Source organism: Lethenteron reissneri, chromosome 17 (assembly GCF_015708825.2).
Source record: "Lethenteron reissneri isolate LAM-NWPU_2019-01 chromosome 17, ASM1570882v1, whole genome shotgun sequence".
Classification (NCBI taxonomy): Eukaryota; Metazoa; Chordata; class Hyperoartia; order Petromyzontiformes; family Petromyzontidae; genus Lethenteron; species Lethenteron reissneri.
The window spans coordinates 2,545,756-3,122,471 of NC_083795.1; the positions used below are offsets into that span (position 1 = coordinate 2,545,756).

The 576,716-nt window shown below is 42.9% G+C and overlaps 4 protein-coding genes and 1 long non-coding RNA gene across 11 annotated transcripts; 4 read left to right on the forward strand and 1 right to left on the reverse strand.

Moving 5' to 3' along the window:
* The first annotated feature begins 4,852 nt into the window (after window positions 1-4,852).
* Window positions 4,853-371,759, forward strand: KCNIP2 (potassium voltage-gated channel interacting protein 2). 6 transcript variants are annotated; one of them, XM_061552837.1, is made up of 9 exons: window positions 4,853-5,233; window positions 349,359-349,464; window positions 352,887-353,007; window positions 358,601-358,670; window positions 359,218-359,288; window positions 363,004-363,111; window positions 363,653-363,757; window positions 365,585-365,647; window positions 366,166-371,759. In XM_061552837.1, exons 1-9 carry the CDS (start codon window positions 5,152-5,154, stop codon window positions 366,211-366,213), a joined length of 774 nt encoding a protein of 257 aa, XP_061408821.1. In that variant the 5' UTR covers window positions 4,853-5,151; the 3' UTR covers window positions 366,214-371,759. The 6 variants fall into 6 exon arrangements, with proteins under 6 accessions (XP_061408821.1, XP_061408827.1, XP_061408826.1 ...); XM_061552839.1 differs by lacking the exon at window positions 4,853-5,233 and adding an exon at window positions 120,945-120,974; XM_061552843.1 differs by lacking the exon at window positions 349,359-349,464 and having other exon boundaries at window positions 352,883-353,007.
* LOC133343325 (uncharacterized) lies at window positions 83,846-92,754 on the forward strand. The gene is made up of 3 exons (XR_009755243.1): window positions 83,846-84,069; window positions 90,850-90,984; window positions 92,336-92,754. It is a non-coding gene; the product is annotated as an uncharacterized LOC133343325 (long non-coding RNA).
* On the reverse strand, window positions 179,596-182,663 carry LOC133343196 (uncharacterized). Its single transcript, XM_061552634.1, has 4 exons — window positions 182,653-182,663; window positions 182,358-182,591; window positions 182,141-182,243; window positions 179,596-181,269 (listed from the first exon to the last, which is right to left on the reverse strand). Exons 1-4 carry the CDS (start codon window positions 182,661-182,663, stop codon window positions 180,961-180,963), a joined length of 657 nt encoding a protein of 218 aa, XP_061408618.1. The 3' UTR covers window positions 179,596-180,960.
* A 13,908-nt stretch (window positions 371,760-385,667) lies between the features above and the next one.
* Window positions 385,668-399,581, forward strand: LOC133343326 (docking protein 3-like). Its single transcript, XM_061552844.1, has 5 exons — window positions 385,668-385,840; window positions 389,565-389,873; window positions 390,719-390,806; window positions 396,314-396,486; window positions 397,054-399,581. Exons 1-5 carry the CDS (start codon window positions 385,784-385,786, stop codon window positions 398,443-398,445), a joined length of 2,019 nt encoding a protein of 672 aa, XP_061408828.1. The 5' UTR covers window positions 385,668-385,783; the 3' UTR covers window positions 398,446-399,581.
* A 59,920-nt stretch (window positions 399,582-459,501) lies between these two features.
* On the forward strand, window positions 459,502-507,447 carry LOC133343202 (uncharacterized). 2 transcript variants are annotated; one of them, XM_061552637.1, is made up of 3 exons: window positions 459,502-459,699; window positions 459,879-460,397; window positions 506,678-507,447. In XM_061552637.1, the coding sequence occupies exons 1-3, from the start codon at window positions 459,597-459,599 to the stop codon at window positions 507,307-507,309; spliced, it is 1,254 nt and encodes a 417-aa protein (XP_061408621.1). In that variant the 5' UTR covers window positions 459,502-459,596; the 3' UTR covers window positions 507,310-507,447. The 2 variants fall into 2 exon arrangements, with proteins under 2 accessions (XP_061408621.1, XP_061408622.1); XM_061552638.1 differs by lacking the exon at window positions 506,678-507,447 and having other exon boundaries at window positions 459,879-462,139.
* The last annotated feature ends 69,269 nt before the right edge of the window (window positions 507,448-576,716 follow it).

The following is a 576,716-nucleotide window of genomic DNA, read 5'->3' on the forward strand; positions in this document are numbered from 1 at the left end:
TTGCTTATTATACGTAATATGCAAGTGCGAAAGAATATTCAGTAGGCAATTGGCAATACAGATCTATGTCAATGTCCTTTTGCCTGTAGGATGCAGCCATCGTGTAATGGTTAGCACACTGGACTTGCAATCCAGAGCTGTCCGGGTTTGATCTTCTCGGCATAAGAATTGACACAAAGGCACGTTTCTTAAATCCACCCGCCTCCGTCCACCCAGCCGTATCAATGGGCACACCGCAGTCGATCGGTAGGTTGCGTGTGGTGGGGGTAAAGTGAAAGAGTAGGCCAAATACCCTTTAGAGGGGGCTCTCAAGCACCCCAAGTGGAGGTCCTTCTGCCAGCAGTGGCATGAGCGAACAATTGCAGGGCTGCGCCTTTTACATTTCACATTGACTCCAATCCACTGTTAATGATTTTACTGGCATGTAATGTTCACGCCTTCATTTGTTCCCACTTTGCATCGGTTTTATAGGTGGGGGGGGGGGGGGCTAATCGATCACGTGTAATGTTAGATTGCTCATCGAGTCACCTGTAATTGATACAATGTATTGATTGCTGGCGGGTTTCAGGTGAGGGGCCAGAGTCTGCGTGCGTGTGCTGGAAGAATGATGCGCCTGTTGCCCCACTGGCTTTAAGAAGGGGGCCCGCAATGATTGCAGCAACTGCCACGGCATCTCCCCTCCTCGTTGTGACAGGAAAGGTCCTTGCAAGGATTTGTCAACGTCGCCTTGCCAGGGCATGCCGAGGAGAGGCTCGCGGAGCTCCAATGTAGTTGCAAAACGGCTTGGTCCTGCACAGACTCCATATTCTCTGCCCGTCTGGACGAAATTTCAGCAGGGCCTACATCTGTACTTTGCTTACTCTGGCAAAGGCCTATGATACCACCAATAGGTCAGGGCTCTGGGTTATTATGCATGCTCTTTGGTTCTTTCGGTAAAGTTACGTAGATATAAAAATAATAATTATACATGCTTTCAAGGTCCCTGACCCTCTGCTCAGAATCATTAAAAAGCTTCATAATGATGTGCAGGCCCGGGTGAAGCTGGATGGTTAAAGAGTCAGAGCCATTCCCTGGTTAACTGGGGGTGTGACAGGGATGTCCTCTGGCTCCTACATTATTTAACATATTTTTGAGCAAATAATTCGAGAAGCCTTCCATGGCTGTACCAGATGAATTTCCATCTGGTGCATATAGAGTGGAAGATTGATCGATGCCGGGATGCAGTTAAGGGAATGTTCCCTATTAGTCAGCCTTGTTATGTATGCTGATGATCTAATAATTGCTGCTCACTCTTAAAATGAGTTGAAGATTCTGCTGATAAACCTAAAACATGCCACGAAGAGATGTGTGTAGCCTTGCCATCAGCCCCCAAAAAACGGAGCACCTGCCTGGATATTTTGTGTCATCAAACACTCAACCTCCTCGACTCCCCATAAGTGATGGGACAATTGTGGAGAGAGTGGAGGAGTTCTCATACCTGGGCAGTATGCTTATGCCCCCCCCCCCCACACACGCGTGCGTCTATAGGTACACATACACGCGCTTGTTGCAGACACACACAACTTTCAGGGTCCGTAGGGCAGTAAACGACTGAAATAATAAAGCAGCAATGCTGCGCGATGAACGCCTTAGACCTGCAACACATTTGTGTTTCACTTTACCCGCGGAGGGTTTGGGGGGGGGGGGTGACATGAGCACGCACACTCCGTTACGCTTCCACATGCGCGGGTCACATGACAAATGTGACGTCACAGCTCACTTGCCATGCAAAATATATGCATTATTGCGCCCCCCCCCCTAAAAAAGTCAATTTTCATAATGTTTGCATGGTGTACAGTCTGGACAGTGCCCACATGGCAAATTTCAAGTTTTTAGCATGTCGGGAAGTACGCTAAATATTTTGAACAGACACACATATTCACAAATTTCCCTTTTATATCGAAGATAACCCTGTGAGCCATGCGGCGCTGGACTCGGGTGCAACCGCAACAAACAAAACATGAACAAGAAACATCTTAAAGTGACTACGCGCAACAGAAAAATCCAGGAAAAAACAGCAAAAAAAACAGCACAGTTCGTGAACAGCACTTGCCCGAATAGTCTGTTAAAGGCTATACGGGGGATCTTTGTCTTGTCTTTTGTGTGAGATTAAAACCAGCCCATACCCCTGAGAACAATCCAATACTTAACTTCCACGTTCCCTGTGCAATGTTTGGCTGATGAAGGCGAGTGAATGCCAAAAAATTGCATTCATCGAATAAGTACACTGAGCACAAAGAACCTATTAAACAGTCTCCGCGAAATCGAAAAGCACGGGCATGGTGAAATATATACTTTGTGAATTATAGTTACTATATTCAGATATGTAAACAAATGATGTCACGTGGTTTCATTTATTTGTTTCATCTTGAAAATGCGATCTAATTTTACATTTGACAAATGGAGTGGCTGAGAAGTTTCCACCATCGCCACTCTCCTGCCAAAAACGATACAATGTAATCGGCGACTTTAATCAAAATACGGCAAATGGCATTTTGGCATTGGAAGTAGTGCCACGAGAACATAGCCATGCACCCGTGGGTCCACCACAGCCAGTGGGAGGCAAAGTGTGCCCTCTGTACCATTGGGGGTGAGCAGTTTGCGGGGAGGAGGGTGGCATTCGTGGGAATGGATAGTAATAATAATAATAGTTCAATTTGTAACGCGCGCAAATTTGCAGACGTAGTGGCCGCAACTCAGAGGCGCGGAGCCAAGCTCAGAGTCGCTCAAAAGCATGATTGTAGAGGTGAGTTTTTAAGTGTCTCTTGAAGGAGGCGATTGAGGTGATGCTGCGAATGTGCAGAGGGATATCGTTCCAGACTGTTGGGGCTGCCACCGAGAAGCGGCGCATAGACACGGTGACCATCCTGGATCTTGGTATCAAGAGGAGGTCGTGAGTCGCGCAGCGCAGGCATCTGCCGTGTGCTGAGCTGCAAGTTGTCAATAATGAAGAAAGGTACGGCGGGCAGGCGGATATGAAGGCATTGTGGCAGAGGCAGGCGGTCTTGTATGTGACCCTACTGGCGATGGGTAGCCAGTTGAGAGCACGGAGACAAGCTAGTGAGTCGAGACGGGGATGAGTGTGGGCAATGACGACGCGTGCTAGGTTATTTTGTAGTCTTTGAAGTTTCTTTAGGAGGTCCGGACTAGGACGGAGTTGCAATAGTCAAGGGGAGACCCAACTATGCAACATGCCAAAGTGTTGGAAATTTCAGTAGAGATGAAAGGACGTATGTGTCTAAGAGCCTTCAGGTGAAAGTTACATGAGCTGATGATATGGTTGGTTTGACGATCGAAGGATAGAGTTGAATCTAGGATGACACCGAGGTAGCTGAAGTGGTCGGTAAACTTGATGCTGTGACCGAAGATGTGTATGTGTGTGGGGAGTGCTGCTGAATTGATAGTTGGTAGTAGGGAGATTTGAAGTGGTTTTGGAGATCTCTGGCAAAATATTTTTTGACGGATTCTCACCACAATCCAGAGCCCGTGTGATTGATGGCATGCATGTGATGGGTTAGGCCTTTCAAACTTACTCTTAGTGTTCTTTGTTCCATATTGGTTCACCTGACGAATTGTTTACAATCATCTCGCGAAATGTTAATTTTATGTAGGGAACATTGCTGTACGATGCGTACTTTATCAACTAATGTTTGAGGTTACCAAAGCAGCCGTCATTCACATATATATGTGCATGTTCTCACTTGTGTTCACACATGCACACGTGAGGGTTTTCCAAGTACTCTGGTTTCTGTCCACACGGAACAATCAATCAACAATCGTCCAAAGATGCGAAACATGACCCTCCTGATGATGCCTGAAGACCGAACAAGGCTCACCCCCCATGTAAAACAGGTGGCTATTATAATGATACAACGCACATGCGTATTCGCTGCTCCCCATGAGCGGTTTATTGCTAAACCTAAAGATGCTTCACACCAACCCTGGGGGCAGGGGGTGAGGTGGGGGGGTAATTGATGAGATGCCGCGCGTCAAACCTGAAAGGTGAATTAATAATGGCAAGAAACGGAGGCGGGCGATCAAATGAGTCCTTTATTTGGAATTCGGTGTGTGAACCAGTTGAGGCGAATATCTCTTTCGGGAGGAAAACCACGGGGGGTAACAAGGTGACTGGCAATCGTGATACCGACACTAGTAATGGCAATCAGGACCAGAGAATGTTGTTGCTAGTGGGCTGGGGCTGGCGGTTGGAGTGTATTGGGGAGCAGGGCTGTATTGGTGGGCTGTTGTGGGGGTGTATTGGTGAGCTGGTGTGGGCTGTATTAGTGGGCTGGTGTAGGGCTGTATTGGTGGGCTGTTGTGGGGGTGTATTGGTGAGCTGGTGTGGGCTGTATTAGTGGGCTGGTGTAGGGCTGTATTGGTGGGCTGGTGTAGGGCTGTATTGGTGGGCTGGTGTAGGGCTGTATTGGTGGGCTGTTGTGGGCTGCTGTGGGGGTGTATTGGTGAGCTGGTGTGGGCTGTGTTGGTGGGCTGTTGTGGGGGTGGGCTGTTTTGGGGGTGGGCTGCTGTAGGGGTGGGCTGTTGTGGGAGTGTTTTGGTGGGCTGCTGTATTGGTGGGCTGCTGTAGGGCTTTATTGGTGGGCTGTTATGGGGGTTAGTTGCTGTATTGGTGGGCTGCTGTAGGGGTGGGCTGCTGTAGGGGTGGGCTGTTGTGGGGGTGGGCTGTTGTGGGGGTGGGCTGGGTTACGACAGCGCCACAGCGCTCCGAGTTCCATGCGCGACCACGCGCCGCTCACTCGCGGCTCGCTCCACGCAGCGGCGGCAGCAGCAGCAGCCTCCTCCTCCGTGCCGAGTCCGAGAAGCAGTCGCTCCTCTCCGCACAAGCTCGGCATTGGCAGCAGCGCAGCACGGCGCATTGTTTTATATTATTGTTGTTGTCAACAGCGGTGAAATATCGTCAAGACTCTACTCTTTTGCATATTGCCATTGCCTCTGGTAACAGCCAATATCAACATCATTAATCCCAGCTTTCATTTATCTATCTATCTGGCCAGCCGTAAACAAGAGGCGAGCGTTCAAATAGAAGCACACACACGCACACACCGTACATATCTCACAAACAAAGAAGAGGGGAGAGAGAGAGAGAGACTGACCATGAAGGCTAAGGATAAACAGCACAAGTGTGACACCAACTCGTTGGGAGAGAGGAGCGATGCGTCCCTGCGTGGCGATGCAGGTAGGGAAGACAACAACAACAACAATGCATGCCCGTGCACCTTGCGCTGCCTGCGATGTCTTCGTGTGCATTCACACCTGTGCCTGTGTTCCACGTGCCTGCCGCATGCATTGGGACATGCCCCCCTCCCCCCCCGGTGATGTTCGTGCCGCGATTGTGTTTTTTTTCGTTGTTCCAAAAATAGTTACGGAATGTTGTTTTGTAGGGACGTTTTGCCTTCCCAGTTGGGGATTTTTTTTTTTTGGAGGTGGGGTAGAGATTTTAAACGACGAACAAACGTGTCTTCATGAGATCGTTTTTCATGGCCCTGTGTGTCGTTTTTTTTTATACGAATTATCTTATCGTCATTGTACCGTCACGTCTCTGCCCACGTGCTTCGATTGAAAGGTGGACACACGAATGCATATTTCCAGATGTTTGATTTGTGGGTTCCCCCCCCGCAGAGTCTTTTTAGTAACTACACAATCACTCCGCTGCGAGACTTGTGCCAATTGCGCGCACAGAGGGTTGTTTTCTTCTACTTATTTAAGCGGCAGCTGCGAGCTCGTCATTTGCCTGTCGTATAAATATGCCGCCGTTCGCGGGTAACTGCGGTTGTTGCGATGAAATGCACAAACGTGAGGGTTTTATTTAATCGGCTCGGAGACTGAATGGGAGCCGCCTGCTTCGCCCCGTTCCCTTCTGTCGCGTCCCGTTTCACAGGGTTTGCGTTGCCTGTGTGCGCCTGTGTGTGTGCCTGTGTGTGTCTGTGTGTGCCTGTGTGTGTGTGCGTGCCTGTGTGTGTGCGTGCCTGTGTGTGTGCGTGCCTGTGTGTGTGTGCGCCTGTGTGTGCCTGTGTGTGCCTGTGTGTGTGCGTGCGCCTGTGTGTGCCTGTGTGTGTGTCTGTGTGTGTGTGTGTGCGTGCCTGTGTGTGTGCCTGTGTGTGTGTGCCTGTGTATGTTCCTGTGTGTGTGTGCCTGTGTATGTGCCTGTGTGCGCGCGTGCCTGTGTGTGTGTGTGCGCGTACAGAGAGGTGTGTGGTGGGCGATCGGGAACCGTTTGAATGCTCCGCTGTTTTTATGCGCGGAGTGCATTTTCTCTCCCCCCACCTGATGCCATTCTCCCGGCAATTCCTTGAGGCAGCTCTTTTGTTTTACAGAATTTAGAGAAATTGATGCTTTCTACAGTAAAATCTGCTCGGTATTCAAGAAACTTCCCCCTACCCATCCAATGTATTAAGAATGCAGTCTTTTTCTGTGACTTCGTGTGTGATATGCACATGGTTTCAATAAAAGACAAGATTATATGTGCACTGCTATTATACATATATAAATGAACACATTATACCCGTGTCAAAGGTTTCAGTTTGGTGTTTTAGCATCTTAACACCTGTTTTGTTGCCAGACAAAAGGGAAACACATATTCGCATTATATGTAGTGTGTGTGTATGAGTGACCATTATAGAAAGGTGTATGAATGAAATACTTGGAGTTAGGAATAGTTGCTCATATATTTTTCATTGCGGTGATGCACAATATCGGTGCACCTCGTATATCGCGGTCTTGTGATGGAGTTAAATTAATAAATAATAAATAAATATTAAACAGTGCGATAGATATGTACAGTACTGTATTGGACACAGGGATATGCCAGTGAAAGCTATGCACTCTATGCAACGACTTGTAAATTGTCGAACATTTTTCATCGTGGATATTTTAAAAAAAAATTATTCAGTGTCCCTTTAACTGGGATAGCACCCAGAAGCTTAAATACTGCAGTGACCAAAGGTTCAGGAGGCAACTTGATTCGTCCCCCTGGCGATCCGATGCATTGTGCCGTGATTCAGGGTTGCAATTTAATTCAAGAAATGATTCCTTTTCTAAACGTCCGGGTGAATGCAGTGGCCACGTGTCATGTGACTGCGTTACATGCAACATGCGGTGTAGGAAACGATAATAATTGATTGTTAGAGTGTAGATACGGTGCGTGTATCGTAAGCTTAAAAGTCTACATTATTCAATGCATCCAATGATGCATCGTTACACCTCCACCTTGCAACCAGTTTGCGTGAAATCATTATCTGGGCAGTGTAGCAAAAGCTACACAATTTAATTTCCAGAACTGTGTAAAACCAAAAATATCCATAAGGCACTGGATGGAATTTGTCCATCACCCTTCCTTGCCATCCCTCCCCAGCACTCAAATCCCATCCCTTTTCCCCATACGCCAATAACAATGTGCCATTTTAAATTCTTATAAAGATAAGATGTGGGTTTCTATCAACAATACTAATGTACGGCCCTTTGTCAATGCGAAGACCGCATAACGAACCCCCATGCCGTGTTAGCTCTTGAGGTTTGACCATACTTCACCATTTTGGTCAGTGGCAGGTTTGTGGAGCCGAGGGTGGTGCGGGGGTGGTGGGGGCAGGACCGGTTCAGATGTCACTCACCTTGGACAGGAATCGAACTTGGGTTGTAGAGTGCATCGTGAATCGCGTCAACCACTGCACCCGCCACTCCCCCATCTGTCATCGAATGTTGGTTTCACAGTCATGAGGCTTTGTCCCTTTGGGTCACCACAGGAATGGGGAAACAAAGAGTTGCTCCCCACATCGCAGCCACAAGGCACGGGTAGACATCTAAGCAACTGATTTAGCTCTGTTGATGAGCCCCAATCGGTGAAACCGGTGTCAATTCACGAGGGAATCTCATGCTGATTGAGTAAAGCTGCTGCTCTGTTGAACGATACTTCTTAAATGTGCACACACTTCGCGTGGAGTACACCAAGCATCTTATACTCGATTCAACAAAAGCACACAGAGGAAGAAAACCACCAAGAGCTGCTTTCATATTGCTATCGCGTTGAACGTGCACATTCAGTCGCGATCCGCTTGGCAGTTGTATCATTAACTTGAAGGATGGTTTAACGTGACGGGTGACATTATCACAGGCGGCGGTTAATCTGGCCGTGACCTCCTGCATGCCACACAAAGGCCTCGTGCTTCTCAAGATCATCGCAAGAGATATTTTATGGCTCGCGGACGGATAATTGCTGCCAGCTTCGTGTTCCCATTCAAAGGCTCGTTCGCGCGCGCGTGCACGTGACTGCACGTGCACGCGCGCGCTTGTGGGGAGCGGTGGTGTAGTGGTTAGCCCACTCCGTTTACAAACCCGGCAACACGAGTTCGATTCCCACTTGACGACCAATATCAGGTGACGATTAATCTGAACCGTGTCCTGGAGCTCCTCCCTGGGTCTACTCGGCCTCAAATTTGTACCTGGTGCAGTGTGCAAACAATCAGCACTGGGGAGACAAAGGCGGCCGAGCGTAGTGCTGGCGAGAGCCACGCTTTTTGTCGCGTGCCGTGTTGGCTTTTATCGGTGCCGCCCGCTTACAGCGCTTGCCCCAACAGCCTGTTTGGGCTCTCCTCGTGGTACCTAGCGGGAGTTCGTGGGGGCGTTCGCTGGTAAAATGCCTGCAGTTTGTCTCTTGCACTTTGAGATTATGTTGGATCTCTGCGAGCGTTTCCATGCCCACGAGGAGCGAGGCCCCAGCACATGACGAAGTGTTGATACGAGCACGTGGGATGCCCAACGAGAGTTATTGTGCGTCACACGTGTTATAATAACGTAGCCCAATTATTGTGCAATTCTCACGATGTAAAATGTTTACAATTTGTGCAACCCATCAATATGCACGGATTCAGGTTGGTGAATACCAACGCAACATCTGTGAAAATGCAGCAGTATAATATTGAATGATTATTATGATACAAGGTCTCGTTTATAAATAGAAGAACAAAAACAGCAATGCAGTATTGCAGATGCTGGCAATGAGCCTCCTAATATTCCTGAGGATGGTGCATTGGGATGAGGTCTATTGCTGTAAAAATACATGATGCTTTAAATAAGATAAATACTCATGAAATGGTAACAGTATTTTAAAAGCTCACTTGATATTTAACGAATATTTGCTGATACAATTGTACTGACTGCGCTGTGATGTGTCTTCTCAAATCAAAAGCCGCTGTGCTCATTGAATTGGAATCGATGTCATTGCACTGGAGACAATGAAATCAAGCGAACCTTCCCCGCTGGAATAGAGCAAGACCATCAACAACCATGATCATGATCGAGTTTTTTTTGGGGGGGGGGTTAGATCGTGCAAATATAAATGTGTCGCTAAAGCCGCAGCCACCCGACGCAGCCGATGAGCAAGGTTCGTCGCGTGAACAAACCCCTGCCGTTTCGTTACTAGTCCAGCACACCGGTGTGTTGGGAGAGAAACCCCGCAGCATTTAGCAATTCGAGTACGACGTTTCGCCAGTGATTACAACCAGCACCGCCAGGCGGGGACAGCCATGATCTATCCACTGCTCGCTGATGAGCTCCCCAACCCCCACACATCGTCGCCAGCAGCCTTGGTCTTGCCGTGTGCCACACTCCACCTCGCTGTTGAACTTGAGATAATTGCATCACTCCGTCATTCCGCCGTGCTGGGAATGCCTCTCTCGGGCGCGTCCCCTATCGGCTGCCACCGCCGGCGCCGGCGGCGGCTGTCCAACTGCCATCATCCCTCCCTGGGATGCATCCTGACATGGTCCGTCTACCTTGGCGAGCGGTTCGCAGCAATGCCTCTCACGTGAAGTTGTGTCTGCGATCGATGTGCTGTTCCTCACCCCTCTCGCTCTCATTCCCAGCGTCCGTCTCCCCAATGTTTCGGTCACTGTCCACGGCACTCGTCCAATTTTGTTCTTGCAGGCGGAACGCACCGATTGCTTGAGCACTGTGCCGTGCTCTTTAGGCGCACTGCGTTCATTTTCGTTTTTATAAAAAATCAAAAATCTCTTCAGCCTGCTCTTCGTTGCCTCTTCTTGTAATAATTTCGTTTCTTGTTTTTCTTTTTAAGAATTGCCTGATTATACACAGAATTTATCAGAATATATACATTTGCAGTCAGTATATATACAATACGTATTTATACACTCTCTTGAGTTTTCCAAGTGTGTCCACTCCAGCCATTATTGTTTTCTTCAGCTAACATTTCAAAAGCCAAATTCAAAGCTGTCTTGTTCGTATCCAGTGGTGGGGGGTGGGGTTAGCAGACCTCCTGCTCCTCAAGCTACCCGGCCAATCCAAGAGCTACCAGGGATTGGGATCACGTGGTCTTGGCTTAACATTCACGAGTGGAGGGGGAGCTTGGGGCGGTGGTTACTTCACCACAACTCACCACTCTGCTCGGTGCAGTTTGCGAAGAGGGTCCCAGCACCGGTTTAGACATCACTCGCCACTGATATGCATCGTGTAGTAGTTTGACCCGAATCAAACTCGGGTCATAGTTCACGGAGATAACCACTGGACTATTGCTCCCACTAAAACAATTGGGCCTGATAATTGTTTTTTTACCCTTCTATCTGGCAACAAAACTGACACCTTTTGACAAGGAGTCATGTTTGCATAGACCACAATACCTGCAGTCATAATGCAAACAAAAAACATAACTCTGATAATGTGCACTGTCCTTGAAGTTGATTGGTCCACACCCGAGACAGCTTTCCTTAGAGCCTAGTCTCACATGGGTTGGACCAGATGACGCCAAAAGGCCTTCGAACTCTCTTCCCCAACAGGTGATTGGATATTGTGCAAGCTATGGCTCCATACCTTTGAAAGGGAGATTGTTAATTCATTAAACATGTGTATTGACATTGATTGGAGACGTTCTGTATAATTTGTCACTTTCTTAACGGGGGTATCCATGAATGGATCGCCCGGTATAATTGCATTATTATTTGAATATGGTATTACATTTTTATTACACTTTTTATTTACTATAAATCCCCAGATATCTCTTACAAAAGGGGCTTGTTATATCAGTGTGCTTTTGCTGCGTTTTAAGCAATCTTTTAGCACATACACCAATGTGTAAGCAAGCACACATTATGGAATTAAATAAGATTATTAATTTATAAATAATTGCATCGTTGATATTTTACTACCAGCCAGTGTTTCTAATCTTAAATTACAACGTTTAGTTCTATTTGTTTGTGTTCTCGTTTGTTGCTGATAACCGGTAACACAGAGACATTTAATTTATAAATTAAAATAGAGATGAAGTAAACTCGAACAATTTGTGTCACGTAAATTAATTCCCGAATGCAGCTTCGTCTGAGAATCCCGTTTGACTTGAGCCTTGGCCTTGTACACACATCACCCAGAAAGAGGGAACACACCACGCATCACACCAAGCGTGCTGCATCTATCACGTGCGCCACTTTTTATATATCTTCATGAACTGCAGCACATTCAAATTAAAGCTCGTTTTTTTCTCTCCTAGCCATTCATTGCCAGGAAGGCCAAACAGAGTAATGGCTTGACGACGACAGAAGAGATTGGCGCCGGAAAGATGTGTGCACTGCTGAGCATATTGGCACAAGACAGAGGAAGGTGAAAACAAATATTGTCTATCTGCCCCATGGATCGCGGTGATGATGACGACGATGATTTGAAATTCGCAATGCGCTTCAAAACACATTCCTGCGGAGGGAGCTGGTAGGAACGTTGGGTTGCTCGGTCAATGGCCAGGGTCAACGGCGGCGTGGTGTATTCCGCAAATATGGCCGACTGTGAGGGCGGTCACAAGCCAGCGTGAGTAGGTTAAACGTTGAGTTTTATAAGGGCAACACGGGGTGACCAGCCCCTCCCCACCCAGCCCCACCCCTCCCACCCTTTACCCAGCCCCTCCCCACCTTCCCCTCCCCACCCAGCCCCTCCCAGCCCCTCCCCACCCTCCCCTCTCCACCCAGCCCGACCCCTCCTATTTTTGGATGCACGACGGGTGGACGGACACAATAATCCCCTGTGGGCTGGTGGAACCACGTGGTTCCTACCAGTATTAATGTCGCGTCACTGTCATGGTGACATGAAGCCTACGGTGTGAGGCGTGGAGTCGCAACTCCACGTGGTACGCGATCTTTACATCATAACATGAAATACGCCGTGAGCTGATGATGTCACGATGGCCCAACGGCAACATTCAGTGGCACAGAGGGAGCTAGATTTTCAATCGTTCCTGAGTCATATTTTTCGCATCAGCTCTTGGCACATGTTACATCGATTGTGTGGGACTGATTAACACAGAAATGTAACCGAGGTATGTATCTGACTACGTTTACCTATGGATTGGTAAATAATGTCATTTGAGTCGACATTTGTATGCATGCCTCTGCGTAGATCACAATGGTGAACTGATGATTTCCTTTAGAGTCTCCAATTTCCTAAATCGGATATAAAAATATAAACTGACAGACACCCATGGGTACACACACACACGCGCGTTCACGCACTTACAGACCCAATCGTGAGCATGCATGTACACATTTGCATGCCGTGCTGTTAATTTGATTGGATTCATAAATGCGAGGGCCCCTTACACATTTCCGAAAATGTACAAATCCAAGTGTGGCTCAAGGATACGAAGGTGAATTTTGAGTGTGCAGTGATTGTGGACTTACTAAATATGATCAACGTATGCATTGAGACCACTTCTCGAATGGCTTAATGGGTGTATTTATTTTCATTTGGAGCTCCTATTAAGGTCAGCATGACACACAAAGGAGTCGTAGGTTCAGCACATTTCCCGACTGTCTTTCTCTCCCCAGAGTGCTAAGGCGGACAATGTATCAGATCTTCACATGAATCCCATTCAATCGAGCAGAAATCCCAGGTCAGTTTTTAGATCCCAATAGCCAATGTTGTCAAGTGTGGCCAGGAATACAACAGGAATCCCTGAGCGGACCCTGCCACCCAATATGCCATCGCATCCCGGACAAGACGAGCATACACAAGCACATGCAATGTGCGATGCGATGCTCTTTTATTTAGTCCTCGCAGCGGCTTTTGGCTGGTCATCAAATAAAAACAGTCACGGCCTTTTGTGTTAAGTTTGAAAGCGTGTCGCGCGCTTTCAGATGCGCTTCTTTAGAACTGCTTTTTGTGTTGAGTTTTGCTGTAACTCCGAATTCGTGCGGTTGGCTACGTACGGTGCGAAAGAAGTTCAACACACGCGCTTTTCAGGAGCAGTTGGTGGATTGCAGACGCAGGGAGATTCGTAGCTGCTGGTGGCTGGGTGCGCGTGGGCTGTGCGTGGGCTGTGTGTGGGCTGGGCGTGGGCATGGGCTGTGCGTGGGCTGTGCGTGGGTTGTGCATGGGGTGGCTGTGCGTGGGCTGTGTGTGGGTGTGGGCTGTGCGTAGGCTGTGTGAAGTCGCGCCACTCGCCCGGCCCTCATCTGTAAGTGGCGTTGTGCAGCGAGCTGCGTGGGCGGCCTCCTCTGAGCAAGGCGCCACGGGATCATTCGCGCTGTTGCTCGTTGGTGACGGCTTGAAACTGAGCACTGCCGCGGGTGCCTCTGCGTGCATTGCTGCGCGCGTGAGACGAGACTCCGATTGGCACGGTTGGCTACGTACGGTGCGAAAGAAGTTCGACATCATGCATGGACATGTGACCACAAGGCAGTGTTGTGCTTTCACTGTTAAGGGCCGTCCAAGAATGACGTCACGCGATTTTGGACGATTTTTGACCCCCCCCCTTCGTCACACTGCGTCACAAAAAGTCAGACCCCCCCTCAAATATGACGTCACAAAGCTTTGCCCCCCCCCCCCAAATAATAAAACATGCTTCAAATCGCTTTAAACTATTGTCATTGTAGTGCGTATTTAATGTGGCGCTGCACTCTGATGTTGTAGGAGAAAACATTTATTAAAAAGTCTATTTAATTAAGTAGAACGTGTTGTCTATATTTATTTAAAGTTGCGCATTTTGATGTGACGTCACATTTCTCCCCCCCCTCGTCGCACATCGTCATAAAACTCTGACCCCCCCCCCCTAGGTGCGTGACGTCATTTATGGACGGCCCCTTAGGTGCACAAATTACAAGCGGATGCAGTTAGTTGTGTCGCGTTACAAAATCTACGTTAAATTTCGATGTTAAAGCTTTCGTGACTGCAGGGATTCATCTTCTTGGTTCTTTCGGTAAAGTCACGTAGAAGGGAAGTAATAAAATAATTAAAATAAAACATAATACGTTGTGAGAATTATTTTATTATGTTTTATTTTTATTATTTTATTACTTCCCTTCTACGTGACTTTACCGAAAGAACCAAGAAGATGAATCTACGTTATCGTTTGGGTTTGTGATTACGCTCGATAGCAAGTGTGCCTTGCTGATCTGCGGATAAACACATTTGCCCTAAGCGCAGCGTCTGTCCTCGCCGTTCTCAACAGCACTTTTGCAAAAAAAAAATAACCCACATTTCTTTTGGTCTAAATTATTTTGTGTTGAAAACCACCAAAGTTGTTTCCCGTGACCTCCAAGCGTGGAGCTTGAGGCTTGGGTTCGGAAATAGCAGCGGTGGCCAAGGTTAGGGTCAGGCATAGGGGGAGGCAGGAGTGACTAATGCTTACTTTAATGAATGGCAGTGCCTTGACGGGCGAATCCCCTTAACGCCCTGCCATGTCACGTGTGCACCGTGTGTGTGAATGGATCGGAGAGTGAATGAACGCAGGATTGGCCTGCCAATCGCACTGGCAGCAGCGGCAATGATGAGTCCCTCGGTATGAGTGGGGCCAGGTAGTGGGATTGGTTCAATGTCTCTGTACAGCAGTGCACGCTTGCTGAGTGATCCCATCAGGAGAACGGAGATCCCAGTGGAAAGTTACCGACGGGGTTTTTTTCTCTTCCCGTGACCCTTAAATTCTACAGGAACGTGGCTTGAGCCAAAATTACAAAAAGGACGGGTCCAGTTATGAAACGGATTTCCAAAGTTAAGATGGAAATGTATTTATATGTGGAGATATTTGACCCATCCATTATGCCATAATTATGACAGACTTTGTATTGTATTCGAATACATTTTTTTGAAAAATCGAGTTTTGCAGTGTTTAATGGGATCATTTTAAATCCTTCTGTGTATTCTTTTGTTTTATCTTCAAGTGGATTTTTAAGTATTGTATTTTCTGCAAATGTGTTTCGTAGTTTGGACAATGAGGCCTCTATTTTGAATTGTGTGTGCGATACATCGATGACCATTGTTGATGATTGATGGATGATACTGCCGACGATAATGACGGTGCGCATCACAATGCCAGTGTGGAAAATTCCCACTGCTGAAGTGAAAAAAAACCTTAAATAATCATATGCACTCACGGGTAATTGACAGCCAGTCAATCCCATGATGGAAGGGGTTAAGTCTCCTCTCCATTGTGGCATCAAGAGACTCTGGTTGAGGATAGAGAATTCACAAATGAGCTTCCGTTCGTGCAGAATTACCCATTGACACAGAGTGCACGAGCCACTTGCAAAAGGTCCTGTCAGCCCATGCGCTAAGTCACGAATTCGAACTACAGGCGTGTCTCGCCTAACGAGCCTTCTTGTTACGCGAGAATTCGCCGTTAACGAGCAATTTTCGAGGAACGTATCCCTCTCGTTAAACGAGACGCGACTGTGTCTCGCTTAACACAGGGCAAGTTGCTCTTACAGCTCGCTTCCCTTTCGAGCGCAATCACAGGCAGGACTTGCAGTGATTGTACCGGTCAACAGTCGCAGCTTTAAAGTGTCAATTTGAATTAATTTTGAGAACGGTTGAAGCGAATTATAGGCATCGTGAGCCAATCAATGCCAGTGGAATTTGCACACCGCGTAAATATAAGCATGCATGCAAGAACAAAGATCCCCCAGATAGCCTTAACAGACTGTTGGGGCAAGTGCTCTTAGCGAGGAGCACCTATGAAGGCCGGCACGGGACACGAGGGGGTGGGTGGCCAGCACCATGCCCGCCTTTGTCTATCAACAACAAGGCAACTCCTATGACTAATTGGGAATGGGACGCAAGCGTAGGATTGATCACCCTGTCGCTGGCCGCCTTTGGGGAGGGTGTATAGTATGAAAGGCCGAAACACCCTAGGAACCAAAGGTTCACTACTGACGATGCGCTCCCCAAATTTCACCAGGCTCACTGTTCATGAACGCTTGGAAGTGCTTGCACAAAGGATAGTAACATCTCATCCTGTGTTCTTTGGAATCCCGAGTGGCGATGTTTATGCACCGCACCAGGCACTAATTTGAGGCTGAGTCGACCTAGGGGTGGCCCTGGACCGGTTTCAGATAATCGTCACTGGTGTTGGCCGTGATCGGGAATTGAACCCAGGTGGCCAGGTTCGTAGCGCAGCGCGCTAACCGCTACACGACCGCTCCCCACACGCAGGCACACACACACAGAACCACCGAGTACATTTCCAGCCGAAACATTCGACCACGACCTTTGAAACAAAGAGCAAATTGTTCTTCCCCCTAAAGGTAATTTCCATTTTACTTTAAATAGTTTCCGAAATAGCGTAATGACCGAATCTTTTTTTTTCATTAGATGGTGGTGGAATCAGTATTTCTATGTCATTTAGCCAACATTGTGCGCTATATGTATAGGACATCCTGTCTCACATTCAATTAAATAAACCAATCCAAACACATACAAAGTTCCGCGTTTATTTTTTATTCATATTAGTACAGGATATACAGTCGTTCATATGGTAGGGAAAGAAGGAGGGGCTGCCAGTTGTCACACACGAGTTCACGTCCCACCCACGTGGCCTGTGGAATGAGTTTCACCTGGTGTTGAGGAATGAGTTTCACCTGGTGTTGAGGAATGAGTTTCGCCTGGTGTTTAGGAATGAGTCTCACCTGCTGTTTAGGAATGAGTTTCACCTGCTGTTTAGGAATGAGTTTCACCTGGTGTTTAGGAATGAGTTTCACCTGCTGTTTAGGAATGAGTTTCACCTGCTGTTTAGGAATGAGTTTCACCTGCTGTTTAGGAATGAGTTTCACCTGGTGTTGAGGAATGAGTTTCACCTGGTGCTTAGGCTGGCACGTTCAAAGCAGTTGCCCCCATTTGAAGAGCGGTATTTGCCGCCACAATATGCAATCTCTACCATTGTTCTGTTTTAGGTCTGCTTTGTTTACACGTCGCGTCGTGATATCTAACGAATCATGTGGAGTGACTGTACGAATCGCGTTAACTTGTACTGCTATAAAGACACGGGAGACGACGCATGTGTGTGTGTGTTTATTGCTGTGTTTTGTAGTGAGCGAGATGTTTACGAGACACGGCACACAAAGCAGAGTCGAACGTCACGCACAACATCCGTGACGTTCACAGGTTTCGGACACAAGCCGTCACGTATTCTCGGAACCAATCCCATTAAAAAAAACCCTAAGTTAATCACATTCGAGGGGTTTTAAACGCGCGCTTTATTAATGACAACAGAGATTGGAAGCGCGCACCAACGAGCGTGTTGCTTGCCAGAATTCTGCAATCGCAGCGTTGCCGGGAAGAGCGGGCAAAGGAACTTGGTTCCAATCAGTTAATTCAACATGTCTTAACGGAAGGAGCTGCCTTGCCAAGATTGTCCCGGTGTGCTTTTCCGTAGCGTTCAAAACAAGCGCTGTGGTCCATTAAGCCAGCAACACATTGGCTTGGGCCAGACGCTACAAAATGCATTCTCCACGAAAGAACACCTATACATGGGCTTGTTTGCGACGGCTGTGTGAACGTGTGTGCATGATGCTGCGCGTGCGTGGGGAGCGGTGGTGGAGCGGTTAGCGCAACGCTGCGCTACGAACCCCGGCGAGCCGAGTTCGATTCCCGATCACGGCCGGCTCTGGGCCTCTCCTAGGTCGACTCAGCCTCAAATGTGTACCTGGTGCGGTGTGTAAACATCGTCACTGGGGAGACAAAGGCGGCCGGGCGTGGTGCTGGCCACCCATCCCCTCGTGTCCCGTGCTGCCCTTCATTTGTTGCTACTCGCTAACAGCACTTGCCCCAACAGTCTGTTCAGGCTATACGGGGGATCTTTGACTTTGTTTTTGGTCATGGTGTGCTGTATTTATTGTTTCTGTAACACGATGAGATCAAGTTCCAGCGACTTCGCTAGATGACGTCACACTCAATGGCATCATTGGGAGGTGAAGGGATTTTTCCAGCTTTATGTTTTCCAAGTTTGATTTCGTTGCACCAGGTGACCCGAGGTCACCGAAATGACAAAGTGAAAAAAAAACCAAGAAAACGAAGCACAGAAACGAAGCAAAGCAGAAATGAGAACAAAAAAAATGAAAATTCGACCTCGTCAAATAACGAGTGGACAAAGGATGCACAAACACGGAATAATGGAAAGTCGTATCGACTCCATGCGGCGCGAGTCGGCTCGGGAAGAGTATCCCTCGACTGACCAATGGAATTGCAATTACGAATTAAGTTACAGAAACGACAAAAGCCATTTTTGTCGAAGGGGGGGTGACCATTGGGCTCTCACAGACGAGGGTGCATGGCCAATGGTGGCACGCGCATGGTGTTGTGGCAGTCACGAATCGACGACGATGATGATGTCACTCGTGCTGAGGTCATCGGCAGGGCAGGCGCACGCGCCTTTGAATGCCAAGGCAAAAATACTTTTAGCGCCGATTTAGCCAAATGTTCGGCAACCTTTTCATTCAATAGCTTAAGTAACGTAAGTTCCGATTTAAAGCTTTCGTGACCGCAGGGATTCATCTTCTTGGTTCTGTCGGTAAAGTCACGTAGAAGGGAAATAATAAAAATAAAACATAATAAAATACAATTCTCACGACGTTTCGGCCACAACGCAAGCAGCCGTCCTCAGGTGAAAAACAGGGCTGTCGGAAAGACAGCGCTGTCTTTCCTGTTCTTCACCTGAGGACGGCTGCTTGCGTTGTGGCCGAAACGTCGTGAGAATTGTATTTTATTATGTTTTATTTTTATTATTTTATTATTTCCCTTCTACGTGATTTTACCGAAAGAACCAAGAAGATGACGTAAGTCCCTTAACAGCAACACAACTTCTCTGCACTAAAATTGTGCTCATTGCATCCTCCCTGCCGGTTACAGTATCACCAGCCCCCCCCCCCCCCCCCGCGTTACATCGAGACAGAGAGAGAGAGCTAATGCGTGAACATCTTATGCCTAAATTGGGAAGCGTTACGATTGTGTCATACACGAAAGTATATGTATTCCGTTCATAATGAGGCCCTTGCAATAATATACATCATTTTTTTTGCCGACGTATAAACATTCATATTTTCTCCATGGCGTCGTTTGCATGCATGTGGTAAAGCTGCAATAGTCAGTGTTATTTTTTTTCTAAATGAATTTCAGGTCGCATATTCTCTCGCGCTATTTTGCGAATACAGTTAAGCACACACGGACACACAAAATAATCAATGAAAGCAGGGGCACGGGTCAACATGAAATTGACGACATCTTCACCAGCAATTATTATAGCCCTGTTTATTTAATTCACAACTTGTTATTTTTTTCAGAATTGTCTATCGCTGAGCCACGAGTCAAGATGAAAATCACTTTCCCTTCATAGTCTACCCATGGCAGCGCTTGACAGCACTCTTGGATATCTACGATGTGTACACGCTGTCAGCCACACACACACGCGTGTTTTTCTTGCGTGTGACTACAAAGAACACTACATAGAAATCCTTGCGCGCATAACTGTAATCGGGATTTTGGCTCGCGTTTTCACATATAAATACACACACAGTACGTGTATTTGTGGCCAGGTGGTGTTGTGGATAGGGCGCACACACACCTCACAATTGTGGAAGGATGTGAGTTGAAATCCTCGGCAGGGTCTGACTCATACTCTTAGGTTTTTTCACTTGATACAGTAAATCTAGCTGTGACGGTCCCACCTGATGACGGAGACTTGTGTTGCCTCCGAAACGTCGTGATTTATTATTTTATTTTGTTTCTATTAATTTTATTTTTTACCTACGTGACTTTACCGAAAAAACCCAAGAGTATGAATACTTGCAGTCACGAAAGCTTCAAATCTAGGGTCTGACTCAGCCCATCAGACTTTAATGCTTAATTAAAAATAACACCACTGCAGGAAGGCAACGACAGTGGTTGGTCCGATCGGTGATGCTGGCAGTCACCACCGGGAAGTTGAATTTCCACGGCCGATGCAAGGCCACCACGGGTGTCGGAAGAACCGAGCTCACGCCACTCATTGCGACTTGTCATATTATCGTTATAATTTTACTCAAGAAAATACCAGCCGCATTTTGACAGCACAGGGTGATACAGATGTCTTGTGACTCACCAATTTAATTGACCACTAATGTGGTTTTCCTTTGTGCTTGTGTTGCGCCCGAAACGTCGTCATTTAATTTATTTATTTTTTATTTATATTTATTTTTTCACCTACGTGATTTTGCGGAAAGAACCAAAGAGTATGGATCCTTGCAGTCACGAAAACTTCAAATCTAGAAGTATTCATTTTAGTTTTCACACCTATTGGTATACAAAAAATACTATTATTTGGGTAGTTCGGTAAAGTCACGTAGATAGGTTTAAAGAAACTAACCTATCGACGTGACTTTACCGAAAGACCCAAAGAATATGAATTCCGGCAGTCACGAAAGCTTTAAGTAAAAAATATCTACTTTTAGAAATTAAATGGGAGTCACAAGACATCTGGACCACCGTGTACTGTACAATATAAAAGTAAAACTCACTCGAGGAATGAATGGCACATGATATCCTTAAGAACGATGGTGTGATATGTGAATCATTATACACAGTAACACATTTAAGTGGCATTTCATTAGTCTGTGCTGAACATGGCAATGCATGAATCTGTCATTATATGAGCTGAGCTATAATTCTTAACATTGTTCAAAAACTTTGCTGGGATGATAGTGTGTGCAAGTCTTAGTCTGATACAAAGAAAGAAACATTCATACGGTTTCTATGTAACGTAAATCAAACAGTTCTTCGTAGAATGCAATATCCCAGCTGGCACGTTTTCTAATGGCTCATTCACATCCATTATCGCTTTACGGCTTTCAGCTGAATCTAGCCGAACGCATTGCTGTTCGCAATTGTATTGTTGTACTTTTTGTGCAACAATTGATAATTGGGGTGGGGGATGAAATCACCGAACCCTTTTGGCGTGTACACTTTACAATTCTGTTTGCAAATGACATTCGTGTTTTTTGCGCTCAAGTCGCGGTTCACGGCGCTGTTGGCGTTGGTGTCCTGGCATTGGCATTAGTCCCTTGAGCCCGCAAGGACCGACCTGTCACAGAATATTAACAAGATAGTCGCTCTCAAGCAACGTGCTCCCGAGGGACAGAAACATGTAGCAAAAGCCTCCGACTACATTACGCCTGTTTTCACAATGTACGCTTCGAAAAGCTATTTTTATCAAGGAACATTACCGCGGACAGGGATGTCTGGGCTGCTGGCTAAGTCGAATGACTTAATGCCTAGATAGCACGAATCATTGTGATGCTGATAGACGATTCGCAATTTCAAGTCTTACAAACACATCAGTGTGTGTGTATTGTGTGCTCATGATCGGCTCCGGTTTGACAGCAGTGGTCTCACTCCGAATTAGTCGAGCGGCAATATCTTTTCAGCTGTGTGGAAGCAACCTGGTCTGTCGCTCCACACGAAGCTTCAGGTCTTCTCGGCCACGCGCATTCCCTCCATTCACTACGTTTGCGAAACGTGGACCCCCCAAATGGAGCATCTTCGCCGGTTAGAAACATTTAGGCTGGTCCTGCCTACGATCCATCCTGGGTTTAACCAGGCTGAATTGTGTGAGGAGCTCACAAATCCTTGAAAGATCTGGGCAAAGTCCCATCGGTGAGCTCCTCCGGCAGGCAAGGCTGCGTTGGCTGGGTCATGTAGCCCGCATGCCTAGCCACCGCATGCCTAAACAGCTTTTGTTTGGCCGGATCGAGGGGGCTAAACGGGCGCGGCACGGGCTAGAGAAGAGATGGAGTGATGTGGTACAGGAGGACGTGGAGCTGAGTGGACTTGCCGATGATTGGTGTCAAGATCGGCCTCAGTGGAGGAGGTTCGTCAAGGACGCTACTGGGCAGTTGGAGGCAGTCGCCCTCCAACAACGGAGGGCGGAGGAGCGACGCTCACAACAACGAGCGCAGCGCCGGGTGGCTAAAGCACAGCAAGTTGGCACAGTAGGGGGCACAGGTGGTGCATCAGCCAGTCATCTCGGTCATCTCGGTCAGTCGACCCATGGCACCTGGGTCTGCCCCGTGACCTCCTGCCAGCGGGCGTTCGACACTTCACGTGGCCTCAAGGTGCACTTGGCCTGGCACAAGCGTCGTGGTGACGACGGGAGCGGTCGTGTCGTAGCTCGCGTGCTGCGCTGCGAACCCGGCGAACCAAGTTCGATCTCTGCTCACGGCCAACATTGGTGGCGATTATATGAACCAGTCCTGGGCCACCTCTAGGTCGACTCGGCCTCAAATGCGTACTCGGTGCGGTGTGTAAACATCGCCACCTGTGAGCGAAAGGCAGAGTGTCACGTGGTGCTGGTCACCCACTCTCTTCGTGTACCGTGCCGGCCTTCATAGGTGCTACTCGCTAACAGCACTTGCCTCAACAGACTGTTCAGGCTATAACCCCGGGGGTGAGATCTTTGACTTCATTTTTTCAGGTGACTGGAGCCTGAATGCTCATCTCGGTTCATTGGAGGGGCGAGCATACAACTCTCCCATCATCGACTCCCATTGGCTGTGGGGGAGGGATTGGGGACTGCATTCTGAAAGGCAAAAGGGGCCAAAAACGTCTCCACGACTTAAGTGGAATTGATATTAGTTTGCAGAACGTCCCGTGTTAGGCCTCTCCTTAGATCAGGGGTCGGGAACCTTTTTTACTGGGAGAGCCATAAAAACCAAATATTTCCAAATATATTTCATTGAGAGCCATATAGTATTTTTAATTTATAATACATTAAATATGTATTACTTTTAATGTGACTTCTGGTCACGGGACCCGTGACCCGTGAAATTTATTTTCAAAACTAATTTCTGTTTACTTTAAAATGACACAGTATTATTAAGCAGAGGTGGGACAAAGTCATTGTTATGCAAGTCCAAGTCGAGTCTGAAGTCATCAAATTCATGACTCGAGTCTGACTCGAGTCCAAGTCACATGACTCGAGTCCACACCTCAGAGGTGGGACAAAGTCATTGTTATGCAAGTCCAAGTCGAGTCTGAAGTCATCAAATTCATGACTCGAGTCTGACTCGAGTCCAAGTCACATGACTCGAGTCCACACCTCTGTTATTAAGCAATATTACAGGTTTTTTTTTTAATCAGTTCCAAACTGATTTTATTTTAATTTTTTTTAATTATTTTTTTTCAACTCAAAATTGTCTGGGAGCCATACGCCGTCACCGGAAGAGCCATATATGGCTCGCGAGCCATAGGTTCCCGACCGCTGCCTTAGATCAACTAAGTTTTACATAGTTACCGGGTGGAGTGCGCACTTTTTTGCGTCAAAAGCAACAACTGCCAATGGTGCATTTTCAGTTATTGCGTAATTCCTTGTTGTGTCAAGATATTGATGTTTACTGCCCTTGCATTTCTAGGACACACATCGCTTCGAGGCAGAGATACCTCTGTCTCTCTCTATATACACACTTTGAAATAAAGATTCGTGACGAAGCAACATCTAAGGCTTCTAAAACACAGCACACATCAACACGTTGGTGAACATTGGTACTACTGGCCATACGAAGTTTAATACACTTTATTGAAGCTGATAATAGCACATTTATGCAATGATAATCTTTGTGTATTGGCAGGCAATGCCTGCCATTTTCTACCAGTGTTAAACCACTAGCAGGTTTTTTAAACTGGTATATTGCAAATATAATGTAGAATAGATCAATTGTAATGACTCCTGCAAATGCCTCCACTTCCTTAACACAACACAGTACATTACCGCTGTGAGGCGGGCTATTATTTCAATAGATGTAAATCGTGGCGTGAAACTGGCTTGTTATGAAAGAACAAAGCTACAAATATGGAAATATATTCTTGTGGATTCATGTTGATATGTAATAGTACGTTCTGCAGTACATTGGTGAAATGTTTTGATGAACATTCCACCCAGTTTATTCCGTATATAAAAAAAAATGCTTTCCAAAAGGTACACAGTTTTTACATGCGTAGTGACATTGCTATCCACACGTGTGCAGAGCAAAGTCATCTTTTGCCAAGTTGGCACAACGCACCTATTCATTGTCCGACATCGCCTCCATGCGTAGCGGAACACACAGATCTGGGGAGAGATCGTGGGTGTCGCCTCGCGTTGTGTCTGCGTTCGTGATGTGTCTGCATGGCCCCGAGTCGTTCTCTCTCGACGAGCACGACAGCAGTTTGCCGTGCAGAGCATTACCTGTTGAAACCATCGCTACCCATCGTCCTCCTGGTCGTCTCTTCACATGGCGGTGACGGCGAGCACGAATCGCGTTGATTTGCTCGTGTCAACGTGAAACGTGGTCACGTGAAACGTGGTCACGTGCCGTGAAGTGACAGACATCTGGTTGAAGACTCACAACTGCGTCTTGACAGAAAAAAAAAAACCTCTTTTGAGAGTCAACTAGCCCGGCTATATTTTTTTTATCTGAGAAAGACAAAAAAAACCAGGACAAAAGCGACTTCAGTGATTCGCAAGTCTTGCGCGGGCTGCTGTTACCTCGGGGGACGAACAGACGACAATTGACGTAACGTAAACGGTCAATTCCACAAAAAAAACGGAATCACGTCACAGAACACGGCACTGCGCAGGGGATGCAACGAAAAAAATCTGGCACCAACGTCAAGAAGTTTTAATCTTCAGGATAACCTAAAATGTGCTTCCACAGCAGGTTGGCATGATGCACGGGGCCCTTTCATCGTGGTGTCCTGATTTCAGCGGTGTGCTCGTAATCACCATATATGCAGCGTAAGAATCATCGCACGGCGAAACGCTAAGCGATTACACGAGGCGACCTGTGTTTGTGTTATGCTGCGGGGCAATTGAAATACCATACAGGTCGTAGGCATGTGCATTGTCTGAGTGCCTTTTTTGTTTCCATGACGCGTTGCTCTGCGATCTGCAAACCATGTATGTACATGCTCTGCCTTTTGATAATACTTTACAGGTTAATAATGGAAACAGTCAAGCGCACGCTGTAATGGAAAACAGAGATGACATTAAATAATAAATAAAGCAGCACTTTTGGACTGAGCTGGACAAACCGTGCCATCGTGGGGTAAAACAAATTCTTCCAAAAATGGACCTGAACACGCTGTATATTTAATGATGACCGCCCACTTTCTCATATTGGGAAGGATGCAATTGAAATGGTACCGCTTGCATTCTCTGTGTGACTGACACGAACAAACAAATGTGAAATCCGTAGCACAAGCACGAACGTGGTTCTAATTCATAGTCTTTGCGGAGTGGTTGTAGAAAAAAAATAGACTTACAACTGACTTGAAAAATTATCCAGTAAATGTTTACCTGATGTAAACAAAAAAGATTACATACACTCATTGGAGATCACTGTTGCATCCGTTGAATATCAATATAAATTATTGTCGACATAAACCAATTATATAGAAAATATTTGTTGTCATGAATGAAATATAGAGGCTGCTTGTGTGTTTCTGCATCGTGGACAGATGCTGCTGCTACTGCTGCTGAAGGTGATGCTGAGAAAGCATGAATACCACTTTTTTGCTATTATTACAAAGAAGCTGTAATTATGCAATTAATACGCACAGATTGGAGCCGACAGGAAATCACAAACGTTATTGAACGAGCCTTATCTTATTGTGTTCTTTTGGACTTCACAAGCGCGTGCTGCTTTATTTATAGCGCTGGCTACAGGACAGTATGAGAGTTTCTTTTTTCTACAATGCAATTAGTGTGACTAATGTGTAGGTTTTTTTTTAATAAATGGAAAATGTTCTTCCCATCAAGCTGTTCTTTCCTCATATCACAAAATGCATTTTGTTGTTTGAAATTATGCCTCTACAAATAGTCGCCAGGATGGGCAACACGTGTGCCTTGTAGCAATATGAGCCTGGGTTCGATTACCCACTAGGCCGCCTATCCGTGGGTTTCATCCAGGTTCTGAGATTTGCTCCCGGAGCTAAAAACACCCCAATATGACTTGTATCGGCCAAATATCCCAATGCTGACGGATTGCCTGCATATCGCTCAGTTGGAATCACGCATAGCGGCATCGGCCCCCGACTGTGCAGACCTGGTAGGAACCTCCTGAAAAAGAGTCTTGAGACTCAACGAGGCTTTGCTGGGTAGCTGAAGGGAATTATTATTAAAGGGCCAAAGCTTAACCGCAAGCGTGCTACCATGAGACAGTGTGGACCACCCTGCTGGCATTGGAAGCATCATGGTCTGGTTCTCAAGATCCAGACTTAAGTTACGTAAGCGCGTGCGATGGGCTGTGAAGGTGGCAGTGAGGTGCCGTAAGGTGCCAGTGAGGTGAGAGAGGATGCGTGCTGCTGTTGGGGAAGGGGTGGGGGGGACTACCCCATGAGGAGTCGGGACACTTTGCACCGCGAGTCCTGTTGGAGACGTTGGCGCACTTGCCGCTGCGTGCTGGGTACCAAATGAGATCGAGGGCCACAGCTCGGATCGTGCGATGTCTGTGGGTTTCCCGTTGGGAGAGGGGCACGTTGGGGGTAGTATATGCTGCAAATATGGGCGTGATGAGAACGTAAATATGTCATCTTTTTTTGTTTTTGTTGTCCAATGCCAAACATCAGAGTTCACATGAGAAAATCCATATATCTTCTTGGTTCTTTCGGTAAAGTCACGTGACTTTACCGAAAGAACCAAGAAGATGAATCCCTGCAGTCACGAAAGCTTTAAATCGAAAAATAAAATCCATATAGGCAGCGTGGTGTTGCACGCTGCTAAGTAACCTTAACATTTACCAAACTTAAAACGTGCGTCAATAAAACTGTGGCCTTAAAAGGGATATGATAGAATAGGTGACGTGTTGGAAAATGTCCATTAATAATAGCACATGGTTCAATGTGCGAAGGATGAAGGGCTTGGCTGACCGCTGGTGGCAATTCGAGCTTGCATCCTTCCAACTGAGTCAATCTCTCTGCCAACTAACCCCAAAAACTCTATTATGGATGTCCATATCAACCTCGAAGCTCCCGCACATGCGACACATTCAGTCACCGGTCGTGCTGCTAACTATTGCATTATTTCCGATTTTAATTTAAACCTGCTGTTTAAGTGCACGGACGATGACCACGGGTTTAACTAATGTTTGTTTTACCGATGGCTTTCTAACCTGTAGTGAACACACCCGTGGAAGCAACCAATACAAATGGTACTTCAATTGCATTTCTTTCTAAGACTAGTTAAGTGACAGGACATACCAGCTAATATCTATGACCATTGTATTTTATCGTGAGTTGTGAAAACATTCCATATATCTACGGCATTCAGGGCTATATACAAGCCTATGCTGGCTTGATGCCAACATTGGAAGTACAAAAATTATCTCCGAAACATTACAAAGAGAAGTCCTCTGCTACCCTATAGCTCGTATTGCCACAAGTGCATACATTGGGCATTCGTATATAGGCACTGTGTATACACAAAGAAAGCCCTCGCTCAAGGTACCGCTCCCATTCTCCACTGGTATGGAAGCCCATGAACTGAGCTTAGGTAGCAGATTGCAGTATATTTTACTGACATGTACTATTTCCCCCGATGATCTCCATATCTTTCCAGCTAGAGTCTCACTCCACCTCCACCATCCCCCCCCCATGCACACACAGTCTTGGTGGTGGATTTATTTGTCCATTTCTCTTGGCAATGGCTGTGAGCATGACTCCCGTGCCTTTTGTCTTCACGCTCCGTAGTCACCGGGCTGTAAATTAGTCCCAACACCAGTTACATTAAAGAATATTGCTTAATCAATTAAAAGTAATATCCTCGATTTAGGCGAGGTCCCTAACCATAACTTTTGGATCCTCATCGATTTTCCACTCATCCAAGCCGCGATATTTCAGTATAAGCCACAGCAACGGTATGGATACTGGAGCTAGCAGTAGGCAATCTCTATTATCCGTACACACTGAGCCCTATCAACACCAGATACCTGTCTGAATCTTCTTGGTTCTTTCGGTATTATTTCATCATTTCCCTTCTACGTGACTTTACCGAAAGAACCAAGAAGATGAATTCCTGCAGTGACGAAAGCTTTCAATCGAAACTTGGCTGAATATTATGGTCTCCGCTCTTTAATTCCTCTCATTAAGTTTAATTTTGTAAAATACTACACATCAAAGGAGCTGTTACGTTCACCCAGAGAAGCATTTAAAGGTAATACTAATAATCACAAACTCCCCCCTTTCAATCATATAATGTTTTATATATTTAAGAGTGATACCTAGGTTTGGACACGGATATAATGTTAGAGATTTAGTGCCACAAGAGAGCCCTTGTGTTTCCACTTTGAATATTTTAACCTTTTTTTGTATTATCCGTAAGCTCCAAGGTGTGCACCAGCATCGAAGAGGGAATCGTTTTTTTATGACGCTGTAATTGTTTTTTTTGCTTGAATGATGCAAGTGGGCGCTTTAATTTTAATTGGCATTGTTGAATTGAGGTTTGAGTCGGCCTGGGCTTTTCCACTCACACCAGCTGCAGCTTCATACAGCCGTGTATTTTTGTGATGACAATTGTTGGTGTTTTGCATGTACCTAACCTGCAGGCCTGTACACACAAACTGTATCCAGTAAAGTGGAAATGATTTTGCGAGAGGCCTGGGCGATTAGGCTGTGTGTAAAGAATGACCCAAGAGGCTCAAAGCATGAGAGCAAAAAACTAAAAAAATGTGCAGTTTTGGGAAGAAGAGATAAAGTAATCAAATATTTATTTTCCCCAAAAGCATATTTATATAAAAAAAAAAACTAACATTAAACATGTCAATTGAGATATATAGTGCTTTGCTTAATGTTTTTGCTGTTGTTAAATGTAAGGTAACAAAACAAGCTTTTTCAAAAGAAAATTGTTAAAAATGAATTTGACCCCTAAAGCATTACACATGATGGTCTAGTCTGGAAGATAAACCGTGCGAAGTAAATAAGCGATCATTATCAATCCATTTAGTGCAGCATCGTGAATACCACGTGTTTAGAAGAAACAACTCTCACACGCAGAGAAGGAAAGACAAATAAATAATAAAACACAATTCACATTATTCTACTAAACACAGCATGACGTAAAATGAATGCCCTTTACAATCATGCTACACTAAGAATACATAGTTTTTTTTAAATATGAAAATGACCTACCAACTTTGTGTGATGATTAGTCTCTATCCAGTTAGATATTATGGCTGTGGAGCATTATAACTCTTGCTCGCTACAGGCCAGGCATTGTACCAAGACTCTTTGATCTTATAAATCTTTGTTTTTTAAATAGCTGGAGACAGCTGTATCAAAATGAATATTATTGGAAACTTTTACTTTTTGTTGTTTTCAAAATACACCAACAGTATGTGTTAAATATCTTCTTTAAGTTAGCTACAAGGCAATACATCGAATTACATCCATTAGTCAAAAGCAAAATTAACGATGCTTAATCATTCTCACCACCACCACCACCTGTGGTCTATCCACTGCTGGATGAAGGCCTCCCCCAGCTATTGCCATGTTTCGTGATCTCGTGATCCAACGATATGTTTAAGATTTGAAGCTTTCGTGACTGCAAGTGTTCATATTCTTGGGTTTTTTCGGTAAAGTCACGTAGGTAAAAAATAAAAATTAATAAAAGTAAAATAAAAATAAAATAAAAATCACGACGTTTCGGAGGCAACACAAGCTTCAGTCTTCAGGTGGAACCGTCACAGCACGATAGCTGTAATTTACTTGATACAGCAAGCGTGCTGTGACGGTTCCACCTGAAGACGGAAGCTTGCGTTGCCTCCGAAACGTCGTGATTTTTATTTTATTTTTATTTTACTTTTAATAATTTTGATTTTTTTACCTACGTGACTTTACCGAAAAAAACCTAAGAATATGGATATGTTTAAGTCCTGGACACGGGCTGATTTAATCATACAGTTCTAGATTTGAAGCTTTTGTGACTGCAATGATTCATACTCTTAAGTTTTTCGGTAAAGTCACGTAGGTAAAAAATAAAAAATTATAGAAACAATAATAGAAATAAAATAATCATACAGGTTGTGGTGTGTTCCCCTTTGGCGGCCACACTCCGACACTAGCCTCGATCACTGTACACGTATGTGAGTGTGCGTAGGGTAGTGCAATTTGCGTGCACGCTTTCCTGGCAAAGGTGGCGTGTGCCATTCTCTTGGCACACTCTCGCACGGCCTGGGTCATTCATTGTGATGAATGTTCCACACTTGCACATCAAAAGCCACGCGGAGTGCCACCAATGGCTTAGTCTCTTGTGCTCTGAGCATCTACTGGAATCAGAGGCACATCCTGCTCATTTTTCACCTCGTGAAAATACCACGTGGAGAGATGCCCTCCGGTGGGTGGAGGAATAACAGTGGAGAATGACTGCGAATTGAGTAATGGTGCCCTGAGGAAGAAATTGGCTGATAGATTGGTTTCTTTCGCCTCACAATTCCCAGTCATCAAAGTGCTCACTTTGGCAATGCCATGTAATTGACGTTTTTCCCCTCCATAGATATATGAGCTTTAATTTTTGGAATAAACACGAGATATATGTTTTGTTTTACGTTTTCATGGATGCTATTGTGTGCAGCCCTATTTGTTTACATTTTTATTGTGTGCATGGATCTTTACGATCAATTTCATTTTGTCCGTAAACTAAATAAGGTACTGTGTGTTCGATTGTAGGCTTCAATTCTGTGCGAAATCAAATGCATTTCCAGAAAATAACCTCCAGCAAAACATAAATGTCATATTTGTTTACCGCATTTTACGTCAGAAAAATTTGTCTTTACTGGAAAAAAAATCCTGTTTTGGGGATTGCCTCGGCCTATCATCCTTCTGGGATCAATAATATGAGTAGCACTTCAAGAGGGAGTCCACATTGGTTATCCTATGGACACTCACCCCTTCCTCCAGAGTTTTAAACAAGAGATGAGCTCCACCACAATGCCCATTTGAGCAAGATTTTTTTTTACTGAAAAGTACATAGAATTGGCAGGGTTTTTGTTTCACAGGCAAAGGGCCATCGGTGGCACAAAGCCACCTGCTCTAGGTTCCTTGTTTTTCCAACTCTGCATAGGTGGGTGTACTTGTATGGGCTGAGGTGACCGACAACAAGCCAGGCATGGCACGGAGGCAGAGTTAAAATGTAGCATCAATTAGTCCAAGATCAGGTTATATGTAAGGTGATAAAAAAAATTGGAAATATTAAATGATTCAAAATATTTTCGAAAAGTAAGGACGAATTAAAATGTGGATTACATTTTAACGTATGTATAGTATTCGCCTTGCGTGGAAGATATTGCAGTTTAAAATGTTAAAAGTGACCTCTGAATCAGCTTCGTATTTGGAAGCTAGTTTTTAAGAGATATTTTTATATAATTTTGCGAGCGTTACTAATGCTTTATACTCGTGAAAAATTCAAGTTTTCAGAAATGGGGAATCATTTTAATTGCCTGTTAGTCTGTCCATATTCTTACTCACAGATGACGCCAGGGTAATTTCCCTTTAATAAATATCTGCCAAAAGAATGCCACCTCATCACGGTGGTGATTAATAGTATGCTCCGCATCCTATTATATTAATCGCAACCGAGATATTTCTGTTCAAGATAATTTCTTGCAATTACTGCCGATTTAAAATGCGTGGAAAAACAAAGGCAAAACACAATTGTGCAAATAACCGTGCGTGTCTGTTGATGGTCAGTACATTCCAGTGGTGCCTCGTGACAGTTCCACGAGGTGAGGCTGTTGTGAGTGACCTCTGAGAAGACGGTGCTCTAATTCACGAACACCTCGTCACGTTATTGGCCTCCCCGTGAAAGTGATATACAGTAACTGTCTTGTCTAACAACGGTAGTCATTTTTAAACATTACGACGACAACAAAACAACAAAGCACTCAAATGCTGTCCCCATGACCCTCAAGTCCACACTACACCACCCCTCTGACATTGCCGAAAGCCTAAAGAACAATTAAAGATTAGCTGACACGAGTTAACAAGGCCACCAAGGCACCGCATACCGTACAATAACAGCCACATACCGTAGCACACCCAGATACGTGTAGGCTGTGACCTGCTACAGTTTTAATTAAAAAAAATATAAACAGACTTGCGATGCAAAGTTGAATTCACGCATTGATGTCTCTCGGCAGTGTCGTAGTTATCATGTTCACTGTCACACCCGGTTCAATGTCGCTTACCATTTGAACTGCTCTCTCCACACGGCAAGATGAATGTCAGTCTCCTGCTTTATGTGTGTATGTTGGTGGAAAGCATTTAGTTCGGAGGCACATGTCATGGGTTTAATTCACACCACACGTGAAAAGTTTCATGGTGGATATCTAATTTAATTTGCGTGTCACTTCATGAGCAAATGAACGCTGAGAAAGATCATTAGCCATTTACCACTGTAAATAGAAAAGGTTACGATAACCTGCTTGAGTGGTCTGCAGGAACATTTGAATGCACGCTTTCATGCATGACATGTAACACCACAATATCGAACATATTTTCCATGCATCATTAACATATTGGTGTCTGAAAAGTGTTTCATTACTATCAATACAAATTTTTAAAATAATTTAAATATACCTGGATTCGTATGTAAGAAACAGCAATGGCTTGCTTGGTCAATACAGCACAATATGAGAGCCACACTGTAGGTTTTTTTAAATACCGCACAATAAAGCATCCTGTGCAAGCCTCACTAAAGGCACAAGAACCACGGAAATATTTTGCCTGGCAGGAAAGTCAAGGGTACCAATACAAGTGCGAACACCCCACAAATAATGGAGTGGAATTGAGTCAAACTCGATCGAATGGAGTCTGTTGTTATTGCACAAGCAGCACCCTGAACACAGTGCAAGAGCGGCACACGATCTCGAGTATGGACTCAATGGGAGAAAACAGCCCAAGGTTGGTAGGTGACGAGTATGACAAAACTTTGGAGTTCATAACTTTTGAACGAGAATGTTTTTTGTTCTTTTCTTAACTTTTACTAAAAGTCAAACAGTCTTTGGGAGAGAACCCGGCGCAGTGACAACTGGGAGTTCATGCGAAAACAAAAACAAACCCTCAAAACAATTACAATAAATCCATGGCTTGCTGTGTGAACAGCACAGCCATCTTTCATACAGAGCTCACGTTGGAAGTGTGTTTCATTTGTAAGTTTTATTCGATTAAAGAGTTTCACAGCCTAATTCTAGATTTGAAGCTTTCGTGACTGCAAGGATTCATACTCTTTGTTTTTTTTGTAAAGTCACGTAGGTAAAACAATAAACAAAATAAATAAATGAAAACAACTAAATTAAATCACGACGTTTCGGTGGCAACACAAGCCTCCCTCATCAGGTGTAAAAAATAATAATCTTTTTTTACACGTCGTGATTTAATTTAGTTGTTTTCATTTATTTTATTTTATTGATTGTTTTACCTACGTGACTTTACCGAAAAAAACAAAGAGCATAGTTTCACAGCCTGTCCAAATAAGGATCTTGCAAAGTGCTTTACAGTGCTGAGTGTTTAGATTTGCTTACGATCTTATTTTGTTAACTTATTTTTAAATAACCACGTTATGTAAATATCTCATCCACCTTTCACTTGCATGCCCTCTTTTTTTTACAGCTTGCTTCCACAATGTGCCCATGAAATAGAAAGTAGCACTGCCCGATTGCTGTCTGAAAGTTGCATTGCGACCATCCTATCCAATGACTACGTGTCTCTTTTGGCTGCACCGGCTTCGTGACTCCACAGACTCTGTAACAAAATAGATATCCTCAATTACCCATCTCCAACCTTAACTCCCGTTCCTAACTCTTCTCCACTTCGTCCGACTTCGGCTGCAGAGGGCCCTGGAGATGCCTTTCGCTGTCTCTCTGTCCAGCAGCTTCTTGGGTCATCAGTGGCAGATCCCAGGGAGTGGCGGAGGGGGCGATGGTGGCAATGCCCCGACCTCCGGCTCGAGATCCCAAACGTTGGTATTTAAATGTACGTATGTTGAACTTCTTTCGTACCGTACGTGGCTAACCGTGATAATTGGAGATGAGGGCGCGGGGACAACAAACTAAACACAAACATCAGTACCAAAGACATTCGTTTTCAATCTAGATTTAAAAGTGCATGGCTCCAGTTGCTTCCTAATAAGGTGATATTTACCAGGGTAAATACATTATTGTAGGGCCCTACATTAATAGCTTGACATTTGGGGAATACACACCCGTTCCCCAAGGACGTTTCGTGCCATTGAGTTCGCGGTGCATCAATGCTGATGCCGATCTTCAGCCACGCGTCCGGCATTTTGCCCTCTCCACTTGCTCATAACTCTTGTTTTTAGATAGTGCGATTATAATTAGCATCTCCACCCTTCTTCCACAACCATCTCTGAGTTATTGTAAGGGAAGGAGTGGGAGGGTGGGACGGTAGTTGTGATCATTGACATGGATGGATATGCTACACTTAATATCTGATGCTAACATTTACGATTTGTTTCATTCAGTGCCTCTGTTTTACATTTATACAGCACCATTTTGCAAGGTCAGTTTCGAAATCAGAAGGTTACTAGGGCCAAAGTCATTCTTAACCACACCACACCTCACCATCGCTTCCTTCCATCTTCCAGATCCCACTATTGTTGCACAGCCAACACGTAACCTCCAAATTGTGTGGCTTGGTCTCATCACCGTCATGTACCTTTAGGGGCACCACGGTGGCGAGACGTTAACTACCTCGCCTGGTCTGCAGGAGGTCGTGGGTTCGATTCTGACCCTTGATGCCTGCTGCTGCTGTATATTTGGAGTTTGCTTGTTCTCACCATGTTCGCGTGGAATTTTCTCCAGATCCTCCGGTTTTCCCCTCCACATTTAGCATCACGCGTTTATAGTATTTGGCTGCTATACATTTCCACATGATAAGCCACTTCGTTGAGCTATAATTTGTGGTAGCCCAAGTCGCTTCTGAACAAGAGCTACAAAGCTCAGTAAGCCTTACCTGGTCAAATAACAAATAGTAAAGAGTCAATAGTGCGACGTCACGTTGGTAGCACACCCAGTAGGCGACATGAACACGCGTCCCCTTCGATAGAGACTGCTCATCGCGAGTTGCCAATGGACAATAACAGGATGACTCTGCTCGTCACACTTGTAGGATGAAAGCAAAAGCGATGCTTGACGTGCATTTACTTTTGCAGCCACACAAAAAAAAGACAACTCCTTTGTTTGCACAATGAAAATTAAAACGGCAAATTATAAGCAAATGGTCCCATGAGCACAATTAACAAGATTTGCATCTCTTACGAATATGTTATTGCATATTACCATGAAATGTATTGTGCCGTTTTGCCGACATAAGTTATCTTAACGTCAACAAGAAGTTGAAAACAAATTGAGCTGTCTGTTTTTGGAATGACAACACCAAGAGAAGCAGCAGATGCTCGACCTCGTGATTGGTAATGGCATATTTCTCCCCAAGGGCAGGATGATTATGGAAACGCGTGTGTGCAGAAGCATACTCTACCATATATTGTATGGTGTATAGCTAAAATAATCCTGCGAACTTGAAATTGTACTATATTTACTCGTTAATTTCGGTGGATGAAATGCAACTGGGTATTTTGCAAAGTACCTTCAGAATGATACGGAAAAAAACACAAATGGTCTACATTTCATAATGTTTTGTATATCTTCTTACTATTTCACAAATGCACAGATAAGCTGGAAATCGGGAGGGGAGAGCCCATTGTAATTTAGAAGCTGTATAAAACTAGAATCAAATGTACCGTATAGTTCTGATGATGTGTTGTTTGCGGGTGGTTCCCCGTGCTGTTTGGCACGATGTCTGATGACGTTTCACTCCACGCGCTGGGATCTTGACAGGAACTGTTCAGAAACTGTTCAGGAACTGTTCAGGAACTGTTCAAGAACTGTTCAGGAACTGTTCAGGAACTGTTCAGGAACTGTTCAGGAACTACACTATGGGAACCTCAGGAACTGTTCATTCAACGTGGATTTCCCAAAAGCAAGAAGGTCCCAGCACGTGGAGAGAAATATCAGCATGAGTTACGACCTCGAAAAACACATCACAACTATACAGCACAACTGTGAAAACGTACACAGCAGTAAACATGCTGTATTGAAATCTGCTCAAATGTAACACGGAATATTTACTGCGGTGTTTACTGTGGCAATGCGCGTGATGCCATCATTGACACTTCCTCAGATGCGTTTAAACTCTTTTGATTCCTCGCATAACACTTCTTTATTCTTGAGCGGTGTGTCTGTTATCAAATAGCTACTATTAACTAACTATTCAAGTGCTTATTTAAAAACGGGTCATCAGAAGTTACTTGAATCTGCTTATCGTCGGGTCCTATGGTATATTAAGTGTAGTTTCCACCCCTTATTAACTCAATATCTCCCCTCTCTGTTAATATGATATGAAGAAGGGCCATTTCCTGAAGTATCAACCAATTTTATATATTGTATTTTCTTTCTTTTAAGGCAATGCTATTGACAAAATGTTTGTTTTTTCTAGATTCCGTATGCATAAGTGTCTTGACTATTGTCAGCCAATCAAATCCAATATCCTTTTGTCAATCAGCCATATTCAATAGAAGCTATTTTAGGCAGCAATCGTGTTTAAATAATATAATAATACTATCTGCCTTTGTCTTAGTTTAACAATTTCCCCAATTACAAGTGGGCCCCAAATGCAATCGCATTGCCAGTTGTAATGATGACCTGTGTGGTGTTTTTTTCTGCATTTAATAATGTGATTTCTTTTTTTATTCTTCCAAAAGAGTGAAGCTATTCCACACAATAAAAATGTCATACCCAGTGCAAAACACACACACACGTAGATCCTTGCGTAAAATTACGCGTTCAGTCACTTCCATAAGATGATGGCTCACCAGAAAATGCACATTTTAAATTAAACAGTTGCTCATTGTAAGTCTGTGCTCGAGTGTTGCAATCGATATGAGACCACCGCTTGTAATAAGAAGTTAATTGGCATTTTTGTTGTTGATAGTTGCTTTACAGACACCGACATTTCATTAATGTGATTACTAAAACATTGCAATTGATTTTTTCCTGCTGTTATTAGATTGAAAGTACTACATGAAGTTTCCAATGGCTGAACGACTGTACATGTGCTTTGCTTTCAAGGAAAACATCATTTTGTGAATTCATTGCAATACTGCAGTCAAAAGAAATTCAATTAAAATGATCAAATAATAATACTGAACTCTTCAGAGAATAGCATGGCCACGTGTTTCTGGAATTTACTGTATAACGCCTCAACGATTTAGAATATGATGGACTGGCTGTTACATTTTAAACCCGAATTGACTACCGCCATCTTGGGTCATGACTGGATTACTCCCTGAATTAAGGAATCGCTGTTATTCAAATGTAATGTCTGCTTGCCTTGCTCTCGGCTATCTGAATATAGTTTGTGTTACGTACCACTGGCATTCCCGATAAAATAACGGCACTTTTATTAATTTTAATTTTTTTACCTACGTGACTTTACCGAAAAAACCTAAGAATATGAATACAAGTGAGAGAGACTGCGGTTAGCACACTGTGATGCTACCCACAATCCCCGCAACCTGAGTGTGATTCCTCGCCATGCAAATCCTCAGGAGAACTTACAGCCTGAACCTGGCTTGTCCCTCCTTTGTGTCAACTTGGCCTAAACTGAGTATTTTCTTGTAGCGTGCAGACATCAACAGTGAGGAGACAGAGCCGTCTCTGGCCGTTCTCTTCATCCCGTCACGCCTCGCGCAACATGCCAACCATAATAGGTGCTCGCTCACAGCACATTCCACACATCGGAGACCTTTAGCTTTGTCTTTGTGGACGTGTTCGATTCGGAGCGGTGGCGCAGTGCTTAGCGCACTGCGCTATCAACCCGGCGACCCGAGTTCGATCCTTCCTCACAACCAATGTCGGTGATAAATACATGGACCGGTCTTGGACCTGCTCTCTAGGTCGACTCAGCCTCAAATGAGTACTTCGTGTGGTGGGTGAACATCAGCACTGGGGAGACAAAGGTGGCCGGGCATGGTGCTGGCAACCCACCCCCTCGTAATAGGTGCTCGCTAAGTCGCACGTGCCCCAACCGTCTGTTAGAGTCTCTCCTGTGGATCTTTGTATTGCGGTGGTTTGACACGCGCGCGTGTATTTGTGCGCGCGTGCAGACGCGGTGAAGTGCGTGTGATGATTGACGAACGTGACCCGCGGGGCTGGGGGACTGTGCCATCACGGGTGGCAGCAGTGCCGGATTATCCTAGTGGCACAAGTAGTAGCTACATGTGTAGTAGCTACATGTGTAGTAGCTACATGTGTAGTAGCTACATGTGTAGTAGCTACATGTGTAGTAGCTACATGTGTAGTAGCTACATGTGTAGTAGCTACATGTGTAGTAGCTACATGTGTAGTAGCTACATGTGTAGTAGCTACATGTGTAGTAGCTACATGTGTAGTAGCTACATGTGTAGTAGCTACATGTGTAGTAGCTACATGTGTAGTAGCTACATGTGTAGTAGCTACATGTGTAGTAGCTACATGTGTAGTAGCTACATATGTAGTAGCTACGGGCCCCGCACTTTCAAGGGCCCCGCGCTAAATGCTCTCAAGCTATCAATTCCGGTTCAGTGATTCTGCACTTGCTCTATTACTGTAGTACTATACCGCCTTCAACTTTTATGAACGACTGGGTGTTTAAGGTTAGCGATTTATCATACGATCAGCAAATGAAACATTTTAATTTCTTTACTATGCAAGTATTTTTTTCTTCTTCATATTTACGTGTTTATTTATTTATTTAGGGCTCCTTCATAGCATCATCCTACAGGCCCCGCAGCAGCTTCATCCGGCAGCGCGCTGAGCTCGGCGGGGAGTGAAACATTCTCGTGCGATCAAGTGGCGCCGACGCCTTTGGACTCGCCACGTAATGCGAAAGAACTTGACGCCTCTCGGCTGTAATGCGCTGAACACCGCTGCGGGTGATAACAAATGATGTGGGAAGGTTACTTTTAACTTTCGTCTCGCTCGCTAGCCCTTCGCACGTCCCACGCCTCCGCCCACTCCATCCCTACCGCAGTCGAGCCGTGACCCAGCAGTTTGGAAGAGTTGCTTGTTCGGTCCGCGCAAGAGACGGACCGAGGCATCGATGAGTGTGTGAGACTACCCGCTCGATTGTGTGCAGGAGGGAGCAGTATTGCAAGCACGTGTCCTCGTCTGTCTGTGTAAGAATGTGTACAATTGGGGCGGGTAGGGGGGGGTTTCTTAGATGTGTCATGCGTTCGCAAAATAAGTTCACCGAGTCCCCTAGACTCCCCGGATAAATGCATCGTGAAAAAAACCACCTCTGATACCGGATCTTCGAGTAAGCCGGAATTTCCGGGGTAAGCCAGAAAGTGTTAACCGACAAAACAATAAATCATCGTTTATAATAATTTTTCATAATTGTAACTTTAATCGTGTGGAAGAATTCACTCACTCACTCGACGAAAATAAATAATCGTAAATAATCGTTTCTTTCATAATTGTAACTTTTATTGTGTGCAGCATTTACTCACTCACTCGATAAAAATAAATAATCGTAAATAATCGTTTCTTTCATAATTGTCACTTTAATCGTGTGCGGTATTCACTCACTCGCTCTCGACGCGAGGAAACGACTCGGGCGCGAGGAGGAAAGCACGGACGAGCGGGGCAGCCACGCAGTGAGCCTTCGCCATCAATTCCCCAAGCGCTGTGTATTATATATGATTGTATATATCATATATTATTGCCCTATATATCATGTATTATATATTATTTTATATAATTATATATTATATTATTGCCCGTTATATATTTTAGATATTATATATTACTTCCCTACTATATATGATTGCCCAAGTTCTGCGGACCACTATATATTGAGGTGTTATCGGCCAATTAACGAGTGCTCACATGTGGGAGGAGACCGGAGGACCCGGAGAAAACGCACCCGTGCCAGGGAGGAACACTCTGTCCCAGACAGAGAATAATCACGTGTGGAGTTCCACATTTCAGCCCTCTCCTGGGCCAGCCAGGCAATTGATGCCTCCTCGACCCCCACAAAAAAGGGAGTTTCACAACATCTGTGTGATCCGCCGACTCTTGTTGTCTCCACGGTGCTGGAATTTGTGGACGTGCATGGCCACCACCACCACCACCATCCGGCAAATGAAACACTTTACGAAAAACTTTGGCCCCACCGCTTTCCACGCACTCAGCCACGGGGTGGGAATGCGACGGTCTGCAGTCAATCCACGCACGGTGCTGCAGCTCTTTGATATTCACGCGTACGCAATTCCCAATGCGCTTGTCGGCACTTCAAAGCGTAAGAGGCCATCCCTTGGCCCCTCGGTAATCGCGATGCTCCCGTGAGCGTCCTCTCGTTTTTGCATACTTATTAAATGCGATGTCTTTACAAACAAACAACATCAATTCGTCAAGCCTGTCAGAGCATCTCGGCAGCCTTCCACATCCAGTGCGCCCCTGCTTAGCCTTCTGGCTTTGATGGCAAAGTCAGTGGGATTAAACTGTACGGTTAGCGATATTTTAAGAATTATTTCAACGTACGTTTCAAAATGCAAACGTCTAGCTCATTCTTATTATTCAGGTTTGTAAGTGTTACTTCAATGTGTAGCATATCCCGTGATGTAATTATATGCAAGACAGATCTCTACTGTATGCCACACCGCCCCCGTTAGTTTTGAGACTGCCCTCAAATGAATCTGCCTTATTAAGAGGCGTTATTCTGTTTGCTTAATAGGAATAGTGATATGCTGCTTTAATGGTGATCAGGTTGGATTTCCCCGTGTGTTATTTTTCATTCAGACATTAATTGGATTGAACAATATATTGCGCTAATATCATGGGGCATGCAATATGTTTTGGCCTGGCCAAACGGTGACTTGCCATTATAATTCAAGCAGGTAATATCCCACCAATTGTTTTTACTAATAAGCTTGCAAACCGAGGTCACCAATGTTACCACCATTGATCAAAGGACCTCAGTTTGGCGAAGGTGTTTTCGTTCAGCTTTGATACGATTTAAATAATTGTTTCTACAGTAATGTAGCGCTGGGCACAACTAATTAATTTGACCGAACGGGATCCACTTAGTTTGTATACAGGGTGCCTCATCTCAACATTGTGTGACACGTTCAATTCGTCATCATGAGCAGTTATGATCACCTTCAACTTGGGTTGCCACCTTTCCCGGCTTTTCCCAGGATTGGCCTCTGTTTGAGGTAGCTGTCCCGGGAAATGTGTACGTCTTCTGGCCCCGGTTTTTTTTTGTCAAATGCGTAACAATACACTCTCAAGGGTGTGCAATTCACACAGTTGCTAACCCTAACTGCAACAGAGATTTTTCGATTTAAAGCTTTCGTGACTGCAGGGATTCATCTTCTTGGTTCTTTCGGTAAAGTCACGTAGAAGGGAAATAATAAAATAAATAAAATAAAACATAATAAAATAATATAAAATAATTCTCACAATTATTTTATTATGTTTTATTTTTATTATTTTATTATTTCCCTTCTACGTGACTTTACCGAAAGAACCAAGAAGATGCAACAGAGATGTCTCCGAACGATCAAGAGACACCGCCCCTTTCTACGTGTTGGGCCGCCAAGATGTTTTATCATCGAGCACCGTTCCGGCTGATCATGTCTTGATGAAAGAGAGGAGGCTCACTACGGCATTGCAAGTTTCACAACGTGGCCCGTCGGTGCTCGCATATGGTTACAGTTACTTTCTGGCAAATCGCCCGATGATGCCGGATGTAATTACCAGCGAAACGTTGTACTACTCAAATGGTAAATGTTACGGATTTACTCTCCAACACACCGGTGGGCTGAAGTAGTGACTAATTGGCGTTTTGTTTACGTGACAAATTCCGTACTAATTGGCTGTGTCGGGTGGTGGAGGCTTACGACACACTTATACTCTTTGTTTTTTTCGGTAAAGTCACGTAGGTGAAAAAAGGAAAACGAAAACAAATTAATTAAATCACGACGTTTCGGAGGCAACACAAGCCCCCGTCTTCAGGTGGAACAGTCACAGCAAAATGACTGCATCAGTTGATATAGATCCTTGCAGTCACGAAAGCTTCAAATCTGGAAGACACAAAAACCTTGATTGTGAATCATATTGGTCGCGAAAGCCTATACGTGTTAAACTAACTTGTACAAATATTCACGCAAACGCACCGCAAATAGTTTTTGCTCATTTACTTGTTATCATTTTGACTTAAAACTTTCGTGACTGCAGTAATGCATATGCTTTCGTTATTTCGGTAAAGTCACGTAGATAGAAAAATAATAATAATAAAGTGATAAAATAGACTGTAGCCTGGTTCTAAATTGGAGTGAGTATACTGGCAGTCTATGATGTAGACTGTAGCCTGGTTATTAAGTTTGGTGAGTGTACTGGCAGTCTATAATGTAGACTGTAGCAATGGTTGTTAAGCTGGGTGAGTGTACTGGCAGTCCATAATGTAGAATTTAGCCTGTTTTTTTGTCATCATTTCTAGATGTGTTGTCTTTAAGCCAAAAAAGACCAAATTAAATTGGATATTTTTTCCATTCCAAATATTTGTATTGACATTTTTTTTTAAACGTAGACGTTGCATTCAATAAAGGTACAATTTCTGCACAGTGCTTTCTAGTTGTTGTTGTTGTTTTATTGCTTTCGCCTTCTCTCATTTCATCGGAAAGAGGCACGGGAGTGGAAGTAATTGGCTCTCGCTCGTGCTATCCAAATTGATTTGGCCTTCATTAACAAGATATAGATCGTGTCATTTTTCTTCATCTAACCTTTTAAATACAAATTGGAATACAATATTGCCATCCGAATACAAGTCTAGAGCCTGGAAATGGTTGTACATCCACAATGGGATTCTCCTTTTGCAGATCTTTGTCACAGATTGCACACCCATGCCTTTGATTTGCTTATGAATCTCTCGAAAAATGCGGTGATTGATTTTGAAGACAGTCTATATGCTGATGCGTAGACCATTAAGATCAAGACTGCATGCTAAAATGAGTATATATATCAATAAACTCTTTTATTCACTCGGTTTGCTGCGATAATGGTGATACTGCAATACATGATATACCGTCTCTATTAGATCAACAATAATCGCATCCTCAGTTGTGTTACGTATTGTTATATCGTGTTTACCGTTGCGCAATTTAATCATTGTAAATACTTAATTTCCTGACGAAACATTTATGAAATGACAAACTCATCACTTAAAGTTGTAAATAAAGACAGCAGCTATATTCCCATTCAATGTGTGTTTTACGTATGTTTTCCAGACAATAATATAGGATGGCAGTTGTATGACATCATCACGTTTGTAGTTCAATTGACTAGTTATTATTTTTATCAAGACATGGCAACCTTAAACTGAGTGAACTGCAGTTGAACTTTTAAGTAATCTTTATTTGTGAAAATTACAACAACAATTTAAAAAGTGTCAAATACAATTACAAAATTATGATAAACTCTCAAGATTATCATCATATTGTGAAGTGTAATTGTGTATCATATCCTGAAAAATATATATTGCAGGAGCCCTAATGTACACACAAAGCATGATTGATATATAAATGTAAATATTTGCTGAGCGCAGACCAAAAACGCCACGGTGGCGAGATGTTAACTACCTCGCCTTGTCTACAGGAAGTCGTGGGTTCGATCCCAATCCCGACCTTGACGCCTGCTGTATATCTGGTGTTTGCGTGTTCTCCCAGTGGTCGCGTGGATTTTTCTCCGGGTCCCTTGGTTTCTCCCTTCACATTTAGAAACACGCGTTTAGAGTATTTGGCTATTATATACTTCCACGTGATAAGCCACTTCGTTGACCTATCATTTGTGACCAGGTCTCTTCTAAAAAATTGCCTATATAGCTCAGTGGGACTTATCTGGTAAAATATGTTTTATATTGTTTTATAACGTTGAGTGGCCAACAACAAATGGCACTCAAACGTGTAAGGAGAGTTTTCTGTAAAAGGAGAGTTATTCTCCTTACACAGTTTCGTCCCAAACGTAAACTACCCTGAGAGAAACTGACCTAACAAACCCAAAGGCTGAACAAGTATTTTCATTCATTGAGGCTTTGATGGAGAAAGGTCATGTGTATGTGTTGGTCCTTTCCCGAATATTTACGGAATAGTGAATTAGCGACGGAGATTGTCCCTACTACAATGCTGTACTAGGGATATGATTAATAAGTGCTGTACAACCAATATATTTGCTGGAATAAAACGAGGAATCTGCCAGCTCACAATCTTTGGCCCGAAACTAATTGCTTAATTAGCTCTTCCAGTTGAGCCCACGGGTTCGTCAAGATAATAGATTGTAGCTTCAGTACGGCGAGGACCAAACAAAGCACTGAGAAAATGGATGTTTACGTTGTTAATGTGGCCATCATCACTCTGAAATTGGCCAACAAAGGCTATGAATTGTTCTATTGCTATGGGCAGGCGATCAAGGCTGATATTATTCATTACCAAGCCGCAGCTCCGATAAGCATGGTTGGTTACGTACGGTGCGAAAGAAGTTCGACATTCAAGCAAATTAGCAGTTCTAAGCTAAGGTATCACCAATTGATAATTAGTAAAACCATATTTTTTTTTATAAGACACACAAATGCAGGCGTATCGTGTGGATTAATTTCACAGACACTTACTCAGTGGTTTATGCCGAAGCTTTTTTTCAATTACCTTTGGGAATGTTGACATATAACTCCATCAAACTACATTTAAAACAAACATCCTAGAGCTGGAACTTTTGAAGTCAGCTTCCCCGACATGATTCTGTTGTTGGATATACACTTCCTCTAAAGTCACGCCATCCCACGTGAGCGTGGCACACAGTGATGTTTGCGGCATGTCGAACAGGAGTGTGGCATTCTGGTAGTTTGGAAACTCTCCGTTGTCCAGGTCTAACCAATCAAATATACTTTGCTGTGTAAATATATAAATAAATGCTGCCATGTTGTCACAAAGTGTATTGCTGAATGCCTAATTGAAACATTACGAATGACCACTCCTGACGATGTAATTAATTAGGCTAACTTGAGTTTTCAAATTTATTTTTTTATATTGATATCCCTTTGATGACTTAAAACAAGAGCTGGCACAGCCACTACAAACAGTGTTGACATTAAAACAATTTGGATCATTTTATTATTATTATGCAACCGCTGCTCCCTGTGTGGCTGTGACAATGCAATTGCTCTCGGCAGGGGCGAATCCAGCATTTGAGTCTCGTGAGCTGGTTGGCGGTAGCATTTTGAAACCGGGGCTCCTTTTCTCGAACCGCTTCCTGCGGGTGGATACCAGCGACTAATTAGTGACTCCAAGACAACGATCCCGTGCATCCACGGGATGACGGGTCGGCGCTTGGGAGTTAACCTCGCAAGCAACTTTGCATCCTCAAGAGAATCCTGGCGCCGAAACGTGGCCCTCAAATCCACGATGGCGGCCCTCTCGACGACCGCTTGAGGCAATCAAAACAGTGACAGTGTTATTCCTGACTGCTCGTGATATGCCTTGCCTGCAAACGTTTTTTGACTTCCTTAGACTTATTATTGGTTCTTTCGGTAAAGTTACGTAGAAGGGAAATAATAAAATGATACAAATAAAACAATACAAATTCTCACGACGTTTCGACTGCAACACAAGCAATCATCATCAGGTGTGAAATCCACAGCTGTGGGATAATTTTTAATGTTTTATTTGTGAATCCCTGCAGTCACGAAAGCTTTAAATCAAAATATCCTTAGACTTGTGTTAAACAAATCCATAGTAACCATCTGCATGCGATGTGCAGATGTGAATTTGCATTGGGTGTGGTGCACGCATTATTTATTTCTCAGTGTTGGGCTGTATGTTCGCAAGTATTGGAGAGAATACTTTAAATCACCATTATCATTAACCTATCTTTCTCAGTCTACTTCTGGTTGAAGGCATTCCCCCAGTTCATGTCAATCAAAGGTAGTGTGGGGGAGATGCTTCGGACGAGTTCAAATATCTCTTGCTACTGATGTAAGGAGCATTGACCATCATAAACCATCACACAAACTCTTCGCAGCAGCGGCTTTTTGGCTAATCATCGAACAACGACGGTCGCTGCTAAGCGCGCTTTCACACGCTCTTCTGCGGCCGTCTGGAACGCTCTTCCTTCAGATATTAGGAAGCCAGTGGAGCTGTACGATTTTAAGTACTCCAGATTGAAACCCTATTTATTTAGAACTGCTTTTCGTGTTTAGTTTGTTGTCTTTTCCCCGAGCCTCGGATTAGTACGTTTGGCTACCTATGGTGCGAAAGAAGTTAACATATATACATACTGTTCGCAAGGTGTGGGCGACGACCAAACTCAGGTCACCAGGTTCATAGCGACGTTCATGAAGCAACCACCATCATCATCCAAATCATCTTCTCCTTAAGTATACCGCACGACAAGTCACGAACAATTGTGAGGTAAAAATATGAGTTGCCATGAAATAATTTGAAGAAGGAAAACAAAAAGCCACAGGCTGATTCTGTCACCGCGGATTTCGTTGACAAAGGAAGATCGAGGGTGTTGCGTGATCATGTTTACAATACAGCTAAACGCGTGAGTCCACTTCGTGGTTCCATTCGCCACTGCCTATCCTAGCTTGCCATCTGTTGGTCGTTTTTAAAACCTGCCCTCTGTTGGTAAACTCGTGCAAATATTTGATGTCCAAATTGTTAAAGGCGGTAAAGTATTTTGAAATACTCTCGGACAAATGTCTTGGCGACACCATCACAATCGCCGTGCGTGTTTTGTATTGAAGCGGTAGACAGTGAGCACACTTCCATTCCCATGGGGGCCGTGTGTGGGTTTGAACACCCGACACGCTCTGCCCATTACCGCGTGCCCACTGAACAGCACCGAGTGTCAGTACCTTGACGCAGCTTCCGTGACTGCGAATTTAGACAATCACACGTGGATCTCCAGCCCCTCACATTCCAGCATCTACAAATACCAAAATGTATTGTGAAATACTGCAATCAACGTTATTTGAAGGAATACTGGAGACTATTCGTGAGATGTATTATCTGCTGCATTTAGTGGCAGAGCCAATGAGAAAGTGTGCATTCAATCTACTGCAAATTCTAATCAAGTCGAGTTCAAGTTGATGCATTTTAATAAATGTAATTGATCTAATGTAGAGCAATTAAACCCGATGCACTTAAAATATAAACACCTGCCGACAACCAAAGAATCTATAAATCAATAGCCACATGGAAGCAACGATAATTGTTTGAGTTGACAAAGCAATATCATTGGAGAAACTCGAGATATCAGCATTGCTAATATTATGACGATACTTTACGTTGCATCGTGTTTAACGTGTTTAATTAGACAAACCGCCGGTTAGCTCTATTCATCTCTGCCGCCCCGTTGGCGCCGGGATGGTGTGGAGAGTCGTCGCAGATCCAATTCCTCCGTTGTTGCTTCGCGCGGCGTTTGAAAATTGCAGGTTGATTAAAAAAAATAATGTCGACGCTTCTGAGAATTTGCAACAATACCACCATAAATGTGCCTCCGGGCTCTGGAAACCACCTGGAGAAGATTCCAGGTACGCGTTGACAATGATGGCGAACAAGTGGAGTTCAAATCTAGATTGAAGTGGAGACCCTTTGACTGTTTAAAGCTACTAACATACATTTGTTATCATGTTACAGTGTTTTATCCGTTCTTTTTCCATCAAAAACGATGGTCCCATATAAGTGTTTGCATTTTTTGTGAAGCACCATCTAGAAGCAACGGGCTCCGATTGATCTTCAGACTCTGTCTCCCCGACAGACCTGGTCTTCACCTGAGGACGGCTGCTTGCGTTGTGGCCGAAACGTCGTGAGAATTATTTTATTATGTTTTGTTATTATTTTATTATTTCCCTTCTACGTGACTTTACCGAAAGAACCAAGAAGATGAATCCCTGCAGTCACGAACGCTTTAAATCGAAATTTGGGCTCCGATTGCATTGTGAGTGTTGTTGTGAAGCCACCCACGGCACCCAGGAGGGTGCTGAGTCTGAGCAGAAGGCGTCTGTTGCACTGGCGCTGTCATCGGCGATACCTCCGATGGTTGGCACCTCGCCGCATTCGCCGTTTGATACGAATGCGGTGAAGACCCCCCATTGACAAAGCAATTAGCCTGAACTTGCCTTGAGATCGTGTGCAGCCCAGAGAGCTGCAGGGGCTTCAGGTAGCACTCGAGTATGGGTTTGACCTCCGTCTCTCCTCGTGTATGGCTTTTCTATTGTTTTGTTGTTGTTGTTCTCCATGGGCACACTTGTATCACACATAACAACAAACCCAAAAAGTTATTGTCCAGACGATGGAACCCAGAGGGGCTTCCAATCGGAAGGCGGAAAACTCGGTGGGAATTTCTTGGCTAGACTAATAAGAAACGCACAATTAGAATGAGCAGGGTTCGTGCGGCATTTAAGGGTGCGAAATGATGCCAGCAAATTGGCACCTTATTGTTTTGGGTAACATGTTTGAATGATGGGCGTTCGTATGCACATTTGAGCAACTTGTTCGCAAAAGTGTAACTAATTGCATTCCACATCAGTGCTATATGGCCAAACAACAACAACCCACGCATGCCCGCCAAGGCGGACGGAGGCCTTCATACCTGAGCGGGTTGATAAAGGGTTGTACATTATTACTATTACTACATTCAGTTTCGCAAGTCTACTAATTTGCATATTTTACAACCGTGCGATTTCTGTCAGTTTCAAAGCTAATATCCGCTTCGTTTCATTATCAGAGCCCGCTGCCGATAGCAAAGTAGCATCCCAGCAGGCAACATCCATGGCATGATTAGCGTTGTAATCCTCAAACAAATACCAAGGGTAAAACCGTATGAATTGCCATAGATTAAGACGAATCTTGCATTAGAAAGCGTGCGTGGCACCATTATCCCTGCCCTGCCATGAATCGCTACGACATATTGACCAATTATCTAGTTGAAATATGGATCGGCAATCAGGCTCTAATGTATGTTGTTACGACTCGTGCGGCAAATTGCAGGCAGCAGCTGTGCTGCGTGTGTGCACGGCATTGCATTCGTTGCGACTTGTTCTGTGTTTTTCGGGGACATTGCTTGCGCCGTACCGGGGCACACTCGCACCTCCGATTTAGCACGGAAGTGCGGTTCATACACACACACACGTGCTTCAAAGTATGATGCGCATTGACAACACCTGCCTATGGATGGAGCCCTTTCCTCACGCACCTTTGGCAGTCGTATGTCCAGTAAAGGGCAGTAGTCCAATAGAGGGCAGGCACGTGTGAGCCGTGGCCCGCAGAGGGCAGTACTTCAATAGAGGGCAGTCGTGAGTCAAGTATGTCCAGCAGAGGGCAGTCGTGAGTCAAGTATGTCCAGTAGAGGGCAGTCGTCCAGTAGAGGGCAGTCGTGTGAGCCGTGGCCAGCAGAGGGCAGTAGTCCAATAGAGGGCAGTCGTGAGTAAAGTATGTCCAGTAGAGGGCAGTACTCCAAAAGAGGGCAGTCGTGTGTGAAGTATGTCCAGTAGAGGGCAGTCGTCCAGTAGAGGGCAGTCGTGTGAGCCGTGGCCAGCAGAGGGCAGTAGTCCAATAGAGGGCAGTCGTGTGTGAAGTATGTCCAGTAGAGGGCAGTACTTCAATAGAGGGCAGTCGTGAGTCAAGCATGTCCAGTAGAGGGCAGTCGTGTGTGAAGTATGTCCAGTAGAGGGCAGTCGTCCAGTAGAGGGCAGTCATGTGATCCATGGCCAGCAGAGGGCAGTAGTGCAGCAGAGAGGAGTCGTGTGTGAGCTGTAGCCAATAGAGTGCAGCTATTAAGCTGGTTTGGACTTGGCCTCTTTTAAGTCTTTCCTGCGGCTCTGCCAGGTCCCTTAGTTCTGTGTTCATGTACCCGGTGTTAACAAGAATAATAATAATGTGTTTGTAAACCGACAACGTCAAGGGGATCCTGCCGCAGTGCAATGGTTCACACGCTGGACTTGAAGTCGCCGATTCGATCTCCCGTTGCGGCACAATGGGGGCCGGTTTGTAATGAGCCCAGCGTCGATCTACGACTCGGCAGTGTGGCCGTGTGTGAGCCAATAGCCAACAGTGGGCACTAGTCTCAGAGAGAGAGAGGGGGGGTAGTCTTGTGTGAGCCACGGGCAGCAGAGGGCAACGCTTATCCTGGTCTGGAGTCGATCAGTGGATCACGCGTGGAGTAAGTGTGGGCACTCAACGCCCCTTCCAAGGACTTCCGATCGACGTGTGAACTCTACAGAGGTGCACTCTGAGGTTCCCTCTCACGAAGCCCCCTTTCGACAGACGTGGCAATGCTGAACACCAAATAAAGATAGACAACACGTTCTACTTAATTAAATATATTTTTTAATAAATATTTTCTCCTACATCAGAGTGCAGCGCCACATTAAATAGGCACTACAACGACAATAGTTTAAAGCGATTTGAAGCATGTTTTATTTGAGGGGGGGGGGGGGGGCTGAGCTTTGTGACGTCATATTTGAGGGGGGGGGTCTGACTTTCTGTAACGCCGTGTGACGAAAGGGGGGGGGGGGGTTAAAATTCGTCCAAAATCGCGTGACGTCATTTATGGACGGCCCCTCTGATACTCGCCTTGTCTTTGCACTGTTCGCCTGTTGACGTTCTCTGCTCTAACACTGGCGGTGTGACACGGCCATGAAGAAGGATGTCTATGTTGGAGGCCAATCAGTTTCAAAGACGACGTGTTCATCATGAGAGCATGTTTATCATGAGAGCGTGTTCATCATGAGAGCGTGTTCATCATGAGAGCGTGTTCATCATGAGAGCGTGTTCATCATGAGAGCGTGTTCATCATGAGAGCGTGTTCATCATGAGAGCGTGTTCATCATGAGAGCGTGTTCATCATGAGAGCGTGTTCATCATGAGAGCGTGTTCATCATGAGAGCGTGTTCATCATGAGAGCGTGTTCATCATGAGAGCGTGTTCATCATGAGAGCGTGTTCATCATGAGAGCGTGTTCATCATGAGAGCGTGTTCATCATGAGAGCGTGTTCATCATGAGAGCGTGTTCATCATGAGAGCGTGTTCATCATGAGAGCGTGTTCATCATGAGAGCGTGTTCATCATGAGAGCGTGTTCATCATGAGAGCGTGTTCATCATGAGAGCGTGTTCATCATGAGAGCGTGTTCATCATGAGAGCGTGTTCATCATGAGAGCGTGTTCATCATGAGAGCGTGTTCATCATGAGAGCGTGTTCATCATGAGAGCGTGTTCATCATGAGATCGTGTTCATCATGAGAGCGTGTTCATCATGAGAGCGTGTTCATCATGAGAGCGTGTTCATCATGAGAGCGTGTTTGTGTGCACGGTGTGCCACACGTACTTGTGGGTAATGCCGACACGATGCCCTGCAAAAGGTTTGGTGTTTGAACACATTGACACCTCCTGTTTTATTGCCAGAAAGGCTAAGACCTATTTTTTTTCATTTTGTTTCATCACGATTACCGTCGACCACCCACGCAGCAGAGCTCACGATGAACTGACGCGACCCCTGCCAGAGCACTGGTGGTGTGCGTGAGACGAGCACTCTGCCACAGCAGGACTCAACACACATTGTGAGCATTTATATGGCTATAGCGGCGGGGGGGGGGGGGTATTTTGGCCATGCATGAATCACACACTTTTCATCATTTAAAAGACACAGTGTCACAGAGAGGGCTGCTAAGGGCAGGTGCTCGTAATTTTAGTTGCCATCATTTTGCATATCGGGTCAAAGGAATGGACAGTTTACGGTGGCATGCATTAATTAGCTGTCGTTGAGGGTTTATTTATCAGTTGTTATGGATTTAATTGGATGCCCATAATGAAAAATATGCAAATGTTGATGCTGAGACCTCCAGCTGTGTCAAGGTGCGGTGAACGGATGACACTATAACCGCAGACTCTCATTCTATTCTATTTCGCATTTATAAAGCGCCCTTTCCATGGCGCTTTAAGATGCAATCCGGCGGCGTTTAGTGAGGAAGGTGATGGAATGGATGGAGGGACAGGGGTTGTGGGAATGGAGCTGATGTTGCAGGCGTCGGTAAGGCAGAATAAGGTGGAATGTGATGGTGGGTGAGGGTGTCTGGTGGGTGCAGCGTGGATGAGATGCGGTGGGGTGTGGGGGACACGCGTGAAGTTGTGAAATGGGCACGGAGGAGGCTGGGTGGAGGGTGTTCGGGGCAGGACGGTTGAGCTGATGATGGAGGAGAGGTGGTCACGTGCACATCGAGAGCGAGGTGTCGGAGCCGGGTCAGGAATTATGGGTCGTAGGAGGAAGAGGACCGATGGACTGTGAGTCGGTTAGAGGCGGGCGAAAGAACCGGTTGGGGTGGAGGCAGTAAAAGAGAAAAAGCGATCGAGAATAGAAAGGAGCATCATTGGAACCTCCTTTGCCAGTAGCAAAATATGATCATTGGTTTTTACCCTTTTATCTGGCAACAAAACTGACACCTTTTTTTTTTACAAGGAGTCATGTTTGCATTGACCACAATACATGCGGTCAGAATGCAAACAAAAAACACAACTCTGATCATGTATGCACTGTCCTTGAAATTGATTGGTCCACACCCGATACAGCTTACGCCTTTTGGCGTCATCTGGTCCAACACCATGTGAGACTAGGCTCTAAGAAAAGCTGAGGGGCCGAGCGAAAGGTGGAAAGCGAGGGTGAGAGTCTGATGTGGAGTGGGAGTTTTTTCCAGTGCAACACGGCAATGGATAATATGCATTCATGCACCAATTGTAACAACATATCGTACTGCATATGCAGAAACACGTCAGAATAGTCACCGATCAGCTTAATCTCAGGACTATATTTTTACTATTGCAATTGTTATGTAAATAATAACTGCGAAAGATAATCGTTTTGAAATGCTGAAAATGGACCCTGTTGTTTGGAAGGAAAATTTGTTACAGTCATCAGACATAGCTTTAAAAAATATAAACTCTTAATAGTCAGGCTTTCCATACATGCATTTAGGAGCTCATCTCCATGGCAAACACTCCTTTGTTTGGCTTTCCATGCTACATTTTGAATCCGTAAAATGTAGTTTTCCAGGACATCACCGGTTGAGAATGGAAGCTGCATTGTGACAATGAAACGTGCACACTCTCGATTTTGCTGAGCTGCTCATACCGACTTGATCGTATTCTGCACATTCAGAGAACTGAGCACGTTTGTTCTGTTTTATTAGATTTTCAGAAGCTGCCGCCCAACCATAGAGATGGTTCCTGCTGTGTTGGCAGATGGAAGTGCGTTTTGCCTTTCGCTGATCGTCCCGTCAAGCCGTGTCTGGTGAATGTTCTTGTTTGTTATTAACATTTTTGGGGGCTTCAGGCCAAAACAACAACGGAAGGTATTTATCACTGATTGGCAGTTCATTCAAATTATTTTTTGTTCATGCTAAATATTTGCTAAAAATATGTTCATTTATTCTACAAATAGTTCAACACGACGTATGGTGTATTTGTAATTATGCCAATATTTTCAAACACACTGGCATAGCAAGTGTTTTCTTTTTGCTCAGGATAGCAACCACAAACGCATGCTTCTTGTTCGTGAATGCAAACGCCATGTAATTATTAGACCATTTTGAATCATCCTTGCAGCACCATAAATAAAGCATGTCCTCCAGCTGTGTAGAGATGAGTGTGATAAAAGGTGACTGATTCAAACCTTAATTTATCCAAGAAGGTTAGAAATTCTCAACACTCCATGTGAACAAATTAAAAAGGAGGTGATGGGAGCTCAGATTCCTTCAGACTGGATGTGGGTAATTATCTTTATCATTGAGATGTAAATATCGGGTAGTTATGGGGTAAAAATGTACATAGTTTGTGTGCATGGCGGTGCGTATGTGTGTATACTGTTTGGGGAGCGGTAGTGTAGCGGTTAGCGCGCTGCGCTATGAACCTGGCGACCCGGGTTCGATTCCCGCTCACGGCCAACACCAGTGACGATTATCTGAACCGGTCCTGGGCCTCCCCTAGGTCGAATCAGCCTGAAATGAGTACCTGGTGCGGTGTGTAAACATCGCCACTGGGGAGACAAAGGCGGTCGGGCGTGGTGCTGGCCACCCACCCCCTCGTGTACCGTTCCGGCCTTCATAGGTGCTCGCTCACAGCACTTGCCCCTACAGTCTGTTAAGGCTATACGGGGGATCTTTGTACTGTTTCCATATTTGAGCATAGTCGTCACAGGGTCAGCCACGTGTCTATAATCCAGGAATGGTGGATACTGAAGGTCAATAAATTTGAAAAAAAAAGCTCAAGACCATGACATTCGTGGGAAGATCTTGTTTAGATAGATTCATCAAACACCGTTTTATCTGCAAGTGATCACGGACAACATTCACAAACATAAATAACTGTTGGACATACATCCAAACCTGTCAACCCATACGGTTAGCCCGTATTCATGTGCAGGGAAATTGAAATTGAGTTTTCAGGTCCATACGGCGTACAGCCGTTTCAATGTGGGCAACATTTTTTTGTCGATGTGTTTGTGTTTCTCACCTGTCATGGGACTTTGTAGGATGAACGTTGAGATTTATTTGGGGCACGGGGTGACCAATAAGGTCTGAATTGGTCTGTAATAAGGTCGGGCACTGATAAGGGGTTGACAGGAATGTATATTTGTACTTGGTTTTCACGTAAAGTTATCTTTGGTGGTGATGATATGTTGTGATACATATTGGCTACACCGTATTTACGTTATATTCAGTATTAAAAACACAGTGCTGTATTTATGATCAATAATTTCTCGTATAATGATGTTGTTTCATTGAATGACAGCATTGATTATATCACTGGTGGCCTTAACGGTCACAGTTTGGCATGCGTACGTTCCACAGTACTCCTTGTGAAGCCTTTCAAATGAGATACTACATTGACCCAAAGCATATTCAGTAATCTTAGCACACTATATACCTTTCACAGGTTTTTTTTAACAATACCAATGTTTTTTGTTACAGTTTGTTTGTTAACGAGATTTTTTTAAATCTATATGAAACACTTTGAGGGATATGATGAAATGCATATGACGACATCGTCACCTGTATCGTGACGGCTAACAGCAGTGTCGCTGGCGTCGTTGTCAGTGACCCGTGCGGTCTTACACGCGTGACGGGACGGTGTTGTACTCGTGTCCAAGGGCGAGCGTCGCTCCGCGTTTAAGAACACAGCCGTCGTTCCCGGAACGCCGGACACGAGGGGGGGGGGGGGGGGCTGCGGTGGCCACACTCCGCCGCTGGCGGGGCAATTCATCGGCATAAAAGCGGAGGCATTACGATGAGGACGGAGAGATGAACGACACCGTGTTTGGAAGATGAGCTCCCTTCGAGTGAGATTGATGAGGGCCGTCACCAAATTATAAACTCGGGATGAAGTTTCAAACGGGGAACTTTTTCTATGTTTTCTTTTTTCTCTCCCAATGACAAGTTTTCCTTTTACTTTATTTGAAATGAAGAGCTCGGCAATTTTGGCTGCTTGGTACTTTTAAAGTGAAGAGAAAATAATAATGATAATGTATTCTCTCTTCCAATTCCTTTTGACTCTTTTAAACGGGGGAGGGAGGGTATATGATTACCATAAGGTAATGAGTGAATTGCAACATATAAGGCTGACTTTCTAATGTCTATACAAATCGTCAGCAACCTAATTGATGTACTCCTATCCGACATACGAGTCCTCTACTAGCTCTGTACAGTTAGATGGGTCATGCATACAATGATCTCCATATGAACCACCAACCCCCACCTTGCTTGGCTACGGGGAGTGGACTATCACACCCGACACGGAATCTCCATAGCAAATTACCGTAGTCTGCTTATCAATACAATTATTATACCGAATTATATCAATGCGCACACACATTCGAAGTGCACGTCTAGCATTATGGCGATGGTATTTTAAAAGTGTGTCCGTGTTGGGGCGTGTGCCCATCAGCTTTCTTAAACATTAATTCGAAGATAAAGACCATTAGGCACCCAGTGAGTTACTGTGATACAAGGCGAATATAATTCATTGCAACATTTCTAACTTATTTTTCAAGAATTTACATCTGAATGGGGGAGCTTTAATGCCAGGCCTGAGTAATTCAAGTTTCTCATATTCCTACATTGTGGAGTGATCCCTTTTTTGTGTGTAAAATCTGTACAGTATAATGAAAGATGTAAAAAAAAATTCACATGCTGCATAATGTTCTCTTTATAGATTTCGAGGCTCATGAAGACTAATGGCTCTGTGCTGGGCAAAGATGCATCACCTTAGGCTTGAGGGGCCTCTATTCATTTGCTATAAATGCTTCAGTATCTATTGATTTTTTTGTATTTCCTATACGGAAATAATAATAATAAAAGCACATTTATTGGCATATTATAGAGAGGTGCTGGATGTTCCTGGAGCATCTCCCTTTTGTCCACCCTTCAGCGATCTCAGTCACATAGAAGAAGAAGAATAAGTAATGGAGTGACTGGTATCTTGATTGCCCTCTGCAGTGCCACCATCCTTGTTCGGAATAATTTCTCCTCCATTATTTTTCTATTTGTGTTCTTCACGTTATCTTTAATATTTTAAAAATATATCACATACTTTCCACTATTCAGATTTTAAAATCGGTCACGTGTATTTGTAACTGTATTTATTTTGTACAGTTATAAAAGAAAATAAACATTTAATGAGTGAAAATTACCAAATAGTAAACCACCATCGGCTGCCCACCTTCAACAGTAAAACTCGAGAACCTCGCAAAGCCCTCTCGTGCCGACCAGACCACGACGCTGGCATTTAGCTCCCGAACATTCCGCTGCCATACGCAAGAATGGAAAAAAATGAAGTCTGATGAAAAGTCTAGAAAATTCTAGATTTGAAGCTTTCGTGACTGCAAGGATTCATACTCTTAGGTTTTTTATTATTATTTATATTATTATTTTTTATTATTTTTATTATTTAGTCTAGAAAATGTTCCATTTGGAACATACAATCACAAGTTCAATGTTTAATTAATTTTTTTGCGAATACATTTCATTTCCCATATACAGCACATTTGGTGCCCTGTATAAATATATTTGTCAATACTTCAAATGATTCCTGGTTCTATATGAAATCACACTTCATTGTTTCCACCCACCCCCTACCCCTGGAAATGAACAGACACCTCGAGATGCAATAACGTTCACGGACGTTCGTGACCAGTTAGCGATACTGTATTGGGGGTAATGGAAATGTAATAGGACGATAAATCACGTCCCTGTACGGGTAATATGAAAGCATGGGGAAGTAAAAAAAGAATACCAGACGGTATGTCACTGGTTTCATTTGATTAGGGGCCGTCCATAAATGACGTCACGCGATTTTGGACGATTTTTGACCCCCCCCCCCTTCGTCGTCACACGGCGTCACAAAAAGTCAGACCCCCCCCCCCTCAAAAATGACGTCACAAAGCTCTGCCCCCCCCCCCCAAAAATATAAAAAACATGCTTCATCGCTTTAAACTATTGTCGTTGTAGTGCGTATTTAATGTGGCGCTGCACTCTGATGTTGTTGGAGAAAATATTTATTAAAAAGTCTATTTAATTAAGTAGAACGTGTTGTCTATATTTATTTAAAGTTGCGCATTTTGATGTCACGTCATATTTCTCACCCCCCCCCCTCGTCACACATCGTCACAAATGTCTGACCCCCACCCCCCCTAAGTGCGTGACGTCATTTATGGACGGCCCCTTACATGTACAAATTCCACTCTTCGGGAGATGAAATCCCAAGTTCTGTTTTCATGCTAAAGGAGCGTTTCAAGTGATTGCTTCTTCATGATATTCAGATTTGTGTTCTCTCCCATGCGGTATTTATTCAACAATAAACAAAACTATTTTTTTCCCGAGGCACTTTTCCTTTCCATATCAGCATATTCTCTCAATCGATTACCCGCGGCAACGCACAACACCCCCCCCCCCCCCCTCTGAGCTGTAAATCTGTTTATCGGTGGCCGCAGCTTCACAGCGGTGGCTGTTTAACATCAACGGCAGCAATGGATACGAAAGCAGAAAAGCAGCGGCAGTCGGGGGGGGGGGGGGGGGGGAGATGGCGGCGTGAAGGGTCACGTGCGAGAGACGTGCAACTCGAAATGCGTGCATGGTGTGCAACGAGTCCATAAGTGTGTCAGCGAGGAGACATTTACTGGTAGGAACCTCCTGGTTACACCAGCCCACAGGGGATTATTGTGTCCGTCCGTCCCTCGTGCACCCAAAAATGGGAGGGGTGGGGCTGGGTGGGGAGGGGCTGGTCACCCCGTGGTGCCCTTATAAAACTCAACGTTTAACCTACTCACGCCGGCTTGTGCCCGCCCTCACAGTCGGGCATATTTGCGAAATACACCACGCCGCCGTTGACCCTGGCCATTGACCGAGTAACCCAACGTTACTACCAGCTCCCTCCGCAGAAATGTGTTCAGAGAATGGAAGCTGGGTGACTGAGTGTTATGTTGATCCTATCCCCTGTCAATACACTTTTTTTTAATTTCTATGCCGAAAATAAATATATCGACACAGAAGGAGTGGTATAGTGCGGCGGTTAATGCGCGACGTCATGAACGCGGGCAATCGAAGTTTGATTTTTTTCCAGAGCTATCATCCAGTGGCGACTGGAGAGTGATACGTGAACTGGTCTCGGTTCCCCCTCACTGACCCCAACTGCCCGACAAGGTGAAGCATCAGCCAACACCCTCCCCCATCCCTTGCCATGACTGACGCAGGATGAAATCAGAACAGGATTTTGTTTTTAACTCGTGCTGCTGTCAGTGAGCAGCTGTATTCTACAATCGTTCGAGAAAAGAAAGGCTGGCATCTTTAACTCCTCATGAGACGCAACTTTCCCGTACGTATTCATTTTTTGTGGTTCCGTTCTCCCAAAGGCAATCGCTCTTTGTAATATAAATCACAATTGACTCACATACAGCAGCCTGTCAAAGTCAAGGCAATGCAAAGTGTCCCCATTCTTCAGCAAAAGAATCTCCACTGAGAGTGTTGAGACAGTGATGCCACGTGTCTGTGGAAGGGACCATTTTCTGTAAAGGACAACTGCTGTTCACTTTCTACCAAGTGGTACTGCCTCGGGCGGTTGGTTTATCTACCCCAGTGATGATGATAAATGAGAGTGATGATGGTGATCACGTGGCCAAATTAACTCTGGCTGAAACTTGAGTCTATGTTCTCACAAATGTGTATCTTTGTAAACCGAGCCATAGCCCTGAAATGGTGTCATGATAGTCACCACACAATAGATAAACCAGGGCCAGCTTGATATATCTTTGTCCCCATGATACCAGAACACAAAATACCCCCCCCCCCAACTCCTAAATGATGCAAACAGCATTTAATGCAAACAACAAACGACTTATTTTAGCTGAAGAAAATTTTTGGGGATGAAATTAAAACGATTTAATAAAACGGCAATGTGTCGTGTTGTGTTTGCAGTGTGTGTTTTATATTGAAATGAGAAGATGCATAACCAGCCGTACTTTACTTCACAGATGATGTGGTGCATTTTGTTCTCGTGGGTCTCTCTGGAGTTCTGAGCCCTGGACAAATGTCTCGTTTGTCCCCCCCCCCCATCTTCCCCCCCCCTAATTCCAGCCTGCAGATATCTACAGTCCTCCTCTTAACAATAGATCAGAGATAAAAGTGTTGTTTTCAGCAACAAGGTTTTTGCCATATTTTAATCTCAAACAGTTTTTTAAAGATACATATTTTATGATCACTGAATGTCTTTGAGTATCCTGATGAGGCTCATTCAAATCCGTGCAGGCTCCCGCATCAACATTGCGCTTCTGTCCCTTGGCATATGTGGCTATCGAGCTGTTCTTGATGAGGCTTCATACTTTATGAATCACTGCATCAATTTGGTGTGTCTTGTGTCTTGCGGATCATGAACATTAGCCTCATTTCTTGGGCCACAACCAATTCAGCTGCGGTTTTGCTCAGGGCACGATGAATGATGATACAGCCGGCTGTGCTCGCAGCAGCCTTGCTGTATCGTGCAATAGTCGTGCTATGCAATAATTGTCTCAAGTTAAAATTGGGACCGTATGGGGTAATAATTATTTCTTCCTTTTGTGAGCAAACACTTTAACACGTGCTGTTTGATGCGTGGCAGGGTTTTGACATTTTGTAAATCGGCGAACAACAAAAATTATCCCGCTCGTGAGCTGGCGAGCGTGGTTGGTTGTGCGTATTTAGGAATTAATTGAATAAATCAAGACACTTTCACAGATTTCATACATTTAGAAATATTGACCTGCAGCAGTATTGTGTGCATTGTTATTATTTATGGGTAATATAAACAAAATGCACTGGAATGGAAGCCAAGAGAAGTCTGAATCATATGAACGTCTGGGAAATGAAGTAATGTTATACCCATCACACCTTGGAAATGTTGTCAACTCGATCCGATCACGTGATGAGCCGTGGTTGTTTTAAGAAGTTGCTTCCCTTCTTTTTGAGCTGCCACGTAGATGAATGCGCTTCTTCTGCCACGGCATGCCCGTAGCAGATTGATTTGCAGGTTGTTTTCGAGTCTTCAGACCGTCACCAAGTGAATTCACACTCTGCAAGGGATTCTGTCTAAAAATAAGTGATTGCAATTGCTGATTTTAGTTTCTTCTCTATCTTGAAGTGTACCCTGCTGGTGTGAAGAGTAGTAAGTGGTTTATCGTCATTAGCTCGATAGAGTCAGTAGGATGAGGCCACCGCAATAATTAATCAGCTTCAACCTTGCGCTGTTACTTGGGGATTTCTCAGACGATCTGAGTGTTGGTAAAGCATTGTATAAAGGGCATGATATTGCTCAGAATGTCGCACTGAATCCATATGTACAAAGTAATAACAAATACTACACCTACCATTATTAGTATTATTCAGTTCTTCTAAATGGATAATTGCTGTTATCATTCACATAGTACTGCAGTATTCATACTCTGTTTTTTTCGGTAAAGTCACTGATTTAATTTAGTTGTTTTCATTTTTTTACCTACGTGGCTTTACCGAAAAAACCAAAGAGTATGAATCCTTGCAGTCACGAAAGCTTCTTTACCTGGCAGTGTTATGAAGCATATGCCATTGCATGTGATTGTGTATTTGTATGACACTTTATTACATGCGTTGTAAAAAGTGCTAATTGTGATTTAGAGTAACATATTACATCCTAAAAGATTGTTTACAAATTATAATTCAATAGAATGGGCACAGTGCTTTTGAACTTCTAAATATTTTATTATAAATAACAATATAATGTACTTATTTATGATTGATGTATAACATTCCATATATATTTTATAACGTAATGTTTCCCTGTAAAAATGGAGCACACTCTTCGTCTTATTTTTCTCCACTAAAAAAATGCAAGAAGAAGTAAAATCCATACGAAAGGAAAATCATGGGAAAAATAATGACGTTACCCCGCCGCAAAGAAGAAAGGTCTGCCTGGCAGTAGCATCATCGATATTTCTAATGAATACTATATTAGTTATATGGCCATTGGATCCCCCCCCCCCCCTCTGTTATTGAGGTTGGACACATTGAATTAGCTTCTTATATTCACACGTGAAGGCCATCATCCTCGCTCAGCAGCAGGACAAACTGTGCACCTGGATACTGGATATGAATGACCCCAAAGTGACCAATCACAATACAGTTGTTACTTTATTTTTTTTACCGAAAATTACAAAGAGCGCAATCATCTCGGCAATAACCGTGATTTGCCTTTGTTGCAATGCTCCGTGCCACCTGTACCAGAAGATCCGTGTCACACGGACGGTCATCTTCTGTTGATTTGAGGAAGAGGCTTCTCAGGAATGAGAGGGGGATGAGCAGAGCCAGAGAGCATCATGGCTCACTGCAACTGGATAGCTAATCTTTGGGCTAGAACCCGGGGTAATGTTCCCTATTTCAGAAGAATGATGATTAGTATGATAACCCCTGAGGAAACGCATTGAAAAGGACTATTGGGGAAACTCTGTCATATCTCCAGTAATGCTGTAGAAGACAATCATCATAGTACAATCGCTTTTGAATGCAGAACTTGATTTGAATTCATCTTAGTTTGGGACACAACACACAGTATATGTGCCAAAATTACATTTATTTTGTCAATCGAAAGAGAAGTGTGATATATTCTTTGGGTCTTTCGGTAAAGTCATGTATCACAGCTTCCTGAAGACTGCTTGTGTTGCGATCGAAACGTCGTAGTTTTTTGTTATTTTTTTTCAACCTATCTTACGTGACTTTACCGAAAGACCCAAAGAATATGAATTCCTGCAGTCACGAAAAAGCTTGAGTCAAGATTTAAGTGTGATATCAACAATAGGTCTTAATCTTTTCTAGAAATGCCTCAATGAGTCGCAGTACTCTTTCAGGAGACTTCTGCTTGGCGGCTGATGATAATTGCGTTTTAAATGTGTTTTCTGATTACTGGTTTTAAAATAGGAATATGAATAGTTAGCCTAATAGACCACCAGACAAATACTCAACATCTGCAATAAGGTAACTATTCATATGCCTATTCTAAAACTAGTAATCAGAACACATTTTTAAATACAATTCTCATTAGGCCCCATTGTGCTCAGGGTATTCTTCAACTCTTATGATCCACACTTTCTCTCTGATCTCTTATTTACGTCCAAGAAAGAAACGGCCAAGTGCCTACAACATCGCCTATTATATATATTTTTTGAAGGCAGTGTTATTGACAAATGCGTTGCGTTTGTTTGTTACCCGCTCTACTGCCATCTATTCGTACATAAATCGATCCTGCTGGTGGCTGTCCGTGTACGTAATGAACGGACCTGAGAGTGTGCTTCTTGGATGCTACTTTAGCACGGGAATCCAATCAAATGGGAAGGTGAAAGGGGATGCGAATGAAGGGAGAAGGAGTTGAGGGCCCGTGATGGATGGGCGAGTCACTTGAGCATGGGGTCCCGTGGCTCCTGTTGGGGAAAGTGTAAGAATGAGAAACAAATGAGCTGGGATATACAACATAATAATAATATACCGTACTGTATATGAAGAATCGTACACATGTTGTCCTCTTAGCAAACCTTCAGTAAGTTGTCCATCAAGGAAGGTGGGGTGCATTATCTGGAATGGTCTCAAATGTGGAAGTGTGCAAGGGAAATTGTGCATTCTCACAGTGGCCGCCGCAGCAAAATGAACTTCCATCAAACGAGGTCTCCGACTCTCGGCAGAGTGGGTTGTCAAGCAGAGCTGCAATTTCAAAAACGTTTTTTTGACAATTTTCGCTAAATGCAGGTTATGTCAGATTTGTCACAAGGCGTGCATAGTGCACGCGTTTAAAGCCGTGAGGTTTACTTGTTCTTTTAAACGTTTACTGTATGTCTTTGCGTGTGTGTTTGTGTGTGTGTGGGGAGCGGTAGTGTAGCGGTTAGCGTGCTGCACTGCGCTACAAACCTGGCGACCCGGGTTCGATTCCCGCTCACGGCCAACACCAGTGACGATTATCTGAACCGGTACTGGGCCTCCCCTAGGTCGACTCAGCCTCAAATGAGTACCTGGTGTGGTGTATAAACATCGCCACTGGGGAGACAAAGGCGGCCGGGCGTGGTGTTGTCCACCCACCCCCTCGTGTGCCGTGCCTTGATAGGTGCTCGCTAACAGCACTTGCCCTTAAAGTCTGTTAAGGCTATACGGGGGGTCTTTGTCATTCTGTGAGTGTTACTTACATTGGCTTATTGTAATTGAGTACCCGGTGTGTTTGCCAACATCAGAAATGAGGACACAAATGCTCTATCACCTACAGGACACGGTGCTGACCGATAACCAACAATTTCTCACTTGCAGTACTTGTCCTGGTCATCTATGAGGGTAAAAAATGGTCAATCATAGAACCGACCTTTGCAGCTGCAATACCGACAACCATCGTTTAGTCCAGGGTGCTCGTACAACATCGGATGTTGCTCTTTGCAATACAACATTAGAGGTGATTGGACTTAGGACGAGTTTGGCAGGAAATAATGGAAGAGCGATTGCATCTTTGTAAACATATCTTGGTCTAGACGACGCATGATCGCCGTAGATGGCTGTTTGAAATGCAAACTGCTCTATCGATCATTACCGGATTGCCATGCACGTGTAACTACACTTGCCGACAGCATACCTCGCCTGCAAGCAAACGCTCTTTTGAGCGCGTTGCCTTTACTATTTCACTCGCATTCAAAAAAAAAAAAGACACTCCCCAACAATTATGTGAACGCCCGTTGCAAAGCCCAGCGTGCAATGCAAGCACTCACACTCGCATTGTACACTGGGCACACAATGGGCCCTCGAAAGCCATTCATGACCCAACAAAATAAAATGCTCCGCCGTACCTCGCCAAGGTCAACGGAACACTGAAGGAGCTCGCACCATCAACTTGCACGCAACCTCCGCGTCGTTTTGCAAAATTGTCAAAGAAGCAACAGCAGCAGCAGCATCTTGTAGTTTGCAAACTACTATTGTCTCAACCCTGGCTTATTGTTCCTGCATGTACACAGTATCAGCATTGATTCGAAGTTACAAGCAGCAAATGTAGTACGCTTTAATGTTAACGCATTTATTTTATTTTTCATGAGATGTTTTTGTTTACTGAAACGTTGTTTTTTTGTTACAAGCACACCTAACCCTCATTCAAAACAATGGGACACGATGGCAAAAATAAACTCATACTATAAACTATATTTTTTATTTGACCAGGTCAAGCCCACTGAGTTTTAAAGCTCGTTTTCAAAAGTGACCTGGCCACAAATGATAACTAAACGGAGTAGATTACCACGACTTATAGCTTTTGTGACTGCAGGATTTCAAATTATTTTCTTTGAACCTATCTACGTGACTATACCGAAAGACCCAAGAATATAGATTATCACGTGTAAACTGTTCGCAACCAAATACTTTAAACGCACGTTGATTATAAATGTGAAGGAAAAAAACGGAGGACCCGGAGAAAAATCCACGCGAACACAGGGATGGCATGGAAGCTCCAAATATACAGCAGGCGTCAGGATCGGGATCGAACCCAAGACCTCCTGTGTACCAGGTGAGGTAGTTAACATCTGGCCACTGCGACGCCTACGTAAATTGGGTTCTATGCCCCCTGCACAAACACCTCACCTGGACGGTGCTCACCTCTGCCCGCTTTTGGTGGAAATGGATCTCTCCCACAACGAGGGCCAGTTTCTCCTTCGAAATAACGACTGTTGGCTTCCGACGAAGCGGTACTCATTTTATCAACCCAGTGGAGATGATGCTTCTTCGAGTCGACCCATGCCTGGCATTTTTTGACACTCATTACATTCCAAGCACGGGCCGTGTGCTCTGATTGATGCCAGCAAAGACATTTGTAGTTTTTTTTTAATTCAAAAAAAGTACAAGGGATTTCCATACCTGCGTGTGACACTTCCGTCACTTCTGCTGATAGTAGCAATAACACGCCGAAATCTAGCGAGTTGGTATGCACCGAGCAGCTTTTAACCGCCCGCAAGCATGCTCTTGGCAAGCATCCACCTCAATGACAAGGAAAGATTAAAACACAACTTTCCCTTACCTTCCCAGAGCGTACCATTGAGATGAGAAAAAGTCACCACCAGCATATATCGCTGAAACGTTTTTTTTTCTCATTTAAACTCCATTGAATCCGCAGGCATTTCATTTGCATGAAAGTTCTATTGTTCTTTCTGAAGGACAGAGTAGGTGAATGTGTGCGTGTGTATTTTGGTAAATTTGCCCATCACACTAGAACACTGTGACCTGCTGTGGGCTGTCTTTAGGTGTTTTTTCTTTCTCTTCATTCAGTGAAATAATTAACTGACATAATGGAACGGCTTCTACCAACATTGTCGAAAGCCGCACACCATCAACGAGGTACATGGTGTTTTACCCTTCACATTACACCTTGTTAACTTTAATTTAATTTCCTTTCGATCACCTTCACCCTTGCAACCGACATTCCATTTGAGTTATTTTTTTTTTTAGACCCAACACTATACGGCCCAAATTGAAGTATCTTTAATTTAGATGCGGTCTGGTGTAACATCAAACCACTCTTTCCACCTTGGACCCCCGTGGATATAAAATAGATTTCCTCCCCCAGTTCTATTGATGGATAATTGTGATTTGAGGTCTTGATTATTTGAGGTTGAACTCTGCGCTGTTTAGGTCTAATGGCCACTATACGAGACAACTAAATTATCGAGTATGCCCCCCTCACCGAACCCTTTAGTGATGATTCAATGAGAGCGGGGTGCTTCCCATGTGAACGGGACATTGCAGACTGCGAGGCCCAGCAACGTTGACTTTTCCTGGGCTCCGTTTGATATCCGAGTGTGCTTAATCCAATTTCATTGTTATGGTTGCGATTATTTTCATTGTTGCTGTCGTCATACTTCTTGGGATGGCTGTAAAAAACGTTTGCAAAGAAAATATCATGGTATTCACATGTGTAGGGACTGACTCAAAGACACTAAGAGTAGGAGGCACTCTGTTTATTAACAGCCTTAACAGTTCACACTTTAGCAACTACGCTTCCCAGTCAGGACAGCTGGCAGACTGCCTGACTGGCGACGCCGAGATGGTAAAGACGGTGACGGCGACGAAGACTCCAGCAGCACAACGGGGGGATCCCACTCCAAACGACAGCCCCGAGCTCTCCCTCAGGGCCCCCTTTTATCCTCCAAGTGTGGCCTCGCTCTGCCCTGGCCACGCCCCCTTTCTAGAACCTACTAGCGGGTTCCCGGGCTTCCCTCACGTGCCCCTTCTGTAACCTTTCACCTACATCCCTCTCTCTGGTCTATCACGTGACCTGCAGTCAGCCAGGGCTGCTGTAACTGCAGATCCCCTTCCCTGCCAGCAACAAGCGCTATGCCACTAAGTGACCGATTCTATGTCACTACACATGCATACCACAGGCTCTCCGTCAACGTTGTTCAAGAGGCCACAACTCTGCTGATGTTATTTTGTGAAGCTAAAACTGCTCTAAGGTGGACGTATATAAATGCCAACTGGATACATGGATCTGGAAATAATGTTGATAAGTCAGCATCATCATTTATTTATCTACTGCTAGATGAATCCCTCCCCACGGCTAAATGCTACGTTTTCTTTCTCACAGTACTACCGTCTCAGCATTTTCCAATTCTCTTTTTGGTAATTGTATCCCGAGTGTTTGAGTTGTTCACCACGTGTTGAAGGAGCCACGGTCGAGAAATCATTGCCATTGTGAACTCAGTTTTTGTCGTTGATGTGACCCACCACAGGATAACTCTTATTTTATGGATCCTTTTATCCACGACCCTTGTTTTCCACGTGAGCTGTAGGATGCAGGAGAAACTGCTTTACCCCATGTGGCCCTAATGTTCCAATTATCCGCCATTATCTGCAACAAAAAATGTCTCAGTAAGCGGAGAGGTTTTTTTGCAGATAACACCGTGAATATTCCGACAAACAGCCAAATGTAGCATTAACATGTAAGAGGTTGTTTGTGAATGTGCTATGCAATTTTATACCACTTAAAGTTGCAAAAACCATTACTTCGAAATGTATAATAAATGTACTCCCCCCATAAGATGTATGCAATAAAGTGTAGATATTATGAAATCATCAAGTTCTTTTGCTCTGAATATGAAATAGCCAGGAGATAATGCACAGCATGTATTAGTTATATTCTTATTGGATTTGTCTTTTTATGCCTGGACATTAAAAGTGGAAGATCGTGAGACCGCTGCAGACAGTGTGTGTGAGTGTACACATACCGCTGCAGTGTCTGTGTGTGTGTACACAGATTAGATTTCCGCGGGTAAGACATCAGGCGAGATGCATGGCTCATCTTACACGACATTATTGTGTCGAGTCTGTACACACAAGCTGTGTGCAGACAGAAGCAACAAAGAGAGTTTACACTCATTTCGAAAAGCGCGAGGCTGGTTGACACTTTAATTACTGTGGTGGTTTAGTGCACATTAGTCTGGTAATGACCCACAATTAGCTATTAAACGACTGAAGAAACACGTTAATTCAGTTGTACATTGCACACACACACATTACACAACATCGTAGCATCTATTTACTAACACCGACAATGAGAATTGGTCTGCGTGGAATTTGCCAAACCACGCGGGACACGAGGCTTGATTCGTGTCGCTGCTTGGCCTCGTCCGCATTGTATGCGACTTCTCGTGACATGACCACGATTGCAGCCAGGATGGGTGGGGGTGGCGGCGGCTCTGGCACGTTTATTGTTCTTTTCTGCATTTGTTGGTCAATTTAAGGGCGAGTTTTTGTAGCTATCGCCACCTTTATTTCGGGTGAGAAATGGAGTGTCACGGGCACATGAATATGCTATTGCTTCTGAAGATGATTTTGGTGCTAATTAATTATGGTTTTAATGCTGATGTAGATTATGATGATATTTGATTATTTATATTCTTGGTTCTTTCGGTAAAGTCACGTAGAAGGGAAGTAATACAATAATAAAAATAAAACATAATAAAACAATTCTCACGACGTTTCGGCCACAACGCAAGCAGCCGTCCTCAGGTGAAAACCAGGTCCGTCGAGGCGACAGAGTCTGAAGGACCTCGACGGACCTGGTTTTCACCTGAGGACGGCTGCTTGCGTTGTGGCCGAAACGTCGTGAGAATTGTTTTATTATGTTTTATTTTTATTATTTTATTACTTCCCTTCTACGTGACTTTACCGAAAGAACCAAGAAGATGAATCCCTGCAGTCACGAAAGCTTTAAATCGAAATATATTCTTGGTTCTTACGGTAAAGTCACGTAGATAGAAAATAAAAATTAAATAACATTTTAATAAAATTAATAAAAAAAATTATACAAGCAAAAAACCCATGACGTTTCGATCACAACACAAGCGGTCTTCATCAGGCGGAGATAAAAGAGGGGGCAAGCCTCCAAATGCAACTGCTTCTAAGGGTTTCCAAAGTGAGTAGGCGGGGGGACGAGAGCTGCGAGGAGGAGAGCTGTGTGGCGTGAACAGCATGGACGGGGCAGCCAGTCAGCCAGTGCCAATGTAGGAGTAGACAATGGGGGGAGGAGGGGGGTAGAGATAGGGGGAGAGAGGGGGTAGAGATGGGGGAGGGGCATTGCACCTCGCTACACACATCCACACTGCTGACGTTAGAGGTTGACAAGAAAACACAAATCAAGCCATGACCCAAAGTGGTTGATGACGTTTTTCCAATGATTGCTGAGTTTATAACCATCCTCTCGGTTGAAATTATGTCTGTGTCTGTATATATGGATGGCTTCGTGAACGAATCTTTGTTGATAACCAGTCGGCTTGCAAAGTACCATCGTCTTAGAGAAATCAATTTCACGTGAGCCATTTGATTTCTTAGGTTTTTGCGACCAATATTATTAACAATAAAGGTTTTTGGGTAAGATCGCTGGTCAGAATGCAAACAAAAAACACAACTCTGATAATGTATGCACTGTCCTTGAAATTGATTGATCCACACCCGAGACAGATTTTCTTAGAGCCTAGTCTCACATGGTGTTGGACCAGATGACGCCAAAAGGCGCACTGCATACATTATCAGAGTTGTGTTTTTTGTTTGCATTCCGACCGCAGGTATTGTGGGTAATGCAAACATGACTCCTTGTAAAAAAAAGGCGTCAGTTTTGTTGCCAGATAAAAGGGTAAAAAAATAATTATCATATTTTGCTACTGGAAAAGGAGGTTCCAATTAGGATAAAGTTGGGGAAACGACGACAAAAAGAGGTAAACATTTCATAGATGAAATGTGGCTACGTGGAATGTGATTAAGCTTCAAAGGAGCTTCAAAGGAGTACAATTCTGATAAAGTTATATTTGTCGCACCGCAAGGAACAAATGAAGTAACCGGTATAAGAAGGAACACGTATTGGAACGTATGTACGAGAATGTATTAGAATGGCAGCAGAAACGTCTAATTTTGTTGTGGTTGAAGTTTACGCATCGCCACCAGTGGAGATGCGCACACGGCACCACAACAGACGCGTTGCAGACGAGGGAGTGTTGTGCTTCTGGCAGAAAATCTGTTTCCCTAGTCATTTATAATGAAGCCGCTGTCGGCCTTTGTTATTCCTTAGCTCAAGGAGATAGCACACAACAAACTTCCGAAAGCTAGACATAAAGTTAGGCGGTAACAATGTCTTTCGAGAACGAGATAGTGAGGGGAAGCATTTCACACTTAATGATGGAGGGCGAGAATGAGGAGGAAGACATTTATAGAATACTGATACGGAGAGTAGCGATGGCGCTAATGATTGCTGCTATTTGTACGAATTAAACCGCCATATGGAAATATTTAACTTCAAAGAAGAGCAAACTATCACGTTAATGAAGCACACGCACAAGATGTGTAAGAATAATGAACATATGAATACATAAACAAGCTGTAATATACAAGTAACATATGCATCTACATGATGATTGACAGCCATTATCATCAGGTTAAGGAAATGTTATAAATGAGAAAGATTAGTGGGATATCCTTTACATGTAATTCTTGAAATTCACCTATTTCCATGACCAAATATCCACATACTGTGGAAGAGCTACAATATCAAAGTCAGATGAACATCTACATGACAGGTATCTACATGATTACTGATAGCCATTATTACATACATTTAGTTTTTTTACAAATGAAAAAGTTACACCATTCAAATTCACAACTGCACTGGCTATATATACTTGCACACACACACACGCATATCGCCAGTGTGAGACACAAATTGAAAGTTGCAATGCAAAATTATTCCAAACTTGTGCCAAGTTAATTTGTCTGTTTTAAATTTCGGTTTCCTCTACTCCTCTTACATCGTAATGCAGGTAAACAATGGGTTCATGCAACAGCATTCATCTTAATTTTTAAGATGAATGCTGTTACCTAATTTCATTTTTGTATTTAAAAAGAGAAGTTTACAAGTTACTGTTTCAATTTCATTAAAGGAACCTCTGAAGAGGAGTAATTACAACACGAATAATTGTTTAGAATATATAGAATAGTATCTTTATTCTATTGATTTAAATGTTGTTTTGGACCTCTGCAGATGCCTGCTGGTCTGGCTCAGGGTGATAGGAAGGTTATGTTCACTGCAGCCGTGTGCATGCAAACATATGCCAGGCGGGTCCAAGTGCTTACGTATGCACGCCTACGTGAAAAAAAAAGCGTAGACCACCAGCCAATTTGCATTGCCTTGCCAGATAATGCAATGCACTATTAATAATGTGGGGCATGAATGTTGTTCCAGCCAAGTCTCACAGCCACGCTCCAAAGCCACGCACATTGGGACCCAGCACATCAATTTCAATGTAATCCACTGCCTGGTTTGGCTGATAAAGGCGCACTGAACGTTGGCCGTGCTCAGAGACATTTGCATTAATTCTGTGCACTGCAGCTGGCACGGCTTTTAGTGTAAATGACGTGTTCGTTGAAACGAGCGTTGATCCGTGTCCCTGGACGAGGACGATTGTTCGACTACGGACACCTGCGTGCATGCTGCGTGTCACGAGAATGCCAGTGGACCATGCAGGTAATAACTGGCAATGGCCAATTCCACTTTTGGTGCAGATGCCATCTGCTCAATGTTCTATTCACACCATTGGACAAGGGCTGGCATGACATTAACACTTAGATAGGACAGCCTTTTGAGGAGCAAATTATCTTCTGCCAGCAAAAGTTTCTAAAATAGTTGGTACAGTTTTAATACGTAGATTTGGATGTACCGTGTATATTACTCGCAACACTTTTAGATTAGTAATGGCATTTTTACAAATTATAGTTTTTTTAAAATGGTCTGTGACGAAAGTATCATAAAAACACATTTTGCACGTTTATGTAATATCCTTGTGACTTGTCGTGTTTCATGGAACATCGAGCCACATTCTGCCTGTGTCACTTGGCAGATCAATATGGACTTTCCTGTAGCAACGCCACAAAGAGTAACCACTGTTTATGACCTGTTCACCCTGTACGCTGGCCGTATTGTGCAGCAGTCCTCGATTGTGCAGTTTAACACGTAATGAAAGGCCAGTGGAGTGATAAAAATGTGGTGAGAAAGAATAATTTCCATTTCAAGAAGCCTAACCACAGCAGTGCCACATTCAGCTAGCTGTGTCGAAATTAATTATTCCCCATCCTAACTTGTAGCTTAATCCTGTCAAACTGAGCCCTTTTCCTAATGCTTATCCTAATACACACGGTCGGAGAGAAGTCAGGTTGCATGGTAAGCAGCTTAGCCCTCATCCTAACGATAATGTGAACCTTAGCACATAGACGATTGCTCCGTTATGGTTCTCACATGTGCCCTGTTCTCCAAAACCACTTCCTTTGCAGAACATATGCTTTTATTGCTGCTCCCTTGTATGTAATAGGGCACATGGTTTCAAGTCCAGGTTGCATGCGTCACCATTGTGATGGTATGCCTCTGCTTAAGTCATTGGGTTTAATAGAAGATGAGAGGCATTGACATCCGTATGGAGGACAACATGCGAGTTTATCCTTCCGTATGGCAATATGTTCAGGAGGCAAATGTCAATGTTGCGGTCTGCTAGCCACGACGAGAGGATTGTCGGGATAAAGTTTGTGTAGTTTTGCTATTCCTCTGTCGAATGAGCGCAGGCTACGGTGCTTTGTTATCCGGCCCACTGTTTGTGTTGCATGGTCACATTCGCCACAATCCCTGCTTACAACCTTTTTCGTCTGGATGCCACCTTGTGCTTTGCTTGATTTGATCTGAGGGTTGAGATTGCCTTCCCTGAGCCTTCACTGCCGATTCGGTAACAAAGCTACTGCAATGCCTTGTAATTTACATATGTAGGGTAATTATGATACCAATCCATCATTCAATGGTAATGCACTCACCATGATCAAATTCAGGACACATAATCTTCTAATTACAGTGATTATTCAACACTGTTGTCTGTTCATGCCACCATAAATCCTTTATGATAATGTATCCCCCCTCAGGTCCAAAATGCTAATTTCAGCCCCCCCCCCCAAATCACATCCAAAAAGGTAATCGGTTACAACATTATTTACAGCACTTTGTCAAATCCACTGCTGGATGAAGTCTTCTCCATGCCATGCCAGTTAGTGAAAGTTGTCTGACGATACTTCACCAAGCTGGTCAGCCGAGGTTAGAGAAGGCTAAGCCCAGGACTGGATATCACTCGCCGCCGGTGTTGGCCGTGACTGGCAACAATTGAACTCAAGTTGCCGGATGCACAGCGCAGTGCGCTAAACACTTTGCCACCGCTCAATAAAAAAGGTTAACAAAATTCACGTGAAATGGTTCGTAAAACGTTGGCTGATACTGTAAGGAAAACAAAATAAAAAAAAAAACCGAGACAGGACGGCCTGTAAACATTGGGGGGGAAAATTGTGATATTTCACTTCTTGTTGCCTTTAGCATTACTGTTTAAAAAAACAACGTAATAGTGATTCGACAACGAAACGCCGTTGTTGCACGAGCAATTAAGATTCATTGTTCCAGAGACTCATCGCAAACACGTTTTTTGCGTGAGGCGCCAACATCGGCAATCACCGCATTCTCCATCATAACTCCGTGCCGTTATTTCTACACGCACGCACCGAGAATGCATTTCATTCAGAGTAACGCTGAAAAATGCGTGCTGTGCGAGAGCTGGTCTCGCGTGGTTTGGGTGAGGTCCTGAGTTTTGAAATCTGAGCAGCCGCACCTGATGACACCAGGTTGATGGCGTCCGCCTTGTCACTTATGGAGGCGCTTGATTAATTTTTTTACATCTTTGAGAGTAAAAATAAAATACAATTTCGGTTCGATTGCTGCGTGAGGCACATTTCTTTAGCGGGGTGCATGGGAAAGTGCAGCGCTCCCGGGCATGGATAAGAGGTTGCTTCTAAATGCATTGACTTATTGGTGATTACATTGTAGTTTACTCACACTAATGTGCATTCAATGATATGTGGGGTGCATTTGTTTCTAGCTGTACTTCATGAGGAAATTATACTGGTAGGAACCTCCTGGTTACACCAGCCCACAGGGGATTATTGTGTCCGTCGTGCAGGGAAGGGCTGGGTGGGGAGGGAGGGACTGGGTGGGGAGGGGAGGGTGGGGAGGGGCTGGGTGGGGAGGGTGGGGAGGGAAGGGCTGGGTGGGGAGGGGTGGGACTGGTGGGGAGGGGCTGGTCACCCCGTGGTGTCCTTATAAAACTCAACGTTTAACCTACTCACGCCGGCTTGTGCCCGCCCTCACAGTCGAGCATATTTGCGGAATACACTACGCCGCCGTTGACCCTGACCATTGACCGAGCAACCCAACGTTCCTACCAGCTCCCTCCGCAGGAATGTGTTAATGTGGGAAACAGAACTATACCAAAAATATACAAATTTGTCCAAAGGGAATCAATACTTGAGTAGAATTGCCAACCCAAAATTTCAAAAATTATTTGTCTTAATTACTGGGAGGGGGTAAATGATGATATGTCTATGTGAAGGGATCTCAGATCTCAAAAGTAGTTCTGTGATATCAACTTCCATGGGGCTGTTCTCAATCATGGGATTATCCACTGTGAATGAACATTTTCTTTCAATACACAATTCCAGCAGCACAATTGCAATATAATTAGGGAAAAGGAGACACAGGCAACAAAAACAGTGGCAGCTAATTATATTTTGTAAAGCTTGTATATTAGTCGCAAGTGCTTCACTGAACTGTGCATTTGCATTGCATTAGGAATTGGGCATTAGGAGCACATTTGCAGAGGATAATTGGCTATGACGGCGGAACACGATGGTGTGTTCTCTTGTGAAAATTATCCTGGGATTTAGTGCAGCTGCAGAGAAGCAGATAGCAGACTGCTTAACACTCCTCAGATAATAGCCCAGCTCTTGGTAATGTTCTCGCAACATAGTACCAAGGGAGCCGAGGTTGGAAATCAAACCAGTGTTGTTGGTTCTTGGGTGCAAGGCTGACTGCCAAATTAAATGTTAGTGGTAATCCAACCTGCTTGCAGATTAAACCCATATTTCATCACTCTTGTGTTTGGTTGGAATCTGAATGGATGGTCTTAATCAGTGCGTACACGGTACTTCGAATGCTAGCACTCCAGATCGACTATGAGGAATGGCCTCTGAGACATGAATGACCTCATCTCGCCTGGTTCCCATTGTGTGTGTTTGTGCTAAAAATGAACAGGGACAATCTAAAATCTAATTTAAATCAACATTTTTTTCTTCCAAATTGAATAATCGACTTGTTTAGGAAGAATACCACGATTCATTGTGTTTAGTAATAAAGGGGGGGGGGGGATTAAATCATATCATTAAAAGAAAAATGATAACCGATCTTGAACACGATTAAACAAATATATATAGCAGGATCGTGCAGCGAGCCCGAGACCTCTCCCCCGACATCTCTCTACTCGGGTGGCCGGCGATAGGGTCTAAGGTGTTTCTCCACCCCCTCCCACCCCTCTACATCGCCGTTTGTGCTCTGAACCATGCTCCTATTGAAATAAAATACAAAAAAATTACAAATATAACACAATCGCCTCTAAGCATAAGAGCTATGCAATATATTATTTTTCAAATATAAGTTTTACATCATGAGTCGAGCTCAAAGATTCTCCTGCCAGTGCAGTCTCAGTTTTATTGTTTTTTTTCTTTTTAAGGATTAGCTCCATTGCCACGTTTTACACGTGGAATTGACAAGGCGAGAGAGTGAGGCCGCTTGTGATCAATGGATGGTTGTGATGGTTCGCCTGTGTCTCAAGCAATCGGTTCCTCTTCACCAGAGACTCGTGTTGCAGTGGTATAGAGACCTTTGTATGCAAACTTGTTTCCACGTGGGGTTCATAGATACATCCGGACAAATGTGTGGGTTGTATTTAAAATATATATAATGTAGGTATGTTGACATTCGTTGAATTTATTTTGAGCAAAAACTCGCCCCCACTAAAGAGGGCATCGCAATACTTTACAGTATGAATTAAAGAAAGGTAAGTAAGCCTGTCTATAAAATCAAGATACGTATACAAATATAAAAACGAGGGGACATACTCAAGCAAAAGCTAAAAGTACAAAAAAATTGAGTCTTGCAGAGTTTCCTGAACTGTTCGGTGCTCGGAGCCAATCTGAGGGCCGGTGGCAGATCCACATCTTGGGCGCCACACTCGAGAAGGCCCTGATACCTGCTACCGCCCAGCGTAGAATGACACATTCTAGGTTGGGTTGAGCGCAAGGTCTGTGCCTACCAGAGGTCGCAAACGGGTTTTGATTCCTTACCCATACCCGTACCCGGCCGCACCAGGGTCGCAAACGGGTAGGGTATGGGTATCGGGTACCTGATTGCGACCTCTGGGATGAAACCATGTTGCAGGCGCGGGTGGGTTGATTCTAGGAACTTGAATTGTGAGAAGAGACAAGACGTTGGGAAATGAGTGACAAACGGTTACTCACCAGTGACTCACGGCCTACCCGCACCCGTACCCGGCCGCACCAGGGTCGCAAACGGGTACCCGTACCCGTACCGGGTATCGGGTAAGGTACGGGTATCGGGTACCCGGTTGCGACCTCTGGTGTCTACCAGGCGTTTGGGGGGCCAGACGGGACTGCAGGTACTGAGGACCAAGGCCGCTTTGAGCTTTGCAAGTCAACTTCTCTCGCATCGTACGGAGCCAGCCGTGATAATTGGAGGTGCGGGGGGGACGACGACAACTACACAAGAAATAAAACGTTCATTAAGAGGTGTTAACACCCACAAATAGTGCCCATAAACGATTATGAGCATGTCATTATGCCTCTGAGAGGTTGCGCAATGTTGAATGCGACTCAAAATTGACGACCTCTTTGCTAATCTGTCCCGCGATTAAAGATTAGCAAAGCAGCAAATTGTGTACACATTTAAAAAAACAAGGTATAAACACTTCTGAGCACCGCAACCCATTTAATGACACGTGGTCCTTCTTGCCTTCCCCGTGATTATACAGCTCATGTGCGAGTCTTAGAGGGGGATTTTATTTGTAATTTTTAGTTTTACTGTTTATCAGTTATACAAGTCCCATACATAAATGACTGCATTCCTGATTTATAGCAAGGTAATGCATTCCTGATTTAAGTTTAACGTTTTAATAAAAGAACATTAGACTATGAACTATTTTTTATTTTACCAGGTAAGGCCCACTGAGCTAAATGTTTTTTTCAGAAGCGACCTGGCAGTCAATGACAGCTCAACGAAGTGGCTTATCACGTGGACATTTATAGCAGACAAATATTCTAAACATACATTCTCACTGGTGATTTTTCACAATGGCATAGCATGTGTTGTTAAATGTAAGCATTTTACACTTAATAATTGCATGAAAAGTGCAGTACACTGTTTACAAATGGGAGTTTATTCTTATAGTAGCCTCTTTGCATCAATGTTTACAATTACCGGTTTATGTATTTTAAATCTTTCATCAGACCATTCAAATTCAAGCTGAAGATTCGTATCAGATTCAGTGTGGAATTGCAAGTTGCCTTAATAATGAAGCTTCACTGGGTTTCCAACATGCAGTGGGAGAAATCATTAATCTTATTTAAAGAAGCATGTGCTTGTATACGTCCGCTAACTTAACGTTTTCCAATATGCATTTATTCTCCTTCTGGTACTGTGTGCTGTGAAATATGCGTTCATTTCTAGTTCCTGGCGATAACTGTCAGTGATTTCACAGAATCTGATTTGTCGTGTGCGGCCCATGTTGAATATAAATACATTAACTTTGTCTAAAATGCATTTACGTATTGCACTGTTTTCAGCTTTGTTTTTGGAAGGACGTGTGCGTTTCAGACATCCTATTGAGTTTCAAAAACGATTATTTGAATGAATGGCATGTATTTGAATTCAATAAAAAAAGTAAATTATAAACCTGATGGATGAGGTATTTGAATTTGGTCATTGTCAGTTTTGTAAAAGTGACAGTAAAACAATATTTATTAAAAGATGTATTTATTTGGTTCATGCCATTCTCAACATACCAAATATGGGCACTTACATTAAGATGCTTATCGTTCATTATCCGTTTTTTTTTGTAGATAATCTTCACTTCGTGTGGGTGGCTAATCGTGTGATGAAACGAGAGCACACTTTTGTTTTCACCCTTGCGAGGCACAATGGGATTTTCAACCTCTACACAGAAGCAGATGGTGCATATTTCATTTTCTCTACGAAAACGCGAACACAGTCCCCCAGTTAGTAGGAGTGTGCGCATGTTTGGTGGAGTGGCAGGGTAGCAGTTAGCGCGCTGCGCTACGAACCCGGCGACCCGAGATCGATTCCTACTCACGGCCAATGCCAGCGACGAGATTATCTGAACCGGTCCTGGGCCTCCCCTCGGCCGACTCGTTCTCGAATGAGTACCTGATGCATTGTGTAAACATAGCCACTCGGGAGACAAAGGTGGCTGGCGTGGTGCTGGCCACCCACCACCTCGTATGCCGTGTCGGCCTTCATAGGTGCACGCTAACAGCACTTGCCCCAAAAGTCTGTTCATGCTATACCGGGAGGGGGATATTTGTCTTTGTCTTGGGCAACTTCACCGACATGCATGCCAATTCGTAGGCTGTATACAAATGTTATTATCAAACCCTTGATTTTTGCTACTTTTAACACAGACGCAGTGTCTGAATACAACTCACTGCAAACATTAAACTCGCATTCTTTGTGCCCATTGAATTTATGTGGTGCTCAAATTTTCAACCCTTGACTGCAAATGTTGGGACATGGCTGTGTGTCCAGTCTGATATTTATACAGGGCTTCAAGGCAAGTTTATAACCCTATTTGCAATGAATGCAGACCACGATGTCTGAAGGACACCCACATTGTACTGGAGATACATAAAGAGCCCCTCTTCAATTACATTCATATTGGACATTCAAGACCTCTTCAAGACCTCTTGAATGTCATTCAACAACAACAACAAAAACACTCTTTATCTTGACAAGCCTGCCGAAAACATTTCTGTTCTGCGCATTCTCAGGACTGGCTCACACTGACATTTGTGTATATCGATGTCGCAGCATAAACTTGACATTGGCGTGATGTGTTGTGCATATCGCTTGTGTGTAGGTTTATTCATTCTTGTCGGATTTAATTTCTTGGGTTATTGCAGCTTCATAATAACGCTTTTCTCTATATGATGATGTGTTTCTTATCATTTTTGGCTGAAGAAGATATATTTTGAAACTGGCAGCAAACCGAGCTTCAAAACTTATCCCCCCCCCTCAAAATAGATTATTTTCCTTCGTTAACAGCAAACGTCAAAAAAAATCACAATTCTGCAATATTCCTGTGAAATAAAATCTCACAAACCTTGAAGTTTTCTCCAAAAGGTTTCCAGAGGTATATGAAACAAACAACCGCTGTATCTCAATGCATAGCTGTCACGTTTGTTATCAATACAGAGTAATCATACCGAATTAAGTGGTCCTATTTTCAGCAGTAATAATCCTTCCGACAATGTCCATGCCACTCTTCTCTTTAAAAATGGGCTCCAACAAGAAGGACAGAACATTTCGATTTAAAGCTTTCGTGACTGCAGGGATTTATCTTCTTGGTTCTTTCGGTAAAGTCAGACTCTGCCTTCTCGACAGACCTGGTCTTCACCTGAAGACGGCTGCTTGTGTTGTGGCCGAAACGTCGTGAGAATTATTTTATTATGTTTTATTTTTATTATTTTATTATTTTCCTTCTACGTGACTTGACCGAAAGAACCAAGAAGGACAGAACAGTTGCTTTTGTGTTTTCAGGATGCAACTTTGGTGAACATCAGCCTTGTGATTGTCTGTATGCGATTACTTGGGACGTATGAGGCAATCATTCAAGGCAACAGAAAGGAAAATATGAACGCGGAAGGACTTTTTGTGTGTGCAGGAAGGCATCTAAATGTTTGATTTAAACAAATTAATGAATCTTGAAAACCTACTTATTTATTTTATGTATCATTTTACACCGTATATTTTTACACACATGGCTATCATTTGCTTATGGGCAAATGCTGTGTGTAGTTTATCATGTTTTTACAGAGCTTCTTGGCTTACAGGGTAATTCAAAATATACTCAACCGAACAATATTATCTTGGAAAGTTTAGTTTGAGACCATTTCAAAATCCATCTTAAATACGGTTTATACGAGTTAGAAACTTTAGAGAAATATATAGCTGCAATATCATGCATATGTAAAGAATATTATATTAAATTTAGTTCCATACAATATGAATTTAATACAAATGTTCTGTTGTAATATAAATTCCCCTCAGACGTGCAATATTGTATGACAATATATTTAATGACCCTATTAGTTTTTCAGGGACCTCACTAAAAATGTAATCTGATGCATCATTTATTGCCAATGTAAAAATGGCACCTGAAAACACGTGCAAATATCACCGTTCGTACGTATTTATCACGAGTGATGATGACGAGTCAGCACATACTCCAGTTGCTTTAAAAAAAATAACAACCTGTTTTTAATATGAACTCTTAAAGCCAATAACAGAATCTGAATATGTATTTATTAATCCTGGAGGTATCCGATGACATCTAAAGCTCTCTCTCTCACAGATGTAGAAACTACTACACAGGCCTTGTAGCGCATCTCTAAGTGTGGCCTTTTTAAATCCTTTATATTAAGTTCGCTTGCTTGCTTGCGTGCTTGCTTGCTTGCGTGCTTGCTTGCTTGCTTACGACCGTGCAAACCTTTCGGTCGTTTTTTAACCCACTTCCCATGATCCAATCGAGCTGACATTTTGCACACAGACTCGTTGTGCGAGACAATTAATGTTCGTGAAATTCTTTTTTCAAAAATTTTACCCTGTTTAGGGAAAACAAATTAAATATTTAATTACCAATTGTTTAATACTGCAGACAATCATCTGACCCATAGGTGGCAGCCATCTCAAGCCAGAGGACGAGAGGACTCTAGCCGCCACGCATATAAAGGATTTAGAGTGAAAAACTTTGTTTTTACGGGTTATACTTATTTAATAATCCAGATTGAAACCCTATTTATTGACAACTGCTGCTTGTGGCAGTGTTTAGTTTGTTGTTTTTCTCCTCACACCTCCGATGAGCACGGTTGGCTATGTACGGTGTGAAAGAAGTTCAATGTACGCACGCACATATACTGTACGCCCGCACGCACATGTACTGTACGTAGACACCCACTGTGGCCTGCGCTCCATCACAGAGGAGGAAAATCAAAACGACACGAACTCTCTCCTGAAGCCCTCTCGTGGCCAGCAGACCTCGACATTGGCATTCACCTCCTGAAAATATTGCTGCCATACTCACAAATAGAAATAACTATTGCATATGATGCAGCCTTTTATTGGCAGTTAGAACATCAATTTGATCCACCACAATGTTCTAGACTGGTTTTATTTTGTATGGTTTCAAATTGCACGAGTTGTTTGTAACTGTTAATAAACATACAGCTCTTATGACATTAATTCTGGCAGCTTTGGGTTGTCATTATTTCTAGATTTAAAAATGACCACCAGATATCTTCCCAAATGTTTATCACGTAATTCCACCTATACACCCGACATGCGCACTCTTTTACGCGCGCTTTTACACCACTGAATTATGAACTCAACCTACCCACCCATAATTTTCAAATCCACCCGCCCCCTCCAAAAAAAAAACCCGAAACCAGATGTACAAATTACGAGCGTATTTAGCGAGGAAAATGGTTAAAACCGTACGCCGGCAGTCCGCTGTGCCACAATCTCCGCCACTTTATGGAACTCCACGTCGCGTTCCGTGCCACCCCGTACTGCGATTCGCCTGGATTCAGGTGTCTCCGAAATTTATTTACAAAATGCCACCAATGAACAATGACTGAAAGTGGCCACTTGTTTTGAGTGAAATACTTTGACGGGCAATTGCCAAAATATATATATATGAAACGAAATGAACATGTTATTACATATTTATTATTAATTTAAGGGGATTTTAAGGTGAGAGACTGCCCCAGTGCTCAATAACAGATCAACCAATACCGATGAAAACATCAGTTTATATTCGTGATGCATTTATTTTGCTTAATCATGACAAACATTTCATATTTAAATAAGATAGCACAACAGGCAGCTGATTGGTCAATCCTTTCTGCACAGGATTTTCATACACTTAACCCCAATACATGAGCGTTATTTTTCCCTCATATTATCAGAAAACCACATTTCATCTGTAAATCCCATTCCGCCATAAATAATTTACGGAGCTTAGCCCTGGGCAGCTCTCAGCCGAATTCTGCTATAGCCCCTAATTAAGATATGCCCTTCATGATGAAATGGCCCATTATTAACACATACGTTCTTCCCGTACAGCAGAACGACCACGAATCAGTGCTTGAATACCACCCTCAATTTCTGGCAAAGCCACTTCTGCCGCAGGTCTCTCCAAAGGGATTAGAGTTTGCATCTTTCTGGACACTGGTAGTGTGATGAACCTCCTCATGGGCCAACTATCTGGCTACTCCATAGCTACTCTTAGGTAACTATTCATATGCCAATTAAACAAATAACTGGCTATCACGAAAGAGTTTCAAAATTTAATTCTCACCAGGCTCCAGGATTGTAAATTGCAGTGTCCAACCCTTATCCACTCTGTGAAGAAGGCCTTTGCCTGAAACGTTGGCTCATAGATATTTTTCCTCTTAAGGCCACAGTGTTATTGGCAAATGTGCTTGAGGTGAGTGCGTAGCGTCACGAGGTTTCCGTATGAAACATTGGTGAAGTGTACGATGCACACAATTGCTCTGTGTATGAGCAACACGGTGTACGATTTAAACTCGAGCATTGCCACTGTGTACTTGTGCACACCGAGCAATTCGTTGTAACGGATCACAGGTGCTGGCAATGGGCTGTGTAATATGCTGTCTTGAAAGGTTTGTGTATTATTTAAGCCTTCCCGTTGACTCAACGGCAAACATGACGCAATTTAATGAGACCACTCAATTGTGGAGGCACAGCGCATGGACGAGCATTGCCCCATGAACTGCTCATACAATTTAAAGTAGACTTCAATGAAGTTAAAAGGCCCAATTCATATATCATTTCTCAGAGAAGATCGGGCCCCATTCCACATGTATTGATTCCCTGTGGGATCAATGTCGCACCCACAAGAGCTCATGCTGCTGCAATCACACGGGACGGTCCAAAGCGGGGCAGGATTACAGAGCGGGGTTAAGGCAGTGCATAGCAACGGCGGAAAGTTCCCACTATATACACGGACAATTTCCGCTGTCTTGTGAAATCGCGTCAATCGCGCTTTGGGGGTGTGGTTGGTACAGAGGTTCAAACATCATAAAAAAACCCACACGAAAGCCAACGCATCCTCTCCCGCTGGAGGAGCACAGTGATGGGACTTCACATCTTTCAATGATCTGTGAACTGCTTAAACCCAGGTAGAATAGCCTGAATGTTTCAAGTCGGTGCAGGTGCTCATTATAACGTGGCTCGCATTTAGCAGCCAAAGGGGGTAGAGAAGGGAATGGCAGTAGCTGAGAAGACCCAGAGCTTCACGTGTCAATCAGCTGGCCAGTGTTGCATGGCCAGTGAAAAACATGATTCAAACCATCCGACGGTGAGTCGAGTGCTCTGGATGGATGCGTACATTTTAAGAGTAATTTTTACGTTTGTTTATAGAGTGATTGGCTGTTCGTTGGTTAACTGTTCATAGCTCAAGTCGTGTTTTTCACTTAGCTGAAGAACGCGGTGCGGACACTGGGATAGTGAGGCTCTACCGCTCTCTCTCTTTCTGTTATTCCGCATTTGCGGGCCTCGGTCGATCACATTTTTTGAAGGCTTTTGCTGTCTCTTGTCTGACCGACGCTTGTCCCCAGGGACCCCGCGACCCTTGGTTGACGTTCAAGTTCTTCAGCTGCTTTGACGGCTCCGACTAAACGCCTGGAAACGAAATTGCACGGCAATCAGTCATATTTTGCCATTATTGTGACAGTGCAACACGGTGCAGCATTAATGCCTGCGACCGCCTTGGGCTGCGTTTTCTACACTGCAAATGTAAAACTTGCTGTTGCATGGGCACATTCAAACTGCAGGAGTCGGTGGAAGTGAATGACGTGACCTGCAAACGTGTTGGTTTTTATTTCCTATCGGTGCAAAACAAAACGTTTCCATGTGCTGCCACATGGCTTTTTTCTCTCGCATCTTGAGCCGACACTACATAGTGCAAATTTTAAAGAATGATGGAATAAAATAACCCATCCTAATTTTTAATTTAGTTGTTTTTACTTTGATGATTGTTTTTTTACCCTTTTATCTGGCAACAAAACTGACACTTTTTTTTAACAAGGAGTCATGTTTGCATTGACCACAATACCTGCGGTCGGAATGCAAACAAAAAGCATAACTCAGATAATGTATGCACTATCAAAAAACATAACTCTGATAATGTATGCACTATCAGAGTTTTTTCTTTGCATTCCGACTGCAGGTATTGTGGTCAATGCAAAAATGACTCCTTGTAAAAAATGTGTCAGTTTTGTTTCCAGAAAAAAGGGTAAAAAAACAATTATCATATTTTGCTACTGGCAAATGAGGTTCCAATGGTGTTTTTACTTTGTTAAAGTAGGGGAGTGCAGACTCAGCAAAGGCAGGGGGTGTAGTCGGAGATGCATGAACGCAAGCTGCCAGGTGTATACAAGGCTCTCGGGAAACAAGTGAAGTTGGGGAGACGTTAAATAAGCAAGTGATGGAGTGAGCAGAAGTCAGAGAGAGAGAGAGAGAACAAAATGAGCAGAGAGAGCAAGAAGCCAGCATCTGTTTTCAGTACTCCTAAGAGAGATATACAAATGTCAAAAAACACAAGATGATATATATATCTCACGGCTTCATTCTCTACGCATGGAGTGTTAATCATGCTCTGCTCCATGTAGTTTTACATCGCAGAAATGAATTTGACAACGGACTGTGTAACAGAAGTGTTGAGTTGCGCACTGTTGATTTAAAGATCTCTGCAATAATAAAATGCACCGCCCATTGTGCCACCCCTATTGATGGTCCCGTGCCAGCGGTGGTAATGTTGCATTGCCATGGTGAGGCAGCGGTGGTAATGTTGCATTGCCATGGTGAGGGCCTCTCCATGGTGAGGCAGTGGTGGAAATTCCTTCCCTCATTCCCTTGGTGAAGAGCCAGTCTCTTCTTATCGAACATCAACAACAATAACTGTTGACTTCACATGAAGTGGTAATGTGATATGAATTGACAATTATCGGTTAAATACAGATTGCAATAATAAGTACAATAACCGCTGTACTAAAAGGTAAACGTCTGCAGCAATAGCATCTTGAGTATGAGCTCAGTCTGTTGTTAAGCACGCATATTTGGTATTTGAGGGTGTCTGCGAGATACGAGAGATGGTATTAAAGCAAAGCTTTGGTACGGAACTTCTGGGTTGTGATGACTTGACGCTTGTGAAGGCTGATCGTGATACGAGCTGTAGTAATTATAGTTCGTTCCTATCACAGTTTACAAATGAGCATCAATCGAATCATGGTCCTTTGTCCAATTTAGAAACATCGAAAGTGGACGTAACTAATGCGTTTACTATTAATGTAAAAGTTAATTAAGAGGCAAAAGCGTTCCACGCTGAAAGTGCAACTTTATTCTGTTTCTGTTATTGCAATTGCATATTGGTTCCCAAATTAACTTTTAATCGAATTAAAAATACATTATGCTTTCTAAGATGCTAAAACAATTAATAACAATCCTTCATTATAATCTTATTTTGATTATATTTTCTATTTCCTTACAATTATTTACCAATGAAGTTTTTTTTAGGAAATGTGTCTGCTCATGTGACTAATAACCCATGAACCAAACTGACACTTTCATTATAAGTGCCGAGCAAACTGGAGGTGCCAGTTGCACTACAAATGACTCGTTTTTGTTTGTTTTCTTTAGAAAGTAATACGTGTTCAAGAGATTACAATAGCACCGGCTTATTGACTGCACCTCCGTGGGTGAATAAACGCTTACGGCTGAATGTTTGTTACTCGCATCGACGAATAACAAAAGGATATACTGAATAAGAGTTTCCTGACATAAGTCAGATGTCATGTTATGATACATGATGGTATATTTACAAAAATAATAATCAGTTTTACATATCATGAGCATGTCAACTTACAGTACAGCGCAAGTGTATACACATAAGCAGCACATTCAGACGCGTTATTATAATACGAATAAGATCATACAATAAAACACATGGGCCATGCCAGTATGCCATGTGATCCATCAGCCTAAAGTGCCGGATCGCAGCTATGCACCACAGCGCGACAATGCAGTCAAAGAATCAATTATTTAATCCAAATGTCACTCCAATAACATCCACCGATTCCGATGCTAAAGAGTAGAAGTCTTATTCTTCACCATTGGGTTTATTTTCTTGTAAAAAATGAATCCAGTCACCTGATCCAGATCTGGCCCGGTGTTGATCACGCATAAAATTGGGTGCAATATAATCCAAAAGTGAATTCAATGTAAGTCCCTATATAGTATGCAGATGTGGGTAACATATTCCGTGATGTAGATAGTGTGAGGAAATAAATAAAACGGATTCAGAGATAACGTCAAAGTTGCAGACATTCATAGGAAGTGTAATATCAGATGTCGACCTGATATTTTATAAACATTTATCAGCAGAACACTTGAAATGATCCAGTTTGGGACAAGAGTCAAGGGAGGATTACATAATTGATAATGGAGGATCAGTGGCATCGTTGGCAACGTATAGTTGGGTGTCATTCTCATAGAAATGATAGTTTGATATTGAATCCGGATATTAATTGCGAAGGGATCAATATAGATGAGTGGACCAAGGATAAAACCTTGAGGAACATTACAGCCTCGAGGTTTATGAAAAGGAGCAACGCCCTTTCAAGGAGACATCGAGAGCAGGTGGAAAAATGTGCGGAACTAGGACTGAATTGTGCCAAATACGTCATCACAGTAATGCAGGTATTTGCGAGTTATTGGATGACTCGTCACGTGACAGGAACGAGTGACGTCTCGGAGAGGCTCAGAGGGAAGAAGGTCACGAACTGAACACGAGGAGGACCGTTTCAGTTCATTGTCCCAGACAGGAGCCAGATTGAAGTGGGTCATCAAGGTTATTGAGAGATAGGTGATTGAAAAGCAAATTACCTTTCCAAGGACTTTTCCATGGAAAGGGAGGTTATAAATGATGTGGAAGCTTGCAAGGAGTGTTAGGAATGCGAGCGACAGCAACGGTGTTGAGAGCTCGGTGAACAGTAGCCAATGGGATGGAGGCATTGACAAAGGTGTGTGCGATTTAAAGGGGGCTAGAGTGAGTAAGCGGTGAGGAATGTACATTGCAGGATGCGGGGCTAACAAATGAAAGTTGACCTTTTCGTGTGGGAGATGATGTCGGTTGTCTGCTCTTTGGTGTCTCGTGGGAGCACCAAGTGTAGATGGTGGGGTCCAAGAAGGGAGAGAGACGTTAGGAGAGAACCCCCACCCCCCATACTTCTTCAAATATAACATTGTAAAGCAGGTGTATATGTTGTAGTTGTGAATGATGTGGTTGTTGTCAACACGTAAAAAAGGTGCGCCATTCTGAAATAATGTTAATTTAATTTGGTGGTCATAAGCCAGTGTTGGGACTTTTACATCCTTTGGCAGGTACTCGTCTCTCCATAGGCCAATCACTGCTGACTTCCCACAACATTTATCGTCATTTTGTCTCTGAGCTGACCCAGGATGGCACGATTGGGCACGATTGGCTTACATGACCTTTGACTCCTAATTTGAACTCGCAACATTATCATTGAGATTCAGGTTTTCTGCCAGACGAGATTAGTAATATTATGATTTATTCCTGTTACGACTGTACACACTTTTTAATTTGGCATCGTCAATTAGGTGCTTGTTGCAGTTGTTGCAGTAATTATCAGTCTGTAGCTTCCCGCTGCCGGTAAAAGGCCTCCCCCCCATTTTCTTCTAATTGTTTTTGGTGTCAAGTCGTGACCTGAGAAATTTTTTTGGTTTCATCTCTCCATTTGTTCCGATTTCCAAGGTTTACATCTTTGCGGCCTCCCGGTTTTCACCGCCCAGTTAATGTCAACCTGTTGTCAGGTGCCCGCCCCCACCGTGTGGCTTGCTGATTTCCACTTGATTTATTTAGCGAATATTACTGGGTCTTTCATTAATCGTGCCTCGATGATGAGCAATAACCTTTACACGTTGTAGGATGGGCCGTGAGGGCTCAAACAGTGATTTAACAATGACTTGCATAGAGTCTTTCTGGCATGAATCAGAATCTAAATATGTATTTATACTGGAGGAATCCGATGAGCTATGAAGCAATTTTTTACAGATGTCCAGTCGGCATGTGTTATGCACTCATCCGAATTAGCTTTGTTTGTGACAGACACAGCCATGGACATTCACAAGACTAATTGTCAAGACGTGTAGGTGCTCTATTGATTGTGAATATTTGGTGAAGATTGTTGAAGAGGGGATTGCAGATGGCACATCGGGTGCATTGCAAAATATGGCATAAAAAGGAGGTGATGGTGTATACCAGCGGTCGGGAACCTATGGCTCGCGAGCCATATATGGCTCTTCCGGTGACGGCATATGGCTCCCAGACAATTTTGAGTTGGAAAAAATAATAATAATAACAAAAAATCAGTTTGGAACTGATTTTAAAATACTTGTGATATTGTTTAATAATACTGTGTCATTTTAAAGTAAACAGAAATTAGTTTTGAAGATAAATTTCACGGGTCACGCCTGCACGAAGCTCAACCTCACCAAGTCGTACGAACCAGACTACAAGGCCATCAGCAAAACCATGCAGCACCAGAAGTCGCATTAAAAGTAAGACATATTTAATTTATTATACGTTAAAAATACTATATGGCTCTCAATGAAATATATTTAGAAATATTTGGCTTTTATGGCTCTCCCAGTCAAAAAGGTTCCCGACCCCTGGTGTATACTGTCCGTGTAGACGAGGAACCTTGAATGTTATGCTAATTCAAATAATTATCATGAGAATGCAGCTTCAACACTGCCCTTGTGTTGTGCGTGACACAAGGGCAGACGCAACACGTTTATATTTTAGATAGCTTCATATAAATGGGACATTTGTGAATATGTGCGGCTTTTCGAAATGTTTAGCATACTTCCCGACATGCAACAAACTTGAAATTTGGCATGTGGGTAGCTACCAGACTGTACACAAGGCAAAACGTATAAAAATAGACTTTTGTATTTGGGGGGGGGGGGGGGGGGGCGCAATAATGGATATATTTTGCACGGCAAGTGAGCGGTGACGTCACATCTGTGATGTCACCCGCATGCGGCAGTGTCACGCAGTGTGCCTGCTGACGGCACGTACCCCCACCCTCCGTGTAGGCCGTGTATTAATCCAAGACAAGAATCCAAGTACTCATACTCTTTGGATTTTTCGGTAAAGTCACAGCAAAATTACTGTATCCAGTGACGGTGCCACCTGAAGACGGAAGCTTGTGTTGCCTCCGAAATGTCGTGATTTTATTTATTTTTATTTTATTTTTTACCTACGTGACTTTACCTAAAAAAACCCAAAGAGTATGGCCCCTTGCAGTCACGAAAACTTCAAATCTACAAGGAATAATCCAAGTCTCGGGCGAAGCCGGGTAGTAAAGCTAGTAGCTTTATATAATACTCGACAGGTTTGTTTAATATAATAAATGTCCACAGTAGTAAGAGGCAATCAATTGAACGTATTCTGCATTTGCTTCCAGGCGAATTCAATAGAGTTCCTGATGAAATAAGACCACAAGTAATACCACGAATCCATTGGCATAACCTGTTTGACATAATGGAGCGTGTAATATTTGGCACCGTGCCACTTTTCTATTGAATACCGTTGCAATTTGAATGCAATTTTGATCGTGGTATATCTCCGTGAGGAAAACAGGAGATAATTGAATTGAACGAATGGGGAGTACAAACAAGACGCCGACATTGCCTCCGTCCCCAGTTTGATTCGTTTTCGAACCACGGCTACAAAAACAATAATACAACTCACTCATATTTTGCAGCAATTCGTGAGCTTGCAAAAGCCTCAACTGCATGGAAAAAAAGCATCCACAAGAAATGCAGATATTAATCTACGCGCTACCTGGTCGTGGCGATGGCACAAACACACCAAGCACACAGAGACGGAGCAAACACCATGTTTTTACAATACACAGGCTTGCTGTTATTTCAAATGCAGTGACCTCATTTTCATAACTCTATCAGTTGCTGAGCGACCTCCCCAGGACATTGGGGTTCCTTGTGTTTCCATGCATTGTGTTTCATGAGGGCTAATATTTCCCCCCTCTAGCTAAGCCACGTGAAAGGTCAGCGAGTCAGTCCTTGGCAGCCACTTCACGCAAACAAGACGATGCGGACGACGACGACGACGGCGGTTTCGCCAATGGTCGCTTCCATTTAGAAACTGCGACTCGCCAACGAAAATGTAAGTGTGAAGAAGAAAATAAGAGAAACCTGTGTCGGCTGTGTTGTCGCCTGAAGCTGGCGCCCATTGGTTTGTGGCGACTGCAGAGCAATAGCCTTGGCCGTCGGTGCATGGCGATCCGCAATTGCTGACATGACCCGAGATGCCGAGAGGAGGTCAGTGCTCCGTTGAACGCAGCGTGTTTGATGGAAAACACTCCCCAGGGCATTATGGACAGAGCTCTCATTGGTACCGTTGCGTATCACTAATCACCATTAAAATGTGAGTTTAACACGTAGGCTTTCATGGCCATTATTATCCATAATAGACAACATGGGTTTCGAGCGGGTAAATATGAATGTGTCGTTAAACTAAAGAAAACGGCAGAATGTACACAAATAATATACAATAATATACATGCATAGTGTACATACATTATGTTCATTAACTGTGAATAACCCAACTAATAATACATATACATTGTGATTTATATGAATACATGAACCCCCTCTTGTCCTGGCACCTGATTGACTCAGAAGTCATAAACATCCCTCTGCTTGAGAACGAAACACGAGGAGGATTTCTCCACAACTCTGCCTGATGAGGCTGGTTGTAATTACCGGCGAAACGTCACGTGACTCGAATTGTAAATGTTGTGGGTTTATTCTCAAACACGCCGTTGCACGCTCTGTTTACGTGACAAATCTTACTCATTGGCTGTGTCGGGTGGTGGCGGGTTTAACGACACATTTATATGTACTCGATCTAACCCACAAAAACCTCAATGATGGACCACTTGAATGTGGTCGCACAAACGCAGCCCTGCACTTGCTTGCTCGTGTCACTGCTGGCAGGAGGGCCTCCGCTCCAGTTGAAGCTCAATAGCTTCCCACAGAGAGCAATTGGCCTACTCCGCTATGCTGGCCAGACGTCTTAAGAAGAGCTAGGAGTACCCACACTTTACCCCATCACGTGTGACTTATCAGTCGGCTCATTGCGTTGTCGCTCTTACACTGCCGGCTTGGATAGAGTTGGGGGAGATTAAGGAATGTGCCCGTCATTTTAACTGCCATGCTGGGAGGTAAAACCTGCGGGCCTCTGGATTGCGAGCCCAGCGGGCTCACCGTTTAACCGCGGCAGCATCCCCTTGTCACGATTATCATATTATAGATTTTTGATGCGAAGTTTAATACGATAGTGTTCATCATATAATCGTTTGGCTCTCGTTTATTTTACGGTGAGGTTTTTCCAGAACAGTTGACCCAATACAAGGGGCCCGTGCCTCTTTATTTGCGTCGGGAATTCATATCGGCCTTTTAGATACCACATCGTGAGTTTGAAACTCTGCCACATTTCTGTTTGCTCTTTTAAGAGGCTGTTCTTTGCTGGAGCTGCCTCCGACCCTGCCGGGTGAAAATGCTGCAAGAAAAAGAAAACCATTGCCTTTAAATAATGCCACATCATTCACATACCCTTTGAAATAACATCACACATTCTTTAAATATTGATACGGGGAAAATCAATACACTATACACGTCATATATAGATACACAATGTTGGGCATTATATTTATTTTTTGGCGTGATAATATCGAGACATTGAGGCATGTCCGCACAGGGCAAGTGTAAGGTGGTGTGCCCTTGTAGAGGGAAGCTATAAATAACGCGCGCGTTCTGCCCTTGATGCTCCGGCGTATTGCGCCATCGGCGTGGCCAGCGGTAGACGGGGTGGGTGGCGTCAACAAAGTGCTGAGCGGTGAATAACGGCCGCGTGTGCGACACCCAACAGCTTATGGGGTTCACCCGCGTCCCCACTGGTGCGCGTGGCTTGTGGCGCGGTGGGTGATTTGTACAAAGCCTGGCTTCTGAGACTGAAATCTCTCTCACACCTTTCTCCGTTAGGGGTCAACAGGCAATCATATGATCAATACGAGAAATAAAGTGCTGCCGTTGTTTTCCTCTGGCCTCACGAGGCACTGTGAGTCAAGCCTACTGGCTCGCCTCCCTTGTTTTATTGTATGTTGTTTGAGTTATATATATGTCTGTGTGACAAAATAAATACATTGATTTTTTTTAAATTGATGTGGTGGCAGGCCAATCACAAAACGGAAATGTTTTTTTCTTTCTTAAAATGGGCAGTTAATGTAGCGTAAAGTTAATACATAATTATATATAATCGAAGTTAATACCTAGTTTTGCATCTGATACATTATAACCATGTACCCTCTAGTACCTGCCAAGAAAAGGTTGCATTTACATTAGTGTCTCAAGGCTGCCAATAGAGAGGAGCACTGCTTCAAAGAGACACTTTAGTATCGTACAATATGCTTAATGTATAATACTAATATTTTTTTTTATTTAAAGCTTTCGTGACTGCAGGATTCATATTCTTGGTTCTTTCGGTAAAGTCACGTAGAAGGGAAATAATAAAATAATAAAAATATAAAATAATAATATATTTATATAATTTTATTTTATTTTTTATTATTTCCCTTCTACGTGACTTTACCAAAAGAACCAAGAATACTAATATTGTTTATTGAAGTGATTACATTGGAAGCTAGTCATTATTTTTTATATAATGCGTCAGTTCAAAGTAACCTTCCATTTGTATTGCCATTGCAAGGGATGCGTGGCTTGAACGTCATTACAACAGTGATTTACGGAGATAATAATTTAACGAGCATTACGTAAAATAACATAATACAAGAAGCAATGCACGCGAGCAGCAATAACATATGATAGATGCAGTATGGCATAATCACCGTCAGCAGCATACCTGAATTGGAGTATTGATCAATTTCTCTTTGATCAAATGAGGTTTGCTCCTCTGGTGAGTGCGAGGCCAGTGACCTTCGAGACCTATGCAATAAAACAGATAAGCAAATCTACCCCAAGGGTGGCACATGTCAGGAAATGAGCTGCCACTACGATATGATACTCCAAGACCTCCTTTATTTCAATATCTGCCATTACAACGGAGAGCATCTACTGAGCACAGCCGGTCATTGTGGATATTTAGTTATTTTATTCCTTTTAGCATCTCACTCCACCAGAATAATCCAAGCATGAAATATTAATATCTCCCGTGGGCCTGTTGGCTAACTGGTCCATCTAGGTCTTCAACATTAGAAGGCAGCTACTGAGCTGTTCTTCTTAAGCGCATGGCTGTGTTCCAGGAGGTGCTCAGCCGAGTGGGGTATTTACATGCGGTTGGCATGAAAAAACAACCCACTGAATGGAATATTTAAAAAACATGTTGGTAATTAGGAAAGTGCCGAAACATGTAGAGAGATGGCTCGGTGAGTTTTTTCTTGCGAAATGTAGTCGTGTTGAAACACTAAGTATATTTCTATTTTAAGTGCTCGTCTGCTGATAAGGCAAAGCATATGTGAGCACCATGAGGGTATATTTTAATTAAAGGGAAGATTTCTGCACCGCGTCTCAAGGCAATATCACTGCATTTTCAATTTGGGAAATAAATTGAGCACTCGTTTAATATTGCTGTCCACAGTAGTGTGGTGTGAAATACAAAGGCGCACACACTATACTTGGAGGCAACAAGTTTAATAACAACCTACTCTCAACATAGGTTAAAAGAAAACAAATAAATTAAATCACGACGTTTCGGAGGCAACACAAGCTTCCGTTTCGGAGGCAACACAAGCCTCCGAAACGTTGTGATTTAATGTATTTGTTTTCTTTTAACCTACGTGACTTTACCGAAAAAACCAAAGAGTATGAATCCTTGCAGTCACGAAAGCTTCAAATCTAGAACTACTCTCAACACTCTGGATTCTATAGCCAGGTGTGGCTATACTGTCCGCTATGTGCGTGTAAGTTAACTGTAGCGGACGGGCCAGCCAGCAACACACCGCTGCCTGACCCACGATACGCAGCGAAGACTTACCGACGAACGAGGAGCGAAGTACGAAGAACGACGGCTTCTCAAGATGATCCCCACAACGAACCACGATCACTCTCGGGGCTCCCCCCTTTGTTTCCATGGCGACGGCCTCGCCCCGCCCTCGGCGACGCCCCCCACTGTATCAAGTCAGGAGCTCCCGGCTCCCGGTCAAGTGTCCCTCAAGCCTCCTAGGGAGGTTACCGGAGCTCTCCAGAAATAGTGGCTGGCGCTAACAGTATAGTGACAGTATATGTCACTACAGTAGTACTGGTGTGTTTTCAGGATTGTAATTCCTGCACTTTGGGGTGACAGGTTTTCTGGGTGGGGATGATGGTGTTGAAATACACAGGCTTTGACCTCTGTGCTTTGGACGTCAAAACTTCAACATGTAAACCCTTGTCCTTGCTCTTCATGCCACTCTACACCGATTGTCTTCACCGTAATTAACATTTTCTAAATTCAAACCCGACTTATTCAAGTCCTTCCCACGCTCTGCAACGATCATTTAGATCGCCCATCTTATCAGCCGCCAAAGGCAAACCAACCTGCACTTGTCCACTCCTTTATTCATTTAATTTGGTTCACTCTCAATAACTCATCCTCGATATACACTGTAAACCCCAATTCTGGAGATATTCATGGTTCCACTATTTGTTGTATTTGATGAGTTGGTGCTTTCTTTAAATACACACGTATTTATAGCCCTCGTGGAGTCAAAACAATGGGTTTTCTGACAGTCCTAAGAATCTCGAGTCAATAGGTCCCTCAGTGGAATTATTATTTTAGTACAAGGGGGGAAAAAGTTGTGTTATTTTCATGGGGTGGCAGATACCAACCCAGATATGATTATTGTTTTTTCCGCACATCTGAGTCATCAGTAAATAAGCCTTTCCACACGTTCAAAGGATCCCCATGACGCTTTGTAAACAAAGCCGTCAATTTCCAATGGCATTGCCAGCTTTTACATCTGTTTTATACATCCGCACATTGTGTTCTTCCACCACCCTCTCTTAGGTAGCGCCATTGTTGTCGCATGACATTTGATGCCATTAATAAAATACCACTTTTAAGATTAAAGTAACTTAACAAATGTATGAGTAAAAGATAAAGGTGCAGGGGGGGGGGATTGACAAGTCTGCGGCTGTCATTGAAAGCCAAGAATGGCCATCATATCCTGGGCCATGGATTTTTGTCATCACTCTACACCATAGGCCAGAGCCTCCATTTCAGACAACCGCATAACGCAATCGGCACCCATTGTCATCAACATCAGCAGCCATCATTCATCCACAGCTGGATGAAGGCCTCCCATGTTGTCACCAAAACCGCGCGGTTCTGCGATGCCACAATCCAACTTTGTTCTGGCACTCAATCGCCCATTTTAATCCATCGGCAATCATCCCTTAGAAAGATGCGTCCTTCCAAAACCCACGAGCTTATCTCTTTAACACTCAACAAGATATCTCTAACTTTTATTTGTTCTCTTATCCACGCGTTTGTCCCCCCTCTGTCTCTAAGTGTGAACAGGTTGAGAGCCAGTGGAGCTATTAGAGTATTGGAGCTATTAGAGTATTGGAGTATGGTGTTGATAGGATTATGTGGTTACATTTACGAGTGCAGGTGAGACGTCTGGCAGTGAATGTGTTTTGATGATTCGGAGTTTGGTGACGCGGGATGTGGGGAGGCCGTCGAGAAGAAAGATGCAGGAGAAGGCAAGGATTATGGTCTGAGCGGTAGCTTGTGTAAGGAAATGGCAGACACGGAAGATGTGCAGATTGGGGTATAAGGTCCTGCAGAGTTGAGTTAGTTTGGGAAGAAAATGAGAGCTCTGAGTCAATGACACCTCCAAGGTTTAGCACACTCTACACCAGCTTAATGTCAGAGTTTAAGAGGTGCACGCTGAAACTCGACTGTGCTGTATGTGACCTATTTGCCAATGACAATCACTTATGTGATGGGTTTATTTTTGTGCTCCCTGCACCATTCCCGTTCTGCTGCAATATGCACCGATGCCGACTTTATTGCGGACGATATTGGCATGTAAAATAAATATTGATTGTGTTGCCAACATTTATCTGGAGCAACGTACAACTCAATCCACGATGGGATCAGATCCAAGCCGGATATGAGGGTGGAGAGTGAGGATGGAATCATGGTATCAATGGCGGTGTAGAGCTGGGCGCCATCAGCATAGAAATTAAATCTGGGGGTGATTTTGCCAAGAGGGAGATTTCATTGGCAAGAGTAGGAGGCCAGGCATGGAGGCTTGAGGGACACGACAGCACAGGGGTTTCTTCTCAGGGGAAGACGGTCATTGTACGGATATGAGGAGGCAGCGGTGTGACAGGTAAGGGGCGCCACGGTGGCGAGATGTTAACTACCTCGCCTAATATGCAGGAGGTCGTGGGTTTAATCCAGACCCTGACGCCTGCTGTATATTTGGAGTTTGCATGTTCTCTCCGTGGTCGTGTGGATTTTTAAATCCTTTATATTAAGTTCACTTGCTTGCTTGCGTGCTTGCTTGCTTACGACCGTGCAAATCTTTCGGTCGTTTTTTTAACACACTTCCCGTGATCCAATCGAGCTGACATTTTCCACAGACTCGTTGTGCGTGACAATTAATTTTCGTGAAAATTTTTTTCCAAAATTTTACACTGTTTAGGGAAATTTTTTTTTTTTTATTACCAATTGCTTAATGCTGGCAGACAATCATCTGACCCATAGGTGGCAGCCATCTCAAGCCAGAGGACGAGAGGACTCTAGCCGCCACGCATATAAAGGATTTATAGTGAAAACTTTGTTTTTACGGGTTATTTTTTTCTCCGGGTCCATCGGTTTTCCCCACATTTAGAAACACGCGTTTAGAGTATTTGGCGGCTCTAAATTTCCACACGATGAGCCACTTCGTTCAGCTGTCATTTGTGGCCAGGTCGCTTCTGAAAAAAGAGCTACATAGCTCAGTGGGCTCGACAAATAGTAGTTTTAAGTAGTTAAAAAGCTCAGGCCAATATAGATGAGTAAACAGATTCCCTCTGGACGGGCTCTAACATTCTGACTCAATAGAGCAGCAGCAGCGGCGGCGCGGTGCTGGTGGCGGTGTGAGCTATCAGTTGCAGGGGCTGCAACTTGACCACGTTTGTGGATGGCGAATGGCAGGGGACACAACATGCGGTGGACAAAATGCGCGCTTGGAAAAGCCGCCGTTTCTTTGGCGACGACGCCGGAATACGGCATGTGCAGATAATTATTATTCAGCCTTTCTGTACGGGGGGCATGAATCACGAGTCAAACTTTGCCCTGCATTGGTGATGCAATTGCAGTTTTTCCCTCATAGTCGTTTAAATCGAATTATACATTTCGCGATGTCAACAACACTTCCTACCTTGAAATGTTTTTTTATATTTCATGACACAAAGCTCATTTTTTGAACCCTATATTCAGTAAAAAAAGTTTTAAAAGCATGTGCATCAGCATTAATACACCACTCTTACACAATGCACTTTAATGTATCCACTTGCAGACAATGGACCCCATTTACCTATTGGCCACTTTGTACTGCCAACTCTCAACTGTCCAAGACAATGTGTGGGCATCTTCTTGGTTCTTTCGGTAAAGTCACGTAGAAGGGAGATAATAAAATAATAAAAATTAAACATAATAAAATATTATTTTATTATGTTTTATTTTTATTTTATTAGTTTTATTTTTATTATTTTATTATCTCCCTTCTACGTGACTTTAACGAAAGAACCAAGAAGATGAATCTCTGCAGTCACGAAAGCTTTAAATCGAAATTGAATGTGTGGGCACTTTGTGAAGTGTGGGAACTTCTTCAGAGCAGCGCTGTCCACACGACGACACTTCTGTCTTATTGTTAATGGCACGTGGTAGTTGCAGGCGTTGATGATTGTTAGCATCTCTGATTTAGCACGGTTGGCTATGCACGGTGCGAAAGAAGTTCAACATACATACAATATCAACTCGTTGTTCAGATTGGACTGCAATGTTCTGCTGTGATGTATGAAACACATAATTTGTTTGATGATTAGGCAAGTGGCCAGCACACGTGTCACTAAAATGGTTTTAACAGTTGCTGGTTCAATTTCCACACCCACATAGCAATATATATTTTCTTACAATACATTTCCAGTGTGGTGTCTGTCGTATTGTTGAACTCTCCTTCAGGGTCGTTATTTGAAATTGAAATGCGTGCCATGTCATAACCAACATCTCTAATGTGAAAACCGTCGACATAATATGTTGCATTGATTATGAACAATTACAACGCAATTAATCAGGGCCTATGCTTATTTGTGGTTTCTCAAGTGTTCTCACATCTTTCTGGAAATCAAGTTAAAAGACGATACATCTCGGTTGCCTCTCAATCTGGTCAAATAGGGGACATCGTTCCATCAGCGAATCAGTAAATGAGTGGATGCATGAGAGGATCAACACGGCACAAAACCCACTCAGTCAACAAACTGCTGCCACCAATGTTTAGACACAAGGATGGCTTTACAGAACACAACACAATAAACAAAAAGCATCATCCCAGTTGAACAAACACTGCTTACATTTATCTGTGCATGCATTCGTGTGCATATGTATGTGTTTGCTTAGAAGTTGGGGAGCAGTAGTGTCGCGGTTAGTGTGTTGCGCTACAAGCCTGGCGACCCGAGATCGAATCTAGCTCACGGCCAGCGCCAATGGCGGTTATCCAAACCGGTCCTGGGCCTGCCCTAGGGCGACTCAGCCTCAAATGTGTACCTGGTGCGGTGTGTAAACATAGCCACTGGGGAGACAAAGGCGGTCGGGCGTGGTGCTGGCCACCCATCCCTTTGTGTGCCGTGCCGGCCTTCATAGGTGCTCACGAACAGCACTTGCCCCAAAAGTCTGGTAAGGCTATACGGGGGATGTTTGTTTAGAAGTTCCATATTTATATTGTATGTCAATGTCCAATAGTCTAGTGTCCTTCGGTTCGAGCAAAAACACAAAAGCATCTTCATATGAACAGCGCTTTGTATTCAAATTAATTCCTGCTCGACTCCACGCTATGGCAAGGTCGTCAGTGAAAATGGCATCGACCCACGTTTTCAGATAAATTCAAGATTTACGTGAGAGTGTGCATAGTGAAATACCGACCTAGACATTGCAGCGCCGCGTGTACAGATGCATTTCTCGGCCATGTGTTTTGTTGACACCATGATCTATGCAAACGGTCGCATGGCTGGAAATTAGTTGCCAACTTGTCCATCACCAGGAAAGGCATACACCTTTAAAAGAATCCGCCTTTCGTTACAAATTCAGCACTGCATTGCAATGCGCTTGAAAGTACTTGTGTACAACTGAGATGTGATCAATTGCGTTAGAGCTGTTCTTTTGTTTCTCATTACCAGGTGAATAATGAACTTCCTTTATGAACAACAGCAGGTAGCTCGGGTGCAAATGATTCATCTTTCCAGCCAATTCTGCAAAATGCTGCAAATCAATTTGTCGAGAAACTCTTCCTAATCGTGACAACCAACACCACCAAGGCTGCTCAAAGGAATACATGTACATTAATACGCACACGTGACCAAATGTGATATACGTGTAAAGCCTTTTTTTCAATCCACTGCTGGATGATGTCCTCAGCCATGCTGTGTGGGACCTGTGGGTTACTTGACCACAGAACCATGCGTTTAAAGTAATTCACGTGATAAGCCTCTCCGATGAGCGATCATTTGTGGCCAGGTCACTTCTGAATATTTTGTTATTTAAACATCTCAGTGGGCCTTACCTCATCAGTTTCACCGGGCTGGCGAGTGCAGCTCGATGGTGTGATCTTTCTTTTCCTGCCCTCTGCCTCCCATCAAGCAGCAAAGCCCCCGTCAGTCGCCTCTGATCGCCCACACAAGCACAACCCAGGCTCACTCTCTGGTCAGCATTCCAGTCGAATGCGATCGGGAGACTTTCCTCGTGATTTGGTCACCGGCACGTCACCGCATGAGTTGCATCGATACGGCAAATGTTGTGAACACGCACGATAAATAAAGAATGGGTGCATTATGTTTGTGACAATGGAATGAGAGCAGACGGTCACATTTGAGGTCCGCCTGATTGTCTTCAAGAAATGTTGTGCTTCATCGTAAGAGTACTATTATAAACATATATGAAGGGGTGTTGGGGGGGGGGTGATCGCGTTCCAAGTGATACACCTGTACGAATGGTAGACGGGAAGGGTGAGGCATCACGGTAGGGGTAGGAGGAGGAGGGGGGTCGGTCGAGCAATTCACTTTTTGGCTGACATGCTGTGCTGCGAGCGGCTCGTTTCCGAGGAGGCACTTTGTGCGGGCGAGAAAGGCGAACGGCAAATCCGCGCGTCGCGGTGTTTGCCGGTTGCCCATTTCGCACATTAAATGGAATGAGACCGGCGCCTTTATTGGAGCTGCTCAGGCCCTGACACAAAGTGACGGCGTGGGGCAATGCACACAGCAGGAAACTAATGTTTGAGTATTGTTTTCCCTGAAATCAATGCAGTGCAGTTTACCGCAACGGTCTAAGGCGATATCAATTCAATGAGATCTTATACGAGATCCAGTGTGGTGGCTTTTGTCCGGGTGTGTGTGTGGGGGGAGTGGTAGCGTATTAGTTAGCGCGCTGCGCTACGAACCCGGCGATCCCAGTTCAATTCCCGCTCATGGCCAACACCAGTGACGATTTTCTGAACCGGTCCTGGGCCTCCCCTAGATCAACTCGGCCTTAAATGAATATCTGGTGCGGTGTGTAAAGATCGCCACTGGGGAGACACGCTAACAGCACTTGCCCTAACAGTCTGTGAAAGCCTTCATGGGGAATCTTTATATTTGCTTTTTTTGTGTACAGTCAGTCAACTCCATAGTACCTGGGTCTGCCTTGTGATCTCTTGCCAGCAGATAGCCTTCCCCACACAGCGTTGGTGTACGGTGTTTTTTTGTGCAATATTTTTGCTGTCTTTTCTTGGATTTTCTGTTTGCACTTAGTCACATATTCACTTTCAGATGTTTTTTGTTCATGTTTTTGTTTTTTGTTTGTTGCGGTTGCACCCGATTCAAGAGCCGAATGGCTCACAGGGCTATACCTAATAAATGAACTTGAACTTGAACTTGATGTGGCCTCAACATGCACCTAGCCTGGCACAAGCGTTGTGGTGACGTCACTGCCACTTGGTTGTGGACGGCGGCTGTTGCTGTTGTTATGGTGGGAGATGGCTGTGCAATTAAGATGAGAGTGTGGGTGATGAACACGGTTTTTTACACACGTTTTTTTTCTATACTTTAAGACTGCTGAATCCTCATTTCTTTTCAGCCACACATAGAAGCACTTCTTGGCTTATGATTGTTCCATATAAGTGACCTTTCGTGTGCATGTACAGAAACCCAAAGGGATGAAAACAGACCCAGCTATACAGATATGGTCATAACTGTCCATGGATGACAAGGTCATTTGAGTTTATCTCGACCAACATGCTGTCATTCCTATTCCAGTCGACTGGTTTACGTTTGTGACCACCAGAAATATAAATGTGTGTGCAGGAATTCCTTTCGGAGATGGGATCAGAGATGTTATGTGATTATCGCAGGTGAAATTAAACGCCATTGGCAAGATGAATTGTTCCCTTTGAGCTGCTTGGTTTAATGCTCTCCTGGCGAAGTCTCTTTTCAAAGTGAGGTCTCAAGTCTTCACGGTCACCAGCTCCTGCATTTGTGTGCATCTTGACAGAAGTCGAAGTGCTAATGTATCATTGGGATTTGTGTAGTTTATCAGGTCTCAATTTGTCATATGTAACTTGGGAGGATTTGCTTGGTATACGACGTTGTTTTAAAGAACTGGAAGTTCATCAACACACACACATGTCAACACAGCAAAGATACGTAGTTATGGTCATGGGCCTCCAGGGGATTTTTATTTATATAAAACAAATTAAAAGTTTCACTTCAGTTTTGATACAGTGACAATCATTTGCCTGTGTTCAGATTAGTATAAATGTCTACAGGTATCTGATTAAGTATATTTTCGTTCAATTCCCGGTGCAATTCAATAACTAAGAAGCAGTGTGAGGTGTGAGTCTATGAGTCAAAACTTTTAGTGCCTTTTGACTGTCACACAACTGGTCTCGATCAGGCAGCAATTTACTTGGGATGTCTGTGTAAGGGTTATACAAACCCACAAGCCTTGTTGTTAATGTCTACAAACATGAATATATATACAGTAAAACCTTGGATTGCGAGCATAATTCGTTCCGGAAACGTGTTTGTAATCCAAAGCACTCGTACATCAGTTGTGATCACGTGACGCTCGGCAGACAAAGCGTACACACGTACTACTCGTATTGCAGGACCTCGCTCGTTTATCAAATTAATAAATATTTATTTATTTTCATCGTCTTGCAAAACACTCGCAGACCAAGTTACTCGCAATCCAATGTTTTACTGTATATAAATTGTAGTGAATGTGACCCACAAAAACTATATTAGCATTACAGTAATCCCTCGCCACTTCGCGGTTCAAGTTTCGCGGCCTCAGTGCATCGCGGATTTTTCGAACTGATTTAAAGGCCTCATTATACCCGTGCAGTAACACCATCATCATCATCATTCATCATCACATTCATCGAACTGCACAGGTCTGTCATCGTCGTCATTCTCATCGTCATTGTCATCGTCGTCATTACTGGAGTCAAGTCTCAAGATACTACTGTCATTGGTGAGTGTAGAACACCATAATACGTATCGTATGAGAGAGAGAGAGAGTGAATGTATAATATTAAGGTTTTATAATTAAATAAATTTAAGTAAAATATATATATAAAGTATAAATATACATATTTTAAACATTCTGGTACCCACACACACATGTACGGAAATTCCTAGGGGGCCAATCCTACTTCGCGGATTTTTACCTGTCGCGAGGGGTTCCGGTCCCCATTAACCGCGATAAACGAGGGATCACTGTATACTCTTTGGTTTTTTCAGTAAAGTCACGTAGATAGAAAATGAATAGATCACGACGTTTCGATCGCAACGTCCATCAGCAGTTCTCCTGCTGTGTCTGTTTCACCTGATGACGGTCGCTTGAGTTGCGATCGAAACGTCGTGATTTATTATCTTTCTACCTACGTGACTTTACCGAAAGAACCAAAGAGTATGGATTCATGCAGTCACGAAAGCTTTAAATCAAGATTTTATGAACATTACCATAAAACTGCAAGTGACAGTAACAATAATATTTTATTTCAGGAACCATTTCGACTCATTGCATATAAATCTGTACAACGTATGGATAAAAAAATACACGATGCACGCACCGCATTCCGCATGGCGTGCGCGTCAGATGTGCGCAGCAGCCCACGGACTTCACCACCGGCAATTGCACGGCTCACTACACCGATACGGGAATTTAGTTTTTTTTTGGGGCCAGGACAGATTTATCGGCCGCCCGCCCGCACTTTTTTGCGCGGCGCGGTGTTGTCGCGCGATACTGCTGGGCGAACGTCCTTCGTTGGCGGCGCGACGTCCCCCGTTAACGAGCGAGCGGTGCGCGGAATCGCACCGAGCAAGGGCAGCCGGGGGGCCGCTTGGCAGCGGCGGCGGTGGGCAGCCGGTCGGTCGTCCTCCGCGAAGCAGCTCGCTCTGCTGGGAGTTCATTTGGCGTGTTCCAGTTAATCACGAGAGGAGTGTCGGGAAGCAGCCTCCGGTGACTTAATTGGCGTTTTGGCCCGTGTCCGCTTAATTATAGATGCGTGGTGCAAGGCCCGTCCGAAGGTCCATTTCTTTGCCGAGTTATGGTCTGTGTTAAAGCTCATATTCATTCACACTCCAAATCAGAATCGCTTAAGTAACACTGTCCTTTACATTATTAATTTACAGCCTACCTTTATCACAGTGGTGCAGCATAAATTTACCTGCTATCTCAAGCCTACTATGAAGCCAAAAGCCACTTCCTCCCCGAACCTGATTCACTCACCTCTGTCCCTCTCTGCTTAGATCCCACTGCTTAATATGACCACTTCACTCTTGTCCTCAACACTGTGCTCAGACCTTCTTCGCAAGTAGACAAGTGACAGAGCTATCGAGCGGGCAGGAGGTGCAGTTGCACCGGCTTGGAGGGGTCCTGGCACCGTACTACTAAAAGGATGGTAAATTGGACAGAGGGCCCCGTTTAATGCCTTACACCAGGGCCCGTGCCAACGACCAGGGCACGTGCCAGCCACCAGGGCACGTGCCAGCCAGCAGGGCCCGTGCCAATCACCAGGACACGTGCCAGCCAGCAGGGCACGTGCCAATCACCAGGGCACGTGCCAATCACCAGGGCACGTGCCAATCACCAGGGCACGTGCCAGCCACCAGGGCACGTGCCAGCCAGCAGGGCACGTGCCAGCCAGCAGGGCACGTGCCAAAAAATCGTACGTTACCGAAAACAGGACCCTGCGGGGTGGGCTGGTAGGAATAATACTTAGTACCGGTACAGAGATATCGACCGGGTATAGAGGAGTTAAAGAAAAAATTACTGTATTCTAGTGTAACGTTAATTAAAAGTGTTTGTTTTGACAAGACACGCTGTGAGATTTAAAGACTCGTAGTCTTTCATTTCCAACACCACCCTCAACACCACTCCTCCCACGGACGGACGGACGGACACATTCATCTATTGGTGGTCTGGTCCACTTCGTTCCTACCAGTATAAACAGCGGCTCTCACTTCTGTTGGACTCACCGCACACAACTGCGTTCACATGGGAAGGTCCTGTGGATGTTAGGAATCCACACATCTCCTTCATTCGTCCCCATCATCCACGCCAGTGTAATGTGCGAGAATAAACAATGAGTTCTCGCCTGTGCCACCTTCTACGTGCAGAGCTAATGATTCCCACGTTCGAGTCCGTGCAAGAGTCCGATTGCATCGTTTGGGCCGATGTCCATCATTGCCGTGTATACCCACGGATGACGCGCTCGTTTTTAAGTCAATCGCTGCTCAGAAGCGACGGTAAATGAAGCAATCTTGCTCAGAAGAAACTAAGGACGACGGGGCGAGTCATTGAGCCAAGCGAGAGCTGCGTCAAAGTGCAGCGCTTTGCTGTTGCCTGGAAAAGGCTGCAACAAGGGGGGGGGGGGGGGTGGGTTATTGGGTTATTGCAGACACCCAGGGCAGCCCAGCCCCCACCATTCACCTACAGCGGCTGCACGGAGCCATTCACCGCCCTGCGATCAGACCCCCCCCCTCCTCCTCCTGGTTTACCGGGCTGCAGAGAAGCAATGGGTGACACCGTCGCCTCTCGCCCGGCTCTCCATGGAGCCCAGCACGTGTGACGTGGAGCACCACATTGTGCTGTGAGGAGCGGTGGGAGGAACAGAGATAGCAGCAGGAGGTGTGGTGGTAGTAGGGGGAGAGAGAGGAGAGAGAGAGAGAGCGAGAGAGAGAGGGGGGTCGGGTGAATGAAAGCGAGAGAGCAAGGGGCTGAGATAGCGGGCACAAGCAGTCAAAGAAATTGCACGTCAAGTGGAGGAGGAGGAGGGAACATATCCCCCAGCGTGGCAAGGAGGAGCGGCAATCCCGGGCGATCTCACTTGAAATCGTTCAAACTAAAATCCGCGAGCGTAAATTTACAACTGCGCGCGGATCCGGGCGACAAGCGTGAGCGCAAGACGGAGCGATCGATGGAGGGGTGGGTGGGGAAATAAAGAACATTTCACACCTTAAAGCAGCAGCAGCAGCAGCTGGAGGAGGAACAGCAGCGACATCAGCGTCTCCTCCACCCCCACCAAGTATCCGACGCTGCTTGTCCACAGAGGAGGGTGGGTAGGGGGGGGGCACAGCCGAGCCGAGTCGTGGTAGTGCCCGGAGCCATGAGCGCGTGTCGGAGGGGCGGCTGCTGCTCGCGTCTGGCCAGGAGCGTGATGCGCGCCTTTGTGGGACTCGTCACCGGCACGCTCAACCAAGGTGACGATAACCACCAAGCAAACCAGCCGCCGCGTTGCATCGCGTCCCCTTGCGTGGCACGCGCGCGTCCCTCTAACCCAGGGAGCTTGCGGGTTGTGTCTTGCCGCACGCCGGCTTTAACACGAGGTTTGAAAGTTGCGAGTTCAAATCCCAGCGTGGGTGTGACTTCACCTATCATCTCTCGCTCTCTCCCTTCCCCCCCCTCTCTCTCTCGGGTCAATAACACAAGTACTGTTTTTGAGGAAAGTTAATTTTGGTTGACCTATGGATTAATTTATAGCTCGCCATAGGAATGTGGAATTTTCTCTTCTGGTTGAGGGCTGACTTCTGAGTTTGGGATGGAGACGCTTAACTTTTGTGACCTCAATATAGTTTTTTGTTTCATGAAAAACATTCATTATTACCTTCCTTTATAGTATTTTAAGTGTTCTTCGTTTGTTTATCTGTTATGTACTGCAACATGTTCCTGTTTTATATCTCGAAATGTCCAGTTTACGGAGAGTATCGTATTTCAAAGTTGTCCTGTTTTGTGTGGGCTTGACTTTGATGTTCAGCTTTGCAACGGGACCATCAGCGTTTAACTCTACTTGCAATGCACCGTTTAGTACCTCCAGACATCCTGTATACATTTAGATCAACAAACCACGTGTTCGTCCCCACGAGACCACTTAAAATGACGACGCCGTGATTTTATCTTCCAGTTGCCATGAGGGTGTTGTAATATTATCCGTGTGCATGTTGTTAGCCATTACGTTCTAGGTGCAAAGTTTAAACTGTTTGTTCTTCACTAATTTTCAGAGGGGGGTGGTGGGGCACTTTCACTGATAAAACATTATCATTGTGAGGGCCGCCACACGGCCTGCAAGAGGCGTTGTCACGTGTTGTGTTGTGTCCGGGGCCGCACTAAAGGCCACTAGGGGCCGCACTAAAGGCCACTAGGGGCCGCACTAAAGGCCACTAGGGGCCGAACTAAAGGCCACTAGGGGCCGCACTAAAGGCCACTAGGGGCCGCACTAAAGGCCACTAGGGGCCGCACTAAAGGCCACTAGGGGCCGCACTAAAGGCCAGTAGGGGCCGCACTAAAGGCCACTAGGGGCCGCACTAAAGGCCACTAGGGGCCGCACTAAAGGCCAGTAGGGGCCGCACTAAAGGCCAGTAGGGGCCGCACTAAAGGTCAGTAGGGGCCGCACTAAAGGCCACTAGGGGCCGCACTAAAGGCCACTAGGGGCCGCACTAAAGGCCACTAGGGGCCGCACTAAAGGCCACTAGGGGCCGCCGGAGGTCCCGAGGGTCTTGCAATGAAGAGCACCGCTCGAGAGAGTTGAGACTGACTCTTTGCTGACGATACCTGTATCGTAGAGAATGGTCAACTGTTTTTTTTTTACAATTAATTGTTAAATGTTCTCAGGCTCACACTTTTTTAATTGCAAATCGCAAGTGTAGGAACATTGAAACTAATTAAACATTAGTTTGAAACTTCTTTTCAACCTGATTTTAAGCGGGTAAATTGCACATTGATTATTGTGTTCGCCTTAAACAATGATGTAAGGATGTCCAACAAATGAGCTTATTATCAAAAGCTGTCAAAGACCTCAGACATTTGTTTTTGTACGGTCAAATAACAACACCTCACACTGCAGAGGCATTGATTGCTTTTAAGATCCACCGTCAATGTCTTTCCTGGCATTGCACTTACGTTTGCTCATGTGCAAATAAACAGCATTTGGAAATTCACTTGAATGTGTTTTGCAGGTTGAACAAAATTTAGTTATTTATTATGCACCTATAATGTTTCATCTTTCATGTGACCAGCTTGCCTTGCCCAGCTTATTGGTTATCTGAAATCCCAAAGCGTACCGTGTATGAAATTGCTTTCTCTGTCTGAAGCCTCTGTTATTAATCAGACATTCAGTGTGGCTCAGGGCACGGTATGGTGTCATTAATTCGTTTAACATCATACTGTCGTGAATAACTAGGGGAGACACGCAAAAGCATCTGTTATATGTTGTTTTATTTATTACCGAACAATATCGAGTAAACTTCAAATACATACATACACAAGTATTGACCACTGCTCAACATTTTTTTTCCTGTTGTAACCCTTACATAATTTAGAAACCTTCCATAAATGCAAGCTACAATTTGATCATTAGTGCTAGTCATACCAATACGTTAGGGCAGACTAGAACTGAGTTCATCATCTTTAAAATGTAAATAGCTAATAATAAAACAATATGCACATGTACCGTAGATATACAAACTGTGCAATGGACATCTATCTGCCCATGGATCGTGATAATGATACCGTAAGTTACACTTTTTTCGCACCGTACATAACCAACCGTGCTAATCGGAGGTGCATGGTGAGCTGTTGTGGTGTAGTGGTGAGCATACCGGACTTGCAATCCAGAAGTCACCCGTTTGATTGCATCTTCCGACACGGCAGTTGAAACAATTTGGCGAGTTTATTCAATGTCGGCAGTGTCAATGACTACACCGCACCTGATGCACGACCTTGCCATTCGGAAATTGACCACCACCAGGTACAATTGTGTTTTGTTGTGTGTTTTTTTGTTGTTGTTTTATCGCTGCTCTCATCCGTGTTTCAAATGCACAAACCAACAGGTGCCCATCCAAAACTGTGCATTTGTTGCCCAATGGGTGTTTACCGGTGGAAATAAATCATAATTGTTGAGTTTTACACGTAAGCTTTTTGCGACCAATATTATTCATAATAAAGGTTTTATTTTATTTTGGGTTAGATCGCGTAAATATAACTGTGTCGTGAAGCCGCCACCATCCGACACAGCCAATTAGTAAGGTTTGTTACGCAAACAGACCAATTAGTAATTAATTGGCATGTTTTGTTTACGTGACCGACCTTACTAATTGGCTGTGTCGGATGGTGGCGGGTTAATGACACATTTATACTTATGCAAGGAGAGGGGGGGGGGAGCTCATCAGAATGTGGTAGCCAATGAATGGAACGTATCGGGAGGGAGGGGGGCGGGGCTCAAAGACGGCCCCGCCCTCCTCCCTCCCGATACGTTCCATTCATTGGCTACCACATTCTGATGAACTCCCCCCCCCCCTCTCCTCCCCCTCAACTTGCTTTTAAGGGATTACATCTTGAATCATTGCCTCACTTGATGCAGCTAATCCGGCTGTGACGGTCCCACCTGATGACGGAGACTTGTGTTGCCTCCGAAACGTCGTGATTTTTGTTTTATTTTATTTTTATTAATTTTGATGTTTTACCTACGTGACTTTACCGAAAAAACCTAAGAATATGAATCCTTGCAGTCACGAAAGCTTCAAATCTAGAATTATGCAATCTAACCCAAAATAAAAACCTTTATTACGAAAAAATGTTGAGTCGATCGGCAGATCGCGTGTGGTGGAGCAAACTGTGGGTATGTCCACCTCTGCTAACATGTCTGATAAATGTGAAAGATTAGACCAAAATACCCGATAGAGTTGGCTCTTTTGGAGGTCCTCTTTGCCAGCAGTGGCAATTGCAGGGCCGCACCTTTACCGTACAGACACAGCCACACCTCGATTTGCGTCGGGGATGCGTTCCAGAAAGGTGCGATGACGAATATCGAAACAACGTCAATTGAAGCGATTTGCAGGGTAGGTCGGTGGGTGGTGGTGGTGGAGATGAAGGCTGAGTGGCGACGGATAACGAGAAAGAACGGACGATGATGCTGTCAGCGAACTTATGTGCGGGTTGAAGGCGATGCAAGTCAGCTAGCAGTGTTCATAATAATAATAATGCGACGACGTATCTGCGAAACGACTTAAAAAGGGGGGGGGACGTAAATCTCAGCATGACTGTACCATGTTTTGCTTCACGTACATTGTTTGAAGATGAATAGCTGAGGAATATCCGTGCGCATCTTGGCTTGTCGTTCGAAAGAGAGCAGAGACAGCAGTATCTGCCTGCAGGATGTTGTCATGGGAAATTGAAACTCCCACTGCACCCCCCCCCCGTGTTGCTGTTGATCTTGACCTCCATTAGACAAGTGGGACGCTGTTGTTTGAACTCTGCATTCATTAGGCCTTTTCAGAAGGGCTGCTTTTGTCGCAAAGGAATTTCATTAATGCCACCTGAATGTGATGTTTCAAGGCGCACGCGAGTTGTTATATTTGGGGCTCATTATTCCTACCATGTGTTTATTTATTTAGTCACTCTATTCCAACATTTTGTGTCGTGTTCGTTTTATTTTACATGGACTCTGCAGAGAATTCAATTTTGCGAGTTAAGTTCACATTATTTTTAAGTGGTACAACATTTTTTTTTGTCGAACAACCTATTTTTCAGCATACCAAAATTAATTCTTAAAAAAATACTTGTGAGAACAATGTTTCAAACTTCTTTTCTCAATGCAGGGAGCTGTAATTATAAAGAAGTGATGATCCATTGCCAAAAAACAGTCACGTAGGGAATTGATGCGTATGATAAAACATTCCCATATGCCATGAATGATGAATTGAATAAAGAAGATAGCAGCAGAAACTCATGCCCGCAGATCCCAGATGTGTTGCATGAATAATTATACTGACAGCGCACTTTGTGACTTGAAAGCGTGGTGCTGCAGCTGAACAATTTAGAGCTTGAACAACTATTGCATCAAAATTACATTTGGAAACAACCCTGCATGTATGCACTGTTGCACTCACTTCATCTCAAACAATTTTTGCCAAACTCAAGATCATGTGCCGTGGCTTGTGAAAGTTATAAAACAATGAGCCAATCGTAGGGTAATTGGGCAGAGTGGTGTAGAGGAGCGGATTTTCTCATAGTTCCCAGCAGTGCTCACGGCTTCTTGGAATACTTGAGTTCTCGCTCTGGAGACCGGGAGATCGCTGATCGATGCCCGGTCGTCGGGTTGGTGACGGCATTAGTCGTCATTTCTCGCCTAGCAGAGTGGGCCACGTGAAGTTTGCCATGCGGATAAACTTAATTATACAACTGGGAAATAAAAAAATCGCCGGTCAGTGCGCGGAGACTTTGGTCACCCAGAACAGAACAGTGGAACAGATAACGCCGGTTTCTAAATTGTATAAGAGAACAACAACGTTGAGTTGAAGCTTTCGTGACTGCAGGAATCCGCACTCTCCCACCTGTAGACGATTTGCTTGTGTGGCGATCGAAACGTCGTGATCTATTATTGTTTTATATACCTACGTGACTTTACCGAAAGAACCAAAGAGTATAATAACAACGGATAGTACCAAAAACAGATTATAACAGATAACTAATAACGACTCAATGCCCCGTTCACAAATGCAAAGGGGGCATCGTCACAGCGATGAACGCCATTACACGTGACGCAATTATCTGCCTCAACCACCTCAGTGTAAGATTATAGTTGTTGCTGTACATCAACATCAGCCAAGCGAAGAAGAAGACGCTGGTATTTGACACTGTGGTTGATGGGCAGTATGCTAACGTGGCATTCGTGGGTCCTGTGGATTTAAATAACGAGGCCAATCCGGTGCATGTCATCATTTTCTTTGCAGAGGTACTCGACAAAAATAAACACACGCGACATCGTGACGAGATACGGCGTTTCTCGTGATAATAAAACAAGCAGCCACTACTAATAATTATCGGTGTATGATGTTGCAGTGATGGTTCGGTTGAACAATAGCTCATGTGCAAATGAATTTACAAGCCACATCTGCGATTCGAGGGAGTGCCCTATGGTTTTTATGTGTCGTGATAATGTTCTAACTTTGCTGCTCATTAAAGGATGCTGAGAGGGAAGCTTGCCAGCATTAATTGGACTGCTGTGCATGCGTGTGCGTGTGTCTGAGTGCGGAGAGCAGTGGCAACGCGTGATCAGTCGACTGCGCTACAAAGCCGAGCGGGATTCGATTATCGGCCATGGCTGACATGAGTGATATATCTAAATCACTCCTGCACCTCCTCTAGGCTGCCTCGGCCTCAAAAGCAATGTGTTAAAATGCGTAGGGATGTAAAATCGACACAAAAGTGGCGAGGAGTCGCGGTGGCAGGTCTTTGTGTGTTTGTGCCTTTGTATCTGTGTATTTGTGTATTTGTGTTTGTGTGTTTGTGCATTTGTGTATTTGTGTATTTGTGTTTATGTATTTGTGTTTATGTATTTGTGTTTGTGTATTTGTGTTTGTGTAGTTGTGTTTGTGTATTTGTGTTTGTGTGTTTGTGTATTTGTGTGTTTGTGTATTTGTGTGTTTGTGTATTTGTGTGTTTGTGTATTTGTGTATTTGTGTATTTGTGTGTTTGTGTATTTGTGTATTTGTGTATGTGTGTTTGTGTATTTGTGTATGTGTGTTTGTGTATTTGTGTATTTGTGTTTGTGTATTTGTGTTTGTGTATTTGTGTATTTGTGTTTGTGTATTTGTGTATTTGTGTTTGTGTATTGTGTATTTGTATTTGTGTATGTATTTGTGTGTGTATTTGTGTATTTGTGTATATGTGTATTTGTGTTTGTGTATTGTGTATTTGTGTATTTGTGTTTGTGTATTGTGTATTTGTGTATTTGTGTGTGTATGTGTGTTTGTGTATTTGTGTATTTGTGTTTGTATTTGTGTATTTGTCTGTTTGTGTATTTGTGTGTGTATTTGTGTGTTTGTGTATTTGTGTATTTGTGTGTGTGGGAGCGGTAGAGTGACTGTTTTCTTATTGCACTATGAACCCGGCTGACCGAGTTCGATTCCCGCTCATGGCCAGCAACAGTGATGGTTCAATGAACCGTTCCTGTGCCTCCCCTAGGTCGACTCAGTCTCAAATGAGTACCTGATGCGGTGCCTAAAAACATCGCCACTAAGGAGACAAAGGCGGCCGGGCGTGGTGCTGGCCACTCACCCCCTCGTGTGCCGTGCCGGCCTTCATAGGTGCTCGCGAACAGCGCTTGCCCCAACAGTTTGTTAAGGCAACATTTGTCTTTGTTTGTGTGTACAAGAGTGGGGAGCATTGTAATGATTGCACTGGACTGCGATCCTCATGACTGAGTTTCAGTTTCCAGTCCTGTGCCCTGTGCGGTGTGGGAATATCTACCAGTTCTGAGCCACTGTGCATTGTGGGAATATCTACCAGTTCTGAGCCACTGTGCATTGTGGGAATATCTACCAGTTCTGAGCCACTGTGCATTGTGGGAATATCTACCAGTTTTGAGCCACTGTGCATTGTGGGAATATCTACCAGTTCTGAGCCACTGTGCATTGTGGGAATATCTACCAGTTCTGAGCCACTGTGCATTGTGGGAATATCTACCAGTTCTGAGCCACTGTGCATTGTGGGAATATCTACCAGTTCTGAGCCACTGCTTGTGCCGAGTCCCTGCTGTGGCGTGCAGACATCACCGCTGTGTGAGATCAAGACAGTCAGGGAGAAGCATTTGCAGGTGCTCATTAACAACACTTTCCCCTTTGGTTGACAGTGATCAATCGGGGATCACTGGTTTTGGGTGTGTGTCTATATGTGTGTGTGTGTTTATGTGTGTGTGTAGGCTTTGGCACAGTAAGGAGCACAGCTGGTGCATCTGCCAGTCATATCAGTCAGTCAACCCACGGCACATGAGTCTGCCCCTTGAACCTTCTGTCAGCGAGCCTTCGACACTTCACGTGGCCTCAAAGTGCACCTGGCCTGGCACAAGAGCTGTGGTGACGTCGTCACCGCCACTTAGTAGTGAATAGCGGCTGTTGTTGTTGTGTGTGTGTGTAGGCATCTACTGAGTGTGAGTGAAATGTGCAAACGCGTGCGCACATGCGTGTGCAAGGAGGGCGAGAATTCTGGGGATGTGAGCGGTAGGGCAGGAGATGGAGACTGTCATTTATTTAGGGAACGGGCACAGCTGTGAGTGATAGAACTGATTTGTGAAGAGTATACTCGCTCAGCTCATGGGTAAATCTGTGGCCTTGTGTAGAATTCGTCACCGAGAAAAGAGGGCCCTGAAATTTTTCATGTACAGGAGCACAATATTCCACACGGCTGTTGTGCATCTTCACCGATTTAAATAGCAGTACGAGACAGAATGTGAGTCGTCTTTTATCTCTCAGGGTATGAACATCATAATTGTTTACCCGGCTAGCAGATACGGGCACACATTTTATATGAGCAGTTTATGATATCTGTTATTCACAATTAACCGGCAAAAAAAATGACTTTCAATTTAATGTGTTTTGGTTTCAGTGCAATAAACAAAACATCCGTGTCGACATAATGTGTCACTATCTACAGGATTACTGATGATCATTCTTGACAGACATCGATCCCTGCAGTGTCTTTCCATTGTGCATTATAAGGAAGAAATGGATTCCGAAATAGCCCTTACCTTCAGGCAGTTTCATATTTATTTCAAATTCACACAGTGAAATACATTCTCCAACCAAACCATATCACAGGAGTTTCGTTTTGCGATTTAAAACTATAGTCCAGTCCGCTCTTAGAAGGCTGCTCACCTCATCTGGGGAAACATTAGCGAGATTTGTAAGTGGACTGTTTTTTTATATAAAGCATTGGCCTCTGTTTCAGTAAGGAGTAGCCTCATAGCTAAATATATGAAGTTTGGGGAAATAATATTTTGTTGCCAACTATAATCAGGCAGTTGTCGGCTGAAACAATTGGGCAAGTTTCTTAAATTACGCTCACCTCTGTCCACCCAGCAGCAGTATAAGTGGGTACAGCACAGAGAGTGGATCGGCCTAGTCGAGGCTGGTGGGGTAAAGTTGTGGTTATTCCAACTTCTTGCGAGATGTCTGGCCAGTGTAGAAGAGTAGACCAAATTATCCTCCAAACAGGGCTCCCTCTTGGCGCTGAAGGCCTTTTCACCATCAGTGGCGTGAACTCAGCCGTTGCAGCAGGGCTGGACCTGCACCTTTAACGTGCCTGCTTTGAAGTCGACCTATAGTGCAACGTTTCCATGGCCACAGGCCAACCGCACTTGGCGACTCCAGTCGATTGAAGCTTTCCAGGAGCAGCATCAGCGGCGCTGGATCCATGCCCACGCACTTCACGAGTCACGGGGCGGACACAGCTCCTTCCCGTGCCGTCTGCACTGAACCCTCCAACATTCCGATCGTCCATGGCCGGGGGTGTAGATCGGGACACGATATTTTCAGGAAAAGTTTGTTTTAATCAACGTCGCCGTATGTATGTGTGTGTGTGTTTAAATTATTTCGCAACGTACGTATCCAACCGTGCTAATAGGCCTCTATGGTGTAGGCTTGGGTAAGGGGATATCTCAAAGGTACAAACTTGAATGATTGCAATGGTCTGCCATGACGTTTAAACATAGACACAGCCCTGAAGGTAAACTAAGCGAGGGGTGCCATTGACCGCGTGACCTTTTTCTGCATTGGCCTCCAAAACGTCAAAACTTGTCGCGAGCCCGGCCTGGATAAAAAAAAACCAAGGTTTGCTGTGAGAAGCGATCTTCTCGGCAGTTCTCTTCGCAAGCTTCAGCTTGTGCCGCCTGCTGCTACTGTTGTAGCGAAGCAGGCGAGCTGGCGAGGATGGGGGTTAAGGCGCCGTGAGCAGATGGCGCACTGACAAAACACCACTACACACCACACACACATCACACATCACCCCCCGTAGCATTACCGGACAGACGAGTGGCGTTGCTTTGCAATCTGGAACTTCCCTGTGGCAAGCACGCTGAAGCTTACGAGGCCCGCTCAGTCGGCTTCACTCGGGTGACAGAGGCACACGAGATGGCATTTCTCGAGAAAGCGCCCGTACTTGGGATTATTTTTGCTCGTAAAAACACGTTAAGTGATACAATCGGGCAACATTACGCAATTAATTATGCAAAGTGTTTGGCTATCAATTTTTGGACTGTTTAAATCTGTGCCTTTTGAAGACCCTATTTATTGTCCGCAATGCGATGATGCTTCTCGCAAAACGTTGTTTTTAATGAGATGCAAAATAATCAAGGCATGTATAAATAAGTAGGTGTATACATTAAAATGCAAGTTGGACGTAAAAAAAAAGGTAAATTTAAATAAACTAATTGAGCATTCTGCTATGGGAATTGAAACTCGTCACACCTGTGTGCATTTCAATTAGTCTTCCTTTACCCGTTTACGCGTTTATATTGTGGCATCAACTATACCAATTTCCCCGTGCGTGCGTGTAAGCACGTGTCCGTGCCGTGAGTGATTTACGATGACGACGATGCCGCCGATGCTTTTCTGCTAATGCGCAATTACTGCAGGGTTCTAGACACACGATACTTGCCGCTTAATTATTCAGCACCAAGTAAGTTGTCTCCCTTTGAGAAGAATTTGTCAGACGGGTCGCGTTGCTTTGGTTTTTTTTTAGCTCTTTATTCAAGTGAATTCGGACCGAGGTGAAGCGCGGATTAAATAAACTAAAACTACGAACACTTCTTTTTTTATTTGACAAGCTAAGGTCCACGGAGCTATGGAGTTCTTTTCCAGAAGCGACCTTGCCACAAATGATAGTTCAGCGAAGTGGCTTATCATGTGGAATTCATAGGAGCAGCCAAATACTCTCAGACATAACTTCAACCGAGAAGATGGATGCAAAATTTTGCAATCTTTGGAAGGACGTTGATCAACCAGGTAAAGTGTTAACTGTTGTGTTAGCCGACTCTCTGAGTTGCATTACATTTCAAAATCTTGTTAAGTTTGATATCTACTTGATACAGATATCGTGCTGTGACGGTTTCACCTGAAGACGGAAGCTTGTGTTGCCTCCGAAACGTCGTGATTTTTATTTTATTTTTATTTTACTTTTATTAATTTAAATTTTAAAATTTTACCTACGTGACTTTACCGAAACAAACCCCTAAGAATTTGATATCTAAGCTTCCTTTCCCTTTTTCCTCTCTCTCTCTCTCACCTAAGCCCTCTTTGAATTTCACCCCCCAACCCTCTCGCCCGTTACGGCCTCCCCTCCCCCCGTCTCGGATCGATATAATGCTTACGTCACAACGGCATGCTTCTCTCTCTCACCGGAAGACGATCGCTTGTTGTTGCGATCGAAACGTCGTGATCTATTATTTATTTTCCTACCTACGTGACTTTACCGAAATAACCACAGAGTATGGATTCCTGCATGTCACGAAAGCTTCAAATCAAGATTGAACCAGTCGCATTGTTTTAGGGTTTTTTCCCCCCTTAGCTGTGAGTGGAAAGTGGAGCAGCGGGAGGAAACCCACAAAGAACAGGAGGAGAACGTGCACACTCCACGCAGACATTTACCCGAGTAGGGAATGGAACCCAGGGGCTTCTCGCTGCGAGACGCGAGCGTCACCACTGTGCCAGCCAGTCGCCCAGGTGCGATCACGCATGGTTAACACATGGGGAGCTGCATAACACACCAGAGACTCCGTACGCACCAGCAGATCGCTAATTCAGCAGATCGATCCAGACCCTGACGCCTGTATATTTGGAGTTTACGTGTCTCTTTGTCTCCCCGCGGTCGTGTGGATTTCCCCCTCAAATTTTAGAAACATGCGTTTATCGAGTACGTTGCTGCTATTCATGTCCACGTGATAAGCCACTTCGTTGAGCTATAATTTGTGGCCAGGTCGCTTCTGAACAAGAGCTCCATTGCTCCGTGGGCATTGTTACCTGGTGAAAAGCCAAAAATATGTCTTAATAGTTTAATTCCAAGGTGGGGTACGCAGTAGCTGCCGGCAGGATAAATAATGATTTTGGCACTGCAGTCCCTGGCATCGTATCTTCAGCGTGTTGCTTAGAAGCCGCTTAGAATGTTGTCGGGGTTGCGAGTAGTCCCAGCGACCAGTCCCCGTGGGTAATGCCCCCGCCGCCCTCTTCCTTACGTCAGAAACCAAACTGAGAGCAATGATAGTCGCTCAATCAGCTCGCGGGCCCTTGGATGACTCCTGTTTGTGAATTGTATTGCAATGTCACCTTTCTGCACTCTGCGTTTTAGATAATATCGCGAGACAGTCAGTTTGTATTGCTAAATACGTGTTTTAAACATTCTTTTTTTTGTTCCATACATTTGAAACTTAAATTTCGATTTAAAGCTTTCGTGACTGCAGGGATTCATATTCTTGGTTCTTTCGGTAAAGGCACGTCGAAGGGAAATAATAAAATAATAAAAATAAAACATAATAAAATACTTCGTTTAACACGTAGGCTTTCGCGACCAATATTATTCATAATGAATTTTTTTTAGTTAGATCGCGTTATTTATAAATGTGTCGTAACCCTCCACCACCCGACACGGCCAATCAGCAAACAAGTGTCACGTTGACAAAAGACAAATGGTTCACTACTTTAACCCACCGGTGTGTTGAAGAGTGAATCCACAACATTTATCATTTTTGAGAACGACGTTTCGCTGGTAATGGCATCCAGCATCATCGGGCGAATTGCCCGATGATGCTGGTGGGCTAAAGCAGTGAACTATTTGTCTTTTGTCAACGTGACACTTTTTTGTTGATTGCCCATGTCGGGTGGTGGAGGGTTACGACACATTTATAAATAACGCGATCTAACCCAAACACTTTATTATGAATTTTAATCTTAGTTTGTAGAAGTTGAGCTCATAGATGCCACGTGGCTTTCTCTCTCTCTCTAAAGTTGAGATGAGTGCAGGATGGGAATGTTAAGAGTGTGTTTTGTGCCATCACGCGTACTGTCTGGCCACAGCTGACATCTGACTGAGGCGTTCATGATAACATTCGAGCAGAGCAGTTACACGTTCACAACCCTTACAATCAACGTTTCATGCAGTAGCTACATTCGGTATTAATTGAAGGCGGAAGCTCGCCCGTGTGTTTGGAAGACCAACACTGAAATCGGTTGCAATAGTCCAGACATCACGATAGATTCTGCAATAACGCTGGGGTGAATGAGTGCGACACTGCCTATGCGGCACAAATGGAAATCAGCTGACCTAAGAATATTTCTAATATGAGCACTCGAACACTGGGGCCAGGGTCAAACGACACCTTGGCTCTTGCACACATTGCTGACAGGATACATATCTTGCCAGCAGTGTCTCGGGCATCGCGATTAATACCTGGAAGCAGCATACTGCTCGCAAAAATATAAATATAAACATGTACTGTACCGTAATCGATATATGTGTGTCCACAGTTCAAACAACACGTTTCTCCGGCACTCATATTTTTGGTTCTTTCGGTAAAGTCACGTAGATAGAAAATAAAAATGAAATAAAATAAAAATATTAATTTAAATGAAGACCGATTGTGTTGCGATCGAAACGTCGTGGTTTTTTGCTTTTATTTTTATTGATTTGTTTTTAATTTTATTTAAATTTTCTATCTACGTCACTTTACCGAAAGAACCAAGAATATCAATTCCTGCAGTCACGAAAGTTTTAAGTCAAAATTTCTCCGGCACTGTTACAAAAGCCAGCACGGTGCAGTGCACGCAACGTGATGTTGACAGGCGGGGATACAGACGGATGCCATAACGCACGTCCATCAAAGGAGGGAGGCACAAGCAAGTAGGCTCAAGAGAGTCCAAGAGAAGTAAAACAATTCGTATTTTCTTTGCGACCCAAAGGGATCTTGCAAAAGTGCAAGTAGGGTATTTTCCGCTGTGTTGCCTCGAGTTGTCCCAAAGCTCCATCCCCTCGTCTCAGCCCGTCACCTCTGCTGCTCGCACAGCTGCGTGTGTTCACGTTGTAAATCTAGAATGAAAAACTCATTTCTGTAGGACTGCTTGCTGTGTTTAGTTGGTCGTCCTGCCGCCGCGCGCCTCCGATGAGCACGGTTGGCTACGTACGGTGTGAAAGAAGTTCAACATACGTACGTACAAAAGTGAAGGGCAAAAACGATTATGTGACACATTCACGTTGTTTTTAAAGGAATGTTGCTTTTAATACAATCATTCTGTATTTAAATTGAATGAATATACCTGGATTGTGTACTTTGTGTGTATACATGCACACCAAAGATCATCATGGCTTGGCTTCGCGAACGAAGATCTAGGAAGGACATCCACATATTTACAAAATGTGTAATAAAATTGCATTGTACGCTTGAGATAATTCATCGCGTTTTTTTTACATGAAGGGTAGACGTGCAGCCCTGCAACTGCTTGCTCACGGCACTGCTGGAAGAAGGACCTGCTCAATAACCCCTCTGGAAGATATTTTGGCCTACTCTTCCACTCTGGAGATATCAATGGGTATACCAAATGTTACTATTATAAACAACAACACTCACAAAAGCAAAGCACATTTTTGTTATCAAATGAACCGGAGAAATTTTCGTTATAGGGCACCTATTAAGGCGAATAAAAAAGTGGTGTTTGTTCAGAAGCACATCCATCAACCTTTGTGTATATAATATGGACCAAAATTTACTTATTTTGGCCAGGTCCACCAAAACGAGGTCTGGAAAATATTCAGGAACCAATTGCCAATGGTATACATATGTAGTGACATGGAATGGGTCACTACGTAGCATTGCGCAGGTTGCTGGCAGAGAAGCGGACCTGCAGCTGCAGCAGTAGCAGCCCTGTCTGTCAGCAGGTCACGTGATAAGCCACAGAGAGGGATGTAGGGGAAAGGTGACAGAGGGGGCAACGTGAGGTAAGCCCGGGAACCCGCGAGTAAGTTCTAGAAGGGGGGCGTGGCCGGGGCGGAGTGAGGCCCCGCCGGGAGGATAAAAGGGGACCCCGAGGGAGAGCTCGGGGCTGTCGCTGTGAGTGGGACCCCCTCGTCATGCTGCTGGAGACTTCATCGACGTCTTCAGCTTATCGGTGTCGTCAGTCAGGCAGTCTGCCAGCTGTCCTGACTGAGAGTTGTAGTTACCTCTTGTGAGCTGTGAAGGCTGATAATAAATAGAGTGCCTCCTACTCCTAGTGTCTCCGCGTGTGTAACTACACATAGACAGGAATTACCCCAATTGATCAAACACATGGCAAGGGATATAAAAATAAAAGATACGAATTATGAATGCTCCTGACAAATTAAAGCTGTGCTTTCACCTCCATGTTCTTTGCATGTGACATTTTATTTACGGTGGGTGGAATTCCGGCTTTTCGGCAGTTAAATTAGAAACGGCCTTTGTGTGAACACCAAGGCCAGTGCAATGTTGAACTTTAACCTGGAGATTATCACATTTTGTTGACAGCCTTCGTGCCCGTTGTGTGCAGACCAAACGCAGTTTACAACGGATTTTCAATTACAAGTACACGTGTGGAAACAAAGTGTGGGGGGCACGTGGGTGCAGCGGTGCAAGGGAGGTAGGGAAATTGTTCTGGGATGGCACGGTGACACGGAAGTGGAGGGAATTAGGTTCAACACCGATTTCATCATCAGCCACGATCAACCTACTGCTGGATGAAGGCCTCCCCTAAGCCGCCTCTTCATTCTCACGTCTCTGCGATGCAATCCATCCAGCACCTGCACGTTCTCGTCGCTCCATCTCTTGGGTGGAAGTGCTCGCCACCCATTCCTTGGCTGCCATCTGACACAGACAAACAAGTCACGTTGTCACGTGGACAAAAACTGCGCCAATTGATTTGTTTTTCAGTAAAAAGCGGTTGACGTTGAAACGCAATGAAAGAAAATAGTTGTATACGACGTTTTGCTGGCGCGTACAACCAGCGTCAAGAGCTCATACCTCGAGTGATTAACTTTAATGTCTCATCCTTAAGTCTTCTCATATAAGCAATTGTAATGATCCCTTGTATATCATGACCAAAGTGCGAGCCTGTACAACGATCAGAACTAAAATGCCTTAAGCCTTGTGACGAAGTCTGTCACCTACCTGGAAGGCCAGCAATTTGTGTTGCCTTCACAAACCGTTTCTTGCAAGAGGAAAAATACTTTCATGGAATCATTCATTATTCACGACTGAGCAGCTTAAATCTAATTGACCTACTTTTTTTAAATGCAGTCTGATGCATATTGACTTTAACTACGGAAGTGACACTATATATGCCACGGACCGTTTCACTTGCTCTCTCTCTCTCCAATTACTCTCCAGACCAACTCACAAATGATGCCAATTAATTTTATCTGAAGAATTTATGAAAGGGAATGTGCCGCGAGCTGAGTTGCTCTCCGTGAAATAGTTGTATTCTTTCCAATTAAAGCTTCACGAACCAAAAATAAAAGTCAACGTGTTACATTTTATGGGGGGGGGGGGGCAAAAAATGCAAGCCGTATTGCAGACATCAATCGTTTTGTTATGCGACGAGTACTGTAAGTTTACACTTGGAAATTTAGAAAAACGTGTGATCTATTCTCATTGAATGCTGGAGATCATGTGACCAGGGGAGCCTGGCGGCCAGTGGTCTCTCTTGGATGGCAGCAGTGCCGCTCACCTGGCACGCGTGTGACGATGTGCCCATTCGTGATATGGTCCCCGCTGTTTGGCAAATTTCAATTTAAAGCTTTCGTGACTGCAGGGATTCATCTTCTTGGTTCTTTCGGTAAAGTCACGTAAAAGGGAAGTAATAAAATAATACAAATAAAACATAATAAAACAATTCTCACGACGTTTTGGCCACAACGCAAGCAGCCGTCCTGAGGTGAAAACCAGGTCTGTCGAGGCGACAGCGTCTGTGGCCGAAACGTCGTGAGAATTGTTTTATTATGTTTTATTTTTATTATTTTATTACTTCCCTTCTACGTGACTTTACGGAAAGAACCAAGAAGATGTTTGGCAAATGTAACGTGCTCCGTTGGCGCACACGTGTTTCCCGGTTCAACAAACACAGCGCGGGCGCTCATCTTCAAAAGGTGCCCTGCACCAGTCCACCGATGATATCTCAGAAGGTGTCGCTCGTTTATTTGAACCAGTAGGGATGACAGTTTGTGTCCTCTCTCAACCCGAGACTTCAACTTTGCAGCATTCCAATAGCAAATTGAGTTGCACTAAATGCAGCTCTGTATGCAGTTTATAGTTTATATTGGATGCACAGTGCACGTTACGTACAACCTGTATCGAACTTACCTCCATAACGTGGACTGGACATCGAACCTTACTTTTGTATGATTCACAGTGATATATATCACGTGTCCTATAATTCAATTGTAAAGCATAAGGCAAGGCGGATGTCGTTTATCATTGCAATGTCAACAATAAATGAGGTCAAAATATAAATATCTCGCGAACAACCAAATGCTATTTCAGGACAAGGTTTTCCAATATAGGCAGAATTGTTCATGAAAGGTATGTCTCTGCGTAAGTTTGTTTGAGTGAATGAGACGTTAAACATATTCTCGGTGTATGTCATGGTTGACATGGGCACACGTTTTCTTTTACAATTGACAAGCGTTGCTCTTTGCGTAGTTCATTGTGTGATGCTGGGCCAGTGGCCAAAATCTTGCTTTGCTTGGCATGCCTATTGATTCTTGTCAGTTTTTGCCATTAATGTGAATACGTCGTGCGCTCACCCAATGGTCTCGGGGATTTCAGAGACAGGGATATTTTCATGGGCAAGCAACCGGGCAAGCTCGCCCCATGCAACCCGATGACCTTGAACATATGGGAGATGCCTGCTGTTGAGCAGAGAGATCCCCTTAATGATTCAAGTTCCAATTGTGGTAGCGAATGTTGTTCTACTACAACTGACAAGTTCAGTGAAAGAAAGCAGAGTGGAACAAGCAATGATGTGAGCGTTTATGAAAGCTTTGCTGTGGCCAGTGAAAACTGTGTCAATGTGTGAACGCATCCTGTTATTAAAATCAGTGTTTAAGGCCAACAAGATGAAATCGTGATGTGGAGCAGCAGGAATTTTTTGCGCTTGTGCCGTATATCTCTCCTATGTGTTTTGCGCTGTCATACGTTGTTTGTCACTTTGTCCAACATTTTGATTCCACACGCTGGAAGCTTATTCAGGAACATGCAGCGAAACGTCAGACATCATCCCAAACAACACGTGGTATAACAGCAAAATGCACCAGAGAGCTAGAATGACGTGGATCGCATTTGATTAGAGCGTGACCGCACTTTAGATTGACCGCCGAACACCCTGAGGGCATTTCAAATGAATGACTGAGCTCCATATATGAGTGAGTAAAACTTAGATTTAATTTGTATGAGCGCCGCAGGAATGTTTAGCTTTGTATAAAATGGTTGTGTAACGATAGATACAGGAACTTGCATAGATTGCTTTAGAGGCTACTTGCTATTGAAAGTCCCAGGATTATTTTTTGACAAGTAGGTCATGATCATCTGCCGCTTTTTAAGGGCCAATTAACCACCTGCTTGTTAAATTGGTGCTTTCCCTGAAAATTGTTTCCTTTTAAAATAATGTAGTGTGGTTATAGATGACATTAAAGTAGATCCTAGAGTCTGATTAAACATTTGTTCAATAGTCACCCTATCCCTATTCTTAGGTTTTTTCGGTAAAGTCACGTAGGTAAAAAACATCAAAATTAATAAAATAAAATAAAGATCACGACGTTTAATGTTTATCTTAACTGAATTGTAATTGTACTCTGATCAGTCTGAAATAATCTTCCCGCGCCGACTTTCGTTCCAAGGAATTTCTCATTTCTCATTGATTTATCTTGGTGTGATTATTTTTTTTATTTCTCACGTGACGCCTTTGCTTTTACTCTGATCTCTGTTTGCTTAATTTGCGGTACGTCGTCTTATTTGTTTTACTTTTGTCAATTTGGCAGTCCAGTGTCACTCGTGCACATGAAACGATCCCGGTCTCTTGAGTTTTCACCTGGTAAAATCAAATCTGAGTTTTTATGTATACTGGATGTCCAGTAGTTTTGATAGATGTCCAGACGTAGACTGGACTTAAAATATATTTGACTTAACCCTAACAGCGTGATGATTGAGATAGTCGACAGGGGTATGAGTGGAAATTGATGATAGCTGATTATTTTGAAAGCATGTCTATATAGTTAACGCTGCATATTTGTTGGACGGTAACAATGCATAATGCTAATACAATGTGTGGGCCACTGTTTTATTTTTCTATAATGAAAAACAGGTCAGACCTTGAAGGGAAATGTTTATTACTCCATTCAGGCTCGAGATTGCACCATAGAAGATGGATTGCTTTTATTTTTTAAGTAGTCTCCATCTGAGGACATGATTCCATTGTCCTTAATAACATAAGTAATAATATCTCTCCCAATCATTTAATAACAGTTGACAAAACAAGATAAGGTCACTGCATGAAGACTGGTCACTTGCATGAACAAACTCCATACATTTTTTTCAATACACTGAATGAATTGCATGAGTTATGTAAAAAAAATATCTACAGAATACATTAGGATGAAAATATTCTCCTTCAAATGCAATTTCTGTACTGGCGTGTGTGTGCAAAGTAATCTTAAGCTAAGTCTGTCCAGCACGTCAGAAACACTCTTGCAGTTGGTCAAGATGTGTCTGTGTGTGTGCACGTCCGTGTGTATATACATTTATTTTGGATTGCCTCCACCAGATTTTCACAGTAAGAGTTGCAGGGCTGTGTTCATGCTTCGTGTTCTCGGATTGCCGAATATATTCTGCCGCGTCGGCTCGTTGAAAGTTTTATTGCAACATCACACACATTGTTTCCTGAGAGTTTCCAATATTTTATTTGAAAAGGCTGTCCAGACGCTATGCCATTTAATTGACAGAATGTGCAATGGAGAACCGTTGCATAACATTTTGGTGTTTACAAGCATATTATCCAAGTATTGCCCCCAAACCATAAGTGTGTGTGCTCTAAATGTATATGGTCTTGATAATCAACGTTTTTGGGTTAGATCGCGTTATTTATAAATGTGTCGTAACCCTCCACCACCCGACACGGCCAATCACCAAAAAAGTGTCACGTTGACAAAAGACAAATAGTTCACTACTTTAGCCCACCGGTGTGTTGAAGCATGAAACCACAACATTAACATTTTTTAGTACGACGTTTCGCTGGTAATTGCATCCAGCATCATCGGGCAAATGGTCTTGGAAAGTTATTTCATATAACGAAGTTCCATGCGCTATGTTAATGTTGTATTTAAGGATCCGATAAAATACCAGCGATGGTGGCCAGTGATCGGAGGCGAATGAAACATGCTCTTGGCCCACCCATGTGTAGTACCTGCAAGAGAGATGCTGTCTACCCTGAAATGTAGTCTGCTGTCCCTGGAAATAGAAGTCATTAAATGTTATGTGAGACCATTGTCTCTGCAGACAGAGGCAGCATTCCAGACTGAGGCTGCCTCAATGCCTCTCACCTTGCGTTAATTTAATCTGCTTGTTTGACTGTACCACACAATGAGATGAAAAACACAACGGTCTAAAGACACTTTAAGTTTATCGCTTGACAATGCCGCTGAACGGCTGTTAAAACGAGTAAGGTTTTTGCCTTCGTTGTTGTTTTGAAGAGTCCATATTTCGGCACCTGATTTGTAAACGTATTTTACCTTACTAAAGTTAGGGTGGCATGTTCGTAAATGGGAAAAATACTAATTTCAGCAAGGAAACCGGGCATATTTATTAACATGGGAAAGTACATTGTGCAAAATTGAGCATGCTTTGTGAGATGAATCTAATACTGAATGTGTCAGAGTTTTAAATAGGACACAATGGTAGACACTTGCTGACCACTGCTTGCCACAGTGAGATCACTTTCATTAAAATATTATACAGTCTAGGTTTGTTAGAAATGGCGACAAAGACAATTAAGCTAGCAAATGTCGGGTGTTCATTTATTTTGCAGTGATGAAGATGACTATTGTAATATTATCTGTGCCGTATGGAAGGAGAACTTCAAACTAATGTGGCCAATGATAAACTGCACTGCAATATTGCTCTTAATAGCGTTTCAAGGATGCTTTCATAACAGAATGTAAATTAGTAAAGATTTTGTTGGGATTAATTACAAAACTCTCAGATGCTGTATCGTGTAGACAGGTTTGTTTCAGTATTCAGGTATTTATTTTATACCTACGTGACTTTACCGAAAGAACCAAGGAGTATGGATTCATGCAGTCACGAAAGCTTCAAATCAAGATAGTTTTAAGGTAGTTGTGCATGCTGAAAACAGGAAGTCATACACGCCGATATGCCGGTCGTTAGAGAAGTGGGTACGTAGATAATGTGTGGTAGCTGAGATCCCAATGAGAAAAGGCTATCTTTTCAAAGAATAAACAAAAGCAAGAACATGTATGCAAAACAAACGCGCAACACTAACAAAGCAAGGAAATAAAATCTATAAATCAGTTATAACCGATATTTGTTTTTTTTGCTTGTCAGTGGGAACATTTCCCACGATGTTTAATTGAGAGTACTGTATTTAAACCCACGGAAATTTTTGCTTTATGTAGTTTGTGTGCAGCTTGGGGGAGAAATGCATTTGCAAAGCGAACGGATCTATAACGCTGGGGCCTGTGGTGTGTGACTGGGACCATTCGTTTGAGTCGCGAGCAGTTCCTCGGCAGGCTGGGCTTGCTGTGTTGTCTCCAGGTGCAGCCACGACAGCACGTCAACAAGCCGCGATGCCTCCGGTCTTTAACAGGCCAGCTCGCTGCCTTTGCAGCCCATGGCTGGGTCATGAAAGAAAGCGTAACGCGAGCCGCGGCACTCGCTTGCCTCGGAAGATTCGGTTCATTGCGGGAATAGGCCGATCGAGTTACACAGTATTCAGACTTTCCACGTCACTGGGAATTAATGAGTTCATTGAGCTTTGACAAAGTCCACGAATTGTCAGAGGGAGCTGCGGCACAGCGGGTTTAGCACACTGCCCTATGAACCTGGCTCACCGAGGTTTGATGTCCGGCCACGGCTGACATCGGTGTGCGAGTGGCATCTGAACTGGACCTGGACTGAGCCTGTTAAGTTCGTGCTTGTATGGGCGACCGCTGTGCATGTCAAGGTTGTAATAGGCGGCTGTGTCGCAAGGTGGTCAGCCTCTGCTGCGTGGCAAAATCCATTGTTGCACAGTGCTGCTATGTTGCCCAGCTTTTCCAACATGCACTGATCAACCCCCTCATCCTCCCCTACCAGCTTGGCACGATGTGGGGAAGCCTTCATTCCAGCCGTAGATTGACAAACGGGCTGTACATTAGAAAAATACGTTTACTTAGAATTCGAATTGCTGTACAGTAATTTCTTGTTGACTTTGCTGCCCCACACGTGATAGAACGTGTTATAATCTACAGTGACGTATACCTTAACTACCTGGATCACACGATGCCTCTGGTAACGTGAACCAAAAGGCCATTATAAGAAGTACAACTCGTTTTTTTGGAGTGGATTCATGTGGCTGTTGTTATTTTACAATGTGAATACTGCCATGAGCACGAGACATGCGTGACTTGCCACATTTTAATGAGCAAAACAGCATGCTGCTTGTCACATTTATATTCACATATTTCACCTTCCTCCAAAAATACATGCACCCCTGCAACTTGAATAAAAATGCAACATCCACTATAAATTTGGAATCGATTTGTGCTCTGAGCCTCGTAAGAGTTTCAACACAAGTATGACTATCATAACTTTTTCCCATGTATATCCGCCATTTCTGCAATTAATTGCTAAATATCATGTTGATCATGTTTGGCTTTTGGTCTTTAATCAATGTTTATGTTTTGTTTTCATTTAATCGATTTATATAGTAGAGAAAAGTTGTATCATTTTCCCCAATCCTCACATTGGGAAAGTTGCCTCTTTGATGAAGCTATTTAATATCCCTCATCAAGACATCATTCTCATCCCACAATTAAACGTCTGTAGTAATGCAGGGCTTGAAACATATTGGTGTTTTGGGTGTTTCAACATTAACATTCGTTTAAAAGTTATGTTAATGTTGTGGGTATTATAATTTAGTTATATTTGGTTAGTTATGTGCAACGGATGTCACGTGATTTGAGTGTGTATTTATTTCTATCACCTTCCGAGAACCACTTCAGAAAAGAGATGTGAATATCAAGCATTTATCCCGATTAAATAACGACAGAAAGGAGAGCTCCTCTTGTACGCAGCCCTGTTTTACCTTCGACTCATTTCACGTGGGACCTCTATGGTCCATGAAAACTCCTGTTGTCTGTGACCTAATTACTCCTATTATCTGCAATTATCCGGAGAGTTTCCCATCCTGTCTTTTTTAAGGGTGGCTTCCTATTATCCGCATTGCTTCTGCAGATAAGAGTCTCCGCGTGGAATATTCATCCTATTGTGCGCATTTGTTTACTGTGGATAATTTGGGGTAATATTGCAGATAATTACCCGTTGGATAACATAATCCATGACATCGTTCCTCCACATCACCACGAATAAGATGTGTTTAATTTAAACAAAAGCGCGCATCCATGCGGGGGCATGTCTATGTGATTTAGCCATACCCATTGACGCAATTTTGTTGGTGTCCTGTCTAATGTTCTCCCATATCGGATGGAGTATTAGACGTGCAAGTGGGGGATCTGCCTTATTCACTCGCGAATAAATAGCGTTCTGCTTCGGAACCCATTCCCATGCGGGGTTCCGCTTTTTGCGCGAATTCCCGCGCGGGATGCACAGCTCCAGTGAATTGTGACCCAAGCACCCAACGCAAATGCGCACACACACACATTAAATATGCAGTGGCAGCTGTGTAGTCCCGCCATCAAGATCATGCACCTTAAAGGCGTTATTTTATGAGTATATTAACACGTCATCATCACAGCGTGACATATAGAGAGCGCACGCCTTGATACGCATGTGAGTGAATTCAAAACGTAGATAATTTAGGTTGGTATTAGACTTTGAATTGGATGTGTTGTCTCAGCAACGTTTAAATCAACACGTCGTACATAACTCCGATGATGTACGAACAGCCAATCATGTTTCTTTTACTGTCTTACAGAAGAAGTTGGATAGCGTCCAGCTGATATAAAACACATAAAAATTGCTTAAAGTTGGAATATCTTGGATTTATACAAGGCCGTAGCCATGGAGTCAACATTGGGGGGGGACCAAATCTTGCAGGGTGTCTGGGGGTCCCAACCCAGAAAAAATATCTAAATTTGAAAACTAATTTCCTGCCTAAAATGTAAAAAAAAATCACTAACACATGGGATGGACTTTTTATTTATTTTTTACAATAATGTCTAATAGTGTATTGTATTACATTGCTCTGTTTTTACCTTTTTTTTACCATTTCTTGTTTCATTGTATGTAATGGCAGAGATTAGGGATTAATAAAGTATAACCATAACCACAATCATATAAACAGAAATCTATGTATTGATTTATATGAAGACAAGTCCAGATATTGTGGCCAAGGTTTAGCAAATTGTTGTTTTTATTTACATAGCATAGCAATTATTTTTTATAGCAATATTTGGGGGAGGGGGGGCCATTTTGAGCATATTTGAAAGATATATATCATAATTACGGCCTTGGATTTAAATATATAAAAAAAATCTCACCTCATAGCAGGCTCGTATACAATACAGTACCTTCTCTTTTTGAGACATATGAAAAATGTATTTTAAAGAAAATACCTGCCTTTTGGAGAAAATAACAATACCCAAGGTTGCATTGAATTGCCTGCCAAAAAAGGGAAGCTTTAAAAGATATAAAATACAAAAAAACATAGGGATTGACTCACGCTCGCAAATCATAGAACACTGCAACGAGCCGAGAAGAATGTCAGCAAAAGTGCACGTTGTTGATTACCCCGAGTAGCAATCCTGTGCTACTTGCTGCTTGAATTCGATCAGAGTCAGTGCGGTTCACATCGGACGAGGGGCGGCTCTTAAATTCGAGCGCGCAGCTTGCAATGAGAAACGCGTGACAACAAATCGGGCTCGGGGAATGGACTCAGACCCTTCTTCTTTCGAGGGTGGATAAATTAGGTACCACTTTGTGGGACGTTAACATTGGTTGCATCGTGGGTAGACTGGCCCCCTGTAAATATGTAATTTCCACTTCTGGTGCATGACTGGTAAACAGTCGGCGAGCAACTCCAACCTCTTCGTTTGAGCGCCAGGCCACTTGATTTCGGCTTCAGCGGTAACATTCCCAGCCCCAAAAAATGTGATATCTGCGTGCGCACGTGTTTTGTTCTGGCTATGAAAACGTGCAAGTTAATGTAAAACACTGCAGAATCATAAAATAATATCCTGCTCAACTTTCTGTACATCCCACCCAGGGAAATGCAGATTTACGGAGGTTATTCGTGCAAAGGCCCTCTTGGTTGAAATTACCGTTTTGCTTGGCTTCTCTGAAATTACAATGTTACTGAGAAATGGCTTGGCCAGTGGATATGGCTCCTGTTTTAAAGTTCCGTGGTGTGTCTCGGCTTGCATCCCTTCACTTACGAGAAAACAGCCTCGCTTCGCTCCCGGTGTAACCTGGCCTCGGGAATAAGCACACCCAGAGTAGTGACATCATATTTTTAATGGGTCCGGTCGTGATGAGGCGGCCTGTGTCATTCACGGGTCTCAACCTCTCGCTCTCGTACTCTCTCTCTCTGTCTCAGTGTGGCTCACCGATACGTTGGTATTCTACATCAAGTCGGTGGAAAGCCAAGTGACATGAGCTGGAATTGGATAGCATATGGCTTTACATTGATTTTAACGTGTGCTGAAAATAAGAATAAATGTGGGGTTCTTTCCGTGGGACGGACGCTTGTGTTGCGCCAGAAACGTCGTGATTTATTTTATTTTTCTACCTACGTGACTTTACCGAAAGAACCAAAGAGTATGGATTCCTGCAGTCACGAAAGCTTCAAATCAAGGAAGAATACATGTTGTATTCCTTGCCATGCAGCGGAAAATACCACATAAGTGGGGATTTGAAAAAAGTACAAACTGTATATAATGCATGTCACTATGTATAAAAAACAATCTTGACTCGGGGTTGAATGGAGACTGTCAATATTGTTAAATATAATCGACACAGCTGGAGTGAGCCTTCTTGAATACATAGCCGTTGCCTGTTTGTGTCACACAATTTGCATTTCATATGTGATGGATCAATGATCTAAAGACCTGTGAACAGAGCAAGTGCACACCCAGCACCCGGCCTCCCTAAGTGTGTAATGTGAGGTTATATCCGGGTCGTTGACGTATCACAACTCGTCACGATGATTGGCTCTGCCGGTCCTGGTCCATAGCCAATGGGGGGAAGCCTAGGGGCGTGGCCCTGACGTAATGGAAAGGTGACAGCTGTAAGTAGAGGATTGCTGGCTTTGGCCACAGCCAATGGGGAGATGAGTCAGGGGCGTGGTCCCGGGAGCTTACGAGGGAGCCTGGACCATTCCATAGAGGTTAACCAGGATTGGTGGAAACGTACCACGTGACCCGGGTATTAAATAGGGGTGGAGATGAACGACACGTGGTCAGAACGGGATCAAACAGAGGAAGAGGGCCACGCGGGAGCGGGGCTCCGGGTTGCCACGTGGCAGTGTGTGTCTCTCTCTCTATCTGTCCCTCTCACGCTGCCTGTCAGCAGCGTGAAGGAAAGCTGTAATGCAAGTTGAATAAAAGACGGATTCCAGAAGTCGCCTCAACGAGCTTTATTACAAGTGCATGCGGAAGCAGCGGTGGGACGGCGTCGCCTTTTGCAGTCACGACGTCCGCCGGCATCACGCAAACTCCGGTCATCCTCACACCAGCGGCTTTTGGCTAAAGTCATCGAACAGAGACGGTCACTGCATTGCGTGGCGCTTTCGGATGCCCTTCTGCAGCTGTCTGGAAAGCTCTTCCCTTCCGATATTAAGAAGCCAACGGAGCTATGCACTTTTGAATCAAGATTGAAAACTATATATATTTTTTATAACTAAATTTGTGTTGAGTTTGTTACCCTTCCACCTCGTCTGGAAAGCTCTTCCCTTCCGATATTAAGAAGCCAACGGAGCTATGCACTTTTAAATCAAGATTGAATACTATATTTTTTAAAACTGTATTTGTGTTTAGTTTGTTACCCTCCCCCCCCCCGGACCTCCGATTAGCACGGTCGGCTACGTGCGGTGAAAAAATAAGTTCAGCGTACAGACTGTACATACATTGCAGCAGTTTGGAGAGGATTTTCGCCAGACAGTATCGTAGGTGATAGACAGGTCACAAGCGGCTGTGTTTAACTCCCACTGGTAGCTTGCCTTCACTGCGTGACGCGAGTGAAAACAACGTGGTCACAGCAGCTTCTCTCCGGCAAGGACCCGGCTTGCTCGGGTGGTAAGACTCCCGCCCAGAGAGGAGTCCTGCTGATCCAGGAGTGGCCCTGTGCAAGAGCTTCGTATTGCTAACATTGCAGCCTTCTAGGGAAACGTGTGAAAAGTTGAAACTTATGATTTTGATCGTTACTTTCATTATCTTTCTTTTGGAGAACATGTAAATTCACCAGCCTGCAACGCATACAACTACAGGGTATATAAATACAAAACAATGAAATGCATTTTATTAAATTTGTGTACGTTTGCGCTCAAACGCGATGTCATACTCCGATTAATCGGACACCCATTTGGAGTGAGGGTATTATTTTATTTGCAGCATTGAGCCAAGAACTGAGAAAAGCAAATCGTGACAATACACAGCTATCAATCTAGATTTCAAGTTTTCGTGACTACCGGAATCCATACTTTGTGGTTCTTTCGGTAAAGTCACGTAGGTAGAAAATAAAATAAATCACGACGTTTCGGGCGCAACACAAGCGTCCGTCATCAGGTGGAAAAGCATGGCCTGCTGCTGATGCAGACAGCTATCAAGTTACTAATCCAGAAAACTCAAGACTGCACGGGCAATTTGTCTGTCCGCCTTAACACAGCAGCAATAAACCTAGGACGCAGCGTCCTGCATAACACAAGCCCCTCGGGCTTTCCTTGTTACGTCTGGCATTATTAGCACTCCTCTGTCTATTGGGTTTGCATTTTATTTTTGCCAGAGGTGTGAAAATCACAGAATGGTGCTAATAGGATTTGTGTGTTGACGACATGACATGTTTTATGTCTGTGCACATGCAGTGCACATGTCACTGAACAATGCGTTATGTAAAGTAACCACACATTTATATACAGTGCTAATATGAAGTACACGCATGTAGGAAAAAATGCTTCGCTAAAAATACAAATTTCCTCAAGTATTTTTCCTTTTTGTGTATTCATTGATAGTGTTTTCTATAATGCCATCATCACAACATGTTTTTATACTTTTCCAATGGACAGACAATTCTGATGAAATAAAATAATTATACTCTATGGGTTAGATCGCGTAAATATATAAACGTGTCGTTAAACCCGCCACCACCCGACACAGCCAACTAGTAAGGTTTGTCATGTACACAGAACATGCCAATTCGTCACTAGTACAGCACACCGCTTGTGTGTTGGAGAGCTGTGTCGGGTGGCGGCGGGTTTCACTACACATGTAAATATTTACGCGATCTAACCCAAAACACCCTGTATTGTGGATATTGGTCGTCAAAGTCTACTCCGAGCTAAACCGATTATACCCTTTCTCTGGCAACTAATAAAATTCAGCTCACGCGTATGCTCCAGCATCCTCAAGTAATGCAGTTACCAACGATGATCATGAAACCAGAGCCCCCTGTCTGTGATAGGAAGAGGACCCACTGGCCTCTGCCAATTGTCCATCGAGGCATCGCGAGTAGTACAGCCTGGCGCTTCGGCACGATGGCCGACTTCTTGATGGAGCAGAGCGATAGGGTAACAGTCACTGGGCAGAGGAGGCAGGGCATTGTTCGGTTTCTTAACTCACTTATTTGTACACCAAGCAAAGTGCAGGTTCCTAACCGTTCAGTTGTCGGTGATTTGTGGACGCCATACAGGTAATTGTGGACTGAATTAACAGAGGACTCAGTCCTCCAGTCATGTTCAGAATTTGGTTGATCAGACTGACTATTTTGTCATCCATCCTGTGTTCAAGCACCACACTGCAGGTTAAAACACAGCCCCAATACCACTCACTCGCCACACTGTGGGTCAAAACTGCACTATTTTATCTTGTTCTATCGCACTGCTTCGACTTTAGCATCCTATCGCATAGATCTCTTTCCCCGTAGCTGATTTCACCTTGGTGAATCACACTGGTCAACACACTTCTTCTGGCATAAGGTATTCCAACGGGTTTAAGGTAATTTTGGGGTGCTGATTTCAAATCTGGCATCAGTTTTTGTCTATCGCATCAGGTTTTTGAGATATCAAATATTGCATTTTCGATGAAAACTGCAGTAAGAAACATAATAAATAAATGTGGATATCTACATAAAATGATATTATAAACACACTATCCTAAAAATACAGCACCATATTTTAACACTAAAGCAGTCACTGACTCGCAACAACTTGCAATCGTAAGTGACAGAGTTAATTTCGGGTAAAATCAATGAAATTGGGGTATGCCGATAGCATAAAAAAGTAGATGTGATAGAGCAAATCTGAGATCAGATTTGGAATCAGCACCCTGAAATTAATCTAAAACAGCTGCAAAAGTCCAGGCCAGAATTTTTTGTTGTTGACCAGTGTAATCAGTTGCAACTTTGACAGTGTCGTTTGTTGCTGGCTGCTCGACGTTTTGGATGGGTTTTTTTGGCCTGTGCTGAGCAATTGTGAAAAACAAGTTTGGATTCACGTGTCAAGTATCTGCGGATTGAAACCTTCAATAGTGAGCGTCTTTCAAGAAAGGTATTGCAGTGTCATGCACTTTGCATATACAATGAGCACGTATGACAGAAATAAATGCAATACTTTTTGTGCACTCCACCTAATCGTATTATTAGGATCTCCCAGAATGCTGATAGAGATGAGTGTGCATAAATACCACGCGATTGCAGAAATCACTTACAGCAGTTCCCATACATGTCAACCCCTTATCAGTGCCTACTTTATTACAGACCAATTCAGACCTTATTGGTCACCCCGTGCCTCTTATAAACCTCAACGTTCATTCTACAAAGCCCCTATTCAAACGGCTGTACGCCGTATGGACCTGAAAACTCAATTTCCCAGTACAATAATACGGGCTAAGCCGTATGGGTTGACAGCTATGAGTTCCTTTCATGGGCATGATCGCGAAGTTCACTGTCATTTCCTTCCGTGGAAGAGCAGCGACAAAACACCATTGGCGCAGCGTGATTTACAAATGGTACATTTCTAGGTGGCTGAAGCAGAGCAATGCTGCGACGCTGTGCTTGCTTGAGCGCGACGTTTGCTTGCTGCCCAGTTTGTGGCTCTGCAAGCTTTGCACATCGTGGAAAAGATTTCTCTGCGACCCTGAAGGGAGAACAAAAAAAAGCACAGACTCAGCATTTATCACGTTTTTTTTTCCTTTTTCGTAAAGCCCGGAGTTAAGATGTTAATATTCTGCAAGTGTTCATTGCCTCTCTCACAGTCTTTTTTTATATCCCACAAAAAAACATATAAAGAGCAAAATGACAATGTATGCGAAATGGCAGTGCTAAAAAAAACATTCTTTCAGGCCAGGTAAATCTTTATTCGTAGCCTTCTCTTGAATCTATAAAAGCAACTTATTTATTCTCGGCATTGCATCAATATCTATATATATAAAATCGTTCATGTCTGTCTGTCTGTGTGTGTGTGGACTTTGGCCCATACGCACTTTCATTGGACGGCGGTTGCCCCTGGCAACGGCTAGCCACGCCTTCGCCGCTTTCATTGGACCTGGCAACGGCTAGCCACGCCTTCGCCAAGGGCTGCAGTTTCATTGGACGGCGGTTGCCCCTGCCAACGGCTAGCCACGCCTTCGCCACTTTCATAAGCTCCGTATTTAATTAAATAATAGACATTACACAGTATTGTTGGAGCGCTAGGGGGGGGGGAAGGAACGCCACCCGTACCCTGCCTCTTCCAAGCCGACAATTTTAGGCGAGGCCGCAGGCTTTGCACGCTACTAGGCCTCGACACCCACCACGCCACTCTGAGGTAAATTCATCAAAGTTTTTCCTACTCTTCACTACACCCCCACCACAATGTGTGCTATTAATATTACTTTTAAACCCAACGTGCCAACAATCGATTACTTTAATGTTCACTGTACAAATACTCATTAAGCTGGGTGAGCGTACTGCCACTCTATCATGTACACTCTAGCCTGCTTATGAAGCTGAGTGCGTGTACTGGCAGTCTATAATGTGGACTCTTGCCTGGTTATTATAATCGATTCTTTATATGTTCTTTGTACAAACAGTCATTAAGCTGCTTGAGCGACCCCAGTTCGATTCCAACTCACGCCCACCACCGCTGACGATTATTTGAAACGGACCTGGCCCTCCCCTAGGTCCACTCAGCCTCAAAAGCGTAACTGCTGTCGTGTGTGAACATCGTCACTGGGGAGACAAAGGCGGCGGGGCATCGTGGATCCATGTCCCGGGCGAAGCCGGGTCATGTGTATGTGTGTTTGTGTTTATGTGTATGTCTGTGTGTCTCTATGTATGTGTGTATGTATGTGTGTATGTATGTGGGTTTTTTTTTATGTCTTTATGTGTATGTCTGCGTGTCTCTATGTATGTGTGTATGTACGTGTGTGCATGTGTTTGTGTGTATGTATGTGTGTGTCTATGTATGTGTGTGTCTATGTATGTGTGTGTATGTGTGTGTATGTATGTGTGTTATGTGTCTGTCTGTGTCTGCATGTATGTGTGTGTGTATTGTGTATGTGTTTGTGTGCATGTATGTGTGTGTTTGTGTGTATGTGTATGTGTTTGTGTGTATGTGTTTGTGTGTATGTATGTGTGTGTATGTGTTTGTATGTGTTTGTGTGTTTACGCTCGCATTACACAAATGTGTTGCTGGTCTAAGGCGTTCCTCGCACAGCATTGCCGCTTTATTATTTCAGTCGTTTACTGCCTTACGCACCCTGAAAGTCGTGTGTGTCTGCAGCAAGCGCGTGTATGTGTACCTATGGACGCGCGCGCGTGTGTTGTGTAGGGGGAACGGTAGTGTAGTGCTTAGCGTGCTGTCTGTGTCTGTGTGTGTGTGTGTGTCTGTCTGTGTCTGTCTGTGTGTGTCTGCGTGTGTCTGTGTGTGTGTCTGTGTGTGTGCGTGTGTGGTGTGTGGGGAGCGGTAGTGTAGTGCTTGGCGTGCTGTCTGTGTGTGTGTGTGTCTGTCTGTGTCTGTCTGTGTGTGTCTGCGTGTGTCTGTGTGTGTGTCTGTGCGTGTGTGGTGTGTGAGGAGCGGTGGGTGTAGTGCTTAACGCTACGCTGCGCTACCAACCCGGCGAACCCAGTTCCATTCCCGCTCACGGCCACCACCGGTGACGATTATTTGAACCTCCCCTAGGTCCACTCAGCCTCAAACGAGTAACTGGTGTGGCGTATTAACATCGGCACTTGGGAGACGAAGGCGGCTGGGCGTGGTAGATCCAAGTCCCGGGCGAAGCCGGGTCATGTGTATGTGTTTATGTGTATGTCTGTGTGTCTGTATGCATGTGTGTTTGTATGTGTGTGTATGTGTTTGTGTGTATGTCTGTGTGTGTATGTATGTCGGTTTTGCCGCCGGGGTGGATCCAAGTCCCGGGCGAAGCCGGGTCATGTGTATGTGTTTATGTGTATGTCTGTGTGTCTGTATGCATGTGTGTATGTATGTGTGTGTATGTGTTTGTGTGTATGTCTGTGTGTGTATGTATGTCGGTTTTGCCGCCGTGGTGGATCCAAGTCCCGGGCGAAGCCGGGTCATGTGTATGTGTGTATGTGTTTATGTGTATGTCTGTGTGTCTGTATGCATGTGTGTATGTATGTGTGTGCATGTGTTTGTGTGTATGTATGTGTGTGTGTATGTATGTGGGTTTTTTTGTATGTGTTTATGTGTATGTCTGCGTGCCTGTATGTATGTGTGTATGTACGTCTGTGGATGTGTTCGTGTGTATGTATGTGTGTGTCTATGTATGTGTGTGTATGTGTTTCTGTGTTTGTATGTGTGTGTATGTATGTGTGTTATGTGTCTGTCTGTGTGTCTGCATGTATGTGTGTGTGTATTGTGTATGTGTTTGTGTGTGTTTTTGTGTGTTTACGCTCGCATTACACAAATGTATAATGCGGGTCTAAGGCGTTCCTTACACAGCATTGCCGCTTTATTATTTCAGTCGTTTACTGCCGTATGCACCCTGAAAGTCGTGTGTGTCTGCAGCAAGCGCGTGTATGTGTACCTATGGACGCGCGCGCGTGTGTTGTGTAGGGGGAACGGTAGTGTAGTGCTTAGCGTGCTGCCTGTGTGTGTGTGTCTGTGTGTGTGTGTCTGTGTGTGTGTCTGTGTGTGTGCGTGTGTGGTGTGTGGGGAGCGGTAGTGTAGTGGTTAGCGTGCTGTCTGTGTGTGTGTTTCTGTCTGTGTGTGTCTGCGTGTGTCTGTGTGTGTGTCTGTGTGTGTGTCTGTGCGTGTGTGGTGTGTGAGGAGCGGTGGGTGTAGTGCTTAACGCTACGCTGCGCTACCAACCCGGCAAACCCAGTTCGATTCCCGCTCACGGCCACCACCGGTGACGATTATTTGAACCTCCCCTAGGTCGACTCTGCCTCAAACGAGTAACTTAACTACTGTAGCGTATTAACATCGCCACTGGGGAGACAAAGGCGGCCGGCCGTGGTAGATACAAGTCCCGGGCGAAGCCGGGTAGTACAGCTAGTAACCGTATACAATCACTAACGGAACCTGTCTCAACATTTCTGTTAAGGATATAAGGTCTTTGTCTATGGTGCACCAAGCCTGGCACAAGCGCCTTGCTAACGTCACTGCCACTGAGTGACGAATGGCGACTGTTGTAGTTTTTCGTTGTTGTTGTTGTTGGAGTGGTGGTGGTGTCGGGGTTAGTACACCGAGCTACAACCCCGGTGACCTGGGTCATAGCCACAGCCAACATCAGTGCTTTGTGATATTCTAATAAGTCGTGGCTTCCCCTAGGTAGACTCAGCTTTAAACTGAGTACAGTGCCCCTGCTATTGGTATTTTGACATCAGCACTGGGAAGGAAAAGCTTATGTCGGCTCTTTGACATGGCTAAGATTTGGCATTTCAGCAGCACAGAATTAATTTAGCTGAAGGCACACGTAAAAGAATCATGTATACGCTGCATATATACAGTATAATACAGTATTATTAAAGCCTGTCGAGTACGATGCATTTATAGTTTAATCTGTAATCGCATAAATGAGATCAACTGTAAATCACCTTTAGTGTGCCAAACTCAGAGCCGCAGTGGTGACTGCAACGGCAAATGACGTTGCAGGTGTCTCATAAATGCAGTTTACAATGAAACCCCCCCATTGTTGTGATTGGGTCTGTAGAAATTTGATGGGTCATCGTCTCAAACTGGGATTACATTCGATTAGTTGTCTTTGTTGGAACGCGGTAAATTATCCGTTGCTTTGTCATTAAGTGTGCAATGCTTTTTCGGCATGCTTAGAACAATGCACCTGTAATTTATTGGGAATACACTTTGGAGCCTGACATATGGACAGATAAAAAAAACAATCCAACCATGTTTTACCACGAATGCTCTTTCCACTGTACTTGTTTGAGAATTGTTTTTAAACATTTATAAAGTCATCAATTAGCCAAAGACACACACACACAATCAGTTGAAGGGGCCATCTTCACTTGCCGGGAACTGTCCTTCTTGTAGGGCATAACTTTGGCCGCGTGCCAAGCCGTACGATTGTCGCAACTCGCCTCTGCGGGTCACGAGAGGCGGTTACATATTGTCCTGTATCGCGTTTCTCTCTCCCCCCCTCCAGTGTGTTTCAGATAAAGGTGTCCCGTTGCTCAATCTATCAGGCTACTTGATAACCCCGTAAACGACCGGCTCTTTAAATGGTTTTTTACCTGCTGTGCAATTTGGTTTGAAGAAGAAGGAAAAAAAAATTGCCGCGAGAATCTGTCGGCACCACGGCGTTTTTTTGCCGGCATCAAAGCCGCAACATTTTCTGACTATGCAAAAACCGAATCTGTCAGTCTCAATATGTCGACTTGGAACGCACGGACAACTTTGATTACATTTTGGGATGTGGTATTTTAAATGTACACCCGTCCACATTGAAATTATGTTCTCTAAAAAAAGTATACAGGAGACATATAAGAGCCAAGCATGCTATAACAATTGCAAGCGTGCATTTTATGGCCATTTATACATCGGCCGAACTGATGCCGTTCATTCCAGCGTGACATCGAACTGTTCTGGAGACAATGCAGCCCTTGCTGTCTTTGGCCTCAGAATGCCTTTACATTGCCTCTACGTTGCCTCTACATTGCCCCTACATTGCCTCTGCATTGCCTCTACATTGCCCCTACATTGCCTCTACATTGCCTCTACATTGCCCCTACATTGCCTCTGCATTGCCTCTACATTGCCTCTGCATTGCCTCTACATTGCCTCTACATTGCCTCTACATTGCCTCTGCATTGCCCCTACATTGCCTCTGCATTGCCTCTACATTGCCTCTACATTGCCTCTACATTGCCTCTACATTGCCTCTACATTGCCTCTACATTGCCTCTACATTGCCTCTGCATTGCCTCTACATTGCCTCTACATTGCCTCTACATTGCCTCTGCATTGCCTCTACATTGCCTCTACATTGCCTCTGCATTGCCTCTACATTGCCTCTACATTGCCTCTACATTGCCTCTGCATTGCCTCTACATTGCCTCTACATTGCCTCTACATTGCCTCTACATTGCCTCTACATTGCCTCTACATTGCCTCTGCATTGCCTCTACATTGCCTCTACATTGCCTCTACGTTGCCTCTACATTGCCTCTACATTGCCTCTACATTGCCTCTACATTGCCTCTGCATTGCCTCTACATTGCCTCTACATTGCCTCTACGTTGCCTCTACATTGCCTCTACATTGCCTCTGCATTGCCTCTACATTGCCTCTGCATTGCCTCTACATTGCCTCTACATTGCCTCTACGTTGCCTCTACATTTCCCCTACATTGCCTCCAGGGCTTGAGAAGCTATCAAACACGACCGTTGGAAAGAGCTTCCTGGCAGGAGGTGCATCTGAACGTCAAATCTAGATCGTTACGGGAGAGATAAACAATTATCTCGGTCACTGGGGTATTTTGAGGGCACTGCAGGCTGACTCTTTTTTTTAAACGTGGCTCATTCTTCGGTGGTTCCCATCCTACTCGGCCACGGAGTTATCGTTTGATTTGGGCAGCTCTGCCATGCTGTGCCACGACGGGTTCGCGTTGTGCATTATTTACGGCACAGGTGGAATACATTTTTATTTTTGCTCAATTTAGACAAAAGTAGCCCACGGCCAAGTGTGGGTGTTTGTGCGCTGTTTAGTGATACCTACTTTTCAGTGAGTAGGAAGTGGCCCTCACTTGTTGTCATTTTTGATAGAATGTTTGCAACAGGGTATTGTTTCATACCTTTCCGTCAGTCGCTCAGTTTCCATAAATATAATATCGTTTCCTTTCATTGCATTTCACAAACAGCACCGATAAAGAATCGGGCGATATGGAATTGGACGGAAACAGACGTTTGGGAAATGTTTTGAGTTCATGTTTAATTCACATCTCTCTTTGTGGTAAATCATTGTGGTGATTCCAAAGCAGCGTTGTGCCTATACCTGGGATAAGCATCTTCATTGTATTGTGAGGCCACAATGGCAGGACGAGTTGGTGAGGTCGACTGGTTGGTTTTTGTTTTTCCTTATCTCTCGGCCCTCACGTGATAGCACATCCATTGTTTAGTAAATATCTTCGTACTGTATCTGATGAGTATAACAAATGAACTATTATCTAACTTGTGAACTTTATTTGTTTTCCATTTGCACGACAGAATAATGTGAAACATTCAATCGCATTCTCATCCTTTATTTGCACATCACATTCAACCCAGTTATTGAAATGATTATCGAAGCACGTTAAATTATATATTATTTGGTGTTCATCATGCAATTAAGTATAACTATTGCAACAGGTGCATGGCTTTCTTTATAATAAACACTACGACAAATAGTGAACGTACTTTGGTTGTACTCAACTTGTCCCACCAGAGCAATGTGTAATTACCACCATTGGCACACTCTTTGTTCCACTGCTCATTTAAACGTTGACTCGCTGAAGACGTTCCACTCGCTCGTCTTGAGAACTGGGTTTAATAACAAGTGGCTGCCTGGATTCGAACCCAGCCCAGGGGCCCTGACCTCTGAGCCAGCCGATCACCTCAAGATTAAATCAGCGACTCTACTTATGAATTGAAACAAAGCAAGACGGATATTCTATTGTAGCGAATAGCGGGCATGCGAAATGCAGATGTGTGGATTCCGAAGTTTTGTTACAGTTCTTTAGTGCAAACACAAAACGATGTTAATAACATTCTACAAGAATCCTTGCTGCTCTGGGTTGTGACAAAAAAAAATGAGCACCGATGGTTAAAACACATCGTTGCTAACGCCATCAAAGGTTACCAAATGCTATAGGCAGATGGCTTTAACCTGTATACCCATGGTGCAATGCAGCTCAGCTGATAAACTGTGATATTAAACACTTTATATAGTTTACAGTCTGATTAACTTGACACCCACGGCACACAAAAAAAGAAACAAACTTTGTGACCTGCACAATCATGAAAAAAAACATCTTGTACGGTCTTGGGTGTACAAATTGCTCGTAAGAGTTTGATGTGCTTATTTCGACATTGCTATTCAGATGCGAAAGGTTGTAGGGTTAAGCAGATGGGGTTCTTATAATGTTGTTGCCAACAGCAGGCTGTACACCCAGCATCAAGTGATGAGATCCCCCATGCTGTCATTCACAGCTGGTAGCCGATGACACTTTTAATGAACCAGTCGATGAGAGCCCATCCATCAAAAAGTGTTCACAAAACTCAAATTTATGTTTCTAAAATGCATAGCCTGAAGTGGCAGACAGCACCATCTCTTGAAACGAGGAGCCGCACCTTCTCGCCAAATACACCATAAAGAGGAAACATCAAAGTAGTGGTGGATTTGTTAACATTTTCTATTTAAATTCAACTGAAAGTAATACATGTACGAGGTTAGAAATATACCAGGCCTAGGGGTGGAGCAGTTGTACAGGGGTGAGCACACTGCCCTATAAACCCGGGTTTGAATGCTAGATCAGGGCTAACAGTTGTATCTAAGCCGCTTCTATCCCCACACACGTTGGTGGATTGTGAATGACTGGAATGTATACCAGGTCCGTAGCAACATACAAACTTGTGCCTGGGAAAACTACATCATCTAGGCTTAATCAATGTACCATCTCTTCTGCGAGTTCTACGTCGTAACTTGTGGTCCGTGTTTGGTTCGTCCCCCATGACGGCTGTGAATTCATTTATTTTCCTCGCTTCCCCTTCAACATCCACCACTGATGGTGATTAACCTTTACGCTAATGGAGGCTATTAACAGGACATCATCAAATGTGTTCATCCATTAAATCTGTCCTTAAAGCGCTCTCGCCGAAGGTTCAACTTTTGCTCCTGAAAGCCACGCAGTTCACACTGCGTGAGACCGAATAGCATCTCGCTCCACAGTCAAAACAAAATACAATCTGAACGGATTTTAAACAACTTGCCATCGACTGACTTGTCTGTCACCACTTGACCTTTGCGGCACTGTAACGCAATGAAGTTGACTTGCATAAGAGACCAAGCAGTATTCTTTGTAACAATCTTATAGTAATTTGGAGCTTTCGTGACTGTAGGAATTTACTCTTTGGTTTTTTCGGTAAAGTCACGTAGAAAAAATAAATTAATTAAATACCAGCATACGACGTTTCGATTGCAACACAAGCAATCCGTCATAAGATACAAATGAAAGAGAAAACAAACCTAGTAAACTTAGAAATATAATGCCGACTCTCTGTGTTGTATTGCATTATATTTATAAGTTTACTATGTTTGTATTCTTTTTCATTTGTACCTGATGATGATTGATTGTGTTGCAATCAAAACGTCGTATGCGATTATTTAATTTATTTTTCTTTCTACGTGACTTTACCGAAAGAACCAAAGAGTAACCTTATAGTGGTTCAATGTAATTTGTTTATTTTGCTCCCTTGTAAAAAATACATGCTTATCTCACCCGGCTTCTCGCGGTTCAGTAAATAAAACAAATATTACTCAATGTATCTGCTCATCTATTGTATTCAAGAGCTAATCGTACATATTTCATGAATACTGTGAAAATATGTGCAACTTAAAAAAAAACATACTTTTTTGTTTGGCGCCACGTGGATGTTTGTTTTATTTGTGCAATGGGATGTCATCGAGGATTGGCATGGACAGCTGGCCCACTTCTAAGTCTTGCCCTCCCATCCCACCCCTTCATTGGGTCGCCCAGCAGCAACAGCAGCAGCAGCAACAGCAGTAGCAGCAACAGTAGTAGCAGCAGCAGTAGCAGCAGCAGCAACAACAGCAGCAGCAGCAACAGCAGCAGCAACAGCAGCAACAGCAGCAGTAGCAACAGCATTAGCAGCAGCAGCAGCAACAGCAGCAGCAACAGCAGCAGCAGTAGCAAGAGCAGCAGTAGCAGCAGTAGCAGCAGCAGTAGCAGCAGTAGCAACAGCAGCAGTAGCAGCAGTAGCAACAGCAGCAGCAGCAACAACAGCAGCAGCACGTGCTGTTCCAGAGAGAGAAGTGACACTCCCTCTGCAAAACACAGACTCATATTTCCTCGGCTGTCCTGCATGGAATTCTCTTGGCATTTTGCTTGCCTCTTTGTACGAGGGGAGGCTTGAATAATTAACGACTGCAGCTCCGGTATGAATGCTGAATGAAGAGAGTATCGGCCCTGGCCCGGTGCCTTTAATGTTGCTGGTCTGTGTTTAAACGGTCATAGTATAACTCTGCAGAGGTTTCATGACGGGGGAAATTGTCTTCTTAAGATGACCATCACCGTTCTCGCTTTTGTTTGGCTCTCATTGGCGGACATGTGATTGTGGGTGTTTTGTGTATCACAGTAGTGACCCATTTTCAGAATACAGCAAGCCTAATTGCTTGTGGTCACGGCAACTACCACAAAGATAACATGCTTTTCCGACAAAATATACTAAAAATGCTGTAACGCCCTTGCACAATTTCCATGTGTATTTTCAATGAGAAAACAAATGAACTCAAATGAAACATCCAATCTCCGTGACTACGAGAAATGGTAATTGGTATATTAGCGACACTATTCAATTATCATTCGTGAGCCCTTGGCATTTAGATCCATGCGAAGGCAGAAGCTAAACACTATTGTTGTTTTTAATAACTAGCAGCCTGCGTGTCGTTTGGACATGACTGTCTGTTTCTGTCCCTCCCTACCTCCACATAGCCAGCATAACTGTTTGAGAATGTAGCACAGGTATCCCTCGATTAACGAGAGGGATGCGTTCTTCAAAAGATGAAATTTCGTCAATCGGAACGCCTTTTCTCATTAATTTAATTATAACAATCGGGGATGTGTTTCGGACAGTCAATCCAACTGATAACCTAAAAATATGCACCTTTAGCACTTTTCGCGATGCATAAAAATTATAAAGAACGTGAATATTAAAACGATTGAATAATATCTTCTTGGTTCTTTCGGTAAAGTCACGTAGAAGGGAAATAATAAAATAATAAAAATACAACATAATAAAATAGATTGAATAATAATCGATGTAAAAAATTTAATTATTATTTAATTTTATGGAACTCGACAAAAAATCTGCTGCATGTTGGAATGCCTCCACTGGAAGACGAAAACCTCTGGGTAGCTTCTTGTTTGAGCTCATGGTACATGCCGTGTGAAATTTCGTTAATGCGGAAATTCGATTTCGTCAAATCGAAAAGTCAATTGCGTTCTTTACGAAATTTCGTAAACCGAATTTTCGTCAACCGAATTTTCTTAAATCGAATGTTTGTAAATGTTGTACATAAGCGCAGCTTGGCAAATGTGATATTGATTTTCACTGCATAACAGGAACAATATGAAATGGTATGGATCACATTACTTTATCCATGAATTAACTGGGTAGTTTGCTGAAAGCCTATTCATGTTCAGCAATTTCACTAAATTCACTGTATCTATCACTATACGTCATGTAAATACATTTCGCCATGTAAAAAGAGCCCTTGACACTTTTTTTTTTACAAGCACCTCGGGCAGTGATTAACATCACTTTACAATAAAGAAAATGTACAGTATTCATAGACTCTGACAATCTACAGAAATGAGTGCTTTTAGGGGCCGTCAATAAATGACGTCACACAAAATGTCAGACCCCCCCTCAAATATGACGTCACAAAGCTCTGCCCCCCCTCCCCCCCAAAAAGACATGCTTCAAATCGCTTTAAACTATTGTCATTGTAGTGCGTATTTAATGTGGCGCTGCACTCTGATGTTGTAGGAGAAAACATTTATAAAAAAGTCTATTTTATTAAGTAGAACGTGTTGTCTATATTTATTTAAAGCTGCGCATTTTGATGTGACGTCACATTTCTCACCCCCCCCCCCCCCCCCCGGTCACACATCGTCACAAATGTCTAGCCCCTCCCCCCTAGGTGCGTGACGTCATTTATGGACGACCCCTTAATCTCATGTCCGCTGTGATGTCACGAGAGTACCTATATAAGAACATAAACACGCTAAACTTATCTTAATTAACGCACTCAGGATGAATAAAGAATAAATCAACATCATAGTCGGCTCAATACATATCAATTCATAATCATGGCAGGTCAATATCTAGGTGTGTGTAAAGGTTGAGTGACACGTCAACAGATATTGCGTTCAGTTCAAAAATCTGTTGCTCACAATTCGGGGCACGTCCGATGGAAATCCTTGACCAACTCGCACTGGCGAGCGTGGTGAAGTATGGTCAAATATCTTCTTGGTTCTTTCGGTAAAGTCACGTAGAAGGGAAATAATAAAATAATAAAAATAAAACATAATAAAATAATTCTCACGACGTTTCGGCCACAACGCAAGTAGCCGTCCTCAGGTGAAGACCAGTCTTTCCGACAGACCTGTTCTTCACCTGAGGACGGCTGCTTGCGTTGTGGCCGAAACGTCGTGAGAATTATTCTATTATGTTTTATTTTTATTATTTTATTATTTCCCTTCTACGTAACTTTACCGAAAGAACCAAGAAGAACAACACCAATATTATAATAATAGGGGTTTCCCCTTTTTTCTGGCAACTAAACTGAAACCTTTTTACGAGGATTCATGTCTGCATTAACCACAATACTTGCAGTCAAAATGCAAACAAAAACACAGTATGATAATATATGCAATCAGTTTCAAGGACAATGCATATATTATCATAGTGTGCTTTTAATGGCATTTTGACTGCAAGTATTGTGGTTAATGCAGACATGAATCGCTTTTAATTTCCTGTACATTATTAATGTGCTTCAAGTTCCGCATTCGTCAGTGATTAGAGAAGAAAAATAGTCAGTAAAGTGCTCGTGTCTGAACTCGTAAGAGGAACAAAATACAGGCCCGATGCGCTCAAATAATATTAAAATAATATTTTTTTACCACTTGGATTTAAACCTGATCCGGCAACCTTGCCCCAGCGTGTCTAAACCGTCCGTTGTGCTCTCTGGCACGACGGCGGCTCATTTGCACACACCAAAGCTTTACTGCAAAACAAGACGATGTATTTTCCATTTCTGCACATGGGTTGGATTGTGTCACTGTGACGGAGATCTTTGTACATTGGCCAGGGAGCCCGTGTGTTTTGCTGCTTAATTGCTGTTCTTCACTGTGTACAATGCTCGTGGAGCTGATCAATGGTATCCTTGGTCGCAGAAGAGAGCAGTGTCATACATCACGCGGCATTGGAACATTTCATTGCTCAGATCAATTTGTTAAGACGGCTGCATTCGACAATCGACTTGATGAGTGACAAATGGTACCAACAAGCACATTTGGGCCACGTTAAAAGCTGTACTTTTGTTTAAATTACACCCTACGCGGGGCCTTAATTGATGCGAATTGTGAACATACTGAAACAGTGACACATTGGCCATTCGAAACGATATTGGAAGTTTAATATGGCAGTAAAAAGATGTGATACGCCTTTTTAATGCGAATTCACCTATGTCACATACACATGTAGAATATTAACAAGTCTGAGTGCCTACGAGATGTAGATATTCCAGAATGTACTGCCAGTTCTGATATTTGAGTTGCAACATACTTACACAGTCAAATGCCGAGCTTACTGATGTGTTCTTGGATTGCACTGCTTGTTGTCCGGCATGATTTGCATTTTTTTCCCATGTGCTGAGATATACTTCATAATACTGTCGTAGAATTGTACACATCATATAGCAGTCACGTTTTCAGTGACATCAAATTGTGGAGCAGTTGCACTGTGGTCTAACAACTGACGAGCCAGTCGATTTACAAGTTACAATCAACACCACATTTTAACTTGTTTTTTGGCCAGCTAGAATTTTAGACTGACTCACTGAACGATGCTTACATGCAATTACTTAAGCCAGCTCGTGCATTGGGTCGTGCAAAGCTCACTGCGAGGGTGGCACGATGGTACAATGGTTAGCACAACGCACTACGAACCTGGTAACCTGAGTTTAATTCCTCGCCACCACTAACGTGCACAATACGGCCAAGTGTGGCCACACTGAAGCCAAAACTGAAAGGTCGTGGCTGTGCATCACGCAGCATTAGTTTGACAAAGGGCAATACATTCGTGTATTTGTTGATAAAGTGTGCACGGTTACCGTCATCAGAAATATTGATTTCAATGTTAATCTGGATTCGCAGGCAGATAAACATTGCCCATTTAGTGATATAAACAGTCTTGGTAATTTCTATTGGCAATGGCCTATTTAGACAACATGCACTTTCCATAAGGGAGTTTTGGGTTAGAGCATATTTAAGTGATCTAACCCAAAAACCTTTTTTACGAATAATATGTCGCCAAAGCCTCCGTGTTAAGCTATCAATACATTTAGTGGCAAATATAACATATTTGAGAATTATCTTTAAAAAGTTGCATCAACCCAACTTTATAATTCCATTGAGTGGCTTCACGTTTAAAGTGCTAAATGTTGTACATTGCGAAGATTTGCACATAAAAATGGCAAATCGTTGTGCCCCGCTTGTCATGATGTCGCCGGTGCCAGCAAAGGGGCAGCCTGCCGGGCGTGGTGCTGGCCACCCACCCCCTCGTGTGCCGTGCCGGCCTTCGTATGCGCCGCTCGCTAACGCCACTTGCCCAACCGTCTGTTAAGGCTACACGGGGGATTCTTTGTCTTTGGTGCAAGCAGTGCAACCTCTTTTTCGCTGACGGTGCGCTGCGCACGTCAACGGCTTCATCGCATCAACGCTGTGCTGAGTTCATGTTGGGGTGGGAGGTGTTCATCACGACAGCGAGGGGAGGGGGGCACGCTCGGTCAATACGACATCGAGCAGGGCGCTTCGGTGTGCGCTGCGCTGTAACGCCGTGCCCATAACTGCGCATCGGGAATGTGCCCAACACTGTCTTTTGGGCAAGGAGAGAAATTACTTAAAGTTTGAGTCACAGGAAAGCATGGCGTACAGAAGCGGTTCCTGCAAAGCCACATCGCCACCGTCGATGCATATATTTTACTGCAAGGTTACTCTTCGCGATTTGTCGACTGAAATAAAACAAAATATTAGTAATTTTAACATTGAAATAAAAAAAGGCCCACGCGTAGTTAACTGTTCGAAGATGCAGAGGATACTCCGATATATTTTAAGGCCTCCCTCCACTCAGCACCTACTCTTAAGTTGTGCGTGGCAGATGATGAACCCAATTGTTTGTAGGATAGCACGTGCCCGGGTCAGTGCCCTAAATTGTATGAAAACAGCAAGCGGAACCGATTCGTCTCTCTCACATGCCAAATAACACGCAGTCACGTGTTGGAAGCCTCACGCTTCTTTCAAGCTCTACCTCAGAGGGTTGGGAAATCTTATACATCCTTTGCGAATGTTTTAGACTACAAGTACAATTTACCAAACAGGGTAGTGTCACTTTAGGTATACCTCGATGTAAAAGTTGATCAAGATCATGCTTTTATAAAATAGATTTCTCATTAAGAGAGATTAGTTTAACATATCGAAAATAGATCGATACTTATCACACCTTGGCTGAGTGAAATAGCGATATAATGGAATACATCTGAGACATGTAATTACATTTTCTGTAAATTATTTTAAAGTGCTACGGGCATCCTTCCTGGACCCAGTAAATTATGCCAGTGGAGGATAATGAGACGGGTTGAAGCACTTTGTTTGCTTCTGGAAAGCAGCAAATTTCAATACGTGGCTTTACCGAAAGACCCAAAGAATATGTTAACACAACCTAATGTATAATATAATCACGAAGCAGGTATGTATGGTCAACTTCTTTCGCACCGTATGTAACAATTCGTCCTCCCCCCAAGTGATGCAATGAAGTATCAAGAGTTTCATTTTGATTCGGACACAACCTTCTGATTGGCTAACTGTAGTGTTACCATTTATAATACTTAGTGGATAGAGGCAGGGCAATTCAGACGCGGGATATTTAACATCACTGAGAAGCATATTTCTACGGTTAATACGATCTGTATTAATCAGGGAGGCCGCTGGATTTGAACCAATAACCTCTAGCATCAAGCGGCGAATACGCTACCGCTAGGCCACATCACGGCCCATTACACCAGGCAGCATCCCTGTACTTGCATGTAATTTCCTTCAATTGTGATTCCTCTGTTTGCCTAGATAGGCCACTGGGGCAAAATTATGTTCGTTAACATCTATTAAGGATGGCATTGAACGTGAAGGTTGCTCTTACTCCCATTGGTGGTGGTGTTTTCACAATGTACCAGGGACAGAACTTACTATAGGCTATTGACCTCGGATAGAACACACAGTGCTGAGCCTGGGTATTTGTTCAGCCTATTAGCACGGTTGGCTACGTACGGTGTGAAAGAAGTTCAGCACACAAACATACAGCCTTGTTGACTTGTGCTCTTTCGTGAGACTACAAGGCGGCATGGAATGAGAACGCTTCTGGCTGGTGGCCAATATATTGTGCGCTAAGAATTTCTCAGGGGCTGGTTAATATGTTAATACAATTGACTTCGCTCGAAGTCTCGTGAGGTTCAAACTGGTAGTCCTTCATGGATGCAAGGGACACTGGGAGCAGTGATTGTGATGTCGAAATAAAAATAGGACGGATACTGAAATCTCTCCCTGTAACACCTTGCCCATTGGCATACATATCCTGATGTAGAAGATTAGTGCTGGACGCAGCCACATGTGCTCACGAGATTTGTAACTTTGATCTTTGCTTGTGCATCGATATTTCAATTTTAATGTGCCATTCTATTGAGGGGCTACTGTGTGTTTTCTTGGTGTGGTAGTTTTTGTTTGTTGTTGTTGTTTTTACTACATTGTCCAAGCTTGCATGTAGTGTTGAAAATTCGGACTTATGTAAGTAATACATCTATGTACGTGTTATTTATTTATATTTAGTGACCTGCTTACACTTTTTTCCTATTTTGTACTCCCATCGGTTTTCGTATTGTTTGTTGTCGTACTTTGCAAGCACACTAGCCATCAACAAAGATTTGTTCATGAAGCCATCCATATATAGAGACACAGAGACAATTTCAACCAAGAGGATGGGTACAAACTCAGCAATCATTGGAAGGACGTCATCAACCAGTTTAAGTCATAACTGGCTGTGATGTTTCCATCTTGTCACCTTCCGATGTTAGTTTTATTTCACTAAAGATGGGACAAGCAATTCCAGTTCCTGCGGTGTCGCCCCTGCATTTGGCGTACCACAAGTTAACTTCTCCACGGCTCGTACGTCTACCCTATTAACATAACCATTGCCGCTGGTTTACCAGGACGCTTGGGCTACGCCCATTCTGAACCTTTAAAAACACCTTGCCTCGGATGGCTTCCCCCCCCCCCCCTTTTTTCACCTGATTACGATCGCTTGCGTTGCGATCTACACGTAGTAGTTTCTTGTTTATTCTATTATTTTGTGAACCTATCCACGTGACTTTACCGAAGGAACCAAGAATGTGCTGTCATTTGCATATACTGTGGTATATAGTCTCGTTGATTGCACAATGTAATTGATGTTGACATTTGTAGTTGTTTGGCAGCATGGCTGCACCTCTGGGAGTAGATGTCATTGGTAAGAGCTGACTAGATAGGGAGGTCAACAGCCAGTCAATTCACTGACTTGAAGATGGCATTCTTTAAGCAGTGAACATAATTCATATGTTAACGAATTACATTAATCAGCTGTCCAAACAGCCGGTCAGGACAGCAAATGAATCACGTAAGTTTTTTTTACAATTGGATGCAACTGAGTAATATCGTGGATAGAGATAAATGGAAGGCGATGATCGCCAACATCTTTTATCTTTGAGAAAGAACAATGGGCTGTCGCTTATGAAGTCGAGATAATTTGATGACTCTTTCTCTGAGGATGGCTGTTTTTTGTTACAGCTGCCAATTTTAGGCCCACTGCCAGCCAACGGTGACACTGCATTGTGCTGATAATGTGTGGAGACCCATCATGCCCTGTTGAAATAAAACTCCGGTGGACCTGAAATGAGAATGTGTGACCTCAAACTGATGGCCACACTGCGAGTAAGCGAGTGGCTGTGATTGCGTTCGCCTGCATTGTTCTCAGAAGTCGCGACCATTCATATAATTGGCTAGGAATTCAATTTCATTTTTGTCACAACTAATTTAATGCAGTTGCTGTTTAAAGACGCTACAGTTCTGGGGAATGTCAGGCAAAGGGGCTGCACGGTTAAGTACATCAAATGTTTAAAAGGTGCCCTTTTAACAGTAAGGCCATGTTTAGATTTTTGTTACATTTTATATTTGCAAAGGATATGAACTTTGTATAAATAAATCATGGATAGTGGTGCAGCAGTTTTAACGGCTGATTTTTTCACATTTAACAAGTTCCTTTACTGGATTATATTTTTTCCGTCTGAGGACCACCCCTTGTGTTGCGATGGAAACGTCGTGATTTATTTTATTTGATACCTACGTGACTTTACCGACAGAACCAAAGAGTAAGGCAATAAACTCGGGTCAAACTCATTAACGCTGTATGCGTGTGAATTCCATCTTCATACTCTTGTGTGCTCTAGTTTGTTTTATCCTGCACGCTTATCAATTATTTCTTGCATGTGTGCCAATACCGTATCTAAAGCCACGCAAACTATAATTATACATCGCACGCGGAATCTTATATATATAAACTTGTTTGTTACATTTTCAGTGTAATGGCTGCGATTAACATCGGTAGCAATAAATCATGAGACACAGCATGTGCCAGGGAATGTAATGATCATGCATTTAAATTGAGTTCGTACCAGGGGCAGCTATGCATGTGTTGCAGTTTGTGCAATGTGCTATTGGAATAAAGTAGATTTCCCTTGGGGTCGACATCAATGCAGATCTCTCCGTGATGTCTAATTCTCACCAAAAGCTCAGCTCCGTGTGCATAATGTTTATTAAACACGGTGGAACAGCTGCGTGGGTCTTGCTTGGAGGTGTGAACATGCACGTCGGTGGAGGGTGAGTTTGTTGCTATCGAAAAATTGCCAAGTTTGCGATAACACGCAGCAAGGTTAGTCCCCCGCGCTGTCCGCTGTGCTTACCGACATGCAGCGATACGCCGGTGGGGCCCCCCGTGAAAGTCATTTGCAGCGGTGATGCTGTCGATCAGCAGATAACACCGTTCAGTCACTCGCAGGGATTGCGCCTGGGCACGCGGGAACTCCAGATTGCCCGCAATTTGAGAGCCATGTGGCACGACTGCCTCCGAAAGTAATAACCTTGCAGAAGATTGAAGATTTTCGAACACGTTTCAACGTGTGGCAGATACACCGATTTGATATGTTCATAGTAATGCGTGTGTGGCAGTGGAGTGGGTCTCGCACTGCGCTTCCACACTTACTTTTCCTGAGGTTGATTCCCTAACATCAATGGCGAGTGTGACAGGAACTATTTCTGGGCCTCCTCTAGGTCAACTCAGCCTTACATTAGTATTTGTTGCAGTGTGGAAACAGCAGCACTTGGAATACAAATGCAGCGACATCATCCCATATTGTGCTGTACAGGCCTTAATAGGTGCTCGCTAACATCATTTTCCCCAACCGTATGTAAAAGATGGCGTAAATATATCAATGTGTCGTTAAACCCGCCACCACCCGACACAGCCAACTGGTAAGGGTTGTCACGTAAACAGAACGTGCCAATTCGTCACTAGTACAGCACACAGGTGTGTTGGAGAGCCAAGCCACAACATTTTACGCGATCTAACCCAAATAACTTGTATTATGGATGATATTGGTCGCGAAAGACTACGTGTTAAACGTATGTAAAAGGCTATATGGAGGATCTTTTCCATTTTTTTATATGAAGCTATAAATACTGTATTGTCCTTGAACCATGCTTTTCTAAGAGAAACGGCCTCGAACGCTGCGTAACCTTTGACATCTTGTCAAAGGAATTAGGATGTGGAATGACATGACCTTCCTGGTTCATGTCCCCATATTCGAAGTTACCGTAGATTTCTAATCAACATTATTCAAAGACGTGTATTCCATTACTATTATGAATGTACCGTATGAGGGTGTGAGTATCTAAACGTGTGTATTTGTTAAGTTCCTTTATTTAGCTAGGTCGGTTTCACAATTGAGATTATTTTATCAGAAGAATTACGTGTGGTACGTTATGCTGTGTATGTGCAACTTTGTGTGCATTGTTGTCTATGCCATCATCATCATTATCTACCATGTTCTATCCACTTTTAGATGAAGGCCTCCCCATACCTCACAGTTGCATGAATAATTATTATTCAGGCAGCATTCCACGATTTAGTTTTATCTTTTCGGTTTTAAAACGTAGTAAACCAGTAGTTATGCTGAACTGTATTCCATGTTACGCCTATGTGAGCACGCATCATGCATTTGCATTTTGGTAGTTTAGTTAATAATGTTCGTAAGCCAGCTGGTCACGATTGGGCAAAACTTAGTCGACTTTTCACCCAGACAAATGGAGAGCTCAGACATAAGTGTTTGTAATCTAACATTAAAACTAACAGTAATATATTTCAGACGTAGATGCTATAAAAAAAAAAGACGAATTATAATAAATCAATTGAAAACTTTCAATCTCACGTTACAATCGGCATGCGATTCCAACGAGAGATGAGTCACGTGCGTGATGTGCACAAAGGGCCGAGATCTTGAGAGCGTCTCTGCCCCGAGGACATATTCCAGGAAGAGAAGTTGAGGATGCTGAAAGTAGTGGCACAGCCAATGATTAATAATGAAAGAGACCGCAGTGGAGATGGATGGGTTGGCTGACCCTCACAAAATTGAACCGTTTCCAACTTCTAGTCCACAGATATATACGTGATGGCAACGAAACTGCATACGTGACCAGGCGCCAGTTCTGCTAACGACGACGACGACGCTGATGAGCCTGCAAATACCGCATTATCACCTTTGTTTTCAAATCTGATCCAAAGCAACGACAAGTAAGCGGTGAGAATTCAGCAACTGCCAGCCGCGGCTAGAATAAATGGGGAAGGGAGAAATGAAAAAAAACGCGTTGAAATGTTTTTCCATCAAATATTTTGGTTTTCAGCAAGACATCGTGACTGAGCGCGCTTGTAAGGAAAACATCGCCTTTGCGCATGCAGCGCGCAGAGCGTTATCGGGCGGACGCAGTGGGAGACGCCAGCGTGGGTCGTGTCAATGTGGTGTAAAACACCACGGGGGGTGGAGGGAAGGTCCTCCAACACGTGGGCTTCTGATATAAACCCAGCTGGAGCTCTACTTTTCGATATCATCTTCACTCACGGTCCCCAGCGAATATGCCACTGCTAATATGCGAAGGCTTATCTCACACCGAGTGTATGAAATGTTTTTAATCGAGGTCTTTAGCCTTTCCACGATGAACTTTATCACTGCGATGAGATTGTGCACAACTTCGCACTGACCCCTGGTCTCTGCAGTCACACCCAAAGCGCACTGAATATCATACACATGTAGCCACCGCTCGCTGAAGGCCCCCCCCCTCACCCCCAATGTTGTGCAGGTCATGGAGGTTATCTGATTCCAAAGAACACAGGATGAGATGTTACTATCCTTTGTGCAAGCACTTCCAAGAGTTCATGAACAGTGAGCCTGGTGAAATTTGGGGAGCGCATCGTCAGTAGTGACCCTTTGGTTCCTAGGGTGTTTCGGCCTTTCATACTATACACCCTCCCCAAAGGCGGCCAGCGACAAGGTGATCAATCCTACGCTTGCGTCCCATTCCCAATTAGTCATAGGAGTTGCCTTGTTGTTGGTAGCCAACATCCCATGGGACTATGCATGGCAGGGGCGTCCTCCTCCCTGAGTCAAGCATTGTTGACTGCATACCTCCTGGCCCTCTCACTTTGGGGCCCAGCTGGGGTCTTTCCTCTTCATCCAGAGCCACTGACTGCTGCCTTCTGCCGCCTCCGATACAGCTTTGATTGCCGAACGCTGGCTCTGGCCCTTAATTCCCAGGTCTCTAAGCAGTCTGGTTGTAGATGTTGCCACAAAACCTCTGCAGCCCACCTCCACTGGTCGGACTTCTGTGTTCCAGCCATGATGCCGTGCTTCGGCAGCTAGATCGGCATAGCGCAGATGTTTTCGCTCATAAGCCTCATCTACTGAGTCCTCCCAGGGTACTGTGAGCTCAATGATGAAGACCTTCTTGAGCAAACGGGACCAGAGCACCACGTCAGGTCTTAGGGTGGTGGTTGCGATCTCCGGAGGAAACACAAGTTGCCGGCCAATGTCAGCTAGCATTTTCCAGTCGCGGGCCAAGCGCAGCTGGTCTCGCTCTATTGGTGTAGAGCCGCTCTTCGGTGGTTTAGCCCCTTCGCGGACAAAGGTCGTCCGTAAGGGGTGTGATGCTGCTGGGGGTGGTAGGGAGTTGGTGGCAGCTCGCTTGTCCTCCAGGGCGGACGCAAGGTTTTTAAGGACTTGGTTGTAACGCCAAGTGTAGCGTCCTTGGGTGAGGCTTGTTTTACACCCTGTGAGAATGTGCCTGAGGTTGGCTGGCATGGAACAGAGGGCACAGTCCGGATCTTCACCATACCATTGGTGAAGATTAACTGGTGTTGGAAGGATGTCATATGTTGCTCTGATGGAGAAGCTCAACCGCCTCGCTTCCGTGGCCCACAGATCCTTCCAGCTGATCTTCCTCTTCTCCACACTGTCCCATCGAGTCCACTGTCCTTGTTTGGCAAGAGAGACTGCCTTGGCCCACCTTGCAGCCTCCTCCTGATGGCGTACTTCCTGCACTACCATCTTCCGCCGCTCTGGTGCAGTGGCCTTACTCCAAGCAGCACGGCTAGTTAGCCCAAGGCCTCCTCTCCCTTTCTGAACATGACCCACAATGTCAGCATGTCTGAGGGCTGCTGTTGCCTCCTGGACTGCTTTTCCTGGCCTCCATTTGCGCCCAGTTGCCAAGGTCGGCGCGTTGTTGCTCACCACTGGGTCTCGAGATTCATTCAGTGTCATCTGGAGCCTGGTTTTTGCACACTTGAATTCCTCGGTTAGACTGGTGAGGGGCAGCTTGAGGACACCATCTCCATAGAGGCCTATGGTGGTAAGGCATCGTGGAACTCCGAGCCACTTCTTTAAGTAGCTCGTGGCTCCTCTTTCCATCTTCTCCACTGTTGAGATTGGAACCTCATACACTGCTAGGGGCCACAACACCCGGGGTAGGAGACCAAACTGCAGACACCAGGCCTTTAACTTTCCAGGTAGCTGGGTGTTGTCGATGGACTGTAGGCTACTACTGATGTCTTTGCGCAGCTGTTGCACCTGGTCTTTGTCCTTCAGGCTTGCATCATACCACCTTCCAAGGCTTTTTACCGGCTGCTCAGACACTGTTGGGATTTGGTCATCTCCGATGAAGAATTTCAGGTCACAGAGTACTCCCTTCACAATCGAGATGCTGCGTGACCTGGATGGTTTAATCTTCATACGGGCCCAGCTGATGTTCTCCTCGAGTTTTCTGAGCAGTCTCCTGGTGCATGGGACAGTGGTGGTCAATGTTGTAATGTCGTCCATGTAGGCTCTGAGTGGAGGGAGGCGCCACGCGTGGCGGCGGTGAAGGTGGGGAGCGTGGGAGCGAAGCAAAGTACAACGATGTAGTGTGCAGCGATGCCCTCTGCGGGCCCATGGCTACCAGCTTGGCGGTCTCCCACCCAGCCACGAGCCAGGCCCAAGCACGTTTGGGCTCAGACATCTGACAATCGGGCACATTCCAGGCGATTTGCTCAAAGGCAGATCGTGTATCATCCCACCTCATCGACGGCATACAAACACAAAATAAATGAAATGTAAGCCCCGTGAATAAATACATTCATGCTTACATCCTAAATATGTATTTTCATTAATTAAATTTAACGCCGTTAACTAACATTTGTTTCGTATATATGTCACAACGTGCATGTTTGTCTGTTATTTCACACACGTGTTGGTTAATAGAACAAAGTAAAAAAAATCGCCCTGAGCCAGTGTGTTGGAAATTCGACATTCTCATAAGAGAGGTCCACATCTCCAGAGGACGCCTAATATTGGCTTCCCACAGACCTGAACTAACGTCGACACATGCGTGATGGTGGCCACGTAACATTGACGGGGGGGGGGGGGGGGCATTGGGAGCTTAAAGCTCAGCCCACCTTCTAAACTATTCTAGTAAAGTTACAAAAAATGTCGGTAAAAAATGTATATAATTAAGCACGGCCAATCCTCATATGCACAGCGGGTGAGAGCCAGAGCAGACAACAAAAAAAATCATGTTGTTTCTCATACTGCATAGCATTCAATGTTTAAGTTTGTTTAACGTTGACTCTGTCGTGTGTCCACCCCGAGGGTTTGAAAGCCCTCCCACGCCGTTTAAACAAGGTCACTCTACACGAGTGCTCTTCGCTGATGTTCAGAGCGCGGTCACTTTCGTCCACAAGGCACCACCATTTGAAACCATTTGGGGTTTGACAGCAGCACGATGTGGGTGGTTTCCACGCGTTGTGTCTTGCCGGAGGCCCCCACGTCGTCAGGGGCACCACTGAAGGCCATCAGGGGCCGCCCGTGGCCCTCGGGCCTTGCAATGAAGAAGAACGCCGCTCGATCTACACGGGCACCTGGTGCGCTGACTTCACCACGCAGCAATTGACACGGGCAACTTTGCCACTGTGACTCGAGCACTCGAACCACAGTGCCACCTGGCTGGATAAACGAAACTCTGCACCTTTAATTGCCTCGATGAAGGATAAACACAGGAGGTTATTATTTTTGTAAATTGTATTTCAGCAGTTTTCTTGCTGTGGTTGTCTCACCTGATGAAGATTGCTTGTGTTGCGATCGAAACGTCGTGATTTGTTTTGATTTATTTCTATCTACGTGACTTTACCGAAAGAACCAAAGAGTATGGATACCTGCAGTCACGAAAGCTTAAAATCAAGATTGTATTATTCAAGTAAGAGTCAGTACGTCTGAAAATGTGTTATTGCTCACTCTTACAAGTCAAATCCATCACAAATGCGTGCTGATCACACATAGAAGTAGGCGATTTGGAATACTGTTAACACTGTTATAAGTCTATTGTAAAACTGGCTTGGGCTCAACGATGCATCACACACACATTTGCGAAACTATTCTGCTATTTGCAACGAGCAGCATGTTCAATTATAAATCCTCCTCACTCCGGTAAATGATCACGCACCTGCAGGGCCCTAAATTACTGTGTAATTGTGTTTCAGATAATAGTTTCAGGGTATTTAATGTTGTGCACTCATTGAGGAAATAATATTTTGCTTAGAGTGTGAATGGCCAGTTTGTTGTTCGAATATTAAGAGCTGACTCGTTTTTCCTGTGATAGTGTTTGGAAGGGAGGTGGACATGCAGAATCAGAATATTAATTTTACTGGAGGAATCTGATTAGCTATAAAGCTTTTTTCACAGATGTCCGAGCAGGGGCACGAGATAAGAACGTTATAACAACAAACATTACAAAAACATGATAGTACTGCAAGTACAAGAATGGTAAACAAGTCATGCAAAGTACAAGGAAGGTAAACAATTCACCAAAACACAAACAAATTAAACGAAACAATCCCCATCCTACCAGGCAAAGCCCACTGAGGCATTAAATTATTTTTCAGAAGCGACCTGGCCACAAATAATAGCTCAACAAAGTGGCCCATGCAATCCAAGTCGGTAGACATATTCAGGTCTACTTTGAAAACCCAGCCTTTTAAAGTGGTCCTCCCTCTTCAGTTTGGTCAGTTGCTCTGGTTCTGTTTTTGTTTCCCGCTTTTCATGCATTGTGCATTAGGAGCCTAGGATGGAATGCACATTATAAATTATAATTATTATAAGATTCTGTTGTGAAATTGAACGCTTTCGATCTTCACGAGCAAGATATAAACAAATAAACCACTGAGCGGTAAACGCAGGGGCATGAGACTCTGTGCAGGCGGTCTCTTTTGTAAGTAGCCCCATTCATCGAGTAACACCGAGCGAGCTGACATCCCAACTGATGCCGACACCTATGAATGATGTATGCATCGTATTTGTGACACGGAGCAATGTGTGTCTCGGTAAACAGTTTTTTAGGGGGGGGGGGGGGTGCGTTTAGCCAGCCAATCTCGACCAACTCATTGTGTCCCACGCGCATCTTAGCCGCTTCAGTGACAGCTTGGCCAATTAGTTCGGCTCAATGTCATCGCCAGGATGCTCGGGGGATAAGAGCTATGTTTGGATGCCATGGCAGTGAATCTAGAACTCAGTTCAAGCCCCGGCTGGGAAGAACAAGAAGACTGATTGACGTGACCACGTCTGGGTAATTTCTCACGGGAGTTGTCTGTTGAGTATTATGATTGATGCCACTTTCGTGCAAAAACCCGACGGTGCCCTACTTACCTGACACAATGGTGAATTTTCCTTACGCTTCATATTTAAATGAGCGCCCCCTACAGAGGGTCAGTGTCAAGGTCTTTCCCACCTATTATCCAAAAGGATATCATTGCTATAATTAATATGATATCAAAATTCACGATGTGACGATTGTCGCGATATGAGTTTCCCCGTGACGTTTGAATAGTTTTCACATTATATTGTGTATTTTTGTTGCGCTTTGGTGTACAAATGAATATTCCTTAGACGTTTGTCGTCTGCAGTTCACTTCTTCACTCGATAAAGCGTCCCTCGCACATGCTATCAGTTACCCAAATAATACAATCATGGAATTAATTACAGAAATCATGACGTTATATACTTTCCACACCGTCAATTACGCTTGAAATCATTTTATAATTAATTGATGGTAATATATTTTATATATAAAGTTTAACTATGGAGCGTGTTATTTCATAAACGAGTGGTAGTCAGAGGGAACGGCTTGCTGATGGAGGTGATCGTGGGAAGATCCAGGAGGAAGGAACGGAATGGCAATCATGGGCGATGTTGAACGAGGAAGGATGCACGGACACATTGGCAGAGAGGCAGAAGGCAGCGCAGCATTGAGGAGACATTTTAACCTCTGACCTGCCTATGGACAGACAACCTAATGATGATGGCCCAAAGAACAGCCATAATAATTTGGCCACTCTCTTAAAACTAAGAAACCGATGGTAAACCCCGTGGGACGTGCCTAGCCAATGCTGTTCGAATGCAGTGGTTCAATTCCAGCCAACGATCAATGATGCACGCACGGTCCTAGCATCGGTCCAGGTAATGGGAAATGGGGTATTTTAGCCATTACTAAAATTGCCCGTGGTAAGTGTTGCACAGATTTGCCCTGCACATTTTTACAGCAAATGATTTATAATTGTAAATAAATGTGCACGTTGGAGCAAATTGGGTTGCTTGTTTTGGTTTAGGATAGACCTGGCAGACAGTTTTGTTTACTTAAATATGCATTGCGCGTGCATGCACATAATCTATTTTGTTGTATTTGAATAATCTATAACCACTAGTATATAAATTATACATGCAGTGCTTTCACAATGATCTGCAAAGGATGAAAAACCATCTCAATTTGGCATTCAACATTCACAATGAGCTACAGTGCCGATGTCTAGGCCTGAAGTAATGATTTGCCTCCTTTGAAGTCCAGGATGAAGATAGATGCGTAATTCGGCTTTCATCAGAAATGCTTAAATTTGTAATCAATGAGTGGCTAAGTAGACATGCACCTTCAAATCAAAGCATGTCAAAATGATCTGGACATATACATCTTAAACAGGCATGAGGACATTGCTGATTGAAGGTTAGGGTAACACAGGGTGTATATTTTAGGGGCCATGCTAATATGTGGGACATTGTGGACACCGTGATAAGCATATGCTGAGTATCACAAATGCATTTTCAACGAAAAAAAACACTGAACACATCTAGTTTTGCAATAAATAACTCAAAATTAATGCAATATCACGTGCTGTGACAGCATACAACTAAGTTATAAAAAGTGGGCCCTCAACTGCTGCTTTGTGCCAAGACCCAATATTACTTTAATTGAGCGTTCATACAAACGTAAAATGAAATCGATTCAGAGCAGGCATAAACTCGACATAAGGAAGTGAACGTTATCATCATCATCATTAACAATATCATCATCATTAACAACACGATGGTGTATTTACTGCTGGTTCAAGACTTCCCCTTGCGTCTTGTGATTAAAAATCCACCTCCCACACATAGGCTAATCATGTTACTCACTTTCTGCAGTGGTCACCCCCTCAGGCCGTGATCTCTTTGTTGGCCATCGTCCCACCACCACTTCCGTCCATTGGCAATCATCCCATACAGCAATGTGTCCGGCTCGATTCCTGAGAGTCGACACGGTGTCTCTGGGTTTGCCTCTATTCCCTGGTCCACGCGATGTTCTCTCTTCCTCTCAGTTTAGTTCCCAGGATGCACGTCTCTACGTTTCCTGGGTTTTTAAGGTTTCATTGCATTCTCCTTGTCAGCGTCCAGGTATAACCGGTCCATATGTCATAGCAGGTCATGTACGATGATTAAAACGATCATCTTGATGCACATTGGTCTGTTGATTTTTATCATCTAATTAAATTTCCTAAAAGCACTCCAGCTTGCTCTCACGCACATATTTATTTAATAAATTTCTATCAAATTCTGCCTTAAATAATCTACCTAGATCCTTCAACAATTATTCTGTTTAGTAAAGTTAACTTTTTGGACGTGACTTTTTATTTGCTCGCATTTATTTGTAGCCGATATTTGGAGCTTTCTTTGTTAAGTCTTTTACGTGAGCAAAACCTGGATTTTAAAAAGGCTTCATTTCCATTGAACACCGAGATCCACGCTTGGAATTACACTTCGAGACAGAAATAGTTGCCACATAGAGTAGGGATCAAACAGAAATCAAAAGGACGCCACAGAGAAGTACACTTTGGCAGGACACACAGCTCGTTGGGGACGATGGCTGACGGACAAGACTGGTGATGGAGATGGACCGCCGCAGAGAGAGATGGAGCGATGAGATTGGCTCATTGGCAAGAGTGAGATGGATGTTGGCATCACATGGCCACGGAAAGTGGCGACTAAGTGGAGAGGCCTTCATCCAAGCATTGGATATGTCACGAATGATAGTGATGATGACAAATGCATTGTGTTCGTGGATAGTTCTTCTCAAGTAGCATTCGCATCATATTCTTTGGGTCTTTCGGTAAAGTCACGTAGATAGGTTTAAAGAAAATAACAAAAAACTGCGGTCGTCATCACCTCTCTATCTGATGATGACCGCTTGTGTTGCGATCGAAACGTAGTTTTTTGTAATTTTTTGTTATTTTCTTTGAATCTCTCTACGTGACTTTACCGAAATACCCAAAGAATATGAATTGCTGCAGTCACGAAAGCTTTAAGTCAAAGCATGCGAATCCTTCAGAATAAAAAAAATAAGAGATGCATTGTTTTTTGTTTGTGTCTCTCTACGCACAGAGGTACCGAGGCTTGTTTATACGTTCATAGAATGAAAACGTCTAAAAGCTGCACTGAGCCCAGGCAGAAACTAATTTGACGTTCATTCTGCCGTAGTTCAGCGCAGAACGATTGGGTGGCATTGCCGTGAAGTCCTCAACTCTACACGGGCTCCCTCTGTTGACGCTTTGGGATGATGCGACGCGTTCACCAAATGCCATCGTGGGCATTGAGTGAGAGGACAGGATAATGAATGGCTTTGGTTGCATGTCAAAATGTTGATCCTATTCATTTTCCAGAGTGAATTTAATTGCTTCATGTTCAAATTAATAGTGCGAATGCTGCTCGAAAGGAGAGAGAGAAACCAACATTCGTTTTTGCACCTGTGTAAGAATAGTTTCCCATGGGCTCATGCAATTGCAGGTAAATGTACAACAGTGAAATCGAAACAAACGTGTGCACGTGTCAATTTCAGCTTCAGCACAATTTGGGCGAATGTTTGACGGCGAGGCCTTTTACACGACAAGTTTATAGAATGCTGAGTTAGAGGCTTCCAAAGCGACCCGTTGTCACTTGAAGGCCCCGGGTAGCCACACTTGATCTGCAGGGCGCGATGGCTAAACGCCGAAATGTTTAGAGTTGACCAAACGTAGAGGTGAATGTACAGACTTGTATGTTCATGCTCACAACAACGCTGGCAGCAGAAGGGACTCAACAAGCGAGACCTCTCGAGCACCCCGCCAGAGGGAAATGTTGGCCTACTCTTCCATTCTGGCCAGACTTCTTAGACGAAGTGGGAGCACGCACACTTTGGCCCACCACATGCGCTCTGCCGATTGACTTAACTAAAGTCACACACAGTCGATTGAGTCAATTCATTGATATGAAACTACATTATGAACGTGGAGACAAAATATTCTACACTGTTATAGATTACCAAGTGTGTGGCTTTTTGTAAGACGTGTATTCAAATATATTCATTATACAGTGGAGCATACATTTCCGGAATGTGTACTATTGTAGGAAATGCATTTACTCTTTGGTTCTTTTGGTAAAGTCACGTATAAAGATAAAATAATAAATGCTAGTATGCAAGTATTTAATTTATTATTTTATCTTTATACGTGACTTTACCGAAAGAACCAAAGAGTAATTCCTGCAGTTACGAAAGCTCCAAATTAAGATTGAAATGCATTTAATTTTCTTAAAAGAAAAACATTGTTTAAGTGAAATAAAGTCGTGTTGTTTTAACAAGAAAGCTAGTATTGCAAACAGCGGCGGTTTCTTCATTAGGGCGATTGGGCGACGCACCACCAATGTCATTCAACCACAGAGTCACGCTACCCGTCACTGTGCCTCTGGATATAGTCCAATCAGCGTCATGTCACGTTCTGTGGAGTACCGCCTCTTTTTGGGCAATTTCACTCCGGCTGAGAATCGCCCAGAGTGTTCCCATAGACTTACATTCAAAGATGTTTTTTTTCGAACGGGGGGCGCTGCAATGCATTCTCTATGGCTTCCGGGAGGGCTCGCACTAACGTGCTTACGTCATCATACGTAAGCACGTTTCAGTCAACAATTTTATTTGTCGCCACCTAGTGGAATCTTTAATAAAATAAACTTGAGTGGATTGTATTAATAGTGAGTATAGAAACAAACAAGATGTATTGTAAGAGTCACTTTATTTTTCATTAATATTAAAGAAGTGAAGTTGCCTTTATATGCTTAAGCTGTTAATTTATCCATTGCATGGGTGGACCTTATCCTTATCAATCATCCAGACATTTGCCCCCCCTGAGAGATTTTGCAGGAGCCGCCACCGGTTCTGCATCCGTTTTCAAGAAATGTAATCGACTAAAGCCTCCGAGTAACATATTTGATGTTAAAACAACTCACGGGAAGTGTACGAATGAAGTAGTTATTTGCAACAAGGCCCTCCTTAGTCCGTGATTATGCATCTTGAGGCAGTTGTACTGCTCTCCTGCGTTTGCCCAATACATTTTGAGGGATTGCTTGTAATGAAACTCGCCATGCAAGATCGTTGCTTGTGAAATGTGTCGTGACACCAGGTGGCAGTGTGAGCTTTCAGAGATGTAACATTTTAAGAGGAACATTTCATTTTTGGAAGCATTAATATTCTCCCCAAGTGACAGCGTTATCACTGCGGAAAGCTGCAGCCCACAGGGAGCGGTAGTGCATCTTCTCATCCAGGTGGATAAGTGATATTGGATGACCCGAGTCCAAATCCGCATCTCATATTATTTCCTCAATGGTAATCGCATCACCAAATGGCACAAGCAAGTCGGCATTGCAATGTTGTGGAAAAGACGGCCCACATGGGACCAGGGATCTATACGATATAGGTATGTGTGTTCTGATTAGAAAACTACTCAATTATCCGTTGACTGATGGATTTGATTTTGGTGTTGAATATTCTGCATCCTATAAACGTAGGGAATTGACAAAAATTGATACCTAGATTATTATATTGTTCGAAGAATGATTTTGGTAAGGGGCCGTCCATAAATGACGTCATGCACCTAGGGGGGGGGGGTCAGACATTTGTGACGATGTGTGACGAGGGGAGGGGGGGGTGAGAAATGTGACGTCACATCAAAATGCGCAACTTTAAATAAATATAGACAACACGTTCTACTTAATTAAATAGACTTTTAATAAATGTTTTCTCCTACAACATCAGAGTGCAGCGCCACATTAAATACGCACTACAATGACAATAGTTTAAAGCGACTTGAAGCATGTTTTATTTTTTTTGGGGGGGGGGGGGCAGAGCTTTGTGACGTCATATTTGAGGGGGTCTGACTTTTTGTGGCGCCGTGTGACGAGGAGGGGGCGGAAAAAAATCGTCCCAAATTGCGTGACGTCATTTATGGACGGCCCCTAAGTTGTGAAGGCGGCCCCACCCCTACCCACCCACCTGCCCCTACCCACCTATCCCCCACCCATCTGAAGCCCCCACCCACCACTACCTACGGCTACACACACAACTCCCTCCCCCGACCTTTCACAACCCCCCATCACTGTTCTAGATTTGAAGCTTTCGTGACTGCAAGGATTCATATTGTTAGGTTTTTTTCGGTAAAGTCACGTAGGTAAAAAAATATAAAATAAAAATAAAATAATAATACTGTTCAAACGGGCCCCAACCGCGTGTCCTGAGGAAGGGGCGGGGTCTAAAGATAAAAGGGCGGGGCTTATATAATAAGGGGCGTGTCCTAAAAGAAACCCCACCCTCTTCCTCGGGAGTAAGAAGAGGGTGGGGCATAAAAGGGAAGGGACTGGATCTACAGTGAGTTGAAGTTCCCTGTTGATTTTAAGTAAAAGCATAGAATCAAACATGTGCAGGAGGCAGCATGCCTCTAGTGTTGCAGATACGGCCACAGGCCATATATAAAGTCTAAATGTTGGTTTTGTTCAATTGAGCATTGAGGTGGTGTACATCTTCTATTTACAGCCCTGAACCAGTGGGGCAAATTCTACATTCCCATGATGGGGGTGAGTCTCTCCACAGGGCGAACCACTGTCGACTTCTCAACAATGCGCTACATATTTTACCGACCTGGAAGGATGATGGGCTCAGTCAACCTCCAACCAGGATTTGAACTCGCAACCTTCCATTAGCAAGCAGCTCACTTTACTGCTGAGCCACCTGGATTTTAACTTAGTTTATAAATGTCTCCCTTTTCATAGTATTGTGAGATATTATTCTTCCAATGATATGTCCGGGTTTTTTTTTTATCCTGTAAAGGTGGCAATAAAATATGTGACTCCAGTATGTATGCAAAGGTGTCACACAGCACAGGAGACAACGTTTGATATTGAGCCATGGTTCATGATAGATGATCGAGGTTGATGGAGGAAGAGGTCAAGGTTTGTAGAAGGCTGGTTGCTTGATAGGAGAATGTAGGGTGCGTACTTAATTAGCGAACCAATAACTGGACGTATGTGCTGTACATACGTTTGCATGCTAAACGTATTCAACGTTTGACAATATGAATAAACTTGCATTGTTTCTGTGAAAGCACGTTCATTTGAAAGACAGCTGGTAGGGGTGAAGGGAGGTATAGTACAGCGGCGACTCTACTTACGAACGACTTAGGTTCCCAAGGTCTGTTCGTAAGTCGATTTGTTCGTAAGTACATCTTTACTCCTGTCGAATCAAAACATTTTGTATGGCATGCACGATAAACGTGGAGAATGGCTTTAAAAGTCGTATAATCTCCTGTAGATGTAGTTGCCACTGGTATTTCATGTTCTGCAGGTGTAGATGCCACCACCGCCATCAATTGTGCGGTGGTTGAACTTACGACTCTCAGTTCGAACAGGCAACTCGACATACGGACAGGTTTGTTCGTATCTCTGAAAGTTCGTAAGTCAAATGTTTGTAAGTATAGGAGTCACTGTAATAAAAATTTGGTTTTGTATCTGAACGAGAGACCTCTGGGGCAGATCTTTAAAGGCCTGGCAACCTCTATGCCAGGGATCTTGGGCCTGGTTATGCATACAGATGTCTGTTTTAAGTATGAGCTGTAGATTGGTGTGAGAGCGCTAACAATGTGTGGGGTTTGACACATCGGGGCAGAGACTGTGATGCAAGTCTTGGCAGGGGCTTGTTAACGGCAAAAGTTGTACAGCATTGCCAAGATCAATAACAATGCGGTGAAAGTTTCTCCATATCTGGAGACTTGTGGGGCTTTCTCGAGACGGAATCGCTGTGTAAATATGTCTGTATACACACGGTTATTATTGTGGCCCTTTGTCAATCCACTGCTGGATTAAAGTCTCATCATACTGTGTCACGTCGCTTCACCACGCCGGTTGGTGAAAAGAGGGAGCCAAAGGTGGGAATCAAACCGAGGACTTCACAGTTCGATAATGAATCCGTCGCCAAATTATTGTGACACGAGGGCTTGTTAATACTTTCACTTACAAAATATAGGATGTTTAACACGTAGGCTTCCGCGACCAATATTATACACGATAAAGGTGTTTGGGTTGGAGCGCGTAAATATAAATGTGTCGTTAGACCCGCCACCACCTGACACAACCATTTAGTACGGTTTGTCACGTAAACTAAACACGCCATTTAGCGACTAGTTCAGCACACCGTCTCTTCTCTCGTGAAATATCTGCAAAGATTGGCGCATTAATCCGTGCAGAAATTTTATTATTTTACTGTTCGTTTTATTATGTGTTCTACCCATTTTGGCATTTGGCAAAAACATCGTGCATTTGAAAGACGGCCCAAAATATTTTTTGGAGGCCCGGGCAAAATAGCAGATGAGGGCCTCTCGAATGCCCCCCTGTGGCCCTTTCTCAGGCCCCCTCTGGAGGAGCCTTGGATCTGAAGCCCATGGCCAGCTGCCTCATCCCCCCCTCCCTGCGGTCCTGTACATTTGAGGATGAACAATCATCATGATTATTCAATTAAGAGTAAGTTAATACAGATGCTTCTTTTTAACACTTTCCAGCTGAAGTTGAAAGTTTTAACACGTAATTTCTGTCCGTCTGTCTTTCATTTGTGAGGGGCACAATAAATCTCGCAGATATGACCCAGTATGAACAAAACTTTAGCTTAAAGTTATATCGCTAATAGGATTTACACAATAGAAAAATTATGAAATTGATAAACGGTTTGTCCTTGAATGTGGGTTTGGAGGTTCTGGTTGGATTGTAACAAGCTACTTAAGAGAGGTAGTTCCATAACACTTTACTTGCTAATGTTAGTGATGTAGGTAGCATCTGACTTAATATGCTCTTTTTGTCCTTGGCATAAGTACAGGCATTTGCCGTACATGTTGCGTGTAATGTTTTGCACAGGGATTGAAAAAACTTTTCAGAAGAAACACATCTTGAGCAAGGATTTTTGGCAGATCTTGGCTGTATATGGAGCATGAGAATGTGCCAGTACATCCAATAAAGTGTTTGATTTCGGGGACAAAAATAATAAGCATTCAACAATTTGCCATGCGGGAGGATTTTGCGGTGGGTGATAAGAGGCCCATAGAATAGCAGGATCTAGTCTCCCTTTCACACTGATACACCTTCACCACCGTCATCACACGAAACTCAAAAGAAACCCCAAATGCGACTGCGGAGACCCTGACCAAACTACAGAGCACACGATGATCCGCTTGCCAATTCCACAAGTTCAACGTAGGTGCAGCAGCAATTCATTGAGCCATACATGAAGCCATCGCCATAGGCTTTCAAACTTGGATATACATCTCGAAGTTGGTGATTCGTTATGCCACAAGTCTCTATGATCACAGTATCCGTGTGCCACGCTCTCTCCAACTGCTTTCATTGCTGGCCCATTGCCTCTACTCAGGGGCCCGTGCTGGTCAGCATCTTTAGCCACCGGTCATGAAGTCCAAACATGTTATGCAATGAAATGCAATGACATGTAGCTGCAATGAAACGCTCCAGGAGATCTGTAGCAGTTGTATGTATTTGTTCTCGTTTATTCATTTGTGTCTACTCCACACGAGGAGGCAGTAGATCTTAATACAGGTAGGAACAACAGCTCCACACTTCCCACCAGGGATTATTTGTCTGTCTGCCGTGCATAGCCACGCCCTCGATTTGTATTTCATAGAGCGCTTCGGGCGGGCTCAGCACCACGTGACGCGCCGCCCCACGCAGCTTGCACCGTGTGACACAGATCGCACGAATGCGCCGTCCAACCAAGTTCCTACCTGCCCACTCCGAAGGAACGTGTTAAGGCAGCCACGTGGTCAGCCGGCACCAACAATTGCCCAATCTCTGTGGTCATCTACATATTAAGATGTTCTGGGCCAATTAATGAGTTCTTTTTTTACATGTGGGAAGGAACTTTGAACACCAGGAGAATCCACACACGTGGGGGGGGGGGGGGGGGGCAAGTCTCCAATACAGACAGACAGGCGAGGTCCACATTTGCTCTTACTGCCTTCTGCTGGAAAGTGTTATGGTACCTCGACGCCCACTGGAAAGGAGGTTCACAGCATTTGTGTGGTCCACCAACTTTCACTGCCTCCGCAGTGCTGGATTAGAGGCGTGCGCCACCACCACTTGGCTTGATTTCTCTTCAAGCAGATATATTTATTTTATTCTGAGTGACAACTGGTTATGAATACGCCTTTCCGTCACCACTTGTGGTCAGTGCTCAGCTCCGGTTGTTCGCACCTGTGGACCTTTCTTGTGTTTGTAGTTGGTCGCGAGTTTGATGTGAGATATATATTTTTCGCACAAATGATCGAAGTAGTGGAAGTAATCAACCCATGAGGAAATGATTGCAATATGAAACTAAAATGTCTGTTTTATTCCTAAAGACTGACCTCCATCAATTATCCATCACAGAAGTTCGACTTTCGGCAATTCAACTTTGTGTTAGGTGTTTTTCTGTGGTCGTGGAAATGTCTGGTAAGCTCGTGACGCTGCGTGTGCTGTCTGTCAAGGCTGCACAGAAGTCACCCGGTTCTGCCATCTAGTTTGTGGCGAAACCATACTGTTCTCAGGAGCTGTTCTTTTGTGTCTTTCCAAATTTAGCCACAGACCCCCATCTGCGCGTCAGCTGTCTCAAATATTCACCCACAAGTAAGAAACCTGTCAGAGCAGAAATCTTGGTTCTGTGAAGCTGCGTGTTTTCCGGTGACACAATCTGCCCGACGGATGATACAGGTTGAAGGTTACCGTTCGCGTATTTGGAATACTAAAACGGAAGCTAATCTCAATGCAGTATTTTAATTTTTTGTTACCATTGAAAACAGATCCCGAGGGAAATGTACATGTGGCACCATGATGATACGCAAGCTGTGTGCATTAGTGACAACAGCAGTGACCTATGTGCTGTAGGCAGTTCGTACATTTAGCGCAGCTGGCTCTGTGCTTTAGTAATTACTGAGAGAATTTCTGCCAAAAGGGGGAAATCACGTGATAGCTCCGCAACACTTTTGTTTCAGCTCTTTGTATTCGCCACACCGGTGTGTGAAACGTTGTTACCCGTGTCGCGTGACGAGTGCTTTAACTACCACCATCCCCTACGCATACAATCAACAAATACTCGCTGAGGTTTCAGCAGCTACAACCGCGAAGGTAAACATCGGCGTGGTGCTGCCCAAAACCACGGCTGCATCGTCTTCCCACGAGGATGATGGAAAGACGGGAAATGCGAAAATGAGAGTGTTGGTGCGCGCACGTGCATTGTATTGAGCACATGCTGGCAAGCCGAGATCTACGCCGTTATTACATTTAGCCAATTCTGTATCCCTCCTGGTGACATTTACTGGGAGCTCCGTGACCATGACCTTTGACATGGAAATCAATCCATGCGTGGAGCGTCACTGAAAATATTGTCAATAACTGTCGAACAGGGCAGGGCAAATTATATAAATAGCCAAACTGATTCTTTCTCGTCCCCTTTCAGGCGTGGTAATTTACGAATAGGTTTGGTCAATCGCAAAATTCATAATCATCAGCCATGTTCTATCTCCTGCTGACTGAAGCCCAAGGCCCAAGTCCCACGTGACAATCCATCACCCTCCTGCAGAGGAGCCACTCCAATGTGCTCCTACCCCTGTCGTGGTCGTGGTGGCGGCGGCGGCGGTGGTGGTCCTCGTGGATGTATTCCCTGATTTGGCCGCCACTCTTGTCCATCAGCCATCGTCCCGTTCAGCGCCGTGTCCTGCCCAAACCCACTTACTTTCCTTCACTCGATATGACGCCTCATTTCATTTTGTGTTTGTTGCCCATCACACGATGTGTTCGCACTGTCTCTCGGTGTAATTCCAACCGTGCATTTATTCGTGCTGCTTTGCATATATATATTAGCTTTTGTTTTACTTTCTTTTGTCAGCGTTTGTGATCCATAGGTTATAGTGGGTTATATGCACCAATTGAAAACGTTCAGCTTCAGGCGCAATGATGTGATGCTTTCGAATCACAAATTATGTGTTGATAGCCCTTAGAAGCTATGTAGTGAAAGACCAGACACATTGTGCTCCTTTTACCAAATGCTAAATTATTTATTGCAAATTAATTTACAAATGCCATACGGGGCTGGCAATAGCTTAAGATATGCAAATTGTACACATTTTATCGATCCTATTTTTGTCTTCGGGAGTGTCATTTTACCATTGTATTGATGTAAAAATACTGAATTAATTTAAAACAGCAGAAATGTTGTTTGAAAATCATTAAATTACTAATCGTTCTTGTCAGGTGTTTGAGTTATTTTGTTGATGACTCTGGGACATATTCTTTGGTTCTTTCGGTAAAGTCACGTAGATAGAAATAATTAAAATAAAAACCACGACGTTTCGATTGCAACACAAGCGGTCGTCATCAGGAAAAGGGGGGGGGGGTAGCTTCTAAAGGCCTTAAAGAATTCCTGCAGTCACGAAAGTTTTAAGTCAAAACTCTGGGACATTTATACTCGGCTTCATGCACTAACATGCACATATTATGTCGACAACATATACGCATGATATTCTATGTTTTACAATTTTCCAATAAAAATAAAATGTGGATCTATAAAGTGTATCCATGTGTCCACATCTTTGTCGTACAAATAGAGTGAAGACATGCACACGCAAAGAGATTCAAGAGGGTATTTTTTGGATTTTTCAAGGAACAATGGGTAGAATGTTATGCCAGAGGCAACCTTATAATAGAAGATAAAATGAAGACTGTGTAGGGAGAGATGGTCGTAAACAGAATGGAAGGGGAAAGTCTCCGGTCTGGAACTGAACATTCGGCGTTTATGTCAATAGCAGAGTCAATGATGTGCTCACACATTAATTGTACAAGCTATCCACGCAAAGCGTATGTAAGCAAATGCACGTTTATTTTTTTGGCTCCGATGCAAAAGATAAAGTAGTACGGCCGTGCAATGGATTGTCACGTGTTTGCTTATTGGTTATCTGAAAAAAATAACTTACTCGGCCCGATGTATTGCAGCTTCTCACACCGGCAGCTGCCAATGGCTCAGGTCTCTCTGTATAAGGGTCTGCGCCAAGTGTTTTGCCATAACCTTCAGTCGTTCTGAGAGAACAAAGCGGGGAACTGATACGAACTAGATCATGGGACCTTTTTGCCAGTTTCAAAGCATGGAAAATAAAAATAAGTTTTACCCTTTCTGGCAATAAAACAGGTGTTGAGATGTCCAAACACCAAATAGAAACCCTTTGCAAGGAATCGAGCCTGCATGAACAACACGTGCTTGTGGTGAACATGCTCACATGGTATAGCTGCTCACCCTGAGCTATGCATGCTCTGGAACGTGCATTGTCTTTGTGCTGTCCGTCTTTTGGCGTTCTCTGGTCTGACACCGGTGAGACGAGGCCCTAAAGAAGGTTGCTGTCTCTGGTGTAGGCCAATCAGTTATTATAACATGCAGACAAACATCCTCTGATAATTATCAGATAATTAATTATCTGATAATTATCAGAGTCAATGATGTGCTCACACATAATTAATTATCTGATAATTATCAGGGCATGTTTGTTTGCATGTTCACCACAGGTACGTGTGGCTAATGCAGACTTCAATCCTCTCTCTTGTGTTTGAACATCTTAACACCTATTTTATTGCCAGAAAGGGTAACAACCTATTGTTAATAACAGCTATTTAAGATGAGTATTGTTATTGTTGTTTCATTTCCATGGCAGTCTTTGCTAAACGGTGGATTTTAACCTCTTGCTTATTTGCAAACTGATTGTCTCTACAAGTGGACTCGCCCGTGCCTGCTTGGCAGATTTAATAATACGATATAATGAATCTGTACCTCGGTTTCTTGGGTTTTCACCAGAGATATTCAGTAAGGGCCTCACTGATTTGAACTCTTTGCTCCAAGTTGTGTAATTTAAATGGCAAAAACATTTGGCAATAAGGCCTTCCCGTAAATAGTAGACATCCAACCTGCTAAGAGCTAACCTGCATTTGAAATATGTAATAATTAAACCACATTGTGGAGAATTGTAATAATGGTGAACACCTCATTGTGACACATTGGTAGAGATACAAACATGGGGAGCCGTTATTTTGAGAGAGAAAAAAAATAATCGACGTAAAGATATTTGACTGAAAAGTCAAATGCAGTGTGTGGAAATACAGTATATATACACACATTATTTTTATTCAAAAGTACATCAATTTTTTTTATTATCAGTTCCTGAAATGCGTATCAGTTGTCATCCTAGCATTATACACGTTACCGAAATGGGTAATTCACTCTACCAGGCGAGAATGTATGACCTCTACCACATATAATTTTGCCTTTAAAGGAATCGGTGTCTATAAGTAGCCCAACATGTGAGATGATCCTGCAAAATCCGTCACACAGGCACAACAACCCCATACATTCTGGGGTTGAAGATTGTTTTTTATATTGTTCTGTTCACGTGACCTTTAGAATCTGACGGTGTGACTTCTAACATTTTATAGATCACGTAAGCGGCACAGCAAATGGGAAATTCCCAGCAGTTCGCTCAAACCCACTTGCACCTTGTGTTGTCAGCCGCACATCGATTAGGAAAGAATATCGTGATACCCTAAAGAGTCGCTTACATAAATGTCAAGCATTTCCTCATTCTTGTAGTTGTATTTAAACGTGCATTTTAACTTGTTTCAACGTATGAACAACGTGATTCCATGCCAAAGTCACACGTTTAACGTCTCGTCAGTGGCATTTTTAAGAATATTCAGTACAGAATATGTAACGGCAAAGGTGCAGCCCTGCAAGGTATTGCTAATGCCACTGCTGGCAGAACAGCCTCCACTCGAGGCCCTAGATAAGCCCCTCAAGAGGGTGCCTGGCCTTCTCTTCCAGCCTGGCCAGCCAACTTGGGAGAGGTGAGAGATACCCACACTCGACCCCACCACACACGTGACCTACTCACTAATTTACCGTGGTGTACACATTTATCATGCTGGGTGTACGGAGGTGGAGGGGAGGGGGCTTTTCGCAACTTGCACCAAAGTTTTCAACTAAGAGATAAACTCAGCGACCTCTGGACTGTAGGTCCACTGTGATAACCATTGCACGATAGGAGAGACCAGCAATTACATTTCAATACGGTATCATGTCCATGTGTAGGCTTGTAATCACCTGGCAAGTTGGTATTTAGCAGTGAGAATGTATTTTTTTTTCTTTATCTGAAATGTCGTTTGACCTTGAAGTGTCTGTATCACTTGTAAACTCCGGCACCCTGGTCGCGCCGCGTTGTTAATTAGAGGGAATTGTTTTTAATGCGGACGAAGCCTCTGGAGCCCTTTAATTGTTCGGCATGTTTTCAGTTGTTGATTTTATTTGCCCCCCTCTCCCCGCACGCCGCACTGCATGTACTAATCCCGAATGCATTTGTCAACAGTAATGGCAAGGCTCTGATCCAAATGCAGAAGCCAATTATTTCGCTTTAATTATTTAGAGCCATTTAGTGAAAACTTTATGATTATTAATTTTCACCCACAGAACTTGGTACTGTATCGGCTTTCTATGCACGTCTACGCATTACTTCAAGACTGCAGACCCATGGAATGATTGGATGTAGGTATATTGAACTTCTTTTCGCACCGGACGTCGCCAACCGTGCTAATCCGAGGTTTGCCAACAACTGCCGGTAAGAATATTCTTTGTTCTTTCGGTAAAGTCACATAGAAGGGAAATAATAGAATAATAAAAATAAAACATATAAAATAAAATTATCACGTTTCGGCCACAACACAAGTAGCCGTCCTTGCGTTGTGGCCGAGAGGTCGTGAGAATTTTATTTTATTATGTTTCATTTTTATAATTTTATTATTTCCCTTCTATGTGACTTTACCGAAAGAACCAAGAATATGAATCCCTGCAGTCACGAAAGCTTGAAATCGAAATTTAACTGCCGGTACGAAGCTGAGGGTGCCGTCACTAAGGGTAGTATCAGATTGTTATTGTTGTTGTTGTTGTTTTTTTTTATTGTAAGTTTAAGCTTCTGAGTAGGAGGCAACGCCACGAGGTCACGGCGGCCATGGCTGCTGAAGCCACCACACCAGGCCGTTCCTATCACCAGATCCACATCTGCTGTGCATTTGGCGTCTCCGAGGTCTGCTCTCACACAGTATCTCGCCATCTGGCTTTGGGATCTTAACATGATTCAATAGCAAACAGAAAGTATTTCGTGAATTATGTGAAAATAAATCAAACAAAAATTCGCTTACTCGATATACGACTTGTTAAGGTTGCATCATACCGTCCTGATCAGCTGATGTCAAATCGGATTCTTTTGCTGAGCGGTCGGATGTGAATAAATTAACGTGGATCGGATCCTATTGGCTAAGAGTTGTATCGAAGTCATGATCAATCGCGATGGGTTCAGATCCAATCAGGCTCATACCAGGCACCCTGCTATTTTTTGATTGAATACCTCTTGTCACCTTAATTGTTTTGTTTTGAAAATTTCATAACAATGTAATTTGAAGTTTGAAATATTTTTTGTTCGAAATCTCATAAAGTTCCAATACCAGTCAGAATATAGTGAAACCTTACAGGATAAAAACAACGTAAGAAAAACTCACTTGTAATTGCGAGTGTACATTTTAGTGTGCCGGTGTAGAAAGGCAACTATGATTATTGGCTTCATTCCCTTTTAAAAGCGTGGTATATTTTGAATTATTTTGTTATCCTTTTACGCTCATTGGATCCTAATTGTGCTAACGTTTTGAGACGAAAAAAATCCACTGAGAATTATTGTGGTGTAGACCGAATGGCTCAAAGGGCTATACCAAATAAATGAAACTGAAAACTGAAACCACGTGTTAGAATGCTCCGTAGAAAAAGATGTCACAGAACTGCTTCTGAAAGCTCTTCGAGTGACATCGTATTCACACTGGGGGATGTGACACTTTGCCAATCCTGCTGCCAAAGAAAGAATTGTTACTTGCATGGTAGTCAAATATATATTTTTTATTATTAAAATTCGAATATAAACACATTCAGTTACACATAATTTTGTAAATGTTTCTTTGTGCAGCCATAGATGACCAAGCAGAGACCACTAAACTCCTGCACCTGATACTCTGGTTTGATCATGGGTGAGTGCACAGCTTCAAACCCAGGATCTTAATGGTGTCAGCTCTATGCTTTGAATTTCTGAGCCACCTGGCCAGAGTTTAATCAAAAAGGATTTGTACGTTCTACTCGTCAGCTTGTTTTGTACATTAAACCCTATCTCGAGGTTCAATGATGTAGGCGATGTGTAGCTAGTAATACCCTTGTAATATCTCAACCCAGGGCACTGAAACCATTCAGTGTCTGTCAATGCAAAACCAAAAGGAGAAACAGTACAAACATCTGAACTGACACCTATTGTGTTGCTTGGAAATCATTACAATAGAGGCGCTGGCACGTACATTTATTTTCTGTTTCTTCACTCGCGTACAAACACTTCGCAATGTTGTTTGATTTGCACGTTACACGCTTCACCATGACGTGTCCCAACCCAGCTTTGACAGTGGCACACAGCATAGCCTAAATTAGATTGTCTAAAAAGTATCGCAGCATATTGATTGCCTGACATGGGCATGAGCGTCACCGTCTCCCCTTAACAAGCCATCTGCCGAGAGCGCACTCATAAACTGTACCAACCACAGAGCGTGGATATCTGTGGCGCTATTACCCGTGACCCTTTGTAATCCACAGTGTCTGGCAATTATCTACGACTCGCTTCCTCGTATCCACAATGCCTGCCGGTAGGAGGAATGAATCGACAGGACTGAGTCGTGGGTACTACAATTATATTATTCATGTCGCCCGCATATCATGTTAAACGATGTGATTGTAAGTTCTGCTATCACCGTTGCTGTAGTGACTGCCACCACTGTCGTTGCTGATGATAACAATGCTGGTTGATAATTATTTGGTTCTTTCGGTTAAGTCACGTCTAAAGATAAAATAATAAATTAAATTAAATAATAGCATACGACGTTTCGATTGCAACACAAGCAATCATCATCAGGTATAATGAAATAGCGACATAAAATCTAACCAGAAAACTATAGACAGACATATTAGCAGACAGATATCACCAAGATACATAGAGGGAGCAATTAAGATTGCTGGTTGATAGTTACCTACACGATCGCCTACCACTGTTGTAGGGATGTCTTCCTGGGATTGTATCATGGTGGAACCCAGAGGGGATGCTTCTGTAGTTGTAATGTTTAGCGCATTTGACCACCGATCCCTAGGGCACCAGTTTGATCCCATCTCCCAGAACGATGGATTTAAATGGGTGCACCACAGTCGATATGGAGGTCACACGCTTTTGGGCAGAGTGTGGTCGTACTCGCACTTTTCCCCAAATGTCTGGCCAGCATAGATGATGCACGTATGTTGAACTTCTTTCACACCGCACGCGGCCAACCGTGCTAATAGGAGGTGCGGGAGGAGCTGGTATAAACACCGGCTCGAGAGAGGCTTTCTTGAGGAGGCCTTTCCACCTGCAAATGCTAATGAGCGAATGATTGCAGGGCTGCACCTTAGCCTTTTGGAAGGCGGAGAATTCAGCGGCCACACAGGGAAAAAGCACGCGGTGATCTCAGATGGTGCTGAACGTGCAACGAGCTGTGGGGACAATGATGACGTTGACGTTTTATGACAATGAAAATGTCAATACCTTTCCCGTCGACCGTCCTCATTAACAACCACGAAACGCAGAATATGAGAGTGCAATACCCTGCACTGCCGTGAGCTACAAATAGTCCCCGTTATACATGAATATTGTGGATACGCTGTAGTGTGGCACTGCATGCTAAATGAAGTATATCGAAAATTATCATGGATAATAGGAAAATAGGAATGAACAAGATGATGTTTTTTCCTTCTCCACAAAGCAAGCAAAAGTTGGACAGCTTTTCAACATTCCGGTTGACTGAAAAACCAAATAAATTTGCATATTGGCAAAAGGCGCACAACTCAACACCATGTGAGACTAGGCTCTAAAGAAAGCTGTCTCGGGTGTGGACCAATCAATTTTAAGGACAGTGCATACATTATCAGAGTTATGTTTTTTGTTTGCATTACGACTGCAGGTGTTGTGGTCAATGCAAACATGACTCCTTGTAAAAAAGGTGTCAGTTTTGTTGCCAGATAAAAGGTAAAAAAAACAATTATCATATTTTGTTACTGGCAAATGAGGTACCAATGGTGCAGCTCCATATAGTTTTCGACCTTGTGATTGCTCAGGAAGCCACCAACCACTGCGACAAAGCTGTCCCAAGCCGCTTTCTCCTTGCTAGTGAGCTTCTTGGCTGAATTCATTGCACTCCAGGATCTTCTTTATCTGTGGTCCGACGAAGACACCGGCTTTGACCTTTGCCTCAGACAGCTTAGGGAAGAAGTATTGAAGGTACTTGAAGGTTGCCGACTCCTTATCTACAGCTCTGACAAATTGTTTCATAAGGCCCAATTTGATGTGCAGTGGTGGCATCAGCACCTTCCGAGGGTCCACCAGTGGCTCCCACTTGACGTTGTTCCTCCCCGCAGAGAACTCGGTCCACTGTGGCCAGTCCCGCCTGTGGTAGTGCGCCTTGGTGTCCCTGCTGTCCCAAAGGCAAAGATAGCAGGAGAACTTGGTAAAACCGCCTTGGAGACCCATCAGGAATGCCACAATTTTAAAGTCTCCGATGATCTCCCAGCCATACTCATCATACTTCAAGGCGTCCAGCAAGGTCTTGATGCTGTTGTAATCCTCTTTGAGGTGCACTGAGTGAGCCAGGGGAAGAGACAGGTACTTGTTACCAGTATGGAGCAGCACGGCTTTGAGGCTCCTGGATGAGCTGTCAGTGAAGAGGCGCCACTCATTCCGGTTATAGGCGATTCCGATTGCCTCGAATAGACTGGTCACATTGTGGCAGAAGCAGAGCCCATCTTGACGGGTGAAAAAGCTGCAAAAATGTCAATTTAAAGCTTTCGTGACTGCAGGGATTCATGTTCGAGATTATTTGCGGTAAAGTCATGTAGAAGGGAAATAATTAGGACGCTGTCTTTCCGACAGCTCTGTTCTTCACCTGAGGACGGCTGCTTGCGTTGTGGCCGAAACGTCGTGAGAATTTTATTGTTTTATTTTATTATTTTCCTTCTACGTGACTTTACCGAAAGAACCAAGAATAAGCTGCAAAAAGGTTGGTGACGCTTCCTCTGATCTGTGACTTGCACACTTTAAGCCAAAAAGTTCCACTGCTTGAGCCTAGACGTCAAAAGCTCGGCATTGGACTTGGTGAGACCAAGATCTCTGATCAAGTCGTTGAGGTCTTTTTGGTTGCAGTAGTATGTGTTTCTCTCCTCAGCTCCACCTCTGAAATTGTCATTTGTATCTACAACGTCTTCCTTGCTCTCTGACTTCCCGCTCTCTTCTAAAGACGGCTGCTCTCTCTCCGGAGGAGTGGGTACGGGGAGCACATGGCAGTGTGGCACCGGGGCGATGGATGAAGGAAGGTCCTGATACGTGATAGCAGGTGGATTCTTTCCAGTCCGACGTTTGGAAGGGTCCACCATGCAGAAGTAGCAGTTGCTTGAGTGGTCAGTGGGTTCCTGCCAAATTCTTGGGATAGTGAACTTCATGGCTCTGTTTTCCCCTCTGTACCATCCTACAAAAATACATTTATTTCACCCATGACTAATGTGTAAGAGATTATCGCAACATTTTTCATATATGATATATTTTGTCAATAACATTGAAAATTGTAAAACATTACAATTTTTTAAACTTTTACAATTTTTTAAATTTTATAACATAAAATTCCGAGCAACAATTGTCCATCTTACCTTCCAGAGTTTGTGTTGCATTGTTCGCAGGTGAAATGATGTGCCCAGGGTTTGTCTTGCTCCCCGACAAGCATGCTGAAATATGTCCTTGTAGGCCTCACACATCTTAGCAGATGCTTCCACAGAGTACTTTTTCGCTCTTGTCTTGATAAATTGGCCGCAGACATAGCAAAATGCGTCTGCCGGATGCTTGCAGCCTCTTGATGGCATCTCAGAAAAATGCAGATATGTATCCACTTAGGCAGCTGGAACTAAATTGAACTGGTGGGCTTTAGGCCCCTGTATTTATACTAATATTTATATTACTGGAAAGTTCTAGAATGTTCTAGAAGTAATTCCAAGTTTACTCACCACTGAATCTATCTGGGATGTTCTGGAAAATAGTTACATTTCAAAATATCAATGTCCTGGTCACAAAAGCAAAGTTCTGGGGAATAATAGCCATTTTCTGTACTTTTGGGGCATAAGCAATTAGGAAATAACACTTACTACCCAGGAACAACAAAAATAATTGTTACACAGTGTTATCAATGTGCTGTACCCATTTATACTGGTTAAAAAAAGAGTCACGGTATTTGTGGTTGGTTTTAAACAATTATATTTTCCAACTCAACCTGCTTTATTTTGTGCTCACGGAGTGACGCCGCAGCTCCATATATTGACCCCATGAGAGGGTTGTTTGTTCGTTGAGGCTATTTATAGTAAGACTCCGTGTCTGTTTGTTCCACTTTTGTAAACAATGGGTGCATTTGCACGGCTCGTAGCTGCAGCCACAGTAAGAGGTACCCTGGATGTTGATGTACTGGGTCGGGGAAATACTAAGTGGCAGATAGACCTCGCTTACATCAAGTCCTGAGAACATCGCCTCTGATAAGGGGCTGTCTCCGTTTTTTAATTCGTTAACTTATAACCAATGGCACTAAAATAGAAAATAGAGTATTCTATTGAGTCTCACGGAGCATAACTTTATATTCCCTGATGTCCACTTCATCCTAATTGTCACGCGTAAGGTGATAGGTAATGCTGGAAAGCTTCACTGAACACGCGATTAACTTTGCTAAAGCATTATCGTTATATCGTTGAAACGGACCGGTCTGTTTCTTCACATTTCTCGAGCGGAATAGCTAAAAAATGTGCAGCAGCTACGCCGTCTTGAGCATTGCAGGGATTCCTGTCAGATTACAGGCGTGCAAGGAAGCTCATTCGAGCAATTTCCTTAATAAGCACCTATTCTTATACGCTAGTCATAGTTTTTTTTTAGGTGTCTGATGATGCTTTAATGATATGGGGTCATTGCATGTGACACGTGGATAAAGACGATTTCTTGAACTTTTGGTCAGTTGCCGGTGCAATTGGCCATGCACCGAGATTGGAAAAAAAAACACCCACGTTTAAAAAGAAAACAATTATGGGCTGACAATCGGTGCTTCGAAGACACAAAACTCACCATACAAATTAAGTAGCAATTTCCCCCTTACTTCAAAGTGAGCCCTGACACACACCAAAAAAAATGGCTCTTGCTGCTGTTGACATTTCCAGTCGGAGCGAATGTGTTTTTTTTATGTAATGGCTTCTTAACTGTGGAGTTGACAACGATAATTGTGGTGTATTTTAAAAGGTGGTTATTACAATCTAAATGTGGTCAGCGAATAATTCGGCGCTATGAGATGGCTAACACACTGCTCTTTGCATAACTGGTCTAAATCCACACGTGTACGCTCACAAGCACATGTATTTACGCTATCAGTAGGCACACACACATTCCTACTATAATGAGCCAAGAATGTCTGTTTGTGTGTAACGCGCGTGACGTCACTCCACATGCCGTACCCCCCCCCCCCTGTCATGAATATTCATGAGCGGGTGGATTTTTGACACTCACGCAGAAGAAGGTCGAGCGGAAAGACATTTTTTTTGCAAATTCGCTTTAAGTTTGACTTTTTTTTATTGAACGTGAATCTAATAAATAATTATACGCAGCAAAAAAGTGGATTTGGTGTCTGTATTTATTTATTCAGCACTTGAGACTAAAGATAAGTTTAATTTATGTTTCTACATTATGGTAAATATTTTTTTCTTCCAGTTATTGTATCGAATTCAGATGTATGTCAACCCCAGCGACCGAAAGCAGAAGAGAATAAAGTATCAGAGCAGTGATTTTTTACAAATTGAAGTTATATACACTGCTAAAGTGAACTGCAGTGAAGTGTTTGATGACATACTTTTGTGCAAGATTCACTGCCATTAAATTTACACAAGATACAATTATACTCTGCTACATTTTTTCGTAAATATTACAGCTTCCGTCCTAGGACCGTGCAAACAAGCGAGATGTCTATAACAGTTGTTATCATGCACTCACTATTGCTTCCCTTTAACCAGTTGTGCCAAGTAAACACAGACAAAGATCCCCCGTATAGCGTTAACAAACTGTTGGGGCAAGTGTTGTTAGCGAGCACCTATGAAGGCCGGCACGGCACACGTGGGGATGGGTGGCCGGCACCACGCCCGGCCGCCTTTGTCTCCCCCAGTGGCGATGTTTACACATAGCACCAGGCATTCACTTGAGGCTAAGTCGACCTAGAGGAGAGGCCCACGACCGGTTCAGATAATCGCCACGTGGTGTTGGCCGCGAGCGGGAATCGAACTAGGGTCCGCCGGGTTCGTAGCGCATCGTTGCGCTGACCGCCACACTACCGTTCCCCACACACGCGCACACATTGCACACGCGCATAACCACACGCACGCGCAACCCATGTGGCAGCGTTATTGCGTCGGGCGATAACCACAGGCACTATTTGAAGAGATTCCTTTTTTGGGAAAACATGCAAACGCAAAATTCTCCGTTGTCGCATTCCAGCGTGCTCGCGTTCAACAGAACTCTTGGGCTATCATTACAAGTCAGCAGCAGAAGCGCCGAGACATCTACCATTGCCCCCACCTCCCCACCACTGTTGTGGGTGATATATATTCCCCTTGATGCAGAAGGCTTTTTGCGTTTTCACTGGTCTGGTCGCGGAGATAAAGACGCCCTATTAGACGCGCTGGCCCCCACACAGCGCCATCGGGCTCGCGGACGGATTTTGTCAAAGAAAAAAAAAACGTGTGTGGGGGTCTCACTCTCTCACTCTCTCTCACTCTTTCACTCTCTCACTCTCTTACGCACGCCGGCTCCCTTTCCCGTGCATTTTCGCGTCGTGCAAAGACAAAGATCCCCCGTGTAGCCCCGTAGCAGACTGTTGGGGCAAGTGCTATTAACGAGTAGCACCGATGAAGGCTGGCATGGCACACGAAGGGGGTGCGTGGCCAGCACCGCGACCGGCCGCCTTTGTCTCTCCAGTGGCGATGTTCACACACCGCACCACGTACTCATTTGAGGCTGAGTTGACCTAGGGGGAAGCCCAGGACCGGTACAGATAATCGTCACCGGTGTTGGCCGTGAGCGGGAATCGAACTCGGGTCCGCCGGGTTTGTAGCGCAGCGTAGCGTAAACCCGCGACACCGCCTTCATAGGTGCTCACTAACAGCACTTTCCCAGTCTGTTAAGGCTATACGGGGGGCCTTTGCCCCAGTTCCTCCGCCCTGCCGGCACACCCATGTATATGCTCAGCGGCGTGTGCACTAAGTGTCTACCTGCAGTTGCAGCTGCTGGACAGCGGCCGGCGCTGTGTCACTACACTAGTATTTTATCTTGACTTTCATTGCTGGTGTCACAGGAACGTGCACGCTAACAATCAACACAGTGGACAAAGCGTGATTGTGCTATGTTAGAATTATTAAACCTTTATTTTCGCAGACAAGATTTTTGACTAAAACTTGATTGTTATTCTGAAAATAATAATTTAACTATCCGCTATTCTTTGGTTCTTTTGGTAAAGTCACGTAGATAGAAAAAAATAATGCAAATGAAATAATATAATATCTAGGTGACTTTATCGAAAAAACCAAAGACTATAAGTTCCTGCAGTCACGAAAGTTTTAAGTCGATTTAACTCTCCGCTCTCCATTGACTTCCACGAGCACAAGAACACTGCCAGTAAATGATGAGGGCTTTAGAAAGTACAAATGCGCTGCACTTTAGATGCGTCACTTGCTTCTATTCTCGACAGAAAGACAGCCACAGCGAAGGGAAGGAAAGGCAGCAGAGTACCAGTCAGTTCTTGCCCTTGACATCCTCGCCGTTATTTTCACAGCGTGCTCTCTCCCTAAAAAGTTCACGGGTTTGGCAACTTCTTCTTTTTCTTCATCATCATCATCGTCCATTATTGACGTTGAGGCCGGCCAATCTAGGACCAATGCCCACAGTGTGTTTTTGACTGCAGACAAATATCTTCAGCGTCGCTCACAGAGCCAGGCGGATCATTCGCGAGCCTGTGGAGGGAATGATTAAAAGTCGAGCCACTCAGGACCACACATTAACTCGGGTGGTGGACCTAATAAGCTTGATGGGGGTGAGGTCTTGCGAGTGAGACCCATGGCCATGATTTCGTATTGTACAACACGCGCAGCGATGTCCAGGTCTGAGAATCAAGGTCACCTGCGCTAAATCCGAATGAAGCTACGATTTCAATGCCTGGCTCTAAACAATTCGTAGAATACATGATCGACTTTGAACACATGTTTACTGCTTTAATATAAATGAGGCTTGCGTATTGTTTGATTTTTACTTATTTAATGTCTATGCTGCTTTAAAGCTTTTTTAAATTTTGCATTTAATTTTACGGGAATAAAACTACAGTGATATTTATCAGAGCATTCTTATTAAGATGTAACAGAAGATGAACCAAATCAAACCAATTTGTGAAAGTGAAAAGTAACGATTATGCATAACAATGTTGAAATGCTGCTTACTTTAACATATTACTTTATAAAAATAATACTTTAACCCTTGGCCGAGGAAGAGGTTTTCATTCAACAACCTAACAAACACCATTGTTGATCAAATTAAGTTGAACAATAGGCCATAACCCTTTCACTCATGATATTGTCGATGGAAATGCTCCATTTATTTGCTTTGCTTTAAATCCACGCCTGCCTTGAGCTACTTGAAATAAACATCAACCAAAGAGTAATTCCTGCAGTCACGAAAGCTTCAAATCAAGAATAAACAGCTGTTCAACTGCACGTGCACACGCTGAAACAAGGCGACCAAAATGAATGCATTTACATTCGTGACGACGAAAACCCGTTCAGGCTGTTAGTTTGGTCTTTTACGTCCTTGTACCTGTGTGGATGTGAACGTGAACAAAATCCGTACCCGAAAGAAAAACACTTGTGCTTACATGAGCGTTTGAAAAAAAAGCAAGATGCGCTCGTGAAAGATGCAGCGAATTTCCACATCGCCGAACGGACGTTGCAAAGGGCACGTGTACGTCCGAGGCAAAGGGCTTCTTGACTCTCTGCGGGCAACGGGCGATCCGATTGTGTGCATCACTCCGAGAAGATGTCTCATGGAGAGACGCCACTTTGTGTCGGCACGGTCGTGAATTGCTATGTGTAGCCTTGCAACAGGAGTGCAAACGTCACCCTTCTAAATTGAGTTGGTCGATGCATTAGTTTATTTTCTAGATATGTTGCGCTAAATAGTGGACCGGTTTTAAAACGTGTAAATGTTACACCGCACTGTATTGTGATTCGGCGTGCTCCATGCCAATTGAGGATTGATCTCATCAGAAGCACGAGTGACGATTGGGGTAGCAACTCGATGAGTGAGGAGGCAGAAAGAAAGAAAAAGGGGAACGTGACAAGTTCAAGTTGGGACTTGAGATGAGACGAGTGATGTACATGTATTTTATCACTCATCAAAAAGCCACTTAGTTGCAAGATATGGCTAAAATAATGTCACCATATCTAACCGTACAATACGAAATGTACATGCTGTTTGGTATGAGAAAACTTAAGACAAAATGTCTGTTCCATTCAAGGTATTAACTAATACCAGAATAAAAACCATCAAAGTAATACACATGAATTGTTGCAGACCTGCTATAGTTGTAGCAAAAAAAATATTTTATATTGAAGTACAAATAGCAACTACTGCATAAAATAATCATAATTTTTCGTGAATAGGGTTTAACATTGACCTAAAACAGCAGTGTTGGCACAGTAATGCAAAATGTAATTCCTCCCACGAATGCTCAAGTTTATGTTTATCATTCGATTTTGTGCCAGTTATAGGGTCTCTAAGCAGCAGCCTTCCATTGAAGAGGATTTCCCGATTAGATCAAATGAACACAACCTACTCGGCAATAATTCCCAGGCCATAACAGTTATTGAAACACGTGGCATGATTGCCAAAACCAACATCCATTTTTAGCCCATTGATGTCATGCATATATTACATTTTACAGCACAGTATTATATTAACCCCTTTACAGTGCCTAATGACAATAACCAAGTAATACCACTCAAAATAATAATAATATTCAAGCATCAGCCATGATCAATCCACCGCTGGGTGAAGTCTTCTACCTAAGCCATCGTCATCCTTCATGGTCCTGCGAAGCGACGAACCATCGAGCGCCCGTACACGAGCTGATTTCAATCGTCCCATCTCAGCTGTGGAGTCATCATGGGCGTATTCCCACCTTTGGCTGCCACTCCGTCCTTAGTCTTGATCACTGCCCGTCATCATTCTAGCAAAGTGTCCTGGCGGCGAAGCATATTACTTTTCTAAACAGTCAATGCTATGTATTTTTCGATTTAAAGCTTTCGTGACTGCAGGAATTCATCTTCTTGGTTCTTTCGGTAAAGTCACGTAGAAGGGAAATAATAAAATAATAAAAAATAAAATAATTCTCACGACGTTTCGGCCACAACGCAAGCAGCCGTCCTGCAGACGTCCTGCTTGCGTTGTGGCCGAAACGTCGTGAGAATTATTAAAAAAAAACATATTTTATTATTTCCCTTCTACGTGACTTTACCGAAAGAACCAAGAAAATGCTATGTATGTATACTCTTTGGTTCTTTCTGACGCTTGTGTTGCGCCCGATGCGTCGTGATTTATTTTATTTTATACCCACGTGACTTTACCGAAAGAACCGAAGAGTATGGATTCCTGCAGTCACGAAAGCTTCCAATATAGATTGCTACGTACGTTTTGACTTCTTTCGGATGCTACGTTGCCAGCTGTGCTAATCGGAGGTGCGAGAGATGTTTTTTTAAAAAATCCTGATCCATGCTGTTTCTCTTTCTATCTCTCGATGTCATTCCACCGGTGATGAAGTTATCAGGAATCTTAAATGCATTACAGTATATGTATCCGTAATATATACATACAAAATCACGTATTTTTTGGCATGTAATCAAAATGTCAAATTGCTGACTTTAATTATTGTATTATTCAGTTCCCTTCAAGTTCGCTTCTCCAGTACATGATAGATTGTGAATATTATGCACGTGAGTATTATAAGTATATTCAGAACATGAAAATAAATATCTGTTGCCATTGAAAATAGCCACACGCTTTAAGTTCCTTTGTATACACTTAATGGATTTAATTGTAATAATACAATTTGCGTTTGTACGTGTATATACTACTACAATATATGTGATGTGAATTTGAGTTAAATACACAACAGATGCCAAAAAAGCGAATTTGCCAGTTGGCAACGTATTGACAGGATTCTCTGCCGAGTGATGCAAACAGTGTCAAAACAATCTCCATTTAGGTAAAACCGATAAACTGCCAGCTGCCGATGGGAGTTTTAGCCGGTGGATTTCACAATTTCGTTCTCCGTTGAGAAGCTTTGCAAATGTGTGCAGTGTTTTGTCGGGAAAGTAAGTAAGTAAGTGAGAGAAGAGTGGGTGGCTGAGTGGGTGGCTGAGGGGGTGTTGCGGTTTGTGTGTTGGGTAGCAGGGTGGGTGGGACAGACGGGGACATTTAGTCCTGGGTCCCTTGCAAACCAAATACAATGCGTGAGAGCCGACTCGTCTGCGTGTGCGCGTGAGAGAGAGGGGGAGAGAGAGAGAGAGACGGGGTGTGTGGGATTCCAAGCGACGTGGAGCTCTTTCTCGTCGCCACCCCTCCAGCCGCCTTTGCCGTCAGCATGGATTTCAACATCTTCAAGTCGGAGGGGCTTCTCGTGGCGGGGCTCAATGTCCTCATTATTGTGGGACTCTATCGCGTTCTGAGAAAATGCAGAATCTTCAGGAAGAAAAAGAGACCAACAGGTTTGCGGACATCGCATTACGTTGTTAGGATTCGGTCTCGATCGCTACTATCGTGTGCGCGCTGTGTCCGGCCCCCGCGCAATTATTCCGTGATATCCGTTTGTCTTTAACGTCTTCACCGCCGGGTGCGGGTTTCTGCACGAGTGGAGCTTTTCCTTTTATGCCAAAGCAGTGCTGTGATTATTGCTTTTTAATTGTTGCAACCTGAATCTCCGTACGTCTATTTTTACCTCCATCCGTGGTGTGTGCAAATTTAAAACGACCGAAAAAGAATGTCACGACAGCTGAATGTCATACTCTTAGCATGTGCATATATATGGCAATGTGTCTATAATGTGTGTACTTGCATTTAAAAATATGTGCATGTGCGATTTAAAATTTAGGGAACTCAACACTGATCAATTGCTCCATGGTGTGTAGAATCGACTGTACTAAAGTCATGGCGACTCTACCTGGCATTGTATTCCTGTGATTTGAGAGTTAAACTACTCTGCAGGTCACAACATCACTGTCAACAAGGCTTCAGCATATAAATAGTGGCACTGTGTTTAGTTCGTTGTCCTTTCCCCACACCTCCGGTTAACACGGTTGACTACGTATGCTGCGAAAGACGTTTAACATACGTACATTCAAGCTTAAATTGCGTTTTTGGAATGATTTCAAAATTCATAAACCAGGGTACACTGTAACATTAAAATGATTGGTTTGGAATTTGAGTGCACACAATGACTACTTAATCCGGATTCACTTAGTTGCAATTGCACAAAGGCACATTCATTTGTGTTTCCTCTTTGACACTCGTTTTCTGAGTTATTGTAATAAGTCACGAATCCACAGACATTTCTTGGGTTAGAACAACGCATACGAGGATGGGTGGTCAGCACGGTTTTTATTTATTAAAAATGCAACCCATTTGGTGATTTTAAAGTAGTTGAAAACAACACAAAGAACCAATTACAATATATTAATTGAAGTGGCCATAAAATTCAAACTACAGTATAATACTCACGTTCATTTGAAGTGAGCCCATAAAAAAACTAGACTTCACCATTAAACTCATTTATGTATGAAGTATAACTTTATAAAATTCCATATTGTTTACAAACAATGAACTGATGACTGGAGCATTATTATTATCACGATGCTTGTTTACCCAGCAAAGCCTCTCTGAGTCTCACGAATTTCTTCCAGGAAGATCCTGCGAGGTTTTCACAGGAGGGGGCGATTGATGCTGTGTGTCACTCTTATTGAGTACATATCAGGTAATCTTTCGCCATTTTAGACGTTTGATCAGTCCCAGTGATACGTTGTAAGTGTTTCAGCTTTGGGAGGAAACTGAAAAACCCACAAGAACAGGGGGAGAACGTACAGACTTCGCACAGAAAGCTGCCCGAGTCGGGAAGCGAACCCAGACCCTTCTATGAGGCATAAGTGTTACCACTGCACCAACTTGCCGCTCTGAGTTATCATTAAGTCAAAGAATGACAATTTCTATTCCTGGGAAGTCCTACCTCAATTCTTTTTCAGGAGTCTAAATACTCTTTTTGGTTCTTTCGGTAAGGTCACGTGACTTTACCGAAAGAACCAAGAAGATGAATCCCTGCAGTCACGAAAGCTTTAAATCGAAGTCTGAAGACTTTTTTCAAGAGGGCCTTGCATCGGGGAGTTTGGCCAATTCCATTCATGAGTGGTTGTCACCCGATGTCTGGTCCGCTTTCTAGTTAGCCGAAGGTTGTGGTCCATGGGGATGGCTATGTATCACCAGTCAAACGGTGTTGGAAGAAGTCCTCCACAAGCTGCCACGTCTCACGATGCTGCGATGTAACAATGCACCTTGCACCCGCAGCAAATCAGCTTGGTTTAGCGCTCCAACTCATCGCGTATGCATCCCATTAAAGTTCTGTCACTCCGTGATCATCTGTGCCCATTGGCCACCATATCTTATTGTATGTGTGTTTAACACGTAGGCTTTCGCGACCAATATTATTCATAATATAATTTTTTTTTTGGGTCAGATCGCGTTATTTATAAATGTGTCGTAACCCTCCACCACCTGACACGGCCAAACAGTAAAAAATGTGTCACGTTTTTCAAAGGACAAAATAATTCACTTCTTTAGCTGTGTTGAAGAGAGAATCAACATCATTTTAAATTTGAGTAGCACGACGTTTCGCTGGCAATTCCATCCAGCTTCATCGGGCAAGTTTGGTGAAGCTCTCCTGTTGCTCCCGGTATTAAATAGAGCAGCAGCAGCAGGGTGACGTCATCATTCAATTCAATCTGGTGCAGTGATTCGAGGCGAAGAGGGGGAGAGTATTGTAATTATATAGATTGGTAATCATTCAATTGTGTGTATGTTGAACTTCTTTCGCACCGTACGTAGCCAACCGTGCTAATCGGAGGCAATGTGTGTCTTGCCCAAGCTCACTAACTTGTTTAAAAAACAGTTTGAATGATGTATTTAACCCGCCTATACTGTCTAATCCACGTGCAAGCTCTTGGTGTCTGCCAGTGTAATGCCAAGCAAGCATCTGTCCATCTGCCCATGCTTCTCTGCGTGCTTCACGGGTTTCGTTCTAACAGTGGAGTGCATGAAAGGAGTGGGCTGAAAAAGGGGGCCGCAATTATTGTGCATTCACAACAACATTAACCGTAACGTTTCTTGCATTCTATCAGGGCAGTTCTGATATTGAGCTCATTTTATTTTAAACAGCCACTTGTGATTCATTGCTCGGGTGAAAATCCCAGCTATACGCTGCGATAAACACTGTACGGTGAATTCGCCCTCTGAACACCGTCCAATGTAGGCGACGCTTATTGTTGGCTAGGAAGACTTTTTAAAGTCTAGTAGGTTTTTTTTTTCAGCCAGCAAGATGATTGCAGAGGTTCTACGCGTCTCATAAAGTGTCACTGCCAACAAACTTATCTTGGTGGATTTAGAGAAATGTCAAAATGACGTGTAGTATATTCTCGACTTCAAAAAAACCTCCTCACGACAATAAGCTAACCGGTGTACATTTGGACGTTTGGCCAATACCATTAATGAGTGTTTGCCATGTGGGGGTAAATTGTGAGTGCCCATGGACAGCCCCACACGTGTGAGCTGATGATGACCCCTAGCACTGCCATCTCCTGGCCAGCTCACAGCCACAGATGTCGTGAATCGTGCGTAGGCATCATCATGCAAGCACTGTGCACTAGGCATGTGGGTGTACGTAAGTTTGGCAGTAGTTTCTAAACGATTGGTATGCTGTCGAAGTACTTGGAATTAATTTATAAAACATCTCATGTTTACCGTACGTTAATTGCACCCGATTCAAGAGCCGAATGGCTCACAGGGCTATACCTAATAAATGAACTTGAACTTGAATTGTCGCCAGTCTCGCGTGAGGGCATTTGTCACTGAACAATGTGGCACTGGAGATGCGCCGAATGTTCTCCACGTGTCCTCTTTGAGTAGTACACGCAGAGGTACGTCTTTGAGTAATGCGCTTTTGCAAATGCTTTTGGAAAGTTTGGGCCATGTGCTGTGATATCAGCGCTCAAACCCGGCCACAGGCTGGCATGCCTTGAACTGGCGATATAAAACATGTCAGACCTTACCTGTTCACACCTACGAAGCACCAACTTTGAGATTAGCAACTTGCTGCAACGCATTTTAATTTATCCGCATCAGACGAGCTTAGCAATTCACTTCCTCGTGTCACACTCGGCCTGCTGTTTAGGTTGTACATTTAAAAAGAAAAATGTCTTCCCCAATCTAATACTTGATTTATGTCGTCGCATTTTTTTGTTGGCACGGTGTTAAAATAGAATATGAAAACACATCATTGGGGAGGGGGTGTGCATGTTGTGAGCTTGAGAATGTATCTTGCATCAGGTGTGTGGGATGAAATGTCAATGTGACAGAATTCCATTAGCCCTCAGCAATGTTTTTTTGGCATGGTTGTATAAGTATAGTGGCTTTCTTCACTCTGATATGATTTTGTATACGTTTGCCTTCTATTTGATCAATATGAAACACATCCATCACCGCAAACCTTTTGTTTAAATAGGTTTACGATAATCTCATTTAGGTGTTTGAACGTGCGTGTGTGTCGGGAGCGGTGGTGCAGCAGTTAGCACGCTGTGCTACAAACCCCACGACCCGAGTTTGATTCCCTCTCACGACCAACATCAGTAACAATTACCTGAATTAGTCGTGGGCCTCTTTTAGGTCGGCTCAGCCTCAAATAAGTACCTGATGTGATGTGTAAACATTGCCACTAGGGATACAAAGGTGGCCAGCTGTCGTGCTGGTCACCCACCCTCTCGTGTGCCGTGCCAGCCTTCGTAGGTGCTCGCTAACAGCACTTTCCCCAACAGTCTGTTAAGGCTATTTGGGGGATCTTTGTGTTTGCATTGGACGTGTGCAGATAGGAAAGTATCTGAACCGTCAAGTGAGCAGTATGTAAAACAAATGATTGAAGTACCAGGGGTAACAATGGATCACAAAGGAAGTCACAGATATCAATGGCATTGTCAGGAATTCAATATCCTTGGATATAAATATAGAAAGACAAGATCAATACAAATGCGATATCGCAATATAATTCCATTCAATTTTAGGTGTAATATTTATTTTTGACTCGATCACTAATGACTGTTTTCCACTGCATTGGAATGTTGATGCTAAATTCCACAGCAGGAACTGCTGCTTTACGCCGCTACGTGTGCACACATATTCCAGGGCATAGCTACACGCACATTTTGACGTGAAAAGAATGCTTCATATAATGGTAAAACATTAACTCTTTAACAATGTTCATGAATATTAATTACCCTGTCAGTCATTGGACTTGTTTGACCATAAATTTCGATTTAAAGCTTTCGTGACTGCAGGGATTCATCTTCTTGGTTCTTTCGGTAAAGTCACGTAGAATGGAAATAATAAAATAATAAAAATAAAACATAATAAAATAATTCTCACGACGTTTCGGCCACAACGCAAGCAGCCGTCCTCTGGTGGAGAACATGTTTGTCGAGAAAGGTTGGCTACACGCGGTGCAAAAGCAGTTCAACGTACATACATGCACTCCACTCTATTATAAATGCCATTGCATATCTTGACTTATCAAATCATTTTATCCGTTTCATCGTCTTATTTTAATTTACAGAAGGTGTGGAGTGACGACTGCAATACATTTGAATGTTCACTGTTATGATTATGAATCAAACGAAATTGTGAAAATAAAAGCCCATCAGTCAAAAACGCCGTCATGCCGGTTTGTCTTTGAAATCATTATTTTTCCATAATCTTTGAAAATCTGCGAATGCAAATTAAACTCTGAAAAACACACTTTGACGAATTACAGAATGAGCAGATAATTTCATGCTAGTGGCTTCAATAATAGACCAAATGCGCTGATTACTACAGCCCATGCACTGCTACTTTATAGCCCTCTCTGACCATTTGTTTGGCTATTGCGAATAATTTATTGCTTCGGAGTGTGAACACAACCACTCGCTGCAGATGCAACAACATGAGTTAGCGACGCTGCTGTGGAAGTTTCGTGTGCACGCACAATGGATGTAGAGTTTATAATGAAATCTGATTGTTTGCGTCGTAGATGATTTTACTGAGACAGAAAGACAAGTACCGGTGTGGTCCCTGCTATATTTGTTCACATTCTTGTGCTGCAAAAATAATAATTTCATTTCATATTTAGCGTGATTCATGCAATTTCACACCAGAACGCTGCACATCAATTATCCAGTTCCGTACACAGATAGTACAAAAACAAAACCACCACTACTTAGCAAATAAATAATAATTTATACATAAATAATTTAGGACAAAATGTACGTATCAAAAAAAAATCTTCGCAGAGAAAATGTATTAAAATAAACAAATAAATCCGTTCGGTATCCATTCCCCAGATAACAATCCCAACATTTCGCCAACATCGACAACTTCTAGATTTGAAGCTTTCGTGACTGCAAGGATTCATACTCACGTAGGTAAAAAAAAGTTTTTACCTACGTGACTTTACCGAAAAAACCTAAGAGTATTATCGACAACCTTCACTGGAGGGGGTGGTGGAGTGACAAAAAAGTTACGAGCCAGTTGGCCAATAATGTAAATGCCTCTTTTCCAGCGTATGCCAGCAAGCAAGGTACCTATTTTGTGATGGAGAACATGCATCTCCAGAGGTTCACAGCATTCCTCTTGGGGGGGGGGGGGCGTGGTGTACGCCATGATCTGGGGCTCATGACAAAAGAGGTCAAACAGCACTGATTCAGGGACGGCCCTGGCATTTCACGAAGCATCCCTCGCGGGAGGCGCATAAAGCGACGAATGGCTGCCGATCTGTCAGGGCCTGCCTTTGTTATCTCTGTGACGATGTGCCCAGCGGTACAGAGGTGCCTCTCCGTGTCCTGTGAAGTCGCTGCCGTCCCTCCATGCCCCTTTGCGCTGTTGACTTTAGTGGGGGGAAAAAATCTTTAGGGTTCTTTTACTATCGGTACTTTCTGATCTCGCCAAGGGGCTTAAACAATCACGCGAACTCTGATCATCCTCGCAGCGGCATTGGCTGGCCATTGAACAAAGACGGGCAATGGATCGCGCGCTTTCAGATGCACTTCTGCGGCCGTCTGGAACACTCTTCCTTCCGATATTAGGAAGCCACTGGAACTAGGTACTTTTAAATCTCGATTGAAAACTCATTATTGAGAACTGCTTTTGGTGTTTAGCTCGTTGTCTTTCTCGCGCACTCTGCGATTATCACGGTTGGCTGCGTACGGTGCGAAAGAAGTTCAGCATACATACAACACAACACGTGGTAGGATATCATGGCAGGATATTAGGAAATGTATAGAACATACCCTACTCTACATCAATCTGCCCTTGTGGCACTGCGTTTAGATCGAGGTTGAGAGACAACTTGGGACATAATCCCTCTGGAGTCAATCAAATGATTACCATTTTATGGTAAGTAAACAGCGGAAAACGGCTTCTTCCATAGGGATGTGGAATTTACAAGACCACCAACATAAATGGGCGTTGCCCTATGTGTACGTTCTAAGCGGCAGTCACCGATAACGACTTTTCATGCAATTTTGGGCAGAAACAAGTGGCCAATCGCAAAAAGCTGAGCTTTTCAGATTCACATTTTGTTGGCAATAGCAACCAATGAAGTTAGCAGCACTGTGACTCTGGTGATCTGTGGCTGTGCTGCTGACAGTGGACACGTCCAACAGATACACATGCGCCTTGATGCATCTTCTGTTGCACGTGCAAAGTCCAGTTCGCATCTGGTGGGAAGCTGCATCAGGCAGTGAGTGACAGCAGTGTGGGCGTAGGAGGGAGACACGTGTGCCCTGCACACACACAGCCACAGATCTGGGCTATCCAATTAAGCAATCAATTACTCTACTGATTAATTATCATCAGCCGCCGTCAGGACGCCAGGTGCGACTTGTAGGTGATTCTCTGCCTTCTGGGGGCCGGATGTCAGGGCGTCAGCCATTTTTCAAAAGGAACCTGGGTTAATCGATGACAAAAAAACACAATTTTTTAAAAAAATCCAATTTAATCGAATTGAATACTCATCCCGCCTCCACACGGACAGTCTTCCGCTCGCCCTTCTGCCCCATCCCTCACGCTCCCCGAAAAATGTACGACCCTGCCACTGCTGCACGTTGGAGCCGTGGTGACGGCCCCTCTCGCGATGTCAGAAGGCAGCTGCACATGGCAGCCGAAGCGGACTGCAGGAGCGAAACCATCATGGCAGTGGTGTAGTGACTACATTATCAGTGGCATAGTGACTACATTATTAGTGGTGTAGTAACTACATTATCAGTGACGTAGTAACTACATTATCAGTGGCGTAGTAACTACATTATCAGTGGCATAGTGACTACATTATCAGTGGCGTAGTAACTACATTATCAGTGGTGTAGTGACTACATCATCAGTGGCGTAGTAACTACATTATCAGTGGTGTAGTGACTACATTATTAGTGGCGTAGTAACTACATTATTAGTGGCGTCGTGACTACATTATCAGTGGCGTAGTAACTACATTATCAGTGGTGTAGTGACTACATTATTAGTGGTGTAGTAACTACATTATCAGTGGCATAGTGACTACATCATCAGTGGCGTAGTAACTACATTATCAGTGGTGTAGTAACTACATTATCAGTGGTGTAGTAACTACAATATCAGTGGTGTAGTGACTACATTATTAGTGGCGTAGTAACTACATTATTAGTGGCGTCGTGACTACATTATTAGTGGTGTAGTAACTACATTATCAGTGGCGTAGTGACTACATTATCAGTGGCGTAGTAACTACATTATTAGTGGCGTCGTGACTACATTATCAGTAGTGTAGTGATTACATTATCAGTGGCATATTAACGACATTATCAGTGGCGTAGTGACTACATTATCAGTGGTGTAGTGACTACATTATCAGTGGCGTAGTAACTACATTATTAGTGGCATAGTGACTACATTATCAGTGGTGTAGTGACTACATTATCAGTGGCATAGTAACTACATTATCAGTGGCGTAGTAACTACATTATCAGTGGCATAGTAACTACATTATCAGTGGCGTAGTGACTACATTATCAGTGGCGTAGTGACTACATTATTAGTGGCCTAGTAACTACATTATCAGTGGCGTAGTGACTACATCATCAGTGGTGTAGTAACTACATTATCAGTGGCGTAGTAACTACATCATCAGTGGTGTAGTAACTACATTATCAGTGGCGTAGTGACTACATTATCAGTGGCGTAGCGACTACATTATCAGTGGTGTAGTAACTACATTATCAGTGGCGTAGTGACTACATTATCAGTGGCGTAGTGACTACATTATCAGTGGCGTCGTAACTACATCATCAGTGGTGTAGTAACTACATTATTAGTGGTGTAGTGACTACATCATCAGTGGCATAGTGACTACATTATTAGTGGTGTAGTGACTACATCATCAGTGGCGTAGTGACTACATTATCAGTGGTGTAGTAACTACATTATCAGTGGCGTACTGACTACATCATCAGTGGCATAGTGACTACATTATCAGTGGTGTAGTAACTACATTATCAGTGGTGTAGTGACTACATTATTAGTGGTGTAGTGACTACATCATCAGTGGCATAGTGACTACATTTTCAGTGGTGTATTAACTACATTATTAGTGGCATAGTGACTACATTATCAGTGGTGTAGTGACTACATTATCAGTGGCGTAGTCACTACGTTATTAGTGGTGTAGTGACTACATCATCAGTGGCATAGTAACTACATTATCAGTGGTGTAGTGACTACATTATCAGTGGCGTAGTAACTACATTATCAGTGGCGTAGTGACTACATCATCAGTGGTGTAGTAACTACATTATCAGTGGCGTAGTAACTACATCATCAGTGGTGTAGTAACTACATTATCAGTGGCGTAGTGACTACATTATCAGTGGCGTAGCGACTACATTATCAGTGGTGTAGTAACTACATTATCAGTGGCGTAGTAACTACATCATCAGTGGTGTAGTAACTACATTATTAGTGGTGTAGTGACTACATCATCAGTGGCATAGTGACTACATTATTAGTGGTGTAGTGACTACATCATCAGTGGCGTAGTGACTACATTATCAGTGGTGTAGTAACTACATTATCAGTGGCGTACTGACTACATTATCAGTGGTGTAGTAACTACATTATCAGTGGCGTACTGACTACATCATCAGTGGTGTAGTGACTACATTATCAGTGGTGTAGTAACTACATTATCAGTGGTGTAGTGACTACATTATTAGTGGTGTAGTGACTACATCATCAGTGGCATAGTGACTACATTTTCAGTGGTGTATTAACTACATTATTAGTGGCATAGTGACTACATTATCAGTGGTGTAGTGACTACATTATCAGTGGCGTAGTGACTACATTATTAGTGGTGTAGTGACTACATCATCAGTGGCATAGTAACTACATTATCAGTGGTGTAGTGACTACATTATCAGTGGCGTAGTAACTACATTATCAGTGGCGTAGTGACTACATCATCAGTGGTGTAGTAACTACATTATCAGTGGCGTTGTAACTACATCATCAGTGGTGTAGTAACTACATTATCAGTGGCGTAGTGACTACATTATCAGTGGCGTAGCGACTACATTATCAGTGGTGTAGTAACTACATTATCAGTGGCGTAGTAACTACATCATCAGTGGTGTAGTAACTACATTATCAGTGGTGTAGTGACTACATTATTAGTGGCGTAGTAACTACATTATCAGTGGTGTAGTAACTACATTATCAGTGGCGTAGTGACTACATTATCAGTGGCGTAGCGACTACATTATCAGTGGCGTAGTGACTGGGGTCATTGCATGAGTACCTCTTTGTGGGGAAGTCAATGGTGGTTGTCGTATAGAAGAACTGACCCCCGTCATGAGAATGTGGAATGTCTACCACTGGTTCAGCGGCTGTGGACAGGAGGTGAGCAATGCCTCAAGATGGCTTAAGCAGGTAATCACTTTTTATTTTATTTTGAACATCTAGAAACATGGCTGGGACATCTCGTATTTTTGGATGTCCTAGTGTAGGCTTTTAACTAAACTCCACACACACAATATATCATGTGAGAAAAAAGTCAGGCACAATTGATCCACTGCACAATAACAGGAACAAGGTCATCACGGTATGTTCTTGGGAGTGCGTGCGGTTATGGAAAGCAAAGAATGTTTTTTTGCTATGGGATGCATTGTGAGGAGAAGCAGCCACTGTGCGTTGATATTTAAGTCTTCAGTTAAATTGTGCGAGCTATCACTGAGCAGCAAGATGTTCTTAAAGTGTGGAATACACCTCTACAATGTGGCTGAGCTGATAAGGGCAGCATCGTGTTCATATGCTTGAATGACGACGGGTACCGTGCGTGTGGTGATGCCAGCTTCATCATGTCAACGGTGATCCCAGCGTGTTCATTACGTTTCAAAGAGGTATTTACACATTTCACGTTGCCAAGAGATAACACCATTTATCCTTCGCTTTTTTTTTTATTTTGGTCACGAAAAAGTTGACCTCCCTCAGTCAAGACAAAATGTATCCACGCGTAAAGCAGTGGCAGTGTCGAGGCAGATGTTCATCTTCGTAGGTGGCTCTGAGCCGTTGCCCTTAACAGTTTTCTCGAGGAGGGAACATTCGGTCCCATTGACTGAAAGTTTCATTTCATCTTGGCGTCTCGTCGAGTCCAAAAGTCCTCTTTGCCATCACCTTACGGCGGTGACGTGGCTGAGCTGTGACCTGTCTGCTGCGTGTCACAGCGGTTTGTGATTCGAGCCCACGGGTCGCCCTGGTTAATACAGTACCGTACATTTGCAAAAAAATACAACGTGCCGTCCACTTCACAGTGTACGTTAAAGATCCCGTGACGTTATTCAGGGAAAAAAAGTGAATAGGTCACATGTCCTGGCGTCATGGTCCAAATTTGATAACTCAAATTAATTAGTGAGTCATTAAAACAACCTCGCGTAGCACCATCGCCCTCTACTGGTGGCTAAATGCTCCTTTGTAGGCCGGTGTTGCGTCAACCTTGTGCCACACAGGGGCAGCTGCCACTGAGGGTCCCCTTGGCTCACTGCAGCGGGGCACCCAGACTGGATGAGCTGAGATGTGAGGCACTTTGAGTTGTTGACGTATTGAAGTGCGCTATAAATGCAAATCCTTCATTTACCAAGGCCAACCTTTCTCAAGATCAAAGTCATCTTCTCCTCTCCCTAACTTCCCCCTTCAACCCAAACGAGAGAACCTCCCTTCCCCATAATCTTGTCATTCAAATATCTTAATGTTTACACAGCTTTGATGCATTTGCTTTGAGACAGTTCATACATTGACATTGTATAGACTTTATATAAAGGGCTATTCATATTATTCACCACTTAGGGATGATGGGATTTTATGTTTGATTTGGGACGTGTTTACACTTACAGCATCTGTGGTGTAGTACACACCGGTGAAGGATGAATACCCAAATATAAATGAAGGTAACATTCATGAAATGTATTTACAAAGTACATGGAGACATTTCCTATACACGTGATGAGCCACAGTTTAGATGACAATTCCCATCATCATTGTACTAAAGTACTCCATGACCGTGCATGCCGGCTTTGCTGGAGTGAATGTATTTGCTAACCAGCTCACGAAGGCTGTTTCACATCACTACAAACATTGCAGACTCAAAGTCAGTTCTGCAGAAAATTAATATTGTACCTTCCTCGGTTTTTTTTACCAGCTTTCAATTATTCATAATGATGACAGTGGACTGATGACCACTTCTGGCCACCATGTACCACCTGCCTTGAACTGCAAATGCACCACTGGGACACTAATTTCTAGCTGAGCCAACCTAAGAAAAAACTCCATCGCCCACTATTGAAATCAAATGTAAATGTTAAACATCGCCTTTGGAGGCAATATTGGAGCCGAGAACACTGTGATGGCAGCTCGGTGTCTCTGGGTACATTGTGTGTACCAACATGAAATGGTGTTGTTCTGCTACATAATATCAATACACAAATTAATTCACCCGGAAGAAACACGGGATATGCCTGTATAATTAATAATTTCGAGAGAATGGGATGTTGCCGTGGTATGATAGTGAGCACACTGGACTTGCAATCCGATTCAATATCCGGGCATAGCAGAAGAAACAATGGGGCAAGTTTTTTTTTTAAACACCCCCCCCCCCCGTCTAAAAGCAGTAGAAATGGGTGCACTACAGTGAGTCGATGGGCAGGTCATGTGTGGTGGGGCAAAGCGTGGGTCCTCTCACCTCTTCCAAGATGTCTAGCCAGCATTTGAAGAGGAGGCCAAACACCCTCTCGAGGTATAATCTTAATTTGGAGCTTTCGTGACTGCAGGAATTACTCTTTGGTTCTTTCGGTAAAGTCACGTATAAAGATAAAATAATAAATTAAATACTAGCATACGACGTTTCGATTGCAACACAAGCAATCATCATCAGGTATAAATGAAATAGAAACACAAATCTAGTATACTCAGAAATGGAATGTAATACAACAGAGAGTCGGATAACATAACAGTCAACACCCTACCTGGTTGATTACATTCTTCCTGAGAATGCTAAATTTGAGAGAGAGAGAGAGATAAAGCACAGAACCAGAAACATATGGACAGACATATAAGCAGACATATATCACAGAGATACGTAGGCACACAGAGAAAGCCACGTCTCTGTGTCGAGGGGCTCTCTAACAGCGCCCTCCTAGTGGAGGCCGTTGTTCTACCAGCAGTGCTGTGAACAAGCACTTTCAGGGCTGCACCGTTACCTCTCGTGTCTGCCGTATAACATTTCCCAAGAAAACACCAAACTTTGGAAACTACATCTCAAAAGTGATTGTAGTACAATTTGCATGGTGATATTTACACCGCCAAAAAAAAATCACGAACTGTTACAGCCGTGTTTGTAAAATATCTTCCTCTTTCTCATTTGCGTTGTAATGGCCAATTTTGCTGTGGTCTGTGCACAGGGCAAGGTTAGCTTACTACATGTAACTACTACATGTAACACTGCTTTGATCCCACACCTTTCCTTGCTACCGTGAGGAAAGCATGTGTGACATCGATAAGATACCTACTTTTGGCTGCTCACGCAGTCATGTTTGCAGGCCAAGTCCAAATAAGCAACTTATCTGTCGCAGTGAGAAACCACCAGTTCTACATTTGAATATATTATGTTTCGCCTATGATAATTTAATTTCAAAAATATATAAGGTAGCTTCAAATTATTATTTGTTCTGCCTGTCATCATTGCAAGTAAAAAAAAGTCGATGCAATTTGTTCCGTGAATGAACACAACAAAATATGGTTTGTAAAAGTTTATTCAAATGCTCTCGTATTTGTTTTAATTCAATAAAATCGCATTTGTGTACGTGATTATTGACAATGACAAATAACAGTTATAAAATGTATATTGGAGTTGTTAGCGAATCCACTTATAGAATTTAAAATGGTCTGTACCTTTACTCAGCAACAAGTTATCTGCAGTAAAAACTCAAAATACTTTTACAAATCGAAACTTATTGTGATCAAATGTGCACATTAACATTAAACAGGCATGCAATTGCACTTTTTATTTTTTTATTTTAGAACTTAAATCTGTTATTTTTACTAAATTGATTAATTATTGGTATAAAATACAGTGCGTACAATAGGTTTTAGATACAGAAAATCTGCTCTAATATTTGGTCACGTAATTTCGTGGCTGAACCCGAAATTCAATTGTGAATAAAATGTGTTAAATATAATAATTTGTGCACTTTGAGTGCATTCAGAGGGTTTGTTTCATTACTCTTATTCAAGCCCACTGCAGTTCTGCTGAACCTTGATTTGGACACCAGCTGCTTGTTAATTGTCAAAAACTCTTGCAGATTTTAAACGACAATTGCACTCATTCTGAACAAATATTTTTTTTGCAAAAGTTTGACGAGGGTCGTGAAAAGGCTTCTAGTCAATGTTTGTGTTGTAGCACTTCTGAGTTTTGAGGTGTCAGGCAATAATTAATATTAATTAATATTTGTGGGACTATTGACTTCGATGGAAATGCTAATATTATGTCGAAAGATGGTGCGGCAATGTAAACATCTGTTTTGAAATGTGGTCGCCAAACACGCGTGTTGCGTGCAGGTATTGCGTTACTGCTCCTAAGGTCATTAAAACACTCAATAGAAATTTGGCTGGGTGGCTCAGAGGTCACAGCGATGAGCTGGCACCGTGGGGATCCTGGAATCTAATCTGGACAGCTGGCTGCAATTATACCAGGTTCTCAAGTGTAATGAGTTGATGATGATACTCAGCCTGGTCACCAATGACTGCAGATGTCGTGACATCGCTGGATGTCAACAGGCTGTGCGTGCAGTACCGGCCCTAGAGGGCAATGGCATGCGTTGAATGATAGCGCGAGATAGCGCGAGATGGCACCACGCTTTCAGTGAAGTGCCGACCCTACAGGACAGGGTGTGTGGGTGCCGACCAAAGGATGAGGTTGTGTGAGGCCATGGCACTCTGGTTGACCCGGGAGGACACGTGACCGGTTAAGTTGACAAAGGGGCCCCAAGAGGGGGCTAGGGGGGGGGGGTTCACGTGATTGGGACCCAGATCCTTCCCGAGGATTCTGAAAGGTGGGCGTGGCCAAGTGTGGAGCCGGCCACGCCACAGAGAATATAGCCGGGTCCCCAGAGGGACCAGGGTTGTTGTTCATCCTGGAAGGACCCCTTCGTATACGATCTCCATTCAACGAGTCTCCAACACGTGGACCCGGGCCGAAGTCGTTGGTCCCGGTCCATAGTAGCAGTTACGTAGTAACTAGTGTAGTTAGCCTGGTGGTCACCACCTTAGGTTGTTATTCTGTTAAGGGGAAGTTACCCCGTGTGTTGGAACTGAATAAATGTGTTGCCTCCAAGTGTACGTCTGCGACTCGGTTGAACCCATTACACATGCAAGAAAAAACATTACATTAAATTCTGCACTTAATTTGCTGACATTACGGCTGTGAGAATGAAAAGAATCAGTTTGGCTGCCACATGACAAATATTACTGTTGGTGACAGGATGGGACTGCCCTGAATGAATTCTTTATTTCATGACAGCAATAGCACAATCGGTATACAATTTGGCGAAAAAAGGCAAACGCAGTCATTGTAACCATATTGAGTATTTGAGTTTATTGTTGAAGCCTTTGAATGGCTTGCCATGTTACAGCGCTCTAGAAATTGTCATTATTAACACTATGAATACAGTAATTATTACTGGTAAAAATACATTAGGATGAAAGGGAGGTTCAACACACATACATCAGTTTTGTTAATAGGGCTTTAGTGAGATTCAGAAACATGCTCAGAATTTACACATTACATTTGCATTCCTGGCAAAGACGCCCTAATACTTTGGCCAAATAGACGCTGCCAGAAAGGCACTAAGTAGTCTGCAGCACGGACGATGGCACACACATTTCAGGAGGGTGTCGGAGCCGGCATGTCGGACTGACAAGTTAGAGCCCAAGGTGGAATTTGGGAGAGGTTGCCGCAGGTAAAGTAGCGGCAATATAATGAGGTCTGCGGACGAACAGAGCGAATATTCCTGCTAAATGTTGCTGGATGATAACACACTTTATTAATAAACACACCTGAAAGCCACATTAGCAATTGTGTGCACGGTCAAGAATTACACCTTCATTCGAAACATTGCACTGCAGCTTGCCGACTGTCATGCCCCACCATTCCTTATGCACACACATGCTTGTGCACAATTATATATATATTTCATTTACTAGTTTCAGCAGCAGGTAGCTCATTACGTGGCATTGTTATGTGTTTGGTGCAGTGCTTTGGACATGTGATGTGGTCGCTTTAACCTTTGTTTCGATTTCTCTGTTTGGTTCATTGCTGTATTTGTCATATCGGTGATCCAGGTCACTCTTGCGAACGAGACTTTCATGATATCTCGCACCCGGCTATTCAACAAAACTAAAACCAACATTGAAAATGCAATGGCAACTTACGATCCTTGCCTAGCTGTGAATGCAGGTTGAGGTTTTGTTTTGCCATATGGAGCATTGGTTCAAATGCAACACTAACACGCACAAGACTAATTGCACCGCGATGCACTTCAAAGAAAATGCAATGGATGATTAAAATAATTTCCTCCCCAAAAAATGCATTTTAGTTTCATTTTGATTAGAAGTTTTCGGGTGCTGTGGGCCGTCATCTCCTCGGTCCTGCGGCGGGCTTGGGAGCCTTCAGTAAAAATATAAACTACTCTCGGTAAGAAATAAAGAGGCAATACATTAACATTAAGAAATGGTTTATTTCTCTATTTAAAAATCAACGTATTTACCATTCTTCATGCTTAAACGTGTTAGAAAACAGGCCCCTGGTGCTTTAAATCGATAGGCCCAACAGTGTTACGTGTACGGTACTGAACATGCGCTAAAAAAATGACTTTTAAAGTTACAAAAACAATTCCGGACAGACAAACAGAGTAACGGACAAACTTCACACTTGCTCCATTATATTATTGTGATGATTATGGCAGTGGTGGCTAACTTCACGGCACGGTACTTGCCGCAAGTACACCACGTACTATATTGTAAATAATCCCAGGAAGCTGTCACGCTGTGTGAACGCAAGTCCAGTAGATGGCAATGTCCCCCTAGTCACCTTGTGTTTATTATTTGCGCTATTGTTATGATGTTTCTATCCGCTATTGTTGTTTTGCTAGCTCCGCCATTGTTGTTCTGCGAGCTTCGCTATTGTGTTTTGCAAGCTTCGCTATTGGCTCAGAAGAAAGTCGTCCCTTGGTGTGGACCAATCAGTTTCAAGGACAATGCATATATTATCATAGTGTGTTTTTGTTTGCATTTCGACTGCAAGTATTGTGGTTAAGGCAGACATGAATCCTTGTAAAAAGGTTTCAGTTTTGTTGCCAGAAAAGGGGAAAAATCTATTATTATTATTCGCTATTGTTGTTTCTGCGAGCTCCGCTATTGTTTCTCTGCGAGCCCCAGCAAGACTGGCAGATGTGAATGCGTTCTCAATTGCTGGCTGACAGGGTTTAACGCATGAAGGAAATTTGCTTATTTTAAAGGGAAATCATATCTCGTTCACCCCTAGTTTGCGTCTTGCAATGATATACTTTATGCGGACGCATACTACTATAAATACATGTCTGATGAAATGTATTACATACCTACACGTTACAAAAACTTAACGCGATCAGCAGGGAAAATTTGTATTTCACAAGAGTGTATCATTTTGTTCATGAACTGTTAAAGTCGCCTGGACAATATTTTTGTATATAGCTGCAAATACTTTGAGATACTTTATTGTTGTTTAATTAAGCATACTTATACTCTTATGAGTAATCACATGCTCCGTTACATGAGGTAAAAATGTCAATGACATTCCACTTTTCACAGTTCATTCTAAAATCAAGTACTGATCGGTGTTAATAATTAGATGCGGTAGTTAATTACTGCCGTGATATGTTTGTAATACAAAACAATATATAGACAACTTTATAGAGCCAAGGCATTATATGGCATAGCAATAGCTGTTTATAATAATGCATATTAATTTATTTTAGAGAAGTATCTCAGCAAACGTAATGCTAAGTTGCATAAGACTACCCTCCAGGATCATTAATTCATAAGGATATATACATTTGTTATTGTGTCTTGGCTGTTTGATTTCCCACGTGTAATACACTATTCACATTAGTCCCAGTGGCAGCACAGATTTGAATGTTGGTACAGGTCTGACACGCAGCACACATTCAAAATGCATAACAAAAGTGACAAAAATTGTTAATAAAATATACTTTGTTAAATTATTCATAACAGATGCCACACATTTCAAGCCAGTGGTTTTTTTACACGAGGGGACATGGGTTTGCATATTTCTACTGAGAAATCGAGAAGATAATGCCCCCAACACCCTCGTATACTCATGGCCTGATTGTAAAGGATTGATATTATTTTGGTTTGTTTACTATGCCCGAGGGAAAAGCTGAGATAACCACTATACATGTATGTATGCATGCAAGCATCTATATACGGTATATTTGAAATGTGAGTGTGAAAACGACATTGCCATTATCCCAGCAATCTCTGTTAGAGTCTCAGCAATGAACAATATTAGTGCACTCATGATCCGAGCCTGTCCTGGGCTTCTGCTGAGCCTTCTCAGCCTGAAAATGAGTAAGTGTTCAGTATGCAGACATCAGTGCAAGTGAGATTGAAGGCAAGAAAGCAAGCATTGGAGCTGGACACACCGAGCTTAATAGGTGTTCACTCACTGCGCGTGTCCCTAAGTCTTGTTGGGATCCACGGACAATAGCTGATATTTGTATCTGTATACAGGTGTGCTAGTATTTTTGGTTATAAACAAATCATGATTATTTCGGTTAGAAATATCACAACAAAAGTGATGAACTCTGTGAGATGACACCACATAGTATATGTGGTGTCATTGATAGATAACCAAACATCACAAAATACACAGCTTCTGATTATTTGCAGAAGGTTACGAGTTCAAATCCCAGTTATAAATTGCCTGAGCCTGCCCATCCCTCTGGAGTGGAGTATAAGTTCTTTGAGTACCAGTTTGTGGGATATACAACAGCTGTTATTTTATAGACAACCCTCTGAGATGTGGAATTTTCACCAACTGGCTTATAACCTCCTCCTGGGAGGAGTGTCCTCGTGCTGTTTTTCCAAGTATCTGAGAAATGATGTAGTGTTTACAGGCCGATATGTAACAAACTATTAGATTTGTATATCTCATACCACATAAGCCATGACTTACATATTCGTGTGTGTGTGTGTACGCATGTGACAAATGGTGTGGCCGAAAGCTACATAACAAGGACAGTAATGTGCGAAATGGGATATACATCTCAAAATCAGACACGTAGTGATGATGGATTGATTCTATTTAAAATGCTAATTCCTTAGTATTGGGTTGTATTGTAATCAGGATATAGTTTCTGGCAGACGGAGATTGCTTCTCAGAATTTAGACCCATTTTGCCTATCACATTTTATATATATAAAAAGTGTATTATTACATTTTATTTCATTCAGACTTTCCATTGCAGGAATGCAGAGAATATTCATGCTTCCAAAATAGATATAAAGTCTGTTCTAATGTGCAAATATATTGCTGGAGCAATGATGGAATAAATTATGACGTGAATTATAAAATATTATTAAAAGTGTGCAAAGATAAAATGTGTTTTTTTCTCCATGAACAGTACGGTAGTAATATAGTGTATATATTACAGTCTAAATGTGCATGTTGATTGATCAAAACATTTACTTTGAGACAAAACAAGACAAGTGTGGCCTGTTTTAGGGTCTAATTCTAAGTCAGTTTTATTAAACAAATGTTGTTGGCTTGTAAGATGTAATTGGAAAGGGCAATCCATCAAAACGATGAGTTGTGTCCCAACACAAAGAGCAATAGAATATTGTATACGAACTCTTTGCGCATTGTTGTGGGGCATTATGGGTAAAACCATGAAAGCGGAACTCCGTTCCTTATTATCGTCACATCTAACGAATATGTTTTAGTCCATTGGCAAGATGGCCCTCCAGATTAGTTTAGCATTTTCCAAGAAAATGTATGACAACACACTTGCTACACTGCCATTTTCTGGCCAGCTCACAACTTTAGACATTTGGGAATTTCACAAACTTATTGATCCACCGTCCATTTCTTCCACGTTGCTGGATTGTAGGGGCCATGCCACCAAGCCGGCCTCAGCATAGTGAATACTGCACCGCAAATATATAAACAGAGCTAAAACTACTGGAAGCTATCTATAGTGCATTTGGTGCAATTAAGCAAATGTCACGAATTCCAGACATTCATGTAATTGCTAAACTGTGGGAGATTTAACAACAGAATGTTTTTGATGACCTTTCCAAGTACTGCAACACGAAGTAATTGAAGTGTGTGAGCAATTGCGCCACAATCATTTAAGGCTTTAATAATCTGGAGAGCCTTAGCAGCTACCTGGAGTATAGCCTGTTGCCCCGTGAATGTGATTTGCACATTGTAAGTTTGTTTTTAATACTGGGGCAAACAACTGTTGTCAGTGGAGCAGTTTAGCTGCTGGAAGCACAAGTAACAAAGCGTTTGTAAACACAACCACGATAAAGAGTTATTTTAATGCTAGTGTACTCTTATTTCCATTGGGGATCCATGTAACATATTGTCCGTGCAGGGTATGGAGAGGAGGCACAGTGGCTAGCAACACCGTGTTATGAACTTGGCAGTCTTAATTCGATTTCCAGCCACGGATAATGTCGATGGGCAAGTGAGATCGGGACCAGCGATCGGCCTCCCATTCACCAACCCCCATTGCCCAGCGTGGTGAAGTATGGTAAAGCAAACCCCATAGCCTACACGACATGGGGAGGCCTTTATCCAGCAGTGGGTTGGCAAAAGGCACAAAGTTACGCTGCTTTATGCACTACCGAATAGTTTGCCCTCGTGATATTCTGCTGCATAGTCTCATAATTGCTTACGATAAATCAACTATTTTGTTCCCTACATTTTATATTACATTAGTAATAGAGGCATCTACATAGATTGCCTGAGCCTGGTATTTATATTGTGAAATCCAATACTCGAAGCCATTGAGACGTTCATCACTGCCATGATAGAACAAAGAGGAAATCATAACAAACATGCAAACAAGATGTTTATTGCAAATACACGTGCATATGCCAGGGAAAATCAATTGAAAGCATGTGCTAGTTAAATAATGCCCTCTGAAGGAAATGCACCCTCTGGAATGGTAGTTTTGTAGATTAACTGTGCAGTCCAGATATCATCGCACATATCTCAGGTGTTACCATGGTAATCTGTGTAAATACAGGGTGCTTAAAACATATTTTAAGACTTCTGAGAATTTGCAACAATAACCACGACAAATTTGCCTCTGAGCTCTGGAGACCACATGGAGAAGATTCCAGGCACGCGTTGACAATGACGGCGAACAAGTGGAGACTCTTTGACTTTTTAAAGCTACTAACATACATTTGCTATCGCGTTACAGTGTATTATCCGTTCTTTTCCCATTAAAAACGAGAGTCCCGTTTAAGTGTTAACATTGTTTTGAAGCACCCTGCATCTTTGAATGTAACTGTAAACAAACACCAACAATACAACACAGGCGACAAGCATATACAACTGGTAACACGAAGCAAACTTTGCATCCACTCTGGCTAAGCAAAGCAAACAAAAGCTCACCATTAATTCTAGATTTGAAGCTTTCGTGACTGCAAGGGTTCATATTCTTAGGTTTTTTTCGGTAAAGTCACGTAGGTAAAACATTAAAATTAATAAAAGTAAAATAAAATAAAAATCACGACGTTTCGGAGGCAACACAGTAAATGAGAGATTGCTCCTGCAATCTCTCATTTACTTGATACAGCTGTCGTGGCTGTGTCGGTTCCACCTGAAGACGGAAGCTTGTGTTGCCTCGGAAACGTCGTGATTTTTTTATTTTTTTTTACTTTTATTAATTTTAATGTTTTACCTACGTGACTTTACCGAAAAAACCTAAGAATATGAAAAGCTCACCACCCTGTTGGCTCAAGTGGCACCAGGTTCAGGAACATAAATTATTGGCGCTCAAACTGAGATTCTCACAAAATAAAAACGCTCATCATTCTTCGAACACGATAAAAAAATAACTTGACTTGTAATTAATCTAAGATAATTGGATATAATTAAGTCTCATAGCTTATCCATCCTATGACGTTTTTAATAAGATGAGGCCCCAAGAAAATAATGTCTGCTTATTGCCACCAATGAACTGAGGTACCACCACTATGTATGCACCCATACAGTGGGCATTAAAGTATTATCATAGATCACTTAGTTCATATAAAATGTAAGATATGGTATGGGGAAAAAAATCAGTGCATGTTCATTATTTAAACCTAAAACTCCCATGAACTCAAAGCATTGTGCTTGTGAGAAAGTGCTTCCAGCAGATGCACAATTTAAATGTAAGTGAATGTAAGCCAACTAAAACCCTTGTTTGACCAAGACACAGATGTGTTGACATTAGTTACAATTAAGGTAAATGTGTGTCATCAATACATCGGGCGTTTATGATAAATAATTGTAACCAATTCGGCATGAAATTGTTAATGAAAAAAAAAACGAAGGAATGTGCAGTGTGTGGATATGTATCTGTAAAAGTACATTATCTGTGTTTTTAATTATTATTTCACAGCCCTTTGCCAATCCACTTTGTGACTTTACCGAAAGAATCAGAGAGTATCGTTGTGAGGAATCGGTCATTTCAGGGTCGTTTGACCGCACTTCACCCACCAGGCCAACGAGTATTGAGGGCATAAAACCGCTCAAGATATCGCTCGTCGACAATGTTCGCCACAAGACCAAGAAATCGAACTCGCGTAATCACTGAGTTAACAGGGCTTATTTCTATTTGCTAGCGGTTTAAGCGGTTTATTTGTGCACGAATACCTCCGCTGTTGAAGTCCATTTCAGGTGTCCAATGAGGCAGTGTATAATCCAATGAGAGGCTGAAACAATGCAATTCAAGTGTGCCCACTCAAATGCAAACATTCGTGCTGTGCAGAGCGCATGCTGCACCATTCAGCCTGGCATAATGAAAATACAAAGCATGCACAGCTCCCTGTATATAACATCATGTTGTTACGCGTCTTCCATAAGCAGAAACTCAACGTTATGCCCCTAAAGCCCACCTTCTCGCTCCGCCAGCCCTGAAACCATTTCCATTTAGATAGAGAGGCTAATTTAGGCTGTTACGAGGATTGGCTATTGATTGGAAGCCTGGTTTGCTACGACTATTACTGGAAGGGAACTTTTGAAAATGACGACGTGCATTGAGCCGACGTGATCGGGCGTGAAAGCCACACATGGCTCTCGGAGATCCACCAAGGGTGAATGATGTTTTAATAGCCTCTTTGTCTACGATTACACACTCTGTCTGAACACAAAGTTGCAGAAGCAGTGGCGTATGAAGAAAATGTTTTCCTTCAAAAATCGCATGAAGCATCAACTGTTCTCGTGTATTTCCACAGCTGCGGCATCGCCTTTGTTATTTTGGAACCATTTATTATTTAACACCGTGCGATGCGTGACTCGAGAAGCACTATGGGGGGGGGGTGTGTTCTTAGGATATTTTACTCTAAAGACCAATTTCCAACTTGTTCTGCCTCTTTGGAAAGATACAGTACACTTGCAGGTATATTGTCATCAGACGATAGCAACCTAAACGCACTGCAAGTAAAAGCAAGACCTCGTGATCTGCAGGTCTCTTGATATGCTGGAATGTTTATAGTTTAACACGTAGGCTTTCGCGACCAATAGCATCCATAATACAGTTTTTTTTTTAGGTTAGATCGTGTAAATATATAAATGTGTCATCACATCTACCCCTCTATTTAAGGAACGAAACAGGTGGACTTCTCCACTAATCTGGCTGTCGCCTGATGAAGCTAGTTGTAATTACTGGCGAAACGTCGTACTCAGATTGTAAATGTTGTGGCTTGGCTCTCCAACACACCGGTGTGCTGTACTAGTGACGACTTGGCCACGTTCTGTTTACGTGTTGTTCATGTATTGTATTATTTTCTAAATTGACATTTAAAGAGTGCCTTCGGCTAAGACTGAGTCGGTGAAGGAGGCATGATGTATGTAGAACTTCTTTCGCATTTGCCCACGAAGTATGATGCAGGACTACGAAGAGATGCTTGTCTTTGTATCGTTAGCGATTTCGTAGTTGGCGAATTCACTGCATTGCAATGCCAGCGGCACACGCTCATTTGCAAGCCCTATCACTCATTTGTGATGGGTGCACCCCGCAAGTCAAAATTAGTTTGAATAAGGACCTGAGCAAGTATATTGCTCTACATTCTTTTTACAGTAATTGTAATTTACCGTCTTTGACAATGCATCGAGGGTCCTGCTGGTAAAAGCTGTCCAACGCCGTGTCGCTCATGGGCATTCGTTTGGTCTATTTAATCACTCTGGTGAGTGTGTGTGTTGGTGACGAGTTTGGATATTAATTGCCACTTATATCAGCTGTGGGTCGGAATCGAACTCGGGTAACCAGGTTCATAGGACAGTGCTCACAACCATTCCACCGTACTGGCAATGCAGTACTGTATTTCCATTGTAGCTAAGGCTACGTTAGCCCTACCACGTTTTTTCCGATGTCATTCTGGCTACAGCAGGTCTACACTAACAAGACCTGCCAGAGCAGTCCAGTCTAACCTTGCAAATCGATGTTTTCGTTGCGCACATACACGCGCCTACTTTATTAACGATTCGTCAACAGCGGCAATAATATTTCAACATGGTCCAATATAAAATTAATAGATTTATTTTAACAGTTCACATCCTTCTTTAATATGCATTGATTGAGTGATTGGATGTTTAAAGATGTGTGTTTGCGTGTGTTGTTCATTTCCATGGCTGCCTCCACAATATATATAACTGAGCTTCAGATGGTGCACACTGGTTGCGGTATAAAGTCATTCAAATGCGGACCAAACTTGCGTTAAAAGCCCTTCCACCAACCAAACAGCCAAGCAAATGTAGCTATGCATCGAAATATCAGGATATCGGTTGCAAAAACCCTACATTCATAATCAACGTTTTTGGGTTTAGATCGCGTTATTTATAAATGTGTCGTAACCCTCCACCACCCGACAATTACCAGCGAAACGTCGTACTCAAATTGTAAATGTTGTGGCTTCAACACACCGGTGGGCTAAAGCAGTGAACTATTTGTCTTTGTCAACGTGACACATTTTTACTGATTGGCCGTGTCGGGTGGTGGAGGGTTACGACACATTTATAAATAACGCGATCTAAACCCAAAAACTTTGATTATGAATAACATTGGTCGCGAAAGCCTACGTGTTAAAAACCCGACATGTCGGTAGGACGGTGTAGTGTGAACGCCCGCACCTCACAGCAAAACAAACATGGGTTCAATTCTTGACTCGGGCGCCTTTCTCTGTGAAGTTTGTAGTTCTCCTGCTGTACTGAATGGGTTTCTTCCCGAGTGTTTCAGTTTCCTCTCATGACAAAAAAAAGTCATACAATGCAACTGGTTATGACAGCAACATTGCCTCCTACTGCCCCCCGCACATGTGATTAGCGTGGTTGGCCACACACGGTGCAATAGAAGGTCAATATATATTACGTAGGTGGCTTGGTCCCACGTAATACCCACCTCATTACCCAGTAGATGTATCTGTAGACTGCCGTGGAAGGCCAGAGACTGCTATAGAAACTTCGCGGATGTGTGAGAGTCCGCAAAATTGCAAACCTATTAAACATAACACTCATTCGTAATACAAAGACAAAGATCCCCCGTATAGCCTTAACAGACTGTAGGGGCAAGTGCTGTTAGCGAGTACACATACAAAAAAAACTTGGCAGGACCCTCCTGAAAAATGGTGTTGAGACTCAGTAAGGATTTCCTGGGTGAACAAGCGAAGCGAACTTGTAATCGCGTTTCAGTATACAGCGGAACAAAATGCAGTGCCAGCCGTCGTAGACTCGCAGACGTTTGACACGTGCTTCTACATCATGGGAAAGATTTACTGTCTCTGACCCATTGTTCCTAGAGGCCCCCCCCCCCGCTACATCGAACCCAGAGCCCCGTAACAAATATTTCACGTCTGAGTCTCTGAAGCCAACCAAAAACACCTCATCATCCTCGGGTAGTGTTGTGTCCTTGGCTCTGACAGTTATGCCACCTTTTCACGCTGCGTTGATGGCACCCGCCGATAAGAGCAGCTGCTATCGCACAAAATCATGCGATTAGAATGATGCCTGTTTGCCACCGGCAACAGTTATATAAAAGAGGATACAAACGCGTCTTGTTATCTTCCACATTGCTTTGGGGGTCCGTAGCCGCTTCAAGTCGTGTGTCAATAATAAACATTTAAATTCCCTTTTAAATGAAATGTCACATTGCAATTTGTATAGAGCATATGAACATCATTGCAAAAATAACAACTGTGAATACTCTAACGTGCTCTGTGTTTTGACAAATTAGAGCCACTTTATTAAACACATTTTGTCAACAGCTGGTCCCAGTGGCCTAGTTATCAGCCACTTTACCTGGTAGTGGGACCTGTTAAGTTGAAAAATAATCATTCATTTAGTGCATGTATGGAATGAGGGTGATAAAATGCTTAATCCCTAGACATCCGAGAATACATCATTGTGCGAGTCATGTTATTCACAAAAGACATTTTTCTGGAAATTGACAATCCACCGTTGGCAATGGCATGTCTGGGAATGTCAGATTAAGTGCTGCTACCGATTTACAACCAACAATGCACCACTCACAGAGCCTGCATTCACACATTGTGAAGTGCAGGGGCTGGGATTGCCGTAAAATAGCATCACATCTTATTTGTGGTTGACGGAGGCTCAGCAAAACCGACTATTCTTCAACAAAACACTATCCAATTGATGTACTTGTATTGAATGACAAACTACATAATGCGCTGCATTCAACATATTTGCGTCATTATTTTTAATTTTGCAAAACAAGCCTCAATTAAATATATACAGCGTGCTGTGTGTATAGTGATTAATTATTGGGTATTTTGTATATGTATTTTTGAATTAATCTGCAGTAGATCACCTCTCCATGCCGAAATAAAGTTTTAGAAATGTTCCACTTAAGCGTTGATCCATTTCAAAATGAAGCACACGTCTGCTGGCGTTGTGGTACATTAGGAACAATCTTGTAGTACGATATGCATCTTGGCCATATATCAGTGCCTAAACTCTGCCTAACCAGCTAAAAGGCCTGGTAGGTTGAAAATGTCCACTTTACTTGTGATCAATACATCGGTGGAAGCAGCCCATGTAAATGTGTAATTATCTTTGATCTGTGAGCCTTGTAACCTGATCATCAAAAGGTTATGTCTCTACCACATCCTTTGTACTACAATCTGAAGATAAATAAATATAAGATAGCCTTTTAATAATTGCACATGGGAAGGGGGGGGGGCGTTAACGATGGAACTTATTGTAGGGTTAAAAGTGCAATATATTGAGCATCTACATGTTACGCATGTTAAATATGATTGAAGTGTAAAATCCACTCGTTTTACTAGACGCCGTTCAATGCCATCATTGCACGCATCTATTTTACACCTGCAATTACTGGAAGCGAAAAGCCTAAGTTATTTTACACCCCGAATGAGTCAATGACTTTAGCAGTAGGTCACCAAATTGCACGGCAGAACGTATCTCCTTCATCTTGAGTCAAGGTTATAAAAAAAAATTAGATTTTTAAAATTAGCAACCCTGGAACAATGACAGGTTCAGTGGCTTCCAGAATATTAATGATACATACTGGGGAAGAGACACACATCAATAGAATAACAAGAGCAATGCGTGACCCCAAGCAACCTGCTCTTAATTGCATTCAATTTGTTTTAATCAAGAGCTTAATGATACGTAAACAGAGCGTGCAATCAATCACGTCAACGTTTTCTGTAACGAGCTTCATTTATAACATGACGATGATTGTAACAGATATTATTTATCGGTACTACTTTATGTTTGTAATGTTTTCCTTATTCCTAACACGTTTCATAACAATAATAAGAATAAAAAAGACATATCCTAGTATTGTCACTTAGCAAAAAGGGGTGAGTGTGCACATCGTTGTCGTGTTGTGTCTGACAATACATCGTAGCCGTAGCCAATATCAGCAGTCTCGCATGTTCATCTCACTTTGGGCACCAGCTGCTGTTTCCGGGAGACTGCTCTCTGCTGGATACGGCGGGGAACTTTAATTCGCATTCCCACCAGGATTGTCATGATGAAGTTCACACAAGTCGGAGGGAGATTCACACGGAGCGCGAATTGCTTGGTATTGATGTCATATATGTATTTAAAATCAGATTTAAACACATACGGGTTCTTGGCTTTCACTTAGTTGGGAAGCTAATATTTATGCCAAAACGAATAAAAAAAAGCATAAATAATTAAATTGAGTGGGGCAGTCGGGCGCCGGTGAACGAACACAACACGCTTTGAAGCTGGTGACCAGAGTTTGGTTCCTGGGCATGGCTAACATCATTGGCGAGTAATGTCTGGATTGGTCTTGGGCCCTACCCTTCACCAACCTACACTGACCCCAGCGTGGCCAACCAATCAGTCAAACCCCCCCGTGACAAAATGCAATGGAGGAGGCCTCCTTTGTCTCACAGTACATTGACATTGTTATCATCACCATCTCTGAAAAAAGAATGAAGTGAAAGATTTTCCATCAGTGAAAGCCTTACACCTATATTTTTGGTAATCTCCTCGACATTGTAAAGTACGGTATTTACACACAGAGTGTAATTGCAATGCAGTTTAATCAAAGCCTCTTTGCGAAGGGTTAATGCATTTGAACGGTTCCCTCAAGAAACAATCGGCACACCGATGATTACAGATTACAATCAATGTGTTGCGTGAGTGCAGTGCACGACGTTAGAGGCCACAAAGTGACGAAATGTATATTTACAACAACAAAAAACAGCGGCGCAATGGGTTGCATGTTGCAAGGGGGAACTAAAAAAAACACACAAGTGCGCGTGATTGTAGGTTATTGTGAAAATTGTAGTAATTGCCGTCATCACAAAAATAAATAACGAACGTTGGTCGTCTTTTGTTTGCCCACGAAGCGAAATGAAAATCGGTGAGGAATATTTAATCGGCCACCTGCCGTTGTCACGGTGTGCAAGGAGGGGAGGCCCCCCCCCCCCTCGCGAGACGTGGGCTAAAAATAGCGGAGCGCACGCGGCTCAGCTTGCGTTGTCTGGCAGAGACGACGCTCCACCAAAGCAGTCATGCGGGGGGGGGGGGATTCAATGGTTGCGAATTCACGTCGCTCCAATGCAATGGCACAGTCAGCAGCTAGCAATTCAGCATCGTTATTTTTTTTTGTTACAAAAGCTGGTGATGTTATTATCTCTTGGGATTGTGCGGCTTTTCAGTGACCTGTACGGGAACGCGTCGATGCTTTTCACTCGTAGTTGTTCAGGGAGGTGACCCAGAAGTTTAGATGGACGTACTTATTACATCGATGTTGATTTCAGACATCTGAACCGATGACGCACGCAAAATAACTTGAACTGCAATGCCCTCCTGCTGCAAAATCCTTTAGAATGACAAAAGGAACTACATTTGCAAAACGTTAGCATAATTCACGTAAGGTTTGCTCTTTTTATTGCAGTCTATATCGATTTAAGTATTGATTTGGAGGCATTTCCCAACTTGATCAAGTGACTCGTGCACCTGTGGTGGCATGGTTAGGCCCACAGCAGACAGCCTCTGCTGCTTTAAGGCTGAGCCCTCCATCCGTGTTGCGTGGCATTATCAGCTTTAAAGCTGGTTAAAAGGAGCCATCTGTTATGCTGCGGATACAACATTATTCACACTTAAATGTGAAGGCAAATATGACAATTATACCATATCACGATTAGTTTGAGGCTGTGTAACTCAGGATTAAAAGGGAACAACCACTTACTGGACATGAAACATATGCACATGTCTTGCACAGGGGGTGACCTCACTCCCTGCCACTCCAGTCCCCATTTGAGACCCCAAAACTGGCATTTTGTTGATATTTGTCTATAAAAAATACACTGAATGTGTATTACTAATTAGTGTTCTGTTTGATAAGCTTGCAATTTTGGGACTGCCCCATGTCCAGGAAGTTCCTGTAGCCATCTCTGGCCTTGCACGGCAGTCTAAAGATGTATCTACTTGGTATGACGTCGGTATGAGGTGGGACCAGGCCACCTATGTATGTATGGTGTTGAGCTTCTTTCGCACCGTACGTTGTCAACTGTACGTTTCATCACATGTATGCGGGATTGATGGGAAGGTTGTCTCCACGTTTGTAAATTAAAATGGTGATGTCCATCACTGCTTTAGCACTTACAAAAACACATTTGTAAAAAAAGAAGAACGATCTGATGAAAGCAAAATTAATTATCCCTTCGGCCAACATGCCTTTCAGCTCAATATTTTCCATTGGCAGATTGTCCAACATAACAGATTTGGATTGGTTTTATGTGCTAGGCAGTTATCATTATAAATTGTACAACTATGGCTTCTTCATTCCTCTTCACAAATATTTAACCTCTTCAATGCAAGTCAATTTAGGCACTGATACATTCAAGTACAGAAGAACCCACATTAAAACAATCGTGCAAACGAGCGGGGGAAGTTTTACACAGCACTGCGACAAAACTTAAATATGCTCATCGAAGGTGAAAGTTGAATCTTATCAGAATTGCAAATTATTTAGAGGAAAATAAAAAGTGCGTACGTAAAGCTGCAGCCCTGCAATGCCTTGCTCATGCTACTGCTAGCAGAAGGGCCTCGACTGGAGGGCGCTGAAGTGAGAGAAGGTTTCAACTCTTCCACAATGGCCAGACGTCTTAGAAGAGCAGGGAGTACCCACACTTTACCCTGCCACACACGAGCTGCCGATCGACTAACTGCGTTGCAAAAAGGTGTCAGTTTTGTTGCCAGATAGAAGGGTAAAGAACCAATTATCATATTTTTACTGGCAAATGAGGTCCCCATAGTGCGTTGAACCCATTTGTGTACTGCTGGGTGGGGAGAGGCAACTGGGATTGTATCTTTAAAAAATAGATATATTAATATATCTTCAGTTCACAGGCAGGATATGATATATATATAATCAATGGGATAGATGTGGAAATGTAATGTTTGGGACTCAGGATGTAGAATTTTACTTCAATGTATTTTTTTCAAGCAATTGGCGAGGCTGAATCATAACCATTATTGCACTCTTAAGAATCAATATCCCGACAAGCGCACGTGGCAAGCCCATAAGGAATGTAATGGATTAAACATTTGCATATCCATCATATTTAACTGGCTTTGTTCCAGAGAATGAAAACGAATGTTTGCGGTGCATGACTGATTTCCCACGGTAAAAATAACTGCGTTGAAGGGATGTTAAAGATCCTTATTTACCAGTCATCATCAGCCATGATCAATCCACTGGTGCAAAAACACTTTCCCAAGATGTCACCATATCTCATGGTCCTGGGATATAATTATAAAGTGCCTGCACACGAGCTGATTCCATTGTACTTTTGGATGTGTTCCCTCCTTTGGCTGTCATCCCACCGTAGTTTCGACCATCGACCATCATTCCTTCACGTTTTTCCCAAGCCCATTTACTTTTCCTAACCTATTTCTCTTCGTATTGTGGTTTCTCTCTTCAACACACCGGTGGGCTAAAGTAGTGAACTATTTGTCTTTTGTCAACGTGACACTGTTTTACTGATTGGCCGTGTCGGGTGGTGGAAGGTTACGACACATTTATAAATAACGCGATCGAACCCAAAAATGTTTATTATGAACAGTATATTATTATTAATCATGTATTGATTGGGTTCACGTCAAACACAACCTACTTGTTGTACTGTTACCTGTTGGCACCTCATCACCCATGCAAGTGAATGTCTCGCACATACGATAGTGTCTCTGGAGTGGGAAAGAGTTACATTCTTAACGTCCCATTAATTATGATATGTGAGTTGCCACACACATGCTATGAGTAAGAACTGCTCCTGCGTGAGACTTAAGAGCTCTGCTTATAGCAGCAGAGCTGTGAGGGAGGCTTCCACGGTTTTAATGGTTTAGCGCATTGGACTTGCGATCCAGCAGTCGACGGCTCAAGCCAATCTCCCAGAGCGGCAGTAGAAACAGCCAGAGCGTTTCTTCAAATTCTCCCCAGCCTTTGTACACCCAGCAGAATAAAATGAGCACATAGCAGTTCATTTATTGGCAGGTCGTGAGTAGTGGGTTAAGGTTGTGGGTACTCCCACCCTCTTCCAAGACATCTGGCCAGCTTGTAAGCGGAAGCTAAATCGACTTTTAGGGTGACTCTCCGCTGGAGTCAACCTCGAGTGGAGGTCCCTTCCACCAGCAATACGTGCGCACGTTGATCTTGTTTTGCATCGTACGTAGCCAACCAACCGTGCTAATCGGAGGTGCGGTGATGTGAGAAGGTGATTGCAAGGCTGCACTTTTACCTTTCAGTAATGGTCACTCCTGATGTTTGTGCGATCCAACTAGTATGCCTCCCAAGTATTGGATTACAGGTGCAGAGGCACAAGAGCCTACTCAAATTGGTGTAATTTTCTCCATAAAAAAACTATTTACTAGCGAATATATTGTGGTTTACTTGTTCTATTGAGGGACAGCCATCGTAAAACAATCAAACATCACTGATTCTTACTCTGGCACATGCTCCTTTAATGATTTATCTTTGAATAATATCATAACTTGTACTCTATTACATTACATATATGTGCCATTTTTCAAATTTTAATGATTTAAAATTGATGCGAGCTTTACAGCTAATCCAATCAACACACACACACCACCGGGATGAAATTATATTATTGATCGTTATGCTATCCATATTGAATTACTCTTAGCAGTTTGGGCTCGGAATAGTTTGACCCACAAAGCACTTGCTTTCTATCACCACCCTCCCTATAAAACAAAAACACTTTTTTATCCATGATACAGTGATGCAGTAAACATTCTAACAGCGCGATGTATTCATAATGAGTCGCTTGCATAATAATAATCGCGTAAATTATGCCATTGATTATGTAATGCCCGTGAGCCAGCCGACAGTACACATGTAGAATACATCTCCATGCAGATTTGTAAAGTATCAAAACAAGTGATGTTATTAAGCACCTATTAACCGAGTAAGGCTGGCGTAGCATATGATATGGTAGGGCCAGGACCACACAAATCTGGTCACCTTTCTCTCCCTACACTAGTGCTAATGTTTCCTACACTATACCAGGTATTCATTCTAAGTTGGCCTAGGGAGGTGCAAAGTACAGTTTAGGCTATTAATTTTGACTTATGCTGTGGGTACCAGAAGTTTGATTGTTGAGCCATTTTTTTCTAACACTGCTACTGCTTCCAAATAATCGGGCATTCACACTCCACACACGTGCACAGCCACAACACCTCCAAGAAAGGCGGCAAGAGGGGTGGGTGTACCCGTTGCTCAGTGTAATAACACATTCTGTCAGTATAATAGTCCATTGTACGTGCAGGAGCAGTGGAGCACACATTTTCTCACAGACTATTCTTCTGGGACCAAACCTCCATCAAGCAGTGTTTCATACAAATTCATAGCCCGTGTGCATGTGTGTGTGTTATGCACACCATCTGCATGTCGATAGGATAATATGAAAAAAAACACACGCATCAGAGTTTGTTCCCAGAGTTCTTCATTCCCTTTGTCCAACTTGGACATTGGGGACGGCTCCACTTTGAATGACCCACGTGGGATCGGAGCGCCGGCCACTCGTGTTTGCAGGATTACGTGGCTGAGCGTACAAGTAAGCCTGCACCTGTACCAGTTGGCAATGTCATCATTGCATTGTTTATAGCGAGTGGCAGAAGAGACAGGCTTTGTTTATTAACTGTCGGTGGACCTGAGCATGAGGCACCTTGCGGTGTGCGTTTGCCTTCTCAACGGCATTGCATTGCTTTGATGGAATGGCACAGACACGTCAATAAATGTCACCCAAATGTTCAAGGTTAAGAGTTGTGGTTTACAGATGGAAACCGATACGTCTTGCATACAATCTGGAATATTTTGGAGATCATTGTAAAGCAATGGTGTGAAATCTGCACCATGATCCATGACAACTGCTTTCACTGACTATTACTGGGCAATGGCTGCAAAACTTTTCGTGTTTTGCATAAAGTCCTTAAACGCTCCTCTTTTAATTGGGATTGTTTTCAGGCTTTTTAAGGTGGTGCATCGTGCTTTGAGGTCATTCTGTTTGTAGTGCAATTTTCTACTACAGTTGTATATATACACACACAAACACACCATAATCTTTGAAGTGAAGCTATGTTTAAAAGATAATAACGAGCCAAGTCTGACGGCTACTGCTTGCTTTGTAACTACTGAGCATTGCAAAAGTAATGAGTATAAGCCTGCGAGCAAATAACAAAAAAAACTGTTATGGTTATAAACACAAAGTGCAAGCCAAGGAGTAGACTACAACAGCATCTGTCTGGGGTCCGGTCGATCTTTTAGAGATTCAGAATGATCTTCAAGGGACTCTGCAATCTGTTTCATGTATACCAGTGAGGTTTGGGCAGAAGCCAAAAAAGGACATTAAGGGGCCCAAAAAATCTCAAGAAGAAATACCGCTGTAAGTGAACATACAGGGTGATCCAAATAGAAGCATTGATTTCTGATGAGCCACTTAGTTTCTTTCTCACCGGGTGATTGAATATTGTGAAAGTGACGGCTCAGTACCGTAAAGAGGAGCGTGTTAAAGATGTAATAGGATTACAGTAAAGTGTTTATATTCTTGGTTCTTTCGGTAAAGTCACGTAGAAGGGAAATAATAAAATAAATAAATATAAATCTTTTAATATTTCTCTTCTACGTGACTTGACCGAGAGAACCGAGACTATGAATCCCTTCAGTCACGAACGCTTTAAATCGAAAAGTAAAGTGTTTGGCAAAAAATATGTCGAGGCTTTAAAAAAAAAAGTTTATCTACATTTTCTCATTATTATTTTAGTGTGATATCTATACATCCATCGCTCTGATTACTGGGGACCACATTTATGCATTTACAATGCGGAACCGAATTGCTAATATTTAAACTTTTCACATTGTGGAAGCGTGGAAATTGTACACTGCAATTGCACTCTTTGCCTTTTGGCGTTCTCTGGTCTGACACAAGTGAGACGAGGCCCTAAAGAAGGCTGTCTCTGGTGTATGCCAATCAGTTTCAAGGACAATGCATTTATTTTCATAGCATATTTGTTTGCATGTTCACCACAAGTACGTGTGGTTAATGCAGACATGATTCCTTGCAAGAGGTTTCTATTCGGTGTTTGAACATATCAAGACCTGTTTTGTTGCCTGAAAGGGTAACACCTATTCTTATATGTTCATACTTTGATACTGGCAAAAACGTCCCACGTTGCGATGATATTGTTTACTGGGCTCCGTGGACATGTGTGTTCACTGGACTGTGCACAATTCTCATTGTTCGTTCAATAAAGGCCACTCTTTTTCGATTTAAAGCTTTCGTGACTGCAGGGATTCATCTTCTTGGTTTTTTCGGTAAAGTCACGTAGAAGGGAAGTAATAAAATAATAAAAATAAAACATAATAAAATATTTTATAAAATATAAAATAATAAAAATAAAACATAATTAAATATTTTTAAAAATATTTTATTATGTTTTATTTTTTATTATTTTATTACTTCCCTTCTACGTGACTTTACCGAAAAAACCAAGAAGAAAAAAAAGGCCACTGATGACAGCATCTTTGGATCAAGGTCTTTTTGGGCCCTAAGCTGGGACAATATTTTAGGTTCCCTCTCCTGCCTTTAGACCTACTGTCAGCTGCACACTACTGAATCCTTTGAGCCCACAGGCAACAGGCTGTCGATGCTGAACTTGCCAGGGTCTCCGTCTTGTCCTACCTGGGTTCGTCGGAAGGATCCAGCATGTCATTGATAAGCAGATCTGTCACTTGCTACCACGAAGTGGGGGGGGGGGGGGGAGAGAAAAATAAACATTGAGCAAATTGACTCCAACGTTCCATCACAATACTTGAAGGACAGATTAATAACAGATGCCCTGGTGTCAATTAACCGTAGGTTTATTTAGTTCCTCTGTGTGTCTCTGTGTGTGTTCTTCTCTGCGTGTGTCTCTCTATGTGTCTCACCCCATGTGTGTCTCTCTCTCTGTGTGTCTCTGTGTGTGTCTCTCTGCGTGTGCGTCTCGCTATGTGTCTCCCCCATGTGTGTGTGTGTGTCTGTGTGTCTCTGTGTGTGTCTCTGTCTCTGCGTATGTGTCTCTCTCCGAGCTTGCATTCATTCACACCTGATGACGGTTGCTTGTGTTGCAATCGAAATTTTGTATTCTATTATTTATTTTATTTGATTTCTACGTGACTTTACCGAAAGAACCAAATAGTAATTCCTGCAATCACGAAAGTTTTAAATCAAGTTTAATTTAGTTCAAGCTACATTTCCAATCCCAGGTGCATTATTCCTCATTAAAACATCAAACAGGGAGCAGTTTGTTGACTGTGATCCGTGTTAACTGTATGTCAGTTGAATACATTATCCCTGCACATTCATCACACAATACTCTTACATTATTTACAGGATTGTAAGATCTATGTTTTCCTACATGAATACAAAAATAACATTGACAACAAAGTGGCGAGGGAGGGAAAGTTTCACAATTTTTGTGGATTTCAATGTCAACCGACTTTCTGAGAAGTTTTTTTTTAGACATATATTTCAGAATGTCACGGTCACTTACGTAAGTTTACATAAATTATTTAAAGTATACACGCCCACTATAGCCCCTCCACGGCGATGGCGATGCCCTTTTCTCTACTCATTTCGGAGGCCTTGATTGATCCTGCTGTGAAATTGCCTCGTGTTTCAATCGTCCAACACTTCTAATGAGATGAAGGAAGAAATGAAAAGGACACGGTTTCCTATCTTGAGCACAAAAGGCCTGTATTCCGTGTTTTATAATTAATGTATCCAGTGACGGACAGTTAACAAAGGCCTGTGTTTTGCAGTACGCCTCGCCAGGTGTGAGCGGTAGGCAACTATCATTAAATGCCTTTCAGGCACCTTGATTCGCTTCGAAGTGCTGGGCTGATGGCTTGGCAGAGGGGGGTTGACCTTTCTGTCACTGGAAATCCTCTTGAGGGAATGCCGATGAGCCTGAACCTTAACCCTTCGTCCAACAATTCTCCGGAAATACGCAGATGACAATGTACATTACGGGGAGAAAGAGGGAGGGAGCAGGCCACACCAAACATTCCTGCATCACCGTATTGGACGGTGTTAGCTGCCATTCAACAGGTGTGCCGAATGTTGAATTCTGATGTATCAATGCATCTTTGGCCGTGCATGAATTTAACTCGTCATTCATGCATTTTATAAACCCTCCCAGTTCTGTCGAATACTCCTAAAATGTATGGGGTTTGGTTACAGAAGGCTAGGGGCTTCCTCAATAGAGATTAAACATCTCCTTGTCTCACGGTGGATTTTATTTTTTATAATTTAACATAAAATATTTACTGTGGACATCGTATATCGATCTCTAATATACTATACTGGAAACGTATACATAACCTAGACCTTACTTCCGCTGCTTTCTACACCATAGATCACTCACTCCATCCTCCTTGAGCGACTTCATCACGATGAATGTGTGGGTGTCACTGCCGCACTTCTCATACGGTTTCATTCTCACCTCTCAAACCTCTTGCAAGGATACACACAAGAGCTGTCTGCTGCTCAGACACACATGCGCTGTGGCAACCCATGAGGGTTCCACCATTGGTCTCATGCCTTCTCGATACATTGTTTTCCCACTGGGCAAAATAATTTCCGACACCCGGCTCTACATTTCCATTGACTCCATGAGTTCAACCTCACTGTCCATTCTCGTGTGGTTTCAGCCACTATATCGCCTGGTATACAGGAGGTCGTGGGTTTGATCTCGACCCTGATGCCTGCTGTATAATTTGGGACTGCGTGTCTTTCTCCTCGTGGTCGCGTGGATTTTTCTCTGGGTCCTCCAGTTGTTCCCTCCACATTTAGAATGACCATGCGTCCAGAGAATTTGCCTGCTATATATTTGCACGTGATAATCCACTTCGTTGAGCTATCATTTGTGGCCAGGTCGCTTCTGAAACAAATCGAGATAGATCAGTGGGCCTTATTTGGTGAAATATAAATAGTTTAAAGTTTAGTTCTAGATCTTTCAGAATGCATGGTTAATGCATTCGCACGATGCCTGTCAAACTGGTCAGTAAAAAAAAAGTGGTAACCACAACACTACGTGAACGATATTACATTGCAAATATTTCATGAACTCCTGAAAAAAAACTTTGACAGGTGAAGGAAATGTACAGCGTTATATTCCTACTCAACCAAAATGTAAACATTTTCCAAACACATTTTAGATGGATCCTTTACAGAACAACGCTGCTACACCTCACTGTGACCTGTGCGGGCAATGGCACATCAAATGCCTAATTTTTGATTGGCTGGGTTGGTGTCACATGCCTCCCTTCTCGGCTCATGCCATTGTTTGGAAGAGCCAAATGTCAGTGTGAAACTTTGTCTAGACACAAAGCATTCAGTGTTTTCGTAGCTTTTGGCGTTTGAGATCTGTCAGAAGAATTGTACGTAAAATAATGAGATCTGAAGCTTTTATTCCATTGGGAGTGCTACTTGACTGACAGTGGTAGAACATGTCATAACACCTTCCAAGAGCATAGGTTACGTATGAAAGCTACAGAAGTAGTAACTTATACAAAATGTCATGATTTTTTACTCGAGAATACATTTGGTTCATTGTTTTCTTCTTGTGATGTCAAATTACCATCAAAGCATTCGTAAACAATTTTGATCATATTTCTGTTACAATTAATTCAACGAGCTTGCTGTAGTAGATGCCTATGAGCGTCATATTTAAGGATGCAGCACGTGTCTCTGGCTAGATAGCACAGGCTCTTTTGACATTCGAAACCTCGGGGGTAGAATAAAGCTACTAGTTTTGTCACTCATTTTCCCACAGGCCTACGGTGTAATAAGCTCTGCCTGACCACATACACGGCCCTGTTTCCATCACTTATGGAAGCACGGGGGGGGGAGGGGGCTTGTGAAGCTTGCAGTAAGTTGTGCGTGAACATTAGGGTCATTTGGGGTTTTCTTAGCCAGTCAAGTGAGCTCAGAAAAATAACAAAATTCTGGTTTCTGTGACGATACATAAAATTTAAGTAGGAAATCAATTTGACATGGCATGTGTTTTGGTTGCAAGGTCCTTGCAGAGAGTTTAGTGGTTCTGTCTTAAGTGATGCAGATTCTGTTAAAATAACATGCTGATTTGTCCTTTCTTTAAAGTATCTGTTGCCAATTGTATCTGGTAGAGGTATTTGATTCATAGTCGTAGGCCAGGGTAGTCACAATACAACCATTAGTTGTGCCTGGCATGGGAAATCGGGAAAAAATCCAAATGCAGCTGCACTGGAGTGACTTGGACAGCTGCCTTGCTAATTTTCTAACTTGTCCTCAACTCAAATGTTAACGACTGACCATTGGCACAAAATAAAAATTGCAATCAAAATACAACACTTTTTTTTGCAGGCTTTATAATGTATGCAGAGCATTTAGCAGGCATACTACACTGCAAGGCACAAACATGTTCTGCAGCTGCTAAGTCAAATTATTTTAGTTAAAAAGGCAAAGCCGGCATTAATTCAGTTGCTGTTAAGTTCGATAACCGTTTATTGTAATGGATATGTAGGAAAAGGTCAAAGCCGCAACACGAAGAAACCTTAAGGAAAATTACCGAGGTCTTTGCAATCAATGCTAATACCTGTGCTGCGTTGTTGAAAATTTCTCATGAGATTAATCACTATGAGAACATTTTGAAAGCTCCAGTTCTTTGCAGGGAATTTTATCTTCGAATAACCAGTCGTCAAAAGTCCCATACTTTGTGAAAAAAACAATTAATATAAGCATTCCAGCTCATTTTTGTAGTATTATGCCTAAATTGTCTGGTGACAGCACATGTGATTAAAAACATATGAAGATTAAGAATGCATATTTTAAAGAGGCATGTTTCCATGCAAACTACCTTGGCAAAGGACATTCAAATGTGCACCATTACTTTTAGTGCATTTTCTATGCAAAAGTAAGATATGCATAATATATTTTGAAGCATCGCCATTTGCAATGTAGAAATCCCATTGTGTATGAAAAATTAAGTATTGCTGCAGAGCATCAATGATGTAAAGTGAATCTCCAGCTTGGCAATAAAAACAAGAACATCCAGGCGAGTCCTCGAGACAGTACCACCTCAAATAGGATGTCTCACAAGCAGATGAATGTCATCCTGGGAGGTCAAGCAATCATCGCGTAATGGCTTGCCAAAGGACAACTCATCAGTTGCTGTGGGCTTGCATGCTGAGAAGTCAATAATGAGCGATTGACTGCACGCTTCTCACGAGAAACATGGAAAAAAAATTACGGACAGAAAAGCCCTTCAGCCCATCAAGCTCTTTTCACCATCCAATTACGAGCATCACTTGGCCTGCACTTGTAGCAGCAGGAGTGAGAAGCCACGAGGTCAATTTGAAACAGTACGGTAGGGCACGGAACAGATATACGATGGATTGCTCGCTCACATCTTCTTGGTTCTTTCGGTAAAGTCACGTAGAAGGGAAGTAATAAAATAATAAAAATAAAACATAATACAATAATGTTTTATTTTTATTATTTTATTACTTCCCTTCTACGTGACTTTACCGAAAGAACCAAGAAGATGAATCCCTGCAGTCACGAAAGCTTTAAATCGAAATTTGCTCGCTCACAATTTCCTTATCATTTCTCCTTAAATTAACTTTTACATCAAACTGAATTTCTCATATTGAAGATGTTACATTTGATTATTGTAGTTTCATTTGATGTTGCATATAACTTGCTCGGGGAACAACACTTAATATTATTTTTTAAAATTATTTTTCACCATCATCATCCATGGTCAATCACGATCCTGTGATGTAGAAATCCAACCAACACCGGCACACGGGCTGATTTCAAAGCCTAATTTTCTCGGTATTTTTTTTCTTATGTCTGAAAGCATTAATAATTTAGCAAGTTCACTATTTAAATACAACGCGTTATAATAATTCCTTAAGAATGTTTTTACGATCATTAAAGTCTGCCCATGTGGTGCTAATGGAGACTAACCATCAGAATATTACGAATTGAAACCCAGGTTAAGCAGTCGATTTAGCCCATCAGTTGTGGTCGATTGATTGAGCACTGCATTGTGGAAATTCAACAATGGCTAAGCCCTATCCGATATACTACTATAATTGTAGTATTGCTGGATTAAAATAAGCCTGGCTCACATGCCAGTGGCTGGTCATGCCAACGTGGTACTTAAACTATCAGCGTGAATAACAAACTCAGCGTATCCTCCCGATATGGATTCGTGCATTTGTTGTGGTGATGGGTGCACAATCTGAGCGGTGCGGTGGTTAGAACACACGGCGAACAAATAAAGGTTGTAAGTTCAAACATAGTTCAGGGATCTACTTGGCCCTGAACGCCTCTGGGAGTCAATACAAGAGGTACCACTTTCCACGACGTCAACCTGAGTTACCCGATACACTATAGACATTCACCCTCACTGTAAGAATGCAGACTTCTCGCCATTGCAAACACAGTCAGATAACCCTTTAGCCTTTTTAAAACGTGTCTATACACACCGTGCACTTCTTCATAATTATCAGGGTGTTTAAATAAGAAAATATACAAAGGTTCCTACCCAGAGACCATTTGCTCGATTCATTATGTGAAACAGATTACTCTTCCACATAGGCCACCCTCTACCGAAATACACTTAACTCATGTGCCCACACACGTTCCAATGCCAGCTGCATAAGAAGGTTTTCAGTTGGTCCTTAAACCGTGAACGCAGCACGATATCACAGCCTCATCACTGTCAAACAGTCTTTCAGGTAGAGCTTCTTTTAGAGGCTCAAGCAAATGGAAGTCTGGTGGGGCTAGGTCTGCGGCTGGATGCTGGATGTTCTAAAACATCACGGTCCAAGCCTCCCCAATAATTCCGCTGCTGCATGTGCAGAGTGTGGGCGTGAATGATTGTGCCGAAACACCACTCTCTTTCTCAAAGATTTTACTGGAAGGAAGACGACTGCTACTGGACCCTGTATGTCTAAAAAAAGAAAACTTTCTGACATAAGGTTGGGAATGGTTTTTTTTACGTTTCCATTCAGTGATATGTTGCTTAATCTGGATCATAATGATTGATTCAGGCTTCGTTGGAAGTGATGATGAAGACAGAAATCAGTTTTTCTTGAAAGTCTTTCATCAATTACTTTGGTACCCATTGACACAAACTTTGGGATATTCAAATTTAATGGATTATTGGATGGACTGTTCATACACGTATCCTTATGGCCACTGATATGTGCAATATTCCTATTCCGACTCACCTGCCATCCAAAGTCCACCTTTCAACAAGAGCGACTCTGCCTGAACTTTAAGACTCAACCGACCTCACGCCTTCGCTTGTAAGTCTTCACAAATCTCTGTCACAACCATTGAACTCATTTGTAAACACTGCCACAATTAATTCAATTGTCATCAAATAACAGTGGCATTTTCCAATAAATTTCACTCGTCCTTATACCCTCGGAGAGCAATGAATAACACCTCTCTTGCTCTTCTCTAAGCCTCAATTGTGCAAGGAAGCTGCCACGTTTGATTAACTGGTGCTTGTGTCGTCTGATGCCATACTGTGACGGGGAATTTGATTCGCATGGAGCCCCTCTTAATCACATTGCTAAACTCCGCCAGACTTTTTATTTGCTCTGAAAAATCCCCAAAATAAATAAATAAATCTCTACCTCATAAAATACTGTCATATGTTATAGTAGTCAATCATTTTCGGAAGTTTATAGTGTTTTATCCTGCAGAATTTACTGAAGGTTGCATTTTAATTAATCGTTGTGTTGCTCTCTAGCCCAGCCACATGATAATGAACCCTGTGATTTATTGAAACAAAAATCTTGTCAAATGCTATTCACTTCACGTTTGAAATTGTTAAGACCTCTATTAATTTTGTGCAAAACTAACAAGTACTGACCATGCAGGACTGTATTTTCATTGGAACACACGCAACGCTACATTTAAAAAATTAACACTAACGAGTGGCAGCATCAGCACAGACTGAGTTCGTTTCATGCTAAAAAATTACACCCCTAAATTTAGATGAATTAAATAAATTTCATATAAATAGTGGGTCGGCTTTCGATCACTCGATAAATTGGGTTAGCTGGGAATAAATTATATTAAGTGGCTCAGGAGCTTCGTGATGAAAGCATTTTACCATTATGCCAGTTGAAATCACGGTTCAATCCCCGATTTAAAATAGCTCTTCATCGGGAATTAACCCCCTGCAGATAAATCATTTGTCTGAAAATACCTATAAATAACTTTGTCAAATGCAAATGTCTTGGTCTCCTTTACAAAGGCAATCGTAAATATCTATAGATTCTCAAAAGATGGAATAACATTGGTCCGTGAGTAAGCGAATCATTGCAGCTCTAAATTAATTAAATTGCTTGGAGCGTGTGTAGCACTTTCTAACTGTAGAGCGTATGTCCAGTTCGGTGGCTGCACATTGTGTAAAATAAAAAATAGTGAATTCTGATGTCAATGGGCGCAAAACAAACAACGTGAAGACTTCTTGCGGGTGGGTTTCTTTTAAATCTGGGACTCCATCTGGAACCCTCAGCTCCTGTACACGAGAAGTAAACATCTTCTTGGTTATTTCGGTAAAGTCACGTAGAAGGGAAGTAATAAAATAATAAAAATAAAACATAATAAAATAATTCTCACGACGTTTCGGCCACAACGCAAGCAGCCGTCCTCAGGTGTGGCCGAAACGTCGTGAGGATTATTTTATTATGTTTTATTTTCATTATTTTATTACTTTCCTTTATACGTGACTTTACCGAAAGAACCAAGAAGATTAATCCCTGCAGTCACGAAAGCTATAAATCGAAAAGAAGTAAACACTTTTACTTCGGCCCGTTTCTCCCTTGCCTCACTGCTCAGGAACATCGCTGCTGTGAATCTGATATTGGTGTCCCGCCAAAATCAGGGACGAGAGGGCAGGAGGACGAGGCCTGAGTGTTAATCCTGCTTGGCTGATCATTGGACTCTGATCAGCCGTCTTAACTGGGGATGCAGTTAGTAGCGTCCGGATGACTTTTAATAGGGGGGGCGGGGTGAGATTAATTTTTCCCCGACTCTTAACTGACAACGTGCCACAACATGGAAAGTCAAATTAAAATATAATATCACCCAGACACGGCTGCAGCTCTTTTCGGATGGGGGGCCTTTAGAGCTCTCGTTTGGGGGCGGGGGGGCACTGTATCAGTGATATGCCACGTGGGAGAATGAACTTGGATCGACCAAAGAGACATTTGGTGATAAAATAAAAAAATAACTTATTTATCTATCCAGGAAAGCCACCTCACTTTTTTTCAAGAGGATCATGCATCGTGTGCTTTTTAATTTTAAGACCATTTGTGACAATTAATTCGTGTTTTAATGATACAAATGGGAGTAAACTGAAGCACCCGGAGAAAACGGACATGCCCGTGAAGGGGTGTAACAACTCTGCATTTGCGGTACTGCCTTCTCATGGCAAGCCGGGGTATGGCACCTCGATGCCCATGGGAAACTGAGTATCACGGCTTTTGCACCATGTCGGCATCCGCGTGCATGACCACCGCCACCCGGGGAATTCAGGGCCCGCCACACCCCCCCCCCTACCCCCTAATCCCTGGCACCACCTGGTTAATATTTGAAAAACAATCCCTTTGACCCAACACACCTTTAGAATGAACATTTTGCGTTGGTAATTGTGGATAAATTGCTCAGTATGCTGCGATCTTATTTAGGGAGCTCATTTTATTTAATTAACCTTTATTTAACAGGGCAAAAAAGACCCTTGAAGTTAAAAACCTCTCGTTGCCAGATGGACCTGGCAAGAAGCCAGAAAAAAGAAATCACAACACACATACATACACACGCACACATACACACACATATACAACAACAACCGCCATGCGCCACAAGGTGGCGGTGACGTCACCACGACGCTTGTGCCAGGCCAAGTGCACCTTGAGGCCACGTGAAGTGTCGAACGCCCGCTGGCAGGAGGTCACAGGGCAGACCCAGGTGTCACGGGTCGACTGACTGAGATGGCCGAGATGACTGGCTGATGCACCACCTGAGCCCCCTACTGCGCCAACTTGCTGTGCTTTAGCCACTCGGCACTCCGCTCATTGTTGTGAGCGTCGCGCCTCCGCCCTCCGTTGTTGTTGTAAGGCGACTGCCTCCAACTGCCCAGTAGCGTCCTTCACGAGCCTCCTCCATAGAGGCCGATCTTGACACCGCTGGTACCAGTTATCATCAAGTCCACTCAGCTCCACGTCCTCCTGTACCACATCAATCCATTTCTTCTCTAGCCCGTGCCGCGCCCGTTTAGCCTCCTCGATCCGGCCGAACAAAAGCTGTTTAGGCATGCGGTGGCTGGACATGCGGGCTACATGACCCCAGCCAACGCAGCCTTACCTGCCGGAGGAGCTCACCGATGAGACTTTGTCCAGATCTTTCAAGGATATGTCAGCTCCTCACACAATCCAACCTGTTTAAACCCCGGATGAATCGTAGGCAGGCCAGCCTAAATGTTTCTAACTGCCGAAGATGTTCCATTAGGGGGGGTCCACGTTTCGCAAGCGTAGAGAAGGGAGGGCATAAGCAGGGTCATCCCCACTTTGTCCCACGATATTTTCCAGGCTGAGGGATTTCCCCTCCTCCAAGACCTCACAGAAATGCTCAGCAAATCTGCAAACCTGTTCCTGGGGGTCAGAGATTGGATCACCGTTCTTTCCCTAATGATGGGCATAGGTGTGGTGCTGCACGTTACTTTTTTGAAGGCGTTAAAGAGGGATTTGTGATCGTGGGCCATTGAGGCAGACTCCATCTCCTCAGCAACCCGTGACTATCAACCATCCTTGCAGCGCCTCGCGGCTCTCCGAACCTCCGAGCGAAGGCTTGCGGTAAGCCTCCTCATTCTCTGATGTGGGATGCTGTAGACGATGAGAGTGGGCCTGTCGATTTTTTTCAGCCAGGGTCTCTGGGGAGGTCTGGATCGTGTACACAAAGAAACCATTGCAGCTGCATGAGCCACAGTCCTAAACCTCGCCCATTTCCCTTCGACATCAGGAGGAGTGGGGGACGATGTCAACCACAGCCGCAAGCGATGATGAAATTCTCGCTTGCAACTTTCATCACCTAGCTGAGACCATGTCACTATGGGTTTGAATGGGCTCCTGGGTGTACACCACCACCGAAGTGGAAGAATGGAAGGCGCATCTTGCATATGACAAGTTGATGGTCAGTGGGCAGATCAGCTCCACGGTAGGTCCTGGTGTTAAGGACATGGGCCCGCATCCGCTGTTCCGTCACTATGTTGTCCAGCAGATGTTCTTGCTTGGCACTAAAATCTAGCAGCCTCCTATCGTTGTTATTGAGCAGATCTGGCCCATGTCTTCCAATAACTCCAGACCAGGTGCTAGCATCATGACCAACTCGGGAAGTCACCCAACAAGATGACTCTATATACACACACACACATACACAATACGAAATGCTAAGAACGAGAGCTGCAGTCGATTGTTGGAACAGATGATGGGCACCCTTGCCTTCAGCATGGCTCTCATAGGGGGAGGCCATGATAATAATTCAGGCACGCTCCACTCACAGTGCCGTATCGACACTTGTCAATGGCATTGCTCGTGTTTTACAATCTCTCAGCCTGATGTGACTTATACAAAACATTTGCTGAGGTGTATGGCTATATAGATTCATTACCTGATCGGGGGTTGGTTAATTCTCTGATAATGGAAGAAAGTTTCTTCTCCAGATGAAATTGTAGATATGAATGCACATGCTATAAAATGATGAAAATCTCTTTGAAAACAGAGCAGTATGCTCATTACAAGCTTGCAGAGCCTAGTAATGATATTTGCATTGTTACCGATACAATATAAAAGCGTGAGGATCATTTGTTTAACGTGAAGCTGCATTGTCAGCGTAGTAAGAATTAATATAAGAATAACCAACTGTGACCACATGTAACTTGCAAGTAATGTAATCTGCAACACTCAAATGTGGCGTGTCGATATTAATAATTAAACGATACAAGTACAATTCCCGAGTCTGATGTGCTAGGTGTACAAGGAGCATGTAAAGTCAGGCCTACAAGAAGCTTGCATGCATTCACTTATATTCTTGGTTCTTTCGGTAAAGTCACGTAGAAGCAATCATCATCAGGTGATGATTGCTTGTGTTGCAGTCGAAACGTCGTGAGAATTTGCATTGTTTTATATTTTTATTATTTTAATATTTCTCGTCTACGTGACTTTACCAAAACAACCAAGAATATGAATCCCTGCAGTCACGAAAGCTTTAAATCAAAATGCATTCACTTGTTTAAAAATAATCTCAGAGCATGTTTAACCCGAGTCGGCCCCCAATAGGCATGAGTAATGGATGGATCGAACAAGCCGCGCAATATTAAACCTTTTTCTATTTGCATTTGGGTACTCGTTGATGGAACCGGTGCGTATCCAAGTTGTCCATTATTCACTTCCCTATGATCTCCATTAACAGCAGGCTCAGTGGGACAGTGGTTATGATTTCTCGCTACTTCACGGGGAGTTCAACAGGCGATGTCCTACGGATGGGATTGTCCACGCCACAGCAAGATGGAATTTCCACCACGAGCTCAGGGCTGCGATTCCATCGCTGTTATACGTAGTGAATGAATTCTTTCAAAATTTAAGCTCGGCGCGGGCATTTTCTGATGCAGATGGCAATATCTGTGGTGCCTCATATGTCCGTGATGCTTCACAGTGCACCTGGCCTGGCACGAGGTGCCGTGGTGACGTCACCACCACTTAATAAAAGGTGACCTTAGTAAATTAAAACAATCAAATAGTTAATAATGAAAATTGATCAAAATTTGTGTTGTCATAATAATTCTATATTTATTTAAAGTTGCGCATTTTGATGTGACGTTATATTTCTCAAACCCCCCCCCCCCACTTGTCACACATCGTCAAAAATGTCTGACCCCTCCCCCCTAGGTGCGTGACGTCATTTATGGACGGCCCCTAACATTACCAGTCAACCGTTGTCGTTTCAAGAATAAAATATCGTGTTCAATCGTAACAATAATTTGCCAATCAAAAACACAACCAAGAAGTGCTTTCAGTTTAGCACAGGTTTCATTCAGTATCATTATAATGGAGCCGATAACTCAGCTAGGGCTGGTCCACATGAGTACGCTGAGGCATTAATGTCTGGGTCCCACACCAAGCTGTTTTCCTGTGTGTCAGCATGCCGGAGCCTTTGTGCACTACTTACTCTGTGTTCTACATGTAAATAAAGACATACGCTTTTCTGCTAAGGTCAGGCAGTCCATCACATTAATTCAGCCAACGCACAAACTCTGCTTGGATCTATGTTCACCAAAGAGAATTTTCACCACAAAATATTGGATTTTTGTCAACCAGGCATAAGTCAAATATACCTGTTGATATATGGTATGTGAATGTATCAATAGAGGAGAGCGTTATTTACAGGTTTACTGCAAAGCTACATCACAAGTAATTGCTGTGTACCACAAGCATTGCAGCAATGCTACATCACATCAATAATGCTAAGAACATCCTCAAAGAGCCATTGAACGTTTCGGGAAGATTTATATCCTTGTATTTGTTTTCCAACATGATTTTACCTCGACCTTTTAGATATGTTTTTCCTAGAATATACACTTTGTATATTGTGAAAGGGACACAATTGGGAAATACAGCATATTATTTATATGCGTGAAATAATAGACTAATGGGTCTGTAGTTCTTTAAGCCAGTTGCATCAAAAAACTGTTAACGCATTCTAACAAAGATTGCACGTGATAATGCAATGGCTTTGTCTGTCTGTCCGTCTGCAACGTCAGGTGTTGATAACTGTCATTAAGATGACCTAGTACATTGTAACCAAATTGTTGGTATGTTGCAGTCGTGGTGTTAGTGAACCTGGCCAAATTGGTCAAGCCTAGTAACCCTTTATATGCTTCTTGGCGCCCTTTTTCAGCTGTGCAACCCATTCCCTTTCAACTAACAGATTCCAACTTTTATGAAGTGACAATTTATCAAGATAGAATCACTGCACCACTGTATTCATTTATTGTGTTGTAACTGTAATTGCCCTTCAATGTGTGCACGCTCACTGAAGGGCACATTGTTTTTTAATATTTAATATAGAAACAGGAAAAACATAAATTTCGATTAAAAGCTTTCGTGACTGCAGGGATTCATCTTCTTGGTTATTTCGGTAAAGTCACGTAGAAGGGAAGTAATAAAATAATAAAAATAAAACATAATAAAATTATTCTCACGACGTTTCGGCCACACCTGAGGACGGCTACTTGCGTTGTGGCCGAAACGTCGTGAGAATAATTTTATTATGTTTTATTTTTATTATTTTATTACTTCCCTTCTACGTGACTTTACCGAAAGAACCAAGAAGAGGAAAAACATATTTTAGCAATTAATCGAATATTCTTAAATCAGAAAATGCATTTAAAAAATCCATCATCACTCTATACTGAAATGCAAACTAAGTATTTAAAAATGATAGATTGGCAAAGTTTAGATGACGCATATATAGTGCCACACATGTGATAAATGATAAAAAGCAGGACTGCGATTAAAAGCTCTCATGCCATCCAAGTCAAGAAAAAAACATGAGAGTATGTAACTCTAAGTGATTCAATCTGAAAACCCACCAACAGTAACTGCATTTAATTGCCATTAAACACTTTTGAGTGGCACATACAACATGCAAAATGAATTTCCTCCCATTGACCATTGGTAACGGGAAAGAGCAGTTCAAAGGGCAACACATTAGTTTTCTCTCGTGTTGCAATCAAATTCTGTTTCTCCAAAAGTAAGTAATGTGTGCCTCAGGGCCTGCTTTAAACAATAGAGGGCTTTTTTGCATTTAGAGCTTGCGTTATGCCACTGAGTTGTTCATGGATCGCAGTGAGCGTAAGCGAATAAAAGTCCGTGCCAGCTGGATGGCATATTCTGAAGTCGAAGTGTTGGTCCGTAGCAATTGCCCAGCTGTCGTTGCGACTGTTGCTGGGCAGGCTGAAGGAGGCTGACGACCCACATTGGCAGCAGAGCCGTGTGTTGATATTGATATGTATGGTTTTGCTTCCACTGAGCCATTGCTTGTAAGGATGCTTATTTCCCTCGAGGCATCTCACTTGCTGTTTTTCTTGGGTCATGAAAAAAATTTGGATTGGGTTTTAAACCACTTGGGCACTTCGGATGATTAAAACACCGTTTTCACTCCGGGTTTTAGTCTGCCAACTTTACATACACTGCATTGCATTATTTTGTTCTATTTTTAAGTGTTCCGTGTGCGTTTCATGAGGAAGGGTTTCTCTTCCGGAAGGGAAATCGTTTTCCAGCGATTTGTTTTCTCTTAGTTCATACGAAAAATTCATTTAGCAGCAGCGCAGTGTGTTGATATTTTACACGTTAAATATTTAAAACATTAAATATTTCATGGATTGAATCTCAAATGGTTCCCCAAAACTATCCGCGCGTGCTTTTAGTTAGAGATTAAGGGTAAAGTGCGTCCTTGCGCGAAATACTTTTGCAAACACAAATGCAGTACTGTGTAATGGCTTGTCGGCACATCACTATATTGCACATGTTTAACCGTGCGGGCATTTGTTAAACCACTTAATCTGTTTTATTGTTTTTTTTTCTATTACTTTCTGCTTGAAGGGGGGAAACTGTGAATTATGGTTCTGCCTACGTGTTTTCTTCATGTGCTGGGAGCTTTTGAAGTTCTTGAAAAGGCTCCCATAAAGTGGGGCGGAATGTTGGACATCACGACGGAAGATACTCAGTGCAACTTGACAAATGCAAAGTTATGCAGCAGCACAATGTTGAAAACAGACGCAGTACGGTCATGGATATACGGACATTATATATACAGTATGTATGTGTATCTGTATCCCTATCGTTTGCACAACTACAAACCCTCCCCCTCACAATTTTGGTATCAAATTAAAGGTATGCAAGTACACATAAACTGTGCAATGTTTTTAGTTATTAAATGTTCGAGATTTGAAGTTTTCGTGACTGCAAGGATTCATACTCTTTGGTTTTTTCGGTAAAGTCACGTAGGTAAAATTTTTAAATAAATTAAGTGTTTGCAAATATCCACATTTAACAATGAACTAAACCAGTCTTTTAAAATAAACATCCACATTGCAAGGATTCATACTCTTTGTTTTTTTCAGTAAAGTCACGTAGGTAAAATTTTTAAATAAATTAAGTGTTTGCAAATATCCACATTTAACAATGAACTAAACCAGTCTTTTAAAATAAACATCCACATTTAATATGGATAATAAAAAAACCCATTATGGTTACCAGCATTAAATGGACATGTAAGTGTGTGCCCACGCCCATTGCAATCCTCTGTTGTAATTCATTTCGGATTTGGTGGATATGGGACCAGCTATTGCAGTTGTCATCGCTGTCATTTTTGCCAAAGTAAACTGCAATCACTGTCGTCTCGCCGGACCATGTTTAAGAGTCGTTAGGGTTCACTGAAAATCCATAAAAGCTCCAACAGCCGAACTACATCAAACCCTTAATATTCGCGGGTGTTTTTTTTTACACTCGCGAAAAATGAATTGTCGTGCAATTTGAATTTCGCTGAGTTGTATTTTTAAATCCTTTATATTAAGTTCACTTGCTTGCTTGCTTGCGCGCTTACGACCGTGCAAATCTTTCGGTCGTTTTTTAACCCACTTCCCGTGATCCAATCGAGCTGACATTTTGCACACAGACTCGTTGTGCGTGACAATTTATTTTCGTGAAAAAATTTTTCCAAAATTTTCCACTTTTTAGGAAAAAATTATTTTTCATATTTAATTTAAAATACCAATGTGATAAAAATGAAACTCTTACTCAAGAAAAACAGAAATGAATAATAAAATAAAACCGATGCCACGCATATAAAGGATTTATAGTGAAAAACTTTGTTTATACGGGTTAAGTTTTTACTATTTCGGGCCGGAAGACGCGAGCGTACGCGACGGCCCGACAGGGATTCGTGCTTCTCCATTCTCCCGTGGAGAAGCAAAATGCTCCTTCATGGAATAAATCAAAGGTGACCTTATTAAATTTAAATAATGAAATAGTTAATAATGAAAATTAATCAAAATTAGAGTTGTTATAACAATTCTAGATTCATTTAAAGTTGCGCATTTTGATTTGATGTCACATTTTTCACCCCCCCACCCCCCCTCGTCACATATCGTCACAAATGTCTGACCCCCCCCCCCCCCCAGGTACGTGACGTCATTTCTGGACGGCCCCTAACCCAAAAACCATTTGGAATCGCATTACTGTTAAATTAATAGTTTCCACTTTGTATAAACAACAGCCGTTAATTACATCAAACAGCTCGCGCGGAGAGCAAAATACGACGTTTGCCACTTTTCCAAAATCGACTTTGGTGGTTCGTTGTACAGAAGTGGCAATCACGCCGTTCCCATAATCGGGCATCATTTCTCTCCTCGCTTTTGTATTCATCTCGAAATCCTTCAAAGGGATCCGTCCGGCAATTGCATGTTGTGCAGCCTTTAGCCATGGACCGCCGCCTCCGCATCGGGAGGGAATTCAGGAGATGGAGAGAGAAGTACATGCGAGGAAGAGAGGGCGTTTAATGCTTATGCAGTAAGGTAGAGAGAGAGAGGAGAGAGTGGTGGGTGGGTGGGTGGGGGTTGCTTTCTGTTTAACTCCATCCAGCGCTTGGCAGAAGGAGAAGCCCAAGGCGCAACAGCGTGCGGCGCGTCTCTCTTGTCTGTCTCTCTGTGTGCGTGTGGGGGGTGTCGCACGGCTCGCCACTACCTAGGAGGGAAGCGAAGCGAGGCGGACACGAGCAAGCCAGCACGCCGGGCCAGCTGTTACGCAGGGGGCGACGTTGTGAACAGAGGGCGAGCGGGCACGCCGCGGCCGCGTTGCACCGTTCTCGTAATGAACGAGTAACTAACTCCCCCCCCCCCCCTTCGTCTGTCCTGACTGACGATCGAGACAATTAAACGGGGCACGTTCTAAAGTTGATGTTCTTTTGCCCTCCACCAAGGCTTTGTTGTCGCGCTGGTTTTTTTTGTGGCAGCAGCAGCAGCAACGAAACCGTTGACGAGCCTCAGTTTGTCGAGCTCAAATGCCAATTGTGGAAATAGAACGCGGGCAGTGGTGCAATTGATTCCATTGGTAAAGCCAATTGAGATTGTGGCTTTTTGATCCCGGAAACAACGGCAGTGGCATTGAACCCACCGCTTGCTCTTGACGAAGGGGGTTGGTGAGCATTCGGAAGAAAGGCAGGCAAGGCCCGGTGTGTTAGGAATGCAGACATCGTCATGAATTTGGAAGGACTTGAGATGATAGCCGTGCTGGCTATGATCGTGCTCTTTGTGAAGGCTCTGGAACAGTTTGGGCTCCTTGAGGACGATGAGGAAGGTACGGTTCACTTCAAACTCAATCGCACACCTCCGTTTGATCCGAATGCGTTCGGCATGGATCAACAGCCTAAGTCCATGAATAAAATAAATTGGCATTTTATAAATTTATTCATTTACTTCTATTTAGGGCACATTTGTAACGAGTTGTTTGCTTAAGTAATATTGTTCATAAAGCAAATATATGAACGGTTTTTTTTAGTTTCATTTGTATCAGCTACAGTATTTAAATAAGCCTCCTAGATAGGTACCCTTGAATTGCTTGGTTGTAACGATGGTTAAATGAACTTGCATGTATGTACGTTGATAATTTTTCATGAGTTTTTTTAGTTTCAAAATTACATAATGGAAAAGAGTGCAAGTGTAGTGATTATAATAAAGTTAGTTTGAATGTTGAATTTAAAACTGAAATGTTGAGTTTATTGAAACATTAAATATTGCAAAATAGTACTGTATTTCATTCCTGTATTATCGAGTATTATATTATACAGATACAATATTAATTAATATACATTTTGTATAAATTAAAGTATGAACATATGATCTAATTTGTAACGTCGTTAATCCCCAAATATATATCAAAGAAGAACATGCAATAACAAGAGGGAATATTTGTTAAGTTAAAATCTATTCAGTCCAACAAATGTAAGCACGTAAATGCAAACACGACTTTAATTTTGACAAACAAGTTCGCTAAAAAACATATGTGTTGGGTCCTTTTAAATGTACATTGTAACTTTTTAATACATATTACAGTAAGTTAAACCAGGCTCAATGAGGCCAGACGCAAAGTAGCCCACCAGCATGGGTTGAACGTTGATTATGATTTTCCAAATGTCTGGTAACAAGAGTGTGCATGCTAATACAGGCTGCGATCAGGATGCCTTGGTGGCAGGTATGAAATGTTTTTTTCTGGAGGTGAGCTGAATGGCCAAGGCTTTTCACTCGAGCTGTATCTATGCAACAGATAGCAGCACCCTGCCCACTCGCCCCAATGGAACAACTGCTATCAAGCAAACCGACTCGTTGGAGCCACGGCAGATTAAGTTTAATATATGAACTAAATACATTGATTTTCACCTAATTGATTTCATTGAAAATGAGATTACGTAATATCCTTTTAAACTTTTTTTTAAGTATTTATTTTTATCGTTTGGAACAAGTATCAATACTGATGAGTGTATTTTTTAAAGCAATTGATTTCTGATACACGTTGGACTTGCACACCTGTAGAGCAGGCAGGCTATGCAACGAGGCCTTGGGCGTTTTTACATGAAAGAAGATCGCAAGTATAATTGAAATCGCTGTTATTTTTTAGTTGACATTTAACCTAGTGCTTCATGCTTTGTCGTGTGATATTAAATCGCGTTGATAAGCAATCGGAGAGACGATAGAAATTCAAGATGATGAAAAAAATTATCGGCTTTAGGCCTTTCGGCAAGAATACAGATTTTTTATCATATAGAAATTATTTTTCATTTTAAAAAATATTCTATCAACGAGTCGGTTTGTTTTTGCAATTGTTACTGCTCGATGCAAGCTGCTTTCCAACATATATCTGAATTGTATCAATGTCTGATGCTATGAATCTCTGTGCAGAATTAATAATACGTTTCCTATTAATTACAGTGTATTGCTGTGAATCAAATTAATATTCTAAGTGCAGAAAGGAATAACAAAACAATGAAGAATTTTATGTATCTATCCAAAATTAGGTTGACTAAACAAGACAAACAATCCAGATGGAGGATTATCACCTAATCCATATGCTGTGTATCTATAGGCTGTGTATCTATAGGCTGTGTATCTATAGGCTGTATATCTCTAGTCTGTGTATCTATAGGCTGTGTATCTATAGGCTGTGTATCTATAGGCTGTGTATCTATAGGCTGTGTATCTATAGGCTGTATATCTATAGGCTGTGTATCTATAGGCTGTGTATCTATAGGCTGTTTATCTATAGGCTGTATATATATAGGCTGTGTATCTATAGGCTGTATATCTATAGGCTGTGTATCTATGGGCTGTGTATCTATAGGCTGTGTATCTATAGGCTGTGTATCTATAGGCTGTGTATCTATAGGCTGTATATCTATAGGCTGTATATCTATAGGCTGTGTATCTATAGGCTGTGTATCTATAGGCTGTGTATCTATAGGCTGTGTATCTATAGGCTGTGTATCTATAGGCTGTGTATCTATAGGCTGTGTATCTATAGGCTGTCTATCTATAGGCTGTGTATCTCTAGTCTGTATATCTATAGGCTGTGTATCTATAGGCTGTATATCTATAGGCTGTGTATCTATAGGCTGTATATCTATAGGCTGTATATCTATAGGCTGTGTATCTATAGGCTGTGTATCTATAGGCTGTGTATCTATAGGCTGTGTATCTATAGGCTGTGTATCTATAGGCTGTGTATCTATAGGCTGTGTATCTATAGGCTGTGTATCTATAGGCTGTGTATCTATAGGCTGTGTATCTATAGGCTGTGTATCTATAGGCTGTGTATCTATAGGCTGTGTATCTATAGGCTGTGTATCTATAGGCTGTGTATCTATAGGCTGTGTATCTATAGGCTGTGTATCTATAGGCTGTGTATCTATAGGCTGTGTATCTATAGGCTGTGTATCTATAGGCTGTGTATCTATAGGCTGTGTATCTATAGGCTGTGTATCTATAGGCTGTGTATCTATAGGCTGTGTATCTATAGGCTGTGTATCTATAGGCTGTGTATCTATAGGTTGTGTATCTATAGGCTGTGTATCTATAGGCTGTGTATCTATAGGCTGTGTATATATAGGCTGTGTATCTATAGGCTGTGTATCTCTAGTCTGTATTTCTATAGGCTGTGTATCTATAGGCTGTTTATCTATAGGCTGTATATCTATAGGCTGTGTATCTATAGGCTGTGTATCTATAGGCTGTGTATCTATAGGCTGTGTATCTATAGGCTGTGTATCTATAGGTTGTGTATCTATAGGCTGTGTATCTATAGGCTGTGTATCTATAGGCTGTGTATCTATAGGCTGTGTATCTATAGGCTGTATATCTATAGGCTGTGTATCTATAGGCTGTGTATCTATAGGTTGTGTATCTATAGGCTGTGTATCTATAGGCTGTATATATATAGGCTGTATATATATAGGCTGTGTATCTATAGGCTGTGTATCTATAGGCTGTGTATCTCTAGTCTGTATTTCTATAGGCTGTGTATCTATAGGCTGTTTATCTATAGGCTGTGTATCTATAGGCTGTGTATCTATAGGCTGTATTTCTATAGGCTGTATTTCTATAGGCTGTATTTCTATAGGCTGTGTATCTATAGGCTGTGTATCTATAGGCTGTGTATCTCTAGACTGTATATCTATAGGCTGTGTATCTATAGGCTGTATATCTATAGGCTGTGTATCTATAGGCTGTGTATCTATAGGCTGTGTATCTATAGACTGTATATCTATAGGCTGTGTATCTATAGGCTGTGTATCTATAGGCTGTATATCTATAGGCTGTGTATCTATAGGCTGTGTATCTATAGGCTGTGTATCTATAGGCTGTGTTTCTATAGGCTGTATATCTATAGGCTGTGTATCTAACAGCCAGATTGATGTGGGTTAAATTGGCATTGAGCGCAGAACTGTGAATTTAACAGTTGTAAATGAACAAATATATTGTACAATAAATATCAACTTTTTTATTTTAAATAACACGACTGCATTTTGGAAACCTATGTTATTAAATTCGCGTTATTAGAAGATTGTTCATGACCGTGTATAATATGCGATTGGGAAATATTAAATCAAACTCAAACAAGATTAAAACATTGCTTTGGAATTTTAGTTTCGCGGATATCTGAGCAATAGGCAGCAGTCGTAAGTTATGAATGGCTGTTCTCAGTAACTGTTGCTTGATTATATATATTTTTTATCTCAGTAAACTTTGCATTGCTGGGACAAATTAGGGTCGCGCACGTCAAGTGTTGTGAAATATTGCGTGGTTTTATATAGTGTTGTTAAATATTGTGTTGTTATTTATAGTGTTGTTAAATATTGTGTTGTTAAATATTGTTGTTAAATATTGTGCACAGGAAGCAGGATCATCGGTTCCATGTTCTCTCTTTTCTCTGCGTTTTTTGTCGTGGACTATTTTACCACCAGCACAAAACAGCTCCGTTCTGTACGCGTAGCGTGAGGACACTGATGATGATGATCTCCTTCAACTCTTGAAATGTGTCATGAATATGCATGAGTGGGGGTCGGTTGCCAGCAATCGGGGATCACGGGTGAAATGTATGTTCATTCAAAAGTCCTTCACCATTCATGGACATTCTTAAGTCAAGGTTTATAATACAAAGGGAATGCTCCGTATATTTTTTTTCACGTTTTCTTACCTGTAAATATTCTGTTGAACCATTAGGAATTCATACAAGTACAAAATATGATTATAATATATGAATATATATATATAGCCCAAGAAGTATTTGGTGTTTCTATGAAAATTCGTTCCTTACAAATGTTTAAACGCCCTCCTTTATCCCTCCTATGACTCATGGACCAATCTCTGGCTGTCAATCAGACTGATCACTGTGATGAACTTTGGCTTGTGATGAATCTGCCACCGAACGTTTGTTAAGCTTCTTAAGCACCGGTGCTCACTTCCATGGCTAATTTTTGCTCTCAAAACAGTCGCCAGTGGCGGAAAAAAAGGATAGGCTGTTGAAAATTATATTGTAGACTGAAATTTTATCAAATGCCTTTAAAGTCATTGGCAATACTCTGTTTATAAAATGTCTGGTTATCTCCTTTATAACGTGTTCTTTTTTGTGCTTTGACACATTAACTTGTTTGGTTTGTTCCTATTTTAGACAAGAATGTTGAACATGTTTCTTATGCTACAAGGACTGATTGTCCTTCCATGCGAAAAAAATTAAATCATCCGTGTCATTGGTGATGTGCACGTGACTGATGGGGTGGGGGCGGTGGTGCAGCGGTTGGCGCACTGTGCACAATGAACGGGCGGCGACGTGAGATTGATTTTTGGCCACGGCTAAATATAAGTGGCAAGCGATATCTCGTCTAGCACTGACCCCCCCCCCATCCACCTCCTTCATAGCTCACAGCGACCAGCACGGGAGGGAAGTATGATCAAGCAAACCACCTTGCCTGACACAGCATTGGGGGGGGGGGGGGGGGGGGGGCTTCAACCACTGGGTGGATGAGCAGAGCTCATGAGTTATTGTGATGCAATTGAGTGGCCGCTTTGAGAAGAATATTTTGTGGTTGTCGTTCCCAAAAAGAAAAGGGGGGAAATAGTGGGGAGGGGGGGTCGACTGGGGTCACGGTAATGCTCACGTTGCATTGCACAGCCTCAAAGAGAAATTGTATTCCCACCTCTCCATTACACGCTACGCCTGGCGTAATTGTTGTTGTTGTTGTTCGTCACGGCAATAGCACACCTTGAAGATATTTTATTGAAATCGTCAAAGGCGAATCATAGAAACGTACTTATGGGGGGAGGAGGGGTGGGGTGGGGGGAGCTGGCTCACCTTAGAAGAGTATAGAATGGGGTGCGGGGCTGCTGCTTTGAGATTGCGTGACATCGGCGGCACATCGGCTCGAGAGAAAATGAGAACGCAGCACAGAGGAGGAGGAGGAGCTCGGCGGGGAATTTGATTTGCGGATCGTTCCCGTGAGGGTCGTCTCGCGCTACGACATTTATGTGCATCGTAATCGAACATTTGTATTGGCAAGTTGGTTTTTTGCTGTATTTGATTTTGGCCGTGGGCTCTAACGTAACGGAACCCACTGCGTGCGTTCGTGTGGATCTGTGAACACTGTTTTTGTGAATGAGATCCCAGTGTTACTTACGAATCGCGTGTTGTAGTTGAATATGCAGTTACGTGATGCATTATTTTCGAAAAATCCTTTTTTTAATGTGACCATATTTAGACAAAGTTTACACTTGTACACTATGATGGATTAATCTGCAGAATGTGGGTGTTAGCTTTGGACATTCATGATTGTCTGTGGTTAGCTAAATGAGGAGGTATATAAGAACTCAACTTATCCGTTACCATCTTACCTGCGTCTCCTGTGAAAACTCACCCAACTCTTCCAATTATCTGGCAAAAAGTTCCTGCAGATAAGTGGAGTACATTCACAGGTGTAACCCCGCAGACAATAGCATCCGCGATATTGATCAACGCTCGTTACTGCAGATAAGAGGAGTTCTGTGTGTAAGTTAAACGACGTTTTAATTGTGAGTGGGAAAAGCGGTGGCACATTGCTTATCGCACTGTAGCACCAACCTGATTATGACTTTTGTCCAATAAAATATGGAACATGTATAAATGTTGTAAAATTTACCGGCCAATCGGCTTAATGTGGAACATGTGATGAAACTCAGTCAGTTGAAGACGAGTGCTAAAAGTCATAGACACACCCCTCAATTAAAATAAACTGCCGGAGTAACGAATGCGGTGCGTTAGTAACTTTAGACAGTTTTATGGTGCCCGTCTCGCGTGGCTGTTATTTTAATCACGCGAAAAGTGAGATCCATACACACGCCACGTGTCGTGACCTAACCGTGATGTAGAACGTGATGCTGTCCCGGCAAGGAAGTGCAGTCGAAGATAAACTCACACGTTCTGATGGCTTTATTGTTCATGCTTTGTGCACGCACTAATTTAGTTGTAAACTTAAATGCTGGAGGTATCTTATACAGTTTTGTTAACATGAGGGTTATTTATCTGTATACATTTTTTGAATGTATAGAAATTATATGAAATACTTCTTCTTGGTTCTTTTGGTAATGTCACGTAGAAGGGAAATAATAAAATAATAAAAATAAAACATAATAAAATAATTCTCAGGACGTTTCGGCCACAACGCAAGCAGCCGTCCTCAAGTGAAGAACAGGTCTGTCGGAAAGACAAACCTGTTATTTTATTATGTATTATTTGTATTATTTTATTATTTCCCTTCTACGTGACTTTACCGAAAGAACAAAGAAGATGAATCCCTGCAGTCACGAAAGCTTTAAATCGAAATATATGAAATACTGTTATGGATTACTTTACGGTTCATATTTACTCTTTAACTCCGATTATTAATGGTATTCCAGAGCTCGCATGGCCCACGCATTTTCAAGAGTAAATAATCCGCAAGGTATGTTAGTTTGAACTAAAATATGAAGAAACTGATATTTACACATCACATGCCTAGCCTGAACAAAGTGCATACAGATTGCCCAATTCTTGAGAGGACTCTCTTCATTTGTCATTCTGTCACTCAGGGTTCAGTCAGGGCATGGTTTCCTGGTAAAAACAGTTCCAGAAAAATGTTTTCTCTATAATCCACAACAAATACCGCTACATCTGCTTCCAATTCTACAGCATCCTCTGCCCGTCTTACAAGCACTTACAAGCATTAATATAATGCAATTGTTATTTTAAGCCTCATTTTCAATTTAAGTGTACATTTGTGTCTTTCAATAAGAATTTAACAACAGAAACAGCTGTTGCCTGTAACTTGTGTTCCGAACAGGACATGGTTATCATCTTGTCAGGCTAAGGATGAGGTTTGTAGCATATTGAATCATGGCAAAGTTGTTCCCAACAAAATATAATAACAACTAAAATTGTTTCTATTCCCTTAAACCATTTGCAACACACATTCATGTGTGCTTGTATTTGGAGCTTAAAATTGGCAGACAAGGTTTGCGACATGTAACCTTGTAACATTGTTAAATCAACACACATTAAATTGGTTTTGTGCCGGTGAGTTTAAATTTCCCCGTATATTCATCGCATTAACATGCAGACCTCATTTTGTGGTATGCAGTATTTGATGCTTTGGGCATATTTTTTGTATCAAGCCATGACCCATCAAATGAGGACGTGGGAGGTTCATCTAATTACACATCATTCATTGTGCAGTGGAAGAAACATCGGTGACATCTTCGGTTGCAGATCAACTGCTCGTTGTATATACGATTTAATGTGTGGGATCACAATGTTGTTTTGTGTGTGTCCCTCATCACATTTTTCATAGCTATTAGGAACCCAGTTAGGTTAAAAAACTATTTTTAACGCCATATCACACTTATCGGGCTCAGCTACGATTCTCACACCAGCCATAACCAGGCAGGTCCAGAGTGGGTGCCAGGCAGGCCCAGAGTGGGTGTCAGGCAGGCCCAGGGTGGGTGCCAGGCAGGCCCAGAGTGGGTGTCAGGCAGGCCCAGAGTGGGTGTCAGGCAGGCCCAGAGTGGGTGTCAGGCAGGCCCAGAGTGGGTGTCAGGCAGGCCCAGGGTGGGTGCCAGGCAGGCCCAGGGTGGGTGCCAGGCAGGCCCAGAGTGGGTGTCAGGCAGGCCCAGAGTGGGTGTCAGGCAGGCCCAGAGTAGGTGTCAGGCAGGCCCAGAGTGGGTGTCAGGCAGGCCCAGGGTGGGTGCCAGGCAGGTGCTTAGTGGGTGCCAGGCAGATCCAGAGTGGGTGCCAGGCAGGCCCAGGGTGGGTACCAGGCAGGTGCTTAGTGGGTGCCAGGCAGGCCCAGAGTGGGTGCCAGGCAGGTCCAGAGTGGGTGTCAGGCAGGCCCAGAGTGGGTGTCAGGCAGGTCCAGAGTGGGTGTCAGGCACCACTTGCTGGCCTTCACTTTGGGCCATCCTCGGATGCAGTCGTGATGTTACGAGCACGATGCGGAATTGAGCGAGAGGGTCATTGTCTGTCCTTGCTGAGATTTAACCTGAGGGCCATGCAAAAACAGGGGGGAGAGGGCAGGGGTGGAGAAGGTTGGGGCAGGAAATGTATGTTAACTTAGGGTAGCCTAAATTAATCAAAACCTGGATTGGGGTTAGCGTTGTCTGGAATATTGCAAGATGAAGCAGTAAACCCCATAACCCCAGTCCAGGGTAAGGGTTATCGAGTACATTGAAAGTCTAAGCAGTGTGCCTGATAACCATAATCCCAGTCCAAGCTTAGATTAGGTTAGGCCATGCAGTACCAAGTTTCACTCGGACTGCAGAGGGTAGAGACGGGAATGTTTTGGAGAGGGTGGAAGGGCAGGGTGCAAGTCCACGGGTAGCCGCATGACTCGTGAAGCATTCGGACAATAGCGGAGCCCGCTGGAATGGCCAAGGTCATTCCAGGGCCGACTTATATAGTAGTAGTATTATTATTATATTTTTAATGTATTTATTTTAGTGACTTGGTTACCTTTCCAATGCTTTGCACTCCTATCGTTTGTTTTATACTGTTGTGGTAACTTTTTGACCCGTCCCTATTGGACATCTGTGAATTAGAGCTTCATAGACCATTTGCCGGTGGTCATGGATACATAGCACAAGACCTCTCCCAGAGAGTTCTGACCTTTAGCAAATGCGACACGACTCATCGGCTGTTATGCAGAACTAAACTTTTCACAAAGTAACTATTGGTGTTGTTTTAGGTCCAAGCTACTGCCAAAATTAAGGTCGGTTGAGAGTTACCATTTATAACCTAGGGAAATAATTATAATTATTGTGCTTAGAGCAAGGGTCGTAACAATGAGCAAGAGTACATTGTAGGGAATGGAGGGACAGAAAGCATATGCAGTACTCAGAACACCAAAATTATATCTTAATATAACATTCAGAGCACTCGTGTTATTTGCGGGTATCGTTAAAAGCAGCCCATTATGTAATATCGCCCACATACCCTTGTATCTGACGTCCTCTGGTCTAGCATCTATTTATCAGAGTGTTTTTTGTTTGCATTCTTGCCACAAGCATTGTGGTTAATGCACACATGGTTTCTTGTAAAAGGTTTCAATTTGGTGTTTTAACATCTTAACACCTGTTTTGTTGCCAGAAAAAAGGGTGAAAAAACCTATTATCAGCGTGTAATACTATGCTGCAATACTTATACAAGCGTGTAGCGTGACCTCCACATTTAAATGGAACATGCCGATATGCCACGTGACTGTACTTCTGGACAGGTGCGGCCTCATGGTGAAACATGCCGTGCCAAACCTATTATCTTCGTTCAACCCAAAGTTTCACGCGAAGGCTTTGCAAGCATCACGTTGCCTCACGCATTTCATGCAGCCAGGTGGCAACTCTCCAGGCGACATTTTGATGGGAATTACGAACGCCGAAGATGCATCCAGGCCTAGTTAATGATTCAGCGCCCAGGCATTTTCACGTGTTAAATGCCACCGTCATTCTCTTGAAAGCAATCAACATGCTTAGTGTGGTATGGTTTATCACAGTGTGATGGAGCTTATTAAAGTGTCTGCTTTGACCAAATGACTGAATTCTATTTCGGGGTTTTTTGTATTTTTTTCTTTCCCCCACAAAAAACATAATTATTGAGAGCGATATTTGGCTCATGCGAGTATAAATGGACCCAACTGAAACATTTATTTACAATGAAAATATAATGAACACAATCTCACTGACTGATATCTTAACCCTTTAGTGGGTTTCTTTAATAAAAACAATGCATTTTTGATGCAGAAAGCATTTGTAAAGTATTTATTTCAGCTGCATAATGGTGAAGTGGGGGCGCAGTGGCCAGAACGCTACGCTAAGAACCTGGTGACCTCAGTTCTATTTTGATTTTGTTTTACTTTTTACCAGGTAAGGCCTACTGAGCTCTACAGCTCTTTATCAGAAGCGACCTGGCCACAAATAGTTTCACGAAGTGGATTTTCACGTGGACATTTATAGCAGCCAAACACGGGAAGAGCATGTCGTTTCAAAATGTTGAGGTACAAATTGGAGGACCCGGAGAAAAATCCATGCAACCGCGGGGAGAGAGAGAACATGCAAACTCCAAATATAGAGGCGTCAATTACTGGCCATTCCTAACATCAGTGCTGAGCGATATCTGAGCTGGTCCTTGGCCCCCCTATTCACTTCCTGGCACTGACTGACCAGCATGATGTAATATGGCAAAATACCACCATCACTGACACAGCATGGGAAGCTCTTCACCAGCAGCGTGATAAAGGGCTTCCAAAAAGATGTAAATGAATGGCTTAATGAGTTTCTCAATGATGTCACAGTTGCTATAGAAGTACAGGCCAGCCGATGCGACTGAGTAGGAAATGTTGTTGCTCAGTACTGATTGAAATAGAAATGGTCACAGAGAGAGTGCAATAGATGTACGGTCTACACACCTCAATTTTGGGTATGAGAGATTATTTAGAGCCCACTTTGCCTTGAGACTGGTAGACTTATTTCGAAAATAATGTATGTTTACATGGACATGCTCCCAATCACAGTGACACATTATGGAGTCCAGAAACAAGCAATCTGTGAAACATCGAACGTCTTGAAAAAATGAGTGCAGGCTGCAAACTGATTGAAAAATGTATTACAGTACTGCACTGGGTAATAGAAGTGGCTTGGCTTAAGAGCAACCACAACAGTACTTGTACCTACTTGAGTTGCAGCTGTTTTGATATTTTGTAAAAAATAAAAGAGTACATTTTGTTATCTACATGTTAAAACAGAGATATTTAGATAAAAAGGACTGTGTTGTAAGAGTGCATCAGGTAGGGAGGTAATTTCCCCCGGTATTCTGAACAAATTATTTTTCACCATTGTAGAAGAGTTTAGAGGTATACAATAACGAATTGTGTGTACAAAATGAGTTGTTTGCTTCGAGTCTTAAGCTGGCCTGATTTAAACCTATAATTATTTATAGAAATCAGCACTTCAACAGCACAGATCCTAGATAGCAATAGATATCACTTGGAGGTGCAATCCAACTTAACATTATAATCAAGCATCCCATTACATACAAGTAGATAGCACAGGGAATTGCGGTCTGTGCGACCCACAGTCAGTGAAAACAAATCAGCTGTTACAGAGTTGCTCCATGTAAAAAGATGGTTTTCCCTTTGTGTGAAATTGTTAAAACTCAGCTATATTTTATTTTACCAGGTAGCTATTTTTAGAAGCTACCTGGCCATAAGTGATAGCCCAACAAAGTGGCTTTTCACGTGGACATTGATAGCAGCCAAGTACTCTGAACGCGTGTTTATAAATATGGAGGGAAAATCTGAGAACCCCGATGAAAATGCATGTGACCACGGGGAGAACACGCACCATCTAAATACAGCAGCAGGCGGCAGGGTTGGGATCAATACCGTGACCTCCTGCATACCAGGCGAGGGAGTTAACATCTTGCCACCGTGTGTGATTGCCGCTGAAACATGAACTGCATCGCCAATTCATCACGAGTTTTTTTTTCAGATTTTTGGCATTAGCGAAAAAACACTTCAGCCACGTCATGTTGGAATGGATATAGGGTACATATTTGGGTCACGTTGTTGCAGCTATGATGAAAGATTAATTGGGAAGATTGTGCTCCAAAGAATCCTAGCTATTTAAACGATTATGCTGTGGACATATATATTCACAAATTCCCACAATTTATCAAGTAATATAAAAATATGGCCTTGCCTTTTGAAATATAAAGACACTGAATAGGGAAAGACGTAATATACGTAGCAATATTTATTCGTAATTTATCATTAAAACACATTCTCGTAATCCGATGGGTTCTCGCTTTACTTTCCTAAAAAAAAGTTTTAGCCTTTGTGCAACATGGTGTTTACTTGTGGAAATATTAGAACTGCATTAAGATTATTGCTGCTGCATGCTGCCTCTTTCCTGCAACCCATAGGAGAAATCTCAACTTACGCACTATTACCGTGAGAGTTTCCAAACTCTGTATAAAGTACACGTTTGTTAGTGCCATTAGAGAAATCTTAACAAGGGCATTGCAACAGCATAGCGATTATGTATCGACGCTCGTTTCGAGCCAAAGACTGTTTTTGTTGTCAATGAACAACAAAAACCGTCGGCAGGCTTTCCAGAACCAACATATTTGAAAGAGAATCGTGTTGGTTGATCTGCAGCAGCCATGAATACTGAACACCTCCTGCCGGGGATTGGAACCTGTCCCGTGCGACACAGGCAGAGATAAACCATAGAGTTTGGGACTAAACCCCAGCAGGGGCACTCTATGGACATGCAGATGCACGTGTGTGTACGGTAAATCATGTACGGCGTGGCTCGGTGCATTCTAAACGTGTAGTTATCCACTCTTCCGTTACCTGTGATTACTATCTTGTGTTTGAAGACGTTTTTATTTTCTTTTTACACTGGACTTGCAGACATTTTGTTTTAATTTCAGTTCATAATCATATTGCGATGCACATTTTGAACGTGCTTTTTTTGGATGACCTTTGAACACAACAAAGTCACCTGCACCTCGATAGGGAGAGGAGTTCGATAGACTAATTTAAACCCTTAACTTAACCTGGTGGAAGCCTATTGGCTTTAGGGGTTGAGTAGGGAGCAATAGTTTAAACTCTACAGTTGTGCAAGCGATGATCCACAGGTGGGGCCCTCTCCAAGGGTCATTCTGCTGCACCGCAGAGTACAGGGCCGTTGGGGACCCTAAATTCGAAATTGTAACGCGAGTTGCTATTCAACGCGCCTGCCGAGTCACGGCCCTGCACCAACACATAAGCGTGTTGCTATACTTCATTGCGTGCCTTTTTTGTGCGACTGCGTGAAAAAAAACCGTACGGTTTATGTAAATTGTGTGTCGCCTTATTTTTGGAAATGGAGGAAATCACAAACCGTGACTGCATGCCATGAGTAAGGTCTCCAGATGGAGATAATGGACGATTGACTTAATAATGAGGAATATCACCTCATTTGAAGAAAACGAATTAGTGATTTGGGTACGCGCAATATGTGTGTGTGTTGTGTTAATGTAAGTAATTCAAAATACTGCATAGATAAGCACTACTAATTGACAATACATTATAACGCTTTAAATGTTAAGTTTGGAAAAAGCTGTTCTGTTTCGCGTGACTTTGTGCAGGCCACCTGTAATCTGTGTGAGCATTTCCTATGTTGGGTTGTAACTTTTATACTAATTGTCATATCGTTCATTCACACCTTTCCAGAAAAACAGGTAATGTTCCAACCTGCATTTTTACATTTTATTTCATTCATGTGATCTCTTTTGGCTTCAAAAACTCCCTTAGGTATAACGCACTCTGATGCAAATGTTCATGTTGTATTCTTGTGGCAGATATCTGCACTTGCTTGGCAAACTTTACATCGTACGTGACTCGTTGTTTTGCTCATATTACTGGTAGTAACCTCCTGGTTACACCAGCCCATAGGGCATAGGGGATTATTCTGTCCGTCGTGCACTCCAAATATGGGAGGGGTGGGTGGGGCTGGGTGGGGAGGGGCCAATGGTGGGGAGGGTGGGGCTGCGTTGAGGAGGGGAGGCTGGGGAGGGGCTGGGTGGGGAGGGTGGGGAGGGGCTGGGTGGGGAGGGTGGGGAGGGGCTGGGTGAGGAGGGGCTGGTCACCCCGTGGTGCCCTTATAAAACTCAACGTTTTACAGGTAGGAACAACAGGTTCCACACTTCCCACCAGGGATTATTTGTCTGTCTGTCTGTCGTCAATATCCGGAAATCCGCCCACCCATGCACCTCCCCACCGAACACCGAGCTACGCCGCGATTGGTTGACGATATCGGGGAGAGTGGGGGGGGTAAACACACCCACTCATCCAACTGCCCCCCCCCCTGAACGCCGCGCTGTCCAACCAAGTTCCTACCTGCCCACCGGCTTGTGCCCGCCCTCACAGTCGGGCATATTTGCGGAATACACCACGCCGCCGTTGACCCTGCAGGCCATTGACCGAGCAACCCAACGTTACGACCAGTTCCCTCCGCAGGAATGTGTTTTATCTTGAACCCAATTTCGTGGCATTATTTATTCAGTTCTTCTGCTATTTCATTCAGTTCATATCCATAGGATGTTATAAAGGCGATGTCATCAGCAAATCTGAGATGGTTACTATTTTTTAAAGTTATGTTCACACATTTATTTCTCCAATTATTTTTTTAGGAACATATCTTGTCTAATTCCCCCTCTAATATGTATTTGATTACTTTCTTCCTCTAGTCTCAGTGTAAGTCGATTTTTATTAATGGTCTTCAAAAATAATTTAGGGCTTAGTTTATGAGAGCTTAAATGATTGCATCAATTTCTACTGAGTCAATTGCTTTTTTCATAATATACAAGGGCTAATCTCAATGACAATTGATAAACACGTCTTTTCCAGAATATGATTGAAAGTATGTATGTGCTCAATGGTGGAGACAGCGTTTATAAACTTAATGATGACGATTAACAAATCAATGTTCATAAAGAACGGTCTTAATCAGTGCCTGTTAGCTGTTATGACTTACGGATCTGACAAGTGTACACTGACAAAAAAACTGAACAAAAGATTTAAAAGTGCAAAAAAAATTTATGGGGAGATGCACGCTTAGAATTACACAGAGAGACTGCATGGGAAAACACATGGATAGGAAACACGCGCAAGTGTGGATTCCTCTCCTGGTCCTCGGGTTTCCCTCCACATTTAGAATTAACATCTCAGTTAAGAATATTTGGCTGCCATACAAACGTCGTTGAGCTCTCACTTGTGGCCAGATCACTTCTGAAAAAGTGGGCCTTACCTGGTAATTAAAAAAAATGTGTTTTAGTGAGAGGCATCATTTAAGGTGAACAATAAAAAGGGAACTTGGGCAGGACAGTTCGCGATTAAGCACGGTTGGTTACGTACGGTGTGAAAGAAGTTCAACGAAGCGTACGTACGCACATGATGGCCAGCGGTCGAGACTAAGGATGGAGTGAAAGCTAAAGGAGAGACCGCGCCTGACGGGAACAGTTGGGGGATGAATTGTTGGGCTCGTGTGCAGGAGCGAGACGGACAGTTACAATCCAGGACCACGAGAGATGATAAACAGCTCGAGGAAGCCTTCATCCAGCAGTGGGTAGACCACGGCGATGATAATAATCCCAACGGTACCTGTCTGGAACGAGATGTCCCTACCTTTGTATGATTGACATTCACACGGGCAATCTCACGCATTTCGAAGGCTTAAGTGTACATCTGTGCCTGTCATTTCCCGACAGGCACAATTGTGCGCATTCTGCAATGAGCGTCGCCTTTTAATGCAGCAATTTGATTGCAAATGGTATGACAATATTTACGGTAGGATGAATAAAAAAATATGTTTATTTAAAATCTTGGACCGACTGACAATACTGTTCATGTCTGTCAGAAGACTTTGACTTCACAGGCATCTCTGAAGAATGCAAACACATTGTAAACAAAGGCTCCATAGCTCCATAGCTCTCCATTGCATATTCCCCGCTCGATGTGACACTACATCATGCACGATGGCTAAGATGAATGTATGGCCTAAAGCACTGACCTTAGTTAATAGCTGGCGTCACTCCAAACCTCGTAATTTCAACACACTCCTATTAGTGCTGCCACAATTTGTGAAAGGGTTACAAAAGGTATCATTGCATGTGGCAATGTTCAAAAACGCAGTCTCGTCATACTTTGCTCCAGTTTAGCTTCTAATGACCACTGATCTGCATATACGGCTGATTGTGTGTGGACAGAAAACATTGCATGGCACGCATTTGTTCAACGAAGTACAGAAACCCCACATTATTGTGTTACGGTACTAACTTTACTCTTTTAAAAATAAACTCTTGATTTGTTGAAAACATGTAAATGTTCTTGTCGTGCAATAATCGCGTGGAATTAAAATGCAATTATATCTGTGGAGTATTATGTTGACAGGAGTAGTTGCATTTCTTTGAATATTTTGTTGCTTAATATTCCTTACACTATTTTTTTTACCAATCCTAACACCCCCATCTATTAAATTCCAGATTATCCTGAATACTACTTGCCAGACTTCTTTCCCAAAAAACCAAATGAGACCATATCACCCCAATACTGAAATCCCTACATTGACTCGCAATCCAATGCCCAAATTAATTTCAAAATCACACTCACAATCTTCAACATCTCCTATTAAGTCACCCCTGCCGACCTCTACCCTCTCATCTCACTAATTCCCACCATGCACTTTCCGCTCGATCAACCGATGCTTTGTATCGAAGCCGCCAGGCAACCTTTGCTCAGTGGGAGGTCACTCATTTTCCTCTGTTCCCTTTGCCACCTGTGCTGTCGACTGCTTGTCCTTGTCGAAGTCCAGCACAAAGACCTTTTTTTCCTTTCGCGATAAAATGAATTGCCAATTATCTATTTTTGTTGTCTTGAGTTGCAGTCACATTTTAGATGCTTTGCGAATGCAAATCTCCGTAAACAAAGTCTTGGGACTTGCTTGAGGTTTTTTCTGGGTACATACATAGCTGTTGTTAGGACTGTGTTAATATTATATCTGGAATACTGCCACTGTGCGATGGTTCGCACAGTGGCAGAACTATCAACGCGGGAGTTAGAACAATGGGGCAAGTTTCTTTAATTCCACCAACTGCCTCTGTCCACCCAGCGGTGTGACTGCGTTCGCCGTGGTTAGTTGATCATTCAAGTCGCATGTGACGAGGTCAAGTATGGGTACTCAGCCTATTGTAAGATGGGTATGGAACAGAAGGCATCAAAACCCTTTGGAGGTGCTTTCCAGAGCTCCCTCTAGTGGAGGTCTTGCCATCAACAGTGGCGTGAGCAATAATTTGCAGGGCTACACTTTTAATTTTGGGTAATCACGTATGTAACCTACATTTTTTAATGCGAGAGACGATACAATGGTCCACATTGTAAACATTTTAATGGCAAAGACTGCAATTTTCAACACATTTCCTAAGCAGATTGTAATTAAATCGTCTACGAGGTTTCAAATTTAAAGCACGACCCTCAATTTAGGGTGTCACAAAGTGTTCCGACACGGCTTACAGATGGAGGATGCTGTCTCTGGAAGAGGAATGGTTTGCAGTGAGATGAGTTCACCTTAATAAATAATGTGGCGGGGTGGGTAGAGCCATAATACAATTCCCTTTCATTCCTTACATGCCACGATAAAAATAGCTCTCCTCAGAATGCTTTGAACTTCCTACAGGTGTTTATAGAACAACTGATTGACAATTGGATGAGACATCATCTATGAATATGAAAAATAGGATTATATTTCGAAAGGGTGAACTTCTCGACCGGCTCATTGTGCTGCAAATGATGAAACTAATGAAGCTACGACATTGTCTAAACATTTCGATTTAAAGCTTTCGTGACTGCAGGGATTCATCTTCTTGGTTCTTTCGCTAAAGTCACGTAGAATGGAAATAATACAAAAAATAAAACTAAAACATAATAAAATAAAATTATTTTATAAAAAAAAACATAATAAAATAAAATTATTTTATTATGTTTTATTTTTATTATTTTCTTTTTTCCCTTCTACGTGACTTTACCGAAAGAACCAAGAAGATTGTCTAAACATGTCGTGTATTCACGTACAATTTTTTTGTCATGAAATAACTTGACACCATAACACTGTGTGCAATGAATACCAGTTTGGACTTTGCAGCTTATAATTAATTGAACAGTGTAAGGATCAACAACTGCAATGGACACATTTTAATTCAACGTGAAAATGTATGAAGTTAACACGTTTGAATATTCATAAACGTTATAAATGGTGCTAAGAATCACTGGTTATGGACATAATGGTGTTGGGATTTGGCTACTGATACGTTGAGAACAGAGTCTCTGGTTAAGGACAATTTAGGTGCCAACCAACCATTTAACCAGTTGGATTTTGAAACGTGTTTGTCTTCTATTACACCTATATTAATACTGTATACCATTAAGTCTGGCTTTTCGTAGACTATGAAAGTGATTTGGTTCAGCGGAAACCCACGAAGTGATCCAAGCTTGTACAAATCAAGGCCTTTGAAATGATCAAAGCATCTAAAGACGGAAACAGCTACATTCGGATCGTCTGACAAATACAAACCACAAAGAGTCATGCAAAGACATACGCCCTCACCAACTTTAACGTCATATTGGAAAAATAATGCCATAAACATGAATGAATAAGTTGTTAAACATTTACCGTTTGTTGAGTGCATATTTATTATAACAACATATCTATATATATAAAAGCGACTCGTAAATATTGAAGAACTCAACACAAGTGGTAACAGTGGTAGAATCAAGATAAATATATACCTAAAAAAACTGACTAATAAAGCAACTGAATTTCATCATGAATAGCCACACGTGAACATGCGGCAATCAACGGTTTCTATCACAGCAAATCACCAGCGATGACATAACTCGGAATCAGGGACAGAGAAAAAAGTTTAACAAAAGCTCAAAAGTACAAAACCGGCATGTCGAAATGCACTGAGAGATACAAATAATGAAACAAATACAGGTTAGAGATACCATAATTGACCGTTCAAAAAATGCAAGTGTGCCTGGGCAGGAACACATCACGGGAAGGGGTGATATCCAGTGGTCAAGTTTGTTGATGGGATGATAACGAAGGCAAGGGACGTGTCTGAGAAGGCCCCCACCGGCCATTGTGGAGATGGAGCAATGCCGTGAGCTCATGTGCAGGAGCGTGAAGGATGGCCATTGTGTGGGGAAGCCTTCAACTAACAGTGGACAAACCGTGGCTGATGAAGATGATGATGAGATCTTACATGGCCCAGATGTATTGTGATACCCCCAACTCCGATTTCCCCTCCTTTGCATTTATTAATTTATCTTTTAAATAGATCTTACATAAAAAAATATATTAAGTTGTAGAGATTTAAATGGGGGTCACAAGACATCTAGACCATCCTGTAGTGTAGTAATAATAATACATGGATCTTATACATCACATGCACCTTGAGTAGAGATCACTGATAATCCCCACCTTGAATACCTTTCCTCGACTTTAAGCTCCCCTGGCTCTCTAACCACATGCCTTTCTCTCTATTTATTCTGCTAATTTAACATGCGCTCCCCCAGGGTGCTAGCTCCCTTGATTTATATCTTCAATGCTGGTGAGTATCCTGAAGATTACTGCTCATAGAGGACTCTCTCATTTGCCCCCTATTTTATGTATGAGCTACTAATGCTGCCAGAGCTATAGGACACGGGTAACATTTGCAGGTACAGTTTTACATCATTGCATCAGCCTAATTCTGCTATGAGCCTACAGAAGTAGCCAGACTCCCATCAGCCAGTTGCAATGACCATTACTGTGTGTGTACATATACATTATATATATGTCAGAAATACCTGGAATGTTATTTCTTCTACAGCAAAAAATTGGTTGATGTTTTATTTAAACAAAATAGTTTTTTTTGTGTATACCTACCAAGGCAGCAAAGTCCCATCACTCACCAAAAGTTTTTGTTCTACAAAGATTGTAAAAAAAATACTGTAATTGTATGTGCTTTTTCTAATCCAATAATTATAGTAGTGTGTGTGATCATTGACTGTTTATGTCTGTATTCCATGATCATAATGTTTTTGACTTTGAAGAGAATGAATAATATTGTGTCAAGTATACCGGTTTACTGCTGCATATTTGCAAGCATTGGGTCAGATGGACAATTATTTTTAGGTCTGCATTTGCATGCAAATCGAGTGGCGTATGCAAACGTAAGTGGCGATGGTGAAATTGTATATGTAATCGTCTTTCACAGCGGCTGATGTCTCATTGCAGGTCACTGGAGTGTAGCCCTGCAGGGATACGAACAGGTCAAATTGTAACTAGCCAAAAGCCACAGTAAAATGAAAAGGATGCCTTTAATAGCCACGATTTAACTGCAAATCTGTATTAATTAGTCCAACTTGTGCATCTATGTTAGTGTCCATGCCTCACATTACGTTCTCCAGGCAACACCAATTTAAGATTATTTTTCAAGACAATATAACCTGGCTTCAGTTTTGGCTGCACACCTATACTAATGGTAACAATGGTTTGTGAGGATTTCATAGCGCACTTCACATGCCTTCTTAATGTCGAAGGTTAACACAGCGCATCAAATGCGTCATTTTGGGCAGAGTCCACCTTGGAGAGGCCCAGAAACGAGTTTGGATGGCAACTTGACACTGATTAGCCACGGATGAGAGTCGAACTCGGCTCGCCGGGATCCTGAGTGGAGCGTGCCACTGCACCGCTCATTACACACAGACGCTGCAAGGGTCCGTCTCGAAGCTCAATGGCAATTCCACCGATTTATCGTCAACTTTTGACATCCCCCCACGTGTTTGCATTTTGCGCTTCTATAATAAATGCTATTGAGGCTCTCAACGCCAGTCCAGTCAATCTCTCTCCCAGCTTTTCGCCGTTGTCATCTGAGTCACGATTCTCCCACGTGGGTTACGATTACGTTGATCCACTGCACATGTTAGTTGATGCTGTAGTTCTACCATGTCGTCTGAATGTGGGAAAGGACGCTTTGACCTTCTTCAATGCCCTCCAGTGGAAGGGCTGTGGGCAGAAAGGTGCCACAACGTTGCATACACGCCGAATCATTCGACGTTGCCACGATTCATACGGATGTTCGAACTGCAGATGTACAGTAGAATGCTGTTGTAGGTCAGTTAATCCAGTCGAAATGAGCCTTGTCGTTGCTATGGAAGCCACGCCGATGTTAAGTAAGAGTAAATAGATTGTGCGGCTTGCTCGAATCTAAAGGGATGGCGCATCCCTTCATTTTGGCTGGAGGTCAAAGAGATTGATATTTGTTCAGGGGACGGAGTAAGCAATGAGCGCAGTTTCTTCAGAAATCTTGAGCTTTTACAAAAAAATTAGTTACGGGGAGAAAATTTAAAACGTTTAAAGATCAACATTTCAGTCTCATGTAAACGGGCCAAAAACAAATGTCCGCTCGTTCATTTAATTCTAAGACGGTGTGAATATTACGGTGAAAACCTGAAAATTTTCTTGTATATCCAATGACAATGACATCTTGAGTGATTTCTTTTTTACTGTGATTATAGCTTCACTTCCGAAGCTGGTGAAAACGATGGTAGTTCTAAATACATTTACAGAAGGGTATTTTCAGAATCCACCCTGTCGATCATCAGGGCCATTAACCAGCAATCATGTTTAATAATCAAAGCCTTGCTGGTCTTAATCAGCAACGTAATTATGGTTTGTTCATGATACTTCATGGCAAAGGCGACTTAAATAGCACAGGATTGTGTGAGAGCCGATAGCTAATACGGAAGCCACTGCCGTTCATCCACGTATGAAGATTTTAGCTGTTTATAATTGATTCCATTACCATGTATCGATGCATTTTATGACCATGCTTTGATGATACATCATGTATGCCTGAATCAATGCAACTACTGTAACTCGTAGATAAAAAAAAACATACTTTTGGACAGACTACACATTTTTACTTTTACCATATCATGCATCTCTTGCATAATGAAAATGGTTTCAAAAGCAAAGTTACTTATTTCCTTTGTTTTATCAGCGATGCTTTCAGAGAATATGTCCTTGTTATGCAGTGCACTCTCAGAAGGAAGGCTTGTGTGCTACACTCCACGTGATTCATGCGAATGATCATCCCACAGGACGCTGTATCCATAGGTTTCAATCCTCTGTCAGACAGAGAACAACCAAGCCCCTGCAGTGGTGCAAGCTGTGATTGCAAGCTTTTATTTATACAGGGCAATAGAGGGATGCGCTCCCGATTTTCTGATTTAATTTGAAAAATCATATTTTGTTTCGGTTTGTTCAGAATGTTCAAAGTGACGTCAAATTTTCAGGTTTATTGCGGTTTTTTCAACGTCACTAATGACAGCACTTCCCCATGTTTCCCTCCAGAAGTGGTCGCGTGGCAACGGGCGTGACGTCACTGCTCTAAGCACAAAGACGTTGATATTTGCACATCATGGAAATGAACCCAAAATCCGAAGTTGTCTTTAAAAGTCTATAATCTGACATTTATTTTAAAACCACAACTCATCCCAACCTCGTATAGCAGAGCTAAAAAATAAAATGCAATTACTTCCCAATTTGTTTAAAATACTGGTGTGTGCATGCTTGTACTTGTATGGAAATGCTAAAATATTGACGTGTGTGGCAGCAATGAATTTTCCATGAAAACAGTCTAAGACTGGCAAAAAAAGTTGCAGAAAAACGGGCACATAGCGGACATGAATTGCAAGGTTCACACTTTGTTACGTCCACAGCATTTGCTTTGTCCATTGTGTTATGGGTCAAATTGTGCGTTCTGTGTCTCTGGAAGAATAACAGTGAAAGAAAACATCATAGTTTTAATATGTTTTGTTACTTATTCAGTCTAGCTGTCAAATTGAGTCCGCTGTGGATTTTGCGGTGAATCGGAGCCAAAGTGGTTTGGATCACAATGGTAATTGAACCACTAGTCCACCTCACAGAGGAATTTAATGTAAAAATGGCACAGACATCTCTCAGATACTTATATAATTTGATATAACACTGAGATTAAAATCTGCAGTGGGCTCCCTCGTGGAGGTTTGCAGCCTTCTACATCTGTAACTACGGACTTACGTGGTGCACACTCTCAATGTAGGTGCGTATGTGTTTTGAACTTCTATCGTATTGCACGCAGTCAACCGTGCTTATCAGAGGTGTGGGAGAAGACCGACAAACTAAACACAAAAGGAGTTCTAAAGAAATTTGTTTTCATCTTCTTGGTTCTTTCGGTAAAGTCACGTAGAAGGGAAGTAATAAAATAATAAAAAGAAAACATAATAAAACAATTCTCACGACGTTTCGGCCACTGCAGATTTTGTTTTATTATGTTTTATTTTTATTATTTTATTACTTCCCTTCTACGTGACTTTACCGAAAGAACCAAGAAGATGAATCCCTGCAGTCACGAAAGCTTTAAATCGAAATTCGTTTTCAGTCTAGGTTTAAAAGTGCACAGCCTCAGCGGCTTCCCAATATCGGAAGGAAGAGCGTTCCAGATGGCCACAGAAGGGCATCTGAAAGCGCGCGATGCAGCGATGGTCTTTTTTCGATGGCCAGCCAGATTCCGCTGCTGCGAGGGTGACTGGAGTTCACGTGATCGAAACACAAGAGTTGCTACTGTGCATTGCAGAGCAGTGATTCTGCTCATCAAGTGAACTGTTTGTACGTATAAATTACCATTCTGTTTGGTGAAAGACTTTAATTTTGTCTGCATAAACTGTTAAACATGTATTCATTTCACGTAGATATTAAAACAAGCATCTGTATGCATTGCTCTATTTCTTGCTGTTCGTGGCCCTATTGATCTGATATGGTTATTTTTACTATAACAAGCATTTTAATATGAATTTCAATGCATGATTTGTGATTTAATAACAAAAGAAAGCCGAAACATTTGGAATAACAAATGCTCTTGGTTGAGTCGGACATACAGTCAAATTTAAATTCCGAAGAGGTAACAGGTGACCCATCTGGGTTCAAGTATTGTGTTAAATGCTCGAATAATATTGGCTCTGGTTTATCCGTGGATTACTAAACATAGGGGGCATGCAATAATCTGCCTCTTCCTTTCTACTCAACCTATCATTTTTTTCCACCCGTAAATGATGGGTCATGCATCACCAAACGGGATTATACCGTGCCTTTTCCAGAAATAAAATATGGTTACAGTACTGTGTTTATTGGACTATGATTGAAAAGGCAAAAGGTCCGTTGTCACGTGAAAACATCTTGTGTCCTCAAAAGCACAGTATTTGCCAATTCGATATTTTAAATGTAATGTTTGCAGTCTCACTTTGAACAACATGATTCTAGGTTCCTTGTTTACAGCAGCCTGAAGAACCTGCATAAGAGTACGTACACATTACACAGAATATGTGACACCAGTGGAAGAAATTGGGCCAGAGTTTTTTTTTTTTATGGCAGGAAAGTCGTCTTCTCCATGGCCCTATTAACTGTCACTCCTGTTGTCCGCGGTAGCTGTAGAGTCCGTGTAACCTCCTATAATCCATGCGCCATATCCTGCCTATCATCCAAGACTTTTCCCATAAGGCTTTGCAAGAAATAAATTCTATTTGCAGTTTTTTTCTTTTTACAAACGAGAGGAGTTGCGTAGCAAATTAATCTTGTTACCCGTGGGTTACCCACAGGTTATCTGCAGGTAATGGGCATTCGGGCCTTACCCCTGTTACCCGCAATAGTTTCACGGATAAGGAAAGTTGCGTGGAAAATTAATCCTTCATAATTATTTTACCCCGCGGATAAGAAAGGCAAAATCGCGGATAATCCCTTGGCTAATCGGGTCTGCGATACTGGTTTGGTGACCAGTGTGGTGATATGGGGGACCAAATAGACTACAGATTTACTGCAACTGGTTTCATGAGCACAATAATATATCGTAATTCCAAGGGAATACATGAAAATCGACAGCTCCTGAATAAACGCTTATTTGTGATAAAAAAAAACAAATACATACGTCGGGGGAGTGATCACATTGTGATATGAACCAAGTTATCTGAGCTATATCTGAAACCATCCTAGGCTCCCCCCCCCCCCCCCCCTTTCACCAAACCACACCGACCTGCATGGTGAAGTATGTTCAAACAAATCCCATGACTGGTATGGTGTGGGGAGACCCACACCAGCAGTGGACCGATAAAGGTCTGTAAACCAATGCTCCATTTTAATACGTGTCTATACAGTTGCAGTAGTAACGTTTTATCATTTGAGGTGTTTTTTTTGTATGAAATGTAACAGCATTCTATTGTGTTTGCATAATGGAGCACAGTAAAGAATCAGTTGGAATATAGCACGGATTTATATGCAATGCAACATGCATGACCTACGAACCAGAGAAACATTTTGGCACACGCCATGCTAATGCTACCATGCTGATAATCTGACGTTTGAAATCCTCGATGAAATGGAAAATAGGTGCAGTGCTCTGTGAGTCACACGTACAAATTAAATGCAGCATTTTACAATACACATATGTGTGTGAATCAATAAAAAATTGTGACTCATTTTATGGTAGGAAATAGGTGATAAATGTTTCTGGAAGAGAATACACTACTATTTGAGGCACGGCAGAATGTTATTGTGGCCACTGACACTACACAATGTATTTTCTTTCATTTATTGTTGCCAGACAAACGTACAATGCTCTTGACCCAATATGAACGCAATTGTTCTTATTCCGTAAAAAAACACTGTTGCATACAACACGAAATGTATAATCTGCACTGTGGGCATGCAGCATTACAGAATCTGTGCATTGAATACGGGTCAGCCAGATCGTGAGCGTAGTGTACAAACTTTTCCTCCTCAGTTATATCGTTTCCCGAGGCTTCCCCTGTGGCTATCTGAGCCCTGATTGAATCTCAGCCCAGTTTTGTTTTGATATGGTACCACTCGCCGTGCTTCAATGCAGCCTTGTAAAACATAATCCATCATTTCTGTGGTCTGCAGGTGGTGTTAATTAATGTATCGATCACAGCCGGTAGGCAAGACGACTTTGACTGAGTGACGTATTGCTTGAGGCGCACACTATACCGGAGGGATTATCATTGCAGGTAATAAATTGGGTGTCTCAGTTGTCTCAGGCCTAAGTCTTCAAGGTGCTTTGTGTATGTATCGATGGTGGTGAATTTAAATTCATCTTCGTGCGAAAATGAATCGACTCCTGGGAGTCTGAAACTGTGGATTCATTTGTCATAGCTGTTAAAAGTCACCAAGTTTTGGATTTTTTTGACCTGCTATCTGGTGTCCTTACATGACCTCATCTGCCGTTTGGGATTACAGTGTCAAAACTTCAAAATGAATTGTTTCTACTGTTCAGTAATATCAGCGATTTTCTTTTTTATTAATTCCCAGCTGGATAAAGGCAAGGGTTGTGATACGGTACTGATGCAAATGTTACACTTAGAAATCTAAAAAAGAATAACTCGCAGTTATTATCTGTGTAATAACTAACTGCAGCGGATATTGGCTAACCATCGAACAAAGACGGCCACTGCATCGCGCGCTTTCAGATGCGCTACTGCGGCCGTCTGGAATGCTCTTCCTTCCGATATTAGTAAGCCACTGGGAGCTATACACTTTAAATCTTATATTGAAATCTAATTTCTTTAGAACTACTTTTTGTGTTTAGTTTGTTGCCCCCCCCCCCCCCACAACTCCGATTAGCATGGTTGGCTACGTACGGTGTGAAATAAGTTCAACATACATCAATACATCGTACTAATTGAAGTGACTTGCCAATGGTGATTTGAAAACAACTGTAAATGTGAAAATGTATCCCAGTTTGAGGATACATTTCAAATCAACGTGGGTGTGTTATTGGGCGCTCCTATGCAGTGTCAGGATGTTGTCTTGGTGCCACAGCACGCTGGACTTGAAATCCAGAAGTGGCCAGTTTGATTTGATCTCCTGGCACGGGAGTTGATACAATGGACACGTTTCTTAAACCCAGCAGTTATAAATAGATATGCCATAGCGATTTCAGTCGGCAAGTCACGTGTGGTGAGACAAAGTGTGGGTGTCGAAGAGTAGGCCAAATACCCTGCCAGAGGAGTTATCTGGAATGCCCGCTAGTGGAGGCCCGTAAACCAGCAGTGCTGTGAGCGAGCAATTGCAGGGCTGTGCCTTTGCTTTGTACATTCATGTACGGTAGTTTAAATTGGGCTTGAGTGCATTGTTCAGAGCAAATATGATGGTTCCTTAAAGAAAAATGGTTGGCACGTACTTGTGGATAAATGCCCAATTCCTAGTGTTCAGGACCACGCAGACAAATTGATGTTTGGCTCTAAAACACTCATGTATGGAATGTCTTGCCAATGAGAGTGTACGATGATTCATCAAGTGCAGTGTTCCATGACGGGCTGCAGACACTTGACTTCTATAAAAAAAAACCTGAAGGTGAGGCCGAGTGTTGCTCTGATATTTGTTTTGTAAGACTGTCATTTTAGTTGGGATGCGTGCCATTTATTTTGTTCGTTGAATTATTAACCTCATACAATGGTTTAATGCAGACGTAATTCTTGTCAGCTTAACAATTTTTGTTCATTTACATGCAGTTTAAATAATGCCCGTGGTCAAGAGTAATGAGGATGATAATAATGATTGTTAATTAACATTCATGATGGATATCTTTCTCAAAGTTTTCGAGAAGTATAGTTGTAATTATTATTGGAATGTAGTTGAAATCAGGTTTACCAACAAATACAGCTTTTGTTTGCAATAATACACTTCTATTCCAATTCACACACAGCTACACAGATAGGCATAATTGTACTGTATTATTTTATTATTATTATGCTTTGCTAAGTCGCTTGCCTCCCTTTCAAGAGGGTCTTGCCAAGTTTTCACAGTCGGGGGAGGTGATTGATTTTAATTTTCAAATTGAGTAATTATCCAGGTAATGTTTTTAAACTTGACAAATTTGGACCGTGGTGCCAGCACACCAACGGCGTACTCTTGTGAACGATGTCACGGGATCATTAACATTTACTTTGAAGCCTATTTTAGAGGTGAATATACACACCGCAGTATTGATCGTGTACGTATTTATGCATGTACGAATACACTAGCTTCGCGTGAGTACGTCTTGTAATCACTTTGGTTATCAAGAAAATAATGCACACTTTGAGTTTGAGAGGGGGTGGGTATAGAGCTGAGTGTAAGAGGGAGAGAACAATTTATTTAAACTCTAAAATACCAATTTTAGTTTCAATTTAAAATTCCTGGCATGCCCATGCCCTCATGAGGGATTGGTATAGTCTGTAGGCATATTATGAAGAAACAGTTAGCTTCAATGGGCTCTTGCCAAGGCTCTAAGAAAAAGAAAAAACCCCATTACATGTATTATGATTATAAAAGTAGCACTGTTTATTAACTTTGTCGTTAAACTACATCAGATGGGGGGAAATGGGGTGAAATATAAACAACTAACAAAACAGCTAGCACGGTATTGTTTATGTTTGATTAAAATTATAATATGCATAAACAGTCGTACTTTTCTTTAAGAAATTTGTAATGGGGGATTGTTTTGTCGGCACCTGAATTTATGGGTCATGTCCCCCCACTCCTCCTCCTTGTCCCCACCCCACCTCTTCCCCCCTACACCCTCACCTAAATTTGGCCTTGGCAAGAGCTCATTGAAACAAACTCTATATCCGACAAGCAAGAAATCCAGCACCCCAGTAAGCATGAGACCGGTGCTGCTCACCTTCTCACTACAGCCCCGAGCAAGTGGAAGAAATTCCACAGGGCGATGGCAGGGGTGAGTGATCCCATAGGACAATCAATAAAATAGAAAACCAAAATATTTAATTTATTTTACCAGGTAAGGCCTAGCCGAGCTTTATACTGTACCTCTTGTTCAGAAGCGATCTGGCCACAAATGATAGCTCAACGAAGTGGCTTTGGTGAAAATGTATATCAGCCAAATGCTCTAAACGCGTGTTTCTAAATGTGGAGGGGAAAACCGGAGGACCCGGAGAAAAATCCACGCGACCACGGGGAGAGAAACATGCAAACTCCAAAATATACAGCAGGCGTCAGGGTCGGGAAGGAACCGACGACCTCCTGTATACCAAACGAGGACGCCACTTTACCCACCAGGATGGGCTAAAGCGCTCAGTCTACCCCTGATCATGGTTTGAATTCATGCCCTTTGTCCCGTGAGCCATATGCTCTCAGGCGTCTGAGCAATGCGCTGACCTCGGCAGGTATAAACTCAGTTAAAACACAAAATCTTGCGAAATGCCCAAAAATGCAAATCAATGCTTATTTGAATATGAAATGTTAATTCATTCCAGAAAAGTGATCCCAAAAAGTAAAGTGACGTACTACACAAAGGTCTAAGTAGACATGTAAATACAATAATTACTCTTATAAATTGAATTGTGAAATTTGTATGCAAACAATAGAATACAGTATAACGTGTTTTTATTATATTCTGATTTCACGAAGCTGTTTCGCAAGTCACAGATTGCACACAGACCCTATGAATACAATTTTCAAGTGATTCCTTTGACAAATCCCACCAAATGAACTGAATAGACTATGATCAAAGGGACTTTCCAATTATATTCCTTACATTTTCTTCAGGCTGCTTTAAAAAAATCCATAGCAGGTCATATTGGTTTGATCTAAATGTGTTTATTTATTTATGCATTTGTTTACAGTGGCTCCCACTAATCTGGATGATGCATTGAAGGCCTCTCCCCATGTAAACGCACATTGAGCATTTCATTATCCGGCTATTTAATGTTATTCATCGATTTAATACATCCTAAGGCGTCACTGCCCAACGCCTGGCTTGTTTGGTCTTGCACAGTCCCATCCATTGTACCCAGACTCGCTGATCTCTTTGGGCACAACTAATAAAACAAGAACAGCCTGTTTACAAATGCCTGCTGCATATATGAAGCATTGAATCTGTGGTACCCCGTGTAATTTAAAACATGGGGTATAGATACCCCAACAAAAAACTAGAGATAAATTAGAAAGATAACGACTTTTAAATTCAAAGCTTCTACATGCACTTTTACATCACCCAGACTGAAAACTTAATTTCTTTAGAGCTGATTATGTTTAGTTTGTTGTCCTTCTCCTCGCACCTCCAATTAGCACGGTTGGCTACGTATGGTGTGAAAGAAGTTCTACATACATGTCTCGAACCAATCCTCAACACACTGTTCCAACATGGCCGATGTGATTGTCATACAACATTCAATGAGAAGGCCAAGATTGTCATTTAAATTCAATTCAGTACGACATGTATACAAATGGATCATCCTGTAATTATGCATGCATTGTCCGTCATAAAAAACGTACATGTGTTTTGAAATGTTCGTCGATCTAAAGTTACTTTTGACTTCACTTTGTTGGTACTGAAGGAGGGGTATTGGAGGATGAATATTATCAGCAAGATTCTATATTTACACTCAGGGAGAAGAGTTATATTAAGCCCTTCATATTAAAAGTAATGCTCCTTTTAATACCGGCTCACTGACTCGGCGGTGCGATAGCTTTAATTTATTACCTGCCCATCAGAAATGCCCACTTATTATCCCATTCATTACAGGAGGGACGGTGTTAATATTAAACCATTAAACGTGTTTCTGCAAGCATGCATGTAGCTCAGGTGAGCCACATTCCGCGTGTCAGAAATGCACTCAGGCTTGTGAGATGTTCAGCGCAGCCATTGGCTGCCATTGGCTGCGTTGAACACATTCGAGTGGCGATGCTGCCAACGTGAAGTTGACAGTTTGCTGTTCAACGCGCGTGTGTGCGCGTGTGTGCGTGCGTGTGTGCGCGTGCGTGCGTGCGCGCGCGTGCGTGCGTGCGCGTGTGTGTGTGCACGTGCGTGTGTGTGTGCGTGCGCGTGTGTGTGTGCACGTGTGTGTGTGCGCGTGCGTGTGTGTGTGTGTGTGCGTGCACGTGTGTGCGTTCGCGTGTGTGCGTGCGCGTGTGCGCGTGTGTGTGTGCACGTGCGTGTGTGTGCGCGTGCGTGTGTGCGTGCGCGTGTGTGTGTGCACGTGCGTGTGCGCGTGCGTGCGCGTGTGTGTGTGTGCGTGCACGTGTGTGCGTTCGCGTGTGCGCGTGCGTGTGTGCACGTGCGTGCGTGTGTGCGTGCGCGTGTGTGTGTGCACGTGCGTGTGCGCGTGCGTGCGCGTGTGTGTGTGTGCGTGCACGTGTGTGCGTTCGCGTGCGTGTGTGCGCAGAGCTTATGGGGAGCGGTGGTGTAGCGGTTAGCGCGCTGCACTGCGAACCCGGGCACCTGAGTTCGATTCTCGTCCACGGCCAACATCAGTGACGATTATCTGTACCGGTCCTGGGACTCCCCCTTAGGTCGACTCAGCCTCAAATGTGGTGTACGTGGTGTACGTGGTGCGGTGTGTGAACATCGCCGAGCGTGGTGCTGGCCACCCACCCCCTAGTGTGCCGTGCCGGCCTTCATAGGTGCTACTCACTAGCAACACTTGCCCCGACAGTCTGCTAAGGCTACACGGGGGACCTTTGTCTTTTGCAGAGCCTCGGGGAGTTGTAGGGCTGCAGGCCATTGGGGAGAGACCACGACAAAGCGAATGAGGCCTCACGCATTTGTGCAGCTCTTCTTTCAGGCGCCATTGGTGCGGATAATAATTGGCAAGAACTCTTCTTCATTGGCCTTTGCTTAGTTAACAAACCAATATCCTCTAAAACAAAAAAAAGTTGTTTCTTTCGGTCGGCCGGCACTTATGAACGCGTTTCAAGGTTAGGGCCATGTCACAATGAACACATTACGGCTCCGCGAATCGAGTAGCACAGTTTGGATGATTATGCAACATTGGGGTCGCTGTGCATGGCTTCATTACGTGGCACTTTATATGAGTAGAAGAACGAAATCCTGGAGTCTGCGACCGCCACACCCGAACCTCCCACGAAATTGTTTTCACGAGAGACCGAGCGCCAACCGGCAGAACCTCCGATTTTTCCTGGATTAAGCAGCAACGTTGGACGCTGTGCATGTCCTAAAGCGTCATTGAATGGCACCTTTCCACCACACAAACTCTGTGCACCGGTGCCAGCTTCCAAAATCTCCCGCCGGTCAGAGTTGTGTCAGATAAATGGCATCCATTCGGCGGCAAGAGAGCAGAGACGCGCCCAACGAGCTTGCTACACCGAAGTCATCAATGTAACAGCAGATGCCCTTTCCTTACGAAAAAAGCCGTGGCCATCAACACCTGCGACGGTTGATTGGGGTGAAAGGCATCGTGATGTGTCGGAGCGCGTCGAATCCGACTGCCCGGTGGGGGGAGTGTCCTGATCGATTGTCGAGCCAAACGTCTGCGACAAATGTTGTGCCCCTTTTATTTTTTTATTGTGGCACATACGGCCGTGTGACACGCGACGAGGGCGAATTGCTCTCGAAATGAATGTGAACGTTGTTTTGCAACGGCAGAGTGTGCCACCGAGGCCAGAGCAAAAGGGCAGGCAGATGGATAATTGTTCATTGATTAACGTGTTCCAGGAGCAGTCATTCTTGAGCTGTTTGAGCCTTTGGACTTAATTACTTTGAGCAAACAATGCCTCTCATGCCTCCTTAACAATTTGATTTAAAAAAAATTCTGCTCAATGAACAGGAGCTAGAGTGAAATGTTTTTTTTAAATAGTTGTTCACGATACGAATCGTGACAACACTTCAAAACACAGCACCAGTCTGTAACAACACAACAGTTTGAAATGTGTTGTTAATAATTACACGCGCTTGCAACCCCTTTACAATGTAAAAACGTACGTGTGGCTGTCGTGCAGTGCGTACAACACAAGAGATAGCGCTAACTAAATAAATAAAAATGAGAGTTGAGCTAGCAGGGGATTATTATATACTTAACGATGTGCATAACAAAGAGCTCCATTTGCATAACGAGACGCACGCCAGATACAAGGTCTGTGCCGTTCCAGCACGGCTTGTCCAAGGAGGTGGTAAACGGAGCTGCATGGTGTGAACTTTGTGTACGCGCTTCGTACGCATCGTTGGGGGAGAACAGATGGTTCCTTTTTTGAGTGACATAATGTAGGATGCCGTGCCACGTGAGCTGTGGTAAAGTGCAGACGTTGATTAGACGCCATCATTTTTGGCTGAGTTTACCTGGGAGTCGGCCCAATCCTGGCCATATTCCCAGCAATAGGTGTGCGCGGTTCGCCTCGCCGCTCGCTACTCTCCACGAACGTTTGGTCAAAGTGGACAAAACGCGCCTTTAACATCGCCTCTTTGCGATTATCAAGGAAAAGAAGCCGGGCTGCCGAAGCATCGGGTTTCGTCGGCGCATTTACTTTGGTTGCGCGTCGCGACCATGCTCTGCCTGCCAATTGAATGGCCATCGCAATTTTTTACGTGCGAGTACTCTCCCCCCCCTCTTAAGACACTCTAGAGTCTAGATGGAGAGCGTCTTAAAGGAGGGGGGGGGGGTCTGTCACTCGCTTCCCCATCGTCTTGTCTCAAAGCTTCGGTTGCCCCCCCCCCCACTCGCACTAATGATCAATCATAATCCTGTAGATTAAGCCAAGCTTATGAAGTGCAAGAAATGGTATTTGATTTCATAGAAACGACTGTGCTTTACTGTCATGCTAGCTCTCACAAACATAAAGGCCTTCATAAATAAACAAAACATCGATTACAAAAAATATCAAAACCATTGATAAAGTTGAAACGGCTACACTGAAATTACGGAAAGAAAATTAAAAAAATAAACATCAGGAGTCAGGCAAGGAGAAGGAGGAATTGTTTCCAGTCGGTGTTTATTAACCACCATGCTTTATGGTTTATAAACACGAACTCTGACAAAGTACATGGAACAAAAGCTGAAAAATATGCAAAAAAGCACAGATAGATGTGTTGGAAAGCACATTGAAAATGAGATAGAGGAATACAGGGACCAAAGAACAATTGTGAATCAAGGAAATGTGAGTGGTCTCGTAATGAATACATTGCCAGGGGTAGACAGAATGACAGCCGATGGACGAGACAGTGGATTGACAGCCAAAGGAGGGAACGCACTTGAGAAGAAGACCTGCCCACTGCGGAGATGGAGCGATGGGATGAGATGGAGTGATGGGATGGGATGGAGTGATGGGATGGAGTGATGGGATGGGATGGAGTGATGGGATGGGATGGAGCGATGGGATGAGATGGAGTGATGGGATGGGATGGAGTGATGGGATGGGATGGAGTGATGGGATGGGATGGAGTGATGGGATGGGATGTAGTGATGGGATGGGATGGAGTGATGGGATGGGATGGAGTGATGAGATGGGATGGAGCGATGGGATGAGATGGAGTGATGGGATGGAGTGATGGGATGGGATGGAGTGATGGGATGGGATGTAGTGATGGGATGGGATGGAGTGATGGGATGGGATGGAGTGATGAGATGGGATGGAGTGATGAGATGGGATGGAGTGATGGGATGGGATGGAGTGATGGGATGGGATGGAGTGATGGGATGGGATGGAGTGATGGGATGGGATGGAGTGATGAGATGGGATGGAGTGATGAGATGGGATGGAGTGATGGGATGGGATGGAGTGATGGGATGGGATGGGATGGAGTGATGGGATGAGATGGAGTGATGAGATGGAGTGATGGGATGGGATGGAGTGATGGGATGAGATGGAGTGATGGGATGGGATGGAGTGATGGGATGGGATGGAGTGATGAGATGGGATGGAGCGATGGGATGAGATGGAGTCATGGGATGGGATGTAGTGATGGGATGGGATTGAGTGATGGGATGGAGTGATGGGATGGGATGGAGTGATGGGATGGGATGGGATGAGATGGAGTGATGGGATGGAGTGATGGGATGGGATGGAGTGATGGGATGGGATGGAGTGATGGGATGGGATGGGATGAGATGGAGTGATGGGATGGAGCGATGGGATGGGATGGAGCGATGGGATGAGATGGAGTGATGGGATGGGATGGAGTGATGGGATGAGATGGAGTGATGGGATGGGATGGAGTGATGGGATGGGATGAGATGGAGTGATGGGATGAGATGGAGTGATGAGATGGAGTGATGGGATGGGATGGAGTGATGGGATGGGATGTAGTGATGGGATGGGATGGAGTGATGGGATGGGATGGAGTGATGAGATGGGATGGAGCGATGGGATGGGATGTAGTGATGGGATGGGATGGAGTGATGGGATGGGATGGAGTGATGAGATGGGATGGAGTGATGAGATGGGATGGAGTGATGGGATGGGATGGAGTGATGGGATGGGATGGAGTGATGGGATGGGATGGAGTGATGGGATGGGATGGAGTGATGAGATGGGATGGAGTGGTGAGATGGGATGGAGTGATGGGATGGGATGGAGTGATGGGATGGGATGGGATGGAGTGATGGGATGAGATGGAGTGATGAGATGGAGTGATGGGATGGATGGAGTGATGGGATGAGATGGAGTGATGGGATGGGATGGAGTGATGGGATGGGATGGAGTGATGAGATGGGATGGAGCGATGGGATGAGATGGAGTCATGGGATGGGATGTAGTGATGGGATGGGATGGAGTGATGGGATGGAGTGATGGGATGGGATGGAGTGATGGGATGGGATGGGATGAGATGGAGTGATGGGATGGAGTGATGGGATGGGATGGAGTGATGGGATGGGATGGAGTGATGGGATGGGATGGGATGAGATGGAGTGATGGGATGGAGCGATGGGATGGGATGGAGCGATGGGATGAGATGGAGTGATGGGATGGGATGGAGTGATGGGATGAGATGGAGTGATGGGATGGGATGGAGTGATGGGATGGGATGAGATGGAGTGATGGGATGAGATGGAGTGATGAGATGGAGTGATGGGATGGGATGGAGCGATGGGATGGGATGGAGTGATGGGATGGGATGTAGTGATGGGATGGGATGGAGTGATGAGATGGGATGGAGCGATGGGATGAGATGGAGTGATGGGATGGAGTGATGGGATGGGATGAGATGGAGTGATGGGATGGGATGGAGCGATGGGATGGGATGGAGCGGTGAGATGGAGTGATGAGATGGGATGGAGTGATGGGATGGGATGGAGTGATGGGATGGGATGGGATGGAGTGATGAGATGAGATGGAGCGATGGGATGAGATGGAGTGATGGGATGGAGTGATGGGATGGGATGAGCGAGAGACGGATTCTGAGACTGCAACACAACGGAGGGCGGTGTTTACATGGAGTGGCCTTCATCCAGAAGTGGGTCGTTAATAGCTGATGATAAACAAAACAAACATTGCAGTAATTACCTTCATAGTCCTGGCATAACTATTGCATTTCTTACATATTTTCACAATTATATTTACCTGGCCATAATGTGCATGCACTGTTGTTTGTCAGAAACATTCAATCCTACGGCATTCTTGCAACTATACCTGGAATGCTTTCATCTCTGTGCATTCATCACATTGCATTGAGCTCCTAACGGATCCATCGGCGGGTCATCTTTGCTTTGCAAAATCAATGCTCTAACAAGAAAGATGCTCAACAAACACAGCGAGGCGTGGTTTTGATCAGCGTGTCCATTTCAAAATATTAACAAGTGTTCCTCAACGGTCACCTTAATTAGACGCATTAGTGGCAATGTTTTGGATGTTTCCTTTTTACATTCTATTTTTTTCCCGACTTCAATGTAGTTTTCAGATACGTGCGTTGCGTGTCCTAGCAGAAGCAATGCTAAAATGAGGTCATTAAAATAGTGCTGCTGAGCATAGAGAGAGGCACGTAATGCTGGCAGCTGAATTATGTTTCTCTGTCGGTGGAAACAATTCCCATGGTGGGAGATGTGGGGCACGTGATGACCGGGGCTCTGCCACGCCTCCTCACACCTGCCTTGTCCTTCCACACACCAACCAACATTTCGCATCTGCCCCTGACCTACATCTTCAAACGTCTCATCATCATCATCCTGCTGCTGCTGCTGTGTGTGAATTGCGCTATAAACAGCAACATCTCTCAGCAGGGATGCCCTCAGTGCCTTTGGTCGAGGTTAATTGTGGAGTCCGTCAATTGGTAAATAGTGAAACGTGGGTTGTATGAAAGTAAAACGAGCGAAAGTACAATTCCAGTGGAGTTCTTGGTTCTTTCGGTAAAGTCACGTAGAATGGAAACAATAAAAATAATAAAATAAAACATAATAAAATTATTCTCACGACGTTTCGGCCACAGCGCAAGCAGCCGTCATCAGGTGAAGACCGGGTCTGTCATTCAGACGCTGTCTCCCCGACAGACCTGGTCTTCACCTGATGACGGCTGCTTGCGTTGTGGCCGAAACGTCGTGAGAATTATTTTATTATGTTTTATTTTATTATTTTTATTGTTTCCATTCTACGTGACTTTACCGAAAGAACCAAGAAGATGAATCCCTGCAGTCACCTTCCCACTTGCACCTCTGAGTCGATCTCTCTCTCCTTGAGAGTGAGTGAATACTGTGTGACACGTTGGAGGTTTAAATTAGTATTCTTAATGTTGTTGTTGTTAATAAGTAACTAACCTGTCAATTATGTGTTAAGTATTCAAATTAGCAGGTGAGTGTAACCTCACATGGCCCTTGAATTCTCATTCGACCTTCAGCTCTTAATTCACTTTCACCAAGGGCTTTAAAACATCATAAGTTAATAAAAAAAATATTTTAAGCTTTCACGTGATATCGTTCCTGTGTGATTTATTCACGCACCACGATGTAATCAGGCATGTCTCAATGATTTCTCCAGGAAACCAGATGGGAATTCCTGAATAAATTCTCGCCCTGGACACATAATGCCACTTTCAGCCGTGTATTTTTTTATATCTTTGGTATATTTCCCCATAAATGAATCTATACATTTTTGATAGCCTACGGCATTGGAATGAATATTTTTATTCACCAGCATGCTTTGGGTCTTTAGCATGTGCTGGTAAACACACAGCCATGTGCTGCAGCCGTGATAGGTCACACTTGGGACCCGAGAGACCATCTGGCTTCACCATTTGGTTTCAAGTCTCAGCGCCGCCTTGCTACAGACATCAAGTCACAAAGCCCAGCCCCGTGTTATTGCTCTAGCTCTTCAAGTCACTCCGCAGTCACCCCAGAGATGCACACCTACGGACGCGCATGCATATTCGTCAACTAAATATGCAGTATTCATCGAGACGATTAATTATTCGTGAACTTCTGGCAGCAATCAATCGACGCCGAAAAGTCTGCTCATTCGCTGCATTACCACTGTGCGTAGTTGGGGGGGTGTACAACGTCGGCAAGAGTGGCTTACGCTGCTCAACGACCTTGGCTCACGATGGCCCACTTTCGTGAAGTGCCATGGGATGTCCACAACTTAAGCAAAACGAGCAAGAAAATCCAAAAGGAAATCTTCCAAACTCTGATGCACCTCATTATTGGCACGACTCGCCAAGAAGAAGACAAATATCACGGGTGTATTACCAGCTGATGGTGAACCTGTGAAGTGCAAACACACAATCGGGTGCGATGTCTTTCGGTGCTGTCATGTTGTACCAAATTTGGTATGAACCATAAACAGGAGGATGTTTTGTTCTGGAGAATCAACGCATGCAATTCCTTGTAATCATAACCATATTCACCAGTTCCTTTTTCTAGTCACGTACGTGTGTTCATAGATATGTTGAACTTCTTTCGCACCGTACGTAGCCAGCCGTGCTAATCACGGGGGAAGGACAACATACGTCAATGCCATTGGCACCACATTGATGCCGCGAGTGACAGTCTCAACTGCCGTATTAAACATGCTCGTCAAATCAGATTGACATCCGAAAGACACTTTTAAAATTAATATTGCAGTTAAATGTTAAGGGCATGTGAATAGGCGTGAATGTATATTTTATGATTCGTGTTATACGTACTTATGCAAAGCAAAGTGAATGAATCATGGCGAAAGTCTGTACAAAGTAAAATATGCAGGCACAAAAAGGACTGAAAGATATTTATGGATTGGCCATTGAAAAGGGGGCATACATCAGACACACTTGCACTGCAGTGTATGTTTAAAAGATCGCACTGTATGTGTGAAGTGGTGGTATCAACAATGGGCATGAATACTCAGTGAGATTTCACGTCGATGCAGATTTTGTCGCGACTACAAACAAGGTGAGCTGCGGTTTGAACCATCCAGAGTCACCATCGGCAGCAGCAGCAGCAACAACAACAACAAAAACAACATTAAGTCCAAGCCCTTTGATGCTAAGTAGATAGCTGCAGCGTTTTGGGACATCTAGAGGTCATTCTCATTGACCTTGTGTCGACAGGCTGCTCTGTCACCAGTGCCTCGCGACGAAAGCCGCTCGCCACTAAATTGCTTCTGACTGTTCGCGAATGATGGGCCCGGCTTTATTGCGTAGTGCAGCTGCCGAGCTCGTCTCTGTGACGAACACCGCCGGATTCAACAGCGGGCCGCTCAAAAACAAAAGCTGGGAAGAGTCAACAGGTTGAGAGACTGAGCCCAGTTGCAAATGTGCACCACCACCTCCACCAAAAACAACAACAACAACAACAACCGCCATTCGCTACTAAGTGGCGGTGACATCACCACGACGCTTGTGCCAGGCCAAGTGCACCTTGAGGCCACGTGAAGTGTCGAACGCCCGCTGGCAGGAGGTCACGGGGCAGACCCAGCAGGTGCCACGGGTCGACTGACTGAGATGACCGAGATGACCGAGATGACTGGCTGATGCACCACCTGTGCCCCCTACTGTACCAACAACAACAACAACCATACACACACACACACCTTGTCGGTGTTTGTACCTTTTGCTGGGAATGCATAAAATAATCAACTTAAAATACATTCTTAGTCTCATCATTCATATTGTGAATCGTGCACTTAGAAGTGACTGCTGCGTTTACAATTTAATTAATTTGTACACAAGTCGATAACGGCTAAGATCAGTTGTGAGTGATATCGGCGTCATGCCGTGAGATGAAGTACACAACCCTTCAGCGTAGAGAACGGCCCGCAGAAGTGGATGTCACAGAGCTACCTCTGAAATGTCTTCAAATGACCTCTATTTCACACAGTAGGTGGCAGCACCCGCTGCCACAGAGAGTAATATCCTCAACAGTTGGAATATAGCCAAATTAAGTGCCAAAAACGAACTTTATGTGATGGTTTGTGCACTCAGTGGTGTTCCGGCTGAACCCATAAACTCGCTACGCTTGAGAATCACAGGCGGGCTGAAATCTCTGGATATGAATTCAGGATGTCAGCGGTGCCAGCATTGCGCTCTGACACATTCAGCATCCTCCTCCGATTATCACCAAATAAGTTCAACATACATACAGCAGCCTCCTCCAGTGAGCCACCCTACTTTAGCTGACCAATGTGGTGAAGTATGATCAAACTTCTACTGAGAAACAGTAATGCAGGTCCTACTCTTCTGTGGCTGGTCTTTTGGCACTTACAAGGACCGTTTTTCAGAAGAAATGTACACATACAGCTACTTAAAATCAAATGTTATAAACGATTTCCAAAAGTACTCTTTCTTTTAACCTTTATAATTTATTGCACAATGTTATAATTATTGTAATGCGCCTTGCACTAAGGCACTATATACATCTCTATAAGATGACGTAAAGTGGTATTGGCCGTGCGATGGGACACTGAACAGGTTAGCTGCCTGGAGGCGATCATCTCCCACCTCGGGAGGCTTTCATCTGGCAGTAGTGTGTGGCACATTAGGAATGGATCACTCTTTTAAGTATGTCCTTGTGCAGCAAGGGAGTAAAGTGTGGTTCTGTGAAAGTCCTGATGTGCTGTGCAGTGCATCAATGCATGTGTGTACAGCAGCATGCGATGACTGAGTTGGGCCTGTAGGTGGCTGGCAGGGTTATTGATTGACCACGCGGATACACCAGTCACATGGTTAATGGCGGCTCGGGAGCAAGGCTGGTTGTAACACACGTGTTGTTGCATTTTATAGGTAAAGGACCCAAAGGTTGTTTTTGATCGTTATATAAATGTTCTAGACTTGTTCTAGACTTGTTCTAGACTTTAAGCTTGGCTTTGAATTGTTCGTTTGTGATATATGCAATTAGAGGCGTTTAGCACTGTGCATTGTAAAGGGATGACGCACTGTAATTAGTTACTGTCATTGTAATTCTCTAACTCTAATACTGCTTAGTCTATAACCATGCCCATGTACCCAGAATATAACTACTTGCAATGCTATTGAGAATAGAACACATCTAAAGTAGTAAGCTGTACAATGGCGATATACAGTACGTATACTGTACACATACAGTACATATAATGGGTGTAAGATACCGATATAAGTGGATAGTATAGATAGACATACAGCTTAGGATTAAAGTAATAGTCGAATAGTGATGTGCAAATGTGATTGTCAAAGACAAAGATGGTTTATCAGTAGTAGAATTGGGTTTAAGAGAAAGGGTTAATGAATAACCACGCGGATAGACCAGTCACATGGTTAATGGCGGCTCGGGAGCAAGGCTGGTTGTAACACACGTGTTGTTGCATTTTACAGAGTGACGGTGCTGTTCTTTTCAAGATTGATATTAACTACAATAAATAAATGTGCTTGCCCTCGATTTGGAGCACCTGCCCACGTCCTTCATTTCGAGTGTGCAACACGTGTAATGAAGGGCTGTGAAAAAATATTTATATTACTGCGAGTATAATCTTCAAATTATTATTCGACTCTTAGCGTACAAATGACAGAAAATACCAAAACATACAAACGCCACTGCACAAATGAGAGAATGGATTCACGAATGAAATTTGTGACCCCAAAATCATGGAAAGTCATGGATTGTTGATGGCGAGCGAAGGAAATCAATACGTGTAACTTCTCACGGTTGACGACTGCTGACAAATGTTTCTCTCGCAAGAAGCATGGACTTTTTTACCTCCCTATGTGCAATTTGCAATCCATATGCAACACAAGACGTTATTTAACATCATGTTTCCGCAAAATAGTACGGTATATAGTCTGTACTGCGTACTCACTATTTGTACAATTGGCATACATTTCCCATTTCGTAAAAAAATGGCTTGCAATTGTTTCAATTTTTTTGTTATATTCGTCAATTTGTTTCACTATACAATCGTTGAAACTAAATCTTGCACGCCAAAAAAAAGATACTGCGATTCCCAAAAATGCTTATATTGATGGGAATTTAGCGTCGGATATGAATAGTGCAATGGTGATGAGGTTCACGGTGTTTTTTGTTATGCTCGAGCATAAGGCTGTACGAACATGTGACGCACTTGTTATTTCTGCCACCGTGTGGAATTTTGATGTAATAAATAATGTTTTTACACGGCACTCTATTCACACGTGCTCGTTGTACTAAAGCACGGTCATGACCATCATCTTAAGTAGAGAACGATAAATGTAAAGGAGTTTTAGTGGGAAAACGAATTGCCACGTCTGCCCCTGTTTTATTGATTGCAAACCCTTCTCTTAACAGTTTGACTCCACGTAAAAATGTGACCTTTAAAACGATAACTTTTAGGGGTTTATTCGCAAGCAGAATACATGTACAAAGTGTGTTATACGACATTTGCATTTGTCAAAACAGGTACACGTGCAATTATATCAATACAAGAATGTCGTAGGTTTACTACCATGCAAGATTTCACAAATTCGATTCAAGGATTACCATTCCTTTTATAACCCTCGGGGGGGTTTTAGTTAAACTATGCCGCAGTTTATATGACTCCCTGCTATGTTAAAAAAATGTCACCAAACAACAAGTAATGATGCTAAGCCGATTATGCACTGCGATGGGTCACTGAGCCCGTTCGGCTGCGATTCGGTGATTTCTGCGTCATGGTACTTGTTGTTATCAAAAGGACATTTTCAAATTAACTTTTGCAGTTTCTGTAGTTTATCAACGTCTCCCTTATTAGTAAAACTTGACGCTCGCAAGTTAACGTAAACATGCATATTTAAAACACTGCAATGTGATGAATCCTAAATATCAGAATTACAAATACTCTTTTGTTGATTTGAAATCCAGGAAGAAAAAAAAACATTAAAATTGATTTAAATATAGTGCAGATAACTCAAACACTGTTTTAAATGTGCGTTTTTTTATTTTCTGTCACCAGCCATTGTCTATCCACTGCTGGACGAAGGACGTTTTCACACCATCGCCATCCCGCACGGTCCAATAATGCCACCATTTCTAACTGCTGCGTCTGGTGGCGAGATGTTAACTACCTTGCCTGCTATGCAGGAAGTCGTGGCTTCAATCCGGACCCTGACGCCTGTATATTTGGAGTTTGCATGTGTCTTTCCCTATGGTCGCATTGATTTTTCACTGGGGCTTGTGGCTTTTTTTCTCCTCTAGATTTAGAGACGTGCATTTAGAGTATTTGACTGAAATGAATTTCCACATAAACCACTTCGTTGAGCTATAATTTGTGGCCAGGTTGCTTCTGAAAAATAGCTATATAGCTCAGTCGGCCTTACCTGGTAAAATAAAAAAAGTTTATTGTTTAGTTTACGTGAACCATTCCCATTACCCCATCTCTGCGGTGATTGTATTCATTGGGCCGCCACTCAGCTTGCGATGCGTTCTGCCCAAGCCCATCTACTATCATTAATTGCCACTGTAATGGCCATCATTGTGTTTGTCCTCTGAACCTTTATCTGCCTCAGTGTACTTCTCAGCATGCATCTCTCCATGCTTCTTTGAGCATTTTTATGCCAAAACGTATCAATCATCCTCTCGTCCGTTTTCCTCTTGCCAACCATTGCATTGCATTATCCCATTACGCAAGTGTAACGTGTGGTTGTCTCTAATATAGGAGTTGTTTAAAACCTCTTCGTGATTCTACACAATCGTGGATTCGTGGTGGGTATATATATTATAATTTTTGCTTGGAGTAATCCCGAGAATATTTGAGAAAGAGATGCCCGAATTACGTTCGTCATTCTAGTTCCATGAGTCATTGGTGCGTCATCCTATGTGCCGCCACGTTTCTTTCCCCTCTTAATTGGGAAGCCTCGTTGCCAAAGCAAGGTCGCATTTTCCTCGAGATTGTTCACAAATCGTTCATGGAACCATCATTTCACCACGCAACCAAATACATTATCGTTACATCAAGATTAATTATAAAATGTGAGCGCACAATGTGACTTGTAAACGGGATTATTAACGATCATTTCCAGTGTAAAAAAATCCACCTGCCAAACGCAAGGCACCACAGTACTGTAATGCAATAATATCTATACACAACCGATATGCAATATTTGAAATATTATGCAGTTTCACTTTACCAAAATAAATAAAAACCGGTGTGTTTATACGACATTATTCTTCTCTTTTCGCGAATCCATTTTGCCCGTTACAACTTCACTGTTGTGTTTACTACGGTTTGGGAGGAAGGGATAAGATAAGTACACCGACTTTATTTCAGTAGGGGAGACGAAAACAAAGTGTCTACATTACAGCAATGACCTTGGTCAAGCGGTAAAGGTACATCACATTTCAGACCTAAAAAAAGGCCCATAGGGCTACGAAATATGAGAGAAAAAATGCAGTTCAAAAAAAATAAAGGTGCAGCCCTGACATTACTTGTTCACGACATCCACGAGAACACGCTCCTGAGAGCACCTCTAGGAAATGGGCCTACTCTTCCACACATGCCAGGTGTATTTGGAGAGGTCGGGAGAGCCCACACTCTAACCCCACCGCAAGCAGCCTGTTGATCGACCGACTGCAGCCTTCCGATTTGTACTGCCGAGTGGACAGAGTGACGGCGGTAGGGATTTAATAATGTTCCCATTGTTTCAACTGCCGCGCCTGGAGATCGAACCCACGATCCTGTGGATTGCAAGTCCAGCATGTGCGAACCACTACCCTGTGGCTGCCACCCCGATTGCAATATTGCCGTCGAATATTTTCTTGGACAGGTGGCTGGCATTGCACGTTTTGTTAAATCCCTTGGAAGAAAAAAAAACTAAGAGGATAAAATGGGAAATGTTTATTCATGGTGTCTTTATTCGAATGTAAAGCCTCCTTGGAGAGAGGCTCCCGTTGCGATTGTGGACGAACGGGGCAACAGGTGGAATTGGCATGAAGAGGCCGTGTTCACGTCACCACATGCGCATGCAGCTGACGCACTGGGCAGCAGACTGTGTTGCTTGCCGCTGAGTGATGGTGCCATCTAACGACACGCAATACTGCCAGTGCCATATCAAGTTTCTCACAATATTATTATTTTGTCAACGAACATTATATTTATGGTAAGCATACGTTATCTTGATTATCCACGTCACGCCTCATTGTCAACCTCGATGTATGGCTCCAACACGGACTGATAAACAAGGCAGCCATGCAGATTGTTTTGGGATGTTTCTATTTTTGTGTATGGAATGAGCAGTACACGAATGCCATTTTGGTGAATGTGTCTTATTGTTAATGCGAAAGTGGTCATTCGGTCAAAATCGTCCATAATGGCGGCCAAAGCCAGCAACACGAATTGGGCCCCATAACTTGTTCAGCTTGAGACGGTGCGTATTGGGGCTTTACGCGTAACAGCTTTACTGACAAGAAACACTCAATGTCAGATGTTCATTGAGGGAATTGTGGGAACAGATAACGCGTGATTTAGACACTGCTGAGGCACAACATTTGCCAAATTTTAATGTGCTTTTACCTACAGGAAACGACAGCTTTGCATTCTGAGCAAGTAGGGTATGAACCCTTTCTCAAAAAACATTAAAACACTTAATATTTACCTTATGGGAGAAAAGAAGTGTGTGGCATTTGCACTGCTGAAGCATTAATCTACTGCTGTTCAATCTTCTTGTGCTATTTTCAGATAGGTTATATTCATACTCTTAGGTTTTTTAGGTAAAGTCCCGTAAGTAAAAAATAATAAAAAATATGAAAATAACGAAAAAAATGCATTTATTATTAACTAAATTATTTTCATTTATTATTATTTTATCTTATTATAATAATTATTTTACCTACATGACTTTACCGAAAAAACCTAAGAGTATGAATCCTTGCAGTTACGAAAGCTTCAAATCTAGAATTAAGGTTATATTGACCTAAGAGAGAGAAAAAGCAACAGACAGAGTGTGCTTTTTGTCTATACGAAGTGTATATCGAATGTTTTTTTTATAGGTTAATAAAATGTGTCCCTTCGTTAATTGTCCTTGTATAGAGACTGAGTTATCATTGCTTGATATATCGATGTGAACTCATAGTGCACTCAACACACTGTTTTCTCCACGTGCTGTGTAGTAAAAACCGCATGCACACATCACTCGCGCGCACATTGAACGCAAATACAAAATGCTCCGTACGTCGCATTATTGACCGGCTAATTCAAGCGCGTGCTATTAACAAGTGCGCCTCTTAAGGCCAGCGCAGCTGTGATGGATTGCTATGATCAGCATCCGTCCATGGGTTTTGATGTAGACAAATGTTCACATCTCCTGACTGCGTGTATGGCGCACCGAGATCCCGGGATGAATTGCGCCTTATAAATGTAAATTAGTATTAATAATTATGAAACGCACCCAGGTATTATTTTTAGGCTGCATTGATCAAAAGTGGCTCAGAATAGGTTCAGATGTATGTTTGTTGATCTTTCGCACACCGTACGTAGCCAATCGTGTTAATCAGAGGTGTTGAATCACTTGCCAATGGTACGTTTCAGGGCGAGGAATACAATTCACATTTGGCAGGATTGAAGAACTAACCACTCAATATGCAACTGCCTCAAAGACTATAATGCACAACAAACAGCTTCTATAAGATTCTATAAGTGGTGGTGATGTCACTTTGTGCCAAGCTAGGTGCACGTGAAGGAGTAAATGCTTCCTAGCAGGTCAAAGAATAGCACACGCAAACGGCATGCGTGTCCATTGTCGCCTTGTTAGCCTGCATCAAGGCCTGTGGATGAGGGGGGGGGAAGTTGCCATTTCACGTACTATTGTCATTCTTATATCGGGTGTGACTCTGATGTGTGGCTCTTTGCTAACAGCATCTGTATCTGCGTGCTATTAATATCTGGGCACAACATGAGACCTTTTTTTCCCACGATGGATTCCGCTCGTGATAGAAGGGAAACCACCTCCCATTGTAGAACAACTTGAAAGTGAGTGTGCCGTACTTGGCCCTTCCCCTCTTCAACCATTATATATACGGAGTGGTAGCTCTTGTAATCTCTCATTTACTTGATACAGCTGTCATGGCTGTGACGGTTCCACCTGAAGACGGAAGCTTGTGTTGCCTCCGAAACGTCGTGATTTTTATTTTTATTTTATTTTACTTTTATTAATTTTAAAAATTTTTACCTACGTGACTTTACCGAAAACACCTAAGAATGTGAGCTCAGAGGTATTCGTCAGCTCTGACGTACCAGGGTGCGTCTTACAAAAATTAACCCGTAAAAACAAAGTTTTTCACTATAAATCCTTTATATGCGTGGCATCGGTTTTATTTTATTATTCATTTCTGTTTTTCTTGAGTAAGAGTTTCATTTTTATCACATTGGTATTTTAAATTAAATATGAAAAAAAAATTCCCTAAAAAGTGGAAAAATGTGGAAAGTTTTTTTCACCAAAATGAATTGTCACGCATAACGAGTCTGTGTGCAAAATGTCAGCTCGATTGGATCACGGGAAGTGGGTTAAAAAACGACCGAAAGATTTGCACGGTCGTAAGCGCGCAAGCAAGCAAGCAAGTGAACTTAATATAAATGATTTAAAAATTACACTCTTGCCGTGCAGATGATGGAGTGGTTTCATTCACACGGGCTTTCTAGTGTCTGCAAGTTCATTTGTATTGAACGCAGCAGCAAAAAGAATTACGTGTAATTGTCTGCGGCCATAATGAGTAAAAACAATTCGAAGTTTTTTCGAATGCCATGTAAATCTGACGTAGAAGCAAGAGATATGTGGAGGTGATGGTGATGACAATTTTTAGCCAGGAAAACCTCGCTAGGTTTTAGGATGATCCTACATCCGGGTGTTTGGCCAAATCCCATCAATGTGTAATGGAAAGTAGTGAAACTAACACAGAGTAACCATGAGAAAACCCACGCTTGCAAAGCAATAAGACTCAACACCTGCGTTAGGAGAAAGAGTGTAAACCGAAGCCTCTTTTACCATTGACGTAATGCTATTAATTTAGGATATGTTCCTGGGGGTAATTTGTATTGTCAAAACTTGCAGAAAGGTACTAAAACAAATGTTATATAACACGTTTTCAGGGTTATGCCAAAGTCTTACAGGTAAAAACTCGCAATGAAAAATGTATACGGCATAAAAACAAATTATGTATGTGCATTGAGTGAGAGCAACACGTAGTTGACTTGGTACTTTGTGCTTTCAGAGTGCAGCATTAAGTTGAAATATTTATAAATAATGCCTATGTGTGTGTTTATTTTGTGTTTGGGCACTTTTATTGGTGAATGAATGATTTATGTAATTGAGTGAGCTCATGAATTTTGTTTCTATGGCAGTATCCCTCGAATGAAGACAAAAAAAAATCCATTTCATTATTCATATTATTTTCTAGCCTGGGGCTGAAAAAACTGTTGATATGTTCTCTCAGTGCCCAGGCATGGGGCATTGGTTACATAATCCATTTACCCACCTTTAGAAATTGTTTTTTTTTATTCATGTATATTTTATGATGCCCAAATTCAATAGGACTGTACTAGGCTTGATTTCCCAACAATAAATAGTGCATTACAGTGCATATCAGTTGGTGATTATGCTCCAACACTGGTTTTTATCGCCAAAAAATCTGCACGCATGTGTTTTTTTAAAAATTCATAGCATGCAAACATGTGTTAATTAGGCATACATAGGTGCTGTGCGAAAGCTAGAACATTTCAAGTTTCTCAAGCTGATACAGGAATACTGAGAACCATAACGAACGCAGGGTACTGGAGAAATTGTCATTTTCAATCTTATAGTGGTTTTGGCTCCATGTTTCACGAAACTACAGTACACAGTTTTGTATAGTACAGAGGTTAGGCGAGAGTTCAGCTTGGTTCAGTGGATATGGAAGAGTGTTCTGGAAGAGTTTATTTCAGCTCTATACTTTTCCGACAACGCCACAGGCTTTATTTGAAATTACATTGCGTCTGATTTTTTTTTATATATCGCTGTTGGAAGTAAACTGGGACCATTTTTAGCGGCATTCGGTTAACACGCATATTGTTTAGCTTTACATTTGAGCTGTCACTTCAAACGGATATGCAAATTCACGTGTGCTAGTCCGCCACACGACCGGAAAATGTGGTCTAATGGTATGCAAACTAATTACCAAGGCACTCAGTCGTCAAGCCTCAGCAGCGGCCAAAATGGCTTAGGTTTCAATGTCAAGCAATCAACCGATGTACGTAGTGGGCATCACCCAATTTAGTTGGGAATGAACACCGAAGTCGCAAATAAATTGAGACTTTGGGACGATATTATGTTCATGGTTACAGCTCGCAATTGATGGGTTAGTGTTTGCATTGCAGTGGCTGCAACTCGGCTGTATAAAACCAAATTTCAAATAGTTTTTTTTTTCCCCTTGGGAGGTCGTATATTTAAAATAAACCGCTTAAAGTTACGCTCGGTTAAATTGACCACATGGTTAGCAGGTGATGGCACACGCCATGCACGCTCCTGCACTACTGGAGATGTCATTCACGTGTGACATCAGCCAGCGACATAATGGATCTTGCACTGCCGTGTGACATGGTCTCCTTGTGCCTCTGAGAAGATCAACGTTATCGCCGCTAGTTAAAAACTTCTGGGGACAAGCGCGTGTGCGAAAAAGTTACGGTAACCATGCATGTACCCACTTTTCATCGTTGCTTCACTTCAGTTGCAGTGGACATCAGTGTGGCCAAAACTTAAGCTGAATTTGGTGAAACAATGTCATTCTTTAATACTCAGTTATCACAGGAATACATCAATTAGGTAATAACGTAGTTACGATTGTGCATGTAAAACAAAATATAAGTAGTTACAATTATTTAATTGTAATCGTATATCTGCACATGCGGTGTATCTCAATATTTTTAAACGTCGAGGTATCATTGTGCCATGCTTATATCTAAAGGCTCTGCGCAAGTATTGGAGTGCGAGGCAGTGGATTTGTAGGAAAGTCCTGGTAACATTTTCACCTGGTGTTGCTGATTACATCTGCCCTGGAGTTACGATAGACTCAGAAGGTACAACGTCATTTCACAGTAAAATATGGCGTTTAACGGGAAACTATTTAGAGTTATGGCAGTCAATTAAAGTTGGTTAGTACAATGATTATCACCATCAGCCCATGATCTGTCCACTGCTAGAGGAAGTCCCCCCACCCCACATCATCACTCATTACCCCACCCCTTACTGTCCCCACGAGCATTACACGCAAATAAATAAATAATCGCTAAACAAATTCGCTCCTCGGTATTTCATTTAGGGACACATTGGACACACCTTACAGTTACAAAACTGGATATTTCAACACAACGATATTTGGTATTGCTTTCGGTGGTAAAAGCTATAACAATGAAGAAAAAGTGAATTCGCTTTTTTGTAAAAAAAAATTATTTGAAAAGAAATAATAAACAATCAAGCAACTACCTTCAATCCCGTACGACTATTTCAGAACAAACTCGATCGTACCGTTCCTAACATGGTTCTACACCGTCTCACAAAGCGTAGTTATTACTACTGTGGATGGTGTACAAATTGCATTGGGCCATGTTGCTTCAGGGTACGGATAAGGTCGAGAGATAACGTTTGCTGCCGACTACGGAGTTTGTCAATTCAACTGTTTTGTAAAAATATAATAATGCCCGATGAAGCTGCGCGTGGATACTATCAATACATGATTATCTCGTAGAAGGAACATTGAACTTTTTGTCTCATCTGCCTCCTCATAGGCACTAACAAAAAATGAACCCAAAAATGTGTTCGCAGAAAACAGGCTATTGCGCCATAACAGTGCATTATCACACACGAGGTTATACATTTTTTAATAAATTATGTTTAAAATGATGCTGAATTATTAACGTATTATATTTGATTTGCCAAGAGTTGTTTTTTTCTTTCTTGCATGTGTATTTGTTTCATGACTATCATCGAGATATATTTGCAGATACAATGACAGTACAGTATAATTCCTTGTTATTAAAGCTTAAGCTATTATCACAATTCTATCTTGGAATCGCTGTTCGTCTTCTCATCGAATACCATTCGTAATTGGACTTTGGAACTAGGCGACATTGTGGAATCGTGGGTGGGGGCAGGTTTCTTGCACCCTGGCGTGGCATTCAGGCAACGAGGGCCCATGAGGCCTAGCCGACTAAGTGGAATCGCCACTGATCGAAAGTCCACGAGTGAAAAGTGCTTCAATGGCAATTCTCATCAGTACCGGCCAAATGGAATCAACTCCACGACGAACCAGCCCATGTCAACCAGAATCAACATTTAAATATATGGTTGATGCCTTATGCATGGAATTGGCCTAATTCACCCCAATATTGTTTATGCAGTTTCGCCACCGAGGGAGGACTTGTGGAGCCTGGCCAGGCGATTGTCATGGAGATTGGTTATGAATGGAGATTCAACTTGATGAGTCCGAGGCTCTCAAACAATCCACATTAATTTCAAAGGTGCTCCCTGGCATAGCTATTTAAATGAATGGGGCTATCTTCTGGGTGATTCCTTGACTTTCAAAGAATGCACATTCTTTTCAATGGCAAATCCTGCATCACCATTATACTTGATATGTTTTTGTATGGAAAACTTCCTGTTATACTTCCACGAAAGCGATTGGAGATTTTCACATTTTAATCACCCACACAGAAACTGTGATTACTGCAGGGCTCATGCACGATGGGATTGTGGTATTTGGATGTGATTCCGCAACAATCTGCCAGCACTCCAATTCTCTGCTGAGTGCATTGCTGTTTTTATTGATCGTAATTACCATTCAATGGAGGCAATAAACAGCAAGACACGCTATTAATAGTGAATTGGTTGTATGAGAAAGCAATATATATGAAACAAAAATCACTATCTTGCAGCCCATTTATACCTGCAATTACAACATATGGCCAACGATTGCATACGAAGTCATATACGTAAAGGGGTGTTTTTTCCCGACATCCAATATTGTAAAACTAAAGAAACATGAATTATTGTAGGATATCCCAATACTCTGTGTTCAGTCACTGGCTCACAGTGGACATTTATCATTATTGTTTACCCAAAACCCAGGAAAACTTCACCGAGTCTCAAGAGTAATTTTCAAGGGGTTCCTGCCAGGTTTTTGGCTTCAGTGGGCGGCGATGCTGCTACTACGTGCAAGCCAAAGTGAGTCATTTGCATGTGATTCTTTTGTCAGCATTGCAATGTTTGGCCAATACGAGTTACATTGTATAGTTTTGTTGTTGTTGTTATTTGGGATGGAAAACCGGAGTACACCATGCAAAACAGGCAGAGAAACATGCAAACTCCTTATAGAAAGGTGCCCGAGTCAGAAGTCAAACCCAGGCACTCTTGCTGTGAGTCACGAGTGTTGCCTTGGAGTTGCCACCGCCAAGCGGAGGGCTCTTGTGTGGGTGACAGGGTGAGCACCGTCTCGAATGTTCCACGAAAACGACTGTTAACCGAAATAACAGTTTAATCGAATTCACTTATGAGTTTTAAAAGTAAGTAAAAGTCACTGAGTCTGCAAAAGAGCTGTTTTTTTACTGCCAAAACAGAAAACGCAATGCAAACAAAGCCAGTCGAGGTCGAAACGCTCATAAATGGGCGTCGCTGATTGGCTGAGGGCATGGCTCAGCCCCGCTTACGATTGGCCGAAATTGGCGCCCCGCGTGCATTACGTAAACATGCCGTTCGTCAACATTTGCACGTTAATCGAAACCACGGGGTCTCTATGGGAGTGTTTTTGCACGTGTCATTTAATATTGATTACATGCAATGAAGCCACGTGTCACTAACTGCTCTGGTAATGCAGCAGGGAATGGTCCAATTAAGGGCAAGCCTCTTAGCCTAACCACTTTTACTTTTGACCTCCTTCCAACCTGGGTCCTCCAAGGATAATTATTGCACTTTTCAGTGGGCAAAGTCTTTCACTTCGGTTCCATGCGTTCCGAATGCCTTCCAGTATTGTAATTCGATTTAATGATTGCCCAGTGCCTCCTAAAATGAAAGACATCATTTATCAAATAAAATACCTCTCGCCCCCCCCCCCCGTCTCCTTGATGTTATTCATACACTTTCTCACCGGACATATCTGTGAGTAATGACCAGATTGATAAAAAGCCCATTCGTACAATAATTTCACTCTAGGGCCATGCTGCACACAAGTTTAATGAAAGTAGAAGTATGTAATATAATGGTGTGTTAAACAGAGGTTAGGTTTACTTGCGTTGTCATTAATATCTTATTAAACATATCATTTGCCTTTGCAATTTGTTGCGAACAATACAGTATTTTATTATTTGCATAAAAAGCTACATAGTTTCTATATTTTAGGGGATTTTAGTTAGTATTTTGCAGTTAGAACCTATATTTTGTTTAGAATGTTAATGTATGATGGATCATTTTAACATGTAGGCTTTCGCGACCAATATTAATGATAATAGAGCGTTTTGGGGGGGTTAAATCACGTAAATATAAATGTATCGTTAACCCGCCACCACCTGACACAGCCAATTGGCTAGTTTTTGTCACGTGAACTAAACGTGGCAATCCGAAACTTTTGGAGTAAAGCTGCAAACTTTACAATTCGAGTGTTTGTGTTAATTTATAAAAAGAGGTCAGCCAAATCTGCATACGACTGTTCTTCCCATTTCTTAACATTACTTTTGTACATTAATTTCATATATCCACATTTTTGGCCAAATAATAAACATTTCCTACAAATAGATGAAGGTATAATTCAATAATAAAAAAGCTGTGCTTGGCAGCGTATATATATATCATCGTGGTCCATTCACTTAACCGTTATTCATGGCAAGCAATATGTTTGTTTGCTAAATTATTGCTTTAATAAGGCACACCAGCTTAATTTACTATATAATTGTTTGCAGCAAACATGTGTACTATGCGATTCAGACTATTCCAGAATCAAATTCTGAAATTGTGAATGCACTGGAAAAAAAAATGTACGGTGAATACATAAATAAACAAAGTAAATTTCAAAGTGCTGTATTTGATCTGCCTTCCGAAGTGTTTCTTGCAACAAAGCACGCGAGAATACGTGGTTGACGATTTTGTTCTTGGGTAATGGGAGTCCCTGGTGTGTTAATATTTACTGAAGAATGCCCAGTGATGCGCACGTCCCGTCTCCCGGGGCACACGTTTAACCCACGTGCACGTTGGGAAACGGACACACCCAAGTGGGCAATGGGACATGCTCCCACTTAAATTTCGATTTAAAGCTTTCGTGACTGCAGGGATTCATCTTCTCGGTTCTTTCGATAAAGTCACGTAGAAGGGAGATAATAAAATAATAAAAATGAAACATAATAAAAGAATACAATTCTCACGACGTTTCGGCCACAACGCAAGCAGCCGTCCTCAGGTGAAGAACAGGTCTGTCGGAAAGACAGCGTCTGAAAGGGACACACCCAAAATGCAGTGGGACATCATCGCACTTGTGGAATGGCGTCTTCAATATACAAATTGTAAATCGTTTTCCTTTACGGGCACGCGCAGCTCAACATTATGTGTACGCCACAGATCCATCAATCTCCATCCATACATGCCACCACCTGTCTTCCTTCTGTTCCTATTTAATAAACGGAGCCATCGCCTTCGCAACATTGAATCACCTGAAAATCGGGTTTTCCCCTTTTTTCTGGCAACAAAACAGGTGTTAAGATGTTAGAACACCAAACTGAAACCTTTTACAAGGAATCATGTATGCATCCACCACAATGCTTGTGGTCAGAATGCAAACAAAAAAACATACTCTTAACACCTGTTTTGTTGTCATAAAAAAGGGGAAAAACCTATGATCATATTTTGATACTGGCAAAGAAGGTCCCGTGATTGAATCACCTGTTGAGTCGAAATATTGTGATGATTAGTCAGTGGAGGAGGGTATCTTTCAATTCATCACCCCGTATATGAATACTGACCACGCGGTCTTCTGAAGCAATGCATTTTGTTGTGATCGCAAAGTCAACCTGACAGGTGGATCACGAGTTGATCAACCGATGCGGCAATTGCAATGTCACAGCAAGGCTTAACTTTGTCGTTTCTCAGCGGCCCTGTGGTGGCCAAGCTGCGGGTAAGCTTTTTACTCTTGGGCGTTCAGCTGAAATGCAAATTGGGAATTCTCGGAGTTGCCTGGCGGACTGAGGAGAGAGGGAAGTGGAAGGTTCCTCCCTCTCCTAGTGTTGGAGCACGCCCTGCAGAGGGAGACAAATTGCAGCTCTGAAAAAAAAAACAATTTCACCCTCCACTCTCGCGCGCTTGCAAGCGCTCTCCTCTCTGTGTCTCGCTCGGCGCGGTGCGTCGATACAAATCCCCATCTCGTTCCTTGAAAAATTAGGGAAAGTGTTTTTTTTCGTTCCCTTCATCTTTACGTCTCATCGCTTTGTGGACTTGCTCGTCTTCTCTGAAGAAGCCGGTAGGAGTAAAATTCGCTTTTGGATGGATATAGCGGACATCTCGCCATGCGGACTGTGACCACGAGTGCCGGTTTTTTCAAGTTTTTCTAAGTTTTTTTCTTTTCTTCTCAAAGGTCTGCTCAGACGCAATTACCAGCCAAGACTTACTCGATCATACCTTCGGATGGACATATCTCGGCCATGTAATTTGGCACGGGGAGTAATCATTGAAAATCGCTGCTGAGCTTGGATTTTAAAAGCATGTGGGACATCAACTGGGAGTCGGAAGGACTGCAGACGTTTGGGATTGTGCTTATTCTTTGTGCCGGACTTAAAATCTTACACGTGCTCGGATTTATCGACATGTCAGAGGGTAAGTGCGAAGTGGAACTCAAGCCACGCAGCAGTCACTCGTCTCGTTACACTTGCACATCGGTGACATCTGTGTTCGGTTTATTACACAAAAAAGTCTTCTCAACAGAGCCTTTTCAATTTAATATTTGTACAGTGTTATATTGTTTTAATTGGAGGGGAGCCCTCGCGCAGCGGTTAGCAGAATGCACTGTGAACCCGCTTGCCCGCGTTTGATTCCCTGCCACGGCAAAAAAAAAAAAATCGGTGGAAAATGATATCTCTACCGCCGTGTTCGCCAACTCCCTCTAGCCAGAGTGCTGAGACTGTGGAACGACAAAAAGCTTTGGTCGGTTTCCATCGTGTTCGAATTATTTTTAATGTAATTATTGTGTCATATTGTGTAACCGACCATTTGTTGTTTGCGCTAAAATATCGAACCCGAGTGCCACACAACGTAGCGCCGCTATAAATACTCTATCGACACGCGGATTAGCCGCTGAATTCACATCGTTGTATTGTACAGATTAGGTTTAATAATTGATGAAGGTTAAACAATTGCACCTACTTTATGGCGGCAATGTGTGGTTTGATGACACCATTTGAAGAATACCGTTGCCCCAAAATTAATTAATAACACGCTGTAAGCCGCTGTTCATCCCTTGATTGAAATCCAACTTTCATTTCAAATGCTAAGGCACATTCATTATTGGACTTATGTGTTTGGCAAACTTTTTTTTATTTCAAACATTTTTATTAAACGATATTATAGCATAGCCATCAGTGTGATTTGAAGGTGTTGAGTGGAGGAAGAAACCTTCCCGTTGTATGTTATGGCAAGTGGATTGCTCTGCTCTATTTAGTAAATATATAAATATATAATAATAATAAAAACTCCGTCTGGCAGGTGTGTGCCGAATTTCGATGAACAGCGCAGCAACACTCTTCAATTACCTCTGTGGGCCACATCTGGTGCCTGTAATTACAAATGTAGTTTCGCATAGGCCCTAAAAATAATTTGATTACAGTCGGTCCTGTATAATTACCCTTTTGCTCACAACAGACAAGTGATATGCACATTCGTGTTGCGTAACGTGGAAAATGAAATCTATGTTAAGAAACGCTCCTCAGTAATTTGCAATTATGGTTCACGTTGTTGATTTTTCTATTACATGGACATCAAAATAGAATAAAGTACACTGGCACAAAACACGAGCAGCAACCAAGGTTTTGTTTTGCATTTCTGCTGAACTTTAAGCATCGGAGGCATTAATAATGAAGCTTAACCATTATCTGTGATATTTGTAAAAGTCACGACATACTGTGTGCTGCGCAGAAATTGTCCAAATTGTAAAATCAATCTTAAATTATAGTACATGTTTGCTACTAATTTCACTTTATATTTCAATGGAGTTAGTGCAAGTTATGCAGCACCTCTGATTTATGAACAATGCCACTGTGCATATGCCCATATGCCCATATACAGGGTGCTTAATTTGCAACAATATCACAAGAAATGTGCCTCCAGGCTCTGGAGACCACTTGGAAAATATTCCAGGCAACGCGTTGACAATGACGGCAAACAAGTGGAGACTGACTTTTTGAAGCTATTAAAATACATTTGTTATGTCACAGTGTATTATCCGTTCTTAAATCCTTTATATTAAGTTCGCTTGCTTGCTTGCTTGCGTGCTTGCGTGCTTGCTTGTTTGCTTAGGACCGTGCAAATCTTTCGGTTGTTTTTTAAACCCACTTCCCGTGATTCAATCGAGCTGACATTTTGCACACAGACTCGTTGTGCGAGACAATTAATGTTCGTGAAATTTTTTTTTCAAAATTTTACACTGTTTAGGGAAAACAAATTAAATATTGAATAACCAATTGCTTAATATTGGCACAACAATCATCTGACCCATAGGTGGCAGCCATCTCAAGCCAGAGGACGAGAGGACTCTAGCCGCCACGCATATAAAGGATTTATAGTGAAAAACTTTGTTTTTACGGGTTATACTTGTTTTTCCATTAAAAACGATAGTCCCATGTAAGTGTTGACATTTTTTAAGCATCTTGAATATGCACAGTGGATACTCAAAACATGCATCAATATTTTAATTTACATATTGAGACATGGTTACATTTTACTTATCGTGGCATCCATTTCCTCTACGCTGTTACTTCCCCGTGGCATTTCCCATGACCTACGGAAACTTCTTGCAACTACAATTAAGCAATTGGTTACCGAACCAAATAGAAGAGAGTTATTCAATAGCCCCTTGATACTCAAATGTACAGGGGAACAATAGTTCTTCCATGCTCTAATTTGCAGGGAATCTTGTGTCTGGTGTCTACATTGTAATTCAAATGCCCTCCAGCTCGGAGGTGGCTACGTGGCTCAGCGAGTTCATGCCATGTCAGGTGTCTAAACTAGAAGCACCTTCATACTCCTGCCCAGTGCAGGGACGCTCACATGGGCAGTGAGTCTTGGAATAGTCTCTCAGCAAAGTCACCAGTGCACGTACACAAGGGGCAACGACAAAAGATTCTCACGAATTTCTGTTTGTCCTCGATGTTGGCCTTCTTTCAAGAGCTAAAGCGACAATAGGAGTGACGCCTGCTCGCAAGAGGTCTAGTGGCGATAATTAATTAATTGGAGGAGGGTCTGTGTACTGATTTTGTGAAGATACAGCTAGAGAGTGCAACGTTTTTATTTGATCATTGGTTGTCAAACATTCAAATTGTCGGGGGTAAAATAGACACTGTGACGTAAGTGAAAATATACAAACAATATGGAAACCTTATAGAATGCAATCAATCAACTTAAATTATATGCCTTGCCGACGAGAGCAATTTTTGTTGAGGATTGTGATGCTTTTTATTTTCATGCTTTCGTCAAATTAGTTTAATATCCTCCCAGAAACGTTTAAGCATACGTGATCGCCAGAAATATAATCCCAGCACTGAGTGAACGGTTCCTCCCACTCAGCCTGCCTCACGAAGCGTGAGACATCCTGAAAGGTGCATGATAGACGTCTCGCGATGTATATTTTCAGTAAAAAAAATAAATACTGTCCGGGCTGCAGGTACGTGTCTTCCGACGTGTGTCCATTTTTACTTCTGACACCAAATGTAGTGCAGTGAGTTCTGGAGACGTCGGAGACTGATCTTGCAAGCAACACTTGTATTCACAATTCACGGCAATACAACCCCGGCTCACTCAGGGCAACGGCCCTTCTATACCCACTGCCTGGGGAGGTACTGCCTCCGGGCTAACGTGCCCTAACACGGGACCACTACTCTGGGTCCTCTGGCTACGGGTGCCTAGGGGAGGCTACTCTAACCCCCGACCGAGCCAGGGTGCGGGTTCCGACCTCTGGCCCACTCGGACCCAGCCCTCACAAGGACATCGGGCCGGGGGTTCCCAGGGTCTCACCACTGAGCCACACAGAGTCCCGGCCCTGACAAGGGCAGCGTGGCTAGGGGTCCCAGGGTACTGGCTAGCCGGTCTTCTTGCTTCTGTCTTGGACTGGCCCCGGACCCTTCCGGGGGTCCGGCTTTTATACCCAGCAGCGGTGCGTCAGCCCTGGCTCCGCCTACCTTCTAGAGAATTCCAGAGGGGGCTCCGGGGGATCCCAGGACACCCCGCAGCCCCCTCCTGCTCCGGGGATAGGGATATTGCGACTGCCCCTGCTGGACTGTGTCTGCCCCTACAGGCAAGTGTATATAGCCCGTTGACGTCACGACACATAGCCCATTCACGCCGCTACACGATTAAACGGTTGCCTCTTAAGCGAGAACAATTGTAAAATGTTTTCATCCAATAACCCTCCACCTTCCAACGGAGTCAATCAAATCAACTTGTCACATGGCCAAATAGGCACATTTATTTGGTTTAATAGCAAAACCGCCACGTTGACTTAATGGCAAGCAACGTGTTTGACAATTTTACAGACAGTACGGCGTTTTGCTGGAGATGACATCCAGCATCATGAGGTGTTAAGAAGAGCTCGCGAGATGTGAACTCGGTAAGAATCATCGACCGTAGGAAGTATCTAGCCATCTGGCGGAATATTGTTGTATCAAGACTAAAGATCACAACGTATACACCTATATAGTGGCCAATAATGTAATGTTTCTTAAATAACTAATGCCGTCTTCAAATAAATTGAATTGTTAATTATTGTGGCACCACAATTTGAATTTCAGGATATTACTGTAAAACTGTGTTCTTGGAAAAGCATATTGCATTGTAGGATTCAACTGTGGGCCCTCACATTTGGGGGACAGTTTAGCCACTTCAGGACAAAGCATTCCTATGGAGGAAAACATTATAATAGTTTATCCCAAATAGTTTTGATAATAAGGATTACAATTTTCTATAGCATCTAATTAATACGATAACAATCTCTAGATGCTGTAGAGGGCAGCCATGAACAGAAACAGCACATTTAGGTTAATTAAATAGAGTAATAAAGTCAACACAAAAACACAGGGGAACAACACACCGTACACAAAATACATCACCTAGCGTCACCCCAATCAGATGAGAAACTTTACTACAATGTGTAATGATTGCGGCAGAAACACAGGAAACATCTGGAAAGATGATGATTTAGACTGATGATGGGGTGGGGAAAAAAACACTGTAGGAAGGAGTAAAGGCAGAACATCATCGGTGTGGAAAACCAGAGGGAAGACATCCGAAACACGAGGGCAACAGAGGAGAAGGAGCAACCTCGATTTAAAGCTTTCGTGACTGCAGGGATTCATCTTCTTGGTTCTTTCGGTAAAGTCACGTAGAAGGGAAATAATAAAATAATAAAAATAAAATTTAAAATAAAAGGCTAAATTCCTCTTGATATGCAAATTATTTTGTCAAGGTGCTCTTCCCCCTCCAACCCAGCTTAAATATACGCTCCAAGCCTGGTGGTGTTTCATTCAGATGCTGTCTTCCCGACAGACCTGTTCTTCACCTGAGGACGGCTGCTTGTGTTGTGGCCGAAACGTCGTGAGATTTATTTAATTATGTTTAATTTTTATTATTTTATTATTTCCCTTCTACGTGACTTTACCCACAGGAGGCCTGGGCTGCTTGAGTGCAGTATGCGAACCGAGAGGTAGGGCGGGACGAAAGGAAATAGATAGACCGGAGCAATGCCATTTAGGATATTAAAACCTGTGAGGGCGATCTTACGTACGATTCTGGTCATAATTTGTATTCGAGAATTGGTGAGTTGATCTCGTTCGTGGGTGCGAGTCAGAAGGCTGAGAGCAGCATCCAGGATCATCAGGAGTCTTGAAACGAAGGGATTTACGGAGGCTGTAGAACTTCAAAAGAATAGCTCTTAATCAGCAGTCTCAACGAGGCTCTTTTTCATATTCTATAAATAATTTTCGTTTTGATTTTACCAGGTGATGCCCACTAAGCAATACTGGATAGTTCTTTTTCAGAAGTGACCTGGCCATAAATGATAGCTCAACGAAGAGGCGTATCATGTGGAAATGTATCGTAGCCAAATACTCTAAGTGCATGTTTGCAAATGTGGAGGGAAAAACCGAGGGACTCGGAGAAGAATCCACGTGACCATGGGGAGAACACGATAACTCAAAATATACAGGCGTCAGGGTCGGGATCGGGATCGAACCCATTCCCTCCTGTCTACCAGGCGAAGTAGTTAACATCTCACTACTATGGCGACATAACGTCAGTCTTGTCTGTCCGTGCGACGTTAAAGGTGTATTTCATTGAAGCCAATTTAAAAGAAAAGACGATAGAAATGATAGAGAATTACTTCCTTCAGCCAGGCACATAATAAGCCGGTCACAATGGGGGGGGGAGGAGGGATAGCAAGCATTCATCACTTTATAAACTCATTCACTGGTGTGGAACTGATTTCAAAATGTGGTCACCTTCCCTGATTATATGGAGTCGAGCAGGCATTAAAATGCACACGGGGCGGGGAGGGGGTCAATGCACAATCTTGAAAGCGTGTTTTTCTTATAGTTTGGAAAAAAAATCCTCAAGTGTTGGGAGTGAATGGTAGCTATTTGTATGCACTTCATTGCATGTGACCCACATGTCAGGTTATCCATCTTATATATCGCAGCCATGCTTAAACGATTTGTTTAGAGGGCTCAAAACACGTCTATGAAAATGTACTAAAATATCGCACATTAATGAGCAGATTTCACCTGTACTTAAATAATATATCGGTCGCATGCAGTGCTCATACACACCATGAAATTAAGCACACTTGATTTCTCATTGCCATCACAGGCTGCGCCTCAAATTCCTCCCCGAGGAAACGTTGGTATTTTGAATCATCGAAGTTCATCTGTGTGTGAATTCCCCACGGCAAAATTCGTGCCTCGAATTGCGGAATTGCGTCGTGATCAGAGAACTGGCCTTCTGGTGAACCATCAGGAGGACAGGAGCGCTCCGGTAGAGATGTTCTGTGGACAAGTGTGAATTAATCATCAGAGACGGGCTCGAAATGCAGCTTAGAGTTCAGCACAGTGCAGCTCAGATTGCTGAAATGGTTCTCACCCCTCCCCTGAACATCCTCGCACTCTGACACTCAACGTCCCGTATGATGAGCACACTCGCAGGACATTACTGCGCTGCGGCCTCATCTGGTTGGCATGCTTTAATCCCCTCTATGCGTCCCCTTGAACTCGGCGGCCTCTCGTCTAAATTAATGCACCGATGACGGCGAGGGGAGCTTTTGCAAGCGGCTACTTTCCGGTTGAGTATTTATCATCCGAGCATCCACAAGCGACGTGAACTCGTATCTCATCTCGACCACCATCATCGGCCATGATCAATGGACTGCCATCTATTGCAAACGCGTCGTGTAATAATCCACCAGGTACATGCTCTATCTCCGTTTGGACATGTTCCATCCATTGGCTGATACTTCGTCAATATTCTTGGCCGTCTGTCGTCGTCGTCATCATTTCGAGCCACGTGTCCTGCCCAAACGCTCCCCCCCCCCACCTCTTTCGTACAGTCGTGTCTTAAACCTGCGTACGCTTTCTGATCCACGCGTTCCTCTCTCTTGTCTCGCGATGTAAATGTCGACACGTACGAATGCAATGATATAAACACTGAAAAGCACACGGACAGATGTACGCTCGGAAATCACCCGCGCATCTATGCATTAGCGGAAACATGTAACCTTAATTTTATGCATGTTGCACTCCTGATAATTGTGCCAGTAATATGCAGCAGATTTCAGGGCAACCCATGGGGATAATACCCATTTTAGGCAAGTGGGCCAGTACCTTTGAGAGACAATTCTTTAGGGCCTGAAGAAAAAAAAAAGGAATTACAGTCTCCTTGGCATAGATGCGTTCTCAAATGCAACGAATCCTATGGCTCCTACCTGATCCCTAATGAGCACGCTCAACAACTGTCCAGAAATTGAGGTCCTCGATTGATGGGAAGTCTGGATCTCAGTGACTAACACCCAGCGATGCGAACAGAGTGGAACGATTGCTCAAGTCGGCGTTTAAAGAAAACCGTCTGTAAAAGAAAACGAGGCTTGTTAAGGGGATAATTGGATGTGACACCCCCAGGAGATGCCCCGTGGTGTCACAGTCGGGGCCATTCTCCGGTCGGGGGTGTGCCCTCAACGAGTCCCTGTGGACGTGTGTATGTTGAACTTCTTTCACACAGCACGTAGCCAACCGCGTGCTAATGGGAGGTGTGGGAGAAGGACGACAAACTTCACACACAAAAAGCAGTTCTAAAGAAATGACAGTTCAATCTAACATTTAAAAGTGCATAGCGCCCAGTGGCTTCCTAGAATCGGAAGTAAGAAGCGTTCCAGACTGGCGCAGAAACACGCCTCAAAGCGCACGACGCAGTTGCCGTCTTCGTGTGCAAAGCGTCACTCTATAACATCCATACGCAACGAGTCAAAGCGACGGGCAATAATAATAATGATGATGATCATCATCGGCCTTGATAGTCTTGAGTCACTGGTGGACATTTCACATTCCTAGAGCAAGGCACCGACCACAACAACACGGTGCTTTTTTAAATCCTTTATATTAAGTTCGCTTGCTTGCTTAGGACCGTGCAAATCTTTCGGTCGTTTTTTAACCCACTTCCCGTGATCTAATCGAGCTGACATTTTCCACACAGACTCGTTGTGCGTGAGAATTAATGTTCGTGAAAACATTTTTCCAAAATTTTACACTTTTTAGGACAAAAATATTATATTTAATTACCAATTGCTTAATGGTGCAATGCAATCATCTGACCCATAGGTGGCAGCCATCTCAAGCCAGAGGACGAGAGGACTCTAGCCTCCACGCATATAAAGGATTTATAGTGAAAAACTTTGTTTTTACGGGTTATACTTATTTCGACTCAACCCACAGGGGGGTGACGGCTCAACTGTCAATGTTAATTCCGCACTAAACACAGCAGGTCATGGTGCGGTCCGATTTTGACCATGGGACCAATGCCCTCTGAAATTCCCACGTGGGTTCGAAAGGCTGCAACGCCCACCGTTTACCTGCGCTAGTTTTTGTACTCCACCGACATTTATTTTTTCCTGACTTTAAGAATCGCCGCTACGCAACTGCCCGATGTACAATGGGAGATGTCCACTCCCGACAGGGATGTGAACTTAACACCTCCAAGTCGAGTTCTCCAACCCCATTGGCATCTGGCCAGTTGTACGATGTGTACTTGAGCACAGCGTAATAAACACGTGCGTGGAAATATCAATAATGGTGATAGCTTCTAAATAGAAATGAATGTATACAATTTGCATACTGATTATTTGGTGGGGTTTTTTTTGCAGTTGAAACTTCTACAGCGGGGCTAAAATTGCAACTCTTCAAAAGTCACCTCCGATTAGCACGGTTGGCTACGTACGGTGTGAAAGAAGCTCATCATACATTCAAACATACAGCAGTCACCTCCAGAGAGCCCCCCAGATTCACCTGACAAATGTGGTGAAGTTTCGTCAAACTTCTCCTTAGAAACGATAGTGCAGGTCCTCCTATTCTGTGGCTGGTCTTTTAACCCCTTAAAAGATCGTTTTTCTGACAAGATTTACACATAATTACCTGAAATCGGATATTATGAACGATTTCCAAGAGTACTCTTTATTTTAACCACTATCATCTAACGTACGACGTTGTAATTATTGTAAAGCGCCTTGCACTAAGGCGCTATATGCATCTGTATAAGATCACGTAAAGTGGTATTTGTCGTGCGATGGGACACTGAACAGGTGGGCTGCGTGACGGCGATCATCTCCCACCTCGGGAGACGTTCATCTGTCATGAAGGGCTGTGAAATATTACTCAGATCTGCGGTTTTAGGTAAGATGCGAAGCAAAATGGGCAGTTTTTCAACAGCTTTCAACTGCAGTGCAGTTAAGCCCTCAAACTCTTCCTGTCGAGGCCACGTGTGAAGTGTGTATGGTGGAGCCATCCCAATCTCTCCGGTCTCTTTGAGAGCGGTCTTCGTATTTATCACCAGAAGAAGAGATGAATGACTCGCACTCAGGCAACAAAACTGACACTTTTTTTTTACAAGGAGTCATGTTTGCATAGACCACAATACCTGCAGTCACAATGCAAACAAAAAACATAACTCTGATAATGTATGCACTGTCCTTGAAGTTGATTGGTCCACACCCGAGACAGCTTTTCTGAGAGCCTAGTCTCACATGGTGTTGGACCAGATGACGCCAAAAGGCGCACAACCCAAAGACAATGCACCATCAGAGTATGAGAGCTTGGGGTAAGCATTTACACCATTGGAACCTCATTTGCCAGTAAAAAAATATGATAATTGTTTTTTTACCCTTCTACCTGGCAACAAAACTGACACCTTTTTTTACAAGGAGTCATATTTTTTACTGGCAAATGAGGTTCCAATGCAGTCGCACTCAGTTCGGCTGACGGAAACACCCAGAGCTGTTGAGAAACAGATGCTGTTCACTTTTTTTGTGTGTTATTTTATTTTACTTTAAAGAAACAACTCGCAGGCCCATCGCAACGCGTCGCGGGGTTCGTATTTTCAATGCGTACATCGGTGCGGGGTCCATCCGACGCTTCGATATTAAATCGGCACGTGCAGAGGAGTGGCCCGTAAGTTCTACGAGGTCTGCAGATACCCTTCGTGGGGCATTACAAGAGGGGGAGAAGGTGTACCTCTGCCGAGCGGGGGGACGGATACTGCTCAGGTTAACGCGTAGCGGTACGTTTTCACGACCAATGTTATCCTAATAGAGAGAGTTTTTTTGTGGGGGGTTAGATCGCATAAACATAAATGTGTGGTTAAACCCGCCACCACCCGACACAGCAAATGGGGTATGGTTTGTCATGTAAATAAAAAATGTGCCGTTAAGTTACTAGTTCAGCACACCAGTGTGTTGGAGAGTGAACCCATAACATTTACAATTCGAGTATCGCGACGTTTTTCCCGGTAATAACAACCAACCTCATCAAGCGACAGGCAGAATTATACTGCCGTAAATATTCAAAGCCCGGCTGCTCAATGGACCAAGTATGAACGGTGGCAGTATTCTCATCAAAGGGTTAAACTCTGCATAAGAGTACACGGTTTAAGTGTTCAGTCCCAATATGTTTTACTACTTATCAGCTGAAGGTGTACACACGTGCACACACAGTTACTTTATACCACTGTGTGAAGTGTTTTTAGTCGGCACCTACTAAGGGCAGCGTGGGACACGAGGGGAGAGAGTGTGGCCAGAACAAGGCCTGGCGTAACTGTGTCTTCCAACTGGCCATGCTAATTTTCACACAATATACCATTCACACAATATACCATTCACACACTATACCAGGTATTCTAGTTATTACTATCCTGTACATGTAGTTGTAGTAAAATTCAAATGATTCTGCAAGGCCAGAGATATTGCATTTTAAACAAAACCACGGTAAAATTTTGCTTTGTATTTGTTGACTGATAATTAACATGATTGTGGAGTTTGTAAATGTGATTAGTATCCTCATTAGATTACATGTATACATTCGCAACAACAATACTCTTACTGGTTCTTAAGATACTTGTGTAACCCTTTGTATTTCATTAGCAGTCGTGGTTAAAGTTGTAACATAAAAAATGCTACGAAATATGAATTACTGCACACCAGTACATTATTACATGCATTCTCAACACCACACACACACAACACCAGCGACACTGTTTACCATTTCAACCATGTGTGTTTGCACAGAGAGCGGAAATGTTTTAAGACTTTTGGGAATCTGTGCAGCCATATGGCAAGATAAGAGTACAATACCGTTAGCGATCTTGAAAGCCTAAAAATGAAGCTAACACTGCGGGGCCTGTTGAACTATCATTTGAAATGTCAAAACAAATATAAAGCCCGAAGGTGTGTGCGTGTTAGCGAATATAAAATATTCGCCTGATAAAGAAACTCCTTTTGTCGTGAGCACGAGATTTGGTGCCGCTGCATTCGTCCTTTTTGGTCGTGAAGAAAGGTCATCGGGCTAAAGTTAAATTACTTTTGAGAAACTCATCGCATCCAACAGGACAGGCTAATATGACGAAGTAATGTTCAATATTAAGTTGTACGTTTCGCTGAAGCTAACACGGACACTGGACATGCCTTAAGCGCGATCCGGACCGGAACACCAAATGTAATTCTTATGTCCAAACACTTTTGCCACACATGTGATTGTACGGTACGTGATGGGACTTAAGACAAGCAGTGGATACTTTTATCTCTGATGTCGGATACATGGATTGGATTCGAACAGATCCTACAACTGAGCTTCGTGGACTTACATTTGTTGCAACAGGTGGCGGGGACACAGGCTGCTTACAGCTTCAATCCTGACAGAGCAGTGGAGGTTTGTGTTCATTCTGCTTCAAGGGATTGTCATGGCTTGAGCGATCTCCAGGTGGCCTGGGGAAAGCAGACTTAATGATCTAATGGGGGAAGTGCCCCACAGGTGTTCCCATCCCACGTGACCGAGGCCAAGGATGGGCTCAGAGCTATATCTGTCGCTTCGGGTGAGCAGAGATACCGCGGACCTGAACATAATACCCAATGTTTGCCCTTGGCAAAAAAGTCAAAATTAAAATTCACATCACATGCACACAAAAAAGATAAATTTCATAAAGTGACCTTAAAAAAGAATAATAATAATAATAATTTTGGCAGTGTCCTTTTCCCGGCATGGCAGTTTTTTTTCATTTGGCCCATTAAAGTGTAACCCTTTTTAACACGTAGGTTTTCGCGACCAATATTATTCATAATCAACGTTTTTTTGGTTTAGATCGCGTTATTTATAAATGTGTCGTAACCCTCCACCACCCGACACGGCCAATCAGTAAAAAAGTTGACAACGTGACACTTTTATACTGATTGGCCGTGTCGGGTGGTGGAGGGTTACGACACATTTATAAATAACGCGATCTAAACCCAAAAACGTTGATTATGTAACTCTTTTGGCACGCGTGATTTAAATATGGGGATAAACGGTCATTCGGACAGTGGTGGTTGTTGTGTCTGTTGTTGGTGCAGTCGCCCTGCAACGTTCACACTTCTGCTGTCTCCATGATAATGCGAGGCCCATGTTTGAGTTGCACTCCAATAAGCCACTGAGTGGATTTAAATTTTACCCACATTTAGTTTCGTTGCAGATATGGCACCCTTGTTAACTCAGAATTTGGCCAAATGTTTATACATCTTGAATGAACTAAAACTCACACGTTTTCAGCTGTCGTACTTTCACGTTCGGCGACTTGTGTTAAACATGCGTTCAAAAGCACTTTTGTTTCACGTATATCATTACAGACAATAACACCCGAGTACAATAACGTTTTCTGGCGCAATAAATCATGGCAAAGTTTACGTAAGTTGTAGCCATGTAAACTATTTGTTTTAGTTTCCAAATTTCTCTTCGCAATTATATTCGAGTAAAAGATAAAGGTGCAGCCCTGCAATTGCCCGCTCACGTCACTGTTGACGGAAGCGCCTCCGTTGGAAGAGCTGGGAATACCCACTCTTTACCCCACTACACACGAACCTGCCGATTGATTGTGGTGTACCCACCCATGCTGCTCGATGCGTAGAAAGTGTGGGATTTAGGAACACATGCCTTCTGTTTAAAATACCACGGCTAGAGATCAAACTGACGACCTCCAGTGTGGATCAGTATGACACCACGGCTGCATCCACACATCGCCATTTATTGTGCTTACGATTGGTTCAATTTAGATTGGGGGCACGTGGTCAAGCAGTAACTACTAGTTAATTTACTTTTCCATTATTTCCCACAAACAAAGGTGGCTCACTTAGCGAATGCACCATGCCAGGATATACAATGATCTCCCTTCGTCGTGCAAGGGTTAAGCTCTGAAGCGGACAAATTTAAATAAATAAAACGTGCCCGGCAGCAACACATGATTACTATTTTTTTCACATATAAAAATAATCACACTGATTATATGAATGGTATAAAGCATAGCTTGCTAGTTAAAAAAAAAACTGATAGCAAAATTATAAGAGCACACGATGCACTGCGAAGTGGACATTTGCGACACTGGTACACACAAAGTACACCCGTGTCGTAGCTCTCAATTGCCACTCTTGAAAGTGGGCCCACGATTATGTTTCTCGCGGAAGTTTAAAAAGATAATCCAAACAATTTCTGAGTAGGGCGATATGTGAGGGTACACTCCATCCTGCTTCTCTGACATCACGGAGGAAACATTGTCTTCTGTTGAAAGTTGATACGCGGCAAAGTAGATTATGATGTCAAATTTGTAATCGTGGAAAAAATGGTGAGTATTCTTACGATACCATAGCTCAAGTTCCTTGCCTGTATTTAAATTCTCTTCGTGAATTTATTATCAAGTGAAATCATATTTTAATTTAAACACCACCACGTACAACAACTTAAAATACTATTAACTCAGCCATTACTTTCTACAAATTGCAGCTTTAAGGTAAAATGAGTTCTCGTAATTTTTTGTTTAGTTTTATTATCTCATAATACAGACAGCATAAAGCACAGTTAAACCCAATTAAATTGTTCATCAGTTATCAATCTGACATTATAAATATAACAATGTTTCATTTGCAGTGCAGATGCTTTCAAATTGAATTTTAGCGATGTCATAATTTTGGAATGACATTTATTTCCCTTGTTACGTTCAATTAAATTAAACTACACATTTAAAAAAAAAACATTTTTCGAACATAAAAGTAATCCTAACCATGCTGGCAGTTATAAACCGTGTGGGTATAGATTATTCCCAGATTGCACTGCAATTGCTTGCTTCCACCTCGCTCCCACATTGTGTAATGTCCAGCACCACCATGCACTGCGTTCAGTACACACACTGGACTGGACCGGTACATTGCCAACATAGTTCACGAAATAAAAATGTCCATGCTTCATAACAAAGTGCTTTTCTTCGTACGTTAAACACCTAAACCAAAATGGAACGTGGCATTTGACTTTGAAAGCATTTTCCTTTTTCAGGTAAATCGTCATGTATTTTCACCTTGTGAAAAACCCCCTATAATCTACGTAGGGGTCAGTCTGTCCTTAGAATGGCTAGACAGTTGACTTGGGATGACGTAACACGTACATAGTGGGACTCATTTGACTCACCCTATAGGAGATAAAGAACCGAGTCCAACCTTGCTTGGGTTTGACATTTTGAGTTTAATATCAAGACCTTAACGTGATGAAACAAACTGTTTGGTGATGCTGCTGCATTGGCAGTGGTGCACGAATACAATTAACAAGAAAAACTCAACACGTCGATCAATTATTCCTCCTTAGAAGGAAGTATATAAAATCTGACGTTTCGGGCAATGGCCCAACTTCATGGCGCACAAAATGATGAACCTCGCGCATAATTATTGATCAGAACAACCGAGGCTTAACAACTATGATATGAAAATTATTCGATTTATTCCTATGCTTAAAACATATGTGCAGAACGTTTTCATTATATATATAGGGTATGATATTGAACAAAGAATCCGTAACTCTGACTGAATTTTGCATGAGCAGATGTAACTTTATTTATCTTGCCTAATTTAGCAGTCAAAATGGATGTTAATTACCTCGGATTAGAGATGAATTAAACAAAATGTAATTGCGGTATTCAAATCTCTTTGCCAAAAGAAACTGAAATAGTTTACACCTAAGACGTGTGTAACACAGATTTTTTTTATAATTATTTGTGGAAAAAACACTCTCCAACTCTGTGTTTTTGGACATTGTATTTTGATTATGGCCTGTTTAAGAATTGCATTCATATTTGCTGAAAGTTTTAACTTGGTGGCTGATAAACGTTAATGCATGCCCAGAGTTGTTTTGGTTATCAATTCCACCTTTTGTCATCTTATTTGGACTTGTATTATTGTATTAGCGCAGAATATAGTATGGCGATCTACCAAAGCTACGGTTCAACTAATTCTACACATTCGTCAAATAAACTGCTCTAAATGAAAAACATACTCACGTGCTATGAAACCGGGAGCATTGGCCAAAATCTCATCGTAAATATATATTTGAATGTTTAATTTCACCAGGTAAGGCCCCACTGAGCTGTAGAGTTCTTTTTCAGAAGCGACCTGGCCACAAACTATAGCTCAACGAAGTGGCTTATCACGTGGAAATGTAGTCTAGATATCCACACGACCACGAGGAGAGCGCGCAAACTCCAAATATATCGGCATCAGGATCAGGATCGAATCCACGACGTCTCCTGTATACCAGGCGAGGGAGTTAACATTTCACAACTCTGGTACCCCTTTTGCTTTTAGCGCAGTGTTATTCGCAAATTCGCGTGTGGACTGCTGCCAACAAGTAATCTTGTGTATGATTCGTTTTTTCCCCCTCCATAATACGCCAAGTAGCAACCAGTACTTGAGCTAAATATATGCTGCTTAACATATTTAGCACAAATAGCAAAGCGCAGTGGGGGAGCCAAGAATCCTGTGGCTCAAACACTCACAGTATGTATACAACACATTAGGGATAGTCATGCAACTATTTTAGTTGTAATGTATAACAATGAGAGCATGCCTTAAACATGCATTCAACTTGAAAAGTTGTATTTACTAGCAATTAGATGTTTTTGAAGACAACCAGAAACGTCATTCTGTTTGATATTTTCTACTATATCTCAAAAGGTGACACTGATTCTTCTTCAGTGGGATACTGAGAGTAGCTCGACTGGAATGAGGCAGCCATAATGATAGACATTCAGTGAGAGGGTTAGATACAATGTACTCCCCTTGGCAAACCGCACACTGACCACTATGGTGAAGTATACATCCACCAGTCATGGCGGCGTTGGCTGGGAAAGTGAAGTGGATGCTGAAAAAAAAAATCAATGGGTACAAATAGGACACTTTCTTGATTGACCAATACTATATAGGACACGTGGACCCTCTGGCAAGACAACCTTGTCAAACTGTAGGCAGCGAGGGGTTAAAATAAATTACGGCATATTTGGACGCAGCAACGCTGTGATTTATGGGGTCAACAAGACAAGATGGATAGATTGAAATGAGATGGTGACGGATGATTGCACACTATAACGTTGCGAGCAACAGGGTGAGAAGCATCTATCAGGAGTATTAAGTTAGGGAGACGTTTAGATACTGTGATGTGGCGGTATTGTATGCCTGTCCACCACACGAGACGGCAGATGATGCCGAGAGAATGTTTAGCGGTGTGCTTGAGTTTGTTCAGCACACGGGATTCATTCATGATGTTCGACATGTAGGGGACTTGAATGCACAAGCGGGCACTCAAGTATGATGAGTGGGTAGATACGATCGGTCCGCATGGGATAGGATGGAGGATATATTTAACATTTGGTCAAGCATAAATAGGTCATGGGTTTACATGGGGGTTGAGGGAGAAGGGACAGTACTTATACAATTGCAAAATATGAATGTATTTATTTTGTACCTACGTGACTTTACCGAAAGAACCAAAGAGTATGGATTCCTGCAGTCACGAAAACTTCAAATCTAGAGTGAATTTATTTATTTACTTTTATTTCACCTTCATTTAACCAGGTAAAAAATAACCTTGAGGTTAAACACGCCTTCTGGAGGTTGTAGCTTCCATTTGGGTGTCTCGTCCAAAGGTAAACCTAAACCATCTCCTGACAAAGACCTTGCAGCTCTTTGCCAATCCACCGCTGGATTAAAGCCTCCCAATGCTGTTTCATTTATGGGGGTTTGTTTGAACGTACGTGCTCGCGATTAATAGTGGGGTGGGGGGGGGGGTGATGGGGGTGCGCCGGGAGAGAAAGCACTCGCATCTCACATTAGCCGTCGCCAGGAATCAAATTGTGTTTACTGGATTCACAGCAAAGTGTACGCTTTTAACCATTTCCTAAGCATGTTAGCGTCCACACAGAACATTTGGAAAAGGAGCTGTCGTATAATACATTGTTAATGGTGAAGACCTTTAAAGAGTGTGTTCTCATCTTAGCTGTTTTATCTCCACCGAAGCGATACTGGACTTTCTTTAAACCAATTCACCTTTTTTCTTACAAACTTGCTCGGGTAAGCAGGATTTGTGCTAAAACAAAAAAGAGAATCTGTCTCCCTGGAATAACTGCCAAAAACAAAATTAGTGCACAGGTGTAGAGGGAATGAAACGCGAGCAAGCGAAGCAAAGTAAGTCGAGTTGCACTGGCAGTAGTAGCAGCAGCACCACCAAGGCAGCCCCCCCGGTGTCAAAGTCCCAGAAGCCACCCCATCGCGGGAACCGTCAGGGCTTGTCAAGGCGAGGGGGCTCAGAGGTAACCCAACGAAGGGAAGTTTGGTGACCAAAATTTGCGGGCGAGGCAAAAAAAAACGAACTGGCCCAGCGTTTTGTTTTGTACTCAAATCAGGAAATGAATGATTAAAGGAAATTAATGTGATTTTTTTCACGTCTTTATTGCGTTAGAAGTTGCACCGTTGCCCATGAGATATATGTTTTGTCATTTCCAATTCGTATTAAACACTGCAGTAGTATCAGCATTTCTGAACCCAGTAAAATAAATAACTGACCATGCATTATAGGGCAGTGCAGCAGTCCAGCACGCAGCTTGCAATCCGAAGGATGTGATTTCAAATGCTGGTTGGAGGTCAACTCAACCCATCATCTTTCGTGGGTAGATAAAATTAGTCGTACTTTGCTGGGAAGTCAACAGTGGTGGTTGCTCTGTGGAAAGACTTAACACCTGCCAATAGGAATGTGGAAGTTACACCACTTATATATATAATATTGTAATGCAGCACTTGCAATATATATAGATCAGTTTGTCAGGAAGCTAAATTATAAAATAATGAACAATAACAAATTTTAAAAACCTGACATTTTTCATCATGACTACCATAACAGATCAGAGTAAGAACCACAATGCTTAGAGAGCTGGTTTGAACAGGCACAACTACAAATACACTGCAGACCAGTCAGCAACTATAGCCCTCATTACTTTTACCCAATAGATCCTGCTAAACAAAAATGCCTTTTGATAAACTAACAACCCAGGGAGGGAATACATACATCTTTTAAACAATTCTCTACTGCATTTGGTTCTGAATATTTTGTAGTGATGTCGACTGAGCTCTTTCAAACTCATTTAAAGTGAGAAGTGGGATTTTCCTGTTTTCCCTACATTCAAAAAGCAACCTTTATTGAGGTCTGTTCACAAGATCACAGTGTCTTAATTTGGAAATCTTAAAAAAATTCCTTAAATATTTGGCAACTGCATGCTACAATACTAAACAGTTTTGTTGACATGGATGTTTCCTAAATACAATAAAGTTATTTGTAAAACATTTTGGAGGTGTCCATTCACTTTTGTTAATTTTGCATGAACAATATGTGCCATTACTCTTTGATTCTTTCGGTAAAGTCATTAATTTATTTTATCTTATACCTACGTGACTTAAATTAAAGTTATTTTATTTTATAACTACGTGTCTTTACCGATAGAACCAAAGAGTATGGATCCCTGCAATGACGAAAATTTCAAATCTAGATGTAATATGTTGCATATTGTATTCAATAAGAGTGCATTGAATGAGAGAAATGCAATTGCAGTGCATTTCTGAAGTAGAGAAGTCTGGGAACTAAAACATGAAGTAGAACCTTAACTTAAAGCTTTCGTGACTACAGAAATTCATATTCTTGGGGTCTTTCGGTAAAGTCACGTTGATAAAAAATATATTTTTTTTAATCACGACGTTTCGATGGCAACACATGCAATCGTCTTCAGGTGAAAAGAATACAGCACTGTATTTAAACATGTTTCTATCTATGTGACTTTACCGAAACACCCAAAGAGTATGAAGTAGAACGATCACACTATTTCAAGGGCACAATTACCATTTCAATAAACATTCACTGCCATACATTTCTGAGAAAAATAAATTCGTGATACTCACCCTTCTAAAGTCTAAGCTTCCTTTTTAAAACAAGGATTCAGATACAATGTTGGATGACTTGATTTTCGTTTTACTCAGTAGATCCAAATTGTGGCGTTATATTTCTCAGTGGATATGAGCCTTTGGCAATATACCTCATAATACGAGTGGTTTAAGTTTAATATTTTTCTTTAAGCAGTTAATGTTATTAAAGTCCCACCTCTCGTTAAAATGCTATGTTTTCATTTGACATGCAATGAAATATGTGCTCCTAATTCACCCCATGGGTTTTGCACATACAGTATTCCAGCCTTTTGGAAAAATATTATCTCAATCTAACTTTGGGGATAATAATCAGACCTTATAATAGCTATAGGTGTGAATGGTGTTGACTTAAACTATCCCCTCTTGTGCTGAGTTTTGCGGATTTATTCCCAGGCCATAAATTGCTATTTTATGTTCTTCATATGCTATTTAAAAAATTTCCACCGAAAACACAACATTTAAAAGGAACAATTCATGCTGCTATTAAATTGAAAAGGATATAACATGATCGAAGATAAATATCATAATTTTTACGAAAATTTTACGAGCATATGCAGAACACTCCAGTTGCACACGTGATCGATTTGAGGACTCGGGGAAGCGGGGAGTGAAGTGGCGTCCGCACTGCGCTCCGAACCCGGCGATACGAGTTAGATTCCAGCTACAGCGGTGACGAAAATATGAATCGGTCCTGGGCCTTCCCCTAGGTCAACTCGGCCTTAAAAACGAATACTTGGCACGAAATGTGAACGTTAGCTTTGGAGAGAACAGTGGCCAAGCATGATGCAGGCCTCTCTCTCTCTCTAACAGCAGTTGCCCCAATTGCTGAAGGCTATACAAGGGGGAGACGGGGGAAGGGATCTTTGTCTTTAACGTAGTGGCATGGTGATTGCGACGCAGAGCTGTGGTCCCAGTAACTCGAGTTTGATTGCGGGCCATTGGCGATTGGTACTGTCTGAAAATCGGTGTGCTTGGGTCTGGCTCGTCAACAGTGTCATCATGATCAGCACGCAGCAGCTGTTCGTCTTTTGTCTGAGAGCCCATCGCACATGCTCTGTGCGCGATGACATGCAATTAATAAGTCGAGCGCAGGAGGAGAATATGAGTTTTCATTGTAACAGTGTCGTCAAATTGAAAAAGGCATAATATTTACGTTCTATATGAAACCTGAAAGGAGCTAAATGAGATAAGCGCTCGAGTTTACTTTTATAATCTCTGATAATATTTGTAAAACATTTTTACAGATGAATGACCTACAAACGAGAAAAAAATACACGATTCGTAATCAAGATTTGGGTGGGTTTGCGTAAGTAAAATGCTAATGTGTCGTACACCGTGCGCCACCTGGCGGGGAGCGGTGGCGTAGCGGTTAGCGCTACGCTGCACTACGAACCCGATGACCCGAGTTCGATTCCCGTTCACCGCCGATACCCAGTGACGATTATTTGAACCGGTCATGGGCCTCCACTAGGTCGACTCAGCCTCAAATGGGTACCTGGTGAGATGTGTAAACATCGACACTGGGGAGACAAAGGCGGCCGGGGTCGTGTGCCCTGGCAGTCTGTTGAGGCTACACGGGGGGTCTTTGACTTTTGTCCACCCGACACAGCCAATAATAAAGTTGTCACGCAAGGAACAAAAGAAAACAATGCACAACATTTAATAATTTTAGCAAGGCCTCTCCCTCGTAGTTGCAACCAGCATCATCAGGCGATTGCCACGATAAAGACAATTTCACAATCTAACCTAAATAAATCAACGATTACTCATAAGATTGGCCGCGGAAGCCTACGAGTGAAAGAAATGACACTTAGGTTTGCATAATATTGCGTCACAAAATAAAAGAAGATTATCCTAAAAAGGCAATGGAATAAGTCGGCCTTTTTTCGCATCGAGAATGCCAACGCAGTACTTTAAAGAAATGGATTGTATTTGCAAGAACGTGCACGGTGAATCACATTAATTATTATGTTGTTTTTACAAGCCTCACTTATATGCCCATATAGAGTATAATGACAAGCAGATATACGAGGAAATATTTCCAACAAATGGACCTCAAAGTTCTGACATTTTATTTTGGCATCAAACTAAAATATTTACATCTTGCTGACAATATTCAAATTGCCCACACTGACAAACTGCAATTTTAATAAGCATCCTCTTTTTTGGATGCTCATTTAAAATGTGACATTTTTTTGTCAGTTGCTGACATTTAATAGCACTATTAGAATAGACACGTCATTTATATAACAGCGGGGCAGACCGCAAAAGCATGCAAATGTTATAAAATTGTATTAAAAAAAGCAATTTCAAAGCAATATGTTTTCATATTAAGTGCCGTGATAAAACACAACACAGCCCCTATACATAACACGTGAAGACAATAGGTGCAATCAATGCTGTGCCTCTCACCAAGAGTGTGGATTCCTGCAGTCACGAAAGCTTCAAATCAAGATGGGTATACAAGTTATGCAAAACGTATCTCTAATGTGCACATTAAATACACCAATGGGTGGAACTACAGTAACCTGTTGTTGATTAGTTTGACTTAAAACTATAGGGATGAATTAGTGGCCAATTTGACTTTAATTATTCATTCTAATAATCGGCGGTCCTCTGCAACAGATAATAAGAGACGGTTGTTATTTTCATAATCTTCCCACGATCCTTCACTCAGAGCACGAAAAGTCATCTGTTTTTTCACGTACTGTAATGCAATTCCAAGATGATATGTATTGTGAGGTTTTTTTATATTCCATATGATTAAAAGAGTATTCTCGCGAAAGAAATGCATTAACAGGAGCACAAATTGAGCAATTTTAGTACAAACAATTTAAATGAAGTCGGAAAAAAAGACGGCTCTCGTTATTTAGTTTGCCCACCCCTCCCCACGCGTGTTCTTATGACTATACTTCACCACACGCGTGAGTGAAATCAAACTCACGTTGCCAGTTTCAAAGGACACTGCACTGACCACCGCATATATTCAGCTGCATTTTGACGAAGTCCGCAATTAGATCATTCCCGTACACAGAAAGCCCCCAACTTAACGCTACATTTATTTTTTCGCTGAGCTGTACAGCGCTCTACATGTCTGGAAATCATTAAAATCCCAAGGCTAAGGGCACCTCGCGCTGGACTCATTTATGCTCGTGCCTGTCGCTCATTAAGTGTTCTTCGAGTTGGATACACCCAACGGAGTGTCAATGCTGCTAAACCTGCGAGATTGGTGACGCTGGTGACGAACGCATATTTGTCACTGAAATGCAAATCTCGCCAGCGTTGGGGCATTGCACCAGTATTCGTCAAACGATGATGTCTGTCATCCAGATCAAATGTCCAATCAGTTTACATGAGCCCCTAAATGCAGCTTCTATGAAAACCTTGCAATTAAGATTGCGTATTATTATTAATTCTTATAAACAAACAAAAATCCTGTCAGCACCGGCAAACCTCTTGGGCATTGTTTATAGCGGGATCGACACAAATGGACCGAAACATAATCCCAAGGACCTTTATTTATTGCATTATTGCATTTATTATGATCCACAATACCTGTTAGTGATTTTCCTTCAAACGTAATGCGTATGTGTGTGATTGTGCTCCGCTGTGAAGGAGAAATACGTGAGTACATGATAAAGACAATTCAGTGGCCTTAAAAGAGGGGCCTAATGGTACATTCCTGTCCTGTATTAGATTTTAGTGGCAAGAATGTTTCAGAGTTGTCATGAATATACATTAGGAAAGTAAAAATGTTTTTAAATCAGGTCACATATTTGTACAGAAACACATTTTTCTTTGACAAGTATGTTTAATGTCTTTGCAGAGTATGTTATTCGCCGAAAAGGAGCGGAGGTAGACCTTGCAAAATGAAACAACAGTAATCAAAATTGATGATAAACCATTACATTGCACCAGTATGCACCAGTTTAATAAGCATCGTTGCTGTTTATGGGGTCTGATATGAATGCTAACTTTTATAATCTCTATCAAAGGTAGCATAAAATGTTTTTTACATCACTGGTCTTGCCTTAAAAGTTAAACTTCGAGTATAATTTTGTGCATTTGTCACTTTTTTTGTTAATGAATATACATTTAAAATCCTTAGTTGCTATTGCATATTTGCCGTGAAATCATGGCATTACATATTGCAATTCATAACATTTGGATGATTTTAATAGGTAAATACTTTCTCTTATTTTGATGCATTCTAATATAAAGGTAACGTGTGGAACTATTACTATTAAATTCGTACAAACTTTTGTAACCAACCATTTGTTGACGCGTCGCGAGGTTCAAAACGTTTGCGCATATATTACATCCATCCATCGCGTTCTTCTCTCTTGAAAACATGATGCAAAACGAACAAAATTTCGGATGGAAAAGTTACATTGCCCTGAGGGACTTGTCTGATTGAATACTGCCAAAATTTATGCAAAAATATGTTCTAAAACTTGGAGACACACTTTAGAGCAAAAAATACAATTCGCAAATATGCATCCTTTCGTGATACATTTACATGCAAAATTTTTGCACAGCTGCCAATTAGAGAGGAAATCGATCAGAGAATGGCTCCTGAAGTTGCAATCGCAGAACTACTTCTAAATCAACTGCAACAGGCCTCGTTATCCACAATATGACAACGCCTTTATATGCCGTGCAAAAATTTGATTTTGAACATCTATCAAGATTAAACATTTTTAAACTCCGAGAGCTGGAATAAGCCAAATCGAGTTAACATTGTTCATGCAATGGCCTTTAATTAGCACTCATTGGTGAACTCGCTATGACCATCAATGCGCTATAATTGAGAACTTGGTGAGCACAGTCAGCTCCCTAGGTTCAAATCCAGAGCATCTCAGCTATGCCGGCAGAGTGCTGTAATATGGTATTACCCACGTGAGCTACCCTGCAGACTTCTTCACATGCATTATCTTAGTTTGGTGAAGACAATTTGATATGGTCAATTGCACATTCCTATACATTAAAAACACAACTGGAGGGTGTAATGAATTCTTATTTTTCTACGTGACTGAATGCTTAAAATAAAGCACAATTAAGTGCATCTCTGCTGGACCTTGGCAGATTCTGTGCAGAATTCAACGAGTTGTCCAATGAGCCAAGCAGTGAATACATTATTGAAATGCACCTCTTTGGTCAATTAATTTCTGTACCTTGCCTGAGACACACGATGGTGGGAGGAATATTACGAGAAATCCTTGACTCTCTGTCTGCAAAAGGCGTTGTGTGCCAATATGTGTGTGGCCATTCACAATACAGGAACGAATTAGAACGTTGTTTTCGCAACACATTAATTATTCATTCAAATTTGTATTGTGTTCAAAATACCGTAAATCTAAAGATGTGTGAATTGTCTCTTATCTATATGACACTTCTTTTGATTTAAAGCTTTCGTGACTGCAGGGATTTATATTCTTGGTTCTTTCGGTAAAGTCACGTAGAAGGGAAACAATAAAATAAGAAAAATACGAAACAATAAAATTCTCACGACGTTTCGACTGCAACACAAGCAATCATCATCAGGTGTGGGAAAACAAATATTGCTGTGTTTTTCACACCTGATGATGATTGCTTATGTTGCAGTCGAAACTTCGTGAGAATTTTATCGTTTTATATTTTTATTATTTTACTGTTCCCCTTCTACGTGACTTTACCGAAAGAACCAAGAATATATATGACACTTCATTGACAATTTTCCCCTTGTATTTTAATCCAGTATAAAGAATAATAATAATATTACTTGTAGAAGGTTTTGCATGCCAAGTGGCTAATGAGATTCACTATGCCACTCGTGTATCTTTCTGTGTCGCCTTCTAGCCCTCTGCGCTCTCAATCGTTGCTCTCTCCTCCTCCTCCTCATTCCCCTTGAGCTCAATCCACACTTTTGTTCACTCTCTCTTCTCGTCCCCCTTCACTGGAACAAACGTCCACCTTCACATTCAACAGTCACCGTCGCTCACTCGCTCGTTTCCAGTCCGCACACAAAACTCACGAATTGTTCCCGAGCTCACCCCCACGACCCCCTAAATCCCCCCCCTCTCTCATAACCCCACCACCACCGTTACCGTTCCCTCTTCATATTCTCATGACACGGCCATCACTCATTAACGCCCAATTCATTCAACCCATTCATCATCATTTACTGTTGTCAAGTTCGCTTTCACCGAAATCACCCATCACGGATTTGCCCCCCTCCCTCCCACCAACCCCATCGCTTCCTGTCATCTATTTCATTCGCCTCATCTCCACCATTAGCTGCCGTCCATAAATGACGTCACGCACCTGGGGGGGGGGGCAGACATTTGTGACGATGTGTGACGAGGAGGGGGGGGGGGTTGAGAAATGTGACGTCAACATCAAAATGCGCAACTTTAATTAATTATAGACAACATAAAAGCAAAGTTTGTGGGGAATGATAGCCATTTTCTAAACTTTTTAGGCATAAGCAATTAAAAAATGACGCTTACTACCCAGGGACAAAAATCGTGTTACATCGTGTTATTTTCTCGACTGTCATTCGGTATTTAACGGGGTCGTGAATAATTAGAAGCAATATGAACAAGTGACTGCAACCGGCAGTGCCTATTGCAAGTTATTGAGAAATATCATCTGCAGAGTTAAGCGTAATGCCATTATCTCTGACGTCTTTGAGAAAGAACACAGCTCACAGAGAGAGAGGGAGATAAACTTTTATAGGTGTTCCGTGAGCTTATCTAGAGCGTATGGGGGGAAAACCAGATCATTAAAGTTTATCAGGCAACAGCCATGCCTCTCAGCATTAGACAGACATTCCAAAGCAAAGTGTAAGTTTCAAGATATTCCTTTTTAAATATACACATATATAATTATATATGCAAGGGGGAGATCGTTATGGTGTGCGTATATTACAATTTCAGTGTCAACTCTGCGACTTTGCAAATGTTACATTTAGGTAAGACAAGAACATGGCTATGAAGCTGAATTATTATTTTGTCAGTGAAAATAGGTAGCCGAAATGTGTGCTTATTACGAATTAATTTATCTTCACAATTCAGCGTCTGATTTATCTGTCAGAAAACAATACGCGCTTGTTGCATCAGTAATGCACAGGGAGGGCACTACTTGTCAAAATGTGCCACCAAATGAAGATACATTCGTATGGATGTCCTCTCCTTTGTAAATATATATTTTTATAATTTCATCAAGCCATAACTGCGGTAATTATTTATGAAGGAAATTACAATTCTAGTGCTTGGCTAGAAAAGCATCGGGGAGGGGTACAGTATAATTAGTATTCTCTGTCACCGAAACTGGATTACGCGCTGCGCTGTCCCACATCATAAAATAAATGGCAGTGAATATCCAGCATTTGAACAAGTAATTATCGTTCCATTGTTTAGCTCCTGACTGTGTCGGGGTGATTTAGTGGGCAAATGAGAAAATGATGATTAATAGCACCAGGTGCTTGCATTTGCTTCTTATTTATTGGCAAAGATTCTATGAATCTTATGAAATTGGCCCCTAACGTCTATATTTAAAAAAAAACAACTCAGGTACTCTCTCTCTCTCTCTTCTCCAAAGGGGTTATTATTCTTATTTACAGGCACTTTATACGTTTGTACCCTCTGCACAAGCTTGCTACAGTGGTGACATCTCGGTGTTTAATGGCGGTGATTTTCTTCGGCTTGCCGATCAATCGGAGGCATCAAACGAATGCAAACTATCAGCTAAACAGCACGTGAGTCAAGTTAAACGACCCTGGCTACTGAATAATAAGAATGTCGCTGCTGCTGGTTGTTTCTCCTTCGGTGACCTCCAACTGCGAGGAGAAAGAGGAGGGAGAAGAAAAAAGCCACTCTCGAATCTTTTTTTAGAAGACCAAAAAATAGTCCTGTGGATTTTTTTGGGGGAAATTCGGCATATACATTTGAAGATTGTTTATGTTGTTGTTAAGGACGAAATGGTTTTACTTTTTGTATCAATGTACAGTACTGGAATAACATGCAATGGATGGTATATGCTACCCCTACTATTAAATTAATTATTGATGTGAGTGCTGATGAGAGACCTGTATGATATACGTGTTCACATGTTGTACAATACCAAACAACACTAGGCCCATTAGACCACTGAGTACGACACTTTATAATCAACATTGCAAAATGTTATGGCCACCATGAAAGTCCATAATATAGCCTAATGTCACATTGCTAATGTATGGCCTGCATACAATGTCTCCAAGCAATATCTAGAACTAACTTGCTGATTATTAGAATAACCGTTTCTTAAAATGTAAATCCCATAATATAATTGGTGTTAATTCGAATACGCTGTTAATTGCATTTCACGGTGCATTGCAACCTTTAACAATGTTCAGTAAACGTGGGCCAATTTTGAAGTTAGTATCATAATCAACCTCGCATTCTTTCAGTAATTATAAATATGGAAATGTTCACAGCTAATTCATTGCCGCTGCTTGCGAGTCCGACATGACTCTTTGGGCGTGCAGGCTGAGCTTAAACAGCGAAATAAAATAAATTAATCGCCTCTGTGCTCATGTGAGCAGCCATGCAGAAGCCGTACGCATCATGGAAGCATCATTTTCGTTTTGGCCTGGGTGCTTATTGTTTTTCGCAAATTTGGCAGTCACGCCGCTGGCAGAATGAAAGGGGACACGAGAGTTTTAACATTCAATAATAATAATATGCATTGTAGCTGGTAAACTAATGAAGCAGATCCGATTGTGCCATAACAACGGCGTGTTTTTTTTTTTAATGAGAAAAGTGTTATAAATGTGCTGTCATAAGTTATTTCTTTAAGAGCCTCCACAAGTTTGTCCCCATGTATTTGTATACAACTATTTTGAATATATGCTGCTAGTATCCTACAGGTTGCATGCCTAGAGTAAACATTTTCACTGAAGCTGTTGCATTATTTGCAGCTTGTAACTAGACAATTAAATGATAGTATTGTTAGAAAAAGTAATGCTGAGAATATGTACGTATGAAGCGGTGTATGCCATTATAATTAAAAAAAAAATAGCAAGCATTACTTTGAGGTGAACATTCAAAGAATATTTTTCATTTCATAATTATTGAGAGATTATTTCGAAAAAAAGCAGTATGTTGTAGTTTTGTGTAGCATTGTTCATCCAAATTGCATCTCACAATCGCTGAGGAACTACAGACAAGCTGGAAGGCATGCAGGAAGGCAGTGAGCTGGTGGTCAAGATCTGCAGTCCTCTATATATTAAGATGTTTTCAGCCAGTCACTGAGTGTTTATACATATCTCTGATACTGACATTTTTTCAATAGTTTTAGTTGAACTTCTCCTCCACCGTACGTTGCCAACCGTGCTCATCGGAGGTGCGAGAAAAGGACAACAAAATAAACATAAACAGCAGTTCTAAAGAAATTAGTTTTCAGTTTATATTTAAAAGTACATAGCTCCAATGGCTTCCAAATATCGGGAGGAAGAGCGTTCCAGACGGCCGTAGAAGCGCATCTAAAAGCGCCCGATGCAGCGACCGTAATTGTTCCGATGGTTGGCCAAAAGGTGCTGCTGTGAGGATGAGCGGAGTTCGCGTGATGATGGTTCATGCTCCTTGACCAGATCAGCAAGGTATTGTGGTTCATTTGTGGCGAGCACTTTGCGTGTAATGAGCCTGACCTTTTATAGCCGATAGTTTTCCGTTTGGCACACACCCAACCCGTGACAATATCCTCTTTCTAATAGCCCCATGAAGCATCATTTATGTTGCTGATGTTTATCTACAACTTCCAAGTTGCGTATTCAATCCTGATAAACATGTCCAGCATAATAAACGAAAACAAAGCTAAAGCTCGCGATGTATCGTCAAAAGGAATGTACGAGAGGTGATATATTGGATTCATTTAGCTTATTATTATATATTTATTTTTTATTGTTTAACATCTCCAGCGCTTTGTTTCAAAGCTCTCTCTACTTGCCACATAACATACATTATACCGTACGTACTTTATAACATCAGCTGAGTTAAATGTGATATTTGTTTCAACTGTCCTCCAATATTGTAATCAATCAATAGTTATTCAAGGTCTCTCTGCAATGGCAGGAACATCTGTCCAGTTGAGCAGTACGTGTGTGTATATGGGTTTCAAAACACAGTGAGATCGGAGAAAGCTCTGAATTATTCCGCAATTATTTACAAAACGTCCGCGCTGTTTGAAACATTTCCTCTGTAAAGAGAACCAACACATTAACTTGTTTTCCCCAAACACGGGATGTCTGCTCTGCTAAAATAGCAGCTATCTGCCGCGTGATGTATCACAGATGTGCATGAAGCCAATTATATCCTGCTTCACAGCAGCTGGTACTTGTAATGCTCGTGCAGCACACACTTGGAAGGTAACCGGACTTTAAGTGTTGTACTATCACAGAAAACGATCTGGCAATGCAATACGTTGGCACCGATTTCCATCCGTATGTTTCTCCCTAAGTATCTTCACGGTTAATAGGGGGATGATGATTGCGCGAGGCCCGCCGAGATGGATCTGTTGTCTGGGCAGAGTATAGACGGACGTGGAAATGACACGGACATCAATTCGTAAAAATAAAAAGCTCTTAAAGCATTATGTGTGGTGGTGAACGAAGCGAGTTGAGTGCAGACTTACGTAACCTGTTCAGCCATGGTATCGTACAATTTCATAGCCGTCACTTGTGTATAAGCGCTCAACGAGATTGCAAAAAATGCCATTTATAGCACAAAGGTAATAAGATAGAGCAATAACAGCGGCCAATGTCCGAGGTTTATTTTTGTCTGCTGTATATCTACAGACCACACAGTGTGCACGAGGGCAGTCAAAGCATTTTGAGAGCGGTGCATTCAAAGCGCACAGACGCCTATCACTTCACGTTGAAATGCACCCATGTCAGATGTATCGTATTATGTTGTATGGCTACCACGCTTTGACCCAGGCCAACTTTCCAAAAGACGAAGAGCCCAATTCGTGCAGCTACTTTGGCCATTATTTAACCACTTGTTGGCAGAACGACAGCCATCCGCATAAAATTTGGAACCATTCTCCCTTTTGTAATTCCGTGCAACAACAAAACGCCTCTCCCGTTGTGCCAATTTCTCACGGCACGATTGCAACATGGGCAAGAGAGGGTGCCGTTAGGATGGAGTAATTATACAACTGGGGACTCGTGTGGCCTGTGTGGGGAGAACTATAATAGTAGAATTCCACAAAAGGGTGAAATCAAACGTAAATCAGGCCCGCGACGTATTGACGGTCTAACCTGAATAAATCAACTCGCAGTAGCATTGTTGGCAGTTTTATTGCTACGTATTTTCCTTATGTTATGTGTTACTATATCTTGCATTCAATATCGATTGTTATTCCTTTGCATATAAAGTAGGAATATACAGTGCATTATTGATTCCTCATTTATGAAGATGAGTCAAATTCTGTCTTAGTAAAAACGTCTGAACTTAACGATTCGTAATTTAATTTTTGCATTCGGCCACACAATCATCTGACCAAGTTTGGTCAAACCAAGTTTGGTCAAATCATTTTGTGAAATGAGAATTTTTTTCAAATTACCGGTGAGCTAGAGGAATGGTAATGTGTGCGTTGTTAAATGCTTGTGCCCCACGTGACCATGCATTTGCTTGGCTGTGTTGGGTGGTGGATGGTTTTAATGACACACATTTGGTTAGGTCATTACGTGGCCTTCCCACAAAAAATCTATTTGAAAAGGATTGTCTGTAATTTTTTATTTTTCACGTAACAAAATAAATTAATAAACACGGTGTTGCCCATGAAATTGTGGCAGAACTATGAAAGTGCTCCGACGGGTTCCTCACTATAAGTCAACAATTAACGTGACTCCAAATCCAGCCACCAAACTTGGCCAAATATGGAGGAAGAATAAAAAGATAATAAAACAAGCAAATGCAACATTTACATGCACTTTTGATAAGTGCACTTTTTATAAGTGCATGTAAATATTGGCATGGTGAATGATGCAGACATTTGAGTCGTATTTTACGACGCATTCAGGAAGGGTTTAGCAGCTGCAGAGGAGGCCCATCGCTGCATTCGTCAGAATCCGAGCATTGCCACGATATGACCTTTTTAAGGTTCAATTAAAAGTAATAAGGGCTTTGTCTGTTACACTATCCCATGCCCTTTCTAATTGAATGTTTTAGGGGGAAGAAGTCTCTTGTTGCAAACTTATCCTATTCTCTTTCCCCTCGATTTAATCTAAATAACAATTAAGAATGCCACATTGAGCTATTACTTTAATCACCTCGTTTATATCATCTGGCTGTTCTGTTTACATATTGCAGTGACATTAATAATAGATTCATAATTGTAAAAGAAAATGTAATAATGGTATTTTATTTCACAACAGCAACCGTGCTGTTGTTCATATTTTTAACCGCAAATATATTTCCTGACAGTGTTTTTTTTTGTACAATTGCTACCAGAACTGCAGTATATTTGCGTTAATTTTATTGAAATAAAATGTTATTCAATTTTACTTCACAGTAGCATTATCGTGGCTTTGTGCATCAGACAAGCCACTCAAGCCATTATTTATGATATGTTTAAAGTCTTTAAGCGTTCCTGATCAAGAGGTGGCCAGGTGATGTAGAGGCCAGAGCACCGAGGTCCTGGGTTTGAGTCCAAGCAGCTTTGCAAGTGTCGTCAGTTAATGGTCTCAGCCGGGCCACCAACGACTCAACAAATACACTTTTGCCATACCTTTGGTGCTGTACTTTATTTGAGTTATGCAACAAAAAATTACTTGGATGTGCTGCGTACAATAGGTGGGAAAGGGCTGTCCTCTGTTGTGTGAACCAGAGGTCACTTTAAGGGATCTCAGATGGAGCTCTGTGAAATCTGCTTCTGTGGACCATCCTCAAGCACAAATGGTTGCACTGCTCTGCGATCGTTCCATAACGTGACGCTGATAGCACAATCAGGTTGCAACTGGGGAAACAATGACAATACTATCATAAAAAATCTCATTCCTTACCAGTTCCAGTTGGTAGACCAGTGGGCTTTTACGGTAGGACGTTACATTTGCAAGGTGCACACCGCCGATTTTATTTTTTTCCCATTCTGTAATGAATAAATAAATGGTACAATTACTTTGGGTGTGATGGAAAGCCCCGGTGTGATGGATAACTCCCAGCATGATAGCAAAACACATTTGTTAAATTAAAAACCAGGCAGTATCAGAGAAAAAAAAAACTTTCCCAGTGCAATAAAAAAGTCCACGAAAATGCAAAGAATGGGTCACAATAAAAATCAATTGTCAAGGATAAGCAGATATGACGTGATTGCTGACAGTTGGAATTATTGAGGCAGGTTATAATTGAATGTCTCTTTTGATTATCTGTGATTTATGGTGCTGTAGTTTCGCCGCTTGGTAGCATTTGTCTACAGTTTGTATGGTGTTTAAACAAGGTGATTGTATGATGATATAGTATACACATTTTACCCTGCTTTCTCTCTGTACAGTTTTCTACATCCTGCACTTTATTTAGCCACAGCTCTTGTTAATTCCTTCCACATTCCCAGCCATTGTCCAAAAGAGCATCACATCTAATGAATGCGTTGCAATGTAATTTTGTTAAACTAGTATTTTAGCGAGGAAAGCGGTGATCTAATTGTATGCATCTAAATCAAAATCGCAAATGAAATTTTACAAACAACAAAGGAGGAAGCATTACCATAAATGAAATAACATTAGTTATTAATGCATTACATTTCATTCTGCAAATGTCTGAATATCATTATCATATAATTTCACGTAATTTTTTGTTACATTGACAAGGCTGGATCCGTATTTGTTGTCGTCTTGATTGAATAGCATCAGGGATAGATGTGTTCTACGGTGAAGCCAGACAGACAATTCTCACAGAATGCTCACATTTGTCATAGAGGCTCACCCCATGTTAGCACTTGCACAGCACCTGTATCAAACCGAAGTGAGGTGGTTATTTGTCCGTCACGCATAACTATGATTTTGTGACTGGCAATAATCGTAGAAGCGGCACTTCATTTGTTCGCCATCATCCGCCGTGAAAAACTACCGGCTAAGCCGACACAGGAACGTAGTCGCATTGTCGTGGGAGAGATGACCCTGTTCTAAGAGGGCAGCTGAGGTTCCGAGGCCTCATGATTTTGTAATCACAGTAGGGGAGATCATCACGGCCTCGCTGGGCAAACTCTTTACCACGCCTGCGGTTACCGTCAGCTAATCCCTTCCACGAGGGGGGCTTCCACCCTTCCAAGCCGCTGTTGCAGAGGCGGGGGCCACAGCTCCCCTGCTCGAGTGACCCATCGCGATTGAGATGTCACAGCAGCACAACCGCTGCGATGTGCTTTCCTGCATTGCGATTGACGCATGCTAATGTGTGTCTTGCATCAATTCAAATCTCAAGTAGTCACCCCCCCCCCAACCACCATCCCTCAGAGGCAGGCTTACGCATGACTTGCCCAATGTAGCTTATGGATGTTAAGCGTTGCGTTCAACGATGTACGTGCGAAACGTTTGCTTAATGGGCACAGGTGCTATCCATAATGAACATCGTTTTAATTTAAGGCCAATTAGTGCCGTTCGCCTGCGTGTAAGAGCAACGGGGACTATGAGAGACCTGCATCCGCCAGGCAGAAATACCCCTAGTGATGAACGAAACGTCACAAAATTGGCATTTGCGTGAACGAAACACGTAGCAATGATGAATTTGCGTTTTTGTAAAACAATATATGTCCTGTCGTGAAATGTCATTTTTTTTTCACAATCGCCGAGTAGCAAGACTCGTTCGAGGAGGATCCAGTGGTTAAGGAAGCTTTGCGTGTTTTTCTTTTAGTGCGTTCGGCGTGTCTGGAGACGGCTCACAAACGTGGCAATAAAGCCGAATGCTGTGCACAGGCAGAGACCACAAATCCATTTTCTTTTTCAAAAAAGCATCACAATAAAGATGACTCCGCACTTAATTTGGTTACATTTCAGCTCCCTGAGAATGTAATATCGGCTCTGACTGTCGCGCAGATGGAGAGTGGGCGGGGAAGTGCGCTGCCACCCTCCACCGTGTGCATCAGAGGTCACTTGAAGGGATCTCGTGGGGAGCTCTGTGGTCTCGCACGCCATTCTCCATCACAAGGGTTGTATCGCGCTGTGAGAGATGCGAGTGGATTATTTTCGCCGCAAGGGCACGACACCGACTGTGCAATAGCGGTACAATTGGGGAAGATGACTAAAAAAATTTAAAAGTAAACCCATTTGCCATTCTGCCACGTCGGGAACATTGTTGCCATTGCAGATAGGGGTTTTCACGCAAGCACCATCTCTGCGTGACCCACCAATCCCACTTACAAGTCAGGGACGGAGTTGCAACATTTGCCACCACATTTGCCAGGATGGTGACTCGCAATGTCTGCACAGGTGCAGTCACGTGTCTTCTTTTGTGTTTACCTTTAGTTTACATCAAGTATTTATTTACAGTCCTTGTTTACCAATTTGTAAGATTGTTTACATTCTCTAATGACGGGTGAGTGTATACATTAACACTTTATATACGTATAAAAAAAACTTTATTTTCAACGTATTCTAACGTCATTACGACCACGTCACTAAACTTTCCTGGGCTACATTCTTTAAGTTGTGTTCCGTTCGTCATCCACACGATGTATCGATATGCGTGGCGAGGATGACACTTAAGGGGGCAGGAGGGCAGGGCGCAGGAGGGGGAGATGGGCCATGCGTAAGCTGCATGAAAGGGCCTCATGTTGGTTGGTATCGGCTGCTGAGCCCAAGGGCCAAATTATAACCGCATATAACTTTTTTAGGAATTCATTACAAAAAAGCAAGATGTCACAGTAAGAACTGTAGATGATCAAATGCAGATAAATGCAAAGTTACTTCATGCTCGTCGTTGTTACGTTCATGTTGAGTAAATGTTTTAACTTGAGTTAACATCTATGCACCATGAAATAATAACAGTGGTCGGATATGTGTCCCATACGTTGTGTAGCCTATCGATTGCAAGCAGTGGTCTCGTTCTCTCGAGGAGTTTTTAGCCCACTCAACATCGGGCTGGTTGAAAGAGATAAGAGGAGACCAAGCAATTATTAATTCTACCTCACTACAAGTAGAGTTGACAAACGCATCACCCCAGCGTATTCATTTTAATCATGAGTTAAAACATTGTGAAATTTCAAAAGTATTGACAAAGTTCAGTACTCCTGAAATAATACATTTCCTGTTGTCCAGCCTCTGCAAAACATTGGTTCCACCGTACACAGTATTAAAACGGGCACGTAACGTTATTGATCAAATGGCCAGTTGCAATCTCTCTGCTCTGATGTTTTGAGTGATTGAGGCGCAAGAGAAGATTTTCTGTCGTCATCAAATGAGAAACTGTGGAAGAACACACGGCTGAGAAGCATTGCTACTGGATGCTGATTTGATAGCGCTGCAGCCAGTATTGAAATCTAATGAACAGCACCCTTGAGACAACATTTAGTGGTGTGAAGGCCACAAAATATTGATATGATCACAGGACGTAAATCATGACAGGGTATAAAATATACAGCGGGGTGTCAGCTATCCTGTCGTGTATCTTGCAAGCAACAATGTTCAAGCAAGAAGGCGCTGTCAATGTATATGCCACGCCATTTCACTTTTCAAAAATACAGGAAAGCACCAAAGAACATCAATTTCCAGTCCGTGACAGTCCGTTCGATGAGCTGTAATAAAGGCAGGTTCACTTGAGGGAGAGGTTGTCACTGCCGAATACATTTTCGCGAGTGAAACGCATGTACCTTCCGTGTTACCGACTCTAGCGCTCCGACAGTTTTGGTGCTGGCGCTATAGAGAGAAAGAGAAGAGGAGTCTACGCAAGTGGTTGAATCGGGCACGATGGCTTTCGTTCCGCTAACGGCTGGTGTTCTACCGAGGGATTGCCACGCGATCGTGCCACACGGGAGAGCGCCTGTAGGTTGATTTGTACGGATTGGCGCCGGCGGGTTCACGTGTGAGCGACTGCAAAGAGTGAATGCATTTGAGTGTAACTCTGGAACTTGCGCAGACCAAGCAAAAGTACTCGGTAACAGGGCTTAACTAAAAGCAGATGAGATCTGCGTGCTGTTCACGAACAACAGTCTAAAATCTTAACCGAGCATATCTGTATCAAATGTAAGTGAAAACTAACTTGTGTGGACAATTCTGCCAGTTTCCACTGGAGTGCTTTAATTTTACAAAATACATATTTCGTTATGCAAGTACTGTTATGGGGGTTACACAATCGTTGCCCGCAATGCTGTAGATTAAAGAAAAATGTGTTCTTATGTTTGTTCTGCATGCGTTTAGATTTGACGTGACGATACAAATTGGCTGTGATGTGTCACGCGGTAGCGTTGGTGAACAAGCGATAATATTGTCTCTATTCAACGTCGGTTGAAAACTTACTTTACAACATAGAACTGGTACTTATTTCAAAGATCACCTTTTTGTAGCCGAGTGAATTTTACATTGAAGGCATTTTGTGGTAATCATCCTATTGCAATCCGTGTGATTGAGCACGTGTGGTGAAATCGTGTTCTCAAACATCGTGTGTTTTTTATTACTGTGGTAATTTAATGGGGATGATGAAAAAACGTCCTTGATAATTATTATTATGCATACCGCAGCAATGGTGTCATTAATTATGGATTTCAAAATAAGGATTGTGTGGCTCAAGATTAGGCTGAGGCGTTCAGTACCCACACGGTAAGTGTTGTGTTGTTGTTTATGGCTTTGGAGAGTGATTAATGTTCAGTAGGTAATGAATGAAGGTGCCATCCAGCCCGGATGCATAGTGCACGATCTAAGCTCTCAAATTAACGCTTGGCTAAAAGTGTTGTAACTATTTGTTTGGTTGTACATAGATTCTGTTGTTGTAATCCTGCATTTAAATGAAAATATAACGTGATTACGTTTTTTTAATGTAATTGCTTATGCTTAAGATGTGTATACTCCCAATAGTTAATTAATTCCGAACAAAAAAAATTAGACGTTACAAAAATATGGATTCGTCTGTCAATTCATGACAAATTTATGAAAAATATTTTCTTTCATATTTAAATTACAGTGACCCGAACAGACCTCATTGTAATCATGTCACTGTTGATAATTAATATTGTATTGAATATTCTCAAAAGTTTGGAATTTTCACCTCGCAATCATATTTTCCAATGTTGCGTGGCATTTCATACATATTTAAAGTTTGTATTTGCATGCATTTTAAAATGAAACAAATATTTAAACTGCCGTTATATTTCTGGTCTCAGGAAAAATACAGCATTGAATAATGCACAGATAAATCTCATACCTTTAACCCCTCAATCTACCACTACCCTCCTATCTCTACCCGAGTGCTATTTTCCCACTGATCTCCCCATTGCCTTAAGTGCTATATATTGCACTTGTATTGTTGAGTGACCCGCAGAACGTGGCGAGTATATAAGTAAATATTAAAGACTTAAAAAGCGTTTTACCCGTGGCACACGACAGGAAGGGGAGGAGCGTCAAGGATATAATGTATGGAAAAATAAATACAAAAAAGCACTGGGAAAATGCAGGCATGCTGGGACAGAAGCCCCCAAGATAAAAAGAGGTCACGGGCTCAAGATATGCAACCGCGAGAGAGAAGGAGCCCTGGGCAGGAAGAGGAGGAGGGGAAGGAATGAATGGGCCAAGATGTCAGGGATGAGAGGGGAGGGAAGCGAGGGGGAGAAGAGAGAAGGAAGGAGCGAGCTGAAGTGAGCTGCACGGAGGATCGGCGTCTGTTTTCACAGTGGGCGTGGAGAGGGGGGGGGGGGCACACAGAAGTCACGTGATTTATGGGAGCCTTGAGCTGATTTAGATATACGATGTAGATGTATGCACGTATTACGTATGTTCATATTGTGTAACAGTCTCATGACAATAGTTGTTTTGAAAAGCCACAATCCTTACGTACTACGGCAATTCTGTAAATGTTAAGCGTGCATGTGCCATTTGTCGGTAAGGTCTATAATTGCATATATAGACAGTTGATAAATCGAGCACACACTAAATAAATAAATAAGCAGAACAAAAACGGAGGAAGTTGTGGCTTGTAATTATATTAATAAATGTAGGTGACTGTTAAAGCTAAACATGCTGTCATGTATGTGCTTATTTCAGCATGAAGTGGTAACCACATTTGGCTGACGGAAAGGTGCGAATATAAACTGCTCGCTTTTAACACTCCGTTCTAGACACGAAGGGACAAACTCCATCAGCTCTCGTGATTGCATTTGCAGTGCTCACGAGTGACAAACAACCTAGCAGCTGCATCAAAAACAATCACAAATGTCAATGTGGTCAGTGAGGGACTGGGAGGGGGGATGGTGGGGTAAGCCAAACTATAAATGAAATGACGTGGTCCACAAAGCTTCCAGGGCCCACAATGCAATTGCCTCAGTTTGGCCGACCGTCTCCAGAAGAATACTGCTTGACAAAACTGTCCGATAGTTTTTTTGTGTGTGTCAAATCTTTGTTATTAATAACGTCGAATTTACTTTTGTAAGACGCCAAGCGCCTCGGAGAAGTCACCGCTGTGTTCGAACCTCCTCGCCAACCACTCGACGTTGACGAACACAGCGTCTTTCATGGAGATTCTAGGCTGCACGTAGAACATGTGGACTATCGTAGGCAATTGCGACACTTCTCGTATCGGCAAACGTGCACGTCAGGAAAGCCAGTGTCTTGGAAATGTAATGGATTTTCTTTTACCGTTAAAAAAAAAAAATTTGTAAGCAGTGTGAATTGTAAGCTCTGGTAAAATGTTTGCGTGAAAACGAAATGTTAGCCACATTATACAAAAGACTTAAATAATCATCATCATTATTATGGAAAATTGACGATTCTACATACCATACATCCTGTCTATGACAAAAGTTTAAAGTAAAGGCCAGTTAATTTATCGTGTAAACTACTGGATTCTACGGTCAAGACCAAGAGATCATGACGGTGATCACCACTGATCCCATTGCTGCTTCGCTCGTGGAATTTTTGGATTGAAAAAAAAACCCCAGTGTCAATCTGGGTTAAAATGTGCAAAAACAAACTTGAAGCATTACCCACAGCATAATCGCGTAACAACAATCACCCCCGAGTAGAACACTGCAAGGAAGTGCAGCGTACCAGGTGTACCATTGCCCTGCTCCACACAGGGGCAGCTGCCAATAGGGGGCTCTGCGCTCTGTCACGTGTATCGTCACGTGACCGAGCGCACGACAGATATCAATACAAGTTCGTTCATCGTTCACGGACGCCGACACTGGATCGGTGTCGCAGCAAGTTGCTCGTCCACCGTCTGGTTTTAGTGCCTGCTCTTGGTGGCCGACAACTGGGTTACCGATCTTAAATGTGGAGCTTTCGTGACTGCAGGAATTACTCTTTGGTTCTTTCGGTAAAGTCACGTATAAAGATAAAATAATAAATTAAATAATAGCATTATTATTTTATCTTTATACGCGACTTTACCGAAAGAACCAAAGAGTAACTGGGTTACCCTTCACGATCCTTGTCCGAGTGAGGATCCCCTCTCCCTCCATGATGCACGGGTGTCACCGGTCACAGCCCTTCTTATTCTTCTTACTGATTACGTCTGCAGAATTTCTCTGCCGTGTTCTACTCTGTACTTCTAAGGTGCTTACCCTATCCTGCCGTCAAACTGCGAGCGATCCCTTCCCCACGCGTCTGTATTCAAGGGCTAGACTCGTCTCACTGGTATTAAAGTCCAACTTCATGATCCGTATAATAATAGACATTATGCCTGCCTCAAACGCCTGTCTTTTAACATACAATTTGATATTTCTACTTTTCCATTAAAAAGAGATCCGCTTTGCTAACACGCGCCCGCCTCTTGAGCCCTTCACAACTCGATAGATTGTCTCTCTGCTGGACATCTGTGAAAACAAGAGCGTCATGGCTCTTTGGATTTCTCCAGGATAAATATTCAGATTTTGATGTAATGTAAGTGTGGAGTCAAATATCCCGTGTGCGATGTTCTCAGCGGTGTTAATTGGGGTATTATCACTGTCTGCATCTCCATTATGAGTATAGTACACAATGCCAGCTTTACATTCAGGTCTGGCTGCAGACTATATATGAATGAATACATTACTCCGTCATACACTTATTATATTTTTAAAAATGTATTTAACATTAACCTAAATTTATATGAACCTACTGCGTAGGTTGTGTAGTAGAGCTCTCCGATGTGATGCCAGAGAATGTACCACGTGGTGTTCGACATTTCTCCTTGGGTATGCTGGGAGCTTCCTCAACTCAACTTCTGATGAAGCTCCCTGGACATGCAGCGAAACGTCGGACATCACGCCGAACCACGTGCGATACAACGCAGTGTATGACCACAGCGGTCACTTGACATGCTGTGTAGGGGTTAGGGTGAGTCGCTTAAGGCTACGGAGCGTCTGGGATCCTTTTGGGTCTGCTCAGCGCAAGGACAGCACAGCGACCGCCGAGGGTCCACTCTGCTCGTCCTCGTCTTCAAACGCCTTCCCCAATAGACCTCTAGCCAATTGTTTTCTCATATGTCTTGTCTGAATGCATCTCACTTCTGTCATCTCGGCTTCGTCTGAATACAAATCTGATAATGTCCCTCCTGGCTCGCCTTTTCTCTCCTGCCATTGATGCTCTGCTCCATCACGGATGCACTGTGGGTCTTATCTAAATACATCTATCGCCACATTATCTAATTTAGTATTTTCTCTCTCATCTCAGTACGCTGCTTTATACTGGAGTGCACCATTATTATCTCATTCGTGCCTCTTTTCTAAATCTCTCTGCTAGCGATGATTGCGATTCACCTTCCACCTCTAGTGACTGCATCTCTGCATCTCTGCATCCCCTGCCTTCTGCCTTACCTGGGAGAAATTCTCTCTCATCTGTCTTATGCCCCCACTGCATGTTTTTTCCCAACATTGATTGCCTCTATCACTGTCTCGTTTCTATTGCACTGCATAACATATGAAGGAATGCTTACTTTCAGCCTCGGCTCTGCCTTCGGGAGGATATTTAGTAAGGATTTCGGTATTCAGTCAGAGAGAACAAAGCTGCACTGATCAGCGTGGTGAAGTATGGTCAAAACAAACCCCAAGACTGGCATGCTATTGGGGAGGCCTTCAGTGAATTGACAAAGGGTTTTACTCCACTAAAATACTTAATTTCGATAAGTGTAGTATTTTAATACAGTTGTTAAATTACAAATGTATTGAGTATTAATAGCGTTTTTTTAAATACCGTCCAATATTAAGTAAATGTTCTCCTTAAGCTGGGGATTGAACTTGTTTCCTTCACAAGTGAGGCCATCTGGTGTTGAAACTATTCCACTAAACAGTTCGCAAATATATATTTTCACATCTGTTTCACAGTTCAATTCCAATTTCGCTATTGGCATTGGCACGGGGCAACGTATCCAATTTAAACTCTCAGAGTCCAGGTCATTACCCCTTGTGGAAAAAAACAACAGCCCAAAGAAGGAGAATATCACGTACAGCAAAACTACAAATCCTTCACGTTAACTCTCCTATCCCCACTAGGTGGCCCTGAACATTTTCACGCACCCTGCCACAGTGTAATATTCACAAACAATACGTTTCATCCTCAGGAGGTGACATTTTTCCAAATTAAGTGACCCTAGAATTAAAAATCTGGTTTGTATGTGTGTGTGGGCTGTAATTGGTGACCAAACTGAGACCATAAACTCACTGCTTTTGAGATTTGAACCCCATAATCTGAGTGGTGGCAGCTTGCTCAGACCCGTCATTCACTTGGCCCCTCTGATATGAAATATTTTAACCTTTTATTCGATGTATGGGTTTACTGCTTTATTTGTATGCACAAAGCACTTTTTTATGCATAGCGAAGGAGTTAAAGTAATTTCCATCCAGCACTGTCTCCCAGATACAGTATACCATTTCTTGTTGCCTAAGTAAAAAATCATTTTAGCGATTGAGAAGAAATACAATTTTCAACAACATTAAGTTCTGTAAGTAAAAAAAAAATCTATGCATTTTTAAACGTACTGTTCGGTTTTATTTTCTGAATAGACATGTTTGTGGAATATGTTATTATGCAGTAAATTAAATTAAAACCTCTATTGGCTGAGCAGAAGCAGTTCAGGAAAATTCTCCCATTAAAAAACACACCATGTTTGCAACAACACAAAAATCATCCCTAATTCAATCTTTTATGCGACGTATGCCTCGACTATTATAATTCCAGAACTTGCATTTTTCAGCGGTGATTTAATTCCGCTAACAAAGAAAAAACAACCCTGTAGATTAATTTCATGATATAAACCCTTTTCTCCTTCTCTTCAGGGGCCTTTCCTGCAAGTTTTGTATGCTTTAACCTTAAGTTTAACCGGCTGTTATTTTTTTTGTTTCTCCTGATGGGAGTTGTGCCGTAATGCACAAGTGTGGGGCTGCAGCAATTTGCCCTCTCATGCCGTGCTATTTTAAAATGCCTCTGGCCACAAACTGTGCCCCTGAAAGTTGGGTGTATTTTTGGAGTCAGCCTGATATAAAAAGAAATCAATGTATTGAACAGTATTTATTCTAGAAGGCGGGAGACTGGTTATTCCATCTTCCTGTCTCGACAATAGTGCGGTGCTCTGTGTGTTCCGATGTCCAGCCACCCGTGAAAGAGATAGTTGCGTGCTTTCCACCAAAATACCATAATCGAACGCAGCTTTTGAGCCACCTGGTCCATCACGATGTTTGAAGCTACATTTGACCAGAGGGCAATGATATTTACGAAAGCGCTGCCATTTTTTTTGTTCGTTCAAATTTTTTTATTCTTTTTGGAGATTTGTTAAATGAGTTTCCAGAATATGTAGTCACTCCGCGTGTGCTAATATACAAGACTTCTAAAGTTGCTGGTGTTATCTCTAAATCCCTCGGGGGGGTGGGGGCGGTCTACTTTTCGTGTTCACCAACATCTCACCTCTATTAAACTCTGATCACTCTACATGCGCAAACTTTTCGAATGACATCGTACTTTCTTGCACAAACCAATTTCTCTCTAACCCTTTTCTTTTTTTCAGTATCTTTATAAATATGCATGCATTTTATTCTTAAAATTGATTTCACAAATGTGTGCACACGAAAATGGGTGTTGATTTTCTCCCTTTTGTCTCTTCGCCATTATCTAATCTTAATAATGAATGGAGTGGCAATTAATTTAGCAAATCAGCCTAACCTGCTGTGTGCACTGTCTTCATGCAGAGATTACCTTGAGAACAATACATCAATATAACAACATCTGCGAGCCTATTTAAAATCAGCCAATTGGTATGCGTTGCATTGGATTCTCTATCAAAACACTTTCTTTCTTTAACACAAGTCTTTTATTCCACTCATTTGTATGGAACTGTCATAATTTGTGCAATGCAGTATTGGGCACCACAAATCTTTGCAGATATAAGACTGCGAGATTCATAACTCAGAGCTAGTATGGGAGTGTCATGCAAAATGGATTGATGACCTACTTTCCCAATCCAACTTTTTTCCATATTGGCCTCGGCGAGAAGATTTTCGCACTGAGTGCAGTGGTTTTTAAATGTACGAATCATCCGTTTCTTGACAATGACTTACTTTACCTCCCTATATGATTGATGCTGCAATATGCTGTTTCAAGTCTTTACTCCCATTCTTTCATTTTAGCATCATACGCCTTCATATGTAGGCTTTGATGGCCACTTACGGTTCACAATTACAGGAGTTTCTTTTGGGTTAGATCGTCATGTAGACGTAATGTCCATTTTAAAATGGACATATATTTTGAAATATATTATTGTTATAACCCTCCACCTCCCGACAGCAAAATCAAGTAAAATTGTCAATTCGTCAGAAAATATTTAAATTGCTTTTGTTTTTAACACGTAGGCTTTCGCGACCAATATCATCCATAATAGAGGTTTTTTTGGGGGGTCAGATCACGTAAATATATAAATGTGCTGTACGAGTGACGAATTGGCATGTTCTGTTTTCGTGACAACCCTTACTAGTTGGCCGTGTCGAGTGGTGGAGGATTAACGACACATTTATATATTTACGCGATCTAACCCAAAAAAAAACCTCATGGATTATTTGTTTTTGTTTTCAAAAGGATCGACATGTAGAAAAGCAAAGGCCGGTAAGGGCTGAACTTTTGCTAACACCCGTTGTGATGATGATGATGATGCCAGTTGTAATCTCCAGGGAGGCAGAGTTGTCGAAACGTTGCCTGCTAAATACCTTGGCTTGTCGATGCGCATTGCCCAACAAAGAAACGAGCGTTTCAGAACGGCATCTCGAGTCAAATGCGGTACGCTCCTGTGGCGCTCGCGGGATATCGAGCGGGAAGCGCTGGCAGGATGTGGCGGCAATGGCTCCTCGATCTCGAGTATATGTCCTCTCATCCAACATTTTAAGGTGACTGGTCAAATCTATTGCATTTATAGTGAGACTTCGGAGTGCATATAACAACATATATAGGACGTACACAATTTGGGCACGATGTGGCTAGAGGCTACACATCATACCACGGGTTTATTATAACAAACAAAAAGTTTTGCAATCTGGATTTCCTGCATGGATTCCTGGCTGGCTGCGTGTTCCTGGCAGTTACGTCACCGCTCGCCCCTCTGTGGTGCTGTCACCCACAAAGACAAAGATCCCCCGTATAGCCTTAACAGACTGTAGGGGCAAGTGCTGTTAGCGAGCACCTATGAAGGCCAGCACGGCACACGAGGGGGTGGGTGGCCAACACCACGCCCGGCCGCCTTTGTCTCCCCAGTGGCGATGTTTACACATCGCACCAGGTACTCATTTGAGGCTGAGTCGACCTAGGGGAGGCCCAATACCGGTTCAGATAATCGTCACTGGGTGTTGGCCGTGAGCGGGAATCGAACCCGGGTCGCCAGGTTCGTAGCGCAGCGCGCTAACCTCTGCACTACCGCTCCCCACCCACCCACCCACAACCCGAGCTGTGTATCGTGGACAAATGCAATAGAGGGGGAGAGAGGGAGGAGGAGGTGGGGGAGGAAGATCGAAAAGGGAGGCAGAGGCGGAGAGGGGCGGGGAGGAGAGCGTGAAAGAGCGTGAAAGAGCGTGAAACGGAGAAAGAGCAAAACAGAAAGAGGGGAGCGAGGGAATATGGGAGGGAGGATTTGGGAGAGACAAGAGAGATTGAGTAGGGAGAGGAGGGGGGGGGGTAAGGAGAGCGAGGGTGTGAGGCGAGAGAGAAACCGGGAGAGAGATTGGGGGAAGGGGGAAGTGGGTGAGATACAGCTGAGGGAGGGAGAGGTACAATAGAGGACAGGAATACAGGAATAGAGAAAGGGGCTGTCCATAAATGACGTCACGCACCTAGGGGGGGGGGGGTCAGACATTTGTGACGATGTGTGACGAGGGGGGGGGGGGGGTTGAGAAATGTGACGTCACATAAAAATGCGCAACTTTAAATAAATATGGACAACACGTTCTACTTAATTAAATATACTTTTTAGTAAATGTTTTCTTCCAGCAACATCAGAGTGCAGCGGCACATTTAATACGCACTACAATGACAATAGTTTAAAGCGATTTGAAGCATGTTTCATTTTTGTTAGGGGGGGGGCAGAGCTTTGTGACGTCATATTTGAGGGAAATGCAGAGGCTCTATATAATATTACAAAGTTTTGCTGGCTGGGAGGGAGGGACAGACGGTCACGTCAACAGAATGCCTGAGGTGCTCGTTACAAGACATTCAAGTACAATGTGCTTTGTGTGAAGCGAAGATATTACATTTGTTGTCTGTATTAAGGTGCGTTTGATATAAATAATGTACTATATATATACCTGCTAAATAATTGCACGGTATGGTGTTGTAAATGTTTCGTGTTCATGTTAGAAATCTAAGAGCCTTTTCATATCCCAACTTCAACGTTGATTTTTTTTTTCTTTCAATGGATGAATGCGACCACGCAACACCGATTTCGCGAGAGCAAATTATTTTGTCGTTAAAACTTTCGCGGGTTCCCATCGCTTTGGCGCGGGGCACAATTACCGTCGTGGCAAAAAAAAAAAAATCCCGAACAAACAAAAAAATCAAGGATTAGGCCTTGACCCCGCGCAGACTTTTTTTTAAACAAAAAATCAACTGAAAGGTAAACGGGGCAAAATAAAAAAAAACAGTGGGGGCACCTGAGGCTGAACAAAAGACCTTAATCACCGCTGCCCTCATCCGCGTATAAATGAGTTCACAGGTGGGAGGATACACAGCGAGCGTTCATCATGTCGAAAACAGTGCGGGTTCATTCACATCCCTGGGGGATAGTGGTTTGACCTCTGTTGTTGTCGACTCGACTCGCTGCGGCTCTGCGAGTGCGTGGCAGCTAAATGCTTTGCGTCCGTGCGCACTGACGTGACGAGGTTGAATGATCTGGCAAGGGGGGGATATAATACTTCTTGCGTCTCTTTAGTCGACGTGGACAGCACTGGATTGATGCAATGCTTTTGTGGGTCGTGGCGAGGCGGGCGGTGTTTGTCTCAACTTGGAGGGCAAAACTGACCTAGGATGTCCTTGCATGTTTTTTTTTTTCAACCAAAAATAGATGTGCCTCGCGCTTTGCAAACACGCATGCAATGTTCAAAAAGTTGCTTCCGAGTCACATATGCACGCCCTAACAAAACGCGAAACTTAGCGCTCCTAATTTTTTCTTGATCATCCGTTTTACTTTCTGCACGTCTTCCTCGCGAGTCATCGGCGAAATGATTATAAACCTTTAAACTGCAAGCCGCTTTAAGACAATTGCAATCGCGGAAATTCCTCGTGCTTTCTTCCAGTGCTTGATTTAAAATCCAACGATGCTTGCCTAATGTTTGTGCAAAACTGCCTATTTTTAATTTTTCAATCTTTTTGTGTCGCCCCCATTCCTATTGTGATGTATTTCTAGGTTTCTCCCCCGGGCACAACACCACCAAATGTGGTCTTAAAAAGTGTCTTCTGAAACTCATTTCCTGCAAAGGCTCAAGCCAGCCGGCTGAACCATTAGAAAGCAAGTCCTGTTTTGCGTTTATTTGCTGTTAGAACGTTTTCTTTATTACGTTTTTTGGCTTTAATTCAAAATGTGTACATTTCATTTTTGTTTAATTAGACACACCTAACATGCTTCACCACACTGGTCAGCGTGGGTTGGTGAAGACACCAGGTTAAGCAGGGATTTGGAACCAGATAAATTCCACCATATGATTCAGTGTCGGCAAATTCGTTGGCTTGATGTATGGCACACGCACGTGGCTTTGACAGAAATACCTAGGGGAGGCAAATGCCCATACAAATGTGTAGCAGCGCTATATCGCTTTTATTCTAATTCATGCAATTCAATATATTTGAACCCATGATAAAAGGAATATATTTATATTATCTTTTGTATAGTCTTTACATTTGTGGGGGGGGGGGAGGTGGGGGTTTGGGGTGGGTTAAGTATTTGTTTCGGTATAACCCAAATTGTATTTATGTGCTGTGGGTGGAGTGGTCGGGGATAGCACATTGTACAATGAACCAAGTGACCCCAGTTCAATTCCCAGCCATGGCTGATATCAATGATGAGTGGTATATAAACCGGCCATTCACCAGCCCACACTGACCTGTGCGGTGAAATATGAGGGCCTTCATCTCGCGTGATCCCAGAAGGTCTCGTGGTTACGATTCGGCCCTCCTAGTTCGTTTCCCGCTCGGGGGGCAAAAACACTTTTTTTGCCACGGTGGTGGCGCACGCCACCTGTAATCCAGCGCTGTGGAGACAGCGAGGGTCAGTGGATCACACACAGATGTTGTGAAAGTTTCTTCCCTTGGGCGTCGAGGAGCCAGCTATTATACCCTGGCTCGCCAGGACAAGGCGGTACAGTAAACGTGAACTGCACCTGTCCCATCTGTATGGGATAGAGTGTTGGGTGTCCTCGTGCTCCGGTTTCCTCCCACATGTAAACACTCACTAATTGGCTGATAACACCTTCATATATAGAGGACCACAGAGCTTGGGGGGGGTGTATTGGCGCTGGCTCACCACGTGGCTGCCTTCCTTGCTTATCTGTGGTTCCTCACGCCTCCTGAGTCGTTCTCTTCGAGAGCGAGCAAAAACTGTGCGAGATATTACCAGTTGAAATTATTATTATTATTCCCATAGGGCTGTAACATAATAATTGTCATTCAATGTGTGCTACGTATAAGCAGCAAGGCGAAAGCTGAGCTCAACTTGCTTGCACAGCTCACCACTCCACCAGACACTCTTTGTATCCCTGTCATCCATCAATACAGTTTAATCTGTTGCACATGACAAGCTATTTGTTTGAAGATTCGGACCTATCATCGGACCAAAAAACAATGATTAGCTTTTCCGAACAGCGGCACGAGTATAGGGGTATTTCTGCTTTACACAAGAGTACCAATTTTTGAAACAGTAATTCTTTTACACGGTCTGTCTTCTCTATTTTGAAATTAAAGTCTGAATTTAATTACTTTTTCCAGCAGGAACCACCAAGCTGAAAATGGAAACGTTCTGATAAGTCTCAGGTTTTTTAAAATCAATGCTACAGTTTGAATAAAATCTGACTGGGATCTACTTAGAATGTGTGGGGGCAGGGTGTGTGGGGTGTGTGTCTGCTATGAGTGCGAGAGACAGGGTGGTGGGGGTCAGGTACTGGGGCCACCTGATTAAAGTTGGCCCAACCTGTGATGAAATGTTGCTTGGGAGATCGCTTTGCTACCTAGTGTACTTGGACGGTTAACCTGGCCTTGGCAATTAGAAAGTGAGCGGCTCACATTTGAGTCACCTCTTCAATGGATCTAAAATGGGTTGAATTTCACAACATACGTGAAATAACAAAACTTTAAAAAAGCATGATTAAAAGTATGCCTAAAACCCACGCGGTATTATGCACTATTTTTATTGCGTTGATCCCAAGGATTTGATGAAATGAAATATTATATGATTACGCTAGATTTTTCTGAAAGACCAGACATTAAACTTTAATTCAGAGATAATTTAAAATTCAAATGTCTTCTCTCGTGACAGAGCATTGTTCGTGTGTTTGTGCTGCAATGGCACAATATGTGTTATTGATCAGGACAGCATAGCCCATTTCTATCCTGGTGGAAGCGAAATGACTCAATTATTACATGAACAGAAACAGCACCATTGGCACTGCTATGGATATTATATTCTTGGTTCTTTCGGTATAGTCATGTAGAAAGGAAATAATAAAATAAATATAAAGCAATATTTTTTTATATAATATAATAATAATAAACATTTTTATTGTTTTATATTTATATTATTTTATTATTTTCCTTCTACATGACTTTACTTAAAGAACCAATAATATGAATCCCTGCAGTCACGAAAGCTTTAAATCAAAATGTAACTGCTATGGATGTCATCCCCATACAAGGTTCACCCTGCGTGCTTGCCCTTCTAGTTATCTATTTATTCCTGGTAGTATTATTATTACTGCCAGCATAATTTTTTTAGGCATCATAACGAGATAGTAAATGTAACCATTATTGGACCTGCATTGCTTTGTATGTGTTGATTGCGCAATACGATAGCCTCTCTCTGTGTAGCTGCATTGACGCTTTAACGTTAAAATCTTTCGACTACATCTCACACCGGTATATTTAATAACACGGCTGCACGCTTAGCCGGTCATTCACTGCTTGACGAAAAACCCAGTGACGTTGTTTTTAAACGACTTAAGAATCCGTTCGGTTGTTGATTTCTCCAAAACGATAACTGTTTCATTCCCTTGCGAATTTTAAAACCCAGAGGTAATTTCCAAGCTTATTCCTCTTACGGTTCTGTTTAAATAATAAAACACACTGCCATTCATTTCTCCCCACAATCGCATTTATCCACTTTTCGCAAATAACCTTTTTGATCGGACTGTAAGACATCACAGCACAGGGCCTCCACTTATGCGGAAAGGTATTTGGCCGTGCATTTGCAATGAGAGGACGCTGCCGCGGTGTGTGATGGTGAGCGCAACTGGACTTTGCAATCCAGAGGCCGCCAGTCCAAGTCGATCTCCCGACGCGGCTGTTTAAAACGACGATGCACATTTCTTCAATTTCAAGTTTTCTTTTTTTGTAACCGGTTGGGAAATCAAGAGACCAGGATAGTCTCATTTTGAAAAGTGACCTTCTGCAATCCACCGCACCCCTGTCCGTCCAACAGTAAACACGGGTGCACCACAATCGATCAATCGTCTGCAGTGGCGTAGCATGTTCGTGCTTCTGCCGGTGATGCCCGACCAGCGTGGTAGAGCCGGCCAAAAGATCTTTCCTGAGTTGCCCTCTGGGTGCTCCCTCCAGCAGGGGGAGAGGCCCTCTGTCGAGGGGTGGAGCGAGCTCCTCCGAAACCGTGCCGCCGACTCCGCGCTTGACGATCCCCTCCCTCGTGCGGTTGGGCTTGCGGTGTAGACAGCGCGGAGGATGAGCTGGAGTTGGCGACGGTGCGCCACCGGCCTGAAGCCCTCGACAAGCTGGAGGCGCAGAGCAAGTTCTCGCGCAAGGAGCTACAGGTGCTGTACCGGAGCTTCAAGAACGTGAGTGTCCCCTCCTGCAATGGATCGCTTGCAACGCTGGTATTGTGCCCGATTTAAACTAAAGCAAGCTATTTTGTATTTAATCAGGTAAGGCCCACTGAGCTGTATGGCTCTTTTTCAGGAGCGACCTGGTCATCACAAATGATAGCTGAACGCAGTGGCTTGTGATCGTGTGGAAATTTACAGCAGCCATATACTCTCAAGCACACGTTGATTCTAAATGGAGAGAGAAAAGCCGAAGTGCCCAGAGAAAAATCCACGCGACCACCATGGGGAGAACGTGCAAACTCCAAATATAAAGCAGGCATGAGGGTCGGGATCGAACCTACGACCTCCTGTATACCGGGCGAGGTAGTTAACATCCCTCCACCGTGAGAATATTTCCATATTCTACGGATTGTGACGCACTTTTTCTCCCTGTATTCTTATAAACTTATAATTCGGTATGTGGCCTTAATTGCCACAAGGGTTACTTCTGCCATCCCGTGTGCGACCAGAATTGTATATGGGGGGGGGGGGGACAAAAAAACCCTCAACACTTTCGTCAATTAAAAGAGAAAATGTTTAATAGGCGATGTTTTGAGAAATGTCTCTCGGTCACAGCATATCATTGTTTTTGTTAATTGTCCTTGTGCTCAATTTGCCAACGCAGCATAACCAAATAGTTTGTATGAATTCGTAACACAGTAATTTCATCGGCACCGGGTGGTGTGAACTGTTTTTATTGCCAGAGACGAAATATCCAACACGAAGCCCACACTTGGAAAATCACACTTGGATTGTAGAGTGGCTGCCAAAACTTACGTGTTAAACTATACGACTCCTGGATTTGTGGTGTACTATTTTTGTGGCCGTTAATGTATAATAATTTTTTTTAACATGTTTTATCTGAAAATAGTGGTCCATAATTCAATCGGGACCTGAACCCAATGTCATTTGGGTCACATTCTAATCTGTGCACGGTCAGTTCAATCATCTTTTGATCCAATTCCGATTTTGCCAGGGCAAAAATTATGGGGATAGATTTCCAATGCTGTACTCTGCTGCCCACCGAAAAGCAAAGGTATAGACACAAATAGAAATTAATTGCTTATGGTATAGGCCAGGGGTCGGCAACCTACGGCTCCGGAGCCGCATGCGGCTCTTTACGGGCTGCTTCTTGACGATGAGTACGTATGTACTCAGATGCATTGCGGCTCTTGAAATACTTAATTTTGTACCGAATTGGAAAGAAATGGCTCTTCTTGTTATTTTGGTTGCCGACCCCTGGTATAGGCAATGGTTTTAGTTATAATTATTCCACATGTATATGATAAACCTTGAATAAAATTATCTAGTCCCACATGTGACCATAAATATGCCCCGAAATGCACTGCCTATAAAAAAAAATTTTGCAACGAAGACATTTTATAGCCCTCAGATCAATGCAGCGGCAGCAGCTGTGGGGACAAAGATGTCATGTTGAGGTCAGATGGTACCTGTGTTGTTAAGGTTGCTTGGAAACCCCCTTGTGTCGAAATTGGACGTGACAGCATAGCCATTTTTCTGCAACTCAATGCAGAAACCCAGTTGACCATAAATTGACTGCAATCTGCACACCGTTTTGACATGGAGGGTGAACATTTCTATGATTTCACACTGAGTTGCCATGGCTAGACTTGAGTTATTTTATTGTTTATTGGCTGCGTCAACGGACAAAACTGAAATACTTATTCAGCCACTGGGGGGATGCCACAAAGGTGACTTCGAGATAAGGATTGGAGAGAGACACAGTGGTTGTGAACCATAGCCAGGAGGAATGTGTTCGTATCCAAAAACCAATCAGACATGGGTCAGTGCCCCGAAAACGCTCGTAGTCACACACTGTGAGTAACTTAGGATCTCCTTCATTGTGGACAACAATATTGAACGTGATCCGCGAAAGCTAATATAATATAAAGATTTCAAGGGCATTTTCTGACATTTTAAATACTTCGTGATAAAATATACAGTAGTCCCGTTAACAGCGCTATCGTTTAGCGATTTTTCGGTGAATGTTTCGCCTGACAAAGGACCCCCCCCTTCCCCCATGGTTTCGACTAAGGTTAACATTTTGTTTTACGTAATGCCCGCGGGCGCCAATTTCAGCCAATCAGAGCGCTCGTAAGCGGGGCTGAGCCATTCCCTCAGCCAATCAGCGACATCCATTTATGAGCGTTTAGACCTCGACTGGCTTTGTTTACATGATGGCGTGTTCTGTATTGGCAGTGGAAAAACAGCTCTCTTGCAGAATCAGTGATTTTTATTGGTTTTTCAACTCATAACGGATTTCGATTAACAGTTATTTCGTTTCTCAGTAGTTTTCGTAGAGTGGATTAAGAACGCTGACTGAGGCACTACTATATATATGTATCTTGATAAAAACGTTACAATTGAAAATAATTGCTATTTTGCATATTTTGTGTTCAGATATTTATGGTCCAAGATGTATCCCCTGTCATTCTTGCAATAGATGACAATTATTTGGACACTGCTTAGAGGTGGCTGAAAGCTGCCACTGTGTCAAAAACGCGACTGGAAATTTACCAAGAATTGGCAAGATAAAATTCGTAAAACTGCTTAACCTTGGTTCTGCTTGTTGTGAAGTGACACTGCAAAGTGATGTCTGACATTTACAGCTGGCCATAGAAACATTTTTTATACTGTTATGTGCATTTTTGTTTTGCCCAGCATACTAATTCCCTTACCATGTCAAGAAGAACTTACACCATTTTGTATCCACAGACCATAATCTATTTATATAGTACCTTGTATTACAGTACAGTATATCAGATTCCCACTAAACTTCATGCTATGAAGTCGTTTTGCAGTTTTTAGTGGTGTTAGACGCCAAGAGTTGCTATGACGGCACCGAATTTGACCGATAAATATAATTACAGAGATTAATTGAGGGGACTTTTGGTAGTGTAGTACAAAGAGCGCATCGCAGAACCCATGTCAACACTTCCTTACAAACGAGTGTTACATCGACTCTTATTTGCTCTGAAGAAGAGCCACATCTTGTGCGTATATACTGCTGTACAAACAGTGTATATATTGTATGATTGCCTTATTAATTATGAACAAAGTGAAGGGGTTTTTTTCATGTTATATAGAGAAAATGTTTTTGTGTTTATATTTGGCGAGGCAGAATGGAAGTGCTGCTTATATTTGTTTTCATGATGCTTTGCAGAAACCCATGCTGAGTTTGCGTACATTATTGATTTTTTTGGCGCTGAATCAGACCCTACAGATTTTACTTAGGGTACTCTTGCCAATAGCATCTGGCGCAGAAAGTCAAAAGCAGTCCAGAGTTTGCTCGCTCAAACATTTGCTGCTTGATCATATTGGTCAGGAATGCCAATAGGCTGACAGACGAAAACACATTTTGTTTACACGTGGAGAGACAGAATGGAGGTCTGCTCATATTTTGTTTGTGTCACAAGTGAGAGAGCTGGACAACTCGTGGGAGAAAAAAGAATGACCAACAAAAACAACAAACTCGCCAACAAAAAACGTTGCACACCGCAGCCATTCTGATACGAGGTCACGGAACCCTGACCGACCGAACAGGAAATGGTTTGAATTTTGAGATAAGGTGTTCAGATCCGCCAACAGTACAATATTTGAATAACCGCGTGTTCGTGACGCACGTAGAGCCACCGGGATCATGCCACGCAGAAGGTGTACCACGACTCTAGTGTAACCCGTGTTCACTTGAGATAAAGGCATGGGACGATGAATGCCCCTGCAGCACGTTTTGTCTCAAGGCGTGGTCACTGCAGCCTAATCCCCAAAAGCCCATCATGCCTAGCAGTCAGCAGAAAACAGCACGACAGCATGTGTAATAGATAAGAGTTTAATTTATAGATGCATGTATGCTGAACTTCTTTCACACTGTACATAGCCAACCGTGTTAATCGGAGGTGCGGGGGATGGACAGCAAACTAAACACAAAAAAGCAGATCTAAAGAAATGAGTTTTCAATCTAGATTTAAAAAGTGCATAGCTCCAGTGGCTTCCTAATATTGGAAGGAAGAGCATTCCAGACGGCTGCAGAAGTGCATCTATATTAAGTTGAGCAAGGTTGTGAAGACTTGGGAAATGAGACGATTGGAATGAGTTCCAAAGTTGAACGGTATGTGGGACGAAGCAGAATGAGAAATGTGTTGGCCTTTCAGTGTGGTGGCTGAACACTGTGGATCAACGTGAGTGGAGGCGTTGGAGTTCATGGGAACAGTAATGAACTGTGAGACTTAGTGCAGTCCCCGTTGTGAAAGTCATAATCTTGGCATAGCTATGCCGTGTCCTGGTCTCTAATTTGCCATTGCTAATCTGTGTGTTTACACATGTGTGCGCGTACACATCAATGAGGTGTTACGATGTTACGTACATGTGTGTGCATTCATGCACGACTGTGTTTGGTTTGTAAAGTGTACAAAAAGTTTTAGCAATAAAAAAGGAGTGCTTTATAATTAATGTGACTTAATGTGGGAAATGGCCACTTTTTCGTTTGCAAATGCATTGCAAGTATATTGCTTTAACTCTGTTCGTGTGTATTTGCTGTCAGATTCGAAATTTTTGGGTTCGTACATTTACGAGGAAATGCAATTCACAATGGGAGAGGAAAAATGCACGATGGTCATCGTTTTGCCCACAAATACCTCATCGGAACTCTTGTAACTTACATGGGTCCTTTGTGCCTAAACGTTAGGAGTGAATGGGCCATCTCAATGTGTTTGGTCTCTCAAAACGACCCAGCCCCGTTGCTTCATCCCAACATACATACGTTTCACAGATTAAGTAAATCAACGATTGAAAATAATGCTACCACCTAAAAAAATTGCCTGCTTTATAAATATCTCCCATTCATCCCTTGTGTACATCTCATCCAAATAAAACATTCCTTCTTTAGTGCGATGTTTAATACATAATTCCTGTAGACTGATCATGATCTCCTTTACCAAACTGCTCAGACAACCTCTGGTCAGCATTTGTGATAGCCCCCAAATTGTCCACCTCAAGGTTACACCAAACGTGTTAGGAGCTGGCCCCCTTAACCTTGACACCATTAAATCTTGACTTAAAGCTTTCGTGACTGCAGGAATTCATATTCTATGGGTCTTTCGGTGAAGTGACATAGATAGGTTCCAAAAAATAACAATAATGGCAATAAATAACCATCTACGTGACTTTACCGAAAGACCCAAAGAACTTGACACCATTCCCATTAACCAAACATGCGTCCGTTCATGCCCCTTGAAACACGTGGAGGCTATCTCTGCAAATGCAAATAAATGACGAGAGCAGAAGATACAGGGTCTAGTAGAGGGCGCGGGTGGCTTCTGGTATTACCCGCTGAGCTGAGCAATATTGCAGCAAGTTAGGTGCTGTGAATGCCACCCATTATGCCCTCAAAGTATATCTATTTTTCTCTCTCCCTGCAATCCGACCGCGTGCCATGTCAGATAATGCCCTCTCTCCTCGCCCCATGTATTTATCAAGAATTTAATGGGATTCATTGTTGCCCTCCGTTCGACTCCCGTCCCTCACCCTGTCTGCGCCGACCCCGCAGGAGTGCCCCAGCGGGATCGTTAATGAGGATAACTTTAAGGAGATCTACGCGCAGTTCTTCCCACAGGGAGGTGGGTGCGGAGTTTTACTTTTAAACACGCACGTCTCGCGCAGGGGTGCGTGTGATTCGGCGTCTCGGTGTGTCCTATTTTATCCCAGCGGCGGGGGACATGCATGCGGTTTAAATGCGTGTATCGTGATGCATTCACTGGAGCACGTGTGCTCCACGCCTTCTTGTGTACTGTGCGTGTTGCATTCAATCAACGAGGTGTTGAACGTTCTTGCTCTAAATAATTCAGCTGATTGGTTTGTTCGGTTGATATTAAAGGGTGCATGCGTGACTGCCTGAGATAGCTCTTATAGTAAATTACTTTAAAAGGATTTTAATAATAACCATAGCTACTTTAAGCGGACTTGAAATGTTTGAGCATGAAAATGTCTGTCTTTTACATCTGCATTTGTACACGTTACCTTTACATGTAGGCTAATATCCATTCCTTAAACATACTGATACATTAATAGTGCTTGGGTTTTAAAGCATAGACGACCACAATCTATATAATTACTGTAATTATATTGTTCTACCCAAGTAACTGCCTGTTGTATTTTTTTTTGCAGATGCCAGTACATATGCCCACTTTCTTTTCAACGCCTTTGATACGGATCACAACGGCTCCCTGAGCTTCGAGGTAAGCGGTGATGCCGCGTTTTTTTTTATCACGCTCAGAACCACGCCTAACATCCGAGCCCACATTTGTGCTGTGCACCGTCAATAACAAACAAAAAAACTGCTTCCAGCCATTGCCCATTCCACTGCTGGATGCGTGTACGTTGAATTTCTTTCGCACCGTAACGTAGCCAACCGTGCTAATCGGAGGTGCCTCTCCCGCACACGGCCAGTCGTAAGGGTTACCTGAGCACACTTCACCACGCTGGTAACAGTGCGCGTTTGTGGAGAGGGTCGAGGAGAGGGAGGTACAGAGGTGTGGGGGTTGGGGGGGTGCAGGGGCCGAAATGAACTCAGGTCGAGGGTTGGTGGATCAGACAAAGGACAGAGAATAAAAGAATAAAGGACAAAATGTTGCGAGACTCCCTTCCTGAGAACATCAAAGTGTGGACTGATGTCATCTGTCCCTTTTCTGTGGGATGGGATAGAGTGTTTCCCCCTCGCATGCGTGGGTTCTCTCCGGGCGCTCCGGTTTTCCTCCCGCATATATAGACACTCACTAAATGGCTGAAAACATCTTAATATATAGAGGACTGCAGAGCAATTGTTGGCACCGGCTTACCGCTTGGCAGCCTTCCAGCTCATCGCTTGGCAGCCTTCCAGCTCGTCCGTGGTTCCTCAGAAACTGAGATGCAATATGCGTGAACGACGCTGTATAAAATTAATAATTACATTTTTTTTTAATTCGCTGAGTTCAAAGTGCATTGTGATAAACACTCCACCCTCTTAAACATATCCCTTCTTGAACCTGCATTATAAGTAAATTGCACGTTTGCAATCTTGTATTGTGTGCATATATAGTACGGAGTACAGATTGAACGTAATGCTTTTGCGATGATATATACATTGGAGATTATTTAGATTCCTTTGGTGCTATAAATTTCAAAATGATGAGCCACATTTGTGGCCAGGTCGCTTCTGAAAAATAAGTTAATGCCTCAGTGGCCTTTGCCTGGTAGGATGGGGATGGTCTAGTTGTATTTGTTTGTGTTTTGGTGATTTGTTTACCTTTCTTGTACTTTGCGCTACTATCGTGTCTTTGTATTGTTTGTTGTTGTAACGTTCTGACCCCACGCCCCTACTGGACATCTGTGAAAAAGAGCTTTATAGCTCATCGGATTCCTCCAGTATAAATACATTTTCTGATTCTGATACTGTATACTTGTGTGTGTGTGTGCATGTGTCATCACATCATCATTACAACGAGGATGCCCAGGGTAATAGAGAACACAAGCACTGAATTCACTTACTCGGTTGTCATTTAGCTACTTTGAGGCCACACGTACCTCCTGTAACTTGCGCACGGGTGACATGTGACCTGTGTACCCTTGCTGTGTGTCAGCGGGAGGACCCTGGCTCATCCACAACGTGTCGTGTGATTTCACAGCGCAATTTACGTGAAATAAAAAAAATAAACAAATAAAAACGACACATTGAATGTCCTTTTCAAAGTGTAAATGGAACATACTGGAATTCTGGTTTCGCCTAATTATCTGGCAGCTGGGTGCTTAGCTGCAGGCTGCTGGCATTTGCAGTCAAAACTCTACACCGCGTCGTGTTATGATGAATGTTAACATGTAACATGGGAGGTGCTTTTTAAAAATAGGCCTACAATTTGCACTTTATATGACATTGAGTAATATGCATAGAGTAAAAAAACTTGCCATGATCCACGACCATTTAAACTGTTTATCTGACCTGGAATACGTTATGAACAAAGAGCTAAAGTCGTGCTTGATATTAGGAAAATAATTTCCCTTGAAACAACCCAAATAAATTCAGTAACGTGGGTCACATTGTGCATTCGCAAAGTAATAATCATTTTTTTAAATTGCCTTTTATAGAAAGCCTGACTAAGAATCGTTGACAGGCCAATATATATTTATAAATTTTCATTAAAAATATGGAACATGGGGATAAGATGAGGGCAATGATTAGGGTAAATATCTCTGTGTTGAGTTCTTGCAGCAGATTTAGCGATATGGGTGTGAGCCCCGGGTCTCAAATACCACATGGAGATAAGACCTAAGCTGGATCTTTGAGTTTATCTGTGACCTGCAAGTCAAATAATTAAGTAAGCTTTCTAGAGACCACCATGTGGCTGAGATGTAATATGGAGACCCGTCTGCAACTCGCTTAATAAGAAACATAATGGAGTAACTTTTATTTAAAGAGATATCCTGCATTCTTACATGATGCATGAAAAAAATGCAAAGTAATATTTTCTATATGCGAATTTACCGAAAGAACCAAAGAGTATGGATCCTTGCAGTCATGAAAACTTCAAATCTAGATTTATATTTTTTATATTTTTTTTATTGAGTTTGAGAAGAAAATACACAGATTAAGTTTTGGGTCACAAATCCTTATTTACTCCTCAACATATTTTTTATTTGATTATAACAATGACTCATTATGGTCTTCAAATCGCAAATTGTGTGCACGACGCAGGGAGCCATGCTTGTAGGCCTGTAGACCTCGATTTGATTTCGGGCTGTGCACACTTGACCCGTGATAGGAACAACTCGGAAATCAACCAAAACCAGCTCCCGTGTCATTTATAGAAGCCGTTGCAATTAGAGATCGCAGTACACTGGTTCAGTCGTTAATAAAAAGCAAATACAGTACTGTAGAATACAAGTGCCGTGTTGTGACCCACTTACAATACGGCAGTGTATTAATACAAAACACTACCATACAATGATGAAACATGTTTTTATAATAATTTACAGCCCCTTTCCAATCCACTGTTGTCGGTCATTAGTGTGGCACATTAGGAATGGACTACTCTTTGAAATATTTCCTCGTGCAGCAATGGAGTAAAGTGTGGTTTTGTGAAGGTCATGATGTGCTGGTGCAGTACATCAATGCACGTGTGTACACCAGCATGCGATACTGAGTCGGGCCTGTAGGTGGCTGGCGGGGTTATTGAGTGATCTGACATGTACACCAGTCACGTGGTTAATGGCGACTCGGTTTAGGATTGCTGCGTGTGACACACGTGCTGTTGCATTTTACAGATTACCACAATAAATGTGTTTGCCCTCGATTTGGAGCAACTGCCCACGTCCTTCATTTTGAGTGGGAAACATTATAGTGTATAATTATTTTGAAATCAAAGCTACGGGGTGTGTAGGTGGAGAAGTCAACATCTATAATCCTATTATTCTTCTTGGTTCTTTCGGTAAAGTCACGTAGAAGGGAAGTAATAAAATAATAAAAATAAAATAAAATAATTCTCACGACGTTTCGGCTACAATGCAAGCAGCCGTCTTCAGGTGAAGAAGACGGCTGCTTGCGTTGTAGCCGAAACGTCGTGAGAATTATTTTATTTTATTATGTTTTATTTTTATTATTTTATTACTTCCCTTCTACGTGACTTTATCGAAAGAACCAAGAAGATTAATCCCTGCAGTCACGAAAGCTTTAAATCGAAATAAAATCCTATTATTGCTGCTCACCCAGTATTTTACCGTTACCCGAATCACACTGATTAATAGACAAATGCACTATCTTTAAATGCAGCATGAATATTTTTTGTTTTTTTTATGCAGTCATTTATTTTTGTGGAGCGGGGATAATTGGAGCCGTCACAATACTGCCGCACGCTTCGCTTTGTAAACAGGTTGAGGTTTGAGTTTCCTTGGCTTTCTAATTCCTCGAGCGTTGTTGTCCAGGACTTTGTGATGGGCCTGTCCGTGCTGCTGAGAGGCACCATCAATGAGAAGCTCTACTGGGCCTTCAACCTCTACGACATCAACAAGGATGGCTACATCACCAAGGAGGTTCGGAAACACGTTCCCCTTTGTATGTATGTTGAACTTCTTTCGCACTGTACGTAGCCAACCGTGCTAATCGGAGGTGCGGAGGAAGAACATTTTATAGAGTTTCCACGAGCATGCCGTTTGAATGTCGTCACGGTGGCGAGATGTTAACTACCTTGCCTGGTAGACAGGAGGTTGGGGGTTCGATCCCGACACTGACGCCTGTATATATGGAGTTTGTGCGTTCTCCCCGTCGTCCTGGAATCGAACTCAGGATGCCGGGTTTACAGCAAAAAAAATATTGCCGTGGTTTTTCCACCTGATGATGATTTCTTGTGTTGCAATCGAAACGTCGTGATTTATTTTATTTTATACCTACGTGACTTTACCGAAAGCACCAAGGAATATGGATTCCTGCAGTCACGAAAGCTTCAAATCAAGGACGTCAGTGCAGCACAATGCTAGCTCGACCACGACCGCCGCATACTCCCCGGCGCAGGAGGCACCCACGTGAATGTTTACAACGCCGTCACATCGTTCACTGTTCGTTCTTGCTTTATAGGAAATGCTGGACATCATGAGATCCATTTACGACATGATGGGGAAGTACACACATCCTGCTGTGAAAGATGAAGCACCGCTAGAACACGTGGAAAAGTTCTTCCAGGTGAGCGCTTAAAATAATCTCTTCGAGCTATAACATTTAATTCAAATTGTCCCCGTGACGCATCCAAAAATGAATTGACTTGCTACTTTTTTGAGCAAATACTTAGTGAGTGACTCGTAGGCATGATTTCAAAACGTCCATTGCCAACCTTAATCTTATGCCTAACATGTTTATCGTTCACTGCTTGACCATCCTAGTCCACTCCATTACTGCATGTGTGAATTCCTACAGTTCCTCTGGTATTGTTCCTCTAGCCCTCAAGGCAACCATTATTACCATCCCATCCGAAAGAAAGATCCATGAATCCTGACACCCCACACATCCACTGCCATATCTCCAACCTCCCTTTCCTGTCAAATGTCCCGCAAAGCTGCATCACCGCCGATTAGCACGGTTGGCTACGTACGGTGCGAAAGAAGTTCAACGTACACACATCACCCACATCTTCTCCAATCGCCTATTTTTTTTCACAGCTTTACTCTTTCTGGTTTTGTCTCCATTTTTTTTTAAACAGCCCTATTGTGGATAACCAATGATCTTTTTCCGTTTGTTGTTGTAACGTGCTTACTAGTTTTGACTAGACATCTGTGAAAATTGCTTGACAGCTTATCGGATTCCTCCAGTATAAATAAATATTCTGATTCTGAACTGTAGTTCTCTCTCTATCCTCAGTCTTATAGACCTCACTGATGTGTTTAATCCTGTCCAACACTCCATCCACCTCGACGCCCAGGCTAAATGTGCTTCTCTGCCTATCACAATTATTTCCTGATTACTCTGTCATCTCTGCTGTCTTGACTCCATTTCAACTTGGATCATGTCTACTTTCTCCATATAAATATTGCACTTCATTCCTTAACCGATGTCTTCTTAATTGGCACAAGAAATCTCCGCCTGGTCACGACCCAACACCGAGTATTCAGTGTTATGACATGTAACAATAATCTCGCTAAGAATTTCATAACCTTGATGGCACGGATGATCCAGAATTCGCTTTATCGTCTGACATCCGTCAACTCTACAAGGCTCCCTGTGCATAATTTGCCCACATTCGCAATTTCCTTACCCCGTCTGCTGCTATGAACCCTCATTGATGCCTTTGTTACTTCTCGCCCGTCTCCTCCACGGCTTTCTTAAATCCCTCGCCGCAAAACTCCAGATCATCTCAAACGCCACCGCAAGACTGTCTGACTTGCATCAGCAAATGGGCTCACATATCGCGAATGCTCAAATCACTCCAGAGGCTCCAAATTTCATCCAGAAAAGAAGAACATGATCACCCTCACTGATTATAAGATCATAAACAATCTTGCACCAACCTCCCTCCTATCCCTGTCACTGTTTCCCTCTTTGTACACATCCACTCCAGCAACAAAGGCCTCTTAAGTGAAACTTATCGTCAACTTTCAAACTGTGGGAGGCTACTCCTTCTGCTTTGTAGCCTCCTAGGAATGGGATTCTCTCCACCTGTTCATCGATGTGACTGATTATCTCCCCTTCTTCAGGTTCAGGCTTAACATATGTCGTGTTTCCTGTCTTTGACGAGTTGTCTATCTGACTCGTTGTCTCTCCATCAATACCTGCCCCCATGTTTTTACATCTCTACTCCTCTTCACCACATCTTGATCAGGATCATCACCCCTTCCACTAGCGCTGTCTGCCACTATGTGTAGCATCTTAGATATTTTGCTGTATGTTTTTTTTACGTTAATTGTCTTGTGTTTATTTTACCCAAATGATGAATAGCATATGCAATAGGTGTTGATTTTAAATCAACATCAGCTGCGATTTTCTTTCTGCTATCAGATACACTATCTTCTTTTTCAGAAAATGGACAAAAACAAAGATGGAGTTGTTACAATAGATGAGTTCATGGACACTTGTAAAACGGTGAGAGACGTTACCCACGCGTCACATATTTATCACCGCATTTGATTTGTGAGAAATTCCACTGAAACAAAAGTGGAAGAGACTTCAGAATAACGTGTAAAGTTCTCTATTTCAAAAAAAGTCGAGCCAAATGACACATTTTACGATCTTCGCTTTCTACGGTGGGTGGCGGCAGTTTCGATTGCCATCTGTAAATATAAAATGACCAATTCTGTTAAACGCATTTCAATTTCCCGCGATGCACCGTCCGTCATGATGCGCACAGCCCTTTTGTCAATCCACTGTTGGACGAGGTCGTGAGGGTTATTTGACCATACTTCACCCGATTACTGCGGGTTCGTGAAGGTGGAAAGCGGAGGAGCACAGAACAACACTCGATTATGCTACACTGCCCTCTGCTGTTGCTGCCGACGACGATGTCGCTTGCACCTATTTTATTTCTACGGTGGTCACCCGTCAAAGCACTATTCAGGCTCAATTCTGCTGTTAACGAGTGCTTCTGCGTTGTTTCTCTTCAGGATGACAGCATCATGCAGTCCATGCATCTTTTTGAGCACATAATATAACCCTGCGTGCTGAACGGATTCTCCCAAGAATGACTTTTTTTGCTGAGAAGTAAAACATTTAGAGGCGGAGGGGAAAAAAAACCTGCATGAAAACCAACACTTGGAAGAGAAACTTCTGTCCGTGACTATTTTATACTCCAGTGTTTTCACTAGATTTAACAACTTCGTATACCAAGTTAAAAACATGACGCAAAAAAGAAGAAAAAACGACCATCTATCAATGATTTTAACGGTTTTAAACGTTGATGCCGGCCAAGTTAAGACCGGTTCCGGAAGCTTGATTGGCAGGAATAGACATGCACAGCAGCCTGCTTAAACGGTTCGATTCGTCGTCGAACATGAAGAAAATAAAGTTTGATTTGTGCTCAAACAGTGGGACCATTTTGGAGGCGATGGAATGTCTGTAAAGTCTCTTTGTACCTTTCTCTTTTGTGCGTCGTGTGTCTGGCAATAGAGATTTCGTGGCATTTCCTTGCATGGAAATTGCCGTACAGCTGATTTTAAGGCAATCTGGCCAATTGTCCAGCCACGGTATTTTACCACTGATGCATTTAGCCGAGAACATTTGTATAATTTAACTTTTTTAATTGTTTAACGTTTTTTTTTATTATACAATGCAATGTGATTTATCGATCGTTCATTCTACTTACAATGAAAATTCTTCCCCACCGCTGTGTTTCCTTCTCTTAACCGAGTGTAACCATGTCCACCAAGTCACTGCGAGTTATGACGAGGGTTTGTAAGGAGAGAATATCATGTATAGTTAATATACTGCATCATGTGACCTGCAGTTCCAACATGTAATTTACACTGAAAATAACACGGTCGAAAAATGTAAAGTCTTAAATATTTTTTTAAGTATCAAATGTTTTCATGAAAGCAAAACAACGGAATATGTGGTCTGGTGAAAATGAAGACTTCCATTTTAACTTAATTATTGGATTTATTATGTTTTAATAATGATTTGTGTTCAGATAATTTTAACTGTGTTATGTTAGCGTTGAACACAACACAAGGTGTTGCAAACTCACAGGCTCGATTAACGTAAAACATTTGAAATGCAAAGTGTACATTAGTTACAGGAAGATAATTGACGATGGTCATTTCCCCATATTTTTGTATATCAATCGAGCTATATTGGTCTCATAGAACAGCATTAATGGTGATGGTAGTCACATTCATTGTATCCACCAATGAGCATGATAACATAGTCCAATCCATACAACAGCATGATAATACGATGGACAGCACCGACAAAATTGTTTGAAAGAATGCAACAGACTTTGGATATAGAGATGTTGGTGCTCATGCTGGTAATAGTTATTGTGCTACCTAGATAAGCACATTTACAGTCGCACGTTTAGTCTTAGAACAATAACAACAATGCTTCACTGTTTGATGAGGTTTTTTTTTATTAGGATATGTCAGGAAGAGATTCCACACTGAAAATCCCCTGTTTGACGGCTCATCTTGGCTCGCCTTGATGCTGCTACTATAATTATGACTAATTCGTGTAGAATTGTTTTGCATTAGTGTTCTTTTAAGTCCATTTTGCCAAATGTATTGGCAACAATAGCACATCAACGTACTTGAATGCTGGCATACAGGCAAAATCGGGCATTCTCTAGATTGGCCACTAGATGGTGATATTCAAACATCGTATGAATCCACGAATGTCCTTTATTTTAGGCACACTCAAATATTACATATAGCGTTAACCACAATCTTAATCCTGAAAATTGCAGCCAAAACCGATTGCAAATTTTGACTTATTTACCCAGCGGCTAAACAGCTATTTACAAAATGACATTTAATCCCTGTCCCCCTAATTAACCTATTTAATGGGAAATTCAGGCTGTCAATACAGCTGGAGGCATAGCTGCAAGTGCAGATACAGAACAGTTTTCGATTCAGTATAACCTTACAGGAGCATTGTGCAATGGAATACGAGCAGTTGAGGAAGTGTACAATGATTAGGCCCCAAACATCCGTTGTGTCGCACATTCGGAGCGTGTACGATCCCATCATGTATTGATTCAAATTGGGCAGAGATAGGCCTTGGCCTCAACCCTGATGATATCGACTGAAATGGATACAAAGTACATTTGTGGCTGCAATTGAATGTTACCCAACAGCGTGCGAGTGTAGGGAGCTGAACGGTTTGTGAGTGGGGATGTCGCGCAGCAGTGGGTAGTAAGCATGTTTCAAATTCATTGGACATAGGTCAGTGGTGATTCATTCATAGGGTCCTGTGCTCTTGGAACTGTCCTGTCCCTTGTTTTGGACTAAGAATTGGAATTGATTGGTAAGCTTACCAAAAACCCCAGAATGTCAATGATGTGTACGGTATTGTGATGATACATTCTTTTGTGTGCATAGCTATTAAGAGCTTTCACTTATGAGAGCTCAGTGCTCTGTAACATTTTTATTGAAAAAAAAAATCACCTGCAATTGTATCCCTTGTTTACTACAATGGAATAACTGCTGAGACACACTCGCCTGCCATTGCAGGATAGATTGTACACATTTCGCATGCAGACCACAGACTTCAAGAGGCATGGTGGCCACATCCTTCAATAGCCAATACTACAAAAATAAATACGAATTATGTACGGCAAAAATAAAAATCCCCTCCAGCAGTGGCAGAGGTCCAAAGATGTTCGAAGCCTGAAGTGATGACGACTACTGCTGGATATCCACCGGCCACTTTTGATTTGTTTTGAAGTTGCTCTGAGAATCAGAGAGCCACGGGGCCCTTTGCAATAACGCAGGTCGCACCGACGAGTAAGATCGACCCAGATCGCTGAACGCACGCACATGCTGTGCTTGCTAGCCCTCCCTGTCTTAAAGCGGCTGTCTCGTTATCAAGGAGCCCGCGTGTGAAACCTGACACTGCAAACAAGTCTCGTTTTGCCGTGTCGCACAGGAACGTGTCGCCATATCCTTCCTGTGAGGAAGTGTTTGGGTTTCTTTTACATCAAACTGTATTCCTCATTCATCGTCGGTGCATATGTTTTTACATGATCAAAATCCTCTTTTTTTCAAATACACGTTAAATGTAAAGTACAATACACAAATCTAGACATTTTTTCCCCCCAGGAGGGCCTCACTCATGGATGGTCCTGCTATTGGATGTTTGGGCAATTTTCTCTTTTAGAGTGTCTTTGTGTATGGAAGGAAACCAGAGTGCACGTAAAGGGCCCACACATGCCGAGATACTGATCAAACTCTGCATCTTTTGATCACCATCCTATTTGCTGTACTGACACCTACTCTTTGCTCTACGGGGACCCATTAACACCATCCAAGATCCACCCAAAACAACCAGGGGGCCAGTAGCTGATCGAAGTTCATCACCAAACCCAGCCGATCATAATAATAAGTTGTGACTGACACGTCACAGACACTTGTGCAAATTAATCTCATGAATTTCGAGAAGAAGGCTAGGACCGGAGTTGAATGGTCCGTGCTCAAATGTAATTGCAGTGTTTAATAGCATGCATATAAAGGTTCTTGCAGTACAGAAACATACCAATTTGTTTGCATTGGGATGGCTAATCACTGTGCACTCGAAGCAATGAAATGATAACGCTGCTTCTGCTGTCACTCGATAGGACATAGACACCATGCAGATCTCCACAAAGAATTGGCGATTACATATCACATGCGCATACTGTTGGGGTGTTTACTCTAGTTTTAACTGTCATTGCCATTAGTTGCTGTGTATGGGCTATATTATCAGTTCCGTAGTTGGCACCACCACATCATGGAGAATGATCGAAATTTGCACGTCTGATAAAAAAAACCCACAATTGTTCATTGGATATTCAGGTTCAGTAGAGACAGTAATACAGATGTGTGTGGATGTACTTTAAAATTATCCTGACATTTGCTATTGCTCGGCAGAAATTCATCATACAGGACTGTTTGAAAAATCGGCACGTAACTTCTTCTCAGATTGAAGATGCTGTACTCTTCAAACATGAGACCACTGCTACTTATAGTCCTTGGGCCAGAGTAGAGATTGGCAGCACCTCAAGGTAGCACCTTCTGTTGTACCGATGTATTCATGCGGCTAATGAGAGTCTATTATTTGATTACCCCAACTAATTTCAAGTGGTTTTCACATCATTCTCTGTTGTTAATTGGAACCTTCAAGTTATGCCACCTGTTGTAGTACTGACAAGCGAAATATCGGGTCTGGGCGCATGCACTCTTATAAACATGTTTCAATAAGTCCCTCCCAGAAGTTATTGCAATGCATTACTATTACGGTTAAAACAGTTATTTTCAAGTGTGTATGATTACTATAACGTATTTAGATTGATGAAGAGATAGCACACGTGAGCACTGATAAAAACATTTTTTTTAAATAGTGACCTAGTTCGCAGTCTACTTGCTAGAAAATAATGTTTAAAGCTCCTAGCATTGCCAAATTATATCTATAGGTAAAACACCAAAGCACCGTGTGCTGTAAAGCTGACAGGACGGTATACACACACACACACCGTGATATCACTATAGCGCCGCTGTGTGTTGCAGTCAATCCAAACACAATACGGTATGAAATTAGCATTTATTATATGCTTCATCAATATAACTCGAGATGAATACAGTATATTTATTAGGCGTCCCGAGCCAATACAAAATGAATTACAGTTAAACGAATCACAATTATTTTGCATATGCAGTATTATACAAAATGCATAATAGAGGTTTATGTTGGGTTGGATCGCGTCATTAAACCCGCCACCACCCGACAACCATTTAGTAAAGATTGTCACGTAAACAGAACGTGCCAATTCGTTACTGGTACAGCACACCGCTTGTGTGTTGGAGAGTAAACCCACAACATTTTGGTCGCGAAAGACCGTGTTAACTTTGAGTCTTATACAACTGGGTAATCTGGTCACGTAACAATGCTGGCCTGCAACAGAAAACCACGTACCGTGAACTGTGATTGAAATCCTGAATATGTTGCAATGACGATTGCCAGGAAATGCACTCTACTTAATTTTAAATAAAATGTAGATTTAACAGTACTTGATTTTTGTTGATGATGATGGCCACGGGAACAATTAATTAATCCACAATATGGCATGGCAGTAAAAATTCCCATAATTATTGGTCATAAGTTGTGTCTTTCACAAAATACATGTTCTTGAAGCTGGCCTGTGCTCCACCACTGTCTAAGGCTATTGGCAAGTGGTGGCTGCTAGTATTTAGTGTCAATTAAATCATTTGCATAGCGAAGAGTAGGCACTTCACAAGTTGTCCATTTCAATATTTAATGGTGGTACATGTCCAGGTGTTATCAGATCACCTTGTCACTTCTAGTGCTTTGCTATTTATCCTGCAAAGGCCACTTTGCTTTTGCAGCTCAAACCGCAAATACCAACTATGCTTCATACAGTATTCCTGCATACAAAATATACCAACTAAATATTATCTTCATGAAGCAGTGTGTGTGTGTGTGTATAATAGTATGCTGTAATATGACCTATTTTGTAAAAAGGTTCTATCACCAACGCTCAATTGATGTCACATTAAAGTTACAATAAATTATGTTTATTTCAACAAAATGTCCACGCTCGATTCTTCGTTTCCTCAATCAATTCTTGAACAGACGTAATTGTTTCAACATATTGCACGTCAATGCAAGCATGCGTAGTTGTAGTTGAATGTCAAGGTGGCGCAGAGGTCAAAGGCGCAGTCCTGCATTTTATTTTCTCACCCCAATGCCGTTGGATGAGCCTCCACTGGAGGGCGCTCGACAACAGATTCTCTGAACAGGGTTCTCAAGTGTCGCGAATTGATGACCTCAGCCTGGTCACCAATGGTTTTTGCACGGAACAACAACAAAAAACACAAATGGTCGCATCAAAGTGATTTAATTGAAGTTAAGGGTTTGTTACGTCTGGCCATGCATCATCGGGCTTCCTACACGCGTCTTTGGTTTAATCCGCTCCATCTCCACATTGGACACGGGCACGTTTCTCTTTTGCCTGCCACTCCCAAGATTACTGAGGGACTGCTCCTGCGTGGGTGTTCTCTTCGTGTGCTCTCGGTCTGTTTTATGTTGTTTTTTTGCTGCCTTGGCCCAAGCGTGATAAATGTAAGTTATTTTATTTTTTTCATATTATTAGAGTCTTTTAGGTAAATTCGCGTAGATAGGTTCAAATTAACACAAATACAATAAACAAAAAAACTACGACGTTTCGATCACAACACAAGCGATCGTCAAACTTTTGAAGTTAAGGCAGGCTGTTTTTAAGTTAAGGCAGGCTGTTTTTAAAGGTTTTTAAGGTTTAAACCTTTAAATGTTTAAACCTTTAAAAACAGCCTGCCTTCAGCAGCTTTTCCCTTTTTTTTCCTTCTGATGACGATCGCATGTGCTGTGATCGAAACGTGTTGTTTTTTGTTTATTCTATTAATTTGAACCTATCTACGTGACTTTACCGAAAGACCCAAAGAATATGAATTCCTACAGTCACGAAAGCTTTAAGTCAAGATTGATTTATTTTGACTTCGTGACTTGCTTACATTTTTCTCTATTTTTCACTTGTCGGGTTTTCTTTTTGGCATTGTGTTGTTGTAATTTGCTAACCCTGCCCATACTGGACAGTTATATTTTTAATATATTTTGTATATATTTTGTATATATTTTGTAAGTGATTTGTTTACCTCGACTATACTTTGCACTCCCATCGTGTTTTTGTATTGTTGTGACGTTCTGACCCCGTGCCCCATACTGGACATCTGTGGAAAAGAGCTTCATTGCTCATCGGATTCCTCTGAATGCAGTCTAGATTCTGACTACTCGAGCAGTGGGAGACACCCCTACCTTAGCCAATGTTCTCAACAGTCACTGTGGGTTTCTTCACTTGTGCATATGTTCCCTAATCCGTGCCTTCCTCTTCCCGTCTCTGTTTCTCAACGTCTCCTTTCTTATTGGCACATTTCTGCTTTCAACGTCGATGTGCCATGTTTGTGATCCGTGTCTTAAGCAATAATTTCCACGGATAATAATTAAAAAAAAATAAGGTATAAATGTTGTAGATTCATTCTTCAACACACTGGTTGGGCTAAGTCGTGACAATTTTTTTGCTGATTGGCCGTGTCGGGTGGTGGAGGGTTACGACACATTTATAAGTAACGCGATCTAACCCCAAAAAACCTTTATAATAAATTTTTTCGGCATGTTGGTCATTTATTTTCATGGTTAAATTCAGTTTTCTAACACCACTTGAGCATGCTCTCATGTGCCTCTGTATTCACAATGTTAATCCTTCTTCACTTTCAATAGCTGCACTAGTCGGAGGTGTTTTTTTTTACAGTTGCGTCCCTCCAACAAATATCTTTCAATGTTTGGCAAATTTGTGCATGACTTTTCTTTTGATATGAATAAAATATTAATCATCTCAGATGTGCTGATGACAACGTGATGTTGACAACCATTGGTAATGAACCACAGACAATGAATAAAGAAAACTAAACCTTTTTTTATATATATAACAAAAAAACTAAACTGTTTATAGTTTAGTTTTAGGAAATGTATTGCTTACAATCATCCCGGATTTTTATAAAATGTGCTTAAACTTGAGAGTAAATCGATTGTAAATGCTCAAGGATAAAAACAATATATCTAATGTTCTGCCCTTTGTCAATTCACTCGTAACGAATTGCCACGTTTTGTTCGTCACAAACACTTCTTACTAATTGGCTGCGTTGGGTGGTGGCGGGTTTAACGACACCTCTCTCATGGATAATATTTGTCTATGTGCTAGCATTTGAAACTGTTTAAAAGCTTTGCTCTGGCAGGTGCCACGCTATTGGCATTGGTTGGCGCACCTTGCTGAGACTGCCATCTGGTGGAGCTGTGTGGATACATTGAGCGCGATGGCTTGAAGGGAAGCCCGTCTGGTTTTAAAGTGCCAGTCGACTCTTGCCCTGGATGATTGTGCAAAGCTGGACTCTGTAATTTTAAATTAAACCAAATTGAACATTTTACATTTTGCAACACACCAGCGCTTATGCAATTGATGTGCATTTGTGTTTCTAATTAACGGATAAGGCAGTACTGTACTATTTATGGAGACATACGTTAGATCAATGTGATAAAGAGTCTTGTTAAAATTAACTCCTTTGCAGATGATATAAATAATAAATGTTTAAGTAATAAATGCCAAAGTTAAGCACTTGTCATGCTTTCAAACAAATTATCCTCGAAGTTATTGCACTTTAATTGGCTTTTACCACACAAGCGCTAAGTAAAGTCACGTAGAATGGACATAATACAATAATAAAAATAAAACATAATATAATAATTCTCACGACGTTTCGGCCAAAACGCAAGCAGCCGTCCTCAGGTGGAGAGCAGGTCTGTCGGGGAGACAGACCTGCTCTCCACCGTCCTCAGGTGGACCTGGTCTCCACCTGAGGACGGCTGCTTGCGTTGTGGCCGAAACGTCGTGAGAATTATTTTATTATGTTTTATTTTTATTATTTTATTATTTCCCTTCTACGTGACTTTACCGAAAGAACCAAGAAGATGAATCCCTGCAGTCACGAAAGCTTTAAATCGAATTCGCTAAGTAGTTAAATCCTGCACTGCTTACGCATACTTGAGGGGACATTTGCAATTATTGTCCAGTGTACGTTTATATGACAATTTCTTTTCATTTCACAAATTACCGAAAAGGTTATTGCACTTCATAGGCATTATTGCGTACATGCAATATTGCAATAATGCATGTATCCTTGAGATGAAATGTAAAATACAGGACTATACATTCTATTTCAAAATGCAGAATCGGTGAATAATGCTTTGCGAGTTTTCAAACAGAAGAGCGGAGTGAAGCAACTTCTAAGGTGTCGTCGTGAGCAATGATTTCAGTGGGTTGTGAATGGACCCTGTATATCGGCACCTTAGCGCGATGTCAAACACGCGCATGTGTTCGCGAAACCAAAACTAAATTAATAAAATAACTTTGAAAGGTTAATAAAAAAAAACACTTTTGGTTAAGTCTAAAAATGGCAGTTTTGTGAATTGCGAAAGTGTGCAAGGAAACCGCAGCCTTCTGCATCAGCTGAACGTTTCCATTCTGTTGACAGATCCCTGTTTGCTTTGCACATTTGTTTAGTTCCGACAGAGTACTAAGAAGCAATTACACTGCCGTAGTATCATTTGTTAGCGTGCAACCTGAATAATGACCATGGTTGTATGTTAAACTTCTTTCGCACCGTACGTAGCCTACCGTGCACAAGCAGACATTGTGTGGGGAAGGAAAAACAATGATAACATTTATAATTCAAAAATATCTTTATTAGGTGAATGCAGTACCAGCTACTGTCACACGCTCTTTGCAAAATAATATATATATACTTTACGGATGTTTGTGCTATGAGTTACATCTAATAGTGTTACCATTACAATAATGTATGTTTAAAATGATTGACAACAAATTATAATATGAATATTATAACATACCTGCAGAATGCAATTGAGAAATTCACCATTCGTCGGTACATTAATGGTGAATTTAAAGCCAGTTGTCAACCCATTGATAAAAGCCTGGCCATGCCGTGCGGGTCATGCGAGTGTTTGACCATACTTCACCACACTGGTCAGTGCGTGTAAGCGAAGGCAGGTCTGGTTCAAGATGCCATTCTCCACTGATGTTAGCTGTGGTCGGGAATGCAATTCAGGTGACCGCGTCCATAGTCCAATGCGTGAACTACTGTCCACCGCTCCACTCCACTATGGATGATAAATTGTGGTTACATAATGTGGCTCATTATTATTTCTAACAAGTCATGGTGAGTTCCATTGTCCACTGAGTGTAAAAAAAAACGTGTTGTACCAGGCAATCGTCTCAGCAGAGCCGCAGTCCTCACACTGCCGGTGTGGTTAACAGTTTGGCCGTGGGAAGTTATTTTTAGCACCTCAACATTATCAGCAATGGAAAATGTAACTTCTTTCCACAGTGGATTAAATATAATATGCACCGAAGGCATGCGTACCTGTTTCATTTGAACGTAGGGTCGCTATGGCATGTTTGAAATATCTGCTCTTTAAGAGACCGTTTTAAATTATATATTAAACACTAAATAAACGGATGTGCTGCTGGATGTTATAGTACCGCGTTCACATTTCTGAAGCTAAGCAATATCCATATAACAATATAAACAATAGCCATATAACAATAGCCATATAACAATATCCATATAACAATATGAACATAAAAAATATCAACAATAGCCATATAACAATTGATATTGCCTCCCCCGCCCCTGCTCCCCAGCATGCAATGCAATGTCACAATGTAAGTCACCAATTCAAGATTGTCTTTGTCTCATTTGTTCAGTCAAATTCATTTTGTATTTTATGTCCTCCATACAGTCTCACATCCATTACGAAAACCCGAAGGCTTAATTTTCAAAATTCTTGCGTGCGAATTAAAGGCTTGTATCATGAGTGCAAAGCTGAAGTTAAACGATGCAATGTTCATGCAATGCACGTGTACTGCCTGTACGTTAATCCACTGCTGGACGAGAGTATGCCCATGGCGTTCAAGTTGTGATGATTATTTGCCCATACTTCACCACGCTCGTTAGAACAGATTAACGAGAGAGGGGATTGTCTGGAACATCAAACTGAATTTAGATGCACTCCTCTCTACTGCCACTACAGCTTCTAACACGGAACTATGCACGATGGTCAGACTTACATTGCGGGCTGTGCAGTAAAAAGCCATTGATACACCGTACTTCTATGCTCCTGCACCTACGTTCTGTGCCTTCACCCATCTCCCAGTACAACACAAGAGCTGAAATAGCCACTATTCTCAAGAATGCTGAGAAAGCCACTAGCAACATTAGCAAAAACGAACGCTCTGAACTCACGAATTTAAAAAAGAGAGATGATATAGTCATCCTCTCGGCCGACAAGGGCAATGCTACGGTTATCGTGGATAAAGACTCATGCAACAACAAAATCCAGGTCATTTATTATATTTTATTTTATTATTATTATTATTTTTACCTACGTGACTTTACCGAAAAAACCTCAGAATATGAATCCTTGCAGTCACGAAAGCTTCAAATCTAGAAGTAAAACGCAGCTCTACAAGTCCAAGGCGGTGTCCTTCATTGCAAGGCCCACGGGTCACTGGCGGCCCCTGGTGACCTTTAGTGGCCCCCCGACACGACACAACGAGTGATGACGCCCCGTGCAGCGCGGATGTGGCGGCCCTCGGCGAAAGTGGCCCCCCTATGAAAAAAAAACTGGCCCAAGGCGTACACGAAACATGCACGATTGACGCCAGCGCATCCAGGCATTGCTGGAATGTCACTGCGGAGAGGAGCAGATGGCCACACATGCACCTCGACTACGAAATTAGGATCCGTCACGCTCCAGGAAGGGAAAATGCTCTCAGTGGCGCTCCGCTCTGCAAAGCAACGGAGGGCACACGGGAGACTTTGATCAGTGAACGCCTTGAACGTGCTGCTGAGGATGGAGTCCTCTCGTACCGGCGAGACATGGGCGACGTCGAGCCTTGGCCACCAGCAGTCGATCTTCAAGCGATTCCGTGCCAGCGTGATGAACAAAGGCGGTGGTTTATGAAGAGGGCCTTCGATAAGAACTTCGTGATCTTACCCCAGGACCACGAAGTTCACCGTGGGCAATATTGTTTCCATGCGTACCAGAGCTTGGCCGCTTCGTGCCGTTATGCATTAAGGGCCGCCGTCTCGTATTATTTCATATGCATTGCGGCTCTTAGTTTTTTTTTATTATTATCAAACTTTTAAAAATGCCTCTTCTCGTTAATTTTGGTGACCGTCCCCTGGGCTAGATCCTCCTGTGAGTTCCCTGGGCGGGCCGAGAGGGTCTGTTGGCCCTCCTGCCCACGCTCGAATGTTTCACACTTTGACATCGGCCGCCTTCTTTGACGCTCAGTATTGTTCAAACGCCTCGCCAAAAAACATGTTGCATTGCGTAACATGAGGTGTTTCATTTGAAGACTGAAACAAAGTTGCATGTAGTGATGGTGTACTATTTAACGTGAACTTAAACGTCCAATTTTTTAAAATCAATAAATAATGACTTGTACTAAAGAATACAACGCATGCATACAATAGATTTCTCATGATAGATTTTTTTGGATTGCAATATTGGCCTTGCCAATCTATCGGCTTGCCTGCCTCATTTCATGACTGTAATTGTGATTGCGTGGTCTCACTGCACAGCTGCCAACGCTCTGGGCTGGAAATGTGGAAAGCTGTTTTACGATAAATACGTCTGATGTTCCCAATATCAAAAACTATTTTGAACTTATCAGGTAACGCCCCGCTGAGCTACGCGGCCTGGTCACAAATAATCGCTCAACGAAGTGGCTCATCACGTGGAAATTTATAGCAGCCAAATACTCTTAAGTGCACGTTTCTAAATGTGGAGGGAAAAACCAGAGGACATGCAAAAAAATCCACAGGGAGAGAGACACGCAAACTCCAAATATACAGCAAGCATCAGGGTCGGGATCGAACCCACGACTTAGTGTATATCAGGCAAGGTAGTTAACATCTCGCCACTGTGATGCCCCATACATACTGTAAGGACGATGATACGGCCGAGTGGTAATGGTTTGCGGAGGTTCTTGGTTCGAGCCTATTTGCCACCCTGAGTAATGTCGTCCTGTACATTTCCTGTGGGTCTATTGACACACAATATGTGGCGTCTGCTTAACAGTAGACGATAAAGATCCCATGACGCTAATCGAAAGAGTAGGCCAGTATAACGGTTAAAACGTACCACATTTTAAAATGACTCACAAATGTATTCATTGTGTAAAACCACATATAAACATCGTCCCCAACTGTCAGACTATATCTGTCTGTGAAACGTAGTGCCTTCATGAACATTGAGCTATCATAATGGTGTAAATACTAAATATACTAATTATGCGTATGTTGACTCGGGCCTTTATCATTTAATACCCCATCAAACAATGTGAAAGTTCAGAATAAGCAATGCACAGGTATAACATTGCAGTCCATGTGCTGACACTCATGTCATAAGATAACAAGATAGAGTTCTTGCTGAGAAAACCATTTCAGTTTTGTGGAGCGGGTTAAGTGTCGAACAGTGGCAGCCCCATGCCTCCATTCCGAGGAGAAGTGTGTGTAGGTGGATTTATGTAACCGATCATTGGAGCACACAGGCAATGCGTAATACTCCACAAGTGCTGGGCTTCCATTACACCAGTCCTAGAAACCTGCATGGGCTTCTTTGTGCCCACCAGATAAAATGAGGTCTAATGATGAAGCCACCGCCAGTGCATTGCTGCCTCAAACTAGACCGAAGAACTGCCACTGGTTTGAATCTACCACAAAGGTGCTGCATAAATATGATAGATAGGACTTCAATGCCCCACAGAAGAAATAATGTCGACCACATAAGACCAAATGTTTTGACAAAATATCCTAGGGTACCTTTGTTGGCATGCACATTCAAGGTGTGTGTTTGTTGAATGCGAATAATTCCCAGTGGTTTTGATGTGACATTTATAAATTATTAGCATTCTAATATAGTGACAATAATGTATACTGTGTTTAAATAAATAACATCATGTATAAAATTCTCCAAGAGGCCCTGTCATGAAGGGCGCTCTACCAAAAAACGAATAATCATTCAATAATTAAAGTAGTAAAATAATTATAATCGTTAGTCATTTGTAAATCCACTGCTAGCCCTTACCATCGGAGCCATGCCAGTTATGGGAGTTTGCTGGGCCATTTACGTCCCTTTGCGTTCTAGCATTTCGTGCAGTTCATTTCGACCGGTTGTCAAAATGACTATGCCATCAGCAATTCTGGGATGGTTACCATATTCTCTGCACTGCACATATATATATACAGTACACTATATATGCGCCTTTGTTAGAGAAACAAAGAAAAAAAATGTTGGTTAAATGTCATCTGAGACAGAGACTATTTTTAAGTTGAGGAAGTGCCCTTCGTTAAAAAGGAACACGTGAAATGTGCGTTCGGCAAATTCGTTTCCTAACTCCACCACTAAAAAAAAACATCTTGCAGAGCCTCTTGTGAAGCTTAGAATTATTTTACTTTACTTACAATTATTTGACTTTACTTTAACCATAAAAACTACCCTGAAACGACTTTTCTTATAACGTGTGGCTGCGTGATTTATTTTAAATAATTAAAACAGATACATTATAACGTTGCAACAATGTAGATCATCAATGTAGATAATAGGAGGAATGTACCAAGTGACCCCACTTCTTAAAAAAGAATAGAAGCCATCCGCAATGTTTGATGAGGGGTGGGGGGGGGGAATTGGATGATTGCGAATAATAGGAGGAATAGGGGTGAGGATAACAGAATATAAAACGTGGTTATAATAACCGGCGAAGCCTCGTACTCGAATTGTAAATGTTGTGGGTTTACTCTCCAACGCACCGGTGTGCTGTACTAGTAACGAATTGGCATGTTTTGTTTATCTGACAAACCTTACTAATTGGCTGTGTTGGGTGGTGGCGGGTTAAACGACACATTTATATTTATGCGATTTAACCCCAAAAAAACCTCTATTATGGGTAATATTGGTCGCGAAAGTCTACGTGTTAAACTGGTTTGTCCTTAAATCTTGACTTAAAGCTTTCGTGACTGCAGGAATTCATATTCTTTGGGTCTTTCGGGAAAGCCACGTGGATAGAAAAAATAATAAAAATATCACGACGTTTTGATCGCGACACAAGCAATCGTCATCAGGTGAAAAATAAATTATGATTGCTTGTTTTGTTGTGTTGCGATCGAAAAGTCGTGATATTTGTATTCTTTTTTCTATCTACGTGGCTTTACCGAAAAAGACCCAAATAATACGGTTTGGCCTTTTTAGTTGTGAATGGTTAAATCATGATTGAACTACACACGTCAAACAGGTAAATTGCCATGAAAAGGAACAGCAGAGCTGAACATTGTAATAAAAAAAACATGTACTATTACCATTTCAATAATCCTAATCCTACAATTTCACTCATTCCCTGCCCGGGATTAAAAAAAAACTACCCTATAACCTTTCCATCCGTGGAAGTTCCCTTTGTACAATTTAATAAGTTTTGGTCTCGTTACAATAGCTATCCTATAAATACTTTTCAAAAATTAAGCCTGCACGCGATTACATGACATCACCAAGACCTTTGTAAAGAACATGTACGAGCTACGGATCCCGAAAACATTTCTGCAAATAGACGCCTGCTCCTCGTAATATGTCGGCATTACAGTTTCGCATCCGCTCAGTGATGAGTCGCGTGCTTGTATTAGAAACGCAGCTTCCTGCATGCTATTTACATTTGTCTGGTTTCAACTGCTTCTGTCACCCAAAATAGTAAAAGTACCACAACGCGTTGGCACCCAGAAATAAACGTCCTGGCGGGGGGTGGAGCTCGTCTCGTCGAGCACTCGTGCACGTGCCAGGACCATGCAGCGCGACATTCCAACATGGCAATGGAATTCCATTCTGTTTGCATGATTCCGTGTATTTAGTTTGATTTAAAATACTCTTTAACGAGTAAAATTACCGCTTGAAACAAATGACCTTATACTGTACATTACATGTCACATTGGTCATGTAAATTAACTCGGTCTGAGTATTCTAATTATCATTTGTAACGGTGTTTCGTATGTATGTTGAACTTCTTTCGTACCGTACGTAGCCAACCGTGCTAATCGAAGGTGCACACACGGTGCAATATATTCACGGAACACGTTCAAACATTTGCAAACTTCATATTGTGTGTTTTAATGATAAAATAAATAAATGACACAGCCACATGATGTCTGTACCAATTTGTGACAGAACACTTTGTGTGCATTCGGCAGTTTTCAGTCTATATTTGAAGAAACTTGGTCAGTTCGCCTTTGGGTAATGTGAATACTCTAATATAACAATGTAAGCATACAACATCTCTACTTATACTGGTAGTAACCTCCTGGTTACACCAGCCCACAGGGGATTATTGTGTCCGTCCGTCCGTCCGTCGTGCAGGGAGGGGCTTGGTGTGGAAGGGCGATGGGTGGGGCGGGTGGGGCTGGTTGGGGAGAGTGGGGAGGGTGGGGATTGGTGGGGAGGGTGGGGTGGGGCTGGGTGGGGATGGTGGGGAGGGGCTGGGTGGGGGGTGGGAGGGGTGGGGCTGGGTGGGGAGGGGCTGCTCACCCCGTGGTGCCCTTATAAAACTCAACGTTTAACCTACTCACGCCGGCTTGTGCCGGCCCTCACAGTCGAGCATATTTGCGGAATACACCACGCCGCCGTTGACCCTGGCCATTGACCGAGCAACCCAAAGTTACTACCAGCTTCCTCCGCAGGAATGTGTTCTGCAGTGATGTGGGGGGGGGGGGGTAAACATCGCGAATCCTGCAAATTAACTCCTTTTTTCTGTGACAAAAAACACCCTACAGATGAATATGGATAATCGGATTCATTTTGCATGCCACTCCACTTACTGCAAAGCAGTAGAAGCCGTCCATAATGTGAATCATGGATAATAGGAAGAAACAGGGGGGAGGATAACAAGACTGGATTGCCCCTTTAGTATTTAGTTTGTGATGGCCAAAGCGTGGCTGAGAGTGCACATGTCAATCAGGTAAATCGCCTTCAGAGTTTCGAGTTCTCGTATGTGTAAATAAACTGTTTACACACACTGAGTACTGAAAAATAGTAGCGTATTTTGCACGAATAAGTTTCTATCAGTAAACATGTTTTTTTACGTTTGCACAATAAAAAAAATGTATACCTTATCCAGTAAAATCGTGTTTACGGACTAAGCTGTCGTAGGTTAGTGGTTGCTGTTTTTGTTTACTTGTTCTGAATGTTTGTTTTTCAGTTGTTATGCTGCTGCATAGAAAGGGCATACTCAACATGAACCAAGTGGAATTTTGGGTCACGTGGCACAACCAACAAGACCACAACATCCCAAACTTCCTGTCTCCATATTTAGCTCCACCACGTGTGCGCGCGACAGCCTCTGTTGAGCGTCACGCTACTCAACTATTGAGCCAGAAACAACCAGAGGGTTAATACTAGGTCCATGATTATAGTACGTGGCCAACTTCACTGCAGTGGTCCTTAGCAATGAATTCATGGCACATACGACCGTTCAAATGTGAACCTTTTTAGTTTGCATCAGATATCCGTGCCATCTTGCGTAACTGGATGCACATTTGTTCTTGCATTTATTTGTCAACCATCCTACAAACTGTCATGTGTGCGTCTGCATTTGTGTTTTGCATGCGTTGTTCATTTTGTAATTATTTGAATATTGTCTCCGGCCGATTGATGAATGGCATGCTCGTTTTAAATTACGTGACAACACACAGGGGAGAAATGTGGTGCCAAAGGGGCATTATCACCGACGTTTAATCAAATGAGTGGGTGAAGATTTACGGAGAGAGATGTACACAAACGGTGCAGACGTGGGCTTTCTTTTACTCGGGGATCATTTGCCTTTTTGACAAATCGTTCTGTCTGCTCAACCACACCCTCCCGCAGCTGTTTGTTCCGGTACTGGCGCAGTGCAAAGTTGTAGAGTGGACCGGCAGAAACAGACATTAATTCCTTCATAGAGAGACGGCAAATGAGAATGAGCCATGTGCACACATTTAATAAAATATTCCATGCAGCAGCTGTCTGACTTTCGATTCAGCACGATGCTGGAAAGTCCCTCTATAAATGCAAATCATGAATGTTTATATTACAGTGCAGTCGTGCTGTTACACGATCGCTGTCAATGATTTACGTATCACAAAGAACACAGTCGTGTTAAATTACACGACAGTACATGTAAAATTGCAATGCCCAAACATTTCATTAGCATCCAGCTTGTATCGGTCTATAATTGGCCTTCAAAAAAAGACCCGATTTGATGTATGTTGCAGAATTTATAATGAGTATAAATGGGTTATTCCATTGGCCGTGGAATGGAAAACAAGCGTTAACTGTTAGGGCACGGTTACACAAACGTAATGTGCAAGTTGAATGCATCATAGAGTGCGGGAAAGTTTAATATCTGGGTGATGGGGCAAGTTATAAAAATAATGATGGTCTTCTTGGTTCTTTCGGTAAAGTCACGTAGAAGGGAAATAAAAAAATAAAACATAATTAAATAATTGTTTTGCTTTATTATATTATTGCTTAATTTTATTATGTTTTATTTTTATTACTTTATTATTTCCCTTCTACGTGACTTTACCGAAAGAACCAAGAAGATTAATCCCTGCAGTCACGAAAGCTTTAAATGGAAATAATGATGGTCTTTGTTGGAAAATTGTAATTGACACATTTATTTTGGCTTAGGATGCTATTGAGTGTGTTTTTAATGCTAAAAATGGGCATCATTACTGGCAAAGGCATTTTCCACCCACAGAAACGTTCGCGCTGCAATGCCAGCTGCTCGGTGACTGTGCACCTGAACCCACAAACTGACATCTCAGACTTTCTGCGCCTTTTGCACAAACGAGTCGTCGTGATAGTGCGCCTTTAACAAGAGAGGCACACTTTAAAAATATGTATAATTAGTAATATAAAATAGCATCACAGTGGTTTTTATTTTGTAAAATTTGAGGTTATCTTGCACCTTAAAAAAAGCTAATAGCTCAGTGGGCTTTACCTGGTAAAATATAAATCGTTTCATATACTTGGTTCCTTCGGTAAAGTCACGTAGAAGGGAAATAATGAAAAATATTTTTTTAATATTTGTAATTCTTTTATTATTTCCCTTCTACGTGACTTTACCGAAAATATTTTTTAAAATCTTTTTATTACTTTATTATTTCCCTTCTACGTGACTTTACCGAAAGAACCAAGAATATGCCCTACAGTCACGAAAGCTTTAAATCGGAAATAGTTTCGTTTTATTTGCATACTTTTTAAGTTATTTGTTTACTTTTCCTTTACTTTGCACTCCCATCGTGTTTTTTGTATTGTTGTAACTGTTCTTACTCACCCCTACTGGAAATCATCGGATTCCTCCAGTAGAAATACAAATTCTGATTGTAATGTTAAAAGTGGTCTAATTTGTTGTAGACGTTTGAATTCGCTTCAGAAATACATACTCGTTGCAGGTTAAAGAGCTTAATTATCCATGCACTGCACTAGTCCTGCCTCAGTTAATACCACAATAAGCCTGCAACAAGCCCACACTTATTTTGTTTACGTATTGCATTTCACAATCATATACATTGAATGCTGTTGTTGTGTTGTTGGTGGTGTTGTTGCTAGCACGTCATTGTTATTCGGTTTGGTTGTACATTGTTTTCGTGCAGCGGCGCAGGCATTGACGCACAACAAACGCCAGTAAGACGAGAGGTAGCCCGATGGGTGATGGCGTGGAGGAAGCGGGCACTCAATAACACAGGCGGGGTGGCTCCCTCCCTCCACCGCAGAGCGAGAGAGGGCCTCACCGGACGGACGCAAAGGGCACAGCAGAATCCTGGCCACAGCCTGGCAACAGCTGCTCGTGGTGGTGGTGGTGCTGCGCGCAAAGCCGCCAACATGTGCGAACCCATCCGCGAGGGACAACTTTTCGTGCAACAGCAAAAGTTTGGAATTGTAAGTCGCACACACACGCGCACACATACGTACGTTTTATTTTATTTTATTACGGCTTCTTTTTTACGCCATTACCAACCAGTAACGTTCTCATTTGGGCAAGGTTCTTCTTGTTATCGCGAATTGCGCTGCTGAATAATCATTTCCTTGTTACAACCGGGACTCTGCTACCGTGTCATAGACGTGTGTTGCAACAGCCAGCTATATGGATAACGCGTTTATTTAAAGTTCACGACGGCTATTGAATATTCACTGCTGTGGCCAAGAAAATAAGCTTGGAACCATTCGAATTAGAAAAATAATGTAACCCCTCGATAGTTGGAAATCTCGAAATGTATCGCAGTTAGCGCAAAACGACTGAAAAACGTCACGTGTTGATGGATGTAGTCTGATAAACGCTGGCTAAAGATCGATAACTGGCTGCTAGTCGTGTTCCAAAGTTAAAAGTATTTCCAAACAACAAGTATCGTTAGTAATAATGATTCACAAGGTGTCAGCTACAAGGCAACACATGTTCGATCCCATGTTTACCCTGGGGTGCTAGTCTGGTCATATCTATTGTTAAAACGACCACAGTTTTCTTTGCTTGAACGCGAACTTTTCTTGCTGGTTTTTACTTACATATGCAGTCAAGAGATACATTGGACTGATAAATGGCTTGTAATGTAATGTATTCGTTTGATCTCGGTACACTCCTCCTGAACAGGTTTGTGCAAATGTTGGTGAACGTTTCGAATCTGATTCGCAAACTACCTTTGGGTAGCCTTACAACGGATTCCCTTCTGGGCGCACGCTGAAAATGCATTAATACACAAACTTCTCACGATTGTTGTGTTTTTTTTTTATACGCGTGATAATCAAAGTAACGAATTCTACGCTTGCTGCAGTGTCACGGTTTTTTGTATTGTACTCGTTATCTTTACTGTTCCGAGTTGCAAAAAAATCTATAAAATTAGTGGCGTTACCCTAGGAATAGCGGGCTATTTAATAATTGATTCTCGTCATCACCAAGTCCATTTATAATTTTGAATAAAATAGTTTTAAGCCAGATTCAGTGATTGCAAGTTACAAATACACAACCTCTAAAGAGTGAACAAATCTGAAGCAAGAGATTCCCCACTAGTAAAAAACAATGTTATGGTGTTAAATAATCCATGAATTTTGGGAGCGACTACGTATGAAGGATAACAATATGAAAGTACAGACTATTAATGTGTTTTCAGATTGGGTGTAAATTGTCCTCCAGTGCCATTAACTATGTAAAGTATGTTTTTCAAATACAGCACATAGTAAAAGTGATTTAATATGTATATGTTTTAGAACTGCCCTAACATACTGCACAACAGTACAACGCAATAGGAGTGCAAAGTTTATGAATATAAACAAATCTCTTTAAAACATACAAATAAAACTAAACTTTTTTTTATCTTACCAGATAAGGCCCACTGAGCTATGAGCTTATTTTTTCAGAAGCGAGCTGGCCACAAATGATAGCTCAACGAAGTGACTTATGATCATCACGTGGGCATTTTAAAGCAGCAAAATACTCACATCGCTGCACCACGAGGACACAGTCGCCACCTTGAGCTACCGTTCAACAGTTCTATGTTGATACCGCGTTGGCAGTACAAATTGCAACAACAACAACAACACAAACTGAACACATTCGCCAATAACACTGCTTTAAAACTACGAGTGTATATTAAGGCGATGTTTCTGGAATGCCTCTTCTTTATAGCACATCAGTAGAGAACCATCTCGTCCTCTCTGGCATCTCTGTGTGCTAGGAAGAACGGCCATTACCCAAAATGTCGCCTATTATATACAGCGTGCTTCAAAAGAATGTTAACACATATATGGAGCTATCGTTTTTAATGAAAAAGAACGGATAATACAATGTAAAGCGATAACAAATGTATGTTAGTAGTACATTAGTAGTACAGTAAATTTAGCTGTGACGGTTCCCACCTGAAGACGGAGACTTGTGTTGCCTCCGAAACGTCAGTGATTTTATTGAGTTATTTTCACTTATTATTATTTTATTATTATTAGCTTCAAAAAGTTAAAGTCTCCACTTGTTCGCCATCAATCTTCTCCAGGTGATATCCAGAAGCCCGAGGGCACATTTCTCGTGGTATTGTTGCAAATTCTCAAAAGTTTGTCAACATTTTTTTGAAGCACCCTGTATATGTATCCTCTTAAGGCAGCGTTAGTGACACATGTGTTTTGAGTGTTTATTTATTTCAACAGTTAAACCTCTGTTTGTTCCCCAATCTATGTAATCCCTCTCTGTCTCTCAGCGTAATCCAGAGCTTGCATCTCTCCATGTGCACTTTTGATCTTCCACTTCCTTCTCATTGTCCATGTTTCTGACCCAGACGTCACATCCAATGATATGCATTGAGCTATCTACTCAAGTAAATGCGCTTGCTTGTGTGTGAGCAGAACATATCTGCGGCTACATAATTAATCGCCTTTCAATTCACTTTGAAGATAGCTTTTCCCAACATGGATCAGGCCAAAATGTAAATCATTGTTGCATTTCGCCGCAGAATAATGGCTAAGTTTTCACACTACCTTCATAAGGCAAGTGCGCGTTTAAGGTAATGTAAAAAGAAAACGGGATTTCGAGTTGTAATTGAGGATAATAAACTGTGATGAGAGCCGTGTAAAACATTGAGGTCAACCCCAATAGTGGAAGCTTTGAAGGTTTAGCAAAGCTGGTGCCACCTGGTGGCGATGATTCACTTGGAATTACACGAGGCCACCAACATCCATGCAATACATTTTCGTACGAGAAAGTTTGGCAAGCATTTCCATTGTTTATGACTTTCAATAAGTGAGCATAACTAATCGAAAGTCAACGTTGAGGCTATATTTGTAGAGTAATTTGTACAGTCTGATGTCCTTCCCGCGCACCTCTGATTAGCACGGTTGGCTACGTACGGTGCGAAAGAATTTCAACTGTACACACACTAAGCCAGACCTTCATTAAAACAACCCCAGAGCCTGTGGGATATTGTGAGCACTCTCAAGTGCAATTGCGTCAGCTGTCACCAAACTTTTCTCAACATCTCCGGCTTCATAGAAAACAAATCCTGTTCTGGCTGTTGGATAATCATCCTCAAATGAAGCGTCAACTGGGGTAATGAGTAGTAGGCCCTGGGACTTATTGCAGTTCCGGCAAACAGCACAGAAGCCTCCAAGAAAGCTGGCATGGGAATAATGGTGGTTAGGCAGTAATGCATAACCTCACCTTGCCTATTATATATTGAGATTTCGATAATTCTGCTGCGAAAAATGTCCACACGGTAAGCCACTTCGTTGAGCTAATAATTGGTTGCCATGTTGCTTCTGAAAGAGATAAGTGGGCTTTACCTGGTAAGATAACAAAACATAGTTTCGTTTAATCCGTATATTTTTCAAGTGATATGTTTCACCTTTCCTATACTTTCCACTCATGTCGTGTTTTTTTGGATTGTTGTAACGTTCTTAACCACCCATACAGGACATCTGTGAAAATGATCTTCATAGCTCATCGGATTCCTCCAGTTTCAACACACATTCTGATATATACAGCAATTAAGAATGATTGCTACAGCTCTTGAACACAAGCACACCGAACCTACGCAGCATGACGTGAAACGGTGCACAAAGGCATCGGTGTCTAATTCCCACCCTGCCCCCCCTGTGCTCCGTTGCTTCGTTTCTCCCCCCGGAGCAGAAGAGCTGGAAGAAGAACCGCGCCATGCTGTACGCCAACAGCGGCTCGGGAGTGGCGCGCCTCGAGTACTACGAGAGCAAGGAGAGCGGCAGCACGTCGGACAAGGGCACCGACAGGGCGGCACGTCGTGCCGACAAGCGCGTGCTGCGCCTCGCCGACTGCGTGAGCGTGCGCGCGGCGCCGCTGGAGGTGGCGCCCAGGCTGTGCGTCGCGTTCCTGCTCGAGACGGCCGAGCGGCACTTCGTCTTCGCGGCCGAGCTCGCCGACGCGGCCGCCTGGGTCCGCACGCTCTGCGAGCTCGCGTTCCCGGTACGGACCTTGGTGGGGGAGTGGTGGAGTGGTGGTGGGGGGGGTCACCGCCCGCCGCATCAACGCCGCCGCTGATGCTCCCCTCTGGGGCAGTTCTATTACCGCGTTGGTGGTGGTGCCGCGTATCGATGTAAAACATCGATGCGCGGCGCTTCGATGCTAAATTGAGATTGACTTGCGTGGGTCGATGTCGGTCAAAAACGTATTGATACACGCGGCTTCACATTGCTTGAGGATAATGAAACGTGAGGGTTGGAAATTAATGGGGGGGGGGGGGTGGGGTGGGGGGGGATGGTGAAATAGTTTTTGTTCAGGTGCAAATTATGTTTTACGCAATGGGACACCGCGTATATTATTCTATAGCTTGTTCAACTATGTGGCTTGGGAGAAAATAAAAATACAAAGTCACACAAGCGGCATTATGTGCAACAGCCAGTGGATATCAACACGAGCAACTTTGAACCAAATGTTGCTAATCCTGAATTAAGAACGAGTTTTGTGGGGGGTGGCACAAAAACTAAATTTTCCACGCTTGCCTTTTTTGCAACTTCAGTGCTCAATAACTGAATGAATGTGTTCTGAGGTTTTTGTTGTTTCAAAATTTTCCATTGACCTTACATTTGTGGTGTGAGGTGAAAAAACAACAACGAATAAGGTCACGTTAAAAGGCTTTTTTTCCATCTTTTTTAAATGGCATTTTCTCCCCCCAATGTGTGATGAATATAAAACAGTAGACGGGGCAGCAGTGAGAAAAGGATGATGGGGTTGTTGTTGTTGTTTTTGTGAGGAGCTTTTTTTAATTACACACACCCTAACAACGAGCTTTTTGTTTTAACCTTTTGCAGAAAATGTCAAGCGATGCACTCAGAATGGAAATGAGCACGGCCCAAATGGAGATGGAAGAGAACAGCTTGTACGGCTGCCGAGACTCCGGTGAGAAACTCAGGCTTTGCAAATGTGCCGTTTTACTCTTCTGCCTCTTCAGTCTGGGCGGCCGACTCAAAAGGAAGCAGCTACAATAACAAAATCGCCCACTGGATTCGTGTCACAGTCGAAAGGCTGCTAGCTCCAATAGATCCTGCTCGTCAGGACTTCAACTGAAACTTAGCCTCCAACTGGTGATTTTAAGAGTGCCAAAAGTGTCTGTCCTATCTGTGACTCGTCCTCAGTGTAGTAATGTGGAATTTCCACCACTGGTCAGGGCCATCCACTGAAATGATCACCACTTGCACTGTTTGGGCAGGGGAGCTGGTGTGACTTTTGACTTAAAAACCACAGGAACAGAATAGTATACCGTAATTAATTTCACAATGAATAATATGAATGTCCTCATAAACTGAAGAATACTCACGTGGAAACGACCGACAGACAGCATTCTTAAAATGTCTACTGTGACTAATTGCACACTCTGTTTGTGGTACACCAATGTCATGTGTGGCAGCTTCTGTAGATATTGCAATATCCTGTTTGGGATTAGGACTATGACATTTGTTTTGCTAAATGGCGTTAAATCTGACTCCTAACCTATAATGTTTAAGGTCAGGCTTTAAAACTTTCCAAATATGTGAGTATATCAATTTTATTGTAGCAAGACGTGCAGCTACTGCCGGTAACTCGGGCTAAACGTTCCACTTAATATATTGTAGTATGGTCATGTTTTAAGATGTGCTTAATAGATCATTTGGAATGTAGAGCATGGCCACAAGGTTTAGAGCCACAGTCTACAGGGCAGCACTTCATTTCTGGCATTCTGCCAGATAGAGAAAATGAAGGCAGGAACAATATTTTTATTGACCCACATTGAGATTTTAACCCAGATTGCAGGGGTAACACGGCCGTTCTGTATGAAACGTGTCAAGAGATCTTTAATAATAACGTCCAGCGAGCAGGCAGAAACTCCCGTTTGATGTCTCATCTGAAATATGGAAGCCCCTGAAACGCAGTGCTTTTCAGTGCAGATAAGGGGCATTGATTGAATTCTGGTCCAGAGGGCAGAATGCCCCCTACCTTGACAATAAACCACACATCCTGTAGGATACTGATTTCATTTTAGTAGTCCTTCATGCAATTATCGGATAACAAAGCCCCAATCTTGCTCATTTTCACATACGGGTACGGAAGCATTTGTTGAAGGGGGGCTCTGCTGAGATAGCGTGGACATCATGAATGGATTCACACAGAGGATAAAAAGAGCACGGACACGTCGAGGTAAAATAGAGGTAACAGAGGACAATGACATGAGTGGATAGATACACTCTGTCAGAATGATTTGGGCAGTGTGAGCGTCACAGTGGATGGTTTTAGATGTGAACAAGAAAAGATGCAAAAAGCATAAAACTGGATTCAGGAAATTATTAAATATTGTGCGCTGGAGGAAGACTGCTCCGTGAGATTGGAGTGGAGAACACTAAGCTTGGCATCCGATCGTTGGCCTCCTGCCGAGATGTGCTTGATGACTTTACGATAATTAATTATTTAACAACTTTTCTACAGTCCAATGTTTTTTTTTAACTAGTTGCATGAACAACCTGTTTTCAACATTGCAGCATCAATTATATACAAGTTGAATGTTAACACCCAGCAGACCTGCAATATTTAATACTGATAACCAGACTAATAGATCGACTTACTGCAGTACTATACAGTGTAATGTTTCCCACATTTTAGCAACTGCGTGAGTGTTTATCAGATGGACAGATGATATATTATGGCAGGATATAAAGAATAGTCCTGTATACCGAAGTAACATTCTCAGGATGGCTTTAGATGCAGTATATCGCAAAGCTTGCATAACTATATTATCAAGTTGTGTTGACATTTCCACGGGGCATTAAATGAACCACGAGACAAACCCACAAGCAGACGCGTTGACCCGTAACATCATCCTGTCAGTAACACGGCTGACGTGGGGTAGAGGGGGAGGGGGTGTCAACTGCATCGCTCACAAAACAAAAGCCTGCAACCTGCAAGCATGCGGCGTGCACACACATGCGTGGCGCTGGCGAGACGCGCGTGCAGTTTGCAGGCAGACATCAACAGGAAGTGCGCATGTCCTCATCGTGCGGTTGAAACGTGGAAACCCGAGGCACCGTGGCACGGTGGTGGCTTTTGTGTGTGGCCGTCAAATCGTGGACGCTTGCGTGCGCGCGCAGCAGGGGTGGAGATCATCGACTTCCTCCTCCTCCTCCTCTCGTTTTGCCCCGTCGGCGTCGCGCATTTCACGGCTACTTGATGCGTGCGCATTTAATCTGTCATGTGAAATCTTCCATTGTGGAGCGGGGGGGGGGTGATAGAATATAAGCGACTAAAATGTGGTGAAAGGCCTCGCGTGTGTGTGTGTGTGCATGCTCAGCAGCGTGTGTTTTTAGTAATAGAATGGCTCTGCAATGGATTAACTGTCTGAAGAAATAGTAGTGCAAGACTAATTCTATACCGTAATGGAAAACTCTGTGTTTTTTTTTTACCTTTCACCTCGTAACATTTAGGCAGTTGTTCTGGAGATTAAAAACAAGGAAGAAAAATATTAGTTTTTTTAATATATATGACATGCAACACATTGTGCAGATTACTAAATTTTACACGCGGCACGCGTTATATAATGCATACATTATGTATGGGGCTGTACGTGCTAATTCACATGCCATGTTTGCGTATTCATAAATATTGCATACCTTTATACACGGATGCATACACAACAAGATATCAACCTATTGTAATAAATACGCATACAGAAGTTTTACTCCGTTAAAAGAATAGCTTGTTCAACTGTGTGTCTCTTAAACATACGTAACTCTGTTCATTGGCACAAGATGTCGCACTGCCGTCTTGATGCTTCCACATTCCCAAAAATCTCGCACATTATTTAGCATCCATCATCCAACTTAGCAGAGATTCGGCAATAACTCATGAAGGGACTGATCCTGGACGACAAGTGTGCTGTCCCCACTCTATAAAGACATTCATTTGAAAGCAAAGACACCCACGTTACCTTACTTTGATGGCTAAACCCAATAAACGCGCAACATTGATCCAACGTCAACCGAACGTTGGCCCAACTGTTTGTTGATGATTGTAAATAGAAACCGAGCGGTTTAAACCGACGATTTTATCATTGCTTCTTTGGTAACCAGACACAAGAATTATCTCTGATCCACACACGAGCCAGATTTCATGCATCTTAATGTTTGCCCACCGTCATTGGAGCAGCATTAGTAGAAACATGTAACCACATTGCACGTGCGGTTAATGAGTTTAACGTTCGCAGCAATTTCATGGTACGCTACACCTTCACTCACTGCCCAGATGTCAAAGAGTTAAACATTTGGCATTCTACCAAGAATACAAAGGTATTGCTGTGGTGCGTATTCAAAGCTCAGGGAACTCTCAGACGTGTATACCTGAACCAAACAATGCGTAGGTGGATGTGTGCCTGCAGGCGACGAGGTTGTGAATGGAAGTATCGTGCGGGCCCCTTATCAGCGGTGCCCGGTTCGACTTTGGCAAAGCCTGCCGGTGGAAAAACTGACGCAGTTCCTTTGTGAAAGCCACGCGCCTATCAGGGTGCCAATGCGTGCTTTTTTTTATTAACGAAAGCTGCAAAAAACACACACACGGCGCAGCAAGCATATAACACTACTGAAAGTGTACGGTGTTTTACATAACACCTTACGTTTCATGAACTTGTGTGGTTTTTTTTATCGGGGTGGAACGATGCGTCGATTTATCGATTCTCTTGATTATTCAGATCAATCTACAAGTCACCACAATGTGACAAAACATAACGAACTCTTGAATCGAATAGTGAACCTCAATCACGAACATTATTAGAAGGGCCCGGGGTGAATGGTTCCACCCCTAGCACGTGCATGGTATGTTGTGTACGCGCAAATGTATTTAGTACCATAGATATTTGCACACTATACTCACAAACGTACAAAAATCAGTGTACTTGGTCGAACATTATTGGCGTATATATCTGAGCAGACGAAGCGTGCAGAAGTAAAACATTAACGATGGTTCATTGTGCTCGGAGAAATAGAAGCACTGAGAAAAAAGCAGGCCGGTGGTGTGTGCTTGAGGGTTGCCTCTTGTATCGGAGTGGAACATTGCATGTGGGTTCGAGATATCTGCACAAGTTCCTCGGTCACAGTCTCTCGCAGTGCCCTTATCTCTTCGCCACGTTCACCTCGGCATGCCCCAGTCAGTGGCTGCTACTGCTAGAGTTACCATTTAAAAATTTCCTGGGCACACACTAAAAATACACTTTATGATCATTTCCCTTGGACCTTTGTAATGTTACATCATTTATACATAGGGTACAGTACATTGATTTTTTACACGTACATTTTTTGAAATATTTCCACATAACAACCCAACTTTAGGCTGATAATGGGTGATTATTTTTTAAACAACTCTATAATGTGTCTTTGTGATTATTAGCAAGCAGAAGTGTTTTAGAATAATAGTAATTTAGAGTGTAACTTCTCCACATTGGGTACGAAAATGCTTGAATGCTTTAAATTACGAGGGTGTATTTCCTCCCTTAAATTGCTGCTTTCGATGAAAGATAATAATAATTTGCACTTACGAGGCATCTTTCACAATGCCTCAAGGCACCGTGCGTGAAAAGGACAGAGATTATAAGGAAAGAGCCGGGTGGCAAAATAATAGTCAAAGGAACAAATTCGATTAGTGGAAAGCTGCTTTAGAAATATGTGTTTTAAGTTGGGACTTTAATCTCAATACTTTTGTGGAGCCTGATCTCCACCAGTCGCGAGTTCCACGCCCAGGGAACCACCAATAGCGAGCTCCACTCCCAGAGGACCACCAGTAGAACGTTCCACACCCAGGGAGGCCACCATTGAAAATACGAAATCATCCCAACAACGCAGCAGAGTTCGAAGCTCATATGTAAAAGGGGCACCATCGGCAGATCTTAAAGACCTTGAAAGGGCACAGTTTTGAATTAGCTGCTGAATATAAAGCGGAGCGAGCACTCATCAGACTTTAAATACGAGCTACGTGATCTTTAATCCCATTCATTTAGAGACGGGAAGCCAATGCAACGATGCAAGGACGTGAGAGATGTGTTCTCACAATGGGGTACAAGTAAGCACCCTGGCTGATGCATTCTGCAGCCTACAAGGACCTTGCTCGGGACCCCAAATAAACAAGGCAATGTACCATGACAGGTGTTCAATGAATGGCAAGTCCTCGATGTGAGCGAAAGACTTCCCGTTCATTATAAGGAGGCGGTATTGAAGCTGAATATTCAACCACGGTACTGTGTTGAACTGCTGCGATGCAAGTTTCTCCACTGAGATGGTGAAGCATCGAACAAATCGTAAAATCCCGTACATGCCTCAGACACTACGGGTAAAACAGATATGCGTGCACATAATTAATCACGCATGTGGATGTTTTTAATCTGTCCTTCTCAGCCAATGAGTACTGGGTCAGCATTCACAAGACAGAGGCTTCTGAGCGATGCGGTCTTGTCGGCTCCTACAAGCTCAAGGGCGACAAGGAAGACCTCACTCTGAAAGACCCCGCCAGTGGAAATGCCATCTACGTGTGGCCTTACAAACTCCTGCGAAGATTCGGCCGCGACAAGGTTCGTGTTCGCTTTTTTTTTCCTCCCCTAAATTGACTTGCAATTTTATTCGGCGTTCGATGTTAATTCTTTCTGGGACAACTCAACTGATTGGAAATTGCTTCCTTCGAATGAAAATAATACGTGAATCAAAAATTATGAATGTTGATATCGTTTTGCTATAATATGAAATTCAATTCGAATTGCACTTAAATGTCATTGTAGTGAATCACACCATATGCTCATTGTTATCCAGTAAAACCTTGGATTGCGAGTAACTTGGTCTGCGAGTGTTTTGCAAGACGAGCAAAGTTTTTAAGTAAATATTAATTTGATAAACGAGCGAGGTCTTGCAATATGATTAGCACGTGTATACGCTTTGTCTGCCGAGCGTCACGTGATCACAACTGATATACGAGTGCTTTGGATTACAAACACGTTTCCAGAACGAATTATACTCGCAATCCAAGGTTTACTGTACGTATAATTTATTTTCCTTTCAGTCTCTTAAACATACATACCTCTGTAGGTACATTAACAAAATGGTATGCTCAATATAATTGTTTTTTTCTTACACTTTTATTGCAGACTTCATTCACATTTGAGGCAGGGAGGAGGTGCAACTCTGGCCCAGGGACATTCATGTTTGATACCAAGAATGGAAACGACATCTTTACTATCATTGAAGAGTCCATCAACCAGACGAAGCTGAACCGAAACAGCCAGAACTACACAGAGGGAGACGTGCAATCTGCTGCAGTTCACTGCCCTTGGTCCTCAGAACTCTACACAAGCATGGGTGAGGGAGAAGGTGCAGAGGCTGCACCCGGTCCGCAGGGTAACTCCAAAAGGGAGATGTTTGACGGTACTCCTGGGACTCCGCCCGGCCAATACGGACATCGGGTGCATTCTATGGAAGGCACGGATGCCCCTGCGATCCCACCAAACCACCCTAAGCATGGAGCAAATGCCAAAGAGCAGGCAGACTTCCCCAAACATGCAATGAAAGGAAGACCTGCTTTTGACAATGCAGAAACCTTTACTCCAATTATCTTTGAACCGGAAGCTCTATCTTTGCGACAGGCTGGACCCAGGTCATCTTCTGTCAGAGTCCGGCCACCTGAAGATGCACCAAAGTTGCCAGAGATGGGGATGAGACATTGGCAGACATCCGCTTCTAAAACCAAGCCTCTGGAGGAACATTTGACGCTTGAGGAGGTCAGTGGCTGTTCACGATCTGGGTCTGCAAATAATAAATCGAAGTTATCGGAGTACCTCCTGAAACCTGAAGATGGTGGCATCATGCAATCTTCAAACAAGCAGAAAGAAGACAGCCCAAAGCAGACACCTCATGCATTCGCTTGCTTATTTGCCGATGAAGAAGTTGCGAAGTTAAGTCTCGTCAAGAGCTCCCAGAACTACGACAGACGCATGGCTCCGCCTCAGTCAATTGTTGTCAAACCTTTCCCCATTTCACCATCGTTGCCCGGCATGTCGCCAACAGCAAAGTCATCATCATCAGCAGGCTCAACACCTCCTCGCTCTCCTCTGCCCAGACCTCCCCTGCTGGATCCCTGCCTTGCTCGACTGGAGCCACTGCAGGACGTTTACGCTGACCCGGCTGATTCTCTGATGCTCACCATTAAACTGGACGACAAAGCCTCGGCATCGTCGTCGTCATCATCGCATTACCACGATCCCGAAACTGAAAACACTCACCCGTGTGTGACTGGCAAGCTCCGCAGCAATGGTCTGTTGGCTGTGGCCAAGCAGCAAGAGTCTGCTCCAGAGCCTGTGTATTCTGATCCCTATGAAAAGGTTGAACAAAAGAATACAGAGGCTCCTTCGTCTAGAAGGCAGGAGCGCACACCAGAGCACATTTATGACGAACCAGAAGGAATTGAGAAACCCACTGCCTCTCTCTATGATGAAGCTCTTCAGATCAAAGGGAGATGCATGGAAGGTGCAGGCAAAGCCTGAACATGCATATAATGAGCAACCGTTTACAAGTCCAATAGACAGCTTTCCCGCACCATTGCCAGCCTCGAACCCACAAAAAACTCAGTCGACGGAATCTCCTCCATCACATGCTAAAAACACAGAGCAAGCACCCCAGCTTCCTCCCAAGCCAAGACAAATGGTGGCTCAAAAGTTCGGACTAAAACCTCCAACGACAGAGCCAAGAGGGTGGAACACTGCAAACAGCAATAACTCAAATTCCAAATTATGCCCCAAGCCTCGCATCGCCCCCAAACCGAAGATTGAAAATGTTTCAGGCAAGGAGCCAGAAAGAAAGAGCATTGGAAGTGCAGGGGAGTGCAAAGGTGTTGTTGCGGTTAACAATAAAAATGACAAAGACTCCAAAATTGTGCTGAAAAAGCCACCAATGAAGCCAATTATGGTTGCTGTGTCATATGCAAATGTCAACTTGTGAATGTAAATATCCAAGCACATTTAAAAAATATATATATTTTTTTTAATTTGCGACTAACTCTTCTAATACTGGACATTTAGATTTAAGAGAACCGAATGAATCTGAGCACGACGATCGTTCCTTCAGTGTCTGCAGGCAGTTCCCTTAATCTGAGCTGCGCAGGCGGAAAATGTGAGCCCACGCAATAGGAGGGGCGCATTTTCCTACCGCAGAGTTCCACTTGGGTCACACCATTTCTGTACGGTAGCAGAAAGATTTGCAGAACAGTGCTATTTCTGAGCCACGTTTCAATCGTGCAAACCACTGTAAGCTGCATCTCGCAATCCCATTGCCATTTGTGAAAACAAAAACCTGTCAAATAGTATTAACATTCTTATATGTTTTTGTATGAATTGCAAACAATTAACCACTTGTGTAAAGGCAATATAAACTCACAAACTAATCTGTACCAGGCGTTTGTGACCTTACAACGGAGAATTTTCAAACCCGTTTTGTACAGTGACGTATATTACCGCAAATAAATTGTTAACATGTTGAGACATGGAATTGATAACATTTGCTGCTATTTGCAATAATGTACATGATCGTGCAGTGGATGCTTTTGTACTGTATACAATCTTGTATTCATGCTTTTTTTGTATTCCTCTGATTATCAAGAAATATATTTGTATATAAAATTTACATGCAAAAAATGTCCTTGAGTGATAATTTCCCACCGTGACGCCTTTTTTTTTGTTCATGAATCAACCCCAGCTTGGTACGTATCATGAAGGCTGCCTCAGATGTGCATCATTGTTTTATCAGTGGGTTGCCAGCACACGTTCGATATTCGTGATGTTTTGTATCAGACACACCGGACGGCCTTGGCACGTAAACATTTGTCATGCACAGAAAATCAATGCCACCCCTGAAAGTGTAACTGCCAGCGTCGGTGCCAACAGAAGCCAAGGGAGTTGGCACACTGCATTTTCATCTCATTAATACTGAGTGCCTTCCCGATGGCGCGTGCATACGAGCCAGAAACCTGTGCATTCATGAAGTGCAGTTGTTAACAACGTGCGATCCAGGCACTGAACTTTATACTACGACAATGCCCCCATTTGTGAAGCAAAGCGGAATTCACGAGCTCTGCCGAGAGGACAATGATACATTTCAGTTAAGACTTCGTTTCAGCCGGCAAGGCCCCACTGAGCTAAACAGCTGTTTTATAAAGACCGCAGCCAACAAGGTCGGCAGTGGCTAGTGGCAGTTAAAGGACACTACAGAGTGGGGATAGTCAAACCAGAGCAAATACAAACTACACGAAACCCATGCCAAAACTTACTGCAAATAGGATAGTGCTCAAAAACAGTATCAACTATCATATCACAGATCACATGCAAATACACCATAGACACAGCCTCGGACATAACACAGCTTAGTTATAGCCGCAAATGTGGTAAGTCTGGGGTGTGTCATGAATCTAGAAACAACTGAGCATTAGTGTCCTTGGAGCCGGTCCCATATCTCCCCGATCATGATGGAGTGCTGCGTTATGGTGATGGCTATGGCTTTAATTACCACTATCACAGTCGGTGATACTAATTCCTAGCAGCAGTGTTGATTCTTTGCATACAATAAGTGTAGAAATGACTCGTGTCAATGCTAAGTGCACATGGTTACAGCAGTAACGATAATTGAATGGTGTTGCACTTTACTCAGGATACCAGCAGTACCTAATACGTTTCCACTCGCACGTCCTTGTTAGACCTGAAAACAATAAAACTTAGACAAATAATAGCGACCGATAACTAGAAAAATTGGCTAAATGTACTCCAGTACCTGATATCTCCCATGCACTTTAACAAAAGAAAATCCCATTGTCACTGTGAATAACTTGATTTAATGAAGAAGGTTGCAGGGCTGTACTCAAGATAAATAAGAACAAAACAAAGACACCAATAAATTACAGGCAATTCACATAATTCACGGGGAGGTGTATGGATGTTGTATGTTGAACGTCTTTCGCACCGTACGTAGCCAGCCGTGGAAGATTGGGGTGCAGAACTTCACGTCGAACCTGAGTTTGATTCCCAGCCATGGGTATATCATCATCATCAGTGGTGGTGAGTGGGATCCAGAGAGATGTGTGAGCCTTTTCTGGGTGGCTTTGCCTTTAAATGTGTGCCGAGTGTGGTGTGTGCATCGGTAATCCACGGCTTTGGATGCAAGGGTTGGTGGCTGGCCACAAAATTGGCGTTGATGACTAATCTGCACATTTAAAGCCATCATCACCGTCATAATAATCACCATTATTATAATCATCTTTCTCCCACATAAACAATCATCATTATTGTCATCATAAAAACACCATCGGTATATTCATAATTTAATTATTATCTTTAACATTATTATCTGTATTAAGCAGCGCTCAGCCATTGTTTTAGCTATTACAATGGAGTACTCGGCAGTACTAGCGATTGCTTTTCTTTTATTTTAACAAAAGTACATTTTAAAACCACTTCTGGTAGAATTTAGATTTTAAATATTATATGCATTCAAACTTCAGTTTTCACCGTGCTCCCCATCAAACAGAGACATCGCTTCCCAGTAGGAACGCTGATTCACTATAGCCGCTCTTTGTCCTCGAGAAGAAATTTGTTTTTCCTTCCCCTAAACAATTAAGTAAAATAAAAAAAATTCTACAAAGCGCTTACGAGTGCTAGTGCTGCCCGTGGACACGTGCCCACCCCCCACACACCCCATCATTCGCTCGATCAATAAGAGCGTCTGCCGCTCTCAGCCAACCCCCACCTTTGCGATTCAATTGTCGCGATTACGCGGCCACGATCCAATTCGAACGAGAAAATCGATTTATTTTATCCAGGTGAGAGAAGAGAAGAAGAAAACTAACCAGCACCACCCCACCCACGAGGTCGGGGCTGTTAAGAGAGAGAGAGGAGAGGGGAGAGTCAACAGGCTTCCATCGACAAAAGGAGAGAGACACCTCGCCACGGCGATCTAGAACCGAGGGCATCGCAGACGACCCACGGGGGAGGGCTCCTCCTGGGCGCTCTCCTCTCGAGGTGGTGACCCCCACGGATCTGAGAGCCCAGAAGCGACCCTCCATCACCCGTCTCGCACCCGCTGCTATAGAGAGAAAGGCGTCCGGGGTAGAACGGCACGCGTGAGTACGGCGCTATAATACTGATGTTATAATGACTTTGTTTTTTATTCACGATATAATGTTTACCAGCTGTATTATGAGCGCTAGTACAGACACCCCAAGTAAGTCCTCGTGTACTGTAGTGCTTATAGCAGAGGGCGCTGTACTGGACACAATGCATTCTGCAGGGTGGTCCAAGTGTCTTGTGACCCCCGTTTAATTCTCTAAGACTTACAATGAAATGAAAGTGAGGTTTATTTAAAACAGAAAAGTATACGCAATGGAAAAACCCACACCTGTCAACACCCTTATCAGTGCCCTACCTTGTTACAGACCAATTCAGACCTTATTAGTCACCCGTGCCCTTTATAAATCTCAGCGTTCATCCTACAAAGTCCCATCACAAGGGAGAAACACAAACACAGAGACAATGTCGTTTTTGTCCGCATTGAAACGGCTGTACGCTGTACGGACCTGAAAACTCTATTTCCCTGTACAAGAATACGGGCTAAACCGTATGGGTTGACGCGGTATGAAAACATTTTCGGAGTCAATTAATTGGGGTGGGAGGATGAGGGGGGGGGGTCACGACATCTGGACCACCCTGTCGACCGTAATGACCCATTTTATAGCGCGGATTCGATCAGCTCTTACTTCGCCCCGCCAGGAACGCATCTTGAGCGCTAAGCGAGGTCTGCCGGTGCTCCTTTGTCCTTCAGAGGACACTGTGCCGTTAAACGCTGCACCACCACCACCACCGCATCAGCAGCAGCATAGGGTTGGGGGAGTTCAGCAGGGGGCATTTTAAAAGCCTGCATTCTCAAGACTCCCGAAATGTACAATAATCTCGAGTAATAAACCAGCCCGAAAAAAAAGAAGACGGTAACACAGGACACGGTGTGCAATGTCCGCCGTGTAAATCACGTTTCACAAGGCCCACGGTGAGCTTTTATCAGCATTGTGCACCCGCGCCAGACTGCCATTTAGATCACAGCTCCCTCATGTCGTTTCCTACCAGGTCTGCAGAGCGACTGAGTATTGTGCATGGCAACAACTGTGAGTGAATGGCAAGAAAGACCGTGCGTTTGAGAGAGCTAACAGCTGCCGTGAGATTTGCACATTCATTTTCCACGAATTTTTCGGGGCCAGAAACGTATACAACATGAAACAATGTGATACAAATTCTATTTTGTTTTGTTAACTTTTGTTTTATTGCCAAACGATATCCTCTGCAGTTCAGACCTACAGGTCCTTTAAAAAAGAGGGTTGCGGTTAGTATCATAACTTTCTATGAGTTCATTTTTACAAAATTATTTATATTTTGGGTGATTTTCCAGTTACAATGCAAGTTGCAGCCAGCTCATGGTCATGGTTCAACATAATCATTATTGCCACATTAGCTCATCTGTATGTCACTGATTATACTTCATCAGGGTTCTCATTCTTACCAACAATATACAATACATGATTGGCACTTAAGGTCAAAACGAAAATGCTCAAGCGTACCTGCCTAGCAAGCATGAAAAGATTACAAAAACTGTGCTTTTATACCATTGGAACCTCATTTGCCAGTAAAAATATGATAATTGTTTTTTTACCCTTCTATCTGGCAACAAAACTGACACCTTTTGTACAAGGAGTCATGTTTACATAGACCACAATACCTGCAGTCATAATGCAAACAAAAAACATAACTCTGATAATGTGCACTGTCCTTGAAGTTGATTGGTCCACACCCGAGACAGCTTTCTTTAGAGCCTAGTCTCACATGGGTTGGACCAGATGACGCCAAAAGGCGCACCAAGCTGTCTCGAGTGTGGACCAATTAACTTCAAGGACAGTGCACATTATCAGAGTTATGTTTTTTGTTTGCATTATGACTGCAGGTATTGTGGTCTATATAAACGTGACTCCTTGTAAAAAAGGTGTCAGTTTTGTTGCCAGATAGAAGGGTAAAAAACCAATTATCATGTGCTTTTATACTTTTACAACTTTCAGTGCAACATTAAGTGTTTTAGTTTCCATACACTGGATTGTGTATATATCAACAAGCTGAGGAACTCAAGGTGCAGACTTGCTTTGCTCATCACGCCATTGCTGGTGAAAGGGCCTCCACTGCAGCGAATTCTCGAGGGTATTTGGTCTACTCTTCCACGTTGACCAGCCATGTTGGAAGAGGCAGTCGTACCCACATTTTGCCCCACCGTACACGATCTCCCGATACACGGTGGTGCGCCCCATTGTACAGCTCCTGGTTGGACTAAGGCGGATTTCAGAAACTTATTCAATGTTTTAATCCTTTATATTAAGTTCGCTTGCTTGCTTAGGACCGTGCAAATCTTTCGGTCGTTTTTTAACCCACTTCCCGTGATCCAATCGAGCTGACATTTTCCACACAGACTCGTTGTGCGTGACAATTAATGTTCGTGAAAATCTTTTTCCAAAATTTTACACTTTTTAGGACAAAAATATAATATTTAATTACCAATTGCTTAATGGTGGCAGACAATCATCTGACCCATAGGTGGCAGCCATCTCAAGCCAGAGGACGAGAGGACTCTAGCCGCCACGCATATAAAGGATTTATAGTGAAAAACTTTGTTTTTACGGGTTATACTTGTTTAAACTGCCCTGCCGGGTGATGGATACACATCTCTGGATTGAAAGTCGGGTGTGCTCAATGCATATCAAAACTCCCTCAAAATAATGCTTTAAATGCTACTCAACATTGCATATAGGTTGAAAATCATGTTAATTGTGATTTGAGCTCTGTACAGTCATTTGCATTACCTTTAGCACAAAAGTACAATTTAACTTGCACTGTTTCATCATTTTTTAATTAAAGTCCATTTGTCGCAACGTAAAAGTATATTACGCTAGAAAAATACGGGCAGAAGGAATGAGACCTCTAGATTTTGCTGCATGCATGCAGACATATAAATCTTTCAAATTCTAAACTTTGCGACACAGTGTGTTGCTAAGAACACTATAACTGGATAATGCCCATCACTACTGAGAAGCTAGGCTCAAATCCTGGGGGGTTGTATGAGACAAATTATTTAAGTGGAACAAATGTATGGTTCTGAGCCAAGTCAGTGGTAAATGCAAAACAAATATTCATTTCATCTTTGTGTAAGTCAGTATTTGCCAGTTCTGTTTCCTAAACGTTTGGGTTCGTCGTGTGATGAACACTTTGTTCAGGACAAAAAGATACGTGCGAGCTCTGGGTGTGAGATGTCTCTTATTATCTTATATTAATGCGCTTTTATCCAAGGCGCATTACAAGGTTCATGAGTGGTACAATGAGGGTAACTAAGAGTGACACAGTGAATAGGGATGGGGGGGTATAGGGAGGGCGGTTAGTGGGTACGGGAGTTACGGGGGTGCCTCGGGATGGAGAGAGAAGGGGATGGGCCAGGGACTTCTGCCTGGCTCATCCCACTTCGGGCGGGGGGTCGCGAGGGAGGAGCGGAAACTCGACAGGGAGGGTGCTCGCTGCTTCACGTGGAGGGGGAAGTTTGTTCCATTGCATGGTGGACGAGTAGGGAAAAGGTGTGGGAACGGTGGATTGTGCACGAGGAGAGGGTGGAACGGCGAGGAGTAGGAAGAGAGATTGAGAGCGGAGCGGGCGGGAAGGGACATAAAACGAGGCGAGGGGAGCGAGGCCATGAAGTGACTTCAGAAATACCTCTGCAACATCTCCCGAGAGCCGTTTGGTGATGTGACACATGCCGACGATTGCCGCTGTCTCGTTTGAACGACCACTTGGAGTTCGTCCCAGATGATCAGGGAACGGCTCAGGAAATGTCCAGAAACAGCATCACGCCTTGATCCCTGGTCGCTATGCCGTGCAGCTGATGGTTGTGTGAAGAAATCATTCCCTTATTCAACTGTTTTATTTTTTACTCTACGTTGAAAGACAGATATGTGAAGGATTCCTCCAGTATAAATAAAGCATTTTCTGCTCATTTATTTTGTTAGCAAGTTACAGTTTACCAAGAGGGAGCTCAGAAGCAAGGTTATGTAATAAATTGGGACAGGTTTAACCAAAGGAGACTGTTGTGAGGATCCAAAATATTGGTCCACGCCGCTTTCCAGCACAGTATTGGAGCACAGCTCACAACGGTCAGGTAAACGTGGCACACTAGAGAAAGTCTTCCCAACGGACAATTCTGGACATGACTCCAATATTTCATGACATGACTCCAATATCACCATGAAGATTTTACATTTGTATAAAAAAAAATTGGTATAAAAAAGGAACTCCAGTTTTTATTTAACTTTTGCCTAGTGCAGCCTCAATGTCCCTAAGTAGAATATACAACACTGTCCAGCATTGCACAATCTCCACTGAAAACAGCAAGAAATTGAGCACGGTTTGATGAATGAATAGGGAGACCCACTAGGGATACATCAGACTCACTCCATGGTAGCATTCTGACAAAAGCACAAAACCACAAAACCATTCACACGAAAGTGCTAAAAAGGTGACATTGCACCCACATCTCTGCCGTTTCTCAGAGACTTCCCGAGCTGCCAGTGTTAGGAAAAGGTTTTTTTCAAAATTGGGATGTCTCACCAGTGCATGTGTGCATATATGCTCCTTCACATACAAAATGAAAGACCACATTACATCTCCCTATGTACCTACTTAAATCTATAGACCCTATAAATACAGTATTGATGTAACGTTTTCATATCTACATCTTACTTTCAGCGATGTAGCAATGGTTTGTAGGGAACAGAAGCCAAAGGCATTGATGTAAGTTAAGTATGGTATAGTGTACCTGAGTATTATATATCAACCAGAAGGTTAAATTAAAGTATTTTACAGTTTTGAATACTCTAGTGTTTAACACGAATGAAGGCACATTTGTCTGGACAGCACCTTCATTTAACATTATTTTTTAAAATGTCTTCTGCTAATGTATTCACAAGGGGTATGTTGACCCTTTGGCGATCAACTCCACGAGAGGAATATGCCATGATTAGCAATGTTTCCAGAAATCAGTTTCTTCTTTATACGGTGTAAGTAGAAAACGTTGAAACCCATTTCAATTGACACGCAACAACATTCCGACTTTCACGTTTGAGTGAGTCGTTACCGTGTTCTGGTGTTAGAAGCAACTTACGATTAAATGTGCCTCGGTACAATACCACAAGCGGTGTAGACATACTCCCGTATGCCCCAGCTATTCTGGTCAGCCTGCCGTCAGGTTGCACAGTAACGCCTGATTAAAGGGGGCACCTCCTCCACGCACGACATTTGCCGCAACATCAGAGAGCAAACGGCGGAACCCTACGTTATTCTTGCTGTTTAACTGACCATTGCATGGCAGAGTTTCTGCTTTATTACAGTAATAATCCTCGCTCTTGGGACGACCCAAAGGGGAATCGTCTGGATAGGCTACTCTGTTCTACCGGGCATCTGTGAAAAAGAGCTGCAGAGCTCATCGGATTCCTCCAGTTTAAATAAAAAAATTTGATCTACGCAAAATAATATCGCAACTCTTCTCAGCCCCTAATCAGCTCACTGTTGGACAAAGCGCTGCCCACGCCATGCTGGCCACGGGGTTTCGTTCTGACCAACCCGCACTGACCAGCGATGAAGGTCAGTGCGGCCCGGTTGGTGATGGGGAGGGGGGGGGCACAAGACCTGGCTCCCATATCTCTCGCCACTGCTGTTAGCCGTGGTCTGGAATCTCCCTCCGATCACTGGGTTCAGAACGCAGTGCCCTATCCACTGCGCCGCCGTTCCACCCGTTCGTCTACTTAAGTCAGCGGTTGTCAACCTTATTGATATGGCAGCCCGCCTCCCCAAATCAAGACCAGATTCAGAATATTTAGACGGGAGGAATCCGATGAGCTATGAAGCTCTTTTACACAGAGCATCACAGCTCACGCCTACCCACCCACCAGGTTACTCACCCCCAGCCTCTAGAACAGGGGTCGGGAACCTTTTTGACTGGGAGAGCCATAAAAGCCAAATATTTCTAAATATATTTCATTGAGAGCCATATAGTATTTTTAACGTATAATAAATTAAATATGTCTTACTTTTAATGCGACTTCTGGTCACGGGAGCTGTGACCCGAGAAATTTTATCTTCAAAACTAATTTCTGTTTACTTGAAAATGACACGGTATTATTAAGCAATATCACAAGTATTTTAAAATCAGTTCCAAACTGATTTTTTTATTATTATTTTTTTCAACTCAAATTTGTCTGGGAGCCATATGCCGTCACCGGAAGAGCCATATATGGCTCGCGAGCCATAGGTTCCCGACCGCTGCTCTAGAAGGCTTTGGCATGACCCATTGCAGGGGGTTGAGAACCACTGACACAATCAAGTGCTCTGTTTTGTTCTTGCGCATTGGCAATGCTTGCACGTTCACGAGCTGGACGCCAATGTCGACGTCAGTTGTCCACGAGAGGGCTTTGGGAGAGACTTGGCGTAGTTTGTTCTCTTTCTTCCTCTGTTGAAGGAGCAACAGACTCACGTCGTCGAGTGGTTTACTTTACACGGTTCACATGTTGCGGTTGCATGGCCACAATCGGCACTGCTGTTGCTTTGGGCTTCTGATTTTTTCCCCATTCACGACGGAGGAGATGTTGCGCGTCGGCAAATAAAAGGCAGTTCGACACGTCGTGGGCTTTCGCGACCAATGTTATCCAAAGTAGAGGGTTTTTTTGGGGGGGTTAGATCGCGTAAATACAAATGTGTCGTTAAACCCGCCAACACCCGACAGCCAATTAGTAAGGTTTTTGTCACGTCAAAAAAAGGGCAAATTTTCTTTACGTGACACACCTTTGTAATTGGCTGTGTCGGGTGGTGGCGGGTTTAACGACACATTCACATTTACGCGATCTAACCCCGCCCATTCCGGGCAATCAAAGTGTCGAGAGCCGCCCTGCCACATCGTTGTCCACGAGCCGCGAACCAGCACCCACCCACCGCCACATACCCACCCACCAACCGCCACCCACTGCCGCACCCACCGCCACCGACCCACCCACCAACCGCCACCGACCCACCCACCAACCGCCACCGACCCATCCACCAACCGCCACCGACCCACCCACCAACCGCCACCCACCCATCCACCAACCGCCCACCAACCGCCACCCACCCACCAACCGCCACCAATCCACCCACCCACCAACCGCCACCCATCCACACACCCACCCACCCACCAACCGCCACCCACCCACCAACCGCCACCCATCACCCCACCCTCCAACTGCCACCCATCCACCCACCCACCAACCGCTACCCATCCACCCACCCACCAACCGCCACCCACCCACCAACCGCCACCCACCCACCAACCACCACCCACCCACCCACCAACCGCCACCCACCCACCAACCGCTACCAACCGCCATCCACCGCCACCCACCGCCACAAGTTCGCCGCCGCCGCCGCCACTGGAGGGCGCGCGTGCACCACGGCGGGCGAGTGGCTCCGTCGACCGAGAGCGCCGCGCGCAGGTGCCGCGCACCCTTCACGCTTCGTTTGCTCGCCAGGTGCGCGTGTGTCTCTCTCTCTCGCTCTCTCGGGGGGGTCCTTTTACCGGCGACCGTTTTGTGCTCGACTATTTATTCTTGGCCACTCAGATTCCTTGGCTTCTTTCGGTAAAGTCACGGAGGTAGAAGAAAAAATAATCATAAAAATAAAGTCACGACGTTCCCCCCCTCCGCCCCCGCCTCTTCCTGATGACGAATGCTTGTGTTGCGATCGAAACGTCGTGATATTTGTATTCACTTTATTTTCATGATTATTATTTTTTCTTCTTCTATCTACGTGACTTTAGCGAAAGAGCCAAAGAATATGAATTCCTGCAGTCACGAAAGTTTTAAGTCAAAATTCTTGGCCACTCCTTAGCCCACTTCACCCCCTTGCTCTTTACCCCCTCTGCTGCCTTTCCCTCCTTCGTCCCTCCGACAATTGTTTGACGTTGTTTGTTGTTTGTTGTTGTTTGTTGTTGTTGTTGTTTGAAATCCCGAGCTAAGCGCTACCTTTATAATATGTCTTCGTGGATGTTGACTTGCATCCCACTGGGATTTTTGCACACAGTGTTGGTGTACGGTGCTTTTTCTGCAATATTTTGCTGTCTTTTCTTGGATTTTCTGTTTGCACATAGTCACATAGTCACTTTAAGATGTTTTCTTGTTCATGTTTTTGTTTTCTGTTTGTTGCGGTTGCACCCGATTCAAGAGCCGAATGGCTCACAGGGCTATACAGTACCCAATAAATGAACTTGAACACAATAGCAATAGTGTTTCTTGTTTTATAGCACGTGATGGCTATTAGAGCAATGTGCTGATGTTAAAATGTTCACATCTGTGAAAGTTAATTACTGTTTACGGCATTACAGTCACGTCATCATTTCTGCTTAATGCAATGTTGTACACAGATACCCTTGTTTTATTTACATCGTCACGTAGCAAGTGCGTGCGCATCAACATAGAGTGGTGATAAAAAGCTACGTGTTTTGAGACTTTGCGGTAAAAGTGTCTGGTGACAGCTGACAAATCTTTTTACCCTGCTTTAACCAACTTTAAGTGATCATAATTGGGTTGAATGCGAAGCGTATGTGTTTGATTAAACCACTGTGTGTTTGGAAAGATGCATTCACGTGATTACTCCACTTCGTTTGGCTTTATACGTTGTCAAATAAGATTTACAATACTCGGACATTAAATCAGTTTGTAAGAAAGCAACAGTTAAAGTAAAGTTACTTGCTGCAGCAGAAATGTTAATCCAGTTCGGAGTTTTGTAACGTGGACAATCTAAGATCCTGCGGCGTCATTCTGCGGTAGCCCAAAGAACAAATCTGAGATTTGCTGACGACTGATTCATGGTAACAACCGGTTGACGGTGAACTACGGGAAATGATTGACGGACGTAGCAACGAATGCTTTTGAGTGAGTGGCAGTCAAACGAGAAAACAAGTGGACAAACACTGCAACATTGGGAGGCCTTCATCCAGCAGTGGATGTAACGTGGCCGACGATGACCAAATTTACGCGACATGAAATAATCATTCCACTTGATTGTGGAGAAAATAGCACAATATACGATGGTTCTGTCAAAAGCACGTTTATGTGAAGGGCAGCCGGCGTATTATCTGCTTATTCACTTTGTCATTTGCATAAGCTACTGAGTGCAACTGTCATAGCTGAAATTCTAAATGTAAGAATATCTCAAATCCTTGCAAATATGTTTCAATGCAACTGAATAGAAGCAAAAACTCAAAGCTATAGTGTATTTTGCGAGATTTCACGCTTTATATTAGCTGCAATATTAATTTCGTTGCTGCATCTGCATCTTTAAAAAAACACAGGTAAAAGGTGCAACCCTGCAACCGCTTGCTCACACTACCGCTGACAGAAAGGGCTTCGACTCCAGAGTCCCTTCGAGAGGGGCTCCCTTTGGCCTACTCGTCCACGCTGGCGAGACGTCTCGGGCGAGGTGGGATTACACCCACACTTTACCCCGCCGCACGCGACCCTGCCAGTCGACTCTGTCGTACCAATTTACACCGCTCGCTGGAGAGAGGCGGTGGGAGGGAGGGATTGAAGAAACGTTCCCCATTGTTACAAAAGCCGCGATGGGAGATGGAATCGAACTGGGGACCTCGGAATCGGAAGTGCAGCGTGTGAACCGTTTTGTTGTCCTTCCCGCTGCACCACCGATTACCATGGTGGGCTACGTACGGTGTGAAAGAAGTGTAACATGCATATAACCGTGACATCACGACAGCATCCTTACAATGCGGCATATGGATACAGTGCAGCAATACAATGTTTCCAATGGAACGGTAAATGTGACTACAATATATAACAGCAGTTACGTGCGATTATATTTTATTTTAGAATGTAACGCTGTAATAGAGGTAATTATTGTATTTAGAAACCTGCCCAACACCACGCTGGGAATTCAAATAGCATTTCCTTTAATCAATATTTATTTTGCAGATGCCGCTACAGTAATCGAGCAACGTCCATGACCTTCTCGCCTAACCTTGGGCCCTGCAACCAAACATTAATGTATACTCACACTTTGGACACATTAAATAAACTGTCCTACGTCTGCAGCAAGGTCACGGGCAGGTCAAAGAAAGATGAGGGTTGCATTCTGAGGGGTGGAACACACGTCTGAGTCTGATTAGCTCAACGTCCCGGGAAGATCGATTGTATCAGACCAAGGCCCAAAGGGTGACAGATGCGTCTCTCTGCACCACCATTTACCCACACACCCCATGTCATCTGACCCCTGACCTTTGCACCCCAGTTTCGTGGAAATGCTTCATGACTCAATTGCATGCCCTTAAGAAGTGTGCACGGTGTATTTTGACACATTATGATGCATCTCAATTATGCTGATGATTCATCATAAATGGTCAGCTTTGGGGAAAAAAATAGCAATACTTTCTCATCGTTTGACAAATGTGATGCGTGGGGCACGTAACATTTCACTCTTAATCATTTCAATCAACAGATTTGCTGCAATTTTCTACAGTAGACTGAGCAGACATAATTTCAGTATACTTAGAACCCTGGCTGTGAAAGTGTAATTAACTGTGTTAAGTAGATAATTGGTGTCCTAATTTACCAAAACTGAAAACAACTTTTCAAAATATATATTAAATTCTTGATAAAGAGTACACAGTTGGGTACAATTAGGATATGCATTTCCAAAAATGCCCTATGGTTAATGAAACATTCAATTTCAGACGCAACTGACCATTTATTGCACGGCCCACAAATGTGTTAATTACTAGTGCCACTTTGTCTGAATACAAAATGCATTCAAATTAACAATCTCATAATAAAGCAACACATATCCAAACTAAGAAAGTTCACAGAAACGTTGTCAATCAGTAACACTGCTTCATGAAAAAAAATATCTGTAATTGTCCGAGAAAGCATCAATGGTCGTGGCTTGGTTGAGGTGGATCCTACGTTTGGTTAATTTGCCCAGTCCCTTCATGGTGTGTGTTTAAAACATAAACGCCGAACAATTCCACACGTCACAAGGGCCAAAGGCAGTCCACCTTCGAAGTTTACAAATGAACATATTCGTCTGCCACTCGTTAACGCATTCACGAGAGATGGACGTGGGTTACTCAACGAGAAAATATGGAAAGTAGACCAAGAAATGGGGGACATTATTCCATCTGACTGCACAAAGACAGTTTGTATCCAGGTTTTGGCATTAGAAATAACTAGGTGTCAACTTGTCACACAAGTTCAGTCGAGTTTTCACCAAAGAATATAAATCCCACGTGGCTTTTTCTGATACTGGCATCGGCATCCTGCACATCTTTATCCCAAGTTTGGTAAATATAGAATGTTTCACAACAGTCGTTATGAACCCAGTCATGGGAAGGTTTGGGTCATCTGGGCAATGGTAAGTCAAACTTATGAGTTACTGTTGTGCTAACATATAGCAATTCATAAAATTGTCCCTAAACATTTGTGGATATTTGTACATACAACACTTGAAATAGTTTTATTTCCCATATATTATATTGTTTTAAATGACAAAACTAAAGGAAAATCGCACTTGAGTGTTATGCAACAGACCATTTATAACGTGTTTCAACTAAAGCAGAATGCGGTAACGCATTGGTAATGTGTGTCGAACATTTGGTCACGATAACGCTCGTACAGACGATCCAATATCAATTACATTTTAGTTTAAAGTTGTGTTGATATTAGGGACTTAACATTAAGAAAGCTGGGCCAATTGATCATCTGGTTATTACTTGTGATATTGGCGATTGTCAGCGAAGATGCTATTGGTGTCCATTGCTATCCTTGGCGTGATGGCACCAGCTGCGATGCTCGGGTATATATATATCTGTCGACGGCCGACACTGATTTACCGACGCTTGACCTCGGTAGAAATGGAACACATGCTAGGGTCATGGCTTTTGTAGTAAGCCATGGATGTTAGCAACAAACAGATCTGCTGCTCTATTTAAGACCGGGAGCAAGAGCAGAGCCTCACCATTCTGGCGAATTGCCCGATGATGCTGGATGCAATTACCAGCGAAACGTCGTGCTCAAAAATTGTAAATGTTGTGGTTTCACGCTTCAACACACCGGTGGGCTAAAGCAGTGAACTATTTGTCTTTTTGTCAACGTGACACTTTTTTGCTGATTGGCCGTGTCGGGTGGTGGAGGGTTACGACACATTTATAAATAATGCGATCTAACCCAAAAACGTTGATTATGAAAGATCTTATAAAGTACACTGGGTAGAACCGAACCAAGTACCATAAGCAAATGCCTTGGTGTTTATTTTTTATTTTTCATGACAAAAACTGCCAGCAGATAATAATGAAGTCACAAATGGAATCCTGTTTCAACGTTTATCCATTCCAACGTGGTTTGTTAATTAAAATACGCAGAACGCTTCTTTGACTGCAACTGACATGTTTCTTAACTTGTAAAAATAACGCAGTGTTGTCTGAAACTGATTTTGTTTGTTTCGTAAGTGTATGCATAATTGTGTTTTTATTTTATTTTATTTCATAAGCAATGCAAAGTTAAAGCCCACCATTGGGTTTGCCATTGTATCTGGGATAGAATGTAAATGACCATTTCTCCATGTACCATTGGAGTGAAACATTGTTTGATCAACACGTAGGCTTTCACGTCCAATATTATTCATGTGAGTTTTTTTTGTTTGGATCGCATAAATATAAATTGTCAATGTTGTGCGTTTACTCTCCAACACACCAGTGTGCTGAACTAGTAACGAATTGGTACGTGTTGTTTCCGTGACAAGCCCTACTAATTATCTGTGTCGGGTGGTGGCGGATTTAACGACACATTTATATTTACGCTATGTAACCCACAAAAATCCTATTACAGATAAACTTTTGTTCATAACTCTACTATAGGGAGGAAGAGAAAAAAACAACGTTTCATTGCTGCCATACAAGCTGAGGATCGTGAGGAAGCTGTAATTCATTACTTGTTTATATCCCTGCCGGGCGCTGAGTGCAGGACGAATGCATTTGTTGTGCCTACTGCAATGTGTGGTTTGTTGATCATTTCACAGGTAGCTTTAGGAGACGTGTATATTCCCAACAACATTATCCAGGAGCATTTGTTTGAGTGAGCCGACTCTTCGACTCGCGTCTCATCTGCGAAACCAGCCAATAGATACGCCGATGGGACTATAAAAAATATATTCTACTTTATATGCGGAGACACATAATGGAGTTCTACTTATATATGTGTATGTTTAGTAAGTAATTTTGTTTTTGAAGTTTTTGAAATATTTTTTCAGAATTAGACGTTATCTTTGGTTGGTGCACAGCATGCATGCAAATGTGTGCTAACGTTGCTTTGGATATTGAAAGCAGAAGCCTAAGGGTGTAGAGTTATTTGCGTATTTTGTTTAAGGCAGGTGTGTGCATGCATGTGTATGCATTGACCAATGTGCGCAGTTTGTGCATGCATGTTTGCTGGGGCTTAGTTCAATGTTTAAAGTGGGCCCCCTCTTATCCTGTGCAACCCTATTACTGGCACCTCCTGTTACCTGTGGTCAGAATCTACCTACAGAAATTCCTGATTCCCGCTGGATAGATCTTTACTATTATCCATCACCATTTTGCAGAGAAGATGAGTCCTATTACAATTTGTTCACGTTATCTGCCCTTATCCGCCGCCTGTTAATAAGCCACTCGCCAGCAGCTTCTGTTATCAGCGGCTATTTTACAGATAAGTTGAATCATCCAGAAGTGATGACAAATGGCTTCTAGTATGGAGGCGACCACACTTCTGGGAGCCTCAACCAAGACATACGATGATCTAAACAACAAAATGGCTGAGGTGTATACTTTGTGTTCATTATTAGGACTGTGCCCCAATTTTTTTTCCAACGCACGTAATTGACGGTGATCGCCAGTTGAATTTCAGCAACGTGAAATTTATTTCTTGACTTTGAAAAGTCAACTTTACAAAAAAATGTAAACAATTTTTGTTTTGTCATGAATATTTGAATGTGTAACTGTACGTTCAGCGCCACAATGCAAATTAATTTTGTATACGTGTGGCTTACTGGTTGGCTTCTATCACAAAGCACGGCTCTCTATCCACGGGCAGTCATAGGCGACATGTTTTGTGCGTCAGTAAAAAATGCGATCAATGGTCCCTGTTCTCCCAGTAGGAGGATTAATTAACCCTTTTTTATTTTTAACACTCTCAGACGTTTTACTTCTCTGTGCTCCGTTTAAACAAGAGATGTCTCGCAAATAAACTATCACATGTTATTGGAAGGATAATAACGATTCGATGGCACTTTTGGTTCAACGTTTGCGGATATTGGGTTTTGTACGCTACTGCATATACATACCACAATCTAATTTCACGTACAGTAGAACTCCCCGTTGTGGATACGCCAATTTGTCAATAAGCATAATTGTATTCATAATACCTGCTGAAAAAATATCTTATCCATGACTATTGAGATTATAGATTTAATTCATAATGCAGCACAGTGCACAAATGTTGACTACAATAATTGCAAGTGGCAGAAAGCCTACTTTTCTAATCAAATTTAGTTGAAACGTCACGGCTCCTGCAAAGGACAAACGAGGTCTCGTTGGCTGTTGTTGATGGCTCGGCTCGAGCCTCGTCTAAATGCTTTTCTGCATCGGTTTTCGCCGTGCACAGGGATATGACTTTTCATGCAAGGTAAGAAGACTGCAGGCACTGGACACGTGGACGGTTTTCAGATTTGAGTTTTTATTGCAGGCACTGGACACGTGGACGGTTTTCAGATTTGAGTTTTTATAGCGACATCATTCACAGCGGTCTTCACGCGCTGCAATTAGCCACGCTACAGAGGCAGCTGCACTAACAAACAAAAACATCTCCGCTTTTCCAGTCTCGGGAAGGAAAAATAAAAAAATCAACCCAGCTGTCCTGACCCCTGTAACATTAGTGGCTGATTATCACATGTCGCTACCGATGTCAGTTGTAAACAACGCTGCCAGTTTTACCAGCACACGCTGTCCAAATTAGGTCGCACTGTATCACGATCCTCTAATGTCGGTCGAGTGTTGTATGTTGTATTCTTCATATATTGCCATTTAATGCAATGCTATTATTCTGGTGAAGTTGTGGCACAGTAGTTAATGCCATGCGCTATGAATTTAGCCAGCTGGATTCGATTCCTGGTCGCTACAGGACAATTAGTGACATATTCTTGGTTCTTTCGGTAGAGTCACGTAGAAGGGAAACAATAAAATAATAAAAATATAAAACAATAAAATTCTCACGACGTTTCGATCGCAACACAAGCAATCATCATCAGGTGTGAAAACCACAGCTTGTGTTGCAATCGAAACGTCCTGAGAATTTTATGTTTTATATTTGTATTATTTTATTGTTTCTCTTCTACGTGACTTTACCGAAAGAACCAAAAATATGAATCCCTGCAGTCACGAAAGCTTTAAATAAAAATTCGTGACATGTGATATTCGAACTGGTGCTGGTTTCCCCCTTTACCAGCCCACACTGACCAGCCTGGTGAAGTTTGCTCGGTGGGAAGGGCCTCATCCAGTATTGTATTTCTAAATTAATGTAAATTAGATTACACTGAAACTCCACCAATCCGCATCGACGTCGGGGACAACATTTGTGGATCCTATAATTTGCAACCACAGCATGATTAAAATGCCTAACATTGAGAAATGCTTGGCAGGGGAGTATTCAGCTAAGAACTGGAAAAAAATCACAGCTTTTAGAGTGGACTGATTGCTTTATTCGACTGAATGAAGACAATTACTGAAATACAATTCACAACCCGAGATTCTGACTTAAGTTTCACAACTTTATTGAGGCTGCCCAAAATAAAAATGAGACTAAATTAACAGTGGAACAAGGGGTGCGTTGGTTGACTTCCGCGTGGTCGCTACTTTCTCAAGGTGCCCTCTCGGCACCAGCCCCGGTCAGCCACGTCGGCGACAGTGACGGACTTACAGCGATCGCAGCCATTGACCACCAGCGTCATCATCGCCATCAATCATCGACCGCGGCAGCTGTATCTGTAGTAGTGACGAAGGCCACGGTCGCTTTCACCGCTATCCGTCATTGTCATCGCAGTCATCGTAATTGTTGATATTACCTTGCACACTCTTTGGGGGTAATAGAATAAACGCATCTCCCATCGTTTAATGTTTTCGTATTTTCTTTCTAATTGTATTCCCAATGCGCTATTGGCATCACGTCATGAATGAGACGATCCATTTAGAACCTCACAATGAAATGCGACTCCACGTTTTCAAGAATGGCTACGTAAGGCATTTAGACAAAACTTCGTAGAAATCCTTCAATATGCCTTTTTTTACCTTTACACAATAAGGGGGGTGCGCTTTCTACCATGCTCTATGAGACTGGCGTTTGTTGCAAGGCAGGCTGACTGATATTTTCTCTTGAACTGGAATTTAGCCGATTTAATTCAAAGTCTAAATTTCAAAATGTTATTTTTGTTACTAGTGACCAGGCCGAGGCCACCAACGTACCACAGTAGTGAACTTGATTTCATGAGTGGCTGCCGGGATTCGATGGCGCGACTTCGTCAGACACGTCACCATCGCATCTGCGACCGGTCACCTCACGATCGAGAGATTATTCCGAGGGAGACGGCCTTGTCAGTCTGTGGACACGCCGCCCCGTCTCGGTGCGCAAAAAACTCCAGCAGCAAATTGCGCCCGCTTCAGTTGGCGGTTGACGTTCCAAGTGGACTGCGAATCCTCAAAGGGATGGCGCTGCCCCCGTGATGCGTGGATCAAACAAAATCACTCGTGATACCTGGTCTATGGCAGCGATAGCAATTTATACGAACGCCGTAGCAAGAGGCCACACGTTTGGCACAACGCTCCTTCGCTGACTGTGCCTTGATTCACACCTCGGATCTCGCTGATGTTGGCTCAGTGCTCGTGAACGCTTGAGTCCTTGACTTCTCTGAGTCACAAAATTGCTGGTGTCAACCAGACCGTGCAACTATTAAGATGTTGCCAATGATAGGGATGCAAATAAGAGGCCTTTCACTGGAATATTATTTTAAGCTCTGCCCTTCAAAATATATGTCGATAATACTTCATATGCAACTATTGGGAGGTGAAATTTGCATTAAAAAAGATTAATATGATTGGGGGGGGGGGAAGATACAATGTGAGGGTTTAAAAGGTCAAACATCAAGTTGGTGCAACTTTTTTCCTATTTTGGTCTCAAAACTTTGAATGTCTTTCAAACATTGACTTAACAGCAATGATGGATGTAGAGGGCAGGCATAGAAATTGCCATGTCAATTTTAACATGATGTAGTCTATCTCTGGACTTCAGACTCAGAGAATGCATGCAGTTGGCACTGGGTATATTTGGTATAGAGTATGTGGATATGCTCGTACACATAGGGTAGCTGGGAAGGTGAATACACAACGGTAAGTTGTGTTTGCCAGCCCTTTCGTTACCAAATTAGATGTTTCGACTTCAGCAGGAAGATCGTAATAAAGATCAGCATTATGTCAGAAATGTCCTCGCTGTTGCGATTGGCTTGAGTAGGCACATTTCCCATCAGTGGTAGCCGGGTGGCGGACCTGAAATATTTGGAGGGTTGTGTATTTGTACAAATTGATAATCCAATCTAACCCGAGTACTCGCTGCATTTCGGCCACCCGTCTGCAGATAACCAAGCAAATTTGCAAAGCGCAAGTCGGAAGACAGTTGACGTGGGAGTTGTATTTGCGCGTATGTTCTGTGTGCAGCAATTCAGATAACAATCCAGGTGCCGTTGATGAACGTTGATCCAGGGATCAATGTTGCCGAGTGTTCTTTCATGGATTGTGGAGCCACGCACCAGATGTGGCTTGGTTTTTATTTTTTACACACAAACACCACATGCTGCCAAATCACCCTCGTGTTGCACCACTCAAGGTTGATGTGGACGCAGACGCATGTTATTACCACGGTTTTACTTGCCGGGAAGTGTGCTGGCATGGTTTGCACACCGAGCCAAAGTGGCTCGGCCCACATCTCCCACGGCGGCACTGATGGGCCGTGACCCTACGCCAAGTGGGCTCGGCAAGAGGCCCAAAGAGCTCGCTGGATGACTTGGGCTGACCCCGCGATCGGCGATCATGTCCCAAGGCCAGCGCAGAAATGGGAGGCGTGGACAATGGCGTCTCAATTAGGGGGATGTCTTTTTGTACAAATAATAAAACCATATGATAGGTTTTAGCGCGAGATGGTAGACGAGGAAGATAAGGCAATCATGGGACCTCCCTTGCCAGTATCAAAATATAAGAATATGTTTAATCCTTTCTGGCAATAAAACAGGTGTTAAGATATTAAAACACCAAACAAACTTTTTGAAAGGCTCTAAAGAAAGCTGTTTCTGGTGTGGACCAATCAGTTTCAAAGACAATGCTTGTACTACCGGAGCATGTTTTTTGTTTGCATGTTCACCAAAAGGTTTCTGTTTGATGTTTTAACATCTTAACACCTGTGTTATTGCCAGAAAGGATAAAACCTAGTCTTATAAGACAATGCAATGTTAACAGCATGGGGGCGGGGGGGAGGAAAGCCCCTCCCCCAACCCACACCTCCAATTATCACGTTTGACGAAGTACGGTGCGAAAAAAGTTCAACATATATACGTACGAAGAGCCTCATGACTCATGCGATGTGGGGACATGGATTTGCAGTGCACTGCTGTTACAAGGACACAAATGGCCAATGTCCGGGCTACTGAGCGCGGTTGCCACTCGATGTGAAAGCTGCTACATTCAGCAAATATCTGCACCCCCCCCCCCCCTTGAGTAAGGTCCCAAGTGAAGGAGTTGCTGCCAGAGCAGTCGTTCATGAAAAGCCGTGCTTGGCAGTGCACGTGGCCCCCTCGCCTCTGTGCTCAGCGGTGGGCAGGCAATGCTTTTAAACGCAGGAAGGAATTTTGACTTCTTCAAAGTGGCTGTTGTCAACACTTCCTCCACCTATAACACAGCGAGCACTTTTTTTTTTCTTGAGCCCGCTACGTGCAGGGAAGAAGTGCTCGGAAAACAAAACTGCCAAGGAGTATCCGTCACCCGCCCTCGCTGTCAGCCATGCCTTGCGGAGTTATGGATGGCAAACGAATACATTACTCATTACACATAAAGTTATTGCCACAAATGAACCACTAGCACCTTGCTCATCTCGTCAAGGAGCATGAAGCACCACGCGAACTCCTGGTCATCCTCGCAGCGACTTTTGGCTGGCCATCGAACAAAGACGGTCACCGCATCGCGCGCTTTCAGATTCGCTTTTGCGGTATGTCTAGAATGCTGTTGCTTCTGATATTAGGAAGCCACTGGAGCTATACACTTTTAAGTCTAGATTGAAAACTAATTTATTTACAACTGCTTTTGTGTTTTAGTTTCTTGGCCTTTCCCCGCACCTGCGATTACTACAGTTGGCTACGTACGGTGCAAAATAAGTTCAACATCCATCCATATAGAAGAAACCGTGGGGCCCCATCCTGGAAAAAAACACACAATTGGCAAAAACGTTTGGATCACATTCGCAAGCAGTGCAGTAACAATAACAATTCAGCACCCACCTCGCCCATCTACAACGACCGCAAAGTAGCGCGGAATCCGGAGGTCATCTCGGCGCCAAGTGATGCAATTAGCAGTCACCAAGCCACAGAGCGACCAGCAGCACCACGTTGGGCTCAAGAGAAGTCGTCAGCAAGGCCAGTCGCTCATCCAATCTTCCACAACAAATGGATCGTAACATTGCTGGACCCCGTGCGCATACATGAACACGTGTGCATAGCCACACACACAAATACAAAGAGCCCCCCACCCTGGTATAACCTTCACAGACTGTTGGGGCAAGAGCTGTTAGCGAGCACCTATGAAGGCCGGCAATGGACACGACGGGGTGGGTGGCCAGCACCACGTCCGACCGCCTTTGTCTCCCGAGTGACGATGTTTACACACCGCACCAGGAAACTCAATTGAGGCTGCAGTCACACGAGAACACGTAACATGTGCTCGCAAACGCAACTGTGACTACAAAAATACTGCCCTGTGTCGCCTAAGCTCTACCAATGCTAATCGACATGGCTATGCGGTGGGTCCTTGGGTCCGAGGATAAATTGAGCCGCATGTCCACCCCTGCACCCCTCTGACTCACCCCATTCACGCCGATGGATTTTGTGCCGGCTAAAGCATATTTCGACGGTTGTGAGTTTGCGAATGGCAATGGCTGCAATCTTTTTATTGTAAGTCTAAAATGGTTAACCCTTTAAGGCGTTATCGTCGGCGGATGGATACGATTACCACCGGCTCGTCGGGCGATAATAATGAAGACTTGGGTCGAGACTCTTCCTTTAGACAATCGTCGCTTGTGACACCAACATTTAATGCTTCCACCACCGCTATAGACACAGTGTCCTCATCTTGCAAAGTGATTGTTCACTTGGTCGCTCTGCATCACTAACTTTTTATACTATTTTTTATTTAACCAGGTGAGGCCCGCTGAGCTATGTAGCTCTTTTTCAGAAGCGAACTGGCCACAAATGAATTCACGTGGAAATGTGTAGCAGCGAAATACTCTAAAAGCGTGATGTTGATTCTAAATGTGGACGGAAAAAGCGGAGGAAAAGTCCACGCGGCCACGGGGAGAACACGCAAACTCCAAATATACAGGTGACAGGTGTTAGGGTTGATATCAAACCCATGACCTCCTATATACCAGGCGAGGTAATGAATATCTCGTCACTGCTGCACCCTAATATATACCACCATAATATTATATACTGAGTTGATTTTGCCTTTCCCAGGAGGTTAAAGCTCGTTTGGAAACTTTTACTTTGTATCATAATACCTGCTGATCGATCCTGAGCCTCGTTTAATGTCCACAGTTTGAAAATGTGCACGTTCATGTAACGAGCTATTTCGCTTATATAAGCTATCGATGTTGAAGCCTAAAGCATTCTGAAAATTACATTTTGAGCATCAAAGAAACCTTGATAAGGAACAACATTCATCAGGATGTATTTTGAGAGCAAATGAAAGTCATTTTCAACACTCTGATCTCGACATTTAACAGTACACTTTAAAGTGAGATATAATTAACCGTGGAGAATTTACTGAAACGGCAGTGAACTGTATAAAGAAGCACCTGTGTTGTAAGATATGTTGATGTAGTCCATCATTTCCGTAGGAGTACATGATTTCCCGAAGGCATTTAATTGAAGAGGATGCAAAAACCGTCACACGGGATTCCCTGCAGTCAACGGGACTATAACATTAGAAAAAATATTGTATCATGCTGCACATGAAGGGCAACGTAGCACATCTACTCAAGCATTAGAATACATACTTTACTTAGAAATGCAGGTCTGTAAACTAGGCAGTGTTCGCAAGATACATGTATGCATGTACGTTGAATTGATGTCGCACCGTACGTAGCCAACCGTGCTAATCGGCGGTGTGTGTGTGTAGGTACTGTGTGTGTGTGTAGGTGCTGTGTGTGTGTGTAGGTGCTGTGTGTGTGTGTGTATGTACTGTGTGTGTGTGTGTAGGTACTGTGTGTGTGTAGGTGCTGTGTGTGTGTGTAGGTGCTGTGTATTGTGTATTTAAGAGGGGAGTAGACGACAAGACACGTTACAATGTCTCATCGTTCACAACAAACATGAGGGAGTGAGCTCAGGACTCGTTGCAAGGACACCGGCATATGTAGCACAGCAAAACCAAAGGACGCACCTTTTTTTTCACGAGCCAGCTGTTGCCCGAGTCGGTCACAAGCCAATGACCACAACATATAATCCTTCTGAAATTCCATTAGGTGGGGACATGGGTTCTATCATTTTGCTCTTTAATACTCCGCGTGTCATAGGCTGCAACTGTGTGGTAATGATAAAAAACACAATCCCATCATCGGTTCGTTAAAAAAATATATATTTCGCAATGGCACGGCATTAAACTGCGTCCACTGCAAGTGTGCATGACACCCACATTCATCTGGGGACACTGCACTGCTGGCAAATGGAGGTCACATGTCCTTTTTAAACACAAGGTCTTTGATCTTTTATTAACTCGGGATTCTATATATATATAAGAACACGGGGATGAAGTGCATATCTGTTTTTTTTATTCTCAATTTAAAAAGAATTATCTGTAGGGAGGTTAAAAACGTCCTTGTAAGGGAACAAACGAACGGTAACTATTTTTTACAAGATATTTCTTCACTGTACTTTGACGTACTTACCCAATGCCAAGTGCAACTGGAAGCTTGGATAAGGCATGTTTGACTGTGCGTTGCAATAAAACATCTAGTCCAGGTTATACGAACTCTTGTCACACGTTGAAGCCAACTCCATTTATAGAGCATATAAAAAAAGCACATGCATGGAATTTCACACCACGCGATGTTACAGTATACCAATGCATAGTCGAAGCACCCATATCCTGCATGAACAACAACAACAACAGGTGATCAATTACCTGCAGGGTGTTGATAAACCTTCTTGGAGGAGGAGCTCATCACAGAGGCACACTTTTTTTTTAATTGGGTGCAATTGTGACCAACAGCCATGTCAGACATTGGTACATCTAATCGGCACAATCATTGGTTCACTTCAGCTGAAAGACTCAGTCTCGACATGGCGTGTGGTGACGCTATAAGATGTCCCCTCTGTGTGTGCTCGGCATTTGAAGGCCTGAAGACCAGAACCGGTGATTTGGCCGACATTGTGTTCATCAGGGAGGCAGATCCACATCCGAGTTAAGTGGAGCTTCTGTCCAAGGAGCATTGTTTTGGCAACTGGTACAATGTAGTGGACAGTTTCATGCCCTTCGTATATTCAGTATATATGTGATTTGCTTAGCATTACAAAAATAATATGTTAAAAGTGCATGTAAATGTGAGTTGGATTACCTGATGTCAAAGTTTGATGGGTTTTAATCACGTAATTTTCCAATCATTATAAAGACAACGATGAAAGTTGGCTTTAAAAATAGAGGACTTTATGACAAATGCATACACTTAACCTACTCACAAATATTGCCATATATTAAGTCTTATTAAAGCGTATACAATCTGCAAGCAAACAAGAACCGCCACGATGGTGATCGTACTTTTAGAACAGACTGATAATTGCATATTAAAATGTTTCATCACACATGCCATTCTGCACTATTTAAACGGCATTACTAGAACGGAATATACAGCGAGAAGTTAATAAAATTGAGAATAAGATTGACTTGCTTCATCATATTCATTGCAAAATTATAGCAATACTTCTCTACCAGCAATGGATATAAATTTTAAATTCAATTAAAAACCACTGAAAATGTTAAATTCCACTTTGCCGAATAAATATATATTTTAAACAAAGCAAAATTAAGAATCACAAATGCTCGTGGTTATTATTTCGTTTGACTAATAAAACATAAATTAGCTCATTTAATGATATTCCATTGTTGCAAACTATAGTCTTAATAAAGCACACTGCCATCATTTTCTGATGGAAAATGTAGGCCTATACATTATTAATAAAGACTTGGTGGGAAAAACATGCACAGGGAAGCTACCCTGCCTTCATATTCTGCCCATTTGTTTTGCTGAATAAAACAACCATTTAAAGCCATTTAGCAAAAAAAAAACATTAAAAGGATGTGCAATTATTTACACTTAAAAATGTCAAACGTAGTTTAGCCATTAATATATAGCGAAACTATAATTTAAAATGCATAAATAAATACGTACTTTGTGATCATTACAGAGCCTAAAATCTTTGACATTTGTGAGTATTCTAATGACAGTGTTGTACGTGAGTCTACACAGTTGCCATTCACAGCTGCTGTTCTATTTATATGTATTTGTTGTACACAAGGAACACCATACAAAATCTACAACACGTTGTAGTGTCTCTAGATATGTTTTGTTGTTAAATAAAACCTGGATAATTTGTGGGTACCTAATAGGAAGCCATTCCACAACACGGATCGGGAAAATTTGTGGATAATCACGGATAATTGAAAGACCATGGGCGCAGATAATTGGAGTTCTGCTCTATATTAAAAACGATCAACAGCACAATAGTAGACGAAAAATAAAATAAGAATTTACAACGAGCGATTAATATTTCACGAAGCAAACACATTTGTTCAACACCTCAAGAAGCACGGAGCCAGAGGCAAAGCTCAGAGTTCCTCGTTGGGGCAGCCGGAACAGTCGAATCTTGAGCTGCTGCTTCTTGAACAGGTGAGCTTTGAGCTGCTGCTTCTTGAACAGGTAAACTTAGGCTGCTGCTGCTTCTTGAACAGGTGAGCCTTGAGCTGCTGCTTCTTGAACAGGTGAACTTTGGGCTGCTGCTGCTTCTTGAACAGGTGAGCTTTGAGCTGCTGCTTCTTGAAGAGGTGAGCTTTGGGCTGCTGCTGCTGCTTCTTGAACAGGTGAGCCTTGAACTGCTGCTTCTTGAACAGGTGAGCCTTGAGCTGCTGCTGCTGCTTGAACAGGTGAACTTTGGTCTGCTGCTGCTTCTTGAACAGGTGAACCTTCAGCTGCTGCTTCTTGAACAGCTGAGCCTTCAGCTGCTGCTTCTTGAAGAGGTGAACTTTGGGCTGCTGCTGCTGCTTCTTGAACAGGTGAGCTTTGAGCTGCTGCTTCTTGAAGTTGGATAAAGTTTTTGGGTCGAGCGAATGTGCGATGGCAGAGAGCTTCAGACGGCTGCTGGTGTGCATCCACGGATAAAGAGCACCGGTCCTGGGGCACGGTGAGAAGATGATTAGAGGTGTTCCGACCACTGAATAATGTATTTCTTGCAAGGAATGTGCAAAATGCCTTTATAACACAGGCTCCATCTTAGATAAACCGTCTGTATACTTCCTGCATTTTTGTGACAATGCATATAGACACGGCACAAGTGCAAAAATCCCCAAATTCCTGTAATTCACAGATTAGCTGTGAATCGCAACTCCTCCCGTAATCCATGGAGATAGAGATCCAGAAATCCGTGTTTTTGGATCGCTTCCAGGAGTGGCTAATTCCTCACGTAATCCGCGGTGCACAGACTTGTATATCAAGTCTAAAATATACAACAAGTCCTTTAGCTTACTGAATACCCAAATGACAGATTTGCTCCATTTGGATCTTGAAAAAAAAAAGAATTATTCGCAAATTTGGAGTCTTGCGAATAATTCCTCCTGTAATCCGTGACGCACCGTGTCGGAGATGATTTTTTTTGCGGAAATACGACACAAACCTCCGCAGTGTGCCACGGATTACAGAATCCACGACATAACAAAAACATGGATTTTTGGAGTGCTGCTGGACTCTATTAACATGCTCCTGTCCACCCAGGGTCCATCATAAGTGACACATCAAAATGTTCCTCTGTGTCAGTCAATCATGGAAGGTCACGTGACCCACACTGCTTCCACCCCGATTGTCCGGATTCGCATTTCCCACCAAATGTTGCAACAATCGGATGCGTTCAGCGCAGGCATGCGTGTTGTGGGCATCAGGAAGGACCCTTCACGACGAGTGGGGAATGTGTAACATTTGTTGGCGCAGCTGCTCATTCGAAGTGGAAAATGAAAAAGTTTGATTGTGGTGGTTTTACTACGTAAAGGGAGAAAATGAAAATCTCACATGTGCTTACGCGAAGTTGGAAATGTGAACGATTCATTGATGCTCCTCCGGGGCCAGTCTTTCATTACCGAGTGAGGCGACATTGTCTTGTGTGGGGCAGGTGAGGGTCACGTGGCTATCGGGTCAGCCGGTCCAACGTTCTCCTCTCGGAGTTCTTATGCTCGTGCCAAATTTACCGATCCTTCCTCTTCTCCTCGACAACTGTCGCTTATATTTCCGGCGAGGGCACGCATCCAGCGTGGTGTTTGTCGCGTGTTGGGTGGCAGGTGAATGGCGGGTATCTGCTGAAATCTGTCCGACGAACTGTGGGTGTAAGACCAAGGTGTGTCGTGATACGAGCAAAGCTCGTTGTAAGATATTCTACCCTTTATATATTACACTGTACACTCTATATAAATGCAAGTATATATGAGGTACACGGGTAAAATATCCCCTACTTCAAGAGCTCACTGAAGTGTAAACATGCAGGCTAAACAGTGAAAAACGGCTCAGGAAGCAGGTATTTAAAACACATTCCTGCGGAGGGAGCTTAAAAGTCTTAAAGTCACTTTATTGTCAAGTGTGTTACATGCATGACATACAACACAGATGAAATTACAATCCTCTCTCGTGGTCCCACGGTGCAACCAAGCAATTAAAAAATTAATCACAATTAACAGACATAAATAAACAATAAACAATCGGCGATCAACACAAGATAAATAATCAAAAATGTAATAAACTTAAAATAAACAACAGTCAAGAATTTTTAAAATGTAAAATATTATTTAAATAAAGTATTTAAAGAAATAAGATATTTAAACCAGTGTGGTAGTGCGATGTAGTGCAATGTGCAGTCCAGAGATCAGGATGTACGAGTGAATGTGTGTGTGGGGGATGGGGTCAGGGGGCAAAGGGGGGTGGGTGGGCAGAGGAGAGGAGTGATGGTAGAGCAGGGAGGGAGTTGAGTTTCCTGACAGCCTGGTGAAAGAACTGTCTTTGAGCCTGCTGGTCCTGGCTGGAAGACTCCGCAGTCTCCTCCCTGACGGCAGCAGGCTGAAGAGGCTGTGAGATGGGTGGGTGGGATCACCTGCAATCTTGATTGCTTTGCTGGTGATGCGGGTGTTATAAATGTCCAGAAGAGGGGGGAGAGAGACACCAATGATCCTCTCAGCTGCTCTCACTATGCGCTGCAGAGTCTTGCGGGCAGGACACGGTGCAGGTGCCGTACCACACGGTGATGCAGCTCGTCAAGATGCTCTCAACGGTGCCTCTGTAGAAGGTGTGCATGATGGGGGGCGGGGCTCCTGCTCTTCTCAGTTTGCGGAGAAAATACAGGCGCTGTTGGGCTTTTTTGGCCAGTGATGCAGTGTTGTGACTCCACGACAGGTCTTAGGAGATGTGCACTCCCAGGAACTTGGTGCATCTCACCCTCTCCACTGCAGCACCGTTGATGGTTAGCGGAGTATGCTGGGTGTGCACTCTCCTGAAGTCCACGACAATCTCCTTCGTCTTCTCAACATTCAGGTGGAGATTGTTGTCCTTGCACCACGTGGCCAGCCTGCTCACCTCACTCCTGTAGTTTGTCTCATCACCGTTTTTGATGGCACCCACCACAGTTGTGTCATCCGCAAACTTAATGAAGAGGTTGGAGCTGAATGATGGTGTGCAGTCGTGGGTCAGCAAAGTGAAGAGGAGGGGACTCAGCACACATCCTTGGGGGACCCCTGTGTTCAGTGTGATGGTGCTGGAGGTGTTGCTGCCAACTCGAACTGCCTGTGGTCTCCCTATCAGGAAGTCCAATAGCCAGTTGCACAGGGAGGTGTTGAGCCCCAGGTGGTCTAGTTTGTTGATGAGCTGCTGGGGAATGATTGTGTTGAATGCTGAGCTAAAGTCGATGAACAGCATTCTGACGTAGGAGTCTTTAGTCTCCAGATGGGTGAGAGCTGAGTGGAGGGTAGCGGAGATGGCGTCATCAGTTGAGCGGTTAGACCGATACGCAAACTGGAAAGGGTCCAGGGCGGGGGGAAGGACAGACTTGATGTGTTGTAGGACTAGCCGCTCTAAGCACTTCATAAGGATGGGAGTGAGTGCGACCGGGCGGTAGTCATTGTGGCAGGAGGGAGATGACTTCTTCGGGACCGGGATGATGGTGGTAGCTTTGAGGCACGTGGGTACAACAGCCTGTCTCAGCGAGGTGTTAAAGATGTCGGTGAAGACATCTGTGACCTCCTCCGCACAGTCTCTCAGGACACGACCCAGAATGTTGTCAGGGCCCTGGGCTTTCCTTGGGTTCGTCCTTCTGAGGGATCTCCTCACGCTATCTGGGGATAGCGTCAGCACCTGATCACCGGGAGGTGGTGGAGTCTTCTGTGCTGGGGTGCTGTTGTCTGCCTCAAAGCGAGCGAAGAAGTCCTTCAGCTGGTTCAGCAGAGAGGTGGAGCTGTCACAGGTATGCGGAGAGGGTTTATAGTCCGTGATGGTCTGCATCCCTCGCCACAGGTTCCTGGTGTCTCTGCTGTCATTGAAGCGGTCGGCGATCCTCCTGGAGTACTGCCTCTTGGCCAATCTGATGCCTCGCGACAGGTTGGCCCTGGCTGTCTTCAGGCCCATCTCCTCGCCAGCTTTGAAGGCGGCGTTCCGAGCCCTCAGGAGCCTGTGGACTTCCCCTGTCAGCCATGGCTTCTGGTTGGCCCGAATGGAGATGGTTCTGGTGACCGTGACATCCTCCATGCACTTCCTCATGTAGGAAGTGACGGTCTCCGTGTACTCCTGGAGGTCTACGGTGTTGTTGTAGGTGGCTGCCTTTCTGAACATGTTCCAGTCGGTGGTGGAGAAGCAGTCCTGCAGTGCCTCTGAAGACCCCTCAGGCCACACGCAAATCCGCTTTATAACTGGTTTGGTGACTTTAACCAGCGGCCTGTACGCTGACGTTAGCAGAACAGTGGTGTGATCTGAGGCCCCAAGGTGGGGGAGGGGACGGGCGTTGTCGGCACCTCAGTGTGTAGTGTCGACATTGTCCAGGACATTGCTTCCTCGTGTGGGAAAGTTGATGTGTCCCTGGAGTTGCGGAAACACGATCTTGGGGTTGGCATGGTTGAAAGCCCCAGCCAGAATGAGGAAGGCAGCTGGGTGGGCTGTCTGCTGGTCACCGATGTGCTGATGGAGTTCATACAGTGCCTCGTTCCTGTTGTTTTCGGAGCCAGGGGGGATGTATAGTGCCACCAGCAATATGGCACTAAATTCCCTCGGCAGGTAGAATGGCCGGCATTTAATTACCATAAACTCCACGGATGATGAGCAGTGTTGGCAGACCACAACAGCGTCGCGGCACCAGGCATCGGTGATGTAAACACAGAGTCCCCCGCCGCGAGTCTTCCCCCCCTCGACGAGCGCTCTGTCCGCCCGGTAACATGTTAGCCCGGCTAGCTGAATGGCATGGTCCGGGACGCTGTCGTTAAGCCATGTCTCCACAAACACAAGGACACAGCACTCACTCACAGTCCTGGAAGTTGTACGAAGAAGACGGATATAGTCCAGTTTGTTTTCCAGCGAGCGTACGTTGGCCAGTGTGATGGTAGGGATAGCCGGCCGGTGAGGGCTAGCCGCTCGCCTAGCCTCGATACCTCCGCGCTTTCCCCTCTTCTGCTTCCTCATACACCGCCTGTGGCGCTTTCACTGTAGGCTGGTTGCAGTAGTAGGGGTCGGTGGTAGAGCAGGCCTCTGGAGCAGACCGCAGTCGCGTAGCTCTTCCGCGTCTGCTGGGTTTATATCCATGAGTGTGGTTCTGCCGATGGCGAGCAGAAATTCGCGAGAGTATGTGCGCCTTACGTTTAATCGACGTGATGATGACGAACAAATGCACGTAAATGGATAACACAAAAAACATAAAAACACCGATCTGATGGGAGAGAGAGGAGCCGCTGCATGTATACGCGCCGCCATGGTGGTAGACCCCCTTATCAGCTGGTAGGAACGTTGGGTTGCTCGGTCAATGGCCAGGGTCAACGGCGGCGTAGTGTATTCCGCACATATGGCCGACTGTGACGGCAGGCACAAGCCGGCGTGAGTAGGTTAAACGTTGAGTTTTACAAGGGCACCACGGGGTGACCAGCTCCTCCCCACCCAACCCCACCCTCCCCACCCAGCCCCTCCCCACCCTCCCCACCCTGCCCCTCCACACCCTCCCCTCTCCACCCAGCCCCACCCCTCTCATTTTTTGATGCACGACGGACGGACACAATAATCCCCTGTGGGCTGGTTGAACTAGGTGGTTCCTACCAGTATAAGAGCATACACTATTGTGTTCTTCTTGAGGTTCACTCAACACATGCCCATTGGTTGTCTTTTCTTGTAGCACAAGGGAGCGCATTTCTTGCCGAAAAGCAACACGTTGCAAAATTCGCTTGTACATTTTTTTTCTTTCACATCCTAGCTTGGATATAATGTGCAACCAGTGCAAGACATCTATAGAAGACTGCCACCGTGCAGTCTTCTAACTCCTCAAAGCCTCTATCCCCCAAGCAATTCCAGACTCACGGCTGCAGGAAAGTGTCAGTAACAGCGGTGTACACAGAATCGGTGGCGCTGTGTTAAGTAAGCGATCCTTTACCAAATTAATGCAAATTATTTGTGCTCGTGTGTGTGTATCTTCTTGTGGAATACAGACAAGCAGCAGGGATATTGTACAGATGGTACCAACTGAGAAACGTAGGTCCATAAAAGTTTGAAGTAATTTTGTACATCAGCACGAGAATAGATACATTCATAATAATTAAAATGTGATTCCATTATTATATTACCATGCTTTATGCATTGCCGACTGACAAAACATATACAGGAGAGTATATATATAATTATAGGAAACTATAATTGAACATTTTCTCAGATTCTGTGCATAAGCTGCATGAAATTTTCCTTGAACTCAAGGTCATATGCACTCTCCATTGCTGGGTATACAATGTGTGCTGTAATTGACTTTAACCTATACATATTGATGCGCTAATAATTAATTAACCAAATAACTAAATATTTCAATGAGATTAATTCCGTTCATTGAATGAAATGTATTAATTCATTCATTTCCTACAGACACATGACTACATTCATTATCTAAGGTTCTGCAGAGAAATAAGTAATTACTGGACCTTTTCAAAGCATTTTTTCAATGTGGGAGGGATAATTTTGTCTGCGATGCCATTGTGTGGTGGCCTGGTTTTTGTTCCAGGGTCAGGTGCATCTGAAAGCAGATGGGAAATTGGCCTCCGTGCCCTCTCTGCATACGATGGAAATCCCACACAATGCTTTGCCCATCATTCAACACACCGACACGGACCGAGAACAAGTTCCAGTAGTGGGAATTGTGGAACGGTACTAGCCTCGTGAGGTGCTCTACGTCTGAACTTACATTAAAGAGCGTGACAACAAAGGCATGCGCTGTACACACCGGTGGCTGCTTTCTATTTGGTGCTCATTCATTATTCACCGTATGTGTGAAAACCTGACATTTGGCAGGTCAGCCTAAACAGCTAGACATGGGCAATGTATTCCAAACAGATGTACGATGAAAGGAGAAAGCACGGTCGTACAACAGGCAAGCAAGCAAGCAGAATATCCTTGCAATGACAGACCTTCCCTGTAACATGCTGTCAGTGTTGAGAAGTTAACCTCTTCACTACCTGCTTATATTCAATGACCATGACGGCGGTGCATGTAATGATATTAACAAGTCAAAAAGAAGGCTCTGGCCCTTTTCTTCATCCACAAGATGAAGGTCTTCGTTTCACGGCACGGGTCCACACCTTGGCTCTCGCTCTCTCCCGCAATGCCCCCAGATCATTCTCCCGCTCACTCTTTTGAACTCTTCCTGGTTCCGCACCTCGTCGGACTCCGTCTCCACCAATCAGCATCCTCCCTCGGCCTCACCTGGCCTAACCGTCCCACCTGACGCTCACCCAACGTTCCGGACAAGCTTATTGCTCCCCGTGCCCTTCTTAATTATTCTGGTCCCAGGGATCGTCCGGGACAATCACCACACAAGCATTAACATATTAAAGGGTACAGAGGCGGAATCTATCATTTGTCACCCTCATGACCTATTATTGACAAGGATGAGTAGAAATGAATCGGAATATTCAGAATGAGCACATTTTTTTACGTGCTACGTAGAACGTGTGCACCATTTGCTGCATATACACTGTATATGTGAAATACGAATTAGTGACACAGAAGGGTTAATTATTAACGTATTCAAAATTATTTACGTTGAAATGTACATGACATCTCCAAGTTCATTCATTATTTCATCTTTAATTTGAAAAATTAATGAGAGAAAAAGGTCATTCGGATGATACTCAAGATTCCAGCTAGTAATAATAATGGTCTTGTAGGATATCTGGAACATAATGGTATTAATTATTTCCTGTCAAATTATTTAAATAATTAGTTACTCTTTTTTTCATATATATACATAACAGAGATTAATGAGAGACCAGGTCAAATGGATGAGGCTCGGCTTGCCGGCTTTGATCGCTGTATGGGGTTCAAGGGTTGGTACCGAGTGTACTATTTCGTAAACGAAGCTAAGAAAGCATGAATAATATAGTTCAGCAACTCGGATGAGCCATCTTCCTCCTGCTGACAGAATTATAACCCACTCAACTATAAACTAAACACTTTTTTATTTTATTTTGCCAGGTAAGGCCCACTGAGCTAAATAGTTTTTTTTCAGAAGCAAACCTTGGCCACAAATGATAGCTCAACGAAGCGGCTTCTTACGGGGAAATGTATAGAAGCCAATACTCTGATCACGTGTTTCTAAATGTGGAGGGGAAAACCGGAGAATCCGGAGAAAAATCCACACGACCAGGTGAAGAACATGCAAACTCCAAATATATAGGCGTCGGGGTCAGGGTCTGGACCGAACCCACGATCTCGTGCATATCAGGCGAGGGAGCTAACATCTCGCCACCGTGGCGCCACTGTGCCGAGCGTCAAGTGGTGGAACAATTATACCTGGGATGTAACGTTTAGCTCAATTCCAGCATCGTGATTTAAAATTGGTAACCATTTCATGTGCAGATTGGTGGGAGATCCCTGGCTACTGTAAGTGCGGTCATGCTGTCGGAGCTATTTGACATGCTGTCGTCTTGTTTGTGGTCATTGTGACTGTATGAAAGTAATAACGGTATTGCTGTGTTAAGGAATTATTATTGTAGCCAACCACGGCTGTGATTGTACTAATTGCAGCATTACTAAATAAGTTAATTGCGACAGCTTTCGTATTTTAGTGCTCATCACCGAAATAAACTGCAGTTGGGTAGGCCATCGTGGTGCACTTGTTTTCTTGTCAGATGGTGGGTGTCTTCAACAACCCCAAGTCCTCACCGGCATGGTGAAGTATGCCCAAACAACCGTGGCCCAGTCCTCAGCAGTTCTAGTTTGACCAGCCATGGACATTTGTGAAAAAGAGATTCATCGAATTCCTTCAGTATAAATACAGATTCGGATTCTGAGTGGATGAAAAAAGATATGGCGTAAAGTATCGGCTTTCCAGACCAATGTTATCTCGTACCATTACCTTTTCAATCCTGGTCATACTGTAATTCTGCATTTCTATATTTACCACCAAAGCCTTACAGACATCACAAGTGTTCAAATAATATCCCAGACTTGAGACACTAAGTACTGACACTTGCATTAGCGCTCAGCGACCTTGAACTTTATTTTTATTTATTTATACTATAAAAGTTACAGAGCTAAAGCTTCTTGGAAAATCACGTGAATACTCCACGCAGGAAAATATAATCATTGCATTTAATCATTCCTAACAATAGTGCCGCCATCTATTTTATCCATTACTTCACATGCATGTGTAGAGACTGCACATAATATTTAATTAAATGCAAGCAGTCATTCAACTAATAGGCTCCATCTGATATACTTTTATATTTAGTGGAAAAATGCATTATGGAGCGGTATTTTAGAAGAAGAAGAAGAATGGCACCGTTGAATTTGTAGTCATGAAAACTGCTGTACACACATTACTAACTTGGTATGCTCCAAAGTCATCTGATACAATTCTTTCCAAGTTACTCACGCTGTGTTTTGTTGATAAGGGTAATTTAACATTGACCGCGCACCAAAGCATTTACAACAATTGTATTATCTGTACCTGGCACGGAAATCGTAAGCATCTTGTATCAGATTTACAGAACGTATGACTATAATCTGGTCGTTTAATGCCGATACGATGCACTTGTGATTGTCTCATTGTGATACCTTGAACTGTGGCGAACTTTGAAGAGCCTTCATTCTGATAACAAATTAATTGTTGTACTTAACGACGGTTTCGTGTTGATCTTTCAGGTAAGGTCTTTGCTGAAGTGCGGTGTACTTCACAAGGCCTGACGCAGATTCATTTTTAAAACGCGAAGTGTCGGTGCTCACTGCCGTTGTTGATTCTGAATGGAGAGTGCAACTGATATAAGTTTGCCTAAAATTGGAATGTTACCGAACATTTCGTGCAAATGTCGAGTTACACGTCCGTCAGACGTGCCCCACGTCCCTTGCACCTTCCATCCAAAGCTCAACCTACGTACACAATAGGCAAGGTAACTAACTATCACGATTAACTGTTTTTATTTTACCGGGTCAGACCCAACAAACTAAATGGCTTTTTCAGACGCGACCTGGCCACAATGCTAGCTCAACAAAGTGGCTTATCACGTGCACATTTCAAGCAGCTAAATGCTCGAAACGAATTTTGATTCTAAAAAGTGGAGGGATTAAACTGGATGACCCGGATAACCATCCACACAACCGCGGGGAGAACACGCAGACTCCAAATATACAGGCGTCAGGGTCGGGGTCGAACCGACGAACCTCCTGTATACCAGGTGAGGATAGTTAACATCTCTCCACCATGGCACCAATGTTCATGGTATCCCTTCATTTTAGACGTACGATGAACAGAACGTTTTTTTTATATTACAACTAGACAGACGTCCAATCACACCACATCACGTGAACATGACAAAAAATATTCTTAGTTTTTTCGGTAAAGTCACGTAGGTAAAAAATGAAATTAAAATTAATAAAAATCAAATATAAAAATCACGACGTTTCGGAGGCAACACAAGTCTCCGTCATCAGGTGGGACCGTCACAGCCAGATTTGCTGTACCGAAAAAACTAAGAGTATGAATCCTTGCAAGTCACGAATGCTTCAAATCTAGAATGACAAAAAATGTCTGCCAGACATAATTTATTTAAAATAAGTACCTACTTTAACCTGTAGCCACGCATTGGTGGTGCCATCTGAATGCCGCACGTAGAATAGACCACAATATATTTCAATGCAATAAGGTGTGCAGGCTTCCGTGACTCACTAGAAACAGACACCACTATAATTTACAATGTCTTCATTTCATTTTGGCCGCATTAAATGGGCACTTAGAAGGCTTAACCATCAACTTGGGCAATGCCTTTCTCCCCAAAACATTAAACTTGATAGAGTAGCAGTTTGGGTTGTGTGACCCAGTTTATAGCCGCTCAAGACAGCGCCCATTGGTGGAACAATACGGCAATCCCTGTTTCCTGCCTACACGATCACACTCGCAAACCTGACGTGGATTGATTATGCAGTAGATTACTTAGTTCTTTGAGTTATAGACATGGACGATATTTTGAGAATATTGCTGTGTGCGTAGTCTTGTATCATCGCCGGTAAAGCGGGGGGCATTTGTTGGTCATGGACAACCAACATTGGTAGATGAGAGGAATTTGCTCCTCATTCACCGTGAGAATATCGCATCTAACTTGTTTAATAACGGCGAATTATAGGATTGATTTGCCAAAAGACTCCTCTTACCTGCAAAAACTCACAGATACTAAAACGTCAATGCCTGCCGGTCACGACCTTTGTATGAGTCATCCTAAAAATTAATTGCGTGTAATCGGAAGATTTGCAAGACCTATAGTGTAGTGGTGCAGTGCGGTATACTCATCATCATCAACCATACTTCTCACTACCTTGTGATCATCATCTCACAGGATCGAGGGCAAGATGGGCTCGTCATCCCTGATCGGGATCATTATCTCAATCCCTGCGTGGTCTTCCAGGTTATGCCGCGCGTTGAGCATATCTTCTATAAAGCTTGAGCCATGTACCCGTACGGCATCCTTCATGGAGCTGACATGTTCAACACGCAGGCTTAACCCGACACACTGCACTTGTATTGTGAGTGGCTGCGGAAAACCTGCATGCCTCATTGTCTGATAATTGACAGGCAGTTTATACACCCCACTACTATTCAACCTCTTCACGTTGCTAATGTGTGTATGTTGAACTTCTTTCGCACCGTACGCTGATGCGTCAAGGTTTCCAACATCTTAATCCTCCTCAGCTGTTTGTGTCTGATTTATGTGCCCTGTCTCAACAATCAGCCATTTTGAGGTCTCTTCTGTTACTTACATTTACCTCAGCTTTGATCAACCAAGCAGTCCTGGTCATTTAAAGACTATATTTCACGTCAAATAATGGGCTCGTGAGTAAATAGTTGCACGCGTCAGAGATGGGGATAGCGCAAAGTCACAACAAAAAGTTTTTTTTTCTGATTGATCGCGACACCACACAGCGCGGCAAATGTCCAAATCTCGCTCAAAGCCCATGTCCATTGAGCCCTGTCCATCGACTGTCAGCAGCTTAATTGATGTCAAAAAACTCGATGACATGTCCACAAATGAAGATTCTTTGGAGGATTTTAACCTCCAGCTCTTTCGACGTTGAAGTGTCAATACAGCTTTAACTGTGACAGGTTTTGTGCTACAGATTTGTGTCCACGAGTGACTGCTCTTGAGCCTATAAAACTCTGGGCACATGGCATCCGGCAGTTAAGTTACCAGAGCGGAATGTTTTCCAGTCATCGCTCCCTTGGCAATATTTGAACCCATACTCCCACTATATCTAAGCAAAGCATTTAACTCTCATTAGAGAAAAAAAACTGGAGTCCTCAAGCTGCAAGTTATTCACATTTTGTGTGTGTCAATCGATGATGAAGTTGGCAAAACACATTTTCAGTGAATACTTCACGAGAATAACACAAAGGGAATGGCTGTCGAGTGAGGCAATTATATCTACGCCGTATTTTTTAAATAACAAAATTAGTTTGTGATATGAAGCAGAACATTTCAATAGACACGTGACCCGATAGGATGGCTAAGAATTGTTTTTAAAGCATTGGATTTTTTTCACCCACTTGTTTCATATTAAACATTCATTGAAACATGCACAATAGTAAATCTAGATTTCTATATTCCAAATGTTGAGATTATCGACGTCTCACTCCTAGTGTGTTGTATGGTATTATTTAAAGTCTATAATTCTGCAAAATGTAATTCAAAGTAATGGTTACTATTTCCAAACAATAATATGAAATGAAGCTGATCAAAAATGAGTGAGTTAGTTAATCCTCTGCATACCATATGGGACATAAGGCCACCTGATAAAAAAATGTATGTAAACATTCATAATTAATCATCAGCCAATATTAATCCACTGCTGGATGAAGGCCTTCCCAAGTCACCCACCATCCTGTATGGTCACAATGCACGAATCCACCCAGCATCTGATCGCTGCATCGGCACAATCAGTGGAGGCTTGATGGCATCGCCATCAAGGCCTGCGTCACGATGGGTGTTGCTTGTAAGGGGTTTCCGGCCTTCATGGGGCAGGATACTCGGGAGGCAGACATTTTAAATGGACCAGAAAAATTGACAATAATAGTAATATATATCGAGTAGTTGATTGCAATTTTTAAATCCTTTATATTAAGTTCGCGTGCTTGCTTGCTTGCTTAGGACCGTGCAAATCTTTCGGTCGTTTTTTAACCCACTTCCCGTGATCCAATCGAGCTGACATTTTCCACACAGACTCGTTGTGTGTGACAATTAATTTTCGTGAAATTTTTTTTCCAAAATTTTACACTGTTTAGGGAAAACTAATTAAATATTTAATTACCAATTGCTTAATATTGGCAGACAATCATAGATTGCAGCCATCTCAAGCCAGAGGACGAGAGAACTCTAGCTGCCACGCATATAAAGGATTTAGAGTGAAAAACTTTGTTTTTACGGGTTTACTTGTTAGTAATGCTATACTTAATAGACCAATTGTGTCAGCTCAAATCTTACTTGCATGTGGTCGATCTTAGAGTAATGTTTGCGAATCCATGGTTTTACTCATGGTTGGTCGGCATCTAACTTCGTGGTTGCTCTATTCCCTAGTCGCGTCGTGCACATTGTATTTACGTGCGATTAGAGGCTCGTGGTTTCTAGTTCTTCAAGGCAGCTTTATCACTAATTTGAATGGGATGATTGCGGCATAATTCCATGATTGCAATATCACATTTTCATGTAATCATTTCGTAAACAAGTCTGCTAGTTGCATTTTGTTCGAACAATTGACCCCACGTTTCTGATGATATCCACAATTACTCCATCTGGTCCTGGAGTTCTCCCCTCATTGATCCTGACGCTGCCATTCACTGCACTTATTCTTTACCTGTCACGATGTTTCTTCTTTCTTGTTGCAAAATATTATTTACACTGGTGACCATGTTAAAGAGAATGTAAGCAAATAAAAAAAATAAGGCTTACAGATATCATTCGTTTACCATTAAATTACGTGCTATAAATTGTGTCCAGACGTTTACAATAATATTGATATTGTTTAATTTCTACTTTAAGTGGTGAGTGGAGAAGGAGTTAAGATCAACCATTAATTGTACCCATGGTGACCTACTTGCTAGTAATTTGATACCACATGGAGATAGCCTCAAATGTTTGAAGGTCTCAAGATGCATTTACTCTACTCCCATCGAACTTACACGTGACAGCACTAAGCAGGCATATTCGCTATGAACAAAACGTCCCAGAAGTTTTTTTAAAGCTTTGATCACATAACTCACTCGACTGGTATAAATAGAATAAAAATATATGAGAGACTATTCAGAATTAGCGCACTTTTTACAAGACTTTGTCCTGTAGTGCAGGGGTCCCCAACCCCCTGGCTGTGGACCGGTACTGGTCCGTGGCCTGTTAGGAAACCGGGCCGCACAGCAGCAGGAGGTGAGAGCGGTGAGTCCGTGTGTGTACACACTCTACACACCGCATAGTGGTGAGCGGTGAGTCCGCGCGTGGCCCGCCCCATTGATTATTATTGACCTACTTCCAGTCCGCGCCTCTTTCCCGCACTGCACACTTGTCTAAGTCACAGTTTTGGTAAGCCCACAAGCTGCTAACCCCAAGTAGCCAAAATTTGTCAAAAAAAACAAACGTCGCTGGAGAGTTCATTTGAAAAGGGGGAATGACCCAATAATGACCCCCCCCCCACCCCGGTCCGTGAAAAAATTGTCTTCCACGAAACCGGTTCCTGATGCCAAAAATGTTGGGGACCGCTGTTGTAGAGTCATATGTTTGTGGCACGGAATGCCACCGTCACATGATGCCATGTTTAATCATATACTCGACCCTTTCCTTACAGCGCACTGAAAACGTGAACGGTGACCTATTTGGTGAAACATCTTGACTTACGTCCCGAGGAAAACACCTAAAGAGTATTTGAAAATTGTGAAATAACGTGAACTTTTGTGCTTTGATATGAAACCATATAAAGTACTAACTAAATTGGAACATTTAGAACTCTTAGAAAGTATGTATGCTTAATGAACAGCCATTACAGTGTGCAGTGTTGAAGAATAAAACATATTTTAGAGTAACAGTGCAGAGTTTCCCACCATCTAATTGAGCTACCATCACCCACATCCATCTTGGAGTTCTGCCTTATTGTACAATCAATTGTCTTCCGCCACGAAATCTCTCGACTTTAAAACAACCGATAAAGATTTTAATGAGACGTCTGTATCCCAGTTTTGTAAAAAAAAACTTCCATCGAATCGCCCCTTTTGTCTTTTTCCTAAACTGTATCCAAATTGTTACTAATGGCATCATTTCACGAGACAAAGTGCCCAAAGCATGTCGTTGCCATTCATATGTTTACGAAATGCGGATGTTAGTGTAGCATTTCTAGAATGACGAGGCAGCGTCCATTCCAGATGCCACACATTTATTGAAAATGTTTTCTGTCATGATAAAAGTATAACACTTTTACGTTCGGCTCACTGCTCGGCAGCACGCTCTACAAATGGCTTGCATGCAGTACACTTCACTGTCTCAAAGACATATAAATACGCTCACTCAGAATACACTATATGTACAACTGTCTATAACCACATAAAGCATCCCTGTTTATGTACTTCAGTATCGGTCGTAATATCTAACTTTGTACAAAACAATTAGAAATCTAAATTAGAATAAACATTTACGAGCGCAACACTTAATCTAACAACATTTTGACGTACTGTTATCTCTTTTCTGTTTTTATTAAATGTCAAATTCTGCATAAGCCTCACCATGTATTTGCAGTGCTGTACACAGCCGACCACAGTTGCCTCTATTAAAGAGTACGGTGATTAATTAACAAATATATTCGAACTGAGGGAGTGAAAACAGTGCTTTATAATCACTCTAAACTTTCCCAGAATTTACAATTACCACATCAATGACTATACCACAAAGACCATAAGCCCTCTATTATATTCTGTCTTAAAGTGCTTACAAAAGCTATTTCATAATGCTTTTATAACCATGAAACCGTCATAAAACTTACAAATAGCTAAGTCAGTTGACATAACATGTTTGCAAATCATATATGTCAAGATCGGGTGACTATATTGCCTGGAACAAGGGAAGATTAAAGCTTTCATGTGCAGCTTGCTGCTCAAGAGCCCACTGCCAATGGCTTTCACGCAGTAATGTTGGGTCCCTCTCGCCATAAGAATGTGGAATATTCACAAACAGCTCAAGGCTGTAAACAGGACATGCTCAACTGGACAGGTAAGCATCGGTTTGAATTTGTAAATAGTTTGGTACTGACCGATAACATTGTCAAATCCGACAGATTCTAAAGCTAAATTGTGATGGCCGCGTGCTGACATAGCAGACATTTAGTTTTCTGTTCATTTCTACTAACCTACAACTCAAAAGGATCAATAATCTAACAAAACCTTTGAAGGTTAATGTTGACCACTCGTTAACCCACGATTTCCCAGCGTATTTCGAGTGGCCTGCCTCCATAATGGGAAAATATGAGCATTTTAATCCCGTAATACATGTTTAGAATGGAGTATGTCATATTGTGGCTATTACAAGGTTGCAAGCCCCAAGGCATTTTTTTCTTATCCGAGCCTACTTATTATTCGGCATCGCTGGTGCAGACTGGCAAAAGCAAAACAAAGCAGGGTTCTAAAACGGGCAACAATTTATGCAATTCACAACCAACCCGCGACTAACTAAATCCCATTGTACAACTATTGCATGAGGATATTCCAACATATTTCTTGGACCCCCATTGTGCATTGAATCTGTCAGACTGAATAACAACATTTTCAGTGGGCAGATGCGCAAGTGAACTGCTCTCAGCTCTGAGCTACACATTGCTCTGTTCCACCATTCAATTCAAAGACATTGAGTGACAAGATGTCAGCAACAGCGTTGATGTGGTGACCTTCAAACTCTATTGATAACTGAAATATATATATATTTTAAACCAAGTCGATCCCATGAACGAAAACAAATTGCAGTACGCATATTTTTAATGTAAAGAATTCCCTGCAGTGCTTCATTGTGAACATATTGATTTCAATGGTTCATTGTATAATTGTATCATCTACTAAGTGGACATCGTTAATTCAAATCCAGGTATGATCAGTACAGCTAAATGCCGAGAAAACCCCCTTTTCAATGAGCAGATACCGATGGGACGAGGTACCGTGCTGCTTTCGAGCGAACCATCTATACAATGTATCCTGAAGCCTTCTCTCATGGCGAGCAGACTTCCACATTGACACCTAACTCCTAAACAAGTTGCCATCATCCACAAGAACAGAGAATAGACGTTGATCATGTGTCGCACTACTACACAGTGCGGATCAGCATTTAAAGCATTTATTGAATCCTTTATATGTTAAAATGCTGAAACGTGGTCCACTAAAATATACTCGCATTAAGCATTTTAATGCATGCCGAAGAGAAGAAAAAACCCCGCGAACAGTATAGTAGCTTTCGATTTAAAGCTTTCGTGACTGCAGGGATTCATCTTCTTGGTTTTTTCGGTAAAGTCACGTAGAAGGGAAGTAATAAAATAATAAAAATTAAACAATTGATTTATTTAAAATTTATTTATTATGTTTTATTTTTATTATTTTATTACTTCCCTTCTACGTGACTTTACCGAAAAAAACAAGAAGAGTATAGTAGCTATTTCTTGCATTTTTCTCATCCAGATACATTCCTATTTGAATACAATGGCATTGGGCTATGCAATACTGCAGTGTCTCATCGACATTTGTTCCACACCGCAAAGTGCTGTCTTCAAGTGTGATAAGCCACTTCGTTGAGCTATCATTTGTGGCGAGTTCGCTTTTGGTAAAGAGCCACGTAGCTCTGTGGGGCCTTAACTGGTAGTATAAAGTGGTAAGAATCGCGTGTCGAGTCCTGCATTTCAAACCACATGCTTTATCAGCCGGGTCTTGCTTTCATCTGTCAATCATAGCGCAGCATCTCGGTATCAGTCACCTGCATATTTAGCTCCCAGTCACGTACAGTTGTTTTTTTCCCCATTCTCTGCATGAAATATCCACTAAAAAATAAAAAAATAAACGAAGCTGTTATACTTGTTAAAATAGAGTGCAGTACTGAATGTTGTTTTGAAATATTTTCTGATTTGTTATAAATATATTTTTATCCTACGTTCTGTAAAAATACACATGAACACATGCCAATGCACGCTTCTATGATGAGTTTTATATCTGCATTATGTTGACCGAACTATACTATTGTTACTGTTTGGAAAAATTAAGCTTTCTAACTTATAATTTGGTTAAAACATGATTACAATTGTACTTGATGTGTATTTCTATCACAGAGCCTCAACCGAGTCGCGAGGTTGTCATTTGTTTAAGAGGATCGTGTTTTGGAAATTTTGCCCAATTCCTTATCGATTACGTCGGTGGGTTGCACGCAGAGTCCGTGCCGATAGCTTGTAAGCCCACTTGCTGTACTGCCATCGTCTGTATTTTTTTTTGGGGGGGGGGGGGTTTCGCGAGACCTTTTCTGTGGCACGATGCCATATGTTGTGTCCTGTATTGTATATATATATCTCAACGGACACAACACATGATGACTCAGACACTTTGGAAACAAACTTTGGGGGGGGGGGAAAGTTTCTGTTCGAAAGTTATGTACTCGGCAAGCGATTGTTCCTTTACAAAAATAATGACAGCCCTTCCTCAAATTGCTGCTGATTGAAGGCCTCCCCCATACTGTGTTGATTAAGGGGGTTTATCGATACCTCACCGTACTGGTAAGTGCGGTGGTTGGTGAAGGGATGCCCAGCATTGTTTGAGATGTTCCTTCCGGCTAATGTTAGCTGTGGCCCAGAATTAATCTCAGGTTACTGCCTTCCTAGTGCAGCTGCTTTACAATATAAAGTAAAAAAAAAACGACAGCTTAAAAATAGGGAAAATGTGAACAGTATTTATAACAACATTGATAAACAATAAAACATCATCTATGATTTAGAAAATACAAGCAAAAAATCCGTGCAAGATTATAACATTTAAAAATATTTGTAAGGCTTTACCTTAACTGGAAGTAAACTTACACATTTGACTTGTCATTGTTAAAACAAGCATTTGCTTTACAACAAGTGAGTACTGGAGACTAGTAACACATTTTGACTTGATTATTGGTGATGCTGAAACTGCAGAAGAACGACTGAACTAATCATTTATCTCACAGCACTAAACAAAACAAAAATCTATCCAGACTGTGGGCTTTAGCAGACAACCTCTTGGCCTAAAGTCATCCTGCTGTTGGCATATTGGCTTAATCGATCCTCTGGGATGAACTTCTGGTTGTAGGGTCACCAAGGCAGAACAGCAGCCAGATTAAGTGTACTCCGATTTGAAGGGACTACCACTGAAGAGTCGATACCTGTCTGGGTTTATGAATCATTACTCAGAGTAAAAGTGTCAGCTGTATTGTACCCAATGTCAAAACACTGATTACATAAGATAAATATAAAAAAAATCAATACCGGCCAATGCACCGGTTTGAGAGGAAAGGGAGATTAGTGGCTATTCAAAGTATTCCAAAGTTATAGCTGTGTTTAACAACGAATGTATCATAATCATTGGTAATAAGGAAACAGTTTTTTTTCTTTTGTGGTTTCTTAAATCAGTATTAAATTTTGTTAACATTAACGTGCCCATTGTTGCATTGGAAACTTTCAATGCAAGTATAAACAGGGGCTCAAAATAATCGAATTGTACGTGAACAATGTTACAAAGATGGTGTTGTAAGAGTCACGGTTTTCAAACGAATTAAATGTGCATAGTAGCCAGGAAAATTGATCACCTACCAATAATAACACGTCTGTTGACGGTTGCGAGCGAATAAATTATTCTAATAATGGTTTAGTATCTTCACATGCAGTGAAAAAGGATGATCTGAGTCCTCCTGGCCTCAACATGTGAGGCTTTATAGAGATAAAAAAAAAATTCTGCTAGCAGCAGGAATGGAATAGCTCGTGCCAAGCATAATTCTGTCTTTAAAAAAACTGCAGAAAATGTATAACAGATTGGTACATCTGTATTCTTTTCTACGTGGCATAATTTCGTGCAGCAATTTAGGCTGAGAGCAGGAACGTCAATGTGAGCTCTGCGTAAGCTTTTCAAAGGCATAATAACATGCAGTTTCCATGAAAGTGGGTCGCAAATTAAAGGGGAAAACCCACAGCAGTATACTGATCAACATAGCTCACGAATCTAGTGCTAGAACAATGCATGAACCAACAGCCTAACATGGCCCCAGTTTGTAATTAAGTTAAGGCATACATGCAAAAATACTTTTTTATATATATGCATTGCATAAAATGTGAAAGTACGTGTACTCATCTCCAATCCTGTTACAGTTGTAGATCAATTAACACAGCATAAGGTCTGTGCGCCATTTTCAGTTACGATTTTTTTTTCCTTAGAAATCCATAAAAAAACTTCAATTGATTTCCCCCATTTACCCGTGAATCAAGATTTAAATACCGTAAAAGGATTTTACTATCTACACTTGAAATACAAAGTTTACCCAGTCCTAAAGCAGTCTGTGATGTGGGGGACCTTATGCCTCTCAAGCAATTAGTTTTCCTCCACATTTAGGGGGTGTGGTGTATGTTGCGTAAATATTACCATTTAAAAATAAAAACCGTAGAGCAATGAGAGGACAGCAAGTAAATTATGATGAGATGTGTGCCCGAAACGCTTTCTGTGACAACTTATTGGCCCCCTTTTGGAAATTATAAAGCGAATATTTCAAGAGATGGGGAACCCAGCTAAGATTTTATGAGCCATTTGTGAGTGGTTAGGATGTCGGTGTGTGAGTGCGGAGAGAGGAAACGATTTTCCCAGAGGAATCATATTTTAGTTTGTTCTATGCTATGTTGTATAACTCTGCATAAATAGAATGCAACAGCAGCATTCATGTAAAATGTGGAGTCAACAACTCAAATATAAACAGAATGGAATGAAAATCTTACATTTTACCCTACATATATGGGATATTTTTGGTTGAATTGGACACTGATGTTTCTCTGATGCCTCTACCATAACATATACACATCTGCAACATCTACAAAAAGCTGTTCCTAAGGTGGCTAAAATTGAGTCCAGTATTTTGGGAAAAATTTAATTGATACATATCAAAGACAGATAATTTAATTAATATTAGCTTTACTTTATTTCATAGGTGCTGGCCAACAACACTTGCCATAATAATGTTAAAGGCTGTATGGGGGTCTTTGTTTGGTCTTTGTATGTGTGTGCACCATACAAAGACAATGATTAGTGCGCTGCGCTACGAACCCGGTGACCCAAGTTCAATTTCCGCTCACGGCAAACACCAGTGACTATTATCTGAATCGATCATGGGCCTCCCCTAGGTCGACTCGGCCTCAAATAAGTACCTGGTGCCAGTGTTTAAACATCGCCACTGGGGAGACAAAGGCGGCCGGGCGTGGTGCTGGCCACCAACCCCCTCGTGTCACGTGCCGGCATTCGTAGGTGCTCGCTAACAGCACTTGCCCCAACAGCCTGGTAAGGCTATACGGGGGATCTTTTTTCGTCTATAAATGGATTGGGGGAGTGGGGAGTAGACAGGTTTGATTATATTTTGGGCGATTCAGCGGCTGATGAAACCAAAGTACGGAGGGTACGGTGTGGCTTTGAGGAGACCACGCGGGTGAAATTCGACAGGCAGTTCCTCCTCCGCATTTATTTTAAACAAAAAACAAAGGTCAACAACTAAAAATATCGGCCAAAGCAATGAATATTCGCCACGCAGGAACGTGGAATTTAAAAACTTTGCGAACAAATTATGCCTCCGTTGCTTTGACAAGTGGCAATTGTAGCAGGTGTCATGAGATAAGAACAGATCCCTTATGGAAGAAAAAAGGACTTCCACACACGATGCTGCATGGCCAGAATGCTGATAATGCTGCCGGCCATAAAGCTGTGCACCTCCACTTACTGTCCACAAACTAAGTGCTCACGGCTGTCTCCTGCATTATGCATCTTGCCTGTTCTAATCTCAATACAAGGATCGTAATACATGATAACAATATACATTTTCACTCGGGTCTTTTATGAACTATTTTAGGAATCTTTTAAGTCCAATATTTCATCCCATCCTTGCCGCCGACTTGTCCGCACGTGATGATTCATCGTGCAAATCACCCTGCCCTGCCACTGACTGCATTTTACGATCTGCAACAGCTTCACCTTGATTTTAATGCGAGTAACTTCACACCCGTACATCATCGTTAATGGTCGAAACTTGTGGTCTCAGTATACATAGAGATTGTGACTCGTAAACATAATTTGCCTCGTGACTTTTGGCAAAAGTTACTGTGGACAAGGCTCCGTAGAACCTGTCCAACTAGCCCATTAAGTATTGTGTAAGCTATACCATTAGATAGTCATAGCAACGATATTACTTGAATACAATTATCTCTGGGAATATTGTGCCCACTGAGATGTTTCTGCTGATGCAAGTTGGAAATTAATTGATATCCTTCACACTTAAACGTTTATTCGAATACTACGTACTGTAATATTCGAATATAGAGCCCGATATTAAAAATTAAATATATATAAACATGCTATGTATTTTCTTTGGTAAATATCAATAAAATAGCATTTTTGTTCGTTTTCGATTCTCAATGAGGAAATGGTAGGTTGAAAGCTCTTGTGGACATGGCTATGGCATATATATATTTTTTACGTATCTTCAAAATACACTTTCACATGCTGATGCAGCAGATGCATTGAAAGTTATTGTCACGTTTTAAGCACATCGCAACCAATGAGCTTCTGGCTTGGCTTGAAATGAAATGTTACTTGCGAAGGCGTCTGCACAATCAAGTGCCAGGGTACGGTGACGTGCTGCCGTGGATTGCCCTGCGAGGGATATTGCGGCGGCGTTTGTGCACAAGGACAGGGAACATTCGTGTGAACTTTCCATCGGCTGCTGCAGAAGCCGACACTGACATTTGAGTTTATAGGCCCGTATTTATGGAGCGTGACTAAACCAACATTATCATGAAATAGGGGATTACAGATGCATTGGCTACATCTTTTCGTTGCGCAGATGAAATCCTGACCAGTTTGAAACTTAAAATAAATCCAACAAATACCTTGCACTGTCCTATAATTCTACAATGCATTAATGTATGCGATTATAGGCCAAGCTTGTTCTTGTTAATTGCAGCAACATTTACGTTTTCGTACAACAATATTTAGCAAGAAAATATAACAATGTAATAATACTTATCATTATTATGTAGTCATACTAAAGCCATTGATGTAAATGTATGATTGTGAGTGATTCGCCATAAAACAATTGATTTATATATGTATTTTTATATATTTGAAATCTTTGACAAAATTTGAAATGTAGCAAATTGCAATGTAATACATATTCAATGCCGTTCTGCATACTATTACAGGCTTTTATAAGCTACTTGTTTCGATGTAGATCTGCAGAAACCTTCATTCATTACCCGCTAAAGATAGAGCACAGGAACGTAATTACAAGTGAAGTGAAGTATTTTATGATGTGAGGAGCAGAGCAATGAAATAGACCGCTGGGAAGCATTTCAAAGCAGCAGACTATTACGTTAACCACCACGCTTCGTGTGCCGTTTGCTCGAGTGCACTCAGAACCTAAATTCACCTGCCATTGTGCGCTACGGTGTGGAGTGATATTAAAAAAAGGCGTAAATGTCGAGATGACAGCCTTTGTGAGTCTCGCTCTCTTTTGGCTCCCTCCCACTTCCTTCTTCTTCCCCCCAACCTCCCCCCCACCTCCTTGCTCCTACTTCCTCCCCCCCACCTCCTCCCCCCCACCTCCTCCCCCCACCTCCTCCCCCCCACCTCCTCCCCCCCACCTCCTCCCCCCCACCTCCTCCCCCTACCTCCTCCCCCCACCTCCTTCCCCCACCTCCTCCCCCCCACCTCCTCCCCCCCACCTCCTCCCCCCCACCTCCTCCCCCCCACCTCCTCCCCCCCACCTCCTCCCCCCCACCTCCTCCTCCCCACCTCCTCCCCCCCACCTCCTCCTCCCCACCTCCTCCTCCCCACCTCCTCCTCCCCACCTCCTCCTCCCCACCTCCTCCCCCCCACCTCCTCCCCCCACCCACCTCCCCCCCACACCACCTCCTCTCCCCACCTCCTCCTCCCCTACCTCCCCCCCCCCCACCGTGGACAGACAAAGCTGTCTTTGTCTGCTTTTAAAGTACAGTGTTGCGCAACAAAACCAATCTTTTTTAAGCTGATGGTCTCGGGGGAAAAGAAGAGGAGGGGGGGAATAGCGAGTTCCCATGTCAACGTGTCTGTATGTGTCTGTCTGTATGCGGTGCTGATTAATTGACGTTCCCAAATGAAGGTTGCGTTCGTTGGCTAAACTTTTGTTTGTTTGTTTTCATGTTCCGCTAGTTTAACATTTTCAAGTGAAATAATGCGGGAGATGATAATCGTTTTTGATCGTGTTGTTTTCTTCGTGAAAATGCATCGTTGTATTTCTGTTAACAAGACAACGTGCATTTGAGCAATACGACAAGACTAAGCCTCGTCCAACATAGTCTTCATTTGATTTCATGGAGTGTTTTCAGCTTGCCAGAATTCATGAGCAATGTCCGAAAGTCTGTCCAACTACAGTAAGCACATTTCAGAGAGAAGTCACGTGACCATCTTGAGGATAGCTTCAACTTTCTTTCTCTTAAGTTGTCCAATCACACCTCGCTTTTCTAATCCATTTAGATCCATTCTAATTACATGCCCATACCATATTAGTCCACCGTCTTCGACAAACGCTGCTCCACTCTTTACGTTGAGATTATTCTTGACGTGGTCAATAGAAATCCTATATTGCCAATTACATTGCACGCACAAGGAACTATTCATCTTTAAACCCGTTTAATTTACCACTTTCATATATCCTACAAACTCCAAATTGACTGCTCACTTCCAATTCGCGCTTAAGAGAAGCAATTGTTACATTTTGAATAATAAAACGGATGTTTGTATCCAAGCAAAAAAAAAAAATGCGTAATTAAGGTAATTTCATACAATAGATGTAAGGTGATATACAATTATACCCTGCAGCATTATGCTAAACCCATGTCACCTTGAACACCACGGCATGATATTCACAATAGCCCGGTGTGCTCATTGGCCTTAAAGCCAGCTCAAGTGTGGCTTTATTTTTTCATTGCTCTACATGGATGGAAATTTCAATGAAAACATAAAATAGGGACCAGTCATCGTAGCTTTTCAATTCTCGTTTATTAACTACAGTGCACATGAAATCAAGGTGTAGCACTAAAGAGGAGATGGGCAAATAATAATTGATTTCGAGTTGCAATTTGTACGAGCTGGACAAGAAAAAGGATGTATTAAAATGTGACCTTTTCAAATGATTATTTATAGATGTTGAATAAAATATTTCATTACATATAAAAACCTGAGAAGCCTTGTAGTTTTTGCCATATGGCAATGACAGAACATACAATAGTATTAATAATAAACCTCTCAACAAACAATTTGCTGCATCAAAGTATAGACTGCAGATGATAAGTGGTCTCAAAGAGCGATGCAGACGTGAAAATGAATGCGTGTCAAAAGAATCCTGGCGCATATTTGTCATCAATTTCGCGTAAACTTTGCATCTGTTTACCGCTGAACGTGAGAGCTCGATTTACGTGGGAAATATTAATCGAAGGCCATAATCCCATTTTGTCTTTACACCAGATGGCCAATACTCACACCTACCCAATTGAGAACATATCTGCATACCACTGAATGTGTTATTCCATTGACCTTAATCCCCCCCCCCTCCCCCCCCATGTGTGCCTTTGTGCACAAATGCGATTATGATGCCAATTCATGTTATGGCGGAAGTCACAGCGAGGTTATTAGGCCGCTCATTCCAATTTCATCGCCGTGCACTGTGCGGTCGCGCAGCCTGCAAGTGCGCATTGCAAGGAGGGCTGTCTCTAGAACCTACTCGGGGACGGTGCTTGTGATGGGAGATGAATGCGGGCGCACGCTGCTCGCCAGCCACTGTGTGATTGACGGTGCGTCGCAGATGGCCAAGCGATCTCCGGCAGCACATCGCAGACCTCTGCGCTTCCAAAACTCGGTCAGAGGAGTCTTGGCTGCGGTGTGCGATGCGGGGCACGAGGAAGTGTCTGTAAACTGGGGCAGATGGTCACAGTGAAGGAGTGCAATAGGTACCTTGGGATAATAAATGTCAATTATGAAATGTCCATATTTAATCTGGTTATACATCCCCTTGAAAAGTACCATATTGTGCTGATTTGGTTCTCAGGATATTGCTGATTTATCCCAATTTTTTGTGGTAAAATGGACAGGTTTTTGGTGGGAAATTGTGGTATCTTCGTGAAAAAAAATTCTAAAGACAGAAAATGGTTAAGCACAAACAAGTGAGGGAGGCCTATTGTCTCCTTTGCAAACGCTATACAATTAACCAGAAACATACACACTGACCAGCGTGGTGCAGTTTGGTACGGCAACCCCCGTAATCTGCTGCATGGTGTAGGGAGGCCCAAATCCAGCAGCGAACTGATATAAAGGGATGCACTTGAAAGAAATTTGCAAACTAAACTATTTTTTTCTTTATTTTACCAGGTAAGGACCACTCAGCTATGGAGCTTTTTTCCAGAATAGACCTGGCCTCAAATGAAAGCTCAACGAATTGGCTTATAGCGTGGAAATGTATCGCAGCCAAATACTGAAAACGCATGTTTCTAAATATGGAGGGAGAATCCAGAGCATCCGGAGAAAAAAAAATCCACGCTACCACGAGGAGAGCGAGAACATGCAAACTCCAAATATACAAACATTGCCCATGGCCAATACAGCATGTGTAGGCCTTCATCCAGCAGCGGAGTGAGAAAGGGTTGGAAATAATAATTATTTCGAATTAAAGCAAAACTGTTTGTTCAAGAACAGTTATCAGCGTTAACTCAATGCTATACATAAAGCAACTCCTGAACGGATTACCGAATTCAATGTACATGCCATTTTATATATAGTTTTTTTTTTATCAGTTGCTTTTCAAATGCCATACGAAAGAAGAAATGTCAGCCTGGATTCATTTCCATTCTGAAAACAAATATATTGACAATGCAACTGTTGAATCTAACAGTTACGTTTGCCTGATCCTTATGTGACTTTTAACGTGTACTTTAGTAGCAGAGGAAATGAAGCGTATGTAATCACTCAGGCATTGGAAATCAGGAAAATCCTCTTTAATACAACTTAAGCCATACTGGCATTAGCAGCAAGCATATCCTCATTAACTTTACCACAATGTGACATTAAACTAATAGTATGCCTTCAAAATGTGTTTTCTACATTAACCATTTGCTTAATTAATTATTCATGGTGTAATGGAAATGTATATTGTAAACACAACTGGCTCAATACAATCTTTGGCTGGATGGGATTAATAGCTAAATGTTTCCTCTGCAATGCGTTGGGCTTTCTAATGGTGTTCCTACCTCACAGTCCCAGGACTGGAAGTGGAATAGGAATAGATGAATATACTGCCTTAAAAAATACGTGCTCTTACACTGGAATATATCAAGGCCAGTTAAGACATTTTAAAATGAGAAAATGCGCGTTTGGTTTTCTAAAATGTTATAAAAAATATGGAGGCATATACATAAATTTGTACGCTTCTAAAACATATGCGGTTATATTATTCTGTCTGTTGGTAGTATATTTTTGTAGTAGACCATCTGACAGATTGAATACGAGATTATTTCCGTGGGATAGCTTATTTTACCTATTCTTCTCGAATCGCTTTTCAACGCAACAACAACCGCTTGGATTCTGAATTGCGTTCAATGCATACGGAGTCAGCCCTTGTGTCACCATCATTATCGATCATTCCAGTGCAGCTGCGTTAATGTTTCAATTTGTGATTGCAGCTGCGCTAATTCCTCAAATCGTTTTGCCATTGACCAACCGCGTGACAATCACGGAATCTATTCACGGTTGCGAATTGCATTCTTTCAAAAAAGATTGCCAGACGAAATGAAACCGTTGATGACGTAACATACCTCACACTTTTCGTCAACAGTCATCAGACATTCCTGATAGTGTGTCTAAATGCTTGATTTCCTGCGTCCAATTTGACGACCATGTGGATTCCATCAGTGGAATGTTATCAGTCAACTAACTCCATTCAGAAACATAGTTGATTAAGATTGCCTGTTAATTAAAACAAGAACGAAAAGTCAAGCAAACGTATGTATTCTACAGGGCTTTACGGCATACGTTTGAAGTGAAACAAATTGCAATCCATCCACGCTACATGCTGTGACATATGGATCTAAAACATGGACGTTCATGAAAATAATTCACAAAACTGAAAGGTATGCAAAGTAGCGTCGAGAAATACGTGCTTTGGATTCCACTGAGAGACAGAAAGATAAGCACGCGGATTAGAGGGCACACAAGGGTTAAGTGACACTGCCTTGACCGTCAAGAAAGTAAACGTGAGCAGGACACATCCATAAAGAGGGCCGGTGGCTGAGAGGACACCGAGGAAGTGGCAGCCGAGGGAGAAGGGAACTCATTCGCGAAAAGTCGTCCGCCTCGGAGCGGAAAAATCAGCTCGCGTGCAGGTGCCAGGCGTGTTTGTGTGTGTACATGGGTGTGATAATATGGGTGTGATAACATGGGTGCGGGGAGCGGTAGTGTAGCGGTTAGCGCCCTGCGCTATGAACCTGACGACCCGGGTTTGATTCACACTCACGGCCAACACCGGTGACGATTATCTGAACCGGTCCTGTGCCTCCCCTAGGTCGATTCAGCCTCAAATGAGTACCTGGTGCGGTGTGTAAACATTGCCACTGGGGAGACAAAGGCGGTCGGGCGTGGTGCTGGCCACCCACCCCCTCGTGTACCGTTCTGGCATTCATAGTACGGGGTATCTTTTGTTTTTGATAACATGGGTGTACACATACTGCCAACTGTTTTTGTGTGTGTTGAGTTTGACGTCCTTCCTCCGCACCTCCGATTAGCAGGGTTGGCAAAAGTCGTTCAACATACAATACCTATGTACAGGTGAGCTGACACCGGCTTGGGAGAGGTAGTGCCGGGTTTGGGAGGCCTTCATCCAGCAGTGGATTGATTATAGATGACGATGATCAGTAACGTTAGCTTTCGAGCTGGATAATGAAATGACACCACACGTCGCAACTTGATATCACATCTTATGACTCCATGGGGATGCGCGTACATTGTGTGTGACTTCGTCTTAGCAAAGGGGACGACCATTTATAAACGCTGGGGGTTTTTTTGCCATCGCGAAATTTTATTTGGAAAACTCTTCCATCAATCTGCTAATTTTTCTGTAGGGCATATGCTACATTTTCATTTATATTGGATCAGCTTTCACAGAGCACAGCTGCATAACTTTACATTAACATTTCATTTATGTTGGATTATCCTGAGCAAAGCAATGGTGACCCCTTTGTGACACATACTGAGGGAAAGACAGACAGACGAATATAGCGAATTCATTGATTATTTCTAACCTTAGTTGTAGCGTGTTAAAAAAAACAATAAATGGTGCTGACAATCTCCAAACTGGAACATCCATCTCTAGACCAATGTGGAAAAGGGAAATTTTTCTCATGATATCAACACCAGTGGTCAACATAAGTTATACGGTAATGCTAATTCAGTATACATCCAATTTTAAAATCCTCGTGTAGCCATGCATACTAATGTGTCCATGAATAATAAATAGAAAAGTTTTGAAATCCCTTGTTATTCGCCTGAACAACTGCAACATCACACGCAGCACAGACAACAAATGTATTGTTACAATAATAATTCACCCATCATCTCCTAATTTGTTGATAATTGTTTGAAATCAGCATCAAGATTTTATTTTTGCAAAAATGAAATAATATTCTAAACCGCTCTATTAAACACAATTTGGTGATGCTGCGTGCACGAGCAATATTAAAAGAAAACTAAACACACTACTCAACAATATTGACTTAAAAGAAAAACATATATAATTAGTAACGTTTCAGGCAATATTCCTGCTTCATAGCACGTACACGTTTTATGTAACCAAGTATGTTATTCTTTTAAGGCAGTGTTGTTGATGAGTGTGTTTTTTATCAACATTAAGTAAGTAGCATAAACTGTACTGAATTGACATTGTGACCTCTCTTTTAGTGGCGATATCATCATTAAAAAAATATATATCAGCACAATATGAAAGGTGACCCACCAAGAGAGTGATGAACGTTTAATGATTTTTATTGTAACCCTTTTAAATCTAACGTTGCCACATAATGATTATGAAATTAGGTTATTTTAAGTTAATCAGTGAAGTCAGGAGTGAAATAGTTAAGCTATTCTTACAATTTGAATACGTTTTAAACTGCCCTTCAAATGACATTAGACCAGGGTTTTTTTTGAGTGATTGATTGAGTTCAACACTCAAGATCTTTTAACGTGGGGCTACTTAGCATGGGGAACGAGGCTCGTAGGCAGCTGGCCCTCCTGACTGCTAAATTTAGGCCTGCCTCCCTCCGTGGCTGCTCCCTCATATGACTCCACCATTGTCAGTTTGCCAACTGCCGCGTTGCGAACACTCCCTCACCTGCCTTCTAACAACCCCTTCTTCCTCACCTGCCAAAGCAGCTCCTGCAAGGTTTCATGCATATTTAATTCGCTGGAAATCCCCCCCCCCCCCCGAACGCTCTCTAAGAATCAAATGAACCGTGGCTCTCTTTTATTTTGCTGGTGGTGCTTGTTTGCTTTGCCCGATGGTCGGCACGTCTTCTTTGCGTGGCAAATCTCATTTCTCTTCAGCTTCATTCAATGTGTCCTTGATTCGGGGAGCCGAGGCGTGGCACACTTGGGTATTATAACTGGAGTACATTGATCTAGATCAGAAACAAAAGAGTCATCGGGTTTAAAAAAAAAGTTATTCAAATATTGGAACGATATAATACAATATTTTTTTTCATGTTGAAAAATCCAGAAAATAATCAAATAATAAGTTTATTATACAGGCCAGATTTATTTTGCTGTAATACTACTGAAATGTGGATTATTGCCAACTTTAAAGATGAGCACATACTTTACAGGTTAATAAGTATTAGTTGATTAATTCATAAAAATTTGATTAAAAAAAGGTTTTAAGGATCCATATAATATAAAATATAAAATATGTATTTACGTATAATGTAAATATATATATATTTTTTTGTCTTCACTCTGCAGTTTTTTTGCTCTAGAAATTCATGTCCATAAATGTGTATTGCCTTTTTCTTATTATTACAAATGTAGCAGCAAATGCTAAATCCATCACATAATGACACGCTATTGGGGACATTTATGTGCATGCCGTGGATAGTGTGCATTGTGCACAGTCAATTACATCTGTCCTGAGCTAGCCAGATTCGGACATTGCAGTCAGGCAGGGAGAACACTTTATACGCGTTTACATTTTCCAGTCATTAGTGGTGATGCGGCTTCCAATCTGCACGGCTGCAGCGAGTGCGGTGACTTGCTCTGTCCACCAGAAATAATTGACAGAAAAAGCCGCAGCACAAACCCAACGGAAGTCAGTCAATCGAGGGAGACCACCTTTAACGTCAGCTGGGCCGTTGCTTCTTTAGGTTGGAGGGCGCACACACAAAATGTCAATCACCAACAGGAGCCAGAATTAAGTGTCTGGAAAAAGCAATTTGTTTGACCTCTTGTAGCCCAATTTAATCAGCTAAGCAACAGACGCTGTAAAGTGAGATACAGATGATGTCATTTGTACCAATACTACAATAGGTAACCGATCCCAAGATACCTCGAGGTATCTTTGCTAACGTATACATGAAAATGAGGTTGACCAATTGACGGTGATTTTCATTGGATGCATTCAAACACAAACATTTAAATGCATAGCTAAGTCACGTAATTTCTGACTTCAAATGTTTTCTTGGATTTTACAATACTCTCGTGGTATTCCTAACCTAAATACAGACCGTGGAAATAGAAAGGGGCGTCTGTTTAAATTCATAATCATCAGTCGTCTTTCTATCCACTGCTGGATGATGGCCTACCTAAGCCATCACACTACCACACAGTTCTACAATGCCACAATCCACCTCGCTCCTGAAATTGAGTTGATCTTGTCGCCCCATCTCCGTGGTGGTCGTAAATTCACACATTTAATCTTCTTTGGCAGCCATTCCATCAGCAGCGTGACACATTGGTCAACGTCCCTTCTAGCGACAGGTCCTTCCCAGGCCCACTGACGACTCTCCTTACTGGTCAATATGATATCTCTAATTTTGTGTTTGTTTCCAAACCCATGGGTTTCCCAATATAATTAAAAACATGCATCTCTCCATGCATGCTCTTGCGCTTTTGTTCGATTCTAATTATCAAGTCTCGATGTTTTGGTTGCCTATGGCACAGTAGGATATATGCACTGATCGAAAATGTTCTTCTCCAGGCACAATGGTATGTTGTTGCTTCCCTTCACGATCACAATCAGTTCTCCAAAAGCACTCCCTCCTGCTGTTGCTCACCTCGTGGATTTAATAATTTAGATTCTGACAAAAAATGCACTCCCTTTCACACAATGACCAGCATCGTAAAAGTAACAACAAATCCCATGACTGGCAAAACTAAAAGCCGTGTCCCCATGCCCCAGACACTCCGCATTCACCCAGCCTTGGCATTCGCTGAGAAGGTGAAGGCTTAGGGAGCAGGTGTGCTGAGAACACTGTGTAACAATCTTTTTGTTCCTGGGTAGTAAGTGTTATTTCCTAATTGCTTATGCCTCAAAAGTACAGAAAATGGCTATTATTCCCCACAAACCTTGCTTTTGTGGTCAGGACATTGATATTTTAAAATTAACCTATTTTCCAGAACATTTCAGATATATTCAGTGCTGAGTAAACTTCGAGTAACTTCTAGAACATTCTATAACGTTCCAGTAATATAAATAGTAGTATAAATAGAGGGGCCTTAAGCCTACCAGTTCAGTTTAGTTCCAGCTACCTAAGTGGATACATATCTGCTGTAAGCATCCGGCAGACACATTTTGCTATGTGTGCGGCCGATTTGTCAAGACAAGAGCGAAAAAGTACTCTGTGGAAGCATCTGCTAAGATGTGTGAGGCCTACAAGGCATATTTCGGCATGTCTGTCGGGGATCAAGACAAACCCTGGGCATCTCATTTCACCTGTGAGCAATGCAAAAAAACTCTGGACGGTAAGATGGACAATTGTTGCTTGGAATTTTATGTTATTTGTTACAAAAATTTGAAATTGTAAAAGTTTTTCATTTTAAAATGTTTTTTCAATTTTCAATTAAAAAAATATATAATTTCTGAAAATGTTGTGAGAATCTCTTACACATTCGTTATGGGTGAAATAAATGTATTTTTGTAGGATGGTACAGAGTGGCAAAGAGAGCCATGAAGTTCGTTATCCCAATAATTTGGCGGGAACCCACTGACCACTCAAGCAACTACTACTTCTGTAAGGTGGACCCTTCCAAACGTCAAACTGGCAAGAATGCACCTGCTATCACGTATCTGGACCTTCCTTCATCCATTGCCCTGGTGCCACACTGCCATGAGCTCCCTGTACCCACTCCTCCGGAGAGAGAGCAGCCGTCTTTAGAAGAGAGCAGCAAGTCAGAGAGCGAGGAAGAGGTAGATACAGATGACAATTTCAGCGGTGGAGCTGAGAAGCGAAACCTATACTACCCCAACCAAAAAGACCTCAACGACTTGATCAGAGATCTTGGTCTCACCAAGTCCAATGCCGAGCTTTTGACATTGAGGCTCAAGCAGTGGAACTTGTTGGAGGAAAGTGTGCAAGCCGCAGATCAAAGGAAGCATCACCAACCTTTTTGCAGCTTCTTCACCTGTCAAGATGGACCACAATGTGACCAGTCTGTTCGAGGTAATCGGAATCGACTGTAACCAGAATGAGTGGAGCCTCTTCATTGACAGCTCATCCAGGAGCCTCAAAGCCGTGCTGCTCCATAATGGTAACAAGTACCCGTCTCTTCCCCTGGCTCACTCCGTGCACCTCAAAGAGGATTACAACAGCATCAAGACCTTGCTGGATGCCTTGAAGTATGACGAGTACGGCTGGGAGGTCATCAGAAACTTCAAAATGGTGGCATTCCTGATGGGTCTCCAAGGTGGTTTTACCATGTTTCCCTGCTATCTTTGCCTTTGGGATAGCAGGGACATCAAAGCGCACTACCACAGGCGGGACTGGCCACAGCGGACCGAGTTCTCTGTGGGGACGAACAACGTCAAGTGGGAGCCACTGGTGGACCCCCAGAAGGTGCTGATGCCACCACTGCACCTAAAATTGGGCCTTATGAAACAATTTGTCGGTTCTGTAGATAAGGAGTCGGCAGCCTTCAAGTACCTTCAAGACTTCTTCCCTAAGCTGTCTGAGGCAAAGGTCAAAGCCGCTGTCTTCATTGGACCACAGATAGCAGATCCTGGAGTTCAATGAATTCCCCAAGAAGCTCACTAGTAAGGAGAAAGTGGCTTGAAACAGCTTTGCCGCAGTGGTTCGTGGCTTCCTGGGCAATCACAAGGTCGAAAACTATGTGGAGCTGGTTGAGACTGGTGAAGAACTATGGCACAATTGGCTGTAGGATGTCTTGATGCTCATCTTGATAAATTCAAGGAGAACATGGGAGCATACTCGGAGGAGCAAGGCGAGCGCTTCCACCAGGATATCCTGGACTTTGAATGTCGCTACCAAGCACAGCATAACGAGAACATGATGGGAGATTACATTTGGGGGCTGATTCGTGAAAGTGATTTACAAACTCGGGTTGACACGATAACACGTACAATACCTCATATATATTAAACACAATTGCTATGCAGGCAATATCAATACCAATGCTAATTTACAGTTGTACTGGTTAAAGGCCTCCTCGTCCCATAATGGTTATGCGTTTTGTTGTATACTTCACCATGCTGGTCAACGTGGGCTGATGAAGGGGAGACTAGCATGGGTTCGGATATCACTCGACAATTATGTCAGCTGTGGTCTAGGATTGAGATAAGGTTACCCATAATGCACCTGAGCTATCCACTGCACCACAACAGTTGCAGCAAAGTAATATTGGGAATGAGTAATTAGTACACAATGTAAGTAAATAATAATCAAATAAGAGAGTGCTTTCTGTAGCTTTAGCAAATACACTTGGATAGTAAACATGATTTATAAAAACCAATTGATTATTACCTCAAATGATCATACTCATTGAGATTGCCGGAGCCAATCAATGGATGGAATAATTGATTATGTTGGTCTCATCTGCTTGGCTTATATGGTTTGTGTGCAGTGTCCTGACCTGCCATTAGCTAATTCTAATACGGGGTCAGGATCTGCCCCACAATGCCATCTTACAGCAGAAAGTGCCTCTGATTGGTTTGTTGCACTAATGTGATGAGATCGATGCTCGTGATTGGTTACATGCCAGCTTGATTAATGGTGTTTCTGCACTTCAAAGTAGATGTTATAATGGGTGGGGAACAATATATCCAAATAAACCGCCGTGCACTATTGTTTTGACAACATACACTCACTGCAGCACTTGTGTTTCTGCATTGAACAGTAATAGACAACTCAAATGATACATTAAAGGTCAAGACCCCTTCTAAGGGCAGATGATAAAACGCAATTACACACTCATAAATATAATAGACGACTTATATAGATGTAAAGAGAAACATTTTACAATGAATTATTTGATGTTGTAAATGAAAATACAGCTGTAAAGTGTTGGCACTATACTGAAAACAAAAATGCATATTAGAGTCAATATAGCAATGAAAACTACGTCACTTAAAAAAATTAAAATATGACATATATTATTATGATTGAACGATGAGGCACAAACGTTCAATTAATATTTTTACCAATGTGATGCACTTTTAAAGCGTGTTGCTATGTTGATTCAACTTTCACAGCCAGTACCGTGATTCACAATGATGTGTTGTGTTCGGCAACTCATAATCTGACCAAATAAATTAAATGTTCACAGGGTATAAGTGTTGAACATGCCAATTATTAATATTATTATTTCAGCTTTCCGATCTGACGAAGAACACTTCTCAGAATATTTTTTTTGCAATTAAATATGCAACGTTTTCCTTGAAACTACAACAAGCATCTTTAGGATACCAGGAAGTCGGAATTCAATTCAGAAAGTCAGAATGAATAACCGCGTCACCTGCCAGGGCTTCTTAAAATGTGTCAAGGATTGTTGACTGCTGAATTTATGGCCCCATAAAATTGGTATTGTGATGACATCGTAGATTGTAATACGTAGGCTTTCGCGACCAATAGCATCCATGATATAGGTTTTTTTGGGTTAGATCCCGTAAATATAAATGTGTCGTTAAACCCACCAACACCCGACACAGCCAATTAGGTAAGGTTGCAATTGTAAATGTTGTGGATTTGCTCTCCAACACACAACCGGTGTGCTGTACTAGTAACGAATTGGCATGTTCTGTTTACGTGACAAGCCTTACTCATTAGCTGTGTCGGGTGGTGGCGGGTTTAACGACACATTTATATTTACGCGATCTAACACAAAAAACAATATTATGCATCGTAGATTCTGCATGTACTGATTTAATTTAGCCAGTGTGTAGCATAGTCAACAATCATGTCACTTAGCTCCAAACTTCCCTTTCTAAATATAACTTTGTAAAACAAAATAACAAAGCACAAGGGTAATTTTTGGTCAGACTAATTTCACAAAGTTTATTTATCATGAATATATATTTATGAAAACGCATCATGAATATAATACGATGTTTTATTTTTTGATGGGTTCCATCATACATATAATCCAATGTTTTATTTTTTTTATGGGTTCTGTCCATGTAGTTTTATATTCATTTCATTCGTTGACTTATTTTAAGTGCCTAATTTTCGATATGATGGTACGATGGGAAGATCTGGGGGGGCATAGCTACGCCACCCAGTTACCAGCAGTATTGCCCCATACCCCCTCCACCCCCCCCCTCTCACCACATTCAGAGATAACTCCTCAGGGCCGAGGGAGGCAGTCCAGCTCAGTGAGTGAAAGAGATCATCTCAGCTCATGCCATTGGTGCCACTAGACTCATCAGCTCCTTCCTTCCTGTCAGATCCCATCAGTGTTCGGTTTTAGAGCCCATACTTGACCTCCACGGCCAGCTCTTAAAAGTATTCCACTTACAGTGGGTACCCCTCATATTGTATGTGTGTATGTATGTATGTTGAACTTATTTTGCGCCGTACGTAGCCAACCGTGCTCATCGGCGGTGTGGGGGAAGGACAACAAACTAAACACACGAAAAAACAGTTCTAAAGTCATGAATTTTCCATCGAGATTTAAAAGTGCATAGCTCCAGTGGATTCCTAATATCGGAAGGAAGAGCGTTCCAGACGGACGCAGAAGTGCATCTGAAAGTGTGGGATGCGGTGACCGTCTTTGTCCGATGGCCAGCCAACAGCCACTCCGCGGATGACCGGAGCTCGCGTGGTGGTTTATTAACGAATGTGTCCTATCTCATCACTGTGCGGCTGTCCTTCCGACCCCCTTGCATCATATTTACTGCCTTTCGAATGTTGATACAAATAAGGCAAACAGACAGATGCTAGATTGTGAAATGCATGATTGCCCAAAAAGTAATGTATAGAAAATGTGATCATTTAACATGACAATACGAGTCTTAAAAGAGAACTGCAGTGTGCGATATACTGTGTATCATGTGAATGAGGTCATATTAATGACGGCAACTTTACTGTATTTAAATTACAAAACGTTCAAAATGAAAACATTCACAAGCAAGCGAGAGAGAATTAGAGTAGACCTATGCACAAGGCAGTGGGAGGCACATTTCCCAAAATGCGTGAGTAAATGGGGCGGATTAAGGCGCACTTCACGTGAGCACACACAACACAAACTCTGGGGCTAACCGCGGCGGTGACATCCGACTGACAGATCCGGCGGCGTTCCTCGCGTTGGCATTAAAAGGACGCCTCTCTCTTTTTTTTACGATCAGAGGAAACAAGAAGATGCTCGGTGTAGTCGGCACTTTGCTTTGTTCATCATTTCGTTTAATTTGTTTTTATTCTTTTTAAATGAAAGATTTCACAAAAGATTTCACGCTCTGCTCTCCACCTTCTTAGCCCTTCACTCTCTCTCTACCCCCCTCTCCCTACTCTGTCTCTCTCTCTCTCCTGGGTGACCCGCGTCCTTTCGCGAGCACACGCCGACGCATCAACGGGCAATAGGGCGCTTGGGTCTGTCGGCACGGCGTGTTTGCCGATGTGGGCCACTCGAGTTTGATTCCCGCCCGCGACCAACACCGGAGCGAATTATCTCAACCAGTCCCGGGGCTCCCCTGAGGTCGACTCGGTCCTCAATCGAGTACCCGGTGCGGTGTGTGTGCAAACATCGCAACTGGGGGAGACAAAGGCGGCCGGGCGTGGTGGTGCCGGCCACCCAGCCCCTCGTGTGACCCGTGCCGGCCTTCAGAGGCGCTGCTCGCGAACAACGCGTGCCCCCAACAGTCTGTTACGGGCTACACGAGGGATCTTTTGTCTTCGTAGATGCGTGGGGTGAGCAGGGCACGGAGCGATGGGGAGCGACGGGAAATGCGCAGAGGCGTGAGGTGAGGGACATTCCAGGGATTTGTGAGTCCGTGGAGGGTCGGGGGGGGGGGGGCATGTCAGAGGGAAGGTGCTGCCACGTGAGACGGGAATGTATGGAAGGTTTCAGAAATCGGGGGACAGGCTTTGGGTCGGTGGCTGTGGGAGAATTCGTGGCACTAAAATAAGGAGATATTTCGATGTAAAGCTTTCGTGACTGCAGGGATTCATCTTCTTGGTTCTTTCGGTAAAGTCACGTAGAAGGGAAATAATAAAATAATAAAAATTAAACATTATAAAATACAATTCTCATGACGTTTCGGCCACAACGCAAGCAGCCGTCCTCAGGTGAAGAACAGGTCTGTCGGAAAGACAGCGTCTGAAACGTCGTGAGAATTTTATTTTATTATGTTTTATTTGTATTATTTTATTATTTCCCTTCGACGTGACTTTACCGAAAGAACCAAGAAGATAAGGAGATATGTCATGGGAAGTGGGCAAATGTCTGCCAATCGATATATGGAGGTGGATACATGGATATTGAACTGGTTTTAAATGATGCGATTGTTTATTCCACCTGGTTATGTTAAATTATTTCAAAGTATTAGTTCAGCAATTGTTCAATCAGGGAAACAGTAGCGATTTAATTACGTTCGCATTAAATAATGTACAGCTCCTTGTCAATTCTACTTCCTGATGAAAGATTCCCCCACGCTGTGTTGGCCATGGCGGGTTGTTTGACCATACTTCACCACTCCGGTCAGTGTGGTTGAAGAGAGGGTGTTGCTAAGGACCGGTTCAGATGTCACTGCCCACTGATGTCAACAACCATGGGCAGGAATCGAACTCGCCGGGTTCATTGTGCGGTGCACTAAACCACTGTGTCCTCTGCTCCGTCGCGACTCTTACACGCTTTTTATTTAACTCACTCTGTCTGTTGTTGTTATTGTGACCTAAAATCTTGTAACTCCATTTTAACCCACTTCCCAATGTGGTATTGACTGCTAACTTGGTATACTTATGTCATACTGATGACAATATTATATTCTATCATAAACAAAAATTTAAACAATCTTTTTTATTTGTTATGTTTCAGCTTGCCTCATTGTCTTACACGCTTTTTATTTAACTCACTCTGTCTGTTGTTGTATTCTTAAATCTCGTAACTCAATTTTAACCCACTTCCCAATGTGGTATCGACTGCTAACTTGGTATACTTATGTCGTACTGATGACAATACTATATTCTATCATAAAAAAAATTAAAATATATATTTTTAAACATGATTATTTTTAATGCTATGTTTCGGCTTGGGTCTAATTGTCCATGCTCAACTGATGTTGGCTGTAAATCACCACGGTCCCTTACGTTCTGGCAAGCCTCGGGCCACTTTCTGGAGTCGTGGAGTTCTGCCATTACGAGTACGGTACATTTCATTAAAGCGTGTTTAAAAAAAGTTTTTTCAAATATTACTTATTTTATTACGTGATAAAATATATGAAACCTTATGTAATCCCACCGCAGCAGGTCATCGAAATTAAACATCTACACACCGAAATTTCGATGCTCAGATCTTGGCCACATTAGCCAGTGTGCAATCAAGGACCATTGTACATGGAAGGGTAAGGCAACGGCACAGCGGACGTGGTCCTGCATAAGGAATAGAGGGAAAGAAATTCGCAATCGCCAATTCTTCACCTTCTGCCTGTTGACGTCGGCACTACATGGTTGGCTGCTGCTTAATCTACAAATCAATTCTGTAACAATTGGTATTTTTTTTTCATTTGCATGCCCCTGTGGTATGAATGGGCTGATTACTCCAAGAGCTTATGATATCCATCACCTCCTGCTGTCCCGCAAGCCCCCTGGTTGTATCTTAACATGTTGCGCAATATAATTTTAGAACCAAAGTATAAAAATCTAAATGACCTTCTCTCTGTGGACATGGATAATGGACTGCTATCTGCGCAGCCTACTTGGTAACCACGGAGCTTGGCTCAGAGTGTGCATGCACCTCCGTTGTAAAGGCGTCTTTCCAACAGTGCCCTACATCATGTGGTACACATTTAATTGGTCAAATTTACATTGTATTTTACAGACCAACTCTGGGTTTTTTCTGAGCTATTTCCAATTACATTGATGTTAGATTTTGATATACTATTGCAGGCCTTTGTGTAATTGCTTTTGCGTGTTGTTCATTCTTGAGTGCTGTGCTTACAAAATGCTTATATTTGTTTATTAATGTAAAAACTATTATTATTTTCTACATTTTAAAAGCCACTAAACAAAAAGCCTCCCCCGAGCATAAAACAGGTCGTCATTAAATATATGTGAATTTTTAACTAATGCTTGAAATGCTCTGGTAACAATGTGCCATTATAATCACAAATTACGGTGCTGTTAATTTAATTTAAAAGTACAAAACAGTTTAGTCTGTTAAATGCCGTTGAAGCGTTGTAGGTTAATTTAATCATGTGCAACAGCAGTGAACTTTGCCTACATGCAAACTTTTGGTGCAAAATACAACGATGTGCAGATGATCACATCCTTCCCTACAGACTGTCAAGGCTTGAGGCTAAATAAATGCAAACGTGATCCAAACCCCTTCACTTACTTTACACACAACATTTGTGTCCCCACCGCATCGCCGCACAAAGGTTACCATCTGTTTCAGCCTCCGCGGGATCCCTTCACGTGCTCGGTACGGTAAGATTGTGAGCGACGCTCTCTTTGTCTCTATCTGTATCGTCTCGAATATGTGAGTAGATGATTTATTTATCCAGACCGTTAATAGATACAAATTTGTTTTTTTGCTGTTCAATGCAAGGTCGTTCATAATTGGCTTCTGCGTCCGGATGCCACACACGGCAATGGGTTTCAATCAAGGGCAACAAGTGACAGTGCTTGCACCATTTTACCAAAGGCACATATGAAGCTTCAGACAAATCGACCAGACTAAAAGCAAAAAAAAAGCATGCAACCGATTGATTGTCCATAATAGCTTCCAACGTGTGTGTGCGTGTGTGTGTGTGTGCGCGTGTGTGTGTGTGTGCGTGCGTGTGTGCGCGTATAAGTGGCGAGACGGCGGTAGGGAGTGGTAGTGCAGTGGTGAGCCCACTGTGATACGATCCCAGAAACTTTGGCGCTGTTCATGGTGGGTTACATTTTGAATATCGGTAACTAAACCCGGCCTGAGCCTTCATGCACGTTGTACGCCATGCTCGTCCTAATAGAGGCCATCTATAAGATAATACTATTTATTATAGGGACAATAAAACAATACATATATTATTAGGTTTTTTCGGTAAAGTCACGTAGGTAAAAAATTCATAAAAAGTAAAATAAAAGAATACGTTTCGGAGGGAACCGTCACAGCACGTTTGCTGTATCAAGTACTTGTCGTGAGTTTTATTTTATTTTACTTTTATTAATTTTAATTTTTTACCTACGTGACTTTACCGAAAAAGCCTAAGAATATGAATCCTTGCAGTCACGAAAGCTTCAAATCTAGAATTAACCAATAAATATGTTTATTAACAGTGAATAATAATATACAGCCATAAGGCCTCCCCAAGCTACGTCGGTCATAGGGGTTGAGTGACCATGCTTCACGAGACTGGTCATTGCATGTTGGTGAAACGGGGGGTGGAGGGAGGGGGATCTCCCAGGACTGGTTCAGATCACTTGCCAGTGATGGTCGCCATGGCCGGGAATAGTGCAGTACCCTAAGCATCTCTCCACCACCCTAACCTTGTTGTGCTCCAGTATTCTATTCGGAGTATGGCATTTTATAAGAGAAAGTCTTTGCAGTGAAAAAGCAGCTCGGTAACTGGCTTTGACAGTCGTTTTGATTGTTTTCTTCGAAAATATTTCCGCCGATGTCAGAAACAACAATTTAAAAAGGCACAGCATATTTTTTTATTCGCCAAAATAGTAAATGAGAAATCTGTGAATGTTATACTTTTATTTTTATATATAATACAGTCATGTTTTCATGCCCTTGTAATAGAACCCCATTTGGGACAATATATATATATGTGTATGTATATGTGTGTATGTATGTGTATTCTGAATGCGAATGTTTTATATCAGAGGCATGTGCCATAAAAATGCATGCAATAAGCTCTTCCACGCAAAGTTTAGTGATTATAGTAAATCAGGCATACATGCCGCCCTCACAGACCTGGGCAATGCATTTGTCGTTGCTCACACCCCCTGAACCCCGCTTTTATGTAGAGTTTATTCCCTATTTTGCCTTCCAAAAATTTACGCCCCCTCTCTACATTAGCCATATCCTCCGTGATGCTCGTTTTTTGCCAGAGCGGTAACTCCTTACAATTAAGCTCTCAAGCCATTTCCATTGACACTTTCACACACACACAGCGTAATTTTAAAAGTGTGTCTTACACCTATGAAATTAAAATAGATGCATCATTAACCCTTCCACCACGCGGCCAAGATGGCTGTCATTGCCGCCTGAGCAGACTTGCAGTTTGACGGCGCCCGACGCCGTATTGGTTGGTGGTGATGCCCCTAGGCGATGGCATGAGGGTCGCAGGAGTAGAGTGGAAAGAGTGCAGCTGCAGCTCAGATGGAAACCGCCCTCACGTCCAACGTACACACCAGAACCCTTCCGCCAAGTCTTTGCTCGCTTCGTTTCAGTAGAACAATTGTGGGCTAAACGGTTAAGGCGCTGCCTTCATGCTTTAATAAGGATAAAGTGGTATTCCTCAATGGCCTTGGAACACCATTATACAACACCAGCTTTGTCTGAGAGGGCCTATATAACATTACTGACGCTGAAATTCGGCTTAAACACTTTCACAGACACACTTTTTTTTTTCCACAGAAGTCGACCTTGTCAGTTCTATGAAAGGGGTATAATTATCACCCCATTTGCTGAGCTATTTAATGACGGTGTGAGCTACGTATGGTACGAGATGCACAGCGTGCAATCTCATTGTTTTGTTAATAGAAAAAAGCACATCTTTTTCCGATGAAAGTCAAAGATAAAGTTAGGTTAACCAAAACTATTATTAATTTAAAAAAAGGCTTTAATAGGAATCACTTTAAGAGTCACAAATGGTGCTTTAAAAAAGACACACGGCTCCCTTTGCTGCACGTAGTTTGGATACGATTAGGAGTATTTTACCAGAGAAAAAAGTGCCATTTTACTATCACTTATGAGCTTAATTGCTTGACGTGTTCACTTATTTTTTATAATTTGGTTATTTAACTGCAGTGGTATACAAGAGGCACTTTCACATAACTGCATATGGAGTACCCGATTATGTCATTAAAAAAAAAAATTCTCTGAATTATTGCATCACGTTGGCCATGGCAGAGTGGAATCAGAGCGTGCACACAACGTTGACCTCATCAAACAATCCGTTGCATTGCTGAGTGAACAGGGACGATGTTTGGCATGGGCTATGTCGCCAAATCTCTCAGTTTCCGGAGCAGACGCGGAGTTTATGAGTCAATGTTTTATCGTACGCTTGTGGCGAGTGCATTTTTTTGTGGAAATGGACCACTTTGGCCACTTGAATTTGTTTTGCTTTACATAACTGAATATAAAGGGGACATGCTGACATTTTTATGACAACGCTAAAACTCGGTACCTTAGCGGTTTTATAATAGAGACAAATTCACATTTTTAACCCCGCATTAAAATATAAAATATTCACTAACATGTAATCGGGCACAACATGTAAATGCATCGCGTTTTTAGGTAACATTTGGAGTCCTGTGAGTCCACAAAAATAACGCGTATAACGTTGTTAAACTCCTGCTTAATCCAGATTAGTATATCCACAGGTGATATTGGTCGTATAGAAAATACTAGGCGAAGAAAACAATTTTCCCATAATGCATTGACCCCTTCTCCACCGATATGGACATCGCCTTAGAGGCACAACGTGATGACATCATCTTGCTCTATTTTAGGCTGGAAACAGCAAGACTTCTTCACCATTCTGGCAAATTCGCTGATGATGCTGGTTGTAGTCCCAAGCAAAACGTCGCGCTCAAATTGTAAATGTTGTGGGTTTACTCTCCAACACACCGATGTGCTCAACTAGTAACTAATTGGCACGTTTTTGTTCACATGACAAACCTTATTGGCTGTGTCGGGATGGTGGTGGATTAACAACACAGTTGTATACGCGATCTAACCCAAAAAAAACCTTTATTATGACTAATATTGGTCCCGAAAGCATACCACGTGTTAAATATAACCTTAAATTGACCTTCACGTGACAGGCACCACCTCACTGAGACCACTTTGAGGGCAGAATCTCATTGCCCTCATCCTGAACTACAGCCCTGGCCACTGGCTCCAAATTTTAAGCACCACAGAAAGTCCACCCAGTGCGTCTGGATTCTGAACGCAGTCACCTAATGTTTACTTGACGTAACTGAACACTACAGCACAGTAAGCCTCATTGTAACACACACAGTGCATCTATAAACACATGGGAGATCAAACTAGCAAGATACATTTCAACTATAAAGCTCTTCAGAGAAATGGTGACCTGAATCTGTCATGCTTCAATAACTGCTCCAGGGACAGAAGTACTCGGATTAAAAGTGGCACTTTGGTTAATAACATCTAGCATTAGGTAGTATACCGTGTTTTCGATGGCTTGGTTATGCCAGACTTCAATTGCCGATCAGTATTGCCACACATTCCAAACCTATTGAAGGAAATTGAAAAGCATCCTGGCCAATCCAAGTAGACATTTAAATGGCCGCACGAGTCGTTAAAGCGCGTACTGGCATGCGGGTCGATAACAATTAAAAGTGGGTGGAATGCATCATCTCCCGCACAGGACAATGGGGATAGCGACGCAGACACCGGCTTCAGAAGGTTATTTTCACCATTGCAAAGAGAGCCCCCCTGCGGTGAGATGACACGTGGATATACGATGCGTATTTCATGCTTCCAATGGATAGAACACATCCGGAAATTTAAATAAACGCGTTACAACACCCAACTCCATCTTATGATGGAAAATCCATCCACCGTCGTTGTGACTGTCTTGTAATATATATATATATATTTGGGGGGGGGGAGGGTTATTTATTTGTAAAAGTTTATATCAGTCACCTCAACAGCATTGAAAAAAAATAACGTATTGTATCAATGTAAAAACAGATGTAATGGTATTCATACAGTATATATACAAGTGTGCTGAAACATATTATTTTATACGGACTCTTCGAATGGTAACGGTGTGCATGTTCGCTATTTCGCAACCCACTACGACCAGCTTTAATGAGCCCATTGCGGGCCTACTCCATTCAACTGCAGTACTTTGGTACCGAGGTGAAGCTGAGTAAACAACGTTGGGGATACGCTCGTTCGCTCCACTGCACGATGTGAACTCGCGTCTCGCTGCCAAGAGGCCGGGATTGGACAACATAAGCCGTTAGGGCTTTTTTTTTACCGCAGAGCTAAATATGAGCGTTGCAAAGAGCAAGCCTCGCTGAGCATGGAAACTGGATGAGTTAATATGCAATTAACACGTAAATCCAAGCCCAATCAGCCTTACACGCACGAACCCACTTGCAAGGCAATGCTGGGTGGGTGGCAGCTATTATATTTGGGTGCTCTAAATGCTAATTGCTGTCTGCCACTGTTTTATTTTAAGGTTAGCAACAGCTTTCTTATTAACTTTATAAATCGAAGCTTTGACAGTCTGGAAAACACAATGCGCAACGCATTCCTGGGCATTTCCACAAGAATTGTACATTTCAAGTGCGTTCGTCTCACAAGCCTTAAATAGTTTGGGGCGTGAAAGTCAGTACTTTGTGTCTGCTCGCGGCACTTGGTGGTGACCGTGAATCAACGTCACCGGCATCGTGATCCTTGAGGCATGTTTTGAGATGATGTAATGATAGTCCACGGTTGACTTCCCATTTGTCAGAAATGCTGTTTCAGATAGGGGGTAGCGAAAGGCAGGAATAGATGGTGGCCACCGGGTCTGTCACAGTTGTAGCACTTGATAAGCATCGCAGCTGGAGAATAGCGTGAACCAGGAAAACGATCCGTTTTGTCAACCTGTTTAACCGTTTTCACTCGACATGCACCAGGCAACAGGAAAAGGCATAAACCCTCGACAGTGACGTCACTCGTTAGTCCTTAAACCAGTCCCAAATGACGTCAGCTAGCAAGGCGCCGTACACGACGAGCCATTTTTGAAGGCGATCCTACATACCCTTCTCTTGCGATCGTTTGGTTTTTGACACGAATGTTTCAAGAGGATGATTTTTTTTGTGTGCGTTTTGACCCAATGAAGGGCAATTGAGAAAAAATAAAAACGCGCGTGACGGAAGGGTTAAAGCAAGGAGAACAAGGCTGCAACGTTCAGCAACTTGCAGCGAGGTCAAACGTCTGTTGGCAATATCCGGCCATGTGGAGACAGGCCGCTTAGATTTGCCAGGGGACGCATGAAAGCAGTGTCCTAGGCTTTCGGTGTCTATACGCTGTTTTGTTCACAGTTCAAAACCACACAATTGCAAGGTTCAGGATGATATGCCTGCAATAATATAGCAGCTGCCGCTGCTACCATCACCTGCGCCATTAAAACCATAATTACACAAATGTAAGAGTTATTAGAACACCACTCTTATGGTCATAATAGGTATCTTAATCATTAGTACAGAAGCAGCGTTCTAATAATTTATTTATTTTGTTGTAGCATTACCCTGTGAGCATTTGTAGCATTTAGCAATGATAAGCTAAACCGAAACTATGTTTATTTTAGCAGGTAAAGCCCATGGAGCTATGTAGCTCTTTTGCAGAAGCGACCTGGTTACAAATGATAGCTCAACGAAGTGGCTTATGACGTGGACATTTACAGCAGCCAAATCCTTTAAACGCACGTGTCTAAATGTGGAGGGGAAACCCGGAGGACCTGGAGAAAAATCCCCATGACAACAGGGAGAAGACGCAAACTCCAAATATACAGGTGTAAGGGTCGGGATCGAACCTACGACCTCTTGTATACAAGGCGAGGCAGATAACATCTCACTACCGTGGCGCCCAAATGCTCTATAAATAACAATTATAAATGTACATCCTTTTGTCAATCTACTGCTGGAAGAAGGCCTCGGCCAAGCTGTATCGGTCATGGGGTCGTTTGACCATACTTCGCCATGCTGGCGAGTGGGGGTTGGTCTCAGGGTGTCCGGGACCGGTCCAGATGTCACTCGTCACTGATGTTAGCCATGGCTATAAATCTAATTATGGTCACCGTGTTAGTAGCACGATGGACTCAGCACGTTTTCACATTCCCTTCTACTGATATAAGCTACATTAATAGCTCCTTGCAATTGTAGCGATAACTACACATTTACACAAAAGGTTTCACAGTTAATTTGTGTTTTCTCTCTCTCTCTCTCTACATGCATACAGTACAGTGTTTCTCTCAAAAGCCACGGGAAGTCAGGCCAATATAAAATGCAACAATAATGGCAGCCAACGGGGAATTCACGCGTTGGCTTATATTCCGTCTCACATCCACAGACAACATTAGGGGGGGGGGGGGGTTATCCGTTTCATCATTCAAAATGTATGATCGTGGTGCAGTATCGGTTAGTCACTAGAGGGTCCACTGTACAATTCTTCACTTGCATCACTCAATCTCATATTCTGTTTCCTGATTAGTCTCTGCTCCAGTGACTCTAATGGTTTTTCCTCTCCAGGTATACATCATGCTGGTAGCATTACGTACCAGGTCTCATCAGATTGTCGCTGGAAGGAGTTCACTGCTCCTCCCCACCTGACCTGGTATTTCCTCTTCCAACCTAAAGGGGTCATTTAGTTTTATCGCCTTGCCTCTTTTCATGAGCCCAATTTGCCAGCTTGCAATCTACTCACTCCAATCAGAAGTCAGACCTAATTCACCTTATTTTCCACAATTACATGGGTTTTTTTGAGTCCTAAAACATGTAATTTACCAACCCCGTGCTGTGTTTCCACAATAATTGCCCTAATTTTTGCACCACCATTTTGCTGTTTTATCTCTGCTCGGTCACCCCTTTGTCGCTTTGAATCCGTTCCCTTTTGAAAAGCTCCCCAGTGGAAACCCCTTTACTGTCGCCGCTCACCAAAACCGTCGAGCGAAAAGCCACGAAGGAAGAGACGACGCGCAATAGTGGACTAAGTCCAACCACAGCATAATTCAAATTTGGGTATAAAGCGAAGTACACCAAAAATATTAAACAATAATATTTCAACACATTGCTAAATTTGCCGACAATGTGAACACAACTCCTGCGCTGATTGAGCAATGCATTTCTAAAAGACCCCTCCACATAATATATTAAATAATTTTCTGAAAAATGTATATTTCTACGTGTTTTGCATTTTATCCAAACACAGCAGCCCCGAGTCCATGAGAGGTGGTGAAGAGCGGGGGTCCCGAGGAAGCGAGCGTGTCATTGTTTACATTACCTTCCTGTTCGCATGCAGCGCCTGGTCAGCGTCCATGGCTCTCGTCTCGAGAGCTGCACGAGCGTAACCCAACTGCTCCCACTTCACACGTTCTCCAGAGGTTCCGAAGCACCCTTCTTCAGCAAAACATCAGCTTTCTCTCCCTCGTGTGACGAACACCAGATTTCCCGAAACGCGCATTTACGTTTTCAGTGCCGCTCCGCTGACAAACCAAAAAAATATATATCCGTAATCAAGGGAGGTATTTGTTGGCATTTATTCACAATGCACCACATGGGCGCATTGATGCTTTCTTCAAAACATGCTGATCATATATACAGGTGATTAAATGCACGGCTTCCGATTGTGTTTAGTGTGGCATCCGAGAGTTCTAAGAGGTGCATGTAGAAATGCTCCGCTCTATCCGTACACTGTTATTTGCGTCCATAAATAATGAGTGTCCAATTTTCAATGCAACCATGCGATGGCAGATTAATTGGCAATCAGAGGTGATAATTACACTAAAGGAAAGCTAAGGGAATATAATTTATACCAAATGTAGGTTATCGCAAAATAATGTCCTTAATATAGCTTGTCATAAGGGGTCATGATCAATTGACTGCTGGATGAAGAACCTCTGATGCGAGAAGCTGTGAAGCACTTCAACTAATTTCAGTGCTCCGTTTCCATGGTGGATATTCTCTTAGGGTGTCTTCCCTCCTTTGGTTTCCACTCCTTCATGCGCCTCGACGGCCATCCGTAATCTACTCCTTGCAACATGGCCTGCTCATGCTGGACATGTAACTATGTTTCGTAACAGTCGCAGCGTCTCTAAGTTGTCTATGTTCTCAAATCAATGTGTTCTGCTGTTTATCTCTCGTTGTAATTCCACGCCTGCATTCCTCCCTGCTTCTTTACACACTTTTCACTTGCTGTTCACCACGTGTCTCAACCCAGGACCGATGGCAAACAGGCGTGATGCAAATTGCACTCTAACATAGCCGTGAGAGAGAGAAAAGCTAATTACAGGGAGAACCAAGATTAGCTTCCTCCTCATAGAAAGTAGCTGCTATCATCAGATAGCTAATTATAGACCAACTCTAATCAACAGCTCGAAATGCAAGAGGATAAAAAATATTAAATGGATGTCACCACTCTAGTTCGTTTATTTATCCCGAAATATGTTGTCGTTTATTTTATCTATATTTTTGTTTTACTCAACATGCAGACAGGATGCTTTAATGATATTTCACTAAAATAGTTTGCAAATCAATATCGCATTGCATTGTAGTAACAAGTCCGTTCGAAATGCATAACATGTATGGTATACTAACCAGCGAACATTGGCAGAGATATTCATCACAGCACACACTCTTGGCACTTTGAAGTACCTCTGCCTATCATTGCATTGTAACAAATATATGTAGGTGTATGTACCTTGTCTGGGTCTGCATTTACAGTGAAATAAAATGTTCGTGCAATACTCCCAACAACTGATGTCCTTCATAGGCCAATGGTGAGACCCTGAGAAGATGCCATCTAGCTGGCCTGGAGGCTGAGGCCTGTTCTTGGGGGCTCAAGACCGGCAGCCATGACTAACATCAGGCCCACTCTTCGTCACTATTCCACACTGAGCAGCGTGCTCGAGTGCGCTCAAACGGGGGAGACCATCCTTACAGAAATGTATTGGCAGAGAGATGCAGACTGCTTATGAAGATTGTAACTTATGCACAAACTTACAGCAGCAATATAATAATCCCTTGCGTAAAAAATGTGTCCAAGAGAACATGGAGCTATTGGTAGCAAAAAAAGCTATACAGCCAACCTATTTCACTGAGTGGAAGATGCAGAATCAGAGCTTGAATGCAAAGCCGTGAAGCACATTACGTATTATAAACACTTAACATCCTGCTGTTTGAACTTCGATGCTATAATCAGACAACGTGACGACATTATCATCCTAAAAGACATAAAACCGTATGTCGAGGTCTGTTCAAGAAACACGGATTTCTTAATCTGAAATAGGAAGCCAACGTGCTTTTGTTTACTAATATTAAAGACAGTTAATGACCAGAACGTGTTCATCGAAAATAAGAAACGGAATGGCTCAGTGTGGGAGAATGGGTAACCACTCCCTGTACGCTCAAAGTGCACAGTAGCAACGCCAACTGCTGGATTTCACTTGCACGCAATGTCCTCTAAATCTCTCGCGGTCACTATTTATTTGTTGACTGCTACGGGCAAAATCAATTAAACAAAATAATGACTTTGTTGATATTTAAAACTACAGCGGTAGCGCTTGTTGTGTGGATTTATTAACATTGCTGCCCTTTTACTGCTAAGATCTTGGCTCGTGCCCGTGGACTGTTACAGTTTCCTGTGCATGCAGCGTATAGATTTAGTGATCTACAGCATGTAACCATGTGAAAAAAAGAAAGCAGACAAAACAGATGAACAGAAGCAAGACTTACCAACACCCTACACATGGGCAAAATTAATCAATGTACGTTACATGTTTTGAGGATTTAGAAAACACAAATTCAGATGTAAAAATATATGTTACATTAAAAAGTGCTGACAATTATATTTACTCTTAACGTGTCAACATTGTCATATATTTAGGCATTATTAAAACTGCAGTGAAACATTGTGCCCATAAAGGCTGCAGTTATGTTTTAATATATCCAGTCGAACTAACGTTATTGTGTGGTGTCCTTGTAAGGCACTTTGAAGACCCATAAATGAAAATGTATCCTCATATTTCTACGGAAGTAACATCCGGTCACACTTTGCATCAGTCGGCTCAATATTATTCCCATTACAACAGCAATCTCTTATAGTTTAAGTCATGCATAGTGTGCTGTTACTACTCGCGCATGAGTTTTGTAAGAGAGACATGGCCTTTTTTGTGGGCGCATCTTATGATGATGATCTAGGCCGTAATTTTTTCGCATGGTAACTTTCAGTCAAATTCACGGCCAATGTGTAAACAAAACAATAATCCACAGGAAGGTCACAGAATAAGCTGGGCTGATGGCCCATTTAAAAAGTAAAAAATATATAGTTTCAAAAAAGATACCACTGGTAAAAGAATTGTTTTAAAGCGAAACCAAATGGACATTTTAAGTAATTTTGGTCAGTTTATTTATGGAATTTTCAATTAATTTGGATAGAATGAATAAAAAAGAAAATTTTGATATAGGTCACACAAGTTGCATAGATCAGCTCCACACCCCTCCCAACCACCTCACCCACAGCGCCCTTCCCTTCCACGGCCACCGCGCGCAGCGTCTGAATGCTTCAGGGGGTGACTTTCTTCAAAGCAAGTAAAAGAAGCGCCGATGTGGCGTGTTATACAGCTATTCCAAAGATTTCATAGAATCCATTCGAATTCACAATTTCCGTGACCACGGTAACCCTCCGCGACAAGATCGTAGCCTCGGTTATAGACACACGTGTTCCTGAACGCAGGTTTCCATTATTTACTTTTCTGCATCTTTCATCCTGAGATGAAAGCCATCCTCAAATAAGTAATATATATATTTAAAAAAAAACGCAGACATAGACATCCATGCTGCATAGGAAAACTGCATTTGCATCAGATGGCATGAAAGGGCATGCTCATTCCGGCCAGGTTGCACGTGGCACCTTCTTACTCTTGCCACAATGCCCATTCGCAGCCACGCCGTGTCTCGGAGCATTTTCCATACCACCGATCAAAGAGGGAGATGACGGTGCTATTTGTCTCAAACAGCACAGCACACACTTTGACGTACCTCTGCCTTCGTCAAGGGAAGGACAGCTTTACCACTCGTATCAAAGCAGGCCATTTGCCGTGAAAATAACAAATAGGTCATATGCAATTCAATCACTAATCTGACTGTCTTCTAGAGAGACAATAACTATTTCGAGCTGAAATAATGCGTGAAGCAGTGTGTTTTGCCATTGAATGAATTCACGTGTATTTAATAATACCAGACAATTTAATAATACCTTTTTATTTAAAGCTTTCGTGACTGCAGGGATTCATATTCTTGGTTCTTTCGGTAAAATCACGTAGAAGGGAAACAATAAAATAAAACAAATATAAAACAATTAAATTCTCACGACGTTTCGACTGCAACACAGGCAATCATCATCAGGTGTGAAAACACACACACAAATGTGGTTGTCGCCTGATGAAGCTAGTTGTAATTACTGGCAAAACGTCGTACTCAAATTTGAAATGTTGTGGATTTACTCTCCAACACACCGGTGTGCTACCCTAGTAACGAATTTGCATGTTCTGTTTACATGACAAACCTTACAAATTGGCTTTGTCGGGTGGTGGCGGGTTTAACGACACATTTATATTTACACAATCTAACCCAAAAAAATATCTATTATGGATATTAGTAAACAACCACATACACTTTGCATGCGTAGTGAGTCCAACTGAGTCACAGACGTTGTCTTGGGAGCAACACTATTTATTCAATAAATCAACACAACATAACACAACCTACACTTGGGTGTTGAATGCTCATCTAGCCACGCTACGGCAGAACTAGACACGGTTCGCTATCCCGGCCCGGACCACGAGCTGGGTCCCGGACTGCGTAGCTAGAGGCTTCTTTTACCCGATGTGGATCTTCATCACCAGCAACACGAAGAACCCCGAGCCCCTCACGGAGCCCCCGTTATATCGGCCTGGGCTGGGGCTGGCTCCGCCCCTCGCCCCGCCCACCTTCTAGATCTCTCCGGCTCTTTCCCGAAGGCTCCCCGAGAGCTATTTTAGACCACCTGACCACCCAGCGGCTCCCGTCCACCGGTGCCCTCCCCTCCAATATAATCCGGTCACGTGTTGGCAGGTCACCCAGCGTATCATGCCCCAATGTAACCCTGGCTGGCTAACACTCTCTCGCTCCCTCACCGGGAGCCCGCACCGCACACTGCTCGCGGTGCCTCCGCGCTGACCAGCGCTCACGCAAGCCCTGCTAGGGCTGGTGGTACTACGCCCAGTAAGCGGGCTACACATAATGCCAACACATTATCCGCCCTGGCTTCGTAAGCCCGGCACCACACAGTGGCAATCACAGTCACTACACATGTACAAATAAATATAGAGAATGATGTTTAGTGACATGAATACGTCATATCTAAATTACATGCAAAGATCCAGTTGCAGTCGATTTCAAGGATCTTCGACAAAAAGAACAGCCATTTGACAGTGATGTGCACTGCTTGTCTGAACAGCCACAGATGCATCACTCTAATGCACCTGCAGAGGCACGGGCCCTCCTCTGATGTCCTCTGACAGTTCCTGGCTTGGCATCAAATTGTGGCCATTGGCATGAGCGAAGAAGCCAATGTGACAGCACGGCTGCTCATGCAAGGCCTGATGAAGAGAGAGAGAGAGAGAAAAAAAGCTTTATTGCTGCCTTAACTGGCAGTCCACATTGAGCAGTGAAGAGGAGCAAAGAGAGCTTTAAAGAAGTACCGTAACACCCCGCTTTACGTCGGGAATGCGTTCCTGAAGGGTGTTATTTTTTGAACCACCGAATGTTTGAGTCCACTTAAATTAAAAGAGGAAGTAATTTCCATTACGTCGACATAAAATGTAATACTTGGGCAGAGGTGCCATATGTCACGCCTGTTTAACTATTCTCCCTGTGTGCACATGCCATCTTTCATACGGGCATAATGCGTTTGATTTGTGCTTTGCTGTTACAATTTTTGTAAACAATTTTTTTCATGATTACTTGCAAACGTTATCTAGAAGAGAGGAATGTACAATATATCAGCCAGACGAAGAAACCACAGACGTGAAAGTTAGAATGTTATAAAATAGACTTTGGGAATGGCTAAAAAAACTAATTTAAAATACAAAAATCTGCTTTCAGTGGTGTTGATTTTGAAAATGGAGTTTTGCACATAAGAAATGTTGCTGGAGGCAAACACGTTTCAGCAAAGATTAATCACGATAAATAAATATCCTCACTGCTATGAGTGGTAGCCCAACATAAGTTATACGTTTGTAAAAAATAAAAAAAATAAAAATTGGAACTGATATACATATTTTATTTCCAGTAAAATGTCATGAGAATGTTTTACAACTCAAAATATATTTGAAAATCAAAGGTTAATACGTTATTTTCAGTAGTGTTAAATTATAGCGCAAACTTTATTTTGAAAAATTAACACGTGAAAACAATATACATTTGCAAGAAATGTTAATCTTCGGAGGAATAATGTAATAAGGCCTCGTATGACATCCAACCAACTTATGTTGTTATTAAGCCCATACATCAAATATATTCTGCCCGTCAAATCACCTGCGCACTGTGCATTGCGAGAAATGCTATAACGACTAAACATTCACTATCTGGAATGGGAACAGACTTAATGACCCAACGGAACGAGGGCATGCTGTGATGTTGTGTGCTCGCTACATAGCACCCGCACAGGGCTACGATTGCATTTTGAAAAGTGTCTTTGCTAAAGCAAACTCTTCAAGGATATGCGGTGACCCAAGCTATAACCTCCAATCGATATGAGTGCCCCTCCTCTTGTAAAAAACATAATAATACTCAAATGCTCCGTGGGAAGCTCACTCATAGAGGGAAAAGAAATAGAACAGATGTTCTTCAGCATTATTTCAGTGGCCCATGCTCTCACTCAAATGTTTGTATTTTCATATGTATTTTTTAAACATGGCTCTCACTGTGGATTCAAATGCGAAAAAGACCTTGAATTCATAAAAAAGAGTCTACTTCCAGTCTGCCTTGCTTACAGAGATGCAATTAAACTGACAGGATTTCTGAATGCCATTTTCTTTTCTTTTTTACACAGCGGTGCCATAGCCCCTGGCTAACACACAATGCAATGGAACGGTAAACACAGAGGGTAAAAATTATTGTAGAAACACAGCACCAAAAATCATGTCCTGAAATGATGGAGCACAACTATGCCATTCCAGGAAATGGTCTTTAACATTGCATTTTCTTTTTTAAATTGTAAAAGAAATATATTTACAACAGGATACAATGCGTAAAAACTTACTGTGGAACAATGTGCATATGTTGTAGTAGTTTTAATGTTCAGTGCGATATGTAAAACATTAATTTTCATGCAACACGACTCATTGTTCATTGCATACAATTCATTGCATTCATAATACCAATGTTCCTCTGCTGGGAAATGGAGCTGTCCCCTACTTTGCTCCTGAAATCCATCAATGAGAACCCAGTGGTTCAAATGATTTAGTACATCTGTGCAGTATCACATTGGACCAGAGGAAGAGGTATTATCAGTAGACCACATGAGTCATTTCATCTGGCACAGGTCTCGCTCAAAATTAATTTCACCGCGGGTTTCTATTCAGCTGGGTTTATATTTAGAAATGAGAGGCAGAGTATGGCTTGCCATGTTATGCCACGTATCTTTCGGGAAAGGTCAAACAATAAACACAATTACAACTTTTTATTTTATCTTTAAGATTTGTTTTTTTACAGTTTCAACCAAATGTTCTCATTTGCATGTTATGCTTGAAAGGCTTTTTTTCGAAATGCGTATTAGAATCCATAATAAGCGTAGTTCATGCATACTGATGTGCAATTATAAACAAATGAAATAACAAAAGAAAAAAAGGATGTACAAACATTTTTAAAATTGTATTCAAAAACTTAGTGTACACAGCTGTAAATGTGTTCATTACAGAGCTTCAGGGCCATGCGGTAACCAGGCCGAACCTGGGAATAGGATAATTGCTTTTGGTCCTGAGCAACATTTTACGGGGGATAACAGCATTTTTGAAAGATTTATGAATTGCATGTTTACAAGTAATTAAAGAACACTCCCTACGGTGCATTTAATCTGCCGGCCTTCGTGCAGCACATGAATGCAAACAACGGAAAACACGGTAGCGCAAGTGTTTGTTTTTGGCAGAAAGGAGGTTTGTCAAACAACTCTTGAAAATGTATGGTAACTTTTTGTTGTTGTTGGGGGTTGGGGTTAAGATTTGGACGAATATTTGCCCGAATGCGACGAGCAAGTACAGCTGTCTCGGCAAAACAACGTGGATTCCCGCACGTGACACTAATGGCTACAGTGCGCGCAAGTTTACACCATTGTCATTAGACATTCTGTTTCATCTCAAGAGCAGTACATATCCATACATTTTATATCACAGCCAATGCAAACGCTGCATAATGGATAGTAAATCCAAGATGCTCGATGTTTTGAACCATGAGTATGCACGCCTTTGTAACCCCGGTCCTGTTGCAGACAACGATGGCATGATCGTTATAATGGCCAATGGGAATGAACTGGTGGGGAAAATAAGCGTGCAGGCTGAGAAGTTCGGCTCAGGATGAATATGAAGCGCAGAGGTTGCGCACAAGTTTGCTCAACAATTGGGGAGATGTGCGTCAGTGAGACGCGACTGGCAAGCACAACGAAGGGATGCGAACCTCGGGGCGGCTGTTGAAAGAGGGCCGGAGTCCACAAAAACGTGCGAACAAAGAGGTAAATGAGAGCAGATTTGAGTGCTTTTGTCAAAGTGAACTGATAATGAGGAGCAGCTTCACCGATGTGCCTCAAACGTGCGTCACTCAAAATGGAACAAGGGGCCATCCATAAATGACGTCACGCACCTGGGGGGGGGTCAGACATTTGTGACGATGTGTGACGAGGGGGGGGGGGTGAGAGATGTGACGTCACATCAAAATGCGCAACTTTAAATATATATAGACAACACGTTCTACTTAATTAAATAGACTTTTTAATAAATGTTTTCTCCTACAACATCAGAGTGCAGCGCCACATTAAATACGCACTACAATGATACTAGTTTAAAGCGATTTGAAGCATGTTTAAAAAAAAATTGGGGGGGGGGGGGCAGAGCTTTGTGACGTCATATTTGAGGGGGGGGGGTAAAAAATCGTCCCAAATCGCGTGACGTCATTTATGGACGGCCCCAAAGCACTGAAGAGTGTGCAAGTGGAGCGTTGCAATTACAATGATATCGATTAAACAAGGATAAGAGAATATTCGCCAATTTTTCGATGTAAAGCTTTCGTGACTGCAGGGATTCATCTTCTTGGTTCTTTCGGTAAAGTCACTTCCCTTCTACGTGACTTTACCGAAAGAACCAAGAAGAGGAATATTCGCCCAGTTAGGAAGACCGTGCTGACTCGCACGAGTGCCGATGTGTTGGCCTGGCCAGGCATGACAGCCGCTGGTCTAGGCCCTAGGGGTAACGATCGAGGGTGGGGCTCGGGCTGAACGATGAATCGATTTTAAATAGAAATCGCAATTTGAAGCAATGCGATTAGCGATTTTTTTGCGATTTGAAAAGTCCTGTTGCTTTCTTATTGGAATTTTTTCATCTTATTTATGATTATAACTTTCTTTATTTAACTTAGCAATTGTTATATGTTTGTTCTATTTAAATGAAAACATTTTAATAAATACATGTTTGAAGCAATTCATATCTTTTAAGTTCTCATCCTTGCATTCGAATTTCTAGAGCAGTTCATATTTTGATGGTATCATGTGGTAATGCTCCATTACATGTTTTAAATCTATTACACAGTGAATATTGAACCGAAGCTTGAATTATACAAATTAAATCGCAAATCAAATCGCAATCGCAATATCTGTCAGAAAAACCGCAATTAGATATTTTCCCCAAATCGTTGAGCCCTATCCGTGCGGCCCAAGGGGGTTGTAGGTGGAGCATTGACGCCAGCTCCTGTGCAGGTGCCAGAGATGGGATTGTGAGAGATGGCATCGAGTCAATCCACGGGTGGATTGAAGCGTTCATCCAGCAGTGGATCACTATTCATGTTGATGGTGATATATCTGCAGCAGTATGTCGGTGGGCATTTACAACTCGGGTGTGTGTTTAATTGATGCCAATCGCTGATCGTCAATTGCACACGGGAAGCGGAAATGTACCGGTGTTCATTAACAAGCGTAAGATAGTAACGATGCAATAGAACAATGTTTTGCCGATGAACTCAAAAATTAATAACGTTTGCGGAGGGGTTAAAAATGAAAACGATGTCAACTTGGGAATAAATTATATTTTCATTTCTTACTCACGTCATTCATTATTTTCTTGCAGCAGCATGACCAAGTGGGTAGCCATTTTATATCAGCAGAGTGCTTTCTTATCTTATAAAATAAAGCAATTTATACTCAATAATGCTCAATTTAGCAATGGATAATATATTTTTTTAAAAATCACAGGCACATTTGGACTTAATCTTGTAATGGCTCTTTGATATTTAATTTACAGCAGATGACCGACTTTAAGAATGCCCCCACATAATGTCTGAGTGAATGTGAAATTAAAACTGATAATTTACCATCCATAAGACGAGCACGATCATGACACTCTTAGTTGGTTAGGATGTATATAGCAAGTATATTTATAAACAAATACTAATCTACAGCCACTTATGAAAATACTGTCGGTTGACGGCCTCCCCGAGTTATGGTTATGGGGTTTGAGGGACCATACTTCACCACGCTCACAAGTGAAGTTTGGTGAAAAGGCGGTGAGGGGTTATGGGGCAGAGATGGGTAAGGCGGGCAAGACCAGTTCCGTTCTGATATCAATCACCACCTGATGCTAGCAGTGGCCAGGAATTGAACCCGGGAAGTCGGGTTAATAGCGCAGTGGGTCAATTACTGCTAAATAAATTATCGTGACAGTAATATTTGTTTTTTTATCAAAGTTGGTTATTTTATATTCGGCATTGGACAACTTTGTGCGTAAAAAGAACAATGGGATTCTTGAGATAGAGTGCCTATCAATATACCACCTAACCTGTGCAGAAAACTTCAAAAATTACTCTAAAAGCAACTTACTAGATGACACAGCACGTCATTGTTAACTCTTTGAGAACCCTTTGGAGGCACTATCAGTTGTACCAACCCATTTACTTTCGTATGTTACACTCAGCAGGGTCGATTTATTTTCCTTAACGCAGCAAACATGCTGCAGAGACAAACAACACCATGCTTTAATGTATATTTATAAAAGTATTTTTTTAATCAAAACTTTCCTTTTCAGGTAAAAAAAACATAGAATGATGTATTCTTGAGGCTATACCCATTGTATCTTCATAGCATGGTTGTAAAATTACTTTTATTTTAAATTTCATGGGCACACTGGGAATGTATTGCCTGTTACTAATTGCACTGTGAAATTATTCTATATCGAGTGGCATTTCCAGTATCAAATGACCTCGGAGAGTAGGAAAGGATGCAAAAGGTAAGTATTAATGGAAACTAAACGTGAAAAATTTCCTTTTAGGGTCAGTAAATTATACCATTGGTAATTTAATAACTAGCAGACCAGTTTGGGGCCAGTTGTGTTAATTAAAAATGTGTTTTTGCTTTTCAGACACGAGGAGATGAATTGTTGGTTTACATAGCGACTTTCAGAAAATGTAATCACGAGCCTGCTCTGTTATGCTAATGTGGTGTTTTTTTTGTCATTAGCACGTAAACAAAAGATAAATTAAAATAACACGTCAGATGTTGCGAGGTAACTTTTAGTTTCAATTTGCGATGAATCGTGGAGGCAATGAAACATTCAGGGCCTTGTTTCTAATCGATTTGAACAGTGCCACAAACTATTACTACTGCTGCATTCATGGTGTTGTCTGCTACTTGGTCTATTACTTCAAGCAATAGAACAATATCATGTTCCCGTAACATGAGAAGTCCATGCATAGCATATGGCATTGCCTTTAAATTTATAGCACATTTAAAACTATAATCTCGCAAGCAATCTTTCACCCGCATGCGCCTGTCCTGGTGTGCAGAACTTGCACATGGCTTAAAGAATTTCAACTTGTAATGCGGCTCACGGTATCGCTCACTCTCGTCGAGAGAGAACAGCTCAGAGGCACGAGGAACCACAGGCAGGCAAGCGGGAAGGCAGCCTCGCGATGAGCTGGGGCCAACAGTTGCCCAAGCACTGCAGTCCTCTATATATTAAGGTGTTAATAATTCAGAATAAAGGTTTTTGGGTTAGATCGCGTAAGTGTAAACGTGTCGTAACCCTCCGCCACCCGACACAGGAAGGAATTTGTCACGTTAACAAAACGCCAATTAGTTACTACTTCAGCCCGACGGTGTGTTGGAGAGTAAATCCACAACATTTACAATAATAGCCTACATGTTAGACTATTAATCATTGTTTACATGTGGGAGGAGGCTGGAGCACCAGTTTCCTTCGAGGGGGAAACACTCTTTTCTAAGACGTCGGTCGTCCGAGTTCCAAATGAAGCTCACGAATTCCAGTTCCAAAAGAAGGGCCCAAGCACCTTCGGAGGACCGTGCCGGAAGCGCATCAAGGAGAGAAGCTATCTTCCGCCACCAATTTGCTCAGCGTCTCAGCCAAGCCAACTGTGCTGCTAAAATGTAAAAAATAAAATTTTCCTTAAGCCACAGAAACCTTTGCAGTCAGCAGCCTGCATGATTTGCATATGGACTGCCTAAATTCAAGTGACCACACCAAAGGCAATTCCAATGTTGCATTCTCTCTCCCCCTCCGCCCTCTCTGCTGTGTCCTCATTCAGAACACATCATCCATGCCCCCAGTGATGCTGGCCCTTGGTTATTTGATGCTGATGGGACACATTCATCACTTTCAAAGCCAAAGGAGCAGCACCCAATCTTCCCCCCAGGCTAATTGTATTCACCTCAATATGTTATTGCCTCTTGTGCATGCAGATTTAATGTCTTTAATATGGTTATATGCCTTCAGTGGAAAATCACTCTTTTTCATGTCTTCTGCTATCTGATTTGATACCTAATATTCAAAGGTCAAGAGAATTAGTGTTATAGCATATAGAAGAATGGAAAACGTGTTTCAAAACTAGGAGCAATGTTGCAAGTGTCATTGAACGACAGGGTGGCACGGTGGAAACAATTGTGCCTCGCAGCTGTAAGTGCCTGGGTTCAATTTCTGACTTGGGAACCCTTCTGCTGTGTGAAGTTTGTATGTTCTCCCCCTGTCTGCATTAATTTCCTCTGCGTTTTGTTTTCTCCCATAGCTAAATGAACGTATAATGGAACTGATATTGGCAAAATATCAGTTCCATTGTTTGTTTAGAATAAAGGTTTGTTCGGTTAACGAGTAAATATAAATGTTTCGTTAACTCAAAACCACCCCACGCAGCCAATTAGTAAAGTTTGTCTTGTGAACAAAACGTGCCAGTTAGCTACTACTTCAGCACATCGGGGTGATGGCGAGTAAACTCACAACATCTACAATTTGAGTACGACGTTTCGCTGGTGATTATAACCGGCTTCATCAGGCGATTTGCCAGAATTGTGAAGAAGTCGTCCTGTTTCCGGTGTTAAATAGAGTAAGATGACGTCATCACTGTGAGCCTATGTGTTACATTGGCATTGTATGTGACCTGCATATTTGTTTAATTTGGACTACAGATTGCAAAGTCACCCGCTAATGTAAAAACACTTAGCAGGACCCTCTTGAAAAAGAGTTGATACTCAGTGAGGTTTTCCTGGGTAACCAAGCATAAAAATAATTACAATAATGTTTGCTTCGCTGTACATAATAAAATTAAATAAAACTAAATGTAATGCGTAAATAAAATAAACTGATATGGAATTAAATAGTGATGCAAAAGTACTGTTTGTGAAATATTCTTTATTGATCTACTTTTGGCCAAACAGACATCTTGACAAAATCGACACAATATATCGCTTTGCCGATTGTCCTAATTCTTGGCAACGGCGACTTGGGTGCAATTTTTTACCCAAAAAAGTGCGCGGAAAAAAAATGTGATAATTTTTAATCTGGACCCTGTAAACATCACACGGAGCATTTAAACATCTGCGTCTAAACCCGTATGTCTAGTTTTTTCAATGTAATCTTATAACTTTCATGGATTTTTCGGAAAGTGTATAATCATCAAATATAATCTTCAACCGTTATGATGAATTAGTGAATTAATGTATTAATTTACCTATATACCTCCGATTAGCACGGTTGGCGACGCACCGTGCCGATTAGCACGGTTGGATATGTACGATGTGAAAGGAGTTCAGCATATATATATGCATACGTACTTTGAAAGGTTTTTTTCCCATCAAGCTTACTGCCAAAAAAAAAATAATTTTTAAAATGTTTCAAACAGTGCAGATTTTATGGCCCTTCAAACTGGCCTGTACATTTGATTCGCATTTGTCTTGAAAACTGGTTTTCAAGATCCTGAATAGTGATATTGATCATTTCACAAACCATTTTTGATAGGATGCCATAGTGACTTGTTAAACGATGTTATCGTGGGAGATAGGACTCGGAAGTAATATCCCCGGAATAGCAATGTTGTCGGGCTCTTTTCATGGCAATCACATTCAATATTTCATATTACGGTTCTGAGCATCACAACAGCAAATCTTCTTCGAAAAAATATTGTTTGAAATCTTTGCAAACAAATAGCACAGTTGGTTACCTTCATACGCACACTCATCAATTATCAATATTTGTAATTTATAGATAAAAAAATACATGCCCGTGTGATGTTTTAACCCAGTATAATATTAAAAACGTAATTCTTTTATACTGAACGTTGAAGAATTTACAATCTAGTAATGCATATAGCGGGGACAAAGTGTAAATGTGAGCAATTGGGAATTAGGCCGGGAGGGGTGGTGGAGTCATTTTCTTGGGAGATTAGAGAAAGTCCTCATCGCTCCCAAGCAAGATTATGTGACGAGAAAAAAAACAATTATTTGCTATCATTTGCAATAATGCAATGATTAAAATGTGTCAAGTAGCCACTGAGAAAGATGGAATTGCGATTTAGTGTTTCAAACTGCACGTCATTTCTCTGCTTTACATCAGGGCAAGGTATCAGGATAACAGAATTGCAATAGTGCAATGATTAAACATTGCAATAATGCGATGATTTAAAAAAAAAGTATCAAGTAGTCACTGAGAAAGATGGCATCCCGATTTAGTATTAGCCTACTGCACGTCATGTCTCTGGTTCACATAAGGGCAAGGTATCATAATAGGAGAATTTAGCATTCCTGCGTTGAAAAAAAAAACTGAGTGGGAAAAAACCTTGTTCCAATTTCACCAGGATTGCTAACTAGCTCGTACTTTACAGAACTTTTTTTCATTTCCGTACTTTACTCTTATTGTATGTTGCGTCGCGAGCATATTAAAAAAGAGCCTCATTGCCATCGCTTTTAACACTTAGCCTTTGTGCCAAGTTCAACTCACTTTGCTCACTAACTACATCTGAATATGTCATGGGCAGAGCGAGTGGAGTGTCACAAGATTGAACAATACCGATAGCATTGCATATAATGCTCATACTGACGGCATGGTTATATGACTTATTGCTGATCACATATGACCTATTCAGCAAATGTGCTGTTGTACTATATTGCAGGCACATGTATATTCATTGATAATATTTTACTCCTTTCATATGAACGTGCCCCATGCAATTCATGTCGAGATCACGAGAATCATATATCCTGGCCGCAGTCATATATATATTCTCACCTCCGAGCCACATTATCCATCTACCACGCCACAAGCTGTCTGGAACGTATAAGTGTTATATTCTACCACCAGACCACGATCACGCATGGATTTTGTGGCCAACACCCGCGCGCGATCATTAGGTGTGACCACCACTCTCTCCCCAGGAGCGGCCTCGGACAGTGTTGCGTTCGCGGATTGGCTGGGCAGTTAAGGCCATTCGTGGAGGACGTCCTGAAAAGGATTCTTACAAATTGCCGCCGCCAATTCCCTGGGACTCGGTGCGTTCCCGCCCTCCGAAACAATCAATACATTTCACAAATGTACTCAATCATGGGTGCGAGCAGCTGGGTAAGTTTTGAATTCAGGGGCGCTGTCATGCATATGAAAACCACGTTTTCCAAGCGAGGATTGTTGATGCGTCGCAAGACTGGTGGAGCTCCGGTGCAAGAACATTTAGCGGCTTAGACAAAAAGGGGGATGCACCCCCCAAGCCCCCCCCCCCCCCAGCGGTCACTCGGAAATTGCTATCGCGATTGACGGTGCATCATCGCAAACTATCGGGTTTCATCTTAAGATTTTTGTGGCTGTCAGCAAGGAATTGCTTTTTTTTTTTAAACATCTCTACATAACTGAGGCTTTTTCACGGCCAACTTTATGACTGAGACAGCGACTGTAAATGTAGTATTTTGTAAAAAAAAAAACCGCGTTCCTCGGGTCAAATCTGTTACCATTCTTTGCCCGACCGCTCAAAACTAAAGGCTCTTCTTTTTTTGCAGAAAGTGTCACAAACATCGTCAAGTAAACATACAGCGGACATTGTCAGTTGTGGTATGGCATTTCTAAGCTCACATTCACAACTGATTTGGTTAATATACATGTAATACACGTTACAAGGGTGCTGTTGAAACGATCTCTACATTTTGTACGTGCAATATATTGCAGTATGTGTAGGATTTAAACTTAACTACAGCGAAGGAAATAATTGCAAGACAGTTATCTTAAAGCTCATTTAAAGTCTGATAATCACGCAGTGGATTAAACGTATTTTATTTATTAAACTCTACAATATCCTAGATATTTTGCATAAGTAGTGTAGATGTCTACCGTTGATGTTGAATATGATAAAACATGCCACTGTAACTGAGATTGTGTACTTTAAAATGTACGCATTGCAAGCACATGCATGTAATTACATATACATTGTACAATGCTTTGAAAGAACAAAACAGTTTCCTTTCCGATAAACGTGTATGCATATGCGCCCATTGAAGTGATTTGTGTAGAATGATTAATCCAATTACAAGTAGATGAAGCTTTAATATCCCCAAACTAATTTCAATTAATTCAAATATGGGGGGGGGTGAATTTAGATATCATCAACATCGCAACTAATAAAAGCATCAAACTTATAATTAATTTAACTTAATTGAATTAATTGATTTTGCAAAGCAAACCCTTGACCGGATCTATAAAGCATGTATAATTACATCCATTAATCACACCTGTGGCACTTGGTTCCTTCGTGGCACGGGGTGTCCTGAGGCCCACTTGTGTTGCACAATGTGTAAAGTTGTTTTACTACGCAAATCAAGCGCCCACAAAATTCATGGTAGCTGAATCAATTTATACGTGTTCAGCTTGATACGTAAAAAATGAGTGGATGATCAATTTTAAATAGGCCAACGAACTGCAATATTGTTGCAAAGTGCACAATCTCTTTAAACGAATACATTTCTCAGTATGAACTCATTCAATTAAATATGTTACTCGCTAAACTCACTAACTATTGACTTTCCTTAACTTTTTTTAATTGGTATCCTTTCTCCCTCTTGGATTAAACAAACATCCTGAATTGAGTGTTTTTATGGGAGACAAATTATAAAAGATTTACCGATCATAATTCCGCTTAAAAATCGTTGTGTGTTCTGTCCATTAAAACATGCATTCATCAATCCAATATGCTCGACAAATCTTTCAGAGCAAGCAATTTCCCCGTTGAAATATGAGAGATGGCTAAAGATGTACCCAATCAAAAAAGAGAGTCACCCTTTTGGAAGAACACGTTAAACACCTAACTTCCGGCTCATTTGAAGACCATCAACATTCATTGAACATTCTAGATTTGAAGCTTTCGTGACTGCAAGGATTCATACTCTTAGTTCTTTCGGTAGAGTCACGTAGGTAAAAAATGAAATTAAAATTAATAAAAATAAAACAATAAAAATCAGGTGAAGACGGAAGCTTGTGTTGCCTCCGAAACGTCGTGATTTTTATTGTTTTATTTTTATTAATTTTTATTTCATTTTTTACCTACGTGACTTTACCGAAAGAACTAAGAGTATTCATTGAACACTTTCAGGCATGGAAACTGCAAATTCACCACCACTGCAATGCTGCACGCAAGGTCTACATTTTTAAGTGATGATCATTTCAAATACAGGCTCCTGCAATCGTGTGTACATCAGAGTCAGATGTGTCCCTGGTTCGCAACCCTATAATCCCGAGCCCCACAATAGTGCACAGGGCACAAACTCACAGAGCACAATGTCCTTCAGAAAGCACACTTAGCCTTGCTTTCCCATCGCTTTGATAGATGCCGAAGAAGCCATGGCTGGAGAAAGACGCCTGTGCGGCTTAGCAGTCGAGAATGTTCCACGGCAGAGGCCTGAGCCAGTAGCAATCGTGGCTCTGGGTTCCAGCGCTGGGTTGAGCAAAAGAACATTGCGTACATTTGTATTCTCTGTCTGAAATCGTTTCCATTTGCTGCCATGTTTGATGGTCTCAGCACTATCATCACGTGTTTGAATAAAACCGTTGTCACGGCAATTTGAGCGTGGGCAATATTCAAGCAGGCACGGTGATTCACCGAGTGTACCGAGTACGCGACGGTTGTGTGGTAGATGTTTATTCATCATTTCACAGCAGAGATCTGTCCTGCTCCACGAAATTACGTGCAATGATGTTCTGAATATTCCGGGGGGGCGGTGGGGGTGGCCTGTATACAATGTATATCAACGTTTAAACGTTATTTTAATGATTAATTTTTTTAAATTGATAGCACTGTCACTATTTGCAAATCTCGGCTCTGCTGTGGCAGGATCATGAAGATAGTGGCTAAAGCACTTTCTGCTGAGCCATTTAGCTCCGTGTCAATAATACAAATGTCACACCTGACAAAACTCACAAACGCCACGTCGTGAAAGACCCAACGCAGAAGATCCCCTGGGGCTTTTGATCTTCCACGAAGCGGCTCGTGGTCCACCCTGAACCGCATCCACTGTACAAACCACGGCAGCAGATGCGGATACCTGATGCACAAATGGAAAATATAAAAAAAAGTTGCCAGTAGTAGTGTGTAAATGCGATCATCCGGAACAGACCGTATAACGGATGCAATGCCCAATCCACACATACGAAGGAGACATCACAGCAATACACTCTGCTGGCTCCTGACACGCTTGTCTGGCCTGACCACCTGAATGTGAAATTGTGGTTTTGAAGAAGAAGAAGATCTCACAATAGTCACGACGTTGGGCCACCTGATGTCAAGGCGGCATTTACGTGCACAGCAACGTCTTCCTCGGTAAACTATTTTGTGCTACATCATAGGACAGATGACAAATGTGGAGATTGCCCACAATTGAATTACGAAAAGGCAATGTGTTCTGTGGACAAAGCTGCCCATGCAAAAGAGAAATAATGTCCCATTAACATCAGCCATATTGATATATGGAGACGGAACTGTGGCAGCATAACACAATGTTTACAATAAAGTGTCGGAAAAACGCCTGCATTTATTTGCATTGAATAACTGCAAACAAGTAACGAACAGTTCCACACAGTAACCATGCTGCCTTGTGCAATATAATAATATGTATCTGTGTATGTAAGCGAGGAACGGCAATGCAGCGGTTAGCACGCTGCGCTACGGAAATGCCCTCACAGCCAATACCGATTTACCTGAACCAGTCGTGGGCCTTCCCTAGGTCCACTCAGTGTCAAATGAGTACCTGGTGCATTTCGATTTAAAGCTTTCGTGACTGCAGGGAAATTATTTTATTATGTTTTATTTTTATTATTTTATTATTTTCCTTCTACGTGCATTGTGTAAATATCGCCACTACGGAGACAAAGGTGTCCGGGCGTGGTGCTGGCCACCTAACCTTTTCGTGTGCCGTTCCGGCCTTCATAGGTGCTGCTCACTAAGGGCGCTTGCCCCAAAAGTCTGTTAGGGCTAGACGGGGGGGAGGGGATCTGCATCTTGTAAGGGCATAAACATTTCATGGGCAGTGCAATGGTTAATGCACTACGCTGTGAACAAAGCTGTCCGGGTTCAATTTCTCGCCGCGGCTGTCCTAGGCTCCACATTCAACAAACTTTTCTGACCAGTGTGGTGAAGTGTGGATAAAGAAACCCGCATGACCGGCACAGCGTGGGGAGGGCCTTGATCCGGCAGTGAGATGACAAAGGCACTCTAAATAAAACATTCAGTGCATTGTTTCTTCTCTTCAAACATCTGCGCAATGAATAATCGACTGTCGTGTACGGTCAGATAACGTTTGTATTAGCCGCGAGTGTGCAAGCTTTGGCAGGGTGTTTATGGACAGGAGGGCTTGGTTATAAACAATGAGGTGGCAAGATGGATTTCCATGATCATTCTTACATTTTCACCGAGAGTCAGTCGTGTAAACAGTTGTGAGTTTTATTCGCAGTCATGACTGTTTTCTCTTACCTAAATGGATCAGTTACATAATACAATTGATATTGTTTTGACTGTTAGGCATATTTCATTCCAGAATTCTCAAATCAATGAACAGCTAAAAGTATCATCCTGCATTAAAATGTTACACAAACCGCACTGGGATTACATCCGTACTGTATTCTAAATATATCGAATTATCCTTATCATCGGCCATCGTCAATCCACTGCTGGAAGAAGGCCTCCTCCCCTCGTCATCACCATCTCTCATGGCACCGTCGGGTTCCAGCTGATGAGTCGATCATATCGCTCCATCTCCCCAATGAACGTGATCTCAGGTGCGATTACTCCTTTGGTTGTCACTCCATCAGCAACCTCGACCATCGGGGAAATCATTTATGTGAGTGATGTGCCCTGCCCAAGTCCAGTTACTTTTCTAAACAGTCTACATGATATTCTTGGTTCGCAACCCTATAATCCCGAGCCCCACAATAAAGTCACGTAGAAGGGAAATAATAAAATAATAAATATATAAAAAATAAAAATGCTCACGACGTTTCGACTGCAACACAAGCAATCATCATCAGGTGTGAAATCCACAGCAAGACTTGATGATGATTGCTTGTGTTGCAGTCGAAACGTCGTGAGAATTTTTTATTGTTTTATATTTATATTATTTTAATATTTCCTTTCTACGTGACTTTACCGAAAGAACCAAGAATATGAATCCCTGCAGTCACGAAAGCTTTAAATCACATTTTTTAAAGTCTACATGATGTCTAATTGGTGTTTGTTCTCTTATCCGCGTGCTCCTCTTTCGATGTCTCTCATTTTTCACTGTCATAAAATGTGACCACACTTATAAAAATATATATATACTTCAACTGTTTTTTTAAATATATAAATTATCTATTTGTCAGGGAACAATAAGTTAACATGTATTATGTATTTGCAAATGGTACATATTTTTGGAAATTTATATATTTAAATATTACATGAGCAAATCGCGCAAAAGTTGTTGATGTTACTGCTGTACAGTAAAATGCACCAAACGCTACAAAACTAACATCATCCGATTCACCCTTGTTTACATGCAAAGGTCACCCACTAGCAGTGACTCTAGACACTGCAGCAGTTTTTTCACCTTGGCTTTGACAAATTATTCTGTCTGCGTTTAGTACTAAACAAAACTTGTCCTTAAGATTGTGACCATTTCAAAATCTGTATTTAATCCATTTTATACACGTGATTTAATATAAATTGTAGACATAAAACCTTATAACTAATGCCATGTAACTGCCAAAATATATCGTATCATACGAGATGAAAAAATATAATTAGCCGGCCGGATTCACGCTTGGCTACCTGGCCAAGTAAGCATGCACCGTGGTGACGTCACCGCGCACATCTGCGTGATGACGTCACCCGCATCCGCTATGACGTCACGCCCCCCCCTATCCAATCAGCCTCCACCACGGCCGTGAATCTCGTGCAAATACGCTTCGAGCTGTATTAGACACATTGCGAGCTGGCTGGCTGAAAGAGAAGAAGGGATGTACTGAGGGTCGGTCACGTCCAAAGGACGTGTGGGCTGCTCGTGTTTATATATACCAAGACACATCCCCCCAAATATTCAAATATGTACAAAATGTCCCCCCCCCCAATATATTGCTGTAAACAATCAAAACAAATTCTATGCTATGTAAATAAAAATAAAACATTTGCTAAACCTTGGCCACAATATCTGGACTTGTCTTCATATAACAATGCATAGATTTATGCTTATATGATTTATAAATCCCTAATCTCTCTCATTACATACAATGAAACAAGAAAAGGTAAAAAAGAAAAAACAGCAATGTAATACAATACACTATTTGACATTATTGTTTTAAAAAAGTCCATCCCATGTGCTAGTGAATTTTTTAATATTTTAGGCAGGAAATGGCAGGAAATTTGTTTTCAAATTAACATTTTTTTGGGGGGAGGGGGCCTAGACCCCCTGGAAGATTTGGTCCCCCCCCCAATGTTGACTCCATGGCTACGGCCTTGATATATACACACACAATGTCAGTGCTTCAGGCAATTGGCATTCATATGAAGTTATGAGCCAAAGTAGTCTGAACAATGAAACTCAAAATGTTGGTTTTGTTTTTCCATCTCAATGTATTTTGAAAATCTACCAGAGCCATACATTCTCTGAATGCACTGTATGTTCCGGTACAGCAATATATTTTCGCACAAGGACACACAATTGCTATTTTGTTTTACTTTTCTAAGTTCGCTGAAGCAGCAAAAATTCTAATTTTACATTACACATACAGTATCTGATGCCAGAAAATGTTTCAGTGAAATTAAATTGTACGAGCAAAGCCCTATCATTTTATCAGGTGACCAGTGAAGTCAATGATTTGTCCACAGGGTGGTCCAAAAGTGAGGACATATAGGGGTACATTTATTTTAACAAATCAAATTCACGGTTATATTTAGTTTATTTTGACGCATGTTCGCACTGACTTTCATAAACATGAATGCGTGAATGAATTCTCTTTTTAAAAAAATCACAGGTGTAATAGTAAAACATTCATCAATAATGTTCTGTCTCATCAAATCAGGATTCTTGGTCAAGGACGGATTTGAGGTGACCCCACAGGAAGAGGAAATGTATATATTAAAAATTATAATAGATAACATATCTACTTAAATAATAAACATTGAAAATGTTTTACAGCCGGTGTTAAAATTAAGGGAATAACCTTATGTGTCCTGACTTTTGGGCCACACTGTATAACAAGTGTAGTGACTCCAACTGAGTCGTAGATGTTGTTCCTTTTAGAGGCGACACATTTATTGTAACACAAAGGGGTATCTGCCCCTTTACCAGATACAGCTTAGGGTGGGGACCACCCAGCTAACTACCCTATACAGAGGAGTTACTGCTACAAAGGGTCAGACCCTTGCTCGGGTCTCCGACCACGTGGTTGCCTCGTAAGACGAAGAGCTTCAGCTTGAGAGGTAAAGCTTCCCGCTTGTAGATGTTGAGCTTCCAGCTTGTAGGACGTAGAGCTTCAGCTTGTAAAATGCAGCAACCCCTGTCCCTCTCAGGGACCCGCCTTATATCCCTCTCCGGTCAGGGCCGCTCCGCCCTCGGCCCCGCCCGCCTTCTCGAGCATTCTCGTTCCCTCTCGATCCTTCTCAGGAGCTCTCTCCGGACACGTGATCACCCACTAGTCCCCCCACCCGGGGCCCCCTGTATGGACATTCCGGATCACGTGTCTACGGGGTCAACCAGAGTGCCACGGCCCGGGGCAATCCTGTCCCTGGGCTCACGCTCACCCACTCAGCTCGGGGAAGCCCCCACCACACGCTGTGCGTGGTGCCCGCACTATCCCAGTGCTCGCCAAGCCCCGCTAGGGCTGGTGCTACACACAGCCACCCACACGGTGCTGTCCACGATGTAGGAACATCGAACGGCACGGCCTTTCCGGGCCGGCACAATACAGTGATATCCCCGATGTGATTACACAAGTAATGGTGCAGTCCTTCAATTCCTGCCTCATGCCACCGCTAGTGATAGGGCCTTCGCTAGAGGGTGGTCTAGAGGGGGCCTTCGAGATGGTATTTGGCCTGCTTCTTCCACGCTTGCCACACGCGACCTACTGATCCAATAAAAATGTGATGCAGAAGGTCCCTGGCTTCGTTATTCCACAAAGCTTACGAGCCACAACCCTGAACCATGTGCACACACAAACCATGGTAGCAGCAGATGCGGATACTTCATGTGAGAAATGTTAAATGTAAAACTCTCCGTTGTACGACTGTGGTCACCCAGAACAGACCATGGAACATATCACGACTCAATGCCCCATTCACAAAAATCAAAGGGGCATCAAAGCGATGATACACTCCCGACACGATTATCTGGCTCAACCACCTCTGTGTAATAGTATAGCTGTTGCTCTACAACAACATCAGTCACAAGAAGGCCTACCGATCGACCAACTTGCATATGATTTTGAGGTTCAACAAATGTGTGTGCAACCAAAGCGTGTGCAACCAATGTGTGTGTGCACATGCACAGCCAGGCATCTGTTCGGTTGTAGGTTTCATTTCGGATTCATTTCGGCATGGGTCCAACCCATTGGGCAATAATTCTCGTTTTCAATGGGGACCTGGTTATACCATAGCAACCTGGTTACTATCGCAACAAAAACAGGAACAAAACGACGACAACTGAACACGGTCAAGTTCCAAATGGCAAGGTCGTGCGTCAACATGGAACAACCTTTACACAAACAAACAATTTGAAGGCGAATGAAAAACAACAACTTGAGGAGGATAGGTGCCAAGCGAAGTTGCCTATCGCTCTTGGAGAGTACGGAGCCAGCCTTTAACAGAAGCTCGTGTGTGTGCGGGGTTGAGAGGGGGGGGTGGGTCAAGAAGCACGCCGATGTGGGTGATGCTCACCGACTAACACCGCACATTGGCCGTCCAAAACAGCGCGAGTTACAATGCCACGGGGCACATGGGACGCAATCATTTATTCATCTATCATTATCTTACAGCCCCACCACCTCCACCCCCCCACCCAAAAAAAACAATTCCTTGCAAACTGGTCGGTCAATAGCGGCACGTGGTGTCAATCTAATGATGTTGATGATACTGGGTTGGCAATTGGTGCACAAGCGCAAATATTATTATTAATAATAAAAACTTGCACATATGATTCCCTAAAGGGAACAACAAAAAATGCGATATAAGCGAAGACCAATAGTTGTATCAATGTCATTTTGAAAAGGTTAGTTTACTTAAAAAAACACCAAAATTAAATCTGAGGTTCTGTATAGGCGTTAACATACGTTTGAACATCATTTCCAGCAGGTGCAATCTATAGAGGAGGCGTGAAAACGTTCGAATTAAAATCGCCATCGGTTAATTGCCATAGCTGGCCTTGCGCGCTCGAATAAAATGCCCATGCTGATTCAATTCGCAGAATTCGTTTCCTAAATAGCGAAACTGCACTCGCGCTCGCGATGTATCACTGTATCGTTGATTGATTCATAATTCATTTCTTTTTGATTAAGATCGTCGAGTTGTAATGTCATTTTTTTTTACTTCAGTCCTCCACCACCTGTCAGAGGAAATCGCATCAAATATGCCAATTGATTTGGTTTTTTTTCAGCAAACCGGAATGATGATTCCAAGAACACAGGATGAGATGTTACTATCCTTTGTGCAAGCACTTCCAAGAGTTCATGAACAGTGAGCCTGGTGAAATTTGGGGAGCGCATCGTCAGTAGTGTACCTTTGGTTCCTAGGGTGTTTCGGCCTTTCACACGATACACCCTCCCCAAAGGCGGCCAGCGACAGAGTGATCAATCCTACGCTTGCGTCCCATTCCCAATTAGTCATAGGAGTTGCCTTGTTGTTGATAGCCGACATCCCATGAAATGTAAGAAAGATATAACATTGTCAAAATTATGCTTGCTTTTTTTCAACATTACGGTTATGCTGAAAAAATAATAATAATTAATTGTCGTGTTTGCCCATGACGTGACAACTTGATTTGATTGGCTCCGTTAGATGTTGAAGGGTTAAATATATATTTTTAAATACCATACACGATGTAACCCAATAGGAACTACAGTAATTGTGAATAATAATATTGGTCATTAAAGCCTTCCTTTTTTAATAAATGTTAACTACGTAGTTTTGTTTCCGTATACTGTATCCTTTAGTTTCGTGATGATTGTATAAATATGTGCATTAAATGATTTCAACTGCTTAGTAGGGCATCTTGGGCTGCGGCTGCATTCAAATGCTTCAGAAACACACAACGTGGAATCTCAACCGAGGCTTGGATCACACCTGAAGGTACGTCTACCGCGGAGATGAAGTGATGGGATCAACTCATCGTCAGGAGCTCGCTGGTCCCACAATGTTCGAGAGACCGGTGGTGGCTTTTGGAGGCCTTCATCCAGCAGTGGATTAATCGTGGCCGATGTTGTTAAGAATTATTAAATATATTCACAATGCAATATGCACGTCACCAAAACTACCAGTGCATTCTATTGCAAAACACCGCAATGTATTAGTACTCAAATCAAGAATGTATTATTTATTACGTTATTTCTTAAATTATTTCTTCTCGCGTAAATTTCCACGCTGGCACAACGGGCTCCCACCCCCTGGTACTCTAACACGGAGGACAAGGGTGGCACAGGTACGTGGCACAAAATACTTCAAAAACGAACTGCAAATCACCGCAACCTACGGCTGACGGGACTTGTAAAGTATTTCTTATCAGGGCGCTATCGCTATGCAGTGGGTTGTCTCACGGGGAAAGACTAAACCCTTAATATCTTTAAATCCTCCCTGTCCTGCTGTTGTACGGAGTTCAGGAAGGGCTGCCATAACTAACCAAGTTTAACAACTTGCCATCAATAATAGTGCTCTAAAATCCACGCGACACACACACGCGTGCCTGCCGTTACTTAAAATCACGCTTTTATGGCCTTTGCTAAGGACAATGGAAATATTTGCAATATTAATAACCAAGATAGAGACAACTGCATAGGGTTTGTTTTTGCGGTGGGGCTGTATTCGCTGTCAAATGCAGTTTTGGATAGTGCACCCGCGCGAGTGTTATTTTGCAAAACGTCCGACGTTTCGCTTTCAGAGCTTCTTCAGTAACTGCATTGAGCGGCTCACTCGTTCGTGTTTTTTTCTCCTCGATTGCTGAAGCTCCCAGCACGCGGAGCAAAACGTCGGACATCGTGCCAAGCCAACACGCGGTAACAACCAAAAACCCCATCGGAAAACTCGATTGAGATCGCATTCTTGGTATTTGATCATGTACATACAATGAGGAATCCTGCACGATAGTTTAGTCAAGTGCACAAATTATATAACGTAAAATCTGGCTGTCCCGCCTGATGATGCTAGTTATAATGACTGGCGAAACGTCGTAGTCAGAATGAAAATGTTGTTGGATTTGCACTCCAACACACCGGTGTGCTGTACTAGTAGCTAATTGGCACGTTCTGTTTACGTGACAAACCTTATTAATTGGCTGTCGGGTGGTGGCGGGTTTAACGACATATTTATATTTACACGATCTAACCCTAAAAAAACCTGTATTAACGTAAAATGAATTACCAAAGAAAAATTAAAGCTAATACATTCATTTTAAATTATTGCCATGGTATAATTATCTGATCGTATGAAGCAATGGTTGCTAATTGGATGTTATTGCTTTTTGTTGTGGTAAAGGGTTGCCCATCAGTGTGTGCATAATGTGTGAATTCAAGCATTATCTCACACTTGCTACACATTAGCAATGATCAGTTACGGTGGCTACAAAAAAAAACCCAACCGCATCTTTACCACGATGCAGATCTCGTGCGCGCGTCTGAGAACGTTGCAAGAGAATGCACCGCTCCGAATCGAAACCAGCACGGGGGCAAAACGCACGCGGTGCGATTTAGCATTGCCGCTGTTATTCACCCACGGCCAAGGGGAGTCTCTGGCACAAGCACCGTCGAGTGCACAAACGACGACGATCGCATTCATCCACGTGGCCTGCCTTGGGGGGGGGGGTGTCTTGGGTGGCACCCGCAAGGCGACGGCCCCCGCCCGTGAAGCGGTGGCCACGGGGGGGGGGGGCGCTTGGGCGTCGTCCCGAATTGCGAAATACGGCCACGAGATAGTCACACGAAGCGTGGAAGCGTTGTACGATCACCTTTTATTAATTTTTTTAAACTCGCATTTCCGAGTTTGGAGATGAGATGGTAAGATTATGCATTGTGTGTGTGTGCTGCCGAATGTTGTTGTATTTTTTTACGCTGGTATAATGAACGGTGAATTACATATTTGTATTCGGCGTTAGCAAATCACTATGGATTATGGATGTGGTAAAAAAAAAATGTATGATCACTGTACTGTGAGTGCATCATCAGGGTTGGGATCGTACCCACGTCGTCATAATTAGGGGACTGTCATACCAACAAAGGTCGAGAGCCACTGACCTGGTTTATGCTGTAAGCGTGTGTAAACGTGTGTGCACGTGTGTACGCATGTTGTTAATGCAGGGCCCGAGCAGTGGCTCTGTGGTGAGCAGTGGCTCTGTGGTGAGCAGTGGCTCTGTGGGTGAGCAGTGGCTCTGTGGTGAGCATTGGCTCTGTGGTGAGCAGTGGCTCTGTGGTGAGCAGTGGCTCTGTGGTGAGCAGCGGCTCAGTGGTGAGCGCACGCTCTGTAGTGCGTGGGCCTGAGCGAGGATGTCGGCACGTGTTGTCTGTCCAACTTCAATCTTCTGCGCGCATCTCTGATACAGAGTCACGGCGGACTGGTGATGCCAGTTCCAGGCCTTCTCATGCGTCTAAGGAAACTGCATCTTCATCGCTTTCAAGCATTCAAAACAGATTTACACTTGTGTATTTTTTTAACCCCGAATAATATACTGCTTTGTGGTCGATTGGCGTCAAGCGTTATTCCACAGCCGAAAAGCAAAGTAAGCCACATTGCCGGTTTACTCCACATGGGCACGCATGCACACCTCTACCTCTACACACTGTTGGGGCAAGTGCTGTTAGCGAGCACCTATGAAGGTGGGCACCGAGGCAACGCCTCGGGGTGGGTGCCGAGCACCACGGCGATGTTTACACACCACACCAGGTACTAATTTGAGGCTGAGTCGAACTAGGGGAGTGCCAGGTACCTGTTCAGATAATCGTCACTGGTGTTGGCCGTGAGCGGCAATCAAACCCAGGCTGTCGGGTTCATAGCGCAGTGCGCTAACCGCTACACCACCGCTCCCCACTACAAAGATCCCCCGTATAGCCTTAACAGACTGTAGGGGCAAGTGCTGTTAGCGAGCACCTATGAAGGCCGGAACGGTACACGAACGAGGGGGGTGGGTGGCCAGCACCACGCCCGACCGCCTTTGTCTTCCTAGTGGCGATGTTTACACACCACACCAGGTACTAATTTGAGGCTGAGTCGAACTAGAGGAGGACCAGGTACCAGTTCAGATAATCGGCACTGGTGTTGGCCGTGAGCGGCAATCGAACCCAGGCCGTCAGGTTCATAGCGCAGCGCGCTAACCGCTACCCCACCGCTCCCCACTACGCACACACACACACGTGGGTGCATGCATCACATACACACACAGGTGCCATGCACAGGTAGGGAACCCGCAAGACAGGCCAGGTGAGCTCTCTCAACACAGCTGCGGCTGTTGCCATGCAGGATGGCCCCGACTCGAAAACGCTGGCGCCTCGGTTGAATTCCTGACTGGGGTGAGAGGTTACGGAGAATATGGGAACGTCTCCCTGACCGCGGAGTCTCCACTCGCCCCATTGGACGCCGGGTCGCGGTGTCTCTGGGACGTCTGCAGGTGAAGGTGACGTGAGCAGGTGAATTAGAGAGCGGTCACTGCCACGGGAGATTGAAATAGCACGTGGTGCGGTGGCGGCATTGAATTAAATGCAGAGACACGGCCAGAGCCACACAGCTGCTGCCGTGCGTATAGCGCCCAGACACCCTGCACCTGGATGGAGCTGGGCCTGCGTCTCGGGACCCTGCACCTGGAGCCTTCTGAAGCGTGAGTTGCCGCCTCCCTGTGGCTGACGTCTGAGTTGGATCCCGAGCGGAGTGACGCGTCGATGCTGGATGTGCATGAATGAATGGCAGAGTAGGGGAGAACGTGTGAAGTTCGGCACAGGGGTTTTCATGTTGATGTCGAGAGGTTTTGTTTAGCCCCTTGTCGTCCTTCAAGCCCCAATGATGCGCTCTGTGTGACCAGGGACAGCTGATCAAGACCCCGTGTCCGTAGCGAGTAAATCCTTTGATTATAAACCAGGCGAGAGCTGTGAAGAGACTCGGGCGCACACTCTGGGCTCTCAAGGCGGGCGGGCGAGCGTGGGGAGGCGAGATTCACTTGGGGTTTGGACAGCAAGGGGTAGGGGAGGTGGGGGTAAGGTGAGAGGGGAAGAGGTAGGAGAGGGGGGAGTGGAGGACGGTGAGCTGGGAGCGAGGTAGGTGAGAGCGTCGCGATGGGAGCGAGATGAGAGGGGAGATGTGTTAGGTAGAGAATGGGTCTCTTAATGTTCACTCGCTGGGATTTTCACAACGGGATTTCACAATAGAGTTACGCGTCGCGTGGAAGACGCCACCGTTTCGTTAGTAATTCGTGCTTTGAGTCGTATTTTGCTGTTCGAAAAGAACAAAACACGTTACCAGTAACTTCCAATGGTTTTTAATGATTTACGCAGCTGGATATTGTTGGTTTGGCGACGTTTCACTTCGCTTGAATCCATTTCTGGTTGCTGTGTGTACAGGGTGCAGGCCTTTTGTCAATCTAATGCTGGGTGGGGAGGGGTGCATGAGCGTAACTTGACCATACTTCTCCGCTGAGTTCCTTTTTGTGGGGTTTTAAAGCTTTTAAGCGGCTAGGATGAGTTGATTTGATAATATACCACGGTATTTGTCGTAGATAAATCGTGTGTTGTTGTATTTTAGCGTAAAATTCTTAATTTCGTCGTGAAAAGGCAATGGTAATGCCAAATTCCAGCAATTAACAGTGCCCCTGTTGGATTAAATTACAGGGTTTGCTTTACCTTTGTCATTGTTATCAATTGTGGCAGATTTTTACCGCTATTCCGCCAAAAGAAATGGCTTACAGGCTGCAATATATGGAAAAACCGTTGTAAATGCATTGATTTGCAGGAAATTTACGATTTGAATGGGAATATCAATGGAACAGCGCCCCCTAGTATAGAACAGTGCCCCCTAGGGGTAGAACAGCGCCCTCTAGTGGTCGAAAGTGTTTCATTGTCATGCAATAAAATAAATTAATGTATTCCCTTTTCTGTGCTTGCCCTCTCTCCTAGGTCTCTCCTCTACTGCTGGTCCACGTTTCCTCCATGTCTGCGTGGGACTGCATTTCCCCCTCCAACAAGCTCTGGATGCACTCCACCTGCCTGTTCACACACAGAGAGACAGAGACACGTGTAATACAGCAACACATACTACATTTTATTCACCACTCACCTTTTCCGGGGCTCGAACTCAGCACTCTTACATTACCGGGTTTCAGTCTCATCGCCGTGAGCCACGCGTCTTCACGCATATACATCGGGCTCCGCGTCGTGTAGTGATTGCACTGCGCGCACATGACTCTATAAGTACAGGTGGTGACGTCATCACCTATTTTGTAAATCAGCAAAAATCAAATGCGGGATTTGAACCCGGACCAGCCAATTCAAAGACCGGCAATATACCCATTACACCACACGGGATCACGAGTGTTAGACATGTTCCAGTGATTACATCATCGACTTTTTTGTTTGAAACGTTGTTTCAGTTGCATATTTTGAAATGTCTTATAAAAAAAACTGTAATTAAACAGTTTTCATTGCGTTTTATATTTGATTTTTCGACAAAAATCATTTTAAAAAGTGGCCACCGAACGGTGCTGACGTCACAGTGTCCCACGTGGTTCAATGATACACATTCTCGATGATGCCATGGCGGAATCTTGAATAAAAAAAATAGCAAAAATAAAAGCCTGGATTTGAACTTGGCTCTTCTAGCTTGAGAGGCAGACATGCTCTCCGTTATCCCACAACCGCTGAATGACGTGCATTGACTTATGGTCATTACATTATTGTTTTTACTTTGCATTAAAAAACACATTAAACCATCCTCCCCTGTCAGCTTTTGATCTATGTGCATTTTTAACGACGTGACTTACAGGTGCGCACGCATCCTGATTGGTCACCGTAGAGTTCTGCATGCAGCCAGTGCCACTTTTGCGTTTTAATCGTTGAGAGAACACGTATCAGCTGCTGCCGTTTTAATTGCTCATCTCTGTACGGTGGGATCTTCGCCAAAGCTGCCTCCAGGCGGGGGCGATGGAAGGGCGGAATGTTGTTAATCTTTGAAATAAAACTGAACTTCGATGTTTACCAACGAGAAACCCACAGAGTTTTGAGCAGAGGCCACCTGTGTGTGTGTACGTTGTATAAATTAAGGTCTCCAAGTCGTCTCGGCCATTGTCACTGTCACCACCGCTTCATTTTTTCAACGGTTTTATTTATTTTTTGCCAGAACCACGAGCCGTTCGCACGATGAACACAACACCACACGGCAAGGCCGTAATTATAATATTCAAATATGCTCAAATTGCCCCCCCCCCCAATATATTGCTATAAAATAGATTTCTGTTTTTATGATTGTGGTTATGATTGTACTTTATAAATCCCTAATCTCTGCCATTACATACAATGAAACAAGAAAAGGTAAAAAAGAAAAAAACAGAGCAATGTAATACAAAAGACATTATTGTAAAAAAAATCTGTCCCATGTGTTAGTGAATTTTTTTATATTTTAGGCAGGAAATGGCAGGAAATTCGTTTTAAATTTAGATTTTTTTTTCTGGGGGGGGGACCCCCAGACCCCCTGGAAGATTTGGTCCCCCCCAATGTTGACTCCATGGCTACGGCCTTGCCCCACGGGGTGTACCTATGCTGGCAGCCTGTGAGTATAATACTGGGGGAAACCCATCATGAATGAGCTAAATTGTGAATTAATGGAAATTTTAATTCAAACAAAAAAAAACCTCCTATTAACTGTGTGATAATGTCAGGTAAGAGGATGTGATTGCTGTGGGGTACAGGGTACCACGACTATTAGTCATGATCACAGATACCATGAATAATGTATTCCACGGTACGGTGTAGTTCCTCTCAGCCGCAAGGGCCACTTGACAGTGAGTGCAGATAGCGGTGAAGTTGAGGGCATCCTCAGCACCGAGAGGCATCATCGTCGTTATCATCACCCTCCATCTTGCATCTATTCCCATCGTCCATCATCATCATCATCACCATCGTCCAGTGTCATTGTTTTTTATCATCCACCATCTCCATTCTGCCACATCCTGCAGCTATCAGCAACCAGCGCCCCCACCCCTGAAGAATCCCATGGTGTACGTGCGGGTAGAGGAGACTGCCTGCCGCATAGCTGCCACATAGCTGCCAGTCTCTCCGGGTTTTGCTCCAACGCCCGTTGTTCCCACGCCCAAATAAACCGTACCAGCAACAGTGTGATAGGCCACGGCAGTGGAGCTGATTAATTATAATCTCGCAATGATAGTGGTGACGTGGCATCAACAGCAGCAGCTGTGATTACTAATGAATTGCAGCAATGATGCTCATTACCTTCATCCGTCGTCATCAGCATCATCATCAGCATCTCTATGGGCTGCAATCGTCGCGTATAATGGGATGAATTTAGCGCCTCGCTGTAAGCAGCCACAGATAAATGCTGCACAACAATGGGATACATTTGCCACCCTCCCGTGGTTACTTATAATGCCTCGTCTTCTTAGCCATCACATTGTGGATAATAGGAAGGCCACTCAGCGGACAACATAAACAATGTGGCTCGACTTGACCGAGCAGATATTAGGAGTGATGGATAGGAGGCAAGTAAATCAGAGGAGTTTCGATGTAATGGTGTAGAATACCAACATTTAATCACTATTCTTACGTCAATACCTTACAGGAATGCATTTAAAAACTGAAAATATGGTCTCGAGTCAACCAACGTATGCAATTGCATAAGAAAATGCATTGTTAAGCTTCTCATAAACATATAAACTGCGTGTATTGTACAGTCATTGTCTTCATGCATATGCACAAAATTAGTTTGAGAAATTACAGAGGAAGAATAATACAATGCTAATATAAACACAACGGGTTTTTTCTCTTGCATTTCAAATGTAATGTCCTATTCATGTTCATTTTCCTGGCGCAAATTCATGCAAGTAATAAGAAGCATTTTTTTCACGAAATATTTTTTGTGATATTTTTGAGTATTGTGTAAAAAACTTTTTCTTATTCTTTACAATCGCCTCCCTGTCGCTACCCTCTCTACATTTCGTAGATTTTCAGGTTTGAATGGCTTTTGAAGATTACTAGAAATAAGAGGTATCATACAAAGATATTAATTGTGTGCGAACAAAGCACATTTATCATCCGTAACCACCCCATCTAGAATTTCTGTGGCTTTCCGTTTCTACTTCCAACTCTCTGAGGAAGAGAATCAGGCGATGGTTGTATTTGTCTGCTCAGATTATGGGACCACCTCTTTGTTGGGAATGTTCGGCTTCACAATGACAAGGCTGCTATTTTAACCTTCTGCCAGCGGTCAACCTCGGCTCCCATCATCCCTTCAGAGTTGATAACATCCATATCATTTTGTGGTTGGCTGATCGAGAGACTGTCTTTGGGGTTATAGGAGTTCAGAATGTTTCCCCATCAGCTCAGAGCTGTCCACACAGAGGTGGGACTCATACGAGTCATGAAAACACCTTGGATCGTATGTGTTTTAGGTGAATAAAATAAAACATTATAAACTATGTTTAGTAAATAAAACGTAGGTTTTTTTTCTTCTTTCAGATATCAACTTTGTATACATTTCGATTTAAAGCTTTCGTGACTGCAGGGATTCATCTTCTTGGTTCTTTCGGTAAAGTCACGTAGAATGGAAATAATAAAATAATAAAAATAAAACATAATAACATAATTATATTAATTTATTATTATTTTAAGCTTTCTTTTTATTATTTTATTATTTCCATTCTACGTGACTTTACCGAAAAAACCAAGAAGATGAACTTTGTATACCTTACAAGGAATGGATTTCAAATCTATCACGAAAAACGTGCACGGTGCACACGCCGTTTGTGACAACGCAGCGCACACAATTCAATGTGCTGCATTCGCAGCAGTCGGCTACATGCTGATAGGATGACAAATATGAGTGTCAACATGTTTGCTCATTTTGTTTGCTGCTGGCCAGCCATGCAAATCGTATCGTGTCTGCTGGAGATCACAAAATGGCTGCAGAAAAATGCATCGCCTTCAGTTTTTTCTCCAAGCACTTACTCGTCATGTATAGACGACGTTTCATGCTGTGCCCCAATTCGTGCCAATCGCAGTGACGGCAGCAACGTCGAAGGTGCGTCACTCTCCAACAATGCATCCGATACTGAACGTAAGACTTGTTTTTCCCTTGAATGTGTTATTTGTTTAAAGTCTTTGTCAACAAACGTAATTTTCGATTTAAAGCTTTCGTGACTGCAGGGATTCATCTTCTTGGTTCTTTCGGTAAAGTCACGTAGAAGGGAAGTAATAAAATAATAAAAATAAAACATAATAAAATAATTATCACGACGTTTCGGCCACAACGCAAGCAGCCGTCCTCAGGTGAAGACCAGGTCTGTCGGGGAGACAGCGTCAGACAAAGCACATTTATAGTCAGACGCTGTCTCCCCGACAGACCTGGTCTTCACCTGAGGACGGCTGCTTGCGTTGTGACCGAAGCGTCGTGATAATTATTTTATTATGTTTTATTCTTATTATTGTATTACTTCCCTTCGACGTGACTTTACCGAAAGAACCAAGAAGAAGAAAAAAACAAACGTAATGTTGGTTCTCCTAAAATGAAGCAATGAAAAGCGATACGGAACATTTTTTTTTAATCTCCCGTTTCTAGGCGACTCTGCTCTTAGGTGTACAACGGTTTTTGCAAGGTTCATGTTTTTGTAATATCTTACAAAAACATTTCAGGCATGTGCAGATTCCAAGTAAATAGTTTATGTGCGGTTAGCTTAACGAGATTTTAAATATGCCCACTATTCCTCTCCTAGGTTTACACACAACCAGACTGATTTGCCAATACACTAAACAATACCTAAACAATAACCAGCAAAGTCATCTCCTAAATAAATCATGGTTTAACACAACAAATAGGCAATAATACAACATATTACAAAGCACGTTATACAGTGTAAAAAAAACAAGCTGCATTTATAATAGCGATTCCTATAAATGAGTGACCTTTTATACTAAATTTATGAAAATGTATTGCAAAGAGATTTAAATGTATGTTTTTTTAAAGCAGTATGAATGCATTACCATTTTTTTGCAGATTAGATTCCAAAATGATAGTTCAAATTCATATATGGATGCATAATCTTTTTGAAGTAGCAATTAAGGTCACTATTGCAGTTATATTCAGTTTTGCTAATGTATATAAAAAAAATTCAACGTTGAGGACGTTATAACAAGGGTCATCAATACCACATCGCTTTAGTGGTATTGCCTAATGTGTATGTGTAGAGAGCATGAAACCGCTGAACTTGGTAGATATGGGATCCTTCAGCTGCCATCATCAACTGTGAAATTAGATCTGATTCACCCTCCCCAAGCTGGAATCAAATTCGGCACCAAAGAGGTACACGGAAATTATTTATGTTATGGGCTTTCACTTTATTGAGCCACCCAGCTGCTGAAAATAAATAAGTAGATAAGCAAATAAATGCCCCAGCAAAATGTTTTCTTCACACATTAACGGTACTGAATTGCTTCCTTCTTTCTCATATTTACACAGAGCGATTCGTTTTCCAACCGACTATTTGCCGACCGGTCCTTGCGATGATTGCAAGTTAATAGCGTGGCTGGAATTAAATGTAGCCATGGCCTGGTCTTGGGGTTTGATCTAAAAATCAGCATAGTGGACCCTTTCCAAAAAAAGGCACACATTACTAGGCTGTGTGCCCGAGTGCTGTCGCGTAAAATAGTGATACAACACCCAAATTCAAAGTCAGATCCCCTATACTGCATGGGTAATTGCAGTGCCGACTGCTTATTTTCGCTCTCCTGAGCCTAAGGTAAGGTGCACATAATATACTCCATTCTGCCAGAATCAGAATCTCATTTTTTCCTGAGTCTCAAACAGCGCTTTTTGTTGTTAGAAATGTGGATTAATATTGGCTTGCGCAGTATTATCCGCGAAAAGAATACTAGATGTTTTTGATTAGGGCACCACATTTTTAGGCAATACATTTTCTATATTTTTACTTCTACGCCTCAAGCTACTGTATGCGGTGCATAGTGAACACAGTATGAAACATTTATGACCTCTGACTTGAGTGCACAATGAGACAAATAAAATAGAGTTGTGCAAGAACAAACACGAGAGGTGAGCTCATACATTCATTTCCTCTGTTGTTTTCGCGAAAAGCAATCGAGGCTATTTTTGATGGCGGCGCCCGAAATGGGAGTTACCTAACAGGTCCACGATCTTGGCTTTTTAGATGAGACGTGTAAAAATCTCCGTCAATTGATGCCACAAGCGTATGTTCATAACGTCGAGGTTGAGTGTGCTTAGAGGAGAAGTGAACACCGCGATGAATGTGACATTTGTTTGTTGAATTCATAATACTCAATCATCACCATCAACAGTCAAAATCAATCCCACTGCTGCTGGATGGAGGCCTCCGGGGCATCGTCGTCATCCCTCGCCAATGCTGAATACTTTTATCAAAACAAAATAAAGCTATGGACATTTCTTCTCTCGGCTCACATCGTCAATGGGGGGGGGGGCAGGCATATTTGCATACAGGATGGCAAGACAAACGTCACGTGTGCAACCGCAAAGCCGTGAGCTCTTGCACTGACGCACTGCCACGTGCCCGTTATGTTGGAGGTTGTTGTCCCCCAGCCGCGCACCTCCAAGTAGCCGCGGTTGGCGACGTACGGTGCGAAAAAAGTTCAACGTACATGCGTAACATCGTGGCATAGTAACTTGATTTAAAAGGCATCCGTGGCAGCAGCCTGTAAGGGGTGCAAGCGCTCACATCCTGTGCAACGAGATGATCGCGAAAGACAAGCGACAAGGCTCGAACATGCTCGAATACATCAAGATCACGTGTTTCTAAATAGATATACGGAATTTACCATCAAACTTTAAATGCTCGACATTTATTGAAAACAGGGTTATAAATCATATGCACACATTCTCAGTGTTAATTCACATGTTGCTTGCCTTATCCTAAACATATTAGGGCGTACAATTCTCTATGTTCAATGCATAACAGCATCATCAGCCTTGAACAATTTACTGTTGGATGAAGACCTCCCCAAGTCTGTTAGCATCTCTTAAAGTCTTGTGATGCAACAATCCATAATAATAATAATAACTTAGGACAATTTGTTAATTTAGCTAAAGGCTCTCCAACAAAGGTAAGCCACGTTTCACGGGGATAATCTAGAGCATAACAATAGGTTTTAACCTTTATGGAAATAAAACAGTTGTGTCAAGATGTTAACACGCCAAACAGAATCCTTATTCAAGGAATCCTGTCTGCATTAACCACACACGGTACTTGCGGTGAACAAGCAAACAAACGACATGCTCTGATAATATATGGATTGTCTTTAAAACTGATTGAAACTGATTGGTCCACACCAGAGACATAAAGTTTGTTTTTTTAACATCTTGACACAGCAATTTTATTACCAGAAAGGCTAAAACCTATTGTTATATTCTAATGCTGGCAAGAAAGGTCCCTTATTATAACCTAGAGTAGTTTCACCATATGATGCACTGAACCACAGTGTCGAAGACAACACCAGAATGTACATCGGTGCGACATTTACATTTTACGTTCAAACAACAAAACACGACCACCGCCGCTCAATGCGTGGGGGCTGGCAAAAAAACCCGAAAAGGATGAGACGAATTGCCTTGAGCACGAGGAGCATTGCAGCCGCTTTCGTGATTCGCCAATGCAACCCCGAGATAAGTTCGCTGTGACCTACCGAGTCACGTAGGCGAGGTCATGTGTCCGTGCCGTTGAACGCCGTCGTGTCGTTCTGTACAGCCTACGCAGTACGGGTACCGCAGACACAGAAGCACGTGTTGACAAAATCAGAGAACGTTATTTACACGTTTCACAGGTTTCGCTTGCCCCGGTGGGGAAGTTGTTTTTTTTTGGCCGAGCACAAACGAATCTCTCTGGCGACAGTGCAGCAAAAGTTTCCGAACCTCCCCCATCAGCTCCGTGTCCACCCAGCATTGTGGATGGGCAACCGCAACAAGCGGTAGTTCGGATCGGCAGGTCGCGCGCATGCGGTAGGGTAAAGTGCGGCTACTGCCACCACCATCCGAGACATCTGGCAAGTGCGAGAAAAGAGGGCGTCAAATTGCCCTCTGGAGCTCCCTCGAGTGGAGGGCAGCGTCCCCCAGAGGTCGCAACCGGGTACCCGATACCCGTACCCTACCCGATACCCGTACCCTACCCGATACCCGGGTACCCGTTTGCGACCCTGGTGTGGCCGGGTACGGGTACGGGTAGACCGTGAGTCACTGGTGAGTAACTGTTTGTCACTCATTTCCCAACGTCTTGTCTCTTCTCACAATTCAAGTTCTTAGAATCAACCCACCCGCGACTGCAACATGGCTTCATCCCAGAGGTCGCAATCAGGTACCCGATACCCGTACCCTACCCGTACCCAGCCGGGTACGGGAGAAGCGGCGTGGAGCAAACACATTGCAGGCCTGCGTCTTGAACCCGCTCCAATTTTACGGCTCGGAAAATACTGCGACGTGTACATGGAGCTGACAGTGACGGGTACCATGCGGACACCTAAGATTGTCCCATGCAATTTAATTCACAAGCAGTGTGAACTATTGTTGATTGCAGAGTCATCTACAGCATTTCTTCGCGAACCCCCCATCGTAGACAAGCCAGGAAATCACATCACACTGCCCTCAGTGAGCGTTATTCCAGGATACCATGTGACTTTTGCGGTTAGCTTATGTTGGGATGAACTGTGGTTTACTGGTGACGTCCGAAGTAGAAAGAAACGAGCATGGTTTAATGTTAATGTGATGACAATGTTAATTCAGAGAGATTTGAGCATGGCCTTTTAATGTTAGGTTCCGTGCTTAATAAAAACAAAAAAACTAGGCAGTGTTCTAACGGTGCTCAACAGCTTTTATAAGTATCACTGTGCTCAAGGCTGCGAATGCAACTCGCCTATAATCTCCAATAATAAAAGGTGCGTAATAATGTATGAATCATAGCATGAAAATAATTAAAGATTACCTAGGGCGAATATGTCTAAACACCTTTAAGACCATTGCAATACGTGGATGTCTGCGAGATGTTTTTTTTTTTAAATAAAGTGCTATTAAATTTACACAAGCTTAGAAAATGTACCACCAAAATGCACCTTCTGGCAATCAAACGCATACAGTATCATCCGCCAACTACACATACTTGTGCAATAAAAATATGAATCAAACAAGACAGTTTTTCTAAATTATAATTTTTTCTTAGATGTAAATAAATGAAGTCAAGCGTTTAATGGCGAGTAAGTTTACTGTTTTGCAAAAGATGAATCTCATTTAGGTGAGAATCCGAGAAGGCCTACTCTTTTTTTTTTGCAGCATGTGTCATTAACTAATTTCCTCTTTTGAAAAGGACAAGAGCGACATCGCCGGCTCATTTTAAATGGGACGATGCAGCCCAAATGTGATTGCACACCGTGAGAAAACGAGGTGCGGATGTAATTATAGCGCATAAAATCAGCATGCTGGAAAAACTAATGACAATTTCTTTTCGTGCAATTTGCATGAGCGCATGTGCCAGCATCCGTTTAAAATATCATCTTTAAAAAAAAATCCATTCGCTTCGTAAATCGTAAACAAGGCAACAATGTCACACTTGTGCATAAAAGAAAATCAATATGAAAATCATTTCAGTCCTCAGCTTCCTGATGGTAATCAGGACATCTATCAGAGAGTCGGTCGATAGTTGCCATTGACTGTGTGGCCTTGGACACGGGTGAAATTACACATTGTTCAATCAGTAAGAAGCGATCTTTTTATTCCCAACAAGTCCCCCACTGATACCGTTGCGCGCGCGTGAATGGATATAATAGTTGCTTTGTACACTGCGAGGTGGCTTCGTGTACTCTGGGGTATGCAGTAACCCGGACAAATCAGCACCCGAAGGCTGACATTCAAAACAATAATAAGCACTTGAGGCAATCCAGTTGCACTGCTAATTCATGCATGCACAGCGATCGCTGTACGTAAATTATTTTGCATTTTAATGATCCCGTGTGAAGAATTACTATCGAAAAATAAGTGCTAAACGTAATTCTATATCGAGCTATTTTATTGATTGTAATTGTTATAATTAAAAATGTTTATACAAGTACTATATTTAACGGTTATGGACCATATATAGTGAACCCCTGTATCGTTCTTCAAACAGAGGTGGATGAGTAGCAACACTAAATAAGCTAACATATATCATAATTGTTTTTTTACCCTTCTATCTGGCAACAAAACTGACACCTTTTTACAAGGAGTCATGTTTGCATAGACCGCAATACCTGCAGTCATAATACAAACAAAATACATAACTCTGATAATGTGCACTATCCTTGAAGTTGATTGGTCCACACCCGAGACAGCTTTCCTTAGAGCCTAGTCTCACATGGGTTGGACCACATTATCAGAGTTATGTCTTTTGTTTGTATTATGACTGCAGGTATTGCGGTCTATGCAAACATGACTCCTTGTAAAAAGGTGTCAGTTTTGTTGCCAGATAGAAGGGTAAAAAAAACAATTATCATATTTTTACTGGCAAATGAGGTTCCCATAGTCTAACATATATCTTGAATCTCTCTCATGACTCGCAGATCGCCACATTGCCACTTAGCTCCTAAACATGTTGCCATACGCAAGAACATAATTCATCGTTTACATATTATAGACATGTAAAACATTGGCAATAAGGCACAGGGGTTGGGTCTTTGAAATACCGTAGAAAGTTCAACATGTGCACGAGGGACTGAAAATCCGCAGAGCGACTCACGACCTCGATGTGTGAAGAAAATATTTAACTAGCAACAAAATCAATTTCGTGAGCAGTTGAGATTGTGACCATTAAGTGGGTCACAATACAAACCTGTGCATTCACAGGATGTGCGTGTGCCTATCAGCTAGTGCGTGGCCTATAGAATATGTTATAAAGGGGCCCTAAATAAAGAAATAAACACAAATGTCTTACTTGCATAGTAAAGTAATTGTATTTTTTCCATCTTCTATACAGCCAGATAATACAACAAATCGCTCACCTTAAACACCCAGTCGTTCATACAAGTTGAAGGCGGTATAGTACTATAGTAATAGAGCAAGTGCAGAATCACTGAAACGAAATTGATAGCTTGAAAGCATTAAGCGCCTTTGAAAGTGCGGGGTCCCGAGCTTGCGATATTTTTGCCTCTAGGATAATCCGGCACTGGTGCCCATGAGCAACTGCACGCATGCACTCTGATTTGTGTTCACGTGTACACAGTAACACCCCGGTGTACGTCGGGGATGCGTTCCTGAAGTGGAGAAAGGACGATGATGACGACGATGACGACGACGACGATGATGATGCCGTCAACAAACGCAAGTGTGGGTCTGATGCGACGCAAACCGGGTAGCGTTGTTAATAATAAAGTGACGTCGAACTTGCGAAACGACATAAAAGGGGATACGTAAATCAGGGTGTTACGTGTGTACGCATGCAGAATTAACAACAACAAAAACTCGAGCCGCTCGTCAATAGCAATGCCTCAAAATAAAAATAAAATGTTGTCAGGTGACGTGTCGGCAAATGACGCTGTGAGAAAGAGTCATTGCCAGTATTGTCACCCAATTTACGTTTTCGTTTTAAGGCCTTTGTTATTGACGAATGTGTCGAGTGTTTGGCAAAATATATACCCAAGTATTTGAAAGTTAAGACCGTATAGAACACGAATATAAGTTTGCGTTAAACCCTGCTGAATCTGTTCAAATGCCATCCAAAGTGCGCAAAGCCTGCCAGCTTGGTGAGGACTGCATTAGGTACTAATTTGCCAAGGTTTAGGCTAAATGTCATAGTCCTAACTGTGACACCCAAAGCTCAAACGTTAACAAGTTCCAATCTGATTTGAGTTGGAATAATGAGGTCTTGGCAAACACCTTCACTCGATACATCGCGCCGGGGGCCATTGCGATTCCAGTGGAGTGCCGCAGTCGAGCCGAGCCGAACGTTTGACCACGATGGCCACCACATCATTCAGGGGGATTAAGAACAATCAGGCAACAGATCTCAGCCCTCGTGTCACCCGCAATCGAACGTCCCTCACGTGTTTACACATCGATACGTCAAGATGACGCCTGCGGGGCATGACAGAGGCACGCCGTGATCACGAGCTTCATTAAGAACAAGAGATATTAAAAAGAGAGCGCGCCCACACCACGAGCGTTATTTTGGAACACGACTCCGTGTGCATCAATCTTGTAAATGACTTAATTTTGGATATGCAAATGGGAAATAATTAGTGTCAATTATAAGCTACATTTGGCATACATTAACATGTAAATTCAAACCTTCACTTGGCAGGCCATAAAATACCAAAATTCTCATTTGTATACGTATTAATTTAATCTTCATAAGCTATATGCATGAAAGCTATTTGTAAAATAATTATTCCACATGTGCAGCCATTTGTTTTAGTCATACTGGTGTACATTTTAAATTGTCAAATTATGCTATTTTATTTACACTATTCGAGGCCTATTTCTCTCACCTATGACTGATTGATACTGCTCAAGGCTAACAGCCACACATGTTAAAGTTATGTTATATGTTAATATAGATTGCTAATTGTAATAAACGCACTGAGTGTAATTTGTCTAACAAACTCATTGGATCCGCAAGAATATTTCTATGACCTTGCATTAGCATCTTTGGCCACTTAATTTTGAAAGTTGTTTTCCACGTGGAAGGAATCTGAAAAAAATCCCAACTGAGAACAGCTGATGCTTAAAGTAAACAAAACAAAAACCCTCAAAACATTAATCAATACCACTGTGGCCTTAACATTAAATAGATAAAAATCAGCGATGATTTTGGCAAAGACCCTTGTGCTACGAATAAGGGACATTGTCGCTGATTATGTTTTTGTTGTGTTTTTGTTTTAAGGCCACAGTGTGATTGATGAATGTGTAGAGTCGTTATTGGTAATTGTGCTTGTGCACCACTGCAAGAACGGCGTCTTGCCAAATCGTTGTTTTCGAATGCTATAAATGGGTTCACAAAAAAAAAAACATTTTCTTTACTGTCATCCTGTGGCCACCTTGCAGTTCAATAGTTCCAGAGTACGCGATCCGACACCATGGATTCTATCATAGGAGTGCTATAATGTTACAACTGTGCGTTACCATGCCTGGCCAATTTCCCAAAATAAGGTTCGCCGACATGAATATGTTTCGCAATTATATCAGCTGCAAGAGTAGATGGCGTTTATTAATACATTATGCATTTCCGTGTGAGACGTGATATTGCAAACGCATTTGTGTATTTAATCCCAGCGAGTGAATGTACCCAAAGCATGCATCTTTGTATGCGTGTGTGTTGTGGTAGTATGTCCAACACCAGTGATGATTATCTCAATCGGTCATGGGCCTCTCCTAGGTCGACTCAACCTCAAATAAGGTGTAGTGTGTAAACATTGCCACTGGGGAGACAAAGTCGGCCGGGCATTGTGCTGGCCACCCCCCCCCCCCCCTTCGTGTGCCGTGCCAACCTTCATAGGTGCTCACTACACCTGCCCCAACAGTCTGTTACAGGCTACACGGGGGATCTTTGTCTTTGTTCTGTACACACAAGTGTGCTAGTGGCATGTGCCCTCTATCCGGCCAATAAAAAAAAATGTGCTATATAAAATGTTTACAAATTATATCAAATTGATGTCTTAAATGTTGCATGCAGCCCAAATAAGCTCAAGTGGCAACAGCACCGTTTTTGAAAACTAAGAATAGGTTTTACCCTTTTTGGAAACAAAACAGGTGTTAAAATGTTCAAACACCAAAGGTATTATTTTTTGGTGTTTGAACATCTTAACACCTGTTTTATTGCCAGAAAGGGTAAAAGTTTTCTTATTTTTAAATTCTTTATATTAAGTTCACTTGCTTGCGTGCTTGCGTGCTTGCTTGCTTACGACCGTGCAAACCTTTTGGTCGTTTTTTAACCCACTTCCCGTGATCCAATCGAGCTGACATTTTGCACACAGACTCGTTGTGCGAGACAATTAATGTTCGTGTAAATTTTTTTCCAAAATTTTACACTGTTTAGGGAAAACAAATTAAATATTTAATTACCAATTGTTTAATACTGCAGATAATCATCTGACCCATAGGTGGCAGCCATCTCAAGCCAGAGGACGAGAGGACTCTAGCTGCCACGCATATAAAGGATTTAGAGTGAAAAACTTTGTTTTTACGGGTTAATTTTTTCATACTTTGATACTGGCAAGAAAAAGGTCCCCTGATGTAAAACCGTTTTTGATGAGTAAACCAATTATCATATTTTTCTACTGACAAATGAGGTTCCAATGGTGTTAATGCTTAACCCCGAGCTCTCATACTCTGATGGTGCATTGTCTTTGAGTTGTCCGCCTTTTGGCGTCATCTGGTCCAACACCATGTCAGACTAGGCGCTCTAAGGAAAGCTGTCTCGGGTGTGGACCAATCAACTTCAAGGACAGTGCATACATTATCAGAGTAATATTTTTTGTTTGCATTACGACTGCAGGTATTGTGGTCTATGCAAACATGACTCCTCGTGAAAAAGGTGTCAGTTTTGTTGCCAGATAAAAGGGTAAAAAAACAATTATCATCTGAACTTATGTGAAGACAACTTTCTTGCAAAAACTGAAAGTCGTCGTGATGTGATTTGCACAAAGACTCTGTATGATCACTGGAGGGGAGAGTTTTACAGCAGAAATTATCTCATATTTTGCTTCAAACCTGATGGTAACTATGCATTTACCCATGCTTATGATTTAAAATGACCATTATATTTATAACTTTCGAGCCATATCTGGGTTCTTCAGACTTTGGGCCGTTAAAATGACATAAGAACCTTATAAAAATTCTCACAATTTGTTTTATTCAACAATAAAATATAAATACAAAATCCAATGTCCTAATGTAATGAGTTACAATAAAAAAAATGGCGTATGGATTTGCTATTGAAGTGCACTTTTAAAATACTCGTATTAATATGCAGCGGTGAAGTGACAATTACTTCAAGGCACTTGTTCTACTACCCAAACAAACATATTATTGAAACATTGCCGTCTTAATTATTGTTCCTTTTGAAAATTATTTTCCGTGCTTTGAGCAAAATGGCTATTTTCTCATGAGTACTAAATACATTGAAAACACATTAACCAACCAAACATTTGAACGTAATGCTATCGCACAGTACGTGCCCTGCAGTAGATTATCTTCTGCATAGATTATGTATTTCAGATATAAATAAATACAGTCAACATCTCAAACATGTCTCTGCATAATATACGTTTTTGGGGTTAGATCTAAAGTTGCGACATAATGTTAGATTGCATTTATGACGATGATGCGCGTTAATTGATCACGTGATAAAAGAACAAAGAACCATGATTAATAGTTTATCAAATACGATTACGAACGGCATTTAATAGCGTTTAATACAATACACCACACCAAAATCTAACTATTGTGTTACCAAAAACTCCATAATTAATTTTAATGAAACGTTATGTCACTTAATTTACATTCAAATTATTAATTTTAATTAGCTCGCTTTGTGCTTTTCCCTCGAGCAAGTCGTACGCTACCCCACCGCAGTTTAAAAATGTAAAACTCACAACGTCTCCATTCTCAAATGCGCAGCATGCCAGCGGTGATAGTCACTGGCGCCGGCGGGGGGGGGGGGGTCAGAGCAATGGTGATTCCACCTCCTCCTCGCTGCGACTCGGAGCTTCCTAGAGGACAACCACTGTCCCTACTGCTCACCTCTCACCAGGTGGTGCTCATTTTCATCAACTTTGATTGGCTGCGATTCATATTCATGACCTCCACCAGTCTGCTGGGCAAGATGCTCGCGTGCGAAAAAAAATCCCAGAAACGCACGTGCCACATTTGCGAATATTGGTAAATGAAACACACGCGTGGCATTATCGGCCCACTCGACAGCAAAAGCAAATTCATGGCGATCGTTTATCAAAGTAAACTGTGATGTACACGTCGAGCAATTATTCTCAGCTGTGCCAGGCAGATATGATATGGGGGGGGAGGAATGCTGGCCAAGACGTTAGAGATGGCTCAATCCATAACAGGCTTTAATCTTCGACAGTTATCAAGACTTTCCATCCCGATGACTCGGTTATGGGACATTCACGTGCCATAAATCTCAGCTGCTATCTTTTCGTATTTTCCTATTGTTTGTAGCATCCTTATTACGGTTTAAATTATTGCTGTGTATTACGCTAGTCTCTAACTGTCACGAGGATACATTATGTGTGCAGAAACATTTTTTTAAGTTCGCCTACGGAGGTCAAAATACAGATTTATATTTGTCTCCCAGGGCGAGAGAAAACATCTCTGGCAAAGTTAAACTTGCAGGCTCCGTGCACATTTACAAATTCTTATTTAAAAAATATACATCAATGAAAAAACATCATGGCACATGTTTGTACACGATTTGACAATGTAATACTTTTTTATTGTTTTGTCGGCATGCTTATATATTACCACACAGTGTAGCTAGTCAGTGAAAAATTATATAGAATGCGATTCATTTGTTAAAACAGTCAAATCAATCAAATTTAAGGATTAAATAGATTTATACCCCTTACAACACAAAATCACCCGTGGCAAAGATGTATGTTCTTATGCTAGTTCCCAACATATCGACTGCCAATGTTCAAGCATACTCTTAGGTTTGTTCGGTAAAGTCACGTAGGTAAAAAAAAAATAGTAAAAATAATAGAAATAGTAATAGAAATAAAATAATATAATATTTTATTTTAATATAATATATTATTGTATTGCTATTATTATTTCTATATAAATAAAATATATTATTTTATTTCTATTATTATTTCTATAATTTTTACTATTAATTTTTATTATTTATTTTTTACCTACGTGACTTTACCGAAAAAACCAAAGAGTATGAATCCTTGCAGTCACGAAAGCTTCAAATCTAGAATGTTCAAGCATGCCCAGCTTTTAGCTGCTGATATCATCTGGTACTAGGTTTTAAGAAGGTACGACTGCAACCATGAAAACCAACAAAAGCATAGAAATGAGGCCACTCCTAGTCAGGTGGCAATGGTGTGTTCCCTTCTGTAAGAATACACTCATAATCATCAATGTACAGCCCGAGGTCAATCCACTACTGGATGAAGGTCAATTCCCCACACCGTGCTGGTGACGAGGGCTGTCTGACCAAACTTCACCACGCTGGTGCGTGTGGGTTGGTTAAAAGCAAAAGGGGACCAACGATGAGCGTCACGTGGTTCGAAGTTCTCTCTTTTACGGATTTTAGGTTTCACCGAAGGCATCCAAGCAGACAATACGGCCAGCACATATATCAACATCGTGTGTGTCCTGCTATAATAATAATAACAACACGATTGTCCCCTATTTAGAAAAGTATTTTCTTATTTGTTAGTGTCTTCATTTCTTTTCGAACCGCTTTTTGGCTTTAGTTTACCGTCCTTCCCCCGCACCTCCAATTCACACGGTTGGCTACGTACGGCGCGAAAGAAATTCAACAGAGAGATAACGATATTCCGTTGTAGGAATATATAGTCGGTGAGGCGTAGTAAAAACAAATGTTCGCACATCTTCTCAGCCATACCAAACTTGAAAATGAATAATTTTCCCATTGTGTTTTTTTCTCTCTCTTTTTTTTTAAATCAGTTCACGCCCCAGGAGTAAAACGGCCGCGCTCATTCACAAGGCACGCGCCTGCCACTCGGTTCAAGAGCCCTCGAATGTGACGCTACGCACGATCCCGGTCCGTTTAGTGGTCTCATTTAGACGTCATCCGTGTGAGCTCATTGACATTCCCGATGGGGTGCGCGCGTGCTCCGCGAGGAATGTGAAACAAGATCGCCAAATGCGAGTTTGTTTTTTCTCTCTCCTCTCTATATATTATTTTTTTTTATGCAGGACTCGTAAGATTTCGAGTTGAGGGACCCAATATGGATGGGGACAAAAACCCTACACAAGGTCAAAGTTGAGGGATGGTGGCGCGGTGGTTGGAACGCTGGGAGCTACGGACCCGGCTCTATCCTGTTCGATAATTATCAGCCTTGGCCCTGCTGCCCTTCCCGTAACCCACAATTACCAGGGTGGTGAAGTATAGTCAAGCAACCCTCATCACCAATAACCGCGTGTGATGAGGAACCACAAACAATGTATAATGGGCGGCGTTTCTGGCAGTTGCGCAACTTCATAGTACGTAGATAGGCCAGAAAGATATTGACAAATGTTTGCACTCTGTTCTTTATTCTGTTATTACTATTACAGCAAGAAACACGCGACTGTGACTTGTGTGGTGGCGTTAATGTTTAATGTTTTCTTTCTAGGCAATCAATTGTCACTCAACATATACTCTACAAGCAGTAGCTCTTTTTACTAGCTTAGTAAAATGCTTGCGTGTAAAAAAAAAACCCGTCACTTTACTCATCAATTGGTGCGATGATGACTGCCTGATGGCTTTTGTGAGGATGATTTGGCTGCCGTATGGGAGCCAAGCAGAGTGAAAGTTGAATGTTAACCTGACGAAGGATATATACGTGAAAAGCATGTCAATGCTCTTTCTATAATAACTGGTCAGTTTATCAAATTGTTTATACGTTTTAATGATTTTAAAAATATTCCTGGTAGGAACCTCCTGGTTACACCAGCCCACAGGGGATTATTGTGTCCGTCCGTCCGTCCGTCGTGCAGGGAGGGGCTGGGTGGGGAGGGAGGGGAGGGGCTGGGTGGGGAGGGTGGTGAGGGTGGGGCTGGGTGGAGGGTGGGAGGGGTGGGGCTGGGTGGGGAGGGGCTGGTCACCCCGTGGTGCCCTTATAAAACTCAACGTTTAACCTACTCATGCCGGCTTGTGCCCGCCCTCACAGTCGGGCATATTTGCAGAATACACCACGCCGCCGTTGACCCTGGCCATTGACCGAGCAACCCAACGTTCCTTCCAGCTCCCTCTGCAGGAATGTGTTTATTTCACAAGAAAATAACTGTTGGCAGTATTTTGTCAATCACAAATTGACAAGTGTACACACAGTCAAAACCTGGCCAATCACAAACTAGAAAATAAATAGATTGCGATAAAAAAATTTGTCTGTATTGTATTTTGTTTGATAACTTGGGGTTACAATATCTTGTATAAGGCTTATTTGCAATGTTACTTTATTTTAACCGTACATTTGTTTTGTTTCCAAATAAGCATCTGAAAAGACGATCATTTGTAAGTCTTCACACGTGCACTTTTAATGCACAATATAATTGAATATTTATGGAGTTACTAATGAACTCGATTTTAAGAGCAGAATGGTCTGTTAACTTTAATTAATAAACACACTCACTCATGACATTTAACAACCAAACATGTTCTTTCATCCAAATGGCATGACCAATCTCTTAGGTATATCACTATCGTTTTATTTAGAAAATATCATTTTAAAAAAACGTTGCATTAACTTATTGAACGTAATAAGCACAATTTGTTGCAAAGCTTCAGCCCAAAATTTCTGCTGTGTGCTGACCCTTTTCGAAAGAAAAAAACAATACATCTATAGTTCTTTTCAAGCTCCTGCTTCTATTATTGACTTTCCTTCGCTTTGGGCAAAGATCTTTCAGGAGTCAAAAAAAAACATCTCACCGAAATCGTTCATCGCAGATCTTTAGATCCTTCACTTTCAAGTGTAGCGGAAGAAGCTGAAACAGCCCCCAGTGTCTCTTTGCTTTGTAAGTGTCAAAGGTCAAGATGAAGTTTCCACTTTTAAAAACCGTTGAGATGGTGCCTCCAATAGAATAGCATCCAATCACCCGTCATTGGCCGAGAGTGGTTATATCGAATAATGCACCTACAGGATCAATATACACATGTATTGCATGTTCTGTTGTGTGTATGGAATATCATATCTAGGAGAGAAAATAGAGGCTCTTCATAGGCTGATTCCAAGAAAACGTTGGTGAGCACGCCTTTTGCTAAATTGAAAGAATTTCTGTTGGAAACCAGCGACTGCGAGCATGAACACAGACACGTGATAAAAATTAAACGTAATGCCTTATTAAGCAGACAAATGTGTGAGCGAAGTTTAAGAGACACCTTTTCGGTCAGAAATGCTCAGGCAACATAACTCAATTTGGGGAAACAGACTGGCATTATATTCACTTCTGAAGTAAATGTTTACAATGTCACAAATTGTCATCCGAGCAAAGATGTGATCGAGACTGACGGAAGGTAATAGATCCTCGGCCCGTGCGGTCCATGGAATGGGTCCAGACAGACGCGTGGTTATGGGTCAGGACAGGAAAGGTGCCCTTGTGGCCTCGTGCTGATTGACGCGGCGAAATAAGCAGACAAGCTATGCAAATGGCAACAGAAGAAAAAAAAACTACCTCTTCGACGCCGAAGCGTGAAAATGATACCTTCCATATTCTTAGGTTTTTTTGGTAAAGTCACGTAGGTAAAACATAAAAATTAATATAAGTAAAATAAAATAAAAATCACGACGTTTCGGAGGCAACACAAGCTTCCGTGTTGCCTCCGAAACGTCGTGATTTTTATTTTATTTTACTTTTATAAATTTTAATGTTTTACCTACGTGACTTTACCGAAAAAACCTAAGAATATGAATCCTTGCAGTTACGAAAGCTTCAAATCTAGAATTGATACCTTCCATTTTCCCGCCGTTTTGTCCCATCATTTTTACGAAAAGCGCGGGTGTGTAGTGAGCCTGACAATTTGATCTTTTTTTTATCATCGCAAACCTGTGGGTGATAAATTACATTTGCAATGAGAAAGAAAAGATTCTAATTGAAAAATGTGACGGTGATGTGCAGTAAGCTTGTTATTTTTTGTAACTTAATATATATCTGTCAGGGAAGTGCATAATGCCAGCAGCTAAAGCTGCATGTATAATTACACACATTCTCAGTGACCTATACCATTGTCTAGTTTATCCAAACTCACAGTTTTTTTTATGAAGTCATCTGACGAATTACCGCATATGTTGTTTGCATAACAGTGAAATACTTTTTTCCCAACGCAATTTTTGTAATGTTAAATGAGAACAGTTAGAGAGCGGCATGATACGAGTGATGATAAATGTTAATCTAGCTTCGGTCTTCTCACGGTAAACCTTGAAACACATTCCTGCGGAGGGAGCTGGTAGGAACGTTGGGTTGCTCGGTCAATGGCCAGGGTCAACGGCGGCGTGGTGTATTCCGCAAATATGCCCGACTGTGAGGGCGGGCACAAGCCGGCGTGAGTAGGTTAAACGTTGAGTTTTATAAGGGCACCACGGGGTGACCAGCCCCTCCCCACCCAGCCCCACCCCTCCCACCCCCCACCCAGCCCCACCCTCCCCACCCAGCCCCTCCCCAAGTTCCCCACCCAGCCCCTCCCCACCCAGCCCCTCCCCACCCAGCCCCTCCCCACCCTCCCCTCCCCACCCAGCCCCATCCTCCCCACCCAGCCCCTCCCCACCCTCCCCACCCAGCCCCACCCTCCCCACCCAGCCCCTCCCCACCCAGCCCCTCCCTGCACGACGGACGGACGGACACAATAATCCCCTGTGGGCTGGTGTAACCAGGAGGTTCCCACCAGTATCACTCCACAGTTGCTGTAACTCAGGTGACAATACCCACACAGGAGGCAGTCAAGAGGTTAAATTGACAGAAACAACGAATTATTTTTTTCCAGCCAGAGCTCATCCAGGGCAATCGTCCTTTGGACCTCTGCGGATGAAAACTCCTACCTTTCTATAACAGGTAAGCGAAGGTCTGTTGTGTTCTGTCACGCTTCATAAGTGGGAGGAGGAGGAGGGAGGGATTTCCAACTGATCACAAGTTGATAAGTAAAAATTGGCTCAGCACCCCGAGTCCTAAAGCACAGCAAAGAAAAAGACCCCCCGACTCAATCTCGATAGCGTCTGCCACGAGCACAAGTGTCACGCTTCAGAGAAATCTTGGCTAGAATTCAAAGTGGTCTGTGACATCGAGTCAGGCGTGGGGGGGGGGCATAGTGGGGGTGTTTCAAGAAGGTAGCTCTGCACCAGTACCCAGTGGCCTGTGGTCCCAATCCACGTCTCTCTCGCCCCTTCCCAGGCACTTTGCCACGCCCCACCTCAACTACCCCCACCACACCGCCCTCCCAAACAATTCCTTTATTTCTGCAACACATTCCTGCGGAGGGAGCAGGTAGGAACGTTGGTTTGCTCGGTCAATGGCCAGGGTCAACGGCGGCGTGGTGTATTCCGAGGGCAGACACAAGCCGGCGTGAGTAGGTTAAACGTTGATTTTTATAAGGGCACCACGGGGTGACCTGCCCCTCCCCACTCAGCCCCACCCCTCCCCACCCAGCCCCTCCCCACCCTCCCCCCCCACCCAGCCCCACCCTCCCCACCCAGCCCCTCCCTGCACGACGGACGGACACAATAATCCCCTGTGGGCTGGTGTAACCAGGAGGTTCCTACCAGTATAACCGCCGTGTCTCAAGAAGGTTCAGTGAAGACTCTCGCTGCTTGTAACTCTTAGCTCGAGGACTTGATAACTGCTGTGTGGTAGATGTGAACTGACACTACAGAGACGTGGGCCCTCTCTGGGGTAGGCTGGGTAGGGTCTTTCAAGAGGTGTTACTTTGTAGAAACATGTGTGATAGGGGAAATGATCCGTTAAAACTAAAACTTCATGCACTGGTGAACATTGATATTTGATTACTTGACATTCCACAACATTATTTTAAAAATGTGTTTTAAATACTCACATTGTGAAAAAAGTCCTACTCTTTTAAGGCTCCTGCCTCAATTTGCTCTAAATATCTTTCAATATTTAAAATCTCACCAAATAATGTTCTGTGGACATAAAATACGTTTTTTGGGTAATAGCACGAACGTGCTGCCTAACATTCCTCAATGAACGTAAGCGTACAAAGCGTTTGTATAGAAAATAATTCAACAACGTGATCTATCTTGATTTGAAACTTTCGTGACTGCAAGAATCCATACTCTTTGGTTCTTTCGGTAAAGTCACGTAGGTAGGTGGGCTGGTTCAGCAGTTCCACTGCTGGATTATTTTTTTCCGCCTGAGGACGACCGCTTGTGTTGCGATCGAAACGTCCTGATATATAATTTTTTGTTTTATTAAATTTTTCTACCTACGTGACTTTACCGAAAGAACCAAAGCGTAACGCGAACTATCTGTATATACACACACACACACGAGTGTCTTTATATACCCTGTGCCAGAGGTCGCAACCGGGTACCCGATACCCGTACCCTACCCGATACCCGGCTACCCGTACCCGGCCGGGTGCGGGTACCCGTTTGCGACCCTGGTGCGGCCGGGTACGGGTACGGGTAGACCGTGAGTCACTGTTGAGTAACTGTTTGTCACTCATTTCCCAACGTCTTGTCTCTTCTCACAATTCAAGTTCCTAGAATCAACCCACCCACGCCTGCAACATGGCTTCATCCCAGAGGTCGCAATCAGGTACCCGATACCCGTACCCTACCCATACCCGGCCGGGTACGGGTAGGGTACGGGTACGGCCGGGTACGGGTACCCGTTTGCGACCCTGGTGCGGCCGGGTACGGGTACGGGTAAGGAATCAAAACCCGTTTGCGACCTCTACCCTGTGCACGCTGGCCTACGCAAGCAAGCACACGCGTGTGCGTCGCAGACATCAAACGCGGAGAGAGAAACGAAAGGGACCGCGTCGAGACAGAATGTGCGATAGCCCCACTTTTGGCCATGTGCCCGAACGAGCCCGAGACGTCAAGCGCGTCAGTGAACGTGCTCTCACGTGCACAGTGCTCCTCCCTCTTTGATATCTTCGTCATCGGCAACGATGGCGAGTGCACGCGTTACGGCGATTTGTGAATCTCACCATCCGCTTGCAATCGGACACGCGGCGACACACAGGCCGGATGTGAATGCAAATTCACAGCGGTTAGGGCCGTGGCACCCGCACAAAGGAAAATAATTAAAATGACAAAGAAATCGTATGTAAATGCACGGCTTTGACTTCACACAAACGTGATTTTAATGCACAAATGAATCCTCGCAATTACAATGTGCAACAGTGCTTCAAATTGATATTTGCTACTGACATCTTGATTCATGACACTGAAGCTTGCTGTTTTTGGACAATGGATTATTATGGTTAACTTTTAAAAAAACTATATTTTTATGGAATATTAAAAACTTCCCCAAGGAGATATTTCCATAAATATATAAATTGTATTGCTCTATAATCTCGGTCTTCAAAATACGACAAAGGAAGGAAGTTAACGGCATACAAAACCACCAATTGAAAATCCGTGCCATGAGCCACATTTTCTTTGTCACGTAGATTGTCTTAAAAAAAGATAACTTCAGTTTACTTTTAAAATAATTGTTGAATAATGCCATGCATATAACAAGGAGGAATATTAACTGCATTCATTTTAAGTAGAGTTCACATCCTTAGACCTTTGTGCTGACACACAGCGCTGTGAAGAAGCTTAATAAGCCATGAACTGCCTTAATGATCTGAATCTAATTGTAGAAATGTTGAAGTATTAGATGAGACTCATCAGGAAGCAACAATCCATAATTTCTCTTCACACCCGTAATGATGACCAAAAATATACTCGATTAAAAAAAACTTTATAGCAGTGTCACCTTCATTAAATATATTTTAGTTAATTAAAACGAATACATTCAAGGCAGGAAAAGATACTTTATTTGCATTTAACTTCCCATTAAGTTTATTCACTCTTAAAGTTGATCACATCTTCTGAAGGGGAGTAATTCAGATTTGTCTTGGCATTGTTTTATTTGTCACAATCCCTTCATTTGGGCAAAGAACACGGGCAGCATCGAGATAATACGATGCCAAAGAGCTGCGCAAAAAAAACATGGATCCCTCTTCTGTCCTTCTAAACAAACAAAAATAATCGTTGAAAAGCCACAGCAGGGAAAAACACAGCAGCATTGTACACGGAGGTCATTCTTTAAGGCAGATTAGGATCAAGTTGATGAAATAATGAAGGGACAACAACAGCAGGCCGGATTTGCTTTTGAGAAACGGAATTTGAAAAGCAGCGCATCAACATGCCTGAAGAGGAAGGTTTTCCCGTCAGTGCGTATTACTCGCTACGATCTTTGGACCGCAAACGCGGATGCCGACAGCGAACATAGAACAGAGGCCCCCCCAAAAGTGTGCAAAGTAGTGTGGCGAGATGTCCGCCTCGAAATGCCACTGAGAGTAAAACATGGATCCGGGTAGCAAAGGCGAATCGCGTTCTTGGACTGGACGCATAAACCAGAATGGATGTATATTCTTGGTTCTTTCGGTAAAGTCACGTAGAAGGGAAATAATAAAATTATACAAATTTAACTATTAAATTTTCACGAAGTTTCGATTGCTGTGGTTTTCACAGCTGATGATGATTGCCCGTGTTGCAATCGAAACGTCGTGATAATTGTATTGTTTTATTTTTATTATTTTATTATTTCCCTTCTACGTGACTTTACCGAAAGAACCAAGAACATGTCTCCCTGCAAGTCGCGAAAACTTTAAATCGAAAATAAACCAGAATGGATGTGTGCAACCAACGGATGCGAATGGTGATGGCAACTCGAGGAAAGAATGTACCCTGAGATGACGACAGTGGAAGATGGTGCAATGAGATCAGTCGTGAGGGCGACTGCGGCATCACGGGACAAAGAGCGGCTGTGTCGGGAGGCCTTCATCCAGCGGCGGATAGACCCTGACCCTGCGACGATAACGGTGATGGAAAATCTTGTCGACCCTGTTGTGAAATCATAATCTCACTTTACTAACAATGAACGAACAATAAACTTTTTGCAAGCTGTTGACAGCAGTAGCTCTGCTTCTGATCGTTATGTTGGAGCAGGTGATGTCTACGTGAGTCGGCGTTTGATTCATTACACACATCGGTACGTGGCTTTTTATTTGTTTACACCTCAGTTGTACAAAACGAACTTCCGACCTAGTGTGTGTACCAAATACAGCCGCCAATACTTTAATTTGTCCGTATATTTCCTTCTGGAGCCTCGCTGACATGTCTATGAATGTACATCAGTCAGTTGCGGTATCAAAATCTCAACTTGTGGCCGTATGTAAAGTTTCTCTGTGTCGAGGTGTGCATTTTGGCTCAGACGTGTGCTCATCTACTTCATAAACGACGTTTGTTCTCCACCGTGAATCTCGCGCAGTGTTGCTGAGAGCATGTATGAAGCTTAAATCCATGCCAAACACATTCCACTTGCAACTTCGAGCCATGTGTAAACGACCACTTATACAACGAAATTCATTGAGCAGTCTAATGTCCCCATTTTAAAGACCAATAAAAGCTGCTGGTAAATGTTGCTGTAATGGCTATAGTAGCAAAGAGAAAAACGATAATAGCAAATATCTGGCATTTGGAAACGTATAAATATATAGCCAGTAATAAACGTATATTAACCATGTCAATAAATAAATAACAACTGCAAGAAACTGTTCTCTTAAGCACTACATGCTGTGAAGCGGACATGTAGCTGGTAACTAATCTGGCCATTACCGCTTTCACAATTACCACACGTAATGCATTATGGATCTATTAGTTTATTTCAAGGGAACACCACAAAAGCACCAAACATAAATCAAATTCCACATCATCAATGGACTTTGATAGGCAGACGAAATAGCTGCGTAAAGCAAAACGTGGCGGCATATTTTCGATTTTGTTTCTTTTTAAAAGGAATATAAACTGACATACAAAATCTCGAGAGGACAACTTTAAAGCCTGTAACAATTTCATTTTCGAGAATTCCTCCCAAAAAGAACATCGAATGAATGTATCTCAAACTGGTTTACCAATAAAGAACAGGAATCGAGTCGGTGCCCATGATTTGAAGTGCAAGGGTAAATCCAAACCGCCTCGAAAAATAACAAGGACTTTCGGACAGGTGCTGGAAACACAATTAATGGGCAGCAGCAGCTGCTGCTCGGAGACTTTTTCATCACGATCTGAGCGTGCAATGTCCCTCCATCGCTGGCAATTAGGCTTTAAGGTCAGCCACCCGCGATGCTCTTGAGTAATTATCAAATTGGTTTACGCGGAAACGGCTATAATTTAAACTTTCGCACAAGTGCATGCACCTGACATTTACATTTCAATTACAGGGAATAAAAGTCGAGCGAGTATGATCCTGCGCCTCCACAATGTATATGTGTATGCATCTTTGTTTGTCCGCGCGTGCCCACTTGTCATTATGTAAATCGATGCCATTATGTAAATCGATGTGCATGAAGTGACCGTTGCGGTTTAGAAATATATCATTGAGTTGAATGCACCGCCTATGCGCTTAAAAAAATAATAATAAAACAACCCCCTTTTGAAATCCATCAATATAAATTCACTGCGTATTTATTTATGGCCACGTTGATCTCCACGGAACTCATTAAAACTACTACTATGCTATGATTTAAACCAAAGGCATATTGACTTTTTAATGTAATAGAAGTGTAAGTAAATAAATGATAACTTCCTGGATGTTTTTAAACTTTTTTACATGAAATTCTCTTTTGCACATATATAAAAAAAATACCGTATATTGCAATAATGACCACAGCCTTGCATTTTTAACCACATACATAACATGCATAAAGAGCATCTTGGGGAAGAATATACAGTCGCTACATTCAACCAGAATTCGTGTGAACATGCTGAGAATTGGCTGGGAAATACTATCCAATCCTGGATCCACTGAAAGGTCACACACCCAGCATTGTCAGTATCCTCCATGGAATCGCCTCTGCCACGTCTCCCTTCTCATCTCACTCAACTCCCCCTTCTCCTCACACTCTGTGCTCCAGCATCCAAGGACTCTTTGTCCAAGTCCCCAGGCAACCTTGGCTAGGAGGCAAGTTGCCTGAAACTCCCTTCCCGTAGCCAACTCCATGCTCCAGTCCGGGCTCAAGATCGTTCTCACGTCCTGTGCGTATCACCGTCTCTTTCTAAAATAAATAACCACACCACCTTCTCCAGCACGCCTATATTACACTGCTTATGCACTGCACATTGAGGTGTGGTTGCATGCGTATGCTACGGAAACCCATATTGGTGTGAGTGTTACATTTAAAGCAATACCAATTCCATTTTATCATCAGGATCATCAGACATGATCAATCCACTGCCGGATGAAGAGCTCTCAGACCCGCGATCAACTCTCGCGATCCTGGGATGCAGCATCCCACCCGGCACCTGTGGCGCGCGAACCGAACTCATCAAACTCCAAATCCGTCTCATTGTCATCACCCTTTTATCATTACCACCTCGCCAGCAAATCTGACACGGTGAATGTTTTCGCACCATTTACACGCACGCCTTATGTTTCTTCGCTCCAATCTTGAGAAGAAACAACATCTTCCTCCGATATCGCACTGTTAATAACCTCGCTGAAAGCACGCCACCGTGTTTTGGCTCCCTTTTAATATGCATGTCAGCATGTCCTTCGAGTCATCTTGGTGTGCGCTGTTTCAAAGCTATTGCTTTACCGCGTATTAAAAACACCCCCCCCCCTCCCCCATAGCTCCAATCAGGGGGTGGGGAAACTTTTGCCCCTTACTGAGAGCCGAGAGGACTTTCAAAAATACCTTTCGTGCGCCACAAGTTAAAATAAGAATGAGACGTTAGCGTTATCCAACGCCGAGGCGACGCGCAGCGCAGCCTTTACGATCGCGACGCGGCGAACCGAACGCGCCGAGCAAAGCGGCGACGCGAGCGAGTGACTGAGTGGGCTCACGTGAGAAGCAAAGGGGGTTGCTCCTTTGATAATAATATTCCCCCACTCCAGTTCTCAATGAATGCGGCCAAGATCCCTTATCGGTTTTGACGCGGTGCCACGTGGCATGAAGTCGATCGCCGCAGTCAGCCCACGGGCAACAGGTTCGCCCACTCCTGGCTTAAACAGATGGAACACTGGGTAATGAAATCATTAACAACAACAACAATTAATAGCAACAATGTTTATATGTAGTGTCATCCGTATAACTTGCATTTCTTAAAGGCTGCAGATTTTTTTTATGATAATAGATTTTGCACAGAGGTACGAAAAACCACAGAAGGGAGGGGGGGGGGTGCATCCAGGACTGGTGCCACCAATAATTTCCCAAGCTCTGTGACGCTACTTTGCGACGATGCTTGCCCAACTTCATCCATGCGCGGTTACACGCAGGAGGAATCGAGTAGCTAGAGAAACCCCGCACAAGCGAGGGAGGGTAACACAAAATCCACGACCGGATGACGAAGTAATCCACTTGCTGTACTGCCATAGCCTGATGCCCACGGGGTAGGGAGATTTCACTTAACTGCATGATCCGTAAATCCTCATTATGAAACGGTCCAGAAGGGATAAACAATGCCCTAATGAACTTTTGTCCGTTTAACACGTGGTAGGCTTTCGCGAGCAATATTTTTCACGGTAAAGGTTTGTGGGTTAGATCGCGTAAGTATAAATGTGTCGTAACCTTCCACCACCCGACACTGCCAGTAAGGTTTGTCACGTAAACAACGCGCGCCAATTAGTTACTATTTCAGCCCACCGGTGTGTTGGAGAGTAAATCCACAACATCACCAGATGACGCTGGGTGTAATTACCAGCGAAACGTTGTACTCAGTTTGTAAATGTTGTGGATTTACTCTTCAACACACTGGTGGGCTTTTTCTCCAAATTTGTTTCTAAATCATGGATTGTGTTGCGTTGTTTCCTTAGTATTATCGGGACACCTTATACTGGTAGGAACCTCCTGTTTACACCAGCCCATAGGGGATTATTGTGCCCGTCCGTCGTGCAGGGAGGGGCTCGGTGGGGAGGGAGGGGCTGGGTGGGGAGGGGAGGGTGGGGAGGGTCTGGGTGGGGAGGGTGGGGAGGGTGGGGTTGGGTGGGGGGTGGGTGAGGAGATGTTGGTTACCCCGTGATTCCCTTATAAAACTCAACGTTTAACCTACTCACGCCGGCTTGTGCCCGCCCTCACAGTCGGGCATATTTGCGGAATACACCACACCGCCGTTAACCCTGCAGGCCATTGACCGAGCAACCCAACGTTCCTACCAGCTCCCTCCGCAGGACAATGTGTTTTGACGGGCAGAGACAATGGACGGCGTTACTACTCCTGTGACCATACATGGGGGTACAGCGAGATTTGACATTTTCTTACATTTTATACGCAACGTGAAATCAAAAACTGGCTTACCTGCAAAATTGAGCAAGCCTAGCTTTTTGCATCTGCACCAACAGTGAGTGGGTTGATATTAAAAAACAAGATATGGGGTAGAATGATGCAAAATGAAAAACATATCTTTAGGTGACCATACTCTCTTCCTATTCTGCTTTACTGAACTTAATGACATTACCATACAGTTTATTCCACGAAATATTTCCTTGTATTAAAAAAGATAGATTACCGAATTGCTGTGTTTGTGGGTTCTCCATTTTTGGGATGGGAAAAAGTTTCAAAGTGACGTTTGAATTTTTTTTTTAAAATATATAAGCAATTTAGTCCGCAACATATTCAGGGCATTAAATGCTAATGTTAAACGTTTATATTACATGTTACTCTTTCTCAGGTTACTGCACACAGGGCATATACACAGTAAAATTGCGTGATTAAATCCTTCACGAGAGAAGCTCTTAATATGCGTCATGGTGCAAACTTTTTGCACACGTACCCATAGAAAAGAGGAGTTGTGGACAATGCGAATTTACAAGCAAGGTGTTTCGGGTACACCGTGGAAATGCACTTCACTTTGTTTGTAAAGCATTTTAAAATCTGGAAAAGCAAAATGCACGCAGTGCAGAGCCAAAGCACTTAAATGAACAAAGAGCATTTTCAGAAAAATAGTGGATAATTATCTATTATGCTCAAAGAAAACAGTGTTCGTCCACATTCTAAAAACATGTTTTTTGTAAAAAAAAGAAAGAAAGCAGTACGATGTGTACGAGTACAATATAGATCTAAAGTCCAGATCACACGTCAATTTAGTATTGCCAAGCAGATGCCTTCCCTACGTTGAAAGGAAATACATCCTTTTTCGCCGGGTGGAAAACAGTAAATTTAACAAGAGGGTGGAAAATATTGACAATAATGGCTGTGAAGACATTATATTAATGATGGTGATTCTGCTGAAGAGAACTAACTTGTTTTTCTACACAGCCTTGTAGGCTTTCACCATCTTGCAATTCAGGCAGAGAGAATTGGTTGTACTCACCAAATCCGGTGCCTTCTCTCGATGCGGCTCACAATTTAGCAAATAGCTCCCCATTATCGGAGATGAAGTGGCAATTTATCAGCACAACACAAGCGCTGCTCCAGCTGCTGCTGCTGCCTCCACGGACCGGTGCCCTACGGTAGGCACGCCGCCAATTACCAGTGGCCGTAGGGGCAGCAGTCGGAGGGCAGGTGGGTCGGTTCGTGTGAGGAAATTGCAAATGTGATCAGAGTTAAATATATATACTGATTACACTGGTCTCGGATTTGTTTTAGATGTCGTCTGCTTCAGAGATGAAATGTGCTGTTTATTATGGATTTTGATGTGTTGAATTCAAATATGGCAATTAAAACAAGTGATTGGCTACTGTTCCCAAGGTATTTCTGTTTTTCACATTTTATGTCTATTGTAGAGTTTTACTCATAAATTCTAAACCTAGGTCTCTTCATGTGTTTATGGTTGCTTTACATGATGACATGTCACCTGTCCTGTTCATGTAACACTTTAAGAATCAGCAAAAGGTTTATATAAAAAATGTATTATGAAACAAAAGGCAAAAAACTATAAGAAATAAGTACATAGTTTAGTCCTATGTACTTGTCTACTGGGCGTTGCTTGGCTCGTCTCTTGTATTCATTAAATGGCGCATCTCTTGTCATTGTCCAGCAATAGTCTGCAATCATTGATGGGCTCCATTTGCCCTGATAGCGTTTCTCCGTCGTCGCAATGTCCTGGTGACATCGCTCGCCATGCTCGTCGCTCACTGCCCCGCAGTTCTGTGGGAAAGAATCTAGATGAGAGGGCAAAAAAAACATCTTTAGTGACATGTTGCAACCAAGGCATTTTGTATGCCTTGATGAGGTTTTCCACCAACTCCCTGTAGTTGGCTGCCTTGTTGTTTCCGATAAAATGTGTTGCCACTAACTGGAAGGCTTTCCATGCCGTCTTTTCCTTGCCACCCCGTGCACTCAAATGCATCATCTCGAAGAAGTTAACGAATCTGAGGACCAACCAAGACACCTTTCTTTATCTTAGCTTCACTTAACCTTGCAAATTTTACAAGGAGGTACTTTAAAGCGGCTTGTGTTGTGTCCATGTCTTTGACAAAGTTCTTCATCAGACCCAGCTTGATGTGTAAGGGTGCTAACAAAATCTTCCTTGTGGTGGATGCTGAACACTTTTCCTCCCAGGCTCCAATGACTGTCGGAGTGGCCAATCTATCTTGATGTAGTGGAAATCTCTTGCACGACTATCCCATTCGCAGAGAAAGCAGCAGTACTTTTGGTATCCAGTCTGCAGACCAAGAAAGAGAGCAGCGACCTTCAAATCACCACAAAGCTGCCACTGATGTTGGTCATAGTTTATGCACCAACTGGAATTGATGGCAAAACATTGACATTATGTAGAATAACAGCTTTAAGACTCATCTTCGATGAATCAATGAACAGTCTCCACTCATCTGGATCATGAACGATGTTGAGGGCTGGCATCACATCATCAATGTTGTTGCAGGCTACAAGATCACCTTCCATGAAGAAGAATGGGACAAGATCCTTTTGACTGTCACAAAACATGGAAACCCTAACATTCCACTGGAGATTCTACTGCTGCAGTCTGGAGCCCAACAGCTCTGCCTTACTCTTGGGTAGTTCCAAATCCCTGACAAGGTCTTTCAGTTCACATTGTGCTATGAGGTGTGGTTCAGAGGAGGAGGATGGGAGAAAATCTGGGTCATGTGACCTTGATGGTTCAGGACCAGAAGTTTCATCCTCTTCCTCGTCTGACTAAAATGAGGATGATTCTGGTGCATCAGGAACCATCAGTCCTTCTCCGTGGGGTACTGGGCGAATAGCTGATGGAATGTTTGGATAATGCACAGCCCACGTTTTCTTCTTTGACACACCTTTCCCAACTGGAGGCGCCATGCAGAAGTAACAATTGCCGATATGATCTGTTGGCTCTCTCCAAATAATTGGCGCTGCAAAATAAAGGTGATAGGCTTTCTTAACCATAGTGGTTATACTGTGCTTTAGTGATGCAAATGTCACTTGACCACAAACATAGCAAAAGTTATCTGCTTTTTTCACACAAATACAATGAATCTCTGCGCACTTTGGCTAAACAGAAATGTGTCCCTATGCATAATCAAACACTGACAAATAAGACAGCACAACACCGTATGATGTCTAGAGCTGATATAGGGCAATTTGTTCAGCAGACGGATGTAAGTCTAGTTATGATTGCATCATCCATGACTTCTAGGAATAACATGATGCAATTCATATCATGTATGATGCAATACCAGGTTCAGATTGCATCATTCATTGTTTTGCTCAAAAAGCAAGTCCTGTCCAAACCCAGTCATAGATGTATTCATAGATCTAGTCAAATATGTATTTTAGTCATTTCTGCTTTAAATTGAGATCCCTTCCCTGTATAACTCACTTATCCTCCGCCATTCTCAAATCCAGGGTTGTATGTACTGACCCAGTAGAATATATTGAGCCAATCAACAATTTAAAGCATCATTTTAATTCTCAGTGACCCAGAATTTGTAAAGTTGGACTACATTTATTTCGGAAACATTTTGGCTGCAGACCAGTGTTATCAGAGCATGATTGTTTGCATGTTTTGCCACAAGTATGTGTGGTTTGAACATCTTAACTCCTGTTTAATTTTCGATTTAATTTCGATTTAAAGCTTTCGTGACTGCAGGGATTCATCTTCTTGGTTTTTTCGGTAAAGTCACGTAGAAGGGAAGTAATAAAATAATTAAAATAAAATATAACAAATTAATTATCCTGTTTAATTGCCAAAAATGGTGAAACCTATCCTTAATTTTCATCATTTTGGATACTGGCAAAAAGGTCCCATAGATATATCAAAAAAAAATCCCAAATAATGTTTTATTACCTCTGTGTTACGCTTCATTGTTTATTTACGCTCTCAGTTGCCATTAAGAACTATATTCGGCAGCCCCAAAAAGATTCTTCCTCAACCGGCACATTTGATTTTTTTGGACCAGCCCCAAAATGGGCCAATGAGATCGCACAGCAATTTGGGCCACGTGTGTTTACTACTGCTTGGGCCGATCTCAAGTCCCAGTCCCGTCACTAGGCACCATCTAGCAGCCCGAGCGCCTACCACCACCACCACCACCGCTTTGCGATAAAGATCGCAGTGGCTACAGAGAGCAATAATGACGCTTAACATCAATGTTTACACTTCAAAAAAGGCAAAGAAATCAGTGGTTTGCATACATATGTACTGCACCGTCATTTACTTGTATTTTTTTTGTGAATCATCGACCGTTGATATATGAATATATTTGGAGCGCAGTTCTTGATGTGATGTATTGTTAAGCTATTATGTGTGTGAGTGATCTGCTTAGAGTCGATACATGTTTTACTCTATTTTGGGTGACATCGAATTAAAGACTTCGGGTTATTTGGCATGAGCCTGATCATCTACATGATGATAATCGTATTACGCTTCTGTGGTTAGAAAATATGGCTACCCATGATTAAAAGTAGTTTCTGAGAGACTTAAGAGTTGATGGCAGTTGAATCTACAAAACACCTCGAAGAATTGACTCAATCATCATTTCGGCAGCTATTTCACAACTTTTGTCGGTTGAAAGATTTTCTCTGTCTCTATGTATTGCTATGTAATCCACGTTTAAGCTGGCTTCATAATCTTACCCGTGAGAGATGTTTTTCAGTGATATTATTCCCATATGAGCATTCATCTAAATATTTAAAAGTAAAATACTCAATATTTGACAAATTGCAATGCACGTTATGATTTTCATTGCATGAAAAGAATAGCGTATTATGCTTTAAGAATAAATATATATATTTCAACATATGTTAATTTGAAGTAATAATTTAGCAGCTTCAGAAACGTGCAGGTCATATTATTGTAATACGTTGTCAAGATAAAATGACATTCCCTAGAACCGAAACTCGTATATTAATAGGTAAGGTCCATTGAGCTATATCACTCTATTCAGAGGCGACTTGTCCACAAATCATAGCTCAACAAAGTTGTTTATCACGTGTGAATGTACAACAGTCAAATAGTCTAAATGCACGTTTCTAAATGTGGAGAGAAATACCAGAGGACCTGGATAGAAATCCAGACAACCACGGGGAGAACATGGAAACTCCAAATACACACGAGTCAGGGTCGGGATCAAACCCACGACCTCCTGTATACCAGGCGAGGTAGTCAACATCTCACCACCATGGCTCTATGCTCCCTAACCCCTCACGGCCCGTGTTCTTGCCACACTTTCCCCTAACGCCCGTTTCTCTACTTACTTCATCCCTTTGCTTATTCCTGTACATTTTCTTAACGAGACTCTCACCAATATATTTACAAGACACGACACTGTACTCAAAAACATGTAAAACGCCTTATTGCTTTTTATATAACCACAAGAGGGAGCTTATGAGACGGACGGACGAACGAACATACATACATACAAAGACGCTATATCAATACAGATTATTGCATTGATTCTGTATTGATTCTGCTGCTGCTGCTGGTGAAAATGGTGATATTTCATATTGTATAACAATTTCACATTGTGAAAATAATCTAGGACTAGATGATCTTATGAGAACATATCACAGTAAAGAATGAAGGGGGCTTTGGGAGCATGGTACGTCCCAGGCAGAGTATTGTGGCATTGCCAAAAAGTAGGGTGAGACGAATTTGTTCTTTGATGATATTTAACCTCTTCCATTGTGTCAAGCAAATTTGCATGTCACTCACAATGTTGATGAGAAACAATTTGAGCTCAAAATCTTTAATGTTTAGACAGGAAACCAAACGATATCCAACTGCAGGATTGTGCTGTTTCGAGTCTTGTCTCAAGGTTGCATGTCGCATCACGTGTGATCAATTTCCTCCCTCGCAGAATTACAAAGAAAGTCATTTAATGGAACATGCACTCATTTTAACACGTAGTAGGCTTTCTCGAGCAATATTATCCATAGTAAAGGTTTTTTTTGTGGCTAGATTGTGTAAATAAAATGTGTCGTTAAACCCGTCACCAACTGACACAGCCAATTACTAAGGTTTGTCACGTGAACAAAATGTGTCAATTAGTTACTGCTTCAACACTCAGGTGTGCTCTATGTTTATTTGACTAATTTTAATGTTTTAGTGTTATGATAATTGTCATGTATTTCATAGCTTATGTATGCATTTCTTTAAGGTTATTCATTGAAAAAGGTTTTCGTAGGCCAATATCATTAGCCGAGAAACTTAATATTCACGAGCATCTCTGGAGCGTATCCCTCGTGACGAGGGAGGGAACACCGCACCCCAAGACATGCCGATACAACTTACCGAAAGGAAAACGTTAATACTTATGCACACCGCATTTTTTCCGAAAGTATCCTCCTTAAATCACAGCAAGGACATATTTGGCGATCACCAGCAAGTAGAAATGACATCGCTTGAATGCTCAATTACCTGAGATTATATAACAACGGCTTGGATGTATAAGCAGTACTGCACAATTTCGAAACGTACAGCATCTGTAATATGGGCAGCTTGCAGGATGTGGTTCCTGACGCACCAGCATTGTGAAAAGTATGAGCTGCAGTTTTACAACTTAAGATTTCATCTACTGCCGAAAATGCTCTTGCATTGTAAATAAATTCCTATCATGATGCCAAACAATAAAAACAAAGTTTATTTTTACCATTTTTGCACCAATCTGTAACTTTTACTTTTACAAGAGAGTAGCTGTGTTCAAGAGACATTCTAGACAGCAATTCTGTACAGGTTACTGTAGTTAACATCTCACCACCATGGGGAGCCTTCGTGGTGAGATGTTAACTACCTCGCCTGGTACATAGGAGGTCATGGGTTCGATCCAGACCCTGACACCTGTATATTTGGAGTTTGCGTGTCTCTCGCCGTGGTGGATTTTTCTCCGAGTGCTACGGTTGTTTTCCTCCACATGTAGAAGCAACATCACGCGTTTAGAGTGTTTGACTCCTATACATTTCCACATGATGATAAGCCACTTAGTTGAGCTATCATTTGTGGACAGGTTGCTTCTGAAAAAGAGCTATATATCTCAGCGGGCCTTACCTGCGAAATTAAATAGTTTAGTTTAGTTCACTGAATGTGCCGGGTGTCACGCATAATCTCGACCTTTGGTGATGTTCAACATCCTGCCTGGTCCCTTACACTCTTTTGCCCCACAGGCCAGAAAAAAAATCTGTTATGGTGATGCCTTGAAAAGCCAAGGGGCAGTCAGCCGTAAATTTCTATCCTGCATCCCATGGAGCATGAAAATATATGTTGCACTGAAGCCACCGTTTATGACCCATTTTTGTGAGAGGATCAGTGATGATGTACCTTTCTTGCATTTGACAGCTTAATATATATTACAAATATGTACATAATTTTCACAAATAAATGCAACTCGCTGCCATCCGGTGACAGATGTAATTCTTTATTATGCATTACTGCGCAAAAATGATGCATTCCTTGTGCAGAAATATGACTTCTTCCTCGCACCTATTGCAAAATGCACCGGATGTTTGGGAGCCATAAATAAGAAAATGGTACCACGGTCTCTAGCGGGGTAGCTTTTAGGTAAAAAAAAAACTACCACAGGGCGATTGGACATGTACAATGCATCATCCCGATTTCTGAAGTTCCTAACAGCATTAACTGCTGACATCAGCTGCCAATAAATGGTCTGTCACGTCGGAGTGTTTCCAGTTTCTGGTTATCATTCACAGTAAGTATCCAAAATCCCACTTGCAGTTGAGTGCACATGGAAGTGCTTGACAAATAAAGACAAGACCTAATTTGCACCTGGTGACATTTGATACACAAGATACAAATTGGGCGCTGGACCAGCAGTGGTTATACAAAGGAAGATGTGACACAGTGAGTGGTGAGGACAGAGTTATGGGATGAATATTGAGGGAGAAAATAAAGTATGCATTACTGTGGCATGTGTGGTGTGTCCATGTTTTGGACATTAAACACGCACCGCTATTTTACAGTCGAGATTTTTTTTTATATCTTCCCTGGAGAATATTTGCTGCATGGAACTGGCACGACTGGCAACAATCTCATTCAATTCACTGCCGCCAGTAAAAAAAAAAGTCAATAAAATTCCCATCGGATTTCCTTGGCAAAACCTCGTGTCTGTAGAGGTGTTTAATGTGTTACCCAAGAGTGCTATGAAGATGGGCACGTGTGAATCTCCGTAAATATCACAAATGTGATGTTTATTAGTCTACTTACATTCCGGACATTTTGATGGCTACGCATGGATATTTTGGCTAGGTTCGTGGGTAACTCTATATGAATGCATTACTTGCTCCCAATAGTGCGACATGCATTTTTTTACGTAAACATTTCGAGCACACAATCACCGCTGTGTCCCACCCTCCTTCCCCTCATTGCTCCATTGCTACTTTGAATGACAGTCTAAACCCGTGCACCCAATGAGGAAAATATCAAAATTACATATTGCATATCCTACCATGACTTCTTCAAAAGAATGCTTCGAACTCTGAATAGTGACTTAAGCAGGCAACTAGGACCAGCCCCCAAAGACCACAGAGCATCATTCAAGCCACCTCCATCTTTACTGGCTTACAAATTGGGATTGTTTATCAAGCCAGCATGCACGCTAGTTCACATGAGAGACTGCTATTAAATAAGCTCGCAAACCATGCAGCGCGAGTGTGCACGTTCAGTGAAATACTCAAATCATAACTCAGACGTTTCTCTAAATAACATTTTTACACTCGTGCCACCATCCATCGTTCTCTTACCACCGTTAGTGTTTTATAAGGTATTAAACATTCTCTAATTAGGCTTAATTTCACGCTGGCGCAGTAATTGCAAAAAGAGTTCAAGAACCGGAACAGTGATTACAAGTAAATAGGCACACCGTTTAATGACACTATTAAAACTATTTCTCCACCTCCCTCTATGCAGCATCATCAGACATTACTATGCACGAACCTTGCTAACAAAGCTGTCATCACACAGCTACGGCATGGGATTCCAAAAGTTCCAGAGCAAACGGAACAGCATACGATGCTGATTTACGCAAAACATGGGAATTAATGGCAACACCACAAATTGATATATGAACTGTATAAAGACGTATGTGACATTTTTTTTTTTACAAATGCGCAAAATCTTCGGTCGCATGTTCGAAACACGACTTTGACTTGTTCATTGAAGATTTTTTTTTATGTATAATGCATGTGTGCATAAGTTATGGATTATGGATATAAAGTACGTAAATGTTTATACAAGGGCAGGAAACAAGTGTTCAGGTAGGCAGATATGCGGGCACGACCGTACAGAGAGATCGACAAACAAAGCATATTGATCACTGCAAACATAAATAAATATAATTCGTGGCACTGTAACTGAAGATGGCGAAGAGAGGATGACACAAGGGCCATTGGTCAGAATCAGAATATTTATTGATATTGCAGGAGAAATCCGATGAGCTACAAAGCTCTTTTTCACAGATGTCCAGTAGGGACGTGGGGTGAGAACGTTACAACAACAGACAATACAAAAACATGATAGCAGTAATGCAGAGTACAACAAAGATAAACTAGTCACCCAAACGCATACAAATAAAAATTAAACCGTCACCATGCTGCCAGGCAACCCCCCACCGAGGTATTCACTTACTTCTCAGAAGCGACCTGGCCACAAATGATAGCAGCTGACATTTATAGCACCAAAATAATCTAAATAATCTCAATGCATACGTAAGACGTTGGAGAACAACATTTTAGAAATGATTAGGATTGTTAATTGCATTTTCTCTTCTGTAAGCATTACTGCAGTGCTCATTAAATTTCATCTGCGGCCATTTCAACATCCAACTTATTTTAAATTCATGAGACAGACCGACTCCGTCCCATAACGAGCAATAGATTGATTTGTTAATTGAGATAATTAAGTTGGGAATGTCTCCTTATGTACAATGAACATCAATACCATCAAGAATGTCATTATTATTATCATCATATTCACATCTACAAAACATAGTCCGTATATGAAGAAGATTAAAGTTACATTTTGAACCTCTATTAAATTTTGCTAAATCCTCTGCAGATAAGTACATTTCAAAAGTTTTTGGTAATTTATATCCCTCTTAGTTAATCTGATGGGACGGCATTCATTGGGCTACTATTGCTCCATTTCAAAAAAGAATAATGTCATAACATTACCATTAGTGAAAACAAATATAATCACATTAATTCCTATATACAGCCTCACATGTGTTTTTCCGCATTGCGTTATGAATGGAGCATAGAAGATCCAGTGATAATTCACTGGGATCATTAAAGCACAACGGGGTTTCAAAGGATCATGGCCTAGAGTTAGGTTATCTACACAGATACATTGATGAGCATGAATGTCACACATTAGTATTCCTTATTGATTAACTGTTTAATCGCAATACTTATTGATTTGTTCAATCAATTGAAAAAATATACACGCAAAATCTAAATCAGGTGAATATCTCTCGTCGAACCATGAAGGCACATTTTAATTAGGAGCAATGGTGTCCATGTGAGGTTCGTTTATTTTATTCCAAAATATTGAATTCAACATGAATATAAGTGTAACATTTTCACCGAAACGTTTGTAAATAAACCAAACATTTCGATTTAAAGCTTTCGTGACTGCAGGGATTCATCTTCTTGGTTCTTTCGGTAAAGTCACGTAGAAGGGAAATAATAAAATAATACAAATAAAATTAAAACATAATTATGTTTTATTTTTATTATTTTATTAACGGAAATAATAATATAATAAAAAGAAAATTTAAACATAATTGTTTTATTTTTATTATTTTATTATTTCCATTCTACGTGACTTCACCGAAAGAACCAAGAAGATGAAACCAAACATTGTCAAATAACTCCAGTCAACCAGCTTTGAATACCACATTTTCTCCGAAACTGCAGTTCACCTTACGCGAGCCACAGCATCGTTCACCAGTGACGGCGACTGTCACGTCATGCTTAACAATTCAGCCATGGGCCACACAAAGCCCCCAATCCCGTTATGCGTGCCGGCGAACGCCGTAAGAGACTGCTCTGCCAATTCGCGAGATCCGCCCGGCAGGATGAAGGACGGCGAGCGCCAATAAAGACGTCTCCTCCGTCAACCCGCAAAGGTCGACACCTCACACCCCCCCCCCCCACACCAACAAGCGGCAGGGCCCGATACAACAGCTCCAGGCTCAAAGCCGCATACACGGGGAGCCTTCCGGACATCGCCATCCATCACCCTAATGAAGAGAAAGAGAGCCGCAATTAGCCGGACGGGCAGGCTGTCCTACAAGCTGCACGCTGATTGCATAAGTGCTTTATTCTGGCTACGGCCAAAGCCACGAGCTCGTTAATCTCATTACAGGGAGAGAAGAAAAAGAAGAAGAAATGCATCGCACGTGGCAGGAGTGTGGTCGTGTGGGCAAGCCCGAGATGCGTCGTCATTGGCGATGAGGGCTATTGGCAGTGTGAACAGCTTGGCGCAGGCGCTTCTGAGACGTGCGCTTTGCTCGGCGAGGTAGCCTGCTCCGTGCAGTTGCGAGATCCGCTTAATCCTCGGCGGACGCTGTTATTTTGGTAACGGCAAAACGAATAAGCGCAATTCCCCCGTTGCGGGCAAGTAGCTCATGGACGACGGTGCAGATATTTTACACGCCGCGCTGTTTCGTGCAATAGTTTGACTGTTACCCAAATCGTGCACCGGCGTGTGTTCCGGACAAGATGTGTTTGTCGGTTGACTTACATCTCTGTTTTTTGTTGAATAACACCTACACGATTGTTAATGATTTATTCTCGTTATATTGTTTTCGTGTTTCCAATGTATTACTATTGTGCTAGGGGCATATTGGTATGAGATGGAGAATCTGTGATGGATCCTTGAGACCAGTGCGCACTGTGTCGCAGAATGTTTACCGAACTTCTTCTCAATCATCCTTCAAGCACCATTTTACCATTTACGAGATGGCGAGATGGAGGTCGTGCTTTCTCACACACACTTTGCCATGTGTCTGTTGCGTGGCAGTCAACATTTTAATTTTAATTCTCAAAGGTGTTTCCCCCCCCCCTCCCCCAAATCAAACAGAAAACCAATTTTAACGTCATGGGGTTTTTTTTGTTCACGCAGTTTTTCGGAAATCAGCGTGATACCATTAACTCGCTGAACGGGAGAGGTCCGTTTAATCACACGAATGATTGGGTGATGCATCGTTGGCAGTTGTGCACAGAGCAGAATAAAAAAAAAGAATGTACACATTCGTCAATATAACACTGTGGCATTAAAAGTAAAATATATATACTAGGTGACGTTTGTTACGTGCATTGAAAAAGAACCATTACCCAAAAAGCTGTCCATTGTATATTCTTGCTTTTAAGGCCACGGGTGTTACTAATTCACGTACTGAGTTTCCAGTTTCACCATTTGTGGCTGAAACCTGGATCAGAACCCATGTTTACAGCAGTGGTGGCTCGGTGCTCTGAACTCTGATCCACTCGATTTCAAATCTTTTCTAAGGTTGGTTACTTTGAATGTCTTTGTAAACGGCAACAATACGGAAAAAAACAGACTTCATAATTAACTAAATTTATATTTAAAAGGCATCTTATCAATGATTATGCGGACATGCTGAATGTGACATTATTTGCGCTCCAAACGTTTCACCAAATGAAATTAACTGAAACAAATTAACTGGTTATAAAGAAAAGAACAATTATTCCACGTGAGTTTAGATATTTTTTCTCTTTCTTTCAAGAGCTCTCTAAGCGGTGCGAATGCGATTGCTTCGCACAACACTGCTAATTCCGCGCAGAAGATATTCGGAAGGGGATAATAAATCATGCAATTTGGTGCATTTTACACTGCATGTGTCAGTGTGTCCATTTCTATATAGTCTCGTGTTTCACAATGACAAAGCCCCCCCCCCCTTCATTAACCACGACCATCAAAATACGACGATTAAATTTATAAAATACGTCGTGGGTTATTTAACAGTCAATGTTAATCAGAGAGGGTGTATTTGTATTTTTCGTACACCCCCGGTATTTATCAGGGTGGCCACTGGGTTTGAACTGTTAACCTCTACAATAAAAAAAACGCTGCCACTGGGGCCGTGCCACTCTGTTATATTTGAGCATGTTCAATTATATAGGAAATTGGACTGACTTTAATTTGTTCAACAAATAAACACCCAGAACCTCTGAAACGGATTTGGACGTATTAAAAGCATGCTTTTGGCTCGAATATGAAGAATGCAGTGGACAGAATAATAGGAAAGTGTGAAGCTTGCATAGGGTGAGTGGATAATAGGATAATAAAGAATCGGATAAGAAGAGTGTTACAGTCGTGTGTGTGTATATAGCATGGGTGGTATTTCATTTCATACCGTTTATCCCATTTCGAAAAGGAATTGGTTGAATTTTAAATTTGTATAAAAAAACTATGGACCGTTGAAAAGGATTTGGAAATATTAAAAACATAATTTTACATTTAAACCATGTAGCGGAAAGCACATTTCTGTATATTTCCACAGCACTTACAGTACACCCAACAATTTGTTAAGGCTATACGGGGGATCTTTGTCTTTTTTTTAATCTATGCACTGCCCCTTTTTGTGCACGTACCAAAATATTGAGAATTTTTTACAAACAGGTTAATTTTGTTTTGGATTGGGTGTGCCTGTAGCAGATAAAGAGAAGGTCATTTATGTCAATAGGAGAAGCATAGGGAGGAGCAAGACAATGATGGTTATCCAGACACAAGTGAGGCTCCATGTAGACCAGGTAGATAGTGGCTCACTGATAAACATTCCGTCTCTAGCTAGAGAGACGACCTCTAGTTATGGAGATCATCTCTCGTTATGGAGATCATCTCTAGTTATATAGATGTCTAGTTGACAGCGATGGTCTCGTGAACACGGTCTCTAGTTATAGATACGAACTCTAGATTTGAAGATTTCGTGACTGCAAGGATCCATACTCTTTGGTTATTTCGGTAAAGTCACGGAGATTTTTTTTTATATATAAAGTAAATTAAATCACGACGTTTTGATTGCAACACAAGCAATCATCATCAGGTGTGATAACCACAGCAATACATTTTGGGAGAGATGCCGGAGTCAGGAAGGCTATATAAGGTAAATAACCAAAGAGTATACGAACTCTAGTTATAGAGATGGCCTCGAGTTATAGAGATATTAGCTATGTGCATAAAAAGCATACCTTTTTTGCAATTGCGTGTGAAAAGCGTGCAGCAACCAAGTGACATCTATAAATGCGCTTTCGCGCGGCTCCTTGGGAAAGAAAAATGCACACAGGTGCATGTGCATAGATAAAAAAATATATATATACAAAGATCCCCCGTATAGCCTTAACAGATTGGTGGGGCAAGTGCTGTTAGCGAGTAGCACCTATGAAGGCCGGCACGGACACGCGAGGGGGTGGGTGGCCAGCGCCACGCCCGACCGCCTTTGTCTTTCCAGTGGCGACATTTACACATCTCAGCAGGTACTCATTCGAGGCTGAGTCGACATAGGGGAGGCCCAGGTACCGGTTCAGATAATCGTCACTGGTTTTGGCCGTGAGCGGGAATCCAACTCGGGTCGCTGTGGTTCGTAGTGCAGCGTAGCGCTAACCGCTACACCACCGCTCCCCACTACGCACACACACCAAGGGTGGCACAGTCGGGTTTTTTGCAATCGGGTTTAATTGTCTTTTTATATTAAACTCCATCATCTGAGATTGGGAGAAATCCGGTTTAATTGGTTCTAATTGCAGAACCGCACTTCGCCAACTTCTCAACGATGGGCTTCATCCATTCCAAGCGAAGGAACTCACTGGCGCCCACGATTGTGGAGGAGAAACTCCTTGTGTTCATCAAGACCAACCTGCCCGCCGCATTCTACGACTACCCCGTGCCCGACGGCCCCCCGAGTACGATAGCAGCACCGACGAGGAAGCAGCCTAAGCTTTGGATCAGAGTTTCGTATTCATTAAACTAGGTTTTAATTCCCCGAAATCGAGTTTAATTGTATTAAAGAAAAAACCAGATGCCTGCCGCTGGAAAAATCAAGTTTTTTCCACCCATGACACACACGCACACGTGGATATATGTATCACAAACACGCTGGGGTTCGTACTGCGGCGCAGCTAACCGCGACACTCCACATAAATCCCTCCCACACACAAACACACATCCTCCACTGATCCCGACATAAGTAACGGTCTACATTACTAAGCCAAAGAAGCGCCGAGATTTGCTTAATAGCAGTTCGTCCACCCGTCATCACAGATGTTAAGCAAGGATAACTTACACAATTAGCTCCAATCCAGGTAACACCACTCATCATAATAAAGTGATTAATTAGTATCAGCCCAGACGGTGGCTGTAACTGTTCTTATAGACGTGGCGTTATTGGGATCGTCAACACCGTCACGATGTCACGGTGATATCGCGACTAAGCTGCAATCGCTCCACGATCGATCAAAACGAACCCCCCTTCAGCCAGGTTGCGTCATGATGATGATGATGAGGTGTCTTGATTGTGTCATTAAACAATATGATTTGCGCATGCTGCATACACAAAGATAAAGATCCCCCGTGTAGCCTGTAGGGGCAAGTGCTGTTAGCGAGCACCAAGTACTAAGTTGAGGCTGAGTCGACCTAGGGGAGGCCCAGGACCGGTTCAGCTAATCGTCACTGGTGTTGGCCGTGAGCGGGAATCGAACCCGGGTTGCCAGGTTCATAGCGCAGCGCACTAAATGCTACACTACCGCTCCCCACGCATACGCACTGCTGCATACACACATACATAGACACACACAGGCTGCAGTCTACATTATAGACTGCCAGTACACTCACCCAGCTTAATAACCAGGCTACAGTCTACATTATAGACTGCCAGTACACTCACCCAGATTAAGAATCAGGCTACATTCTACATTATAGACTGCCAGTACATTCACCAAACAATAACCAGGCTACAGTCTACATTATAGACTGCCAGTACGCTCACCGAGCTTAATAACCAGGCTACAGTCTACATTATAGACTGCCAGTACACTCACCCAGATTAAGAACCAGGCAACAATCCAACTCGGCTCGCTGGAGTTCGTAGTGGAGTGTAGCTAACTGCTACACGACCGCGAGCATGTGAACAAACACAGTGTGAAAGACTCTTGGAATGCGACTCGGAGACCACAAACATTTATAGAAATACGGATAGAATTCTTGCATTAATTGCAATGTAATTCGTCACTTGACACTGTGAATACACGGACATATGTTGAGATCGTTGAAGCTCCAGGAAACGCAATTCCCTTTGGACGAGGAGAATTCATCTCGTGGGTATTTTGAGCCACAGTACATGTGACAGCAATACTGATTTGGTCTTGATTAAAGATATACATATTGATCTGATCCCAAGCTGTTCGGCTGGATTAGATTGTGCACGTCTGCCAAAGGACGTGCTGCTGCTTTTAACCGATGCCAACTAAATTAACGCTTCCCGAACGCACGGGGTGAGAAAAAAAATTAAGTCACGGAGTAGCCGGCGATTGTTACAAAAAATCAGGAGGATGGACGCAAGCTCGAGGACAGACGAGGAAGAAGGTGACGCCAGAGATGGCAGGGAGAGAGGTGCCACTGTGATGCAGAGGGCCGTCACCTCCATTTGTGGAGAGGCAGTGCCGTGGAAAGCCCATAAACACGAGGTGTTCTGCCTGGATAAATGTGGGCCATCTGGGCAATAGGGCTGAGGGGTGGACGAGATGGTGGCTTCTTCTCTGTGCGTCTGGCAGCAGCAGCATCAGGCAGCAGGGTTGCACACCAGGGTGAAGAACAAACCCATTCCTGGGGACAAGACATCGCTTGGTGGTGGTGACTACGAGCAATTAGGGAGAACGACGAAATGAGCGATGCGTTTCTTTTATTACGGAATATAAGACATGGCAGCATTGCTAATGGGGGGGGGAGTGCGTGCATTATATGCTTTATATTTCCCCCAGGTGTGTAAATAAAGAGAGCTGGGCGTGCATGCTCGCGTGCTTATCTATACGTGTGTAGTAATGAGTCCAACAGACGAAGGCAAGGACGACGACACACGCTTTGCTTATTTTTCCGCACGAGCTCACGCCACGTGCGTCCACTCCACTCCCGTAGCTCCCCCAGGAAGGCGCCGCCGATCGCCACCACTCTCTCTCTCATCCTGGACGTTCCTTCTCTCTCTCGGCTCGCCTTCTCTTCTCTCTCCCTCGTGCCGTTATCTCGAGTGTAACCTGGGAAACCCCTGAGTATTTCTCCCCCCCCCCTCCCCGGATCACGTAAGCATTAGCATCTACACGTGTGTTGTGGCAGCCGCGATACAGTTTTCAATTGTTAGGTCGCCTGGGCTAGATTCCCTGACATGGGTAGCATCGGTTGCAGGTGGTATCTCAAACTGTCCTCGCCTTTCCCCAGGTTGACTCAGCCTCAAATGAATACCTGGTGATGTAAAGAAGACGAGGTGTAGTGCTGGCCTGAATAGGAGCTCGCTTACAGCACATGCTCCTTCAGGATGATATTTTTTTCCTCATTTCTGTGCGTGGTGCATGTGCGTGTGTGTGCTTCCAACGTTGCAATGCAAGCAATCACTGTTGGAATTCAGACGGCGCATGATAGCTGGCTTCCAAAGTTGCAGAGTGTATTGCTTAATATACGTTGTTTTTGCCTTCTTATTCAAACGCTGTCGAATTCAAAATGCCACACTTGCTTGCTGACACCAAGATACACGGGGCGTCGTGCTGCAGTCCCCTGCATTTATGAGCCCACAGTGTGGCCAACGCTGATTTAGGGAGCTGTAAAAGGGAGAAACATGGTTTAATTAAAGAAAGAGATAGGCTCAGACATTTCACTTCACTTCATCACATCCACCCATAGGTACCACAGGCCGCTTAATGCATTCTCCAAATTGTTCGATAGATCATCACTGCAGGATTACAAAGAGCCCATCATTTTTTCGAGGTTTCATTAAATGACTGATTTCTTCGACACATTTTCAATTAGAAAAGGAAATAAATGCAAATTGCTTCACCGAAAATGAAACTATTTTCCCCTAATAGTAATCTTTAATAACAATGTACTATTTACCATCGTTATACCAATTAAAACGTATCCTTAGTCAGTTAAGAAGCAATATGGAATGACATTTGAATAAGCTACACAAATGACTGAGTCGTCGCGACACAAATACTGCAATGCATTTGTTCCAAAGTGTTGGGTCGTCAGAAAGCACACGTTTCAATGCTGTGTTCGAATAAAATTAATAATGCCATTTTTTTATTTTTATAAGTTCATTAAATAAAACACGACTCATGGGTCTCTTATGGTGCCCCATATATAATTGCCAGCGCAGTGAATGTTTTAGATCATTTCCTATATACAGTATTCACAATTATTAACAACAACAACACCAAACCTCTACGTACATTTATATTTGTTTTAATCGGAGAAGAGGGAAGAGATAGAACTTCATTTTAACTTTACATCTTGATGTGTGACAGCACACCGTGCAGGCCGTAGAGAGAAACTGTCCTTCACTGAACTCCACATGCAACAGACAGCAGCAGCTTTTCTCGTACCAGTCAACCCCATTCCTTCTTGTAAGTATACTGAAATACCATTTAAAGTAAAATTACCATCTTGAATTGAAGCTTTCGTGACTGCAGGAATCCAATCGTCATTAGGCGCCTGATGACGATTGCTTGCGTTGCGATCGAAACGTCGTGATCTATAATTTTTCTACCTACGTAACTCTACCGAAAGAACCAAAGAGTATAAAATTACCATGATGTAAAATTGCATGCAGGACTTTGAAATTATGTTTAAAGACAGTTATTGTGTACATTTTATTATACAGCAAAGCTAATGAAGTATAATATAACAAAAAACGATTTATCAGGTAAAGCCCACTGAGCTATTAGCTCATTTTCAGAGGCGACTTGGCCACACATGATAGTTCATCGCAGTGGCCTACATCATCATCAAATGTGGGAATAATTTCTCGTAGCCAAATCATCTAAAACTCACGTTTCTAAATGTGGCGGACAGAGAATACACGAACTCCAAATATACAGGCGTCAGTGTCAGGATCGAACCCGGCCCCTGCTGCACACCAGCCGAGGAAGACAACGTCTCACCATCGCGGCACACTTAAGAGATCGCTTTAGTATGCATGCGTACATTCAGCGTAAATTTAAAAAATATGTACAACTGAAGGCTAAAAGAGAAAAGGTCACAATTCAAACATTGCGAAAACTGCCATGGCTCTATTGTTGCCGTGACAAAGGAATAACGAATCATTTCGACCAAAAAAACCGATATGAATCTCAATAACCTTTTTACTAATATTCACAGACTAAACAATAGATTCATAAAGTAACCACTTTTCCTAAGCAAGCTATGGGTGGTGAACCTGGCCAAAATATTGGCCGATTGAATAAAGTGGCCACATCTGGATTTAAAGCTTTCGTGACTGCAGGGATTCATCGTCTTGGTTCTTTCGGTAAAGTCACGTAGAAGGGAAGTAATAAAACATATTTTATTATGTTTTATTTTTATTATTTTATTACTTCCCTTCTACGTGACTTTACCGAAAGAACCAAGAAGATGGCCACATCTGCCCAACCAGGGGATTGCCATTGTTTCACACGGGTTGTATTCATGGGCACACAGACCACCTTGGAACATTGTCGAAACTGCGGCTCTCCAGTTGTGTTATACGACAGGGATATAAAATGTGAGCTCCTGTATAATAGAGGCTTGGGCAATCAATAATCGTAGGCCATTACAACTCTAACCTTAGACATATGTGCATCTAACTTATGCAACGGCTCTTTGGAAATATCCATGTTAAGCTCCGAAGCCGACAAAGCCAAATGGTTAAGCATTGTGTGAGCTGCTTTATTAAAAATAAATGATTTCTTCAAAAGTGAAAACAATGTGATGGAAACAAACCCGATTGCAGCACTTTTAATAAATTAATAGACTTTATGGACTGAAGCCAAAAATAATGGTTTATTAATTTCATGATGGATTATTAATTTCATAACAATTGCCTAAGCATAATTATCGCAAACATATTCTGGCCCAAATAGCAATAACGTGTTAAAATGTAATTAAAACAATGAGGGTAAAATAATTAAAAATATCTACATTATCCAATAATACGTAGTGTATTAAAATGCATGTATATATCATGTCATGCGCAATCATTTAGAGTTTTAGATTTTCTCTCAGCATCTGCAGTTGTTTCTTTAATTTCGACAATGATTGTATTGTTTACTTTGACAATGATGCAAACTAAGTGGTGTCAGAATTTCTTACCAAATGAAAAAGCTCTGGTTGAGCAGGGCGGGAGCAGCAGTTTTTTTCTTGCTGTGGTTGTCCCACCTGATGACGATTGCTTGCGTTGCGATCGAAACGTCGTGATCTATTATTTTCCTACCTCCGTGACTTTACCAAAAGAACCAAAAATTCCCAACGATTTACGTACGGCTCTGACGCCGAACAGAGACAGCCGTGCAAGCAGATCAGCGTTGAATTCGCAGTAACAATGAGCACATTAAATTTCGATTTAAAGCTTTCGTGACTGCAGGGATTCATCTTCTTGGTTCTTTCGGTAAAGTCCCTTCTACGTGACTTTACCGAAAGAACCAAGAAAATGAGCACATTGCTAAGTTGGTACGCGCTCACGGGCAGCCGATAACACAGTGACCTCCTTCCCCTGCTCCTTCCCTGACCTGCACGCCCTGCCACCGCGCATGATGACGAGAGTGCGCCATGGTACGAGAGGCGCTGTGGAAAAAGTAGCCGCGCACGATTACGACCATCAAAGCAACGTTGTATGGTACACGCGCGCTACGCTTTCACGATGCGAACCGTGTGCCTAATCGATTGACAACGGATACTCGCATGTGTCGCGTGTCGCGTGGTGGTCGTGAGATATGGAGTAACAATCGTAAGCTTGCGAATTTAAATCCCAACAGGGGGGGGGCGGGGGGGGGGTGAATCGGTCCATCATCCATCTAGAAGTCAATAAAATAGGTACCGCTTTGTTGCCACTTGTAGAGAGCGGCGGTGTAAGCGCTGTGAGAATCTATAATTTCCGCTCCTTGCTCCCAACGGGGTCTGCAGGAGGAGCCAATTGCCTTCGACAATGATGCAGTGTAATAGGTCAAGGTGCGGCCCTGCAATTGCTCGCGCATGCTACTGCTGCCAGAAGGGCCCCTTATCTCGTCTATAGATGTGTATGGCGCTTTAGTCCAAGGCACTTTACAACGATTGTACAACTTCGATTTAAAGCTTTCGTGACTGCAGGGATTCATCTTCTTGGTTCTTTCGGCAAAGTCACTTCCCTTCTACGTGACTTTACCGAAAGAACCAAGAAGATTGTACAACTGTACATAAGATGGTGATAGTCGTTGAGATTAAGAGTGGGGTTATTAGAAGCGGTGGTGTAGTTACGGTGACACGTTAGGAGAACAGGTGGGAGTGGTTAAGGAGGGGGGTGTGGATGTGGTGGTGATATGGGCATGGGTAGCGATAGGAGTTGGGGTAGTGGTAGGAGTAGTGATATGAGTTTGGGTAGTGATAGAGATTGATTGTAGTGAAATGGGTAGTGATAGGGGTTGTGGTAGTGATAGGGGTATGGGTGGTGATGGGGGTTGGGGTAATGATAGAGGTTGGGGTAAGCTGGGGGTTGGGGGCAGGAAGTAATAGTGTTATGGGCTATGGAGAATTTCAAGGGAGAAATGGAAGCAGGTTATGGCGAAGACGATTGTCATAGAGTCCGAAATTGTTCCAGCTCCTCTGGAAACTATTTTGGTCTACTCTTCCACACTGGCCCTGGAAGACGTAAGAGCACCCACACTTTACCCCTTGCCGATCAGGGGCCGTCCATAAATGACGTCACGCGATTTTGGACGATTTTTGACCCCCCCCCCCCTCGTCACACGGCGTCACAAAAAGTTAGACCCCCCCCTCAAATATTACGTCACAAAGCTCTGCCCCCCCAAAAAAACATGCTTTAAATAGCTTTAAACTATTGTCATTGTAGAGCGTATTTAATGTGCCGCTGCACTCTGATGTTGTAGGAGATAACTTTTATCAAAAATAATATTTATTAAGTATAACGTGTTTTCTATATTTATTTAAAGTTGCGCGTTTTGATGTGACATTTCTCAACCCCCCCCCCCCCTCGTCACACATCGTCACAAATGCCGGATCCCCCCCCCCCAGGTGCGTGACGTCATTTATGGACGGCCCCTCAAACGACTTTGATGTGCCCATTGAAACTGCTGGGTGGGCAGAGATGGAGGAGGGACTACATGAAACTTAAAACGTTGTTTCAGCTGCCATGCCGGGAGATCGAATCAAACCAGCGACCGTTTGATTGCAAGTCCGCTACGCTATTGCACCATGGCAGTATCCCCATGATACAGCATATCAGATCATAAAATGTATCAGTCCATAACAATACAAAATTAGGTAAATAAAGTACGGGTAACTTGCGTAGGAAAGCTTTATTTCTGCAATAAGACTCACTATATTGTCATATTACTGTCTTCACAATTGCCTATTTTTGACATTCTCTTGAGTTTCTCTATGAAAGAAATGTTGATTGACATTATATGAAGGTTATTTGTTCATGTATCAACTAAAACATTACAGGGCATGTATTTCTAGATTTGCAAAACTCTAAGGAGGGGCCTATCATTTTTCCTCAACACGAACACAATTGGTTCATATATAAACCGTTATATGAATAACAACGTTTTTGAATGAGCTGTTACATATTAAACTGAGTGAGCGTACTGGCAATCTATCATGTAGACTGTAGCCTGGTTCTTAACCTGAGTGAGCATACTGGCAGTCTATAATGTAGACGTATTCTTAGTTCTTTCAGTAATTTAAATATAATTTTAAAAATATAGAACAGAAAAAAACCACGACATTTTGATCGCAACACAAGCGGTCGTCATCAGGAAATGGGGGATTAGCCTCTAAAGGCAAACTGTTTATAAAGGTTTAGAGATGGGCGTAGCCCAAGTGTGTCAGCAGCATGGGCGGGGCAGCTAATGTTAATGTAGGAAAAAGCAATGCAAACGCAGTGGGTTTACACCAATCAAAGGGCCGCCAGGCAATCATTGCACCTCGCTCCACATACTCACACTGCTGACGGTGGAGGTTGACGAGAAAACACAAATCAAGTCATGACCTAAAGTGGTTGATGACATTTTCCCAATGATTTCCGAGTTTATAACCATCCTCTCGGTTTAAATTGTGTCTGTATATATGGATGGCTTAATGAACAAATCTTTGTTGATAGCCAGTAGGCTTGCAAAGTACCATCGTCTTAGAGAAATCAATTTCGTGTGAACTAGCCGCATTTAAATAATGATCATCCACAGCAGAAGTATTGGTCCTACCGTGTTTCAAATCTATCCTATGCTCAAAAACACGGTCCGAGACATGTCGCTTAGTTTCCCCAATGTAACTGCTGCCGCAGATACAACTTAGTTTGTAGACGCCGGGATATTGCATGTCAGGAATCTTGTCCTTTACAGATGGGATCAGATCACGAATGTTATGTACTGTGTTAAATCGGACCTGGATCTTGTATTTGTTCATGATTTTAAAAGTCTTTTAGGTTACCCCTGTTATGTATGGCAAGGTGATGGTTTTGATTGGATCCTCAGATGGCTCCTTCCTCATGGTTGGGGTGATGGCTTTGCGGATTGTGTAGTCAGAATATCAATTTACCTTGAGAGCTTGGTGTACGTGATTGAGTTCACTGGTTAGGTGTTCATGGTCGGAGATACATTGAGCTCTATGTGTAGCGTTTTGATGAGGGAATTCTTCTGGTATGGATGGTGGTGGGAATAAGGTTTTAGGCAGGCGTCAGTATAGATTACTTTCCTGTAAACAGAATGTATCATTGAGCCATCTGGTCTCTTTTTGATTAGGACATCCAAGAAAGGTAGCATGCCATCCTTTTCTACCTCCATGGTGAATTTGAGGAATTGGTCCAGAGCCATGTGGCCAAATGACAAACGTGTCATCCACGTACCTCTTCAACAAGGATGGGCATAGAGTGGATGCCTGGATGGTGTCCATCTAAACAAATTCGGTGAAAATATTGGCTACAACCGGAGATAAGGGAGAACTGATTGGGGTGCCTTCAGTTTGTTTGTAGAATGTTCCATTCCAGGTGAAGTATGTATTGGTGAGGTAGTGTCTCACCAGGGCCGGTACATCAACATTCAACACTTGTTGGACCAAATCTTCAATTATTGCAATGGCATCGGGCACATTAACTTTGGTGAACAAAGAAACTACATCGAAACTAACGAGAAAATCACCTGGGGACAGTGAGATGTCTTTAATTGATGATACCAGGTGAGTTGAGTTTAGTACAGAAGAGGCGGTCTTATCAGTGAATGGCTGCAAGGTCTCAGACAGATATCGGGCAGTTTGTAGGTGGGTGAGCCAATGGTGGAGGCGATGGAACGAAGGGGTGTTACCTTCTTCATGGATTTTCGGTAAGCCATATAATATGGGTGGTCCAGCAGCAGAAGGTTTTAAGGAAAACCGTTTGGTCTGTTCAATTAATGAAACTGAATCAGTGATGATACTGTTCGTCTTCGTAACGAGGCAGTTGGTAGGATCTCTTTAAATGTTTGTGTAGCTACCATCATTAAGTAGGTCCTGCATTTTGTTATTGTACACGTTTTTGTCCATGATGACCGTGGCATTGCCCTTGTCGACTGCGAGGATGACGATATCATCCCTCTTTTTTGAGATCACTCAAAACGCTCATCCTTACTGATGTTGCTGACTGGTTTCTTAGCGCTTTTGAGGGTTGTACAAATTTCAGATCTGCAGCGATGTGTCTCAAACCCTTAAGAGCTACATCGACCTGGGCAATAATGTCATCCACTGGTATGTGTTTGGGGGTGACTGTGAAGTGCAACCCTTTAGCCAAACCCGACTTTAGACCATCCGAAATTGGGCTATTACTCAGATTAATAACAACCTTGTCAACGTCTAACTTTTTTAATGTTGATGTATTATATAAAATAAATGCAACGCACATTTTCGACACCCTTCAGATGCGGTTACTTTTGTCTTCATCCGTGGCATTCAAGGCACGTGCAATAAATGTTGCGTTGGCAAATGCCATTGCGAATTATTTCATTACTGCCCCCAAGCTGTTGTGTTTGGACATCATCAAACACAACCAGCGTTCTTCCGCTGAGCTTGTATATTTTGTGTGTTAAACTTTGACTTGTGTGTCACTTTGCCTCAGTCCGTTTTTATAAGTCTTGTCGATTATCAAACCACAGAGAGCTCATTTCCATCGAGTATTTTTTTTCAATTCTGCTCAAGACGTTCCCTATCCAATTGTAAAGGCTGAACACAGCTTAAGAGCTCTTATATATATATATAATCTGTTGCGTTAATGCAGTGTTGCTTAACATACCTAGCCTAAAGCACATTTTACTTTGTGAAATAATGACACGGTAGATATTCACATTAGATCAGTGAAGAGCTACACTCAAATACATTTCTGAAATATTTCAAGACAATGCATTACACCAACAAACTGAGGAACAGAGGAGCCACTTTAAACCCTAAAGTTAATGTACCTCTTCATGTTATAGGAATGCTCACGAAACACACAGGAGATCGATGATAGTGCGAATGAAAATCTTTGTGAGCGTTAACATGATCAAAGTGTGAAATATCTCAACGGCCACACTTACCCTACAATTCATGTCTTCGGGAGAGACATCATTTGTACACACATCCTGTAAAACAAGTCTTACATATCTTAACAGGATATACTGGACAATAATTATTCACGCTAAATATGAGTGATAGTGCATATGTCCTGAGAACGATTTATGTAAGGGCGCTTTATACATTTAAATTATTATATATTATATTGCATGCGATCACATGTAATTTATCCACTGCTCAATGATCTATCCACTGCTCAATGGAGGTATCCCCCTGATGCAAAAATCCAATGAGCACTTGCACACGATCCGATTTAATTTCACATCCTCACGGCAGATGGGATGTCATGGTGGCAGGATGTTAACTACCTCGCCTGGTGTGCAGGGGGTTGTGAGTTCGATCCATGACCCTGACGCCTGCTGTATATTTGGAGTTTGCATTCTCTCTCTCCCCTTGGCAGCGCAGATTTTTTTTCCCCATTTTTTCCCCTCCACGTTTAGAATCAACGAAGCGCGTTTCGAGTCTTTCGGCCGCTATACATTTCCACACGCTGAGCCACTTCGCTGGGCTATCATTTGTGATCGGCAGTTCGCTTAAAAAAGAAAACGCTCGGTGAGTCTCACCTGGTAAAAAACCGCCGACCGCCGTCCCTCCGAGCCAAGTGACGTTGTCCTGGACCCCGCCCCCCGGCTCATTGTTCTCAACAGGTCGGATGGGTTTTTTACCCTTCTATCTGGCAACAAAACTAACACCTTTTTACAAGGAGTCATGTTTGCATAGACCGCAATACCTGCAGTCATAATACTAACAAAAGAACAGTGCACATTATCAGAGTTATGTTCTTTTGTTTGTATTATGACTGCAGGTATTGCGGTCTATGCAAACATGACTCCTTGTAAAAAGGTGTCAGTTTTGTTGCCAGATAGAAGGGTAAAAAAACAATTATCATATTTTTACTGGCAAATGAGGTTCCCATAGGTCGAGAAGGGGTTCAACACGCTGGCTCTCGCCAACAACATCGTCCACGCATCAAAGGCTAATCGCCCGATGAAGCCGGTTGTTGTGATCGCGAGCGAAAACGTGGTGTGCTCGAATTCGTAAAATGCTGTGCGTTCACGTTTTGTTAACGTACTAGACTGCTATAAAAACTGCTCTTTGCGTTTAGTTTGCTGTCCTTCCACCACACCTCCGATAAGCGTGGTTGGCTATGTACGGTGCGAAAGAAGTTCAACATAAATACGTGACGACGCTTACTAATTGGCTGTGTCAGGTGGTCGTGGGTTTAACGACTTTTATATAAAAAAACACATTAATTATAGTCAAGATGTGGCGTCCCTGAAGTGCGTATGCATGAATGTTCACCTTCTTTCGCACCGTACGGCGACAACCGTGCTAATCGGAGGTGCGGGAAATGTATGTTCTCTGATCCAGCGGTCCCCAACCTTTTTGGCACCAGGGACCGGTTTCGTGGAAGACAATTTTTCCGCGGACCGGTGGGGGGGGGGGGGGGGAGGAGGTTCATCATTAGGTCTTTCCCCCTTTTCAAAGAAGCTCTCCAGCGACGTTTGTTTTTTACTCATTGTGGCTACTAGGGGTTAGGGCTTGTGGGCTTACCAACACTGTGACTGTGACAAGTGCGCAGTGCGGGAAAGAGGAACGGATGGAAGTGGACAATAATAAAACAATGGGGGCGGGCCACGCGCGGACTCACCGCTCTCACCTCCTGCTGCTGTGCGGCCCGGTTCCTAACAGTGGGTTTGGGACCCTTGCTGAGACATCTGTTCTAATGCGTGCCTTTCCTTCGCCTCTCGGTGTCATTCCCAGCATGCACCCCTCTCCACGATCAAAACATCACCGCCCGGCATGGGCGTATCGCACAACAAACGAGTACCGTACACCGCCACGCGTGCCATCATCGTCAACGTTCTTGTGGGGTTGTTTTTTTTCTTACAATTCAATTTTGTATGCAATTAACGATCTGAAACGTATGCCTATAAATCATAAAACTGTCCCCACTCAAACACAATATTGTCACATTCGAACAGATTGCACGTTAACAGTTTACAGACTGATTACTGCATTCATGAATGATGTAATATGATCAGAGGAAGTTAGTGATGATCTATAATGGGCTTTTAACAGAACTAATAGCTTGAATAGGATGGGAAAAAATGATTTATAGGTGCCAGACAAACCATTAGAAGCTCAACAAAATAAAGTATTTTTTGGAAAATGTATAAAACCCGTTTAACCCCTGAATCCCTTATGCGTGCATGCTAATGCATTTCAGAGATTGACACAAACGGTAAAACAAAAGTGTAAGCATTATTGATATTGTGGCGAAAAAGCATAGCTTCGCTGGGCATTAACCGTGCCTACTAGGTGAGACATTCCATCAGACTCCGACTTGGCTCTGACATAGCTGGGAAATCATCATTGACACGTGGAAGCCATCACCGGCGTGAAAATGTTTTCGTTTCGACTAATGCATTCCCACAGCCGCCGCCAGGACACGAACTTGTAACCCCATTTCCTTTATTCCAGCCGAGTCCCCGTATTGGCACATCTTTACACTGAATTAAGGGAAGAGCACCTCATTGTTAATTCACGAGATACGGCGGCACTTGCCAATAGAGTAGAAATCATTCACTCCAGGTGAATTCAATCACCGACGCTCCCTCATAGACGTTCTAACTCGTGACTGCATCATTCAATTTTGATGAATTTCAAACTCGACAAAATGCAAAGATGCTGATTTTTTTGTTTTAACGTTGACATATCCTTGTCGATGAAAACTCTTATACGCCAGGCGTTTTTCGACTGCTTTAGAGGGATTTTATTTGGTCACCAAACTTTGAATTGTGGTGACAAAAGGATACCTCCATTGAGCAGTGGACACACCACAGCTGGTGATAATGACTTTTTGCACCCCCTTTTAGATCGATTTACCTCTTAATATCGCGTAGTCCGCTATTGTGAACCATTCTACCACCACGTTATGCAATACAGTAGTGCTGCGATTACCTTCTTAAGCAATAGGGTAATATAAGTTTTTCTTCTTGGTTCTTTCGGTAAAGTCACGTAGAAGGGAAATAATAAAATAATAAAAATAAAACATAATAAGCGTCTGACGCTGTCTCCCCGACAGACCTGGTCTTCACCTGAGGACGGCTGCTTGTGTTGTGGCGGAAACGTCGTGAGAATTATTTAGTTTTATTTTTATTATTTTATTATTTCCCTTCTACATGACTTTACCGAAAGAACCAAGAAGATGAATCCCTGCAATCACGAAAACTTTAAATCGAAATTTAATATAAGTTTAATACAATACTTCTCAATGCTATTGTATTAGTACAAGTGAAATCCCGAGGTTTTATGGGTTAGATCGCGTAAATATACAATTGTGTCGTCGAAACCCGCCACCACCCGACACAGCCAACTAGAAAGCGGTTGTCACGTAAACAGAACGTGCCAATTCGTCACTAGTACAGCACCGCCGCTGTGTCGGAGAGTAAATCCGCAACATTTACAACGGTAAATGTTGACAAAACACGAGCAATGTTTGCTGTGGGATGTATTGGGTACCACGGTGACAGGATATTAACTACCTCGCCTGGAACGCAGGTCGTGGGTTAGATCCTGACCCTGATGCGTCTAAATTTGTAGTTTGCGTGTCTCTCTCTCTCCCCGTGGTCACGTGGATTTTTCTCCGTGTCCTCCGGTTTTTCCCTCCACATTTTGAATCAACGTCACGCGTTTAGAGTATGTGGCTACTACACATTTCCGCATGATAAGCTATTGTGTTGAGCTATCATTTGTGGTGAGGTCGCTTCGAAAACCGAGCTATATTATAGCTCAGTGGTCCTCACCTGATCAAATAAAATACAATGTTATAGTTTATAGGGCGAGGGAGCTTGGGAGTGGAATTGTGTACAACAGAACGGTAAAGATATTATAGACAGCCTGCTGGGTAGGTGAGAGAGGAGAAAAAAAAGCTGTACAATGAACATAGTTACAAGTTCAGAGGTAAAAAGTAACAGTAATCATATTCATCTTCTTGGTTCTTTCGGTCAAGTCACGTAGAAGGGAAATAATAAAATAATACAAATAAAACATAATAAAATCAAATTCTCACGACGTTTCGGCCACAACACAAGCAGCCGTCCTATTTTTATTATTTTATTATTTCCCTTCTTTACCGAAAGAAACAAGAAGGTGAATCCCTGCAGTCACGAAAGCTTTAAATCGAAAAGTAATCATATTCACATGGGAAGGTGTAACTCTTTGCTATTGACTTTAACAATGGGAGGGAGTCAAAGGTGCATACAGCCACGGAGGTGGGAGTTGCAGACACCTTGTGGCAACAATAGAGAAGGAGTGACACTCTGACCAGCTCAGGCTTACAGACGGCTTTGAGAGAATCCCTTGAATGCTGGAATTGAGAGGACTTACTGGATATCTGTGAAAAACAGCTTCATAGCTCATCGGATTCCTCCAGTATGAATACATATTCAGATTTCGATTCTGACTTTGGGCGGAGGGCAGAACGAGATGGGATTATGCTTACTAGGCTCTTCATTGTGGGCGTCACAAACTCATGGTGTACAATTGTTCACACGTCCCCACATGTATCGCTTATCCATAAGCATTGATTCTGTATCTTGACTTAAAGCTTTCATGACTGCAGGAATTCATATTCTTTGGGTCTTTCGGTAAAGTCACCTAGATAGGTAAAAAAAAAAATAACCAAAAATGTATTTAAATTTATTTATTTATTATTTATTTTATTTTCTTTGAAGCTATCATTAAATCTAGATATATTTTTTGGTATATTATTTGGGCATATCTACGTAACTTTACCAAAATACCCAAAAGAACATTGATTCTTAATAACAATACAAATTTACTTGCCATTGTATACCACAGTGAGCACAGACCATATAAGAGGCCTGTTACCTGATGTATCCAGATGCAATTTAACTTCACGGTGCCGAAAAATGCTCCTTCTCTTTATTTATAATTGTTTTGTCCCCAATATGAATGTCATGCCGTTTTGCGGTTGGTGCTAAACAAGCCTCGTGGTGTTCATGAAGGGGTCGAGCCCAATTGGATAATTATTTTTCTTCTTCACAAAACACCGGGGTGTAGTTACTGCACGGTGGTCGTCTGCGCATACATTTTGAGGGTCATCGAAAAGTTCGGAACCACTGGTGTCGCTTATACGTGAGACTACAGCGCAGTGTTTGCTTAAGAGGCACACACCCCACTGATGAGCCCAAGAAAGTCCAACTTTTTGTTCAGGGTTTTCCTGTTCAAGCAATTGCTGCTGAAAAACATTGTCCAGAAAGCTTATCGGCTGAAATATCTCAATGGTTAATTCAGTTTTGTCCACAAATCCAGTATATTTAGTTACTTGCCGTTCCATGACATATATTACGTGGCATTGTACGTATGTTGAACTTCTTTCGCACCGTACGTAGCCAACCGCGCTAATCGGAGTTGCTCCAAAGTTTGTGCAAGAGCCGACTCGAACGCAGTTGCGTCGGCCCATTTTGTCCGACCGTCCAAAATTGACGCCTCCAGTTTCCCCAAGTGGCCCTCACCGACCGTGACCTCCGTTCTGTTGCCCTGCTCTTGCCCACGAGGGGGCCGCGTCTAAATTCGAAATGTTTTCCCCGGGGAGATTTGGTAAAAAAAAGAAAATAATATTTTAGGTGCGCTGCGCACGTGGCCCAAAAAGACTTTGGTGGAGGCTACAAACGCCCCATTGTCATAAAATGCACTTGCGTAAAATGTACTTGCCTTCAGGCGGTCGCGATAAGAAATGGTGATAGCAAGTCGTGAGCAGAAATAATTCTAAAAGCCCCCCTTCTTTCCATTTCTAAACTCGCGTGATTGAAAACAAATATGAAGAACGAATGGTTCCATGGCTGTAACACAAGCGGCGAGTTGTATCCGAACCAGTGCTGGCCAATTCTTTCGCAAACCCGGCATTGACCTCCGTGGTGAAGTATGGTCAAACAACCCATCATGATCGATACGGTGTGGGGAGGCCTTCACTCAGCAGTGGATAACCAAAACACTGGAGTCCGTTTTTTTCTATACATTAGAGAAATGCATTCAGATGAGATGTAATAGGAGAAAGATGATGGATGAATGCGTGTGGATACTATATACAACCAGTTCGTAGTCCACAGCGCTTTAGACCACAATCATTAATTACCTCCACCCCAGACATGTCACTTGGCTACAAAGGCTATGTGTTGTGGGAAAGCTTGGATAACGCATTTAAAGATAATATACAATTTCTGCAAATTAGTGCAATGTATGTACATATGTTGAACTTCTTTCGCACCGTACGGAACCAACCGTGCTAATCGGAGCCAGTGTGGGTGGGGAGAAAGACAACAAACTAAACACAATATAAATAGTACAGCGAGATGCCGGCCACAATGTAATTTACAGTTGATGTTCGGTGCACCCCCCCCCCCCCCCCTACGTTCCAAGGGCCCATTGAGCTGTTTGGGGCTCGAAGCTTTGATTTATTCTGCGAATGCCTTCTGACTCTGCCCCTGTGTGCCAGGGCTCAGAGGGGGGGGGGGGGCACTTGCCTCAAGCTGGCCTGCATCTTCATAACACCTTTTGCCAGGTTAATCAGAGCCCCTGACGCCTTTGCCTGATTCTACCGACCTTGTCAGCCAGTCTTCATCATCGGCATGCATTCCACTATGTAACACAATTTTTGTTCCTGGGTAGTAAGTGTTATTTCGTAATTGCTTATGCCTAAAAAGTATATAAAAAGGCTATTATTCCCCACAAACTTGGCTTTTGTGACCAGGACAGTGATATTTAGAAATTTGCCTATTTTCAATGAGAAAACGGGCTAATTTGTGTATTTTCGTTCACATAAAGTGAGAAAAAACAACATATGAATCTAAATTAACATGTATTTATCCTAAAGTAATACAAAAATGACGACAAAATATTTAGAAGTGAGTAGTTTTTTGAGATTCAAGATTATACTGTAAATCATTTTCACGAATCAGCCCCCAAATGTAGTCTCCCATCATGTTCTCGTTATACTGTCCTTGGTAGCAGCGTTCAAAGTCCAGTATATCCTGGTGGCAGCGTTCACCTTGCTCCTCCGAGTACGCTCCCATGTTCTCCTTGAATTTAACAAGATGAGCATCAAGGATATGGACTTTGATGGACATCCTACAGCCCGTTGTGCCCTAGTTCTTCACCAGTCTCAACCAGCTCCACATAGTTTTCGATCTTGTGATTGCCCAGGAAGCCACGAACCACTGCGACAAAGCTGTCCCAAGCCACTTTCTCCTTACTAGTGAGATTCTTGGGAAATTAATTGCACTCCAGGATCTTCTTTATCTGTGGTCCAAAGAATACACCGGCTTTGAACTTTGCCTCAAACAGCTTAGGGAAGAAATCTTGAAGGTACTTGAAGGCTGCCAACTCCTTATCTACAGCTCTGACAAATTGTTTCATAACGCCCAATTTGATGTGCAGTGGTGGCATCAGCACCTTCCGGAGGTCGACCAGTGGCTCCCACTTGACGTTGTTCCTCCCCACAGAAAACTCGGTCCGCTGTGACCAGTCCCGCCTGTGGTAGTTGCCTTGGTGTCCCTGCTGTCCCAAATGCAAAGATAGCAGGGAAACTTGGTAAAACCGCCTTGGAGATCCATCAGGAATGCCACAATTTTGAAGTCTCCGATGACCTCCCAGCCGTACTCATTATACTTCAAGGCATCCAGCAAGGCCTTGATGCTGTTGTAATCCTCTTTGAGGTGCACCGAGTGAGCCAGGGGAAGAGACGGGTACTTGTTACCATTATGGAGCAGCATGGTTCTGAGGCTCCTGGATGAGCTGTGAATGGAGAGGCTCCACTCATTCTGGTTTCACGCGATTCCGAACAGACTGGTCATATTGTGGCAGAAGCAGAGCCCATATTGACGGGTGAAGAAGCTGCAAATAGGTTGGTGATGCTTCCTCTGATCTACGACTTGCACACTTTTATCCAACAATTTCCACTGCTTGAGCCTAGATGTCAAAAACTCGGCATTGGATTTGGTGAGACCAAAATCTCTGATCAAGTCGTTGAGGTCTGTTTGGTTGCGGTCGTATGTGTTTCTCTCCTCAGCTCCACCCCTGAAATTGTCATTTGTATCTACAATGTCTTCCTCGCTCTCTGACTTGCTGCTCTCTTCTAAAGACGGCTGCTCTCTCTCTCCGGAGGAGTGGGTACGGGGAGCTCATGGCAGTGTGGCACCGGGGCGATGGATGAAGGAAGGTCCGGATGCGTGATAGCAGTTGTATTCTTGCCAGTCCGACGTTTGGAAGGGTCCACCATGCAGAAGTAGCAGTTGCTTTAGTGGTCAGTGGGTTCCCACCAAATTCTTGGGATAGTGAACTTCATGGCTCTCTTATCCCCTCTGTACCATCCTACAAAAATACATTTATTTCACCCATGACTAATGTGTAAGAGATTCTCGCAACATTTTCATATGTGATATATGTTTTCAATAGCATTAAAAATAGTAAAAAAAAAAAAAACTTTTACAATTTAAAGTTTTTTAACAAATTGTATAACATAAAATTCCGAGCAACAATTATCCATCTTACCTTCTGGAGTTTTTTTTTGCATTGCTTGCAGGTGAAATGAGGTGCCCAGGGTTTGTCTTGATCGCTGACATGCATGCCAAAATATGCCTTGTAGGCCTCACACATCTTAGCAGATGCTTCCATAGAGTACTTTTTCTCTCTTGTCTTGACAAATTGGCCGCAAACATAGAAAATGCATCTGCCGGATGCTTGCAGCCTCTTGATGCCATCTCAGAAAAATACAGATATGTATCCACTTAGGCAGCTGGAACTAAACTGAACTGGTGGGCTTAAAGCCCCTGTATGTATGCTACTATTTATATTACTGGAAAGTTCAAAAATGTTCGAGAAGTTACTCCAAGTTTACTCAACACTGAATATATCTGGAATGTTCTGGAAAATAGGTAAATTTCAAAATATCACTGTCCTGGTCACAAAAGCAAAGTTTGTGGGGAGTAATAGCCATTTTCTGTACTTTTGAGTGATAAGCAATTAGGAAATAACACTTACTATCCAGAAACAATGAATAAAAAAATGTTACACAGTGTTATTAATGGAGTTTTAAATGGGCAGTCGTTTAAATCGCTTATACGTTTCACAAATAAACCTACCACATATATCCTAAAAGGTCAACGTCTTGATTCCCATCTGGGCAGTGGTTATCATATACGAGCAGAGTTGTTTGTAAACTGCTCCGTCAATCGGTAACCTACCTTGATGCATTGCCTATCCTACGGGGACCCTTTTGCCAATATCGAGATATTGAATGATAAGCGTTAACCTTTCTGGCATAAATACCGGAGGTCTGAAGATGTTCAAACACACAATTGGACACCTATTAGGAGGCAGACGAGGCTGCCTATTTGTTTGTGCAATGCATCCTCTTGCCGCTCAATGAATTTCCCCATAACCGGGATTATTTCACGGGCAGCCGGCGAACGCGGGTACACGACTAAGCTCACGAATGCCTCGCTTGCTTCTCTTGACAACACACTGTACTACAAACAAATGCGGTCGGGAGGGTGGGCAAGGGTCATTTGACCTCTCTGGCCAAATCCTCATTACCGACGCTCACGATAGCGCAAAGTGAAGAGCGTAACTCGAGAAGCCAGAAGCACTTAAATAACCCCTGCTTCATGCCCTAAAGGGTGTCTCACCAGAGGAGGGATGTCATCATGTTCACATCCATCCCTTCTCAAAGTCCTGCTTCGCAGCTTCGATGCGATGTGCACGACAAAACGAGTATGCCGAGGACCTGCGTTTGGTGGTGATCACTGCGCCGCGCGTGACACGAAAGGCACATATCCCCGAGGGGACACTGTGCACGTGCACAGGAGTAAATAAACTAATAAATAAGCGACGCGCAATGCATCTCAAGTGGAAACACCGCGTATGAAAAACGGGTTTTTGCATTTTGTTTGAGAAAAAAAACACAGAGTGCTTTATTGGAGCATGAAAATGTGTCGTGTATTCAGCAGAGCTTGAATAAAGCACAGGCGAATGCTTTTCCCCTGCTCGACTAAACGATGGGTCTCGTCGTCCTTGACTGGTGTGTGTCGGTGTTTTACACGCGCAACAACAACAAAAAACAAACACACAATTTCGTCCTCGGCACTTTACTGCATCTTCTTTTTCTGACAGTTCTGAGTTTGGTGGATTTATTTTATTTATTATGTTAGACTCCAGTCACCAATTCCACCCCCCTCCCCCCCCCACTTCTGCTGATGTGAAGGCTCGCTCGCTACTCGATCTCCGCTGTGCCACGCAGCGCTCCCGAAACGCCGGGAGATTCAGCCGCGACATTGAAGATCGCCCGATCATTTTTCTGGTTATTTTTGTTTTGTTTTGTCAAACCGTTCCGATGAAGTATTATTTTCAAGACCGATACGAGTGGCTTCTAAGGGCGCCCCCCACCCCCCCCCCCCCCCCCACACACACACGCAAAATGAACAAAACTATGCGAGGGCAAATACATTTCAGTGTGAGTGCTACACACATGGGATCTTGCGTAGAAATGACACCTGCTCAAGTACATGTGGACCCGATTGTGTACGGGTGTGTGTGCTGAATTTAAGTTCATTTCAAGTGCATCCCAAATTATTTTGCCTTTTTTTTCCTCCTTCCCCACCAATTTTTATCCGCTCTCTTTCCTATCAGCATAAGCCGACAGAGCAGAGAGCTCTTTCCCAACCACTGATAACTGGGCTCTACACCTGGCATGGGAGGAAAGCACTTGGGCAGAGAAGCCCCTAGAGGACCTTGCTCAGGGCTCGATTAAAGCTCTTTTTTTGCCTGCCCTGCAGAGGGAGCACTTTATCTAACAACAACAACAAAAGTTGTAACAAAAAAATGACACGTCGCGTACAAAATAAACCTGCGGAACACGAACACTTAGCACGGCGACGTTGACTCGACATGCACCTTGATGTCCGCTTGCTGGTGCCTCTTGTGCCCGCCAAATGCGGAGCCAAGTAGGGGGGGGGGGGCAACCCCTCCAGCAATGAGAAATGATAGAGGAGTTGTTAGTAAGTAAGGACTTGTCCCTTGCTTTTTATTCGACGCGTGTGCGGCGATGGCACAGCCATCGATCGAGGGTTGAATTCGAACCGTGTTGTGTGATCAGAATCGCGCTCACTGAAGGTGTTGATGCCTTCAGGGAAGTCGTGTGGACTGTATACGCAACTGCGCACAATTCTGAGTCACTTATAACTGCTTTGTCGTTACTTATTGCCAATTATGGACTCAGACTATTGTCCTATCATCTGATAGAGTCCCTGGCACGTGATAATATGCTACACAGTGGCAGTGGGGGTCGCAAAATGCCGATGTATTACTAATAAATTTGGGATTTCGATCGGATCATTTGGGGGGGGGGGGGCACGTGCCACCCTGCACTGTTGTTGACTCGCGTGTTTCCTTGATTTTACGGCCACTGTGAGTGAGCAACATTCCTCGACGGCCATGCCCTTGTTCTCTACAATATCGACGCATTTTTTTGTCATTAGTATTGTTATTACTGTGCTCACGCACCGCGGCTCTTCCTGGAGAGATAGCCGGGTAACTGGCTGAAAAGGATTTTACATAAAATAAAAAAAAATTAAGCCATGTGCTCCACGGTAGGTAAACAAGAGATCGGCGAGGTTGAATGTCGACTCGTCTCTGAGCTGTCATGCCGCCCGCCACATTCTCGAGATCAATCGATAGTTCCTAAGGCCCTATCTACGAATTTTCTGGTGTGTTTGTCTCACATTGCTCGTGTCCAAACACAGCAGGGGCGTACAGCAATATGACTTGGGTCACGAAAAATAACCGGCGACTCATCCTGCCCTCGTCTTGCTTGCGTCTGGCACCAGGACAGGCGCGTGCTGCGTTCCTTAATCATTGCCGTCAGATTGAAGATGACATTTCATGCGCATGGAACTGTGCGTGACGTGAACAACGTCACATCACAGTGGGGAGCGGATGTGCAAGTGGTTAGCGCTCTGCGCTACGAACCCGGCGACCCGAGTTCAATTCCCGCTCAGGGTCAACACCGCTGACGATTGTCTGAACCGGTCATGGGCCTCCCCAGCCTCACACGAGTACCTGGTGCGGTGTGTAAATAAAACGTTGCCATCAGGGAGACAAAGGCGGCCGGGCGTGGCGCTGGCCAGCTCACACCCACGTGTGCCGTTCCGGCCTTCATAGGTGCTGCTCGCTCATACCACTTGCCCCAACAGTCTGTTACAGGCTACACGGTGGGGTGGGGCGGAATCTTTGACGTTGACGCGTACAACGGTCGCAAGACAACTCTTTTGTTGGCGACTACAACTTGCTGATGCTTCCCTCGTTGCCAGCAGTGCCGGATTATCCTCGTAGCACAAGTAGCTACATATGTAGTAGCTACATGTGTAGTAGCTACGGGCCCCGCACTTTCAAGGGCCCTGCGCTAAATGCTTTCAAGCTATCAATTCTGGTTCAGTGATTCTGCACTTTCTCTATTACTATAGTACTATACCGCCTTCAACTTTTATGAACGACTGAGTGTTTACGGTGAGCGATTTGTCGTATTATCTGGCTGTATAGCAAATGAAAAAAGTACAATTACTTTACTATGCAAGTTAAAAATGTCTTAATATTTGTGTTTTTTTTATTTAGGGCCCCTTTAAAACATATGCTACATGCCCCGCACTAGCTTCATCCGGCACTGTTTGCCAGAGGTCACCTTGAAAACATTCTCAACGCTGGTCGAAAGGTGCCAATACTACGTATGGCAATGGCCTGGATTAGCAAACCAGGCCATTGTGTGGGGTAGGACCACGTTGGGTTACTGGTAACGGATCATTTGACATCGTAAACAAACGAGGTTGGTCCACAGAAAACAGCCTAAAGCCTGTATTGCCAAATTGTGTAAATGATAGGGAAATCCATCACGACGGAAAAATTATTGGAGGCTGGAAAATATACAAATGACGCGCATGAATGTATACAAAAAAGCAGTCGGCCTGTGTGCATCATGAAATAATTGTGACGGACTGCCAGCAATAGTAGGTGGACAGAGACAACTATAGACCGGTTTATTTTGAATGTAGACTCATCAGTACACTGCAAGCCACCAATGCAGAGTCTGCCTCTGCCAAGCTAACGGGGACCCATAGGGGAGAAGTGGGGAATTGCTAATCAGGACAGAGTCGACAACAGTCTATGTCTCACTGCTGCCTATCAGTCGGTAAGCATTCCGTCGAATTTATTTGATGGTGACCTCAGGAGCATGAACTCTCACGGGAACTCCGGTCGTCCTCGCAGCGGCTATTGGCTGGCCATCGAACAAAGATGGTCACTGCATCGCGCGCTTTCAGATGGGCTTCTGCAGCCGTCTGGAACGCTCTTTCTTCCAATATTAGGAAGCCACTGGATCTATGCAGCTTTAAGTCGAGATTGAAAAGTAATTTCTGTAGAACAGCTTTGTTTTTTTTGTCCTTCCCCCGCACCTCCGATTAGCACGCTTGGCAAAGTACAGTGCAAAAGACGTTCAACATATACAAGACAATCACACCTAAATGCGGTGCTTCAAGAACTTTGTATTTTTTTTTTTATATAACGCACAAAGGCTGAGTGTTCCTTCTAGCTTGCATTGGGCTTGCATGGCCATCATTCTCAATACACAGAAAACACACATCATAGTAATCTGCAACGTTGGTAGGAAAATACCAACATACATCAACTCTGTATTGCATGTATGTTCATCTTCTTTCGC

Coding starts and splice junctions, on each gene's coding strand:
- LOC133343326 (XM_061552844.1), top strand. CDS start 385,784: ATGTGCGAACCCATCCGCGAGGGACAACTTTTCGTGCAACAGCAAAAG. Junction 385,841..389,564: donor AACAGCAAAAGTTTGGAATT/GTAAGTCGCACA, acceptor CCCCCGGAGCAG/AAGAGCTGGAAGAAGAACCG. Junction 396,487..397,053: donor GAAGATTCGGCCGCGACAAG/GTTCGTGTTCGC, acceptor CTTTTATTGCAG/ACTTCATTCACATTTGAGGC.
- KCNIP2 (XM_061552837.1), top strand. CDS start 5,152: ATGAAGGCTAAGGATAAACAGCACAAGTGTGACACCAACTCGTTGGGA. Junction 353,008..358,600: donor TGTACCGGAGCTTCAAGAAC/GTGAGTGTCCCC, acceptor CCGACCCCGCAG/GAGTGCCCCAGCGGGATCGT. Junction 363,758..365,584: donor ACGTGGAAAAGTTCTTCCAG/GTGAGCGCTTAA, acceptor CTTCTTTTTCAG/AAAATGGACAAAAACAAAGA.
- LOC133343202 (XM_061552637.1), top strand. CDS start 459,597: ATGTGTGAGGCCTACAAGGCATATTTCGGCATGTCTGTCGGGGATCAA. Junction 459,700..459,878: donor ATGCAAAAAAACTCTGGACG/GTAAGATGGACA, acceptor GTATTTTTGTAG/GATGGTACAGAGTGGCAAAG. Junction 460,398..506,677: donor ATGTGACCAGTCTGTTCGAG/GTAATCGGAATC, acceptor CCTCTCTCCTAG/GTCTCTCCTCTACTGCTGGT.
- LOC133343196 (XM_061552634.1), bottom strand. Junction 182,244..182,357: donor ACCTTGCTGGACGCCTTGAA/GTATGATGAGTA, acceptor TTGGGACAGCAG/GGACACCAAGGCGCACTACC. Junction 181,270..182,140: donor CACTGGTGGACCCTCGGAAG/GTGCTGATGCCA, acceptor TTGTCCCCACAG/CTCGTTGCACGTTCAGCACC.